The 502230-nt window shown below is 42.1% G+C and overlaps 14 protein-coding genes and 1 pseudogene across 27 annotated transcripts in view; 4 read left to right on the plus strand and 11 right to left on the minus strand.

Annotated features, from left to right (window-relative positions):
• Positions 1 to 3384, minus strand: part of SLC25A28 (solute carrier family 25 member 28) — a 10624-nt gene extending 7240 nt beyond the window's left edge. The window contains exon 1 of the mRNA XM_084903922.1: positions 2994 to 3384. Within this exon, the coding sequence (XP_084760048.1) occupies positions 2994 to 3284 (291 nt within the window). The 5' untranslated portion in view covers positions 3285 to 3384. The remainder of the gene's footprint in view (positions 1 to 2993) is intronic.
• A 10030-nt stretch (positions 3385 to 13414) lies between these two features.
• Positions 13415 to 46600, plus strand: ENTPD7 (ectonucleoside triphosphate diphosphohydrolase 7). Of its 2 annotated transcripts, none has more exons than XM_084904087.1 (13): positions 13415 to 13534; positions 13802 to 13904; positions 15016 to 15198; positions 21842 to 22047; positions 22291 to 22441; positions 26570 to 26673; positions 29355 to 29411; positions 29976 to 30109; positions 30381 to 30547; positions 34206 to 34530; positions 36844 to 36929; positions 37943 to 38104; positions 39961 to 46600. In XM_084904087.1, the coding sequence occupies exons 2-13, from the start codon at positions 13897 to 13899 to the stop codon at positions 40190 to 40192; spliced, it is 1815 nt and encodes a 604-aa protein (XP_084760213.1). In that variant the 5' UTR covers positions 13415 to 13534; positions 13802 to 13896; the 3' UTR covers positions 40193 to 46600. The 2 variants fall into 2 exon arrangements, with proteins under 2 accessions (XP_084760213.1, XP_084760214.1); XM_084904088.1 differs by having other exon boundaries at positions 13423 to 13528.
• Positions 41016 to 59042, minus strand: COX15 (cytochrome c oxidase assembly homolog COX15). Of its 2 annotated transcripts, XM_084904101.1 has the most exons (9): positions 58864 to 59042; positions 56374 to 56564; positions 54686 to 54808; positions 54217 to 54403; positions 52778 to 52945; positions 50734 to 50815; positions 49990 to 50144; positions 48342 to 48455; positions 41016 to 47411 (listed from the first exon to the last, which is right to left on the minus strand). In XM_084904101.1, the coding sequence occupies exons 1-9, from the start codon at positions 58951 to 58953 to the stop codon at positions 47280 to 47282; spliced, it is 1242 nt and encodes a 413-aa protein (XP_084760227.1). In that variant the 5' UTR covers positions 58954 to 59042; the 3' UTR covers positions 41016 to 47279. The 2 variants fall into 2 exon arrangements, with proteins under 2 accessions (XP_084760227.1, XP_084760228.1); XM_084904102.1 differs by lacking the exon at positions 56374 to 56564.
• Positions 59043 to 59089: 47 nt separating this feature from the next.
• CUTC (cutC copper transporter) lies at positions 59090 to 82009 on the plus strand. Its single transcript, XM_084904111.1, has 9 exons — positions 59090 to 59295; positions 62404 to 62475; positions 64924 to 64983; positions 68032 to 68241; positions 68858 to 68893; positions 70838 to 70971; positions 77003 to 77030; positions 80316 to 80421; positions 81506 to 82009. Exons 1-9 carry the CDS (start codon positions 59235 to 59237, stop codon positions 81618 to 81620), a joined length of 822 nt encoding a protein of 273 aa, XP_084760237.1. The 5' UTR covers positions 59090 to 59234; the 3' UTR covers positions 81621 to 82009.
• Positions 82010 to 93558: 11549 nt separating this feature from the next.
• Positions 93559 to 148233, plus strand: ABCC2 (ATP binding cassette subfamily C member 2). Of its 5 annotated transcripts, XM_084904053.1 has the most exons (32): positions 93561 to 94065; positions 96135 to 96308; positions 104403 to 104528; positions 105944 to 106078; positions 106293 to 106397; positions 106837 to 106892; positions 108096 to 108327; positions 109536 to 109699; positions 110788 to 110965; positions 114006 to 114260; positions 115339 to 115404; positions 117439 to 117576; positions 118362 to 118508; positions 120068 to 120152; positions 121156 to 121222; positions 122952 to 123078; positions 124087 to 124263; positions 124938 to 125105; positions 126152 to 126332; positions 127961 to 128084; positions 128355 to 128490; positions 129161 to 129380; positions 129531 to 129685; positions 131160 to 131315; positions 133383 to 133582; positions 135111 to 135237; positions 137201 to 137302; positions 137739 to 137882; positions 138578 to 138736; positions 139945 to 140111; positions 143693 to 143887; positions 145134 to 148233. In XM_084904053.1, exons 1-32 carry the CDS (start codon positions 94033 to 94035, stop codon positions 145261 to 145263), a joined length of 4629 nt encoding a protein of 1542 aa, XP_084760179.1. In that variant the 5' UTR covers positions 93561 to 94032; the 3' UTR covers positions 145264 to 148233. The 5 variants fall into 5 exon arrangements, with proteins under 5 accessions (XP_084760180.1, XP_084760179.1, XP_084760182.1 ...); XM_084904054.1 differs by lacking the exons at positions 143693 to 143887; positions 145134 to 148233 and adding an exon at positions 140183 to 140304 and having other exon boundaries at positions 93559 to 94065; positions 139945 to 140151; XM_084904056.1 differs by lacking the exons at positions 93561 to 94065; positions 96135 to 96308; positions 104403 to 104528; positions 105944 to 106078; positions 106837 to 106892 and having other exon boundaries at positions 106300 to 106397.
• Positions 141470 to 143122, minus strand: LOC311632657 (small ribosomal subunit protein uS10-like; annotated as a pseudogene). Its single transcript has 2 exons — positions 143013 to 143122; positions 141470 to 141832 (listed from the first exon to the last, which is right to left on the minus strand). The product of its transcript is annotated as a small ribosomal subunit protein uS10-like (transcript).
• A 4117-nt stretch (positions 148234 to 152350) lies between the features above and the next one.
• DNMBP (dynamin binding protein) lies at positions 152351 to 244442 on the minus strand. Of its 2 annotated transcripts, XM_084904051.1 has the most exons (17): positions 244304 to 244442; positions 216536 to 216690; positions 215250 to 215372; positions 208379 to 210349; positions 173190 to 173383; positions 171998 to 172097; positions 169728 to 169875; positions 168878 to 168895; positions 168304 to 168503; positions 166398 to 166528; positions 165374 to 165478; positions 163823 to 163951; positions 161921 to 162253; positions 160530 to 160709; positions 158143 to 158341; positions 155262 to 155809; positions 152351 to 154164 (listed from the first exon to the last, which is right to left on the minus strand). In XM_084904051.1, exons 2-17 carry the CDS (start codon positions 216678 to 216680, stop codon positions 153979 to 153981), a joined length of 4710 nt encoding a protein of 1569 aa, XP_084760177.1. In that variant the 5' UTR covers positions 216681 to 216690; positions 244304 to 244442; the 3' UTR covers positions 152351 to 153978. The 2 variants fall into 2 exon arrangements, with proteins under 2 accessions (XP_084760177.1, XP_084760178.1); XM_084904052.1 differs by lacking the exons at positions 208379 to 210349; positions 215250 to 215372; positions 216536 to 216690; positions 244304 to 244442 and adding an exon at positions 194211 to 195444.
• Positions 244443 to 253102: 8660 nt separating this feature from the next.
• CPN1 (carboxypeptidase N subunit 1) lies at positions 253103 to 280091 on the minus strand. Its single transcript, XM_084904097.1, has 9 exons — positions 279476 to 280091; positions 274516 to 274712; positions 269806 to 269961; positions 266987 to 267169; positions 265148 to 265259; positions 261902 to 262041; positions 259657 to 259756; positions 256787 to 256905; positions 253103 to 253715 (listed from the first exon to the last, which is right to left on the minus strand). The coding sequence occupies exons 1-9, from the start codon at positions 279696 to 279698 to the stop codon at positions 253617 to 253619; spliced, it is 1329 nt and encodes a 442-aa protein (XP_084760223.1). The 5' UTR covers positions 279699 to 280091; the 3' UTR covers positions 253103 to 253616.
• A 4456-nt stretch (positions 280092 to 284547) lies between these two features.
• LOC311632499 (cytochrome P450 2C23-like) lies at positions 284548 to 298434 on the minus strand. The gene is made up of 9 exons (XM_084904094.1): positions 298002 to 298434; positions 295801 to 295963; positions 293424 to 293573; positions 292346 to 292506; positions 291678 to 291854; positions 289583 to 289724; positions 288446 to 288633; positions 286448 to 286589; positions 284548 to 285189 (listed from the first exon to the last, which is right to left on the minus strand). The coding sequence occupies exons 1-9, from the start codon at positions 298374 to 298376 to the stop codon at positions 285008 to 285010; spliced, it is 1680 nt and encodes a 559-aa protein (XP_084760220.1). The 5' UTR covers positions 298377 to 298434; the 3' UTR covers positions 284548 to 285007.
• A 2680-nt stretch (positions 298435 to 301114) lies between these two features.
• On the minus strand, positions 301115 to 339061 carry ERLIN1 (ER lipid raft associated 1). Of its 3 annotated transcripts, none has more exons than XM_084904106.1 (12): positions 338968 to 339061; positions 338544 to 338666; positions 336565 to 336646; positions 332684 to 332730; positions 329585 to 329646; positions 327095 to 327220; positions 324164 to 324237; positions 317779 to 317837; positions 314944 to 315035; positions 307182 to 307271; positions 306098 to 306177; positions 301115 to 303349 (listed from the first exon to the last, which is right to left on the minus strand). In XM_084904106.1, exons 2-12 carry the CDS (start codon positions 338654 to 338656, stop codon positions 303125 to 303127), a joined length of 1050 nt encoding a protein of 349 aa, XP_084760232.1. In that variant the 5' UTR covers positions 338657 to 338666; positions 338968 to 339061; the 3' UTR covers positions 301115 to 303124. The 3 variants fall into 3 exon arrangements, with proteins under 3 accessions (XP_084760232.1, XP_084760233.1, XP_084760234.1); XM_084904107.1 differs by lacking the exon at positions 338968 to 339061 and adding an exon at positions 338815 to 338942; XM_084904108.1 differs by lacking the exon at positions 332684 to 332730 and having other exon boundaries at positions 338968 to 339036.
• A 1518-nt stretch (positions 339062 to 340579) lies between these two features.
• CHUK (component of inhibitor of nuclear factor kappa B kinase complex) lies at positions 340580 to 373136 on the minus strand. Its single transcript, XM_084904078.1, has 21 exons — positions 372953 to 373136; positions 365482 to 365576; positions 363651 to 363765; positions 362420 to 362489; positions 361553 to 361641; positions 360276 to 360365; positions 360011 to 360135; positions 359721 to 359828; positions 358364 to 358499; positions 356242 to 356436; positions 355173 to 355275; positions 353392 to 353515; positions 352852 to 353003; positions 350374 to 350435; positions 349323 to 349432; positions 348613 to 348662; positions 346721 to 346817; positions 346281 to 346428; positions 345340 to 345476; positions 343229 to 343328; positions 340580 to 342496 (listed from the first exon to the last, which is right to left on the minus strand). The coding sequence occupies exons 1-21, from the start codon at positions 373055 to 373057 to the stop codon at positions 342467 to 342469; spliced, it is 2241 nt and encodes a 746-aa protein (XP_084760204.1). The 5' UTR covers positions 373058 to 373136; the 3' UTR covers positions 340580 to 342466.
• A 2305-nt stretch (positions 373137 to 375441) lies between these two features.
• On the minus strand, positions 375442 to 399878 carry CWF19L1 (CWF19 like cell cycle control factor 1). 4 transcript variants are annotated; one of them, XM_084903625.1, is made up of 14 exons: positions 399778 to 399878; positions 397121 to 397205; positions 396234 to 396312; positions 395644 to 395745; positions 393253 to 393467; positions 390841 to 390959; positions 387762 to 387846; positions 386536 to 386676; positions 385683 to 385794; positions 384446 to 384525; positions 380003 to 380212; positions 379065 to 379184; positions 378528 to 378625; positions 375442 to 375875 (listed from the first exon to the last, which is right to left on the minus strand). In XM_084903625.1, the coding sequence occupies exons 1-14, from the start codon at positions 399798 to 399800 to the stop codon at positions 375731 to 375733; spliced, it is 1614 nt and encodes a 537-aa protein (XP_084759751.1). In that variant the 5' UTR covers positions 399801 to 399878; the 3' UTR covers positions 375442 to 375730. The 4 variants fall into 4 exon arrangements, with proteins under 4 accessions (XP_084759751.1, XP_084759753.1, XP_084759754.1 ...); XM_084903627.1 differs by having other exon boundaries at positions 393281 to 393467; positions 399778 to 399876; XM_084903628.1 differs by having other exon boundaries at positions 393281 to 393467; positions 396234 to 396296; positions 399778 to 399860.
• A 2301-nt stretch (positions 399879 to 402179) lies between these two features.
• On the minus strand, positions 402180 to 408833 carry BLOC1S2 (biogenesis of lysosomal organelles complex 1 subunit 2). The gene is made up of 5 exons (XM_084903765.1): positions 408694 to 408833; positions 408225 to 408341; positions 405465 to 405584; positions 404668 to 404772; positions 402180 to 402627 (listed from the first exon to the last, which is right to left on the minus strand). The coding sequence occupies exons 1-5, from the start codon at positions 408806 to 408808 to the stop codon at positions 402596 to 402598; spliced, it is 489 nt and encodes a 162-aa protein (XP_084759891.1). The 5' UTR covers positions 408809 to 408833; the 3' UTR covers positions 402180 to 402595.
• Positions 408834 to 410999: 2166 nt separating this feature from the next.
• Positions 411000 to 428011, minus strand: PKD2L1 (polycystin 2 like 1, transient receptor potential cation channel). The gene is made up of 15 exons (XM_084904832.1): positions 427768 to 428011; positions 426920 to 427033; positions 419855 to 419982; positions 419157 to 419410; positions 417855 to 418079; positions 417463 to 417691; positions 416675 to 416845; positions 416310 to 416491; positions 415874 to 415994; positions 415089 to 415187; positions 414804 to 414925; positions 413730 to 413856; positions 412515 to 412633; positions 412144 to 412267; positions 411000 to 411835 (listed from the first exon to the last, which is right to left on the minus strand). The coding sequence occupies exons 1-15, from the start codon at positions 428000 to 428002 to the stop codon at positions 411791 to 411793; spliced, it is 2295 nt and encodes a 764-aa protein (XP_084760958.1). The 5' UTR covers positions 428003 to 428011; the 3' UTR covers positions 411000 to 411790.
• Positions 428012 to 462292: 34281 nt separating this feature from the next.
• SCD (stearoyl-CoA desaturase) lies at positions 462293 to 478496 on the plus strand. The gene is made up of 6 exons (XM_084903923.1): positions 462293 to 462740; positions 463360 to 463657; positions 467574 to 467704; positions 469144 to 469349; positions 470819 to 471051; positions 474110 to 478496. The coding sequence occupies exons 1-6, from the start codon at positions 462714 to 462716 to the stop codon at positions 474307 to 474309; spliced, it is 1095 nt and encodes a 364-aa protein (XP_084760049.1). The 5' UTR covers positions 462293 to 462713; the 3' UTR covers positions 474310 to 478496.
• Positions 478497 to 502230: the final 23734 nt, after the last annotated feature.

A 502230-nucleotide genomic window follows, 5' to 3' on the forward strand; every position in this document is an offset into this window, starting at 1 on the left:
AATCTCTCATCAAGGTTTCCATTTCTTAATCTCTACCAAATGAGTATTGATATCCATTTACATCCGGAGTTTAGAAAAAATGCCCCTCTAACTTATGGGGGTAGATTATTTGCTTCACTGCTTATAGAATCAAAAAGCGGCACCTTGGTGACTGGTGGGTAACTTTGCCAGATGGTTTTGAGAAGTTCTGTCTGCTTTGAGTTGCAGAGCCTGTCCCTATAAAGTCTGGTACTTGCCTCCCAGAAAAGGAAAACGGGGATTTATTTGGGTTCTCAAACTACCCTATGACTATGGAAATAGTTGGCTGAATAATTACAAGGCCTAGCAAGGCTTAGCTGACTTCCATGGTTCCTCCCAAGGATATTTTAAGTTGACTTGACCCAGATAAATGGCTGGGGGTACACAGGTTTGCAAGGCATGGAGCAATGTCGGCTTTCATTTGCTAATACCGTGGTTGCACCAGAGGCTCCAGCACAGATGGCTGCCTCTCGCCTTAGGGTACTGTTGGGTTGGTTGGGTCGGTTGGGTAGCTCTTCTTCACTGCCTCTCATTTATGGTAAAGAGGAAGAAGAGCTGCCAGGGACAAGTGAACTGTGAAGCCTTTTCTGAAGAGGTTTGCATTTTACTTTCATGTCTGCACAAGTACTTAACATACTGACACCAACTCCTACTGATCTCACCTAGTTCTTCCCTCTAGTCATTTAAGTCCCAGCATTAATGGCAAATGAAAAGGATTCCTCTAAAGTAGTTTTTTTGTTTGTTTGTTTTTGAAGACTCTTGTGTATTATTCTTCCTGATTAAAAAAATATTTATTTTAATGTAGGGCACTGAGGCGTGACTATAATGTTGTATGACTAAGTTTAAGAAAAATTCTAAGACTTATGCAAATGAGTAAGAACTGTTCTTCAAAAATAACTGTAGTTACCTTGGAAGGCTAGAAGTGACGCCTGGCAATGCCATGGTTATGCAAAACATTTCTGGAACCCTTCTTCAGAAGCGGTTCCCTCAATGGATTTCTCAGGCTAGGAGTTCATAGGTCTCCTTGCTTTTGGGTTCCACCTTATCTTTGACCCTAATTAGTATTACATATTTTGATCTCCCACCTTATCTGACATACTTGATTCTGAATGGTCTCGGTTACTAAAAATTCCATTCCATTTTGTCACAGGACAAAGATTTGCCCCATTAGATTTGCCTGCCCCAAATATTCCAGAGGCATTTCTACCAGAGGAATTGGTAAAATGTTTACAGCAACAATAGCATTACGTATGTAAATACATGGAGTAAGTTGTAATATTTCTAAGTCAGTTACAATGCATTGTATTTTTCAAGTCATTAAATAATTTTCATTGCGTTCCTTGATCTAGTTTTCATTCGATACCTATCCTGAAACTGGGCACCCTAGGCCCTGCTCTTCACTCCCAGTCTAAGTATAGTGACGTTATTTTGCAGTTAGATCATATTAGCTTTTGGATATACAGCACTGACCATTCAGTCATTCAACCTAGCCTCTATTACATAAATGTCTGAATCTCTTTCATTTGTAGTTATCCAATTTACATGTCAATATTGATAGAGCGATAACCATCTTCTTACTCCTCTCTGATGGATTTTACTGTTCATTTCTATTCCTCCCCGTTGACAAGGGCATTTAAAATTCTAATGTCCACTTTAGCCAAGGGCATTCACCCTTTCCACGGGCATGGCCCCTGTTAGGAGTTACCTTTGCAATGTACTAGCATCCTACTACCAACGCATTGTCATCCACAAAGCTGACTAGCCCTTTCCCCATTTCCTCATCCACATTACTAAGGAAAACATGAACCGGTACTGGGTCCAGGGAAAAGCAGAAGAGACAGGTTGCGTTTCTCAAATTGAGACTCTCCTTTTGAATATATAACATTTCCCTTATTTGAGGCAAAAGCATGCATCAAAGAGCCGTCAGGACCTTGTTTGACCATACCCTTAACCATGGAAAGGAGGCACCAGTCTCTGTCATATTTATTTCTAGAGACACCCCCCTCCCTCAAGTTTACCAGTACTTCTCAGTTTAGCTCTGTGTTTTTAGTGGATGGTAGCCTAGCTCGTGCATAATAAGAACTGTAAAGAATAACCCGTTTCCCCTCTTCACCCAGCCTCCTGCAGAAGGACCTGACTTCTGTGTTCGCTAAGCAGCCTGCGTATTTTCACCCAAATCCTGCCCTCGAATTGAGCCCCTATAATCTTCTTCACACTTACATCCTCTTTCTGATACCGTAATGCTTGCCTCCTAGGCCACTTTCCCCTTTTTTGTCTACTCCAGAGGGCTCAAGAAATACACAGTCAGTGCCCTCTCTCGGTCGGGAGCTGATGTGCTCCCGGCATACAGCACACAATCCTGACCCCAGCTCAGTTTGCATGTTCAGGAAATAGGTGGGGTGGCACGCTTGCTGCACAGAGAAACCGAAACCTCTTTCCCCACGTTATTTCCAGTGTGGTACTCTGCATTACGACTGCACGATAATTTCCAATCCCTCGTGGATCTAGCTGAGAGGTCCCAGGTTCTGATTCCTGCCCCGTCACTTTTGAGGGGAGACACAGCAAGGAGCGTGTAAAAGCGCTTGCCAGAGCCTCTCCAGCCACTAAGGGTCTGATGCATGCCAGCTGGCTTCACCTTAATCAAGTTAGTAGCACTTACCTGTCCTCATCCCATCCCACCCTATTTTCCTGTGCAATGCCAGCTGAGATCCAGGGCTTGGGCTGACACAATTTCCTTCCAGAGTCCCGATTCAGATCTCACTGACGGTTACAAATGGGTCCTGGCTCCTGGCTGGGGTCAACTCCCAGCCGGGACCTTGCTTGCATGGAGAGTATCGGTCGAATTGTGTGCTGGTGGCAGAGCTAGGAAAGAACTCCTGTCGGCTCCGGCTCTGAGCCTGGATCCTGGCTCCGGACTGGACCCCAGGGGTCGGGTCAGCCCTAGGTTTGGGTTCGGAGCCGGTCCGAGTTCTCACCTTGACGCAGTCGACCGGGTACATCACGCAGTGCTCCAGAATGCCTGCCACGGCGCCCGCCACCATGTGCGTCGTGACAGTGGCTCCCGCCGGCAGCGCCTCGTAGTCCGGGCCGGAGTCCGGATCCTGCCGCACCGGGGGCCTGCAGGCCCCGGCCTCCCCGCCGCCGGCCCCCCGGCCCACGCCCCGCTGCAACCACCCGTCCAGCAGCGCCGACTCCCCGGGGCTCCGCCCCGGCGCAGCCGCCGGCCCCCCCGCCACACCGCCAGCACCCCTCCCCTCTAACTCCATCCACCCGGGGCAGCCACGGCGCACACCCTCGCCGCCGCCGCTGCCGCCGCCGCCGCCGCCCCCCGGCCCCGTTGCGTCGGCCTCAGGCGCGGCCCAGCCAGCCCCTGTGCTCCCGCTCCCGCGTAGCCCCGTGGCCACGCCCCCAGCCCGTCATTGGCGCGGCGGCCAGACTAGCTCCGCCCCTTTGGTGACGTAGCATACTCTCTCTGCGCTATTCGTGCAGGGACCCGTCACTCTTCCGTCCGCAGGCGTGGTTCCCACCCCTTTCCCTTTGATCTTGGAAGCTTCTTGTTTATTGGCCGCTGATTGGCTGACATGTGAAACTTGAGGCAGAACTTTGAGAAGCTCAACCACCCTTGATACCCGGCCGCACCACGCCGGGATCCGATTGGCTACTTAAAAGCGAGCGGAGCGCCGGGGGACGCTAGAGGCCGGGTTTCGGCCTCGGACCGGCGCCGCGGAGGCTTCCGCGCTGCGGGTCGGATCGCCTTGGGGAGCGGTGCCAGGCCCCAAGGTCAAAACCGCTGCCGGCTGCCGTTACGACCCGCGCTCGAGCGCCCGCCCCAAATCCGGAGTCGCGCGGAGTCCAGGGCGAGAGCTCTGTTCCCGCGGGATCTCCGACTCGGGAGGCGGAGCCGGGCATCCGCTTGGCAGGGCTCGCGGATCTGTTCGGGGAACCTGTTGCGACATGCGGGCGGCGGCCCTTCAGATTCCCGGTCGGGTCTAGAGTGCCGGCCCCGCTGGCCGCGCGGGAGCTCTCTGCGGAGGGCCCCACCCAGCACCCCGCGCAGAGTTTGCATCCGAAGTAACCCAGGAAATCCCACCGTTGTTGAATGAATGAGTTGAATGAAGGAATGAGCCTAGAGAAGAGCTGGAGGCGGGGAAGAGAGATGTCGAAACAGGGCGGGATGACTCTGAAGTGCCAGCAGGTGGAGAGGCTATACTGGAGGCAGCAGGGAAAGCACAACCACCGTGGGAAGCTCGGACGGTGGCACCGCTGGGTCCCGCGCTGCCGCCCTGAGGTGACCTCCACCCACCGCCTGGGGATACTGGTCTTTGGTGAAAAGGCCGCTCCCTCCCTGGCGGGTCGGCTGGGGTCTGAGGGGCGATCGCTGGCTAAAGGACAGTGCCAGCCGTCCCAGCCGGGAGCACCACCTCCTGGGCCTTGACTTTGCACCAAACCTACACAGGCTCTGTTGAGAAGCACGGGCATTTCCCACACTCCACTCTAACATTGGGAGTCTCCATTCACAGGCCTCCACGCTGCTTCCCGCTGCCTTTACTCCCTATTTTACTGGGCTGATGATGCAGTTTTGTAGTTCTTCTTCGATAAGGAAGGGGTTTTCCTTTTTCTCTCTAACACGTAACCCTTCTCTGGGCCTTTCGGTTTTGGTTTTTGTTTTGTTTTGTTTTTTAACTTTTTTTAACTGATATATTTTCTTCCTCTTAAGCAGTGGTTATTAACTTTTGAGTCTCGACCTTTTGGGCAATAATGAAGCTACAAATCCTTGTCTCCCGCCCCCCTCCCTCCTTCCCAAACATCTCCCACCTGTCATGCGCACACAAAATTTTGCTTGCAACTTCTGAGTTTGCAGATTCTCTGAAAGTGACTTGTGGACCCCTCCTTAATCTCTCATTCCCTTCTCCCTCTCCTCCCCCCAGAGGCATATACCCCCAACCTTCTAAGAGACCCTATGAGATTTGCGATCAGGGGAACAATGGGCATACTACCCCCTTGAACCTGTCTCCAAGGCCCCCTTTTTTCTGACTTTTCAGTGAGCCAAAGCAGCCAGCCTAGTCTTTCCTGTTGCTTTTTCCACACCCTTCTTTGTTTCACGGTCCTAAGTATATTTTTGCTGCCATCATGGACCCAATAGCCTTTGGCTCAGTGCTTGCTGTGTAGCCCTTCCCTTTGGATATCCCCATCCTCCAACCCCCTTTCCTTAAATTCAATTTCCTTTACCATCTGAGAAGGCTATTTAATTTGTCCTCACATCACCGACTTTAACCTTTCAGTGTCAACAGGCTTTACTCTTGGGCTGGACGTGGGGCTGGAAGCAAGAGAGGGATTAAGAATAACTCCCAACATTTTGGACCTGAGGATCTGGAAGAATAGAGTGGGGGTTTTTTGTTAGTTTGTTTGACCCCTTTACTAACATAATGCATATCAAACAGTTTAATCTTTTCCAGCCTGGTAGTCGATAGTATTAAATGTAGTTCTCCACTCCCTCCATGTTTAATTGTGAAAATTGTCAAACATACAAAATGTTGAAAGACTAGTTCTCATTTCATATTGACCTTATAAAAGATATTAGCTCAAATAGTTGGATGTCCAGACATAAAATGAAATGCAGATTTGGTTGGACTCAGTGACTTAACCATGCATGTCATTAAGAATCTAGGGAGTGGAAGGTGGGGAGAGAGGGGAAATTGCTCCCTCATGCATTCTCTAAGAAAAGCAAATAAACTTTGTATTTGCCCTAGTAAATGTCTCTTTGCCCTGGCCAGTTTGGCTCAGTGGGTAGAGCGTCAGCCTGCAGACTGAAGGGTCCCGTGTTCAATTCTGATCAGGGGCATGTTCTGGGTTGCAGGCTCCAGGGGTAGTGCAGGAAGCAACCAATCGATGTTTCTCTCACATTGATGTTTCTATCTGTCTTTCCCTCTCCCTTCACTCTCTCTGGGAATCAATGGAAAAATACCTTGAATGAGGATTTTTTTTTAATGTTGAAAAAACAAATAATAAAACAAAAAATTTTTAATGTCTCTTTATCTGGAATTGAGCTACATGCCCACTCCTAAAAAAAAAAAAATTAGTCCAAGGGATGGAATTTTGCCTCATATGTTAAGCCTGGCTTACATGTTCCATGCCTAGAAGCAGGGGTGGAGTCAGAATCCTCAAATGCTCAAGGCACCTTCCTCACACCCAAATAAAATTAGAATGGATTCCCAGAGGAGGGGGTCAGTAGCTTTCTCCTCCTGCCTGGCTCCCAAGTACCAGGGACATTTTAGAGTTTGCAATACTGCACTCTGCCTTCCTTCTGGTACCTCTGAAGTAGGCCTTTCACTTCTCTGAATGACTATTGATCTCCTGTGATTGTCAAGTTTTCTTTCTGGCTTTCCCCCCTATATATCAAGTATTTTTTATTGTACTAAATATGAAAGCTAGTTTAAGTTTAAACTTTTTTTTTTTCAAATTTTCACTTATCCTACTTGTTAATTTATCTCCCACAATTGTCATCTTTTTGCACTGCTATGCCTTCATTCCTCAAAGTTCTCTAACTTTGGCTGTAGTGTTATCAGCTTTTATTAAACTTTTTTTTAAAATATATTTTTATTGATTTTTTATAGAGAGGAAAAGAGAGGGATAGAGAGTTAGAAACATCGATGAGAGAGAATCATCGATCAGCTGCCTCTTGCACACCCTCTATTGGGGATGTGCCTGCTACCAAGGTACATGCCCTTGACCGGAATCGAACCCGGGACCTTTCAGTCCACAGGCAGACGCTCTGTCCACCGAGCCATACCGGTTTCGCCTTTTATTAAACTTTTGAGGTCCTGAAAGGATTATATCATAACATAGAACTCAACATTGAACCCTAGATGTCTACACTATTATTTGAGATTTCTTTGACCACATTGTCTTGGATACTGTGGTGATTTTAAAATATCTACATATTGTTTGATACTTCTCCATTCAAAAGATAGAGCCTATCTCTCTCTCAAAAGGTAGAGCCTAATTGCCTTCCCCTGAAATGTTGGCTGAGAGTTAGTGACTTGCTTTTAATAAATAATATGTGTCAGAAGTAAAAATACGTGACTTTTTTATTTCCATTGAGGCATTTTATTTGCACATATGGATTACATCCTTAGAGGAATCCCAGGATTTTCCCTCCTGTGCTTTGTCTTCTTCATGGTCCATGATACCCACTTAAACTTTAGGTTGTCATTACAATGAAACCAAACTGATGGAATGGGAAAGGGTTATTTTGTGATTTTTCTAGATCTTTGAGTTGTACATGTAATCTGGGCCTGCTCACTCCATGGTCATTTAACTGGCCTATGACGTTCACAATTTTCCCAGCTCTGTGATCATCTATGACTTCACGTTCACCATTGTAGCCATGCTTCTCATCACAGTTAGAAAACGGACAATGACTTCGGAGCATGGCCTAGTAAGAACCTGGTATTTGCCTCTCTTTCTGTACTGTTGATGCCCTTGAGAGCATCAGCCAGGACTTTCACATGCACCATTACGGTGGCACAGAAAGATGGCAAAAGATTGATATGTGACTTCTCAGGCTAATACAGAAAAGCATAGCGCTTTCACCTAGTGTTCCCTCATTCTCTCTCTCTCTCTCCCTCCCTCCCCTCCCCCCTTTCTCAGATTGCTCTGGGAGAAGCCAGATGTCTTTTCATAAAGACCTCAAGCATTGCTGGGAGAATCCATATGAAAAGGAACTGAGGCCTTCCACCTGCGCCCAGCATCTACTTGCCAGCCATACAATATGCCATCTTAGAAGTATATCTATGAGTCCCAGTTAAGACTTCATATGACTATAACCGCAGCTGACATCGATTGCAGTATTATGAGAGACTTTGAGCCAGCTGTTCCCAAATTCCTGACCCATGATAACTGAGAGACAATAATGCTTGTTGTTTTAGGCCAACTCATTACTTGGCAAACTTATTAGTCCACAGAGCCAAATATCAACAGTACAACGATTGAAATTTCTTTTGAGAGCCAAATTTTTTAAACTTAAACTTCTTCTAATGCCACTTCTTCAAAATAGACTGCCCAGGCCATGGTATTTTGTGGAAGAGCCACACTCAAGGGGCCAAAGAGCCTCATGTGACTCGAGAGCCGAAGTTTGCCGACCACGGTTTTAGGCCACCACATTTTGGGGTAATTTGTTATGATAATTATTATAGACAAATAATACAGGGACTCTCTCATAGGCCCTTCTCTTTAGTTCTGTCTGCCACTACCTTGCATGGGTTCCTTCTCTTTTCTTTCATCTCTTTTTTCCTTACCAGAGCTGCCCAAACCCAGTCTCTAGAGGAAATGCTAAAAATTCCTGTATTTTATTATGCAGAGTAATTTAAGTTATCTTGGTCTAAACCTCTCCCATTTAGGCTAAGCCCAGGGGATACCACTTTCTCTGACCAAATATATTCATTGAGTTCTAAAACCTAGATATTCTGTCTTCCTACGGCCAACTGGTAGCAGGTCCACCCAAACAGCTGCCAGCTTTTAAAATAATTAGTCTTGCCCTAAAGAAGTATACATAGCCCTAGCAGCTAGCCAGTTTGGCTCAGTGGATAGAACCTCTGCCTGCAAGCTGAAGGATCCCAGGTTCTATTCCAGTCAAGGGCATATGCCCAGATTGTGGGCTCGATCCCCAGTAGGTATGCAGGAGGCAGCTGATCAATGATTCTCTCTCATCATTGATGTTTCTATCTCCCTTCCTCACTGAAATCAATAAAAAAATATTTTTTTAAAAAGAAGTAAGAGAAGTATACATGAGCAAAGGAGAAGTACCTGAGCTGACTGGGGGAGCTCACAGAATAGTTGATATTTGAGCTGAGTTTTGAAGGATCAGTTCGATCACTATGAGTTCGTTTGGCAGAGAAATGAAAGTCATTTTTATGCAGAAGTAATAGCAATTATAAAAGCTCAGAGATGAAATGGGCATAATTCTGAGAACTGTAAATATGGCAGGGTTGTGGGTATGAATATTTATTGGGGTGCTTGGAAGATGTTGGGAGCTAGATCATACTAGGCATTGTAAGCCACACATATTAGTTAGGAGTCTACAGATAAGAATCCCCAGATTCATGTGACTTAAAAATAAGAACAATAATGAATTTAGCATCTCAAATAATATGTCCATATATAGGACTGCTCCCACACTGGTTAACTTAGCAGCTTTATGATGTTATCAAGGACCCAAGTTTTTCTTGTTACTCTCAGGCCTGTCTCCCACCATAGTTGTAAACTTTTTATTGACTTACACTCTTTTTAGGAGAAAACCTTTCCAAGAAATGTCTTCTCTTCTCTCATTCCTTCCAACAGCTGACTCTCATTCATGTCATTTGTTAGAAATGCATCAGATGTTCGGATTCAATATTTGGGGATAGAATGGGCCATTGTGATTGACTTAGACCAACCATACTTTATTCCCTGGGGGTGGGGTTGGAGCTTAGCACTCTTTAATCGCACAACTAAGTATAGTATTGTAGTTACTCAAATGAAATTGGGATTCTGTTAACACGGTGAAAGAGGCATTGTTGGCTTTTTGAGTAGGCGTCAGCAGAATCTGCCATAACATGCCAAAGGAATTTGGCCTATATCCCATTGGGATGGGGAAAACATGGGAAGATTTTAAAATAGGAAGTAATGTGATTATATTTCACTAGTGTATCAGAATGGAGGGACACTCGGGAGGAGCACAGATCTGTAGGCAGGGCCACAAGTTAGCAGGTTTCATTGAAAGATATTGGAGAGGATTTTAGACATTTTAATTAAGAACTCCTAGAGTCTAATTGAATAGAATGGTGAAAGGGAGTAGAGATTCTAGAATGACTTGCAAATTTGTGCTTGGGTGAATCATAGGGTATTTAATCAAAGTTGGTTAAATATGAACAGAGGAGGTCTGGGTAGATAAGGTGAGAGTAAAGAGACTATGAGCTTGGTCTTGGATAATGAGGTGACTTCAAGACATTTGAAGATGGATGAGTAAACATGGGAGGAAGAGTGGAGACCACATTACTTAAGAGATTATGGAAGGATGGAGTGTGGAATGAAAGAAAATTGATTTGAGAAATAAAGCAACGCAGACAACTGGCACCGAGTGTGGGACTGGTTTGGCTGATTTTGCTCAGGACTGGATAGAGTCAAGAACTTCCTGAGAAAATTGCCAACGTAATTGTAGACAAGCCTTTAAAAAGCAGTTAAAACGTGTTTTGAAATATGGATTTCTATAATTTGTTTCAACATGTTGACTTGACTTACAGCAAATGAGATGGAGAAATTATCTCAACGCTTTTTTTCCTTCTTCTCGTTTTGGCTAACTGGAAACCTCAGAACTCAGCTCAGTGAGCTGTTAATCAGATAAACATTGCAGGTTTGTGTAAAGAGTCATGCTTTACAAATGCTTGAGGGCATATGGACTTATTGATGGAAGTACTGTCCAAACCAACCAGACTAAGAAAGTAAGAGGAAAACCAGTTGGGATTGAAATTCAGGTTTGGCCCTGGCCGATTTGGCTCAGTGGATAGAGCGTTGGCCTGGGGACCAAAGGCTCCTCCCCGCCCAGACCCTTGCTCTGGCACGCGCAGAAGGCAACCACTCCATGTGTTTCTGCCACATAGATGTTCCTCTCAGTCTTTTCCTCTCTTCCACTCTTTCTAAAAGATCAATAGGAAAATATCTTTAGGTGAAGATTAACAAAAAATTAATTAAAAAATAAATAAATACTTAAAATGCAGGTTTGTTTTCTGTTTTAAAATAGTAGATGTGAAGTGTAAATTAGAAGCTTTCAATGCAACTTCAAGTTCTAAGTTAATATAGTTCATAAACCATATGAATTAAGTACTGTTTCAAGCATAAATAGAAATTCTGTTTCCATTCAAAAACACTAGACTTGGTGGAACACTAGAGTTTGAAATATATGTAAGTTAGCCTTAGAACTGCACAGCTGGAACACAACTTCAATAATAATAAAAAAAATCCAAAACATTGGTTGAGTTTTTCCCCATGTCTATCTTGTTCCAGGCACTGAGTTGGCTATAAATAAAAAAAACCCTGATATTTGTATAATTTTGTGGTTAATCTTAACTTTGCAACTATTTTACTCAATGTGGTTTCTGGGGGCCCAGATAAGCTATAATACTTGAAAAAGAGTAGGGATTGAGGAACAGAGAAGAACCTGAAACTGAGAATTGAGGGAGAAAGGTAAGTTAGGAAGCCAATTTGGTTGGGAGGGTAACAGAGGGGAAAAACAATACAGTTGATCCTTGAACAACATGGGCTTAAGGGTGCCAACACTGCGCGGTTGAAAATTCGCATATAACTTTTGACTCCCTCAAAACTTATCTACTAATAGCTTACTGTTGACCAGAAGCCTGACAGATAACATAAATAGTCCATTAACAGATTTTAAAAAAAATATATTTTATTGATTTTTTACAGAGAGGAAGGGAGAGGGATAAAGAGCTAGAAACACTGATGAGAAAGAATCATTGATCAGCTGCCTCTTGCACACCCTCTACTGGGGATGTGCCCGCAACCCAGGTATATGCCCCTGACCGGAATCGAACCCGGAACCTTTCAGTCCGCAGGCTGAGGCTCTATCCACTGAGCCAAACCAGTTTCAGCCATTAACAGATTTTTATATGTGTATTATATACTGTATTCTTATAGTAAAGTAGCTAGAGGAAAGAAAATGTAACTTAACAAACCATAAGGAAAATACATTTATAGCACTGTATGTATTTATTGAAAAAAATCCATGAATAAGTGGACCTGTGTAGGTCAAACCCATGTTGTTCAAGGGTCAACTATAATCATGATTCTGAATATACAAACTGGACAACCGCCAGACTATATATCACAATTAGAACTCTGACCCACAACCTCTGCTGCAGTCAGCCCAGAACTGTTGACTGATGAATGACTGTCTGCTTCCCTATTTTTTGCCACTCCCCCTCCAACTCAGGAGCAATTAGAGAAAGCCAAATATGCTTTCTCAGACAACTGGCACCGAGTTGTCTCCCCTTTCCCTTTCCCCCCAACTCCATTACATAAGGTGCCCTGCTTCTGGTTAGTCTGCCTCCAGCTTCCTCATTCTAATACTCTCATGTCAGAGCATCCATGAAACCTAAACCCTCACCCTCATTTTTCTTTTACTTTTAGCTTCCTACTCCCCTGACACCCTTTGAGTCTCTGCCAGATACAAATGATGGTGGCTGAATGCCTTGTTATAGGCAGACATGGAGTAAATAGCCTCTTTTTGTTCTCACTTGGGTTGTCTCCATTTGATTCCAGTTATTCGTTCACTTATATATTGTAATATTAAGTGTATCTCAACATTGAAATGGAAGCACACAGTCCCTGCCCTCAAGGATATTCATTCTGTCCATTTGGACAGACAGACAGACAGACACATAAAAACAATTGCAATTCAATGTAGCCAGTAAAACAACAGGCATACTATATAAACCGGGGTGTAGGTCAAGTACGGCTTTTAGAAGAGGCGAGGCTAGCTAGCCTGCTAAAAGTCTTGGAAGGGTATTCAAGGCAGTTGCAGGGGTGGGGAGAGGCAGTAGGAGCAATGCCAGAGAGGGCAGAAACCAGAGGCGCGTCGCTGGAGCCTTTTAGGGGAGAGAAGGGGCAGCGAACGACGCTGCACGGGCGGGTCGTGCGTGGATGGCCATGCCTGTGCCACATTTGTAAGGACTTGGACTTTATCCTTTCCAAGCGGCTCCCTCCCGGCAATGAACCGGCTGTGTAAACAAGGAAGAAAAACCGCACTAAAGGAACATGACGTTTTGCTCCTGTCTGGCACACAGCGCCTCGGCGTAGACGTCACTGTCCCCAGTGTATAGGTTTTTCTCTCGGGACAAAATAAGGAAGCCAAGAGACATCAGTTCGGGGGGCGGCGATAGGAAAGGTTTGAGGTGGAAGAAATAAATGCCATTCTGCCGGGCAGGGTTGGTGGACACAGAACCTCCAATAGGTGTGGACAAGGAATGCACTACCGTCGCAGACACCCCGAGAGCCACCCACCCTCCCACCCACCGAGGCCGCTCTGCGCAGGGAGCGCCGCGGAGAAAGCAGCCGAGACACCAGGCGGACTGAGCCGCGTATCCCGGTGCCTTTCCGCACCGCTCACCTGTGCGCCCTCTGCCCGCCCCTCGGGGAGGAGCCGCGGCACGGTCCCTTCCGGATTGGACGCTCTTGAGATCCTGGGGCGGGCATTAGAGGCCGAAAGCTCTTAGGTATTGGCTATTCAGACGGACGGACGTGCAGCCAATGGAGCTGATTGGCCGGTGGCTCTGTCTGGGTGGAGGGCGGGTCCCTTTCCGCGCGTTCCCTGCCGGTCATTGGCTCCCTGCGGTTTCCTTGGGGACGTGGCGCCGCCGCCGCCGCCGGCGCAGGCCCTCCTTCCGGCCCGGCTGGAGGCCGTGGCATTCGCACGGGACGGAGCGGAGAGGTGCTGAGGAGCCGGCGGACCTCCGGTCCCGTGAGTGTAAGCGCTGGAGGGCGGCGAGGCCGAGAGGGACGGGAACCCCCACCCCGCCACCTGGGGACTGCCGGTTCCTCGGGGACATCGCTGGCCCTCGAGGATGCCCCACTCCCAGGGAGCCGGGCTCGGGTGCGCTGGGCCCCAGAACCCGAGCGGACGGGTCTGGAATGGGGGCTCGATGAGCGGGTGGGCGCCGTGGCCGCCTCCTGGAGGTCTGGTCTTTGTGGGCGCTGCTGGAGGTAAGCCTGCACCCCAACCAACTCTTTCCAGGCTGCAGGCTCAGGAGATGCCTGGGACAAGGAGACCGCCTTCTCAGGGCAAAAGGAAAAGGAGGTGACAGGCGTCGGGACCACTGAAGGGAGCCCATGGCTAGGTAAGGCGGCTGCTCACTTTCCTCTCAGCTAGGGACTCGGTGCGGGGTGGCAGGCAGGTTGAGGGATCCTGGGAGGTTGTTACAAGTGAAGATTGTCCTAGGTCTGCATCTGGACTTTGCATCTGGACACATGGTTGCAAAGATCAAAGTTTCATTCTTTTGAAGGCAGATACAACAATAGTTTGCAGCCCCTCACTCTCAGAGGCTCAGGTTAGTGCTTGCTCAGCTCAGACTGTAATATGCTTTCAGGTTTCCATTTGAATGAGACTAGGTTAAAAAAAAAAAAGATTTTTATTTTGTAATGAACCTTGAAAACAGACTGAGGTCCTTTTGAATCAGTATAGAAAGTGAACTTCACAGTTGGATACTCTTGTCCAACCATTGTAATAATACTCTGAAGCTTTCAGAAAAGATTAATGCGGATCTATGGATATGGGATGGTTGTCAAACAGAGTAAGTAGGGGAAAGATGCAGGACAGTATATAAGGTATAAAAACAAAATGGAGATGCATACACATACCTGGATATGTTACCATATACAATATATATCTGTGCTTGTGTATACGTAGAATATCTCTGGAAAAATACACAGAAGCTGGGTAGTAATGGTTGCCTCTGAGAGGGAAATGGTTGGATTAGGGCAAATGACTCACTGTGTGTGTGTGTGTATACTTTTAAATTGTTTGATTTTTTTTCTATTGTGTACATATATTACCTATTAAAATATTTTTTAAATCAGTTGAATAAATTTCCTGACCATCCAGTTTTTTTGACAGCATTCTTGGTGGGAATGTCGTCGTGCTCTGATTCTTCAGTGTTATGAAGTTGCTCAGGGAGACTAGTGATCTTTTCATTAAAATAAGACGAATTCTTTCAATTTCTCCCCAAAGTGCAGACTCGGGAAAAGATCAGATAGAGCTTTTCTGACTTATATGGTAGAAGCACCATGAACCATATAGGTCCTTTTCTAAAATGTGAGACTCCGAGAGCATTTAAGTTTCTGGTGGCATGAGTTTTTGCATTTATTAGGAAGGGCTTTAATCCAGTATAAAAACTATATTTTAGCACTCAGTTGTAGAGACTTTTCTTACTAATGTTTGTCTCGTTTCAGGATCAGTTTTTCCTACCTCTGCCCAGCCTCCTGGTACTTTACTGTGCCCACAGTGAGCCCATTTCCCCGCCAGCGGGTGGCCTTCCTCGGGCTCTTCTTCATATCCTGTCTCCTTCTCCTTATGTTAATCATGGACTTTCGACACTGGGGTGCTTCACTGCCACGAGATAGGCAATATGAGAGGTGAGTCAGCTTTAGATCACTTTCATCAGCTTTGCATTGAAGTCATACATGTTTTGATAAGCTGTTTAACACATTACCACCTTTGACCCTTTTGGGGAAAACTGTACTTTTGTTAGTAAAATTTCATGACACGTATTGCGTAACAATCTTGACAATTTTCAGTTTTGATTCAGGAACGATGCTGCTGTGTTTTTGTGTTTCCTATTTTCGTGTTTTTGTGGGCTAACTTATTAGTGCATATATGTTTACAATTGTTATGTACTCTTGATGAGTTGTCCCTTTTTATCTTTATTGAATGACTCTCTTTATCCTTGATTATATTCTTTGCTATGAAATCTACTGGTCTCATATTAATATACTTAAACTTTCTATTAATTAGTTAGCATGACAGGTGGTTTTCCATCCTTTTAGTTTTAGCATAGTTCAGTCTTTATATTTAAACTGGGTTTCTTGCCCTGACCGGTTTGGCTCAGTGGACAGAGTGTCGGCCTGTGGACTGAGGGGTCCCAGGTTCGATTCCGGTCAAGGGCATGTACCTTGGTTGCAGGCACATCCCCCGTAGGGGGTGTGCAGGAGGCAGCTGATTGATGTTTCTTTCTTATTGATGTTTCTAACTCTATCCCTCTCCCTTCCTCTCTGTAAAAAATCAATTTTATATATATTAAAAAGAATCTGCCCTTTTGCCCTTGCCCTTTGTGCTATTGTTGCCATACATTTTACTTCATATAAGTGCCACTATGTATTGTTTTTATTTTAAATATTCAAGGTGACTCTAATGTGTAGCTGGAGTTGAGAACCATTGTTCTGAAGTAGTGATTTTCAACTGGTGTGCTGCAATAATTTTCTTTTTTAAATACTCATCTGTGGATATGTTTTCATTGATTTTTAGAGAGAGAGGTAGGGAGAGGGGGAGAGAGAGAGAGAGAAACATTGGTCAGTTACCTCCTTTACTCACTCCAACTGGGATCAAACCTGCAACCTGGGTATGTGCCGTGACTGGGAATCAAACTCTTCAGTGCCTGGGACAGTGCCCCAACTGAGCCACACCTACTTGGGCACTATCATAATTTTTAAGGGCACTGATCTCTTTTCCCTTAGATTGTTAAAATGAAAAAAACGACAATAGCCAACACAACAATAGCTGTCTAGCGTGAATGAATCAAAATTATACCTATTTTTGTCACATTAGCAAAAAATATATGAACCAGGTGGTTATGGTTTGATTCCCAGGCAGGGCACATGCCTGTGTTGTAGCTCAATCCCCAATAGGGGGCATTCTCATCATTGACGTTTCTATCTCTCCCTCTCCCCATCTCTGAAATTAATTTAAAAAAAAAAATTAAAAACATCTTTAAAATTTTCCTTCCAGAATTTCTTTTTTTTATGGCAGCAGCTACTGCTGAAGCACCAGAGACCTCTAGCTGATGATAAAATCATTAAGCAAATAACTAAGAACAGATGGCAACACATATCGCTTTAGTTCAATAGCTTATAAAAAAATTTTAAGCTAATGTTTGTGGTTGTGATTTTTTTATTTTATTACATATATATAGTCTTATTTTTTCCTACTTAAAATGTTCCTAATTTACACAGTAAACTATATTTGTGTGTGTGTGTGTGTGTGTATGTGTATGACTAATATACACTTTGCCCTTGCAAATTTTGTGTCCCCTTGGGAGTTTGACCAGGAGACCAGAAGTTCGATTGCTTGCTATGATGTGTGCTGACCACCAGGGGGTGACATGGAATGAAGGAAGGCCCCTGCCAGTAGCTGGAAGGAAGGCCCTGACCAGCAGCCTGAAGGTCCCGATTGGCCAGACCTTGGGATCAGTGCATGAATTTTGTGCACTGGATCTATAGTGTGTGTGTGTGTGTGTGTGTGTGTGTGTGTGTGTGTATTGATTGATTTCAGAGAGGAAGGGAGGGGAGAGAGAGATGGAAACATCAATGATGAGAGAGAATCATTGATTGGTTGCCTCCTTCATGCCTGCAAGCCGGACATGTGCCCTTGATTGGAATTGAACCTGGGACCCTTCAGTCCACAGGCCAACACTGTATCCACTGAGCCAAACCAGCTAGGGCTATATCAATATTTTGTGATATTCCACAAAGAGTGAATAGCAGGTCCTCAAGTAACATTGTTTCATTCAATGTCGATAAAAAGAAAAGAATTGATTCCCGTCTGGGGCCACTGTGTGTAGTTTGCTTGTCCTCCCCATTTCTGTGCGGGTTTTCTCTGGGTACTTTGGTTTCCTCCCACATCCTGAAGATGTGCACATGAGGTGACTTGGATGTCTAAGGAAACTTTAGGAGCAGCGGTCTCCAACTGGTGGTCCACAGACCGAAAGATTGGTGACCGCTGGTCTAAATGGTCCCAGTCTGAGTGAGGGTGGTGTGTGTGACTGTACCCTCGATGGAGGGGCATCCTGTCCGAGTGGGCTCCCATCTTGTGCCCTAAGCTGCTGGCTGGACTCAAGCCACTGGGGACCCTGAACTGCAATCAGCAGGTTGGAGCATAATTATCTTACTTGTTTTTATTAATCTTCTTAAAATATATATATAGCTTCCATTTATTTCAGTGTTTAATATTAGAAGTGTTTTGGGTCTTTATTTAGAAGTTGGTGATGTTTTGGTGGCCAGAAACATGCAAATAGGAGCTTAACTCTTGTTTATATCAATTAGCCTATGGTAAAACTGGTTTTGCTACATACCCTTTTACTCAAAGTCACCCAAGTTTCCAAGAACCTATCGATGATGTTAAGTGAGGACTTATCTACTTACCGGTGGTCTTCATGGGAGCAAGTTTGGAAAACCTTGATCAAGAAAATAATCCCATAAGAACACTGAATTTATTCTCTGGTCTTGATAAATGAGGCCTTGCTTTAGTTAGAAATTATAATCTCTGTCATACAGTGCATCTTTGTATTTTAACATGTCTGAAAGAAGCTAATGTTTACAATTCTTTATTTTTGTATTGAAAAAAATGTTTTAATTCAAAAAATTTTCAGCTATTCATGGAACTTAACATATCACTTCTGAGAGATAAAATCCCAGAACTTTATAAGCCTGTGTGTGGGTTTCCCCCTCAGTAGTTTCAAAACTGAGGAGTTGCATTTTTTCCCTTTATTCTGTACCCACCCACAGTGCCTTTGAGAGGAGAAAGGAGGAGGTTTGCATTAGAACTGGAAGTTAGGGAAAGGTAAATTTAGAGACTAATGGGTTATCAGTAGGGATAGAATCCAGAGCTATTTTGTTTGGTTAGTAGGTGTTATTTTTTTTAGAGCAGTTTTAGGTTCACAGCTAAATTGAGCCTTCTTCAGGAGTTTCTAATTCTGCTTAAAGCAAGTCGAAAGAGGCATTATTTTTGGTTAGAAAAATATTTATTAACTTTAGGATATTCAGATAAGTTGTGTTCTTATGTACAGTAGAGAAATTCAGTCATTAAAGGCACTTATTCACATTTATTTATTTGTTCTCTTGCTTGTCCTTTGTGGTATTTATAAGCAGAGCTTTAATGTATAAGTGTTCCTGGCTGCCCTGATTAAATCTTGTTAGGAGATAAAAGTAACCTTAAAAGATGCTTTTCTGGACATGTATTACCAACATCAGTGATGCACAGCTACTTTGGCTGTAATGTCATTATATTTGGTTCTGAGCCTTGAACAGAATTGAAGAGTATGACACATTCAGCAAAGAGCTGGTTGCCCATGCCCACTTTGATTGCTCTTTGACGCATTACTGGGTTCTATTTGAACTCCAGGAGTGCTATAATTAGTTTTGATTTTGTAAGCTCGGTATTGGTTTGGTCAGTTAGTGCTGTAATGCTGTTAATGTTTTCAGGCTAATGGAAGTGAAAAGCCACTGTCCTCCAATTCTACCTTGGGTGATGTATATGTGGGTAGCTTTCTTTTTCCTGAGTCACCAATGACCAGAGGAAAATCTTGTTTCTCAAACGGAGAGAAAATATGTGTGTGAGGGAGAGAGGGGTAAGTGTGGGATGGTCAAGCCCATCTCTGGGAAGGTGGATGTGAGGGATTCCGAGGCTTTTAGAACTTTTCTCTTGGGCTTTGGTTCCCCTTCAGGGATTAACTTAGTGCAGCATCAGCAAAGCAGGAGCGTCCGCCATTGCAAGTAATTGACCATGATGGCCAGGTCCAGGGCTGCAAATCACAAAAAGGACCAGCCAGCCAGCCACCCATGTTCGGAGCCTAGCCGGAGGAAGACTTCCATAAGTGTAAGAAGCCTTGTAGATCATAAGATGCCAGAGTTCTATAAAGAGGTGATACTACTTCCCAGAAAGGAAAATTAATTGTTCTTCAGTTACTTATTTGCATGCAAGATGAGAAAAATAGAGGTTTTCTGTTGCCTGAAGCATTGATCAAAGACTCAAATGGGAAGGGTAACCTAAATGCCTCTGGTCCTATCTTTCTTCCTTGTGTTCTAATGTCAGTGGACGTTTTTCTGCATACAGGTAGACTCCTAAGGGAAGAGAAAGAAAAGCTGAATTGCACCCAAATTAGAGCTTCAAGTTGTTTATCTTGACAGAAACCAAAGAGGATGACAGGATGCTTTGGGAAGCCCTTGAGACTTTCTAAAAAGGAGACCAATTGATTTTGAGTATAGTGATACAGAGACATCAGGAGGTAGTAACAAAGCAATAGCTCTAAATCATGAGCTCTAGGACAAGACTAATCAGCATTGATTGATACTTATCAGAGAAATTCAAGAGATACTATGATAATACCAAGGTGCTGCGTATAAGATAACTACTCTTGAGAACGGATAGCCGAAATGGAGAGGTAGAGCAAACGTGTGTGGAAGAAGTCTTAGGGGTTCATACTGCAGTATAAGTCCTCAAGGGGAATGCTGACACTCCACGTTTTACAGCAGAAGATGCAGGCCTTTTCAGATCATGTGGCTACTACAAGCATCAGCCACTGTGGAATGGAAGCTTCTTAGGAACTGGGAAGCTTCTGTCAAGAGAAAGAGGAATGAATGAGTAGAGAAGCAGATGGATGTTAAGAAAAAAAGAGGTCACATTAGAGCATTGGTGTTCAAAGTGTTTACTAACCCTTTGAAGTCTCTGAGACAAAATTATGCATGGGTAAAAGTCACTCAAAGAGCTAGACAACCAATGGATTTTAATGTTATGGAGTAAGGAACTTTTTGAATCCTCGTTGCAGTTAACATAATGGTCGGTTACAAAATAGCAGCCAGAAGTAACAAGGGCTGCTATGGTGGGAAATGAATTATTTTTCCTATTTTCTATCTGTGGTATCTTTCAAGGTCAGTATTTGCAAGAGTTCTGTAATAAACCCAGACCTCTGCCAGCTTTCATGTGATAGATGTGAGCTGTTCCGAGTTTATTGGTAGATTGTGAGCCCAGTTCAGCCCAGTAATTTGATTAGCATGGGAAAGAATGTGGTGAAATGGAATCTTTAGGACTATGGACTTTTAGTGTGTAACAGATTTTTACCACCTGTTCATTTCCCACAACTTGCTTTCATATCAAATCCAGAAATAAGTTCTACCTGACCCTATACTATGCAATGATTTACAGCATTATATTGAAGCTTAACTGTATCTTCTTCTCTCTCTTTTTTTGTTAATCCTCACCCGAGGATATTTTTCCATTGATTTTTAGGGAGAGTGGTAGAAAGAGAGGGAAAGACAGAGAGAAACATTGATGTGAGAGACATCGATTGGTTGCCTCCTGCCCAAGCCCGACCAGGGCCCTATGCTACATATTTTATGAACATTCTTTTTGTAGCTACAAAACTCATAAGAGATTGTAGAAAAGAACAATTATTATTTTTATGAAATACATTTTTTTATTCATGTAATTGTAGCAATTTAAAATGCAAAGCAAAAAGTCCCATAAAAAATACCACCACCCTGCCCTGGTTAGTGTAGCTCAGTTAATTGGGCATTGTCCCAGGCATCAAAATTTTTCTGGTTCAATTCCCGATCAGGGCACATTCCTGGGTTGTAAGCTGAATCCCCGGAACTGGGTGTGCAGGAGGCAGCCAGTTGATGTTTTGCTCTCACATTGATGTTTCTCTCTCTCCCTCTCCTCTCTCTCTCTCTCTCTCTCTCTCTCTCTCTCTCTCTCTCTCTCTCTCTCTCTCTCTCTTCCCTTCCTCTCTCTCTAAAAGTAAATAAAAATAAAAATCAGAAAACACATGTCATGTCAAGTGATACATCATTCCATAGTGTTTTTGTGTTTATATACAGAAAGGATAGATAGAAAAGAAATTATTAAAATTATTTTAGTTATTTTGTGTGTATAACAAGCCAGTGCAGAATTTAGTAGCTTATAACAGCAAAAACCAGATATTTACCTGGGCCTGGAAGCTCTTTAATGCTTTGTAGAGCTTGCCGCAGCCAGTTCAGAACTGTCCCCAATATGGAGGAGTCTTTTAGTTATCTAACTTCATTGGTCTCTAGGCAAACAGACCAGCAGTTGCCGAGTATACAGCAGGACATATGGTCAATATTGCTTTACTCCTTTGTTAGGACTCATAGTCCCAAGCACCTGGCACATGTAGACATTTGATGAAGATCTATGAACAATGAATTAAATGGCGGTGCCTTTTGTGGGCCTGGCTTCTTCACACTGAGCTTTCTTTTTTGCCCGGCTAAGGTATTTGGCTCGAGTAGGGGATCTTGAAGCTACTGACACTGAAGACTCAAATCTAAACTATGGACTTGTTGTGGACTGTGGCAGCAGTGGCTCCCGGATTTTTGTTTATTTTTGGCCAAGACATAATGGGAACCCCCATGATTTGCTGGACATCAAACAGATGAGAGACCGCAACAGCCAACCAGTGGTTAAAAAAATCAAGCCAGGTACTAACCGGAATATATTGGTTGTCAGTCTCTTCTATTTGTCACAGGCTTGGGAGAGGAGAGAAGAGATATCCTTTTCTCTCGGGATTCTAGATAGTGGGAGGTATATCTCATTCATTGCCTCCCTCCTTCAAATAAATAAAAGTCTAGGACCTTAAGCAGAACCTTGCGGGGAGTCAGTTTCTGTGTGCTTCTGAGTGCATGTGATCTGCTTTTTAAAGAAAGTATTTTGTATTTCTGAAGGAATCTCTACAATGGCAGACACTCCTGAACATGCCAGTGATTACCTTCGTCCTCTGCTGAGCTTTGCTGCTGCTCACGTGCCTGTGAAGAAGCACAAGGAGACCCCCCTCTACATTCTGTGCACCGCAGGCATGAGGCTTCTTCCTGAGAGGTGAGGTGCAGGGGCTGAGAAACACGGGAAATGGGTGGCAGAAGAGAGAAAAGGCTGATTCCATGCGTGTCCCCTGTGGTTTCCTAGTCTGAAGGTGGGATGTGGATTCACCATAGAGTTGACAGGTGTCATTAAAAGACTCCTTGCTCAAAAATAGGGCAGATCTACCCCTGCATGCAATGGTTTCACAGTAAGTTGTTCACATCTTCATATCATTTGCTTCTTTGGGATCCATATCTATCTGAGATGGCTGTAATGATTGTTAGTTTTGATTGAGGGTTTGAAGCAGTGGTGATGGTGTTAAATTTGGATCCTAAGGCACCCAGAAGGGGAGCATAATAACAGAACGGTAGGTAGTAGGAAAGTCTCCTGAGGGACCGGGTACCTGGGGGCTGGTAGGACGGCTCAGGTAGGAATGCTGCTTTATCTGTAACTTAGCCTGGCTCCTTGGTGCTTCATGCAAAGCTCAGGCTTCATTGCTACACCAGTCTTTTCAAGCCCAGCCAGACAAGTCTTTTCCACTTGACCTTGGCAGTTGGGCCTGGCATCTTGCTATCTGGTCCCTCTTCCCTCACTGGAAGAGGAGGAGGGAGAGGAAGAGGCAGTGGCTATACTTACGCCAGATCCCTCTTTGTGATGTCTCCCCTTTGACCACCTCCCTGGCCACTAAACAGATACATGATCATGAGATGGGAGTGAGCTCCCTTAACTTAGAATTTATCCTTCTGAATGTTCATCATCTCACAGGCCTCAGGCATTTTTTTCTTGGTAAATAGCAGTTCCCTTTTTCACAGTTTCATTTTGTATACTTGGCCAACAATAAAGCATTAGCTATACATTTAAGGCTGCATGCTGCTTATGCCAGACATGCCAGACCATATAACATAGGTCACAGCTTCTTTCAGTGGACTATTTCCTTCTGTTGAGACATGCAGCTACTGGTTTACTATCTGGTTTGCTGTTGAGAAGCAGATAATTTTATACAGCCATTCATTAACTTGAGAAGCCTTCTAACTCCTTATTTCCTATATATCATGGTCTTTAAAAAAATTTTTTTTGAACTTATTTTTAAAACCAAACTTTAAGTATTATGCCTGCAATCATACATCATTAAAGGAAATCCTAAAAGTAAAAAACAAACAAACAAAACACACACTTACAATCCTACTACTCTATCAAACTGTTTCATTTTGTCACATTTCCTTTCTGTATGTAATTTCTACAAAGTTGCAATCATACTGTGCATGTAATTTAGGATTTTTGTTTTTGATGTAAGTAATATTTACATTGTTCAAACGTTTAGAAACCTAGGGAAAAGTATAGATCAGCGGTTGCCAACCTTTCGGACCTCACAGACCACCAGTTGCCCACGGACCACTGGTTGGTGACCACTGGTATAGATAACACCGTGGTGCCACATCACAAATCTGTGAATAGCCTTATTTATTTCTCACGTGAAGGAGGTGGTAGGAGGGCCAGAGGAAAAACTGACTTGGAAGTAAAACATTAGTTAACCAGCAGGGTATGGTTTGGCCACATTTTGTGTGTCTGGAGCAAAGGAGAGGGATGCCTCATCTCCTGGCACTTTGTCAAAAAAAAATCCTGTCCAAACAAAACCCACTGTGTTGTTCTGCCTCATTTGTCTAAATGTTAACTGTCAGCGTGGAAGCTCTGAACATTAATATTGTATCTATTGTATCTTATGAATTTTTAAAGAACTTGCCTTTTCTTTTAACTTTTTTCCTGATCATCTCTTTTTTTATTTTTAAAATATATTTTATTGATTTTTTACAGAGAGGAAGGGAGAGAGATAGAGAGTTAGAAACATCCATGAGAGAGAAACATCGATCAGCTGCCTCCTGCACTGGGGATGTGCCTGCAACCAATGTACATGCCCTTCAATGGAATCGAACCTTTGGGACCTTTCAGTCTGCAGATTGACGCTCTATCCACTGAGCCAAACCGGTTTCGGCAGATCACCTCATTTAATAATGCCTAACTGTATTCTGGGCTTATGAAACCACTAGAGGCTCGATGCATGAAGATTCGTGCAATAGGCCTTCCTTCCCCTGGCTGCCGATCCGGGCCTTCACTCTGGGTGCCACCTTCCACCTTTGCGCATTGCCCAGAGGCCTGGAGTGGCTGGGGCAGAGTGGAAAGCCTAGGTCCTGGCCCAGCTGCCCCCATCTTTGTTGTGTCAATTTGCATATTCCTCCTTATTGGTTGTGGGTGCTACCATTTTGTCTTGAAGTGACAGTCAATTTGCATATTCCATCTTTATTAGATAGGATTGCTACCTCTAAGGCAACTGTAGCAATTGACATAAGTGTAACTATCGCTGCAAAAACTTGTTTTGTATAAACAACATAGTACTAATTTGTTAGCATTTGTAAGCTGTATTCAAATGGATTTAAATCAGCTAGACTGTATTTTTAATTTATTGGCACTAGGTTTTATTTCTTTGACAAAGGCCTGGATTAGTAGACTATTTCACCACCCTTTTATTTTGTAATGAAAAACCTTTTAAAATTACAAAGATAATACAAGGTGATATTTGGGGGCGGGGGGAGGAGAAACTTTTTTATTATGGGAAATTTCAAGCATATAAATGTAGAGAGAACAGTGTAATGAATCCCCATTTATCCAGCTTCAACAGTTAACATTTAGCCATTAAACTTTTTTAAAAAAATGAAAGTTAGTGTTTTGTTTTTTAATATAAATTGGAATCATAGAATATGGTGTTTTGTAACCTAGTACAATTCAAAATATATTGGACAAATTTTCATGTCAAAACATGTAAATATAAATTGACCTCATTTCTTTTAAAATCTGTATAGTTTACATTGTGTGGATGTACTGTAAATTATTTAACCAATTCCTATTGATGTAATTTAGACTACTTCCGATTTTTCATTATTATAAATAATACTGCAGTATTCTTCCTCCTTTTATTTTTATTTGATGATGTCCTTGCAGTAAATTTCCAAAAGTGCAATAGGTGGGTCAGAGATTAAGGGCATTAAAATTTTTAATAACTAGTTCAGGATTTCCCAATGGAAAGGTTGTACCAGTAATTTACATCCCAAACAGCAGGGTATGTTGGTGCCCCTTCTTCCGTATCGTGGCTAAGACAAGCAAGCCCTCTTCTTCGGGTGGTTCAGAAGCATATGCAACAAGGAGAGTGAAACGGCTCCTCCTGTTCCTTATGTGAAATCCATGTCGCATGAGTTTTGTGTGTTTAACAATGAGGGTTTTTTTTAGAAACTATACTTGACATTATATTAAAAGATTACTAAATTAAATTCTTTGCTTTGAAGTGCTAACAATGTACTTCGCTAAGTCATGCTGACAACTATCTGAGCCAATAGAATCTTTTTGTAATGGGTAATTTTAAAAATACAAAATAATTGGTCTTATTTTTAACCAACATTTTTCTCTAGATTCTTATTATTACTTCCAGCTTTGTTTCTTTGCTCTTTGTCTGATAACATGATAATATAACACTGTAGAGGAAAACAAAATCCTATGGATACTAGGCTTCACATGTTAATCCCAAATTGTTGTAATCTTTGGATTTTGATCCTGATTTTGAATTCTTAAGTGATAAGATTTTATAAAGAAAAATAACTCAACCATGAAATACAAAAAAGGAGATTAAAAAATTTATTGTAAGCTTATGTAAAGGATTGTGTAAAAACCTGTGGACTGACAGTGCTTCTTATGTGGAGAAGTGAGGCATTGTTTCTGAGATTGTGCTCCTCAGTGTAGCAGTTTTCTTTCATAGTAGTTAGGAGTAATGTAATTATAGCTATTTTATAGATTGCAAAACTGTACTTCAACTATGCAGCCTGTGAGAGGCATATCTAGAACTATAGTCTCATCTTAAATCTGACTTGTAGCATTATATAAAGAAAATGTATTATTAATGCCTTTTAAGTTGGAGGCTATATTTTGGAGGCAGTTTAAACCATTGGAATCAAAGGAGTTACCAAAGAAAAGCAGGCCTGACAAGGGATGGGGTAGGTGAATACTGAGGTCATAACAAGGCTGAGAGGAAGGTCAAGTTGAGGCTGTTTATGAGAAGAGAATTTAACAATTACTTTTTGGACTTTTTGTTCTCTCTTACAGGAAGCAGTTGGCTATCTTGGCTGACCTAGTGAAAGATTTGCCACTGGAGTTTGACTTCCTCTTTTCACGGTCTCAGGCAGAAGTGATCTCTGGGAAGCAAGAAGGTATTGGGCTTTGAGGGGCACGATGGTTCACCTCCCAGCCAACCATGACCTAATCTCTCTAAAGGGTGTTTAGGATTATTTTATATATCTGATTTTTATTTTTCTGACAAAAATTTTCTTGATTGTGCTATCTAGTTTATTTGTATACTATGTGCTTTAGAATGCTGCCCTCTAGAAGTCATAAATTTGTATTTGTTTTTAACTTGGCTCTAAGGACTATGTTTATAAGAATGTATTAGTATTTAATGGTGATTCCAAATGGATCTTTGGTTACCTATTAGTAGTTTTGAAAACCTACATACATCTGGAGATATGTAGGTTTTCAAAATCTCTATATAAAAGCCTAAGTAACCGTTACAACTGGTTGCTATGACATGCACTGACCACCAGGGGGAAGACACTCAACACAGGAGCTGTCCCCTGGTGGTCAGTGTGCTCCCATAGCCAACCTTCCAAGGTCCCTCCCCTCAACTGACTGGTCCCAATCAGCCCCCATTGGGACTGGGTGAGATGGCCTCAGTTGGCTCCAGTTACTGGCCAGGCCAGGGGGCCCGCCTGTGCACGAATTTGTGCACTGGGCCTTTAGTTCAAATATAAAGCAAATTATGAGTTTAAAAGTAAGGGGAAACTTTAATCTCAGGCACTGATCAAGATGAGTTACTTTTTTTGTTATAGGCTCTCTCTTTTTTACACTTACAATGCAGTATACATGCTTTCCTAAAAACCCCCACTATTGGCTTTGTAGTTTTGAGTGGAGTTGCATGTGTGTTCTCATTATGTCTTATATGATGAATTACATGTCATTTCTTGGAAAAGACTTCTAGTTGCACTCTATATAAGGAAAAAGATTTACCATTTTCAATTTCAACATTGCATTTTTCAGCCCTAAAATTTTCATTTGGCTCTTTTTATATTCTATTTCTTTGTTGGGACTTTCTGCCTTTCCATTAACCATAAGACTGATTTTATTTCTTCGTTATGTAGCTGTTTTAAGATCTTCGATCATTCTAATGCCTCTGTCATATCAGGATTGGCATCTTTTGACCATCTTTTCCCTTTTTGAGTTAAGTTTTCCTAGTTCTTTGTATGCCAAGTAATTTCACATTGTATCCAGGACATTTTGAATATTACATTATGAGACTCTGGGTTTTGTTTCACTCATAAGAAGAATATTGATGCTTGTTTGTTTGAGCAGTTTAGCTAACTTGGTTCTGGCCTCAAGCTCTCTGACCTGCCTTCTGCGGGCTGTGATTCTGTTGATTCATTTTCAAAGCCATGGCACTGTTATTGAATTTGTCCCAATTCAGTGCCAGGCCGTTGGCCACTCTGGAACCTGGGCATAGCCCATACACATTGGTTGTCTAGCTCCTACCTCAATTCTCAATTCCTTTGATATATTGTTTAGAGTCAAATCCATGGAGGTGAGCCCAGGAGTTCACACACCACTTTATTTCTTCTCTCCACGATCTCCCAACATTTTCTGGTTCCCCAGGGCTCACTATCATGGTCCTCACTATCAGGATAAAGGCTGGAGCTTTAATTTGTCCATTCTGCCATGCATTCCTATGATGTGTCTGCATGCAGGGCCAAGTGATGGAGGACAGAGGGGAAGAAATAAGCTATAGGGATTTGCTGCAACTCTTAAGGCTATAGTTCCTTTGATCAAAGAGAAGGACTCACATCCTTCAGAGTTTTAGGAACCTGCCCCACATTCACTTCTGTTGCCGAAGGATTGCCTGGTGGGAGAGAACAAAATTAAGGAAAAAAAGCAAAGGATTTCCCCACTCTCCCTAAACCTTTGGAGTCCTTCTCCTGCTCCTCAGAACAGAAAGCAAGGACTTAATGTTCTTTCTGTCCACTCTGGTGTGTAGTTGGTGTTTCAGTCAAGCTGCCTTTGAGTCCAGGCCAGGCAATGTAAGAGAAAAAAATGGGACACTCATGACTGGCTTGCTGCTGCTTTAAATTATGATCTCTGTTCCAGTGTGTCTACTGGCATTTCTTTCAGACTTCTCAGAAAGCTGCCCCGACATTCTCTCCAGAGTTTATATTTGTATTCAGTGGGGAGGCTGGTGGAATGTGCTTACTCTATCTTGTTCAGAACCAGAACTCCAAGATTTACTTTGTTTAATGTGTGTTTCTGCACAATAATTCCTATTCATTGTAGGAGATTGAGAAAATGCAAATAGTTTTAAAAAGGAAAGACATCACAAGATAAAAGATTTTATTTAATTAATTAATTTATTTTTTCTTTAGGGTGAGGATTTGTTTCTTCTCTTTTTTTTCTTTCTTTTTTTCTTTATTTTTTTTTAAACATATTTTATTGATTTTTTACAGAGAGGAAGAGAGAGGGATAGAGAGTTAGAAACATCGATGAGAGAGAATCATCGATCAGCTGCCTCTTGTACATCCCCTACTGGGGATGTGCCCGCAACAAAAGTACATGCCCTTGACCGGAATCGAACCTGGGACCTTTCAGTCCGCAGGCTGACGCTCTATCCACTGAGCCAAACCGGTTTCGGCACAAGATAAAAGATTTTAAATTAATACACTGAGAGTGTAGAGTAAAATACTACTAGCACTTTTTCCCCAAAAAAAGGAGAATAGAACAGCTCTGAGAGAGAGAGGTGCATGCATGCTGTAGCAGCAGAGAACTAAGCAAGTCTTTTCTGTTTCTCTCATAGGGGTTTATGCATGGATTGGAATCAACTTTGTTTTGGGAAGATTCGACCATGTGGATGGTGAGTAATGTTTTCTTATGAAGTTCTTTAAGTAGGGCTGAAGGTTTAATTCATACCCTGTCAGTAGCATATAAGCACTAATGTTGAGTTGTTTTTCTTTTTTTAAAACTTAAGTTGCAAAAAAAATATGCAAACCTCCCCCCAAAACTTAAATTGCTTCATTTTCCAGCCTAATTTGCTTTCTTTTATTTCTTTTAACCTTTTAATGTGGAAAGTTTCAAACTATCACAAAAGTAGAACCTTGCCATGGCCAGTTTATCTCAGTGGATAGAGCATCGACCTGTGGACTGAAAGGTCCCAGGTTCGATTCCGGTCAAGGGCATGTACCTTGGTTGCGGGCACATCGCCAGTAGGGAGTGTGCAGGAGGCAGCTGATCAATGTTTCTCTCTCATGGATGTTTCTAATTCTCTATCCCTCTCCCTTCCTTTCTGTAAATAATCAATAAAATATATATTTTTTAAATTTTATATATATATGTGTGTGTGTGTGTGCTTTTCCCCCCCTTTTTGACTTAATTTTGGTTTTAAATTACTAAACCCTTTCTATTCCCTTGTTTATTTTAGAATCCGATGCTGAAGCTCCCCAGGAATTGACAGCAGGACGCAGAAGGACAGTAGGAATACTGGATATGGGAGGAGCCTCTCTCCAAATTGCTTATGAAGTTCCTACCTCAACCTCAGTCCTTTCTCCAAAAGAGGTATTTTACCTTTTAGGGAAAGTCACTGGGATGTATTTAAAAAAGAAGAAGACTGTCTTTGGGTTTAAACCAACTTCCCTGGGTACAAATAGCTGTTCAGAGACTTGCGAGCTTGTGTTCTTTCTCTGAGCCTTAGTTTCCTAATATGTAGGAAGTATCTACTTCATAAAGTTGTGAGGATGAAATACATCCACGAGTGTAAAGCACTAAGCAGACTGCCAGCCATATAATAAATGTTTAATTCCTTTTTTCTCTTTTCGTTGTGTTACAGGAAGAGGCTGCGAAGATCCTGCTGGCGGAATTCAACCTGGGCTGTGATGTGCATCACACTGAGCATGTGTATAGGGTTTACGTCACCACCTTTTTGGGTTTCGGGGGCAACTTTGCCCGACAGCGCTATGAAGACCTGGTGCTGAATGAAACTCTTAGCAAAAACAGGTACGTTTGGCATGGGAACTGTACTTCTGAAATAGAATGTTGTCAGATTGCAGATATTAGGAATATTCATATCCTATTTAGGTGTGTCCTTGCTTTCTTCTTCCTGACCAACCCTGCCAGTGGGGTAGCATCTCTTAGAGACCTTCCAGTAGTTGATGTGGGTGAGGGTGCATTCTTTTAATTTTTATTTTTTAACATATTTTATTGATTTTGTACAGAGAGGAAGGGAGAGAGATAGAGAATTAGAAACATCGATGAGAGAGAGTCATCGATCAGCTGCCTCATGCACACCCCCTACTAGGGATATGCCTGCAACCAAGGTACATGCCCTTGACCGGAATTGAACCCGAGACCCTTCAGTCCCCAAGCCGACTCTCTATCCATTGAGCCAAACCGGTTTCGGCTGAGGGTGCATTCTAATCTTTGTTAATAGGATTCATAAAAAGTACAACAGCTTACTGTGGTGACATCTTGCTGTGTCTCACTTTAGACATTGTGGGATTGAGATTAAGATGTTAATTTTAAATGTGCAGTATACTATAGATTCTAGCAGTTTCTTCTACATGGAAATGCTCAAGACATGTTTGTTGAATTAGTGTAGTTGCATGTTCTGCAGGAGTTAGGTTCTACAGTGCGCTTAAAAGATAAAAAGCACGTGTGTCAAATAAGTTAACCTTTAAGTTATTCTCTTATTATTTCCAAAATGGCAGTTTTTCCTTCAGCATGGACCAGATCACTGAATTTTTTTTTTTAATTTGAGTACCAGATAAAGTAATTAGTCCATAATGTACAAACAATTGTGGGTTTCTTTAGCATTTAAAATTATTTTATAGTCCTAGCCATTTTGGCTCAGTGGATAGAGCATCAGCCTGCGGACCAGCCTAGGTTTGATTCCGGTCATGGGCACATATCTTGGTTGCAGGCTCCTTCCTGGCACAGGCCTGGTCAGGGCTCATTCAGTAGGCAACCAACCAATGTGTTTCTCTCATATCAATGTTTCTGTCTTTCCTTCTCTCTTCCACTCTCCCTAAAAATCAATGGCAAAATATCCTCAGGTGAGGATTAATAACAACAACAAAAATAATAAATAAATAAAACATTTAAAATTATTTTACCATTCTGCACATTGAAGGAAAGCATAATAGATGACAATTCACCATACAATTATTTACCCCCATTGGTTTAGCTAGAAACACTAGTTTGAAAAGGTATTGATATATGGTATATGTTAGTTTATACAGTTCTAAATTATGTTGGGAGCATGTTAAAAAAATATTGTCTCGTAAATTTTTAAAGTTTTTATAAGTAAGAGTTCAAGAAGTTTTGGGAGAATCCTGTTATCCTGGATAATTGATAAATGTATTGAAATAAAGCAGTGTGTTTGTATTCTGAAAATACTCTTAAATCCATATAAATGTTACTTGGGTTATGGAGCTCAGGTCATTCCTGCTGACATCTGAACAATTATTATGAAAGTTTCACACCAATTTTGCTTTGTTCCTTCTTCCTTAGTCACTGTTCTTCCTTTTCCATTTTCTTCCTTTGTTGTTCTGCTGCTCTTTTTTTTTTTTTTTAAATATATTTTATTGATATTTTACAGAGAGGAAGGGAGAGAAATAGAGAGATAGAAACATCGATGAGAGAGAGACATCGACCAGCTGCCTCCTGCACACCCCCCACTGGGGATGTGCCCGCAACCAGTGTACATGCCCCCGACCGGAATCGAACCTGGGACCCTTCAGTCCGCAGACCGATGCTCTACCACTGAGCCAAACTGGTTTCAGCTCTGCTGCTCTTTTTTTTTTTTTTTTTTTTTTTTCTGCGTCTGCTGTTTTCTACCTCAGACTTAGCCAGGCTGCATCGTCTTCCCACACATTGGCATTTTCTTGCCATGTATTTAAGTCATCTAATTCAGAAAATTATTATCTTGTGTAGCTGCTAATCTACCAGAGAAACCTGTGCTTCATGAGATGTCAAAACTTCCTAGTTCTATCTTCTTAAAACTATTTTCTAAGTTTTCCTTATAATTAGTGTCACATCCTTTTTTAATTCTTAAATATATTTTATTGATTTTGTACAGAGAGGAAGGGAGAGAGATAGAGAGCCAGAAACATCGATGAGAGAGAGTCATCGATCAGCTGCCTCCTGCACACCCCCCACCGGGGATATGCCCGCAACCAAGGTACATGCCCTTGACCGGAATCGAACCCGGAACCCTCCAGTCCCCAAGCCGACGCTCTATCCATTGAGCCAAACCAGTCCCGGCTAGTGTCACATCCTTAAACTAGGTTCCAGTTGCCCAAGCATTTTGTTATATTGCCACATTCCCATTCTCTTTTTTAGTCTTTATACTTGTGTGTGCTTCCTCACATCAAGAAGTCCACTCTTCAGTGTCTGGCTGTTTAGGAACTGATGCATAGTTAACTACAGTTGGCAGTTACTTGGTCTCCACTTAATTTTCATCCTTGTCAAGATCTACATTTAAAAATATATATTTTTATTGATTTCAAAGGAGGAAGGAGAGGGAGAGAGAGAGAAACATCAATGATGAGAGAGAATCATTGATCAGCTGCCTCCTGTATGCCCTCTACTGGGGAAGGAGCCCACAACCTAGGCATGTGCCCTGATGGGAATAGAACCATGACTTCCTGGTTCATGCTCAACCACTGATCCATATTAAGCTATTAATCTCTTCAGAAATGAGAATACTGTCGCTCTTGGCAAATATAGACTTTAACCAGAACTGTGTGATGGCCCTTCCCTATCCAGTCACAGCCAGGCACGTGTACCTCACTATTGCCAGCCATTTAAAAAAAAAATTCTCACCTGAAAATATGTTTTTCACCGATTTTAGAGAGAGGAAGGGAGAGAGAAACATTGATGCAAGAGCAACATCAATTGGCTGCCTCCTGTACACGTCCCTTCAGAGTATTGGACGATGCTCCAACCAACAGAGCCACTCCGGCCAGAGCACTATTGCTAGCCTTTGACACATGGTCCTCTCCTGAGAAAACTCCCCGGTCCCTCCCACTTCCAGTAGTTATTTTAAACATTAGAACCACTCTGGGCAAGGTGAGATCTTTGCATATTTAAGAGGCAAGTGTGAATGAAGACCAGATGGAGAATAGCAGATTCACACCTTCAGTTTTGCTTTACACTGGGAAATATACGTTTACTAAAAGGTTGAACAAAATTGATCACTGCCATATTTCTCTTTTTCCTTTTTTTCTAAAATGAATTTGCTTAAATTAAATATTCATGTGACTCAACTACTTGGTAATACTCCATTTTCATTTCTGGGGAGGTCATACAAAAGAACAACAAGGTATCCATGAAGCACATTCTTTTTATTTTATTTATTTATTTTTTTTACAGAAAGGAAGAGAGAGGGATAGAGAGTTAGAAAGATCGATGAGAGAGAATCATCGATCAGCTGCCTCTTGCACACCCCCTACTGGGGATGTGCCCGCAACCAAGGTACATGCCCTTGACCAGAATTGAACCTGGGACCTTTCAGTCCTCAGGCTGACATTCTATCCACTGAGCCAAACCGGTTTCGGCCATGAAGCACATTCTTAAGCCAGGTTCCTTCAACTAGACATTTCTTAGAGTAGATTGAGTACAGTAGTGATGTGTTTTGTTCTTGTCACTGCAATAGGTTGTTGGGCCAGAAGACAGGTCTGAGTCCTGACAGTCCATTTCTGGATCCTTGCCTGCCCGTGGGACTCACCGATGTGGTGGAGAGGAACAGCCAGGTGCTGCATGTCCGAGGAAAAGGAGACTGGTCCACTTGTGGGGCAATGCTGAGCCCCCTGCTGGCTCGCTCTAACACCAGCCAGGCCTCCCTGAATGGCATCTACCAATCACCAATTGACTTCAACAACAGCGAATTCTACGGTTTCTCTGAGTTCTTTTACTGCACGGAGGATGTGTTGCGCATCGGTGGCCGCTACCATGGGCCAACATTTGCCAAGGCTGCTCAGGTAATTTATTAAGAAGAGAGATGACTCATGCCACCAGTGGCTATTTATTGGAAGCCTAATTTTGCTCCAGGTGCTGTGCAAAGAGCTTTGCATGCCTGGTTTCACTTGACTCTTACAGGAACTCTCATTTTCAGATGAGGAAGTATAGTATTTAGAGGAATTAAGGAATTTGCCATGCTATACTACCTTCAATTAATTAAGCTTAGCTTCCCAGAGTGTCCTCTCAGCCAGAGTATCACCCAGCTCCAAAATTGTTGCGGAGGCTAATAGTTTTCCTTTAACTCACCAATGGTCTTGTTTAATGTTTGTGGCCAAGTAGTGTCATCTTTAGATGTTTTTCCCTATTGGGTGTTTCCAGGTGTAATGTGCTTTTGGAGATGATGTCACTCAAGGGGACAAGTCCATTTTCACTTTCTTGGTTTGAGCTATTTAAAAGTTGAAGTGGTTTACGGTCACTGAGAATATTATTATAGAAAGATGTGAAAATGTGCAATGATGGGGGAAGTATTCTTTAAATTTAAATTCACTTGGAGCATATATAAGATTCAAGCATGCTGTAGGCTTAAATCATTAGCTACCTGGACAGGTGAAAGTTCAACTAACTTTCTGTAGTTCCTGCTTTAATTTAGACTCATCACTTTGAATTTTTGTGTGCAGTTCTCTGATCTCTCTTTTATCAGAGAAATTTATGGGAAGAATCTGTTCTCTCTTATATTTTTTATCCTTTCCTTCCTGTTTTCTTACAATTCTCTAGGGTTCTCTTGGTGGGAGACTTCCAATGGAAGAATATTTGTAGTATGTGTACTGTTCTGTTCCCTAAAGGCAGTCCTTACGAAATATTGAGGAAAACCTGGTTTGAGTTTGCTTTGTCCCCTCCAGTCGCCAGGATTACCCTATATTCCTTTTCCTTTCTCAGCATTCAAGGGCTCCCTAACTGTCCATAGCCTGAATCTTTCTCTCATTTTAAAATTTTTTTCTCTCGATCACTACTTGCCCAAGTTGGTAGTGGCTTAGTATGTTCTCTTTCCCAGGTAAAAGAGATGATTTTATTTTTATTCCCTTATTCTTTTTCACTTTGACTCTTATTTTATCTTCCCAATGATACCTTCCCTGGCACCACAGCCAAAATTGCAGCCCTCCCCAATATTACCTATTTCCTTTTCCTGCTTTATTTTTCCTGTGAGCATTTATGTCATTTAACACATTCTGTACATGTACATATGTATGTATATTTAGTTACTAGAGGCCTGGTGCGTGAAATTCTTGCCTGCACTCTCTCCCAATCTGGGATTGCTGGCTCCTAACTGCTCACCTGCCTGCCTGATTGCCTCTACCCACTGCCTGCCTGCCTTATTACTCCTAACCATTCACCTGCCTGATCACCCCTAACTGCTTGCCTGATTGCCCCTAACCCCTCTGCCTGCCTACCTTATCGCCCCTAACCACTCTGCCTGCCTGCTTCATTGCACCCAACCACTCTGCCTGCCTGTTTCATTGCACCCAACCACTCTGCCTGCCTGTCTGATCTCCTCTAACCACTTGCCTGCCTGCCTGCTTGCCTGCCTGGTCACCCCTAACCACTCGCCTGCCTGCCTGATCTTCCTTAACTGCTCTCCTGCTTGATTGCCCCTACCCACTTCTGCTTCAGCCCTGCCACTGGGGCTTCATCCAGAAGAAAGTCCGGAATGACATCTGTCTGGCCTAATTAGCATATTATGCTTTTATTATTTTAGATTGTCTGTCTACCACCACTAGAATGTAAGCTTCTGAGAAATGAAGACATTCAACAGAAATTTTGTCTGTTGTATTTACTGCAAATCCCCTGACACCTAGAATAGCGCTTGGCACACAGAGGACATTCAGGAAATGTTAGTTTACTGAACAAAGCAAAAGGAATGATTCCTTTGGTGAGAATTATCGCATGTAGGCAGTGCTAGGTGTTTGATGATTCTGTTTCATCTGCTTTACCTGCTTGTGTCAGTCCTTTGTAGAGTAGAATGACACTCTCTTCAAGTTCTGCTGTTGATATTTCTGGTCCTAACCTTACCCCTCTCTGAGGCCTACGAGGCTTCGGAGTCATGTCAAGATGGCTTTGTACTGGACTTGGAGGTGCTAGGGATAAAAAGGAGTATTTCTAGCCCAAGTTGCATAGGAACTAGCACAGTGTTCAGTGAATGAAAATACCATTTATGATTTCCTTTGTCAACTAGTAGCCCACAAGCCACTTTAGAAATGGAACAGCTTGACTGTGGGGAAAGTTTATAGAGTTTGACTCCAAGTTCATGTTGCACAATTTCTCTGTGGTCATTCCAGGACTACTGTGGCATGGCTTGGTCAGTACTAACTCAGAGGTTCAAGAATGGCCTTTATTCATCCCATGCAGATGAGCATCGACTCAAGTAAGTAATTTCCTTTTCTCCATTAGATGTGGCTTTAAAACGTAGATAAAGTGTAATGAAGGAGAGCAAGTGAGCAATACTAGATTGGATTTTATGTTGAAGGAGAATTTGAATATATCAGATTTTTAAAAATATATATTTTTATTGATTTCAGAGAGGAAGGAAGAGGAAGAGAGAGAGAGAAACATCAATGATGAGAGAGAATCATTGATCTGTTGCCTCCTGAAGGCCCCCCACTGGGGATGGAGTCCACAACCTGGGCATGTGCCCCTGACTAGAATTGAACCTGGGACCCCCAAGTTCGTAGGCCAACACTCCATCCCATTGAGCCAAACCAGCCAGGGCGAATATATCAGATTTTTATTTTCTGAGTGAGAAGGGCCAATTAATGAGCCTATTTTAGCAAGGCCAAGGGAAACCAATGGTTACTAGAGTTCACCAAGTGGTTTGAAATAAAAAGTGATGGCCTTTAAAAAAAAACTTTATTAAATACCAAATATGCAGAAAAGTAGACATACCTAACATAAACCCTCATGTAACATCACCCAGTTTCAACAAATGTCAGTTTGTAAATATTTTAGTTTAAAATTTTAAACACATAACAAAAATAATACAGTAAATTCTGTGTACCTCTCTATCACCCAGGTTCTCTACTGGTCAATCTTGTCTCATCTATTTCCCCACCCACACTCCCTTCTTGTCATAATTGGGTTATTTTGAAGCAAACACCAGATTTCATAATTACATATGTAGATATTTGAGCATGTTCTTAAGAACTCTTAAAAAAAAAAAAAGGAGGAAAAACATAGGCAAAATATTAATGCAGTAAAGGTGTTCTTCACATTTGTGGTAAATGTTAAGTTAAAGTAGACTCAAATTTGGCTCCACCTAGCGGTGAGGAAGGTGAAGCTGGGAGAGAGATTTTTGACATCCAGTGGGAGTGTGCAAAGGGAAGCATTAGAATTGTTTTAGTTGTTTAACATTTTTTTTGATTAGTTATTTTTGTCACACAGATATCAGTGTTTTAAATCGGCTTGGCTGTACCAAGTCCTTCATGAAGGATTCCACTTTCCCTATGACTACCCAAACCTACGGACCGCCCAGCTAGTATATGACCGGGAGGTTCAGTGGACGCTGGGAGCCATTCTGTATAAAACACGGTTCCTACCACTCAGGTAAGGTGGACTAACCAAGCTGGCATCTTGAGCTCAGAATATGTTAGTGCCCCAGAATAGGTTTCTTAAGTGACATATCCCACAAATAAACTCCCTTTAATATTACCAGTTGGACTGCTCTCACTATGTTGAAATAAAAAGAAGGTTGAGCGTTATGGGTCTGAAGTCTACTCCTCAGCTTTGCACTTTCAGAAATTCAGTTTTATTTGTTGGTCCACAACAAATCAATCCTTAGGATTGAGCTCTCACTAGCCACTTCCAAGATACTGATTAAAAAACTAAAATGGCATTCTTAAATTACCCTGGAAAACATACCTGCCCAGAGAAGGGGGGAAGGCTGTCTGTCCAGAGCCATCTCTCCTAATGACCAACACCTGGGTAGAGATGTTGCCACTGCCTTGAAGGCTTTCCGTGGGCCTGAAATTCGGGCAGAAGGTGAGGGAGGACATTTTCATCACATGATCATGGCCTGATGTCTTGCTGTTGTGAATCAGAAGGTATTTGGGATAATCTTTAGGTACTCTCACTGGATTATTTCAAAACTAAAATGAATTTTTAAAATTAATTTCAGAGAGAAAAGGAGGAGAGAGATTGAAACATCAATGATGAGAGAGAATCATTGATTGGCTGCCTCTTGCACGTCCCCAATGGGGATCAAGCCCGAAACCCAGGCATGTGCCCTTGACTGGAATCGAACTCAGGACCCTTCAGTTTGCAGGCCAATGCTCTTTCCACTGGGACAAACCAGCTAGGGCTGAATTCTTATTTTTGATGCCTGTTTTACTAAACTCAATACTGTCAAAAGCCTTGCAGGTGATAGAAGTCAGAGAAGTGGAGACTGGGAGAGTGTGCGCTCTCCCTGAAGGGCTGGCCCCTGTCATGCAGAAGTGATGGCCCAGCAGCTGGGCCACTTCTCATTTGGCAAGAGAAGCCAGATGTCTAGATTTTATATGCAGTCTTTCAGTTTTGAGAGTCATATTTAAAAAACAATTACATTGCAGTTCAAACAAAACAAAAACCGATCTTATCTGGACCACCAGAGAAGGGCTTCAGTTCCAGACAGACAGGCAGACCCCTGCACTTAGCTTTCCGTGTCTCTTAATGTCTGTCCAGATTACAATAGAATTGATCAGATTACAGCTTTCTTTAGCCATAACCTAAATTTTCAGAAAGCATAGTAACTTTAAAAAAAGATTTAGACATACTCTGATTTCATATATATGTGTGTGTGTACATGTGTGTTTTGTGTATATATATAATTTTTTTTTTTTTCCCCAGAGAGGAAGGGAGAAGGAGAGAGAAGCATAAATGATGAGAGAGAATCATTGGTTGGTTGCTTCCTCCATGCCCCACACTGGGGATCGAGCCACAACCCGGGCATGTGCCATTGACCGGAATTGAACCCGGGACCCTTCAGTCCACAGGCCGATGCTCTATTCACTGAGCCAAACCGACTAGGGCCAATTTCTTTATTGGATTCAGGGACCAACCTCTCGTTGTTAGTATTACATTTACAAACTGTTAGGTCAGAGTGTTAAGGGCCAGTTAGAACTAATGTTACAGATGACCAGTCTTGTCTTATTGTTCACTTTTTTGCCTTCTGATTTTGTTCCCAGAGTCTGGAAGAGTTAGGCCTGTGAGGCATCCTCTTTAGGCTTGGAAAGGAAGATATAGGAAGAATCACATAGCAGCCCTGGGTTCGGGCCATGCTTCAGCTTTGCTTGCTCAGTGGAACTGGTATCATAGGATGTTTATGTGGATAGAATAAATGGGCTAACATCACTGGCCCTTTTAGGTCAGCATCAAGGTTTCTCTCTGAAACTAACATTTCTTTTCACCTTCAAACTGTTCCCTAGGGATCTACGGCAGGAAGGTGTCCGACAGGTCCACAGTAGCTGGTTCCGTCTCTCCTTTGTCTACAACCACTATCTCTTCTTTGCCTGTATCCTGGTGGTGCTATTGGCCATCATCCTGTACCTTCTGCGGTTACGCCGAATTCACCACCGACAAACTCGAGCCTCAGCTCCATTGAACTTGCTGTGGATTGAAGAGATGGTGCCCATGATTGGGGTACAGGTGGGGCCATGAGGCTGGGCAAGGACTGTGGAAGCTCAAGTACTCCAGAGCTGCTGCTCATTGAATTCCACCGCTTTCTTGTAATGGCTTTGGATGCTCTTTGCCTGATCATATGGATATTTGGCATTGGAATTTCCACTTTATTATCTTCTTAAATTCCTCTTAATCTCCAGGTCCTCTTATCTGAGAGAAGCTGTAACGTAGTCTGCGAAGAACTAAGTAATGAGAGATTGGTGCTAACAAAGGTGACCAGCCTTAGTCCAATTGAAGCACGCTTCTCCTTTAACTGAGAGATCTGGTGTGTTCCAGGGATCTAGACTTTTCTCCCCTTGCTAAAGCACAGAGTTTGGCATTGGGCATACTGGAAGCTGAGGTGAAACCAAATTTGGAGCTTCTGATACAAAGCCGAAGACATTCTAGCAAGTGCAGCAGTCCCTTCTTTCTCTGTAACAGAGATATCATTTATGTGGAGATCCACAACCCTTAATAGGGGTCCAAGATAATTTGCAGTTCAGTGGAACAGATACGAATTTCCAGGCAACCAAAATAACACAACTTCCTTGCTTCTTTGAGAAAGAAGCCATTGAGTGTGGACCAAGGTCCCTGACAGTGTTGCTGATGTTAGTATGTGTTTTAAAAGGTTAGAAACTAAATGACTGGATCATCAAAGATTTTTTCTAATTCTTATCTGATGTCTTGTATGACCAGGACAGAAAAATTTTCCATGTCTATGGGCCTCAGAGGCTGTTTGGGCATTAATTTTTCTTTTTGATTCTTAAATATGCTTGTAGGATGGAGAAACTGTGATGGTTTGGAGACCTGGGTTTGGTTTCAGGTCACTGTCCTATAGGCCTATTTAAATTTTTTTTTTTTTTTTTTTTTTTTTTACTGATTTTATTGGACTGACATTGGTTAATAAATTAGTTAGGTTTCAAGTGCACAATTATGTAATACATCAGCTATATATTATATTGTGTGTTCACCACCCCAAGTCTCCAGGCCTATTTTTATGAGTCCGTATACAGGAAGATTCAAAAGAGTTCCTTTATTTCACTGCTAAGATCAATAAAATTAATAGTTTGGGAAGGGATATATTTGGGTTGTTTTTAAAGAAGGAAAGAACCATATTAGGATAGTAGGCAAAGGCAATAAAATCCAAGCTCTTATTTTTTTCTGAGAAATCAAAATTTTCTCAATTTGACTCTGGAAATGTCTGAAAAGAAGCAAATTCTAAACTTTGGAATAAATAGATAAATATGTTATTAGACCACATGGAAACTTTCAGAACCTTTGTTAAAAAATTGCTCAGTCACAAACAGCATTTCTTTTAATGAGGAGAGAGGAAAAGCCATAATTATTGCATTTTCATCCGTGACTCCAGGAGCTTTGCCCTTTCTGTTCTGTCCTTTACATTGCAGGAGGATTCATTCATGAGCTTCCACCTTCCCCCATGGTATGTTCTTTATGCTTTATCCTTTCTTATATGGACCCTTGAATGTCCTGCCCAAGAATGTGCTCCCAGAGTTGAAGTAGCTTTCTTTTCTTTTCTTTCTTTCTTTTTTTTTTTTTTTGGTCACCTTCATTTCTAAAAGTAGATAAATAGGGAAAATGGACCTTGACTTTCAAGTTAAAAAATGAAAAAGATTTTTTTTATTTTTTATTTTTTCTCCCTTTAATCCTCACCCAAGGATATACTTTATAGATTCCTAGAGAGAGAACAGGAGAGACAGAGAGAAACATCAGTGTGAGAGACATTGATCAGCTGCCTTCTGCATGAGCAATTCTAGCTATTTAGGCATGTGCTCTGACTGGGAATCGAACTTGCACCGACAATACCCCCAGTGCACAGACAATACTCTAAGCAACTGAGCCACCTGGCCAGGGCAGAAGTGAAATTCTTAAAATGTAAATTTCATACTGTGAGCAGAAGGGAATTAAATGTTCATAAAACAGAAAGATCAAGGTAAATAGATGACAAGTCTTGAACTGTTTTCACATTGGATAATAATGGATTTAGTAAAATATCTTATAGTTTCCTTTGGGGATATATTTTTATGACTTATAATAATTTCCATTACTTTCTAAGACTTCTAAATTTCCTTGATTTTCTTTGACTTATCTTTCTGTCACTGTGAGTGAGCCCTCTCGCCTTATGAATGCTGCTTATAAATAATGTCAAAATGTTTTTCTTAATCTTTGCCTACTCAGGTAACTCTTTTCCTCTCACCTTTATTTCCAAATACTATTGTATTTGTATTTTTCTTGTAGATCCAGTCAGTGATCTAGTCAAAAGCTACCTAATAGGTTAACTGATCCCTTTCATGTCTCAAAATGAAGTTGAAGCAGGAGGAGGTGGTGATTAGTCCAGATAGAAAGCTCTTAGGAAGTTTTTCTTCCTGGTTATAATAATAATAATAGCTATCATTTGTTAAGCCCTTATTGTGTAGCAGTCATTCTGTTAAGATTTTTATACATACTATTCAATCATCATGGCATTCTTTCAGATTGATATTACCATGTTGTTGTTTTTTTACAGTTGAAAAACTCAGGATACTTACGTTTATAATTTTTTCACTGTAAATGTATTTCATATTCTTAATTTATTTTAATTAGTCTTTAATTAGTGTGCTATATCCTGTATATTATTTTAATATTATAATCTCGGCTTGTTTTTATTGCCGTGAGTAAAATGTGTCAGAGTTCCATAATATAAAATGAAGGACCCATTTTTTATCACTCCCTGCAGAAAAACTGAATAGATGCTCTTAGTATTGGTTCCTGTACTTCTCCTATTGCTCCCAATTAATGATCTTAAATTACATTTCATTAGCTAGAAACAGTAGCCATTTATTTCTTGGAGAGGGGCAACTATATATATTGCTTTCTTTCCATGAAATATTTTTACCTTTAGAGTCAGACAGTCTGTCTTGCTTTTTAGCTCTGTTTCAAAATATTTTTAAAAGGTTTCTTTTCTTTTTGCCTTCTGAGTAGTATATAAACTACTCAAAAGGCAAATTATGGTTTCATAAAATTCACATTCCAGTAGTTCCTTTGAATCCTACAAAGTAGTTTTTCCGATAATAGCAACAATGAACCTGAACTGTTTAGTACTTTTATCATCACTGAGACAGGTCACAAATGTCAGAACCAGTGTTGGTGGCTTAAAGGGGTGATGTTCTCTTAGCCTTACAATGGCACAACCCATTGCTCTTCTCTGAATTCTTATCACTACAGCATAAGGAAAGTATGAGTAACATCCAACTATATGGCATTATATTCACTTAAGTTGCAGTTAATTCTGAGGGAAATTGTACTGTCTTTCTCTTTGTTACCTTAGCTCCTTTGATTTTCCTTGGTCAAGGAAATTAGTCACTTTCCACTAGCCGTTTTATTTATTCTTTTGATGTCATCCAAAATATTTTGTCTGTTCTTTCCTCAGCCTAAGAGCTTCCTAAATAGAAGCTCCTCCCCTCCTCCCAGCCCTATTTCTTATAGTTTTGTGTTTTGCTTTTTGTCAGGAGTGAAAAACATGTGGGTGGAAAAGAACATCGGACTTCATGAACAGCAGTCTTGGATTCTAGTCCTGGCTTTGTCATTAACTAGCTCTGTTACTCCGGGCAAGTCACTTGCCCTCTGTGGTTCATTTCTCATCTGTAAACAGGGTGGCTAAACAAGATGACCTGAGGTTAGTTCCAAAGGGAGAACCATTGGCCTAAGACATCAAATGCAGGTGAGAAGGTAGGAAAGTAATACGGTTTCAGGAAGAGGATTTTGGTCTTCGGTTTTGAAGACTAGAGGAGCCAATGGTCGTCTACTTCATTCATTACCTCTGGCATTCCCTGGTGCGAATGGATATCTAACAGCTATCATTATACTTCCATTCAGGGCATGAGATTTTAAAAGGGATTTTAGAGGTCTTCTGTTCAACCCCCTTGATTTTATAGATGATGAAATGGAACCCCAGAGCAATAGTAATATGTGCTGTTACTACTACTAGTGACAGCTGCCATGAGATACTCAGAATCTTCCTGCAAGATTGTGTATTTCAATAGAGTCTATTCTTTATAATAATAGCTGACTGCAACTATTATTATAAACATGTCCCATCTTTGTAACTGCTTCTGATACTCACTTGTGATTGTTTTGCTCGTATTTAGGAATAAAATATGAAAGAAATGCTTTGCTAGGGACAGTACCAAGTTTTCATTACATCTATTCTAGCTTCTGTATTTAATACTTTAAAATTTTAGATAGATACCTTTTAAACAATTTGCTTAATTTTGTACAATTTTTTTTCTTTTGTTAATCCTCATCTGAGGAGATTTTCCATTGATTTTTAGAGAGAGTGGAAGGAAGGGGGAGAGACAGTGAGAAACATCAATGTGAGACATCAATTGGTTGCCTGCTACACAAGTCCCAACCAGTACTAGGGATCAAGACTGCAACTGAGGTACAAACTCTTGACTAGAATGGAACCCAGGACCCTTCAGTCTACGGGCAGACACCCTATCCACTGAGCCAAACCAGCTAGGGCTTGTGCAGTTTTCTTAAGCATAGCATCCAAGTAATTCATGTGATAGTTACAATCTAAATTATTTAAGGTATAAATGCCTATTAGATCTACCTCACTAAGGAACATGGTTGTATTTCTTGGGCATTTTCCAGATCCCTTACAGAAATTGTGCTGTTTCTCTTTGCTATCTTTAAACTTCTTTTCAATAAGGTGGATGTTTCATATTCTCCCAAAGTAGTTCTTCAGTTATGCTAGTTTCAGAGTCCTGCCAGTAGGGCCATATGTTCTCCAAACTTGTGAGGATTTTGTTGGTGTTATAAAAAGTATTTGTTAAAAAATAAGGCCTTTTAAAAATATCCTAATAGACTTCCCTTGTATTATTACTTAAGTTTTCCTTTGTTCTAATGTTTACTATTTCTCAGTACTTTTATTGGAAGGACAGAGGAGAAAGGTATCTTGACCATTTTGTTTCTCTGGAAGACTGAGCAATAGAAATCCTTTTATTTGTAAAGTGAATTATTACTCATACTATAAGGACTTTCTACTTTTAAAATGTATTCAATCATTGCTTGCCATTTTTTTTTTTATTAAGGTATTACATGTGTGTCCTTATCTCCCCTTTGCCCCCCTTCCCACCCCCCTGGTGTCTGTGTCCATTGGTTATGCTTATATACATGCATACAAGTCTTTTGGTTGATCTCTTCCCCCTTACTCCTCCCATCCCCTCCCTTCTGTGTTTTCAGCAAAGTTGAAAAAATTTCTGAACCACAGAATGTTTGTAGCCAAGTGTGATCGAGGCCAGCCTGAAGTCATGTCTGCACCCGAGCCTCTTCTGTTTTAGTGCAGCTGCTCAGACACCCCTGGTCGCCTGCCACTCCTCCACCATTCCACTCCACCCTCCTAAACAGCCTCTTTTGCAGAGCACCTGCCAGGGTTTGGCCTGTGAAGACTACTGGTGCTGAAGGCTCTGCCTTTTACTAGCTTCATAAGAGTCTTGCTCTGCAAACAGGATCCCAAATACTTTGATTTCTGTCACTATGTTGTATATGAAATAATTAGTTCCTCATTAGTTAACACGGTAAAGTTTCTGCCTCGAGCGATGGACTGCAGTGTTGAAAGACTTTTTTTTTTTTTTTTTAAATGATCCACAACAGATGCTCCCATCTCCCTTTAAAAGACCAAAGGCTGCCTGTATTGCATCAATTTTGGGGCTTACTAAGATTGTATGTTTTTCTAATGTTTCACATTAAATAATTTTGCTGAACAGTTCTTAAAATACTCGCTGGTAAATACTGTTAAATCATTGTTGAGCAAACTGTGCAATGCATATCAGAGGGGAGGGCATTCTCCTTTGTGCTGGGACATGGGTATATGTGTTACCTATTATATGCCAGAATAAATCCACCATTCATTCCAGGACCAGAAGGAAGGATTACTGCAGATAAACTGGTTATCCTAAGATTCTGATCATCGGTGTTGGTCTTTGCAACCAGCATCACTTTAAGGCAGTAGCTACTCGTTATCCCTGTCATATGGATAGCATTTGTCACTGTTAAGTTAAAGACAGAAATATTCTGGGTTAAGAAAAGCAGGTGTTTTAATTCCTTTGATGTTTTAAAAACAACTGACAGAACTGTTGAGGGACCTTTGAAAACATTATAAATTTATTTAATCTTGTATGTGATGACTTATTTTGGAAGAGGTGCCTGGGACATCAATCTCTAATCATTTTCCATTCATTCATGCAATATTTGGTATGTTGGGAATAATGCAAACCTAAAAATAATTCAGATAATCTCCGTTCACCAGGATTGTCGATAGGCATATTGTAGTTATATAGCTTAATGCAACCAGATCTGTTTTTTCAAACTTACTCGTCTTTAATAAAATGAAAATGAAGTAAAGTATCTGAACCTTGAACTTAATTCATTTGTTGCTCCTTTGTTGGAGGGAACTGTACAAGCGTTAGCATATGATTCTTTGTATTGGATCAGAATGCCCTCTGGTGACTATTAACTAAGGACAACTTTAGTTTGGGGATCAGGAGAAATGGTATGGGAACCTACCCCAGTGACTCTAGTTCCCTTTTTGAAACAATTCTGTCTAGAAGAGATGATATCCCATTAATAGGATCAACGTAAAAAATAACAGATTTAAAAAGGAACCGTTATTGTAATCAGACCTAATGACATTCTTTTTAAAAATATTTTATTGATTTTCCACAGAGAGGGAGAGGGATAGAGAGCCAGAAATGTCGATGAGAGAGAAACATTGACCAGCCGCCTCCGGCACACCCCCCCACCCCCCCACATTGGGGATGTGCCCGCAACCAATGTACATGCCCTTGACCGGAATCGAAGCCGTGACCCCGCAGTCCACAGTCTATCCACTGAGCCAAACCAGTTTCGGCCCTAATGACATTCTTGATCCAGTGGCTTCCAGAAACGGGCAAAGAATTTTTAAAAACTTGACCAATTTGGAAGCCATTTGATATGCCAAGGTCATTCTCTTAGCAAAACCCAAGTTCTTTGGCTCTAATGAGCTCTCAAAAGCAGTTTCAGTCCTTCACAGCTGATCCTTTTAGAATTATTTTGGGACTCTTCGGAGTTCGCTCATGAGCCAAAGGGCAACACTGAGCAGAGCCAAGGAGCCTGACTGGTGAGTAGCAGCCAAAGGAGTTGGAACGTACATTAGCAGAGTGCTAATGCCCAAGCCCACCTGTGAGAGGAAACCAGGCAGTAAGGAAAGCAGCATCCACAAATTCAGAGCCGAAACGACAGCATCGACAGCCACATACACAAACTTCTCCCATCAGAGCATTAAAAAAATATTTTTAATTTCATAAGTAAGGATATTTACAATGAAGTAAACTCAAACAAAACCAAAAACCCTAAGTTTTCCTTAAGTATCCTTCACCCTATCCCAGTTCCCCTCACCAAAGGTAGTCACTGTTACCAGTTTCTATACACTTGTACTTTTATATAAATGTTTTGAAAAAGTTTTGTACTTTAAAAAAGTACATTGTTCTGTCCCTTGCTTTTTTTCACTTAATATATGGCTGAAGAGCTTACTATTTTAAACTGTTACATAATATTCCACAGTATACATTTACCATAGTTACCAACCTAACTACTTAGGTTGGTTTCCAATTTTTCACCATTTCAGCAATTCTATAATGAATTTCCTTACAGATACAGCTCTTTGTGCATTAGAATATCTGTAGGGCAGGCACTAATAAGTCAATTTGCTGGCCTAAGGGATTATATAGTTGACATCATAAAGATAATGCCAAACTGCCCTCTGAAAAATACCATATAAACTTATGCTCTCACTAAGAATATTTTCTTATACCTGTGCATTACCTGATTATCTTTTTTCTTTCTTTTTCCCTCAATCTGACAATGGCAGGCATTGTTTTAATTTGCTCCTCTGTGATCATGAGTGAGACTAAACAGCTTTTTGTATGGTATTTATTGGCTATTCATCATTCTTCTTATGAGAATTGTATACTGATATCCTTATTTTATCTTCTGGTTATTAACCTTCTAGTCTCTTTTAAGAATTGAAAACATTTTCTCTTAGCCAGTTACCTTTCCTTCTTAACCTTGTTTCGGGGATGCCATCAGGCCAAAAAGGAGTGGTTTATACCTGTGTATATGCCAAAGCCAGCAGAGTCGCTGCTGCCATCTTGGTCCTGCGAGGAAGGGGAACTCTCCGGGAGAGGAAGTAGAGCGCTGTAATGGCAGTAACTGAGGTGATTCCCTGCGAGGGGAAAAGAGTCTCATCGAGTGCCAGCAGGAAGCGCGCCACCCTCCTGATTTCCGCTCACCTTCCATGTATCTCCTCCAGAACCAGTGAGTAACCACGAGGCACCTCCCAGCCCCAGGCAGGGGGTCCCTGCAGCTCCACCTCTGGTCTCTGCTCCTCAGTCTCCTTCCCCCTCTTCTGCTGGCCACTTAAATGCATGTGTGCCCCAGGTGCCACCTAAAGTTTCTGCGCCTATCACTTTATACACTCTCTCTCGGTGATCTGACCCACCTTCCACTGTGGGTGCCCCCAGCATGGCCCTCACATTTTAAGCCATTCTTTGCACTCTTATCCCTAATTTTATACCTACAGTAATCTTGTATTTTTAAAGCAGGGCTGACCCCAGCCCATGAGGGGTATTATTATCCTGTGCGGTGAGTAGAGGAGGTGGTGGTGTTGCCAGCTATTGGTAGGAAGATCTAAAGTCTCATTTTCATTACTGCCTCTTCAGAACGAGGGGCTGGGACTGGCAATAGGGTCTGTATTCCCCTTTCATGATGGCAAAGATAATATTTTTATATCAAACCTGTACATCTATTTCACTTCTTTTCCTTTTCAGAGCTGTCCATGGTGACAATTTCAGACTTTGCTTATTCTAGAATGTGTGGCAGGGGGACTTGCGCAGCCCTTGCATTCCCTGTGGACATCTGAGCCCTCTGGACTTATCCGTGTGAATGTATCCTCTCACATTCAACATACCTCCATCTGTTGACATAGCCGATGTCTAGCGTGGCACTCATTCCGATAGCCTCATTTTTGCTGGTCATGTTTAAGCATGCCCCCAAAAGAAAGTTTGGAATCTTCATCTTTCCTCACTGCATTTCTACAGCAATATTCTATTCCTTACAACCTCTATGTTTCATCATTCTTCTTAAACCCACTCCCACCATGAAGCCTTTTACCCCATCACTCTCACTCTCACCTGCATTCCTGCAATAGCACTGCTGCTTCTCACCAGTCTCTTTGTTGCTCATCTTCAATTTATCATGCCAGAGTACCAGACCGATCTTAATATGACCCATAGCAGGCCCTTAGTAAATATTATTAAGTAAAACAAAATGTGCATATGATGATCTTGGCTCCTTGGGGGGGGGGGGGTTCTGGTTCAGCTCTGACAGCTATGTGCTCAGCATCCACTGTCTGCGCACCCTGTTCTCTACTCAGCCTTTTATCTGCTAAAACGACTCTCCTATGTGTATGCAAGATTCAGGGATGATATTATTTGCTAGATGGTAAAAGGCAGATTCAAACTTTAAGAAGCTGGCATCCTGAAAGCCAGAAATTGGCTGGGATGGTGTGTGGGTAATTAGGAGAAAAACATCACATTAGAAAGCTGCTACTCAACTTCCTCTTTAAAAAAAAAAGGGGGGTAGGGGGGGAATGTAGTGCCCACGCTATTCTCTCACTGTTGTAATCAGTGCTTCGAATGCCCAAAAGCCTGTGAGAGGCTCCCTGTTCTTAGTAGCCAGTAACCACCAGCCAGACTTACCAGAATCCGGTGATCAAATTGCACCATAGTAGGATTCTCAAAAACATTCCTCAGGATGGGAGAGAAGGTGAAAAGGTCTTCTGGGATCCAAGATTCTCCCATCTTGGGGAAGGAGTTGTAAACAAGCCCAGCATCCAGTCCTGCCACAAAAGCCCCTGCATGCCAAGGGAAATGGTATTTATTAAAATGAGAGAAAGAGGAGGCCAGCCAAAACTGGTTTGGCTCAGTGGTAGAGCGTCGGCCTGCGGACTGAAAGGTCCCAGGTTCGATTCCGGTCAAGGGCGTGTACCTTGGTTGCGGGCACATCCCCAGTAGGGGGTGTGTAAGAGGCAGCTGATCGATGTTCCTTTCTCATCGATGTTTCTAACTCTCTATCTCTCTCCCCTCCTATCTGTGAAAAACCAATAAAATATATATTTAAAAAAAAAAAAAAAAAAAAAGAGGAGACCAAAGTACTATTCTGACACAGAAAAAGTTTATCTGGATGGGGTTAATGAGGGGAAAAAAGGGACATATGTAATACTCTCAATAATAAAGATTTTTAAAAAAAATAGTTTATTATCTCAGAGTTAGATAAAATGAAGTGCTATTAGTAGGAGGAAAGAATAGAAACAGAGGGCAAAGACGGTGGGTATGAGAAAGGCAGATGTGGAAAGGAAATATGAAGTTACAGGAAGAAAGGGAAAAGCATTAGGCAAGAGACCTGAGAGTGGAATGAAAATGGGCCATCTTGAAGAGTCCTACCTGAGAGAGCTGTAAGGAACACCAGGCCTGTTGTTCCGTGAGCAAATCGTCTCAACCACAGGAGCTGACGGGTTTCAAGCAACTAAATAAAAAAAAAATTACTCAAGTTAACAGAACTGCAGGAACTCCAGGAGGCAGCAAAGATCTCCATGGCTAAACCCAAGTGACAACTTGATATTCTGATGTCTAAACGAGGCTGGGTACTCCCAACCGATACTCTGTTCTAACACACATCGTATTTTATTAAATTTATACATTTACCACCTATCTTCTCTGCTATCCTGCAAGTTCTGTGAAGGCAGGAACTGCCATTTGTTTTATCACAGTAGCCCTAGCCCAAGACTTGGCTAGGTACTCAATACAAATCTATTTCATAACTGCATGATTTGCATTGCAGGGGAGTAGGGGTGGGGGTATGGGACGTGGGGAATATGCTTCGCCATGGTTAAAATGATGTGGCTTAAAATATAGGACTGGATTTTCATCTTGTGTGTGATATTTAATGCTTACTAAATATAATCAGAATCAAAATTGCATAAAACGCCTAGGTGGAGATTCTGGCATTTAATGCCTATAGTGGAGATTCTTGTATTTTTGGTAAAATCAAAATTTATTTTTGCTATAGCCAACTTTTGATACTAATCAGTGAGTCAGAACTTTATAAACAGGTAACCATAAAGATACAGAAGGTGAAGTCAGAGTGCTGCCCTTAAATGCTTTGCAATCTAGTCCGTGAAGAATGAGGTATCATTACTGAGATTTTTGTAGCACAACATCAGGGCTGTCAAATAGAACTTCTGCAGTGACGGACATGTTCTAGTATCTGTGCTGCCTCCAATAAGTGAAAAATGAGAACTTAAACGGAGGCTAGAGCAATTTAAAATTAAATAAAAAGTTAATTTTATTTAAAGTTGAAGTGAATAACAGGTTTGCTTAAAGTTAATTTTATTTAATATTAATTAAATTTAAATAGCCATATGTAGCTAGTGAGCTACTGTGTTGGATAGCATCTCCAACTATATGTTTGACTATGTCAAGTCTTTTCTGTAATTAGTGGAATATAAATAAATTTTAAAATTTGTTGATAATTAAAAAGTCAGAAGAGACTGTTTGGGAATGAGGGTTATATGTGAGTGTGTGGTGTATATGTATAGAGGTGGGTTGGGAAGCCAGATAACAAGAAATAAAAGGAAAGAATGGGTTGTCAGAATCCAGCCATCATTATGGGTAATCATTTTAGAAATTTGGCTTATAAGGCCAGGAGAACAGCAATTTTTCAGATGTGGACTTGTCTACTATTCCAATGTTTCAGCTCCATCTGGCTTCCCCGTAGGATGACTGACAAGTCAACATCTCCCATCCTTGTTGGGATCCAGGTCACTGGCTCCAAGTACCTATTGGATGATTCTACTTAAAAGTTCTACTGACATCTCAAAGTCTACTCCATGAACAGATTATCAAGGTCAACCATGTCTTCAGTACCTAAAATATTGTTCATTAAAAAACACACACCTAGAAAAAACTTTAATCAGCCTATAAGAAAATACTTGTGGCAAGATCACTAAGCTTTACTATAGTGTTCGACTTGATAAATGGCAGGTCTCTATCCAAAGAACCAACAACCCAATATGGCTCTTGTGCACCACCACAGGGCCAGAAATCGCTCTTGTTCTGGCTTCCTTGCTTCGCCATTCCCATCCCTCCATAGAGTGGTTGGGATATCTCTTATTGTTGGTACTCAGTCCCACTTTTTCTAAAATTCATGTTTTCACCTTTTCCAATAAGCAATGCTGACAAAATACTCATCTCTTATACCATTTCTCCGTTGAGTGAGTTTCTCCAGCTCAAAATAACTACATGTTTTACTCTGCAATCTCAAAGCTATACAGTCCCAAAGTTTAATGTTCCTCTAAACTTTGGTTTTATCTGGTTGCTGGTAAATTGGTAGATTTGGGAATATGTACATTTTGACTTAACTTCTTAGTAGAGCCGGAATTACCTGTCAGCCCTTTGTAGAAGTGTAACAATACAGACCGCCTTTTACCTTGTGCGGAGGAAGCAGCAGTGAGAGTGAAGTCCACAAGCTGGCGCAATAAAGAACCAGGGCTGATCCCAGGTGGGCAGCCAGGCGGTACTGACTGACCCGAGGGATGTCATGAGAATCTGGTTTTTCTTCTAATCCACTTTTCACCATATACCATCCCAACAGGCCCTAGAACCAAAAAGAGAAGAGGCAAAGAAAACAAAGTTGAAAATGTCTATTCAACTTTGCTCTCGGAGAAAGTGAGTTATCGATTATCAGGCATCCTCCCTGCCTTACCCTTCCTTTCCGTGCCCCTCCCATATCCTCCGTATCTCAGGAATCATGACTTACCCACCTTTCCACATACAGCACCATAAATATTTAACTGCTGATTAGATTATCATTTTATTGGAGTATAAGTTAAATATAGAAAAGCATACAAAAGCTTATCTGTGAGCAAAACCTTACATATACTTGACATGATTTAACATTATGTGAACCAGTGAAATATGAGAATAAAAAGAGAGCTCTTTTTATAAAAACCAGATTGATTGTTTTGAAAAGCCTGAAAAGCCTTAAAAACAACTACTGTTAAGTTAGGTGGGAATAAATTAAAAAAGCTTTGTGAGGGTAAAAATCTGTAAGGTTTTGCAGTCAGATTGCTTTGCAAATATCTACATTTTCACTTCTCTTAAGGGAAATAAAATAAAATGATAGTTTATGGGAGTGTAAGAGATCTGAGCTTGAACTCATTTCCTTCTACTTGGTTCATAATTTCATAATTTCCACGTTAAATTAACCAATTCACTTTCTCCTGATCAAACTTTGATATTTCTTTGATGTCTTGATACTCTCCCTTTGGGCCTGGATACTTTGACCCAAATATTCATGTCTTTTCTAATACCCCTTTTCTTGGCTCTCAGCCCGAGTCACTCAATGATCCTTTCCTACCATTTATAGTATATAGTACTTAATACCTCTGAGCTACATCTATATTCTAAAATTCCTCAACCCATAAGCTGTTTTCTCTTTTGGAATTTTCTTATTTGCTTCTATTATTAGCCATTCTACCATAGGGATCCCAGTTTCGCACAGAACTGGCAACATAGAAAAAGGGAAGAGATGAGAATCCAGGAGAGCCGTGGTGGGAAAGAAACTCTAATTCTTGTGACACAAAAATATATTTGAATGCTTACTGATTCCAGGCACTAACCTAAGTTCTTTATATGCATGATCTCATTTAATATTCATGCAACCCAAACAGTAGGTACCATTATTATCCCTATTTACAGGCAAGGGAAGCATAGCCTACAGAAGTTAGGACTTGCCTACTACGTGGTCAAGCTGGGCTTTAAAGCCAGGCATGCTACGCTAAAATCCACGCGTTCACCTATTCTGTTAATGCCAACTAGGAAGCTCTTGGGAACATCTCTTGTTTCCCAAACTTGAATAAGTCTCACCTGGAAGCATACTAAACCACAGAGGGCAAGAACACGTCCTTTCATGTTGTGGCTGAGCCAGCCCTTTCTCCAAAAGTAGGCAGCAGGCAGGATGTATGCGAGGCCTACCAGGCGACCCCACATTCGGTGAGAGTACTCCATGTACCAGATGAACTTGAATTCTGCCAGCGTCATATCATGATTTAAGCTGGGGGAAAAGGGAAATAAATAAGCAAGAGGAAACATCCATCTCAATTTTATTTCCCAATGGAATGCAGGAACTTTCTCAGTCTTGATGCTTGATAGGTCTATCCTCTTCTTCATCAGGGACCTCAGGATCTCTTTGGAATTGGAGGTTTAGCGTAGGAAGCTCACTAAACGTAACGGAGCCAAATATCAAATAACGGGATCTAATCTTCTGACATGTTTAAATGAGCAAAAGATTGAGTGGGTCTCATCGGACACTTACCTGATTTTTTATAATACTTACATTTTAAATTCTGGAAATTGCTGATATTTTTGGAATTCTGCTTCCCATTCCTCTTGGCTTGTAGGTGGCTTCATCTCCTTTATTAAATGCCAGTCTACCATTGAGAGGCCAGACTCTGTCAATCTTAGGAAAGAAATGAGAAAAAGAGAGAGAGAGAGAGAGAGAGAGAGAGAGAGAGAGAGAGAGAGAGAGAGAGAGAGAGAGAGGAAGAGAGAATATGTGTAATCCTGGATGACTCATAAATAGTTTATGACAACAAGTGGATCTAATGGTAAACATTTCATTGTTTCCTCTCTGACATTTTTCTCTTCTCTTACTGCTTAGAATTTTGACAGAAACAGCAAAATCAACCCTTAGGTCAAGGAAATTTGCCCTAAATGCATAACCAAGGAAAATATATTTGATATAGGGATAACACACTTTAGGTTCTTGAGTAAATTTAAAGACAGTAAAATTCAAATTTGTCACTGCCTGTAACAGCCTATATAACACATACAGTATTTGAAATAAGGGCACAGGGAATGTGGAGAGAATTTGAGAACACATACTTAATTAAAACCAAAGGTATTTTCACCAAAAGGAGTTAGTGTTCCCTAAGTTAAAGGCTGATTTTAAGCTTGAGGCAGGAAATATACAAGAGCCTGGAATATTTTATCATCCAGAAAGCAAGGACTCAAAGGTTACCAGGGTCCTGTGAAAACGACTCTGAAGCCAATTTGAGAGGTTCTCACTGACTAAGGATGGGAGAATTTGAGCATAACATCACTGCAATGGATTGAAATATATCAAGTATGTTTAAACCTATGAGCTCATAATGATACTTAAAAACACACACTTCATTGTTTACCTTTGGAGGGTACGTGGGAACCAATTTATTATTTTGAAAATTGGTAAATAAAGAGAAAGAATCAAGTATGTACTCTACTTTTCCTATATGCAATGTACCTTAGGATAATCCAGTTGTTGATGAGGTAAAGTTTCTCTTTAGAGCTACTAGACTATTACAATTTAAACTATAATGAAATAATGGGTCTGGGCAATGATCACCAATGGTGGTTGGTATCTCTAATAAACACTATTTATAAACGTTAATAATCACCAATGAAGTATTTTGCCCTCTGTCCCAACCTAAAGCTGATCAAGCAATAACCAGTTTACAGGAAATACAGGGGACAATGGGAGTTGTTAATCACCACCACCATTGTATGCAAATCAGAAAAATCCAGACTGGGAAACTCTATTGGACAAACGATTTGGGTTTATTCAATAAAAACTGCAAATGGGAGGGTGGGGAGGGTGATGAGGAGGAAAAGGGAGGTATAAAGAGATCTAAGAGGCATATGAACTAATTATGATGTATGGAATTTATTATATTTGCGATTCATTCAAACTGTACACAAAATTTTGAGACAAATTTGAACTCTATTATAGGGAGAAATATACACAAACAATGTACAGCTAACAATTAAGATCTAAACCAGTCTTTATGAAGTACTCCTATTAAATAACCCTAAACGGTTCTATGTCAGGGCAAGCTATCAGACATATTCCCTCTGTAGGCCTCAGTTTCTGCATTTGTCAAATGAAGGAACTAGACTACATGATTCCAAGGGTCCTTTCCCCCTTGGTCATCCTGTACCTCTACTGATGACCCAAACAGCTGACAATGCTATGAGCAAATTACTCACCTAGTTACTCCACCAAGAATAACTGCTCCAGCCACTGTTCCACTGCAGACCAGGAGCCATCGGCCCACCACCCGCTCAGCAGCCTTTGAAGGAACGGACACCGTACCCCTTCCAGACTGTAAAGCTACTTCAGAGATGGTGCTGTACTGCCCTGGCCTCAAGGGGATCCCGATCCCACAGCGGCAGCCACACTAAGGATCAAGACAGACAAATGACAACTGGAGAAAGAGGGAAAGATCTCACTTCACTGCTACCCACCCTCAGTCCCACTGCGCTGTGCAACATCTCCACTGCTGCTGGCCCGGTAAACCATCTCTTCACTGGATTACTGTCTCCACCTTCCTACTAGTTTTCCCGCCTGTAGTATTGACCTCATTCGAATCCACTGCCACCCTACATGAACCTTCTGATCTCTGCATTCTTCCCCCAGACTTAACTCTACACCTAGACATGGGTTATTTTATTTCTTCTGTGGATCTTTAAATAAGATTTCTGGGATACCACTTGTTCCCTGATAGAAAATATAGGCAGCCGGTGTGGCTCAGTCGTTGAGCATCAACCTATAAAACAGGGATTCTCGGTCAGGGAACATGCCCGGAATGTGGGCTTGATCCCCAGCAGGGAGTGTGCAAGAGGCGGCAGATCAATGATTCTCATATTGATGTTTCTACCTCCCTTCCTCTCTGCAATCAATTAATACAGGCATACCTCATTTTATTGTGCTTCAATTTTTGCACTTTACAGATATTGCATTTATTTTACAAATTAAAGGTTTGTGGCAACCCTGCATTGAACAAATTGAAGGCTTCCAGGAAAGGAGTCACCATTCTTAATGCCATTTAGAACATTTGTGATTCACAGAATGAGGTGAAAATATCAGTATTAACAGGAGTTTGGAAGCTGACTCCGACCCTCATGGATGACATTGAGGGGCTCAGGTCTTCAGGGGAAGAAATAACTACAGATGTAGAAATAGCAAGAGAACGAGGATTATAACTGGAGCCTGCTGTAACCTCATGATAAAACTTGAACAAATGAGAAACTGCTTCTTTTGGAGGAGAAAAAGTGGTTTCTTGTGATGGAATCTACTCTTGGTGAAGATACTGTGAAGGTTGCTGAAATGGCAACAACTGATTTAGAATATTACATTAACCTAGTGCTAAAGCAGTGGCAGGGTTTGAGTGGATTGACTCAAATTTTGAAAGAAGTTCCACTGTGGATAAAATGCTATCACCCAGCATCTCATGCTATAGAGAAATCATTCTCATGAAAGGAAGTCAATCAATGTAGTAAACTTCATTGTTATCTTATGTTAAGTAATTGCTTAGCCACTCCAACCTTCACCCTGATCGATCAGCAGCCATCAATAAATATCAAGGCAAGACCCTCCACAAACAAAAAGATGAGAACTCACTGAAGGCTCAGATGATGGTCAACAGTTTTTAGCAGTAAGGTATTTTTAAATGTGTGTTAAATTTTAGACATAATGTTAGTGCACACTTTATAGTATAATGAAAATGTAACTTCTACATGCACTGGAAAACCCAAAAATTCATGTAACTCGCTTATGTGACATTGGCTTTATGGTAAGGGTCTGGAACCGAACCTGCGTTATCTCCGAGGTATGCCTGCAATACCTACTGCAGACCTCAGTTTAGAAGTCACCTCCTCTGGTTGATGTTTTCACCTCTTTCCTCCGGGAAGTGTTCCCAGACTATCCTAGGTCTGCAACAGGTCCCTCTCAGCACACTTCATCTCAGCACACTTTAGGTTCCTCCTTGTCTCCCACTAAACTATGAGCTGTGGGACAACAGTGTCTGGTCCTTTCTCTCCTGCTCCTTTTGTTTCAAACACAGGTCCCTTAACCTAAAAAAACCTTAATAGATTTAATAAATGAATTATAAATAACTGTGCCCTCCTCCAGGGCAGTGACCTTTTGATAATTATATTCGCTTCCCAGTTCCTAACACTTAACAGTCACTCAATACAGTAATTGTTAGTTGAGTGGATACATGTCCTCTTCTGACCATCCCTGAGGGCCAAAAGGCCCTATTTGGTTTCCTGCTTCTAATTAAGTAAGTTTAGAAAACTTACATTAGGCCTCAATGTCCTTCTTTGCAGAAGGGAGTTATAGGTTCCTTAACCTGGTTACCGGGTATTTTTAGCAAAAAAAAAATCAAATATCTGGATAACATTTACTGAGCTTTTACTTTGTGCTAAGTGCTTAAGAATATTAAATTTAATCCTCCCAGAAATCTTATGAATGAAGCATTGTTGTTATCCCCATTTTTGCAGACGAGGGCACTGAGGCACAGGAAGGTTACCTCACTTGGCCAATAACACACAGCTAGTAAGTGGGGGGGTCCAGGTCAGAACTCAGGGGCTCTGGAAACAAGGACCCGCGTCTGGAACTCTAAGGCGCCACGGAAACGTGCTGCGGGGCCATCTACGGTCTTTCTCCCCGTGTCCGCTTCTGCGGCGGCGCGGTACCTGCGATCGAGGCGCCGCCCTGGGAGCCAGCAGTCGGAGACACGGGCTCCCCATCAAGGCCTTCAAGGGCGGAAAGAGTAATCGCTGCATACTGAGGACCGTGCCCGGCCGCCACCTGCACACCGCGGCACCCGGAGGACTCGCCCCTCTGCTGCGGAAAGAAGCACTTCCGGGTCACACTGAGCGAGCTCCTCCTCCCGAGACGGCGGGGGCGAGCAGCGCCTGCGCCTGCGCCGGCGTCTCGGCCGTCGCGGGGGCTGCTGGGGTGTGGACGCCTGGGGCGCGCGGGGGCGTGCGCAGCGGCGGGAACGCGCACCCAAACCCGGGTCTGAGCGGAAACCGTAGTTTCGCGAGGGAGGAACGCGTGGAGGATGAAGAGGCAGGGGTCCTCCTCGGAGCGGACGCGGGCGCGGATGCCGTCCGGGAAGGCCGGTGCGGAAAGGCGCGAGGAGGGGGCCGGGGGTTTCTGGTCGACCAGTGGATTGACGGCGATTTCCCTCTGCGCGACTGTCATTTCGGCTTTAAACACGTGGGAAGGGGCGCCTGGGAAGGGGCGTGTAGTGAGAGCGGGGAGCCAGACGTGTGGGTTCGAATCCCGGTGCCCCCTTGTATCGTCGAGCGATTGTATTGGAGCTGCTTAGCTTCTCTGAGCCTCACGTTTCCCGTAGTCCCGGAGCGTCTCTGTGATGCTTAGATGGCGAGCACCTGTGGTGACCGCCCCATCGCCTGGAGCTGCTACAGCGGCCCTGGCGCGCCAGGGTGGGATGGCATCCAGGTGTCAGGGATTTGGCAGATCCCTCCGTGAATTCTGGGTTCCTCCCGACCAGCGGCCCTCAAAGCTTTTGATCTCAGGATCCCCTTTCCCTCCTAAAAATTATTGAAGACCTCAAAGCCTTTTTTTTTCTTTTTTTAATATAGGTTAAATCTATTGATACTGACTATTTAAAATTAAAACAAAGTTTTAAAATAGTTATTAACTAGAAAATAACCATAATAAACCCATTACATGTTAACGAATATAACTTTTTTCTTTTTCTGAACAAGCAAAATGGAGTAGTGCCCAGGTTTTGTATGTTTGCAGACCTCTTTCCCATCGGGCTTACTGGGATTCTCATGCCTGTGTTATACCTGCTTCTGCATTCAGTCTGACATGTGAGGTAGCCTGCCCAAAATTCCATTTGTGAAATAATCAAAGTGTAAAAGGCAAATAAAATTTTAATGTCATGAAATTTTTCACTGCACAGACCCTAAAAGGATCATCTAAGATTCTAAGATCCCTAAGGCTCTCAGAGCTAACTGACCTACGACACTTTGAGAACTGCTCCAAACAAATAACCTTTTTCTTTGATCCCCATAACTGATTTGCCTTCCTCCGCCTTCTGTCATAGCCTTTGTGTGCATCTCCACCCTCTCCTAGTCAAGGCCCTTTCTTGCATGAGGCACATAGTACCCTTGCAGCATTGTCCAGTTAGAGTGACCTGACAGCTGGTATGGGTGGCTATCAGAAAACTCAGAATTAATGCAGCACTGCCGGTTAAGAGCAAAGGGTGGTGCTTAACTCTTTCACTGTTTGAGACAGATAGTCTTTTAAATAAATGAAACAGTTGCAACTTGATCTTAGCAGATGATATATTTATGTTCTTTTTAAAAAATGTTTGTTTATTGATTTCAGAGAGGGAGAGAGAGAGAGAGAAGCATCAATGATGAAGGAGAATCATGATGGGCTGCCTCCCACATGTCCCCCACTGGGGACTGTAACCCAGGCATGTGCCCTGACCAGGAATTGAACCACGACCTCCTGGTTCATAGGTCGATGATCAAATACTGAGCCACTCCAGCCAGGCTAGATTTTTGTTTTTTAAATTAAAAATTGCTTTTAAAAAAATGATAAAAGCAATATTGGGTAGAAGAAAAATCAATCAATGTAGGAAAGTAAAAAGATAGTAAAGGCATTCCAAATCCCAGCACCTAGTTGTAATCATTATCAACATCAATCTGTTTCAGATATTGCATGTGGTAACCTTCTTTCAGATATTGCATGAAGTATGCATTCAGAATTCTTAATTTTTAAAAATTATGTGTTTAGCTTACAGAAAAAATTCAAAACTATTTTCATCATACTTTTTAGTGCAGATATGTGACTTTCTATGAATTTTTAATTATTCTGCCTTTAGTAAATGTTTGCTTGACTATTGTTGACCATGGTAGACACTGTGCTTACTGTGGGTGATAAAGATTTCTCACATAAAGACCTTATTAGGCCTTGGCCAGGTGGCTTAGCTCATCCTCACAATCAATATGCCAGGGTTGCCAAACCGGATAGAGCATCAGCCTGCGGACTGATAGGTCCCAGGTTTGATTCTGGTCAAGGGCATGTACCTTGGATGCGGGCACATCCCCAATAGTGAGTGTCCAGGAGGCAGCTGATGGATGATTCTCTCTCATCGATGTTCCTAGCTCCCCATCTCTCTCTCTTCCTCTCTGAAAAAAATCAATAAAATATATTTTAAAAAAACATATGCCAAGGCTGTAGGTTCAATCCCTGGCCAGGGCACATACAAGAATCAACCAATGAATGCATGAATAAAAGAACAACAGATTGATGTTTCTCTTTCTATCCCTCTTTCCTCTCCCCCCTCCTCCCTGTCTAAAATCAGTAAGTTAAAAAATAAACTTTGTGGGGAAAAAGACCTTATTTACAAACTGTAGATCAAGCAAGAATGATCAGACATTTATCTACATAAATAATAACAGAAAATCATATTTTGAAGAGATACAGTTAGTGTTTTAAAGAAGAACATATAACTTATAAAGAGTTATATGAGTTCAAGAAAGGGAGATACAATTTCCTACTTTGGGAGAGAGGAAAGGTCATGGAAATATGGTTTGACATGAATCTTGGAAGAGTTTAGCAGTCAGAGATGGAGCTGGAAGGAGGAGATGGCATAAGCAAAAGCAGGAATGAGGATTAGGAACATCTGAAGGCATGTAGAGAAAATACCTTGTAGTTAATGAAAGTTGTATTTTTTGCACATTTAGTTGATATATCACTTTACATGATTTATCTTCACTATTCTGGGGTAGGTACTACCATTACTAAGTTGTATAGACAACTTAGGCCAAGTAATTTGTCTAAAATCACAAGTATGGAGAGGGGCAGGGTTTGAAGTCCATCCTAGCACTTAAACATATTCCTTGTAAAGAAGTTCAAACGTATTCTGCAGGCACTCATTGAGAAGCATTGAAAGAATCTTGACCTGGAATGTGATGATGAGGTCTGTGTTTTAGGAAGTTTAATTTTGCATTCAGTAAATATTATTTCCAATATAAATTTTTTGTATGTTAGTGTTCATATTTCATAATCCAAAGACATCAGTTTTATAATTAACATATCTTATTGCATTCATGGGCCCTTATATACTTATACACTTTCCTATATTGGATATTTGAATTTTGGCAGCAAAATATAAAATGATAGTGGTGGATTGGTCTGGATAAATAGTCCCATCATGGTATTGCATTGTTTTTCATGTATTTTAGGGACAGCAAATGGATTTCTCATGGAAGTGTGTGTTGATTCAGTGGAGTCGGCTGTAAATGCAGAAAGAGGAGGTAAGAAAAATTGAAGAATGAATGATAGTTTCCAGTCCTTTTAAAAAAATATGTTTTTTAATTGATTTTTAGAGAGAGAGGAAGGGAGAGGAATAGAGACATAGAAATATCAATGTGGGAAAAACATTAATTGGTTGCCTCCTGCATGTGCCCAACTGGGGATTGAACCTGCAACCTGGTCATGTGCCCTGACCGGGAATTGAACCAGTGACCTCTTGAATCATGTGTCGACACTCAACCACTGAACCACACTGGCCGGGCTACAGTGCTTTTAAGAGACTGAAAATGAATCCTGTGAACTGACCTTGGCAGCCTTTGTGATTAGGAAGGATTCTATTAATTCTTTTGAAAACAACTAAAAAACCTACTGGAAAATTAGGATTTTTTTTTAGTCTTACTCCCTAGTAGTTTACGTTTTGAGTTAGTGTCCACAATATTGCTTACTCATCAACTTCATTTTTTTTAACTTAACAAAGATTTAATTTTTCCAAATTAATTTATTTAAGATTTCTACCTTATCTACCCGCCCTCCCCCCCCCCCCCCCCCCACACACACACATTATTTTTACCTTAAGGTTTCTTTTGCACTGTGAACGGTTTTAATAGGAAGCATTTCAGGATCAGGAAATTTGTTTAGTTTTTATTATGGAAAATGTCAAGCATATATAAAAATAGAGAAAATAATATAATGAATCCCCGTGTACCCATTACTTAGCTTCATCCATTTTTAGTACATGACCAATCTTTCATCTTTTTTGAGTGTTGAAGGGGGGTGGTGACTACAATTTTTTTGTAAAGAGCAACTTAGTATATATTTTCAACCTTGCTTGCCACATTTGGTCTTTGTTGTATCTTCTTTGTGTTTTTTTTTTTTTTTTTAAATATTTATTTGTGTGTGTGTTTTTAGAGAGAGCTCAATTTGTTGTTCCACTTATTTATGCATTCATGAGTTGATTTTTGTATGTACCCTGAGTAGGGATCCAACCTGCAACCTTGGCATACCCAGATGATGCTCTAACCAACTGACTCAATGGGCCAGGGTTTCATCATCTTTGTTTTTAAAAATAATCCTTTGAGTTCAACCTCACAGGTCAATGCTCAACCACTGAGCCCCCAGGTTGAACATCATGTCATTTCATCCTCAAATAATTTAGTATGTATCTCTAAAAGGACAACTTAAAAAAATAACCTTAATATTACTAACATGTCTTAAAACTTTGTTTTTAATATCATCAAAAATACCCACTTAGTTCCTGAGACCTTTAGACATAAGACACCATAGTCTGATAGTTCTTTAACTTTCATATTTTCTTATTCTTGAAATTACCTTGAATTAAACTGTTTAAAGTTTAGAATAATAAAGAGTCTCTTGGAAAACATTGTTATTTTCTTATTAGCGAAGAGTCCAGAGTTCCACTATGGTCAATCTAGAAACTTCTTCTTTTTTAAAAAAAAAATATTTTTTTTTAATTGATTTCAGAGAGGAAGATAGAAGGAGAGATAGATAGAAACATCAATAATGAGAGTAATTGATTGGCTGCCTCCTGCAGACCCCCTACTGGGGATTTAGCCCACAACCTAGGCATGTACCCGTGACCAGAATTGAGCCCAGGACCCTTCAGTCCCCAGGCTGATGCTATGTCCACTGAGCCAAGCCAGCTAAGGCTCGAAACTTCTTTATTCTAAGTCCCTTCCTTATACATGGAGAGACAGCACTGTAATACAAAATTTTAAGAGACCTAATTTAACTTGAGTTAACACTTAAATTTGACTACCAATAATATAATGTGAGTTGGAGAGTATAGGTGGAATTAAAAATAGACTTTTACATTTTATAATTTGATTTCTCTATTTCTCTTTTTGTTCTGTATTTAGAAAAAATATTAAGTTTGCTATTTAATAGGAGTCTGTTTTGGGCAGTAATTTTTTAGCAATGCTTTTTAAAAAGATTATTTTTTAAAGTATTACATATGGCCGGGACCGGTTTGGCTCAATGGATAGAGCATCGGTTTGGGGACTGAAGGGTCCCGGGTTCGATTCTGGTCAAGGGCATGTACCTTGGTTGCGGGCATATCCCCACTAGGGGGTGTGCAAGAGGCGGTTGATCGATGACTCTCTCTCATCGATGTTTCTACTCTCTATCTCTCTCCCTTCCTCTCTGTACAAAATCAATAAAAATATATTTAAAAAATAAATAAATAAATAAAATGTACTTACTAATTTCCTTTAAAAAATAATAAAAAATAAAGTATTACATATGTCTCCCTTTTCCCCCATTGACCTCTCCTGTTCCACACGCTCCGCCCCCCCATGCCCTTACCCCTCTATTATCTGTTTCCATTGGTTATGCTTATATGTGTGCATATGAGTCCTTTGGTGCCTTTAAAAATATGTTTCAATTTTCAAATTTTTTTTGTGTTAAGCAATGCTTTTTAAAAAAAATCACAGGTGCTGGTCGGATTGAATTATGTTCCGGCTTAGTGGAAGGAGGAATCACACCAAGCATGGGTAAGTCCATTTTTTGGATTCCTGGAGACAATTGATAATTTGTTTCATTGGAATCCTTTACAATGTTATTAACATGTTAACTATGCTATGGATATTGTATCAGTTAGGTATGCTTATGGTTGTAAATAAACTTGTCTATCAAAGATGTGATCAAGTAGATTTTTTTAGACATTAAAAAGTTGAGATATAGGTAGTTGCTCTTAATATTGGTTCAGTTGCTGTGCAGTAATATCAACAACCAGAGCTTTCTTTTATTTTTCAGTTTTGGCATCCTTGGTCTATTGAGTTTTGTTTTCATTTCTCCCCTTCTGGTCTTTGTGTTGTTGACATACGCTTTACTTCTACATATGTTAAAAATTGCACACTACTTGTTATTATTCTCACTGAGGCATTTTATTTTCACACATGTAGTACATCCCTAGAAAAAGAATCCCAGGATTTTCCCTCCCATGGATTTTGGTCTTGCTTCTTCATCATCCATGCTGCCCACTGATGTTGACAGTACAATGAAACCAAACTGATATGCTAGAAGCAGGTTAGTCTGCCATTTTCTAGATCTTGAGTTTCATATCAAATCTGGGGTTGATCACTCCACTCTTGTTTAACCTGCCCGGAAGGCTCACAACTCTGATATTTTTTAAAGAGTCAGTTATCTTTTAGGATGTGAGGGCAATCTGGCTGCGACATCTGTTACCCCATTGATTACCTCGGTTGACATGGCTGATCTGGCTGGCTAGGTCCCCTTCCTCCCTCACTGATCCATGAGTGTCCTTCTCGAGGCTGCGTGCGTGCGTGCTTGAACGAAAAGAAGAGGACCGGTCTTCGGTCAAGGGTATAGGAGTAGCTGTGTTCCCCTGTTAAAACCTCCAAACAAGCTCTGGTTGCTTTGAAGATATTTTTCTTCATTTTTGGTTTGGAGCAATTTGATTATGATTTACCTGAGTGTAATTTTCTTCATGTTTCTTAGATCTGTACATTTATATTTTTTATCACATTTGGAAAATTTTCAGTTTTCAATGTCATTCACTCACTCTTTTAGAGACTTCAGTTATACTTATAATTATTTTCAATTGATTATAATTGATTATATTTGTTCTACAATTCACTGTTGAACTGCACTTGTCTTCTTTTTGTTTCATTTTGTATAGATCCTGTTGCGTTGTTTTCAAGTTTACTAATCTTTTCTCTGTAATATCTTATCACTGTTAATTCCACCTACTGTACTTTTCATCTTACACATTTTAATTTTCATCTCTAGAAATTTGAGTCTGTAATATCTCCCATGCAGCTTCTTAACATTTTAAATGTATAGATTAAAGTTATAATAGCTATTTTAATGACCTAGTTGCTAATTCTAACATCTGTATATTTCTAGGTTGGTTTTGTTTGATTGATTTATTGCCTCACGGTGCATCTTTTTTCTTGCCTGATAATTCAGAGAGGGAGAGAGAGAGATAGAAACATCAATGATGAGAGAATCATTGATTGGCCACTTCCTTCATGCCCCCTACTGGAGATTGAGCTTGCAACCCGGGTAATGTGCCTTTAATTGGAATCAGACCCGGGACCCTTTAGTCCACAGGCTGATGCTCTATCCACTGAGCCAAACTGGCTAGAGCCTGTCTGATAATTTTTTTTATTGAATGTAAGGTGTATATTCTTTTGAGATTGATGATGGCATTGTTTAGTATAAAAGGTATATACATGCAATAGTCTTTTGAAATATTCTCACTAAAGAAGGGCATTCCCTAGACATCCTATGACATCTCTAGAACATATCTGTAAATTTGACTGCAATCTGATTTTTTTGCTACAGCAATCATGGTTTATTGCTTGGTGTTAGGCATATTGCTAGCCCATGCAAAATTGGGGTTCTTTCAGCAAGGAAAAAGGAAGTAAATTCATATTGGATAAACACTAATGGTGCTTGCCACAGATCATAAACTATTGAGTTCTGAGCTAGTCATGAATTGTGTAATTTTTAGGTACTTTTTATTAATGGATCTCTGAATGAAATCACAAATAAGTAGAACTTTGCTTCCTTTTACATATCTGTTTCAAAAAAAAGATCTTTACTAAATGACTTTGACATTAAAGGATCATAAACTTTAGCACTGTGCAACCATCTCTATAGTAGGTTTTCAGTAGAGCTGTAATCAATTAGAAAGGAGAAACCTGATCTTTGGAATACAGTGGCAGAACAATGAGCCTGGTAGTTATTATACTTTCAAATGTTACATATCAGTAAGAGAATTTTTGTTCAACTGACAAGTGTATTTATTTATTTATTTATTTATTTATTTATAATTTAAAATATATATATATATATATATATATATATATATTTTTTTTTATTGATTTCAGAGAGAGGAAAGAGAGGGAGAGAGAGATAGAAAAATCAATGATGAAAATCACATGCCTCCTGCATGCCCCCTACTGGGGATGGAGTCTGCAACAGGGACATGTGCTCTGACTGGGAATTGAACTTCGACTCCCTGGTTCTGGGAACTGACAAGAGCTTTTAAAATGCATCAATTTCCTTCTGTTTTCTAAGTTGTTCTCGTTTATCTTTATTTTTCTTATTACTTAACTAATGGGGCTATTTTTTTCTTCTCAGTGTCCTTTTTTCATTTTAGATCCACTTTTCTCTGGTTTCCTCAGTCAACTCTTCCATTTCTTATAGAAGTGATACTATCATAAGAGTGTATGTAAAAGACCGTATGTATAGGGGGGGCAATGTTAAAATATGTACACAGATAATAATTTAATAAAAAAAATTTTAAATCAGGTAAATTTTATCTGTTATAAAATTGTTGGGAATAAATTTTTAAGTTTTCAGTTCTAAGAAAACAATTCTGTGTGCAAGAAAATCAAGTGATATTTCTGTTGAAGCTAATTTTAACTTTTGTAATTTATCATATTATGAAATAAAACTGTAAAATCAAAAAAAAAAAAGAGTGTATGTAAAAGACCAATAATATTTAATTGACTTCCTTGAGCTTCTAGCTCACATTTGTATTTTAATTAGTCTGATTTCTATTCTTATAGGTGTCCTTCAAGTAGTGAAGCAATGTGTCCAGATCCCAGTTTTTGTGATGATTCGGCCACGCGGAGGTGATTTTTTATATTCAGATCGTGAAGTTGAGGTGATGAAGGCTGACATTCGTCTTGCCAAGCTTTATGGTGCTGATGGTTTGGTATTTGGGGCATTGACTGAAGATGGACAAATTGACAAAGAACTGTGCACGTCGCTTATGGGTAAGAATTTGTATCTGAGACCAAAAAGCCTCTAATGATGCATTTAATATTTCCAATATTGAAAAGCACAATTACAAAACTGACTTTTTAGGCACTTATACTAACTATAATAAGCAGTCGATTTTTTTAGATGTTTGGGCAGGGGGTATGTGTGTCATAGTCTTCTTGACTCTATTCTATAGATCAGGTTTTACCACGTTCCTGAAAAATTAAAGGAAAGTTTGCCTTGATTCTTTCAACCATTGCACCAAAAACTACAAAAGCTTTTGCATTTGGTGAGGATGGGGAAATGTGAAGAGGACAGAGTAAACTATATTACTAGGCCAAGTATTCTTGAAGATTCTCAGAGGAGTGAGTAATAGATAAAATGCTGTCCTTGTAGTAGCTAGATTATATAATTTTTATTTGGTGCCTCTAAGAAGTGGATGATTTTTTAAATATAAAAATCAGAGATTAATGGAAATATAGGACTTATGAATTTGAAAGGCTGCCATTTTATTATTATTTCAGTTCACTTAGGAGAGGAAGATAAAGTCCCATCTAACATGGAGAATTCTATATATAGTAATCAATGATGTTCTCATCATTCATGTTGTTGTGTGACTTTCTTTTATAGCTCTGTGCCGTCCTCTGCCAGTCACTTTCCACCGAGGTGAGTCATTTCCATTTTAGAAATTCTGTTGAATAGTGTCAGCTTTCTAATTTCACCAAATGCCACAACCTTTGTTTGGGACACAATTCTAGAGTGTTACATTGTTATCAATTGGTTTCTTTTTTGTTTTTTTCTTTTTTTAAAATTTTTATTTTAGAGGGAGTGGAAGTGAGAGGAAAGAAGAGAGAGAGAGAGGAGAGAGAAATAAATATCAACGTGAGAGAGAAAAACAACAATCAGCTGCCTCCTGCACCCACTTCTACTAGGGATTGAACCAGTAACCTGGACATGTGCCCTAACCAGGAATTGAACCTGCAACCTTTCGATACTCATGGGATGACTCTCAACCAACTGAGCCATACCAGCCAGGGCCCAATGGGTTTCTTTATACTGATCTTGGGAATAACAGTTGTAAATTTAGAAATGCACAATTTCTAGAATATATGAAGCCTTAGTTATGAAAAGTTGTTAAAAATAGATGGTGGTAGCCGAATCCAGTTTGGCTCAGTGGTAGAGTGTCGGTCTGCTGACTGAAGGGTCCCAGGTTCGATTCCGGTCAAGGACATGTACATTGGTTGCGGGCACATCCTCGGTAGGGGGAGTGCAAGAGGCAGCTGGTCGATGTTTCTCTCTCATCGACACTTCTAGTTCTCTATCTCTCTCCCTTCCTCTCTGTAAAAAATCAATAAAATATATATATATTTTAAAAATAGATGGTGGTAAAAAAAAAATAATATATATATATATATATATATATATATATATATATATATATATATATATATATATATATATGGTGGGGCCCTAGCTGGTTTGGCTCAGTGGATAGAGCATCAGCCTGCAGACTGAAGAGTCCCAGGTTCATTGTTGGTCAAGGGCACATGTCCCGATTATAAGCTTGATCCTCAGTAGGGAGTGTGCAGGAAGCAGCCAATCAATGATTCTCTCTCATCATTGATGTTTCTATCTCTCTCCCTCTCTCCTTCTCTGAAATCAATATAGATAGATAGATAGATATAGATAGATAGATAGATAGATAGATAGGATAGATATAGATGATGGGGGGGGCTATAACAGAGGGAGAGAGTAAGCATTGCCTATGAGTATATATACTTGTCACAGAATTCCAAGCCAGAATCCTGAGATTCATTTTTATTATAATAGATTGGCTTAGGTCTTATGCAGCCCCCAAAAGAATGAATTACAGTGACCAGTGAAATGAAATTTGTCGCTTGTTAAGGTTGACAAAACTATTTCTGTATCTAGGAATGAGGTGAGCTTCTCTAAAAGAACATTTGATTCATGGGCAGAAAGGGGGATGGATATCTGAAAAAGAACTGGACTCTATTACGAAGGAGGAAAGAAGAAATAGGTGCTAGGTTGTCAATGATCTGCATTTAAGTAAACGCATCTATTCAGATGTGTACCACCTAAATGATCATGCATACCATCAGTTGTATGCAGACTGTGGTTGCTGGTAAACTGGCTCTTAGGGGAAAAACCCTGATATATAATATTTGTTGATTTCTGTGGTTTAAATACTCTGTTCTTACTCTGGTCAGTGTGGCTCAGTTTGTTGAAGGATCATTCTGTATACCAAAAGGTCTAGGGTTCAATTCCCAGTCAGAGCATAGACCCAGATTGCGGGTCATACTGGAAGGAACCAGTTTATGTTCCCTCTCTCCACCTCCTCCTTTTTCTCTCTCTAAAATTGATAATAACATAAACTCGGGTGAGGATTTAAAAAAAATACTCCCACCTTAAGTGATTTCAAACTGCCAATGGATTAACAATCATGCTTATAAAATTTCTGAATATTTAACAATGGATTCATATAAGCCAATACCAGCCAGGTCCAGCACACCACTGTATATATACTACATTTTAATCATCACTGTGTTACTGATATCTGTTCAAAATTTAAATAAATTTTATTTATTTCAGCCTTTGACATGGTTCAGGATCCAATGGCAGCACTAGAGACTCTGTTAGCCTTGGGATTTGAACGCGTATTGACCAGTGGCTGTGACAGTTCAGCGCTAGAAGGGCTACCTCTGATAAAGCGACTCATAGATCAGGTACACGCCATTTCTTTTCCTCCTAAGACTGTTGTGGTTCTCCCGATAATCTGCTGTCCGATGGGTTGTGAAACTAAATATTACTGACTTCAAGTTTACCCTATAGGAAAAAAACAAGTATGCAATAATGTATTTATATAATTCTTCTTTCACATGAGCTCTTCTAGTAATCAAGGCTCTTAAAATCAGATTATAGACAGATCTTACCTAATTTGGGTAACCAGAGCAAATTTTACTTTTTCTCAGCCATCTTTATTGCGTAGTTTTAAGCCATATCTTTTCACTGACTATCTATGTATACTCAGGAGATCCCATATGAAATTTGAGGTAATTATCATTTTAGGAGAATTCTAACACTAAAACTATATTCTTCTCTCATTTATTTCTTTATATCAAGACTAGAGGCCCAGTTCATGAGATGCATGACTCAGGGGTCCCTCAGCCTGGTGTGCGCCCTCTTGCAGTCCAGGAGAGGGGATGTCCGACTGCCGGCTTAGGCCCCGTCCCGTTTAGCTGGTAGTCGGACATCCTTAGCACTGCCTTGGAGGTGGGAGAGGCTCCTGCCACTGCCGCTGCACTTGCCAGCCATGAGCCCGGCTTCTGGCTGAGCAACACTCCCCTGTGGGAGCTCACTGACCCCCAGGGGACAGCTCCTACATTGAGCATCTGCCCCCTGGTGGTCAGTGGACATCATAGTGACCAGTCATTTCACAGTTTGGTCAATTTGCATATTAGCCTTTAATTATATAGGATGGGAGGAAATACAGTATTTTTCTCTTGTATGCCCTGTGTGTTACTAAGCAACATTTTTAGAGCCGTCAGAAGATGGCTTTATAATTGGGGGAATACCTGTATTTTTTTGACATCACTATATAGGCATTGAATTAATGAGTATGGACTTTGAGAAGAAAGTGTTCTGGATTTGAGACTTAGGTTTGAAATTTATTTACTGTGTAACGTGGAGTAGATCATTAACCTTTAAACTTCTGCTTCCTCAATTGTGAAGTTGAGATAAGTTTAATATTCTTTTATAGGATTGCTCTGAGCGTTGGTAGAGATAAGATATCTAAGAGCCTTAGCACAGGATGTGGCATATAATACATCTTAATACATGTTATTTTCTATTATTATTACTTCTGCTATTTTTAATAATAATATTTAGTGTTCCTAGGTAAATATCTTTTGTATAGTCATGAAAATAATTTTTAGAAATTTCACATAAGGATCTGATGTGACTTTGCTAGTCTGGAACTTACTGATTTTACAAATATTTATTAAGTATATAGTAAGTACAGGGCATTTGTATTATGGTCATGACCAAGGGGCGTGCTTGTGTGTGTGTGTGTGTGAGTGTGTGTGTGGGGAGAGCACCTGAAATCTACTTTTTTTTTATTTTATTTTTTTTTATTGATTTTTTACAGAGAGGAAGAGAGAGGGATAGAGAGTTAGAAACATCGATGAGAGAAAATCATCAACCAGCTGCCTCTTGCACACCCCCTACTGGGGATGCGCCCGCAACCAAGGTACATGCCCTTGACCGGAATTGAACCCGGGACCTTTCAGTCCACAGGCTGACGCTCTATCCACTGAGCCAAACCGGTTTTGGCCTGAAATCTACTTTTAGCAAATTTCAAATACAGCATTATTCACTATCGTTATAATGTTGTGGGGAAGAAACAAACTCTCCTCTACCCTCAAGGTTCTTCTGGCTGGTCTAATAATCATTTAAATATGAGACAGGTTAACAAGAGAAAATAACCCCCAAAAATTCAGAGGAAGAAAGGAAGCATGAGTACATGAGACATCCTAAGTTAGGGATGCATGTTGGGGGCTTCCAAGTATCATTACAGGATCATAAGAACAGAGGTTTAGTAAATTGAAGTTTGCCCTACCCTATGGATAGGTCACAAGTAGTTATCTCTTGATAATATAATAGCTTGTTATGGGCAAGACCTCTATGTTCTTCTAATTAGTTAGAGGGGAGGGAGGGACAGAAGTTTCTCTTAAGCCTGCTGCTAAAATTCAAAGTCAAGCTCAAATGAATCAGCATACTACTGAGTCACATCTTAGAACGGCTTGTTCTGAACCCCCACAATGCTATACATCTTTGGACATACTCATCCTAATAATTGCAACTCTGTGCCCTTTGACCAACATCTCCCTGTTTCCTCCAGCTCCCTGCCCTAGTATCTACCATTCTACTCTCCGCTTCTATGTATTCAACTTTTTCAGATTTCATGTGTAAATGGGATCATGCTAACTTTACTTCTTGAAACAATTATTTTTAAGATATATTATACATGTATTGGTTAAAGCCTATCTAAGCCCTGGGCTTAGTATTTAAATCCTGGCTTTGCCTCTTATAGTGATCTTGCCCTAACCTAAACTTCAGTTTCCTCCCCTACAAAGTTAGCATAATATAAAAAATAAATAAATAAAATAAATAAAACACAAAGTTAGCATAATAATGGTACCTACCTCCTAGAATAGTTGTGGATTACTTCAGATAATAACAAAATGTGTGCTTTATATTGTTAAATCACTTTATAACCTTAGGCAAGCATATAGCTATAAATAATCCCAAAAAAGTGATAAAATTCATCTCTTAAAAGTATCATTTTTCTGTCTTAGAAAGTTTTTACTTAGGAGAAACAGTTAAATCACACGTTTTCCTTTACTTCTTAAAATCATTTCAGCTTTCTAGATAATGAATGTTTTATAGATGCTTCCTTCAGTACATTTGAAAATACTAAACAGTCTTGTTCCACTTATTTCTCTAACAGTTATTAAATTTTATGAAATATCCCCTCTCCTTTTACTCTCTATTACCTTGCTTAATTTTTCCCCATTGTACTTATTGCTACCTGAAATTTTATTATATAAATATACCAGTCTTCCTTGAACATGTAAACTCCATGAGAGTAGGAACTTGCTCTTGTTCACCATGTCAGGAAAGAAACGTTTAAAATTGATTTTTAGAGCAAGAGGGAGAGGGAGAGAGAGAAACATTCATGTGAGAGTGAAACATGAATAGGCTGCCTCCTGCACTCCCTTATTTCTCCTCATTGGGTTCAAGCCCACAACCCAAGCATGTGCCCTGACCCAGAATTGAATCAGCAATTTTTCAGTACATGAGAGACACCCAACCAACTGAGCCACATTGCCCAGGGCAAAACACTTTTTCTTTTTAAAAAAATACCTATTTTTATTGATTTCAGAGAGGAAGAGAGAAGGAGAGAGAGAGAGAAACATCAATGATGAGAATCATTGATCGGCTGCCCTCCTGCACGCCTCCCCCTCCTCACCTCCCCCACAATTGGGGATGGAGCCTGCAGCCCAGGCATGTGTCCTGTTCGGGAATCGAACCGTGACCTCCTCATGGGTCGATGCTCAATCACAGAACCAAACACTGGGCAAAATACTTTTTCTTTGTCCTCTCAGGTTCAGTATTAGAGGGCCCACAAATTCAACTGACCATCGATAAATAGCAAGAAAAAAACAAACAGATTTTGATCACACATGTATGTATGTTTGAAAGTTTACAAAGAAATGTAACTCAAAGAAGTGCTTAAAATTTGGGGCTGATACACCATCTAAGAGGAAGGGGAAAAGAGCACTTGGGAACTTAGAAGTAGAAAGGGTATTTATGAGAAAACAAATGGCTTTTTGGAACGGTAAATGGACCCTTAGGAGAATAGGTGGGAGATATGATAGCTTTATGACTGATACCTATTTAGATGTGGTACAGGGAGGAGGTTTATGGCAATTTAATATTTTTTAGTCCTTTTGGGAGGCTCTACTTTTATGCAGATAAGGAATTTCAATAACAAATGTCTTAGCTCAATATATATATATATATATATATATATATATATATATATATATATATATATAATTTTTTTTTTTGCCACAGTGGCATATTCTTGATCCCTTCAACCACAGTATTTCTCATACTTAAAACAGTATCTGATATATATTAGGCACTTAGTAAATATTTGTTGGATGGATAGGCAGGTGAGTAATGTGATTGATCAATTTAATCATGGTTAAAGAAAATTGTTCAGAAGGGGATCCTCTGAAAAAAACTATAAAATCTACAGATTTTCACAGGATTAATATATATATATAGTAATTTTGGAGCTATTTTTCTATAATGACATATAACCCAGCTATTATGAAAAATTGTGCCAGAAGTTAGGGTTTAAGGTTACTTGATTATTTTACTGAGTCTCTATTACTTAAATACTAGTCTGGGGGTTCTAATTTTGCACAGTGTAGAATACAATTTGTTGTTGACTTACACTAAAACAATTTTATAGCAATCCATCATTTTTTCTATGACCATTCTTTCCAAGTCATTTGTCGGTTTCTGTTTCCCTTTTTGCACCTGTATATCATATCTTACCCTCACTTTCTTAAAACTAAAAAAATTTGGAACCCTTTTCATATATGACTTCTCCAATATATCTAGCTCTTTGGGAATGCATTAAAATTTGTGGCTGTGCTCCATAAAATGTCTCAAAAGACTATCATATTGAATATTCACCTTAATTTTACACTGATAGTTACTTAGAGCTCATTACAATATCTATAATTTGTCTTAATCGTAAGGAGAATGGTTGTTTCTCCCTCTGTTCATGACTATATTCTCTTCCCTACTTATTACCTTTCTTTTTCACTGCTTACATGCTATTACTGCTTTTGAGACTTTCTGCTTCTCTTCCTTTTTTTTGCATTTATTTCTGGTGTTAGTTTTTACTTTATTCCCTTTTGGTTTCTGTTCTCTCCTTTTGTATCCTTTTTTTTTCTTGATCCTTCTGCCCCTCTTCTCACATTGGACATGATACCTCTTTTGCTTTTCTCCCCATTTCTGCTCCACACATTAAGCCCATATTTCAGTTTTCTCATTTGTCTTAACTGGACATGATATAGAATTAAATATTTTTAAAATATTAGTTGTATTTATTGAATACATTAGTTGAATATTTCATTGTTTTATGGAAAAAGAAACTAAGTTACGGGTGGTTCTTGATTGAATTTTTTTCATTGTTCAGCAACACTCATTAGAAGAAAGATTGTCTATCTACCCCTGAGTTGGGTAAAGTGTAGACTGAGTGAATACATAAGCTGAACAGTTGAGGCAAATCACATAGAATTGTGTTGGGTTGACAGGATTGACTGGTCCAGTATTAAAAACCCCTCTCAGGGAATCCACATGTGAAGAAATCCAAATTATATATAATGTAAAGGTTTTATTCTGCAGGTTAGTTGAGCTTGACATATATGTAATTTTTATTCTGTCCTTGTTACCTAGCTGCTACTAGCAGTTCCACTAAGTATACATTTTTAATGGGGTGATTTTCTTTTGACTTTCAGTGATTTATCACCAAAATTTATTTAAGAAATGTGATAGAAATTAGAATAAAAGTAAGGAAATTTCAATACCTAGCTTCTAGAATTATCATAAATTAAAGCAATTCATATAGTTTAGTTTTATTACTTAAAACCCAATTAAATGGACATATGGTTTTATTTAATTGGTATGATAAGCTAGGGAATTTAGTTGAGGATGCAAAATTTGAGTGTATTTCTTGCCCTCTTCCTCTTCCCCTCCCCAATAATTTACAATCACCCTATGCTCTTTCTTTCCTGCTGAAATCTTAAATTCAACTACTTCTATCCCATAACATACCAAGAGCTCAGGTTAGTATTATCTTTCAGTAATGACTTTTCTTAAAGTGATGTGATTATTCTGTATTTATATTGTATCCTTCTAGTCTTTGTGTGCATTAACAGTACAAGTTTTTAAAGTAATATAATAAATAACTGGATAGAAAGTGTTACTTTGCTGAACATCTTACTTACCTAAGATCCCAGAGGAACAAAAGATCTACTGAAAAGTAAACATTAATAGTAATTTTTAAAATTTAATATGCTTATGTTTCTGTTCTCACTGCCTTACTATCTCATTTAGAGAAAGATATTAAAATTTACTTTAATATAAAAATTATTATTTTTTTCTTTTTTTCAGGCAAAAGGCAGGATTGTGGTAATGCCAGGTATTTATTTATCTATCCATTCACTAGTATAACACTGAACTGTGATGAAGGAAGAGCAAAGGAGGCAGGGCAGTATGGGAGAAAGTTTTAGTATGCGGTTTTCAGAAAGAATATTTAATTTGATTAAATTGTTTTAAGATGGCAGATCTCTGCTAGAATTTTAAACATTAGATAAGGAAGAGAACATTTTATCAGGGATAAGCTCAGAGAAGAGAAAAAAAAGTAGAGTAGAGTTGGGCTTTCCCCATGTTTGCTCTCCTACAGTGTAGAATTTTATGAATGAAGATGGTCATCTATAGTGAGGCACACCAAGTTTGCTGCTACTCTGTGTTAGGGCCAAATGTATCAGTTGTTAACAAAGTGTAAGCAAACATAATATCCCTGGATAAGATATAATGCTCAGTTTCTGAAAATCTGATCACCAAATTCTTTGTAGTCAGCACAAATGGATCATGTATTCCTGATGATAACTATAAGATCAATTAATTATAGCTCATTAGAAATGAATGATTTTTAAAGAATTGTATAAGGTTACCTAGTATCAGAGGGAGACAAATATAAAGATTATCTTAATTTTTTTCTTATTAAATTTCTCAAACCTATAAAAGAGTAGAAAAAGGCATTTACTCATTTTATAGATTTCACATTTTGTAGCATTTATCTCTTCTTATCTTGAGGTATTTTAAAGTTCATTTAAAGGCATCATGACATTTTATCTTTATGTATCTTTGAATAATAAGGGCATTTTACTGTAATCACAGTACCATTATTATATTTATCAAAATAAACACTAATTCTTTCATGCCATTTAATAATCAATCCCCTCTTTTCTCTAGTTGCCCTCAGAATGTTTTTTATAGCTGATATGTTCAAATCAGGATCCCATCAAAGAATAAATATTACACTTGGTTGTTATCTTAATATTTTTTAACATAGAAGTTTTTCTTTTAAAAAAATTAAATTTAAAAAGTTTGGGCCATTTACCTGTAAAATGTCCTACTTTCTGGATTTATCATCAAATTGCTTCCTTTTGATATTGTTTGGCATGTATTTCCTAGCCACTGCACTGCCTATAAACTGGTAGCTAGATCATAAGGCTTGATTAGCTTCTGTTTAATTATTTTTGGTAAGAATACTTAATGGATGATTCTGTATATATCATATTGTACCACATTAGAAGGCATAGAATGTCTGGTTGTCTCACTACCAGTGATGACAAGACTAACTAGGGGGTCAAAATGGTGATAGCCAAATAAAGGCCAACTTTTAAAAAGAGACCATACAAAGGTATAGCATCAGAAATTTAGGAAAGTTTTGACCTATAGCAAGTCCCTGAAATGTGAACAGATAGAAAGCATATGTTATCTGTCAAATTGAGACCCTTTATTAAAGAGACTTAACTGCTGTTTTTAATGTATTTCCATTTAAAATGAAATGTATTTAGTCTTGACAGTTAATAGCCAGGCTTAGATAATTGTTAATATTAAGGTTGCCTTTGCTTATTATGTAATTTTTAACTTCGTGCAAGGCATACAGAGTTACACAAGGAACTACTTCCTCAAAAGGCTTACTCTTGAGGTGAGAAGATGTATACAAAAATATTTGTGATTATTTAACAAACCTTACCAAGCAAGTGATAATTATATGCTAAGTTTTATGGTGGATATGAAAGATGGAAATGAATATAAAGTAATCATTTTACTTCAGGAGCTCACAGAATAGATCTATAAAGAAATTATTAAAATTTCATGAAAATAAGTACCAACAAGGAAAAATTCCTAGATAAGTCAAACTGAATGTCTAATGAATATTCATCATGGAAAAATATAAAGATAAATAGAACTTAGTGGTTTCTCTTTAGAGATTTTCATAATGAACCGTACAAGATAGGTTCATTTCCTCACTGTAAAGAGAGGAAATTGAACTAATTGTCCTCTTTGGTTCCAACTGTAAAGATGTGTTATTCTGTGTTTTGAAATGTATTATCTGTGTCCTAAAGTTGCTGATAACTGGAACAAAATGGTTTCATCTTGTTATGTGTCAGAAAGAAATAACATATTTGCCTTTTAATCCTTATAACAAGCTCTGAGGGAATACCTCTTTTGGTTAAAAAAGTTGATGCTCAATGGTTTAAAGTAATTTATCTGAGATCACATAACTGAGGAGTTACAGTGGTGAAGCCAGAATTCCGATCCAAATTTACCTTCTCCATCTGTATTCTTTTTACTTCTTAGGGCTCAGTGATGTTACTCTGCCTCTAAGTAAAAAATTAATGAGTCCAAAAGAATGTGTAAAGTCAAGTAACTTCAGCACCTTGAGATACAAAGTACATATTTTAACATAATTAAAAATATTTATTTAATACTCCTATATATTAGAAGTCAAAGATATAAAGATCAATAATTTTATATTTATAATCTGGTATCAGTTGAGAATATTCTTTATATAAAAACTTTAAGATATTGCTCATCAAAACAAATGAGTCATCATAAAGTACTTGACTGTGAAGTTTTTATAAAGTAGATTCAGATCCTTCTGTGAAATGAAATAAGAATTTGGTATTATAATGAATAAACTATATAATACCTGGCATTATTCCCATTTCCAGTGACATCATGGTCTTCGAATGCTGATCCAGAGAGAAAATCTTGGAGATTCCCTTTCAGACACATTTCTAAGGCTGTGCTTTTGTATCTTTGTCCTCTAGCCTGGCCTCCTTTTGTTTTAATTTGATTTTTCTTTAATTGAGGGGGAACAGGGATAGAGCGCTCAATGATTTTCCTTGTCCTAGAACAGTGGTCGGCAAACTCATTAGTCAACAGAGCCAAATATCAACAGTACAACAATTGAAATTTCTTTTGAGAGCCACATTTTTTAAACTTAAACTATATAGGTAGGTATATTGTTATTAATTTAATTAGGGTACTCCTAAGCTGGCCTTTGCTAAAAACTCAAGAGGCCAAAGAGCTGCATGTGGCTCTTGAGCCATGGGTTGCTGACCACTGTCCTAGAATAATCTTTTTAGATTTAAAGTCTGTAACATATAACATTGTTATATAAACCAGTGGACATAGAAGATTCCATCATAGGTTCTATGTCCTTATCAGTTGTTCTTTAGAATCTATAGTTTGTATTTCATCATTCTTTTCTAACTTTATTCTAGTTTAGGAGAGAGAGAGAATAATTCTTGAGTTAATGAGAAACTTCAGTATGGAAATTTTTTATTTATTAAATTTTATGCAAAGTCCTATTCTACTTTAATGTATTACTTATTTTTTCCAACAGGGGGTGGCATAACAGACAAAAATCTGCAAAGAATCCTTGAGGGTTCTGGTGCTACAGAATTCCACTGTTCTGCTCGGTCTGCTAGAGATTCAGGAATGAAATTTCGGTAAAAGTGTATTATTTGACTCACCCAAGAAGAGACGAGATTGATTTTTATTTTCCCCTCATAGGAAAACCTTAGTTAATGGCTTGATAAATGAATGAAATGCTGTGATTAGTATATACATATTGATGTGAAGGTGATCTGGCAGCAACATCTGTGACCCCATTAATTGCTGGGGTTGATTCCGCTGATCTAGCTGACTAGGCAGGTGTACCCTTCCTACTTCACTGTTCCATGTGCATTCCTGCCAAAGCTACTCTAGGAGGTCAAAGAGGATGACCTTCCCTGATAGAGGAGAGGACCGTTCTTCGGTCATGGGTATCCGCATAGCTACGCTCCTCTGTTAGACCCTCCAAATAAGCTGTCAAGGTCCATTTATAGGAGAACACATGGTAGTCAAGTTTCCAAAACTCCAGACACATCCAAATGAGGTGCTACATGTGGCAGTCTCTTTAAAAACATACACAAAACAGTGCAAAACATTCTTATCTTGCTTTAAAAAAGCAGGCTCTTCTAAACAGGTGAACCATTAAATTATTAAGTCATTGCTAAAAGTTAATAATGAACTAATTTAGTATCTCAGCTTCAAGTCAGTCAGATATTCACCTGTGCTTTCCTTTAGCAAACAATAACTATGGTGTAAGGTTGGAAGAGTCATAATTATTTTTATCTCTCCTACCTTTAATACTTAGGCTTCCTTTACCTTTGCTCTCTATTTTCAGTTATTTTGAAAATTTATCACGTTAAGGAATTGAAACTATTATTTTTTTATTATTATACTTGAGAGTACTCCTATAATTTAATAGTTGGCAGTTGATAATTTATAAGTTGGGAAAAGTGAGAAGTAAAAGAAGCAAGAGCCTTACAACTTACATTTTAGATGCAAAGCCAGTTATATTGTCTAGTAGATTTGGCTACTAGATATTTCAAGTAATAAATTAATAAAAATTATGTAATATAGTAGTCTGAGGTCCTTGACTTGCCCTTGTTCTAGGCCATGAAATAGCCTATAAAATGAAGTGCCAGTATAGGAGGGCTCATTTAACAACTCATATAATCATCTGTTTCTTTATTGTTTCTATTGCAGAAATCCCTGCGTTGCCATGGGTACCTCTCTTTGTACCTCAGAATATTCTCTAAAGGTAACAGATGTGACCCAAGTAAGGACTTTGAATGCTATTGCAATGAATAGTCTGGTTTAGCCAGACCTCTCTGAGAGGCATGGATATCACAAGATGAAGGCAGAAGAACAGTTTACAGTTCTCTATAACACTGCTTTAACCTTCTTCTCTGGCCAGGACAGTCACGGTGTTTTCTATAAGCCTCACATGGTCATGGAGAATGTTTCTAAGAAGAAAACTTGAAAAAGAGCTAAAATCACTCCCTTTGCCTAATCTTGCCAGCCATCTTCATTGTCATGTTTAAATCTGGTCTATGTTTCTTCCGTGTACAGAAGTTTAGTCTGTTTTCATTGGAGTTAATCGAAGAACTGAGAAAATTCAAATGCAAGATGTGAACTTAGAGAGTGACTTTAGGTACAGTTTCATAGCAGTATTTTGCATTTTCTTTTATAAAATAAAAATGTTGATACTATTACAGCAGTCTCTTAATTTTTATCTTGACTAGAGTCTGGCAAAATCTGAAAGAGAAGAGTTTTGTTTTGTTTTACCTTCATTTTCTCTTTTTATTATGTATTAGGTATGTTGCCCTGGGCAAGATGCTAATGATACTGAATACAGTGGTACGCATAAAAGTTCCTGGATCTGGGAAGCAGGGATAAAAATTTCCAGACCTACCCAGCCTGCGGGGCTCAGTGGTTGAGCGTCAGCTTATGAAATAGTAGGTCACAGTTCAATTCCCAGGCAGGGCACATACCTGGGTTGCAAGCTCCATCCCCAGTGTGGGGGTGGGCAGAAGGCAGCCAATCAGTGATTCTCTCTCATCATCGATATTTCCATCTCTCGTGCTCCCTTCTTTTCTGAAATTAAAAAAAAAAATTTTTTTCTTTTAAAGAAACAAAAAACATCCCCCTATAGATTATTTGCTAGTCATAAAAGTTGAAACTTACCCTTGTAATAGAGCTATCTGGTTGTTACCCCCTTAACCCAGTAATAAATATTTCTAGCAGCAAAGACTGTACTGCTGAAAGACAGGATTTGAAAGGGGAAGAGGTCATCTTGAGTGTTTGACCTATTTGGAGGTCTCCAATGTTAGAAGAGCTAAGAGTTGGACCTTGTGGGAAGGGGCTGTACCAGTGCGATGATTAAGCCACTGATTAAGCGATAGTGAACTATAAACAGCATCAGCTCATAGGGTGTCCAACCATCCCAGTTTGTTTGGAACTTTTCTGATTGTAGCATTGAAAGTTCCATATCCTAGGAAACTCCTCAGTGCCAGATGAACTGGAAAATCTTGGTTACCCTACCAGCTCAGTGAAGATATTTTGCCTTTTTTCTTGGTCCTCTTCACCCTGCCCTAATCTTGAAATTAGGGATTGGGAGGGAGGAGGATAGAATAACAAGAAAAATAATTAAAGGAATGGCACTGCTCTCTCAGGCAGTCGCTGGTTCCTGAGATAAGAAATGGGAGGAGATTTAAATTAGATGTGAGTGTTTTATGGGTGATAAAAATGTCCTAAAATTGCACAATTCTATGAATATGCTAAAGCATTTAATTATATACTTTAAGTGGGTGAATTGTATGGAATTCATATCTCAATAAGGCTGTTTTTTGTTTTTTTAAATAGGAATGTAAGTATTTTAGATTAGATTAGATGAGTTTGGACATTTTAATATCTGAAAGAGACGAAAAAGTTATAGGATCTGCCTCACATATGGTCAATGGCAGGGAAGGAGGTTAGATATGGCATGGTTGAAGACAATGGTGGAAGCAAAATATTTCTTGTTTGTTTTCTATTTAGTTTACATCTTTTAATAAATTGGCTACAGTAGTTTGAGTGGATTTCTGTTCCCTGCAACCAAGAGTTGTGATGAGGACACTTGAAGACTATTCATTCCTTCTATTCCCGTACAAGGTGGGGCAAAAGTAGTTTTTACTGTGGGGAGTACAGTTTAAACTTGTATTATTATTTATTAATTATATTATTTTCCATATGAACAACTGTAAACCTACTTTGGCCCCACCCTGTATAGATGCCAACTAAGTGTTATTCTTAGATAAAATCACAAATACAATAGCTTTATGTTTGTATTGCAGTGCTTTTTAAAAAATCAAACCACATTGGCATTATGCCATTAGTCTATATTGGAGATGTAACAGAAAACAGTGGTATAAAACATTTATATAAGTGTGCTATTGAGGACCTAGAGGAGCTGAATGGGAAGCTCACTGGATGGCCTTCTGTATCCCCACCCCCAATGTGTTGGTTGTGAATCTGACCTACCACCTGGAGAAGCTGCCAAATACAATGCCACCAAGCAGGCTGTGAAGCAAGTGTCAGAGGGCCCTGCCACGGGCACTCTGGGCTATACCGAGGACTAGGCTGTCTCCTGCAACTTGAGCGGGGACACCCCTCCTCCACCTTCGACCCTCGTGCTGGCATTGCCCTCAATGACCACTCTGTCAAACTCATTTCCTGGTATGACAATTAATTTGGCTGTAGCAACAAGGTGGTGGACCTTAGGGTCCACATGCTTCCAAGGAGTGCCATGAGCATGCCCTTCTGGATTTCACACTCGATGTGAAACAACTAATTGTTGGTGTTAACAAAATGTTAACACTGAACCACCCCACAGAGAGAGGAGGAAACTGTTAAGGATGTTAGAATCTACATCAAGAAAATTGACTACAACTTTCACACAGTATCATTTAGACCAATTTCTGGTTGGAATGGCAACAACATGCTGGAGTTTTGGCTCAAAGGATGAAAAGTCACCTATAGAGACAGCAATACCAGCGGCCCCACGCTACTTGAATCTCAGGATTGTTTCCTGCCACCAGCTCGTCCAACTGATACGCCCTTGCATTTGTTCATCTAGGGCAGTGGTTCTCAACCTTTCTAATGCCGCGACCCTTTAATACAATTCCTCATGTTGTGGTGACCCCTAACTATAAAATTATTTTTGTTGCTACTTCATAACTGTAATTTTGCTACTGTTAATGAATCGTAATGTAAATATCTGTGTTTTCCTATGGTCTTAGGTGATCCTGCTAGCGGGTCTCAACTCACAGGTTGAGAGCTGCTGATGTAGAGCCTAAGACCATCGGATATTTACTTCAGTGTTACAACTGAAGTACAGTCTGCTGAAATGCACTATGAAGCTTTGAGGGAAGCTCTTCCTGAGGACAATGTGGACTTCAGTGTCAGTCAAAGGTATTCATCATGACAATGTGTTCGGTGACAGCAAACATGACCCATCAATGGAAGCAGCTGGCTTCACAGCTCGTGTAATTATCCTGAACCATCCAGGTTAAATCAATGCCAGATGTGCACGTGTGCTAGCTTGTCTCACAGCTCATATTGCTTAAAGTTTGCTGAGCTGAAGAAGATTCATCATTATTCTATCAAGAACGTGGAAGATGGTCTGAAGTTTTTGAAATCTAGTGATATGGTTTCTGGAAAGCCATGTGTGTTGAGAGCTTCTCTGACTACCCTCCTCAGGGCCATTTTGCTATTTGTGACATGAGACAGACAGCTGCTGTGGGTGTCATCAAAGCAGTAGACAAGAAGGCAGTTGGATCTGACAAAGTCATCAAGTGCTCCCAGAAAGCTTAGAAAGCTCAGTGAATGTTATCCCCAATACCTGCTACCCGAGTCTTAATCAGTGATGGAAGAACAGTGTCCAAACCATTTGTCTCAGTTGGCCATTTAATTTTTTCCCCATTTTTTAAATTGATTATGGTATCACATAATTGTCCTCATCCCCCCAATCCCATCCCAAACCCCTCCCTATGTATGCCCTCACCCCCCCGCCCCCATTGTCCATGGCCACTGGCCAGGCCCATATGCATGCACACAGTCCTTTGGTTGATCTCTTCCCCTTTACCCCCACCCTCCCCTACTTTCCCTCTGAGGTTTGAAAGTCTGTCCGGTGCTTCTCTTTCTCTGAGTCTGTTTTTGTTCATCAGTCTATGTTGTTCATCATTTCCTCTAGATGTGTGAGATCTTGTGATCTAAGAAATACCCTTGTAAGAACCTAAACTGAGAAAAGCCATAATATCGATAGTTATGCTGAGAGGCAGATGAATCAGTCTGTAGTGAGTTCCTTTCTGGACCAACAGTTCTTTTGAGTCCCAATTTCAATGTCAAATAGTTCCTTATGTATACATGTCAGCCATGCTATTTCAGATCTGGTTGGTGGCCAAACGGTGGTGATGCAGGTCCGACCATCTCTGGTTTGGTCCTGGGCATCCTTCAGCAACACACAGCTGCTGTCTGCTGGTATGGCGAGGTGTCGTCAGCATCTTCCATCTCTGAATTGTTTCCATTTAATTTTAATAGTAAATGACTAGTTAATGATAACAATGCATTGTAAAACCTTCAGAAGGAAAGAAGAATGTTTGTGAACCATTTTTTTTTGCAGAGAGGAAGGGAGAGAGATAGAGAGCTAGAAACGTTGATGAGAGAGATACATCGACCAGCTGCCTCTTGCACACCCCCTACCGGGGATGTGCCCGCAACCAATGTACATGCCCTTGACCGGAATTGAACCCGGGACCTTTCAGTCCGCAGACCGACGCTCTACCATTGAGCCAAACCGGTTTCAGCGTTAACTATTTTTTTTTAATGTAAATTGTCCACCACATGGCAAACAGTAATGGATAGTTTTTATTTTTTTTCTTAATTAAAAAAAAATTTTTGCATTTAAAATCAATACAGTTTAATAGATTTTTGAGACCTATTAAAACAAAGTTAAATGAGAAAAAATGTAAAGGAAAAAATGTTGTTACCACTAAAATCTAAGATCTTGCACAAGAAAATAAACTCTTTTTAAGTCTATTTGTAATCATTAACTAAAAGTATACAACTCTGTGGTTATCTTGAACATTGAACTTTTGTAGATTTTTCAAAGTTATTGAAATTCACTTATTAACATTTGCTTACTAACTAGAAATGATACAGCGTATTTTCCCCTGAGTCATTGTGATTAAACATTTCTTCCTATGCCATCAATTACTTATAGCACACACACATTGAACCATTAGGAAGAGATTTAGGAGAAATCATTTTACATAAAGACCAGAATCCAGGCTTTCTGACTCCTGTAGATCTTGTGGTCTTTCTTAGTGCAGTCTTTAAGTATCCATAATATGGAAGGGGGGAATTCACAGAGCACCTGATCCTATAGAAAACTTGCTTATTTTTGACATATTCAGATTGCATTTTCAGGACCCTAGGAGAGCTTGTGATTTAAAGAAGTCCTATGGTGTATCCTTAGGTAACAGGAATCATTACAGTAGTTTGTCTTTTGTACTTAAAAGTACTCATTCTGGTTCTTAATGATTATCTTCCTTTCAAACCTCCAAATTTTTTCTTCATTTACAATAGTAAACCTTTCCAGTAGTTAATGTCAGATTTTGTCTGATTTTTAGCACCTTTATATTTAAAAAATTCAAGGCATTTGCTCATTCAATCATATAATACTTTTCCTATTCTCAGTGATTTAAAATATTTCAGATAATGGTTCTGTATTTACCTCTATTAGTTTTTTCAGAACCTGTTTTGGTTACAGAAACTGGTCTGACATTTATGCCACCCTTGCCAATATAAATATATAATGTAAACAGTAAAGTGTCCAAAGATCCTGCTCTCCCTTGCTCATGGAATAATCAATATTGACAGTTTGCTTGAATTAATACATATTATTTGAATATATATATCTAAGTATAAAAATTTATATCAAAATGGAGTCACACATACTGTTCTGCCAGTTGCTTTTTAATTTTTTTGCTTTGTTTTTGTAAAAAAAAAAAAAAAAAGACTATATTTTAGAACAGTTTTAGGTTCACAGGAAAATTGAACATAGAGATTTCTTACATGCACCTGTGCCCACACATCATTATAATTCCTATTATTTACTTTTGTTCCTCTTATTTGCAGTAGACCTCACAGGAGACTTACATATTATTTTTAGAAAATGATCCCACTTATACCATACTATTCACGAAGTCTTCTCTTCAGTCCCAATGAACATTTCCAAGCATAGCCAATTTGTTCTTCCAACTACTTGCTAGATGAAGCCAGGCAATAGATCCTCTTCCATCTGTTAAGTAGAGAGGTAGAAGACTGACATCATTGTCAAAGAACAGTTCAGATATTTAGATGCCTGTATGCAAGTGCTTTTATACATGAGGGAAATTGTTATTACACTGTTGTCAATACACAAAGGCAAAATCAGATTTATAAAAGAGATGGAAAGGAAGGAAAGTATACAGATTAGGAAAAGTAAGAGTTTTTCTTTTTTTGTGTATTTTTAAAAATAAATCTTGATGAACAATATTAACTAGTGAATATAATAGAATCAGAGGTATGGAAGGGGAGTGGACTGACGATTCACGGGGAAAAGGGGAGTGGGGGATGTGGGAAGAGTCAACAAAAACTGCACCTATGGATGAGGACAATGAGGGTTGGGGAAAGGGCAGAGGGTGGGGTGGGAGCCTGGTGGAGGGGAGCAATGGAGGGGAAAGAAATGAGGAATATTTATAATAATATGAACAATAAAGATTTATTTTAAAAAAAAAATAAAAATAAATCTTTATTCAGATTATTACAGTTGTTCCTCTTTTTTCCTCACATAGCTCCCTCAACCTGGTCCCATCACATCCCTTGCCCTTACCCCTCCCACTATCCTCATCCATAGGTGTAAGATTTTTGTCCAATCTCTTCCCGCATCCTCCACACCTCCTTCCCCCTGAGAATTGTCAGTCCACTCCCTTTCTGTGCCTCTGAAATATTCTACAGATTATTCTGTTCTTCAGATTTTTTATTCACTTGATTTTTAGATTCACTTGTTGATAGATGTGTATTTGTTGTCACTTTGTTCATAATTTTTATCTTTACCTTTTTCTTCCTCTTCTTAGAGTAGGGGTGTCGAACTCAATCAGAGAAGGGGCCAAAATCTAAAATCCAGCCTAAATCGCGGGCCGAATGGTTTACTGAACAGTCATAAACTGACAATGTCATAAACTGACAGCCGAGTGCAGTGATGACAGCGCGGTGTGGGCCACATTGCAAGGCCTGGCGGGCTGGATTTGGCCCGCGGGCCTTGTGTTTGACACATGTGTTAAGAGTACCCTTCAGCATTTCATATAATAATGGTTTGATGGTGATGAACTCCTATAGTTTTTTCTTGTCTGTGAAGCTTTTTATCTGACCTTCAATTCTGAATGTTAGCTTTGCTGGGTAGAGTAATCTTGGTTGTAGGTTCTTGCTATTCATCACTTTGTATATTTCTTGCTACTCCCTTCTGGCCTGCATAGTTTCTGTTGAGAGATCAGCTGACATTCATATGGTTATTCCCTTGTAGGTAACTGTTTTTCTCTTGCTGCTTTTAAGACTATCTGTCTTTTGCCCTTGGCATTTTAATTATGATGTGTCTTGGTGTGGTCCTCTTTGGATTTCTCTTGTTTGGGATTCTCTGGGTTTACTGGGCTAGTAAGTCTATTTCTTTCACCAGGTAGGGGAAGTTTTCTGTCATTATTTCTTCAAATAGGTTTTCAATATATTGCTCTCTCTCTCTTCTTCTGTACCCCCATAATTTGGATGTTGGTACGCTTGAAGTTGTCCCAGAGGCTCCTTACACTATCTTCAACTTTTTGGATCTTTTTGCTTTTTGCTTTTTTGGTTGGGTGTTTTTTGGTTCTTCGTATTTAAAATCTTTGACTTGATTCTTGAGATCCTCTAGTCTGCTGTTGGATATCTGTATATTATTCTTTATTTCAGTCAGTGTATGCTTAATTTCTAGTTGGTCCTTTTTCATATCCTTGAGGGTCACACTAAATTTCTCGGAGGATTCTAGAAGATTCTTGAGTAACCTTATAACTATGGTTTTGAACTCTATATCCAGTAGTTTGCTTTTCTCCATTTCTTTCATTTGTGACCAGTTTCTTTGTCTCCACATTTTGGCTGCTTCCCTGTGTTGATAGAGTGGCTTTGTGTGCTAAGTGTCCTATAGGGCCCAGTGGCTCAGCCTCCCCAGTTACCTGAGGTGGACACTCTTGGTGAACCCCTTTGTGGGCTGTGTGCATAGTACTGTTGTAGTTCAGCCTTGATTGCTGTTGGTATCACTGGAAGGAATTGACCTCCAGGCCAATGGGCTGTGAGGATCAGTTGTGTCTACAATGAGAGAACTTCTGTGCTGGAGACACCCTTATGGGGTGAGACTTGCTTAAGTGGGGCTTTAGTGCTCACTGAGTCTGCCCCCTGAGTGTATCTCTTATGGATGTGAAGAGTTGTAATCTGTTATGGTCTCACTCTGATCACTGGGTACATTGGCTCTTGGATCTCCAAGTAGGTGCAAAGTCAGCCACTGCCTGAGCTACAGAGAGATCTACAGATTTCTACTCGTTGTTTGGGGGTTGGAGGTGCCCAGATGATGCCCAGCTGTGAAGCACTGCCAGCTGCTGTCCAGCCTGTGGCCTTCTTTGGAGGCTCTGAGGCTCTCTGACCCAGCTGCAGTTTGTTAGGTTTTAGATTGCAAAAGGCCAGGCCATTCATATGCAAAAGCTTCTGTGCACAACTTGGGTGGGGTTGTAAATTGGGTGAGGCACGGTCTCAGGGAATCACCAGGGCAGAGCAAACAGCAATGGTTGACCGTCAGCTCTGCCCCAAAGAGGTCCCTGGGTCTCTGTGTCCCTCGGACCATGCAGGAACAATGATCGCTGCAAGCACCTCTGAGAGAAAGCCACCCTCATATTCCAGCCCAATGCCAGGTAGTTCAGCTTCTCCCTGTATGAGCCTGGGTCCCCAGAGTCTGACCTGGAACTGGAGTTCAGAGCAGTTGGAAGCTTGTAACTCCCTCCCAATTGTAAAAGACAACAGTGTACCCAGTTGCCAGCCCTTTTTCGTGTGTGCCTCTGTACCTCTGCACTTCAATTCTGCACCTCTGCAGCTCATCCCAGTCTCAGTATGCTTTTCTCTTTCCTTCTAGTTGTATAAATTCCACTCAGCCAGCCTTCCCATGGTTCTGGAAGATATTCGTTTTGTCTTTTAGTTGTAGTTTTGAAGTGGTTGTGCGAGGCAGCAAGTTCAGGTGTCTACCTATGCCGCCATCTTGCTTCCTCTCCTATAAGGGTTTTTCTTGATTAAGCTGATTAGCTGGGGGCAAAGTATGGGAAGGCCAATATTGAGTAAGCTGACTGGGTCATTGGAGTTTGGCTTTGAATCAAGCATATTAAAGTCAAAAGTGCCTACAGAGACCTACTGTATATTTTCATCATTCCCTGGCATAAGAATTCCATTTTTTTCCCCCCAGATATTTACAACAAATGGGTAAACATGAAAAAAAATCTAGAGGTTTAGAGGGAGGAAGCAGGCTCTGATACTTAGAATTACAGGAACCCATATGGGTGCACATACAAAGCAAATGTACACAGTTCATTCTATCTCTGATCAGAAGAACATGATATTAACTTCTCAAACTTGCAATTATAAATATCAGGAAATATGCCGGGACCGGTTTGGCTCAAGTGGATAGAGCATCGGCCTGGGGACTGAAAGGTCCCGGGTTCGATTCCAGTCAAGGGCATGTACCTTGGTTGCAGGTGCATCCCCAGTAGGGGGTGTGCAAGAGGCAGCTGATCGATGTTTCTCTCTCATTGATGTTTCTAACTCTCTATCCCTCTCCCTTCCTCTCTGTGAAAAATCAATAAAATATATTTAATAAATAAATAAATAAATAAATAAATACCAGGAAATATTAGAATCTTCAAGACAAACAGACAAAAGCAAACAATCAAGGTTAACAGACTAGTTTTTCCTGGTATCTGCCACCTGCCAAAGAATGGATTCCTATTTAATGCCACCTGTCAGAAATCACCACCATTGGTCAGATAACCGAAATCCTAAATCACTGACACCAAAGGGGAAGACTATTGAATAAATGCAAATCTGAAAAATGACTTGGCTTATAAGAGCTAAAAAAACTTAATCACTATCTGTACCACTTATCAGATGAGCCGGGAAGGTGACCTGCAGGACCTAAGCTGGGACAAGGTGTATCTTCATACTGCACACTTTGATGGTAAGTCTTAGGTGGGAAAATTCTTGATAAAATTCTCTGGGTTGTCGAGATAACAACCCCTTCTGCCCGCTGCTTCTCATAGCCATTCCAAGAATGATTGGGGCTGCCTTACTCTCTGTGAAAGTGGAATTGCATTGGCGGGGTTTCTGTTAACTCTTTTTAAGTCTTCCAGAGGTAAAAGCTTAGAGTGCATAGGGAGTTCTCTCTCAGTTCTCCTAACTGTTCCCTTCCATTTTGTAATATGAATCTCAGCAGTTAATAAAGACCAGTGTGACAAAGAGTTGGGCTCTTGTAGATGCCAGTCCCACACATGGCCTGAAAGATTCGTTAGAAGTTAGGCTGATTTCTCCTGAACCATTTGTGGTAGGCTTCTCCCCCTGCTCTGTTTCAGGCAGCTCTGCTAACACCTGTCAGTAGTTCTTTTAGAAGGTCTTGTCATTTCTTTTAGAAGGTCTTATCGTTTATGGAGTTTAGTTTAGGGGTTAGCAAACTTTTCCTTTAAAGATCAAATAGTAAATATTTGGGGCTTTGTTGGCCAAGAGGCAAATTGAAGAGTCCTTATGGAAAGACTGTTCATGTTGAGTTTTATAGTTAAAAAATGTAAAAACAAGGGTCAGATGAAAACAGGAGTCCACTGGACTTGACCTATGAGCCAAATTAACCCCTGCTTTGCTTCATTTAGGATGCTTTCTGTCTTCACTGATGGATTTTTAAACATTTATAATTGTCATCTTTCCAGTTTGCTTTTGTTGGTATGATCAGAGGTCTGTATCAAAGCCAGTGAACTCTGATCATGCCTTTATCCTAAATCACTTTAACCCTGTTATAGGCACACAGAAAAGTGTGGAAGTCCATCTATGAGACAATAACTGAATAAATGTCCTAATAACATTTACATACCTTTCAATATTAATAACACTGAACATATCCACTGGTACTAGTGGTAAATATTTTTATTATTTGTGAATTTAAGATAACCAGAGATATTAAGTATACATTACTTAATACTTAGGCCAGGTATTAAGTATACATTAGAATGTATATGTATGTATGTGTACATTAAATTGTATACTATTTTCTTGTTAATCTCTGTAGATACAGTCTGTATATACCCACAGAACACAGAAGTGGCTTTTTTTGTGTGTTGACAACCAAAATGTTTCCACATGATCTTCCAAATGATGGTGTTTGCCCTTTAATATGTTGGCAAGCATGCTGCTAATTTAGGATGTCCTGATTTTAAATACTTGCTTTACTAGGGGAAGAGGGCAAAAAGGAGCTGTTGTCTAATGGGTATTGAATTTCAGTTTTGCAAGATGAAAAAGTTCTGGAGGTTGGTTGCACAGCAATGTGATTATACAATATTTAGTACTACTGAACTGTACACTTACAAATGGTTAGGATGGTAAATTTTATGTCATGTACTGTTGTGCTGTGTTTGTTTTTTGTTTTTTTTACCACAATACAAAAATTTGCTTTAAAAATATTATACAAATAATACCTGATAATTATGAAAAAAATCAGAAAATACAGACAAGCAAAAATAAAAATAAAAATCATCCATGATTCTACAGCTAAGGTTAACATTTTGTTGTATAAATGCATAAATTCCATATGTGTAGATTCACATTGAATATGCTATTTTGTAACCTTTTCCAACATTTAACCATCTGTTAAGTTCTTTGTTCTTAATTTAAAATCCAAAGGAGTAGGATATTTCACACTTCTATGAACTCTAAGGCCTTAAACAGAAGTGAAACTGCACGTTTAGGGTTACGTACTCCCCCCCCCCCCCCCACACTTCTTTGATGCTTCTCTCTTTATATCATCATGTGTCCTCCAGAGAAGTAAAGGCTCCTCCACTCCTGATCTGTCAGTCAGTTCTACTAACATTTTTCAGTAGTTCCTTTTATTTTTTAATGTATTTTTATTGATTTTAGAGAGGAAGAAATGGGGGGAGAGAAATAGAAGCATCAATGATGAGAGAGAATCATTGATCAGCTGCATCCTGCACACCCCACACGGAGGCGGGGGTTGAGCTAGCAACCCGAGCATGTGCCCTGATTAGGAATGGGACTGTGACCCCAACGCTCAACCACTGAGTCATGCCGACTGAGCAGTAGTTCCTTTTAGATATGCTCACACCTACAGAGACTTCTGGTGCTTGTGTGAACTGATGAATCTGTCCCTGGGTTTCCTTGGTCACATGGCTGTCCACTGGGATCATGTAAACATGCCTTCAAGCAAGATTAACGATTAAATTGTTGGGATGAAAGGTCAGGAGAATTGCCTTGAGCTGTAAAATCAGAATGGGAGATGACACACCATTACGCACCTTCCTTCTCTGAGGAAAAGAGTGAATAAAAAACAACAGCAATACGGGAGTCTTCATTTCAGAAGAGCTCCAGGAATCATGCTGGAGAAGTTCTGCAACTCTACTTTTTGGGTAAGAAATTATACTTATTCTCTTCTCAAACCAGAACAAGTAATAGATTATTAGCCTAGATGGCCGCAAAGCAGAACCAGAAAAGTTAGATATGCAATTGATCTAAAGCTCAGGGTATTTTTTTTAAATCAAAGAATGTCAGAATATCTCCAGAGGATATTCTGTGTGGGAGAAGTAATATATTTACTTATTTAGTTGTAAATTAAAAAAAATACTTAAAAAAAAAATTGATTTCAGAGAGCAAGGGAAAGGGAGAAAGAGAGAGAAACATCAATGATGAGAGAGAATCATTGATCGACTGCCTCCTGCATGCCCCAGGGTGGGGACAGAGCCCACAACCCAGGGATATGCCCTGATGGGGAATCAAACTGTGACCTCCTGGTTCATAGGTCGATGCTCAACTACTGAGCCACACCATTTGGGCAGTAATATGTTTATTTTATAACATATGTTTATTATATTCTAGATTCTTTTTCTTGGACAAACTACAAAATTGCCTCTCTAAAGAGAAACAGGAAAATGGCTTCTAATTTCATATATGTTAAGAGTAGGAATTGTGTAATTTGTGGGGTAGGAGCAAGAAGAGAAGGTCCCTGACTTGAGTCTTTAAAAAAATATATATATTTTATTGATTTTTTACAAAGAGGAAGAGAGAGAGATAGAGAGCTAGAAACGGTCGATGAGAGAGAAACATCAACCGGGGATGTGCCTGCAACCAATGTACATGCCCCTGACCGGGATCGAACCTGGGACCTTTCAGTCCGCAGACCGATGCTCTACCACTGAGCCAAACCAGTTTTGGCGCTGACTTGAGTCTTGTTGAATAATGTCGATGATGAAAAAATAATGCTCTAAACTAGAGTAACTGGCGATTAGTGATGTGGACTGGAAGTTGAGGATAAGGATGCAAATCTGGACACCATGAGCACTGAGACAATTTTTTGAAACATTAGAGCAGAGAATTTTGAGATAAACAGCGCGAGCAACAAAAACAAATGTTTAATGGAAGAGAGAATGAGAAAGGACCTTGGATTTAGTGATATTAAGAAATTGTGATCTACAAACTCCTAGCATCATCATCAGAATTACCTAGAATGTTAAAGTAGTTTAAATATCAGATAAGTCTTCTTGATTCTAAAGTTAGATAACCTTATAGGGAGATAAGAAGAGCAGAAGTGAGATAGCAGAGCACCTTGGCAGCACTTCCCAATCTTAGAAAGAATCTGGGTCCCAAGACCAGAAAACATACCTCAAGAAGGTGGGGCTTAATAGGCCAACCCTTGAGAATTCTCTCTAAGAGTTATCTGGCAGATCATCTTGATCAGGGCACCTTAACCTTTTCTTTTGAGAATCTGTTCAAACAGCCGTACAACACAATTCAAAAATATTTATTGGGAGAGAAAAATCTATTCTCACATGACTCAAATATAAGAATTAGTGCCCCACACCCTCAATTCACAAGGTATTTCTCATTATCGCAGAATGCAAAGACCAGTACAGAACTTGCTGGGAATAAGCCTTCTGTTTAACAGTTTCATTGTGCTTTTATGCTGAGGCCCCCTGGGTTTCTGACATAAGCCCTTGGGCTCTGACATAAGCTCTCTGGAATCTAAATGTCATAGCATGACTAAGCATTCTACCTGCCTGCATATTTGAGTGTCTGCCAGTGAGTTAATTTGGTGCTAAAGACTAGAATAAGAAAAAGTTTTTATATCCCAAGGAACTATTCTCTCCATTTGGATTGGAGAAAAGTCCATCTTCTTCCTACAACTTGGCAAGTGCATTGGCCGAGTTTAGTCAGTGACTGGTGGGGAAATTCACTTAGAATCACAGGAAGAAAGGTCTTTAAAGGTTGCATTGGCCCAAAAAAGTCACTGAATTGTCATTAAATTGTGAATTTGTATCAATGGAGATGAATAGAAAAATACAGCAGAAGGGTCGGGCTGGATGTAGATATATAACATAGTTAAAATTGTTTGGAAACGAGTTGGGGTGGAGGGTGTGGGCTAGGGCTGGTCTTCTGTCTTCCAAATCATGTAACTCACAATCCTTACATTTTGGTCCCCCAGAATTCCTCATTGCTGGATAGCCCGGAGGCGGATCTGCCACTTTGCTTTGAACAAACTGTTCTGGTATGGATTCCTTTGGGCTTCCTTTGGCTCCTGGCCCCTTGGCAACTTCTCCATGTGTATAGATCCAGGACCAAGAGATCTTCTCTAACCAAACTCTACCTTGCTAAGCAGGTATGGAACCCAAGTATTTTCTAACTAATTCCTTCGTGCGCCATAGAAACATTTTCTTGGTGGTTTTTGCTAAGTCTTCTTCCCTGTCTTTAACCTGCCTTCCCAGATGCTGTTGACTGAGGTAGAGACATGTTCTGTGAGTGTCCCTCTCTCCACCTGCCTTATGCCTCCCTGGTCCCTTGCTATATTACTTAGTTAAGATGACTTTGAATTTTGCAAAAGGATAGTGACTTAGAAATCTTCTGGAGAGTGGACACCCTGGACACCAATAATGGGTATCAAATCAATAAAATACATAGTTGTTGTCTTTTTAGTATTTGAGAAGGGAATGTGAGATTTCCTATCCTTAAACTGTTCTATATCAGGAGACTGTAATTCAGTTGGTACCTTCAATGAGATGAAAATTAAGTATATGATGTATCCTTTATTCTCTCGATTCAGGCAATCCAGCCATCATCACTTGTCTCCCAAAACTTGGATCTGAAATAGGGCTTTCATTCTCCCACTCTCAACCCTAGGTCTCATGGTTTTGTTATGTGAGGACTCATGTGAAATTTTCACATATTTTTCTTTCCATTTCCCCCTCCAGTTTTGAAATCTTATTTCTTTAGGACTTCTTTTAGATGGCTGTTGAACTATGAATTGATCATCCTTCTCAACTTCTCTTTTTTTAAATTTTCTTTTTCGCTTTTTATGTTCTGAAAGATTTCTCCAAATTTTCTTGCTGTCATCCTAAAGAGCTTTTGTTTTAGTAATCACAGATTTGACTTCTAAGAATTCTTTTTACTTTTTGAGTATACCTCTTAAAAACAACAACAGCATAAACCAACAAACTATTAATGGATGCAGTGTCTTCTCAAATCTCTTGTAGGACATTAATTTTAAAATAAACATTATTTTCTATTCAGTTAATTATTTCTGTTTGTTTCATGCAAGAATCAGTTTTTCTGACTAATTATATTGGTTATCTGCTTTAATAGTACTAGTTTTTCTCAACGTTTTAGTGGTTATTAGTGTTCTGTTTTTTTTTTTTTAAATATGTTTATATGTTAATGAACATATGTGGCTGGAGTAGGTTCCTCTGCCATTATATTTGTCTGCTTCCCCATCTGGCCTATTCCTCATGGGAGGACGGCCTGTGAGCTCTGAGACTTGCATGACTATTTGGACTGTGGGCTTCCCCTAAGAGCAGTATCTTGGGTGGTACCTTTCTACCCCTACTGCGTGTCCAGTGAATTTACTCTGGATGAAGTTACTATGGGGCAGCAATATCCCCTCTACCCACTGGGAAAGGATTCAGTTTCCTTAGAGAGCACTTTTGCTTCAGATTGTTTGGGGTTCGGGTGGTAAATATAATTGTTGTCAATGGATTTGCATTTATGGGGTGGGATCGGGAAGAGAAGAAAGTGACTGGAACTATACTAGTTCTGTACACAGAATTTTAATTAAGACTGACTTCTGTCCTGTTTCCCATTCTTACTCACTGTCTGGGCTGACTATAGAAAATAGATTTATATTGGTTAAGACTCTCTCACCTGGAAGTCATACATGCTGGTTTAAACAGTAAAGAATTTTTCTTATAAAACAAACAGTCCAGAGGTAGTGTAACTGCAGGATTTGTTAACATACCAGCTCAACAACATCAACAGATAGCTGATTGTTTTTATCTTCTGCTTACTTCAGCATATCAAGCCAATTACCAAGCTAGCACATGATTGCAGGATGGTTGCAGCAGCTCCAGGTATACACCCTTGTCAGTGTCCGGAGGCAGGTGCCCCTATGTCACTTCAACAAGTAGTTTTATTGAGATATAATCCACATAACATAGAAGGCACCTCTTTAAAGTGTATAATTCATAGGTTGTTGTTTTTTTAGCATAGTCACCATCATCACTGTCTAAAATTCCAGAATATTTTCATCGCTCCAAAATGAAACCCTGTACCCATTAAGCAGTAACATCCTGATCTCCCCCTCTCCTCTAGTCCCTGGCAACTTTAAATCTACTTTCTGTCTCTATGAATTTGTCTATCCAGGACATTTCTTATACTTGGAATTATACAATACTTTTGAAAGTTTTCTTTTATTGTAGTAGAATATACATAAGATAAAATTAACCATTTTAATCATTTTGACGTATACAATTCAGTAGCATTAAATACATTCATAATGTTGTATAGTCATCACCACTATCTAGCTCCAGGGCTTTTTCATCACCTGAAATGGGAATCTTTTACCCATTAAACAGTTATTTCTCACCCTCTATTCCCCCTGCCCCCAGCAACCACAATTTGGCTTTTGGCCTCTCTAAATGCCCAGTTTGGATATTTCATATATAAATGCAGTTATACAGTACATGGTCTTTGTGTCTGTCTTCTTTCATTTAACATTATGTTTTCAAAGTTCATCCAGGGTGTAGCTTGTATCAGCATTCCATTCCTTTTTATGGCTGAATAATATACCATTGTACGGGTATACCATATCCTATTTATCTAATCATTGGTTGATAGATATTTGCATTGTTTCTTTTTTTTTTTTTCTTGTGCCTATTTTGAATAATGATGTTAGGAACATTTGTGTACAAGTTTGTGGGTGGGCATAGGTTTTCATTTTTCTTGGGTGTATATTTAGAGATAGAATTGCTGACTCATTTGGTAAGTTTATAGAAACTCTGTATTTTGAGGAATCGACAAACTTATTTTCCAAAGTGCCTGCACCGTGTTATATTCCTGCCAGGATTGTGTAAGTTTCTAACACAATAATCCTTCCTTATCCTTTGTGTTCTGTGGTCTCAGTTACTTAAGGTCAACCAGTTTGAAAACACTAAATAGAAAGTTTCAGAAATAAACGATTCATAAGTTTTAAATTGTATGCTGCTCTGAGTAGTGTGACCCTTGTTTTACTTAACAAAAGCATCAAGTACAAGAAAAGTGATGCTGGCAGTTCAGATCTGCCAAAGAAAAGCCATCAAGTTTATGTATCCATATGAGAAAACATAGTGTATATAGTGTTCAATACTATCTGCAGTTTTAGGCATCCACGGTGGGTCTTGGAACATATGCCCCTGAGGATAAGGGGGGAATACTATACTCATCCTCACCAATTCTTGTTATTGTCACCTTTTTTATTGTCACTATCCTAGATGTGAAGTGGTATCGCATTGTAGTTTTGATTTACATTTCCCTAATGATTAATAATGTTGAGCATCTTTTCATATTCTTTTGGCCATTTGAATACCTTCTTTGGAAAAATGTTTTATTTGAATAAACCCTTTGCCTATTTTTAATTAGGTTATTTGTGTCTTTCTATTGTTGAGTTGTAAAGAGTTCTTATTTCCTGGATCTATATATCACTTTGAATGGTGAAGAAAACTTTTCCCAGAAGCCCTCTCAAGCTAGGTCCCACAAGCTGTCCCTACTTCTCTTTGGCCAGAATTGTGTCATATGTCCATGGCTAAAGCAGTCACAGGCCAGTGGAATGGAACCATTATCACTGGTTTTGATTCACCACATGGGGTTGGAAATGGGTCCAACTCCTACCCAAACATATGGCTAAGCTGAGTAGCACAGGTATTTTACAATAGAAGAGTTCTGTTAGGAAGAGGAAAATGGCTGTGAGGAGGCAACTCTACCTGTCAGGGTCCCAAGAGGAAACAGATGGCTAAAGCAAAGCAGGATAATATGAGGAAGTTGTATTTACAAAGGGATCTGGAGCTTAAGCAGCAAACTTACCCTCTAGGCTTGAAGGAACAAGAGTGGAGAGTGAATCTGGTGGGGCAGATAGAAGACACAAGCACAGCACCTAGTAATGTCAACTCAACCTCCCTTCACGGTTATCTTTTTGTGTGTGTTTTGGACGATGTTTTTCTCTGCTTTTACCTGTCACCATTGACACGTATGCTTTTTGTCTTCTAAAACTTATCTGATCTACTGAGCTTACCCTTTTTCATTCATATTCTCAGTGCTATTATGAATTTATTTCTTGGTACTTTACCACCATTTCAGTGAGTTGGGGGGAAGGATGGGCGATAAAGTACTAAACCTGCATCTTGGACAGGAAACTCTTGCCTTTTTCTATGTATGTTTTTAAAATATAATTGAACTCATTGTATATGCAGTTTTGTAGTCTACTTTTTTTTCACTTCAGATGATTTCCCTGAGTTAATATTCTTCTTCTAAAAATTTTATTGATTGATTTTGAGAGAGATTGATAGATTTATTGTTCCACTTATATATGCATTCATTGGTTGATTCCTGTATATGCCCTGATGGAAGATCAAACCCACAACCTTAGTATATCAAGACAATGCTCTAACCAACTCAGGCAGGGCTAAAATTATTCTTAAACATAATTCTGATCACTAATATTGTTCATCACATGAGTATACTGTAAGTTATTTTAACAACTCTTGCAGCATTAGCTCCTTCCAACAAATCTCTCCACAACTGTTTTTGGGTAATTTTTGTTTTATAAGTGCTTCACTATTAAAAATGAGGCTCCAGGCCCCGCTGGATGTGGCTCAATAGTTGAGCATTGACCTATGAACCAGGAGGTCACAATTCAATTCCCAGTCAGGGCACATGCCCGGGTTGTGGGCTTGGTCCAGTAGGAGGCATGCAGGAGGCAGCCAATATCTCTCAGCATTGATATCTCTCTCTCTCTCTCTCTCTCTCTCTCTCTCTCTCTCTCTCTCTCTCTCCTTCTCTGAATTTAATAAAAAAAATGTTTTTTAAATGAGGCTCCAGTTAAATTCTTGTGCATAAATATTTGCTTACAATTCAGAATGTTTCCTCAGAATAGATTCTTAGAAGTAAAATTACTATATCAAAATATATTATCAGTTTAAAACATAATGGAAACTTTTTATAATCGAGAGGATTTTTGTCAATTTATAATCTTAAAAGTGCATTAAAATTCATTTCTCAGCACCCTTGGCAGCATTACATAATCTATTTTTAACTTTACATGCAAAATGGCATCATATTGTTTTACTAATACAATTGATTTTTTGAAATTTGTTAAAATTGCCTAGCTTAGTGGTTGAGCATCGACCTATGAAGGAGGTCACAGTTCAATTCCTGGTCAGGGCATATGCCTGGGTTGCAGGCTCGATTCCCAGTATGGGATGTGCAGGAGGCAGCACATCTCATCATAGATGTTTCTCATCATAGACGTTTCTATCTCTCTCTCTCCCTCTTTCTTCCTTTCTGAAATCAATAAAAATATGTTTTAAAAATTTTTGTTAAGATTATTTTTCATTTGTGAATTGTCTATTCACATCATTTGTTCATTTTTTTCAAAATGGGGGCTAGTGTACTTAACTTTTTATCTTTTTAATAGATAATTTACAGAGGGTTACAAAATTTAAAAGGTACAAAAAAGTACATGGTACTCTAGTTACTCATTCCTGTTTGAGCTGGCAACCATCAATACCGGTTCCAGAGATAATTCATACTTGTACAAATAACTACTACCTACATATACTTTTTTTTCACACAAATGTTAATGTCACGTATATACTCATCTGTGTCTTGAAGGTTTTTCCATTTGGCACATATAGGTCTGCTTCTTTTATATTGGCAACTTGAGATGCTGTTGTTTGAGTGTACCATAATTCATGTGCCCTAATGATAGAAATCTAGGTGGTTTCTAATCTTCTACTATCATAAGCAATGCTATAATAAATAGCTTCATAGATATGAGAATGTCTGTAGGATGAACTCCTGGAAATGAAATTACTAGGCTAAAGCTATATGGACTCAAAGTTTTTATAGACCGTATAAAGTTCCCTGCATCGAGGTTTTTTTTTCTCTAACCAACTTTTTATTATCAAATTTTTTTGTATTTGCTAATCAGATAAGTAAAAAGTGGTATGTCATAATTTGAAATTGCACTTTAAAAAAAAATGACATTAAACAATTTATGTTTCAAAGGCTGTTGTGTTTCTTTTTCTTTAAATTAACCATTTATATTCTACTAGAGGCCCAATGCATGGATTCATGCACCAGTGGGATCCATTGAGAGAGGGCCTGGCCTGTGCCCTCTCTCAATCCGGGACCCCTTGGGATGTCAGAGAGCCGGTTTCGGCCTGATCCCCGCAGGTCCAATCCAGACAGGGGGTTGCCTGATTCACACAGGCCCGATCCTGTGCTTGAGCATCTGCTCCCTGGTGGTCAGTGTATGTCATAGTGACCAGTCGACTGGTTGTTCAGTCACTTAGGCTTTTAAAGATATTTTTTATATAGATATTTTGCATTGGTTGTTGGTTTGTTGGTTTTTAAAAATTTCTTTGTAAGAGTTCTTTATAGTATAAATTGGTTCTTTTTTATATGGATTGCTTCACGTATTTTTAATAAATTTGTATGAGTTTAATATGTGTAAGCCCATGACAAGGCTTCCTCCTTTTCCTTGGCCTGGGGAGTGGTGTGCTGGTTGTTATTCTCTTTACCTCAAGGGTGGGTGCTTTAGCTCCACATTGCTCTATTTTACCTTCTAATTTACCTAAAGGCAAACATAAATTAGCACTGCAAAAGCAATTATTTTTCCCCCCAAAAAATTCACAATCTCATGTGAGGAAAACACAATACTGTACAGCACATTATATACTCCAGAAACATGAATTCCTCTTATTAATGTGTTTTCACTCTAGCCTTGTTAGATAATAGCACTGTTTCTATGGTTAAAAGTGGCTGGTTTTTATTATAAAGGGCCCAGTATCTTTGCCTGAGTCATTCTGGATGAATGAGGCATGGGAATGAGTAGGGATAGATAGATGGGAGTAGTAAGGGTAGGCAAGACAGTACTAAAGATATTTGTTTTGATAGTTAAGATGCTGGTGGACTGCCAAAACCAGTTTGGCTCAGTGGATAGGTGTCAGCCTGCGGACTGGGTCCCAGGTTCAATTCCGGTCAAGGGCATGTACTTTGGTTGTGGGCACATCCCCAGTAGGGGGTGTGCAAGAGGCAGCTGATCAATGTTTCTCTCTCATTGATGTTTCTAACTTTCTATCCCTCTCTCTCCCTTTCTGTATAAAATCATTAAAAATAAAAAGATGCTGGTGGACCTCCTCAGCAGAGGTAGTAATTTTCCATCCTGTGAGGGTGGATGGTCTTTTAGAACAATAAATGTGTATCATGTCCCATTAGCTCATAGGACAAATATTGATTGGCTTGTAGTCATTTTAGAATGACAGAGTTACAATTGTTTGCAATGTTAACTTCAAAGGTTATATGGGGAAACGGCTGGGACAAAGACCATATAAGCCTAACCAGTGGACATAGACAACGGGAGGTGAAGGCATGAGTGTTGGGGTTGGGGAGGTGATGGAGGTATGAGGACAAATATGTAATACCTTAACCAAAAAGAAATTAAAATGAAAAAACAAAAACAAAAACAAAACAAAAACAAAGAAAGGTAATAGTGCCATTCCAACTAGAGTGGCGGATCCTTCTTTTGAATCTATTGCCTTAGGTATCTGTTGCTATGTAACTGATTACATCAAAACTTAGCAGCTTAAAAGTAAACAGTTTTTATCTCACAGTTTCTCTGCATCAGGGATTTGATAGCAGCTTATCTGGGTTCTGTTTCAGGGTCTGGGACTAAGGTCATCTGAAGTTTTGATTGTGGCTAGAGCATCTGATTCTAAAGTAACTCACATGTTGGCAGGTCTCAGTTCCTTACCAAGCGAACCTCCCCATAGAGCTAGGATGTCCTCATGAGGGGGCAGTGAGTGATCTAAGAGAAAAAACAAGGAGGAAGCCAGCTAGTCTTAGAAGTCATACACTGTCCCTTCCACCATAATCTACGCAGTAGAAAGAAATCACTAAGTTAGCTCACACTCAAGGAAAGAGGAGCTTAATGGAAGAGAGGCATATCAAAGAATTTGTGAACTTATTTTAAAACCATCACACTCAACATTCTTCAAAAACACTTAGCATACTTGGAACTTTATTCCATTGCTTGAACACATGTATCCATTCACGCCAGAAATATTTATTGGTGTGTTATCTAAATCACTGCATACCATCCAGCAAGTACTGGAACCATTTTATTTTAAAGAATGATATCCTCCTAACAGTGCTCTTTTTTCCTCCCCAGGTGCTTGTTGGGCTTCTTCTTATTCTAGCAGCCATAGAGCTGGCCTTTGTACTCATAGAAGACTCTGGACAAGGCACGGTCCCTGCCGTTCGATACACCAATCCAAGCCTCTACCTGGGCACATGGGTAAGTCCCGTCACCACTTCTGCCCTGTTTATCTTATCTCTAATTCAAAGACATGTCACTGAAATTTGCTCTTTTGGAATGAAATAAAGTCCAATGTCATCTACCTTTTTCAAGGGACCTATGAGAGGCAAAGCTTGATTATAACGGGGCAAAACAAAGTTTAGCTTTTCATCTACTTTTGAACACTCCTTAGGGCAAGAACTATCTTTAATGACTAAGATATGTATCTTATGGACTTCAATTTTGCCACCTAGGGATCATATGTGAAATTCAGGTTTATTGATATGAAATAATTTTCTTAAATGCTGTAAATATTACTATTAAATTGATTGACTGTAGAGTGTAGACTATAACCAACAGATCACTGTGTATAGCGTTGTTTGTATAAACTTGATGACAGAAATTGATGTTTCCTCTTCAGGCATGATTTTTGGGGGCTGCCTATCCAGTGTTTTAAAAGCAATTGAACTAGATGCTATCATTTTTATTATGCCTCATAATTATTTGGATTTCCAGTCTCTCTTGAAAAATCAGAATGGCTGGCAATGATGAGCCTCCATTCCCTCAGGGCAATGGTCAGCTAGGATTGAGTAGCAGTTGCCCCTGTTAGACCAGTCGTGTGTCCAATACTTCACTCAGTAACATGGTCTGCCTGACCCTCGCAGGCATATGGTTTGTTGACCCTGCTTAGGACAAACAAAGAAGGGTTTAAGAGGTGGTGTGTTGCAGCCAGCTCACAGAGCTGATTGTGTGCATCTCTTCCCGATCCTGCACCTGGTGACATCATGCTGGAACTTGAAACCCACAACAGTGGGAGTATTTATACCATGGAAATAGGCAACTGCTATAAATCATGGCTTCACGCCTCCCCCCAGAATATTGGTTTACTGAGTTTAGAAAACCAACATTTAATTAATTACATCTACTGATAAGTGAGATGTTACAAGGGAAGTGTTTTTATTGACTGCTTAATCTATGATACTATTAGAAAATCATGATACAGACACCTTGCACCTATCCAGCAGAATATGCCTCCATCACCCGACTGCTACAGTGCTTGATGTTAATTTCCTTGGATCTTGAAAAGATTTTTCTGGCTCCCAGAGTAACTACATTAAAATGCAGATGGTGACCTTCTGCCTTCTTTGCTAACTCCCCACCCAAGTGTGGTGAATAGAGATGGGGTGGGGACGGGGGTCCCAGGGAGAGCATGGAGGCCCTGAAAAGAGAAAGTTGGATGGTGTCAGGGAAGAAATCTACAATTTGGCATTTGTGTGCTTTCTGCCTGGCCAGATGAAGTACAACAGTCTCCTCCCGTAGTCCTCCTTTCTTCCTTTGTTTTCTGACATCCCCTTTGCCTCTTTTCCTTGGCTAGTGACAATATATTTCAAAACTTGATGTGACTGCCTCTCTAGCTCCTGGTTTTGCTGATCCAACACAGCAGGCGCTGGTGTGTGCAGAAGGACTCTTGGTTCCTGTCCCTCTTCTGGATTCTCTCAATTCTCTGTGGCACTTTCCAGTTTCAGACTTTGATCCGGATGCTTTTAAAGGTAAGGAGGGAAGAGAGGGTGACACGAGGAGAAACTGCTAGGCAACTTCTCAGTTGGAGCCAATGGCTTACAGTAAGTTGAGCTCCAGGATAGAATCGTACTTAGGGGATTTGACGGAGGCTTTAATCACAAATATTCACATAAAGGGGCTGTGTAGACTTCATTTGGATCACAGGTTCATTTTCTCTTTGTTTTGTTTTTCCTTTTCCCATAGGGTGACAATTCCAGTCTAGCCTACTCCTGCCTGTTCTTCATCTGCTATGCCTTCCAGATCCTGATCCTGGTCCTTTCAGCATTTTCAGAAAAAGGCTCATCAAATGTGAGACTTGAAATAGACCCACCTCATAGATTATTTAATTGGATGGCCCCTTGATAAATATATAAGGCATCAAGGTGTAGGTGTGTAGGTGTTACACAGGTCCCCTGATATAGCTATGACTCTTGAAGGCCCCGTAGCCCAGAATACAGTAGTGTAAGATCATTTTATGACATAAGGCAATAGAAGGTGACTAGAATAAGGAAATATTGACTTTGATATTCACCTACCAGTCTTTAGCATAGACAGTTAATCCATACATCTATGCCAGAAGGTCTAATTGTTGGTCAATTGGTGACCTTGGGTTCTCCAAATAAATATATGTTGACCAGCCTATTTCGGTATCATATCTAGTTTCTATAATGTCAGTTTCTGATTTTAGAGTCCCATGGAGTTCCTGTTCCCAATTGATTTATTTTCTGATTTTTTGTGTGTTTTTCAGAATCCATCACTCACGGCTTCATTTCTGAGTAAAATTACCTTTAGTTGGTATGACAGGTAGGAAATGCGTGGAGAATGGGTTGTCTCTATCCCCCACCTCCTCAATTGTTGGAAAGTGATGGAAATCTTAATTTTTCAAAATGCCTCCTGTGGCCTCCATATCTCCTCTTCTTAGAGTCTGAGAATGTTCTGACAGATCAATTTAGTTAATTGCCTTCATTGGGCAGATTGAGATGCTGAGGAAAAGTTGGAAGGATATTTGCTCTTGGTAGCCTGGGGGTTCCCTGGAGAAAAGGAAAGGCTATAAGAAAAGGAGGCAGTAGAATAGGAACAGGGGGTTGTGGGGACAGGCAGTGAGGCACAGATTTGGAGGGCAAGGGATGAATTAGTTGTCCCGGGCTCCCAGAGGATCTGGAGCAGGCATCCTTGTCCTTTGTAGTTCCACAGACCCTTTTGTCTGGTAACACCCAGGTAATGTTTTCAATGCATAAAACAAAAGACAGAGGTTATTAAGGAAAACAAATACATTGAAATGTGGTTACCTAAATATTTTTTTAAAGACCAAATATGTGATGTGGAAATCAAGTGCTTCTTGATTAATGCATTAAATAACGATCTAGTGATGGGACTAACAATGAGCATAGTTTCACAACAGTAATGAGTGTAAATGAGCCATGAAAACATCTGGGATTTCTCCCAGGGGCAAAGGCTCAGGTACTCCTTTTTACAACTCTGGTTGTCTGCCTTTACTCATATTAGAAGGAAAGGCTAAATATCAGTTATAAGCTATTAAAAATAAAGACATGATTTCTTTTCTATTCCCTTTCTCAAATCCTAGGTTGAGGAGCTCTGACTTAGGGAGACAATATGGAGGTGGCTTCCAGATCTGCTCAGTTCCTTAAGAGCATGTGGAGGCCTCTCCAGGAGATGCCAGAGCAGCAAAGAGGTAGCCAGTGTTGAGGAGGAAGGAGCAGGAGCAGGGGGAGGTGATGCCCTTTTAGCTCTTAATTCAGTAATGCCCCTGCCCTTCTCTTCTCTTGTCTTCTACCATCTTCTGTTACCCACACGGGTCCCCTCCCTGTTCTCTTCACTCTTCTGTCAAGATGAAAGGGTCAGGAGATGGAGTAGTGGAGCAAGGGAGAAGTCTCCTTCTTCTGTCCCTCCATCCCAGAAGTGGGATGTGGGTTTTGATAGAGGCATCCAGGAGACAGCCTCTGATCCAGCCTGTAAGGTCTCAGCCTCTGGCTCATCTCATTCTAGCATTGTTCTGAAAGGCTACAAGAAGCCTCTGACGCTCGAAGATGTCTGGGATGTGGATGAACAGAGTAAAACCAAGATGCTGGTCAGCAAATTTGAAACACACATGGCCGGGGAGCTGCTGAAGGCCAGGCGGGCACTGCAGAGACGGCAGCAGAAAGCCCAGAGGAACTCTGGAACCAGGCTGCACGAGCTGAATAAGAACCAGAGCCAAAGCCAAGATGTCCTTGTTCTGGTAACTTTTCCACGAGGGTCTGTGTGAATGTGTTGTATGTCTCAGGCAAGAGGACATCAGTGTCATGGTGATTCTATCCTCACATACTTTTCAGTGTATTTTATATTATTACTAGAGGCCTGGTGCATGGAAATTCATGCACTGGAGGGGGGAATCCCTCAGCCCCGCCTGACTCCTCTCACAGTCTGGGAGCCCTCAGGGGTGGGAGATGACCCAGCCATCGGAGGAAGGTGATGCCCCCATCACACCTCAGCTGCTGCCACTGCCGGCAGCACAAGTCTCAGCCGGCCCTGGTTACCCGAGCCTTGGGCAGCCCTGGGCAGCTGGGAGGCTAAGGGTACTGGGGGGCTTTGGAGGCAGGTGTACAGAGCAGCTGGGCTTGCCTAGGGACAGGCCTGGACTTGCTGTGTGCCTGCCATCCTGGCGGGGTTGAGGGGACTGAACACTGCCATCTTGTGACTGTGTGCACTGCCATCTTTAAGGGTAGGGTGGTCAATTAGCATATTCCCTCCTTATTGGCTGTGGGTGCTGCCATCTTTGAGGGTGGGGCAGTCAGTTAGCATATTCCCTCTTTATTAAATAGAATTTGTATTCACAATACTAAGAATACTTTAGTGATGGAAACATAGGGGTATAATGTACTATTTGCTTTCCTTTGAGGTATATTTGAAATTTTCTATAATAAAATGTTTGTTTCTTTTTTTAATCCTCACCTGAGGATATTTTTCATTGACTTCAGAGCGAGTAGAAGAGAGAGAGAAAGATAGCAAGAAACATCGAAGTGAGAGAAGCACATTGATTGGTTGCTTCCTGCAGGCCCCTGACTAGGGCCCAGGCAAGGGAGGAGCCTGCAACCAAAGTACATGCCCTTGACCAGAATCAAACCTGGGACCCTTTGGTCCACAGGCCAACATTCTATCCACTGAGCCAATCTGGCTAGGGCTCATAAAAAGTTTTTTTTTTTTAATAGAAAGATAAAATAAAATAATACCTTAAGAGTTCTAGAATTTGTATCTTGGTGAAACAGCATTGGCAGTTAATTCATTGACTTTTTTTACTTGAAAATACTTATTGAGAGTCACTGTGCATCACCAAACCTGTACAAGAAGGCGACAGGGCTCAGGGGCTCTGCCCTGGAGCTGTCAGTGCAGGACAGAACCTACACCAGCACCTTTAGGGACACTGTTGCTGTTTGGTGTTGTACCTAGGAAGAAGCTAAAAAGAAAAAAAAGAAGGCTGGGACCGCAGAAGACTTTCCTAAGTCCTGGTTGGTCAAGACCCTCTTCAAAACTTTCTACATCATTCTCCTGAAGTCGTTCCTGCTGAAGCTGCTGCATGACGCACTCATGTTTCTGAACCCTCAGCTGCTGAAGTGAGTCTCAGCCCGGTGCTATCTTGGGGCCTCCTCTGCCACTCTCCTTTTTGCCCTCTGTGTCTGCAGGCAGGAACTTATCATTAAATTATTGTTTATAAGTATATATATATATATATATATATATATATATATATATTTTTTTTTTTTTTTTAATAAGTATATATTTTTTATTAATTTCAGAGAGGAAGAGAGAGGGGGAGAGAGAGATAGAGAAACATCAATGATGAGAGAGAATCATTGATCGGCTGCCTCCTACACTCCCCCAACTGGAAGTCGCTTGCAACCGAGGCATGTTCCCTGACTGGGAATCAAACTGTGGACTCCTGGTTTATAAGTTGATGCTCAAACTGAGCCACGCTGGCCAGACCATTAAATTTTCATTTTAAAAAAAAGTGCTCACAATTTTTTTCCAGTGTACAATGTTGTGTTCAGGAAAGGTGCAGGGTAGCTTTCCAAATGTAAAATATGTCCTTTAGCCTCCCTCTTTTCCACGTTTCCTTCCACCCCAACTCTCCCTTCCCTCTCCTTGTCCCCTTGGAAGTCAGATACTTGTTAGGTGATCTTTCTTGTTAAGCAAAACTGCTATGGGTTGAGCCACATCCAAGAGGTGGGCAGCATACCCCAGGAGAGCCTTGTAACCTCATTGCTCAAAGTCTGAGCCTTCAAGGGGAGGTTAAGGTTAATCATGACAAGACTTAACAATCTGCCTGGATCTATGAATGAGCTATTCTCCAGGGGAAGCCCTTCTAACTCATTCTGGATACATGTCCTAATTCCTTTCAGGTTTGCATTGTCTAGGAAAGAATCGATTTATCCCACAAATCAATTTATACTAAGGGCTGGAGGGAGACAGGGACAAAGCTCTGTAGATCATCCATAATCCCGTCTCATCCCACCTAAGTTCTTTCTGCTCATCTTCAAACCAAAGCAAGAGCACTAGCATGATTGTGGCACTCAGTCTTCCAAGAGCTTTGGGCGATTCTGGTCATTTTGTCATGGGTAGGGGAGGGTATCTGGCTGTGCGTAAGGAGGGTGGAGCCCCTGGAGGATTGGTGGCCATCACTTACTCGGTTTTGCTCTGGCAGATTGCTGATCTCCTTCGCAAATGATCGTGACTCCTATGTGTGGACTGGGTATCTCTATTCAATCCTCTTCTTCGTTGTGGCCCTCCTCCAGTCTTTCTGCCTTCAGTATTACTTTCAATTGTGCTTCACGCTAGGCGTGAATGTACGGACAACCATCATGGCTTCCGTATATAAAAAGGTAAGTGGACTGTGTTGGGCAGCACCAAATAAAACCAACCCCCTTAGTAAACGTGAGCACTTATTCCAAGATTGAGGAAAATTAGGTGAAAATGATAACTGACCTTAACTCTTGATTTTGACTAGTCATACAAACTTATTTAACGTTTTTTTTTAAAATTAAAATATGAAAAGTGTGAATATAGATATTGGTATATGTGAAAGAGGAGGAAATACAATCTAGGGGAAAAAATTGGCAAGCTGTTCTCTGCCCAGGATCTGCCTTTTCAGCCTTGCATACCTGTCCTTCTTCCTACCTCTCTCAACAAGGTGAGAACGTCTTGGGAAAGAATTTAAAGTCAGAAAGAAACTGGCCAAAGGTAGACTCTTAAAACCACTAACATATAAATGCAATACTACATGAAACAGCTTTCAAAAGGCCTGGGCATCCATCTCAGATTGCAATTTTGCCATAGGCTAGAATTCACTATGGACCAGGGTTCCATCCCTCTAGACCACTTTTGCTTAGATACTTCTTTTTCTAAATCTTTAGTGGCTGACTAAGCCCTCTCTGCCTGACATGTATTGATTCTGGCCTTGCAGACATTGCCTCTTCTGTTTTTAAAATATGCTCACTCTGCCTTCTGAGTTCTGCAGACCCAGGAGCTTTTCCATCTCCTTATGATAGTTTTCCTCATCTTCCCTCTGATGTGTTGCTTTTAACATTTAAATGTTCTCAGGACAACTGTTTTTTTCTTACATCCTCGATACTAAGATGAAGTCTCATTTTGTCTCTTAAGAAATGAAAATAAAGTCCATTGTATCTCAATAAAGAAGAAATAAATAAAAAGAAGACATAGAACTATAATAGTTATGATCAGTGACTATAAGTCTAAGGAGAAAATTCATACATGGGGAGATAGGAATTTTTGTAGGTCAGAACATCAAACAGTTGCCTTTTCTTCCTGATATTCGTTTACCACTAGAGCATTCCATCATTGATTTCTCCATGGTACTCCCTGGGTTTCTCCTTTGCTTTCCTCTCCTACAACACCAATGTGTCTTTTTTCCCCCTCAGTAGATGTTGACTCATCAAGACACCCAGACAAGTAATCCGAATGTCTTTGGGTCAAAAGTCTGATCAAGTCCTTGGAAACTCTCAGAAACTTTCACACTGGCACTTGCCTCCTCACAAATCAGTGTTTTAATCACCTTATTCCCTCTGAAGATACTACATTTCTGCTGGTTTGCAGGATATAAGGTCACTAACTAGGCTGTCTCAGCCATTTCTACAAATATACACTTTTACAATTGTGATCATTCATTCCCATTATTAACCTTAATATATTCCAGGTTTGTAACTGTTACAATCTAAAAGGAATTTATAAAATAGAGCTCTTAGTGAGACAAATATTGCTAATAAAATAGAATTTGAAATAAACTAATTTCCTATGTTTAGCCAAAGCTTTTGAAATGTTGAGACATTTTTCACATCCATTATCAATCCATAGCCCTGTGAAATAATTGCATTATCCTTATTTTACAGATAAGTAAGGCTTAGTGCTATGCAATGCCTATAGTCACATAGCCAAGACCTGCCCCCAGACAAGGGCTATTGGTGCTAAAATCAATGACTTTCCTACTTCATTGAGATTTACTGAGAAAAGAAAAGTATAGGGATTATCTTAAAGGGTAACTAAATGTTACTTTTCCATACCAAAGGAGAAGAATAGAAGTGGACTGATTTCTCTAGAACCTTGGTACCCTAACATTTTAGAAAATTTCCTTTTTTTACTATACAACCAAGAGTCCTGGTATGTTCCAAAGAAGAATGTATTGTTGGATTAAGATGAGAGTAGAGCTTCTAGGAGAAATTTTGAGGTGAAAACTGAGGGCCACATGTAGCCCATGCATTATCTTTGTGGATATTAGAAGAAAGCTTTTTAAAAATATATATTTTATTGATTTTTTACAGAGAGGAAGGGAGAGGGATAGAGAATTAGAAACATCAATGAGAGAGAAACATCGATCAGCTGCCTCTTGCACACTCCCCACTGGGGATGTGCTCGCAACCAAGATACATGCCCTTGACCGGAATCGAACCCGGGATCCTTCAGTCCACAGGCTGACGCTCTATCCACTGAGCCAAACCGGTTTCGGCTAGAAGAAAGCTTCCTTCTTCCAGGAGGATGTTGACTGGTGAGGATAGTGCAAGCTGGTTTCAGAACCCACCTCTAACCCTAATGTGCCAGGCATCCTTGTAAGTGATAGAACTGTGGGGATCAGCCTTCTGATCTCTTTAACATGAGAACAAACAGGAGGCCCATACTATCACATTCAGGTATCTGGACATTATCTGCAAATTTCGGACAAGAAACTAATCGTTTTGCTTCAAATGTGTGAACTCCACAACTTTCCTCTCCATTCTAAGAGCTCTGTCCTTCTTTGGAATGTTTACAACCTCCTCATTAGAGTATGGCTCCAAATGACATTGCCACATCAAATGTCTGCAAGGCCAGAATCAATACATGCTGCCTCTCTTCACCTCTCCATTCAATCCATCTTTCAATATTTGATTCCCTACCGTGTGCCATGCGATATAGTAGTGAAATGGACAGATGTGGTCCTTGTCCTCACAGAGATTATATCTGGTGGGGAAATAGAAAAACAAAACAATTACAGCTCAGGGTGATGGATAGAATGGCAGGGATAAGCACAAGATGTTATAGGAGTACATGGAAGGGTATCAAACCCAAGCTTGAAAGTCAGTGAAGTCTTCTCAGAGTGTTCTATCTAAGCTGACCCTAAAGAATAAATAGGAATATTCTGAGGAAAAGAGTGTGCTGAGGTGTGGGTTTGGAGAAGGTGAGAATAGCAGGAAAGAATAGTCAAGAATGAGAGAACACTATGAAATTTGGAGGCAAGAAGGCACAGCCCCTTGAAAATGTTGTGTCTCTATGGAGCCCATCCTTTTGCTGTATTATCACTTCCTGGGTTCCCCCTTTTATTTCCCAGTATCCTTGGCCTTGTCCACGGGTCCCAATCTCAATCTTTATCTTTAGGCACTGAACCTTTCCAACCGGGCGAGAAAGCTCTACACCGTTGGAGAAACAGTGAACCTGATGTCTGTGGATGCCCAGAAGCTCATGGACGTGACCAGCTTCATCCACCTGCTGTGGTCAAATCTTCTACAGATTGTCTTATCCATCTGCTTCCTGTGGATAGAGTTGGGACCCTCAGTATTCGCGGGTGTTGGGGTGATGTTGCTCCTAATCCCAGTTAACGGGATAATCGCCACCAAGAATAAGGCTATTCAGGTAAGCAAGCAGAGCACCCTATGGATATCGACACATACTTCAAAGTCTAAAAAGTCTTTTGCTTATTTTATTCTAACTCTTGGTGGGAGTATGGGCAGAGCAAAGCTGATGGAAGACTTTCCACAATCCCAAATGAACTTGGCTTTCTCTGCCTCCCCTTTTTATGTTCTAACCACTCTTAGGGTTTGTATATTCTATCTTCATTCATTATTAGAGGGACAAGCCAGATTGGATAGAGAGGAGCTGCCCAGGGACCCTGAACATAACTCTTCCCCCCTGCTCCACTGGGCTTTTCTTAGAACAGTGATTATTGGCCCTGTCTCTTCATCATAGCAATACACACCAACCACACAGAGCACTCACACGAGTGACTGAAACTTTAAGCCTAAATCCTAGCAACCAGCCTTACTATCACTAGGTGGACGGTCCTTAGTGTTGCCAGAAATCATAGGTTGGGTGTGTGACCTCCATGGTGTACATGATTTAATCATTCATTTTGCATTCATTTAGTTACACATTATTTGGAGAACATTTATTGTACATAATACTTTTCTGGGAACACAACCGCAAATAGACAGGCTCTTGTTCTAGTAGAGTTTACATTCTACGTGGGGTGGAGAGTCAAGTCATAAACATACAAAAGCAAAGAAAAAACATATCAGGTCAAGTACTGTGCAGAGAATTAAACAGGGTGATGTGATAGCAAGTGACTGGGGAGTTGTTTTAGATTATGGGGTCAGGAAAGGCCTCTGTGAGGAGGGGATGTTTGAGCTGAGCTCTGAACAACACAAGCCTGACCATGAAGGAGCAAATCTTGAGACAAATAACCTGGGAAGAGAGAATATTCAGGCCAATGCTGTGGGGGCAGACATGAGCTTGGCATGCATGTTCAAGGATCAGAAAGAAGGTGGGTGTGGCAGGGGCAGAGCGGGCCAAGAGGAGAGTGGGAGAGACACATATTCCATCACTTGGCACCTCACATTCTTGCCAGCCACAAGTGCCACCAAGACCTACCATCTGCATCTACAGCAAATCTGGACCCTTTCACATGGAAGTGCGTTTTATTTTTTCCTGGCAGGCAAAAAATATGAATCAGAAAGACAAATGTTTGAAGACCATGAATGAAATTCTCAATGGAATAAAGGTGAGAAGCCGAGAGCATAGCTGGCCCTTCTCTGTGTGCAATGACGGCAGCTCTGGGGTCTGGTCTTAACAAACCTAGCAGAGGCTGTGGACTCCTGCTTCTAGGCCTGTAGGGTGTCACGTGATTCCTGATTCATCCACTCACAAGTCTCCTGTTTCTTCTACGGCTACCCCTCTTAGGGCCTCATTTATACCTTGATTTCTATTTATTTACCATAAATGGTTTGCTTTGTTTTACATTACCTTGCAAATTGTTGAATGTGCACAAAAGTACACAGAATGATATAATCAATCCCCATGGGCATCAGCCAGCTCCATCAATAATTAACATGACCTAACTAACTTCATCTATACCCCCATTCTCCTCTTCATGCCTGCTGAATTATTTTAAGGCAAATCTCAGATTATCTTGTCATTTCATTAGTAAATACTTTCTGTATATTTTTAAAAGAAAGACTTGTTTGTTTGTTTGTTTTTTAAATGTATTTTTATTGATTTCAGAGAGGAAGGGAGAGGGAGAGAGATATAGAAACATCAATGATGAAAAAAAATCACTGATTTGGCTGCCTCCTGTATGCCCCCACTGGGGATAGAGCCTGCAACCGGGGATATGCCCTGGACCAGAATTGAACCCAGGACCCTTCAGCCCACAGTCTGACACTCTATCCACTGAACCAAACTGGCTAGGGCAACTGTTGGTTAGTTTGAATAAGGATCCAAAGAATATCCATTTAGTTGGTAGTGCTTTTAATCTACAACAGTTACTCCTGTCTGTCTATATTCATCTCTCACTAAATGTCCTGCCATCCTTGTACCTGGAGCACTGATTTGTGGCCCAGACCCAGACAGCATGTTTTGATTCCTCAGTTTTTATTTTTTTTAAATATATTTTATTGATTTTTCACAGAGAGGAAGGGAGAGGGATAGACAGCTAGAAACATCGATGAGAGAGAATCACCCACCAGCTGCCTCCTGCACACCCCCTACTGGAGATGTGCCCGCAACCAATGTACATGCCCTTGACCAGAATCGAACCTGGGACCTTTAAGTCCGCAGACTGAAGCTCTATCCACTGAGCCAAACTGGTTTTGGCCCTCAGTAAGTTTTTAAAACTCACTAAGGTTGGGCCCTACTTGCATTTAAATTGGACTCTCTAGGGGTAAGCCCCAGGCATATATTATATTTCAATAGCTCCCTAAGTGATTCTAATATGCAGCTAAGGTTGAAAACCCATTGTCATTGCTTTGATCTATTATTTCATTAAGAGTTACAAAGGGGTGATATTTTAATTCATTATTCCTTTGGCATTGGTTAGTTGAAATTCTATAAAGAGAAATTATTTTAAAATTTGTGTAGGATAGGAAGGATAAATGATTTTTTTTTTCTTTCCTCTGTTTACCAGCTTTCAAAATAATGCATTTCATCTTCCAAAGGTGACCAGTGAGGGTTTTTTAAATATATATGTTGTTTTGAATTCATTGATTTTACACCCAAAGTTCTTGAAAGTGCAATGGAGGCCCCTTTTAATGCCCTGATATGTCTCCACAAAGGGCTCTGATATGCCTTCCTGCTAATGTGGCAAAATGAACAGAGCTGCTTTTTGAGTTTTACCTCTATTACCAGCTAATTGGTGAGGGTGAGCAAGTAACTTAGCCTCTCTCAGCTTGTTTCCTTAATGTAGAAAAATGAATAAAATAATTCTACAAAAGTAGGAGACTAGCTCTTCCTAGTTTGCCCAGGATTTTCCAGGATTAGCACCAAAAGCCTTGTGTACTGGGCAGCCCTCAGTCCCGGGCAAACTGGGACAGTTGCTCACCCTTAGATTGTTACAAAGATTAAGTAAAATAACGTCTGTAAAATGTTTGTACATATAGGTTGTCAACAAATACAAGCTATGTTTCTGTAATCAATCTTTATAATCTGGATTTCTGCCCCCTCCCCAAATTTTGGGGACCATGTCCCAAAACCTGGGTAGATGAGATACCGGTATCCTTTGGGGCAACAGTGTAAGCTGTGTTCTTTTCTATCCTATTAGATCCTGAAATATTTTGCCTGGGAACCTTCATTCAAAAACCAAGTCAGTGACATTCGAAAGAAAGAGCTCAAGAATCTGCTCACCTTTGGGCAGCTGCAGTCTCTGATAGTGTTCCTCTTATACTTAACTCCAGTCATGGTGAGTGACAGTCTGTGAGTGGGTCAGCTTCCTGAAGAAGAAAGTCTGTCCTAGGTAGACTTCCCAGAACCGTAGGTCTGATCAGGAAATTCAGGGAATTCTGCCCCCCTTTCTCACCCCCCCCCCCCCCCCCCCGCTCAACTCCTTATACTACCGTGTTTCCCCGAAAATAAGACATCCTCCGAAAATAAGACCTAGCGCATGGAAAGATAAGTCATCCCCTGAAAATAAGACCTAGCGCAACTTTGGGAGAAAAAATTAATATAAGACACTGTCTTATTTTCGGGGAAACAGGGTCCCTCATGCCCCCAACTCTAGTTTCAGCCCTGTGTATAGTTTGGCAGTCTGGGGGCTCAGAGCAAGTTGTCAGGGTGTCCAGAATGGTTTGCAAAGGAGGGCTTCTTGTCTTGTTGGGGAGGCCATGTGGGTCAATAGTGGAAGAAACAGTGATATAGGAGCCAGGAGACCCGAGCTCTAGTCCCAGCAATGCCATTGATTGACTTTATGATTCAGGCAAGATATTTCCTCCTCGTGCTCGCTTCGGCAGCACACAAACTAAAACTGGAACGATACAGAGAAGATTAGCATGGCCCCTGCGCAAGAATGATACGCAAATTCATGAAGCTTTATATATATTTTTTAAAAGATGTTTCCTTCTCTTCTGGGCTCAGCTTTTTCATGTGTAACATGGGATGGTTGAGACGATCCTTAAATTCCTTCAACTCTGTTCTGCTGTGTTCCTGAGCCCGTTTAGGAATAAATTGCTCATGACCTTGCTTTTCCAGGTATCCGTCATCACATTTTCAGTTTACGTCCTGGTGGATAGCAACAATGTTTTGGATGCAAAAAAGGCCTTCACCTCCATCACCCTCTTCAATATCCTGCGCTTCCCCCTGAGTATGTTTCCCATGATGATCTCCTCCCTGCTCCAGGTAGGAATGTTCACTGCTAACTGGTGGCGCCTGAGGAAAAGCCTTAGATTCTAGAATGACTAGTCTATCATATCTCATTTCTAGCTTCTGCTGGTAAACTTTCAGCTAGGCAGATTGTTTGATCTCTGAAGAAGGATGGTTTGATCTTAGTAAAATCACAAGCTCTCTGAGCCCATTTATCTGACTATAAAGTGAGGATTCTCATCTGCCTCGCAGGGAGGCAGTGCTTGTGATTAACCCTGTGTACTTGGAACATTTCTGAGCCCTTTTCCCAAATTAGTTTCCCACACATTTTCCCAAGGCTCCTGAGGTATTTATATAGCATTAGGGAACTATGGGATGAAGGAAGGAAAATGACCCCCTCTTTGTATGAGCCATCTCATGGTAAGACCAAAGGCAATTGGGGAGCCTTACACTGTCAGAAAATGGGTTTGGAGTTCAGGACGGAGCATGTGGGTCCTGAAAACGGAGCCTGGTCACTGGGATGGACCAGACCTCAGAGGGAAGACCACAGGGCAGGCAGGTGGAAGACTGGTGGGGCCACCAGGCTGACAGAGTGTGGTGATGTGTGTTCCCCTCCGAGGAGGCTGACTTCAGACAGCTCAGGCCATAAAAGCCTGGGGATTAGGAGAAGGCCACCCCGTCCTAGATGGTGTTAAGAAAAGCTGACAGGTATGGCCGATAAAGAAACAACATGCTCTTTTTGGATTGAGTTTATCACGTAGACAGCGAGAACAAAGGTGCCAGCTCCCTCCATTCCCTGCCCCACAAGATGGCACTGAGACAAAAGGGCCAGATGACAGTGCACCTGGGTGGGGAGGGGGAGGCTCTTTTTCTGAAGAGTGGTCCCTGCAGCAGTTAAGCAGTTTTATAGTCTGTGGTTGTGGAGAGGGCAAAGCAGAAAGCCTCACTCCATCAGAACCCAGGTGGTGACGATAAACCACCTCCTGACAGCCTCCCTGGAAGACGGGAGGCAGCTGAGAAACATCCTTGCAAAGCTCCGGGAAATCTTCCCCAGCTCTCACATTCCAGGGGGGCCACAGGGTGTCCAGCCAGCACACACATCAGTTGCAATTTCAGCTCGACCTGTGTGGCCTGTGTCGCAGTGCGCCCTGGCCAGTTGCTCAGAGTCCCAGTCAGCGGTGGCTCCATTAGGTCACCGAATGGGTCAGTTAAAGGAGAGCACGCCAGGGGCCTAGTTCAGGACCATAAAGAAGTTAGTGTTTTATCTTAGAGAAAGGCAAGACAGTTCCTCGAACTAGGTACAAATTGGAGAGAGAGCAGTTGAGTTGTCTCCCCACCCCCCTACCGAAGGATTGAAATAGAGCATCTTAATTTATCTCTGTCCAGAAGGACGGCTGGCTCCCAGGGTTGAGGTGAGGCCGAGTCTGTAGTGCGGCTCAGGAGGGTTCCCAGGGGAAGTGGCAAATTATGGGCCAGAAGCCTGGCAGATTGCCTGTCTCCTCCCACAAGCGGGGCCGATGACGGTCAAAATCCTCTCCCCGCTTGTGTTTGTCTTTGGATGTTTCGTTCTTGAGATGCGCTGTGTTCTTCTCCAGGCCACTGTTTCCAAGGAACGGCTGGAGAAGTACTTGGGAGGGGACGACTTGGACACATCTGCCATTCGACAGGACTCTAATTTTGGTAAATGAACTTGGAAGTTGTTTCCCAAACTTATTCACAGTGCTTGGGCCAGAACTCTGAAATACAAGGGTTCAGCAGTAGCAAATGGATTGAAAGGGAGAGTGAGGGGACTTATCTTGAACCTACATTTGCATATAAGTGTACTGTTTTTTACTTAATTGTGTTTTCACTTAGAACAGCTGGCTTGGCCAGACTGCTAAACAAAGCTAAGCCAGCTGTTCTGAGGATAAGCAGGGAATCCTGTGAAGCATCTAGAGCAGTGTTTCCCAACCTTCTCTCATGATGAGAATCACCTGGTGGAGTTGTTAAAACACAGATTCCTGAATCCCAACTAAGAAGTGCTAAACTAGAATTTTTGAGAACATATAGGTAAAATTACATACCTAACTTAGTGCTCTGTATATAACATCTGTCTTAGAGCACTAGTTAAGTATACAATTTTACCTATATGTTCCCAAAAATTCTAGTTTAGCACTTCTTAGTTGGGATTCAGGAATCTGGGTTTTAACAACTCTACCAGGTGATTCTCATCATGAGAGAAGTTTGGGAAACACTGATCTAGAGAGCAGAAGTCAGCATGGAGCGGAGGCTGTGGAGGGGGAAGGTAGGCGGGAGCGAAGGAAAACGCAGGTTTAACGGGTCGGAGGCATTACTGGCAGAGGGAGCAGTCGGAGTGGAATCCAGAGTAGGGAGTAGCTGGGTATGTTTATATGTAGGTGGAATTTGTATTAGGAGACTAAGCGACAGGGCCTGGGAATGTTCCCAGAGAGTCTGTAGGTTCGAAATCTAGGCTCAAAACAGGCCTGGGACTCCTGAATCAGGAAGGACTTTGTAAAAAGGCAACTTCTGGTCTACCCCAGGAGCTCTCGCTAGTGTAGGAGCCCGCACAGGACAGAGATCTGGGGACCTGCTGGAGGAAGTCGAGAGGGACCCGTGAGGGCTGAAAGGCAGGCAAGCAGGTGGCACCTACATCTGACTAAAAGCGGGGCCTTCTTCTCAACAGACAAAGCCGTGCAGTTTTCTGAGGCCTCCTTTTCCTGGGACCAGGAGACGGAACCCACAATTCGAGAGTGAGTTTCCTCCTTCCAGTTTGCTGTTCTTTAGGATTCTCCTGACCTGTCCTGTGACTGAAAAATGCCATATAACAGAACACATGGGAAGTCGAGCTATGTGCACATGTTCAGTTAGATAGCAGTGCAGGCTAAGCTGCTGCAAAAATGAGCTGACAGCAAAGATCCTGGGCCTCTTTGCTCTTGAATGCACCTGCCACCCTGCTCTCCTGCTGTGGGACCACACACGTCCAGCTGAGAACCCTGAAGGCACTTGTTCTGCGGATTGTGGCTGGAGGTTGTGCACGGCGGGCAGGTGGCCTAGGTCTCCGGGTGTGGTAGAGGATATACACAAGCACATGAACTCGGTTTAAGTTCATTCATTCCTTTAAGGATGCAATTGAGAACATTGAAGTTCCTTCCCCAGAAGGAACAATGGGAACTTTTTCCATAAGATTCCATGTCAGGTCTGGAGTTTTACATCTAAATAACCCATCCCTACATTCCACACTGCAGCCGCCTTCTCTGCCCTGAGCCAACCCCTTCTTGCCACAGTGTTGCATGTAATGTGTTTCTTAAGCACTACATGTAACAGAACACCCAGCCGTCCACCAGCACAGCACACACAGAATACACCAGGAGCCTGAGCCGGCCGTTCTTTTTTTCCTTCATTTTTTTTCTTCACAACCGGGCACACCTTTTCATCTTTCTGATACAGTTGGGCCTTCCCACCCTTCTTTGCTATTTCCACAGCCTTGAACATGGACGTTGGAGCTTGCCCCAGGATGTGCCATACCAGAAACTCCTCCCCTAAACCCTTCCAGCCTGAAAGCCTCTCTCTGCAGAGAGAAGACTGGATACAGCTCCCCCTTTGCTAATAGAAGTCTAGAACAAGTTCAGCTTGATGGGCAGCTTCGGAAAGACTCTGAACACATTTCTGAGGTCCTAATATTCCAGGAACTCAAACCGCAGGGCCAGCACCCAGAGTTTCTAGGCGTCTAGCCCAGTGTGGATGCCTCCCAGCCAGACACAGCCATGTCTCCAGGGGAGCGGGCAGTAGGCTGTGCTTTCAGCAAGTGTTCCATTGACTGGCTAGTCTCACTGAAGAGCGAAGTTTGGGCAACAATAATCTAGTCCAAGACCACTAGTTTAGAAATGAGAGTTCAGAGGATATGACATTCCAAGATCACACAGCCGGGCGGAGACAAAGTTGGGACTTGAACTCAGGTCTCCAGGCGCCCACTGGGGTCTTGCTCAATGGTACCATGTTGGTTCTAAGAGAATTTTTCCAATGGAAACCCAAGTTTGGCACAAACAGCTCATAGACAAGTTGAATATATTAAGATTCACTCTCTAGGCCACATGTGTCAAACACAAAGCCCGCGGGCCAAATCCAGCTCGCCAGGCCTTGCAATGTGGCCCGCACCGCACTGTCATCACTGCACTCCGCTGTCAGTTTATTACATTGTCAGTTTATGACTGTTCAGTAAACCATTCGGCCTGCGATTTAGGCTGGATTTTAGATTTTGGCCCCTTCTCTGATTGAGTTTGACACCCCTACTCTAGGCTCTTAGAGCTTAAAAATAAATAATTAAGGAAGCACTATGGAGTCTTGAACACCTAAGACAAATTTTCCAGTCTTGAGAGAAAATCTCCAAATACCAGATTTCCTGTAGAGAGTCTGAGAAGTGGCCTGAACTCCTCTTGAATAAGTCCCCTCATCTCCTTCCAATCTACTTCTCTCTTTCAGTGTGAACCTGGACATCATGCCGGGCCAATTGGTGGCTGTGGTGGGCACTGTGGGCTCTGGGAAATCCTCCTTGATGTCAGCCATGCTGGGAGAAATGGAAAATGTCCATGGACACATCACCATCAAGGTGAGAGGGAATGCTGACAGTGTTGAGTGATTGGGGCTGGCGCTGGGCACTAGCAGTGGATGCGAGTGCCCAGTGGGACCGTGGCATGCAGAAGCAAAGAATTTTCAGTGATCACCAGAGGCTCGCCCTGATGACAGTGACCAGCGTCCCTTGTTAGTCTGGCAACCCCAGTCACCTACTCCACCATCCACCACGGCTGATGCCCGCCATGTTCTGCACTCTGCCACCTGCTGCCAATGCCTGCCATGTTTCGTGCACCCCCCCTGGTGGTCAGCGCACGTCATAGTAACTGGTTGTTTGCTCAGTTGTTCTGCCGTTTGGTCTATTTGCATATTAGGAATATATATATATATATATATATATATATATATATATATATATTCCTTATACTGTACTTTACATCCCTGTGACTATTTTGTGTCTACCAATTTGTAGTTCTTAATCTCTTCACCTTTTCTCCCAGCCCCCCCTCCCTTCTGGCAAACATCAGTCTGATCTCTGTATCTGTGCAGCATCTACAGATTTTATTGTTTCTTAACTCCTTTTAGGAAGTGTCTTCATGCGACCTCATAACTGAGTTCTGTCCTCAAGCACAGGCTTTTGTCAGACTCCTCTTTCCTTGGACACGGTCTGCTTCATGCATCAGCCTGCACCCTAATTCCAATCTCTTAGTTCTTGCTTCCTCAGCTGTCAGCTATTCCAGGCCCCTGGCAGTGTCAGCCCTCGGTTGCTCCTAGCACATGCATTCATCCTCCCATTTTCAGGATCATGGCTAGAAAGTGAGAGTTTAAAAAAGGGGACTTTACATGATGAGTAGAACTTCGAATTCTTTCTCCATGGTTTGTAAAAAAATTCAAACACATTTATAAATATCAGATGTTCAGTCAATTTGACATACGTTTCTTCAAGTATAAGTTCCATTTGTTCCTTCTGGCTCCTGCCACCCCGTCCTCCAACCCTGCATTTCTGGCGGTACAGCTGTCATGTGGTCTCATATTTCCCATCTAGGGCATGATAGCCTACGTCCCACAGCAGTCCTGGATCCAGAATGGCACCATAAAGGACAACATCCTTTTTGGATCAGAATTAGATGAGAAGAGATACCAGCAAGTTCTAGAGGCCTGTGCCCTCCTCCAAGACTTGGAAGTGCTGCCCGGGGGAGACTTGGCTGAGATTGGAGAGAAGGTACTTAAGAACCTTAAAGGGTGAAGAAATATCAAAGAAAAAAGTGTGAGGATGGCAAAGAAGTACATAGGAGCAAAATAGTTGACCAATTTCAGTGGTCATGTTGGGAATAAACACCAGAAAACATGAGTTTGTACAATATTTTATACAAATATAGTAATCCAGATGAAAGATCAGACAGAGGCCGAAAACCAAGACTACAGGCTTTATTAGAGGAGAAGGACCTGCCTGGCTGTCTCGCAAGGGGAGAACAGCACCATGTGCAGAGGGGAACACGCCTTTTGAGGGGAGGAATAGGAAGGAATGGGGGCTTAGTGTACTTAGCACGCACTGGTTGATGGGTTAATGTTTGGTCCATATAAGATCCATAGTTAGTCACTCAGGTACCTAGGGACAAGGGCGTAGGGCAGTGGTTCTCAACCTTTCTAATGCCACGACCCTTTAATACAGTTCCTCATGTTGTGGTGACCCCCAACCATAAAATTATTTTCGTTGCTACTTCATAACTGTAATTTTGCTACTGTTAGTAAATCTTAATGTAAATATCTGTGTTTTCCGATGGTCTTAGGCGACCCTGCTAGCGGTTCTCAACCCCTGCTGTAGAGCCTCCTCATTAGCCTCCGTGAAGGTAGGACTAGGGCACAGTGCTTAATAGAAATGCTTTTCTTCTTCAGGGCATAAATCTCAGTGGAGGTCAGAAGCAGCGCATCAGCCTGGCCAGAGCTACCTATCAAAATGCAGATATCTATATTCTGGATGACCCCCTGTCCGCCGTGGATGCTCACGTGGGAAAACACATTTTCGATAAGGTCTTGGGTCCTAATGGCCTATTGAAAAGCAAGGTGAGAAATCATTTAAAGTGACAAAGCTATAAGGTATGTGTTTCGGGGGTACACATTTAGGTCAGCTGCAGTCCTGAAGCAGATTTCCTTATTTACCTGTCCCTCTGGGCTGCTGAGTAGACAGCGTCAGACTGGTCTTCCAGGAGCTAAGCCCATAAGGGCTCCTCTCTTGAAGTTATGGCAAATTCTAGCTTATTCTGTGGCTTGGGCATTGAGCCCATTGGGATGATTGATTATGATAGAAAGCACTTTGAGACCTGCGGTATAGTAAGAAATAGCTGGGAAGTTTGTTTGTTTGTTTGTTTGTTTGTTTGTTTTTTAAAGGTATCTTTATTGATTTCAGAGAGGAAGGGAGAGGGGAGAGAGATATAGAAACATCTATGATGAGAGAGAATCATTGATCGGTTGCCTCCTGCACGCATTCCACAGGGGATCCAGCCCACAACCTGGGCATGTACCCTGACTATGAATCAAACTATGACCGTCTGGTTCATAAGTTGATGCTAAATCACTGAGCCACACTGGCCAAGTTGGGCAGTTCTTATTAGCTCAGTTCCTTAGCTGGTTAGCAAAAGGGGCAATTGGCTAGCTAGTTATTTAGTTATGTCTCATGACATTCCTAACCCAAATTCCTGGCTACCCAAGAAGCTGGAAGAGAATGTGTGTAATGCATACCTCATTGTCACTATAAAAAAAATCTCTAATTATATCTACAATGATGACAGAAATCAATCTCCTCTCTCCTCTCCTCTCCTCTCCTCTCCCCTCCCCTCCCCTCCCCTCCCCTCCCCTCCCCTCCCCTCCCCTCCCTCTCTTCTTTTCTTTTCTCTTCTCTCTCTTTTCCAGGAGTCTTATCTTACACAAAGGTCAGGTTTTAGGATGAGGTGCTAGGAAAAAAAGAGAAAGTAACAGAGGCGAGATGGTCAGGGCCACATTTTGAGGCAAAGCCCATAGTGAATTGAGTCATCTGTTTTTCCTTCTTTAGAATAGGGCAAGGAAGGTGGTGGACACAGGATTATCAGCACAACTTACTGTTATTTTTACAGACTCGAATCTTGGTTACACATAGCATTCACTTTCTTCCCCAAGTGGATGAGATTGTGGTTCTGGAGAATGGCACCGTCTCCGAGAAGGGATCCTACCGTGCTCTGCTAGCCAAGAAAGGACTGTTTGCTAAGAACCTGAAGACATTTGTAAAGCAGGCGGGTCCTGAAGGAGAAGCCACAGGTATGCAAGGACAACTGGGATGGGGATAGAATTGGGTATGGCAAGGAATGGAAGTAGTAATCCAATATCTACCTCTTGAACTGCTCAGTATCCAGTGAACTAGGTTTGAATGAGAATTGCCCAGAGATCCAAAATCTGTTCTTTCTGTGTTTTGTGTCTCTGTAAAGAAGCATGGACATAGAAACTCTATGCCTGAGCAGAACTGGAGATTCATCCTGCTTATCTGGTCTTTGACATGTAATCAAAGGGCACACTTTGGAAGGGTGTGACTGGAGGTTTGGGGTGATCAGCCCTTGTGGAAGAAACCCCAGTGGCACAAGGGGCCTACTTTTAGTGATGCCTTGCTTTAACTGCTCTAAGTCACACATCCTGCCCCATCCTCCACCAAATCCATTAAAACAACTTCCTGGACAGCTTCATAGGCTAATACTAAATCCTTGATAGGTGTACTGCTAAATTCTTGATAAGCCCTAACAAAGGAATCTTGACTAATACATAAAAAACCATTGGGTGTTTGAACCAGGAAAAAATTATGGTAGTTGCTTAGTATAACTCACAGTATTACCACAGAAATAGTCCCTAATACCACCATCATTGGGGTCACCAGTTAGCTTCCATCAGTAATGGAGCCTGGTTCCCAAGAACCTTGGGTAGTCTTATGCATAGTTCTGGGTATTTCCTTCAGGTAGCAGTTATCAGCAGGAGGTCAAAATTGAGAAAGCAAGATCTGGAGGGCGCTGGGCCACTGGAAGTTAGTCAGTAGTCAAGTCAAGTCCAAAAAGACCAGCCCTGTAAATGGGGTTTTCCAGGGAATTGTCAGACAGGTCAAATAATAATTTTCCAGTGTTGAGGTGTTTGGGGGAATTCCAAACCAGTCTATTCTCTAGCAGCTGCTAGGCTTCTGGATTTCATGGTTACCGTGATTATGAGGTTCTTGGTTTTCTAGGCTACAACAGATCTGAAGAGAGAGGGATGGGAATGTAGTAAATAATCACAAAACTTACTAGTCTTACTAAGATTTAGTTATTTTTATGAAATAAATGTTCCTTGGATTGTTGCAAGCTCTTGGCTAATTTTAGAGTTACAAAAAAGTTGATTTGGACAATTTTTTGCCAGTATTCTCATTGAAGTTATGGAGGTAACAATTTCTGCAGATCTTTACTGTACCATTATGATGTCCAGGTTGTTTACATTTTATTTATTTTCAGGGATTTTTTAATGCTTTAGATTTCTAAAAGTTTGTCAAATTACTTGAATTTCAAGAGCATTTTTAAATTTATGCTTACCTCTTTAGTTAGTTCTGGAGATTATAATTCCTGTGTTTGTCTACTATAACCCTTGAAACTTCCTTCCTGCTCTAAGGGAACTTAGAAGTTTCTGGGAATATTCTTCTCCTTTTGAATATTTTACTTTTTAGTGGAATATTAACTCATTTCTTTTTCATCCTGGTATTTCTCAATGAGTAAATATGTGAAAAATAGTATTTCTGGAGTAAAAAATTCCAGCCTTTGTGTACATCTGGGATTTCTTGCTGAGCCCAGCAATATCAGAAAAGACCTCTCTCTCCTTGTTCATGTGTCTGTGAGAGCTCTATGCACACTCTCTCTAACCTTTGGTGTGTCTCCTAGTCAATGAGGACAGTGGAGAAGAAGATGACTATGGTCTGATGACCAGTGTGGAGGAAGTCCCTCAGGATGTAGCCCCCTTGACCATGAACAGAGAAAACAGCCTGCATCGAACACTTAGCCACAGGTTGGTCTTCTATTCAGCTGGCACCCATCATCCCTTCTATATTTTCACTTGATCATTCTCTTTTTCTATGTGGGTAGTGGACACCATGAACACTTTCAGCCCTTCCTTTGTTTCCTTGTCTGGGAAGAGGATTGGGGTTGTGTGATTCTCCAAGGCCACCTTCTCTGAAATGAGTTTTGATGCAACCAGAGTGACTGACATCTGCTTTTACGAAGACCCTCGGGATGCAGCTAAATGCTCAGGAAAGCTTCCCCCTTTTCAATTTCTCAGATCTAGGTCTAGTAGCAGGCGTCTGAAGACCCTGAAAAACTCCTTGAGAACTCAGACTGTGAATACCCCGAAGGAGGAGAAAGAACTAGTGAAAGGACAAAAATTAATTGAGAAGGAATTTGTACAAACTGGAAAGGTGAATACAACAGTAAAAATACCATTAGAGGTGATATAAGGCTTGGGATCCCAATATTTTAAAGTTTGATGACTTGAATACATATCTACAAAAGGGCTATGTCTTATGCTTGCTTTGCAAATCTTTAAATTCATCATTGAAATGTTGGCAGATGCTCAGAGCTTTCTATCAAATCACATTTCCATGAAGAATGACATGGTTCCTGTGAATATCTTCATAACACATTTCATGAGTGTTTGGTTCCATTCTGATATGTGGAGCAAACAACAAAACTGCTTTGAGATGCAATTCTGGGAGCCAGAGAACACTAATTCATCAACCTCAGTATACAATTCAAATAAATAAAAGTTAAAATTAAGGTCTTAAATTTAAGGTCTTAACCTAAATCCAAATTCCCAAAACAAATTCCAGGCTCTGCAGTATAACTCCATTTGTCTCACTGTATTTTTCTATCTTCCCCTCTTAATTGCATGATTATTTATTTTGCATTGTATTTGAGCATTGATTATTATCCTGGCCCAATGCAGAAATGATAAGCACAGACACCAAATTCTGCTACCCGTGATCCATTTTTCCAGGGACTTCACCACCCCCTGTGATTGGTATTCCAGGTAATTCTGCATCAAAAGCCATTAAGAATTCTACTAACATTGAAATGGGGGCTTTGCAGGTCAAGTTCTCCATCTACCTGAAATACCTACAAGCAGTAGGATGGTGTTCAATTTTCTTCATCATCTTTGCCTATGTAACCAGTTTTGTGGCTTTGATTGGATCCAATGTCTGGCTCAGTGTTTGGACCAGTGACTCTAAAACCTTCAATGCCTCCAACTACCCAGCCTCCCAGAGGGACATGAGAATTGGCGTCTATGGAGCTCTGGGCTTAGTACAAGGTATGTCTGATGGCTATGATAGCCATTTCTTACATGATTTCTCTGATAAATGTACTTTTCCTGGACTCAGGAAAAATTGCCATTGTGTCCTAGGCACAAGACTTTAGGGATCCATGTGCACAGCGCTGACTAAACTGGTTCCATTTCTAGGTTTAGCTGTGCTCATAGCAAATGTCTTGAGTATTTATGGTTTCAACCATGCATCAAACATCCTGCACAAGCAACTGCTGAACAATATTCTTCGAGCACCCATGAGTTTTTTTGATACAACACCCATAGGCCGGATTGTGAACAGGTTTGCCGGAGTAAGTATGTCAAGGCTGTAAGATTATGCATTTGTATGCTGAGAATCTTTCTATTCTGACAGGGAAAGACTGCTCATGTCCCCTGGGCAACACCGTGTAGTTCCAGTTCTTTTGTCCATCAGCATGCAAATTATTTCTTGAGTAACTTGTGTTAGGTCTCAAAGATCCTATGAATAAAGGACCAAGTAAGCAGCTCACCATCTAGTAAGTAAGACAACCAAGGAAATAAAGGATTGTAATAAAACGTGATAAAACCCAAATAACAACAATGTGAACAATGATGCTCTGGGAGTATAAAAGAGCGACAGAGAAAAGAGGTACTAGCTCAGTTTGGGTGATTGGGGTGGCAAATGTGAGAAAAGGTGAGACTTGAGTTTAGTTCTAGAAGTTAGCTAGGGTGATTGTGGGGACTGGGGATAGCTGGGTGGCAATAGAAGCAGGATGAGAAGCAGTAGGCCTTTAATACTGGACATATTATTACTTGCATTCTGCTGTGACTTTGGGAAGGGTAAATTAGACTCAAGAGTTATCCATTCTTCAGGATTATCTTACAATAGAAAACTGTTTTCCCTTATCCAGTTTGGCACACTTCAGAGATAATATAGACTCGATAATTTGATACTCACATATTACTAATCCTAGAATCAACATAATCTAAGAAACACAGGCAAGGGAAACCCAAAAATATAATCCATTCCTGTGCATATTAAATCATCCATCCATCCATCCATCCACCCACCCCTCCACCCCACCCACTCATTTGCTCATTTATATCCAACATGACATAAAGGCAATGTGGTAGTAAGACCCATTCATTATCTCTAGTTAGAACACTAACCGGGCAGGGATCATATTCAATCTTCAGCTCAGCTCCTTATCACTTTGAAGTTCTATGCTTGACAGAGGAAACAACTTTCCATTCCTCATTGGGGTGGGAGCGGGAGGCGGGGGGGGGGGGGGGAGGGGGGAGGAAGGAGAGGCGGAGTGGGGCGGGGAGGTGATGACAGGGCTTCTTGACTGGAGCTTCCAAACAAATGTTTATTGAAAGGTTGTTATATGCCAGGCTCTGTTCTAGTTACTCAACAGAATTAGGCCCTGTGTAAAGTTAGAACAACTGAATTGATTTGGTTATAGGAGGGCTTACTTTGTAAGGCTCTATTAACTTAGGGTGGTTATGAATGGTTTTATAAATTTGACAAATGGGAATTTCACTGAAAAGAGTAAATCTATTTTGGCAAATCTATTAAAAGATGACTTCCATATCTGGAAGGATTTAGGACGATGAAGAAGTTATAAAAATAAGATTGGCTATTAGCATGAGCAGGACAGTCTATTGCAAATCAATATCATGAAATGATTAAATGAAGGAGTCACTGAGATGTCAGAATTGAGCAAGTTTCCCGCTGGAATCAGGAAATCTAAAATGCCATAGGAACTCACTAATATGCCATCTCACCTAATTATGTGTTCCCAGGATATTTCCACCGTGGATGACACACTCCCCACGTCCTTGCGCAGCTGGATTCTGTGCTTCCTGGGGATCGTGAGCACCCTGTTCATGATCTGCTTGGCCACTCCAGCCTTCATCATCATCATCATTCCTCTCGGCATAATTTATGTGTCTGTTCAGGTAGGTTTGGAAATGGCTGGCTCCCCTTTCCTCTTTATGTATAAAAGCCCAGGCTCCTTCCTGAGAACCTTCTCTTCTGTTGATTGCTAGTCACTCACTGCTCTCCAGCATCTTTGTCATTTACTCCTATATGATGTCCCCAGGAGCCCACTGGCCACTGTCTGATGCTGAAGTATCAGCACCAATTAGGTGGCTCACAGCAGAGCTCACCTTAACTGCAGTCCCACTGGGGCATATTTATGTTTAGGTCCAAGACCACTGTGAGGTTGGCTCTGTTCCTCACCAACCTCAGATCTTTCCGCCATCCTCTTCCTCTGGGCCTCTCTCATCATCCCTCTAGCCAGAGGGGAGACTGGAACCTTCTGTCCTATTCAGATGTAGGCTGTGGCCATCAAGGTGAAGAGCATTGCTAAGAATCCTGAAATACCAATCATAAAAATATATGCACCCCTATGTTCATAGCAACACAAGAGCCAAGTGCCTATCCGTAGGTGAGGTATAAATAGAAGTGGTACATTTTTACCATGGAATACTATGCAGCTGTGAAAAGAGGGTCCCTTACCCTTTAAGACAACATGTAGGGCCCTAGCTGGTTTGGCTCCGTGGACAGAGGATCAACCTGTGGACTGAAGGGTCCTGGGTTTGATTCCAGTCAAGGGCACATGTGCAGGTTGTGGGCTTGATCATCCTCTGTAGGGGGTGTGCAGGAGGCAGCCAATCAATGATTCTCTATCATCGTTGATGTTTCTATCTCTTCCTCTCCCTTTCTCTCTGAAATCAATAAAAATATATTAAAAAAGATAAAAAAGACAGCATGTAGGGGCCTGGAGAGCATTATGCTAAGCAAAATAAGACAGTCAGAAAAAGACAAACATCATATGATCTCATATGTGGAATCTATTGAACAAAATATACTGATGAATAAAATAGATCCAGAGACATTAAAACATGCAACAGATGACAAATTTCAGAAGGAAGTAGATGAGTGAGAAGATAGTAACCAAAGAACTTATATGTAGAGGCTGGTGCATGAAATCTGTACATGCGGAGGGGTGGGTTCCCTCAGCCCAGCCTGCACCCTCTCCAGTCTGGGACTCCTTGGGGGATGTCTGACTGCCTCTCACAATACAGGACCACTGACTCCTAACCACTCGCTGCCTGCCTGATCACCCCTAACCACCTCTGCCTACCTGCCTGATAACCCCTAACTGCTCCCCTACTGGCCTGATCATCCCTAATTGCTCCCTTGCTGGCCCATCTCCTGTAACCACCTCTGCCTTGCCCTGCACCCAGAATTCCCTCCTCTGGCCGGTCGCAGGCACCTGGAACCCATGCTTCCCTCCCTCTGGCCAGCCACAGGCATCCAGGACCAGGGCCAGCTTCACCTGGGCCAGCGGCAGCCTCAGGGAACCATGGGTGGGCAGCTTTGCCCAGGCCACAGCTGCAGGCACCTGGGGCTGTGGGGTGGGTGGTTTGTCATTCTCCCGGGCCAGGTCACAGGTACAGGTGCTGGCACCTAGGTACCGTGGGGCATGCGGCTTGTCCCTCTCCTCGTCCAGGCTACAGGTGCAGGCACAAGCACTGGTGCCCAGGACTGCAGGGTCTGAGGCTTGTCCCTTTTCCAGGCCACAGGCGCAGCTGCTGGCGCCTGGGATGTTTGGGTGGGCGGCTTGTCCCTCTTCCGAGCCACAGCCTGGCTGGTCCCCATTCCTCTCTTGCAAGCTCATTTGTGTCTGGCTGGTCCCCATTCCTCTCTCCCCAGTGTTGAGTGTCTGAGCCATTATGGCATGATGGTGTGAGGGCATGATAACCATTTGCATATTAGCTCTTTATTATATAGGATGTATAACTCATGGACAGACTATAGTGTAGTGAAGGCCTGGGGAAGGGGTGAGTGCAGGGTGGAGGGAGTCAGTGGGGGTGGGGGGGAGACCTCTGTAATGCTTTCAACAATAAAGATAAATTTTTTAAAGGGGTGAAGAATATTGGGCCATGGTTACAAGGGAAGAGATGCGGCATATGTGACATGATTGTGTGTCTAACTCACTCCTTACTTTTGGGGTTCAGATATTTTATGTGGCCACTTCCCGCCAGCTAAGACGTTTGGACTCCGTCACCAGGTCCCCACTCTACTCTTTCTTCAGTGAGACTGTGTCCGGTTTGCCTGTCATCCGTGCGTTTCAGCACCAGGAGCGATTTCTAAAACACAGTGAGGTGTTGATTGACACTAACCAGAAATGTGTCTATTCCTGGATTATCTCCAACAGGTGAGTCAGAGCCTGGGTCCCGGTGCCTGCTCTGCCATTTACCAAGCTAGGTGAATTGCTTCCACCTCGCTAAGACAAGCCTCATTTTCTTTGTTTTCACAACGGCTGGAACAGGCTTTGGTGCAAGTCAAATGACCTCTGAGAGCATTGTGTGACCCAAGTGTTGGGTGACCTGGGTGTTCTCTGTTTGCTCCCCTGGGAGTAAATGTGAGATTCTCCACAGGCAGGGCAACTCTTGGTAGGGTGGTGGAAAAAAGCTGGAGAGAGGAGAACTGGGGATTTTCAGGGAAAGCCAATGAAAAGTTCACACCCTGTGAGGTGAATTCCCGAGAAAGGTGAGCATTCTTCACTTCTCCGGCATCACTAGACCCTGGCAACAAGTGGTAGGTCCTTGAAGGAAGAGGTTTTGTAGAGGAAGTGAAAATTCTTGAGTGCCTTCCATATTGTCTTGAGGTATGAAGGGCAGGCTCATGATCTCAGTATTATTTGGAACATGGAGAGGTCAAGAATTTGATTTTCAAAATATTTGTTTTTTTTAGGTACGTTTCAAGAAGGAAATAAGCATATAGATCAATCCTATTGGATGCTCACTGTAAATACGCATCATATTTATTTGTACATTGCTAGATTTACTGGTTCAAATTTCTTTAAATACGTTTTATTTGGCAAAGTCAATATTTTAGAAAATATATTTTTATTGATTTCAGAGAGGAAGGGAGAGAAAGAGAGAGAGATATAGAAACATTAATGATAAGAGAGAATTGTTGATCAGCTGCCTTCTGCATGCTCCCACTGGGGATTGGGCCCGCAACCCAGGCATGCACCCTGACCAGGAATCAAAATGTGACCTCCCGGTTCACAGGTCAATGCTCAACTATTGAGCCATGCCGGCTGGACAAGAAAGTCAATTTTTATAAATTATATCTATCTCTGTCCTTTTCAGTTCTCTGCAGTTGATCACCCTACGATCAAGTTGCACCTAAACCTCTCCCCACCCCACCCCCATCTTCTCTACCTTTTTCATCATGAAATCAGACAGGATACATTAAACGTTGCTTTGATGCTACATGTGGATTATCTATGGCATTATTTCCCTTGCCTAATCAGAAGAAATCACTTTAACCATTTGTTAAAAATGCAGGTTTCTGACCCCCATTCTATGCTCTTTGAGTCATTATCTCCTGGGGAAGAGTCCAAACATTTTTTGTGTGTGTGCATTGTTTTGTATATTTTTAACAGTTGCCCCCAGATGGTTCTTAGGATTTGGCAAATTTGGGAGACATTGAGCCATAGGATTTTCTTAGTTTAGGAAACTCTTCTAGTATCTTTAAAATGCAATTTATTTTCTAAAATCCAACTTGAAAGACATTAGGAACACCTGGTATAGTCAAGTTGAATTACCTGCTAAGAATACCATTCTACCAACTTGAGCCCCCTGAGAATGTTCTAGAAACACCTATGCTGCTGGGTAAGGTAAGAAAGTGGATACCTCTCAGTAACACCTCTCTCTGGTTCTGTTGTCCCACAGGTGGCTTGCAGTTCGTCTGGAGCTGGTTGGAAACCTGATTGTCTTCTTTGCATCCTTGATGATAGTTATTTACAAAACGAACCTAAGTGGGGACATTGTGGGCTTTGTTCTGTCCAATGCACTCAATGTGAGTCTGAAGGTTGGGGGTTTGGTTAAATTAGTGCACTTATTCTTAAGTTGCGTCTAGAGTAGGGGTGTCGAACTCAATCAGAGAAGGGGCCAAAATCTAAAATCCAGCCTAAATCGCGGGCCGAATGGTTTACTGAACAGTCATAAACTGACAATGTCATAAACTGACAGCGGAGTGCAGTGATGACAGCGCGGTGCGGGCCACATTGCAAGGCCTGGCGGGCTGGATTTGGCCCGCGGGCCTTGTGTTTGACACATGTGGTCTAGAGTATGCCATGAGGTCCATGCTCTGATTCTTTTCTAGATCCAGAGGCACTAGGGGAGACTGAGGTTCAAACCCTGGCTCCACCTCTTCCTGTGTCACCCATGGACATGCTTTTCACGCTTTCTAAATAGGTTTCAGTGTCATCTGGACATAAATGTTGTTGCCCTTGGGAGTTAAGAAAGCAATTTCATTTGATTCAATCAAATAGTTCCTTGTCTCTTTGCCTCTTTACTTGAGTCTAGTCAAAAGAGAAACTTAGTTTCTTTTCTATTATATAGCAGTAACCAGAAAGTCTTTTGAACAAATGAGTTCTATGTTTGTTTTTCTTAGATCACAGAATAATTGGAGGTAATTCTAATAAAGAATAGAGAGTCCAATAAAACTATATATTGCATGCCCAGTGTGGCTAGGGGATAAATGTTAAGATATTATTTCCTAGCACCTAAGACAGTGGTTGGCACCATAGTAAATGTCCAATAGTGATGCCCATTTAGTGAGTCGTTTGGCCATCTTTCATGGTATCTTTTTTAACTAATATACCGGAAGTTTGCATAGCTACCAGCACACTCTACATGGTTCTGTCTTCAGTGGAAGTTAATGAGGCCCAAGGCGGTCACGGCACCTGAAAGAACCCTGTTGTTCACCAGAATGCCACTCGGTGTGTGCCACTGCTTCTTCCGCCACCCATGTCTAAGCTTAATAACCCAGGAGAGATGGGGCAAAGAATTAGAGAATTTTTTACTAAACCAAAGTATAGGCATTCAATACCAATCAAAGTGGTTACTCTCAGTCCCCACGCCCCCGTTCTCTCCCTCTCTCTAACCACCATTCACTCAACAGAAACTCCCTGGTTTGAGTCTTTGCCTGAAAGAAGCCTGCATATGAGTAAACTACTGATTCCCCAGCCTCTAGACTGGCCTGGACCATGACAACCCTTTTATTGGTTAGATGCACCTTTGTAATGGCAGGAAGGCACCTGGAGTTTGGTAAAGGAGAATGAGGATCCATGCGATGTCCCACCTTGAAGGATGGGTTCTCAGTGGAGCTGTTGTTAACTGAGAGCAGAGAGAAGCACCAGCTCTTTTGAAGGCCTTTTCCTACCTTGTGTCTTTAAAAAAAATACACGCACATATTTTTATTGATTTCAGAGAGTAAGGGAGAGATAGAAATATCAATGATGAGAGGGAATTTTCAATTGGCTGCTTCCTGAACACCCCACACTGGGGTTCAAGCCTGCAACCTGAACATGTGCCCTGACTGGGAATCGAACCATGACCTCGTGATTCATAAGTCGGCTCTCAACCACTGAGCGACGCTGATCGGGCCCTTGTTTCTTTTCTTATGCTTCCCCACTTGTAGAAGGCCCACCACCCTTTCCACAAAGAACAGCAGGCTTACAGACAAGAGAGCCAAGTGTTGTCCCACTCCTATCTGCCCGCTCCTCTAGCCCCAGTGGTAGCCCAAAGTCAGCCCGAGCTCAGACACCCTTTCACATGAGCACCACACAGTTGTCCTCCGGTCATTTGATACACTAGTCTCCATTCCTCCCCAAAGAGGTGAACATTGGTACTTACACGACACTTGCTCTCTCGTAGAGCTCGGCATAATGCTGGGAGCAAAGTAGGTACCGGATTGACCTTGTGGTTTGACGAGTTCTGTTGGTTTCTGAGCCTGAAGTGATGTGGTTTCTCTGTAGATCACACAAACCTTAAACTGGCTGGTGAGGATGACGTCAGAAATTGAGACCAACATTGTGGCCGTGGAGCGGATAAACGAGTACATAAATGTGGAAAATGAGGTAAGACGGCATGAGAAGAGCCCAAGGACAAAGCAAAGGAAAAGGTGTGGGTCCCTCAAGAGAGTATCTTCTCCTGGCCTAGAGATTACATGTGTGTCTATAAAGATCCTCCTCAAAGTTTCCCTTGCTCTAACTCAAATGGCCCAATTTCCTGAAACTTAGAACAAGAAATGGTTTGGGGAAGTCAGGTCTTGGAACGCACCAAGTTACGTGGTGGCTTCCCTCTGGGGGTCCACAGAGCACACCTGTGGGAGAGGGTGTCTTAGATTAAGGTAGGAATCTCAGCAAGTCCCAGTCTAGTTCAGTCTATTGAGCGCAGATGTCCCCGGTGGCTGGGACACTGCTGCCTTTCTACTGCTCTGCGAATGGAGTCCTGTGTGCACTGCTCAGCGAGCTGACTCCACCTAAAGCGCTTCTCCTCCTGTCTCCCTGCCAGGCACCCTGGGTGACTGAGAAGAGGCCTCCGGCCGGCTGGCCCAGCAAAGGGGAGATTCAGTTTAACAACTACCAAGTGCGGTACCGGCCCGAGCTGGATCTGGTTCTGAAAGGGATCACGTGTGACATCAGGAGCCAGGAGAAGGTAGGTGGCGCTGAAGAAAGGCCTGTGTGTGAGTCCTCGTGATGAGAGGACTGCTGGACGCAGAGGTGGTGAGCAGCCGGACTCTGGGCTGCCATCCTTTGGTGGAGTGACAGGATGGGGGCCCTTTCTCCTGGGGAAATGTAAGGACACAGTGCCACCACCAGAGGGCGGGAGATCCAAACAGGATCAAATAGGCTTTCTGCTCAGCCCTTCCCTGCCCCCTTGCCAGCGTTGCTTCTCTAGTAGCTGAGGAGAGCCCATTTCCCGGAAGGGCTGGGGCGTGCAGAGGTCAGGAAGCACGTGGCTCGAGGGAAGAACTGATAAAAACAACCGTGTGGAGGTTCTCCCAGAGAACAGCCAAGTTCTCCTGGTTTGCAAAGTCCTGCACCCTCGTTTGGTGTCCTTGTTCTATGTGGACTTGGGACTGATGTAGAGCCAAAAAATATCTGGGGACGAATGCTGAGGTCTAGGTCAGGGTCTGGTTCTCAGCTGATGTCTGACCCAGTCCTTCCGATAATAATTGTAGTAATAGCTGATAAGGTGTCCATTTCCAACCATCACTGTAGCTCTCAGCAAACACGCTTGGGAGGTGGGCTGGAACAGCCATCTTTTCCTCCTCTCTCCACCTGCCCCGGGCTAAATGTTTATCCACCATGAATGGCGTGGTGAACTAACCTCCCAGGAACTCTTTACAGATTGGTGTGGTGGGCAGGACAGGAGCTGGGAAGTCGTCCCTGACAAACAGCCTCTTCAGAATCCTAGAGGCTTCCGGTGGCCAGATCCTCATCGACGGGGTAGATATTGCTTCCATTGGGCTCCACGACCTTCGAGAGAAACTGACCATCATCCCCCAGGTGAGCTCTAGAACTTACTCTTCCCCACTTGGGGGAGGGGGGCAGAAAACGTGCTTCAGAAAGGGAGGGAGAGGGAGAGGGAAAAGGAGAGGGAGAGACAGAAAAACATCAATGATGAGAGATAGTAATTGATTGGCTACCTCCTGCACACCCGCTACTGGAGATCCAGCCCACAACCCGGGCATGTGCCCTGATCTGGAATTGAACCGTGACCTTCTGATTCATAGGTCGATGGTCAACCACTGAGCCACACCGGCCAGGCTGTGCATCTTCTTCTTGATGTAGATTCAATTAGCAGTGCCATTTCTGCAGTCTGCCCAGGGCACCTGAGCTAGCTCCCTCACACACAGTTTCCAGAACTTACAAAAATAAGTTCTGCGTGTTTTTGCTCGTATGCTTGTGTGACTGCCAGTATCCAGTCAGTAGGTGGCAGCAATACAACAGGAGTCAAAGAAAGCAGATGATTACTTAGCTTTTCTGTAGCCCATCACAGTTCGCAAGACCCTTTGCAATCAGCATTAGCCGTTTTGCCACTGAAGCTTGAAACCATTAAGCTTTATATTCCCCACTTGATACGGTTACTAGATAGGGTAGGGAGTTAGCTGCAGGTTTCTGTCAGTGAGCCAACACTCCATCAGCAAGAAAGGCTGCCCCGGGCTTCCTCTCTGGACCCCGCCACAAAGGACTGCCCCGGGGCTTCCTCTCTGGACCCCGCCACAAAGGACTGCCCCGAAGGCCGCTCGGGGGTGAGTTCTCCGCCCACTGCAGCCAGGCTGCTGCGGGTGGGTTCCGTGTGTCAGGTGTTTGCTCAGTTTCAGGCACTCTCTCCTCCAGCCTCTCCAACGGCATCATTAGTTCTTCCCCCGGGGCTGCACCGCCCTCCATCCCTCCACCTCCACAACCATGAGTTTTTAGTTGGGCGTGTGAGATGTTCTTTTTACTTTTTAAAGAGGTGCTGAGGCCATTTTGGAAATACATAAGTGAATCTCAGAATGAAAAGCAAAACAAAAAACAAAGGACTCCTCTTACTCCTGCACTTAGCTCCCGCTGGCAGCTGCTCTAAACCTTCGGGGGAAACTTTACAAAAGTCTGGCCATGAACCAGCTCTCCCTCCCAGGCCTGTCCTATCTGCTTTCTCCTGGCCACAGAGGACGGCTAGTCCTTCCCTGTCATCGGCCCCAACAGCCCCTTCGTCCCTTGACTTGCAGGACCCCATCCTGTTCTCTGGAAGCCTGAGGGTGAACCTGGACCCTTTCAACAACTACTCAGATGAGGAGGTTTGGAAGGCCCTGGAGCTGGTTCACCTCAAATCCTTTGTGGCCAACCTGCAACACGGCTTGTCCCACGAGCTGACAGAGGCTGGTGACAACCTCAGGTAACGTTCCTACCCACTTCCACAGACGCTTTGAGGAGCCGTGGGGATGACCCCGTTGTTCCTTGAGCCAGAGGGTGCCTGGCGTCCTGGATGGGCGCTCTCCAGGCCTAATCCCTAATGTGTAAAGCGAACAGTGGTGAAAATGACGTGGGAGAATAGGTGTGAATGTGCACTGAAGCTCTTGAAAACCTTGGTTGGAATGTGTGCCTCCAGGAGACATTTCACAGAGTGAGCCTGTGGGGAGGGTTTCCTCTCAGCTGCTCACTGCAATCAGGATGAAAACAGTCCTGACATCTGGTCCAACCCAGGAAGTCTGCTTTCATTGGTACGGGGTGTAGACCGGACGTGGGAGTTCCAAAGGATCCCCGGGGGCTGCTGTGAGCAGCACTGGCCGAAAGGGCAAGGGGATGACGGGGACTGGTGTCCGCAGAGTTTGGGGAGGAGGCACCTGAAACACCTTAAACCAGCAGAGAGACTGTCAGCTTCCCAGTTCTCGTCACCTCTCTAAAGATGGTCTGTATTTGTTGACACTTCTTACTTCTGGCCTTCACCATGTCTTTAAGAAGCTGTCCTGGCATTTTCCCTAAGAAAGTTGGGTTTTTCCCCACACACTGAAGTTCAGCCCCCAGCCACAGCCTGCTGCTCAGGGGCACGCCTTGCTGCAGTCCCGGGTGCCTTCAGAATGCTGGTTGGGCATGGACCGTTAGCAGGTGTAGCTCTTAGGAGAAGGGAGGCTCAGTAACTCAATTGGTGGATCAGCAGCTCTGGCTTCACCTGTGAACTTGTTGGAAAAGCAGGCTGTTGACCTGGGTCTCCATTTTAGTAAGATCCCCAGGTGATTTGCGTGTGTATTACAGTTTGAGAAACAAACAAGCCTCGGTTTGCCGCCCGTTGACTAACCAGTTTGCCGACCACTGGGATAGGGGCTTGATCACAAGGAACAACAGCCTCTAATTATTGGAATCGAGAGTCTAGGGCAGTGGTCAGCAAAGTCATTAGTCAACAGAGCCGCAGTTTGCTGACCACTGGCTAGAGCATCGATTCTTAAAACATTTTATTGAATATTAGAGAAACATTGATGTGAGAAGCATCAATCAGCTGCCTCCTGCACACCCCCTACAAGGATAGAGCCTGCAACCTGGGCATGTGCCCTGACTGGAAATTCAACCAGTAAGCTTTTGGTGCACGGGATGATGCCCAAGCAAGGACATTAATTCTTTTTGTTGTTGTTAATCCTCACCTGAGGATATTTTTCCATTGATTTTCTTCCTTTCTTCCTTCCTTTCTTTCTTCCTTCCTTCCTTTTTTTTTCTTTCTTTTCTGTAACAACTGATAGCCAATTTATTAAAAAGCCCGATTTAAGCATCTGCAATGATGACTTCAACCTCCACTTCCGGCTCAGTGCTGCTGGAAGTGATCTGCTTGACAATCTCGGAAGGGCTGTGGTGTGGATCGTCATCTGAAACCCATCCCAGGTCTTAGAGCCCTCCCCACAGGGAGTCTTCCTTGTAGTGGTTCTCAGAGTCTTGGTGGCCATCCGGACTGGCCCTTTCACTTTGAGATTCTTTTCCTTTGCGCCTCTGATCAAGTCAGCACACCTCCAGGGACTTGACATTGCGGCTGGTTAGCGTAATTCTAACTCGGTGAGTCGCCACCTCTGGTTCCACGGTGTCTTCCGGGTATCTTTAAAAGCCAGGGCAGCGGCGCGGCTTCCTGACCAACTGGTTCCTCAGCGAGAGCGAACAGGGTGAGTCAGGAGCGGGCGGGCCAGACTGACGGACGGAGCTGTACTACAGCAACCACGTCTTCCTCAGAGAGTGATTTTCTTTCCTTTTTTTTTCCTTTTCTTTTTTTATTTTTTAAAATAAAATGGGGAGGGGGGAGGAGGAGAGACAAAGGAAACACTGATGTGAGAGAGAGACATCGATGGTTGCCTCCCTCCTGTGTCCGGCCTGGGGCTGAGGATTGAGCCTACAACCAAGGCACCCGTCCTTGGCCAGAATCAAACCCAGGACCCTTCAGTCCACAGGAGCCAAACCAGGGCAACAGCATTGATTCTTAACCATGCTGTATACTAGAATCACTTAGTAATTTTTTTAAAAGCCCTAACCGGTTTCGTTCAATGGATAGAGCGTCAGCCCTTGGACTGAAGAGTCTGGGTTTGATTCTGGTCTAGGGCATGTACCTTGGTTGCGGCTTGATCCCCAGTAGGGAGCGTGCTGATAGCAGCTGATCGATGTTTCTCTCTCATCGATGGTTTTAACTCTATCGTCTCCCTTCCTCTCTGTAAAGATAAATATATATATATATATATATATATATATATATATATATATATATATATATATTTTTTTTAATCTCAATGCCTAGATTTCAGCCCAGACTAGCTGAGTCAAAGGGGCCCAGGTGACGTTTGTAAGATTTCATGTAGAAGACATCATGTTAGCGTGTCCTGTCCGCACTATGCTGCAGACACCTCAGACACGTGGGACCATGTGGGACCCTCTGGCAGGAAGGGGAGGGGGGAGCTTGATACTTTTGGTACCAGTGCCTTGATTTCAGACCTGCTGTGGAGGTGTTGAAACTTAAGTTCCTTTGATGGCTAATCAGAGATCGGAGATCCATCAGCTGAGGAGCCAGAGTGGTGCCTGGGCCTGTGATATGAGGCCCAGCTGTACCAGGCGGGGGTTTGATACAAGTTAAGGAAATTGCAGTTGCTTCTATTTTTACAGAAAAAACAAAAAACCCTGAAAGTTCACCTTGGGTGACTTCTCATCTCCTGCAGGAAATTTTCTCACAGAGAATTACAGAGCTTTTCGTCTAGCCACCCTCTGCTTAATATGCTCCCTAATGGCCACAGCAGGAAAGAGCAATTAGCGAACTTCTGAATGTTTCCTTCACATCATTTCCCAAAGCTTCTTTATGCGACTAAGAGGTCCAGTCTTCATTACCGGCTCCTCGCAAATTAAAGCGATTTGCATTTTACAAGCATATTCCAGTTCCACATGCATTGCATCGCACACCAAGACATCATGTTCATTAGATAGCTACGTCTCTAATCAGGGCAGAAGGTCTTGAACAAATAATTAGCTTTGAGACTAGAGTTACACATTAAAATAACAAATGGGTTTGCTCAGGCCGCTGAGAAATGCCACCCGGGCATTCTGGCGAGATGTCACTTTATCTAAACGGCGTCAGGTCACAAACTGCTGAAATGAACTCCATCACTTTTTTGGAATTGTATTTGGTGGACTGGGCCATCCCTTTAGCCAAATGCAAGGCACTATTCCTGGGCTGGTATTTCCCAAACTGGACAAACATGGACATCATATACCTGAGGTGCTTATTACAAATACACGTTTCATGGCTCCTCCCATTCTGATTGAGAGGTGTGGGGCCCACAAACGTGACATTTTAATTAAGTATGTGTGGTGGGCCTTCTAATTAATTGGGGAAGTTTGGCTGAGGCGTGCTGGGGGCATTTAGGAGTGTGGGTATGTAAAGCCTGATCGGCCCCCACATCCCCTCCCAGGCTATTCCTTGGTCCTTGGGCTAATGCTTATTTCTACCATTGGCTGCAGCATTGGGCAGAAGCAGCTACTGTGCCTGGCTCGGGCTCTGCTTCGGAAATCCAAGATTCTGATCATGGACGAGGCCACCGCTGCAGTAGATCTAGAGACAGATCAGCTCATCCAGATAACCATCCGAAAGGAGTTCTCCCACTGCACGGCGATCACCATCGCCCACAGGCTGCACACCATCATGGACAGCGACAAGTGAGTGTGTGTGGAGGAGGGGCGGGAGGCAGAGTTTGATAGAGCCTTCTTAACTCTGTCAACAGTACTAGCATCAGCCCAGCTGGGGCGACTCAGTAGTTGAGCATTGGCCTAGGAACCAGGAGGTCACGCTTTGATTCCCAGTCAGGGCACGTACTCAGGTTGCTGGCTCAATCCCGTGTGGGTCTTGTGGGAGGTAGCTGATCAATGATACTCTCTCATCATTGATGTTTCTCTCTTCCCTTCCTCTCTAAAATCAATAAAAACACATCTATACTAATACAAGAGTAATATGCTAATTAGAATGGATAGATGGGACAAAACCACGGTGGCAGGGGCCAAGGCAGAGGTGGTTAGGAACAATCAGGCAGGCAGGGGAGAGTGGTTAGGGGTGATCAGGCCAGCAGGGGAGCATAGTTAAGGGTGATCCGGCAGGCAGGCAGGCTGGTTAGGGGTGTTCAGGCAGTTAGGCAGGTGAGCTGTTAGGAGACAGCAATCCCGGATTGCAAGAGGGATCCTGGATTGGAGAGGGTGCAGGTAGGGCTAAGGGACCCCCGTCTCCCCCATGCACGAATATTATGAACCAGGCCTCTAGTGTGTGTGTGTGTGTGTGTGTGTATATATATATATTTTAAAAAGTAATAACATCAGCTGTGAGATTTCTTATAGCAGAATGATTAACTACCATCGTTTTACTGATGAAGAAACGGAAGTTGAGAGATTTCAAGTAATTTGCCCAAAATTATACATCAAGCTAATGAAAAAGCCAACATGGTTAAGGAAAGTGCCTGGAGGAAAAATGGAAAACTGTGCCAACCATAACCGAGTTTAGGGAGGTGGAGGCTCAAGCCATGAGTGGCAGACACTGACCACAGACCCTCCAACTGAAGGTCTCAGGGGCCACCCCTGTGAACGGCTTTTGTTCTTCTGGCGGATTACACTCAAAACGGGGATAATGTCAGTCCTTTCAGACAGTGGAGGACAGGCTCCCTTAAACAATGTGTCTTTTTTTGTTTGTTTGTTTTTTAAGCGGATATAAATGGACTCAGACTAAGCATATTTTTCTAATTCAGCACTACGTATGGAATTCAACCATGCTGCTGCAGATGCTGGGGTCACGTCAGCCACTCTGCTTTGTAGCCTGGTCTGAATGATTTCACCGTGACTTAGTGCTGGTTATTCTTACCAACGCCATGATTTGAGATGCTGCTTCCTAAGGCTTGCATGTCCTTCTTCTTTGTTTCAGGGTAATGGTCCTCGACAACGGGAAGATTGTCGAGTTTGGCAGCCCCGAAGAGCTGCTGGCACAACCTGGCCCCTTTTACTTCATGGCCAAAGAAGCTGGCATTGAGAGTGTGAACAGCACTGCCCTCTGACAGTAGGTCCTGTAGCTTAGAGAAGGACTAGAAGGGACATTCCTTATTTAATTTTATTTTGGGGAACTGGAGCGCACATTGAGGAGTGTGTGTAAAATGTACGTTTTAAAGAAGGACCAGAGGTGCACACCATGGACCCAATTCCCAGGTAAAGGAATGAGTATCATCAGCTACATCAGAAACCGCCTTGCTAGCCTGCTCCTCACCCCCCAGCGATACCACTATCCCGAATCTCATAATTATGCCCTCGTTTTCCCATTTTAGTTTTAGCACTTTGTATGTATTTTTAAACAATGTGTATGTACCTTTTAAGAACTTATGCAGATTGCCTTATTCATATCGCATGCATTCTTCTATGACTTCCCTTTAATATGACTTTTAAAAAATATATTTTTATTGATTTTTTTTACAGAGCAGAAGGGAGAGGGATAGAGAGTTAGAAACATCGATGAGAAACATCCATCAGCTGCCTCCTACATCCCCCCCACTGGGGATGTGCCTGAAACCAAGGCACATACCCTTGGCTAGAATCGAACCTGGGACCCTTCAGTTCGCAGGCTGATGCTCTATACTAGGGGTGTCGAACTCAATCAGAGAAGGGGCCAAAACCTAAAATCCAGCCTAAATCGAGGGCCAGATGGTTTACTGAACAGTCATAAACTGACAATGTCATAAACTGACAGCAGAGTGCAGTGATGACAGCACGGTGCGGGCCACATTGCAAGGCCTGGCGGGCTGGATTTGGCCCGCGGGCCTTGTGTTTGACACATGTGCTATACACTGAGCCAAATCAGTCAGGGCTCAGTATGACTTTTGAGAGTTAGCCACGTTGTTGCCCACGTGGGGTTAGTTCATTCTCACTACCACAGTTTACGCATTTTAATGTTCTTAAGCAGTAGGGTTATTTCTAGGGTGGTTATGGTTATGTGTGGTTTTTTTCCTGTGATGAATGCAACTATTATGAACATTCTGATATATAATTCCTTGACATAGAGGTGCAAGACTTTTTAGGGTATAATGTAGGAATGGGGGTATACACATGTTTACGTGCATATATTAGGTAATGCCAAACTGGCAATGCCGATTTAAAACTTTTTGTCAACCTGATGAGAATGAATTGGTACCTCGGTGAGGTTTTAATTTATATTTCTCTGGTTAATACTGAGGTTTCAATGTGAGGTCTCAGCTGGTTTTCATCCATGGTGCTTTATTTCCTTGTCTGCCTTGTTAATTTTTACAACGAGCTGCTCACTCCCTAGCATTTTATCTGTGGACATCATTTGAGGTCTGAGCTGTCACCTGGGGGCATTTCCCAGAACTTCTTTGAATTAAATTCTCCCCCAAGGAGCCTCAAACTCTACCATTAGTACAAGAGCCAGTTGTGGTTTACAAATTTCCAAAGGCAACTCCTCTCCCTGACCTTCATGGTGGGGTTTATTCCCATCACTCTTAATTTTTCCTTTTCCAATCACATCAGCCACCAGGCCTTCCCAGTTTCATTTCTCTATCCCCATCATTTTCCCCATATTCAGGTTCATCACATCTAACCTGGACGGATGGCAACCCTACTTCCTGTGTTGTTTTTCTCACAGGTATTCACCCCTGGCTACCAGCGATCAAACATGCAAAACTGGTCCCTACATTCAATGGCGATCCAGAGTAAAATTAAAATTCCTTATTATGCTATAATGAAGCTCCCTAACATCTGATCCAATCTCATTTCTTCTAACTCTCATACCTCACATTAAGCTCCAACAACATTAAAATGGTTTTAGATAAACACACACACCCCTTTAACAAAACTTATTTTGGAGAGGAAAGGAGAGGGAGAGATAGAAACATCAATGATGAGAATCATTGACTGGCTGCCACCTGCCTGCCCCACACTGGTGTCTTTATTAGAAATTAGCAAACAATATTGTGCAAACATTGGCATTTAAATCTCTAAACTTCCGCAATTTAGATTTATAGTTAGCAAAGACCACATTCAACTATAAGCATGAATTTAGTCTTCTACAAAGATTAGGCACTAAACTGCTTTTTTAAAGGCTTCCTACTGTTTGAAGGTACATGGAAACGATTGTAAAAATGCATACAAGCACTGGAAGCACTCCATTTTCATAGGATTCCTTTTTAACTTTATATGTACGTGATTGGTTATGTTGTAGAATTTAACTGTTACACTGTGAAAAGCAACTAATTAGAAAAATAGAAAAAAAATTAAATGAGTACATGTAAGGCAGTGTTTCTTATAGGTAAAATAAAAATAAGCATAAACATAAAGAGTTGCAGGAAGAAAAGAAAAATGACGTAAGACTAGTTTACTGAATTTTAAAAATGGACTAATACAGAGCCCCTTTCTCAACTCTAACAATCAAGGCCTTTGGCCGCCATATTGAATGGACAGTCACCTTGGTCCTCGCCACTAGCTATCCTGCTCCTGAGCGCCCACAGGGAAGGACGGGCTCTGTGGCGGCAGCAGCCTTCCAGACATTTACCTGCTGCTCACATCCACAGCCACCGGTTCTCTCTGGGCAGCAGCTCTGCTGGTACCCTCTGTGAGACTGTCAAGTGCACTGGTTGTACCTCTGGACACAGACGTCTCTCCCTGTACGTGGTGCTAACACCCTCGCCAGCTGGCTCCTTTGTTAGTTAGCTTCCATGTGCTGCTAACTTGCGATATGGTTTGCATCGTCAAGATACCTCCTAGTCCTATAAATATTTGCCTGATACATTTATTAGTTAACCAATTACGCATTTATTTTTATTTACATTTATCTTAAACCAATTATACTTTGGGAGGCTTTTCATTTTCCTTTGTCAAAAGGTTTAATTTTTCTGCATATTTGACCTTAGTGTTAATGGTTGACCAGAAACCTTATGTTTTAGCTGGACCTGGAGTAAAGATACGGCTCAGGAGCCAAATCTACTGTGTGGTTTTTTTTTGTCAATAAAGTTTTTTGGAACACAGTCATGCTCACTTGTTTCTGTGTTATCTATGCCTGCTTTATTGTTCCAATGGCAGAGCTGAGTGGTGACAGACTGAATGGCCTGCAAAGCCTAAATAAAATATGTACTGTATCATGTGGCCTCTTACAGAACACGGGTATAGTACGGAGTGGGTTGTTTCCATTCTCAAAAAGACAAGGGGCCTAAAAAAATGTCATGACTTCCTGCCTGTGGTAAAGAAAATGGCCCCCAGAGATGTCCCCGTCCTAATCCTCAAAAGTCGTGGAAGAGGGGCTTAGCGGATGTGATGGAGGGTGTTGTGGTGGGGAGGTGATCCCGCGGGGCCCCACGAGGGTTCTTACCAGTTAGAATGCAGACTGTGATGCGGAAGAGACTTGAAGATGCTCTGCTGCTGGCTCTGAAGATGGAGGGAGAGGCCATCAGCCGAGGCGTATGGGCAGCTTCTAGAAGCGGGAAAAGGAGACCTTCTCCCCTGGAGGCGGCAGAAGGAACCAGTCCTGCGGATACCTTGACCTTTGCCCAGTGAAACAGACTTTGAACTTCTGACCTCCAGAACTGTAAGATAATGAACTTGTGTTGTTTTAGGCCACACATTTATGGTAATTTGTTATAGGAGCAATAGGAAACTGATACAATACCATAAGCCCAAATAGCTCTGATAAAATGGCTAATATTCTCCTACTGAAGTCAGGGTGACAATGGACTGATCTTCACGGATTCCCACTGTTGTGTCTCTGGAGAGGGTTACACCATCTTTTAAGCCCAGCTAAAGTGGGTTTCAATGCTCACTTCTGTTACCTCCGTCACATGCGTGGTCTTAGCGTGGTCCTATTCGCAGGTGACCTTTTTTCAGTCTCATCTGAGAGGCTGTAGGAAGGCCCCTGGTTTCGGAGTCATGGTGATGCCTATGACTGGAGGGGGCTGTGACAGGCCCCGAGTCCCTCAGTCAGCTTCCTTGGTGTCCTAGGATGCCTGGTGGCGCACACGCTGTGCTTCCTGGGTGGTCCTGCTGAGGCAGCCCTAGGGTCCCAGGGTGCCTGCTGCTTCCGATGAATTTTCCCTGAATGAACACCTGCTGCTGCCCTCATCAGAGTGCTCCCTCCCTCCCACCACCACACCAGCAGAACTTACCTCTGGGGAAGCACTAAGTCCTCCCCTATCTCCCGAGGCTCACCTCTGAGTGGTGGTAAGAAATGGACAGCTTGATATATCTTTTAAAGTCTGCAGTTCATTCTGGAAACTCCCTTCTTGATGCATGCAGATCACTAATATTGATCTTCATTAACAACTGCAAGACACTTCCAGGGGTTCAGTAAAATAAACCAAGGCGCAGACCAGAAATTATCCTATGAGCCAGGAGGTCATGGTTCGATGCCTGGTCAGGGCACATGCTGGGTTACAGGCTCAATCCCCAGTGTGGGAGGTGCAGGAGGCAGCAGATCAATGATTCTCTCTCATCATTGACATTTCGCTCTCTCTCTCTCTCTCTCTCTCTGAAATCAATAATACACACACACACACACACACACACACACACACACACATTTTAAATCATCAATACTACATACAAATAGATGAGAGAATTAAAAGCCTGAGTAGTGTTTGGTGACTAGAGGAGTTAGAATGTTATATGCAGATCTCAAAGTTTCTTGATCCTCAAGCCTAAGGTTCTGCAAATGAAACAGAATTCGGAGCACAGTGCTGCTCTTCCGGGGGCTGTGTATATTCCCAATCCTGAAACAAAATCCATATAAACAGTCTCAGCTTCGCAATTAATTGAAACAGGGTGACACAAAACTCAATCCTTATTGAAACCATGTATTCTAGAGCTCACAGTGCACAAAAATGTGCAGACATCATCTTGTTTCAGTCTTGCAATAATCTCGAGAGGCCAGAAATCTACACTTCACAGATGACCATAGGTTTCCCCTACCCCACCCTGTTCTCCTAGGACTCTTGAATGAAAACACATCTGAAGAGCTGCTCCCAGACAGGAAAGGGTGAAAATTCATGAAAGGAAGTAAGCAGGCAAACCGGATTTGGAAATTTGCTTCAATAACATTTCCGTCTGTTGTATCTGAAACATCTGACACCCCTTTCCTTCCTTGGTTTTCGCTAACTCCTACTTTTCTGATAGAAAGTTCCATTAAAGAAAAAAAAAAAAAAAAAGCCTGAATAGATGCTTCTCAAACTTTAATACACACACAAACCACCTGGGACCTCGCTCAGTAGGTGGGGCCTGCATTCCTGCAAGCCCCAGCTCACTGTGATGCTGCTTTAAAACAAAACTCATTTCCTTAAGCAAAACCAATGGACGAAAAACTCGGGAGGGGGGAGGGGGGAGGCAATGGAAATATATGTACACATATAATACCTTAATAAAAAAAATTTTAAATAAATAAATTTAAATAAGTTCCAGACACACACACACAAAAAAAAAAAAAAAAAAACACCCCTCATTTCCTCCTACACTTGCTTCCATCCCAATGACTCCCTTTTTCAGTGAGTCCATCATTTCTTCAACTTCATATTCTTTAAAGATTGCTTTTTTTCCATTCTCAAGTCATTTTATGCTCAAATCAGTTATCTACAAATTATTAGATTTTCTTGCCTTTGATCTTCACCCTCCAAATCATCCTGCTGCCATTTAGCTTTCCTAAAGCAGTCAAGCCACTGAAGAAGCAACAGGAGTGTACTACCACTCATCAAATCTAAATTCATTGACTCGGACCTCAAGGCTCTCCAGTTTGTTTACTACCTGTTAGGGGATGCTCTAACATTTTCCATGCACTAATTCATTCCATCTTTCCAACAACTTTGTGAGATGGATAGTATTATTATCATTACTTTAGTTTTTATATTAAAACATTTTTATAGATTACAGTATTTTTTTAGAGAGAGAGAGAAAGGGAGAGGGAGAGAACATTGATGATAGAGAAACATCGATCGGTTGCCTCCTGCACGCATCCTACTGGGGATCAAGCCTGAAACCCTGGCATGTGGCCTGACAACCTCTGGGTCCATGGAACAACACTCATTCCACTACTACCGTCACTTTAGATGAGGAAACTGAAACAGGGGTTAGAAAGTTGCCAAGGTCACAAAGCTCTAAGTGTCTGAAGTCAGACAGTTTGGCTCCAGAATAAGGTAAGAACTGAGGCCCAACTTTAAATTCAGGCTCCATCGGAAACTTGTGAGCACATCACAATGTCGACGGACCCCATTTTCCTAATCCGTAAAAATGAAAGCGTTGACCTACACGTTTCTCTCCCACGGAGACTCCCTACTCAACCATGATTTCTGTCCCTTAACAATATCGTGCGATTGGTCAGTCACCCACATGTCCTCAATCCCGTTCTCAATCCTGCCTCTGCCAGTGCTCCTGCTGCATCTGCCCCTCCACCCCCAATCTTGCCCAACCTACTGCCTTATGGCCTGGTTAAGCTCGAAGGCATTAGTTCCCACACTCATAGTATCAGAAAAATACTAACCTCTTAGGAATTCCAGCTTAGAGAATTCGGCTCCTCTGTTCTGCCAGGATCCTATATAATAAAAACCCAACATGCCAAGTGTCCGACAGTTCAACCAGTCACTATGACATGCACTGACCACCGGGGGGAAGACACTCCAACCTGTAAGTTAGCTTGCTGCTGGGTTCCGGCTGATTGGGACAGCACAAGATTGGCTGGACACACCCTGGAGCCCTCCTGTGGTCCCACTCCGGCCCCAATTGTGCACTGGTGGGGTCCCTCGGCCTGGCCTGTGTCCTCTTGCAATCTGGGACCCCTTGGGGGATGATGGAGAGCTGGTTTCAGCCTGATCCCTGCAGGCCAGGCCAAGGGACCCCACCGGTGCATAAATCCATGTACTGGGCCTCTAATTTTATAATAAAATGCCTTAAAATAAAGAAACAATCACCTGCAGCATGGACATCTCTTGAGTATACAATAATTCTGTTGATATTGCATTTGACAAATACATTTTGATTTGAATTTCTTGTTAGTTCTTCCCATCTCCTGGAATTTGGGCATCACTTAATTGTCAGAACAATACCCTCAGAAATTCAAGAGGAAAGTTCAGGCTAAATGTGGAGGGAAATCAAGAAAACGTACTCATGGTCCTTAGAAACACTTTTATTTATAAAATAACTACTCCAATAGAAACATCTCTAAATGTAAACTATTCACAAGAGGCTCACGCTGCTGCCTTCTGACCGACCCGCATGCACCCGGGCTTGGGAGCCCAGTGTCTCCCAATTCGTCAGGGTGGTTCGGCCAAAGTGCACTTGGTGGAGCAGGGGCTGTAAGACTGTCCTTAATTCCCTTCTTAAGGCAAATTCATAGTTTTCTGTTCCAAGGTAGGCTTCACGGGGGGAGGGAGCAGACCTTAATAAGAGCCCTGCTCAAGTAGAACGCTCAGGGGAGAGTCGTCAGGTTAGCAAACATCTTCCTGAGGCCGGAGAAAGGGACAACCAGGCACTTCAGAGTCTTTTTGGCTTAGACTGTGATCTCTGGAACATGGAGGTTAGAGTAAAACAGAAAATGCTAATTCCAAGTCTCTGATGAGCTACTTTCAGGACTGAGCATCCTAATTCAAATCAGGCACGAGCTAGGCCAGGAGGTGTTGCTCAGTGGTTGAGCGTCCACCTATGAATCAGGAGGTCACGGTTCTATTCCCGCTGGGATGCATGTCCAGGTTGTGAGTTTGATCCCGAGTAGGAGGCAGCCAATCAATGATTCTTTCTCATCACCGATGTTTCTCTCACTTTTTCCCTCCTCCTTCCTCTCTGAAATAAAAAAAAACATATTTTAAAAAAGAAGACATGTGTTAGTTTTCTGCATCCGTGGATAGCACTGCGTTGGATGAAGAAGAAAGGTATCCTGTCTTCACCAGGCCGGGCTGGTTTTGACTCACTGCAGAATGAATCCTACTAACGAAATGACTGGGACTCTGATCCTATTCTCCTCGGAAAATCTGTCAGTTATGGGTTGCAGAAGAGAGAGCCTGGGGAGATTATCACACACTGATTGTATAAAGTAGACATAACTCTCAGAACGGTGCAGATGACTGCACCTAAAGAAATGAGAACCTTCAGATAGAGGTCGAAGGGAAATAAAGACGCTAAACACCCTTCAAAAGGAGAAAGAAAGCCATCAAATGTTCCATAACCAGTCAGGGTCCTAAGAAACAGATTACACATGCTAGTGTTTTAAAAGGACTTAGAAATTGGGGTGGGCACAGAGGTGTGAGTGTGTGTGGACACTGAAGCTTTGAAATACCAGAATTGATACAATCTCAGCAAACTCCTTGCCACAGGCAGAGGCACAGCCTAGCGGGCTTCCCGAGAATTCTTTTCACCCAAGCTCATTTCTGTCAGGTGATGGTGGAGCATAGTACAACCAATGCCAACATCTTCTAATGCTATCGCATAGCTCCCAGCAGACACAAGATACTGTCTTCTGCTTGGAAATTTCTCATTTCCATTGGTGGACCCAGGACTTGCCGCTCTTCTTGTGGTCATGGAATTGTCTTCAAGCTCCAGGGTTCATTGCAAATTCTAGAAATCCTAGTGAGCATCAAGGCTGCGGACCCAATGGCGGAGAACAAGTCGTGTCTTGTGCCCCGGTGGCACGGCGGGCGCTGGGGACAGGGCCTGTGCCTCCCGAGCGGTGCCCTCTCGGGACCACCAGCACCTCCGGCAGAAGGAAGCGAGGGTTAGCGAGGCGAGTGGGAAGCAGAGCAGGCTCAGGTGTACTCAGCTTTGCGGATATAATTGGATGGAACATAGCCCTTCTTCCCATTAACTTCGGCCAACCACCATTCTGTATTTCCCGTAACGTCTTTAAAGTCCAGGATCTTGAGTCTCTGATTGACTGACACACTCAGCTCATTTGGGTTCCGTGCCTTGAAGGTATAGACAGCAAAATAGACCTGTGTGAGGGGGAAAAAACTGGGTTAGGCCATGGGAAGCCACCTGGAGGAGTGCTGGCTGTCCATCAGAACTCCCTGCCGTGATGTGGATGGTCTGTACCTGCACCGTCAGTAAGGCAGCCAGCAGCCACAAGTGGCTCTTGAGCACTTGACATACGGCCAGAAAGACACAGGAACTTCATTTTTAAAATTTCATTTCATTTTAACTAACTATATAATTTTAAGCTACATAGAGCTGGTGGCTACCACAATGGACAAGACAAAGTCAAAGAAAACCAAAATTCATATCAGAGTCGATATATTTAGAAAAACATGTCTCCCTCAACACGTCTAGAGGAACTGCCCACTGGTGGGTCCAGAACTGGGATGTCCATTCTGGGCCAGAGAGAAGCAGGCCTGTACTGTGCTCATCGGAGGACAGACTGAGCTGAGAAACGAGTGGGAAACCTGGTGTTTCGGAATCCAGAGCCCAGGGCACGACCGAGACTCTCGGCAAAGGCAACCCCACGGGAGATGAGCTCATAGACACGGCCACTCACTGCTGCGAGACGGAGCAAAGGCGACAAGCAGAGGGCTGTGGATCTAGACGCGGCTTTACAACGTGCAGGTTTAAATGTTCAAGATACAAAGGCTACATTCAGATCCCCCAAGACAACAGGCCATTACAGGAAAAGGAACAGGAAAAAAACAAAACAGGGCCAGAATTTCTAAATTCTAGAACTAAAATTATAGTATTTGAATAAAAAGCTCAATAATGGGTTAAACAACAGACTTTCTACAACTAAGGAATTAGTAAACCAGAGGAGTGGGGAACCTGTCCATCGTTAATACTGTGTAAATGCCCAGCGACACAGAAAAGGGCTCAGAATAGCCACGAAGAGCCGGCCACGGAAAGGGCCTGGGTGGTGGTGAGTTGCTCACTCAGCAGCATGAGTGTTTGTCTATGAGCTCATCTCCAGATCACACCCCGGGCCCTGGCAAGCCTCTGACTCGCCCCACCCTAAAAAAGCAGTCCTTCCAGCTGCGCCCACATCGCACCTGCCACCTGTTCTGCAAGGAGCTGTACACAAACATATTGATGAGCAGGGAGCACTCACCTGGTTGCCTAATGCCTCGCTGCTCTCCGGCTCTTCTTTTTTATCTTCCACATTCTGGGCTGTTCCCACACATCCTTTCAGGAGGTCATTATCCTGCCCGTTTCGCCCTGGCACGGAGCAGCCAGCCACCTCCGGATGCCGGGCGCTTCGGTGGCTCCTCGGGGTAGGTGCCGGCTGGGCCAAGTCTTGGGCCACGTCGGCGGAGTCCCAGGGCCTGGGCTGGGAGGCGGGGTGCGGGTCTGACGGGCAGCTGGAAGGACTGCTCTCTGAACGGCCCACGTTTAAGGGAGCGCTGAGAGTGGCCTGGTCCAGTTCCTTCAACGAAGATGCATCTGGGGGCTGCTTCTGGCAGGGCCCCGCCGTGAAGGTCACGGCCGAGCCGCCGGGGCTGAAGGCCAGGGTGCTGCTGCTGTTCTGCCGGGGGAACCGGGGGGAGGAGCTGCTGTGCTCGGACTCGGTGGAGGAGTGGCTGCCCACGGAGACGTCGGAGTGGCTGCGGCGGGCGTTGTAGGGCTTCAGGAAGGAGCTGTACACGAAGCCTTTGGTGACTACGGGGAGGAAAAACAGACATGAAAAGCTTTTAGCAGGAGGAGGATTGGGGATGAGGGACGGAGGGGTAATCAGCAGAGAAGAAACTATGGTTCACAAGTTTCCATAGTGAGAGACACAAAGTAAGATGCCCAGTGAGAAAACAGATTAGACATTCAATCCCAGGGTGCAATGCAGGTGGGTGCCTATCTGCCAGTTCACTCTTGTTATGACCTCAGAACGGACGAGTGGTAAGGAGGCCTCGGGGAGGTTCGAGGGGGGCAGTGAAGGAAAGGACAAGCTGGAGAGCGAGCACATGGAGACACTTTCACAGGATTTCCAGATCATGGAGGAAGGGACTAAGGGATGACTTGAGGAATGGGTTCAAATACAACAGTGTGGCAAGAGGGATCTGAATGGCCATCCTCATGGGCAGAGCCCGTCAGAGATGCCTCCTTGCCCTCTTTCCATCCCCGTCTCTGGTTCAGGAATGTGGTGGGAACAGTGAGCACAGTCCAAGTGGGAAGCTGTTTCTATTGGTTAGACACACACACAACACATGCACAGCACATGTTCATTTAACAAGTTGCCTAAGATGATGACAAAGAGGGCCTTCAGCTAACACTTTGAAGTATAAATTGGGAATTGAAATCCTGAATCAATGGAAAATGCTTTATGATATTAAGAGACAACTATCTGTCCAGGCAGGGACCCCCTTGTGAGCACCCTCTGTCCCTCTCTTCCACGCGTTTCCTGTAGCTAAAACAATGCCAGCACACGTTTGTTTTATCTGCTGAGTGATGGGGAGGGGCCCCCTGGGCAGATGGCGAGGGGTAGAGGGTAACAGCTGATCCGGATACTGTGGGCTTCTTGTTACCACTTATCAGGATTGAGCCCATACAACCCCAAGGATGAGGGAGCCCTCTGAACAGCTTGCATCTTTACAAGGAGTTCATCTGTCCATGAATCTAGCAGGGGCATCACCTGCTCACCCCCTTTCCCATTTCAATTTCTATTCTTTGGTTAAGAAGCAGAGGGGAAGGGGAAAAAATATTGTAAAGAAACAGAAATGTTAACATTTTCATTTCTGGCAGTGTGAACATAGATATTTATTATATATGCCCACAATCCATATCTGAAGTGCTCAGAACCAGATGTGCTTTAGAATTTAGATTTTTCAATTTGGGGAAGATAATAAAGCACATATATCAAGCAATCTATATATAAAGCAATCTATATATATAAAAGCCTAAGTGACAGGTCGACTGGTTGCTATGACACGCACTGACCACCAGGGGGCAGATGCTCAATGCAGGAGCTGCCCCCTGGTGGTCAGTGCACTCCCACAGCGGAGTACCACTCAGCTGATTGATGAGTGCCAGCCTCAGGGCTCACAGCTGGCCTCAGCCTGGAGACCGCAGCGGACGGCGGCAGGGCAGTGGGGCCAGGATAAGCAGGAATGGCAGGGCAGGCAGTGTTGGACTACTGCTTTCAGCCCAATCCCCACGGGCCACGCAGAGGGACCCTACTGGTGCACAAATCCGTGCACCGGGCCTCTAGTGTATTTCATAGCAGGGTCTGGGTTAATATCCCATATTCAAATCCACTAACGTTTCTGTAGCAAAACATATGGCTCTTCACACCAAAAGGGACAGGTAATGATTATAAACAGCCTCACATCACTTTGGTCAGGTTTTGCCACCAAATGAGTCCAGGTTAGGCAGGTTTTGGCAAATTAATTCTGGGCGGGGGAAAAAAACAAACCTTTGCTTCTTCAAAGCTTTTCATATTTTGATATTGGGGAAAGAGTCATGGGTCAGTATTATTCTTTGTGCTTTTCTTTAAATTCTGTACCCCTTCCCCATGCCCCCACCAAAGGAAAAAAAAAAAAAAAAAGCTATGAGCTGTTTTAAAGTCATCCATGAATAGCCATGAGGTAAGACTCTTATGGCAGGAAAACCTCTGTCTCACAGGTTTTAGCTTCGCACACTCCTCAGGCACGGTCACAGAGCGCGGGAGAAGGCCGCTCACGCTGTGGTTTGCTGGGAACTGGCTGCGAGGACACAGGCCCCCTCAGGCAGCGCCCACGGCCCTCAGGGCTGGAAGCAGGGCCAGACCTCGCAAGGGAAGGAATGTAATCTCCTCTGGAATTTGTGAAAACCAAAACCAAAACTGAAGACGGGGGTTGTTTCAGTAATCACTTGGGCATTATACCCTCCAGAGGTGGACAGAATTCCAAGGTTATTTTCCCCTTTAATCAGACTCGTGTTTTCCCGGCCCAGACAGGATTCAGCCACGGCCTGGAGCCGCTCCTCACTGGGAGTGCCAGTGATCCGGCGTCCGGCGTTCTCACCTCCATTGTCAATCAGCCAGCGGTTGTGGCTGCCCATGGGGTCCTTCTTCTTGATCACGCCCACCAGGTCGCCTTCCAGAAGGGAGACATCCAGGTCCTGGGCGGCATTGAAGTTCCGGTCTGCTTGGAAGAGCTTTTCTGGGGGGTACCTCGCCAGAAGAGAGGCCCGGAGTTCTTCCGTCTGCAGCATGTAGGTTGGCTGAAAGGCAGCGTGAGAAATACCGTCAGCAGAAGCCCTGCCGGCCGTTACCCCAGCGGCTGGGTGCAATCCCGACACGTCAGTCTCAGAGCCAGCTGCGCCTGCGCAAGAGTCCGTGCACAGGGCCGGGTGAAAGTCTTGATCCCTTAGGCCTTGCTTTGGTGCCTTTGCAGATATTAAGAAAGTTTAATTCACAGTTTTACTATCATCTTGTGACAAAAAAAGAAATGACTAAAGTGCCACCCAAAGACTCAAAATACCTAATATTACTTAATGTGACTGTATCTTCGTATGAAGCTAAACAACTGAGACTTTCCTCCTGTGGACTTCGCCATCGATATAAACAAACAATATTCACAAGAACCTCTATGCATACGTGCATACCTCGGGGGCCAACCAGGGGGAAAATGCGGACATAAGTAATACTTTCAACAATAAAGATAGATCTTTAAAAATAAAATAAAGTAATAATAAATGTGATTCTCCCTTTTAAGCTAATCTAAGTTAATGTCTATGAAACTGTATGAGTGAAAATACTATAAACAAAGATAAGTCTTCAGTCTTTTAGAGCATGCCCTGATGTAATCTGGCTTAGCGTCCAAAGTTCTCAAACTATGGAAGAATGGAGTTTTTTTAAAAAATATAACTGCCAATGTACCCAAATAAATATAGTTTTATATATATTGCCCAGCTGGGCATCGCTCAGTAGTTGAATAGTTCAATTCCTGGTCAGGGCACATGCCTGGGTTGTGGGCTCGATCCTCAGGGTGGGATGTGCAGGAAGCAACTAATCAATGATTCTCTCTCATCATTGATCTTTCTCTCTCTCTCTCTCCCTCTCTGAAATAATAAAACACACACACACACACACACACACACACACACACACACACGGCCTGGTGCACAACATTCGTGCACTGGGGGAGATGGTGGGTGTCCCCTCAGCTCGGCCTGTGCCCTCTAGCAGTCCAGATCACCTTGAGGGATATCTGACTGCCAGCTCCCAGGGGGATTGGAGGGGAGTGTGGGCCTAAGCTGGCAGTCAGATATTCCCAGAGAGGTTCTTAGCACTGTTCATGCCAGCAGTGAGCTCAGCTTCTGGCTGAGTGGCGCCCCCATGGGAGTGCACTGACCACCAGGGGCAGCTCCTGCATTGAGCATCTGCCCCCTGGTGGTCAGTGCGCATCACAGTGACTGGTCATTTCGCTGTTTGGTCAACTTGTATATTAGGGCTTTAAAGTATAGGATTATCTCCAGGGAATAAAGCAGTTAGCCATGAACTGTTTGGCAGTAAATCAAATAACTACCTCTTCTAATATATGATAAAAAATAGGGAGGTCTAGCAGAATGACCATACCCTTAAATCAGTCCCCTTTATTAATTGAACAAAGTACTAAGACTACTAACTCCTTTCATTGTATAGACAAAAATCCAAGTATGCTTTTCAGAGGGCACTTGGAAGTACATACCAAGTGTGAGAAAACTACAGGTGCTCACTGTCAAGTACCAGTAGGCACCTGGTGATGCTCGATAAAAGAGTACATGGCCAAAACTGGTTTGGCTCAGTGGATAGAGCGTCGGCCTGTGGACTGAAAGGTCCCAGGTTCGATTCTGGTCAAGGGCATGTACCTTGGTTTCAGGCACATCCCCAGTAGGGGGTGTGCAAGAGGCAGCTGATCGATGATTCTCTCTCATTGATGTTTCTGACTCTCTGTCCCTCTCTCTTCCTCTCTGTAAAAAAATCAATAAAAATATATTTAAAAAAATAAAAAAGTGAGTACATGAATGAATGAGCCCATCATAGGTAAGAACTCGATAAGCTTTTTTTTATTTATTATAAAGTATTTAAGCTATTAAATTGCTCATCTGTACAGACAGAGCTGAGTCCATCGATGCTAAACATAACAAAGATAACAGATTACTTATATAGTGCTTACTAACTGCCAGAAAATTTCTGAGTACTTTACATATATTAACTCATGTAAACCTCATAATAACTCTATGATGCAGTATAATTATTATCTGTGTTTTAGGGAAGAAGAAACCAAGGCACAGAGGTGAAGGTGCTTGCTCAAGGATGTACAGTGAGTTACGTGTGGGTACCGGGGTCTGAACCCAGGAGGTGGAGCTCCAGAGTCCACCTTCTTAACCGCGAGGCTGGGCATCCGCACGCTCACCCCCTACTCACCAGGCCCAGGAGTGGCTTCCGAGCAGACTGGCGGTCCACGGTCTTCCTCTCAAACGGCCTCTTGGCAGCTGGGAGAGCCTCTGGGAAGAAGGTGAAAACCTGCAGCTGCTGCAGAACCCTGCTGTGCTCCTCGTGGAAGACGGCGATGAGGTTTCCCTCCCTGCCGGCAGCTCTGAGTAACTGGAGAGCGTGGGGAGAGCGAGAGAGCGAGAGCGAGAGCGAGAGAGAGAGCGAGAGAGAGAGAGAGAGAGAGAGAGAGAGAGAGAGAAAAGAGAAGAGAAAAGAGAAGAGAACATGATGAAAGATGCCGGGCTGACAGTCTTGTTAAAACCACCGGAAGCTGCAGTTCACTCTGTGTAAGCTACTGACACTGCAGCCGACGCCAGGGACCAAGCTGCCAGCGGGCATGTTGGCTGGCTCTGCTGGAGACGGCTCAGGGTGGAGAGAGAACCATTTAAAAGCCAAGGGGTTAGCCCAGCTGGTGTTGCTCGATAGTTAGTGTTGGCACATGCACCTAAAGGTCTTGGGTTCAATTCCCAATTAAGGGCAAGTATCCGGGTTGCAGGTTTAATCCCCAGCCCTGGTCTGGGCACATGTGGGAGGCAACCAATTTATGTGTCTCTCACATCAATGTCTCTCTCTCTTTTCCCCCTCCCCATCCCCTTCCTGCTTTCCACTCTCTCTTTCTTTAAAATTAATGAGGAAAACAAAACAAAACAAAATCAGCTGAGAATAAAAAATAAACAATTTAAAAAATTAAAAGCCCTGGCCCTGGCCAGTGTGCCCCAGTGTTGAGTGTTGACCCATGAACTAAGAGGTCATGAGTTTGATTCCCGGTCAGGGCACATGCCCCAGTTGCAGGTTTGATCCCCAGTAGGGGGCGTGCAGAGGAAGCCAATTGCAGTTTCTCTCTCATCAATGCTTCTATCTCTCTCCCTCACCCTTCCTCTCTCTAAAATCAATAAAAATATAATTTTTTAAAAAGCCATGGGCTTCACAGGCACCAGAAGGGTTAAAGAATTCCAATTCCTAATGGGCTTGACCTAATAACATTTTTACTCTATTTTGCAGAATATCCCAGACAACCCTACTGTGCACTTCCAGAAAATCACCAGGAGAGCTTCAGAGGTGAACTCTCCATGGTGGGGGTGAGGTGGGGGTGGAGGTGGAGGACTGGGGGGTGGAGGTGGAGGTGGAGGACTGCAGGGAATGGGTAGAGGTGAGGATGGAGGTGGGGGTGGGGGTGGGGGTAGGGTTAGGGATGGAGGTGGGGGGGGTGGAGGTGAAGGTGGAGGACTGGGGAGTGGAGGTGAAGGTGGAGGTGGAGGTGGGGGTGGAAGACGGGGGGTAGGGGTGAGCTGGGGGTGGGAGTGGAGGAATGAGGGACTCACCGAGAGCAGGGGCTTCAGCTGCTCCAGAGCCTGGCGCACGAAGTCGCAGTGGGCCTCGGCGTAGCCGTGGACGCAGTTGGTGAAGAGGCCCTGGGCGAGCTGCTGGAACTTGGGCAGCTCATCCAGCAGCTGCGCGTTCAGGGCCTCGTAGTTGTTGCGGGCCGACTGCAGCTCCTCCAGCGTCTTCTTGTCCTTGAGCTTCTCCGCCCGCTCGGTGCAGTTGTAGAAGTCCAGCAGCTTGTCGAAGCGCTTCTGCACCAGCTTGTGGGGCCCTGTGAACATGCTGAGCAGCTGGTTGAGGGGGGAGATGACCAGCCGCTCTGTCCTCTCCTTCTGTAGGGACAAGAAAGGCAGTTGCTCAGAATTTGTGATGTCCTAGACCACCTGCTGTATTCCTAGAGCACAAGCGTCACCCATGCAGATCCAAGTGTCCTGCTCACCCAATCCCCGGTGAATATACACACTCCACAAAACCTCTCAGCTTATGCCCAGCAGGCGTGGGCAAGTGACGACCTATAAACCAGGAGGTCAAGGGTTCGATTTCCAGTCAGGGCTCTTGCCTGGATTGCGGTAGAGGGTGTACAGGAGGCAGCTGATTGATGATTCTCTTATCACTGATGTTTCTCTTTCTCTCCCTCTACCTTCCTCTCTAAAATCAATTAAAAAAATAAAAATAAAAAAATTAAAATAAATAAATATATATATATATATATATATATTTTTTTTTAAACTTCTCAATTTATAACTCTGCACCTAAAGAGGGCAAAATATAATATGCTGATCCCTCCTTAGCTCCTCAGTTGATAACAAATGCTAAACTACACACATTGATATGATGGGTGCATTACAACCCAGATGTGACAGTCTGTCTGGTATCAATTCTTATGTGCAGATGCCTATGTAGCTTGATTTTAACTTAAGATTTAGTTGTTACATAAATCTGGAATAGAAAAACTTCCTCACACCCATAATACCTTTTCCATCATAACTAGTTGGTAATATATGTCTTTATTTTTCAAAGGACTTTTCTCTAATTCTTTCCAGCAGGACAGACACAAAACGCAAAGCATTGACACATAAAAAACAAAAATAGGTACTTATGTCAAAACTGGTTTGGCTCAGTGGATAGAGCGTCAGCCTGCGGATTGAAAGGTCCCAGGTTCTATTCTGGTCAAGGGCATGTATGTATCTTGGTTGCGGGCACATCCCCAATAGGGGGTGTGCAGGAGGCAGCTGATCGATGATTCTCTCTCATCGATGTTTCTAACTCTCTATCCCTCTCTCTTCCTCTCTGTAAAAAAATCAATAAAGTATATATATATATATATATATATATATATATATATATATATTTTTTTTTTTTTTAAATAAATAAAAAGTATTTTAAAAAAGGAAAAAAATAAGTTTACAATATACATTGAAAAAAGTCTGTGTATAAGTGAATCCATGCAGTTAAAACCAGTTTTGTTCTAGGGTTAACTGGATAGCTATTTAGAATTCAGAAGCAATGTGGCCTTTAGTACTTTCCTTGTAGTTTGTACAATCTCAAAGATCTATTTGTTAACCTCTTAACAATCCCTAACTATTCCTTTTTAAGTTACCATTCCAATCACTGTTTCCTTTTGATCAGAGTTATCAATTGTGACCCATGATCACATTTCCTAGTTTTCCTTTGTCTGCTGAAACCAGGCTGATCACAAGCTCCGAAAAAATCTGTGTGAATACATGTAGGTCCTGCCTGGCCTTGAACTTATTGAAAGTCATCCTTTGGATATGAAATCCTGCAGAGGACGGCCAGGACTCCGAATGCACAGAGCAGTCTCCGCGGTTCACTTTTCCTCAGCTGGAGGCAGAGCCCCAGGAAGGGGCCAGCCGGGAACAGAGTGTGAAGACGTCACTTACGAAGCTGGCGAAGAGCTGGTCGCTTATGTAGCGATGCACCTGCTCGAACTGTTCCAGGTCCTTGTGTCCCTTCTCCATGCACACGTCCCACATGCTCGCCGCAGCCACCACCTTCACACAGGCCGACTCCTGCAGCCAGTGAGGAGAAAGGCAAGTGAGATCAAACAGAACTGTCTGGCCTTCAGCATTCATTGCTTGGTACCAGTGGGGGGAAAGGAGTTCTGAAATTAATTTTTTTTCTCTGTGGTGTAGCATTTTAGCTTCAAAACAAGAATATTTTCATAAGCTATGACTTTTGGGCATAGGGAAAAGCCTAAGATGTTTAATTATGGGAAAATTGGTGAGGGCTTTTATCATCTCTTTTGCATTTCCTCATGTCCCTAATTTGAGGGCTTCTTTTAAAAAAAATATATATTTTATTGAATTTTTACAGAGAGGAAGGGAGAGGGATAGAGAGATAGAAACACAGATGAGAGAAAAACATCAATCAGCTGCCTCTTGCACACTCCCTACTGGGTATGTGACCTCAACCTAGGTATATATGCCCTTGACCGGAATCGAACCCGGGACCCTTGAGTCCGCAGGCTGATACTCTATCCACTGAGCCAAACCGGTTAGGGCTGAGGGTTTCTTAATGCATCAAAAAGTCAATTACACTGAAGTCAAGATGATTCCTGCAAGACTGTGATAACGAACAATCATCTCTCCTCTTACGTCTTGGCTCACGCTGTCACCTTCTCAAAAACTGCCCAGGGCCCTCTGGGTAAGGCAACCTTGCTTCCTTCACCCAAACTCTGGCACCCCGATGGCTCTTGCTGCTTTTTCCTTACAAAAATACCTCCTTACACACAATGTAACTTATTAACGTGAAGGCAGCACTCATCTGTAATAATGCCGAAAATACGAAAAAATAAGTGAATGCGGAGTAAACGCCTCCTGACTGATCCCAACCGTTTTTAAATGCCAAGTTGGTTTTCTTTCATAGGGACAGCGTGTGTCACGTATATAAACACATTCTATAAAATCAGTAGACAGATTAGAAATATGAATAGAAAGGATTCTAGTCCTGGTGTGACTTCGTGAAGGAGACGCTGTCCTGGGACGAGGTGAGCACGCCCTGGGCCTGACCTCCTAGCCGCTCCAGGCTTGGCTCGAACAGCCTTAGAGCCTTCTGAAGGGCAGCTAAGTATGTTGGAAACGAATATTATTATTAGAGAGACTTCTACAGGAACTCTTCTATCTTCAAAATTGTTTTGACAGAATGAACTGTGCTAAGTGCTTCTTGCATACCTGGGACAGGAGACAGTAACAGGTGGTGGGGAAGACTGAGAGGGAGGAAGGGCTGGACACTTTAAAATGAATACAACTGTGCTGACCTTCTAAAGGTTACTTAACTTTTAAATAATCCTTAGGAATCCCGAGAAAAAGCATGTCATGGCATTACGGTCATTTGAATCCAGACTGTTCAACATTCAACAACATGCTGGATGAAGGGGAAAATGGACAGAATGGTGTCTATGGGATCCTAACCAGAGCCATGTCCTCACTCACCCGGATGTGCTGGAGGTAGAGAGACAGGTCTCGTATAAAAGATTTGATCAGTCGTTCCTGCATTCGGAAGTTCTTTTCTGTTTCTTCAAATGCTTCATCTCTTATCTGTTCAAAATAGACAAGTGCTGTTAGCTGATGTGAACTCTCCCTCCATCTACCTTATTGGCAGAAGTATCTTTCTTAAAAACACATTCTGTTTACATTTTAAACCTTTGATGTTTCCCTGAATCATACTAAACTGAATTTAAACTCCTGCATGGCTTTGAGAGAGGGATCCCCTTACTCCTCCGCCCTGATAGAGACCCTTTGGTCTGGTGAGCTGCTCTGTCCACCATTTTCCCTGGCACCTGCCTCATCAGTGGACTCTATGCCTTTAACCCTGGTGCGCCCTCTCATCTCTACCTATACCCACCGGCCCCCCTTCCCCTTTAAGGCTCAGATGAAATCTCTGGCTAACACGAAGCTCACGCTCATGGAGCTCCTGAGTACTATAGTGGGTAGAGAACAAACTGCAAAGCTTAGCGACTGACCTTTTTTTTTTTTTCACTTGCATTTTCCCTTACTGGTACCCTGAACACATGGTATAATGAGTGAAGACGGGAGACTTCGGATCAACCCTCAGCACGGTCCATCACTCAATCCCTCAGACCTTACATTCCTTCTGTGCAGAATCTGGTGTTGAATTTAGGTGAGCTTTTAAATCCCTTCTAGCTTAATGGGTCTGCAATTTTAATTTTATCTCCCTAAATAAATTATAAGGTTTTTATGAGTGTCTAAAGCCACAATGATTGGCCTTCTGATTTGCCTTTGTACACCCAGGCAGCTCACCGAGGCATGGATAGAGGGCTGGGTGGGTGGATGGACTGACATCACCAGTAGCTGCTGGGTCCGGTATCCACCAGCCAGCAAACACCAGGGGAGGTACCAAGAGGGGAGTCCTGCCAGCGGGCACCACACAGGCTGCCCCACAGAGCCTTGAAAAGCTGCCAAAGACATGCTGAACCTTGACGTGCAGGACCCTCACCTGGGGAGCGAAGCCAGTGAGGTGCTTCAGGTGGCTGCTCACGCGGTTGGATTTCTTGATGATGGAGTGGATGTTCAGTTTAGAAATCTTCTCCATGAGGCTATCTTCGTCGCCCTTCCGGTACTTGAGGACTAGGGAGTGAGTCAAATTGGTGAGTTAGAGAGCTCTTTCCTGAGCACAGACTATAAGATAAGCTACAAAACAAGACTAACAACCCAAAGTAGAGCTAGTGCTCGAATTCAATGAGCTTAGAATGAGTATAGACAAATTATTAATCGAAATCACCATTTATGGACAGAGAGAATACTCAAGAGCAGAGAGACACTCACTGCACAGACTGGAGAAGGTTAGCGACAAGGGGGAGAGGTAGCAGGTATAAGGAAAAGAGCCTAAAGATCTGAACTCATGGAAGCATCAGAGTTCAGTGGCAGGGTCTATCATTTCATCAAAGTCTGGCCTTAAGCAAGTCACTTAACTTCTCTGAGACTCATTCCTCTCCAATAAGATGTAGAAAGTAACAGTATTTGCCTTATAAGACCATCTTACATGGTCTCATACATATGCAAATGAGATATTTATATCCAATTATCTCATAGTAAAATGCTGTACAGGAGTTATTTTTAATCACTGTGTCAAACATTAGGCACAATCTGCAGAAAACACTGGGGTTCACAGTAGCAGGGTCACAGGGGGAAGGATGGGGGGCACCAAAAAGACACACTTATCACTATGGGAGACGAAGAGGACATTACATCAGGAGATATGAACCATGATGGCTAGGTGGCCAGAAAGCTTTTCAGCCATGAGCAACATGACATATGAATGTGGGTGAATGACTGCAGTTGGAGGCAGAGGAAATGGTTTTTGTAAAGTGAGAAGAGTGGAGAACAGGAAAAGAGGTTGCACTACATTATAGATTCTTTGAGACTATCAATAATGTTGTTCAGCATGGTCACCATACTACTTGAATGTTCAAATTAGAGCCTTAACAAGACATTTGATCAAAAAGAAGAAAAAGAAGGAGGAGGGCCGAAACTAGTTTGGCTCAGTGGATAGAGCCTGGGCCTGCGGACTGGAAGGTCCCAGGTTCAATTCCAGTCAGGGGCATGTACCTTGGTTGCGGGCACATCCCCAGTAGGGGGTGTGCAAGAGGCAACTGATCGATGATTCTCTCTCATAGATGTTTCTAACTCTCTATCCCTCTCTTCTCTTCCTCTCTGTAAAATATCAATAAAATATAAAATATATCTTTTTTTTTTTTTTTTTTTTTTTTTTTTTTTAAGGAGGACAAAGAGGTGGAGGAGGAGAAGGGAAAAGAAATGGTTTAATTCATTCCACTCTATAAAGGAAGAGTGAGTGGGTGGTTTGGTGACTGACTGCAGTGTTGCGGGGAGGTGTGGGGGAGGAAGGTACTCAGACGAGAGAGGCAGGTTTCTGAGCATCGGCAGACTGATGGGACCCAGAGATGGGGGCACAGGGGGCTTTTCTGGAAGAAGACTGCGAGTTCTAACTTAAATGGAGACAGTGAAACACCTAACCAGACGCGCAGGGCAAACAAATGCAAGCACACATAGAAAAGGGCTGCTGTCAATGAGTTGAGAAGGCAACCACGCATGCCTGGAGGAACTCTGGAGCCGCCATTTTCTAATCAGTCTTCATACCTCTTGGGAAAGACTCTTGCTGCTATAAGCTTTATCAGAGATGTCTACTTCCAATAGGCCACGGTTGCGCTTTCATCATTACTGCTGTCTCTCTTCAGATCACATTTCCCCCAAATTCTACTACTGTTCCTTCGTCACAACCCTATAACCTGCCATCTGCCTTGTCCGCCTCTGGTGAAACAATTCTTTTGAGAAGAACATTCTCAAAGGCCTAGCTCCTTTGTAGCAACTATGCTGGTTCTTACCCAGATCCTTCCGACGTTTATATTCATTAATGTTAACGTTGATTTCCTTGACCGCAAGGACTGCTTTGGTTAAAGGCGCTTTATCCGGGTGGGATTCTGGGGTGGAATTCAGCAACTCCATTAGCAGCAGTGGGTAGCGCATTACTCTCTGCACTGGTTTGATGAGGAAGGAGCCCAGGTTAATATAATTTGTGCAGCCCCTAGAAGAGAAGGAAAAACAGAGCTGTCAGTCCGCTGTCAATAAAAAATACAGGACTCACAGGTAGTATCCTTTATTCCTAAAGAGAGCTCTGTTCTTTCTTCCTACTTTCTATTTCCATCCATTCATGTTTACTGGGCGCCTAATAAATACCAGGTAGGTACTGTTCCGGGTGCTGGGGATGTAGCAATGACCATAAAAAGTCCCCGCTCTGATGGAATGAGACTGGCCATAAACAAACAGATATCATAAAAAGTGTCATTGGGTGGTAAGTGTTATGGAGAAAAATATAACAAGGTAAACCTACTTCTAGTTTTCTGTGTATGAAGGGAGAAAATTTAAAAATGAGTTTGTGCAAGTGGCGAGGGAACTTACCATTCGCTGTACAGGCTCCTATAGGGCAGTGAGCATGAAAAGAAAAGAGACGGCTGATCAGAGATAATGCTGATTTTTTCTCAGAACGTATCAATTCAATGTTAACATTTATTAGTTGAGTGAACAAAAATCACATGGGATAAGAGGAATTATGAATGTCTGTGGTAGCATACCTAGTCTATTTAAAAAAGTTAGTAAGCCCCTAATTTCACTTTGATCTACTTAGATATATACATTAACATGCCCCGAGGACCAGGAGAATCTCACCAGATGATCAAGATGAACTGAATTTGCCCTGGCCAGTTTTGTCCAGTGGTTAGAGTGTCAGCCCGAGGACCAAAGGGTCCGGGTTCGATTCCCATTCAAGGGCAGGTACCTGATCTGGGTTGTAGGCCCAATCCAGCCTGGGTTGGGGCATGTGCAGGAGGCAACTGATCGATGTGTCTCTATGTCTCTCTCATACCGATATTTCTCTCCCCCCATCCCTCTACTCTCTCTAAAGATCAGTTGGGGGGCGGAGATAATTGATTTGTTCTTCTTATCTACACTCTTGTCTAGTTGGACTAAACTACCTTCCTGGCTACTTCTTAACTCAAAATGCCAGCTTACTACTTCGTACATATAGATAAAAGTGCCTGAAATGGATAAAAGTACAAGCAGGATGCCACTTATGATTTCCATGATAAATGATGGAAAAAGGCCAGTTACCTAATAGGACCTGTAATATCATTTATGTTTAAAACAAGATGGACGATGGATATCATAAGCAGTACAGACATATACATGGGCGTGATGTTCAAAAGGCAGAACCAAAGAGCTAGGATGGAAGTGAAGTGGTCAAAATTCCTACTTAAGCTCTGCCACGGCGTCCTGGAGATGCTTCTGGATCCTCTCATCCTTCTCATAGATTTCCAGCAGTGAGGTGGCCTCGTCGTGATTCTGGCAGTAAACCTTGTAAGTCCCCTCAAGCTCATCCCGGTGCTCAAGAAACACAGGTCCTTTAAGATAAATACACACAGTGTTTTTACTAAATTTCTTCTCAGTGTCCTAAATGTAAGGTGTATAGGAAAACTTTAATGTAGGTTAAACCCTATCACAAGAAATGGTGGTAAGACTACCATCAAATTAATAAGAAAGTTCCATGTAATAGCTTAAAATACTCTTATTTAAAGTAAAATTTTCAGTACACGTATACACACACACACACACACACACACACACACACACACACACACAGCTGGTCCCTGAGACAGTCTCCAGCCCCTTTTCAATCAGGCAGAGTAAGGGGTTTGCAAGTACTTCCCTAGTCGTTCAAACTGTGGGTCACAACCCATAAGAGGGTCATGAAATTGACTTCACAGGTAATGATCAGCACTCATTTGGGAAAATAGAATAGAAAAAAAATATCAGAGCCGAAACCGGTTTGGCTCAGTGGAAAGAGTGTTCACCTGCGGACTCAAGGGTCTCAGGTTCGATTCCAGTCAAGGGCATGTACTTTGGTTGCAGGCACATCCCCAGTGGGTGTGTGTGTGTGTATGTGTGCAGGAGGCAGCTGATCGATGATTCTCTCTCATCGATGTTTCTAACTCTCTATCCCTCTCTCTTCCTCTCTGTAAAAAAATCAATAAAAATTAAAAAAATAAATAAATAAATAAAATCATTATTAAAAAATATCAGATAACATTGGGCATAGTAAAAGTAAGCACAGGAATACACGCACATACTAGCACACATATCCTGGGGCCTTATGTAAAATATTTCTTTCTGTGGGACATGTTTAAAATACTTTAAAAGCCAGTCCCTTTACATATTAATACATACATAGTCTCCTGGTACTTTCTTCTTTTCTCAACCTCCTCATCTTCTAACTCATCCAAGCCCTGAACACCTGTCATCCTTTCCTTTCCCGCTAGATGCTGTCCTGGTGGTACTGGAACCCTTCTCCAATCAGGATTAGCAAATTAATTCAGTGCTGTTTTTCCCTGAACCCTAGATCACCTTGATTTTTGCTGAGTTACCCCTCTTTCCTAGTCATTTTAGACTGTTTGGAAGTACAGTGTTGAGAGGGAAAAAGACTTAGTGTAAGGCAGTTTGCACTGTATGCCGACACTGGTATAATTTTAAAAAACAGGCATGGTGAACCAAAGTAGAAAAATATATATGTAATTGCTGATATATAATAAGCTATCTCTGGAAGAAGATATAAGACAACTAGTAACACTGGTTGCGTTAGGTAGGATACATTTCATTAGTTCTTTGTGCCTTTTTGACTGTGTGCCATGTAAATGTAACTAAAGTAAGTTAAATTTAAAATGTTAAATCAAATTTAAGCAAAATAAAAATTTGCTCATGCAACTCATGTCAATCTGCCATTTGCTAGTGGCTCAACAAAGACTTAATTTCCCTTTCTCTGATTTCTCAGAAGAATCCCTCGTCAGATGTTCCAAATCTAATCCTTTATTAACTCCCAGTGAAGGTACTGCCTGGCCTTCTGGCTGACCAGACTGAAGCCCCCCGCATGGTGCTCTCATACAGTCTCGCTGCACCTTGTGCACATGGCCCCTGCAGGGTGACCTCACTTGTGAAGCTAAAACTCCTGCCAAGGTCTTGAACCATTCCGTTCCGAGGCCCTCTCCTCCGCTATCCTCTGTACCTTCAGCACATCACACTCTGCTACCCAGTTCCTGCTTGTCTTGGGAAAAGAATTGGAAGGGAAGAAGGAAAAATAAACACAGTTGATATCTTATAGGGGTGAGATTATGGATATTTTGTTTTAATTTCCTGTGTCATTGTTGTCATAATATACAGGTAGTAAAATAAATTAGGAGAAAAATACATTCTGATATTTTCTATTTTATTAGTGCAACCCACTAAATTGACCTCATGATCCACTATCAGGTTGCAACCATTGGTCTAAAACACATCCTATTCAGTATTGGCTAAAATGTATTCTATTGCTAAGATTCTATAACACCTCAAAGTAGGCTGCAAATAAAAGGAGAAGCTGAGGGCCAAACAACCTCTGAACTAAGTAACTAAAACTTCGTTTCTTAGCAAGGCCCTTCTCCTCCTGCCTCTACCCATAAAGCTTTTTTAAAAAGTTGCTTCTGGAGCTCATACCTACAGCATCGCTGATTTCCAGATCGGCCAATAATTGTTTTGAGACCTTTATCACCATCTGCATATTTCCAAAAAGTCCCTCAAAATCAATGTTTGGTATCTGAGAAAGGGAAACAAACATAAAGGTTCACAAAAATGAAATTAATAGCATATCATTCACATTAGAAACACCTCTTCAAGTATGATACAAAAACTGTTCAGGGTCAGCTTGGCCAGTGTTGCTCAGTGGTTGAGTGTCAACCTATGAACCAAAAGGTCACTGGTTTGATTCCCAGTCAGGGCACATATCAGGGTTTTGAGCTCTATTTCAGTGGTGGTGGTTGGGGGGGGGGGGGGGGCGTGCAGGAGGCAGCTGGTCAATGTTTCTTTCTTATTAATGTTTCTATTAATGTTTCTCTCTCTCTCTCCCTTCCTCTCTCTCTCTCTCTCTCTCAAAAAAACATATTTTTAAAAAACTGTTGAAGGTCATTTTCACTCACTCTCACAAAGTTTCCAGAACAGAAACATCCAGCATTAGTTTTAGTGTTACCCTTAGTCCTTGATTCAACTATTCTCCCCATCCACCTCCCCTACTACCGGAGTAAAATGACTGTGGAAACAATTTGGTCTATAATTACATTCACATTCCCACCCGGTACCCAAAGCCTGATGGCACTGCCTACTTCCTATAGAAGTTCTTGGAAGTGACAAACCCAAACCCAGTTGAAGTGGTCAAGTAACAAGCAATAAGGACTATAAATCCCCAGAAACTGTGTACCTCTTTTCTATCTTCAGCATCCAGAAAAGTACCTAACATAATCTGCACATGACAGTTAACGAGTTTCCTGAGTAAACCTTGTGCAATCACATCAGTTGCTAGAGCCAGGAACGCAATCATTTCCAGACTTCATTGTTCTTATACAGCCTTTCCAGGAAAGTGACAATCCAGACTCCCTGGTACTGTTTCCAGGAGTCAAATAAACAGAAATGTCCTAGTTTTACTGCAGCAAGTCCGATTAGTTAACAGTGGACTTGATAAGTGACGGGATACTGATGGCTTAAGTAGACACGTGTATGTTGGGACCCTTGAATTAAGCAGCCATAGACTTAACTTCCAACACAATAAACCTCTGTGGTGAAAGTTCCCTTATCCTGATGCTTTAGGCTTGGAGAATCATATTCAAGGCAAAGCTAACTTGCTCCCAGTTCCCACCTGTGCCTGCTGCAGGGGTACCATGATCCTCTCAATACACATTTCCAGATCCCGAACGTAGTCTCGTTCCGTCTGATGAAGTTCTTCTACCACCTTGGCTCTCTTCTCCAGCATCCTCTGCTCTGGGTTTTCCGTGGACACAGACCCAGAAGCGGTCCCCGGAGATGAAGACTGGGAGGAGAGGAGCGTCATTTCTAGAAGGGGAAAGAGAACTGGTCAGCATCTTTCTGTGTGCTAAAGCAGGACTCTTCCAACAACTCAATGAGAAACGAACACAGTCCTTGACAATCAAAGGCCTCACAATTGTCAACAATCAGGACCGCTGATCCCACACGCCAGTTCTAATCATGAACAGATGAAGACTCAGGAGGCCATTCCTGCAGAGAGAACGTCTCCATCTGTGTGACACCATTTTTAGAATTTTCCCTAAAAAAAGAGTAGCTGGCACATGTTATAAGGACAAATCAGTGTCCACAGCTTCCTTGGCAAAGAGGCCGAAAGAGCTGCTGTTCATATGAAGAACTGCTTTCATTTAATTAGGTAAAATCCATCCCACGATCTCAGCAGACGTACCCAGCTGGAGATTAAAAACCTTGATATGCACATTAAAAACAATATCATGAGGAACATAATAATGCCAAATAAGGGCAAGACAAGAATTAGGCCAAAATGATTCATTGGAGATGAGGGTGACTGCAGGACCCACTATATTTCAGTTGTGTGATGATGGATTAATATTAATATATGATTAATTATGCAAAAATTATTTAGATTCTCCTTATCAAAATATTAATAAAGTCTCACAAGCAGGTTTTGTTACTTCAAGTGTCCCAGAAGATACAAATGTACTGTAAACATGAAGTTCTTTAATGGTATTTTCAATTAAATGAATCTTTATAGACCCACACTGCATGATCTAAAAATGAAAACAAATACGATCTTGTAGCTTTTTCATTTACCTGTTACTTGGATACACATGATGAGAATTATTTATGTGAGAGGACATTTGTTCATTAAAATGAACATTAAGTACTAAAATAAACAATTAAAAAATTTCAACAGTGAAGCAGTCTCTGCTTTGTAGTCCAAATTCCTTTAGATCAACTTACAACAACTACAGATGTGGTAAGTAAGTATATTAGTAAGTTTCAGTGTAATTACAAAATTTTTTCCCAGCCTTAAGATACAAAATACAAGTATTCAAACTACTTATGAAATCTAGGCTTTCACAGCAGATTTTAGTCTACAAAATTCTTCCTCACTGCCTCTTCTTTAAGAATTTAGGAATTCCTATGTTGAAAAAGTACAAGCCAGATTCAGATTTCTAAAAACCATTCCCCATTCAAAGGAACCAGAGTTCTATGGAGAAATGGCTACGTCCAGGGTTGGGGCAGGGAAAGTATAAATGAGCCTGAAACATCTTATGGTAGAAAGTAAGGAACTGCTCAGGAAATTAAGGGGTTCATGTCCAAAGGGGCTCCTGCAGTACAATTTGAGTATCAGAATAAATAAACACACACATATGTAACACCTTAATAAAGAAATTTTTAAAAAGGGAAATAAATAAATAACACAGCACTGGATTATAATCCATTGAATAAAATAAGAATCTATGAGTTCATATTGACAATATGTAAGTACATAAATGAGAGAGAAGCTCAATGAGAAAGCTCTATGGTAGGAAATAATGGTGGGGTTTGAAGATGATCAGGGTATTTGTATAGTTTTGAATAAGTTATTAAAATTACTTAGTAATTACAAAAATGAAAAATAGTGACTATATGATGGAGAAATGAATAATATAATCAAAATTCAAATCACTAATAAGGGAAAAATAAACATCATATATTTGCATATGTCCTATCTGGAAACAACACTACTACTATATCTCTAATGAAGCATCCCAGTTAAAAATGCATAATCTGAAAGGAACTTTGAGGAAACATCAGACAAACCCAAATTGATGATTTGTATTCTTCTAAATGTCACATCAGGAAAGACAAAGAAGGCCTGAGGGACTGTTCACAATCAAGAAAACTAAAGACAGCCGAAACAGGTTTGGCTCAATGGATAGAGCGTGGGCTTGGGGACTGAAGGGTCCCGGGTTCGATTCCGGTCAAGGGCATGTACCTTGGTTGAGGGCATATCCCCAATAGGGGGTGTGAAAGAGGCAGCTGATCGATGGCTCTCTCTCATCGATGTTTCTAACTCTCTATCTCTCTCCCTTCCTCTCTGTAAAAGATCAATAAAACGTATTAAAAAAAAAAAAAAAAGACAACTAAAGACAAACAGATGTAATGTGATTCTGAACTGGATCCTGCCCCCCGCCGCCCCCCCCCCCGGGGAGGAGGGGGTGGTAGTTGCTACAGAGGACATTATAGGTCAACTGAAATTGTAATACAAACTATAGATTATAGATTATAGTAATTATTAAATCAATTCAAAATGTCCTGAAATGGCAAATCTATGTGGTCATATATGAGACTATCCATGGTCACACAAAATAAATAATGAAGCTATTAGTAAGGAACATGATATATGCAACCTACTCTCAAATAATTCAGTGAAAAAAACCTGTGTGTGTGTGTGTGTGTGTGTGTCCCCACACTTAGAGAGAAAATAAAAACAAAAACATGGCAAAATATTAGATACTGGTGGATTTGAATAAAGAATATATATTTGAATAAAGAATATACAGGTCCTTGTACTGTTGCAATTTTCTGTAAATTTGATATTATTCAAAATAAAGTTTAGAAAGCTATAAAGATAAAATATTTTTCTTGAACTTATATTTGGTAGAATGAATGACAAAATTTAAAACATGTTTTATTTCATCAGAGTGCTATAGTTCTAAATTAATTGTAGTGTATATAAAATTTATTTTCACCCCAGCCAGTGTTGCTCAGTGGCTGGACACTGATCTATGAACCAGAAGATCACAGATTCTAGCCAGGGCACATGCCAGGGCTGTGGGCTCAATCCCCAGTGGAGGGGGCATGCAGGAGGCATGTGATCAATGATTCTCTCTCATCATTGATGTTTTTATCTTCCTCTCTCCCATCCTCTCTGAAATCAATAAAAAATATATTTCTAAAAGTTTATTTTCAATAGGCTTGTTTTAATTTTTTTTTGTGTGTGTGTGCAATTTCAAAGCAATAGAATCCCAAATATCTATATATATAAAAGGCTTTTATGCAAAGTGTCCCCTAGGGAGTTCAACAGAGACCAACTAGTTCCATCACTTGCTATGACCACCAGGGGACGACGGGAAAGAAGGTCCAGGCTGGCCAACAGCTGGAAGTCCCTGATCAGCCTGATCGCTGGGCAGGCCTAGAAACTCTACCTGTGTAAGAATTTCATGCACCGGGCCTCGAGTAGTTTCATAAGTGGCAAATTGAGAAGAGAAAATAATTTTTGTTTTATATAATGTCATATATATATATATATATATATATATATATATATATAGTTTTATATAAAATCATATAGAATTCATATAAAACAAATAATTTATATAATTTTTCTGAGGTATAATGACATAAAACACTGTGCTCATTTCAGGTGTACAACATAATGATTCGATAGTTGTAAAAGAAACTCGTATTTATACAGGATTGGGAAAGAAGAACATTTATTGAATTCCTATCAAGTGCCATGCGCTCTACATATTATGTTCCTGAACTCATTTAATATTCATACCAATACTCTGAAGTAGTATTACTACTCCCATTTAATAGATAAGAAAAGCTTGGCTTTGAGAAGCTGACCAACTTGTCCCAGGTTATGTAGTGAGTAAGCAAGTCTGGAATTCGAATCTAAATATATTTAAATCAAAATGCTTCGTACTTAATTCCGCACCATTTTGCCTCCCTAGCCTGGTATCTCAACTAGAAAAGGCCAGGAACTTATTTATTTCAAATCTTAAAAATTTCCTGAGAACTATTATCTCCCAGAAACCAAAGTTCTATAAATTAGAGTAGTTGAAAGCATGAAACATTCATCAATCAGAAGCCTACAACTTACACAGAGACTCAACCAGATTTTTATTTGTATTAAAAGAAAGAAAAAAAAGTTAATACTTCTTTTAAACTACCCGCTTTGTCTTTAGTTGCAGGTGAATTTATAAACTCTTGTACAGCTTTTAATAAACAAAACCAGACACACTTTAGTGTGATTAAAACCCCCGTGGGATGTTTTTTGTTAAATGGCAGTTTCCTGGGCACTGCTCCTGAGATTCTGATTCAGCAAATCTGGGTGGGACCTGGGTACCTGCAATTTTAACAAAATCCTAGATGTTTCTGAAGACGCAGATGATCCTTCACGCTCCACACAGGTTAATCAATACTTAAAGATTACGTCAAACTAGAAATATCTGGCTTGAAAAGACTCCAAATTTATGACTGTTTTCCCATTATTCCAACTATCGATATATCCTAAGAAAAAAGCTTATGGTACAATTTCAGTTTCCAGGACAGCCAAGTGCGAGAGGGCAGCCCACCCTCAGCCACCGCGGTGCAGACAGGAGGCTTTGCATCTTGCACTTCCTCACTCTGCAGCTGGGGAGGCCCTGGGAAAGCCCTCTTTACCCCGGGGCCACAGTTCCCTCCTCTGCAGAGGGAGGGTGTTAGTATCTGCTTTGCAGAATTGTTGAGGGAACGGAGCAAGGTAATAACTCAGCACCAAATTGGCCCTTTCCCCACGATGGGCCGGAGAACACCGACCGCACCAGGTTAAGGTGCAATGCACCAGTGGAAATGCCCTGTTCGGAACCACAGATTCTGCTTTTCTGTGAGAACAATGAAATCTGGGGGTGAGGAAGCACAGGGTGAGGGATCTGTGGCCCAGGACCAGCCGATCAGTAAAACGTGCAGACCAGAGCCACATCCCTCCTGGGGTGGCCCGCCCGGGGTCAAGGGCTGGGGCGGACGGCACAAATTTACTCAGGGCGATAGAACAGTTTGTGATGGTTTCTGTCTTTTGTTCCCCTTTCCAGCCCCCAGTGCTCTCCCTCCCAACCCCGACTCCACTCCTCAAGATCCCCCCCTTCGCAGGTTAGTCCTGTGTGTTAGGAAGGGATCTGGTCATCCCACAGCTTCCACGGCTCTCCCAACCACACTGGAGTTAGAGAAAAGCTACTCACTTCTTCCCCTGCTCTGAGAGGTGGCTCTGTCTTTGATAAAGAAACTCTTGGAATTCCAGCCTGTTAGCAACCTGCACGTGAGCGAGGAGGCCGACTATCCTACCTTCTTTTGTGTGGACTCCAGCAGCCCCGGGGGGTACCTGCAGCGCCCCGAGCCTGCCGGGGTGGCGCGGTGGGGGTACGGGTGCATCACCGCGTCAGGGGCAGGCGGGGCAGAATCTTCCCAGAGCTGTGGAATGCCCCCAGAGCCCCTCAATCCCCCGAGGCTTTCCCACATTTACATATGAATTGCCCCGTCCCCCAGGCTATCGGCGCGGGCCAGTTCTAAAGGATGGAGCCGGAATGATCCGCTAACTGGACTGAGAAGCAAAGAGGGGCCTTGGCTTTGTCAGGCTCAGCAAACACCTTTCCCTCTGGCTCTCCCCGCCACGTGCTAAACAGCCTCTAACTCCCCCTCAGGAGCTGTTAGTCCAAGAGTGTTCTCTTCCTTTTCCCTCCCCGGCTGTGCGTGGCTGTGTGAGGTGCTCTCTCTCGGAAAGACTTCTGAGGGCCCTTCTATCCCTCAGGGTACATAGGAGGCACAGCGGGAAGCGGGCAGCAGTTGTGTCCTCCTCTGCACTAGGCCCTCCCTGCAGCCCCTCTCCCAGGCCAGGCTTAGCCTCACTCGGCCAAGGGAACCTCACTCTGAAGGTTCCCCTACGTTAGGAACCTTATCCTAAAGCCACCAGCAGGCAGATCTCTCATCTGGCCGGTCCCAGAGCAGCAGGAAGAGCACAGAGTGATTCACAGGGACTGGAAGCCCTGCTCACAGCTCACACTTCGATTTTAAAGGAAACCGAGGGAAAATGTTGCAGAACAATATGCTATTTTTGGAGACAGAAACAGAAAGATAGAGGAAGAACAGAAAAGAAAGAAAAAAAAGAAAACCTGCAAAAACCCCCTACATATTTCTGTGTATATATAGGGGTGGGCAAAGGTAGGTTTACAGTTGTAATACAAATAGATAATACAATAACTAATAAAAGTAATAACGCAAGAATAAAGCCTGATCCACATATTCACAACTGTAAACCTCCGTTTGCCTACCTGCACATGTGCTATGATGTGTAAGTGGACAGAAAGAGGTGGAGGGAGAACACGCCAAACTCATCAGTTTGCCTCAGGGAGGGAACTGGAATTTGGGGTTGAAGGATCAATGGGGACTTGAGCTGAATCAGTACTTTGTAATCTCACAAGAATTTATTACTGCATTGCCAGCGATTTAAAACAATGGCCCTAATTAAAATCCATTTGTTTCTTTAAAAAAATATATATATATATATATATTTCTTTATTGATTTCAGAGAGGAAGGGAGAAGGAAAGAGAAATAGAAACATCAATCAGAATTGACGGGCTGCCTTCTGCACCCCCCCCACTAGGGATCAAGCCCGAAATCCAGGCATGTGCCCTTGGCCGGAATCAAATCCGGGACCCCTCTCTATCCACTGAGCCAAGCCAGCCAGGGCAAAGATCCATTTCTGTTGGTGAAATTCTAAGCAACCCGAGAGAGGATAACTCTTGGGGAAGAGCCTTCCCACCGCTTCTAACATTGCACCATCAACCTGTGAGGCTTCCCTGGGAGGTGAGCCCCTGTGCTGTTGCCTCCCTCCATCCTTCCAGCTTCAAATTTTAGTTTAAAAAATGAGTATTCACATGTACCACGCACTGATATAAGCACTTTACAAATATTAATTTATTTAATTCTCACAACGACCCTACTAACAAACCCATTTGATTGATGAGGGATGAGGAGAAATTCAGTAACTGGACCAGTAAGTGGAAGACTGGGATTGGAGCTCATGCTGGGCTCCTGACCAATAGCTATTCTGCCTCCAGGCAAATCATGGGAGTTGTGACCTGGACTTCTCCTTGTTTGTGGGTGGCCAGCTGGTAGCCAACGATAAAATAGGACAATTCCAAAGCACAACGTGACCTCCCACCATTAAGACTGTGAACAACTATGTATCAATATTTAAACATCTATGCATATGTTGTATGACTGTAGCTCTGAAACCCCACTCAGTGTAATGTAAATAAGCCCTTAGCACAGTTGAATCTGTGTAAGTGCCATCATTGCAAATACTGAATAGTATCCCAGGTAATTTATGGCAGAAATTATGTGAAATGAAGGGGAAGGCCTTGTTTGTATCATGTCCTTTGATAGGTCTTTCTTACTTCCACACTGCGCAGGTCACTCAGGGTCAGAGAGCCCCCCTCAGGAAACCTCAGCTCCCCGTGAGGAACCGTGAGGAACCAAAAGGATAGAACAGGAAATAAAAACCTTTAGTACCGTCTCGACTTCTTTTTTTTTTTTTTTTAATATATTTTATTGATTTTTTACAGAGAGGAAGGGAAAGAGATAGAGAGCTAGAAACGTCGATGAGAGAGAAACATCGACCAGCTGCCTCTTGCACACCCCCTACCAGGGATGTGCCCACAACCAATGTACATGCCCCTGACTGGAATCAAACCTGGGACCTTTCAGTCCGCAGACCGACGCTCTACCACTGAGCCAAACCGGCTTCGTCCCATCTCGACTTCTTTAAAAAGAACTGAGGAGTCTACTTTTAGGAATTGATGCTATGTAAATAATTGGGTATGAGTACAAAGATGTACATATAGGAATGTTCTTTATTATATTAAAAAAGTGTAGGAACAACCTAAACAGAAACAGTCAAAATTTCTCCCCAAAAGGTCCTCATTAAATAAATTTTGGCATATCTGTGTAATGGAATATGGTAACAACCACTGACATACAGGTTTTTATTTATTAATGTAGAACACTGTGTTATTAATTAAAAAGCAGATTACCCACAGATAATAGGGAAAGCTTTGGGGAAGGGGATGGGGGAGGGTAATGGAGGGAGAGGAAGGGGTGTATGTAATACTGTCAACAATGAAGACTTAAAAGGCAGATTACAACATAGTTTATGAAAGAAATGCAATTTTGTTAAAAAGGGGAAAATGCAAATATTTGAAAATGAAAAAGTCTTAAAAGTGATAGAAGTTCTGATATTTTTCTTTCTTTTCACTTACTGCATTTTCTAGTTTTTCTATAGTGAATATGTAATAGCGACATAACAAAGAATAATAAAGTAAAAACAGAACATTTGCTGTAAACGAGAATGTTGTAATACTAACAGCTCACAATTACCCTGTTAATTCATTTCAAGTTCTGTCTTCACTTTTTAATAATCTGAGGTTTCTTTCCTGAGCTAATCCCTTTACAATGCTGAAGAGAATGAGTAATAAAATGCTGTTGAGATGACAATTTGCTAGTCTTATGAGAAAAGCCAAACACAACTAACTGCCTGCTTAACAACCTGCCCAGCAAACCCTGAGAGGAAGGAATCTGTAAACTGGCTCCTCTTCTCCCCAGCCCACGTGCAGGAATCGTAAATCCTGGTTTTCCATATCACCACATCACTCCAGCCAGCCCACCCAGCCCCCACCCCCTCTTCTCCGTTAGCACCCACACAGCTTCCATCGGAGAAAGTTTGCTCCAGGTAAACCTTCCTGCACTGTGGCCACTGCTGCTCCTGCCTGGCTCACAGACCACTTTTCCAGGATCACCAAACTTCAGGTCCTGAATCTCAGCAACAACTCACAAAACTTTCCCTGTCATTTCTGCTCAGTGTCCGCCCTGCCTCTTTGGACAAGAGGCCCGGAGTATAATCCCTGCTGGGAGGGTGTCCACCCTCAAAGCCTCGCTTCCCTCTTCCTCTTCCAGGCGCTAGCCAGAGAGCAAACAAGAGTGCGATTTCTAATGCTGCCAGGAGAGCGAGTTTAAAACTAGGATCCACTGAAACACCATTTGGAATACTCGCCAAATACACATAAATCCCAGAGAGATGTGCTGTTGGTGTGCTTAAGACTGAGTTTATTGTTATTTCATCTTTTTTTTTTTTAAAGTGTACTACAGTATAGGTATTTTTTTTTTTAATGTTTTCTTTTTCAGAAAGTGAAAGGGAGAGAGAGAGGGAGAGGAGAGAAACATCAATGATGAGGGAGAATCTGATCTTGATCGGTTGCCTTCTACAAATCCCCTCCTGGGCATGTGCCCTGACTGGGAATTGAACAGTGAACGTCTGGTTCATTAGGCCCACACTCAACCACTGAGCCTCACCGGCTCGGTTTATTTCATCTTTAGACAGCAGAAGTGAAGTTATCAAGAAGGCAAATATACTTTTTATAAAATAATTAATTAAAAATAAATCATCACTGCTTAAAAAGGCAAAATTTGATTATAATTAAGCAATAAAATGCTTTGTTTTCTATACACACACACACACCTGAAACTATATTGAACAAGTCTCTTGAGGAAAGCTATTATTATTATTATTATTATTCTCATTTTACAAATGAGGAAATGGGCACAAAACAATAAAATGACTTGCCCGAGACTACACAGCTAATAACGCTGCATATTAAAAACCAGCCAGTGCTTTCCATTAAATGCCAAGTCCTATTCTAGGTTATATGTCTTCTCCATGTTTGCATGACCATTCCCAGTATTATACATTCATATTTAAAATAATACTACAGTGATTCTCGAAATGTGCTTGTCTATATGGCCCTCTGGCTATTTTTCTAGCCTACTCTATAAAACTGGACTTCCTTCAGCTTCTATTAGGTGGTTTACTTTTATTACTTCATTTGCCCTCATAATATTTAATGTATCTTCTATAACTGTGCACCAAAACGATCAGTTTGATCTGAATTATAATCCTGGTCCAAGTTTGAATTGCAAAAATGTGTAAAGCATGAAGAGAGAGCTACCAAGAAATGGGGCAGAGATCCACAGTGTGGAAATGCCCTCCAAGCTTTCTTCAGTCTCAGGCAAGTCATGCTACCTGTTCAGAGTTCAAGAACAGCAAATTGAGTGGCATTAAACTAGATGGCTTTAAAATTACTTCCATTTAGCTTAATGAATCTATATGAACAAGCAAGACATAAATTCATAAAACAAAAGAATAATACACAACAGTATGGTGATTACCAGAGAGAAAAAGGTAAGAGGAGATAGAAAAGAGTATAGGGTGATAAATGGTCATGGAAGGAGACTTTACTTTTTTACTAACCAAGGTAACCCCAATAACTTCAATAAAAAAGAAAAAAATATAAAATGAAATGATTTTTAAGCATTAAGTGTTTTGCATATATTTACTTAAAAGGGGAAACCCGGTCTCTCACTATAAGGATAATTTCCAAGTGTAATCCAATATTTTGATGGTAAAATCTTATGAAACCTACAATATAGGTCAGTACTATCTTATTTTCTAGCTGAAATATGGGGGGAAAAACCTCATTACAAGAAAACGTAAGTTGGGTTTTCCCCAAGAAGTCAGTCAGACATGCTGTATAGGTTTAAATGTGCTATAGCATCCTAACAGTCACTCTACTCCCCTCCATCTCCCTGGCTCCCATTTCTCAGGGTACCCGGTATGTGGAGCTGCTTCTTGAAAGGGCATCAGGGACCTAGAACTGGGATCTAGCCCAGGGTCCCCTCCTATCTGTGTGGTTTACAACCTTTCTGGGCCCTTGTTTCCATGTGTGTGTACCTCTCTGTTCACGTCCAGGCTCTGAAATCTCACGTGACTTCCCACTCTGTTACGTCACATACTCCTCTCAGCTTGGAATCACCACACCAGCCTCTAACTATTATAGTTCCACAGGAGTGTCACTAGCATGTGAGGCCTCTTCGGACTCAGCTAGGCAGTTAGTCACTTCCTTTCAGGGAGCCCAGAGGACCGGACACTTGCTGCTATTCTGGAAGCTAGCATAATGCACTTTAATACTGTTTCCTAATTACTTCTTGGACGTGACGAGCCCACTGGATGAAGTCCCTGCGTGACTCTGTTCTCTAACCTTTGGTTCTCAAGGAACAATGCAAACTGATATTATTATTTATCTATCTATCTATCTATCTATATATATATATATATATATATATATATATATATATATATATATAATTGATTTTTTTACAGAGAGGAAAGGAGAGGAGAGAGAGAGCTAGAAACATCGATGAGAGAGAGACATCGACTAGCTGCCTCTTGCACACCCCCTACTGGGTATGTGCCCACAACCAATGTACATGCCCTTGACCAGAATCGAACCTGGGGCCTTTCAGTCTGCAGATTGACGCTCTATCCACTGAGCCAAACCGGTTTTGGACTATTTATCTTTTGATGTACATGGTCTCTGCCCAAAACAAAATATTTCATTTGACAACAAATATTCATTAAGCGACTACTACATGCCAAGTACCAAGTAAGGGTCTGGAGCTTAGACTATGGACTTTTCTGCATACCTGATGTGCATCTAATCTACAGTACTTAGCGCAGCAACTGCCACTTAAGTGACAGCTGTTATTAAAGCTTAGAGTGCCCCGAGTGTGGTTGTGATGAAAAACACTACCCAAAGATTTGTTTAAGTCATCAAATACCCTAACTTTTGTTTGCCTTAGCTACCCAGCTGCCACAACCGGTTAGGATTTAGAACCTACAGCACTGGAGTAAGTCAGTGTTCAGTCTTCCCCTCAGGGGAACAGGGAATGGGGGAGGGGAGAGCTGGAGAGCGGAGAAATGGAATTCCCTACCTTCAAATCACTGGGGAGGGAACTAGAGGAATTCTACACCTTTTTTCCCTTCTAAGGATTGTTGTGAGATCAGCAGAAAGTGGAAGCACCTCCATATTTCAATAGATGCTCAGCTGCACCTTTTTTTTCTTCACATTCTAACATCTCTGAGAGCAAGATGTGTTTTCCAAATAGCAATTTAATAAAAGTATTCTAGTTTAATTGGAAGTCCTCTTTCTTTCTTTCTTTTTCTTTCTTTCTTTCTTTCTTTCTTTCTTTCTTTCTTTCTTTCTTTCTTTCTTTCTTTTTAAATATAATTTTATTGATTTTTTACAGAGAGGAGGAGAGAGGGATAGAGAGCTAGAAACGTCGATGAGAGAGAAACATCGATCAGCTGCCTCTTGCACACCCCCTACTGGGTATGTGCCCACAACCAATGTACATGCCCTTGACCAGAATCAAACCTGGGACCTTTCAGTCCGCAGACCGATGCTCTACCACGGAGCCAAACCGGTTTCGGCTCCTCTTTCTTTTTAATGATACATAAAATCATTCAATGTCTTGCAATAGGTAGTGCTTTAGATTTAAAGAAATGCAGTAGATTTTGTCTGTCCGTCCCCTCCCCGTTTATGACTAGAAGAAAGGGGTTTCTTGATACCGTGGAATAAGGCCAGCTGCGCAGCCACGGACACAAACGAGCACCTTGCCATTAAAATGACTGTATCGGCACTGTCACACCCTTGTGACTTGACTGCCTGATGTTTATGCCCAGTGCGGGCACTTCTGGTTTCTCAGGAAATGTCAAAATGATACACGTCGTGGCTTCAGGGAGGGTGTGTCAAGTTCCTGAGCTGCCACCCTGATTTCCCGCTGAAGACTGAGCCTGCCTTGGCGCTGCAAGTTTGCTGCTCTGACTCCCCTGCTCCCTCTACACCTGATGACATCCTCAGGCCCACATGAGAGAAGATGCCCTAGAAGATCGCCTCTTCCTATCCTACCTCCATTTCTTCCCTGTCTTGACTATCTCTTGCTTTTAGTGAGACCTGGATTCCTCCCGGGCCAGTATTCCTTTATTATTGATGCGACATAACATAAAAATAATTTAGGTAATTAGGTAATTAGGTAGAGAAAACAGGCAACCTAGCTTCTTGAGACTACAACTCGTGACCCCAATAGGCAAGAGTTGGATGGAGCCTGCCAGATTGGTTCATTCTAACCTCGGAAAAGGAGTGCCTTATTTTCTCTAAAGCTTCATTTCCCAACTCTTGAAGAAATATGGCCCTACACACATTTCCTTTTGCTTCCACATATTTACTCTTTCCCTCTCCTTTGCCTCATACCCACCCATCTAACTTCAAATAAGGACTGACACCCTGATTTTAAAAAGTAAGCACATGAGGCTGCTGGCCAAGATGGTGAAGTAGATAAACATTGTGCTCACCTCCATATGGCTACATCAAAATTACAAACAGATTATGGAACAACCACCCTTAGAAACCATATATGGGGGGAGGGGAGGAAGGGGGGGGGAGGGAGATAGGGGAAGATGGGGGGAGGTCAAGAGGGGAAAAAAGGAGACATATGTACTACTATTTGTAATGCTTCAAACAATAAAAAAAAAAATAAATAAAACCGTATAAAGACCAGCCAAACAGAACTCCTGTAACTAAGGATATAAAGAAGCTACATCGAGTCTGGTACGAGGGTTAGAGACACAAATGAACTGGCCCTACACCTAAAGGTGGCTGTTGAGAATTGGGAGGGATATCTTGGCTGTGCAGGTCCCCACTAAAGAAATGGGTCCCAGCCCCAGGCTTGGCTACTGAACCCAGAGCATCAGTGCCGAGGAGTCCCCACAAGACTCGCTGTGACAATCAGCAGGGACTTAGCCCTGGTGGGAGGAAGGGCTGCTGTAGATCCGCCCTCCTACAGGTCCTGAGCACAGACTCACTCCCTCACACACACTTGCCCTACGCTCCAGTGAAGGGACAGCACAGATTGCAGGCACAGGCAGGCACGCAGTCTGAGTCCCTATTAACCTGATAACACCACTCTCACCCCACCCTGGTGACTCCCTGCCCCACCCAATTCATGTGGAACCTCTTTCAGAGGCTAATCTACACCAGAAGCCAGTCCGGGCCAGTGCTTTGAACTTTCCTAAAATCTCTCAACAGTTCACAAAGCCAAAATAAGCAGCAACTGGCTGTAAGTGGCCCCTAGTCCAGCACGAGTGGAAGTCAGCCTCAGTTCACCGCATAACCACTCCTAGATGCCTCCAAGCCCAGCACAGGCAGCTACCAACCAAAGATCACTCTGTAGCTCCTACCATAATTAATGCCCCACCAGACACAGGCAGTGGCTGACCTTGGCCTGCACCAGCAAACCCCCCCCCCCAAGAGGTCCCAGAAGGAACACACCCAGTGGCCAGCTTCAGACCACACCAGAACACCACCTGATGAGTGCCAGAAATGACACACCCAAAGGGTGAACTCAGCAAGCACCTGAGGCCTGCTAAAACAAACAGTGTCCTGTGCGGTTACCCTCACAGGACAGTTTGTCTGCTCAAGTCACAGCCAGTCCTCACAATCAGGCAGCCCGAAGGTCAAGCCCACCACTGACATGCCAACAGCATAGAAAGGCTCAACAAGTGCAGGACACACATTGCCCATACAAGGGACCTTAATACAGAAAAACAAATAGAGAGGCAGCCAAAATGAGGAAACAAAGAGACACCCTAAGTGAAAGAACAAAACACAACTCCAAAAAAAAGCATGTAAAATGGAGGAAAGCAGTCTATCAGATGCAGAGTTCAAAAAGTTGGTTATAAGGATGTTCAACTAAGTTAGGGGAAAAATAGACTATCCACATGAGAACTTCACCAAAGAGAAGAAATGTTAAAAAGAAGATAGAGCCCAGCGGGTGTCAACCTATGAACCAGGGGAGCACAGTTAGGTTCCCGGTCAGGCCACATGCCTGGGTTGCAGGCTCAATCCCCAGTGTGGGGCATGTTGGAGGCAGCTAATCAATGATTCTCTCTCATTGATGTTTCTATCTCTCTCTCCCTCTCCCTTCCTCTCTGAAATCAATAAAAAATATATTTTAAAAAAGGAGATAGAAAACATGAAAAAAAAATCAGAAATGGAGAATACAATAACAGAAATGAACAATACATTAGATGGAATCAATAGTAGACTATAGGAAGCAGAGACTCACATCAATGATTTGGAAGACAAAAGAAAAAATAATTTTAAAAACTGAGGATAGTTTAAGGGACCTCAGGGACAATGTTAAGCATAACAACATTTGCATCATACAGGTACCTCAAGCAGAAGAGCAAGGAAAAAAAGGAGGAGGAAGAGGAAGAAAAGGAAGAGGAGGAGAAAGAGAAGAAGAAAGGAGAGATAAAAATATGAATATTAAAATATCCAAGAAAAAACTCTTGACAAAGACAAATACATAATAAAAGCAGTGGATAAATCAACATAATAAATTTAGTACAAAGGGTAAAAGACAAAAGTAAGATCATGTGTAAAAACAACAGCAAATTAAGGGATACACACAAACACACAAAAGAAGTAAAGAAACAATGACAAAAACAAAAATGGAGAGGGAGAGTTAAGCGACCATCAACTTAAAACAGATTGTTATAAACATAGCTTGGTATATATGAAGTCCATGGTAACCACAAACCAAAAATATATAAGACATATATAAGAAATAAAATGAAGGAATCCAAACACAACACAGCACAACAGAGAGTCAACAACATACAAGAGAGCAAGAAAATAAGAAACAGAGATCTATAAAAATAATTTTAAAAATTAAAATGGCAATAACTACATACCTATTAATAATTACTTTAAATTTAAATGGATCAAATGTTCCAGTCAAGATAAATGGAGATATATATTATGAAATGTTATTCAGCCATAAAAAAAGAATGAAGTCTTACCATTTGTAACAACATGTATGGACCTGGAGGGTTCTATGCTAAGTGAAATAAGTTAGTCAGAGAAAGACAAATACCATATGATTTCACTTACATATGGAATCTAAAGAACAAGATAAGTGAGCAAACAAGCCAGAAACCGATCCATAGATACAGAGAACATTTTGACAGTTGCCAGATGGTAGGAGTTTGGGGGGCTGGGTGAAAAAGATAAAGGGATTAAGAAGTACAAACTGGCAGTTACAAAACAGTTATGATGCTATAAAGTAGAGCCTAGGAAATACAGTCGATAATATCGTAATAGCTATACATGGTGTTGGGTGGGTACAAGACTTACTGGGGGAATCACTTTGTAAGTTATATAAATGTCTAACCACTATGCCATACAGCTGAAACAATATTGAATGACAATTGTAATTGAAAAACAACAAATAATTTTAAATAAAAACGAGTAAACACATGAAAACTTTGTTCAACTCGGTCTCCCCCTTCAGCTATAGTTAAATCTCTTTGATTCTCTTTGTGAAAAGGTCTTCAAAGATTGGTTTTCATGCCCTCCCTCTATGACCTCATCCCCCATCCTTTGCGATTAATTCTGAATCATCACTATTTCAGTAATATTGTCTTTTTAGTCAATTAATAACCTCCTCAACAAATCCAATGGTGTTATCTTTGATTTTCCCATGGCATTTGAAAGTGTTGGCCATTGTCTCTTACTTTCAGTTGTTTTTCTCCTGACACCCTCAAATAATCTTGCTCTCTTTCTGGCCTCCTTCCTCCACCTGCCCCAAGCAGTAGGTAACTCCTAGGCTCAGTTCTTAGACCCATGCTCTCTCCCTAGTAGTTCCCCTCCTCGGAGAAGTCATCTGTTCACAGTTTCAGTGAGTACAGCTAAGAGGATGACTCACCGTGTGCAGGCCCAGCTCTGACTTATTCTGCAGGCTCCCTCCTGGTTTCTAACACTTCAATACTTTCGTTCTTCACCCAACTGTGTTCTTTGTCATCACAACTCTGTATGTTTGCTTAAATAGTTTCCCTAACTAGGAATGGTCTTGTTTCTCTCGCCTATTTCAACCCCCATTACTCATTTAAGCTTTAGCTCAAGTTCACACATCTTCCTAAAGTCCTTTCCAATAACTCAGGTAATACTGAGCTCCCCCTCCCACCTTCCCCCCACCCCCCAAGATTATGATTGCCCATGGCAGTTACTATCTATGTTACATACTTGTGTACTTTATTTAATTATTAATATTTTTACCTTTTGTCTCTTTAATGATCTGTAAATACCTATGTGTATGTGTATGTGTATGTGTATGTGTATGTGTATGTGTATGTGTATGTCTGGAGTGGGGAGAGGGTTAGGTATCCTTTTTAGGATACCCCCAGTGCTTGGTACAGTGCTAAGTATAATAATAAGTTAATGAATGCCTATTGAACTGAATTCAGAGGGAATGTGGGATCTATGTGCAGGTCTGATGATGATGATGATGATAATGATGACAGCAGTTCATATTTATTTAGCATTTACTATGTGCAAGACCCTAGTGTACTATTCCAATTACTTGTTTTTCTATAAACTCACTTAAGCTTCATAATACTATCATGGAGGTAAATTATCTGGTTTTATTGATGAGGAAACTGCAGCACAGAAAGATGAAATAATTTAAACAGGAGTAGGATGGTCCTAACCACTTAAGACATTTAGTGTCCCAGGTCTTATCCTTCTAAACATGAGTAGTCCCTTGCACCCTGCCACTGTGAAAACCAAAAGATACCTTCACCCACTTCAAAATGCCAGGGCTGGTCTGGGTTAGACAAATGTCATAATGTCTGGTTCCGCCGCCCCCCCCCCTCCACACACACACACACACACACACACACATGTAGGAGCCTACTACATACCAACTGGCACCTATCAGTAGTCCCTGTAGCTATGTTTTAAACTAGATGACCCCATCCTGGACTTCATGACTGCCGTTGGATCAGGGATATATACCTAATCAATAAATGGTTAATTATTATGGTGAGGCCTAACTAAGAAATTCAAACTGAGTCCATTACACTTGTTCTCCTGGGAATTTGAGTTAGGAACTATCAGGCAGATCAGACAGGAAGAGAAACAGAAAATGCAAGAATGCCCCAACAGAGTATTGGGACAACCATGGTTATGTGTAATGCCAGTGAAATGGGGGTGGAAAATATGAGACTGCGGGGAAGGGGAACTCAGCAGAAAGCAGTCACAGCTGGATGGCAGAGAAGCCTGGCAGGTGTTCACAACTCTCTGGGCTGGGAAGAGAGTTTGAAATTCGAGATCCCCCAAGTTAGGAGGTTCAATAAATACTTCCAATTTTCCACCAAGACCACAGAAGAGCTGTGAGTAAGTATCACTGCCCAGGGTCAGGGGCCACACCTTAGGACTAAGGACAAAATCCTAACAGACATGCGCTAACTGTCAAAATGGAGGCTTGTAGGAAAGAATGAACTCAACTGATAAAACAGGTGAAGGAAAAGACAAATCCTAGTACAACAGACCTGGTTTCTAGCCTGGAGGCAGGCTGGGGTCAGCCACACAACAGCTCTTTGTTTCTCAGGTGGAGTAGGGGGAAGAGTGAGAGAGGAGGAAGGGACAGGGAATTCCACTAGAATAATTAAACCTGCAAGCAGGTGCCCATTGGGGGCTCAATGAGGAGCTTGGGAGGGGACCATGCAAGGACAGTCCAATGGGGCAACTTGTAAGTGGAAAAGAAGGAGGGTCATGAAAAACAGCGAAGTCATAATTTATGAGTACCTGCTCTGTTCCAGACATATGATTAAGAGTTTTATTCAGATGATCTCATCATGAGACTGTATTATTTTTTTATTTTACAAATAAAGAATCCAAAGCTCAGAGAGGTTCAGTAGTTCCCATCTAACCTTACACTATTAGCAAATGGTAGAGCTAGGATTTGAACACCAGATTGACAACCAACTCCAACACTGGCTTCCTCTCCGTAATTACGTGTTGTGACTGTATAAGGGCAGTGGCGCACATGCTGTAAGACAACTAGCAGAGAATGATAGAGAGCACACAGATTCTGGCAAAAAAAACAAGAATCTGTTGTAGGTTAAAGAAGATAGAGATGGCTTGATGGGTTTGGCTCAGTGGATAGAGCCTCAGCCTGTGGACTGAAGGGTCCCGGGTTCCATTTCAGTCAAGGGCATGTACCTTGGTTGAGGGTACATCCCCAAGAGGGGGTGGGCAGGAGGGAGCTGATTGGTGTTTCTCTCTCATCGATGCTACTAACTCTCTCTCCCTGTCCCTTTCTCTCTGTAAAAAATCAATAAAATATATATTAAGAAGAAGAAGAAGGAGAAGGAGAAGGAGGAGGAGGAGGAGGAGGAGGAGAAGAAGGAGATGATAGAGGTATAAAAAGGGGTGTTGCCCTAACTGGTTTGACTCAGTGGATAGAGTGTCTGCCTGCGGAATGAAGGGTCCCAGGTTTGATTCCAGTCGAGGACAAATGCCTGGGTTGCAGGCTCAATCCCCAGTAGGGAGTGTGCAGGAGGCAATCAATCAATGATTCTCTCTCTCATCATTGATGTTTCTATTTCTCCCTCTCTGAAATCAATAAATACATCATACATATATGGGTGTCAATTTAGTTAAATATGAACATACTATCAAAAGTTAAGTCCTCAAATTAAAGAGAGAAAATTTCAAAAACAGAAATAATAGAGGTGGAACTGAACTGGTTTCGGAGAGATCATAGGCCACTTTGCAACACTCGAGAGGAGGGCTTGTTAAACAATAAATACACTTTGATTACAGTTAGGAGGCTTAATACAATAAGGAACTAAAGATGGGAAACAAAGTTCATCTGAGAAACAGCTGTGGGGGAAGGGAATAGGAAAGCCACAGAAACCAACACCAGGAATCACAGAATCAGACTTTCTTTTGAGCTGGAAGTAATTTGGAAGTCTTCCAATCCCTATCATTTCAGAGCAAAAATGCACCTAGAAAAAATGGCTAAGGCCAGGTTTGGTTTCACTTTTATCTGTATAAACAAAGACAGAGAGCCTGCTTTGTCCACAATGGTGCCCTGGAAATTCAAGTGAAGTCAAACCTATGTTAGAAGACCCTGGGATAAAGCACTGGCAGGTCCCGGATCACACCAGGACCTAGATTTCCAGTCTTCGATGGCCCCCGCCACCAGTCTAACCAGGGAGCCTATTCTGCAGGAAACTTAGAAGAGAAACTTTCCACTGAGGAGAAAGGTATGAGACAGATTTTTCAGATGGTTCACATTTTCTAACTCTAACCCTTATCCCCTGGTCATTACCAGGACTACTCCAAATTAACCAAAAGTCTGTTTAGCATGAGGGTAACATACATCATCAAAGTAAAGGTTTATCAGGGATTCCAGTAATTATAAAACCAACAACAGCAAAAATAAATAAATAAAAATTAACATAGTTCATTTCAGAGAACTGGAAGAAAGAAGACCAACTGGCAAAAAAGGAATAACTTCTACATAAGACGACTCTCAATCTCCCCATTTTACAGATACCTTAAGTATCTCTAAGTTAAAGGCTCCGTGAGATGAAATAATTTGAATACACAACTTGTACAAAGCAAAGAAGAATATAAATAATCATCTGAATTCCACAGGAGTTTTAGTGCTCAGCACTCACTTAAGATTCCCGAATGTCAAGGAACGAATAATCTATAAAACAAAGTGAAGTCTTCTTTTCCATCAATGCCTAAAGAAATTCAGAGAAAGAACATGCCAGAAAAGTAAATTTTTGCTTGGTGCCTGTTAATGCATTTGCCAACCCCATGAGACAAAAATCGTAAAATAAGAATGGAAAGATATTTGGGGTTAGAGATGAATTAACAACACCAAGGACAATTCCTATGAGAGCACTGTCTGATTTAAAGCCAATGTTACATGTCTATAGCACTACTTAAATTCTTGCTCCAAAGGGGAGGGTCGGGGTAAGGGGAAAAGATCAACCAAGGACTTGTATGCATGCATATAAGCCTAACCAATGGACACAGACACCAGGGAGATGACAGCACGAGTGGGGGATGGGGGGCAATTGGGGAGGGGGGATAAGGACACATATGTAATAAGTTAATCAATAAAGAGAGAGAAAAATAAATAAAAGTGCCTCCCAAAGGAATTAAATCTCTAAGGTTGCTCCCACTCAAGATACACTTAATGAGAACTCACAGAGCCCAGGTTCCTAAAGCACACAAGTGTCCTTGCTGTAACCAACCCTTTTTATCTATTTCCATGCTGTATATACTTCTAAGAAGACTGCATTCTTACCTTGGGTCCTCTTCCTGTTTTGCACAAATTCTGAGTGTCTCAGAGTGCTCGGTGCTGTGCGACGTAAGCAACTATTTCTTTTCCAGGTTTCTGGACCATTTGATTTCCGCTCTTCCTCTAAGTGCTGGGTGTTATTCTCTGATGGGGAGCCCCAAGGAATGCCACAGTGATGCTCTCCTTGGCTTCCCCTAGTCCGTTGATTCCACAGGATATCCGGGGTGATCCTTCTGTTCCCAAATGCCATCATTCCTGGTCTGTCAATGCCATTACACTCCAAATTCTTCATCTGATGGAGAGGATCTGTGCCCCGGTAATTCTGAAGTTCATATTCACAGTTTTCAAATAAAGAATCATAGACTTTATTTTCTGTCTCAAAATTACTCTGATCCAGGACGTGAGTTTTTGCTTTGGGATAGATTTTATCATTTTGATAAACATTCCTGTCCCCTTCAGAGTATTTGACAAACCCCTTACCTTCATTGACACCATTCAAATCCACAGCCTGAGCATTAGGATAATTCCCAGGAACATGATATAAATCGTTGAGGTCACTGTAATAAATATTTGTTTCTTTACAATCCTCAAGATTGTCATTAAAATTCCTGTGGTCCTTATGCCAGTCTTGAGATTGATCAAAGTTCGCCAAAGAGTCATCCAAACCCCCGTAGCCAGTCGGTTGGTCAGTTTCTGCAGAGTCCTTGGGATTGTAATCCAGATTCTCACAATGTACGTAGCCGTTTGTCTCCCCGTACCCCCCAGCTCTCCAGGTTACCTCTGGGCTTCCAGTTCCAGCGCTCGGGTTTCCGTAATCTACATTTTCTGATTTCCAATAGCCATCACAACCTCGAGGTCCACTTGTGTGGTGCATATAGTCCTTCCCACTTTCTTTTGCTTCCTCATAGTCCATATAGCTTGCTTCAATCTGCTCAAAATCCCAGTATCCACAATGCCTCTTTCTGTAGGGCCGGTTCCGCCTGGTGGTCTGGTCCCTGGAATCCAAGTCGTCTTCTCTGTGACGCCCATCCAGCACTGTAAGGTCCCTTTTCTGTAGATTCCTGCAATCTTCGTACTCCCAGCTAGAGCCCCAGGGCCCTTTCTTCTGGGTTTCTCTTTCTCTCCGAATCTCATGGTTTTCACACATGTTCAGTGTGCTTCAAGACACAAGTTTCACTTCTCTCTTCCATGGGCTTGGGTTGGGCTGACCCGTGGACAGGTGTGTAGCCTAAGGCTGTATCTGTCTTCTTAAAATGTCTCCCAAAGCTTTAGTCACTCTTCTTGCTGCTCCAGTTGGAGCGCAGAGACATGTGGAGTTATTTCAACCTCGGGATCCAATCAGTGAGCGGCTGTATCTTTCCCCGCGGAGACCAGGGGATAATTAGTAACTAGTGTTCATGTGATTGGAGTTGGCAGCCTGGTTTGGTGTTTCCCTCAAGCTGGTCAAACTGGCTTGGCTGCTTTATGAACTAGAAGCATTCTCTTGCTCCAAAGGTTTTGCAGAAAAAGCAGTGGGAAAGAGAAACAAGCCCCCTTTAAGAGCCCCAGGTAAGGTCTTATATCAGTCTCATCTGCCTCTTTAATCCTTTAGTAATCAAGCAGGGGTATGAATACATGCTTTCATGTGCAACTCAAACTGGACCTCAACCTCTGTCCTCCCAGTTCAGCTTTCTTATCTCGGGACATCTGAAACTCTGGGACTCCCTTCCCTCTGACTAGAGGCAGACCCCTTCCTCCTTTGAGAGCTCTGTTTTATGGGATTCAAGTTACCAACCAGTTAATTTACACTCAAATCACAAGCTGTTTAAGCTCCTGCCTGCCAACACACTGGACATGCCACTGAAGGAAGAACAAGCACTCCCTTTTACTCGGATCTGTGGTTTGGGTAATTTTATAGTGTGAAACTCTTTGCCAGAAGAATACAGTTATGTATGGTCACACTTTCCTTGATACTTGTCATGCTAGAGAAGCATCAAAAGCACACATTTCCCAAATCTCTTTTCTAACTAATTCCTACAACGTATTTACGACCCGGATGAAGAATGAGATGAGAAGTCAGAAAGTGGGGTTCAAAAATGCCTATTCGACTTTAATCAACATTAGAGAGATACCTAATATGTGTGAGGCAGTGCGGAAGAGAAAAAGATGACCTCGTTAGTCCTTGCCTCTTACAATGCAGGAGCAACACACTATAAAGTAAGACTGAATGTGGTAAGTGTTAAAAGAAACACCAACAGCAAAGGCAACAAAGCAAAGTCCCTGATGGGCCAACGGAGGGTTCATGGAAGTGGTGGCCTTTGAACAGTGCCTTCTATCATAAGCAGGATTTCCATAGACTTTCTACAAATGGAGAACTAGGAAATGGGAAATGGTTTGAAGGCTGTATATGGAAAAAGAAATAGGAGATAAGGACGGAGGTGTCGGATACGATAGATCCCAAGGGACCTGAATGCCATTTGTTTCATTCCATGGATAATGAAGAGTCATGGAAGGTTTCTGAGTAGGAGAGTAACATGCTAAGAGACAGTTGTTAATAAGATTATTCTTTTAGATATTTGGTCATGTCTAGGAATGATTTCTTGAACTTTTATCTAATCCTTATTGTAAAATTATATAAAGAATGCTGAGGAGACCAGGTTTATATGCTTTGTCAATAATTAGATGTTTACCCTTTCATTCTCTCTGGGACTCAGTCACTTATCTATAAAATGAGCAGTGGCATTAAAGATGCTCCAAAAATTTTAAAAATTTGTGGTTCACGTTCCTGAGAACTTCCTTGCACTTTCCTCAAATACATACTGTGCTATTAGTCACACCTTTTGGATTTTCTACTAACAGTTACTGAAAGAACCTGTAGACTGTCAAATCTTCTGATTTTCTTTCCAAGTCTTTTTGTTCATTTGTTCTGCTCCCTTACACCTTACACCTTTCAAACCAACAGCAGTAGCAGCAACAGCTGCCATGCTAAGTGCATATTCTGTGCTAAGGCTAGAGCTTGGAAGTTGACATGAATTTTCTTTGATCTTCACTACCCTGCACAAAGGGTCTCATCTTATCCTTATTTTACTGCAGATAAAGAATCTTTGGGAATTCGAGGGCCACAATTTGAGCCCAGATCTGTTTTGACTTCATGGCCCTATGCCAAGCATTCAAACTCAAAGGCTAACCTCTCAAAGGCATGTGGCCTCTGGGCTGGAAGTTTGACATTCTTTTCCTAGACTATCTCAAAATATAGTAGAACTTTAATTTCCCTCAAGTCAAGTAAACAAACCCTATCATGGAACATTATTTCTGAGGCAAGTTTGTCACACCCCTGCCTCTCTTGATTCCTCATCACCCAACCACAAGGAGCACCTAGACCTACACAGTAACAGGAAGACTCATCATCTAAAACCTATTGCCTAAACTCAATAAAGACTTTTATTCGGTTCACATCACTTGAGAGCACAGCTTCTGCCATGAGTTATGCAGAGTAACAGTACAAGCTCAATTTCTGCCAATAATCAACTTGTGGCTATGATTCACTTCTCTGGCTATCAGTTTTCTTACACGTGAAATGAGAAAGCTAACACTTTCTCTGCCATTTTAAATCTGAAATTCTATGTCTTACTTATTTCTGGATAAAAAGTACAAGATTAATTTTTCCCTGTTATGGAAAACAAAGTTCCCTTTAGCAGTTTAGTATCCTTGATAAAAGCTAGCATGATAAGAAACACACCTAGTAAATCAACATGAGAAGAGATAAAAAGAGAGGACAAATTGCAGGTAAGGAAGGATGGTAGTTATAAAATGACCAAGTAGAAGAAATTACATGAAGCTAAAAGAAATTATCTTCGGTTAAGTGGAGAGTGAATAGCTGGTTACAATACGGAATACCTTCCGCCCCCTTTCCTTTTCTAAATCCTGCTGCCAGAGTTGCAAAAAGATGTAAAGTGCCTCAGCTTTCCCACCACATCAATGAAACCCAGAACTCATCAAAAGCTGTGAATGGATTGATATTTTCATGTGACAAATCTGTGTGCAAAGCAATGTGGCCTGATAGAAAGAAGAGAATAACATTCTACTTTTCTCAATCCCAGCACTACTGATGACATTCAACCTTGTAGACCTTCAGCTCTCCCTGGACACACGCCCCCTCCCCCACCTCCTTCTCAAAAGCCCTTAAATTCTTGTTAATGTCTCTGTAACTGCCTGTGGGGGTTTAAAGTTAGTCACCCCAAGATGTGCTTCTGTGGTATGCAGATTGCTTAGAACTAAAGGCAACTGTAGCTGATGGCTCAGCAAAAACTTCCGCATCAGAGATAACCTCTTTTGACTCCAGAGGACAAACTCCTATTCACTTAACAATTGCTCTTATCATTCTTCAATGACCCTTTGAAGCCCTCAAGGCACCTTACCCCACCCCTAGCTCACAAGGTACCCATGTTCCCTTTCTGTCTCTGAACTTCTCGTGCAAATGGGGTCTCTGACTCTCTCATGGATGTGGCGTTCCCACACATACTGGGTGGGATGAAAGTAGGTTTAAAGTTGTGAACATTAAATTTGGTTATTTTCTCTTGCTAATCTGTCACCTAACTATTTGATCATTAGGCCAGAGGAAAGAACCTTGAGGACAGTTTCTCCTCCCTCACATGTCCATGACCTTCCTCCAATCTGATGATCCATCCTCCTCACCTAAGACTCTAAGACTGTGATTCCTAGGTCTTGCTATTTTCCAGAGAACTGTAAATATCTCTCACTTTACAGTCACAGGGCACCTAAGTACTGGATGTGTTCTGAGAAAAACATCATGGGGTGATTTTGTCCTTGTGTGAACATGGTAGAATGCACTTACACAAACCTAGATATTACAGCTCCTGGTGTAATTGTACGTGCCATAGTTTTATATATGACTGGCAGCCCAGTAGGTTTGTTTATTCCAGCAAAGCCCTGACAGTGGGCTATTCTTTTTGTAATGCAAGTGCCTGACTTAAGCTTTGATTGCTGAGGCATCCACTTCAAAGAAGCATCCACTCCAAAGATAGCCGTCTGGAATAAACACAGGGCCAGCCACTGAGGAGATCAAGACCCAGACCACCTCTCCCACTGAGACCCCTTTGTTTTACAGATCTTGGTTGATTTGATAACTGACACTTTGGTCCACTTGTTTTTCTCTTCCTGCACTTTAAATTCTCACCAATAGAGAGTGAGCCTGCAGAGCCCTAAGACACCCCCCTCCCCAACCCAATAAAAGCAGACCCCTAGGCTAACTTTCTCTCTCACTTTCACCTCTCTGTATACTCACTGATATGCACCCAGGACATGTACCCTGATCAGAAATTGAACCAAAGACCTCTTGGTAAATAGGTTGATGCTCAACCACTGAGCCACACCGGCCAGCCTCTATACTTTTTTTTAGTAATCTTACTAAAAGTTAAGATTTTAAATAATGTCTATGTGCTGTCAAAATTTATTTGTCCCAAATTTATGTCTCCAGCCCTAACCTCTCCCTGAATTATGGCTTATATATCAAACTGACGTCAATACTTCTACCTGGATGTCCAGGGAAAAGAAGGCCTTTTTTTGTACAAATCTTTATGCATTTGGCCTCTGGTATATAATAAAAGTCTAAGCCAGCGTTTTTCAACCGCTGTTCCGCGGCACACTAGTGTGCCGCGAGATGTTGCCTGGTGTGCCGTAGGTGCAGACAAGACAAGAATTTTATAATTTTTCACTATTTTGTTTACTTAATATTTCATAATAAAGTAATTATAAAATACTTTCTTTGTGTTTATTTGATTCCTATTCAAGAGAATTACTTTATATATAGTCAATATAGGCACAGAGTTAAATTTTTTAACATTTTCTAATGGTGGTGTGCCTCGTGATTTTTTTCATGAAACAAGTGTGCCTTTGCCCAAAAAAGGTTGAAAAACACTGGTCTAAGCAACTGTTAAGGCAGAACGACCAGAATGACCAGTCACTATGATGCACACTGACCACCTGGGGCAGACGCTCAATGCAGGAGCTGCCCCCTGGTGGTCAGTGAGCTCCCAAAGGGGGAGTGCAGTTCAACCAGAAGCCAGGCTTATGGCTGGCGAGCGCAGCGGCATTGGTGGGAGCCTCTCTCACCGCTAAGGAGCAGTGGGCAGTAAGGAGCGAGGGACCCCGTCCTCAGTACACAAATTTCATGCACTGGGCCTCTAGTATATATATAAATTGATTTCAGAGAGGAAGGGAGAAGGAGAGAGATACAGAAATATCAATGAGAGAGAATCATTGATCGGCTGCCTTCCACAAGCTCTGCCCTGGGATCGAGCCTGCAACCTGGGCATATGCCCAGGAATCGAAGCTCAACCTCCTGTTTCATAGGTCAACGCTCAACCACTAAGCCATGCCAACTCTTCTTTTCCCTCTAATATCTCATGTCTAATCCACCAGCAAGTCCTACTGGCTCTAACTTAAAAAAGACTTAGAGCTGAGCACTTCTCACGGTCTCTCCTCTGCCATCATCTCTTGCCTGGATCACTGCAATAGCCTCCTAACTGGTCTCTGTCTGTTAGCAACACCGCAGCCCGAGTAACTCTGTAAAGTTGTAAGTCAGAGCGTATCACTCCACTGCTCCAAGCCTTCCCAAGGATTCGAGTTTACCTAAATGGTGTGCTAAGGTGACCCTTGCTCTAGCTCAGTGGTCAGCAAAGTGCGGCTTGTGAGACACATGTGGCCCGCAAGCCGCAGTTTGCCACTCTGTTGACTAATGAGTTTGCTGACCACTACTCTAGCCCAATTGGCCTCCTTGCTATTCCTCCAACTCCAGACACGGTCTTGTACTTATCCTGTCCCATCTGCCTGGAACAATCCCCACCCCTCACCCCCACCGCCCAAAAATATGGCTTGGCTGGCTCCCTACAGTCATTCAGATCCTCCCTAAAATGTCACTTTTCAGTGAGGTCTCCCCTGGTTACATAGATTATCTTGCCTTCTAATACTATACATACACATTTTTACTTCTAGTTTCTCTCTCCCCATGAGGGCAAAGATCACTGCTACAACCTCAGAACACTGTCTGGAATATAACAGGAGCGTAACAATATTTGTTAAATAAATGTCTGCCCCAGAGTTTTTACTCTTTGGGTCTCGCTACATCTGGTAGAAGGAGGCAGCACGCTCAGATGTGGGCCTGGTGGCATGAATGCCTGTGGCTGAGGGGTCCCATGCTAGCAAGAGATGGGTCCTTTCACTAGGCACTGCGAAACCTCAGGGAAATCTGAAGCCGATACTGCAGTCCCTGGATCTTTTCCAGGGTCTCCACCTCTGGGCCTGGAGCTGAGGGTAAGAAAATGTTCTGAAGCCACACTACAAAGAATAGTGATTCACAGGTTAATCATAACTAAGCGAACTCTTCTAAGCTACATTTCACACATACATTAAAACATCTATCCTAAAACAAAAACAAGACAAAACAAAACAAAAAACTAGTTTCTGTCTGAATTAACAGTCTACTAACAGTCGGGCTTCTGACTATGACTGCTGTTTTATACCAAGATAAAGTTCACTGGAAGTAACTGAGCTAATTTTTACTGAGGCAACACCCCAAACCAGATGTTATACAGTTGAGGATACTTGCTTGCTTTTTTCTTATGTATTGACAAACTAGAAAGAAAGGTTGTTATTCCTTTTACATAAGCTTTTATTTGGAAAGGTCAGAAAATTATTTGGCTACTTAAATCTATTATCTTTTACTAATTCAAGAAAAGATTTTTATACCCAAAGCATCCCAAGGAGTCTTCAGAATAACAACTTGCTTCTGTACGCAGGAAAGCCTATACTTTCGAAGTTTAAAGGTATGGTTGGAATATTATGGATCACTTTAATATAAACATGCCATTGTTCCATATCAGTAATTCTCCAACTTGTTAATCTAATGGCTCTCTTTAATGGGCCTTAGGTTCCACCCGATATCTTGCTGAAAATGCTCATTTCCTGAAAAACATACTCTGATTTGCTTTGCAACATTTAATTTTAATTAAAATTAAAAATTACCCCAAGAGTCTCTGGCCATCCTTCCTCTTGGCATTACCTTAAAGGGAAGAGAAAAGTTTAGGGGCAAGGTTCCTGATGCAGAAGAGGCAGGCTCACTCTACAGTTTACCATCCATCGTTTGGAACTATAGGGTCTGGCCCACATCAAAAGTAACTACCACGATTCCAAGGCAGCAAGACAGCTAGTGAGTAATGTAGAGGAGAATATCAGTAAAATCACTAGCGTTTCAAAGATATACAAATATGAATGATACTATGACTGTGCCTTTTTTTTTTTTTTTTATAAATAAATGCACAACTAGTGGCTGGCTCATAGGATGTACTCAAGAAATGTTTGCCGAGTAAAGAAATGAATGCATAGTTCTATTTATCAGATTCAGGCAGATGAACCTCTCCTACAGACAGAAAAGAACGGTGATATGCTACAATGAGATCCTCTTAGTGCAGTGTGTAGTCCTAGTCAGAGCTTCCAAAAGTAACTTGTGCTGGGAAATCGGAGTCTGTGCACTAACCCTGAATGTTTCTGAATGTTTCAGAAAGCAACCCGTTTATCAGATTTGAGGGTATTATGTTTTAGGTCTGTACCTTAATTAATTAATTAGCAATCCATTTGATCTGAAACTCCTTGAGAGCAGAGAGCACATCCATGTTTCTTACTGTGGTATATATACCCTGCACAGTGCCTGGCACATGGTAAAAACTCAATGAACAGTTGCTGGAGGAATGCGTGGTTGAATTCAGTACCATCCAACAATGTGACATTTCATTCCCCAACACACAATCAAAAATGCCTCCTAATAGTCTACGCTGATTCTACATAATGATTCCAAATTTAAAACTCCTAATTCTCAGAGCAAAACACTGGTTCATCTGGAACTACTAATACTGGGCTTTCTATTTCCAATAAAGGAAGTTTAGATTACTTGAACCTATCCTCTTACAGAAAAACAGCTTAAAAAATTAGAGGAAATATAAAAACAAACAAACTTAAAACTATCAACACACTGACAAGATGGTATTGTACAGGCCAAAACCACAGAGACTGCATTGCCCCACGGTGCTTGCCAGTCCCAGAAAATGGAACTTTTGGTTCAATGGCTCTCTGGGGAGAAGGGGCCCAAAACTCAATGCCAGAGCTGCAAGGGGAGGAGTCTAGGAGACCTTGAATGTAATAAGCTAAGATTCCAACAGATTCCTGAGAGTAAATCAGAATTGACCGGCCCGCTTGCAAAATTACAGCTGGGCCCCTGGTCATCCAAGGTGCTTTAAGCCTTGAAGTCAGTTTAAGGAGGAACTGGACTGAGAGTGACTAGTGTTTCCATGTGGGAATTCCTTCTCAGGAAATTGATTCTTCTTAGGATTCAAAAAGACTAACTGAGAATTCTGGAAATCCAGAGAAAATATGCTATTACTCCTGTGAGAATAAAGCTTAACAATTAGTGTAGAGATGTTTCTAGTTTGAAGGAATCCACAGATGTTTAGTTGAAAGAGCAGAAAATAGCAATACAGAGTAAAAGATTAAGGCTCACCGGGACAAGAGTACCTAGGAGAGAAAATAATCAAAATCTAACCAGATTGTTTTGCTTGTAGCTGTTGCTATGTTACGTGTGTGTGCTAACAGTGAGTCATTCTTGCGAATAAGGTAAATATTAACAAGGTTATGTGCAGAGTATATTTTGCACAAATTTTATAAGCGATGGTCAAAGAATATCAAGTTTTAGAAGCAAAATAAGGCCTTACATTGGCAGGTCTGACACATCACTACATCCCCAAAGCCATGGCAAGCCCTAAGATTCTCCACTGTCTTCCATAACTGCAAGTTTTGAGATATACTTCTAAACTAGTCCTGCATTAAACATACAGGTGGCAGAACAAAAGTCTCCCACATTCCAGCCAGCAAGAATTTCTCAATAACGATATTTTTGAGAATTAATAGTGTTTCACAGAAATGTTATGTCTGCCGAAACCGGTTTGGCTCAGTGGATAGAGCGTCAGCCTGCGGACTGAAAGGTCCCAGGTTCGATTCCAGTCCAGGTTCGATTCCAGTCAAGGGCATGTACCTTGGTTGCGAGCACATCCCCAGTGGGGGGGGGCGTGCAAGAGGCAGCTGATCGATGACTCTCTCTCATTGATGTTTCTAACTATCTCTCTCCCTTCCTCTCTGTAAAAAATCAATAAAATATAATTTAAAAAAATAAATAAAGAAAGAAAGAAAGAAAGAAAGAAAGAAAGAAAGAAAGAAAGAAAGAAAGAAAGAAATGTTATGTCTTCTATCCCTAAAAATACCATGCAGTGTTTTTCAATGGATTTGTGGATTAATGGACTGGTACTAAGTGATGAAATTGGTATTCTTCTTTATTCAACTGATCTTCTTTTCAGGACTAATTGAATATTCAGTCAGTGTACTTACTATGTGTTTTTTCATTCTAAAAGATTAATACTGTAAAAGATCTACAGTAGGTGGGTAGAGTCTTAATCAGAAAGACTTTTCTTTATTTGAATCCACTAAATACTGCATTCAGTGTATTAATGTTGACTTGATTTTCTTTTTTTATATCAATTGCTAATATAATGAAATTACTTATTTCTTGCAATCATGACAGAGCCTCTTAAGGTCATCTTTTTTTATTTTCATAAAAACCGGATCCAACAATAAAATTAGTCCCTTGAAAGAGGAGGAAATTAATCAGTTTAAACATCAGGCTTTATACCCTGAATCCAGTCTCCTACTATCTCTAATCATGGCATTTAAGGCCTAAGATTTAAAGAATTTTTGGTACAATATTTACATAATTCTGGTTGGTATTTTTTTTAATGCTTTTGTGCCTTTCAGTGAAAATGTTAATTCTACTGAGAAGACAGATACTGTGTATTAGTCAGTGTGTCATTTCTCACACTCGGCATAGTATTCTGCAGGCAATAGACTCATTAAATACTTGATGAATTGAATTTAGTTTAACTGGATGAAATTGAATTGAAGTTGCTTGTTCTACCTCCAGAGCTTTAAAAGATTTCCTACCTTTATTGTTAACATTGAACTTGGACTGCCCAGGGGCTGGGCACTGTCAGAGCAGAAATGTCACTGAGACAAAGATACTGGGTAGCAAAATAGTCCAGTATTGTGCCAGACTCAAAATGAAGGTCTTTATTATAGCTGTTTCTGCTTCTCTGTCTCCTCCACCTCCTTCAAATAAGAAAATGTATAGGCAAATCCCTTACTATGCTTATCACGTGGTAAGCATTAAATAGAAGTTTGAGAATTAGAAGAAAATATTAGTAAGAAGCACTTCTAATTTAAAGACTTAAGTATGAATCTAGTTTAGACCAAGAGGGAATAAATACATTGAATGAATGAATTTAAGTATGGCGTGATATACAAATTTTCGTAATAGTTTACACCTAAATCTATATAGCACTTACACTTTTGTTCATATTGCTCCTTCTAAAGACTATGGAATAATTATGAAGTCATGAGGATTCATTTCCTAGAAGTTTTCTTTTTAGATTTTCAAATCTGATATGTTACCTTTTATAGTTTCCTGTTTGCTGCAGATACCTTTCAGCTTGTTTCTTTTCTTTTCTTTTTAATATATATTTTTATTTATTTCAGAGAGGAAGGGAGAGGAAGAGAGAGATGGAAACATCAATAATGAGAGAGAATCATTGACTGGCTGTCTCCTGCATGCCCCCTACTGGGGATCAAGCCCGCAACCAAGGCATGTGCCCTTGACCAGAATCGAACTGGGGATCTTTCAGTCCACAGTCTGATGCTCTATCCATTGAGTCAAACCAGCTAGGGCAGTTTTTTTCTTTTTTTTACATAGGGAATATATAGTCTGTGTGGTATTAAGTCTTAGTGGGACTGTTTGTGATGCCACCTGGTTCTCATTAGTGTGGTCTACACTCCCTGTGTGTCTGACTGTCTTTTACTGTGTGCTAGTCTAAATGTAAGTGTTTGGAAAACTTTAAGACCTGAGAGGAAGGCACCTCATTCCAGAGAGAGAATTGGCACTTGTTTCTTTCAGTTGTTGGTCAGCAGTTTCTAAACTCTGCAAGCATAGCCCTAGCCGGTTTGGCTTAGTGGACAGAGCATCAGCCTGCAGACAGAAGGGTCACCAGTTGTTTTTTGTTTTGTTTTTTGTTTTTTTATATTTTATTGATTTTACACAGAGAGGAATTGAGAGGGACAGACAGTTAGAAACGTCGATGAGAGAGAACATCGACCAGCTGCCTCCTGCACACCCCCTACTGGGGATGTGCCCGCAACCAAGCTACATGCCCTCAACCGGAATCGAACCTGGGACCTTTCAGTCCGCAGGCCGACGCTCTATCCACTAAGCCAAACCAGTCTTGGCCACCAGTTTTATTCCAGTCAAGGGCACATGCCTGGGTTGCAGGCTCAATCCCCAGTAGGCGACGTGCAGGAGGCAGCTAATCAATGATTCTCTGTCATCACTGATGTCTCCATCTCTCTCTCTCCCTCTCCCTTGCTCTCTAAAATCAATAAAAATATTTTTTAACAAAACAAAATAAATTCTGCAAGAATAGTAATCTTTGGGGTTCAGGAACAAAAATTGGAATTCCTGGTAATTATTAAAATGATAAGTTATCCTATATTTTTAAAACTCTTTATTTACATGTTCTTAAATGATAATAGTAGTGACCTTAATAATCAACAGTGAATAATTTTCCTGTGTTAGTTTAGGATTGTACTAAAGTTTTGGAGATTTTTATATCTGTACATAGATGAGAAATATATATAAAATAAATGCAGTTTATTATTATTATGAACCAAAATAATGTGGCAAGATTATATATTTTAATGACATGTAGAAGTGTTCTCTTTCTTTTTTCTTTTTTCAAAATTCTTATCCACCAAAACCGGGTTTGGCTCAGTGGATAGAGCATCGGTCTGTGAACTGAAAGGTCCCAGGTTAGATTCGGGTCAACGGCATGTACATTGGTTGCGGGCACATCCCCAGTAGGGGGTGTGCAAGAGGTAGCTGGTGGATGTTTCTCTCTCATCGATGTTTCTAGCTCTCTATCCCTCTCCCTTTCCCTCTGTAAAAAAAACAACAATAAAATATATTTTAAAAATAAAAAATAAATAATAAATAAAAATTCTTATCCAAGAATCCTTTCAGAAAATCACTTGATTTCCAGCCTTCTGATAATACTCTTCTTGGGATTTTTTAAATTATGTTTTTTCATTCACTTTCAGAAATCTAAAGAACAAGGGAGTAGGCATGTGCACTTGGTCTGCCATCTTGGCCCAGTCTCTCTGGGTCACCATTCTCCTGCAATTTCTAGACCCACAGGATACTTTTATTATTCACTTTGCTGTTGACAAGCAGGTGCAGAGCCCTCGGGCACATGCCAAAGTGCCCTGAGGTCAGGCTCTCCTTGGGTCTTAGAACAAATGCCGGTGTCTCACCCTCTTACTCTTCCTACTTTGCAAATTATTTCCCCTGGTGGCCTGGCGAACATGAATGAAATCTCCAAGGGTTGGTCACCCCCAAATGAAGGAACAGCATTTAAACTTCTGAATGTGCAAGGTGGGAAGCAGTAACCTGGAGTAGTTAAAACCATGGGCTCAAATCCTTGCTCCCCGAGCTAGTGACTTAATCTCTACAACTTTTAGTTTCACCATCTATAAAGTAGCCATAAGGATTATCCCCGGTGCCTTCAGGGTGGCTGAAATTCTTTGTGTAAGTAAATGGTAACAAATGCTTATTAACAACCTAATAAATGTTATTATTATTATTGTTGAAATCTAGTCCACAAATATACAAGATGCAGTTTTCTCAGTCTAGATAGAGTCTTAGCCTAGATATCTTCAATCCTTTAGGTAGGGCCAGGTTAAAGAAAGCTACATTTAGGGACTTCCCATCTACATGACTGCTATGGATGTCACAGCAGTATAGGAGGTATAAATGTCACTGAGCTGCAAATAAAGTTAGGAGGCCACAATGGTCATAGGATACATCAAGACAGAGCAGTCTGATTGTGGTGCGAGAAGAAATTAGGTAATGAAAAAGCAAGTCATTCTTTGTCAATCCAAGATGGTAACATATCCCTAAAAAATATGGGTAGGCTACTACTTGGACTTATGGGTCTCAAGAAATAAGTATATATTATTTCTTCATCACTTACCTCTAAGTTGCTGGATTTCCATATTCAGATTTTCAATGTTGCTCTCGTAGAATGCAAGGTTCTCCAGGGTCTCTGCCCTTAAGGATTCCTCTTGCTTCTCCAGCATTAAGTTTAGCTCTTCGTGAGCCCTGCTATACATATCCAAGTCCTGTTCCATTTCCTGAATTCTCACCAATACTAACGGACACTGGGAAGGCTGGTCCAAAGTCTTTTCCATATTCTCAGAGGCCTCCTTTCCTAGGTCCTCACAGGCAGGACGGTTACAGGTTAGGAGTTTGGGGGGTACCGCATTCATTCTCTGCTGTGCTGAGGGAGGCAGGGGAGCTGGGCGAGAGGGCCGCACTGCCAAGGGTGGCTCGGGTTTCAGGTTCCGGTCCACCGGCAAATGGGGAGGACTGGATGCTGGCCGGGGTGGCGGTGGCCTCAGGGCCTTTCTCCTCACAGGCAGCTCCAGCTGGGTGGTGAGCTTTGAGGAACCTCGGACAATATCCTTCTCGGAGCTGAAGTCCATGATTGAAAAGTGGCGCAAAATTTTATCGGGCTCAGAGCCAGACCCCGACAAGCTCTTCTCGAACTCTATCAGCTGTTGCGTCAACTTCGAATCCAGGTCAACGTGGCCGTCTCCCTGGGGGAGGGCCAATGCTTCCACGGCGGGCGCCGTGTCTCGCAGACCAGGCTTCGTCTCTGCACAAAAGCGGGAAGCGTTTTTCTCTTGGGGTGTGTGGTACTTTTGGGGACACCTTGCCTTGCCCTGGAGTTGAGGGCTCCACTGGCTGGGCCTGACCACCCTAGAGGCTGGGAGAGAGGAGCCTTCGTGAAAAGGAGACGCTGGAGTCTTTGGCTGAGAGTGTGTTTTCCTGGAAGGGAGGCTGGAATAGTCTCTCGTTCTTGCTTCTAGAGGAAAAGGGTCAGAGAACTGCCCTGAGCTTGGATGTCTCCCTCCTGCCCTAGAATAATACTGGTTTTTCTGCGGCTGGGGGTGAAAAGGCACATGAGGTTGGGAGGAGACACCGTTGACTACCTCTGAAGAGTCCTTTGTGGCAGAGCCTCTAGCCAGAGGCTGTTCATGCCCTGGGCCTGGGCTTCTCGGCAGCCCCCTCGAGGTGCCCTCATCCCAGTGAGAGATTTTGTTTAGTTCATATTCAGAGGCCAGATGATCCGGGGGAAAAGCAGATGTTTCAGAAATAATACAGCTGGACGTCTCTTCTTCATACTCATGAGATGCGTGTCCTTTTCCCCCCAGGACTAAGGAGTTCTCTGAGCAATCCAAAGACGGTTCAGGGACCCTGGTAAGGCTGCTTTCCTGTGGCGGGGCCACAGTTTCCTCCACCTTTGTTTCAGGACATATACTTACAAAGCGGTAAGGAAAGATGCCTGTCCTGCCCTTCAGTGATCCTTCCAGCCAGCCATCTTCCAGGGTCCCCAGAATCCGGATCTTATCGCCTACCTCGAAATCCAACTCATTCGGCTCCAGGGCTTGGAACCTGTAGAGGGCGATGCCGTAGGTCCCTGGCTGCTCATCCTCCTCTTCCAGCCCTCTCTCCTCTTCAGTAGGGGTATCCACTTCACCGTTTTCCATGCAGTCATCGTGATTTCCAGACCTCTCCGGCTCATCCACAGTCCTCAGGGGCCCCAAAAGTTCTACAAAACCTTCGGGGAAAATGCCTCTTCGACCCTCTAGTTCCCCTTCAAACCAGCCTGGTTCAGGAACTCCGATAATGGTAATCACATCCCCTTCTCTGAAGTCCAGCTCCTCGTCCAGCTGGGCAGAGAGCCCCATCAGCGCCCGGGCCTGTCCCATGGAGTAGGCGGGAATCTGCAGCAGGGCACTCTGCTTGTGCCACTGCCGGCTCTGCGAGGACAGGCAGAGCTCCCGAACGCACGAGGACGGGAAGAAGCCCCGGGCACCCCAGCAGCTTCGGCCTTGCAGCCAGCCGGCAGTGGGAGCACCATCGAGAATCACGAGGTCGCCTAAAAAAGGGAAGCAAAGATAATGGTCCCAGTCATCACCCCAGAAGAATCCTATATAATAAAACCCTAATATGCAAATTGACTGAATGGCAGAACGAGCAGTCGCTGTGATGCACACTGACCACCAGGGGGCAGATGCTCACCTAAGGAGCTGCTCCCTGGTGGTCAGGGTGCTCCCACAGGGGGAGCGCCCATCAGCCAGAAGCGGGGCTGATGGCTGGCGAGCGCAGAGTTGGTGGTGGGAGCCTCTCCCACCTCCGCTGCAGGCAGACAGTAAGGAGCGAGGCGTCCTGGACTCCGAGAGCCCCAGACTGGGAGAGGGATGTCTGACTGCCATCCCTCAGGGGGGGGATCGGACCTAAGCCAAAGAAACATTTTTAAAATTTCTCAGTTTTTTATAGCTAATATGGTTAAATATCAATAGACCCACATAAGCAAAGCTCTTGTTGTCCATTAGTTAGTGATTCTTCAATTCCAACTATCAAATAAATGAATTATGCCTTCCCTCCAAAACGAGCTCCATGCTGCCAACTTTTTCCCCTCTAGTTTCTTCTTTCCGAATATTTATTCCATTCATTGCTTGCACTTCGCTTCCATCTTAGTCCAACTCACATTATCTCACTCTTATATACCTTGACCTTAGACATTGTCTCTTCCTGTCTACTAAGTGATTCATGCCCAAGATTATAACTATATCAATTTTATCATATCCTTCCCCTGCTCAAACATTTACCCCGAAGCATGAAGGCTTCTTCCTTCTCTCAAAGGCTTCTTCTCTAATAATCCTTACTACCTGAAATATATAAAAAATAAGTTGGTTCTGGATACTCTCCAAAAAGATTTAGTTACTAAGCTACATGTTTTCAACTCCATGTAACCTGGCATTCAGATCCAGTCATAATATCACCTGCTCCCACCCCAGCTATCCAATATGTGTCATCTATGAGGCCCTATTTCACACGAAGGGACTCTCATTGTCTCCTATATATAAGCCTCTTCGTTTGAAACCTTAGCAAGCCACTTTAAAGAACCTAGAAGCCCACATTCATCTTACATAAATGATCATAAGTCAACGATCCATATTACCAATTTTAACATTTGTATTTTTATATAATATACAGCCCCTAATGTAAAAATTTGCACTTAGTGGTAGGCACCAAATACATTTTCACTGATTTGATATTGTATTCCTGAGAAATAAGGTCTTGGTCCTATATTTCTATATTCCTTTAATTTATGATTCAATACCCATGGGTCAGAGCTTGTGGTCCAGATAACTACAAGTGATTTCCCCTGACCAGCTCTAAGGCCATTCCATCAGTACCACAAGGGAGCTCACTGGAGCCGGCTACTATTCACACACAATAGGCCTTTTGGTGAATAGGCCTGCTGGTGAATAAGAATAAAAGCATGCCATCCCTCCTACTCTACTGGCTTTGAAATGAACTGGACTTCTTAAAGCTGTAGAATCATATTATCCATGAAACTCTTATAATAAGCCTTGTTTTCCTATTTTCAGCTGGGTGATGATCTTACTAAGCTTTATTATCTGACTAGAGGCCCAGTACATGAATTATGCACAGGTAGGATCCTTCAGCCTGGCCAGCGATTGGGCTGATCAGGGCCAGCTGGCTGAGGGGAAGTGACCTCAGGAGGCTGGCCAGCTGGCCGCAGGATGTTGGCTATGGGAGCGCACTGACCACCAGGGGCAGCTCCTGCATACAGTGTCTGTCCTCTGGTGGTCAGTGTGCATCATAGTGACCAACTAGTCATTCAGTCAACCAGTCCTAACAGTCGCTTAGGCTTTATAGATATAGATAGACTGTCATTCTGTTGGTTATCTCTATATAATAAAGGTTATTTTTAAAAATATATTACCATTTAGCTTCCTGAAAAGCACTTTAGAGATCATTGTTCAACACCCTCATTTTATAATCCTGTTTGCTGAATTTTTTGCACGAGTCTCTCATTTTCATCGGAAAGAGCCATGCAGCTATTCCCTGGCATCCTAGGCGATCCCTGAGGAAAGAAGGCTACCGAGCGGTCATTTCTAGACTTCTGAGACACCAATATGAGGAACTCCTGGAGGACAGTGGCCAGATTTTGAGAACTGAAAAATAAGAAGTGTGGTGACTCTGAGCCTTTCACTCACGCACACTTAATCCCAGAGGCCACACTGCTTGTTTCTTCTGGTTAGATTGTTTTATTTAAACAAGAACTGCATTAGGAATAAATTAGAATGAATGCAAGTCCTCTTAGAATCTGAATACAAGTAATCTGACTCTGAGAATTAGATATCTCATTGAATCCTAATGCCCAGGGCACTGTGTGCTTTATGCAAATTAAACATTTATTTACTTAGGTTTACATATGAGCTATATCAGAACTTTAATCCTGATATCTCACATCACAGATTTGACTTGTAAATATTTGTAAATAAGTTGTTCAGTTTATTTTTTATTGGTCCGTTTTGGGAGATGAGGAAGTGGTCTAGAAACATAAAGTTATAGGCAAAGGATAAGCACTGTGTTATGTAGGGCAATGATTAGTGATATTCATCTCCCACTAATTTTTTTCCTCTTTTCTTTGGTATAATCAGTGGCCCTGGCTGCATTGATCCTTCTAAGAGATAGACTTGTTGCTGAGTTTAAATAGAACTCCAAATACAGGGAACAGTCCAAAACAATACGATAGCTTTGGGAAAGGAGAAAGGGTGACATCTACTGGAAGAATCTCTGGGGTTCTAGTCAGAATCTCCCCGGAGAAATGTACATACACACAACACTTCGCCTAATCATTGGGAAACAGGGTCCCCCAAAGCACCTCTGTGAGCTCTAGGAATCCCAGGTTAAGAATAATGAACACAACCCGGCCACTGTGGCTCAGTGGTTGAGCATCAACCTATGAACCTGGGAGTCACGGTTAGATTCCCTGTCATGGCACCTGCCCTCGGGGTTCAGGCTCGATCCCCAGCAGGAGGTGTGAAGAAGGCACCTGACCAATGATTCTCTCTCATCATTGTTTCTAATTCTGTTCCTCTATGAAACTGACAAAAATGTTTTTTTTAAAAGAATAATAAAAATAGCTCATCTTTGCCCTGGTGTTTCTCAGTGGTTAGAGCATTGGACTCTGCACCAGAGTCTTGGTTTTGATTCTCGGTCAAGGGTTTGCTCCCCATCCCCAGTCAGGGAGCACGGAGGAAGCCCTTTCTCCACACCCCCTGACTGGCCTGACTTGGGTCACAGCCCTCCAGGGGGGTGAGTAGAGACAGATAAGGTTTCCTGCCATAACATCCTGATCTATTTCTGCCTGCCTTCCCAACACTCATTAGCAAGGAAGTACACAGAACACAGAGTCTCAGTGTAAAGTGAAGTGTAAAGAAACTTTCAAATTTGGTTTTGAGATTAAGATCAAAATGCAATATTCTCTTCTTATTATTGATCAAGAGTTAAGGAGTTTGTGAGGTTTCTCCCTCTCCCCACCTTCGCTCTTGCTCTCGTTCTTGCTCTCACTCATAACAGCAAGTAACAATATTAATAACATATCCAGTAAACTCTACCATTTTGAGACCATTTTCTGAATCATCACAAAATTGCATTGATATAAGTGTCTATGCTTATGCAGAAATGCACGGGCTACATCAGGTATACTTATTGAAATGGTTAACAGTCCATCTTTAGAAGGTCACATGTCTATTAGAGCAGTGATCACCAACCAGCGGTCCATAGACCACTGGTTGGTCTGTGAGGTCCGAAAGGTTGGCAATTGCTGTATTAGAGTACAAAAGTGGGAAATACTTGAAATATCATTTGAGACCTGGCTATCACTATCCATTTTAAACTGCTTCCTTTCAAACTGGTTCTGATGAGAACTTTAATAACATTACAGAATGTAGAGTAGTAAAATAGGCCTATTTTAGATCTGCCTCTTAATTTCCATACCACAACCACTGCCCTACTATTATGCATTAATAAATAGTAATGTGGTTAGTAAAACCATACCGGTTTTTATGAGAAAAAAGATATATGTAGTCAAGTGTGGCCATAGCATGGGGCAGTGGAAAAACAATGCTGGACTTATAATCCACTGAAAGGACTTCACATTCTGAGGCTAAAACTTCTCATCTGCAGGCAACATAGTTTGAATCTCATTTTCATCATTTATTAAATGCAGGTAATAATGCCCACTTTGCTACCTCCAGGTCTGTGTGGAGGATCAAATGAGAATGAAGTTGTGAGAAAATACTGTGGAAATTATAAAAGGCTGCTAAAACAGAAGGCACTGGCATTGTCAGCACTGTCTTAGTATTGCTGGAGACCTTCCAGAAGTTAGCCATTTATAAAAAGTCCAAAAAGATCTATTTGTCAAAATGGACCAACTTCACTGATCTAATTATTATTATTTTTTAAATATATTTTATTGATTTTTTACAGAGAGGAAGGGAGGGGAATAGACGGAAACATTGATGAGAGAGAATCATCGATCAGCTGCCTCTTGCACACTCCCTCCCTACTGGGGATGTGCCCGCAACCAAGGTACATGCCCTTGACTGGAATCAAACCTGGGATCTTTCAGTCCTCAGGCCAAAGCTCTATCCACTGAGCCAAACCAGTTTCAGCTGATCTAATTATTTTTTAAAAATATATTTCTTAACTGATTTCAGAGAGGAAGAGAGAGGGAGAAAGAGACAGAAACATCAATGATGAGAGAGAACCATTGATTGGCTGCCTCCTGCACATCCATTCCCCACTGGGGATGGAGCCCACAACCCGGGCATGTACCCTTGGCCGGAATTGAACCTAGGACCCCTCAGTCTGCAGGCCAATGCTCTATCCACTGAGCCGAACCAGCCAGGGCTCCCCTAATCTAATTTTAAACAGTCTACTCTTGATCAACTTACCTCGATAAAGGGGAAGACTATTCAATTCTTGGGATGTAAATTCACAGATACAGACAAACAGTCTCTCTCCTTCTTTTAGGCTGGGAATGGTCACAATTTCCACAAAACTACTGGGGAACTGACCTGAAAATAAAAGCAAACATTTTGAAAAAAATATATTTATGCCTATGTACCAGGACACAAATTGTTTTTCTGAGCTCATTAATAGGCCCAATTAAAAACTCACTGAGAAAATGCAATTCCAGCCAATGAATATTTATTGGGTGTCACTTATGCAAGGTGCATTGCAGAGGGGAAAAGGAATAAGACAGTCTTGGCCATCAAAGATCTAATTCAGACAAAATCTAGTTCAGACACAAACAAAAATTCAATTCTAAAATCCAGTGTCACAATACAGATACACAAATTACTATGGGATTTCAGAGAAGGGAGAGGACGGGTCAGGAAAGAATATGAAAAATTATATGAAAAAGATAGCATTCGAGTCTAAAGATGGGTAGGTTTTAATAGGTAGAGGTAGACGAGAGACAGAGCCTGTTGATTGGAAAGCATCAGAAGGTTTAATTGATTCCACCTCCTAAATGTCTCTGGTACCTGTCCATTTACCTCCAGACCCCCCATGCTGGTCCAGGCCTTTAGCATCTCTCACCCAGATTACTGCACCAACCTCCCATCCTGCGTCCCTGCTTTTGGTTTTGCCCCTTCCTACCATCTTTCAATTGGCAGATGAGAGCTTTCTAAAATTCTGATAAATATCTTAAAGCACATAATGGTTTCTCATTTCTGTGACTCCTTACCAAGGCATAGAAGTTAGATCATAGTCCTTCATGATCTAACTTCTGCTCATCTCCCAACCACTATTCCCCCTCCTCCACCATTCATACTTCATGCCATACCTAACTTTTCTCAGTCCCTCCGTGTTCTCTCTCATTCCAGGGCCTTTGAACAAGCATTCTCTCTGCCTCCTATCCTCTTTGTCTTGCTAATCTCTACTCATCATTTTGTCTTAGTTGAGATATCATTTCTGCTGGGAGATAACAGATTATCTAACAAATGTGGGCCAAGTGTCAACAGGGTCTGTTCTAAGGACTGTGTAACATCCTCCAACCCAGATTTGCATAAATGTATGGAAGTTAGGATGGGATTTAACATAGGGGCATGTGTGGGGGGCAAACTGCCACCCTTCCCTAAGCTAATTAATGAAAGAAATTAGTGGTAACTTATATTGTAAAAAACAAAAGAAAGGAAACCAGATGCATGGAAAAGGGGAGGTAGGCGCCTCTTACCTGTAACATCCTCTTTCTTTCCTAGAAGCCAAAACTCATCCACCACTGCCAGCACCTCAATCACATCCCCCACAAAGAGGGGCAGCTCTTCTGAGACACTAGGGCAGAAGTCAAAGATGGCTCGAACCACTGACCCAGCCTCCATGTTTTATAACCTGGACAGAAAGGTCAAAAGAAATAAGGAAGCATTAATATTTAAGACACTGTAATATAGATAGATATCTTGAGAATGACATAGCTTAAGATATGATACTTATAATAAAGTCAAAGCTAAGCAAATAAAAAGTTTATACTTAAATTTAGTAAAGTAGTCTAATTTATTTCAAACATATGAAAAAGTAAAAATTCATTAAAAAGAACAAAGACAGGCTATGTAGATGGCACCTCCAGACAAAACTTTGTACACTACACCAGCTCAAGAATGTGTTTTCGGTTGAAAGACACCTGTGTCCCAACCTTGCGTAGTATCCTTGCATGGATGTGGTGTCATATATTATTGGTTCCCAATTGCTCATGTGAGGACACAGGCTCAAAGAGGTGATGTCATTGGTCCAAAGTCACATAATAAGTCAGAGGTGGAACTGGGAACCCAGATCTGCCTGTCTCCAAAGCCCAGGACAGGGCTGGTACAGTAGGTGTTGTGTAAATGTTAGCAATTGTTACTACACATCATTTCCATAATCAGCTACAAGCTCAAATCTGTGTCACTGATATGGCATCTCTAGACAGTGTGCTGTTTCAAGTTTATAAACACTACAGAATTTACCATTTCAGCATGTCAAAACTTGGACCATGTTTAAAAGGACACACTATGTATCTCTCTGCCTTCTTCAAAAGACACTGCACTTGACTCAATTCTTTGGCTGATGGATAAAGTGCATTATGAAGACCATACATTGCTATACTGTGTTGTAACACATCATAGCAGTACTGTAGAGCTTCTAAGTCTTTCTCTTTTGATGGCAGCCTTCCCTCTGCTATCGGTTTATCTCCTCTGTCAACTTTCCCAACCTCTTCCTAGACAGTTGTTTATAATCTTCTGGGGTAGGGGGACCACATATACACCGCCAACATTGTTCAAAGTTCCCAGATAAATAAAAAGTAAACAAGCTACAAATGAGAGGCTAACATATTCTCCTGTGGTGGTAAAATACATGTGTTACTGCTAGAGTTTTTCAACAGATATTTTTTATGTGCTCGGAGGCCCTGTTCTTAGTTTCTGGCCGCCTCCCAAGGAGCTAAAGCTGCCAGATGTCAGATTTCCACAGAAGGGTGTGTCATAAATATGTGTTTTTTTTCCTAAAACGAACATAGTATTTTGCAAGCCTTTTAGCCATCTATACATTATTAAAACAACTTCCCAAGATTGGGACAAGGTGGATATTGTTTTCCTTCTACTGCATTTTCTCACTACAAATTCCACCACACTATCTGACTAAGTGCATACCTCATTATCTAAGAAAAGAATAAGTATAAGCCCCGAGGATGACTTAGAGAGCCACCCATCACACTGAGGGACCTTTGTCATCTGAAAGAGTTAAAGCTTCTCCCTGAGAACATCTCTGCTCTAACCGAAAATGACTCAGAGCAGAGGAGGAGGGTCTGGCTCAGTAAATACTTTTACTGACTGACCTCCTACCCTATTGGAATGAGTGCGCAATCGCCGAGGGATACACACCCTGGAAGGCCGCTGAGGTCAGAGCCTGGCTATGTTACAGGATTCGTGCATGAGACAGGAAAGGAGACCTCGGGGTCCTCTGTTTTATGTGGAGTTCCATGAGTTTCCTCTCAGTCTTCTCTGCTCATAGAAGACGCTATGAAAAGCAACCGTGATTGTTCCTATGTGGCCCATTTTAGAAGCCTGAACATATAGTTTTAAAACAATCACAAACAGCTTATATAAGTTGTTCCACCCATTCCAGATGGAAGGAAAAAGAACTGCAGAGGAAATCAGGACACAGATGGGCTTGCGAGAAAGCAGAGGAAATGACTGCCTTCGTGGTGTGGTGTCAGGGGCATCTGAAGTCTGCTGGGAAAACAACACCTTCCCCTGCTGGTGAACGCCTGCAGTTCCACTTCTGCACTCATTCCCCATTGGAGATATAAAATTCCTTAGTTCTTCAGACCCTGTTGCATGTAAGACTCTATAAGGAAAGAGATTTTTGTCGGTTTTGTTCACTGGCCTAGAGCAGTACTCGGCACAAACAACACTATGATGAGCAAATGATTTACTGAACTTTAAGAAAATACATGAGACTGTTCATATAAAAATCTCTACTCCCACTTATCTAACACTAAACTATTTCTTCACAAATAGTTTTACTTTCCAATTTGCATATAAATCTTCCAGATCAAACATTAAAATCTTAAACTTCACTTCATCCTCTGCAGCCCACAGACAGTACACTAATGAATGGCAACAGCTATCATCTGAGACTCTATCACGTGCTAGACACTGACAAGGAGCTTACAGCACTGCAAATAGAGAGAGACCAAAGCACTAGAGCCAGGGTGCATGGGTTCAAATACCAGTGCTGCCACTAAGCAATATATTTAACTCTCGAGAATAGCTAAGCCAGAACCAGACCTCAGGACCGCTTAACTCCAATGCCCATGTTCTTTTTACTATAAACATTGCTTCTCTTAAATCCCAATGATTCTTCCTTCAAAATCTTTTAGACTTCCATTTTTCTCTTCGGTTCTCTGACATTTTATTATGAAATGAGGGGCCCGGTGCACGACATTTGTGCACTGGGGGCAGGGGGGGGTGTCTCCCTCAGCCAGCTTGCACCCTCTCCAATCAGGGACCCCTTGGAGGGATGTCCGACAGCTGGTTTAGGCCCAATCCCTCTTCCTTCCTCATCGCCCCCAACTGCCCTCCCCTGCCAGCCTGATCACCCCTAATTGCCCTGCCTCAGCCTCCACCACCATGGCTTTGTCTGAAAGGAAGTCAGACATCTGGAAGATGGCTGGTTGACCCCGTCTAATTAGCATATTATCCCTTTATTAGTATAGATAGATTTTATAGGATAGGATTGCTTAAATGGGGGGAAAAGCCTTTTTCAACAGGAGGAGATGCTCTTGGCAGACAAAAACACATAATCTCTATATCTGAACTGATAGCCAGTCATTTGCACTATACTATCAAACTGGTCATGGAAAAAATGGAACTGCTTTCTTACATCTTACACAAAATAGCTGTTGCGGAGAGAAACCAAGATGGTGACATAGGTAAACAACTAAACTGCCGCCTCGCACAACAATTTCAAAACTATAACTAAAAGACAAAACGTCTATCACCCAGAACCACGGGAAAGCTGGCTGAATGGAAGTCTTACAACTAGAAGAGAAAGGAGCACAAACACTAAAAAGAGGCACGCAAATCAGGCTGGTGGCGGGCAACTGGGCGTGTGGCTTTTTTTCAACCTTAAGGGAAACAAGCTCCTGATCACTCTGAAATCCAGTTTAGGGGACCCAGATGCCTGCAGGGAAAAGCTGGTCTGTCAGCCATTGGGTCAGAAAGTGAGGGTGACTTTTTTGCAGAGGTGTGTGCAGCAATCATTGTTTACTGTGCTGGAGCGCAGGGATTCGGAGACTTGGAAGCACGGAAAGGCAGAGATGGCTGACGGCAGCCATTGCTGTTTGCCACGCCCCAGCCTAGTGATGCCCTGAGACCCCGCCCCACCCTGAGACCCCGCCCTGCACACCCACCCAGGCTCCACACAGCAGCTTTTGCATATAAATGTCCTGCTCTGTGGTAACTTAACTGTAGTTCCAGTCAAACTGCTCCAAAACCGCCAAATCCCAAGCAAAGAGGAGAAAACTGTAGTTCTTAATATAGCTCCTTCTGGGTGGTCTCAGACAATAGTTGATCTGCACCCCATTGGAGATCCAGAAACTAGTGTATCTAGTGGTCGGTGTGAGATGACACCAGATTTCAACTACTCTCATAAGGGACACATTCAAGAGGCAGACACAGAGAGCACCAAAGCCCTAATGGAGCAAGTCCTATCCCATAAATGTGTCTCCAGTACAGCAATTCTTCCATTATAGACACTGGAGGTCAATTCCTCCCAGTGACACCAACAACAATCAAGACTTAACTGCAACAAGGCTGTACACACATTCCACAAAGGGGTGCACCAAGAGTGTCCACATCAAGTAACTGGGAGGCTGAACCATTGAACCATACAGGACAACCAGCACACAAAGCTATCCTACCAACTTAGGGAAGCAGCAAAAATGAGGAGACAAGGAAACAGATCACAAACGAAAGAAATGGAGGAGAACAAACAACTGGACATAGAGTTCAAAACCACAGTTATAAGGTTTTTCAAGAATTTTTTAGAAAAGGCCAATAAATTTAGTGAGACCCTCAAGGATATGAAAAAGGACCAACTAGAAATTAAACATACACTGAATGAAATAAAAAATATTATAGAGACCCAACAGCAGACTAGAGGAATGCAAGTATCAAGTCAAAGATTTGGAATACAAAGAGGCAAAGAACACTCCTCCAGATAAGCAAGAAGATAAGAGAATACAGAAAGTTGAAGATAGTGTAAGAAGCTTCTGGGACAACTTCAAGTGTACCAACATCAGAATTATGGGGGTGCCAGAAGAAGAGAGAGAGCAAGACACGGAAAACATATTTGAAGAAATAATGACTGAAAATTTCCCCCACCTGGTGAAAGAAATAGACTTACAAGTTCAGGAAGCGCAAAGAACCCCAAACAAAAGGAATCCAAAGAGGACCACACCAAGACACATCATAATTAAAATGCCAAGAGCAAAAGACAAAGAAAGAATCTTACAAGCAGCAAGGGAAAAACAGTTAGTTACCTACAAGGGAGCACCCATTCGATTATCAGTTGATTTCTCAACAGAAACTATGCAGGCCAGATGGGAGTGGCAAGAAATATTCAAAGTGCCAAGGCTAGTTTGGCTCTGTGGACAGAGCATCAGCCTGCAAACTGAAGGGTCCTGGGTTCAATTCCAGTCAAGGGCATGTACCTTGGTGGCAGGTACATCCCCAGTGGAGGGTATGCAGGAGGCAGCTGATCGATGTTTCTCTCTCATCAATGTTTCTAACTCTCTATTCCTCTCCCTTCCTCTCTGTAAAAAAAATCAATAAAATATCTTTAAAAAAAAAATTCAAAGTAATGAATAGCAAGAACCTACAACCAAGATTACTCTACCCAGCAAAGTTATTATTCACAATTGAAGGGCAGATAAAGAGCTTCACAGATAAGAAAAAGCTAAAGGGTTCATTACCACCAAACCAGTATTATATGAAATGCTGAAAGGTGTTCTTTAAAAAGAGAAAAAAGAAAAAAAAAGTAAAGATAAAAACTATGAACAACAAATACATATTTATCAACAAGTGAATCTAAAAGTCAAGTGAATTAAAAATCTAAGGAACAGAATAAACTGATGAATATAATAAAATCGGGGGCATAGAATGGGAGGGGATTGACAATTCTCAGGGGAAAAGGGTTATCTGCGTGTGGGGTACAGGATGGACAAAAATCATACACCTATGAATGAGGACAGCAGGGGAGAGGTAAGGGCAGAAGGTGGGGTGGGGACCGGGTGGAGGGGAGCTATGTGGGGGGAAAAAGGAAGAAACAATTGTAATTATCAGAACAATAAACATTTATTAAAAATTTTTTTTAAAATAGTGTTGCCCTTAAAACCCCTCCTTAGCCCCCATCTTAGGTTCTGCCTTCGCAGTTCACCCAAATTGGGTACTGATTGGTTGGTTTCTCTGCCAGTCAGTGTAAAAGCTCTGCCTCCTAGGCAGCCATTGGCTCCTTACACTTCACCCAGATTTGGTTCTGATTGGTCGGTTTCTATGCCAGTCAGTGTCAAAAGCTCCGCCTCCACCTAACTGGTTTGGCTCAGAGGATAGAGCATCAGCCTGTGGACTGAAAGGTCCCAGGTTCGATTCCAGTCAAGGGCATGTACCTTGGTTGTGGGCACATCCCCAGTAGGAGGTGTGCAGGAGGCAGCCGATCTGTTTCTCTCTCATCGATGTTTCTAACTCTCTATTTCTCTTCCTTCCTCTCTGCAAAATATCAATAAAATATGTTTATATATATATAAAAAAAAAAAAAAAAAAAAAAAAGCTCTGCCTCCTAGGCAGCTACTGGCAACTCGCATTTCACCCAGATTTGGTTCTGATTGGTCGGTTTCTATGCCAGTCAGCATCTCCAGACCTATCTCTGCGCCTGATCAAAGAGGCGGAGCTGATCAGCAGTCCCCAAGGAGGCCCAGAGAGAAACAGAGGTGTTGCTGCTGGCGAAGCTGGGAGAGAGAGGCAATGGCTGATCAACAGCTGCTACAGAGGTTGGTGATCAGATCCTGCCTCTCTCTGCAGGCCTCTCTCTGGGCATGATCCACAGACCCCTCGCAGTCAGTGCTGGGTCACTGCACCAGTACCGGCTACAGTCAGTGCTGGGTCACCACAGCAACCCAGCACTGACTTCCGGTGTTTGGTCAAGCCTTGGTCGTTACAGACCCTGGCTCTTTATATACTGTATATGAAGTTTCAAATAGTGAAGTTAAAAAAAATTTTACTATATCCACCTCTTAGATTCTACCAATATCAAGTGACTGTAGTCACTTGATCACTTATCATCTATCACTTTATTCATTTATCAATCCATTTTATTTTTGATGCATTTAAAGTGTTTTTTTTAATTAATTAATTTATTTATTTATTTATTTTTGATGCATTTAAAAATAAACCACAGATATTTCCCCCAGTATGTCAGCATATTTATCTTAACTGGAGCTTATTATCTGTTTATAGAGGTTTTTTTTGGAAGTACCATTTTCCTCTCTTTTTGGCCAAAGACATAATTCTTTTCTCCCCATTAATCTGTCAGTGAACCAGTTAATCTTTTAAACTGTCAATTTTTACTCAGTTGCTTTGGAATTTACAAGGTCTTTCTATTTTCACACAGTCAACAAATATTTATCAAACCAATGGAGTCAAGTTCCCATGCAGGCTAAAAATTTGGTTCTTCTGTATAGAAGAACCAAATCATCTGATGACATTTAACCCGGAATTCTTTAAATGTTTATTCTCTAATCCTGTTGGTGGCTGACAAGAGCATTTAGACCCTTCCCTTTGTCCTAAGCAACTGGACTCCTATCCCAAAGTATCAACCCCAAATTTACAAGAAAAAATAAAACCCTGCAGATAACCTGACCATTGATCTCTAATCTTAAAAAGAGATTCTCAGGCTTAATTTAGAGAGACAGAGAGAGAGACTGACTTGAGGAAGGCTTTCAAGCATAGTCTGTCTTGGAGGGACATAAAATATGCCAGTATATGAAAGACTGAGATAATCATGCCAAGAACCCTTTTTAACCCAGCTTTTCTAAACTTGCCTAGCACAGTGTACTTTTTTTTAGGTAAAACTTCAAAAATGTGTAACTACCTCACCCCACTTATTCATAAGTAGCCCTCTCAGTTCAGGCCTATCCAAGCAAAATACTCTCTACTCCCATAAAGCGCTTTCTGAACAGATCTTGTTTCTTTGTTTTCATACTGTTTCTTTTATCCATGGTGGGTTGTCCTGTCTTTCCACACATTTAAATACTCCCCCCTCTCTACTTCCTGCAAATGATGCCCGCCTCACCTGCTCTAGCCCACCTCACCTTTCATGTGTCAGCTCCTACAGCCGTGCTCTTTCTTACATCATCCTGAGATTTGTGAAACATCAGGCTGTTTACAGACATGTAAGAGGTAATACCATGAGAGTGAATGCATTCATATGCATAAATAAAATAACATTTAAAAACGTGTATCGGCCGGAACTGGTTTGGCTCAGTGGACAGAGGGTCGGCCTGTGGACTGAAGGGTCCCAGGTTCGATTCCCGTCAAGGGAATGTACCTTGGTTGTGGGCACATCCCCGGTGAGGGGTGCGCAGGAGGCAGCTGATAGATGTTTCTCTCTCATCGATGTTTCTAACTCTCTATGCTTCTCCCTGCCTCTCTGCAAAAAAATCAATAAAAATATTTTTAAAAAACACAGGTATCGATGGAAGACGCTGACAACGCCTCACTATACTAGCAGACAGCAGCTGTGTGATGTTGAAGGATGACCAGGACCAAACCAGAGACGGTCGGACCTGCATCACCACCATTTGTCCACAAACCAGATCTGAAATATCATGGCTGACATGTACATATAAGAGACTGTTTAACATTGAAATTGGGACTCAAAAGAACTGTTGGCCCAGAAAGGAACTCATTACAGACTGATTCATTTGCCTCTCAGTATAACTATTATGGCTTGTCTCAGTTTTGGTTCTTACAAGGGTATTTCTTGGATCACATGATATCACACATCTAGAGAAAATAATGAACAACATAAACTGATGAACAAAAACAGACCCAGAGAAAGAGAAGCAGCGATCAGACTCTCAAACCTCAGAGGAAAGGTAAGGGAGAGTGGGGATAAGGGGAAGAGATCAACCAAAGGACTTGTGTGCATGCATATAAGCCTAACCAGTGGCCATGGACAACAGGGGGGTGGGTGCATATGTGGGGAGGGATTTAGCATGGGAATGGGGGGATGAGGACAATTATGTGATACCATAATCAATCAATCAATCAATCAATCAATCAATAAAAAAATAAAAACGTGTATCATGCAACCTTTGACAGATGAATGCATAAATGAGATGTGGTACATACATACAATGGAATATTATACACAAGATGTGGTGTGTGCATACAATGGAATATTATTCAGCCTTTAAAAGGAAGGACAATCTGATTCATGCTATGATATAAATGAACTCTGAGAACATTATGCTAAGTCACAAAAAGACAAATACTGTATATCTTCACTAACATGAGATATCAAGAGTAGTCAAGCTCATAGAAACAAAAAGTAGAATGGTGGTCACCAGGGGATGTGGGAGGGGAAAATGGGTTTCAGTTTGAGAAGATAAAAAAGTACTTAAGATGGATGGTGGTGCCTAGTTGGTTTGACTCAGTGGATAGAGCGTCAACCTATAGGCGGAAGGGTCCTGGGTTCGATTCTGGTCAGGGGCACATGCCCGGGTTGCGGGCTTGATCGCAATTAGGGGACATGCAGGAGGCAGCCAATCAATGATTCTCTCTCATTATTGATGTTTCTATCTCTCTCTCCCTTCTCCCTTCCTCTCTAAAATCAATAAAAGATATATTTTTTAAAATGGATGGTGGTGATAGCTGCACAACAATGTGAGTGTACTTAATGCCACAGAAATGTACCCTTAAAATGGGAAAATGGGAAATTCTACGCTATATACATTTACCACAATTAAAAGATCTTTAGAAATGCATGTCATAAAATGTGAGTGTGAAAGGCCTGGAAAACTTCAGTAATTTTAATAAGCAGCATATCTACAAGTCTGGACATGCTTTACTAAAAAAAATCTTCTGAGATCACAAACTATCAACATTTACTTTGATTGATACTGATATCAAACAACATAAGAAAAGATCTGAACCTGGGAAAGACTGAGGACTGGATGATAAGCATGTGCTGTCTTGCACATCTCCTCCCAGGTCTGTCCTCCACCCTTCACCTGCTCTGTGCTCCCTGAGGCTAACCTATAAGAACTGCATCCAGGCGCCCTTGCCTCTGGCTTCCAGTTGGGTTCAGCCAATGGGTAACACCAGCAGGAGATCTGAAAGTAGAAGACAGTGAGTTTGGGCTAAGTATTCCCCTGGCTCCCTCCCTGCGAGGCTGTTAATTGGCTACACTGTTCTACTAAAGGCCACAGCTACCTCAGAAGGACCCCACAAAATAGCTCCTTCTGTTGAGTTACCTCCCTGCCCCTCAGGCCTGGTGTGGCTCTTTTGCTAACCATGGGGACAGTATGTTTCTTTGTTATTTTTCCTTAACCTGCCCATTCCATTGTAAGTAAGAGCTCCTCAAATTACCCAATTTTGGTGTACCCTCTACATTCTGGTGGGCCCCTGAGGGATACATTCCTAAAAGGATTTTTAGGATTTATGAAACCTATGCATGAAAAACATGGGGAGAACATAGAAAACTACAAAATTAGTTCCCTAAATCTATCATTTTAAATCCAGGTGAGAGGTAAGAGCTAGAGATATAAATTTTGAAGGCTTTAAAAATATTTAGAAAGATATTGATGTCTCAACCCCTACCAACCTCCAAATTAGCCCCACTTTTGATTAATTGGGTACATAGGACCCAGAGTTAAATTCTTATTTTGAAATCCTGAGCAATCTATTTTTCTAGTAGAAAAGTAGAGCACAAAACTGAGAGTTTTGAAAATTTACTATATTCTTTCAAACATTCTAATGCTGCCCAATTCATAGCATAAGTCTAAATTCTAGACTTCCAGAGGAAAATATCTGAAGGGGTTTCCCTAATTGAAAGACAATAGACTGTGGTTTCTCCTTGTTTGCTCCTACAGAGGGCGCCGGAGCAGCACAGCGCATCTCTGCCTACCTGAGAAGGGCAGGGGGAGAAGGTGTTCCTGTGGGGACCCCAGTACTAGTTCCTTCAGAGGAATATGCGATCATGGACAACTGGAAATTTCCATGTCTTGTAATTAAAATCTCCAGAAAACATTACCTTTTGGGAATGGGAATCCATTAAAAAAATTCTTTCAAATTGATTTCTGGGAAGAAGGGCAAGGGAGAGAGAGAAACATCAATGATGAGAGATAATCATTGAGTGGCTGCCTCTTACATGTCTCCCACTGGAAATGGAGCCCGCAACCCAAGCATTTGCCCTGACCAGGAATCAACCATGACTTCCTGGTTCATAGGTCGATGCTCAACCACTGAGCACACCAGCTGGGTGGAAGGAATACAGTTTTTAAATCACAAGTCTTAGCAATAAGACTATTTAAACTCAAAAGCAACAGCATAGTTTTCTTATTGTTGGCAAAACAAGGAGGCTAAAAAGAACAGTCTCTTTCCTTTGTGTGAAAGGATAAGAGATGTCAGAAAATGAAGTCTAAATCTGTTTTAGGAAGGAAATGGGAAAGGCTAGAAAAACAGCATTTCCTTCTCTGGTTTATGTTGCCGGAGTTCATTTTGGACAGAAGGTCAGCAGTCACTGACAGGTGATCACTCAGAGAACTAGCAACGGTGAAGAGGAAACGGGGAAGCCATCTCCATCGTGGCCTTCCTCCCCCCACGAGGCCGAGGAGTGTGACCCGGGCCCACATGTCCTCCTTCAGGCTCTTCTGCCTCCTCATTCACTCTCCCGCTGACAGCAGCGCTGACTCACATGTGCTTTGACTAAACAGGCTATGGAATGTGGGACTGGAAGAAAAATGGAAAGCCTGTTCTGACTTAGGTGATGATTAGCGAAACATGGGAAGAAAAAGAAAAAAAATCTGCTCTCAGAAACTCTTACAATTGATATTAGATTTTGCTTCTTTCAAGCAGCAGATAGAATAAGATACACACCAGGGTTTCTGTCAATTGTGAAGGGTGCTTCAGTCCTTTTCAGGATTAAAGCTGAACAACTTCTATCTAACGCATATACATTTAAATTAAGGAAGTTTCAGGGTCAGCTCTTATGGGATAACTATTTTAACCAACTTTAGGATCCCACCCTCACCTCCCACCCCCACATTAAGCTGATGTTTTTAAGCTACTTTTTAAAATTGTGCTTATAAATCTCTACATCAATTTTGTTGGTTTCTTGGCAAAACTGCATTAGTGGAGGAAGGTCCCAAGACCTACCAAATTTGAGGAAATTTACATTAAAAAAATTTTTCAAATGGATCAACCTAAGAATTACTTAAGTATCCTCTCAGACTCACATTTCCTAAATTTGAATATTTCTTGAATCTCAAATATAGGAGGAAATTTAAGAATCACTGAGTCATGGACATGTCTGAGCTAAGTAGCTTACTGGCACATTAAAATTAACATCTCCCCGATGCTGTGTATGTAATAAATGCCCAGATAATACATACGATAGCAGTTGCAGAAGTGCAGATTAAGATGAAACTTTAGGGTGAGGCTGCATATAGCAAGGAGCACAGCAAACATGTGAAAACAGGCAGTGTTTAGGACAGCTTCCAGAAAAGGCCAAGCACACTTACGAACCCAGTGTTCCACGCTATGAGGATAAATGTTACAGAGATCTGCATCTTGTTTCTCTTCCTTATCTGTTTGGAGTACAAACTAGTTTTTCTGCTAGCTAAAGAAAAAGGTTTAAAAAGACACGAGTTTCCCTAAACTTTGGCCTATCTTACAGTATTAAAGTATTCTGGGTGTTTTAGAAGAATCAAGAAAGCATTTCAGAAAACTAGGGAATACCAACAACAACAAAACTGAGAAAAAGGGTACGTGATTTAGATAATTTTAAGAAGCACCAACATCCAAGCACCATGTAAAACAGGGACCAGTAACTTTATGGCAAAAACTAAAACTTGTCATTTATAGAAACTAGAAAAGGAACGTGGAAGGAAAATGTATATACAGAATCTTCCAGTTACTATTTAAATGAACCAGTTCAGTTATATGAAGATACAGCAAACCCACTGAAGGGCAGATTCCTTGGATAGTGTCATGAGAAGGATTTAAGTCCTAAATCAGGATGTCCAAACCTAAATTCAACAACAGAGTGGTTCGCCTGATATAAAAACAATCTCTGACAGAAGAGAAAGGGCAACAGAATGATGTAAAGATAATAAATCCATGTGGATATCAGGTAATGAGGCTATTCAAATTTTCCATTTCTTCTTGCCTCAGTTTTGATAAGTTGTATTTTTCAAGAAACTTGTCCATTTAACCCCAGCTTAAACTTGCTGGCATAAAGTTGTTCACAATAATCCTTTATTAACCGTTTAGTATCTGTATGATCTAGAATAATTATATATGGAAATTTGTATTTTCTCTCCTTTTTTCTTAGTATTGCTAGGGGGGACTTCAATTTTGAATTAAAATAAGCCAAGAATCAGTAAATCAGTAAAAATCACAATAATGCACAAGTTTTTCCCAGGCATCTAACATCTTTGACATCCCCTGAGAATTTTTAGTCATTCCTATACCCATGTCCATTCACATCCATGTTCATGTGAGGTTCAGCTACTTCTTGTGCTTATAATAGATCAAATTGCTATTCAAAATCTTCATCTTCTTATAGTGTAATTATGTATCTATACCCTTTGCTGTATAACTGTGTAGTGCCTTCCATTGTGGGCAGAGTGAAGTTCCCTGAAACACTTTTGTTGGACTTGGCCATGTGACTTGAGACATGAAGTGCCAGTGGAGATGACATGAGCAGAGCTTTAAACCACATTTTATGGTTTAGCCTGTCCCCTTGTGTTCCTATAACCTACCATACTAGAGAAGCCCCTGCCCCTTTAGTCTGCGTCCCCAGTCTGAAGGCAAGGGGGAAAGACTATGAAGTTCTGCCTGGCCCAGACTAGAGCAACCAAACTGCAGCTGTTCTTCAGACCTATAAAAATGAAAGAAAATGACTGCTGTGAGAAGCTATTGAGATTTTGTAGTTATTTGTTTACAAGAGACAGAGACAGAGAGAGAGAGAGAGAGAGAGAGAGAGAGAGAATATAGATGTTGGATATTTTGACTAGAATAGCTGAACACCTCACTTTTCCATCAAATACACATACTAGAAGTCTCCCTGGCCAGTGTGGCTTAGTTGGTTGGGCACGGTTGCTGGTTTGATTCCAGTCAGGGCACATGCCCAGGTTGCAGACTCCGTCTCCTACAGGAGGCAGCCGATCCATGTTCCCCTCTCACATCAAGGTTTCTCTCTTTCTCTTTCTCCCTTCCTCTCTCTCTAAAAATCAATTTAAAAACAACAACTCTTTAAAATAAACACATAAGTCATCATCTGGACAAACTTCTATTATCTGCTAAGATCCAATTCAAATAATACAATACTTCCTCTATGAAGCCTGTAAGATTAGTCCTTATACCCTGTATGCCTACAGGGCAGGGATTTTTTTTTTTCTCCTAGTTTATTCACTGATGTATATCAAGGACCTAATGCACTGCCTGGTACATAGAAGGTTCTCCATAAGCACTTGCAGAATTAGTGATTTAACACACTGACCTACTTAAAGTTATATATAAAAATAGGTATTCACATTCCCAGCGATCATGCTCCTCTTTCCCACAGAGCTCCTTAGGGTCTCATAGGCCTAACTTCCAGGTTAGGAATGTTGGGCTTTGATTTTTAGGCACTTGGAAGCACCCAAAATGTTTGAGTAGAAAAGTATAATGGTTAGAATTAGAACTGCTTGCAAATGACTGAGCACCCTAAATAAATAAATAAAAAGGGGGAGGGGGGAGTGTGTTTAGATGGATTTTTTTTTTTCTAATTTTTTTTTCAGGTGAAGATAAAGGTAGTTTGAAAAATATCATTCTAATGTTTCTCTTCATATCATATTTTAAAAACAGGTGTCTTGAGTTATTCACATATTATAAAAATTCATTTAAAGTATACAACTCATAAGGTTTTAGTATATTAACAACCTTCAGCTCTATCAATTTTATTCTATTTTTTAAAATATATTTTTATTGATTTCAGAGAGGAAGGAAGAGGGAGAGATAGAAACATCAATGATGAGAATCATTGATAGGCTGCCTCCTGCACATCCCCAACTGGGGATCAAGCCCACAACCTGGGTATATGCCCTTGACCAGAATTGAACCTGGGACCCTTCAGTCCACAGGCCGGTGTTCTATCCACTGAGCCAGACCAGCTAGGGCCAGCACTGTCCATTTCAGAACATGTTCATCATCTTGCAAATAGACTCCATTTCCATTAGCAGGCGGCTTCTATTTCCTCCAGTAGTCCCCCACCCACCTCCAGGCCTAGGCAACCACTAATCTACTTTCTGTCTCTATATTTTTATATGAAATGTCCATTTCAGGACATTTCATATAAATGAAATCGTACATTAAGTGGGTCTTTTGTGAATGGTTACTTTCATTTGGCATAATGTCTTCAAGGCCCTCATACCATTTTGAAATATGAATATGATCAGCTTAAAACATCTTATATAATAAAAGCCTAATATGGAAATCGTCCCCTCAACCAGGAGTTTGACCAAGAGTTCAACTGCTCACTATGACATGCACTGACCACCACCAGGGACGACACGAAACATGGCGGGCATTAGAGACGCGGTGCTGGAGGTGCTGCTGGCCCCAGTGGGCCTGATGAGAGCAGGGCCCCAGAGGGTTGGTAGAGCAGGTAAGCAGGCAGCACCAGGCCAAGGCAGGTGCAAGCGGGGTCTGATCGCCCCCACAGACAGTGACCAGCAGCAGTAGCAGGGCGCAGGGCAGCCACCTGGCTTCCAGGTGCTGAGGGAGCCGGATGGGGACCCGATGATGCAGGTGGAGAGGGGTATGTGGGGGCCCAAGGGCCCAGGTGCTGCCCAGGGCCCAGAGGTCAGCTGGGACCTGCCCTTCCACACAGATGCCAGGCCTAGGAACTACACTTGTGCAGGAATTTCATGCACTGGGCCTCTAGTATGTAATAATAAATTCAGAGCACACATTACAGAGCCAGACTGCTCTAGTTTATATGCTAGCTCCATCTCTTATTAGAGTTAAATGATTTAAGGCAACTTATTTAACTTCTCTGCACCTTCATTTCCTCATCTGTGAAATAGGTTTAAAAACAGAACCTGCCTCCTAGGGTCATAGTAAAATTTAAATGAGTAAATATATGTAAAGCACTTAGAATAGTACTTTACACCCCTGACTAGTGTGCAAAGTGGTTAGAGCCTTGGCCTACTCACCAAGTGGTCTTGGGTTGGAATCTGGATTGCAAGGCCGGGGCTCATGTGTGAGGCAACCAATCTCTCTCTCTGCCTTCCTCCCTCCTTTCCACTCTCTCTGAAAGAAATCAATGGAAAAAAAATATTCTTGGGTAGGAATAAAAAATAAAAAGAACAGTACCTTACTCATACTAAACCACCCCCAGGTGTTGTATTAAAGAGAGGGGGGGATTGTAGATAGATAGTCTCAAAATATTTTTCATAGAGTTGGGATGGTGTTTTTTTTTTGTTTTGTTTTGTTTTTTTGTTTTTGGTATATAATAGGTTTGAAGCAACAAGCAGACTGTCAAAGTACAGCGGGGAGGGTAGGAAGATCTGGGGGAGATAAGAGATCAACCGAAGGACTTGTATCCATGCATATAAGTACAACCAATGGACACAAAACTCTGGGGAGGGAGGGTATGTATGGGAAGGGGGGGCAATGTTAAAATATGTATACAGATAATAATTTAATTTAAAAAATTAAAATTAAAAAATAAATAAAATATTATAATTTTAAAAAATAGGTTTGAAAATGAACATCCCAGGATGGGGAAAAGGGAAATGACTGCTAATAAGTATGGGTTTCCTTTCAGGGGAATGCAAATGTTCTAGAATCAGTGGTGATGGTTGCACAACTTTGTGAATATACTAAAAAACCCCTCAATCATATACTTTAAAATGAGTATCTGTTTCAGAAATTACTATACTTCAAGCAAAACAGTGAAGGTATACATAAATACATTGCCTTGGAAAAAAAACTAGAAATATAAATAGCTTATCTATTCTATCCCCACTCACCCTGAGAAGTTTTCCTGTACTTCATGTTTTTAAAAATGTTCTACACTTGTGTTTCATACTGGCGATAAGCTGGGCACAGGGGGAAGATAAGACAGTGTTTGATTACATGAACTTTCCCTGGGCAGGGGTACATAAATGGCAACCTTAAAGAGAGAAATCATGTTTTCTATTAAGTTATACTAAGTAATAACTGTATTCATCACGGTTAAGAGCTCAGACTCCAAAGCCAGAGAGAATTAGGTACAGTTGCTGTCTGCCTTTTCTCAAGCTAAGTGACCTTGGGCAAGTTACATAAACCCTCTGAACCTTCTCTTCTTCATCTGTAAACCGAAGAAAATGACAGTAATTTACTTCATGGCCAGTTATGAGGATTAAATTAGATAATGTCAGTGAAACATTTAAAACAGTTCCTGGCAAACAGTAAGCACTCGAGAAAGGTCTGATGACAATGTAAGAGGAGGAGGACGAGGAGGAGGACGAGGAGGAGGAGGAGGCAGAGGAGGACTGTCATCATCACCCAGACCGATTATAACATAAGAGTACAGATGAGGGAGCAACTTCGGGGTGGGGCGAACTGCTCAAAAGTGCCATTGTCTTCCCAGACGCGGGGGGAGTACAGTGATTCTGTGGTCACTGCACACAAGGACAAAGCATTGACATTCCCCTCTCCTCAAAGCCCGGAACGAGCTGCGTGTTCACAGCAGACCCACAACGACTTGGCAGCAGTTTACAAATGGGATCCCGGCATTCGGCTCCAAGAAAACCTCTGCCAGATGCCTTCCAGGGATAGAAGAGGGATCCGAAATTAACTGATGTACTCTTCTAAAAAAAATAATCCCGTACTTCTGGGAAAACTAGTGACAGTGCTGTTACATTCCTTCAGCGCATTGGTCTTTTACAAATTGTTCTTGGGGGCTTTGAAATTACAAATTTGAGATTGGCAGTGTTCTACTTGAGTCGCTAGCCGTCTTTTCTTTGGGACTACTGTGACAGCTTCTTAAATGGCAAGTCTCATCAAGGCTTACCAGTCTCATCTCCCTCTGCTCCACACTGCAACGAGGATCCCTTTTTACATACAAAGTCTCATAACTTTTGCAAACTTGGTCCCTGTCTCATTCCTGAACACTCTCCACCTCCCTCACACCCTAAGCTCTAGCCTCCTGCAAATCCTAGCAGTTCTCTGCAGGCACAGCTTTATAACACAACACAATTATATCTACAGATAGCTTTTCAAACATATTATCGCATGTGTATGTTGTTGCTACCTGTGACTGGGTATGGATGAGAAGAGCCTATCTTTAGTATTAACGGATCACTGCAAGGAAGAATAATATACCAGCAAATCACCTCTGGTTAATGCTTTCATTGAGAATAGTAATAATATTTTAATTTGTAAATCACTAAATAAGTAAATCCAAGCATAGGTTCACACTTCAACAATTTTTTTCTTTTTATTTTAATATTAAGTCACTACCCTGCAGAACTATCATATTTGACTAACAGGTCAAGGCAACAAGACTGAAAGAAAGAAAGAAAGAAAGAAAGAAAGAAAGAAAGAAAGAAAGAAAGAAAGGAAGGAAGGAAGGAAGGAAGGAAGGAAGGAAGGAAGGAAGGAAGGAAGGAAGGAAGGAAGGAAGGAAGAAAAGAAGGAAGGAAGAAAAGAAGGAAGGAAGAAAAGAAAGAAAGAAAAGGAAACTGATTCTCTTCATGTCTACAGTGGTCCAAACATTATATTGACTGAACCACATATACATAAAGGCAGCAAAAAGAACAGTTAATACAAATTATGGGTTTAAAAAACATCTGTATTAGTATTATGCTCCAGAGTCCAGCTAGCTGCTGAATTATACAGGACCCCAACAAGCACTAACAAAAGTCTGGTTTTAATGTAAACTCATCCTCCTCTTACCTGACCCTCCAGGGATTCTGTTTCCTGATAAGCAGATCTAACTGTAAGACAATAATATCCCAAGGAGGCTCTGGCACCGAGCCCTGCAATCCTTAAAGCAACAAACGCTGTCTAACAGAAGAAAACCAGACTACCCACTCGCTCCTCAACTCTCTGCCCTAACGCAGGGAATAAAGAATGCCTTGCCAAATAAAAGCTATAAAATTTCTTCAGAGGCAAAATGTTTTTAAATACAGATGGTCTGGTGTTGATCTCATTCCTAACACCTAGGGCATTCTGGAAGACTCCTCGGAAATGACCTCTGAGCCAGACCAAGCTATGTGGGTCAGCACATCCTTTCTATTTATGGAAGCTGAATAACTTGGAACCTCCTACAATGATCGACAGTTAACTCACCATAGGTCAATAAAGCTTTGTCAAAAGCCAATGCAAAAATTCCAGAATGTGGGAACAAAAGTCCAGTTTCTTCAACAAATGTTTTGTAATCAAAACATTCAAATTAAAAAGGAAGGAAAGGGAACTCATCAATTAAAGAAACACATAAACTAGCACATTTCTTAGATCCCAATTCAAGCAAGTAAATTGTTTTTTAAAAATTGAGATGAATGGGGATATTTTGAACATTAACTAGATTATTGATTACATTAATGACTGCTCCTTTTTTTTGTGACAATCATGGTATTGTTGTCATATGTCAATAAAAGGGAATCTTTTTTTTTTTTTTTTTTTAGTCATTAGAGCAGAGTCTACAAAAGGGGAATGGGAGGTAGAATACAGAAATCAACTCAGTTTTCCAGATCTTAAGTTGAGTGTTGGTACAATGATATTTGTCTTATTATTTTTTTTATCAATTTTTGAATGAAACCCAGTAAAATGGAAAAAAGAAATACTCATAATTATAATTCATAATATACTTATTGCTATCGTTATTGTTGGAGGAAAGAAAAAGAGATCCGTCTCATTAGAGTAAAAAGTGGAGACAGAGAAGTAAAGTTGAATATATGGTAGATTCGGATCAGAGTTCAGGGCCAGGCAGCAGAGTTTAAGATTTGTTGGGGGAACTGTCGGGTAACAAGTGTGCAGCCATAGAGTAAGAAATGAAAGCAATCCAATAATAGTCTACACGGGAGACCATTATGGAGTATTTGTGGCAGCCTTGTGTTTTTTTTTAGCGCCCTATACAGAGCAGTTGGTGACTTGAGGCCTTGCTTTGTAATCAAGTGACCGGGTACACATGGCATGACTGTTCATCATGACAATCCTGACCCAGATCCAGAAATGACAGAAAAGCCAAAAGCACTGCCGGGAATGGGAGGGAAGAATAAACTAGAAAGGGGGTGGACATGGGACATGGGGCGTGAGGCGAGGGAGTTCAGCACACCTCGGCACATCCACTGCGACTTTTTCTGCTGATGGGGCGCATCATTTATCCTGAGAGAATCACCTCATCAGAACAATGCAGCGTGTGCTGGGCCTAGAACCCACGGCCAAAACGTCAGCCCCGATTGTTCTCCTGGGCCCTTCTCCCACCACGTGCTTGTCAGCAACGTACACTGGCACCCCACTTTCAGAAACCGTAGACGGAGCGGCTAAAACAGATGGAGAGAAGTGAGGCCTGTGGCTGGGCTGACAGTTACGCTTACAAGGTCAAGGTGGAAATGAGGATTCTGCTAGCTTATTGAACCCATGTATTTCAAGGAGGCTATGAGAACTTTCTCTCCGACTTCCCTTCTCTGTATCACAGTGCTGCCCCTTTAATGGTTGGTTTGTTTTATGGATCCATTTGTGGAGGGCACACTGTGTGCCAGGCACAGCTCATGGTGTTTAAGAGCCATCAGGAAATAAAATAAAGATTCCGGCCCCTGAGGAACTTCTCTCTTGAGGGGAGGGGCAGGCAGACAAGTGCGTTTTGGAAATGGACAGGTGTTCCTGCAAAAGGAACGAAACATAGCGAGGTGGAGTGTGCAGGGGGGAGGGCAGTTTGATATTGAATCTACCAGCGGATGGAATTCTTAACTTTGGAATTCTGCCACTGTCCTCTATCACCACTCTCCCTCACCACTCATCACACGAGCAAAGGTGATCAGGGAAACAAGACAACTGTTGGGTTTATTTCAGAGTAAAAAAAAAAGTAAATAAATAAATTCAACTCTTTTCTCCATACTCCTTTTCTGAAAAATGAAAGCAAATGTGGTCTAAAGGAGGAAGGCACTAACTGAACCGAAGCAAAGTGATACCAAATAGATTCCTCCTCCCCATCTCCTCCCTTACCATAGTCTGTATGTCATGACCGGTCCCTGCTGCCCCAATGAGCCTGGAGCCTTTGTGCACAGTGGCTCCCTCAGGCAGAGCCTGTTGGGAACTGCCAACTCCTATAAACTAACGCTATCTTCCTTATTGTTTTGTGTGTGTTTTTCCAGGGGATCAACCCAAAGCAAGACAGACAAGAGTTGATGGCCTAACCCTGAAAAAGGAGGGGTGATACAAATTATGTAGCCCAATTTTAAATGCATTCTCCCCTTCCTCAAACATGTCCTCCCAGCACACACACACACACACACACACACACACACACAGGGACCAGAGAGATAGGGGAAAAAAACCAACGTTTAAATGGGGATTGGTGCTAAAAGGCAAGAGTAAAGATTTGCTTCTCTATATTTTGCAAATGTCTATAATGAAAATGTATAATTTCCACAATTAGGAAAAAACAACCCAACCATAGAGAGATACTTGAGAGATGACCAAAAGTTGGCCATGAAAATCGATTGCTCAACACCCTAACAGTTATGACTGCTGAAGGACTACCCGTTGAACTATTCAATATGTTGTGAACTGTACTTAGGTTAGCATTATACCAGAGTAGAGACTGATCCACAGAGGAAGAAAACTATAACCTTGCATATCTTATATTTAAATCATGCTGACGACTATAGTTATGATGCTGAATATGGCTCGCTCTCTCCCATTCTTCACACCAGCTATTTAAATTTTGACTCTTAACAGCAGGAAGAAAAGCTGATTTAATGGTGAAATAAACTTATACTGGAATCATGAGGTGTTGACCATAAACTTATACATAGATTTCAGAAGTACTGGGACTTATTAATCATCTTTTGCTTGAAACTTAACCTTGGCATAGGCTTAGGATTTTGGCATACACCCTCTGTGACATGATTCAAAATCGCAATAAAATTATTAATTGTTTAGAAATTAACTTAACCAAGAATATCCTTCTAGTCCTTTATAGTGAAAACCTTAAAGTTCTAATAAAGAACTTAAAAATGGGCTGATGAAGTATTTAGGGATAGCCGAAACCGATTTGGCTCAGTGGATAGAGCGTCAGTCTGCGGACTGAAAGGTCCCGGGTTCGATTCTGGTCAAGGGCATGTACATTGGTTGTGGGTACACTCCCGGTAGGGGGTGTGCAAGAGGCAGCTGGTCTATGTTTCTCTCTCATCAATGTTTCTAACTCTCTATCCCCTCTCTCTTCCTTTCTGTAAAAAAATCAATAAAATATATATATTTTTAAAAAAAGGATTTAGGGATAAAAGGATCATGTCTGCAACTAACTCAAATGGGTCAAGGGAAAAAAAGCATAGAAATGTGGAAAAGGAGTAATAAAGCAAATATGGCAAAATGCTAGCACTGGCGAGTCCAGATGAGGAATATACAGAAGCTCTTTGTACTAATCTTAGACCTCTTCTGTTAGTTTTAAGTCTTTTCCAAATAAAACAGAAATTATTTTTAAAAGTTGACCTGAAAAAAAGAGAGACACACATTACATGCTCTTGGAGGAAATATGTTAATATCAGAAAGATGTCGAGCCTCTCTTAAATAATTTATAAATTCAATGTAATCCCAATAAAAAATATCCCCAAAAATACAACTTTGGAAGAGCCTGAGAAACTTATTCCAAATATTATACGGGAAAATAATTATATGAAACAAATCATTTATTCCAGGAGAGCTAAGTAAACTTAAATATGAAACAGGGCACTTGCTGTGCTAGTCATGAGGACATATTACTAAATCACTGTAATAAAAACAGAACAATAAAAATATGGAGCAAAACCTGACAGATTCATGGAACAGAACAGAGCCCCAGAGACAGACCAGTACATCCATGGACACCATATGAGAAAGAGGGTACCACAATTCAATGCAGGGAAGCGTGGACTTTTTGGAGGTATTATTGGAGGGGGTGGGAAGTTCATTAAATAGAGGCTGGCTCACTATCGAATACCACATGCAAGGTGGGCTCTCGAGGAATTAAAGATATAGCTGTGACCTAGGGGTTGGGCGGGGCTTCTTAAAAGTCGACAAGCATAAAACAGTCAAAGAATTTACTTATATGATGTTATCAAAATTAAGAAATTTTTCTTGATCAAAGGATAACAAAGGCAAAATTAATAGGTGACCAATGAGAAGGTATCTGCAAAGTCTATAGGTGACAGAGTGATTATCTATATTATAAAATCACTTCTACAAGTCTAAGGCAACAACACAGACAGCAACTCCAATAGAAAAGGAGCGAAGATATAAGCAGCCGCTATGTCTAAATGCATACGAGATCCTTAACATCATTAGTAATGAAAAAAGTACAACTCAGAAGGACAAGCTAGCACTTTGCACCTATGAGATCAGACAAGGTAAAGAGCCGGATGGAGCTGACGTGACAAGGAGGAGGAGGAGGAGGCCTCGAACTCCTCTGGCGGGAGAAAGACTGGCGAAACGCCTGTGGAGAGGAACCTGGCACTATTTACCCAATTCTGTACATGCCAACCTATAATCCAGCGCCTCCCTTCTAAGTATACATCCCACAGACAAATTACACAGCCTTATGAGGATGTTGGAGAGCAGGGACAATCTGAGTGTCTATCACCGAGAGAGCAGATAAGTAAAGTTATTGTGTGCACACAGCAGGGAGCATTCAGAAACAAAGAATTAGATGAACCCATACAAACATGGGTGGATCTTATAAACAGTCTTAAAGAAAAAGAAAAAAAAAAAAAGGCAACATAAAACAGAGCCTTAGAAAGTAAGATATGCGTTTAGAAAATATCCCCACTTTGCAGGATCCTATCCAGACAAAAAAAAATTCCCACGTTAAATTCATTAGAATAAGCACCCACGAAGCACAAGGGGAATGGGAAGAGGTTAAGATGAATTAAAACCAAAAGAAACCTTCTGGGCTCCTTGCATGTTAAACGACGATTCGAATGACCTATGATAAACAGAAAATTAGAATTGTTTCCTTCCCCCAAAAAGTTTCCAACTTTCCCAACAACAAAAGCTACTCCGGTTGCCAGCTCTGTTGATGAGTAACAGCTTCTCATCCTTTTTCAAGCAGGAAGGGAAAATTCAGGGATCAGCAGGGCACTAAAGGGATCAGCAGAGAATATTCAGGAAAGAGCGCGCTGTTTGTTCTCTGACCTGACAGCCTGACTGGAAAGACCTGATTACCTCTCCATTTGCAGTGATTCAGCTACAGGTGTGTCAGCAGCGTCACGTTTTCAGGTCACCTGAAGCTCTTTAATTCTAGAGCCTCTTCGCATATAACCCTCTGGCTCCCCGTGGCAATGCCCCACACTGCTAAGAATCATGAGAACGGAGCCTGGTTTAGGGTCACACCGCTAGTATAAAAGGGTACTCCCTTGACCTCCTTCTGTCTGTTCTTGCCCAGCAGCTGGAGTGATCCTGTGAAAACTGAAGTCATCCTGAGTGCCTGTGTTCAAAACCCTCTCATGGCTTGCTTCCCCCTCACTCAGAGAAAAGCCAAAGTCCTTCAATGGCCTCCAATGGCGCGCCCCTTCCCACTCCCACCGCCTCTCCTCTGCTGGCACTTAACTCCTCACCCACACTGACCCTGCCTGGCCCCCATAACCTCACAGCGGCTCCCACATGCCAAACAGGCGCCTGCATCCGGAGCTTGGAACGTGCTCATCCCTCTGCCCCCTGCTCTCTCCCTGGTTTACCTTCAAGTCATAGATCAAAAATGATCTTGTAGCCGAAACCGGTTTGGCTCAGTGGTAGAGCGTAGGTCTGGGGATTGAAAGGTCCCAGGTTCGGTTTCGGTCAAGGGCATGTACCTTGGTTGCGGGCACATCCCCAGTAGGGGGTGTGCAAGAGGCAACTGGTCGATGTTTCTCTCTCATCGACATTTCTAGCTCTCTATCTCTCTCCCTTCCTCTCTGTAAAAAATCAATAAAATATATATTTTTAAAAAATGATCTTGTAGAGGCCCTCTCTAACCTCTTTGTATAAAAAGTAACCCTGCCCCCTGTGGCCACACACACACACACATACACACACACACCCTTTCGCACTTAGACCTTTCAGAGTCCTCAATTACACTTGTAATTATGTGACCTATCTGTTCACATAGCTGTTTACTGTCTGCCTCCTCTCCACTGGAATGTATTGCATGAGGGCAGGGCTTTGTCTGTCTCATTCACAGCTGCATCACTAGCACCTAGAACGCGGCCTGGCACATACACGCAGGTGCTCGGTGACTATGTGGTGAATGAATGAACCAATCAGGAGCAAGCCCATGCCTTCGAACTTCCTGGCACAATGCCCTGTATGCTCCCCTGAGCTACCTGGGTTCTTGGTCATATCCTTCTGTTAGAAAACCCTACAGATCTAAAAGTGAAATAATACACTTTCATTACCCTGTGTCTATTTTACCTCCTCCTGTACCTGACTTTTATAGCAGCGAGGATGAAGCATACAACCAAAAGTTAAGACCTTGGTTTATTCACTGGCTCTTTCATGATAGAGCTGTTGTATAATCTGATTTTATGGCTGCAATTTTAGACCTTTTTACCTTTCCAGGGGAGAGAGTTAATTACCTCATAATTAACTGCTCAACAGGAAGACTAAGTTATCCAATCTTGAAAATTAGTCTCTTCAAATGTCTTCCTGAGCTAAGAATAATAAAAAATTAATACTAATTGATGAGAAACTTTTTTAAAGTATTCTGAATGAATTTTAAGGATGCTTTAGCTGAAGACCAAGCACACTTGAAATTCTCAGAGCAGATAATCTTGTAACAATGCCACGTTGTCAGTAAATGACTTCAGGAAATGACAGAATAATAAACCTAAAAAATAATTCAAGTCTTGTACTTGACAATAGGTATGTAAGCCTCCGTTTGCATTCTGTTTTAATTGTGTTTATCATTTTTTTTAAAAAAGTTTCCTTAAAAAATTTAACACGGAAGCATCTGTAATTTTTAAAAAATCACTTTTCGATTATTTTAGCCCCAAAACGGATAAAGTGCCTGGCAAGGTTGAGAGCAATAAGGAGTTTGAAGATTCACTGCTCATTCTGCAGAAAGGATTTCCCTGAGGCAGAAATAAGTAGCTGTGACTGGCAGCGGGAAGATAAAAATCTAAACACTGCCTACCTGAACCCAGCCTCCTGTGCCTTGCGCTCTGTTCTAAAAAGGAATAACCAACGTTTGCTTTTTGGGCATCTTAAGCGGCGACTCCAGAATGACTCCCATCCTCTGAGAGGAGAAAACGTAATGTAACGCAATCAGTGCTGGAAGGGGCTGTGAACACTGCCGTGTGGGTGCCAGGCGTGGGACAGGGGTCTCTGCAGGTGAGAGGGGATGTCCCCTCAGAAGAAAGGAGCCAGAAGAGAAGCCACAGGAGGCAGGGAAGGCTGCGCTTTGGAGCTGCGAGGCAGAATCAGTAACGTGTACATATCCGGACAGACTGTCTACAAAGATCATTGCTGCATCTCAGCTGAAAACACACATAATCTGGACATTGTGGGAAAGGCGTCTTATCACATGTTCTGAGGCAGAACGTTCTCATCCTATTGCAGGAGCTATCTGCGCACGCCCGGCCCCCGTGCGGGTCCGACCTCAGCTGTTCCCTACCGTACGCAGAGCACTCCGGCCTCGCCAATTTAACACCGCGGGGTCTGTGATGGGAAAAATCACTTTTCGCTTAGGTCAGCCAACTGATAAAGTCACTGGCAAAGTCAGACAGAGCCCTGGCCGCGAGGGTGCCCGGAGGGCTGAGAAAAAATAATGAACTTGAAGATTCGCTGTGCATCTTGAAACTTTTTGTTGTCACAATGAAAGACAGGTTTCAAATTAACACATAAAATCAGGGAACTTTGGAGATGGAGGGGGGGTGGGTCTTAGAGATCCTTTCATTCAATAATTTAGAGAAAAGTGGGTACTAGGAGATTAACTTGCCTACCACATGGAGTCTATGGATGTTGAGAGTAATGAATACGGCGCTAACTCAGAGAAATCACGCCTGTATGCTGACAGGTACTTCAGTCTTGCAAAATACAGTTATGGATTAATCAGTCCTACTCTCCCCCTGTAACTCCGCGACACTAACAGTTAAAGCTGAAGCTCTATATATCAGCGCTACCCAGTGGCTTGCCATTTACCATCATGAAAAGAAAGGTTTCAGTACACAAGGCCCTTCTTACTGTAAAACACACCCCGAGAGACAGGTGGCCAGCATTACAGACTAATGTAGCCTACATCATTGCGTATCAACAATCACGAGATGGATTTTAAACCGGAGTGGGTCTTTCTTGGTGTTTAACATTTAACCCTGTACCCCAAGTGCTCTCCACCGCGCCCCGTGTGCAGCAGACCTAGCCTGTTGGCAACCCCAACATCTGTGCCTTCAACTGCCAGCGTCCTCACCCTTCTCAGGGTTACGTGCTTGGAGAAAATTGAAGCCAGGTGGACCTCAGAACCTGTGGCAGGAACGCAGGTGTGCGACAGTAACTGCAAACCCTCCTTCATGATCCAACCAGCATCTCTAGCCCAACAGGTCTCACTCTTGCGTTAGAAATCAGCCCTCCCGGCCTCCCTGACCCAGATGCATTCACTCCTGGACGGACTGGCTGTGACTGCGGGCATGCCAGGAGGATGCCTCCTCCATCTGTGAAATAAGGAGGCTGGGCGAGGGCTGGATTCTTCCCCAGCTTTCAAATTCCGCCTCGTCGCCGCCGGAGTGGCAGGGCGGTGTGGGGAGAGGAGCCCCGGGCTCGCCGGACACCGTTTGGAAAGCCCACGTCCGCATCCCCCTGACTACAGGCCCCCCCCCGGCCCCGCCGGCTCCGCCGGCTCCCCGGGACCTCCCAGGAGGGCCCGGAGCCCCGCCGCCCACGGGCGCCGCGGGGAAGGGGCGGCGCAGGCCGGGCCGCGCGGGTGCCCGCTGCCCGCGGTCCCCAGACAAGGACCAGGGCTTCCCGCCCCGCCCCGCCCGGCCTCTGACCTGCTCCCCGCCGCTCCGCGATCCCTCGGTGCCGCCGGCTATTGCGGCCGCCCGTCCGGGGCCGCTGTCACCTCCGCCCCTGGAAGCGGCGGGCGGGTCACCCAATGTGACTCAGGGCGGCCGCCCCGCCCCCGGCCCCGCCCCCCGCGCGGGCTTCCGCCTCGTGGGGCCCGAGGCGACACACTTCGCCCGGGCGCGCCTCCAGGCCCCGCCCCCGCCCAGGCCCCGCCCAGGCCCCGCCCAGTGACGTCAGGGGCGGCCTCCAGGGACCTCCACCCGGGGCGGCGGACCCGCTAGCTAGTGCGGCCCGGGCGCCCTCTGCTCGCGAGCCGGCGGTCCTGCGCGCAGCTCCGGCCAACAGCGAGTTCCTCTCTCCCCCTGGCAGTTCCCGCACCCCACACCCACCTCCGACCTAAGAAAGTCACAGTTCTGTTTGGAGAAGGCCCATCCAATCGCGTCGGTGGTGCGGTCCGCGGTGATATTCCCCCCCCGCCGCCCACCCGGGGCAGATCCTTTATCGCTTCGCTTCTGTCCGTCCCATCTTTCCCCTGAGGGAAGTCTCTCCCAGGACGTGGTTGAGAATCTAAAAGCGAGGAAGAACAGAAATGGGAGAACTGGTGAATTCCTCTGTGTATTCAATAGCCACGGAGTCACACCTTATTGAAAGTCTGTGCCTTAAGTTTCTGATATCTACCTAGGAGATTCTTGGGCATGCAAGAAGTCCATTACTGTGTGTGCATAACAGAGATAAACCTCTGTTTCCAAAATCTCACCGTTTTATCGTCTCTCCTTTCCTTCGTTAGGCAGTAGGGACGCAAAGATAAATTCTCTTGACCCTGAGAGAGAGACTACTTTTTAACAACTGAGATCAATCCTGTCACAGGCCAAAGAATCATAATCCACATTATCATTCAGGGCCCTACTTTACTTGACTAATTGTGATTAAATATATATGCCATAAATGTTTTCATTTTAAGCGTATGGTTCTGTGGCATTATGTGCGTTCACATTGTTGTCCAGCCATGACCATCATCCATCTCCAGAACTTTTTCATCCCCCCAAACTGACTCCTCATTCAACACTAACTCCTCATTCCTCTCTCTCCCAGTTTCTAACACCATCATGCTACTTACCGTCAGATCCCCTCATATAAGTGAAATCATACAGTATTTGTCCTTTTGTGACTGGCTTATTTCCCTTGGTATAATGTCCTCCAGTTCCATCCATGTTGTAACATGTGTCAGAATATCCTTTCTTTTTTAAGTTGGAATGATATTCCACATTTTGTTTATCCCACATCTGCTTTCACCTTTTAGCTAATATGAATAATGCTGCTATGAGCATGGGTGTTCTGATATGTTTGGATCTCTGCTTTCAGTTGTTTTGTGTGGTTATCGTAAAAAAAAAAAAAAAACCATTGAAACCTGTAAAGAATTTTGTTGAGTTTATTTGAGCCAAACTGTCGACATTCTCAGAGAAGCAGAACCTCAAGGAATTGAGATAATGCTCCGGAGAATTGCGGGTTGCATCTGTATTTATACATTGCAATCAAAGGAAAGGGATGTAGGTGAGTTACATGAAATCCATTGGTGACAGGCCAGAGAGGAGGGAGAAAGCAAAGCAGGGAAACCCCTGGAGCTGGACAAAAAGTAAAAGATAGACACCACAGGAACAATTAACATGATAATGAAGGAATTTGTGGTATCTGTCCAGGCGCCAGCACTTTAGGTTATGCCCCAAGGGGTCCAGAAAAAGGGAAGTTACCTGTTACCCAGACGTTTCAAAGGATATGTTATTTTAGATGTGTGAACGAAAAGAGCCACGTGCTAACCTGACAAGCTCAAGGGAGATCTAAAATAACCACCAAAAGATGGTTTGAAAATTAAATATCTAACTGCAAACAGGTTATAGTGGGTAGTCATGTCCTAGACCAGTGTTTCCCAAACTTCTCTCATGATGAGAATCACCTTGTGGAGTTGTTAAAACACAGATTCCTGAATCCCAACTAAGAAGTGCTAAACTAGAATTTTTGAAAACATATAGGTAAAATTGCATACCTAACTTAGTGCTCTGTATATAAAATCTGTCTTAGAGCACTAGTTAAGTATACAATTTTACCTATATGTTCCCAAAAATTCTAGTTTAGCACTTCTTAGTTGGGATTCAGGAATCTGTGTTTTAACAACTCCACCAGGTGATTCTCATCATGAGAGAAGTTTGGGAAACACTGTCCTAGACAGATATTTCATCTGACAAAGATCAACTTAGATCTTCTTTACTGAGCCCATGTGCCTGTTAGCCTCTAAGATAACATATCTGTGAGGTGTCTGGTTAACTTGTAACTTCCTTTTTATCCCGGACCCCTCGGGGCCTGGAGACATTCCCTCATCGTTACTGTTATCAAGTTAATTGTCAACTGTTGATTACGTTAAAGTATCCTGCATCCACCTCTGTAAAATAAGCACCTGTCCTTCCTTTTACCCTATCCCAGAGGTTTCCCCACTTTGCTCTGTCCCACCTCCCTAATCTACCACCAATGGATTTCATGTAACTCACCTACGTCCCTTTCCTTTGATTGCAATGTATAAATGTAGATGTAACCCTGCATGCTCTGGAGCATTATCTCAGTCAGTTGAGGTTCTGCTTCCTGGCATATGTTGACAGTTTGGCTCAAATAAACTCACCAAAACTCTTTACAGTTTTCAATGTGTTTGTTTTTTTTAAATATATTTTATTGATTTTTTACAGAGAGGAAGAGAGAGGAATAGAGAGCTAGAAACATCGATGAGAGAGAAACATCGACCAGCTGCCTCCTGCACATCCCCTACCAAGGTACCAGCAACCAAGGTACATGCCCTTGACCAGAATCGAACCTGGGACCTTTCAGTCCACAGGCCGACGCTCTATCCACTGAGCCAAATTGGTTTTCTCTTTTTTGTTTTGTTTTGTTTTGTTTCTTTAACAGATGTAAAAAGACAGATAGGCTCAGTTAAGGGTAAATGTTGACCTTGTCAGTGAAGATACCAGTTTAGGATGTAACTACCCACCATAACTGCTTTCAGTTAAAGTTTCATTTCAGAGCATCCTTTATGGTAACTTTAGGTCTTTGAGTTTGCAAGACTGCCATGCAGGCCTTCCCTGAGCTTGTCAGGTCAGCACGTGGCTATGGGAACCCCTTTCACGTCCAACGTGATTCAGGGTTCCAGTTCAGGGTTTGTGTTCTGGGGAAGGCCGCACACAAATGAAAAGAGACTAGAAATTTGGGAAATGGGGGCCGGGGACAGTCCAACTCTAGTGGGAGGACTACAACTCGCTCTGGCTTTTCCATCCCTTTTATAAAGATTAAAATTATAGGATACACCCATATCCCCTAGGCAGGAAACTCCAATAAAAGCCAATCAGTGAATTTAGGACTAATAAGTGGGGGCTGCTTCAACTAACAATATCTAGTAATAACCTCATACCCCTTTAGAGTAATTAAGGTTGACGAGCTCTCCGAATTCCCTGTCCACAGCACTCAATTATTAAAACAATGATTGGCTTCCAGTACGTGGCCCCTTTCGTCCACAGTGTATGTACCCAGAAATGGAATGGCCAGATCACATGGTAATTCTATATTTGATTTTCTTGGGAATTGCTGTTTTCCTCCTTTGCTCCCGCCATCCTCATCTGACTCCACCTCTACCCTCACAGAAGCCCACACCATACTCACTTGTGTGCGCCTCTGGCCAATGTTGGGCCCTGCCCCCTGATGACGTACACACCTCCGGACATATATATGGCCTCACCCCTTATCAGAAACTCACCTCCACCTGTCCTCATGCCCCGCCTCCTGATGATGCCCACACCTCCAGCCAATCACGCGGCCCTGCCTCCTGATCACGTGGGCATCTCCGGCCAATTGCGTGGCCCTGCCCGACCATGGGCTCCCCTCAGTTCTCCGGGTGGCCCCGCCCCCCCGCTGTGCACCTGCCCACAGGTGAAGCTACAGACAGCACAGAGAGGGCGAGGGGCTTCTTCCTCTGAGGGTACACAGCAGGAAAAGGACAGAGAGGAAAATGGAAGGCTGGGCTGCCCAGAGCCTCTGTCCCCTTGACCTGTGACCTGTGCCCCCTGCCCCCATGGCAGCATGTCGCGTCCCCTGGGCCCCCAGTCAGCACACGGCACCCTCAGTGCTCCCCTGTAGCTCCAGGGACCTGCTGGGCACCGGGCCCCAGACTGTTACCTGTTCCCCAGGTCCTGCCTTCAGCCCCAGGGTCCTCAGACAGGGACTAGGGGTGGGGCTGGCAGTGCAGGTGGGATGGGGAGGGAGGTTGCTCCAGCTCCTGGAGGGCTCAGCCTGAGCTCTGTGGCCACTGGAGAGGACCGGTCTGCGGGGTGGTTAGGCAGGACAGGCCTTCCAGGGCAACTACGGGATGCCCAGCTGGCTCCAGAGCCATCCGACAGCTTCCCCCTTAGTCAGCCCAGCCCAGCCCAGCTGCCTGCCTTGGGAGGAGGCAGGGGCTGTCGCCCTCTGCTGGCCAGGTCCTGTTACTGCGGAGGGTAGGAGGCACCCCGCCACCCAGCCCCTGCCCACTGGGAGCCAGCTCCACACGCCCTCCCCATGTCCCAGGTCAGAACCAGACGGGGCTCCCCTCGGCCGAGATGGAGCAGAGCTGGACTGGGAATCGGGACGGTCTCTGCCGCGGATGTGTGTGGTCCCCCACGTTCACAGGAGGCTCCGGGACCCTCTGTGCATCTGTGACTGCCGCCGCTCTATCACCACAGGTCCCTTCGAGGCACAGGCTGGGACCTGGTGGGCAGGACCTGTAAGCAGCCTCTAGGACTGGAGTCCTCTGCTCTGTCCTCCACACGCTGTGGGGACACCCTGTCTGGCAAGGTGCGCCATCAGACAGATGAGGATACCTCGCCCACAAATGGGCAGCTGAGTCAGGCCTGCGGGGATGGAGACGGCCTCGGAGCCGGCTCACGATGGCAACAGGCAGCTGGAGCCGGAGCCCAGGCTCAAGGGGAAGCAAGCGGCGACCCAACCGACCCAGAGCTACAGGGGAAAGGGCACTCCGGTGCCCTCTCCCAGGCGCCCTCCCCCAGGCGCCCTCCACAGACACCCTCCGCACCACTTTGCCCCAAGCAGCTTAGTTTCCCTCTGCTTTACTTCATGGCCATCAGGCAAGGAAGGCATTGTTTGCAGAAAGGACTGGGTGTGGAGACCCTCTGAAGTGCCCCCTCCCTCTCAAGGTCAGCCCTCAGGCCCTTGCAAACTTGCATAGTCCTGGATTTCAGAGGAGGGAAGCCTTTCTCCCAGGAAGGGAGCGGGCTTTGCTCCGTGCCGGGCCTGGGCCAGGTGCTCAGGGTCCAGATCGTCTCCAATCTTAGGAGAGGTATTTCTTTGCTTCCTTCCTGAGAGGGCAGGGCGGGGCGAGGATGAGCTCCCAACCTAGCCCTCACCCAACCAATCAGGGTTAGCCGAGGCAGTGACATCACCACCGACCTGAGTAAAACCCCTGGGCTGGGCGAAATTCGCTCTCTCTTCCGCCATGCTGCCGGCGTGAGTGGGACAGAGCCCATGCTAGCATGGAAAAGGCTCTTTTGTTTATTGCATCGGACTCGGCTCCCTGGTGGTCCTTGGGGATCACGAAGTCTGGGCGTAACACTTCCCTCCCTCCCACCTGCTCTTCCTTCTGACCTTACTGAGCACCTACCTGTGCCAGGCACTGGGGTACAGAGGCAAGCCCAGCACCCCCAAGACCTCACCACCCCGTGAGAGCATCTTCGAGAAAATGGATGTGACCGACTGACCAAGGTGGCCGCAGATTGTGGGGTGAGCCCCAAGGGACTCGAGGAAGATTCTCCAGTGGAGGTCAAGCCGGGCTGGGACCTGAAGGCTGAGGAAGCGCATTCCAGATGGAGGGAGCTGCACAAGCGAAGGCACGGAGGCCGGGAAGAGCCCCCCTTGTCTGGGAACTGTGGCGGGGGGGAGGGGGGGAGGAGGGTGATGGAGCCCAGGTCCAAGAAATCTGCTGGGTGAATTTGGGGCCCCAGAACCCACAGCCTGGACACTCTGCTTTCTTGGCCTCCTTTGCTCTGGGCTTCGTGGACAGGAATGTCTGGAACTTTTATTCCTATTCTTTGCTAGTCTTCCTTTTTCTTATCCTTTGCATCTCAGCCAGAATATCACCTCTTCAGATAAATCTTTCTTAACTATATACCCTGTTTCCCCGAAAATAAGACAGTGTCTTATATTAACTTTTTTCTCCCAAAGTTGCAGGGGATGTCTTATCTTTCCATGCGCTAGGTCTTATTTTCGGAGGATGTCTTATTTTCGGGGAAACACGGTATATGAAAGCCAAGCGACGGGAACATGGGAACAACTGAAATGACCAGAAAGACCAATTGCTTTGATGTGCACTGCGGCTCTGATTGGCCCCAGACACCCTGGGGGGGGGGGGGCAGCAAACCACCTGGCCCCTCCCCTGAGCTGGCCCAGTCCTCTATTGGCCCCCCACCCTGATTGGGTGCAGGACCGGCCAACTTACTGCCTGTGGCCCTTCCACTCAACCCCAATGGGATTGGCCGCCCAGACCCCACCTGCGCACTAATCCATGCCCATGGTGCATGTCCACAAGGAAGAAAAAAAAAATGTAGAGAAAGGGTGAATGGCCTGAGGAATACCGTTTCCCAATGAGGAAAGATACATCTTCGTCTGCTTCTCTTTGGACCAGAGATAGAGAGATTACTTGAGAAACAGAAGAATAAAGTCCTGTGTTAATCCTCCTCTTGAATGGCCTCCGACAGGGGGCGGGCGGTGTCAGCCAGAGCACCTATTTTCTGATGGGCTCCTGGATGAGAGGAGCTAACTTGCTCCATGTTAAGCAAGGGCTGGGTTAGTTAGAGGCTAGGACTGGGCAGTGGAGTGGCTGAGAGGTGGGGTGGTGAAGCAGGTGGGGGAAACTGGAACTAGCTTTTATAATTGAGGCTGAGCCCTGAAATGGGGTGCGTGGCAAAAAATAAATAAATAAATAGATAAATAAATAAATAAATTAAAAAAAAAAATCCTACCAAGCTCTGGGGCCAGGGGTTGGCACCCCAGCACGCCCAGCGCGGGTTATGAACTTGTGTGCTGTATGGTGTGTGATGAAAGAGTACACGTCCCTTCGCAATCGTCAGTAACATCTGCTGTGCTCAGCAGCACTTTTAGAACAAATGAGTTCATTCCGGGAAATGAGCAAGAGTGCTCTGTATTGCCAAAACCGGTTCGGCTCAGTGGATAGAGCGTCAGTCTGCGGACTGAAAGGTCCCAGGTTCAATTCTGGTCAAGGGCATGTACCTTGGTTGCGGGCACATCCCCAGTAGGGGGTGTGCAAGAGGCAGCTGATAAATGTTTCTCTCTCCTTGATGTTTCTAGTTCTCTATCCCTCTCTCTTCCTCTCTGTAAAAAACCAATAAAATATATGTTTTTGTTGTTGTTGTTGTTGTTTTTTAAAAGAGAGTGCTCTGAGCGGCTGCCAGGCTGGGAGCTGCCAGGCCTGGAGCAGCTGGGTCTGGTGCAGCCAGGCCCGGAGCAGTGGCTGCCAGGCTGGGAGTGGCCAGGCCTGGAGAAGCGGCTGCCAGGCTGGGAGCGGCCAGGCCCAGAGCAGCAGCTGCCAGGTTGGGAGAGGCCAGGCCAGGAGCAGCAGCTGCCAGGCTGGGAGCGGCCAGGCCCGGAGCGGCCGGGACCGGAGCAACCGGTCCCAGAGCAGCCGGGTCGGGTGCGGCCAGGCCTGTAGCAGCAACAGCCAAGTCCAGAGCAACTAGGTCGGGAGCGGCAGTGACCAGACCCAGAGCAGCTGGTTGTGGAACGAACCAGAGCAACAGAGGCCAGGCCCGGAGCAGCCAGGCCCAAAACAGCTTGCTCCTCGCCTGTCCCTGCCCACGGCTGCCTCTCAGACATGGCTGGAAACTTTGGCGGGAACTTGAGGGTCTGCTGAATCAAGTGATGAAGGCTTAGATCTGGATGTGTTGAGTTAGTATAGCGCTGGGGTGTTGATCTGTGAGTGCCTTGGGTGGGGCCTGGATGAGGCTGGTTGACCTATTTGGAAATGTCTTTTGTGTGAAGTGTATCATTGGGCATGTGGAGGTATTATTGATATGAGAAAATGCTAAGTAACAGATTTACTATCTGGGAAAGGGAGGGAGGAAGAGACTGAACATAAACTGTGCACCTATGGATGAGGACAATGGGGGATGGGGAGGGGGCAGAGGGAGGGGTGGGAACCTGGTGGAGGGGGGAAGAAATGAGGAACCTTTGTAATAATATGAGCAATAAAGATTGATTAAAAAAAAATAAAAATAAATAAATAAATAAAATAAAAAAATAAAAGAGAGTGCTCTGTATTGCTGACATGGGGCAGGGCAGAGCCATTCCACAGGAACATCTGCATTCCCAGTTGCGTACCCAGAAAATGTGTGAAAGGTGCACAGTTCCCCTCAGTGGTTAGAGTGTGGGCCTGTGGATCAAAGAGTGGAGGGTTCGATTCCCAGTCAAGGGCACTACGTTGGTTGCAGGTTCCCCAGACTCAGTAGGGATGTATGTGGGAGGCAGCCAATCATTGTGTCTCTATGTTTTCTCCCCGCCCCACCCCTCCTTCCCTTCTACCCTCTCTAGAAATCAATGGAAAAAAATATCCTCTGGTGAGGATTAAAATATATATATATATATATATATATATATATATATATATATATATATATATATATATGCGCTCATTGTTTAACATGTCCATGTACAAAAATGGGTAGTGTGGGTTTTTTGTTTTTTTTGTGAAATCCTTTTCTTATCAAGAAACTACTGGCTATTGCTGAAAGGGTCCTCTGGGATTTCAGATTTGCTCCCCGGATCTTGCTATGGGAACAATATCAATGGTGATCCATGCATCTCAGCATTTCAGCTGTGCATTCAGAAATATCCCTTGAGGACCTATGACCTTGAGAGACGATGCTGACAGAGTGGCCAGCCAGCCAGAACCAGTCTCTGGGTGCAGCAATGGGTTGGCACAGAGCCTTCGGGACCCACTCCGTTCACACACGATCAGGAAACCTTGCTGAACACCGCTGAGTCTATGTACTACTGCGTCAGGGGGGGCTTACCCCTGGAACAGATGGAGATCGTTCTAAACTGTTCTGAATATATTTATAGTTAAATACGTCTCAGATAATAAAATAGAAAGAATGCTTCATGCGATCCGATAGCAGGACCAGAGCCTTTCTGAAGTGCTCCCGGGCCAGCTCCCCGGCAGGGACTGGGCCTCAGCCGCCTCTGTCTCTCTCCCCGTGGCTACCCGGGGCTGGACTTGCTTTGGTGAGAGTCTGCCTCCGGGTGCTGCGCTGGGGACTCGGTTCCCTTAGGGATGCTTCTCATGAGTTGGAAGTCAACCTGGAAGAAAAGAAGAGACCGCTCAGAGAGGTGAGGAGGCCGTTTGGGGACTCCCTAATATTGGAATTGGGGGAGACCTGTCTGGACCCGGTTTCACCACAGGTGCAGGGGGTCACTAAGGAGAATCATCACAGCAACGACCCACAGCAGCCCTGGTGGTGTCGGATAGGCTTGGCTGCTATTCCCCCAAAGTGCTGCCTAAGGCAGCACATAAGGTGTATCTGGATGAACTTCATATTCATCCACTTTATCTGTATTTGAAAAAAAAACTATACCTGCAACTCAAACCAATACTGTGGCCTAGGACTTAGTTCTTACTAAGACCGAAGGTGTCATAATAACCCCGTTCCTTGGACTGTGCGAGTCACAGGCGGCGGGCTCAGGCATGCACTCGCTTCAGATCCTTAGAACTCAACTTTCTACCATCATCGTTGAGAAACACAGAGAGGAGAAAAGAGATAGGTTGTTAGTATGGATTCATATATATATATATATATATATATATATATATATATATATATATATATATATATATAATTGATTTTTTACAGAGAGGAAGAGAGAGGGACAGAGAGACAGAAACATTGATGAGAGAGAATCACCAATCAGCTGCCTCCTGTACACCCCCAACTGGGGATGTGCCTGCAATTAAGGTACATGTCCTTGACAGGAATCAAACCCAGGATCCTTCAGTCCGCAAGCCAATGCTCTATCCACTGAGCCAAACCGGTTTCGGCGTAGTATGGATTCTTAAATTAATTAATGCATAATTTCCAGTAATACCTGGAAACTTGCCTGCTGGCTGTGTACACGGATATCGCGATGGTATTGACCATCTATCTGGGGTATCCTGGCTGTGCGGGAGCTGGAGAACCATCCCAGGGAGCACAGGGAGAGGGAGTGGCTCAGGGTTCTAACCACCCTTCCCTGAGGCATCCTCAGCCTCCCTGAGACAGCTGGAGCTGCTGAGGCCAGCTGGCAGTTGAAACACTTGTGACTAAGAGGGCTCTCCAGGAGATTATGTCTTGCCCCTTTCACAAAAATCCACAGTCAGCTTTTCTGCTACTTCCCCAAAGTCAGGGAAGTCAGCACCAATGGCACTACGGTAATACAGGAATTTAGAAGAGAAACAAGAAACAACAAAACGAGGAAAGGAAGAGGGAAATGAAAGAAACATGACATCCAGAAGGCTGTGGGAAAGCAGAGGGGAGAACCCCGGACGCTGGGAGGTATCTGAGAGGGTCTCCATGGTAACATGAAAACCATCCAGTTAATGATCTTCCCCTCCCCCCCAGCCAAGGTTCTCCGCTTTAGAATGGGAAGACTCTACTGAGACCAATAAATGGGTTCTTAGTTGTTATGGTATCTGGGAACTGTATTCAAAACACAATATATTAATGGATTATGTTAATTTATTTAAAGGCCGTATGACACCGGAGTTGAAATATTTTGAAGCAGAGCATGTCACTCAAGATTTTTAGTTGGTTGTATTTGGCCCTGAATAGACTTGCTTTATTTTTTTGAAATTTTTATTTTATTTTATTTTAAAAAATATATATTTTATTGATTTTTTTTACAGAGAGGAAAGGAGAGGGATAGAGAGTCAGAAACATCGATGAGAGAGAAACACCAATTCAGCTGCCTCCTGCACACTGGGTATGTGCCCACAACCAAGGTACATGCCCCTGACCGGAATCGAACCCGGGACCCTTGAGTCTGCAGGCCAACACTCTATCCACTGAGCCCAACTGGTTAGGGCGAAAATTTTATTACAAATAGTAGTGCATATGTCTCCTTTTTTCCCCCATTTACCTCCCTGCGGCCTCACCTCCCCCCTTCCCCCAACCCCCAACTCCCGTCCCCACACATGCCCCTCCTCTCTCCCCCAGTGTCTTGTGTCCACTGGTTAGGTCACAGGGGTCCTCAAACTTTTTAAAGTGGGGGCCAGATCACGGTCCCTCAGAGAGCTGGAGGGCCGGACTATATGAACTACTAATTCCTACTGTAACACCTCGGCTGCGCTCACTGCCCAAAAAACCTGTCGGGCCGGATCAGACTCCTCTGCGGGCCGCATGTGGCCCGCTGGCCGTAGTTTGAAGACCCCTGGGAGATGGTTGGGGGAGGGGTAAGAGATCAACGGAAGGACTTGAATGCATGCATATAAACATAACTAATAGACTTGCTTTATTGCAAGACACATGCATACTGCTGCCTAACTGTCATTTGATTTTAGGGTAGATGAGGAGCAGAGGTTATCGTAAGAAAAAAGGGAGATTGGGACTGGGGAACAGGCTACAGTGGAAGAGTTACTCTGCTTCCTGCCTCTGCATGGAAGTCATTTACAACATGCAGGAGATGGGAGTGATCGCGGAGCCTCCTTATCGTTAAGACCCTGATCTAATAGGACTAGAGCTCAAAAGATTTGGGCTTATAGATGAAAATTCTTTGCTTCTCATGTAAAACATGCCACGGAAAGCCGAATGTCAGCTGTTTCTTTTCTTGCTGAGGCGCGTGGGAAGGAAGGGGGTCTGGGCACACGGGGCACCAGAAGGGGGCAGAGTGCCATCTGGTGGTAGTCCTTGCTGATGGCACAGAAGAATGCAACCCCTGGGAACCCGTGTATCTGGGCCAGGCCTCCCGGACTCTGTGAACTAACATTTGCCGGGTACTTTCTATGTGTCGGCCACTGCACTGCATGCTTTATAGGCAGGCTCTCATTTCAGTCTCTTGTGAAGGCAGTGCCATTGTCACCAGTTTGCGGGCGAAGATGCTGAGGATGAGAGTGATTGGCTGATCTGTCTATAGTCAGTGGACAAATGAGCTGGATTTAGAAGAAGAAAGCGTTTTTAACCAGTGTGCTATGTTAAACAGAGGAAAAGGAAAAGTCCAAAGGAAGCGGGGAGGGATATAATAGCAAAGGGATAGGAGAAAAATTAGCATAGGAGAGCAATGAGATTTTTTTTTTTTTTTTAATGGGGAAAGAGGAAAGATTAGCAAAGAGTAGAGCTGTGCAATTGGCTGTTTGTGACTCTGGATAAGTGACGCGTCCTGCAAAAGCCAGCCTCACTCACCCGCATTGGTTCCCCGGGACCCACGGTCACAGACACAGTCTTTGGGTCGCACCCCGGTGCCGTGGCAGTGACAGTGTAGGTGCCTGGAAGCAGCAGCCGGAAGTAATCACCATGAGCACCTAAAGTTACAAGGATATGACTCAGTCTGCTGATTAGAAACTGCCCCAGGTATACAGTCTTTAAATGAAAACAAACAAACAAACAAAAACAAAAACAAAAACAAAAAAACGATCTTAATGGTGTAACCAAACTGGTTAAGATCTACAACAATCATAGGCTGGTTTACCTCATAGGAGCATGGCCCTCAGCTCCTGAGAAACGGGAGTTTCCCAGTGCTCTGCCCTGTGAATACGGTGTTTAACTCTGGACTGCGTGTTTTTAAAAACGCATGCCCAGGAATGGGTCCCTGGGAGAAAGCTTGAATATCTGTAAATGGTTTTGCTTGGTAAAGAGAAGTCACGAGACCTCTGTTTCAATACCGGAAAAGCCACCGTGAAGAAGTGTGTGCCTGAAGAAACAAGCATGGGAAGTTTGGGGCTAAGTCGCTGGGAGGAAGATGTAGCGATGCAGAAGCAAAGACGGCTGGGACCCACGGAGCTCCCACAAAGGACACGAGCTGCGTTAGGAAGCTGTGAGGCCTGAGGCGGACACAGAGGAGGGTGCTGGAGAAGCACCATGGCTGTGCGGTGCACGGCCGGCCTCACGGGGTGGGGGCCTGGGACGGACAGCCAGCGTCTCCGTGGTGTTGTACGCCTACAATCATCTTACATCGAGTGGGAGGGCTGGACAAAATGACCACTGAAGGTCTGACTTTGAGAATCCTATTTTCAATACATCTGCCATCATCTCTAAAAGAGAAAAATAAAATTCAAAAGGAAGGCCTGGCCAAAACTGGTTTGGCTCAGTGGATGGAGTGTCGACCTGTGGACTGAGGGGTCCCAGGTTCGATTCCGGTCAGGGGCATGGGCCTTGGTTGCAGGCACATCCCCAGTGGGGGGTGTGCAGGAGGCAGCTGATCGATGTTTCTTACTCTCTATCCCTCTCTCATCCTCTCTGTAGAAAATCAATAAAATATATTAAAAAAAATTTTTTTTGAAAGAAGGCCTGTCTATGGCAGGGGTGTAGCAATTTGGCTAATGACCTCACGTTGCTTTTGAACCAATTGTGACCATGCCTTTAAATTTCTTTTTAAGTGTATAGCAATGAATAATTGAAATAAGTGCAATTAAGAATGAGACAGTCCCTAAATAGAGAGAAAGTCTCTTTTCTGCCCCCTGTTCAATGTCTGTAATTTACTTTACAATATTTTAGTAAAAGCAGTATCTTATTGTACTTATGTTAGACAGTTTAAGTCATACCCCAGGGCTATCATTTTCTTAACCAAGGGCTCACATCCAGGTGTGGCGGCGAGGACTGTATCAGAAAGGCCCAATTCCAATAAAAATTAAACCATGTTTGCATATAAACAGTCATACACTCAGAACCAACATGATTAAAAAAAAAATACTGAATTAAAAACCCACAGATCAAGACATCCTTCACCACAGATAATTTGACAAACTTCCTCCAAAAGGAAGTCCACGGGCCCTCCTGCTGGGAGCACCAAAATCAGCCTCGTTTTCTTCCTTGCCAGTTGGTCCAGCTATCCTGTTCTTTCCCTGCTACGCACTACCATAACATCGGTCAAGAAATCCTCATTTTACTTAAAAAGAAAAAAGGGGGGAAAAAGAAAGGCCCAATTCCAGATGCAGCTATGATGAGGGCTTCAACTCTCTTTATCTCTAATCAACACTAGATGCTTTGCTAAGTAGGATAATGAATGCTAGCAATGAGTTAGTTGCTAGTCACCACCATCCCCTGAGGTAAAAAGTAGCAAGTTATTAGTTCAGCATAATGGATACTGGAAATGGGCCCTTACTGGTGACATCAGAGTTATTCAATATCTGTAGATTGGCTAGAATGTTTCAGAGGCATTCCCCACCCTTGGCGTGAATAAGGTATGAGTCTAGCAAGCTCTGAAGCTCTTAGGGATGCTGGAGGTTTGATCTCTAAACAGTCCTGGTCCCAGCCTGATGCTTCCCTAAAGAATCCTGCCTTCAGGGTATCACACTGTCTTTGTCTTGAATGAGCCTTTCATGGAAGGTGTGTTGGGATGTCTTAGAGAACATGAGTAATCTCCTTAAAGCTGAGATTTCATCCAGTTTCAACAGACTGTCTGAGCTGTAAGGTGTCTGCTTGGTGTGGTAGATGTGGCTGAGCTTTGCCGGTGTTGAGGCTGTGAGAGGCAGGCAGGTGTCACTTGTCCCTAACCATTGGTAGCCACTGTGTTGCTTTAAAAACAAAACAAAACAACAACAAAATCCTACAAGCTGTGCATGATCCAATGGGGCTGGTGCAGTTTGCAACACCATTGTGCATGAGACGTTCTGTACCATGTAGGAGGTTCTGTCAATCTCGCCCTGCGCCAGGTCTATAGGATGCATCTTGCTAGCTCTGTCCTGAATGGAGGTGTAGTGACCCGCTCGGGTCAGGGACAAGACTAAGCATCCGGTTTACAGTCCTTTCCTTTTCTAGCCCTTTCACACCAGTACGAGAGCTATTAATAGCTGCAAACCCAGAAAACACGCCTAACACAGTGATAGGAGGAAGTGGCTCCTGATGCTAAGAGAGATGTGACATTGGCATTTTCCTGGTCCTTGCCTCTTAATTCACTGTTCCCATTTCTATTGCCTTTCCCTCCTCCAGTCCCTGGCCCCCAGTGGCCTTGATGTCCCTGTGAGTCTCGCTGGCTTCCAGTTTGGCCTCCTGATTATGAGGAAGAAGAGGGAGTGAAAGTTTCCTTCTCACCCCACTAGGGAGTGGCTACCTACCTGAGGTGACATCATGGTTAATCCCACTGACAGATATGACAGCATTAGGGAGATAATTATTATTCTCATCAAGCACCATTCCCTTGATGCCTTGGTGTACCTGTCAAAAAAAAAAAAAAAAAAACCCACAAAAACTTATGGTATAACTATGATCATAAAACGTTGTACAGTGTTTTAGAGTCCCCACAGCCATGTCTCATACACTTTTGCATTTAACTCACAAAGATTAACCTAGTAACCTGGGCTCTCTGTCCCCTCTCCTTACACCAGATAATGTCTTTTAAATAGAGCAATCAGAACAAGCCCATTAAATTGTAAGTCAAATCGTGTCATACTCAAACCCAACTCGGAGCAGCAGCTGATGTTCTTACGATGGTCCCTAAAGCCACAGCCCCAGGTAGCTGGCCGGCCTCATCTCCTGCTACCTTCCCCCCTGCTCTTGTGATTATTCCAGCCACAATAGTGTTTCTGGCTTTGTATTTTTTTTTAATTAATAAATATTTAAATTGTGATAAAATACAGGCAACATACAATTTCTTATTTTAACCATTTTAAATGTAGAGTTCAGTAGTGTTAAATGCATTCACATCGTTGTGCAAGCAATCTCCAGATCTTTTTCATCCTGTAAAACTGAAACTCTGTACCCACTAAACCAGACCCATCTCCTTCTCTCTTTAGACCCTGGCAACTACCATTCTACTTTCTGTCTATGAAATTGACTACTCTTTTTTTTTTTTTTTTAAACACACACATATATATATATTTATTAATTTCAGAGTGGAAGGGAGAGAGATGAGAGTGAATCATTGATCGGCAGCCTCCTGCATACCCTCTACTGGGGTTGGGCTGCAACCCAGGCATGTGCCTTTGAGCAGAATCGAACCCAGGACCCTTCAGCCCTAAGGCCGATGCTCTATCCACTGAACCAAACCAGCTAGGGCTTGACTACTCTTGATATGTCATATTCGTGAAATTATAAGGTATTTGTCTTTTTGTGATTGGCTTATTTAACTTGGTGTAATATCCACAGGGTTTATTTATGTTGAAGCATGTGGCAGAATTCCCTTCTCCTTCTTTTTTTCTTTTGGTTAATCCTCATCTGACAACATTTTTCCATTTTTAGAGAGAGTGGAAGGGAGAGGGAGAGACAGAGAGAGAGAGAAACATCAATGTGAGAGAGACACATTGATTGGTTGCCTCCTTGTAGCCCGACCAAGGCCAGGAAGGGGCCTGCAACTAAGGTACATGCCCTTGACAGGAATCCAACCCAGGACGCTTCACCGAGCCAAACTTGGCTTCAGCCAGAATTTTCTTCTTTTTAAGGCAGGATAATATTCCGTTTTATGTATATATCATATTTTGTTCATCCATTTTTCTCTCATTGAACACTTGGATTGCTCCACCTCTTGGCTCTCAGGGATACTGCTGCTATGAACAAATCTCTCTTTAAGATCCTGCTTCCAGTTTTTTGTTTTGTTTTGTTTTGTGTTTGTTTGTTTGTTGTTGTTTTTTGATATCTACCCGGAAGCAGATTGCTGGCTCCTATGGTAGTTCTATTTTTAATTGTTTTGAGGAACAGTAGTATTGTTTTTCATAGCGGCTGCACCATTTTACATCTCTACCAACAATATACAAGGGTTCCAACTTCTTCACATCCTTGCCATTTGCTATTTTCTGTCATTGTTTGTTTGTTTGTTTGTTTGTTTGTTTTCTAAAGCAGCCGTCCTATTGGGTGTGAGGTGGTATCTTCCTGTGGGTTTGATGTGCATTTCCCTAGTGACTGGTGATGTCGCACATCGTTTAGTGCTGGTGTTGGCCTTGCAGTTACTTTTGTGTCCGCACCGAGGAACCCCCTTTTCTCCAGACATGTGCACGGTTCTCTCCCTTACCTCCTTTAAGTCTGTCTAAATGTCACCTCCTCAGGAAGGCCTCTTCCTAGCATTTGGCAATGTTATAAGATTTATCTGATTACTTTGCTTATTGTCTGTCTATCTCTTCTCGCTAGAATATAAACTCCATAGGGACAGGGGTGTTTGTGGCTTTATATGCACGATCCCCAGCATAGAGTCTAGTTCCTGATGGATAGTTCTGCTCAGTCATGTTGAATGGATACGTTTCATTGGTAGAAGAAGCCCAGATATATGGTTGAGTCAGAGCAAAAGTGAGCCTTGAGCCACACAGAGAACCTTGCTGCCGCTGGAAAAACCTTTTTCCATAACCATAAAATTGAAGAGTTCAGTGTTACCTGCTCCAGGAACTGGATGAGGGCTTCCCGGTTACCCAGCCACTCGCGCGGCAGTTCCTCTTGGCGGGGAAATTTGTCGCAGCTCAGTTCCAGCGTGATCTCGAAGCAGTTGGTGTGGAGATAATTGAAGTCTTGCATTCCTAGGGGAAAGAGCAAAGGGCAGACTGGAACCACCAGTTTCCCACCCGGTGGGCAATTCCAGCTCTAATCCCAATCTCTCCACACACCTCGTTATTTTCTACTCTTCCTCTTGATATTCACTTCCTCCTCTGTAAAGCCTTCCCCCCTTTCCCATCCACATGCCTTTCTATTGTTCCATTTTCTCTCTTCGTAAGTGCCCATTTGTCATCTCTACCCTCAACTCCTTTTGCATTTAATGACTTAAATTCATTTCTTGCCTCTCCTAGCATGTCCAAAGTCTGCTTATTGGCTGTGCCTTAGCGTTACAGTAGGCACATATATTGCTTTCTGGGGACAGGTTTCCTCTTTGGACTCCGATGCCCTCCATCGTAGGGAGGTTAGAAGTGAGACATATTCCTTGCTTTCACATTCCTCCTCCTACCTAAGAACACAGCCCGAACCTGGACAACAGTTACCAAGAAAAACAACCCTGAAAAAGCAGAACGCAGTTGTATTTTCCCTCCATCAAAGCTGGCTGGTTTCTACCTTCGGTATTATTCAGTTGAATTATTTTAAAATATGTTTCTGATGATTAGAATGGTGTTTATACCACAAATTTCTTTGAGTTAAAAATTACCTATTTATACTCTGCTGGAAAACAGACCCCCTACTGTGTGGGGACATGAGAAAACTCCTACATCTCATTTGCCAATTTAAGATGGAAATCCTAAAATTTAGTTTTAAAATTCTGGCAACAGATAGAAGCGTATACAGAAAACTCATTGATTATTTAGTGATTCACCACATATTCACAGCATTTGACATTATCTTGTACTTTATTTGTTTGTTCTGTAACTGTTTTCAGTGTATATTTATATACCCTAACAAAATGATAGCAACTTTCACCTCCTCCCTGAGCTACTGTGTACAAGCAGCTGTTATAGGAAGCTGGAGAACAACTATAGCCAGCTCCATCACTTCTCTCTCAGAATTAGAATAAGAAGGCTGCATCTTCCAGCTGAATACAGATTGCTGGGCCTTAGCCCAGAGTTTCTGGTTCAGTAGGTATGCAAATTCAATTTGCATTTCTAACAAGTACCAAGGGATGCTGATGAGGCTGGTCCAGAGGCCACACTGTTGGAACACTTGTTTTAATGAAATTGATAATCTTGAAATGGTGCCAGCTTAATTTGGGGCCACGATTCTCAATGCTTTCCCAAAGGATAGGAAGGGAAGAACAAGTATAATTGGAAAAGATATACTTGATATTTTATTTTTTGAGGGAAAATAATCTATTGCTTTCCTAATGCAAACTAAAGAATGTAAAGTTCAACAAAATCTTCTTGCTCTGTATTCAAGTGAGTTTTCAGCCACTCTGCCAGTACATGGCGCCTCCCTAACCTTCCTCCTCCCCACTCTCCGCAGGACCAACTATCAGCTTAGTCTTCTCCAGTGAGCATTCTGCTACTTAGGCTCCAACCAGGCCAGACTTGAGAGGACAGGGAAAGACAACCGCTGACATGTGATTGCTCAAAGGTCCCAGCTTCTTGCTTCAGCCTCTTCCCTACCCTTAGGTTCCTTACCTACCGAAGGCTCATCTACAGAGGTTCTGTCTCAACTCCCTGCGATGGAGAAGGCCCCGGGTGTAGAGACAGAGCTGCTTGCCGGAAGTGTCTGCTGCATTATCAGTGGCCAATGTCCAGGCAGACTCCTGATCCTGGGAGATGGGCAGGGAGGGTACCGAGCATATACCAGAGGCAATGTGTGTGCCCAGGCCAGCGCCTCTCCTCGCCTGTTGCTATGTGAGGCATATCTCTATGCGACTTAGAAAAAGCCCAACATTTGTAAGCCAGGTATTTCCAAATGCTTTATGAGCATTACTCTATCTAATACTCATATCAAAATGATGGGGCAAATATTGTTATTCTTTTTTTAAAAAAATTATATATATTTTATTGATTTTTTTTACAGAGAGGAAGAGAGAGGGATAGAGAGTTAGAAACATCGATGAGAAAGAATCATCGATCAGCTGCCTCTTGCACGCCCCCTACTGGGGATGTGCCTGCAACCAAGGTACATGCTCCTGACCGAAATCGAACCTGGGACCTTTTCAGTCCGCAGGCCGAAGCTCTATCCACTGAGCCAAACCGGTCTCGGCAATATTGTTATTCTTAAAGTACAGATAAGGAAACCAAAGCTCAGAGAGGTTAAGAGGTTAGCCTGAAGCCACATAACTGGTAAATGGGCAAGCTGAGTTTCAACCCAATGTGCTGTTGAAGCCCACACTTTAACCACTTGACTATATTATTTCCCTCCTATGCCCCAGTATTCTGTGTAAACCACCAGTTTTAAAAAGGCCACAAGGCCGAGAACAGTTTGGCTCAGTGGATAGAGCGTCGGTCTGTGGACTGAAAGGTCCCAGGTTCAATTCCGGTCAAGGGCATGTACATTGGTTGCTGGCACATCCCCAGTAGGGGGTGTGCAGGAAGCAGCTGGTCGATGTTTCTCTCTCATCGATGTTTCTAGCTTTCTATCCCTCTCCCTTCCTCTCTGTAAAAATTCAATAAAATATATTTAAAATAAATAAATAAATAAAATAAAAAGGCCACAAAATGCCATTAATGCTAACTTAAGACGTTGCCATTTTTAGATCTGTATCCCCAATGCAAGATTCTATAGTATTCCTGTCACTTCTCTAAGAAGAAGAAGAAGAAAAAAAAATGATAGCCCTGGCCAGTTTTCTCAGTGGTTAGAACGTTGGCCTAAGGATCAAAGGGTCTCAGATTCGATTCCCAGTCAAGGGCAATTACCTCCACTGCAGGTTTGATCCCAGGCCCCAATTGGGGTGCGTGCAGAAGGCGACCAATTGATGTGTCTCTCACACATCTATATTTCTCCTGTCTCCCTCTCCCTCTCCCTCTCCCTCTCCCTCTCCTTTTCCCTTTCCTTCCCCCTGTCCCTCTCCCTCTCTCCCTCTCCCTCTCTCCCTCTCCCCTCCACTTTCTCTAAAGATCAATGGAAAAAATATCCTCAGGTGAGGATTTTATAAAAAAGGTAAATCAGAAGGAGAAATGAGTCTCACCCTACTTCAGCTTGAAGCACTGCTGTAACCAGGCCTCCCCTTACCCTTGCTGAGAGAATACCAGGAAGCCCCATTGGTGATGCCATCCGGGAAGTAATCCCCACAGTTCCAACCATGGTGCATCCATCCATGTGCATAGGAGTAGACCTTGGCCAGCTGTAGGGACAGTGGGCAGAAATGAACTTGAGTGTTTCCCACTCACATTGCGATGTTCATACTTAGAAGATGTGTAAAGCCAAGAAACCCTAGGTATAAACTACTGATTATTTGCTTTAGTGAAAGAAAATACCAGCCAAGATAGAGATTGTATGTGTGTGCAGTGGATTATAGTTAAGCAACCTGAGATCTGATTTTTCCACTATCTTGGGACTAAATTTCTCCAAGTGTAAAGTGAGGGGTGGCACTAGATTATATATAAGTCCCCTTCTAAGTGTACCATTTCTTTTTTTTAATTATTTATTTTTCTATTTTAAAATTTATTTTTCAATTACAGTTGACATATAATATATTTTAGATGTACAACATAATGATTAGACATTTCTATACCTTATGAAGTGATCACCCTAGATAGGGGTGTCGAACTCAATCAGAGAAGGGGCCAAAATCTAAAATCCAGCCTAAATCGCGGGCCGAATGGTTTACTGAACAGTCATAAACTGACAATGTCATAAACTGACAGCGGAGTGCAGTGATGACAGCGCGGTGCGGGCCACATTGCAAGGCCTGGCGGGCTGGATTTGGCCCGCGGGCCTTGTGTTTGACACATGTGCCCTAGGAAGTCTAGTACCCATCTGACATATACATAGTTATTGCAATACTAGAGGCCTGGTGCATGGAATTCGTATATGGGTTGGGTTCCCTAGGCCTGGCTGGTGATCAGGGATGATTTTGGGGTGACTGGTGGGGTGATCAGGGAGCCCCCACTGGCACCCACCTTGGCTGGCCATTGCCACCACAGGCTGGGGCAACTCCTGTGTTGAATGTCTGCCCCCCTGGTGGTCAGTGCACATCATAGCGACCAGTCATTCCACCATTTGATCAATTTGCATATTAGGCTTTTATTATATAGGATTACTGACTATATTCCCTATGCTGTACTTTACATCCCTGAGACTATTTTTATAACTGACATTTTGTACTCCTTAATCCATTTCTAGATATTCCATTTTCTAGCTGAGTTTTGTAAAAGAAAGAAGATAGGACTTCATCAGGAAAAAACTGTTTTGAGGGTGAATTGTGTATTAAGAAAGGAATTTATTTAGAATCTCTATTCATTCCCTTCCATTACTATTTTCTACCAGTGAAAAAAATGAGATATACTTGCTTTGCAAAGGAAAAACTGGTATTATTCTCTATGTAATTCATTAATTGATGAATTAATAATTAATGTTATAATTGTAATAATAAATATCATTAAGTTATATACATTATGTTATTAATAATATGTTAACTATAAAATAATCTTAATTTTATTCTACTGCTATTTTTTTAAACTATGTGCATAGTCTATTTTTCATTAATATAGCCCTACTATCATGAAATTGCAAATCAGAGCCCCCCAAATTCACACTTAATGCCACTCACTCACCACCATCATGATTAGTCTTTGGGCATATCTCTTGCTTGTCATTAGCTTAAGTACTTTTCTTACATTGTGGTAATTGTACTATAAAAATTGCCTATATACTTAATTTTTTCATGACACTTTGGCTCATCACTCAGAACAAAATGCAGTTTTCTAGGCTGTAAGCTCCTAATGAGCAAGCAGTGCTGCCAGCTATTTTCTGTGGTCTGTACCTCACAGGGTCCTGTGTTACTGACTTGGCCTGGGTTACTCTCCTGAGCCCCAAGTTCCCAGCTGGACAAGCCGCCGTTCTGCATACCTTCTGGAACAGCTTGTCGTCGGGCGTGGGGGTGTTGGCAGTGCGGCGGTAACCCCGGAACCGATGCTCCAGGGACTTGTCATACGGGTAATTGGCCACCACTGCCCCTCCATGGAGATTGGCTGAAAGGACAAAGTTGAAGGATTGTATCCACCGGATTATGGCCCGAGTCTCAGGTTCCACCTGAGGAGAGATGAGAGACATCTGAATAAGTTTGTCAGTGAGTGCCGGGACCGGTTTGGCTCAGTGGATAGAGCGTCGGCCTATGGACTGAAAGGTCCCGGGTTCGATTCCGGGCAAGGGCATGTACCTTGGCTGCGGGCACATCCCCAGTGGGGGGTGTGCAGGAGGCGGCTGATCGATGATTCTCTCTCATTGATGTTTCTGACTCTCTATCCCTCTCTCTTCCTCTCTGTGAAAAATCAATAAAATATATTTAAAAAAAAAAAAAGTTTGTCAGTGAGTGGCCTGAGGAGATAGCATGTCCAAATAAGACAGGTCCTACTAGGTATGAGAAGTATAGGTGGGGAAACTTTTACCTTTTTTATGATGGTTTTAAAAAATTAAATGGAGCCGAAACCAGTTTGGCTCAGTGGTAAAGCGTCGGTCTGCGATTGAAAGGTCCCAGGTTCGATTCCGGTCAAGGGCATGTACCTGGGTTGTGGGCACATCCCCAGTAGGGGGTGTGCAAGAGGCAGCTGGTCGATGTTTCTCTCTCATCGATGTTTCTAGCTCTCTAACTCTCTCCCTTCCTCTCTGTAAAAAAGCAATAAAATATACTTTTAAAAAAATTAAGTGGAGCTGAAACCGGTTTTGCTCAGTGGATAGAGCATCAGCCTGCGGACTGAAGGGTCCCAGGTTCGATTCCGGTCAAGGGCATGTACCTTGGTTGCGGGCACGTCCCTGGTAGGGGGTGTGCAAGAGGCAGCTGATCAATGGTTCTCTCTTATCGATGTTCTAACTCTCTATCCCTCTCTCTTCCTCTCTGTAAAAAAATCAATAAAAATATATTAAAAAATAAATAAGTAAAAAATTAAGTGGATGGCCCTAGTCAGGTAGCTCAGTTGGTTAGAGCATTGTCTCATACACCAAGGTTGCAGGTTCAACCTCTGATCAGGGCACACATAAGAAGCAACCAATAAATGCATAAGTAAGTGGACAACAAATCCATGTTTCTCTCTCTCTCCCCCATCCCTCTAAATAACAATAATTAAAAGAATATTATCTTAAAAATTAATTGATGGAACCCTTTTTCAAAATGAAATCTTATATGGAATCCTAATATAGAAAACAGATAAAAAAAAAGAGAGCATTTAGGGCAGTGACATCATTGTGTGTGACACATGTCAGGACGCGTGTGGCCAAACCCATAGAATGTAGCACATGAAGAGTGAGCACTAATGTAAATTATGGACTTTGTGCGGCAACGATGAGTCAAAGAAGGCTCGTCACTTGTAATAAATGCATCAAACTTGACCTCTCTCTGCCCCCCCACCTCCCATTTCCCCACTGCTTCCGTGGCTTCTGAGGCACCTTGGCAGAAATGCAGGGCTCTGGTAAATAAATGTGGAAAACGCTGGTTTACAGTAATGGTTTCCAACCTCCTCCTTCGCCTAACACATCTACTGTGATGTTGACATGGTCATACCCCCATTTCATGGATTAGAATAGTGTAATATGGGCCAGGCTTGGCTAAGAAGTAAAATCCCACCCTACTGATCGCATATTATAGTGCTCATGAGGGATGGTATTCCAAGGAAAGTCACTGGACTTATAATACAAGTAAATAATTTCCATCTTCACTGTCTTTCCTCCTCTCAGAGTGGATGTGCTTAGGGTTATGTGGTGCTAATGTGTCTCAGGAGCAGGCCCACAAGGAGGATGAAACCGTTTACATCACCAGGGGTGACGTGACAGGCCTCTTGGGGAAAAGGTTGGGACCACCACCACCTCTGACTGGAGAGCAGGAAAATGAGAGCACGGTAAAGTAGTCAATGCTCATATAGAAAGGAAAGAGGAAAACTATGCATAAGGTCAAGACGCTGAATTTCTTTCTATAGCTCATTGTGTATTTTTTTTCAAATATATTTTATTGATTTTTTCACAGAGAGGAATAGAGAGTTAGAAACATCGATGACAGAGAAACATCGACAGCTGCCTCCTGCACACCCTCCACTGGGGATGTGCCTGCAACCAAGGTACATGGCCTTGACTGGAATTGAACCTGGGACCCCTCAGTCTGCAGGCCGATGCTCTATCCACTGAGCCAAACCAGTCAGGGCTGTATAGCTCATTGTTGATGAGCACACAGTCCACATGTAAGAGAGATTTCTCTATAGAAAGCCAGAGTTCTGTGTCAACAGTACAGTGCAGTGGAAAGAATGTTGGATGAGGAGTGGGGAAGCCTGGGTTTTAAATCTGATTCCATCAATTATAGCTGCGTGAATTTAAATTATTTTTTTTTCTATAAGCGTAGCATCTATAAAACAGAGATGGATAACACTGATAGAGGCACTCGCCACACAGTGCTACAATGATCAACTGAAATAATTTTATAAAATTCTGTGCAACTGTATGATACTGCTTTCACTTCCCTCACTGCCATGGCCACTCACATCAAACATTTTGTGAGCAGGTGCCCCTCGGAGGTCCCTATGCTGGGGGAGGGAATAAATACAAAGAGGCAGTTATTACTACTCTGGGGACATGAACATGGAGTTGAGTTGATGCCTAGTTTTTGCCTCTTTAGTTGATGTGAAGATTTCTAGAACTTCCAGATGCTGATTTACCTGCTTCCGTATGTAAATTTCTTCCCATACCTGGCTCTCCCAGTTGTCTGGAAGGGGCAAGTGGTGGTTGGGGCCTCCGTACTTGTCATTGTAATAGATGTACATATTGAGGTCGGGGAAGTTGCGGTTCAGGTCCACTCCATTTGCATTGTTTCTGCCAAGCAGATATCCAGAAGCTTCTGGGCCCTAGTGGGAAAATGAAGAGAGGGAAAATGAAGGTTTCAGACTGAATCCTATATTTGAAGAACCCCCTACTTAAAAACAAAACAAACAAAAAATCAGTTTTACTGAGATAAAATTTATGTACCATAAAAGTCACCCATTTGAGGTCTACAATTCAATTAATTTTAGGATGTTGAGAGAGTATACAACCATCACTGCAATCTAATTTGAGAACATTCTTATTACCCTAAGAAAAACACCTCATGGCCGAAACCGGTTTGGCTCAGTGGATAGAGCATCAGCCTGCGGACTGAAAGGTCCCAGCTTCAATTCTGGACAAGGGCATGTACCTTGGTTGCGGGTACATCCCCAGTAGGGGGTGTGCAAGAGGCAGCTGATTGATGCTTCTCTCTCATCGATGTTTCAAACTCTCTATCCTTCTCTCTTCCTCTCTGTAAAAAATCAATAAACTATAAAAAATAAAAATAAATAAAAACAGAAAAACACCTCATGCCTTTTATAGTCACTCTGCATTTTCACTCCAACTCTTGTAGATTTGCCTTTTCTGGACATTTCACATATGTGTTTGGCTTTTTTCATTAGACAATGTTTCTCAGGTTCCTTCATGTTGTAGCATGTATTAGTACTTCATTCCCTTTTATTGGTGAACTAGAGGTCCAGTGCATGAAATTCTGCACTGGTAGGGTCCCTATGGCTGCTGGCTGCCACCGGGGCCTCCCTTCCTTCCCCTAGACAGCCCCACCCCCTGGGTGAACTCCCGGACAAACTCCTGGCCGATTGAGGGGACAATTTGCATACCATGCTTTTATTATATAGGATAGCTGCATTATATTTAACACATTTTGTTTACCCATTCACCAGCTAATAGACTGTATTAGTTGTCCGGGGCAGCCTTAACAAATTACCACAAATTAGGTGACTTATAACAACAGAAATTTGTTCTCCCACAATACTGGAGGCTAGGAATTTGAAATCTAGTCATGCTTGCTAAAGGTTCAGTGGATGATCCTTCTTTGTCTCTTCTAGCTTCTGGTGGCTGCTAGCAATCCCTGCTGTTCCCATGAATCACTCCAATTCCTGCTTCCATCTTCATATAACTTTCTCCCCATCTGTTTGTGTCTCTGTATAAATTTCTTCTTTTTTTTTTAATGTTTTTGTTGATCTTTTTTTTAGAGAGAGAAAGAGAGAGGAGGGGAGAAAAAGAAGGGAGAGAGAAAAAGTAACATTGATGAGAGAGAAAAACATGGATTGGCCACCTCCTGTACCTCCCCTACTGGGGAATGAGCCCCAGCCAGGGCATGTGCTCTGACCTGGAATCCAGGTGACCTCTTGGAGCATGGGGTACATGTGTCGATGCTCAACCACTGAGCAACACCAGCCAGGCAAATTTCTTTCTTCTTATAAGAACAACGGGCATATTTGATTTAGGGTCCACCCTAATCCAGTATGACTTTATCTTAACGTGATTACATATGCAAGATCCTTATCTATTTATATATTGATAAAAACCTAAGCAACTGTTACAACTAAATGACCGGTTGGCCAGTCACTATGATGTGCACTGATCACCAAGGAGCAATCGCTTAATGCAGGAGCTGCCCCCTGGTGGTTAGTGTGCTCCCACAGCCAATCTCCCACTGTCAGCCAACTTCCCCCGGTTCCTCCCCTGGCCAGCAAACCTCCCATGGTCCCTCTTCCCATCTGGCAGGCCTCATCCGGCAGCCAGTCTGGCCCCAATCGGGACTGGGCGAGATGGCCCCCATAGGCCTTGATTGCTGGCCAGGCCTAGGGACCCTACCTATGTATGAATTTTGTGTGCTGGGCTTCTAGTTTTCAAATAAGATCACATTTACAGGTTCCAGGTAGACATGAATTTGGGGGGATACTTTTTCAGCCAGTACATGGACATTTGGGTTGTTTCCATTTTGGGGCTATCACGGATAATGCTGCTATGAACACTCATGTACATTTCTTTGTGTGGATCTATGTTTTCATTTCTCTTGGGCAGATACCTAGTGGAACTGCTGGGTCTTAAGGTAAGTCTATATTTAACTTTTGCAGAAAGAGCTAAACTTGAAAACCCCACCATCACTTTTATTTATTTTTAAAAAATATATTTTATTGATTTTGTACAGAGAGGAAGGGAGAGAGATAGTTAGAAACATCGATGAGAGAGAGTCATTAATCAGCTGCCTCTTGCACACTCCCTACCGGGGATATGCCTGCAACCAAGGTACATGCCCTTGACCGGAATCGAACCCGGGACCTTCCAGTCCCCAAGCCGACGCTCTATCCATTGAGCCAAACTGGTTTCGGCCACCATCACTTTTAAAAGTTAGTATACTTGCTTATCTTTCTTCTGAGTAATATCAACCTCATGCTTACACTACAGATTTTATCACTTATTTGGTTATGTATTCATTCATTTATTCATCCATCTATCCATCCATCCATCTACCGTGTTTCCCTGAAAATAAGACATCCTCCGAAAATAAGACCTAGCGCAACTTTGGGAGAAAAAATTAATATAAGACACGTCTTATTTTCGGGAAAACAGGGTAGTAACCAACACTTATTTAAATCCATCTCTGATAGACACTGGGGAAAGATAGTAAGACATTATTTTACCATTCCAAGAATTCACAGTATATGTGGGGAGGCAGATGTTTATATAAATAACTAAAATAAATTCCAGGTAATGTTTTGGGTGGCCTTGGAGAAGGGGAATAGTGTCCACTGAGCCCTGCTGACTGAGAGAGTAGAGCCCCATGCGGTGGCTATTCCTAGAAGTAAGGTGAATGGTTCAGCGCTGGGCAGCTAAAAACGCACAAAGGTACTACCAGTCTCCTATCTTTCCAAGAAATCTACTTTTCACAAATTTCTTCATTTTCATGGCATCCTGCTTATAGTTTATCCTTAGATCTCATTGAGAACATAATGTTTTTTGAAGATCTCTTACACTTCATACATCAATTTTATCCAGTGAAAAACACTTATCTGCTTTTTCAGTTTGGAGTTTGGCTTTTCACTTCATGAGATCATGATTTTTTTCTTATGCCTCTCAGGGTTTTTCACGATTTTTCTATTAGTATCAACGAGCTCTTACCTGTTCCTATTAACAGCTATGTTAATTGACCTCCCAGTATTACTGCTCACATGGGGCCATTGGCTAAGCAGGCCAGTAAGGAATCCTCTTAACAGAAGGTTCCCATAAACAGGGCTGGTGGTAGATCAGTTTCCTGTTATTGCTGTAACAACTTGTCACCGACTTAGTGGCTTCAAATAGCACAAGATCATTACATGTGGAGTCTTGGAGAGAAGACTGCAATGGGTCTTACAGGACTAAAAGCAGGGCTGTGTCCTCCGCAGGCGCTCGGGGAAGCTGTCCCAGCATCCCGAGGCCACCGCATTCCTGGGCTCCTGGTCCCTCCTTTGGCCTTCACATCTTCCAATCTCTGACTCTGGCCTTCTGCCTCCTCCTCCCACACCCAAAGGACTGGTGGTTGATGACACTGGGCCCACCCAAATGACCCAGGATAGTAAGGTCAATTGTTGAGCAACCTTTATTCCATCTGCAACTTTATCCCCCCTTGCCATGTAACATACCATGTTCACAGGTTCCTGGGATGAGGACTTGGGCATCTTTGAGGGAGTTGGGGGGCATTATTCTGCCTTACCTAAAGCTGGCTTTTTAAAAAATATTTTTAATTTATTTCAGAAAGGAAGAGAGAGGAAGAGAGAGATAGAAACATCAATGATGAGATGGAATCATTGATTGGTTGCCTCCTGCACTCCCCCTACTGGGGATCGAGCCAGTAGTAAAATATATTAAAAAAAAAAAAAAAAAAAAGAATTAAAAAGCTGAATACTACACTAGTAGAGGAAAAAATACCTACAGAAATAAAGTATGATGAATCTAAAATTAACTCCTTACTTCACAGCTCTGGGAAAAGCTTGATCTCTGCCATCGCCTTCCCCTTCAGTCCCCCCCGCATGCAAATGTGTCTTGAAGGAGGAAGCAGAGCATTTAGGGTTCGAAGCTAGAAGTCCAGGGAAGGAGGTCTGTTTTGCAATATCCCTCATTCCTGCACACTATTTTCCCGTTTACAAAGTGTCCTCACAAATATTGCCTCATTGACCTTCCCAATAAAGCCAGGAGGTCAGCTTGGCCTGCGTGGCCCAGTGGTTGAGCATCGATCTCTGAACCAAGAGGTCACGGTCAGGGGCACATGCCCGGATTGCAGGCTCCATCCCCAACGTGGGGCTTGCAGGAGGCAGCCAATCATGATTCTCTCTCATCATTGATGTTTACCTCTCTCTCCCTCTTAAAAAATATATATATATAACAAAAACAGGAGGTCAACTGGAAAGGTGTGGCGAGAACTGAAATTCAGAGAGCCCACATCATTGCATAGGGTGTTATAGCTGTGAACCCAAATCTTCATACTTCCTTATATTTCTTTTCTCTCTATGACGTAGTGGCCCTGAGAGGACAGATTGTCTACTGGCTTTTACTCTGTCCCTGACGATGGCTTTGTTCCCTGCACAGCGTGGTACCTGGGCTGCCGCCACCTCGTAGCCGTCCGGGTTCATGGACGGCATGATGTGGATGCGCGTGTCCTGGACCAGCCGCAGGATGCGCGGGTTGGCGTTCCGGAACTCCTCGCACAGGAACTCCGCCAGCTGCAGCAGCAGCTCCCGGCCCAGCACCTCGTTGCCGTGCATGTTCCCCACGTACTTGACTTCGGGCTCCACTGCAAGCGAGAGAGAGACACGCGGGGCAATCAAAGATGGGGAACGTTTGCAAATGCCCTGGATGCCTAACTTTGCCAAGGGACCTCTTCCCTCTGTTTTATCAGCGAGTCAGAGAAAAGCTCATGCTTCCGGTGGGTCTTTCCCAGCAATCCCCAAGCCCCTTCCCAACAAATGGCAGTCCCGAACGCTACAAGAACCCATGCCAGGGACAATAAGGACTGCCATGCATTGACTCCCTACTGTGTACCAGACCTCTGTGCTCACACTGCTAATCTTCACAGGAACCTTGGAGAGGGGTCGTTGTTAGCCTCAGGATGAGGGCCCTGGGGAGGCATGAGGCTAAGTCACTTGTCTGAAGTCACCCAGCTAGTGAGTCTGAGAGAAAGCCCAGAGAGCACTGACAGTAGCTCGCTGCTTCTCAGAGTCAAGTCTTTTAGGGTCAGGGCGGTGTTTTCCCAAGACCTGCTCACATGAAATGCTCTCTAGGCCAGTGGTCGGCAAACTCATTAGTCAACAGAGCCAAATATCAACAGTACAACGATTGACATTTCTTTTGAGAGCCAAATGTTTTCAACTTAAATTATACAGGTAGGTACACTGTTATTAACTTAATTAAGGTACTCCTAAGCTGGCCTTTGCTAAAAACTCAAGAGGCCAAAGAGCCGCAGTTTGCCAGCCACTGCTCTAGGTTATACTATTACCGTCTAATCATCTTGGTTGAACACTTAATTTTCCTCGTACTTAGGAAACGAAAACCTCTCCTTAATATCCGAGAATGTTGTGTTTTGAGGCACAGAGTGGGAAGGAATTTACCTAAGTCTCACTCCCTAATCTTCTCATTGGCTACATTAACTGCTCAAAGAAAGCCAGAACTGAGGTCAGGAAGAGAGCCTCTAGAACCGGTTAAAGAAAGCAACTCCTGCCCCTTTTTAGAGGAAGGAGAAAAGTTCTGGCCAAGTGATTTATCTTCCTCCCTCCATGCTTTCGCTTCCACCCATCTTCCTGTCTCTGTGATTTTCTGATTCTGGACCTCTTCATCTCTATATTTCCAGTCCCCCCTCCACATCCTTGTAGGTTCTAGGAAGTGAACTCACTGCTGAATTTCCCTTTTAAAAAATATATATATATTATTGATTTCAGAGAGGAAGGGAGAGGGAGAGAGAGATAGAAACATCAATGATGAGATGGAATCATTGACTGGCTGCCTCCTGCATGCCCCCTACTGGGGACTGAGCCCACAACCCGGGCATGTGTCCTTGGCTGGAATTGAACCCTGGATCCTTGAGTCCACAGGCCGACACTATACACAGCCAAACCAGCTAGGGTTGAACTTCCCTTTTATGGTGCTTACCACTTTCTACTCTAAGTTTTTACCTAATTTTGCATAGGTCTTATTTTCTTTACTGGATCTGGCCTTTCTGAATATATATACATTTAAACAAATTTTTTAGGGCATTTATCTTAGTGTACCTACAGCAGTCTTTCCCCTCCAAATGTCTATAACTCACAAGGATCATGTAGTAAAATTTCCATAATGTGTAGTCTTTAATCTTAGTGCATTTTTTAAATCTTAGATTATGTCTTTCTTACTTTTCTTAGTATTAAAATATCCCTTCTTTTAAGAAGGATGGTGATAGCAGATAGTAGGTAGTATCTTCAACATCCTTGTTCAGTAAACCCACAACCAATGTACATGCCCTTGACTGGAATCGAACCTGGGACCTTTCAGTCCGCAGACCAACACTCTACCACTGAGCCAAACCAGTTTCGGCAATAAAATACATTTAAAAAAATTTTTTTTTAACTTCTTTGAAATCTAAAAGTGGGCAACGACTGACCTATAGAAACTAACAGAGTGCTTTGCACTTAGTAGGTGCTCACTGTCAAATTCTACTTTCAATAGAGCATGTGGAATACGACCACTTACAACCACCACTGCTGACATTTTGGTTTCATCACATCTGGATTATTACACTAAATCTCCTACTTGAACTCCTTGCCTCTGCCCAGCCCCATTAAAGAGCATTCCCCTGAGTCAAAGGTCTGCAAACTTTTATTATAAAGAGCCAGATAGAAAATACTTCGGATCTGTGAGCTATATAGTCTGTGTCACAGCTACTCAACTCCTGCAGTCCTAGAACATACGAAAACTAGGCAAGGCTGTGTTTCAAAGAAACTTTATTTGCCCCAACAGGTAACTGCTCTGAGTGATCTTTACTAAGTTTTTTTAAGTCAGACCATGCCACTCTTCTGCTTCAAACCCTCCAGTGGCTTCTGGCTTCGCTCAAAGGAAAAGGAAAAGCCAAAATCTTTACAAAAGCCTGTAAGGCCCTCCCCAGTCTCCTCCTGTTCCGCTGCCCTGACCTTCCTGCTCCAACCTGCCTCTTGCTCTCCCAATGTCCACTCCGCTGCAGCTGCAGGGCCTCCTTGCTGTTCTTCACACGTGCCCAGCTCCTGTTCTCTCCCTGCCTGTGGTGTTTTCCTCCCCAGTATCAGTTTGAGGACATACTGAAATATCACCTTGACAGAGAAGCTTTTTCTACATAGCACTGACCTCTCCCCTACTCTGTCCATAGTACTGAATAACATTCTCTATCTCTTTCCTGTGTGTTTTTTTTTTTTCTAGAGCACTTATTTTTATCCAATACAATATAGTATATATTTACATAGTTACCCATCTATCGCCAGTCTTACCAGCTAGAATTAAGGCCCTGAGGGCAGTGTCTTCATTTTATTCTGCTGTATATTCAGAATTTACAAACGTGCTTACATATAGTAGTAACGTAATATTTGCAGAATGAATAATGAATAAATGAAAGGAACAAGTGGATGAAAAGCTAAGTTGCAGGTCTCAGAGGAAAGAAGGACCGAAATGAAAAAGCCTGAAGGAAGGCTTGAATGCTAGAAAGTGGAGGCGGCATGCAGAGGAGGGCATGGAGCAAGGAGGGGCTAACTCTGCCGCGTCCATTAGCACCCACAGGCTCCACAGTGAACACACGGCACGAGTCACAGCAGGTGCTTGCTGTGTACGTGAGGCTTCCAAGCAAGGCCCTTATCTGCACTTAATCATTCACTCTGGCCTTCCGTTAGCCACATCCCACCACCCCCCCCCCTACCCATTGGCCATGTGATATTCTGACGCGTCACGGACAGAATCCGCCTGGTGTGCAGCTGTCACTGAAGGCCTGTAAGCAGGGGGTGAGATGATTGGATCAGCATTTAGGGAAATTATTCTGGCATCTCGGTGTTAAACGGAAGGCTCAAAGAGTGGTGGCGTTAGGAGTCAGGAGGTCTGTTGGGAGCATAGGATAAATGCTGAGGCCAGTGGGCAGCAAACTCATTGGTTAACAGAGCCAAATATCAACAGTACGATTGAAATTTCTTTTTTTTTTTTTTTTTTTTAATATATTTTATTGATTTTTTACAGAGAGAAAGGGAGAGAGCTAGAAACGTCGATGAGAGAGAAACATCGACCAGCCGCCTCCTGCACATCCCCCCACCGGGGATGTGCCCGCAACCAATGTACATGCCCCCGACCAGAATCGAACCCGGGACCTTTCAGTCCGCAGACCGACGCTCTACCACTGAGCCAAACTGGTTTCGGCTGAAATTTCTTTTGAAAGCTAAATTTTTAAAACTTAAACTATATAGGTACGTATATTGTTATTAACTTAATTAGGGTACTCCTAAACTGGTCTTTGTTAAAAACTCAAGGGGCCAAAGAGCCCCATGTGGCTCTCGAGCTGCATTTTGCCAACCACTGGCTTAGGCAGGTTGGGATGAAGTTTGGGCTAGGAGAGAGAGTGTGGAAGTGAGCAGAAGAGAGGGTTGAGGTGGACAGTTTGGAGGAACTGACATAAGTTGAATGTCACCATTGTTAGAAGTAAAGCAGTGAGAAATTAGAAAAGACTCGAATGCCACCCATAAATGAACAGTTAGATACAACCATGAGATGGAATGTTATACAGCCAAACATGATGATGTGGATCTACATTTACAGACATGGATGCCATTCACAAACGGCTAAGCAATAAGAAATGTAGTTGCAGTATGATTCCACTTTTATAAAGTAAACAGTGCCAAGGGGTTTTAACTCTGCATAGAAAAAGTCTGGAAGGATATACATCAGTAGGTTAGCAAGGTCACCTGTGAGTGGTGGGGTTATGACTGAGTTTCTTTCCCCTCTCTAATTTCTCATTTTAATCCGAACATCACTTGCTTTTATGATAGAAACAAACTGACAACAACAACAACAACAACAACAACTAATGCAATGAATAAAACTAATACCCCAGCCCCCAAACCCTCTCCAGGACGCCACACTCTAGCTCACCATCCTTCCCCAAAGAAATATCCCGAAACCCTCCTCAGTTTCCTGGCAGAACTGGAAGGGCTAATTGTCTCTGCTTCTGTCTCCTGAGCCATTGGATAGAGGATGACAGAGTAATAAGGGGTGAGGGAGGGGCAATGGGAGGAAAGGAAATGGATAGGATGGGGGATGGGAGCAGGGAAGAAGGTCCTGAGCAACTGGAACCTAACAAAGAGGAACCACCTGGAGCCTGAATGGAGATTGCAGCTCCCTAGAGGCGGAGGCCACTGAGGGCTAAAGCAGGGACAAGTTCTCAGCACAGGCTGGAGGAGAGAGAGATGCTAGTTGACAGATGCAGGGGTCCAGGACCTCCCTCCCCTCCACCCCCCCCCCATGACTAGATTTGTAAGGAAGGGTCCTGCCCTCGACGCTCCAAGGACTGCTGGGGCTTACAGGGCTCGTGGATTCCAGGGTAGTCGCTGAATTCCAGCACATAGAGGTGCCTCCCCTTCACGCTGCGCCCCACGCTGTAGACACGCGTGATGTAGGGGCATTCGTTGTGCACCTTGTACAGCGTCCGCACCAGCTCATCGTAGCGGTGGTGGCGGAAGGTCACCGGGGCGGCCCACGGGAGGAGCAGGGAGAGGCGGAGGAGCACCGAGAGCAGGCCTGACATCCCGCCGGCCTTCTTCCGAGGGGTTCCGGCAGGGAGCCACCGTCTCCCCCAAACCTGCCTTCTTCCGTCAGAACCCCAGGGCCGGACCAGCTCTCCCAGCGGCCGCAGGGAACGCAGCGTGCCGCACCTGGAGGAAGCCCACAGCTGGAGGTTATTCCTGTGGCTCTGGGATCATCCCCTCTCCTCCCCCATTTCTCTGCCTCTCGGAACGCAGGAGAACCCTTTGAAGGGTTTTTTGCACGTCCCCCAGATTCGGTAGTTCCACGGATTCTGGCTTACTGATTAACTGCACTGGAAACTGGCTTTCAATAAATAGCTGCTTATAACCCTTTGACTCCCAGAGAGCTTTGGGAAACTTGGGCGATGCTTGTTCCCTATGTGATAATGTAATGTGTTTTTAAAGTTGATTTCAGAGAGGAAGGGAGAGGGAGAGGGAGAGAGAGAAACATCAATGATGAGAGACAAATCACTGATGAGCTGTCTCCTGTACGCCCCTCAGGGGAGACTGGGCCTGCAATCTGGGCATGTGCCCTGACTGGGAATCCAACGGTGATCTTCTGGTTCATAGGTTGCCGCTCAGCTGCTGCCTGTTGAAGTTTAAAGAAGAGCAATAAAAGGGAGCTCTCTGTCCCTTTCCATCTGTCGCACACACTCTGCGGCCAGGCCATCTTTCTGAAACACAACTCGGTCTTGTCCCTTTCCTCCCCCAAAATATTTAAACAGATACCCCTGGAAAAATGAAAAGATAAGCCACAGGGTGGAAATAAACAATTTTAAACCAGATATCTGGCAATATATTCAGAATACATCAAGAATTCTTACAACACAATACTAGAACAAATAACCCACGTTAAAAACGAGTATAAGACTTGAATAGACATTTCATTAAAATAGAGATATGAATGGCTAATAAGCACATTTAAAGATGTCCAACATCACTGGTCATTGGAAAGATCATAAACATAGGTCATGAGGGCCTGGGTGAGGGAGAGAAGTTTGGACTTAACTAAGGAGAATGGAGAACCAATAAGGAATCTGAACAGTGGAATCAGGGGGCAAGTTGACACGATGTGATTGGCTGTGTGCTGGCTACAGTGTGACCTGTGCAGAGGAAGGGGGTTGAACCCAGGCAGGAAGTCAGATCCGGTTAAGGATGAATGAGAGCAGGACTGAGGCTCTGGCGGTGGAGGTGAAAACAGTGGGGCAGTTGGTTATGAGGATCCACAAGAGTGGAAACTGAGTGGGCTTAGAGGCTTAGAGGTCGAGTGCCTTTGGGGAATGAGTGACAAGGAAGAATTTAGAATGGCGCCCATGTTCTTGACTTGGGCAACAGGTGGTGCCATTTCCCAAGAAGAGCTGCTGGGGAAGAGATGCTGCATTTAGATTCAAACAGATTGCATTTGAGGTCCCGAGGAATAGACAGAAGGGGAAAGCCTCCTAGTCAAGGCAGTAAGAAAATAATAAATATGACTACTACATACACAGCACTGTACAGTGTATACAAAACTGTTCCTGAAAAGTGAGGCACGCTTAGTAAAGACAATGAGGGGACCTAACTGGTTTGGCTCAGTGAATAGAGCATCAGCTTGTGGACTGAAGGGTCCCAGGTTTGATTCCGGTCAAGGGCATGTACCTTGGTTGCGGGCACATCCCCAGTGAGAGGTGTGCAGAAGGCAGCTGATTGACGATTCTCTCTCATCGATGTTTCTCTCTATCCCTCTCCCTTCCTCTCTGTAAAAAAATCTGTATATAGATGAGGGGGATGGGGCCCTAGGGGCGTTTATCTGGACTGGAGGAGCAGCCTGTTCATGGAGAGCATTGGAAACCCAACAGGAGAGGGTGAGCTGGATTCAAAAAGTAGAGGAAACCCCAGAAGGAATTACCTTCTTGGAAACCCAAATAATGGTCCTAATAACACAGCACAAAATTCAGTAAGGGGTGGTGATTGGTGTGCTCCTATGTTTTTCAACCACAGATTTCATTTTTAAATGGTAATTTTTCAATCCATGCTCAGTAATCTGACACCTACTTTTAGTTAAATTGAACTCTTTCCCAGAGTCTGTGCAGGGATGTGTTGGCTCCGTGTTCTCACATAGTAAGGTCAAAATTCTCTTCACTTGTCAGCTATTTTTCGTAGTTTTGTATTTATAACTTCTTCCTTATTTATTGAAGGTGGAAGTTCCATTTTTCTTTTTTGACTTTTTATTTTGCTTTCAGTTGGTTTCAAAAGTTGGAAGTCAATTCACAATATTCCATTTCCACTGTCTTCAACCAGAATAAATATTCTTGAATATGCTTTCTCTAAATGCAGCCTTCCAGGGGTTTCCAAGAAGGGAAATCCTTCTGGGGTTTCCTCTACTTTCTGGTGTGAGTGTGTGTGTGTGTGTGTGTGTGTGTGTGTGTGTGTTATCTTCCTTGATTAAAATATAAGGCCCTTAAGACCAGAGACAATATTGTATTTCTTTCCGGACTCCCAGTTCCTCCTATACTTGATATATAACATGTATTAAATACATGTTGAAAAGTTGTAACAAATAATGAACTATCTCCTCTGCATTGACATTTTGTTGACTTTAGGACAGGATAGGAAATGATTAAATGGGATGTCAGTAACCCCAGCTCCTCCACATGCCCCCACTAGTTTCAACAGGGCCATCACTGGTTCAGTGACATATTGGTTCAGACTGCCCTCTAGCCAATGGGAAGCATGAGTGACATGGACTCTGAATCCATTCTGTGTACCAGTGTTGCCTAATTTGTAAATAGCCTGTACCTGTATAATCGTCATTCCTGAAAGTAAAGAGGTTCTTTCTGAGTTTGAAAAGCGAATGCAATGTGTGCCCTGATATGACATCATATTGGGTATCAGGGTATCTGGCAGAGATTAACTGGAAGAGTCTGGCTCAAAGTACTCCGGTCATTGAAAAGAAAGGACTGACATGATTTAGACTTTGAACAGCCGTTAAGCAGACCAGTGATGGATTATAAGTCCAAACATACTAGGTGGCAACTACATTTCATTAATTCTAAGGTGCTGTTTATTTCCCATGGTACAGTCTCTGAAACTTGAATGCATTTTAAAACAGATGGCATCTTAGATTTAGAGAAATTCAGTATTATAATAAGTAGTATAAAAGAATCCAACATGTCAATATTATATTAGAGAGATATGACAAATATTAATTGATTGAATAGTGACTAAGCCTGGAATTTTCTTTTCTTTCTTTTTAAAATAAATATATTTATTGATATTTTACAGAGAGGAAGAGAGAGAGATAGAGAGCTAGAAACGTCGATGAGAGAGAAACATCGACCAGCTGCCTCTTGCCTACCGAGGATGTGCCCACAACCAATGTACATGCCCTTGACCGGAATCGAACCTGGGACCTTTCAGTCCGCAAACTGACACTCTACCACTGAGCCAAAATGGTTTCGGCTAAGCCTTGATTTTTCACCCTAAACCCTGAAACAGACCGGAAAAAAAGCATGACTGCCTTAAAAGTTAAAATTTGAATTTGCACTGACTATGGTAGAATTTTCAATGACTTGATAAAAAAAAAAAAAAAAAAAAAATTTTTTTTTGGGGGGGGCGGGTTAGGGGAAGCTGGGGGAAGGTCAAGGGGGAAAAAAAAAAGGAGACGTAAGTACTACTATTTGTAATCCTTCAAACAATAAAAAAAATTTCAGAACAAAACAAAACAAAGCCATAATTTATGAACGCCTAATTGCCAGAATCAAACCTGGGGCCCCTTAGTCTGCAGGCTCTGCAGCCTAATTTTAGAATACTTTCATCACCCCCCAAGAAAATCCTGTGCTCATTTGTAGTCACTTCCTAGCCCTAAGCAACCACTAATCCACTTTCTGTCTCTGTGGATTTCTGATATTTCATATAAAGGAATCATATGATATGAGGTCTTTTATATCTGGCTTTTTTCACTTTTATAGTGTTTTCAAGGTTCATTCATGTTGTAGCATGTATCGGAATATATATCCTTCCTTGTTGAGGCTAATATTCCATTGTACATATATGTATAGTCACAGTTTGCTTATCCACTCACCTGTCAATGGACATTTGGGTTACTTCTATTGTACCTTTTGGCTCTTGTGAATTATGCTCGTAGGAACATGTGTGTACAAATGTCAGGTCAAGTCCCTGCTTTCAGTTCTTTGGGGTATTTACCCAGAAGCTCAGCTCTACTTTTAAAGCTCCTTTCCCTCCCAGGGTCCCTGGAGATGGGGCTGCCTGCTGGATTTTGAACCAACCTTTTGTGGCAGCTGCTGCTCACAGTTGGGTCACTGCTGGGGTAGTTGCAGCTATTTTCTGAGTCACTGCTCTTTTGGGAATGCTCAGTCTTTCCTTGAAGCTCCTCTTGCTCTTCAACCCCCAAATCCACCTCTCACCTCTTTCTGAATAGAATGGCTATGCATAGTTGGACTTCTTATGCAAGAAGGTTCTTTGAGCCTGGCCAGTGTGGCTCAATGGGTAAGCGTCAACCTATGAACCAAGAGATCACAGTTTGATTGCTAGTCAGGGCACATGTCTGGGTTGCAGGCTCAATCCCCAGTAGAGGGCATGCAGGAGGCAGCCAATCAATGATTCTCTCTCATCATTGATGTTTCTATCTCTCCCTCTCCCTTCCTCTCTGAAATCAATAAAAGTATTTCTAAAAAAATAAAAGAAGGCTCTTTGAGTCCCATGCACATCAATAGTTGCGAATAGAAGAGGGAGAGATTTGTGATAGGTTATCATTTAATTTCATCTATTTACCTTATCCTAACTATGGAGAGCCATAACTCACAAAAAGAAATGTTTGAGACTTGGAATAAAGTCAAACATACAGAGAAAATATATTGTGGAAGTAAGGATTTATTTTGTGAATGTGGTACAAATCCTATACATGCTTTCAATTGGAAATAGAGATCACACACATAGTCTATTATAGTAATGTCCTTGTTTTGAAAATCAACAGAAAATCAGCATATGTCCGCAGCCACAAGAAGAGCAAAGGCTCTAGTACTCTATTGCTAACTATCCCCGACAAAAGCCTTGTGCGGGCCTGCTCTTGGTTCCGCTGAAGCGTGGCTCACCAAGAACTGTACAGGGTGTGGGTACAGTGTTTGTGCCCTTGGAGTTTTCAGGACCCAGCTCCTTTTTGTCAAGGGATTTGTAGATTTAAACAAATGTCCATCAAGTTTTTAGTGAGTAGTGTTTCTGTCCTACACAGAATTTAAAATGAAGAGAAAGACTGCTGGGGAGTAAGAGGAGAAGCAATTACTTTGAATCAAATCGTTGAAAGAGAAAAGTGGGTTCATCTAGGAAGAAGGCACAGCTTGAAAGGTCGGGGAACGTTGAGAAACCCAGTTACAAGGGGTTTGGTCTCCAGTTCGCTGGGCTCCACCAGGGGCTTCAGGGAAAAGTTTTGCAGAATGGTGGTGAGGAAGAGGAACAGCTCCACACGGGCCAGGCCCTCGCCAACACAGGCCCGTTTTCCTGGAAGGAGGAAACATCCCCATTAGTTCGCTCCAGATTCAAATACAACAGCTCACATTCAAATACAACATGCCAATCAAGACAACAAATACAAGATGCCTCTAAGAGCCATGGAAAACACTGACCAGAAAAGGGAATTTTATCAACTGCTGGAAGCCAATTCTTTGTCAGTATATAACAAAACTCTCTCAGGAAATGTTCCCTCTTTAATTGGGTTGTTCTCCTTCTGGGTATTTAGCCATAGGATGCATCTATTAGGATGTCACTTGCACTGTTATTTATGATATTGATGAGTCAGATGAAAACTGTATATCCACCTATACAAGCTAATGAAATAAATCCTGCATTTCACACAATGAAACCTAATATGTGGACGTGGAAGATTATTTAACACCACAGTCTGTCTTTTATCACAACAAACTAAGTGAAAATAAATTATCAAAGATTGTACAGAATGAACCAAATTTTATTTTTAAATATACATCTATTATGAATACTTAGACAATAGTGGTTATCTCTGTAGAGTGAAATGGCAAATAACTTTTATTTCCTTCTCTTTTTTTGCTTTTCTGCATTTTCCATCTTTTATGTTGAACACTTATTATCACTGTAATTAGAAACAAAACATCTTAACTGTTATTTTTTAAATACTTAGCAAATGATTGGAGAAGATAAGGAAAAAGAATGTGTGCTGAATTGTCTTTATAACCTCATGGGAAATAGTAACTGAGAGCCAACCAGCTCTTGAAAAGAGGCCAGGGTATGTGGGGCTCAGGTTTCAGAGGGGAAGAAAAAATATGAAGTCGCCAAATCTCCTTGATGGCGTCTGGCCCTAAGAATCAGAAAGTTAATAATCATTAATAATTTTAAAAGAAGAAAAAATACTTGTACGTTTGTTTTGGAAAAGTCAATATTACAAAGGGGAAATCAACAGATAAAAGTCTGCAAAAGCAGATCCCTTTGCCATCTGGTAACATGTGACATTGGAATTGGCTCGACTAACTTTGGTTTCTGTAAAAACTGGCATTACACTCAGTTACCCAACAACAAAGCAGTCCCTGGGTGACTTCGCTAATCCTCCCGGTGTATGGACTAAAGTGGCTCCATACAGTTACATCAGAAACTGTAACAGTTTCACATGCTCAACTTTGCTATCATCCAGGGATTACTTAGTTATGCCAAACTCTCAGTGAGGCTAAAAAGTTGTCCAAATTGTGCATGTGTATGGTTTGGGTGGGTTTATTTGTATTGTATTTACCAAGGGAAAAGGGTACGAAGTAATCTGTCTTCCTGAGCTTGCCATTTTTATCCAGAAAGTGGCCTGGGTCAAACTTCTCTGGGTTGGGGAACTCCTTGCAGTCATACAAGACGGAAGACAACAATGGAAAAACCGTGGTGCCCTGGAACCAAGAAAATAGAGAGGAGTTGTACTTTATCGCGCCCATCCTTGATTCATTAAAGACACTAACACTCTTCATTAGTGGATTGAATAGGACCGAGCATGCTTACGCTTGCCTGGTGAGTGGCTGACTTGAGTTATGGCTATTTTATACATGCTATTATCATACAATACTTATTGGGTAATAAGATAATTCTCTTTGGGAAGAGTGATGTTGTGATCAATGTGAGGTAACCAGTTATTGTTGGTAAATGGGGGTTTGCCACCCACATTGTCTAGACATGACATGTACTGGAATTGCTGCCTCAAATCCGAAGAGTCATTTACAAAGTTGATTCTTTCTTTTAAATGTTTTATCTCATTATTTTTTCTAATTCTACTTGCATAATATTAATAATGGTAAATAGCCTTGCTTTATTTCTACTTAGGAATGCTTTTCATCTTTCATCAATAAGCATGATTGGGAAATAGGGCTTTTTTTTGGCTAACGAGATGTTCATCTATTTCTACTTTATTAAGGGTTAAAAAACAAAAATGAAGTAAAATATGCAGTTATAAAATAGTCACAGAGATGTAAAGTATAGCATAAGGAATATAGTCAATAAAATTGTAATAACTATGTATAGTCCCAGTGGGTACTAGCCTTATCAGAGGGATCACTCTCTAAGTTATATAAATGTCTAACCACTATACTAATGACTGAAACTAATATAACATTAAATGTCAATTATAATTTGAAAATAATTTTTAATTAAAATGGCTATTGAATATTAGCAAAAGCATTTTCTGTACAAATGAGATTATTATATGATTTTTCTCCTAAGTTTTATTTATATGGTGAATTTTATTAAACTAGATTTCCTGGTGTTAGACCATTCCTGTGTTCTTAAGGATCTCAATTTGTTGGTGATGTGGGGTTTGTAATATGATGCTAAACTTAATGTACTAATATACTTTTGCATTGATACTTTTAAGTAAGATTGGTGGCCGAAACTGGTTGGCTCAGTGGATAGAGCTTTGGCCTGCAGACTGAAAGGTCCCAGGTTCGATTCCGGTCAAGAGCATGTACCTTGGTTGCAGGCACATCCCCAGTAGGAGGTGTGCAGAAGGCCGCTGATAGATGTTTCTCTCTCATTAATATTTCTAACTCTATATCCCCTTCCCTTCCTCTCTGTAAAAAAATCAATAAAATATATATTTTTAAAAAAAGTAAGATTGGTGGCTGTTTTGTAGTATTTTTATTCTGTTTTTGCAATATTTTGATCAGGTTGGCACCTTTCCCCCCTCTTATATGCTCTGGGACTATTTAAATGTAAAACCTAAGGCCCTAATCACTACAGGAGACTGACTACATCCCTCGTGAGCATGTAAGTTTTGGTAAGTGCTAGGTGTTCTACAAATGTTAACCATCAAGAGCAGCAATATCTCAAATGTCCTATACATAAAGTTCTGGGAGGAGAACATTTGGGTGAAAGAAGATTGACCCTGGCTACAGACACATTTTCCACTTCCCCCTTTTTATTATCTATCCTGAAAAATCAGGTTCCAGTTCCCAGAAGATTCTCATTAATGGAAATCACTGCTCCCATAATACATTCTATATGAGAGCAGGAGGGGACCTTGGAATCCCCAGGCCAGCCTCCCCTATCATAGGAAGGCAGAAACAGGGCTACAGAGCTGCAGAATGACCTGAGGGTGCACTGTGTGGCAGTGACAGGTTTCAAACCAAGACCTTGTGTGCTTTCCATTACACACGACTGCCTCTCTTCCTGCAATAGAACTGAGAGCTCTCACAGGTCCTATTGAGGGACCATACCACCCCTTCTATCCCAGTCCGTTTTCCCAGATACATCTAACCTTGGGGATGACATATTGTCTGAATTTCGTGTCCTTAGTCACAGCATGTGGTAAATTAGAAGGAAGGAGGGAGACGTATCTTTGTATCTCATTCAACACAGCCTCTGTGTAAGGCATCTTCATCTTGTCCTTCAAGGAGGGCCTCTGGTTGTGTCCAATCACACTGTCAATTTCTTCATGAACTTTGGCTGCAGAGACATGAATCACGGATGCCACTCAAGAGATGTGTTCCCTGGGCACCTGGAAATTACCTGAAATGCTTGCCATGTGCAGCAGAACATGGCCTAGAAAAGGTTCCCAAGGTCAAAGACTTGTTGTTAAACAGCCCCTTGCTCTGCTCCTGGCTGAATTTCTCTTTTCTGTTTTGCTGTAAATGACAGAGACTTGCTGAAGGAAGCACAAAGGCTGGATTCACCATGTCCCCAGCCTCCTGGCTTCATTGGTTTGTTCTCATGTACTGGTGAGGCAAGGACCTTTGTAGCAGGGATTGTGGCTTAGCCCAGGATTCCTGGCAAAGCAGCTGTTGGGGGAAATGTTTGATCCTTACTCTAGTGGGAGCTTCTCCTTTGTCACCTTCACCCAGTCTCCTTCAAGTTTTTTTTGGGGGGTGGTAAATACCATTTTGTTGAGCAGTGTAAACACTAGCTTATAAGGCCTGTGCTCTGAAATGCGCTTAAGAAAAGGAATCTACCAAAATTTCATTTTTTAATGTTGTTATATCACAGCTAAAAAACCCCCTTTGGGAAATAGGGTCCATTTTCAAGTTGGGAAAATAGGGGCCTGAAAGATTAAATGACTCATTTGAGGTCACACAGCCGGGTATCGGCAGGCCTAGGATGAGCATCCAGCCTTGGTCCCTCATCTAAACAGGGCTCACTCTTTGGCATTGCACCTCAGATACAAGACTCAGGATTCAGAAGTTCCTCTGCTTCCAATTTGAACAACAGCCTTTCAGTTCCTAAAGGTGCTTCTTCCTTATCAGCATTATTAGATAGAGTTCTAATCTACAAAGCAAAACCACATACATGGCCATTTGCAGGGTGCTCTAAAAGGCAGCCCAGAGAAAGCGAAGCAGTCGCTGTCAGCAATATCCTCCCACCCCCGCTACTGCCCTGATCCCCAACATGCTGGCTGTACCTTCCACCTCTGGATGTTTCATGAGGAGCAGGAGCCCGAATCTCAGGGTGGAACTGGTGGTCTCTGTTCCTGCCACAAACAAGTTGGATCCACAGACGGCCAAGTTCTCCAAGTCAAATTCAGACATGGGGTTGTGTTTCTCCTGTAGAAGGTAGAGTTAATGGCTACAGGAGTTAAAAAGAAGGCAATGGTTTATCAGAGCTCCACAATCACACCCCTTTACTAGCAGTAGGCTTTGTTTTGTGCACTGTCATGTAGTGGATAGAAGAAAACAAAAAAGTCAGTTGTGGATCAAAACTCCAAGGTTCAATCCCAGCTTAGTCAACGAATAGATGTGCGCCTTAGGCAAGTTACTTTACTCTCTACTCAGTTTCATCATTTGTGAAATGAAGATTAAAAAAAAAAATAGGACATGCTCCATAGGCTTATTAGAAAGATGAAAAGAGTTAATTAATGGGTGGAAGCTCTTGGAACTATGCCTCATATATACAAATACTCAGTGAACGATATCTTCTTTTATTATATTTAATGAAAAAGACCAGATGATACAATCTATGCAAACACAATGTAGAGAAAGCACTGATTTATGACTGGTCTGTTTCCTTCACTTACACTAAGATGCTCTCAGCCCCACCTTCTCCCATATGACTTTCATCATTATAAAGGCATTTCTAATAGGAAGACTGTACTTGTAGGACATTTTTACTCGTAATTTTTTTTTTTTTAATATTTTATTGATTTTTTACAGAGAGGAAGGGAGAGAGATAGAGAGTTAGAAACATCGATGAGAGAGTCATCAATCGGCTGCCTCTTGCACACCCCCTACTGGGGATATGCCCGCAACCAAGGTACATGCCCTTGACCGGAATCGAACCCGGGACCCTTCAGTCCCCAAGCCGACGCTCTATCCATTGAGCCAAACCGGTCTCGGCTTTACTCGTAATTTTTTACGTGGGGTCTACAAAGTGTTTAGACAATAAATTGATCCAGAACTTAAAAATAGTGAGTGAGCTTCCTATTTTAAAATGATTATAGTAAAAATAATAGGGATTAAGTCTTTGTGGATGTATCCCGCACACCTGGCATAAAAACGGGCACTGAACATTTGAATATTTAATGCTATTACACTAGTTAATAAAATTTCGGTATTCCTTTATATTTAAATTATTTTCATCGCTGATTATTTTTGGTGGGCTTTTACTACCATTGGCTTTTAAATTTGAGGAAAGTACTGGAGTACTTGTTTTTAAATTCGCTTTATTTTTAAAACTCTGAATCAAGTTTTTCTTCACTCAGTTTCTTTATACTATGTCCCTTCTATTCATTTCAAAATGGGGTTATATCTGCATGTAGAATTCTAAAATTTTAGGCACATTGTTGTTTCCTACCTATAGTCCTGCTGTGTTTATCTGGAATCAAGAATATTGAGTACATGAAGGTCCCTCACAAGAGAAAGTTCAGTTCATTTTTGTTGTTATTGTTGTTTTAAACATTTTAAAATGATTTTTAGAGAGAGAGGAGGGGGAGAGAGAGTGAAACATTGATGTGAGAGCAAAACATTGAGCCTGACCAGGGATGGAGCCTGAAACCTGGGCATGCACCCTGGTCAGGAATCCAACCAACCCTTCAGTGCATGCGACACTGTTCAATCAACTGAGCAATACCAGCCAGGACAGTTCCATTAGTTTTTTAAAGTCTTTGCTGATAAAGAGAGTTAGGGAGAAAATGGAAATGTTAACATATATTTTATTTATGTTCTAACCATAATTTCATTAACTAGGATGAACTCCACTATTTTATTTAATTCTTAGCATAAGCCAAATCTATTATGCAATAAGATTATAGAGATTTAATATTAATTTAATTTAAAACAGAATGAAACAAAACTTATAGGAAAGCAGAAACACTTCAAAAAAACTTCTATCGATAGCTATCTTACAGGAAAATAGACATGGAGAGGAAGTTCTGTTATTACTGATAATACTGTGCCCCACTGCCATAAAAATCAAGAATGACCTCCATGGTGTGACTATGCTCCCATGCACTCCCATGGGAGGGTAAGATACTGTGTTGAGAGAGACGCTGCATACAGTACCTGCTCCATCTTGCTGAGGAAACAATCGATGTAGTCTCGAGGGTTATTCTGATCCAGGGATTTCTGATGCTCCTTCACTTTTCCCAGAATGAAATTTTTAACATTTGTCATCCTTTTGGAAAATGATCTGTGGTTTCCAGGGAGATGCTTTATAAGATTTGGCCACAGATTGTACATCTGAAAATGGGAGGAGAGGGAAGTACATTGGAAATTCAATTTGTTTAGAGGAACCAGAGCTCCTGAATGGACTGCCTAACACTGATCTATCTGTGGTCTGGCCAGACAGAATCCCTTCCTCCAACTTCCAAGCGGAAGAGAAGGGAGGACAATCACTACATACAGGAGAGCGGGCCCTGCCCATCTCCTTGCTCATCCCAGCTTCGGCCAACCCCTGAGTCATACAGGAGAAAATGGGCACAAGGCCCTGAAAAGAAACACTGGTAACTGAGGATGGTTTATCTGTCCCCTTGTGTGAGGAAAGCCATAGAGGCAGGCAGAGGGCAACTTTCCAATGGTGCAGGGATAACTGCCATTGCACTCATTCACTGGACGTATGTGGAGGGAAGGTGACAATGAATGCTGGCATCAACACTTGTTCCTGGAATAGGTGAGCTCATAGCCTGGACCAATGAGAGCAACCACAAGTACCGATGCAGCCTCAGCCTTACCTGGATCCATAGAGAGCTTAATTTCTTAGAATTTTCATTTAACAAACTCATCAGGTAAAGTAATTCCTCATCGTCATACTGGAAACGCTCATTGAAGAGGGTGGAGCAGATTACATTGCAGACAGCAAGTGAAAGGATGGAAGTAGGGTCAAAGGGCTGAGCTGACATGAGAAATGAACAACTCTTAACATTAGGATTTTCATCAGGAACAGCACCTCTTCCTGCTCAGATTTATACACAGGATGTATTTCCTCTAAACCTCTCCAAATTAGTATATAAACACCTTCAAATAATGCTGATACTAGATAGTATTACACCATGCTACTAATACTACCAATTATATTATTATACTAGAGGTCCAATGCATGAAGATTTGTGCAAAAATGGGCCTTCCTTTCCCTGGCTGCTGGCACTGCCTTCACTCGTGGCTGGAGCTGCCTTTCCGCCTTCCCATGCTGCCCAGAGGCCCAGAGTGGCTGGGGTGGTGCAGAAGGCCTGTGTTGTCGCCATGGCAACAATGCAAGAATCCCGCCCCCAGCTGCTCAGTGCCAGTGTATGCAAATTAACCTGACATCTTTGCTGTGTTAATTTGCATACTCACATCTGATTGGCTGGTGGGTGTCACAAAGGTATGGTCAATTAGTGTGTTACTCTTTTATTAGGTAGATGAATACAGTACTTTAATAGTCCTAACAGCAACAAGTGATATTATAGAGCATTTATATGCTCGATACTGTGTAATTGTCTTACAAACTACATTAAACTCTCATTTGGAGATTTTACCTTTTTTAGCTCCATTTTTCAGGTGTGGAAGTATATCTTAGTAAAGTTAAGAAACTTGTCCAAATTTACATATCCAGTAAGTGCTGAAGTTGGGAAATGAGACCAAACTAAAGGTCGTGAGAGTCCTAACTAAAAGCTCTGTTTCACCTTCTTCCCACCCCTTCTCCCTAGCCAGCTCCCTATTAAATAGAGCAGGTTGTGGACCACAAAGTGATTCCCAAAGGAGAAACTATGCCTGGGGGCGGTGTGTACGGGAAGTCCTTTTGCCCCCAAAGGGTTGATCAGTGGAATTCACCCCCTGTTTTTCTGAGCTCCTCCACCAGGCACTGAGCTTCCTCCTGGACCCTCTCCTCGGTGTCCCTCTTCCCCATCCCGAAGTTCCTCAGGGTCATGAGGGAAAAGCGTCGCATCTGCTTCCACGTCTCTCCATTGCTGAAAAGGATTCCTAGGAAAAGCAAGGAGGAGGAACGTTGGTGTCACAGAGTGGGATTTTCCTTAAAGCTGAACTCTTTCCAGTGCCCCTTAGCAGGGTTTCAGCAAATGGCAATTGCAAAGCACAACCTATTCAGGGTTTGGGTGAATTATTTGTCACACAGAAAAGAAAACCCATGCTCTGGTCAACAGGGGGCAGAGATGATGGAAAGGGGCAGGGGAATCATTGGCCAGTGGAAAACATTTCCAAATGTGGAGAGCCCTCTGTCTGGTTTCCTTAAAAATGGTCAAAAGTGGCATGTGTTCTCACAAACTCCTTTCCTGAGTGTCTGTTTTTATACTTCATATTCCTCCAACTTATGGTTTAGTTCTAGCTGTGATTTTCTCTATGAGAGGATAAGCGAAGCAAAGCAATATGGGATTTAAGATCATATTCTTCTGTGAATTTACTACAGTGAAAGTTAGCCTCATCCAAATAAGAAGAAAGAATTAAAGGAACCCAGTATGTCCCAATACCAATGCCTTTTAATTTCTTCCTCTGCTCAAAACCTGTTACTTAGTCTAAATTTCATATCTCTCCTAACATGCCATCAATTTCATTGGCATGTTGTATCCTTTCAAAAGTCAATGCATGTTTGCAGCTGCTAACTGACCTAAACAAATGATCTAAGACTAGAACATCAAAACACACACCAACACCTACTTAAGGATTATGAATCCGAAGATGTGACCTATGAGTATCACACGGGTCAAACAAAAACATCATGACCTGTGAATATCACACAGAGGATCAATAAAAGCTCCCATAGCCACGGAGCAGGAGTGGAGAGTGGCACTTAATGACTGACAATTTGACTGTATCTCTCAGACTAAAGTTTGATCAAAGCGGGGAATTGTTAATAAAAGAAATACAGCTGAAGCCAGTTTGGCTGCGTTGGTCTGTGGACTGAAAGGTCCCAGGTTCGATTCTGGTCAGGGGCATGTACCTTGCTTTTGGGCACATCCCCAGTAGGGGGTGTGCAGGAGGCAGCTGGTCTATGTTTCTCTCTCATCGATGTTTCTAGCTCTCTATCCTTCTCCCTTCCTCTCTGTAAAAATCAATAAAATATATGTTTAAAAAAAAATAAAAGAAATACAGGCCGAAATGGAGTCACTTTTGCTAAGCCAGTCACTAAACCAAAACTTAATAACATGATTGCAGTTTCAGTCTCTCTCAGGAGAGGAATTTTAAACCAATCAGCCCAGAATTTTCTGATCTGTTCCAGCAAGGTGATCTGCATAAAACTCCTGCCATTCCCTTTCTACAAAAAAATAGGCAAGCTGGCCTAAAACGAGTTATTTCTTTCCTTTGCTATTAACTCCCACGCCCATCTATTAGCACCGTCCATTTTGTACAGCCTCTCAGAGGTCCTCCTCGATGATATACGGGATGTTGTCCAAAACATGAATAGCTTCCTAAAGCCAATTAGAGCTTCAACTTTACTCAGTTGAATTTTGTTCCTTAATGGAATTAAGTCTACATTTCTCTGGGAATTGCAATTTTATAATTTTAAGTGGTTTTGAGGTATATATATTACATATGTCAAGTATTGATTAATGAAAATAAAAACAAAGATGGAGCTGGCTATGCCAGAAAGACCAACTATGAATTTAGAAGGTTGGGGTATTATTCAACTAAAGGATATCAACTGATCTCTCAACTTTCAGGGAGTAGAACTAGAGATTGAGTTCCCTCATGTAATCAGTGACTCAATTCGTCATGGCCACGTAATAACTCTGGACACCAAAGCTCAGAGTGAGCTTCCTGGTTGGTGAACGTGTCAATGGGTAACATTCTGACTTCTAGGGAGAGGACACAGAAACAGAAGCTCTGCCTTTGGGACCCTCTCAAACCTTGCCCTCTGTGTCTATGATAAAACTGTAATTACAAGTTAGCACCTTCCCGAGTTCTGTGAATTATTTTACCAATTTTCAAACCGAAGGAGGTCATGGGTGTCCCTGAGTTTTTCACCAGTTGGTCAGAAGTATGGATGACCTGGGAACCCCTGAACTTATGTCTAGCATCTAAATGAGCTTAGTGTTTGGGGGGATAACGCCCTTAACCTATAGAGTTTGTACGAACTCAAAATTACATTGCAGTACTGTAGTGTCTAATCAGTTGCATGGTGTAGTTCAGACACTTATTGTTAGTCATTTTTTTTGCTAAAGAAAATGAACCCACAGTTTGATTTGAAACTTACCATGTCCTTTTTGGAAATCTGAGATAATTGGAATAGGTCCTCTGCCAAGGAATTCATCACCCTGATCAATCAGAGCTTCCTTCACCGCCTCATATCCATGTAAGACCACAGTGGGTGAGGGTCCAAGGTACAACGTGTAAACAGGGCCGTACTCTTTGGCTAACTGGAGAAAGATTCAAGCAGTTGTGTAAACACGATTGCAAAATCTCTCCACTGGAGACTTGGGTAGAAATTAAGTAATAATTTATATGTAGCTTAGACTTTGCCCCATCCATTGCATTTTAGAAATCTAACCCAGGGTATAGTCATGGATTCACCCTTCCCTTCATTTGTAATATGCAACCATTAAGCAAATATTTACTAAGCACCTGTCCTGTGTCTGACCCTGTGTACAGCCCAGGAGCCCCCATTGAATTTTGAGTCTAGCGAAAGTGACAGGCAGCAAACTATCAAACGATATTTGCAATACAAATTGAGCATAATTCTATGAAAGTGATAGAGTGTACTATGTTGGATGATAATGGGAAAACTTAATAAAACAGAGAGGTTAGGAATCTATGAGGAGGTAAGATTTAAGGTTCAACTAAAGATGAGAAGGAAGCAGCCAGGACATGAACTTGTGGAGAGCTCACTAAGCAGGTAAGAAAAAGGAAGAAACCTGTGTAGTTACGATAGCATTGTTCCAAGAAGAAAAAGAGAGTAACAAACTTCAGTGGGAAGGCCGGGGAGGGTTGGCGGGTGGGGGTGGGGGAGTAAGAGGTCAACCGAAGGACTTTTATGCATGCATATAAGCATAACCAAAAGACACAGACACCAGGGGGGTAGGGGAATGTGCCAGGGGTTGGGGAGGCCGGGAGGAGACATGTGTAATACTATTTGTAATAAACAATAAAATAAAATAAAAAACCCAGCCAACAATTGGAGTATGGTTTTCAAACACCATTCTGCTCTCTACTTCCCTAAGTTTGACTGTTTAATTTTTAAAAAATACATTTTATTGATTTTTTACAGAGAGGAAGGGAGAGGGATAAAGAGCTAGAAACATTGATGAGAGAAAAACATTGACCAGCTGCCTCCTGCACACCCCCTACCAGGGATGTGCCAGCAATCAAGGTACATGCTCTTGATTAGAACTGAACCTGGGACCTTTCAGTCCACAGGCCGATGCTCTATCCACTGAGCCAAACCGGTTTTGGCCCTAAGTTTGACTATTTTAGATCCCATGCATGAGATCATGCTGTATTTGTTTTTCTGGGTCTTATATATTACTTAGGATAATGTCTTCTAGACTCATTCATGTTGTTGTAAATAGCAGGATTTCCTTCTTTTAAGGCTACGTAATATTCCATGTGTGTGAGACAGAATAGGTGATAGATGATAGATGACAGATATTCCACATTTTCTTTATTCATTGATAGACATTTAGGCTGTTCTGGAGAATATATTTTTGCACGATGAACTGCTGTTGATAAAATCTTTTCTCATCCGATACCGGTTTGGCTCAGTGGATAGAGTGTTGGCCTGCGGACTGAAAGGTCCCAGGTTCGATTCCAGTCAAGGGCATGTACCTTGGTTGTGGGCACATCCCCAACAGGGGGTGTGCAAGAGGCAGCTGATAGATGATTCTCTCTCATCGATATTTCTAACTTTCTATCCCTCTTCCCCTCTGTAAAAAAAAAAATCAATAAAATATATTTAAAAAAATATTTTCTCATATTTGCCAAGGAATGAATGTCAGTTAGGGTAGCAGAGCTGGGCTGTATCAGAGCGAGATGTTAGGGAGGGAAGTGAGGATCACACCTCCGATAGGTCTTTTAGTATAAAATAGATGCAACAATAATAATCATATAGGACATTTGACATATTTTTACATTTGCTGAGCTTTTGGTGTTATATGTTGAAGGGATTGGAAGCCTTTCAATTAAAGTAAGTTCTGATTGCAGAATTTTCTCACACACTAAAATCCAACCTATATTTCTGGTCAGCATACCTCACTCCCTGGTTGGAAGTGTCCAGTCCAGAAAGGAAGAGGATGCATGTCTGTAATACGAAGTGGACACCGCGAAGTGCCTCGGTGGGGAGGCAAACTAAGAAAGACTGAGGTAGGAGAGCCAGCCTGCCGTGGCCTCAGGGGCAGAGCCGGAAGATGAAGGTGACCCCCTGTCCTGACAATGGCCAGCCCCGGAAAGAACCCCCCTTACCTCGCAGAGAGACGCAGGGACGTCCTTCAGGTTTAGCTGCATCAGATTCCCAATGATGGGAAGGGGAGTTGGGCCCGGTGGTAGCCGTCCCCATTTGCGACCTTCTTTCCACACCCAAAGGAAAACCAGGCAAATAACAAAAATAATAAAAACAGGAGTAGTGATTCCCAGCAGCCCCATCTCAGCTACTCGAATGAAGAACTGTTCGAGTGCGAAGTCTAGTGACTTGGGGTGTGACTTGGCAGTTCTTGGATTTGGGAAAAAAACCAACCACCAATCAAAAAAACAAACAGAAAAACCCTGGAAATTGATTTGGGCTTTACTTACTTTGCTGAAGCTTAAGATCAAGAAAGACTCATGGCCTCTCCCTCTCATTAACAAAATCTGCGACTTTGGATTTTCTAAGCATCTTCATTGCATGTACTTTTCTTCTTACAGCACGAGTGATTTATTAACTATAAAGTTGCATTTATTTTTTATAACGTTCTTAAACTGTTCAAATAATTAAATTGACAAATTTGGGTGGGAAATAGATCATATATCCTGAAATCTGATTTGGAAAAACAGAGCTGTCAGAGTCATCTTCCTCAAACATCGTTTTTTATAATGTTTCTCACCAGTTAAGAGTCTACTATGTCCATCAACAGATGAATGGATAAAAAGAAGGTAGTATATATACATACAATAAAATATTAGTCACTTTTATAAAGGGATGAAGACCCATAGCCTGTTTGGCTCAGTGGATAGAGCATCAGCCTGTGGACTGAAGGGTCCCAAATTCAATTCCAGTCAGGGGTACATACCTGGGATGTGGGCTCAATCCCCAGTAGCGGGTGTATAGGAGACAGCCGATCAATGATTCTCTCTCATCACTGATGTTTCTCTCTCTCTCTCGCCTTCTCCCTTCCTCCCAAATCAATAAAAAATATATTTTAAAAAAATGGGATGAAATTCTAATATTTCCTACAGCATGAAGACATGATACTAAGTGAAATAAATCAGACACAAAGTACAAATATTTTATGATTACACTTATATGAGGTACTTAGAGAAATTAAATTCATGGACATGGAAAGTAGACTAGAAGTTGCTAGGGCCTAAGAGAGGAAGAAATGGCGTGTCAGTGTTTAATGGGTACAGAGTTTGTTTGGAATGATTCAAAAAGTTCTGGAGCCTGGCCAGTGTGTCTCAATGGTTGAGCGTTAACCTATGAACCAGTTCACATACCTGGGTAGTGGCCTCAATCCCCAGTAGGAGGCACCCAGGAGGTAGCTGATCAATGATGCTCTCATCAAAAACTGGGAATGGCCCCAGCTGGTTTGGATCAATGGATAGAGCATCAGCCTACGGATTGAGGGGTCCTAGTTTCGATTCTGGCTAAAAGAGCACATGCCTAGATTGCAGGCTCGATTCCCAGTAGGTGGCATGCAGGAGGCAGCCAATCAATTATTCTCTCTCATCATTGATGTTTCTATCTCTCTCCATCTTCCTTCCTCTCTGAAATCAATAAAAATAACATTCTGCAGTGTTATTTACCACAAGTGCCTTTTATTTGCTTGCCAAACCCCCAACCCCCACCCACACAAGGTTATAAGCCTTATTGTTGCCTTGGCAACAAGCACATTCTAGATGCCCAATAATTACTTATAGGAAGAAAGGAGGGAAAGAAATTGAAGATAAATAATAGAAGTAAATGGTGTTTTAGTCTGCTCAGGCTGCTATAACAAAATGCCATAAACTGGATGTCCTAAACAACATATTTTTCTTAGTTTTGGAGGTTGGGAAGCCAAGATCAAAGGTGCCAGAGACTTGGAGTCTGGCAAGAGCCCTCTTCCTGCTGTGTCCTCAACATAACCAAGAGACAGACATCTCTCTTGTGTGTCTTCTTATAAGGGAACCAATCCCACCCTCTCCTGTTCACCTCCCAAAAGCCGCCTCTCCAAATACCATCACAATGAGGGTTAGGGCTTCAACATATAAGCTTCAGGAGGACAGTTAATAGGCGGTGGGAAGTAGAGAAATGAATCAATAGGAAAAAAGAAAGGTACGAATTCCAAAGAGACATGATAAGGGAAACAAGCAAAATGTCATTCTGTGTGAGCAATGAATTACAGTATCTACAGCAGACCCCTGAACATGGGCTTGAGTTGCATGGGTCCACTTGCACATGGATTTTTCCCCCCAATAATTATTCTAACTGTATTTTCCTTTAAAAATATTTTTTATTGATTTCGGAGAGGAAAGGATAGGGAGAGAGATAGAAACATGAATGAGAGAGTCATTGATCGGCTGCCTCCTGCACTTCCCCTACTGAGGATCGAGCCTGTAACCTTGGCATATGCCCTTGACCAGAATCGAATCAGGAACCTTCAGTCCACAGGCCAATGCTTTATCCACTGAGCCAAACCAGCTAGGGCCCTTACAATTTTCTTAATGACATTTTCTTTTCTCTACCTTACCTTATTGTAGTAATAAGTAATACATATTAACAAACAAATATGTTAATCAACTGTTACCTGTAAGGCTTTTGGGAAGAGTAAATTATATGCAGAATTTTGACTTGCAGGGTTGCTCAAGGGCCAACTGTAGTTCTAAAGGCTTATTCAAAGACCAGAGACCAGGAGAAAGCAGAGAGGCTGGGCCAACTCATTGAGATTTTGCCATCGATCGGAACAAGTGGTAATCTTAAGGAGCAATTCAACAATATAACATACATATCAAATTGCATATATATCAACATATGTGTAACTCCATCTATTGAAAAAAATCCACATTATTAACTGGTACACCTAGTAAATTCCACGAGACAAGAAAAATGGAAACTGTTCTTTCAAAATTCTTATGCCAGGTACTAGCGATCACTTCATAAGTTATAGAAATGTCTACTCACTATTATATAGCTGAAATTAATATGTCACCTGTAATTAAAAATATTTTAAAATTATTTAACATTTCTCATACTAGGGAGGCAGTGTTCTGAGAGAGGTATAAGAAAAGCCTCTATGGTTAAGTAAAACTACTAAATAAAGGGCTACCTAGTGAAATGAGCAAGAAAGTTCTGGGAGCATATTAAGACAACAGAAAAGAATGGAGACATACGGAAAACACAAATCACTGATAGTAAAATAATTTTATTTAGTTTCTTTCTTTTTTTTTTTTTAAAAAGGTAGCATTTCACATATAAATTTAGACTCAAGATTACAGTATATATTTGCCAAAAGGAACATCCCTGAAGGAGGACTAGACTAGTGCTCGAGTGAGCACAGAGAAGCACGCTTCAAGTGGAAGTACTTTCTTTAAAACTTCACCATGTGATTTCCCTGCCCTCAACTCTGCCACCGCGGCTTGTGGCTTGTAAGATAACCCACATCCATCACTTTGGGGCAGCAACTTTTAGCTCCTGGGAATAGAAAACCTCTCTAGTAATGAAAGCACAAAAACCAATGATCCAAGTTTCCCACAACAATCATTATCTGCAGCAACAATATATGACAGGTGAAGAGTTTATTTTTAGTTCAAAAGTTCTTTGGAGGGCTAGAGAACACAAAATTCACTCAAAAAGAGAATGCATACAATGAGCAAAAATGAAAAAATGATTCTCTCCATATTACAAATGCTTTTATAGGGTAAGGCCCAAGGAAAAGACACACTCAAATCTGTGATTCCATTCCCACATAGAGTGTTTGGCACAACTCACAACTGTCATGAGACTGAGAGTCAGCTGAGAGGTTGCCGGAAGGATCCCAGGACGTTCTGTCTGGCTTGAACAAAGTCTACACAAAAGGTCTTAACAAGCTGCACATACTCAGGCCTAACTATGGGGCCCACTGTTTTCAGAAAGTTAATCTTTAAGGAAAAAAACGTCCAGGTGAAATGGGTCTCTTAGCCACAGATTAATCTGTCATCCTCTCACGGAAGATTAAACCACTGGCTGCCCAGGAAGTCAGTGGAATCCTAACCTCCTAGGGAAGGCGAAGCTGGAGAACAACTCTGATTTCAGCATCTCAGGGCCAATAGGGAAGGAGACAAAAATGACCAAGTTACTCTTTGTTCCACACTAAGTAGGCTCCTGATGAACAATATTGAGGAGAATAGTGTGCTAGTAACCATGGCAGCCTAGAATATAGCCTTTAGGCAGAGGTACTAGGGCAAATGAATGTACCCCAAATCCAGTTTAAAAACTTCCTGCAGTTATAATACAATACTGTGCAGTGAATAGCTAGGAATTGTATATGCTGCTCCTATTTCTGGTAAAGCCCTGTCTTGCTCTTGGCCAGCCAGAGCTGAGAGGTGACTTATAAGGAGTTGGCTGTGACAAGAAACCAAGTACCTTAGTCACACACAGCCTGAGGCAGTGACACAGACGGTCATTACTTAATGGAGGAGAATTCAGGTCCCCAGAACTTCGATTCAAAGCCAACGTTTCATCTCATCCAAAACTTTAAACCAAGCTCTATCTCTGAGCCTACTAATGCAATGAACTAGTGATTAGGAATCTCTACAAGGAATCTGGTTGAGTGGCAAGGTGCATGTCCCAGCAAGCCACCAACTTGACTGCAGGAAAACAAAAAGGTGCAAATTGAATCAAGTAAATGGTTGCTCAACTGGAAGATCATTTCCTGGGGAACTGCAGCAGCCTAGACGCTAATCACATGGATGTACACTGCAGACCCTAAAGCAAGCCTGGATCCCAGGTGTAGTGAGTCTTCTTTACACTTACCACATCCTGGCCGTCTTCTCTCTGGCCTTCTAGCTCTTGAGTGGCTGAGCACACATTTCCCCCGGGACCATGTAAACATTATTCAATAGATCTCAGCTTAGGAAAACACAGCTTGTTATGTATTTAGTGTTTAACATTCCAGTGCAGGCAGTATCTTAGCATTAGACTTTCCTTCTTTCATGAGTACCAGTTTAGCAAGGATCACACACAGCATACTTGATAAAACTGTGGCTGAAAAGACCATTTGGGTGCCAGATAGCTGGCTCTATCCTGGAATCAGCTGATAAGCCAGGACTACCACAGGAGAGGCAGAACACACGAGCACAGGGAGTCGCGTAACCATTATTCCCACAGAACCCCTTGGGCCACATCTTGTTATGGGAGAACGTTTCCACTTCTTGCATCAACCTATGCTCTCCTTCTTTTGGACAGAGCTCTCTCCAGAGGGTTCAGCAGCATCCTTAGAGAGGAGAGGAGAGCTTTTCCTTCCAGTCCTAACATCTGAATATTTCACAGCACAAGAGGCATCCACGAACATGCTTGGAATGTTGCTGCCAAAGTAGATCTTACTGTTAGAAGCGATGGCTTGGTACCTTCTGAGCTCCAGATACTCCGGGGTCAATTTGTGCTGTGTGGGGACAAACAGGAGCAGAGGCATGAGGACACTTGGGTGCAATATTCATTCCGCTATTTCCTTACACACATTTCCCTATTGCTCTACTCAAATCTGAATTGTTGCAATGACTCTCTCTCACTTTGAAGTGTGGCTATCACATTAATAGCTATATTCCAGACTTGAAGTTCCTTCAACAAGTTGTTATAATGTAGGAAAATCTGTTTATTTTTTAATTAAAAAAAAAAAAGGTTGGGATGATTTTGAGGAACAATGAATGATAACTAAGTAATGATGATAACATTTCCATAGTGACTTGTGACTGCTGAAGTACTTCCATATGTACTTTCTCATTTCATCCAGCTGAATCAACCTGGGATAGGTCTGGAATTTGTGCTGGCTCTCCTGATACATGAACAGGTCCATGGATGGGAGTGGCAGAGCTTCAAAGGAAGAGCCTGGGCTCAGAAACTTACATCAATCACCTGTGATTCTGGTTTTCTTGATCACATTTCAGAACTAGAAAATCTCTCAAGAAATCACCTGGTCTGGGCTCTTGCCTCTACCCAGAAACTGGATGTTTAATTGTCTGTGATGGACAGATGTTTGTCAATCATCAGGTTTCTCTCCCTGTCACAGTGTCTTGTTTAAATCGTGATGCTAAGACATATCCAATCACAATGTCTCTGGGTTTGATTAAAACTTATTCATTTCCAATGATCTTTAAAATATACTCCACAGCCTCTCAGAGCCTTCCCTAGTGATTCTCTCCTCATCTCAAGTCCCAGCCTGTCCTCCAGGCAAAAGCCCATCTTGTTTTTCACAGCCTCTGACGTCTTCCACTCCTGGACCTACACCTTTTCCAGCTGACTCATAGCCCCTGCTGAAACACTGCCATTAAATCTGCTCACCATGTATAAAAAAATTACTTCCTAAAGCCTTATTATTATAGGTCAATATCTGGATAGCATTTTTCAAAGTGACATAAAACTGCTTGCTGCCCTTTTGGCATAAGCTGATTTTACAACAAGATGTGGATATTTGTGCCTGGTCAGACTCTCCCATGATAGATTTGAAATGTTAATTTTGCAAACTCAAGTTTCTCATCTCGCCTTCATCTTGACCTAACTACATTCCGTTTCTATAGAGCTGTGTCCTCCAATATGTTAAGTGTATTTCTAAATTCATACTGAATTTCAAGTCTTATCATTTCTTCTGAATACAGATTATTTTGCTCTTTTCTAAATCAAAAGAGTTTAAGCTCTGTCTCTACCTTCAATCTTTACTGTAATCCTGGAAACTATATCCTACACTTTAGCAAACTCTGTCTCCATTCTTTCTGTCCAATCTACTCTACAACCAATAACCTTATAAACCTTGTTCATCTTCCCTTCTCAGAAAGCCATAGGGGTTCTTGCTGCCTCTTAATTAAATAATTCTTGTTAACGAGGCCTATAGTCTCTAGACCTAAACTTACCCTAGTCCATTCACAAAAATTGGTCACCCTACAGCACCCAACCTTCTTTCTCAAGTTATTACACATAAAATGCCTCATGACTAGAATATTTAAAAAGCCCAATAAATAAGCAATACTCAATTGGTAGCACTTGAAACACGTGTGTGGGGAAGGGGCATTGACTATTAAAATAATTGGCAAACACTAGTGACATTTAGTAGGCAAGGGCCTGGGGTGCAAAATAATGCATAAGATGATCTTCAACAATTAAGTAGTATCTCACTCCAAAATGCCAAGAATGTCTCTGATGAGAAACACTGCTTTAACAAGCTTACTCAAAAACCTACCTCGTCTGGGAAGCAATTCTAAGTAAACTTTACTCTTCTGTTCTTTTTGTCATTTCAGAAGCCCCTCAATTTTCTTGATTACTGAATTCTTATACAGCAGTACAAATGAATGGCCATATGGCAAGCATGTCAAACTCAAAAGACTAACGCGGGCCAAATAAACAAGGTTTAAGTTTGTGTGGGCCGCAAAAAACAAAAGCTTCAATTTTTATAGAAACATAAATTTCGATAGAGACATACTGAATACAAAGGACTAAAATAAATGAGTAACCGTTAACATAAAATAATAGAACATTTTAATAAAAAATTAATATTTTTCTTGAACATTAACTTACCAGACACTGAATAACTACATAAATTAAAAAGCATATCACAAACTTCTATTTTTCTTGTTTTCTGAAAGCGAACTATTTCCTGTTGCACACACCAAACAAGTCAGTTCAAGACTAATGACATGGGCTGCTAAAATATTTGCTGCTAGTATTAGTGGAGAGAAATGGTGCGCCTGTGTGTAAGGCATGTAAGGGAAATGAATTACTATGAACACGATTATAGTAATCAGTCAAGAGCGAACATAGTAGCTCATTGATAATTATATATAACAGGAAATTGTAAAAATTAAGTTATGAAATTTTTATTAAAACATTTCTTGCATATCATTATATTAGCTGGGCTGCAAAAATATTCGTTGTGGGTCACATGTGGCCCATGGGCTGCGAGTTTGACGTGCTTGCTATATGGCATGTATTTTTATATATCTGCTTGCCTTTGTCATAGCTCCCCATTTTTTATACGCAAATATACAAAATTCCCTGTCTATTGGCTGATTCTAGAGGGTGTGACAGTAACTACCCTTTCTTGACACTGGATAAAATCTTCTTTATCATATTAGAGCCCCCCACAAGAGAAACCAAAACCCCAAACTGTATTACTAGGAGAGTGGCACAGAGAGCCAATCACCTTGTTTGATGTGGCATATTTATGTGCAGCATAATATTCAGCATCTGCTTTTGCCTTTTCTCGGGCCAGGAAAGCAGCATCTAGCAAAACAACACAGGGTATTTAAAACAAAGGAAACTTGTGATCTATCTCCTCAGATGGGTAACAAGTTCAGACTCTACTTTAGGTAACAGTCCCTTTCTCCACTGCCTGATATTTTGATCACTTACTTTAAAAGCATATACCAGTAACAACTCTAGCAGTTTTCAAATCCCAGTCCTCAGCTTCTGAGGACTTATATGGGAATACTCTTGTCAATGATGAACAACTCCCAGCTCAGCTGAGCCCACTTCATTTTCCACCTAAAATTGCTTTCTTTCCTCCACCCCCATCACCCAAAGCATCACACCTCCCCCCCCTTTTTTTTTTCTTTTTCTCCACCAGGAGCGTAGAACCTTCTAATTCACTTTGAGGGGCACAGTCACAGCCCCCAAAGGCGACAAAATTCACTTGCTGTTAGCACCTGTTTCAACTCCCACCCCACTCTTAGCTTCAAGTGAAATAACTAAATCCAGACAGAAGAGCTCTGCTCTATTTACTGTATTTGATCCAAACAATAGAAAGCAGCAGTATATAAGCAGAAGAGGTTGAATGTTTGGTATTCAAGACTATGAGCTAAGAACAGCAACATCCCACTGTGAAATCAAGGAGTTTGAGAGCTCTGTGAAAACTGTGGCTTCCTTTTCCCCAGCTAATTTTATGTGTTTTTTTCATTGACAGGTAGGAAAGAAACTGGTTGTGCTGGGGTTTCTCATCATATACATTCTTTACAACCGATTATGGGTATTTATCATACTGCCTGAGAACAAAGTGGGAGCTAATAAGCCGTATTTTAAGTCGGAAAAGGAAAGGTTGAGTTAGCCAAAGTCACAGACCAAACCAAGAGCTAAGATATGTAATGGCAATTAAAAAAAAAATCTAGAATATCAAGTCAGTCACTTTCTACAGACTATTCCGTCTATGGCCTTCCCACCCACCACAGAGCCCCACCCCTGGGGCAGAGAGGCAGACTAGAATAGTCAGAGCCTCTTTTTTCTTGATGTACCTTCAATTTCAGAAATGCGTTTTTCAGTTTCTTTCTCCATCACCTTCTGCTGAAACCAAATTTTTGCCACTTGTGCAACCTTCTCTGCTTCTATAATCATACAAAAGAAGACAGATTCAAAAACATTTCCCTAGCTGCACAAGTACATAGAATCAACAGCACACAAATCTAACGTTTACTTACATAAGGTGTTATGGACTGTTTCATTAAGTTTATCTAACCACATAGCAAACAACTCGATGGAAAAAAGGGGAGTCTATTTCCTACTTTGCGGTTCTATTTTGACAGTGCTCATTTTGTGGGCAGGGGAATACAAAAGGTAATAGTTCCAGCCCTTCAAGGGATTAAATAGCAATGGTCCACACGCTAATGGGGGGAAAAGATACTTCATCATAGCCCTCAGAACAAAAACAGAGCAACAGAAATGCATGGCAGGGTAGGACAATTAATATAATGTGGCAGGAGAAAGAAAGTTAAGTTACACGAAGGAAGGCCTTCTAGAAGAAATCTTAAATAAAATAATGGACATGACCTAGGTGGACAAGGCAGAAGGTGTAAACAAAGAAGGTACGAATGAGCAAGTGAGAGGTATACAGAGTCAGCTGACAAGAGATACAACAAAAAATAAGAATAGAAAGAGGGCTAGAAGATACCTGTCTTGAGTGACAGCCTAAGGAATTTAGACTTTAATATGCTCAGGACCAACTGTTAAATTGCCATAAAGGAAATGACACGATGAAAATAATATCAGAGAAGGAATATTCTGACTGGCATGGAAGGTAAAAGGGAAGAAGGATAATTCATCTGAGAACGTAAAAGCAGTGCGGGAGTGAACACGTTAGCTGCAGCAGGCTGTCACAGGCGGGGAAAATAAGAAACCTTCTTAGTAAACCTCTGGGCCAATCAAAGGATCCAGGACCAAGGGAGAAAGACGCTAATTAAATTTTTATTTCAATCACTGCATCTCTTAAAGAACGTTCTCAATTCTCCTTCTCAAAGAAGGTGAATATTTTAACACATTTTTATGCACTTACCACAGGAAATGCATGTTTTTTTTCTTTCTAGAAGATAGTAGTCTTTTTCAACTACTCCAGGGCACATTTCCCTATCAGCCATAAAGCCAATTTATATCATACCATCCCAAAGATAGACTATATTCAACTGGGCTAGAAATTTAGTGATACGCAGAAACTCAAGATAAAGATTGAATAAAAGGTGGGGGGATCTGGCATCTGCAGCAAGAACCCCAAGACTGGTGTTTCAACAAAGGGCACTGCTGCCAGAACCCCAGTTAACACCGCTCTTTGATGTGTGTGGATGAAGCTATGAAGAGTATGTCTGAACTTCTAGTCTAGAAAAATGGTGAGTAAGTTAATGAGAAAAATCCTTCAGCTAACAACACCTTAAGGAGCAACTTTCAACCTTTTCATCTCATGGCACTCATAAACTCATTACTAAAATTCTGCAGCATACCAAAAACGATATTTTTTGTCAATCTGACAAAAATAGGGTATACTATTGATTCATTCACATTAGACAACTATTGTGTTCACTGTTGTGATTTTTTTATTTGACAATCTAAGGGACAGAGGTCAGTGCCCTGACTAAATAGTCAGGTATTAAAAATTCTTACAGCTCACCAGGGTTCCTGCCTCGGCACACTGGTTGAAAATAACTGCTTTAAAGTGCTAGGTAAAATTCAACAAATTTGTTTTTTAATGGATGACTGAGATTCTAAGAAAAAATTTGTTTTTTAAACCAGGGCTGAGATTCTAAGAAAAAAATGGGAGCTCTTCAAGAGACATAAACAAAGGGAGAGATGAGTCTGTACAGTGACAGCCCCAGGGTGGTTATCAGACAAGTAAGGGAGAAGAACTTGGGTTATTGCTCAGGCAAGGCCAGAAGATGAGGCCTTGAGATGTTGGAACTGAGACTCCTGTATACAACAGAGAGACAGCTACAGAACTGCAACTCCAATGAGACTAAAAAACTCTATCTTGCCCGACCAGTATGGCTCAGTGATTGATCATCAACCTATGAATCAGGAAGTCATGGTTCAATTCACAGTCAGGGCACATACCCGGGTTGCATGCTCAGTCCCCAAGTAGGGGGAGTGCAGGAGGCCGCCAATCATTGATTCTCTCTCATCACTCATGTTTCTATGTTTCTCTTCCTTCCTCTCTGAAATCAATAAAACTATAATAAATAAAGAAATTAATTAGTAAAAACTCTTTCTACTAGTCTAGTGAGAAGTAAGCTTTTCTCTACCTGGACACATCATAGTGAAACTGGAGAATTCCCAAAGACAAAGAGAAAAATCTTAGAAGTAAAAAGAAAAGAGGCAAAACAAAAATAAAATAATTCCACCAAAGTAACAAAGAATAATAACTGAGTTTAGAATTATAGGCTAAATTATCATTCAAGAATGAAACAAAGGCATTTCAGACCAAGGAAGATTGAGTAAGTTTCCACTCTAAGCCTTCATTGAAAAAAACTAGCAGGGGGAAAGAAAAAAAAAAAAATGAATTGCCCAAAACAATGGAGAAGAAAAAAAATACATAATACATGTAAATTGAAATATTTACGTAAGAATCAATGATGATGATAGTTAATGGGGGAATAAAAACAACATGACACTAAAATACTAGACAACAGTAATATAAAAAATTGGAGGACAGTGATAAGAATTAAAGTATTCTAAGGTCTTATTCAAGAAGAGAATAGAATAACTTTAGACTTTGTCAAGTCAGGTATACTTGTTAACATTTTACAGGTCATGACTAGTTATAATTCTAAAAACTAAATGTAAAACTTCCAATCAAGTAAAAGAATAAAGAAAATCCAATCAATTCAATATCCATCAGAAAAGAGGGGGAAAATAAGTAGAGAAAAAGATGCATGATAAATAGCACAAAATTAAATAATATAAACAAACCCAAACATAGCAGTAACCACAATAAATATAAAAAGACTAAACTCACCAGTTAAAAGACAGATTCTCACATTGGATAAGATAACAAAATCCAGCTATATGCTGTTTACAAGAGACACACCTAAAACATAATGACATAGAAAAGTTGAAAGTAAAAGGATGCGAAAAGATACAACAAGAAAATAACTAATCAAGAGAAATCTGCTATAGCTATGTTATCAGAAAATAGGCCTTAAGCCAAAAACATGTTTGGGATAAAGAGGGTTACTACATAATGGGTGCAATTTTCCTAGGAGATATAGCAATCTAAACCTGAATGCTCTTAATGATATAGCCCCAAAACACATAAAGAAAAAAATTGTAAGTTAACAAATCCATAGTCATAGTGGGATTTAACACACCTTTCTCAGTAACTGATAGCTCAAGGAGGGAAAAATTGGAAGAATACAGCCTCACCTAATGGTTATACAGAGAAATCTGCATCCACCATATAGAGAATGTACATTTAATCTTGTAAGCAGGCAGAACATTTACCAAAAAAGGACCATGTATTGATAGGCCACAAAGCAAATTTCAACAAATACTTAAGAATTCTTATAACAGATGATATTTTCTGACTACTGGAAATCAACAAATTGAAAAGGTAGCCCCCTGAAAACCCTCTTAATAATTCACCAAGCAAAGAAATCCTAATGAAAATGTTTTGTTTTTTTTAAAATTAAAACTGAAAATCAGTAATAAACTACATTTCAAAATTTGAGGTATACCTAAAGCAGAATTTAGAAAACATGTAATCTTACATATTTTCATTAGAAAATACTGAAAACTAAATAATTAAGTAACTTAGTAAGTTAGAAAAGAACCAATAAGCTCAAAAAAGTATTAGGAAAGAAATAATAAAACTAAGTGTGATATTATTTTTTAAAAAGTGACAATAGAATCAACCAAAGTAAAATCCAGTTCTTTGAAAAGATGAGTAAAATAATGCAGACCTCTGGCAAAATTGATTCAGGAAAAAAAAAAAAAAAAAAAAAGGGCAAAGCATATCAATTTGGTAGAGGGTTTTAAAAATCAAAAAAGAATTCTACAAATTTATGTCCCCAAATTTGAAATAGCAGATGAACTAGACAATTTTCTAGAAAAATATAACTACCAGAACTCAAAAAAAACCCCCAAATATCTAAGTAGAACTATATGCATTAAAGAAATTAAAACAGTAAGTTAACTATTACCACAAAAAACCAAGCATATAAAACAAACAAACAAACAACCACAAATCCCACTGGACCAAGATGGCTTTTACAAGTGAGTTCCACCAAATCTACAAAGAAGAGATAATATGTAGTTTACACAAAATGTTTTAGCAAAGAAAAAATGCTCTGCATCTCATTTTGAGGCTAATGTATCCATGATACAAAAACAAAACAAAACCTGACATTAAGAATAGAAGGAAAAAATACATAAGCTGATCTCATTTATTAAAATAAAAACATTTTACAGAAATAACCAGCAAACCACATAGAGAAATGTATTGGAGTGAACCTCCTACATTATGACCAAGTGGGTTTATTCTAGGAAGACAAAATAATCCAGTAATAGAAAATCTATTACTATTGATATAATTCACCATGTTAACAGCTTTAAAAAGAAAAAATACATGGTCATTTCAACAGATACATAAAAATTTTAAAAGTTTTAACAGCCATTCATGAAAAAATCTCTTGGCAAGTAAGAGGCAGAAGGAAACTTCACTAACCCAATAAAAGTTAAGTACAGCCAACATCATTGGGACTATGTAAAGTTAGGAACAAGACAAGAATGCTCATTACCATATTTCTTTTCAACAAGGCATAGCCTAAAGCAGGAAGATTGAACTAAAAAATGTGGGACTACAAAGGAAAAAACAGAACTGATTTGTAGACAGTATGATTGCTTACATGGGAATTCCAAGACTATTAGAAATATCATTTTGAACAAGATTGCTAAGTGAAAAAACAACAGCATACCTATACAAAAGCAAAAAACTTAGAAAAAGTACCTTCAAAAAAACATTTATAAATAGCAAAAAAGTTAACACATAGAAATAAATCTCTAACAAAGAATATGAAAGAACTTTAAGAAGAAAATGACAGTTCTTGGAAGACATATCTCATAAATGGAGAAATACAACAGATTTATAAGACTCAATATCATAAATATTATAATTCCCTATAAAATGACATATACAAGTAATACAATTCCAATCAAAACCCCAGTACTGTATTTTACAGAACTTGAGGCACTGGTTCTAAAATGTATATGGAGGAATAAAGGGCCTGCGATAGTTTTCAAGCCAATTTTAGGAATAGTTAGGGACAGTTAAGAGAAATGGTTAAGGAGAAACTTGCTCTCCCAGATAGAAAGACTTAACATAAAATTTACAATATTTAAAACAGGGTAATATTGGAGAAAGCTAGACCAAGAAATTAAAACAAAATATAGACTCAAGCAACAGAACAAACCATATATAGAATCTTGTATGACCAATGTGGCATTAGAAACAAGTAGAGGAAATAATGAACTGTTTAAGTCCGAAGCCAATTGGTTTGCCATTTGAAAAAAATAAACTTGAGTTCCTATGTCACACTAAAAACTAAAATAAATTCCAAAGAGATTCAAGATGAATATGAATATGAAATATGAAAAGCAAAACTACAGACTTTTAGAATAAAATCATTATTTGGGGGCCAAGAAAGAATTCCTAAGCAAGATGGGAAAAGCACAAACCAGAAAGGGAAAAAATTGATGAATCCAACTAGTTGAAAATTAAATATATATGTATGTCAAAAACATAAAGTTCAAAGACAAACCACAAATTGAGAGAAGATAACTTCAGTGTATAAACATGGGAAAGGATTAAAATCAAGAAGATATAAAGAACTTCTACAAGTCAGTTCAAAAAACGTAATCAAATAATGGACTAATGATATTAACATGCAATTCACATACTACAAAAAAAGGGAAACCTAAATGATCAATAACAAACAACATTTAACTTTATAGTATTGAGGGAAATTCAACTGAAATGATGTGATACAATGTCTGCCATCAAACTGGCATAAATTTTTTAAAGTTTGGTAACTCCAAGAGTTGAGGAGGATGTGCAGAAATGAGATTCAATATGGCAACACATATACTGGAACTCAAATACTGCTGAACAGAAGGTGGAATGGAAAAACCACTTTGGAGAGCGACTTGGCAATAGATTATAAATTAGAAGATTTATATACCCTGTGACCCAGCAATTCTGCTTCGAGATATGTATTTAAGAAGAATCTGTGGTAAAGCACACTTCTTTTGGGGTATTTCAACCTGTCAGGAATCAATATTTTATTAAATTATAAAAAACTGAAGTACTAAGAAAAATATTCAAAACAAAAGCACAAGCTCAAGTTTTTATTTAGATTTAACAGACATAAAGAAAGCTGAAGGAATTTTTAAACACCCATTCTCCATTTCTGTACCCCTCCCACTGTGGATCAGAAACAAAAAGCCGGTCACAGGGCACTAATCCACACTACATGTTGAATAACACTACTCTAGGAAAATGCTTGCATGTGTTCACAGAAACCTGGATAAGGGCATTACTGCAGCACTTTTTGCAATAAGAAAAAACTAGAAACTACCTAACTATTCATTAGTGATCTATCAGAATAAATCAAGGGTTACTCATGAAAATACTCAGTAATTAAAAACGAAGTAGATCATGTATCAATATGAATAAAACTCAAATAATGTTGGTTTAAAAAGGCAAGTTGAGGCCCTGGACAGTTTTGTTCAATGGTTAGAGTGCGGGCCCCAGGACTGAAGGGTCATGGGTTCAATTCCAGTCAAGGGTGCATACCTTGGTTGCAGGCTCGATCCTGGCCCCGGATGGGTATGTGTGGGAGGCAGCCGGTCTCTTATATCCATGTTTCTCTCTCTCCCCTCATCCCTTCCACTCTCTAAAAGTCAAGGTAAGAATTAACAACAACAACAAAAACCAAGTTATGAAATAAGAGGTAGAATCTGATAGCATTTTTGTAGTTTAAAAAAATCTGTGAATTATCACATTCTTTCAGTGAAAGTATAAAAATATGGGTAGAAAGATATACATCAACTTCAGAATACAAGCTACTCTGTGAAGACGGGTCAAAAAGTAAGACCAGGGAAGGGTATACAGGAGGCTTCAAACAGATATATAATTTTCTTATATAGCCTTCACTATATTGTTCTCTGTATATTCTGCATATTTGAAATATTCACTGAAAAGCTCCTTAAGCTTTCAGCATTCAAGGAACAAACAACTGGGGGCCAAAATGGCAATTTAATATACAGTACCCTGCAGTATTAGGGAAGTCACTGGTTCCTGTAAGCAATCTTGCTGGTTTCAGAGGTGGTATTATTCATCTATCCAGATAAAACTAGTTGGATAGTTTTGCAAACAGCAAGGATACATACTATAATCTTGCGCTTTTGCCCAAAACTTCTCTCTCCTAAATCTGTACAAACAAAAATCGTATTCCACAGAGGCTAGAGCTGCCCCAAATCCTGTCTACTTTCCCTGTCCTTGAAGAAGTCAACAGTCATGGCACCAATGACGTGGTGGAGAGCCAAAGAACTTTATTACGTACTGGCCTCACCTTCTTTTAAAGGCTTCAGAAAACCTGACGGTATAAAGAAGTTTCCAGAATTCTAAACTATGTGTGATTCAATCTTATTTGAGTCCCATCAATATCTAATATGAAGCTGACAAAGAACAGGACAAACTCACAACACAGAGACAGCCATTTCAGAAAGAAATCCAAATACCTATAATAGCCTTTTTCCGCTCTGTCTCAGCTTCTTTCTCCACCACCTTTTGTTTCTGGGTAGCTATAAGAAGTTTTGTCTTCTCAGCCTCCCTGTGGACAAAATATTATAAACATTAGAAATGACATGCAGTCACAGGAAGTAATTCTGATTCTATAGTGGATCAGAGAACCATCTTCAACAAGAAGTTTTTGAATCATTAAGATAGGCAAAGAGAGGTGTTACCCTATTTTATATACAATGAACCTAAGGTTGAAATGTTAAATGATTTGCCCAAAGTTACCTAGAGATAGGAATCAAATTTAGCACCTTTGAATTTTAATTAGACTTTTCCCTCTAACTATATGATGGAAAGGCCTGTGGATTGGAAGTATATGGAGAATATAAATGCTCCTTTGCTGTTAGGCTCCTTCTAGCCCACACAGCATCTTTGGGACAATTAGCAAAAGGCACCAACTTCTGGGTAGATGCAGTCCTTAGGTGCATGGTTTTGCAAGCAGAACAGGGCTGGATTTCAGTCCCTCTTCAGACAGACACCCTTGTGTAGTGGCCTTATTTGCTGTATAAAAGATAAAACTAGATGGCAGTTTACTAGGTGGTGAACCGGGGCTCAAGGTAAGAAAACTTTTTCTAAGAATCTGAGTTTTCTAATAATAGAAATGGCTGATCTATCAGTAAAAGGATGTACAAGCGGAAATTGGGTGACCACATAGCAAGAAGATATTTTAAAAATTACTATTAAGTGAGTGGTTAGCTTGGATGATCTCAAGATGGCTTTAATTCTAAAAATACAATAGTCTATAAAATTAGGAGAGATCCAGAATTATCTGAAAAGTAACTCCAACGATTTCCCCAAAACATTTACCCAAAGCTCTTGCCTTTCCTCCTGCCAACACTAATAAAAACATCAAATGGCATACTGAATACTATGAGGAATCTGAGAGCAGAGAACACATAGTATTCATCTTTCCATCACCAGAAGCCACCATATTGAAAGCCTAACACCATACTCAGCCTTCAATAAATATCTTTTCTATTAATGGATCAGACCCATGATCTATTCAGCCCCGCACAAGTTTGTTTGTGTGTGTTTTTCTAAAAGTTATTTTTGTTAATTTCAGAGAGGAAGGGCGAGGGAGAAAAAGACAGAAACATCAACGATGAGAGAGAATCATTGATCAGCTGCCTCCTGAGCCAGCAGCACGGGCATGGGCCCCGACTGGGAATTGAACCATGACCTCCTTGTTCGCAGGTTGGTGCTCAACCACTGAGCACACCGGCCCGGCAATGCTTTACAGTTTTTAAAAAGGGTTCCTTTTCTACAATGAAAAAAGGGAAAATAAAACTCTGCATAATAAAAGATAGACTGGGAACAACAAGACTGTATGTCACTCAATAAAGTATTAGTATTATTACATGTTGGATCCCTTGTATTTACACATCTGTTGTATTCCTTTTACAAAGTTACTTTTCCAGCATTGCATATTTTTCCTCTTAACATGTCAGCCAAATTTTCTAGACTTTGTTTCTTCTACTCAGTACTGTCATATGAGAATAATATTGCCATTTTGACTATGGTAGGTATTCCCCTAAAAAGAATCTTCTAAAAACACTTAGAAAATAATTTCATGTCAAGCAAGTAACTTCTCATATCCAGTCAGCACTGGACACATAAAAAAGAAAATAGTACTCAGGAGTCAACTCAGGAAAAGCTTCCCCAGGGGCAAATTGTAAAGACTCAAGTCTGACTTTAGATACACAACCACATACAAACCAAACCTTATACCAAGAAGTCTGTTCTTACCATTATAACACAGTAACAAAACGTAGGCTCTCTCTTCAACCTTAATAGCTAGAACTCTTTTTCTCTCCTATTAATATTTAATTCAAGGTATTATTCACAACACAAGTATAGCTCCTTAGGCTACCAACCATAGTTCTACAGCCATCTGCACCCTTAGTCACTGAAGCTGCTCCTGAAATGGCCATAGGGAGCAAACTAGTAAAAGTCTAGTGGGAATTAGGTCACTAGAATAGGCAATACAGTAGAACCTTGGTTCTGGAACTTAATTCCTCCCAGAAGGCTGTTCGAGAAGAGATTTATTAGAGAACCAAAATATTTTTTACCATTAGAAATAATGTAAATTGATTAATCCATTCCAGACCCTCAATGATTCTGTTTTAATCTTTGTTACAACATATAGTACATGTCTAAGTTACTGTTTAAGCTATCAAGAAATACTATAAAAACAAAAAGAATATGAAATGTAAATGAAAATTTAGCAGAAATGAAATAAAATATACAGATCAGACATGCAAACATTTCTATCATGCTTTACAATTATGTCTTTTTAAAACTCTATCGTGTTCTTACAACTTTCCTTCCACTTTGCTGCTATCACTAAATTTCTTAGGGGCCATGGTGACTTACTGTATGTGTTTAATAATAATAAACGGCCAAAAAGCAAAGCACATGAAAATATTCACAGCACAATTTCCTGAGATGTTAGCAGGAGGTTCAGCGGTAAAATGACTCAAACTTACACATTCTCTCCTTTATTGCCTGAGAGATAAGTAACTGATCATGAAAGGGTTGTTGGGTCGAGAACCCAAGTTTTGTTTGACAGCTGAGACATTTTTTGTGAACAAAAATTGTTCGAGATGGGAGATGTTCAAGAACCGAGGTTTGACTGTATTACTAGAATTAAAGTATGGAATACAAACACAAAACACACTCCAGAGTGTAATATCTCACACAGACATTTCCTTTAGACTGGCATATTAATATGTAGACAGCCCTAAATAAAATATCGGGATCCCATGCACATTACTCACATTAACTCAAAATTTCTTCTTATGGCTTCTGGGATTTTGGGTTTTGTAACACGCACAGCCTAAAAAATAAAAGTGAAAAAGCCAAAATATATTTGAAAAATAAATCTTCAAACTAAATCTTCTATAGAAGAGCTCCTCAAGTGAAACTAACAAAACAACTATGACATGGCTAGCTGCCTACTAACACCCGTGGGGATACCATGAGAAAAAAATCTACTTTTCGGCCATCACACCAATAATCAAGGATAAGCAAAAAAAAGCCTGACTACAAGAAAAACCATTCTACCAGTTGAGGAAACAAGTTCTCTCTTAAAAGACTTTTCACAAAGCTCTTTAGTTAGATATTTTGATTCCTTTACCAATTTGCAAACCAAAGAAATAAAAGACAGGTAAAATTCCCAGATTTAAATTGTTAAGTAGAAAACAAATATGAAAACAAAAAACCCAGGTGGGTACATGCAACTTAACAAAGTGAGTAAATGAATTTACCACTTTATAAACCAGCAATCACTCAGTACTGGCTATAAACCAACAGTCAAAGAGAGAAGGAAAAGAAATACCAATTAATAGCTTATATTCTTTCTAGAATCTCACTTAGAACAAAGTCTATTTGCCTTTGTAGACAATGTTTGTTAGAAAATTTGTTTTCCTAATCAGTGTACTTAGACATACTTGGAAAGAATAGTTTTTGAAGGCTGACTTTTCTACATGTATGACTTGATCTCTCACAACATTTTGGTTTTACTAGTTAAATAGCTCTCACTCCCTCCTAGCAAGCATACACAAAACACTTTGCTGATCTGAAAGTTAATTTTCCTCTGAAAACTGGTTAAACTTTTATTTAAAAAAAAAAACACAAACAAACTGATTTTTAGAAAGAGAGGGAGAAGGGGAGAGAAACATTAATGTGAGAGCCAAACATCAGTCTGCTCCATCCTGCACGTTCCCTACTGGGGATCAAGTTGGAAACCCAGGCATGTGCAAGAATCAAACCTGCAATCTTTCAGTGCATGGGACAATGCCCAACCAGCTGAGCCACATTGGCTAGGGCTCCTTTTCCCCTCCCCTTCCCTTTTCTTCTCTTCCTCCCCTTCTCTTCCCTTCCTTTTCTTCCTTCCTCATTCATTCATTCATTCATTCATTTGACTAAACTTTTAAGCAACAAAGACTTTAAACACATGCCCTTCTTTTAAGGCATTTGAAAAAAAATTTTTTTTACAATGTTTAAGCAACATAGCCTTCCTTACGTGAAAGTGAACAGTCAAATCTGCACATAATTTTGAGGACTATCATAACTTATTATAAAAATTAGAGTGAAATGGCTTAAGAAACTGGGGACTGTGGTGAAAACACTCATTATCAGCTGAAGGTGAGGCATGTAAGACCATAAGAACAATTCCTGAAGATAACCAGAATACAAAAATTCAGAATTGGTGAGAGATGCCATGTGACTATCAGAAACACTGATGATTTCCAATACATTTTAATATGTTTCAAAGAAAAGCATTGTCATATTGTATTTAAGAGATTAGCCATTTATCTTTTTAGTCTTATAAAAAGAAGCATAAAATAGAACTGTTTTCTATAGATTTTTATCTTGCTATACGAGGCTGAAGAACATACATGTTTGCCAATCTTGGGAAACCTTATCATTTTCAAATATGTGAAATTATAAAGACTTGTAATAGATACCATGAATAAGTTGCATTATGACATTTAAGAGAGAGAAAAAAAAAAAATCCCTAACTGGTTTGAGAGAGCGTCCGCCTGCGGACTGAAGGGTCCCAATTCAATCTGGTCAAGGGCTTGATTGCCAGTAGGAGGCGTGCACAAGATAGCAGATCAATGATTCTCATCATTGATGTTTCTACCTCTCTTTCCCTCTCCCTCTCTGAAATAAAACGCGCGCGCGCGCGCGCACACACACACACACACACACACACACACACACACACATATATATCCAAAAACACTGACCAAAATAAACATACACATGAAGTAAGGAAAAGCAACCCCACAAACTGATGAAATAAATTTATCTGTTGAAACTGACCCCTGCATTATAAGCATGTATTTTAAACCAAAAGTCAGCATATAATATAGTCACATCACTAAATGAATATCAAGAATGTTATTTTCACTACCCTAATTTGCCATAGTACTTGTTCAAGAAAAATGAGAAGGGAAAAATTAAAATAGTGATTGTTACAGGGAATAATTCATTTAATAAACAAGGCAAGACTGCTCTCATGAAATTTAAAATTTGAGGAGAAAACACATCAGACAACAACAAAAAGCAAATAAATGAACAAGAGAATTTCAGATAGTTAGAATATTATGTAAAGAATTAAAATAGGATGATTTGGGGACTGAGAAATATTAGATTGTGAAAGGCAAAATCAAGATTTTTTTTTGCATAATTATGTAACTAAAAACATCTAAGGAAATTGTCATATTACAGCGGGGAGGGTAGGGAGATATGGGAGAGATAAGAGATCAACGAAGGACTTGTATGCATGCTTATAAACATAACCAATGGACGCAAAACTCTAAGGAGGGAGGGCATGTATGGAAGTAGGAGGGGGGCAATGGTAAGATATGTATACATATAATACCTTAATAAGAGAAAAAAGAAAAAAAAAGATCTAAGGAAACTCATAAAGTTTCAGTCAAGCAAGATTAATAGTTCTTGAGATCTTCTGTACAACATTTTACTTATAGTCAATAATAATGTATTAAAAATTTGTTAAGAGGGTAGATCTCATGTTAAATATTTTTAACACACACATACACACAAACCCCACCCTAAGGAAACTAACAAAAAAATGAGTAAAGACACTGAATTCACCAAGAATCATTTGCATACCTTAATGCTTAAAAAAAAGACTACGTTTAACAGCAGTAAGACTCATTAAATTCGTGAGTATTAATTTAATTTGGCATATGAGTTTCTAACCTAGGTCAGAAATTCTAAAAGAAACAAAAATATTATAATTATATAAAAGCCATGAACTATGCTCCCTATTTTTATTTATTTATTATTTATTTATAATATATTTTTATTGATTTCAAAGACAGGAATGGAGAGGGAGAGAGAGAGAAACATCAATGATGAGAGAATCAGCTGCCTCCTGCATTCCCTCTACTGGGGATAAAGCCTATGGGTCGATGCTCAACCACTGAGTCACACTGACTGGGCATTATGCTCCCAATTTTAAAACTTATACACCAATTGAGGTACTTGATATGCCTTCAAAAACAATAATCAAACTCCTCTGGCAGAAATTTCAGCTAACACTGCTGATGAGAGAGTATAAGCTGCTAGTTTTTCTGAAAGGCAATTTGGCATTATGTATCAAAAAGCACCAAACAGGGCATACACTTTGACCTGTCAATCCTACACATTAAATCCTACATTTAAGAACTTATCCTAAGGAAAGGATTTTAAAAGATGTATTTATAAGCTTGGTCATTGCAACATGCATATAATAGTAAAAATTGGAAGCACAGAAATTAAATAAAACCATTAAAAGTGATAATGCAGCAAATCTTTTTTTTTTATTTGAAAAGATGCTTATATACACTGCTAGTGAAAAAAACAGCTATGGCATAATTATACTTTAGTTTAACATTTATACTTATAAACAATATACTTAAGAAGAATCTGGAAAGATACAACAAACTCCTATCTTTGCATAGTAAGATTAGTGGTTAATTTCACTTTGTTATTCATCTTTTTCTTAATATCTAATATTTTACAACATACTGCATAACATATCTAGAATATACAAAGTATCCAGAATATACAAATTATTACTAACAAATTAATAAGAAAAAAATCTAACAGATAAATGGGCAATTCAGGGAGAAGAGTAGATAGGGATGGCTACAAAAATAAAAACTAGAAAGATGCTTGACTTCATTTAAAAACTAAGGAAATGCAAATCAAAGAGAGAGATAAATTCAAATCTATCAGCCATTTAGCAAAAATTAACATCTGATTGCTTCAAATCTGGTGAGTTGTAGACAAACAAGTATTCACAGATACTACTGGTAAGATGTAGAATTGTAGAGCTGACTGAAAGATAATTTTTACAAATAAGATGTGTCAAGAATGTTTGCTACATTATTGCTTACTAACAGCAAAAAAAAAAAGTGGGGGAGAACAATAGGGAAATTCTATATAATAAAACCCTAATATGCAATTGACGGGATGGTGGAACAACTGGTCACTATGACATGCACTGACCACCAGGGAGCAGACACTCAATGCAGGAGCTGCCCCTGGTGGTCAGTGTGCTCCCACAGGGGGAGCGCCACTCAGCCAGAAGCTGGACTCATAGCTGGTGAGCAACAGTGGTGGCTGGAGCCTCTCCTGCCTCCACAGCAGCACTAAGGACCCCTCAGGGGATGTCCGCCTGCTGAGGGCACAAGCTGGGCTGAGGGACCATTGTCCTCCCTCTCCTCCCAGCAGTGCATGAATGTCGTGCACAGGCTCTAGTGGTTATATAATAATGAAAAGGAATTCTAGGCAGCTGATAAAAAGAATGAGCTACACTCCAAGTCACAAACTGGGCAGAATCTAAGACTCTGTGACATTCACATTTATTATCTTTAAACCTGAAAAGCTACTCCAGCCACAACCAAGAGAATTTTGCAGTTAACTCTGGACATTTCAAATGACCCCTGAACTTCGGTGGCTCCCCCAGGCACCCATCAGAGATAATGGCACAATCTAAATGAGGATAGGAAAAACCGTAGCCATCTTTCCAGTCTTGTTTATACGATAAGACACTGTCACTCAACAGTGAATGCACCTCTCAGTAGCAATGAGACAGTCACTTGAGACATGTGACACCAAACAAAGCTTTATCTTTAACTACAGTAACGTTCACCACAATGATCAATTGGTCTCCTAGTAACTCTGAGAAATGATACTAGAGAAGCCATATTACCACTTCTCAGGTAATCTAGATCCAGAACCATGGCTTTCAAATGTTATTGACCATGATATGACCACAGTAAGAGATATTTTAGGATGTGAAGGCGATCTGGCTACGACATCTGTCACCCCATTGATCGCCAGGGTTGATTCAGCTGATCTAGATGGCTAGGCGGGTGTCCCCCTCCTCTCACACCGATCCATGTGTGTTCCTCCTGAATCTATGCGCTCGGACCACTTTCTCCCAGAGGAGAGGACCGGTCTTCGGTCAAGGGTATACGAGTAGCTGCGCTCCCCTGCTAGAACCTCCAAAGAAGCTCTCAAAGACACATTTTACAGTGATACCCAATATAAAAATCTACCCTCATACTTACATAATACAAAAATTTTACAGAATGACTTAAACTTACTACATGGCATTTACTGATTTCTTTTCCTATTTAATTCCAATTTACTTAAAATGCTGGTCATGACCCACTAAAACTGATTTTAGAATCCACTAATGGATTTCAATTCAATCTAAAAAATTATTAACTCCAAAAAGCAAGCATATAGCCTCTCATCATTCCGTCTCCCAATGCTAGTGCTGCTGCCACTGCCACCACTGCCAGCGCCGTCACCACTCCTGCCACCACCACTATTAATTTCAGCTGCTACCTTGCCTTTCTTTTCTCAGGGCATTCCACCCACCTGAAATACCTTCTTTACCCCTTTCCCTTATAAGTCCTTTTAATTCCAGACATACCTAAAATCCCAACTCAATCACAGTCATTTCTAGGCAGACTTCTTGAAATGTTCTCTTAAACTCTTATAGCAATAACCCAATCAATTTGCCTGTCAATTAATGCGTTAGGACATCTACTTTGTGTAGAATTATTGTCTAAATCTTATACTGGAAATTCCTTTCATAAGGAATACTCTTACACTGATTTATAACCATTACTGTAACTTAGTAATGCCTCACACTAGTAGTATGTGTATTTTATTTCTTTGTAAGGGCCTCAGCTTATCTGTTCCCTCTAGGAATTCATGATTAGCTATAAGAATATTTTATTCTGACAGAGACCTAAAGTCAAACTGAGAAAGGTATTCTATAACTCACTACAGAACTTCAATTAAATAATTTCAAAATAGCTGAAACCGGTTTGGCTCAGTGGATAGAGAGAGTGTCAGCCGGCAGACTGAAAGGTCCCGGGTTTGATTCTGGTCAAGGGCATGTACCTTGGTTGTGGGCACATCCCCAGTAGGGGGTGTGCAAGAGGCAGCTAATCAATGATTCTCTCTCATCTATGTTTCTAACTCTATCCCTCTCTCTTCCTCTCTATAAAAAATCAATAAAATATATTTTAAAAAATAATTGGAGAATAAACAGTATAATAAAAGGACCTTTAAATTTTAAAGCTCTCAAAATTCCCCGAGAATTTCTCTAGGAAAAAGGCTTACCTGTATGGTGAGTCCTGGTGCCATGACGTTTAAGTCTTCCTGCAAAGCTTGCTTCAGGTTTTCATCTATTTGATCTGTTTTTGAAGCCAAAAACAACAACTCTTATGACACTCAAAATTTTTTTTACATTGTCTTAATACTGAAACAAAACCTATTATTAGACCTAAAGTTCCCATGGTACTATTTTTTCACAGAGCTTAAAGTACTTCACATATATAAACAAATATATGTATATTATATATATTTAGTTTTCTTTTTGTGTGGGAGAAAGTGTGAAGAATTATCAAAGAAATCAAGTTGATCCAATAAATAGAGAATCTAGGTCTCTAATATCAATTCATTGTTTTTAATTAACACATGTCCTGATTCTCATTTTTTTAAAAATTTCTTTCTTCAATCTTTACCCCAAACCTCCAAATAACTATTATTTTGGACTTAAAAACAGAGAGGACAAGGTGAGTGGAATGGCTCACAGGAAGGTCTTTGAAGCCCACAAAAACGGACGACAGACATGTCACTTCACTTGGCCTTATAACTCATGAATTTTTGATTCACCTCAACAGTACATTCACCATTATTATAAAGACTACAGGCCCGGAGCACAAAATTCATGCACAGGGCATGGGTCCCTCAGCCTGACCTGCACCCTCTCCAACCTTGGAGCCCTCAGGGGAGCCCTCTCCAATCCAGGAACCGTGATGGCTTAGGCCCACTCCCTGTGGTTCTCTGCTCTCTGCAAGCCTGGCCACTCTGTGCCCGTGGTCCACAGGCTCTCCATGGCCCTGAGGCCCTACCCACCCCGGCTGCTCTGCAGGTCCACGCGTTACCCAGAGGCCCTCCGGGGCCAGGGCGGAATGCTTGCCTTGTTGCCACGATGACAAAGCAAGCATTCTACCAAGGCGCTCACGCTGCCTGCTCTCAGTGGCCATCCCCCTAGGACTGGGGAACTCTGGGGACTCAGGCGGGGCTGAGGGGACTGGGCGCTGCCATCTTGTAGCTATGGGTGCCACCATCGTTGTAACGGAGTGATGGTTAATTTGCATATTACCCTTTTATTAAATAGGATGGGTGATGTGACAAATCAGGACAGAACAGTTTTCTCAGACATGATCCCAATAGTTGTCTATCATTGATGAATCAACTGGTAGATTTACAAACTGATTAACCATTCCTATGCCTGCCTCTAAGAAATTCACTAAGAATTCCAGGAAGAAGTAAGAAACCAATAGCAACAATGCAATCACTGGTCAGAACTTTCTCAGTTATAAATGAAAAGTTACTTGGCCTGAAGCCGGTTTGGCTCAGTGGTAGAGCTTCGGTCTGCGGACTGAAGGGTCCCAGGTTCGATTCCGGTCAAGGGCATGTACATTGGTTGCAGGCACATCCCCAGTAGGGGGTGTGCAAGAGGCAGCTGGTTGATGTTTCTCTCTCATCGACATTTCTATCTCTCTATCTCTCTCCCTTCCTCTCTGTAAAAAAATCAATTAAAAAAAAAAAGTTATTTGTGCAGCCCTGGCCAGTGTGGTTAAATAATTAGGGTGTTGGCCCACACACCGAAGGGCCTTGGGTTTGATTCCCAGTCAAGGGTATGTACCCTGATTGCAGGTGCAGGAAGGCACATTCCATCCCTCCGTTCCCCCCCTCTTCTGTCACTCCCTTTCTCGCCCTCTATCTTCTTCTTCCACTCTCTCTCAAAATCAATGGGGGGGGAAATATTGTAAGGCAAGAATGAAAAAAAAAAGGTAATTTATGCAGAAATACAGTGCTGCCATCCTTAGAAAAGCCTGTTTGCAAGCTAGCCCTTGGCTTGTCACCTGGCAACTGGGACATAGAGAGGATTTCCATCAACCCTATAACTGATAAGAATAACTCACTGTTCATACAAATAATGTGGTTTATGCCAAATATCTGCCTTCTTTCTGGGAGTCTGGAATTTTGATATATACCATGCAGAGGGTGTCTATATAAAAATAAAAATCCTGGGCAGTGAGTCTCTAATGAGCTTCCCTAAGTAGACAACATTTTCACACATGTTGCAATTCAGTGCTGGAATAATTAAGTGTATACTGCTTGACTCCACTGGGAGAACACTCCTGAAAGCTTGTGCCTGGTTTCCTTCAGACTTCACCCATGTGCTTTATTCTTTTGCTATTAATGCATATTAGCTGAGAGTACAACTATATAATGAGTCCTGTCAGACCTCCTAGCAAATCATCAAACATGGAGGTGGGTCTTAGGAAACTCCAGGACACAGATTTCTAAATTTCCCTATATTATCTATTAAAATAGCAACAAAGCTATATTTTTAGTAAGTTATCACAGTAAAAACAGGATATAGTAATGTATTATGCATTTCAGAAAATGGGTATCCTATAATAATAAAACCCTAATATGCAAATCAACCGAATGGTGGAACGACAGCTTGCTATGATGTGTACTGACCATCAGGGGGCAGATGCTCAATGCAGGAGCTGCTCCCTGGTGAGCAGTGCACTCCCACAGGGGGAGTGCTGCTCAGCCTGGGCGGACGAGCACAGAGGTGGTGGTGGGAGCCTCTCTGGCTTCCATGGCAGCGCTAAGGAGCAGAAAGCCAGGAGGTAAGGAGCAAGGGATCCCAGACTGTGAGAGGGATGTCCACCTGCCAGCTTAGGCCCACTCCCCACAAGGGGTCCTGGACTGTGAGAGGGCGCAGGCTGGGCTGAGGGACTACCCATCTCAGTGCACTAATTTCGTCATTCTTAAAATAGCTTGTCTGAGCAACTAATTAATCTAATCATAAGAAAAAGAATATTTTAAAGACAATCGCTCTATTTTAAAATCAGAAGGAATGCTCAAAGAGCAAGTTTACTAATATTGTTATAGCATCCATAAACGAGTTGAACAAGATTTCCAATTAGTTATTTACATATTCAAAACAAGTAAGACACTTACCAAACAATTCAATGTAAACTTCTTGAAGTGTGTGGGCACTACAAAACTGGTTCAGTTCGTGGTGGATTTTATTGAAGATTAAGGTCTTGTCATAGTCTGCAGTGTAGTTCCTCACAATATCAAACACTGAAGGAGAGGTACAATCCATGTTTACTCATGTATCTTCTAATTCAGCCAAGGTAAAAGTTACACTGATATTATAATTCTAGAGGCAAACTTCAAATTCTATACTAAGAAGAGTATATATATCTTGGAGGTATAGGGAACTGAAAGTTTTCAAGCAAGGGTATGACACAATCAGATTTGTACTTTGGCAGCAGTATGAAGATGAACTGGGAGGCACGAAGATCAGAGGCAGGAAAGTGTAAAGCAATTACTACAAAGCAAAAGTTTAGCTAAGAGGTGTTAAGGGCCTTAACTAATTGAGGAACAGTGGGAATAAAAGAAAGCAGCTACAAAAAACCATTTTCAAAAAGGCAGTTTTTAAAGGCTGTTACAGAAGAGACCAGGCTAGAAGGGAAAGACGCAAACATTTATTGGGCCAGCTTTATGCCAGGCAATTTACATACATAGCATTTAAATATCACAAAAAATCTAATTGAGAAAACTGAGAAACAGAGCATTTCAGAATGTGCTTAAGGGTACCTACTAGACCATACCTGAACCTGTGCTTTAACTATTCAAACATGGGAGTTGAGGGATGGGTGAGAAAGGTGAAGGAATTAAGAACTACAAATTGGCAATTACAGAATAATCATCAGATGTAAAATACAGTATAGGGAATATAGTCACTAATATTTTATTGACTATGTATGATGTCAGATGTGAACTAGATTTATCGGGATGATCACTTTGTATTATATATAATACAAAGGTTTAGTTGTAAACCTGAAACTAACATTGTATGTTAATTATAACTGAAAAGTAAAAAATTAAAAAACAACAACACATGCTGCTTTCTCTTGTTCAGACCCAAGGACTTGCTCCACTGGCCTTTCCTTGATAAATAGGCCATAATAAATATTTGTTGATTAATTCATTTGCTTGGTCATTTCTAAATGAACTGGCGAACCAAGTTTCCTCTTTATCTTTGGCTAGTGAAAAGCAATCTCCCTTTCTTCTATTTTTCCAATCACAATTCATCCCACTGATTTGTTGCCAGGGAAAGTAAATGAAAAAGGACAATGAAAATACTTAATCACTGAACAATAGAATACCAATCCACTGGGCAATAATACAACCTGTTCTCTGGTATGAAATCCTTTTGCTATTTGACCTGATCCAGTGATATGAAATTTAGCATGACCTTACATTCCAATATATATTTGGTATTGTCTTCTTAAGTAAAACAAAAACTCCTTATGGCAAAGGTTCTAACATCACCTTTTTAAATTGTTTTCATCAAATACAGTATCCTGTACATACTGGGCATGCCAATTTTAATAATAAGGATAAAGGTAGAATGGCAGATCTTTCCACTAAAAGAGATCAATGTACATCCATGTTCACAGATTATTCACAACAGCAAAAACATAAAGGCAATCCAAGTGTCCATTGATGGATAAATGGATATACAAAATGTGGTATATGCATACAGTGGAATATTATTCCGCCTTAAAAAGGACATTCTGATACATGTTACAACATGGATGAACCTTGAGAACATTATGCTAAGCGAAATAAGCCAGTCACAAAAAGACAAATACCGTATGATTCCACTTATATAAGGTACATAGAGCATTCAGAATCAGAGAGACAGAAAGTAAAATGGTAATTACCAGAGGCTGAAGAGAAGGGGAAATGGGAGTTATTATTCAATGTTTATAGAGTTTCATTTTATAAGATGAAAAGAGTTATCAAGATCGAGTTGATGATGGTTGCACAACAATCTGAATGTATTTAATACCACTGAACTGTACACTTAAAAAATGGTAAGATGATTTATGCTATGTGTATTTTGCTACAAAATATTGGGGGGAGCAATCAAACCAAACAAAGACAGATTTTCTTAAGTTTTTTAAAAGTGCCCACTCCATCTCTATGTTTTCATCTTTTACCAAGAAAATGTTGCTCCCACAATGCTTTCAGATTGCTCTGTAAGTTATAGCATATCTCATAACCAAAAAAGATTTTTCTATGGTCACAAATCAATGTGGCTTAAGACTTAAGCAATTACAGATTTTTAGCATGCATGGAAATGATCTCTCATCCTGAATGGATAAAATGCTATTTTCTAGAAATTCTGTCTTGCTCTTTAAAAACAAAGAGTAACCCACACATTTGCAGAAAAGTCAACTTTGTGTAGAACTTGTGACCTATTTCTGCCACCATTCTCTCAAAATGGAAACTATTCCAGTGATTATTTTTTATACATATAGAAATAAATGAAGTCATAAAACTTTAAAAGTACCTTTCTATTCTTTAGGGAATCTCTCAGTTATAAATACTCTGATTATAACCATAAAACAACAGAACAGACCAGTACCATACCTGCATAAGGAGCCAACATATTAACCACTTCTATCCGATCAATATAGATCATGACCCCACCACTAAAAAAAAAGAAGAAAAAAAAGAAAGAAAAAGAAAAAAGCATGAGCCAAATACAAATCTATTATAATCCCAGATCATCAAACATATGCCACAAGATAGAAATTTAGAAAGAAAATCTAAAGACATATATTACTGATTAAAATGACTTCACTAATCACTACTCAAATAACCCTACACACTCACCTAGTTCCTTACATAACTAAGGTTCACCTCTGTAACTGTTGTGACCAATTCAGCTCACATGAAGACCAAACCTATAACCTAACGCTACTTAGCACTTTGCTTATTAACTGGCCAACAGATAAAGCAATGCTCTTCTCAAAGTCTTCCATCAAGAAACCAAGTAAAGCCCTAACCAGTTTGGCTCAATGGATAGAGCATTGGCCTGCTGACTTAATGGTCTCAAGTTCGATTCCGGTCAAGGGCATGTACATTGGCTGTGGGCACATCCCCAGTAGTGGGTGTGTAGATTGATATTTCTCTCTATCCCTCTCCTTTCCTCTCTGCAAAAAAATCAATAAAATATATTAAAAAAAGAAAAAAAGAAACCAAGTAAAATGGTTCCTCAGGAGATATGAAGGCCAGCCACACTTTAAAATCCTTTTGGTTTCCTCCTTTATCTTAATAATTAATCAAAGAGTTTTTATGTTTTATCCATATTTATTTTTGTATAAGAAAATTTGCCCCTCAAGTAAACCTGGCACACTAGAAAGACAGGTCTTGTTAATTAGTGGTTCAAATGCTTCCTGGGCTACCATGAGGGACATGTGAATTTCAACTTGAGGTACATGAGATTTTTTAAATGAAAACAACTAAGCCTTCCTACCAACTTACAATAACATTTCCCCGACCCCTCCCTGATAAGAAAAGAGTAGTACATGCTCACTAAAAAAAAAAAAAAAAAAAAAAAAAAAATCTGAAAAAATAGGAAAACAAAAAGATTAACATGAAATTTACCAAAAATCTCACTAGCTGCCAATTTTGAGTCATCTCTAAAGGGAATCCATAAAAAAAAAAGTGACAGACAGACCTAGAGAGAATTTATCAAATTTGCTCCCTTTTAAAAAGCATGTGTCCTTCCACTGATGTCAAAGCCTCTTTTATATCGGCTTGTAATAAATATTTTAATCATTTAAAAAATACCTTCAATTTTACATTACTTTTGATACAATTCAATGTACTGATTATATTCTAGAAATAATATATGCCTTGCTTGCCTTTCTTTCCTTAAAACTAGCTTTTTTCATAATAAGGTCCTAAAACCACAAATAGCATTACCATCACCTGAGAACTTCTGCTAGAAATGCAAATTCTCAGGCTTCAATCCAGACCTATTGAATCAGAAACTCGCTTTTAATACTACATATGACAGGTGAGATGATTTCATTTTAAACTGTTATTGAGTACTTACTCTGGATCAAGTGCTGGGTTGGGCACTTCATATACACTAATTCTATCCCTTAGTATAACTGCAAGATAGGTCTTATTACCTGACTAGAGGCCCGGGGCAAAAATTCCTCAGCCCAGCCGGCACCCCCTCCAATCTGGGACCCCACAGGGATGTCTGATATCCCTCTCACAATCCAGGACTGCTGGCTCCCAACTGCTCACCTGCCTGCCAGCCTGATCACCCCCTAACCACTCCCTGCCAGCCTGATTAATGCCTAACTGCTCTCCTGCCAGCCTGTTTGCCCCTAACTGCCCTCCCCTGCAGGCCTGGTCACCCCTAACTGCCCTCTCCTGCAGGCCTGGTCCTCCCCAACTGCTCTCTCTTACAGGCCTGGGTCCCCCCCAACTATCCTTCCCTGCAGGCCTGGTCACCCCACCTTCCTTCCTCTACCAACCTGGTCACCCCTAACTGCTCTCCCTGTAGGCCTGATTGCCCCCTACTGCCCTCTCTTGCAGGTCTGGTCCCTCCCAATTGCCCTCCCCTCCTGTCCTGATTGCCCACAACTGCCCTCTCTTGAAGGCCTGCTCCCTCCCAACTGCCCTCCCCTGCTGGCCATCTTGTGCCCACATGAGGACAGCCATCTTGTGTGTTGGAGTGATGGTCAACTTGCATATTATCTTTTATTAGATAGGCTAGAGGCCTGCTGCATGGGTGGGGGCCAGCTGGTTTGCCTGAAGGATGTCCTGGATCAGGGTGGGGATTCCCATGGGGTGTGGGGAGGCCTGGGCGAGGGGCCTGTGGTGGTTTGCAGGCTGGCCACGCCCCCTAGTGACCAAGCAGAGGCCCTGGTATCTGGGATTTATTTATCTTCTATAATTGAAACTTTGTAGCAGAGGCCAAGGCAGGCCAGGGCTGCGGAAACTTGGATTCCTCCATCACCAGGGGAAACCCAAGCCTCCTGCTCTCTCCAGCTCTGTGGCTGCTGCCATTTTTGTTGGGATTTATCTATCTTCTATAATTGAAACTTTGTAGCCTTGAGTAGAGACCTGGGTCCGCCAGGGTGTGCGGAAAGCTTGGCTTCCTCCATTGCTGGAGAAACCCAAGCCTTCTGCTCACTCCAAGGCCACAGTCATCTTGGTTGGGTTAATTTGCTTACTCGCTCCTGATTGGCTGATGGGCATTGCTTGTGGGTGTAGCAGAGTGGTGGTTAATTTGCATATTACTCTAATTTTTATTAGATAGTATTTTTACAAATGAGGGAACTGGGCTTAGCAAAGTCAATAAAGGCATGTATGGCAGCAATGATTATATGGAAACTTTGTTCTTTCTGCTCAATTTAGCTATGAACCTAAAAGTGCACTAAAGAATAAAGTCTAGTTAAAAAAAAAAACCCACAAAACTCAAAAAAGCAGATGTGGCAGTCCTGATATACGTATGAAGTTAGGTCTGCTGGTTCTTTTCAATAACACCCTAATGGCTCTTAAGATAAAAAGCTCCTGTTTGGAGACAGGGCTTTCCTCATATAATGCCCAGAAGAGAAAACTCCTGGGGTTACTTTCATGCCATTTGAAAGATGTTTAACTGATTAGAGCTTATGAACAGAAACTCTATCTGAACTAAAGGGAGGTTGGTGAGGGAAAGCTTACCTTGTTCCACAAGGCACATTTTTAACTTCATCAGTTTGCAGTGTTGTCTGGGGAGGAAAAAACATCTCAATACTCAGGACACATATTGTCAAAGAACTACCGGTCCCAGAGGGTAAAACTCTGGAGAAGTACTGAGAGGTAAATATAGGAGAGCTCCATTACAATTTTAGTCACCAAAGATTAACTATCAAAGCAATTTCTTTTTGTATCCCAGCAGATATGAAAGTTTTGAGACAAAATATTTTATAGTTAATGTCTGAATCAGGATGCACTTGGAAAGTTTCAATGTTCAACCTCTCAGAGTCCCTTATTTGCCTAGAGCTGGCCAAGGATTACAAACTACCTGGCTTACTCACAAGGATACTACTACGAGGACTTGTGCTCTGAACTTTGATTCCACTGTTAATATTACTGCTTATGACGAAGGTAAAAAGATAACTATTATATGCATACAACTCAAAGGTACCCTTGAACTGAAAAACAATCTTTTTCTCTGAAGCTATGGTCAATATTTAGTTTAGGCCCTAGTAATTTCTCAAATGGTCTGTTCAATTTCCTTTTTAGCAGAAGTGCCACCACCAGCGCTACTTCTTTCCAAGAATCTGGTACTTCATTACTTTGCCCCTTTGTTTGGACCCATAGTGATTCTCTCTTGTATTCTAAGGCCTCCACTAGGTGAATACCTAATGAGTATATTCTAGACACACTGCTCCTTATTAAGCACTCAGCAACATATTACTTTATGGGATACAAAGGAGAAAGTATAGTCCCTGTTTTCAAAGAGCTCATTATCCAACATAGGAGATAAAATCCTTACAAAGCAATCTATAACAGGTATAAAATAACAGCGTATAAACTGGAATGTTAGGTATTAAATGGCAGAGAGTAAAATGATAGGTTGAAAAGCTCTCTGAAGTGAAGTATTTATAAGCCAGGTCTACAGAGGGAGAAATAAGAACAGATGAGACAGAGGAACATTTTAGGTTCAATAAATATCTATTCAAATATATAAAGTTGAGAACAAACAGTACATACTACTAGTATAAGTGACAGGAAGAGGACTGGTTTGCCTGCCGCAGAAGGGGGGATATAGATGAAAGTTGATTTTCTGAGAAGAGAACATGGTGGTACTAGGTAGAGGGCCCTGCATGTTCAAAGGAGGGAGGGAGGGGCTTGGGTTCTCCTAATCTATCTTATATACAACCACAAAAAAAACTTTCAAAAATATGGTTTTCTTTAATTCCTTGGCTCATATGTGGTGCATTCTCAGTATGCATCTTATTTAGAGGCAAGAAAACCAGCTGGGAAGCTAAAGTATTAATTTATTTAGGCTGATTTAGTAAAGGGCATGGAAATTAAAAGCTGTCAGTCCAAGAGTCATAATAGAGAAAGGATTAAATAACTGGTTGCATATAAAATTCCAGGAAAAAAGAGAATTGAGTTTAATTCAGGGGTTGAGAAATAGGGTGATGGTAAACATAGTGATAGGTTCTAGATAGACAGAGAAAAGTTGAAGAAATGAGCTCAATTTATTGTATTTCCTTCAAAACATTAGTCATATTCTACACCAACAAAGAAGCTTATATCTTCTAATATGTTCCAAAATTTCATGAAAGTAAATCTTTCATGTATCATTTGAATAAGAACAATTTTTAAAAAAATACGTATTTTATTGATTTTTTACAGATAGGAAGAGAGAGATAGTTAGAAACACCGATGAGAGAGAATCATCGATCAGCTGCCTCTTGCACATCCCCTACTGGGGATGTGCCCGCAACCAAGGTACATGCCCTTGACTGGAATCAAACCCGGGACCTTTCAGTCTGCAGGCCGACGCTCTATCCACTGAGCCAAACCGGTTTCAGCTAAAAAGGGTTTTTATTAATATAATTTTTTCCTAGAATGTTACTGCTTCACATATTAAAAAAGAACATTCCTATTAAGTCACACTGGCTCCCCCATTTAATTTTTTTGTAAATTTAAAGTATATTGTTGACATGGAAATCTCTTTACTAATTTCATTTCCATTAAGTATGATGGTTTATTGCAATATGTAAATATACATGTATACACACTATATATAATATTTGTTATATGTGCAACTAAACTCTAAAACCTATTTAATGTTTATTATCTGTATCTCTTCTATATATCTCTGCATCAGTACAACTCAACATACTAAGCTCCAAGAAGGCAGAGATAGATTTGCCTGGCTTTGAACAGATCTAACAAAATCCCCTAATCTCTAAGAGTGTGAGGCTGCCATTGATAACATTATTACAAACCATTTGGGCTATTAGTGAGGTCATGTAATTAAAACTCCTTCTTTCACAGAGGAATAACTGAACTCTACAGCAGTGAAGTGATTTTTGCAAAGTCATATAATTAATTGGTTTTAGAGCCAGAACTGAAGTCTCCAGGTTTCTGACCCCATGTGTTCACTACACCTACCTGCTCAATTTAACAATTTTCACAAGCAGAAAGGTCAGAAATATAAATGGGTTACAATCCCTGCCTTCAAGAAGCTTGGAGATTTTCTGGAAGGAAAATACACACAAAAACTTAGAGAACAAACAAGACAGTAGTATTAAAAGAAATAAGATCAAGGACCAAAATTTATAGTACAGACATTCAGAGCTATAGATTAAAAGAGGGATTTGCGATAAGCCTTAAGTCTGGCAAGATTTAGACAGGAGAGAAGAAATGAAGGGAAAGATGAGGAGAGAATAGGTGATGGCATGAACCAAGGCAAGTGTGAATAAAATAGAGAAAATATGGAAATCAGTCCAGGTAAAGGAAGAACACATTTCACTTCAACAGATACAAATTCTTGCCTTATGCCATTGAAAAACAACTTGGAAGGAAACCTGGAGGATTTAAGTATTTATAATGAAACTCTAACTTATCAAGACTAGATTTAAATTCCATGATTAACTATATTACATTTTCCTCAGTCTTAAAAAAATTAGCAGATAGTATACAATCCATAGATTTATGATCATACTGATAAAACAGTCACAATCTAATCCTATTTTATGATCTTATTAACGGCCGGGTGCACAGTTTCGTGCACCAGTGGGGTCCCTCAGCCTGGCCTGCGCCCTCTTGCAATCCAGGACCCCTAGAGGGATGTCGGATAGCCGGTTTCGGCCCAATCCTTGTAGGCCTGATCCAGACAGGAGGGAGACCAATTCTGTGCATTGAGCATCTGTCCCCTGGTCAGTGTGCATCATAGTGAACGGTTGACCAATGGTTTGGTCGTTTGGTCCATTCGGTCCTTTAGGCTTTTATATATATAGATTTCAAAAGATATTTTACTACTTCCCACGATCAAGACACTGTTCTCAATGATAAGATGCTACTTCAAATATTCTGAAATACTATTAAAATAAAACATTCCCTAAGGTTCCACATAAAATTGTCCTTAATGTCCCCAGGCAAAAAATGTGAGGCAGAAAAGCTGTGTATAAAAATTCAGATCCTCAGTGTTAACAGTAGTCTAGGAGCTTGCCTCTATGGAAACCAAACACTGTTCTAAACCAGTAATCACTCGTTTGTTTTTCTAGTTGTGCGTGGAAGACCTGCTTTTATTTTGACAGCAGCAACAGAAAACCTGCTGCATACCCCTATATAGATGTGAGAAATCAGTTCTTCCAAGTTGCATAGCTCTTACTTCTAACATACTTCAACAGAATGAGGTGGTTCAAAAGCACAAACTGTACTGTGACACCTGTACTGTGACAACTGTACTCTGTACTTTAACTCCTGCACTTAAGTAAATAGCACCATCTGATTAAGCAATAAGGAAATCTATCTCCATCCACATCTGTTCCTGTCACACCTGTTCATCCAGTGTAGGGGCTTCCTTAGAAACCACTTACCTGTACAGATCTGAACGTAGTAATGAAAGGCATCATAATGTGGTAGCCCGGTCCACTGGGGGTAGTTAGTAAAGCTCCTCCCCTGCAAAGATGTTTCAAATTGACAAAATTATAAAGAGAGAAATTCTCTTTCCAAATCTAAAATGCTGTAATAGGTATTCACTCTTACTCATGCTATTGACCTATTAAAGCCTCACTAATATGAATTATACATAATGAACAACTGCTAGTCCCTAAAATATCTGCCACAGCTAAGGTGAAAAAAAATCACATTAAACTGCTGATGTTACACCTTGTTTCATAAGATGAACCAACTATATCTCTGGGTTTCCAGCACTGCTCATAGGTACAAAGGATTTTCGATGGTTTTTAACTGTCTGAAAAATACTTGTAAAAAGAATTCTAATGGCTCTCAGTTGCTATATTTTGATTGTGCATAACACATTCACTAACCAGTTCAAAACATAATACATTTAATCACCAGGTTAAAAAAGAATACAAACTTTCAAGGAGAAAATTTCAGAGGTTCAAGATTCTTTTAATCTACCTATATAATAAGGCAATGAAAATACTGGGTGCATAAAGTTTATTTTTAAAAACACAGAGAAAAGTAGCATGGCAAGATAAAGAGTAAGGGAATAAGATTAAAAGTAGAGAGAATATAACTCTGGACTTGTTCACCAAATTTTGGAATGTGTGAACTATGACAGCATATCTTGGAAATTATTTTAAAAAAAAAAGGCACTTGAGGGATAAATATTAAAAAGAAGACCTTTTGTAACACAGTGAAGAATAACTTCATAGAACTTAGCTTCCTATTTGAAAATATAGATATACAAAGGATTAATAACAAACAACTAAGAAAATATGAACTGTTTGAGGTATATCCCTAATTCTTTGAGACCCACACCTTGAAAAGCTCTTTCCTAGATTTCACTACCAGGAAGACAATGCTGAACTAGATGGAATTATAAACTAACCTGTTATTCATCTGCTAAGATTTATCACTGAAATTGCATTTGAAACTCGTGTTTCACAGGTAAGACTGTTTCTAAGATTCAGGATGGATTTAAAAGTAGAAATATCACTTTGGGGGGGATGATGGAAACAAGTAAAAAAAGGTTGAAGTTGAAGCCCTTTCAAATCATTATTGCAATTTCTCCAGATTATCCTCTGTGTCTAGGTTAAAAAAACACACACAAAAACTGGTGGTTCCACGTTGAAGGAAAAGCTACTGGAGCCCAACTAGAGAGCAACACATCCCACACCATTCCTTTCCTCAACCTGAAAGAAAGGGTGATAAGGTGGGAGGAGGGTGGTCCATCAATGCTGAGCTGCTGTGTCTCGAGGTCCAGGGATATAACAACTGTCATTTATAAGCCAAAACCAGACACTAGGTGATTTTAAGGGGGGGAGAAGAGAGGATGTAAAGGACCATCACTAATAGGGCCAGCCTTTCTAAACAGCATGTAAAGTTCAAGCCCAAAGTCTGTACAGGTGTATGGCAGTGTTTCCCAAAGTGTGGTACGGTACCCCCCAGGGGTAACGGGAAGAGTTTGGTGGGGATTTGCACTGCACCATGCTTAGCTGCGCCTAATTCTACGTTCTCATGAGTACGAGGGGTACTCGGCTTTACGAAAATTATAGAAGGGGTGCACATATGTCAAAAGTTTGGGAAACACTGGTGTATGGAATTCAACAACTCACCCATCTCTTCAGTTACAGATGGCGTGGCCACTGCCTTTCTTCATTCACTTTTTTTCCTACAAAAATTGAGCTACAAGAAATACATAGGGACTCGACCTCTGCACTAACATTGCCCAACACCTGCAGGGTGCTCTGCAAAAGCCTGAGCCTCGGCCCCCAAGAGCCAGGACGAAAGTCACTGCGGAGGGCTGGAGAGGGCTCCCCTGACGCCGCAGAGGGAGCCGCTCCGGCGGAGCCCGCTTCCCCCGGAGCGGACCGCGCACGCCGCTCACCTGTAGTACACCGCCAGGTGTCCTTCCTCGATCTTGTGGATGGAGGCATAGAGCACGGCGACCACCACACCCACCACTGCAGCCACCAGAGCCCGGACTTGAGTCATATTCATCCTGTTGCTCCTGGATAAGGAAGGAGCACCCCCAGCCCCGTGAGAGATAGGCCTATCCCGTCCGCACAACCGGCTGGCTCCCTGCCGCACGCCGCGCCGGGAAGTCTGGTGCCCCCTTTCCCCTCATTCATTCCTCCTGGCAGAACCCGCTCACCCACTCCACCCCGCGCGAAACGGCCCGCGGGCCGCCCCTGCTCAGGGAGCGTCGTGACACCCCGTCTCCCAATGGCCGCGCCCGCGGCACAAGGTGCTCAGGAGGGGGTCCCCCCCGCAGAGTCCGAGGGCAGGCCCACCCCTCCGCCGCGCCTCACCGGTCAGTGACGCATCGCCCCCGCCCCGCACGTGCCGCGGCTTCCTCGCGCCAACCGCCGCCAACCGCCGGCCCCGCCCACCCCTGGGCTCTGCGGCTGCGCGGGCTGCGCGGGCACGCAAGCCGACGCAGCGCTCGCCCCGAGACTGAAGAGACGGGGAGCGCAGGGGACAAAATTCTCCGGCCGCCTGCAGCGCAATTTCCTATAAAAGCGCTCGGACTCTTTTTTGTGGGCGCTGCTGGTTTCCAGCTCAGGAAAACAAGTCGGTAGGGTAGGCAGGGGTGCCCAATTAGAAGAGGGCCTCTGGGACAAGGAACTGGTCAGTTCTTGTGCAAAAACTCACTCAAGTGTTCCTTTTATTTGTGTTTTTGTGGGTGTTTTTTTTTTTTTTTACCGAAGCCTAAGTGGCAAGCACACGCTTTATGTACGGGTCCTGCAATGAATTCAGGGGCAACCAGACTTGTTGGAAGCGTAAGTTCTGAAGAGGAAGATAATCAATTTCATTGCATAGTCGTTCATCAAGTCATTTTTCTGAGCACCTATCGATGTGCCTGAAGCTGATCTGGGGAGGACTTGATGGCCATCCAAGCAATAGGAACGGGTCCTCTAGAAAAATGAAAAGGAACAGGGAGCATTTGAGCTCCTGTGAAGCCATTATGATGGAAGGGAGTGGGATGGAGGGCTAGTCCCGGATTTTGAAAGACTCAAAGCACTTTTTCTGTAGGGAGAGGGAACTGGAAGGCTAGAAAATAGAGACAGTCTTTTTACTGCATATTCTTCTGTTCTTTTAAAATATGCATTAAAAGCATATATTACCAGACAAAAAGGACAAAGTAAAAGAGCAGAGAAAGGAATAAGATGAGCAAACACAGGGAAATAAGGGCAGCATATTAGAGTAGGTTGGCCAGTAATGGTTACTGTAAGCCTTCAAAGGCTAGCAGTGGGACCATAACTGTACAAGTGGACTAGGGTAGGAGGACTCTGTAACCTCTTGGGCAGTGCTTTAGGGCCAGTGAGTCTGCAAAATGGTTTACAGTGGAGAGAGAGTAGAGGCAAGGAAGCAAAATGGTTAGAAACTGCAGGTCCAGTTATAATGGTGATAACTGGAAATGGGAAGGGGCAAGTCATTAAAGCCAGCCCTCCCAGATTACTCTATCCTCTTCTTTACCTGTATCATTCATTTCCCTGGGACCTTGTTTGTTCCAGATCAAACAAGGTCCTGGGGACTGTCTGGCCGGCAGGCCATATAAGGCCACAAAATAATTTGTTCTGGCCCTGCCAAGGCATTAGGGGTGAGTTAAGTGACCAAATATAGCAGGCTAATTTTTAAGTTGACAATTTTGTGTGGCCTGTGAATGATGTTATAAATTTCCAAATGGCCCTTGACATGGGGCTGGGAATTCTCACTCCTCAGGGGGACCTCTGCAGGTGAGATATCCTTCCCAATTTTTATCCATCACAAGTGTGTGTGTGTGACCAGCCCATTCTGCATCTCTGCTCCTCCTACTGGTCTCGATGTGGCTTCTTTCATTCCCTAGTTACAGGACTTCATTCAACCAGGTTTCAGGTGGTTCTGAACGATGGTGGTTCTACAATTTAGTTGAAAAAAAAATTTTTTTTTTAAAATATATTTTATTGATTTTGTACAGAGAGGAAGGGAGAGAGAGATAGAGTTAGAAACATCGATGAGAGAGAGTCATCAATCAGCTGCCTCTTGCACACCCCCTACTGGGGATATGCCCGCAACCAAGGTACATGCCCTTGACCGGAATCGAACCCGGGACCTTTCAGTCCCCAAGCCGATGCTCTATCCATTGAGCCAAACCGGTTTTGGCATGAAAAAAAATTTTTTAAAAAAATATATTATATTGATTTTTTGCAGAGAGGAAGGGAGAGAGAGAGAAAGAGCTAGAAACGTCGATGAGAGAGAAACATCGACCAGTTGCCTCTTGCACACCCCCTACTGGGGATGTGCCCGCAACCAAGGTACATGCCCTTGACCGGAATCGAACCCGGGACCTTTCAGTCCGCAGACTGATGCTCTATCCACTAAGCCAAACGGGTTTCGGCTAATTTAGTTGAAATTTTGATGAGGTTGTGGGAGGAGGCAAGTATTTTTACCTATGCCACCACCTTGCCCAAAAGTCCTGTACACAGTTATGTCTGCAGATTCGAAACAGTATTTTTGCATTCCCAACATGTTGGTGAATTCACAGATGTGAAGGGCCAACTATAGAAGCTAAAATGATACTCAAATTTTTTACAGTGTGGGTATTGATTCCCCTAACCCCCACTTCGTTCAAGGGTCAACTATATTCATCTGATTTTAATGAAAAGAGAATCAAAAAGTAATTTAAAAATCATTTAATACACAAAGTGAAAAACTATAATACAAAAGCATTTCACATTTTTTAAAAAACAAGTATCTTCTAAATTATCTAACAGATAATAGATCCACAATCCTTTATCTGAAATCGTTACAGCCAGATGTTTCAGAATTATGAAATTTTCAGATTTTAGAAAGGTAATTCAGTGCATATACCATACTACATAAACACCCAGCAGGGTCTATGGCAGCAGCCTCCCCACCAAATAATCAAACATGTTAATAATTTTACAGCAAAATAAGTGAAGATTCACACTAGATGGGATAAGTTGATTCAATTGTCAGTTCAAGTTAGATTTGAAAGCAAATGAGTTTTGTCACCAAGCTTATGAAAAACCTTGTTTTCAGAGCTTTTTGGATTTTAGATTTACAGATAAGGGAGTGCAGACCTTTATATTGGTATGACAAGACATGTAAGATTCCTAAAACAAATAACTCATTTTTACAAATGAAAAAAACACGTTTTCAAACACATTATAAATTAACATTTCTTCTTTGATATTACTAAATGTACATCTTAAATACATATACACATAGCACACTTAGGACAGTCCATTGATATTAAAGGCACAGATGCACTGTCCAATGTGTAATAAAATTGAAAAATGGGATTGACCCAACTCCTTACGATGCCAGAAAGAGCACTGTTGAGTGCAACACAAGGAGGTAGGGTTTTTTCTTCAAGAAGTACAATTTTACTTGTAAGCAATCTTTGCTACAGAAATATATGCAGACAGTGTGTACTTGGAACATAATAATTGAGGTTTTTCTTCTCTGTACATACTATTTTTAGCCTTATGTCCAAAAGTTAAAGGGTATTTTTAGTCAGTTAAATAAGTAATGTTTTACAAAGTTTAAAAACAAATAGACTGCAATGATGCACCTAACTAGTTGTAGTTTTTAAACAAGTTCACCAACATAAAACTATATCTGTTCAGGGGTTAAAATTACCCAAAACCAAAATATAGCCTTTGTAAAACCATATGTAGTTTTTGATCACAGCCATTTCTTCCATTGAATGGTGTTTGAAGAATGGTTTCATGGGAGAAAACAAATTTCGACCATGTGCAGCAACAACTTCCATTGGTTTGGGCACAGCAAATAAGTGGTAAGTCATTCTGTTAACCAACTCCAATCAAGATTCTAAAACCAGGCATGAAAAATGACAATTAGATGTTGACTATAAGTGGTAGGTTTTGGGTGTTCATTTTTGCAAGTTTTCTAAGTATGTTCGTACATTTTATAATCAAAAGTTTAAAAATTAAAAGCATAAATAAGTTGCAATTAGAATTTAGTTTACCTTATTTTCTGCTAATTTAAAAGGTAGTTCAGTGTTTTCATAAATATTTGAAGCAAATAATTAATGAAAGAGGAAATATAAAGAGTTGACCTTGAGACTAAATGTAAACATTATTGTAGTATTTCCAAGTTTTAAATCAGTAATTGACAATAACTAAATCTTATTAATATAAATAATTATAATAATTTCAACTATAATTACAATATTCATTCGTATGCAACAGTTACTACAATATATTTGAATCATAAATCCTGCCCCATCTTATTGGAGAAAATTGATTGTTGAAGCAGAAAGGTACAAACCATTTAATTTCAGTGATCATATTGCAAAGAAAGCTCACCAATCATTTAATTTGACCAAAAATGCTACGGTTGAAGATTATTAATGACAATCTAGTATATGCACGAATAAGAGAAGATGGGGATTTGAGGTCAAGGATATTTCTCAAATGCTCTTTCTCTTCCCTCTCAATTCTGTTCCTCATATGCATCCCAAATGCCAGTTAAGGCTAGCATGGAAAGTTAAACCCTTTGCAAAATACCTAAAACACACATCCATGTCCATATAAAACTTACCATCATTCTACTGCTCTGCTCCTCATTCACTTCATGAATAATAGTGCTTAAATGGCCAAGACAGTTCACATTTTCTTCTATGATTTGTGCCAAAGTCTCCCTGTGAAATGAAAAAAAAGCCTTTTCAAATTCAGCAAAAGAACATATGAATTTCCTCTGCTTTTTGGTCTTCAGGGTCAGGATGAGCAATGCCCCTCCTGCACCCCTGCACCCCTGCACCCCAATGCAGCGGATTCCTGTACGCTTCAGTTTCCTCATCCTTCCTGCCCAGAGGCACAGTCCTGCCTATTACTCCAACTGTTGCCTCTGCCCAGCTTTAACAATAATTCCACAATAATTCCAATCTGATTTTCCTCTGCAATAAAAGTGATTCTTATATACCCCCCCCACACACACACACACCCCACCCCAGTAATGCTAACTGGATGGGGGTGTGGGGTAGGTCTTTGTGGCACAGACAGGTGAAAATCTCTTTTTGTTTCTGGAATATTTCCCTTTCATTACAATTAGGAAGAACAGCACCATGATGCTGACTTTTCAGAGACACAAATGCAGGGGAGAAGATACAAAAGTATAATCTGTTCTGCAAAGATCAGGGAAGGTGAAAAGCTGGTTGGAAACTACAGATGACAGCAATGAAAAAAATGAAACAAGCAAGCTGATTCCTGAGGAGAGCGGAAGAAAACAGTGTGATGGGAGCTGACCAGAACCGAGAAGATTCCTGGAAGTTTACATTTGAAGGAAATCCTGATTCTGGTTTCCACCTTCCACCTGCCATGCTTTCCTCTCCCATATGGCCCCTATTCTTGCCTTTTACCACCCCTCAGAGTTCCTACCCTATTAGAATCAGTTTGAGGCTATGGATGATAGCCACTGTTAGCTTAGAACTAAATTCTAATTCAGCTCCTTTTCAACAGATGGAAAAATTGAGGCCAATAGTTCCCAATCCAATATGGTTAAATACCACATAATAACTGAAATCAGTTTTTCTTTATAATGTATTCCTACTGAAAAGTATATTTAAAATTTCTGTCGGATACAGGAATTTTGTTTAGCAAATAACTACAACCTCAAATCTGAAATTCACTGTATAAAGGTGACATCTGCAACCATTAGCATCCTCTAACAAAATTACATGCCTCTAATGAAAGAAAAAGGGTTTGTAATGTATTAAAATTTACTTGATTTATCTCTGATTACTGGGATTATTTCCAAAAGTCTATATAATTGATTATAGCCTGTGTTATAGCTGTGGATGTATTATATACCGGGTCAAATCTACAATGACCTCAAGATATAACCTGGAACTTGCTTTCTTTAAAAAAATAAAATACCTGTTATCAGCTTGCCTTCCTCTATGTGCTTTTCTCTCATATAAGTAGAGTACAGAATATGCAAACTGCATGACCTCCTGAGTAGTGATGTAACATGGCTGCACTTCTGCAAAACTAATTATGGGCAGAGCTTCCAGGAAATGCTGGTGCTGTAGAGGTCTCCATGAGTTGCGAGAAAAGCGACAATACACAAGCTAGCAAAGAGCCACTGGCTCTGGATACGGCACATCTTATGCTGAGAAAAATAACAGAAATGGATAGTCATTCAGCTTTTAGCAGAAGAGTAGAAATTAATAAAAGAAAATATAGGGCTTCAAACTTCAGTTCTTGTTTGCAAAACTTATTTAAGGCATCAAAAAAAGTTCGTTAGAAACACTAAGTTATAAAATAGAGTAGATTAAACTCAAAATTTATCAGAAGGGTGATCAAGACCCCAAAATGACAAATGCAAAGGACAGCAAAATTTCTCAGAGATAAATAATTGTGGGAAGAATAAAGTTTGGGTAAAAGAACTGATAAGCCAAAACAGAGAGAGAACCTAGAACATGAATTGAACTAATAAGTAACATTTGCTGAATACATATTTACTTCCCAGTACTTTACATTTGTTGTCTAATTGACTTTTCACAGCAATTCCCATTTTGCAGGTGAGGAAATGTGAACATTAAAAGAGTCAAATTAATTGCACAAGGTTATTGCCTTAACCACTATGCTCTACTGCCTCAATCCTATCACTGCTTATAAAAACAACTATCAATTGTTACAAAGTGAACCCACCCATTTTGAGGAGTTACCACGCATGACAGAGGATGTTCACGTTCTGCTGAAGTCAGGGGCAGCCATGCTGATGCCTGAGGGGTAGTTACTGTACCATCTAGACTGGACCCTACAAGGGACCGAGCTGAACTCTGTGTCTGAAGGAAAGAAAAAAAAAGATTATAGGCCAGCATCTCCGCTAACTTAAACAATTTCCTACCATATTCCTAAGACTTACATTTCTATCACAACTTATATGTACACCCAGAATATTTCTGCACAAAACTGTTTCCAGTAGTGGGTATTACATGCCACTATCCTGTCCCCAGGCCCATTCTTCATTGACTAAAACCAAATGTATCTACTCTTTTAATTCCACTTTAGTTGGAAGAATAATAAACCCATTTGAACAAAAATTTTTGTTTTTTAATTAACTAGTCAGGCATGTCTATCCCCAAATCAGGTTGGGATACCACAGTGGTCTGGGGCTTGAAGGAGTATAAAAACAGGAGACTGGCCCTGACTAGTTTGGCTCAGTGGGTAGAGCGTCGGCCTGCGGACTCAAGGGTCCCAGGTTCGATTCCAGTCAAGGGCATGTACCTTGGTTGCGGGCACATCCTCAGTGGGGAGTGTGCAGGAGACAGCTGATGGATGTTTCTCTCTCATCAATGTTGCTAACTCTCTATCCCTCTCCCTTCCTCTCTGTATTAAAAAAAAAAAATCAATAAAATATATATTAAAAAAAAAAACAAAACAAAAAAAACAGGAGACTAGAAAGATAATGAAGGGTGATCATGAAGTCCTTCATCTGAACTGCTGTCAGACATCAAGCAAAGAACATAAGCATCAACCCAACACAATATACCCATTCAAGAGGACCCAGGTCATGCTGACAAAAATTTCTTTTGCAGGGAATAAGAGCATATCAATACCCATTAAATAACTCACTAAAAATTACTTACACAGGCAATTTTAAGGAGATGCCATATTTCTTTCTGCCTCTTTCCCTGCATAAACATGACAGTATTGTCAGCTTCTTTGATGTTACTGAGGGCCATTTCCACCTCGGGGAGTAGGTCAATAATCTTCTGCTTACAGCCCAACAACTTGCTAGAGAGATGAAATCAGAATCAGACCCTTACGTATCCCCCAAGACTGTACACCATACTCCCAAACCCAGGTGAGTAAATAAACCACAATCAGAGGCATATTTAATGTCTGATCTCCAAAGCAATGCACAAAGACAGGACACCTAAATGTACACAGCGGTGGTCAAGATACCCAAGATACTGCTAGAACTCTTCCTGAATCTAATGTATTTACCAAAAAGAGTATTATACTTTGAAAGAAATCTGATAAAAATACCCTGGCTTCTGAATAGGAAATAAAATTATTTATCTACCTCAGATGACCAAACAGCTCCTTCAGAACCCGGTCCTGACTCTGCACAGTATGCACAATGATCTTCACCATCTCCGTGCTGTCACTGTAGGAGTGATCTATAAAATACTTCAGTCAGTGGGTATAACCTCTCTTCTGTAGAACATGTCAGCCTCCAAACAAAAATTCCTAAAAATCTGAAACTAGTTTTAATTAATAACATCTCCACTTAAATGCAAAACTGAATTGAGATGATTTTAAGATTATACTAATAAAAGGGTAATATGCTAATTAGACCAGGAGACCTTCAAGGAGACCTTCCGGACAAAGCCATGGTGGTGGGGCTGAGGCAGAGGTGGTTAGGGGCAATCAGGCCAGGAGAGGAGGGTAGTTGGGAGTGATCAGGCTGGCAGGGGGGACCAATTGGAGGGGGGGGGGCAGGGGAACATTGGGGACAATCAGGCCAGCAGGGATGTGCAGTTGGGGGGCGAGCAGGCCAGCAATGGGAGGCAGTTGGGTGCAATAAGGCTGGCAGGGGGGGCAGTTGGGGGTGAGCAGGCTGGTGGGAGGGCAGTTGGGGGCGAGAAGGCCAGCAAGGGGGGCAGTTGGGGGCAAGAAGGCCGACAGGAGGGCAGTTGGGAGTGAGCAGGCTGGTAGGCAAAGTGGTTAGGGGCAACCAGGCAGGCAGGCAGGTAAGTGGTTAGGAGCCAGCGGTCCCGGATTGTGAGAGGGATGTCCGACTGCCGGTTTAGACCTGATTTGTTGACATGCCCTGGTCGGGGTCCCATATTGGAGAGGGTGCAGCCTGGGCTGTGGACACCAGGCCACTAGAATATCTATAATTATATACCTAAAAGTATGTGTTTGTGCATACATAGGTATATACATTTATCATTGTATCCTCAGCTATCTTTAACCCATACTAACCCAAGCCTCAGAAACATGCAGCCTTCTAGCCAAAAGATCAATCTTTCTTGGGTAATAAACATCATTGATTTAGAAACAGTAGGATAATTCATTTAACTTTCACTGCCTCAAGGAGGCTCTTGCTCCAACTAGATTGCTTGGATTTTCGTATTTATTCATCTGTTCACAGCCCATAAAAACTTAGAAAAAGCTACCTGACTTAAGCCAAATCTCATACACTAATGAAAGAACCCATAGATACCCTTCAAGACAAAGCAATTTTTAACTGAAGGTTAATACTTTGCAGGTATATAATACTTTATAGTTTCTAACACATTATACAATACAACACACACTCACTGAGTTAGTAAAGCTAGGTTTCAAACCCATACTGCAGAAAAGGGAAAGGAAATGGAGAGAGATTAGGTAATTTGCCCAAAGTTACTTGGCTAGGAAAATGCCTAATTTAGAATCAAGCTTTCCAATTCCCAATCCTATATTCTTTCCAATAGCCCATGCTCTGTATTCAATAGATGTTCAAAAAGAATTGTTTTGCCAATGAAGCAAACCAGTGACCAGGTTAGATGAAAGCCTCATTTTCAAGGTAAACTGCTTTGGCCCAGCACATGACCTTCCCTCTGACCATTCCATACCTGAACCAGTATCAACAACTCCCTACCAACCTCTCTAATCTTAAGCTGCACTTATTTTTTCCCCAGTTTTCCCACATTTTCTTGCTTCCTCCTCCTCTATGAATTCCCCTTTCCCTCTTTTATTCCTTTCTTTCAGTTTTTTTTTTTAAATTTTTCTACCTCAATTTTCTTGGAACTTTGCCTTCCTAATCTCTTAAATTCTCACAAACTAAAAGCTGTTACATATAAATATCTCAATTGAAATATCAAAACTGGAACTTATTCTGCAGCTTGTTTAAAATCCAATCCCTAGGATTTGTTAGGCTGGGAATGGTTTCTTAAAACACCTTTGTGTATTGTGATGAAAGTGTCTTACCTGAAGGTCTGTGCTTTAACTGCTTATACAGATCAATGGCACGCTGTTCCCTACAAAAAAAAAATAAAAAAAAAAAATGTTTCTATGCAAAAGATAATTTAATGATTTATAATCCACAACTTTTAATGAACAAATATTATTTGAAGAGAATAATGATCCAATTATAAAGTAAGTATATATTGTTAATGAATATTTTACAAAGAATTTCACTGAGTGCTAAGCAAGATCTTAAAACGCAAAGTGTAATACACTTCTTATCTGCTGTGGTCTGCCAGCACATATCTGATCCTTGCACCAGAAACACTTAAATGTACAAAAATTATGGCTTGTGATTAGAGACAAATATGTGAAGTTTCTAATCCAAACGTTTAGGAAGTTAACCTCATCTAGGGCATTTGATAGACAATACCTATGGTAAGTAGGGAAATCGTTTGTAACTTAGATACTTGAAAAATACTTAACAGTCACATGAAAAGATTCTTTGATTAAAATAGCAGAAGTCAACCGTAAGAGTTATTTCCAAAATTTCCAGTGATGAAGAAAAAACTTCCTTTTTAAAAATGATGCCAAGATATTTGGGGAAAGGAAAACTATAGAAAATAACCACATGCAGGCTTAATATGCCAGGAGTACATAGAAAGAGTAATCTGCTACAAAAAAAAAAAAAAAAATTATTAATACCAATACCAACGACATGAGTATGTCCTTACAGAGATTCCATTAAATCTCCCTGACGTCTTCCATAAGGGCTTTTCTGGAGTTCCATGATTTCAGTGTGCAGACACATGATCTGATCCTCCAGGTATCCGATGACACCTACCTACAATATGATGAAACGTAAAAGAAATGACAGGCTCACCACCACACAATACCGAGAACTTAGACAAAGAATGACTTACTCCTGCAGAGGGGAACTAAATGATTTAATATGAAATAATGATTTTATGTAAGTCTTTTATCTTTCAGATTCTGACCACCTTTCACATGAGAACATACTATTCCTAGCTTCTCACTGTTCTCTCCTATTAATAGTAAACTACTAGCATCTGCTTTCTCCTCCTGAGAAGTAAAATATGTGTCACTAACAACACAGAGAAAATGACCATCAAAACCACTTCTATTCAGTTCTATGATTTTCATTGCTGCTTCTTCCCAACTGTAATAATAATAAAGACATTAGATTTCCCACTCCAGGATTCTAACTGTCCCATCCATGTCCTTAGGGTAAGTTTTCACTCCCAGGACAGTAACAATTTAGTAGGACCATAGATAAATGTAAGGAAAGAACCTATCAACTAGAGAATAACCTATATCTAATGTGACCATATAATTTATTGTCCAAACCTGCATTAACTTTGACAATGAAAGTACCATTGATAATTATGGCAAGACAGGTGCAAAAGGACCAACTAGGTAAACCAGGATATGCAGCCATCCTATCTAAATCAGTTGTGTATCACTGTTGTTTTACAGTGATAACTGACACTTATCATTTATTACCATTCAATATGCATAACCTTACTAGAAAAGGTATAGATAGTTCCCATAATATAATATGGAAACTGAAGCTCATGGAGGCTTCAGTTTACTAGTAGTCTCATTTGTCCAACACCTTTATTTTTATCCGCCATATACACAAAACATCTACTAGATAGTTAATATTCAGAAATGACATGAAAGATACTCTACATATCAAAACCAAAGAAAGTTTCTAAGGGAGACCTCAGAAATAAACACACAGAACAAGCTCAGTGAATTCACCTCAGCATAGTGGATAGCCTTTTCTTCCATTTCTTTCCATGCTTTTAACATTTTTTCTGAGGCTAAAAAAAAAAGTTTTAATTGGTTATCTCAGAAACAGCCATAGTTTTAATTACTGACCTACCCACGTCCATGACTATCAACGTAAAAAATGGTGTTATGGGTTGAGTCATCTCCCCAAAAGTTATGCTGAAAACCTAACTCAGTACATGAGAATGTGTCCTTATTTAGAAACAGGGTCAGTGCAGATAGTTGGCTAAATTAACATGAGGTCAATCTGGAGTAGGTGGACCGTTAATCCAGTATAACTAGGGTCCTTAACAGAAGAGGAGAGACACAAAGATGCAGATGTATGAAGGGCAAGTTCCATTTGATGACAGAGGCAGAGACTAAAGTACTACAGCTGCAAGCCGAGGAATGCCAAGGATTGCTGATAAACATCCCAGAAGCCAGGAAGAAGGAAGGATGGATTCCTCTCCACAGGTTTCAGAGGGATCATGATTATGCCAACACCTTGAGAGTAGACTTTTAGCCTCTGGAATTGTCAGATGATAAATTTCTGTTTTTAAAAAAAATATATTTTTTATTGATTTCAGAGAGGAAGGGAGAGGGAGAGATAGAAATATCAGTGATGAGAGAGAATCACTGATTGGCTACCTCTTGCACAATTCCCAGGCATATGTCCTGACTGAATCGAACGGGTGACCTTCTGGTTCCTGGGTCAATACTCAACAGCTAAGCCATACCCAGCTGGGCAATTTCTGTTGTTTTATGCCACCCAATTTATAGTAATTTGTTATGGACACTAATTTGTATTAGGATACTAATACAGATGGTTTTCTCTTTCCAAAAAAAGAAAAAATTATTTAAATGACACATGAAAATGATTTTTAAAAAATCAAACATTAGCCGAAACCGGTCTGGCTCAGTGGATAGAGCGTCGGTCTGTGGACTGAAAGGTCCCGGGTTGGATTCCGGTCAAGGGCATGTACATTGGTTGCGGGCACATCCCCAGTAGGGAGTGTGCAGGAGGCAGCTGGTTGATGTTTCTCTCTCATTGATGTTTCTAGCTCTCTATCCCTCTTCCCTTCCTCTCTGTGGAAAATCAATAAAATATATATTTTTTTAAAAATCAAACATTATAAAAGGATATAAAAAAGAAAACCCTTCCTCCTCTCCACACTCCATCCTATAGGATCTTACTTTAATCATGTTATACAGACCCATACCCTTTCCTTCACAGATGAGACCATCTATACATGCCTGCCTGCCTTTGCTTTTATTCCTCAAATTACAACATCACTGCCATTAAAGATCCAAGTGATCTTTTAATATCAGGTCTACCTCACTCTTTTTCTTTTTTGAGCAATACCTATATATTTAATCTTATATAGAGCTGATATGGATTCTTTCTACTTCATTCTTTTTTAACCACTGTATCACATATACAACTGACAAGGTAAGTCAAGCTAACTTGATGAAATGTTTTGCCATTAACCAGAATACCTGTAATACATAACACCAATCAGAACCAGCTCTAGGGGGTAAATTTATTCACCCACATGACAATGCTGATCACTTATTCTAAGATACCCACACCTTATTCAAGACAAGTATACAAACCAGATTTTTTTAAAAAAAGGATTTATTTCAATGGAAAAAAAAACCAAACAGAAATGCTGGTGATGACCTCTTCAGTTTATTCTTTGATTTTAACTCTGCTCTTTAGATTTACTTAGTATATCTGAAGGGAGATAAGCTTGAAGTCAAAAACTGAAAAATAAAAAAGTGGGACCTGTACAGTAGGTGGTTTGGGAAAAAACACAGAATTATCTGTGTTGTTATTTACAGAAAGGTAAGTAGTTTAGGATTTCCCTGGCTAAGAAGTCACTCCAATATGGATTTTGTATCTACCTATCTAATAAAAGCCTAAGTGACTGACTGGTAGCTATGATGCACACTGACCACCAGGAAGCAGATGCTCAACGTAGGAGCTGCAGAGCTGCAGTGACTTGGCAGCTATGGTTCTTGGGTGATACACCCGGAACCAGAGAGGAGGAGCCCGATTCTGGGGTGTGTCACCAGAGAATAGCCCTCTCACAACCCGGGACCCCTCAGGGGATGTTAGAGAGACTGTTTGGCCTGATCCTCACAGGCCAGGCTGAGGGATCCCAAGTGCATGCATCTGTGCACTGGGACTCTAGTTTTTTATATTGAGCTTGAAAATCATAAATTCTTAAATCACTTTTGTATTTTTCTGGAGCTAAACAACTTAACTTTAGTCCAATTGGGGGAGGGGAAGATTCCTGTTAAATTGTTCAACTAAATGTTAAAATAAAAGCTAATATTCAAAACAAACGTGCCTTTTGTTCTAATGTTGAATGCAAGAGAAACAATTGGTACAAGGCAAGAAGGCAAAATAGCATATGGCTTCAAAAGACTAGACCCTTCCTTCAAATACATTACCCCAAAACTTACATATCCCATAAGTCATCTGCTCACTGTATCTTTCCAAGTCAAGCTGAATGCTTTTGTGAAAAAACTCCAGTTTAGCTTTCAGTTGCTGAGATGCTGAGATCAAAGCGTTCTTCATTTTTGTCAAGTTAGTATTATATCTAAGAAGACTTAACCTAAACCATAGCCAAAAAAAAAAAAAAATTAAAATTAATATTTCATAAATATTGAACAAAAATTTAAAAAATTATATTGCCATAAGCCCATTGCCTAAGTTTCTATTATCAATCTATGAGAAATAGCTGATCTTTAAAGACTTTCTGTTGGTGGCAACACAATTTCTTTTATATTAGGATGTTCTGCTCAAAAACTATTCTCAAGCCATTGCAACTGAAGGGTTTCATACCATTAATAAGAAGTCTACTAGTCTGATGAGAAAATTACATTTCAAATTGGTCTAATATTTTAATATTGCATGGAAAATTATTTGTGAAAACTGGCAAGATTAATTATTGACCATTAATGTGCATGACACTGTCACTGTAAACAACAGAATCCACTCACATTGCCGCTCTCTGTCCCTGAAAGAGCCTGCTGTAGTCCTCTTTTAGCCCAGACACGTAGTGCACTGCTTCAGCCCATACTTTACGCAGCTGTATAATTGGAAGCTGTATTTTGCTGTCTTGTACTATATGTAAGAAGATGAGAAAAAGAAGACAGGAGTTACTTTTTAAGATTTTAGAGTTCATTAATCATTCTTTGATTTTCAGTCTTTACAAATGTCATTCCCATGGATGCTAGGAAGAACTACTTGTCACTGTTTCATTCAGTTCAATATACATTTACTGAGCACCTGTGATATACAAACCCTGCTCCTGATACAAGGGAAAATAAAGATAAGAAATAATCACAATGACGCTGGGGCGTTCCCTGCCCACCTCTAGCTGCTTGGCGCCTGCACTCATGGGCTCTGAGTGGCCAGGGGGCGTTCTGGGACCCCTGCCACTCAGGGCCTATGGGCCTACAGGCTAGGAGCAGCCTGGGTCTGGAGGATGTTCCCGGGACCCAGGCCAATCAGTGCCTGCTTATGCAAATTACCGCCATCTTTGTTGAGTTAATTTGCATGCTCACTCTGATTGGCTGTGGGTGTAGCAAAGGTACGGTCAATTAGCATTTTTTTCCTTTATTAGTGTAGATAAGAATGGTACTTCTATGATTTTTCTCTCAAAAACCCATAATCTTAGTCTAATCATGAGGGGGGTGGAAATTAGACAGATTGCAATAGAGGAGCATCCTACAAAATACTTGACCAGCCGAGGCCGGTTTGGTTCAGTGGATAGAGCGTCGATCTGCAGACTGAAGGGTCCAGGGTTCGATTCCGGTTGGGGGCATGTACATTGGTTGCGGGCACATCCCCGGTGGGGGATGTGCGGGAGGCAGCTGGTCGGTGTTTCTCTCATCATCGATGTTTCTAGCTCTCTATCCCTCTCCCTTCCTCTCTGTAAAAAATCAATAAAATATATTTTAAAAAAAAAATACTTGACCAGTCCTCCTCAAAACAGTCTAAGTCATAAAAAACAAGGAAAGTCTGAGAAACTGTCATAGCCAAGAAAAGCCTAAGGAGAATGACAACTAAATGCAATGTGGTATCCTGGATGAGATCCTAGAACAGATAAAGGACACCAGATAAATACTAAGGAAATCTGAATAAAGTATGGATTTAATAATAAATATTGGCTCATTTATTGTAACACTAATGTAAGATGTTACAAATGAGGAGAGGGATAACATGAGAACTCTGTACTATTATCTGATCATTTTTTCCCTGTAAATTTGTCTTTTAAAAACTAATTAAAAGGTAACAGGAGAAAGATTAAAGAATTTTAACCCTTATGCACAATTTTGTTCTTACTTTTACAATTTTGTGCTTGATTTTAGTTTGGGGTAGACAGAAACTGACAGCTATCTTCTTCAAAAGAAAAGAATAATTCTCATAATATAAGTGAAAAAAAAACTGAACATTAAGCAGTATTCACAGAATAAAATGAAATATTTGAACATACTTAAATAATGAAAAACAAACTAAAAAGTAGGCTTAATGAAAAATGGAGATTAATTCATCTGTGAGAGGGTTATCCTGAGGAAAGTAAGTCTTTTCCCAAATGAGGGATCTGGCAGTGATTTAAAACCTACCTTTTCACATTCCAAACTATAAAAAATTTTCACCATAAGCTAAAGTATGAGATACAAAACAAAAACACCAAAAACCATTTCTACTAATCATGTTCAATCAAAATGATATCATTTCAGGTTTAAATCTCAGTCAGTAAATGGACTAGACTTACCAATATAATTTACAGAGTCAGATAAACTTCTGGAAGCAAATGGCCCTTCATATACAGTTTTACTTTTATCAAACAAATAAACCATATAGCTATCACAGCCTCTCTGAAAAACAAAGAAACAATTTTTTAAAAGACATTTATAATCATAGGTTCTCCAAATACCAGTGAAATGCAAATGAACAAAGTCAATGTTCATTAGCATACATCTTACAGATTTAAGGTCTAAACTTTTGTTTAGAAAAATAATAACTTTAGTATGGGTTAAAGTGAAAACAATCACCAGACCCAAAAGGACAAAGGCAAAAAAAGTGATAACAACATATACCTATATAATAGGAACATTATCAGTAATAGAAAGGAATGAATTCATACTATGACAAGAATGAACCTCAAGAAGTCTGACACAAGAGACTACAGGTTTTATGGTCCATTTATATGAAATGTTCAGAAAAAGCAAATCTATAGATATATAAAGTAAATTAGTGATTGCCTTGGGTAGGCAGAATGGAGATTAACAGCTAATGGACATGAAGAATCTTACTGAGATGGAAATGTTTTAAGGCTGATTCATAGTAATGGCTACACAATTAAGTAAATTTGCTAAAACAAAAAAACAAAAAACAAAAAAACCCCCCACTAAATTATACACTTGAAATGGGTAAGTTATATAATATTTAAATATGCTTCAATAAAGTCAAATAAAATGATAAAAGAGTCCTGACCACAATCATATTTTACCATCTATCTATCCTCTGGCAGGACCTACAAGACTGCTGGTATAATTTTAAGATTCTAGGTTTCAATTACAAAAAGGGGGAAAAAAGAAGAAGGAGAGAGCTAGCACCAAAGAAAAAGTCAGAGCACATTCAAAATACCAAATGTTTCACTTCTATCTTGTTCACCTTGCAAAGCAGTAAGAGAAATGAATGGGATAAAAGTAAAAGAATTATGAAACGTGCATAATCCCCCAAAGGATTTCAAATAAACATCTAAAAATGCAGGGCATGCAATCCCTCTGTGCAAACGGATTTCTTATATTAGAATTTTAGATATATTAGAATTTTCTTACTACTCCATCTAGAACACATTGAGAGGCTGGTTTCCTCGGATCAAGAGAAATTCCCGTCTCTGAAAGAAGCTCTTGAGAAGCAGTATTTATCCCAGTTTCACGCTCAATACGAGACTGCAGTGAATGAAGACTTTCATCAGGTGGTAACAGAAAAGAAATTATCTTTGCAGAAGTCATATTTAAGATGTGTACTATCTGTATATATAAGAAGAAAGAAAAATGATTAACCAACTGCTTACATAAAAAATTCAGTGCAAGATAATAAAGGGAATATGATATGAATTGCATATCATCTTTGTTCTATGCAAGGTTCAATCATTTTCCAAAGTGTAATCTCCTTATATAATTATAAAATGACATGTGAAATCTCAAGAATTTACTTTTCTACTACAACTAATGTTAGTTCCAAGGAATAAAATTTCAAAGTTCTAGGGATGTACAAAATCCTAGGAATGCACAAAAAAAACAATTTAAAAAGGCAACACTTATTCTGAGAAACTTATCACAGACCTGGAAGAAAACATTCCCATTTATAAAGAACCTAATAGATGCCAACCACAGAGTTAAGTGCTTTATGCTTAACATAACATCCCCTTAATTAGTTGTTATATTTAACATAACACCATGAATTAGATCTTCTAATCTCCATTTTGGCAGGAAAAAAAACACAGAACTCTGAGGGATCACACAGCTGGTAACTGACTACCTTACATTGTCTCAAGAAATAATTATGATAGAAGAGATAGGCCTCTCTTTAAACAGGAAGAAGTATTATTAGTCTTATTTTTCAGATTAGAGGCCCGGTGCATGGATTTGTCCAGGGCATGACCCCAGCAGCAAGCTAACTTACTGGTAGTAAAAAGTAGTAAAAACTATCCCAGCATTGAGGAAGAGGACAATCTACAAGGAGAGGAATAAGTGGAAGATGAAAAATAAGTAGACAGCCGAGACCAGTTTGGCTCAATGGATAGAGCGTCGGCCTGCGGACTGAAAGGTTCCGGGTTCGATTCTGGTCAAGGGCACATCCCCAGTAGGGGGTGTATAAGAGGCAGCTGATCGATGATTCTCTCTCATCAATGTTTCTAACTTTCTATCCTTCTGTCTCTCCCTCTCTGTAAAAAATCAATAAAATATATATTTTTTTTAAAAAAGAAAAAGAAAAACAAGTAGACAATATAGTAAATATGACTAAATGATAAACTGTAGCCAAGACCATTAGGAAAAAAAGGAGAATTGAATGTGTACCAGTGTAAGTAAGGAGAAACAAAGAGATAGAGATCATTCTGGGCAGAGGATAGTATCTATTCAGACACAAACATGAAAGAGGAGCTTGATGGCATGAGAAGCAGTCACAAGCTGGTCCTGAGTAAAATAAAGGGTAAGAGAAGCAGGTATGAGGCAAGAACTTGGTTGGGATGGACCTGCAATAGGAAAGCCCCCCAGACCAAGGCAGATCAGCTTAGACTTGACTTAGTAGGCAAGGAAGAACTATGTTGGTTTCTTGGAGAGGGAAATAAAAACATATTTTTAGAAGATGAAATGGGCAGTTCATGCTGCATGGATTATAAAATGGATAAAACTATAGAGGCATGTAAGGCAGGTAGAAACATTTCTCAGAAAATCAAATCCAGACCTAAATGAATGAGGCACCAATCTGAGGAAGGGGAAAATCCAAAAGATGCTTCAAAGCAAAGACCACTTAAAAGTAAAACTGAGAAGGCTTATTAAAAAAATAAAAACACATCCACTCTAAAAAAATTAATTTCTTTTTCAAATAAGCATCAGGAAAAGACTATTAAAATATATTTAAGCTGAAACTGGTTTGGCTCAGAGGATAGAGCGTGGGCCTGTGGACTGAAAGGTCCCAGGTTCAATTCTGATCAAGGGCATGTACCTTGGTTGCGGGCACATCCCCAGTAGGGGGCATGCAGAAGGCAGCTGACTGATGCTTCTCTTTCATTGATGTTTCTAACTCTAGCTCTCTCCCTTCCTCTCTGTAAAAAATCAATAAAATATATTTTAAAAAATAAATAAATAAAACATATTTAATACTAATTTCCCAAATAAAGTTGTTAACTTCAATCAAGTCTTCTGAAATAGATCCCATTTATCAGAAACTAACCTTCAAATTCAGAATGTGATCCATTAATACAAAACATCTTGGCTGCTTCAAAGGTAGCTCAATAGGTCCTCCTCTCTGTTGAGGATCCCAATTCAGCATCAACTGTAGCCAATTCTCCATCGGTTCTACGATTAAACTAGAAAACATATAAAAATGGGTGAAAATCCTTGTTCCAATATTATTTTAATTCTGTAAAAAAGATAATCTTATAGGTTGTCCATTTCCTTTCTCATTACTTGTCTGTACCATTTTGTATCTTACTTACAAATAATTCAAGAAATGGCCCAGCCAGAGGGGTCAGTTGGTTGAACATCATCCTGGGCACCAAAAGGTTACCAACTCAATTTCTGGTCAGGGCACATGCCTGGGTTGTAGGTTCAATCCCTGGTTGGGATACGTGCAGAAGGCAACTGATTAATGTTTCTCTCTCTTGGGTGAGACTAAAAAATAAACAAATAAAAATAGCCCTGGCTGGCATGGCTCAATGATGAGAGTGCTGGCCCATGCACCAAAGGGTCTCAGGTTCAATTCCCAGTCAAGGGCACATACCTGGGTTTCAGGTTCTTTCTGGCTCCATTTGAGACCTTTGCAAAGGCAACTAATCAATGTTTCTCTCTTTCTCCTTTCTCTCTCCCTTCCTTCTCTCACTCCTTCCATCTTCCCTTCCACTCTGAAAATCAATGGAAAAAATATCCTTGGGTAAAAATAATAAGATAAATAATTCATGAAATGATAGGGGACAAACTTTTTCCATAAAAAAACACCCAGCCTGTACATTGTGGCTCAGTTGGTTGGAATGTTGTCCCATCCAGGTTTGATTCCTGGTCAGGGCACATATTCAAATTGCAGGTTCAATCCCCAGTCAGGGTGCATATGGGAGGCAAACGAATGTTTCTCTCTCACATCAATGTTTTTCTCTCTCCCTTTCTCTCTCTATAAGAAAAACTACAACCCAAAACCCACATATGTAAGTTAGTTTCTGGCAACTCCAGAGGCAAGTCCAGTTCCATTCTCCAAGGAACAGTTACTTCAGTATCCCAAGAGCCTTCTTAGCACTTAAGCCAATCAATTGAATGGCAGCAGTTATTGTTCCCACTAGACTTGTGCTGCCCAATATGAGAGCCAATAGTCACAAGTGGCTATTTTCATTTACACTGAAGTTAATTAAAATTAAACAAAATTTAAAATTCAGTTCTTCAATCACATCACTCACCTTTCAGTGCTCAAGAATCTAATGTGGTCATAATATAAAACATTATATAAAACATTTCCATCATAGTAGAAAGTTCTACTGGATGATAATACTTGAAACAGACAACTCTATTGAAGAAACTGAGGTGAACTGACATATACTTACCTACAAAGGCTATTTGGTTGAGGTAAATGACTACTAAACCGAACTTCTCCTGTCATCTCTTCACATGCAAATATACACTTTGGATCCTTCTTCTTAATCTTCTCATGCCTATAAAAAACAAAAGCTACCTTAGTAGACAACCTCACTCACAAAAAAACTCTTAAGATTTTTGCCATTTAATTTTATTCAATTATGTGTTTAAAAGGAAATTATGCCACTTAAAGAAAAAGGCATGTTACTGAACATTTTCATTCACATGAAGCACACTGAAGTACTCTTCCATTTCTTACCAAGTAAATGGCTGCAGATGATGTAAAAAAGGCCTATATCCAGCAATACACTCAAATACCATTGTCCCAAAGCTCCAATAATCAACAGTAGCTGTATAAGGTTTATTCTCAAAGAGCTCTGGGGCCTTAAAAAGAAAAGAAATGCTTTAAATGTAATACTGTAAGAGAAAAGGTACTTTATTTTTTAGCTACTATGTATATTTATAACCTTCATAAATAAGAGAATTTGGAACACTTAAATTCAAAGAAACAATACATATCTTACCAAATACTGCAATGTTCCCACAAAAGATGTACACAGACTTCCTTGATCAACATCTTTGGCATATCCCAGATCAATTATTTTATGTATAATCTACAAAATGATAAGCATTAAATGGTTGAAAAATTTGAAATGGAAAGGCAACAATGCCCTGATAAGATTCTGGAGAGGTGATGGTGAAGAGTTTGAGCTCTGGAATAACATAAATGTGATTCAAGCCTGAACTCCACCACTTAACTGGCCTTATGATCTTAATCAAGTTACTTAGACTTCTCTTGACTTCCTATATAATATTATTAACAATCCCTACTTCACAGAACTGTTATTAAGATTCAAAGAAACAGCCCCCCCCCAAAAAAATAATTTAACACAGTGCCTGTACATGGTAAAAACTAAATATAGATTGGCTATCAATTTTTATTTTGGTATATTCAAAATAAACTTGATCCATTATACTGAAAGACAGAGGTAAAGATGACTTCCAAAGGAAGAAGCAGCAAACCATCTTAGAGTGGATCAGTGTGAGTACATACCCATCTAACCTCAAAAATATGCTGAAGTCTTTGGATTCAAAAGAAGGGAGAGATAGTTGGTGCCAAGCACACATGAAAGCCTCCTAAGAGAAGAAGCATCATCGAGATTTCATCACTTCCAGCTGACTACCATCTTAACTAACTACAAGACCACACAATCCAATTCAAAGTTTAATCTTGGCTTTATATCTTTTTTTGGGATGGGACTTCAGTGCTAACAGCAAATAAACTGCTCAAATTATTCTGATAAAAACAAATATTTCAGGAATCAATTCACAATTTTTGGTTCCTCTCAAGATGACTCATTTAAGAATCTGAGAAATCAAGTTTTGATTTTTAGTTAAATATAGAACTTAGGAGGAGAATGAGTTTTTAAAAAATATATAAAACACATACTTAAGTAAATGTGCTTTTCTTTTTTCTTTAAGTAATGCAGACCCAGGATGCAGGTGTGTGTGTTTTAGTGTGCCTTGTAAAGATTAATAAATTATTTACTTACTGCCTACCATTTCTGCTAGATACTGTGCTGGAAAAACAGAAGTGAACAAGACAGGTGCAGTTCCTTCTCTAATGGAGCTACTATGGCAGCAGAGGAGACAAACAACTAAACACAAAACCACAGTTCAGTATAGTGAGGGCAGATAGAAAAAGTAAGAATGCTATGGAAGGGCACCAAACTTCAAAGATTAACTATCACGAGGATACTGTATTCAATTGTCATGGAAAATTTCTTCAGTTTTCACCTACCTTTCCACCAACATCCTGAAGAACTATGTTTTCAGGTTTTAAATCACGATGTATAATTTTGTTTTCATGCAAATATCGGATCCCAGACCCTAAGTAAAATTTAAAATGTATTTTGAGGTACGAGAAAATATTGAATTAAAAAAAAAAATCATCTCACATTTTGTACTTCTCTAATGCTCAAATTTATAAGGACCATCATAATGATTCAATTAATATTACAGCAGTTAAGATTTTCTCCACAGAAAATCCAGTAACACTTAAAAAATACTACAGAAATATATGTTCATTTAATTTATGAAAATTAACATTAAAAAGAAATGGAAAAAGCAATTTAGAAAAATCCTATACTTATCCTTGTAGCCTTTTCCTCTCTTTTCAACTAAGCTTTGGCCTCCATGACCCAGAAAAAGAAACAAAATGGAAATACATGGGGAAACATATTCTTGGCTTTTGAGCTTGCTAAAATAATCCTTGATTATTTTAGGGATTTTTCAGGAATTATTCTGATTAAAAAGAGATTTCACCCTAAGAGCTGACTTGAGAAACTATTTAACAGATATAATGCCACTGTTAAATGAAATTACTATGTTAATTAAGGAGGGAGGAAGAGTAAAATTAAATTAGGTCATTTAACACCATTTTTGGTCAGCAACTGCAGCATCTATTAGCCAAAAATTGACTCCTAGACAAAAACAAAACAAAAAATAACAAAATACACTAGTTTTAATTTAGCATCAACAATAACAATTAAAATTTTCTGGTAATTTCTTATAGATGCTAAAATCTATACTTTATAGTAGCATATAGAATCTTTTGTGAACCAAGGCGGCATTAAATCATGATAGTATTTTCAAATTGATTACATACCTATATCGCTCAGTAAAGAAAGTATCTGGCTTTCTTTAAGTCCACAGCAATTTTCTGGTTTGTTGAGCAGCTAAAGAAAATAAAAAAAGGCTAAAAATGTATACTGCCAATGCTGCTGGGCAATAATAGTAACACATTAATTACTATACTGTAGGAGAATATTCAAATAAGAAAATAAGTCATGATTAAGAAAATATACGAGGGGAAAAATTACCAAATCCACAGAGAACATGTAAATTTCATGACAAGGCTTACAAGATAAAGTATTTGAAATTGAAAAGCTTGAAAAATCTCACATATATATACATACAAAATCCATATGGCAGATTTAAAGAAGATGGGAAAGAAAAATTTGCAATACAAAAGAAACATTTTTTTTGAGGCAGTGGGAAAAAGAAGTGAAGGGATGAAGAAGTACAGATATAGTCACAGGGATGTAACGTAAAGCCTAGGGAATAGAGTTAATAATACGTATTGTGATAACTATGCATGATGGCAGTTGGGTACTGGAAATATCGAAAGAATTATAAAGTATATAATTGTCTAACCACTAGACTGTACATCTGAAACCAATATAAAATAATATTGAAAGTAAACTGAATTGAAAATAAAACTTTATTTTTATTTAAATTTTCTATTGTTGACACTTCTGCAGATGTCCCCCACTTTCTCCCCTTTGCCCACCACCACCCACCCGCTGCCCCCTACTCCCTTAGCCCTCATCACACTACTGTCTGTGTCCAAGGGCTATGCATATGTATTCTTGAGCTAATCCCTTCACCTCCCTTTATCCAGTCCTCTCCACCACCACCCCCTCTGACATTTGTCAGTCTGTTCCATGCATTCATGCCTCTGGTTCTAGAGCAACATTATTTATAATAGGCAAGAAGGGGGAAGGGGACTTTTTGATAAACACCTTAAACACTGATATTTTAATCTAACACCACGAATATAGTCCCACCCTGGAAATACCACCACTAACAAAAGAATGCATGTTCTAAATCAGGGGTTAGCAAACATTTCCTGTAAAGAGACAGACAATAAATAGTTTAGGCTTTGAAGGCCAGTGGTATCTGTCACAACTACTCAACACTGCCACTGTAATAAGAAAGCAGGTAACATGCCATAGTTTACTGAACCTTATTCTAATCTAGATTATCATACTGAATGTGATTCAAACACTGTTAAAGTTAATTATTCACTATCTCATCGTCTCAAACATCCACACTACCTTCCGGAGGTCTCCTCCAGAACAGTATTCCATTGCTAGAAGAGGTACGTCGTTAATCAGAAAATTTAGTTCCTCGGGAACATCACAGGCCTTTACAACATTGGAATGGTTCAACCTAACAAAAGGGGGAAAATTATAATCAACATTTTTTTCCCAACAAAAAGGGACTGGGTTTGAAATGGTGGTTAACTGAGGGGCAGTGAGGGAAGAAAGGTTGGCATCATTTGTATAATTAAAAATTAGTAAATAAAAATTGTCACTATTACTATAATTATACTTCTATATGCCAAGTAGTAAGCACCTTAATATACATTAAATCACTTACTCGTCATATAATTCTACTATGTATAGAGTTATTAATAGTCTCATCACACAGGAGAAAACTGAAGCACAAATTGGCTAAGTAACTTAAGATGTCACAGCAAGTAGTTGGTCAAATAACGATTAAAATCTGGCAGTCTGAGTCCAAAGCCTATATATATATATATATATATATATACAATACTGCCTCTACCATAATCACAGAATTACCTAGAGGTGAACACTATAAAAATTTTGACAAACTGCCTTCCAGATTTCAATCTGTTGTGCACAAATATATTTTTCAATAAATACTGCATCACACTATACATTGTTTTCTAACATCTTTTTTTAACTTAAATATATAATCCCAGCCGCCATCATCATCATCATCATCATGCAGTGGATCTCAAAACTGCAATAGATTCCCAGGTCTTAGGGATCTAAAGAAACAGAATCTCTCTATTTAAAACCTGAAAGTTTATCTTTTTACCAACCTTTCCGGCCATTCTGAGTCTGAGAAGCATTAAAATGAATTGAGAACAGATACCGAAGTCAGAAAGTACTTAAATCAAAGCCAGAATCTCTTACCTACCAATTTTATGACTCTTTGAGCTTCAACTTCCTCATCTATAGAATAATAATAATACCTAAATACAGGGGTTGCTGTGGTAACCAGAAGAATTACTTATGAAGTAGCTGGCATACTACCCATGAAGGTTTTAAAATATGTCCACTTCTCCCTTTGAGAGCTTAATTCTCCTCCTCTTGAGTGTGGGCAATATTTAGTGACTCATGTCTAACAAACAGAAAGTGGCACAAAGGATGGAGTACAACTTCTGAGGAAAGATCTTAAGAGATATGTCAGCTTTCATCTTGCTCTCTCTCAGATCATTCACTTTGGAGAAAGCCAGCTGCCATGTCATGAAGACATTTAAGCTTCCCTATAAAGAAGCCCATATAGTGAAAAACTGATGCCTCTGACCAATAGCCATATACAGTAAAAGAGCCTGGACGAGGATACTCCAGCCCCACTGAAGCCTTTGGATGACTAAAGCTCCACTCAAATGCTGGGATGTTTCAGGAAAGATATGCATTAAAACTACCAGTTAAGTCATCCCCAAATTCCTAACCCACAGAAATGGTGAAATTCTAAATGTTTGTTGTTTTAAGCTTCTAAATTTTGGGATAATTTTTACAAAGAAATAGATACACTATTTATCAAAACTAGGTGAGAGTAAGAAATGAGAATAGTTACTGTTATTTACTAGAAAGTTAAAACAGATGAGCACTGCCCAGGATCCAGAAGAAACATATTCTGTACTCACAGAGCTGAATCTGATAATACCTAGCTGACTTTTTAAACTAAATTAGTCATAACGTGATGTTATTATGTGAACTAGAACACATCTATTTAATGAAAAATATACTCCTAAAAAGATCGTATGAAGAATGGATTTCTGGCCTTCTTCTCTATGATGTTATCTGGCTGGGCTGGAGAACTCGGGAAATATAAGTCAAGTGCACTTACTTTTTCATGATCTGGATTTCATGGCACCACCGTTCTCTGTTTTTGGTACTCAGCTCTAGGCGACAAGACTTAATTGCTAGTTTGAGATCAAGTTCCTACCAAAATAGAAAATGAACAGAAAATAATACAAATAAGGCTCTTATACAGACTTACTTGCTATCAAAGAAATACCAACCTGGGGAAACAAAATTGTTTAGCTTAGTACTCTTGAATCAATGCTTTTACTAGATAAAAAATGAGAACCAATGCTTTAAAACTGAGCAAACACACCAAAGCATACAAGCAAAGTAACTGAGGTTGTTGATCCTCTACCAGGTCTCTTCAGAACACTGTCTCATAATATATTGCTAGAAAATACAAAGACCCTGTCTCCCCATCAAACCCCTCTTTTAGCTCAGTCAAGACGGCTAACAAGGGCACCAGCCTCCAGCAGAACTAGAATGAAGAGGATAATTTAGGGCTTCCAGGCCTCCACACCAGGTTTTAATATGACCCAACCTAATACAAAAACTCCAAACTAGTTCCTGCTTTCTTTGCATTTCAATTGACATTAAAAAAAAATCCTAACAATAACTGTACTTCTATTTCATATTTATAAAATGAACCTAACAGATCTTGCTTATGGTTAGTAATTTACCCAAGTCAGACTGAAATTAAACCCAACCTAATGTGCATTACAGGAAATAGCCAGACTTCATCACATTCTGGCAACAGAAATAATGCAGCCAGGAACAGCAGTCAGGACCAACCAGGAGGAAAGAAAATATATAGGAAGCAAGACATAACTTGTATGGGATAGTCTAAATGGGGGAGAAGAGTGGAAGGTGGGAGGAAAAAGCTAGAGATAAGATAGAAGTATGGAGAAAGAAGAAAGGAACTAAATCTAGTGGATGTATGGATGTATGGTCCCCTGTCAAGCCCTTCTGGGTGGGGGGCACGGCCTGAGGTCCCCTGGCCTGGCGCTGGGGCAAGGGGGTCAGCCTGAGGTCCCCTAACCCAGTAGATGCATGGAGAGAGAAGAAAGGAACTAAAACTAGCACATGCCCCAAAGTGGGGGCAATTTGATTTTTAAGGGGGCAATTCGAGAATGAGTTATTAACAATGATTTTTTTTTTTTTGCATTTCTTATGGTTCTAGGGACCTCACATACAGTATATAAATATATAGTGACATATTTATGTATTTCAGTTCTCTATTGTTTTAAAACTTTGCTATTTTTCATCTCTCTTCATATTATTTTTTAAATAATTTCTTAGTGAATTCTTCCTCGGCACTTCAACTGTCCTTTTGTACTTGTATTTTTCTCTTTGAAGGACACCATGTTCTTTGTTTAGATCAAGTTAATGGCCTTGTAGGTTTCTTCCACATGAACAGGAGTTCTCTTTTTGAATAATAAGAATTATATGTCATGGGGAGGGGGACATCAGGATTTTAGAGATGCTTAGGTAGGGCATGGCCCAAAAAAGGTTGGGAACCACTGGTCTAGCCTAACCACAGTCCTCATGCCTTTCAATCTTCCTTTAGTTTTAATCAGGTACATTACTGCAGCTACATCCCAAGTAAGCTTTTGCCACCATGGAAATAATTTGGTACAAACATAAATATTAAACCCAGATTCTCATATGACTGAGGCAGAAAGTTTTTTCAAAAAAATCTCATTCTGTAAGACCCTTCAACTCCTCAGTTTCTATTTCACCTACTCTCTTTTTGTTTGTTTGTTTTTTGTTTCTGAAAACAATTTTTATTTAAATTAGGGTTTAAATACATAACATTAAAACTGAATGAGGGAAGGAAAAAAAAAAAAAAAACACCCCCAAAATCTTTTTTTTTCTTTCTTTCTTTCTTTCTTTTTTTTACTTCATATGGCATTGGGCAGCTGTTGCTACGTAGAAAGTTGCAAGCTCTATAGCTAGCTACATGACTGACATTTCAGTTTGAAATTTGTTCCCTTGTCAAAAGTTTAACTCTGATAGAAGATTGGCCTCAAATTATGGTGTTTGGACAACAATTAGCTAGGATATGTCAGGTCAAAAAGATCTTGGTGGCAAGCCCAAAGTCCTTACACCTCACTGGAGGGAAGGTGGCAGGCTGCTCTAAACCCCATCCACCTGGTCAGGGGGAAATCTTCGACTATGGAGGGCTCCCTCTAGTGGTGCACATGGCGCTGCGGCCTAACCCCTCTCCTCTCAGCTTCACGGAAGACTGTTCAGGCATTGACATTCTCTGAGGGCAGGGAACTCCGGCCAGGCATGGGCTTGGCTGAAACATCACCGTATTGCTGTTTCAGGCTGGACACAGCCAGGCGCCTACTGCCTGACCTCTGTTTAAATGAGGAACTTCAAGACTAGACAGCATGGCTCTTTTCAGTTTATTGCATGAAGGAGTTACAATAGTCCAACTTAAAAGCAGACCCCAAATGGCTACATTATACAAGCTGTAAGGTTTTTAAACTTGTGACAAGGGACAGAAGGGAAATTCTACTCATTGCAAAGAAATCCTCACTTAAGCTTCAGTGAGCCAAAAGCACTTAACACCCATGAACCTTCAGCTGGTCGTCCTTAGCCAGTCCAACCTCGACAAGGAACTGGCATATGCTCTTGCACTGGTCACCCTGCAGCTGAATTACTTCTCCATATTCTGGATGCTCAATTATAGTACCATTGTAGGCAAATTTCTTCTTAGAAGCCTTCACTAGTTTCTTTTTGTCGTAAACATCAGCAATCCCTGGGACAGTAGTAAGGGTCTTTCTGCCAATTCTCTGTTGAATTCTTATATGGATATTAGAGGCCTGGTGCACAAAATTCATGCACGGAGGGGGCGGGGGTCCCCTCAGCCCAGCCTGCAGCCTCTCCAATCTGGGACCCTTTGGGGGATGTCCAACTGCCAATTTAGGCCAGATCCCGGGGATCGGGCCTAAACCGGCAGTCAGACATCCCTCTTACAATCCTGCACTACTGGCTCCTAACCGTTCACCTGCCTGCCTGCCTGCCTGATCACCCCTATTGCCTCTGCCTGCCGTCCTGATTGCCCCCAACTGTCCCCCTGCCGGCCTGGTTGCCCCCAACTGTCCCCCCCTGCCAGCCTGGTTGCCCCATGCAGCCTGTTCAGTTGTCCGTTCAGTTGTGACGGTCACTTAGCCTTTTATATAGATAGATAATCCTCTGTGCCAGAGGGAAGCAGATCATCACCCTTACTTGCATCAGCAAAGGGGTCGAAAGAGTGGAGGCTCTGGATAGGGGACATACGATACGATTCCTTTTCCTCAGTGGAAACGACTTGCAGAAGTCTGCGGTGGGAGAAGGCGGGCAGGGGGGACAAAGCATTGGGAAGAGAGAGTTCAAGGGGGAGGCTGCTGAGTCCTCGGTAGCAGCTTAGTCACTGGGCTATTTCACCTATTCTTAAAGGCCTTCCTCACTCTACTTTTCACAAAGAATGTTCTGTGGAAAGTTTGTAGATGTCCAGAAAAAAAAAAAGTTCTTTTTTAAAAAATGGGAATTTTCTAGAGATAGATAGTGATGGTTATACAATAATGTACAATTTTGTACAGTGTATTTAATGCCACAGAACTGTACACTTAAAAAGAGTTAAAATTGTGTTATATTTATTTTACCACAATAAAAAATGGAAAATATTGCTGAAGCCAGTTTGGCTCAGTGGTAGAGCGTTGGTCTGTGGACTGAAAGGTCCCAGGTTCCATTCCGGTCAGGGGCAGGTACATTGGTTGCAGGCACATCCCCGGTAGGGGGTGTGCAAGGGGCAGCTGTTCGATGTTTCTCTCTCATCGACGTTTCTAGCTCTCTATCTCTCTCCCTTCCTCTCTGTAAAAAAATCAATAAAATATATATTTTTTTAAATGGAAAATATTAAATTAAATTAGTTTCTTTACTATCGGAGTTCTCAGAACTTGTAATATGCTAATGTGGATTATGATGCTCCAAATGAAGGAATCATCAGGCGATGTCTTCACATGATGGCAGCCACAAAATGGCCACCCTCACATCATCACAAGATGGTCAGCAGGGGTGGGCAGCTGTGGGAGATCAGGTTGGCAGGGGAGGGCAATTGGCAGTAAGATCAGGCCAACAGGGGAGGGGAGTTGGAGGCGACCAGGCTGGTAGGAGAAGGCAATTGGGGGTGACCAGGCTGGCAGGGGAAGTCATTTGGGGGCAACCAGGCCGGCAGGGGAGGGCAGTTGGGGGCGACCAGGCCGGCACAGGAGGGCAGTTGGTGGCAATCAGGCCGGCAGGGGAAGGCAGTTAGGGCAATCGGGCTGGCAGGGGAGGGCAGTTGGGGGCGATCAGGCCGTCAGGGAAGCAGTTAGGTGTCAATCAGGCTGGTAGGAGAGTGGCTAGGGAGTGATCAGGCTGGCAGGCAAAGCAGTTAGGGGCAATCAGGCAGGCAGGTGAGCAGTTAAGAGCCAGCAGTCCCAGATTGTGAAAGGGATGCCTGACTGCCAGCAGTCAGACATCCCCCAAGGGGTCCCAGATTGGAGAGGGTGCAGGAAGGGCTGAGAGACACCTCCGCTTTACCCCCCTGCAAGAATTTCGTACACTGGGCCTCTAGTTTTATATATGCAGCATTTATCCAACTATTTGACCATAGTACCCTTTTTTCAAAGTGTTTCATGGGATTAGTTTTTCCAAATACACTTGAGAAGTGTTACTCTATTCCCTAGCAAGTGTTCTTTGATTACTTTGCCTTTCTCCCATTATTACATCGTTAATTGTACTTAAAGGTGTTTCCGTGTCTACCATTCCCACTAGACTGGAAATCTCCTTGAGGAAAGAAAATACTGTTTTTGTTGACTTGGGCACCAGCAGCCTCCTGCACAGTAATCAGCTAAATAAACTATCTCACATCCTTTACTCTTCCTTATAGTGATTTAAGAGGTGTAGATGAAATACTGAGATGCGGCTTCTACTAAAACACAAGGATCTTGAAAGTTGCAAATGCAAATTCTAAGTCAGGCTTGGAAAAGCTGCTTCCATGTCTTATGACACGGTATTTATTCTTCTTTTTAAAAATAAATATTTTTATTGGTTTTTTTTTTTAGAGAGAGAGAGGAAGGGAGAGGGATAGAGAGATGAGAAACATCGAAGAGAGAGAAACATCATTGATTGGCTGCCTCCTGCACACCCCCACACAGGGGATGGAGCCGGCAACCCAGGCATGTGCCTTGACCATGACCAAGGAATTAAACCAGCAGCCTCTTGGTTCCTGGGTTGATGCTCAACTGCTGAGCTAAACCAGCCAGGCTCCTCTCTATTTAATACATGTTCAGCTGTCAAATGTCCCAGTTTGGGGGAAGTCCACTCTGGACACCTAGACAGTTCCTGAAACATTTCTAAGATTTCAGAAGACTCAAATCTCTTCCATTTAAAAAGTGATAAATTCCATAGAGACAGAAAGCAGAATGTTGGTTAACAGGGCTTCCAGGAAGGAGGAAATGGGTAGTTACTGTTTAATGGGTACAGTTTCAGTTTCAGAAGATGAAAAAGTTCTGAAAAGGAATAATGGTGATGATTGCACAACAATGTCCTGATGCCACTGAAATGTACACTTAAAAATGGTTAAAATGGCAAACTTTATGTTATAGTTACTTTTTAAAATTTTTAAGTGATATATTCATCCACCCTCAGCCAAGGACCAAGAAAAGCAGCAACGAAACATGCCAGCATGCATACAATTTTTTTCTGATGGTCAGGCTTTGATAAAAAGGCCACAGGCAACATCCCCTGGAAGTACTTGGCTTCCCCCTCTTTTCTCTTTGAGTGCCTTTCTGTCCTCTCTGATGGTGAGAATTGCTAAATTTACTAGTTAGTTGTCTGATGACAAAGTACTTAATGTCTTAGTCCTCACCTTCCATTCTCACTCTCTCCACGATTTCCTCATATGCTTTATCTGGAAACCAACCTCACAAAGTTTTCTCAGTTCTATCAGTGACATTTGTCATTGTAACTGTCACACAGACGTACACAGATACATGCCCATCTCCCCTACTTCCCACCTTATATTTTGGGCTCTCCTCCCATACCATGTTTTTTAAGACAACAAATCATTAGATTCCAAGAAGGAAAAAAAAAAAAAGGCAATCAATCATGATTTGTTCTCTTGAATTCACTTCTCCATTCATAGGCCAATTGCAAGCATTTTAGTAATATCTTAACTGCTCATTTTGTGCCATATATTTTTCCACTCAGATTATCTTTCACACAAAAAAATCTGAGAACATCACTTTTATCTTGACATTTCCTTTTTTAATGTCAATTGATGATGATGATGATATCAACAACAAAGCAGCAGCAGGAGCTAATATCTAAGGGCTTATCATGGGCCAGATACTGTACTTAGCTTTACACACATTATCTTATTTAACTCTCAAACAGACTCGTATACACTGTTGCAACCGTTTTACAGATGCCCAAACAAAGGGTATATGGCAGGGTCTATATAGGGTCTATACATCAAAAAGGTCTGTGAATGTCTTTCAGTAAAGCATGAACTTCTCAAATAGCAATGCTTAAGGTTGCATGGATGTGCCTCTACATTTTTTCCTGAGAAAATGGTTCTGTTTTTATAGGTGCATCAAAAACACAAACATGATTATTAACTGCTGCTACACTGATTAAACATTTTTTTACTAAATTAATGCAAAATTCCCAAGTGGGATGTTAGCTGTCTTCCATCCACTAAACTAGAGCATCTCACCCTCAATCTATCTCCTTTACCTGGTGAAACCAGGATCACATTCAGCAGTGGCTCCTCATACTGTTCCCCACCTGGAACCCATTCCCAATTTCAAAGCCTACCTATGTTTCCAAAAGCTTAACTGTGGCCCCACCATGAAACCTTCTTTGTCCCCTCCAGGCCCACTGGCATCACATGGTCTCCAAGCACACACACAGTGCAACGGGAAGCCCCCTCTTCGGCCCCCTTTTCTCACCCCCTCGTGCACACTCTTGGTGTGCATGCACTTCACCCACCCTTACACTCTGCATTCACAGGGACACATACACACTGTCACACTGGTAAACACCTGGTCTCTCTCATCTTGACACTTATACTATGAATTCTTCCTCATAGTTCTCACACACGCAAACCTAGGACCTCAATCACCTGGCTCACAATCAATCAATCAATCTCTCTCTCTCTCTCTCTCTCTCTCTCTCTCTCTCTCTCTCTCTCACACACACACACACACACACACACACACACACGGTCACAATCTCTCTCTCTCTCTCTCTCACACACACACACACACAATCTCTCTTACATACACACACACACACACACACACACACACACACACACACACACACACACGTACCCACCCACACAGACACGCGCGATCCCTGGCCCACAACACTGCCCTCGGTCTCACAGACAACCTTTCACAAACTGACAGCCGCGGGTCCCACAGACGCTCACACTTGCCCCCGCCGCCGCCGCCGCTCCCCGCGCGCCGCCTCACCCGATGCTGGTACAGGCAGACGTTCCCGAAGCCGCCGGCGCCCAGCCGCTCCCGCATCTCCCAGGGCCCGCCCGCGCCCGGCCGCAGCCCCGGGGGCCGCTCCATGGGGCGGGAGGGCGAGCGGCCTCGGAGTCCACCGCTGTTCCAGGGCCGGTTCCGGGCCGCGGAGGCTCGCGCGCCTTTCTTCTCGCGATAGCGACGCGTCACTTCCGGTAACTGCCGTAGGGCAAGCCCCGCCCACGTTTCCCCCAGGATCCGCAGCTACCCAGCGGGAGTGAAGGTGGGCAGGAAAAGTGGGCACTTTGCACCTGGTGAGTGTCCCGGACATTTTCCTAGCTGAGAGGAACCCTCCCCGCCCCCCGCCGTCTCCAAAAGTGTAAGATCTCTCCAGGCCATACGTTCCCTTCCAATCACTTTCCAAACCAGTCTGTCCGTATTGGTCTCCACCCGTCTACCTGTCACCTTCACACCTCTACCGTCTGTCTATTCGTCAACCCGTCACCCGCTGAGCTGGCAAAGGCCAAGGCCGTCAGTGATTTAAATATTGAGGAATCTGAAGAATTAGAAAGAATCCTGCGCTAACAGGCCCACTGATGCATTAGCCTTCATAGTTCGCCTTTTTTTTAATTAAATGATTAATCATCTTCCATACGCTAGCCAGGCTCAGCTCTAAAGCTTGACTTGTATACACTGTCCCAGGATAGCCCCTGTAAACCCAAACGACTCAAAAGATGTGATGCTGTTCCAGAGTAAAGAATGTTGCTTCTGATTTCGGGAGCTTTTCCCCAAATGCCTCACAGAGCTTGCGGCCAAGTTATGGGTTTGCCAGTGGCCCTAGTTTCTCATTGTGGAGATGGTGTCATGCGTGATCCAGGGTGCAGAAGAAAGGTTCGGGAATACTGTTGGTGCAATAGGTAGTCCATCCAGTGGCGGATTCCGTTAGCTTAGGGGAACCAGCTCCCCGTTTTTGCTTTGAGTGGGTCATACACTCCCATAATTGGGGCATCTCCTTAATCACTTCAAGTATGACAATCAGCATGGAATCAAATTCTCTGAAGAAATTTATCAGTTGCGTTAAGCTGGTCATTTGGGTGTCCTTTGAGATCATGTACACTTGGAACATCCTTTGCACATCTTAGCCTATGAACTCAGTACTTGGAATTCCTACCAACACTTCGTGACACACCTGATGTAACATGTAAGATGTTTAAAGGTGGGTACATTGTTTACACCACACTACTTTGAAAGCACGGAATCTGCATCTGGTAGAGCAAATGTGTCTCTTGTCATCAAAATCCTTGAATAGTGCAATCAGATTGTTGAGCAGTGCATGATACAAAGCAAGTCATGTTATAGTTGAACAGTCATGTGTGTGGTATTGGAAATTCTGATTTCTCATATGTGCTTGGTAACCATGGAGCTGGAGTATCAGACTTGGAGGTGATTGCAAATGGCACCTCTAAGAATACATACCTTAGAGCTGGGCAGCCTGCACTGATGACTGTGATGTAGATTGTATTATCATTTGCTAGGTGACACTGGAGTGTCCGATCTCCACAGGTGTGGCTGAAATCTATCACTTGGAAGACCCAGGGAGACATGCTGAGGACTGAGGATTCTGAGGATTGGACTGACCCTGATCTTTGCAGGAACCTGGTTTCCTATAGCTCCCTCTTTGAACATCCCATTCACATGGATATTGCATAGGTTTTTGTTTTTTTTTAATCCTGGGCTGATAGATGGGCTCCATAAATTCAAGTTGGCCAATCTGTTTTTTCATGCATAAAATGGAGGTAATAGTACCTACTTCACAGATATTTTGTGAGGATTAAATGAAAGAGTGTCTAGGCCATAAGTGTCCAATATATAGGAGCAATTCCTTTTCTTTTGGCTTTCAAGATACCCATTCTCCTGTAAAGTCTGTCTCTGCTCCTTCTCCATACACTTGTTGGGTCACTCTACTTCCAAGGTAGTCATCTTCAGCTTTGGACTGTATTCACTCTATCTTATTTTCATCCATTCTCATCATTTCACTTGTGGCCAATACCCTGATGAGCCCCAAAGCCCTATCACCAATCTAGATCTCCATGAGTTTATAACTATCCAACAGCTCACCAAAACTCAACATATCTAAAGGAAAACTCTTCTTAAATCTGTTCCTTATCTTCCTAATTAGACTATAAATTCTGGGACAACAGAGACCATGTTAGGACATGGCTATCCTCCTAGAGCTTAGAAAAATGCCTGGCACATAGGCGTTCAGTATATGCTGAAAGACTGAAGAAGCTTTTTTATATCAATAAAATGAATGCTATAAGAAAAATAGCAAAGGCCCGGTGTCCCTTCTCCATCCTAAGCTGCTTAGGGAGAAGCCATCTGTGAGATCCTGGGACAACAACTGGGCCTAACGCCCTGGTTCCTCCTATTAGACACACACCCTATTTCATTTCAATGGTTATAGATAACATAAAGATAAGGCACCTCCCAAGCATAGAAAAGCATCTGGATTTTATTTGATAATTTCAGTGTTTTTGAAAATATTGATAAACAAAAGCTGTACTTGGAGCTGGATGACAAATATGTTTTTTAACATAAAATTTTCATCCTCAAATGTGATGTTTTCTGAAAAATATTCCATCTTAGGCCTCTTGTTGCAGACAGGTTCCATGGGAATGCACCAAAAAGAGGCAGGGAAACAGTCCCCATGGGAGATTAGTTTCTTTAAAACACAGGCTGCTACTACTTCCTGTGAAGTTCATCAAGTGCCCGTCCCTTTGCTTAGTCATCCAGAGTGAAGTCAAAAGGCTCAAAGTCTTTACGGAAGCGGCGAGCCAGGGTCTCCTCCTCTTCCTTGCTGATCTGACACTGCCTCCAGTCAGACTTGTCAGGAATATTAAGGATGGCTTCACTTGCCAGGACCTCCCTGCAAAAAGAGCACAAAGAAGTCATAATAGAATCAGTTTAAACCACCCCGAACCCTCCTGTCTGCGGAGAGCTTTCCTCAGCATCGCCCAAAGAAGGCATGCAAACTCCTGAGTGCCATCTCTGCCATTCTATCAAAATTATACCCATTTTAAGTGACCAGCTCAGGTCCTACCTCATTCTTAACCCCTCAAATCCCATTCACTTTTCTGAACAACTTGGTACTACATTCATTGGTACTTAGAGAAGCAACATGGCACAGGAGGATGAGGGCAGACCCTGGTGCCAGAATATCAGAGACAACTCCATTCCTAGTTCTGCCACTTGCTAGTCTATGACTTGAACAAATTATTTCATCCCTGAGTCTTGATTTTCTCACCTATGAAATGCAAAATAAGGATTTTGTGAGGAATAGACATAACACAATCAAAGCACCAAACTAGCTGAGATTATTACACCCTTCCTTAAACTCTAGTTTTGTCATCTGAATTAGACCATGAGTTTGCTAAGAGCATGGTGCAGAGTCAACCACCTATACTATAACCCACTCTGACTTTATGCCTCCTTTTAGAGAACACAAGCCTACATAGGCACAATAGCACAGGCTCAACAAAACAAATAAAAAAAACTCACAATTTGTCTTGGTTCTTAGAATTAAAAAACAACTACTTTCAGAAACATATACAATATAGCTTTTAATTGCCACTGCTTTATATTTGTTTTTATTTATTTTGCTATATTATAAATACTATTTGTGCATTTACATGGTTTATTTTTCACTTTGAAGCTACAATAAATAGAAGAGCTGAAAACAAATCACATGAATCTCCTAATTATGTTCAAAGGACGTGAGCATAATTTCTACCTGCGTATGCAAACCTTGAACCAACTTCTTCATCTGTAAAATGAATATAGAACCAGCTTTATTGTACAAACTAGTGGCCCGGTGCATGAATTCATGCACACTGAAAGGAAATTAATTAGAAAAAATATTTTAATATCGCTATTCACCCTTTCTCTATAATAGAAGCGTCAACCAAATTCATGATCAACAATGACAGATGGAAACACACTGTGTGATTGACACCAGCAAGAGCTTTATATGTATCACGCATGTGCAGGTCAACTTAGCCCTTTATATCCTATCTAATAAGAGTAATATGCAAATTAGCCATCACTCCACTACAATATGCCATGCCCACCAGCCAATCAAGAGTAGATATGCAAATAAGCCCAACCAAGATGGCTACAGCTACAGAGAACAGGAGAGAGGCTTAGGTTTCCCAGGCAATGGAGGAAGCCAAGCTTTCCACCTGCCCTTGCCAGCCTAGGCCTCCACTCAATGCTACAAAGTTTCAATTAGAGAAGGTAAGCAAATCCAAACAGAAATGGCGGCAGCCACAGAGCTGGAAAGAGCAGGCTAGGGTTGCCCCTGGCAATGGAGGAAGCCAAGCTTTCTGCACATCCTGGCCTGCCCAGGCCTCCACTTAAGGCTACAAAGTTTCAATTATAGAAGATACATAAACCCCAACAGAAATGGCTGCTGCCACAGAGCAGGCAGAAGGCTTGGCTCCACTCCAAGCTATAAAGTTTCAATTGTAGTAGATAAACCCCAGATATTAGGGCCTCCACTTGGGTCGCCAGAGGGCGTGGCCGGCCTGCAAACCACCATTGGCCCCTCACCCAGGCCTCCCCACGTCCCATGGGAATCCCCACCCTGATCCGGGACACCTTTCAGGGCAAACCAGCCGGCCCCCACCTGTGCACCAAGCCTCTATCCTATCTAATAAAAGACTGATATGCAGACTGACCATCATTCTATCACACAAGATTGCTGCCCCATATGGACACAAGATGGCCACCACAAAAAGTCCCATCCCAACCTTCAGAACAGTACAGAATAATGAGGTTAAAACCTCATATTTTGTGGTTCATCAGACCTGGATTTGAACCTTCCACTGACCATGGACAAGTTACTAACCACTCTAGAGCCATGTTGTCCATTATAGGAGCCAGTACTCAAATACAGACATTTAAATTTTAATCCCAATTAATTTAAATTAAAAATGCAGTTCCTCAGTCACATTAGCTGCATTTCAAGTGCTCAGTGGCCACTTGTGGCTAGTGATTACTACACAGGGCAGTGCAGATTTACAGAGTATTTCCATCATGTAAAAAGTCTATTGGGTACTGCTCTAAAGCCTCATTTTCCATAGTGGTAAACTGAGATGCCACTACCTACCTTACAGAATTGGGAAGATTAAATGAGACAATGCATGTAAAGTTCTTGGCACAATACCTGACCCAGAGCATGTGTTCAATTAATGGAGGCATTTATTCACTCGGGCTAGAATTTTGACAGTCCAAAGTTTACCTTCTAAATCTCTCAGTCTCAGCCTCAACTCTTTCATGAAGCCTTTCACATATTAAACATGAGCTCACTGTCTCTGAATTTCTGAAATACTGTTCCTAAACTTAAGGTACTTTTCACATTACTGTCATATATGTAAATGTCTGATTTGCTCTAAGACTATTACTTCCTTGGGGCAAGAATTTTTTTATTTGGCTTTTTATTTAACTGTCCATGCAGCCCACTACTTTGTTCAGAGTAGGTCAAGTGAAAATACATTTAAAATAAGAAAACTATACAAACCTTCCAAACTGCAAAGGAAAATTCTTTTTAATTCTGTGGAAAAGCTTCTCTCCTGTGTCAAGTTCAACATAAAAATATGCTGCTCCTGGCTGTGCAATCTAAAGTAAACAGAGTTGCATGAGGACATACAATAGTGCTTTAAAAATCAAAAACCTGGCTCATCTCTTCGAAGTTTTAATTTGGCAAAGAATTCAGTCTAGAAGCACAAGGGATGTAAGCAGCTATAGATCCCAACACATTCAGTGGAACTTGAGTTTAAAAAGCCAAACTGGCAGATATTGCAAGGCCCTCCCAGTGGCACTCATCTTTCTAAGTTCCTGCCTTAGGAAGGTTCTCATTTCTTGTTTTTCCCAGAAAGCACTGAGGCATTGCTGTAATGCCATATTTGTCTCCAGTCTAATCAAAACTCCAAGCTCTTGTTCCAAACTGTCATCTGTCTTTAACATTTTTGGAATGCCTTGATGGTACCTCAGGCTCCATGTGTCAGAAACCAGGTTTTTACTTCTCCCTCAACATCACCTTGCCCTTCTGTTTTACCTGCTTGATGTCAGAGTGCTCTGGGATTTCCAACAGCTCTATCTGCTGCTCTTGTGCCTGGGTAATGAAGGCGTCTTTAATGTCATCAGTAGCACAGCGGCTGAGTGGCACAGGAACAACCTGGGGTGGGGTGGGGTCGGGGGTGGGAGTGGGGGCGGATAGGAAAAAGTTTTCATATAGGTCCCAGAGAGGTCATGCCTCCTGCAGTTCCTGAGAGATAGCAAATCCATCACAGGGGTGGAGAAACACCCCTCAGAAGAGATTCTCCTCAGGCCAGACAGGTCCATGTCAGCCTGTCTGTAAGGACTTAAACTTATGAGATAGCTTGCACATGTGGGAGCCAATCTCTGATGCAGGAAAGGTTAGAGAGAGATCTTGTCATCAAGCCTTTCCCAGCTCCTATATAATATATGTGGCAGAATCAGGCCCATTTGAAAACTTAACAAATGTGCCAGAAAGAAAACCACCACAACTACAAACATTATCCATAACACTCTCCAAATTACTGAGCTGCTAGCCCCACAGGCTCTGAGACTGTTTCCTACCTCTGAGCGAGCAGTCACGTTGGGCTTCACATAAAATACCTAACCTCTTCCAAACTACCTATCAAGGCCCAAATTTTTCTTGGAACCTTCCTCAAATACCATTCCTTTTCTGAACAAGGTACTTACTGTCTGTGCAGTTCACTTATACTGACCATGCACTTCCCTGTGAATTCTCTGGAGTTATCACCAGAGACTCTTTAACCTTTTAAATGAACATTACCTGAATATTAATATGAAAATTCATGTTAAAAATTTAAATATATTTAGTTTTACATTAGAATCTAATACTTAAACATTAATCAAAGTAATTATTAAAATTAGCACTATTTAAATGTTTATCTATATCTAGGCCCCCACATGGTCCTTCCAAGTTCTTGGGCAGAGACCACTTACCTGTAGCTGGAGGTGATGGCTCTTATAATTTCTCTCAAATAGAATACATCGTTTCCCTCGACTCTTAAAAAACTTTCTCAATGTAGCCTTATACTTCTCCACCTCTTCCACCACCTCTGCGGAAAGCTCCACCACTGACTGGTAGTGTCCAATGGGCAGGATAAGGACATGATCATCAGATAAGCCTCCTTTGGCCAGAGCAAGGTAGCACTGAAGATGAAGCACACAGAAGTGAGAAATCAATACTGCATGTATGGTTCTTCAGGGAGAAAGCCGATACAAAGAGTGAGGCTGGGGGGTGTGGAAAAACAGCTCAAGAGGCTATTAATAGAAATTCTCGCCGAAACCAGTTTGGCTCAGTGGTAGAGCGTCGGTCTGTGCACTGAAGGGTCCCAGGTTCGATTCCGGTCAAGGGCATGTTCATTGGTTGTGGGCACATTCCCGGTAGGGGGTGTGCAGGAGGCAGCTGGTCGATGTTTCTCTCTCATCGATGTTTCTAGCTCTCTATCTCTCTCCCTTTCTCCTAGCTGTAAAATATCAATAAAATATATTTAAAAAAAAAAAAAAAAGAAATTCTCCAACTTTTAAAAATCTGATTTAGAGATTACAACAATCATGCCCCCAAGTACCTGCTGAAGAATGAGATTGGATGCAACAAATTTCTATGCAAATATCAAATGAATTGGGAGCAAATGAGAGCACACAAACAGACTTTTGCCTTCAGACACACCAGAGCCAAAAGAGGACCAGAACAAACAGTTGGTTTTCCTTTTTAGGCTCCAAACTTAAAAAAAACAAAAACAAAAAAACACCATTTTTTGGTTACTATTACCTTTAGCCACAGAAAGAGCCCACCCACTCTGCTTTCAAATGACCACTCTCCCCACAGTAACATCTATCCCATCCTACCGCAAATACATGCCCAGGCTCACAAAAAGAGCTCAGATGACATGATTAGCATCCAATGTCCTACGCCTTAAGATGCTGACTAACCTCTACAAAATGAAAGCTAACATGACCTAACGGATTGAAGGAAGAATGAGAAACTTCAAAGTCAACTGTATCCAAAAGGTAGAAAACTATTGTTCCAACAATGGATACTGGCAGCTAAAAAGCAACTAAAAATCTGTCAAAACCAAAACATAAGACCTCTCTACACTCATTCTTTGAAAGGAAAACAACACAGTGAGTAGAGAAAAGCCAATGCATACCAATGCAGGCAAATGGAGGTACTATATCCAAAGTATACTTCCAGTGTGGCAGGTTCAAAGTTAAGGCTGAAAGTAGGAGTCATTTATTTTTCATTTGCTGAGAAAGTCCAATAAAATGACAAAATAGGTAGTGGAAACAAACTAAAGTATGATCATCCTTGATTTACTTGGCATAGAAAATTGAGTACATCTACAGTTAACTTTCCAGATGACTAAAATTCATCAAAATCTCATAAGCACTAATGCATTTTCTTAATTTTTACAATAACCACTTTTGGTTCTTTTTAAAGCTTACTCCAAAAGCTTGCATCTTCTAGACTTTTCTTTATATCAAAGGGTCACTGTCATAAATAGCAGTTTTTATATTATGATGTGCATTGAGGCTACTGAAGCTTTCTAGTTTACACTAACTACCAACCCCCAATGCAGTACCTTCCAGTTTTTGTGAATAGTTTCACATTTGCCTAATCTCCTTCCTTCTTTTCAAACTCTCACCTTCTAATCTGTTCTATACTGAATTATGTATCTGAATGTATCTCAAATGTATAAATAGGATCTAAATGAATGCTTCCCCCATATGAAAATGTATTGACTTCAAAGGAGTTATTTTGGACTTTTATTTTTATTTATCTATTTATTTATTTATTTAAATTTAAAAATATATATATATTTTATTGATTTTGTACAGAGAGGAAGGGAGAGATATAGAGATGAGAGAGAGTCATCGATCAGCTGCCTCTTGCACACCCCCTACTGGGGATATGACCACAACCAAGGTACATGCCCTTGACCGGAATCGAACCCAGGACCCTTCAGTCCCCAAGCTGACGCTCTATCCATTGAGCCAAACCGGTCTCTATTTTTAAAATTTTTTCAAGTCAACAACTTTATTTATTTATTTATTTATTTTTATTGATATTTTACAGAGAGGAAAGGAGAGGGATAGAGAGTTAGAAACGTCGATGAGAGAGAATCATCAACCAGCTGCCTCCTGCACACCCCCCACTGGGATGTGCCTGCAACCACTGTACATGCCCTTGACTGGAATCGAACCTGGGACCTTCCAGTCCGCAGACCGACGCTCTATCCACTGAGCCAAACTGGTTTCGGCTATTTTGGACTTTTAGCAGCTTCCCCTCCTTTTACCAGTTGTGGCTATGGGCCATTAGCATAGGTGTATGTATGTTTCTAGAGGAAGGCATGGCAAAGATAGAAAGCCAGAGGGGAAAAGTAATGAAAGGAGATTATTGCAAACCCTTTGCCAGACACCAAAGGTCACCAGAGGTTCCCAAGAGGTTCCCACCAAAGGACAGTACAGGTAAGCATAGACTTGATTACTAGGTAGGTGCTAGAATCCTCATGTGGCCTCCGCCTTGGGGTGCAGGGCCACAGTCAAGGCGCAGGATGCTTTCTTGCCCCTTCTACCTTCAAGCCCAGATGAGAAACAAACCGGTTTCCCCGATTATCCCTTAAGTTAACATTACAAACCTCTTTTTCCCTGCATGCATTCTGAGCCTATTGAAGCCTCCAAAATAGAGAGGCAGAGTCAAGCCTGCCTTATCATTCAATGTGTGAGGGAGAGAAGAAGGTCATAAGCTAATCCAAAAAGGAAGGGCATTCTTGTAAAAAGCAAGAGCTTTTCAAGTTTGCTCTTCTCACTAATGGGTTCATCCACAAGCTCCATGGTCCAATGGTGTCACAGGCTTTGACCCCATCACTGCTCCCCCTAGAGAGAGGAGCGTGCTAATAATACATACCGGTACATAAACATTAAATGTAAAAGACTGAGACTATTCAGTCTGAAACAACAAAGGCAGGAAAGGGATATAACTTAATTTGAGATTCTAGTCTGTCAGTCTATAGGAGGCCACAATAAAAGGCCCTCAGATTGTCAGGATTAAGTTGAGGAAAATATCACATTCAGAAACCAAAATTAGAATAAATTAATGAAAAACAGATGAAAGTATCCTTCTGCAGAAGCACCACACGTTAAAAAATGGTTTGTAAATATTTCTTTCAGGAGCCTCAGGAAACAGCCAATTCTAGTCATACAAGGATGTCACTATAACCCTGAAAATAAGCTTTTTTCATTCAAAGCAGATGAAAGGGATAATGATCTATATGGTTCCCAGTGAAATGAGGGTCAAAGACTAGTAATATTTAATACCTAACTGAGCCCTCCCCAAGGAAAAGTAACTGGGGAAATGTGAAATAGGATGAGACACATACTTCATTAGCGTTTTCCACAGCCTAAGTAACATTATCTTTAAGATCTTTAAGATCACAGTACTCACCAAGCAACTTTATAAGTATTACTAGGGTTCCCAGATACCCACGTCAGGAATGTGGATATGGAGATTCCTGTCATTAGGAAGCTATAGCCTCTACTACTAGACAACACTGAGAATTTGTCATTTTTTAGTAGTATGGAATAAAAATAGAGTTTGAACAGTATATAGAAGATCCATACCTATTTATCAGAGAGGGAGGAAGGTGGGGAGCAACCTTGTGCAACTGGCACTACAAAACTGCAAGAGAACTGCTATAATAAAAAAAGACAATAGCAAATGTTGGCAAGGATGTGAGAAAACATTTTGCTGGTGAGAATCTAAGATGGTATAGTCATTTTGGAATAGTTTGGCAGTTTCTTAAAAAATTAAGTATAAATTCCATTCCTGGGTGTCTCTCCAAAAGAAATGAATACAAATGTCCACACATGCCTGCACATGTTCCCAGCAGCATTATTCCTAATAGCCATAAAGTGCAAGCAACCCAAATATCAACCTATTAACAAATATATAGACCGAATGTAGTATACAATGGGATACTGTTTGAAAAGGAATACTGATCAATGCTACAACATAGATGAGCCTCAAGGATATTATGCTAAGAAGCCAGATACAAAGATCACATATTCTATGATTCCATTTGTATGAACTATCCAGAAAAGGTTCACCCATGGAAACAGAAACTAGACTAGTGCTTGCCTGGGATGAGGGTGGAAATGGGAATTAACTGTACTGTAAATGGACATGTGGGATCTTACTGGAGTGACGGACAGGTTCTAAAACTGTATTACGTGATGGTTGCACAACTTGGTAAGCTTACTAAAAAATGTTGAATTGTACACTTTAAAGTGGGTAAATTTTACAGTATGTTTATGGACTCAATAAAGTTATACAAAACAAACAGATGTCGCCATCTCTGTAAAAGATCCAAGAAAGTAACTTACATGTGTGCCAATGTTGACTACCAAATGCTTCTCCACTTCAGGACTGGCGAGACAAAACCAGCAGGGTCCTGAAGGCTGAGCTTTATGTGGAAGAAAGCTGAATGTTAGTGGTCCAAACACTCCAGCATATAACCACCCTGTCTGATCTTTATATTCTGCAAAGACTGGTATTCAGCATTGCCACAATGGGCTGGGCCTGTTGTACCCCCACTATGACCACTACTCCATCACCATTATCGATGAAACTAAACCTCTATTAGAAAAAATTCTGAATTTGTAACCTTTCCACATGTAGGTAATCCATAACTGATAACCACATATTGACTAAAGAAGCATGTGACTGGCAACAGGCTGCAATAAAAGAACACTGAACTGGGTGTCAGGATCCCTTAGCCCCACTTTTGCCACTAGCTAGCCACATGACCCTGGGCATTAAGCTTTCCCAAGGTCAACTTCTTCATCTTTGAAATGAGGGGGGTGGATAAAAAGGATCTCACCTGGCCTGTATGGCTCAGTGGTTGAGCACTGACCCATGAACCAAGAGTTTACAGCACATGTGTCAAACACAAGGCCCGCGGGCCAAATCCAGCCCGCCAGGCCTTGCAATGTGGCCCGCACCGCGCTGTCATCACTGCACTCCGCTGTCAGTTTATGACATTGTCAGTTTATGACTGTTCAGTAAACCATTCGGCCCGCGATTTAGGCTGGATTTTAGATTTTGGCCCCTTCTCTGATTGAGTTCGACACCCCTAGTTTACAGGTTCAATTCCCAGTCAGAGCACATGCCTGCTGGAAGCATGCAGGAAGGGGCCAATCGATGTTTCTCTCAATATTTCTACCTTTCTATCCCTCTCCCTTCCTCCCTCTAAAGTCAATAAAAACATACTTTAAAAATTTTTTTAAAGCAATAAAAAGAGTATCTCAATGAAATAGCCTTAAAATCTCTTTTATCATTTTGATTATCCTATTATTTTATGAACCAACATTAGTTTTTTATAGGCTCTTTAGCTCATGTTTTACAGACATGAAGGAAAGGAGCAGTTTCCATAGTCCTCATAAGAACAGTCTCAGCCTCAAAGTCAGGCCATTTTTGCATTATTTCATTGTTTATTATTGGTCCTAATGACTCATTATACAATTTCTTTTGCCAGAAGAGGCTCTTAGCAATGCTGCTTCCCAAACAAGACCACAATAACAATGATCGCTCAGAGGAGACCTCTGGAACTGAGGTACTTACGAGGTTTGCGAGGCTGCTTTGGGTGAGGAGACTTGCCATCTCTGCCTGTAGATGAACGCTTCCTTCCCTGCTTTTCATTTAAATCAAAGAAAAACTGACAGGCTGACTCTTCCTGGAATGGCCAAAGGTGGAAAAGTATATATTATTTAACCTCTAGACAAGTGCCAACTATGCACATACAAAGGAATATTCCTGCCATGTAATGTCTATCTCTTCTCCCAGCCCTTTCTGCCTATTCTAGAGAAGCATTTATCCCAGCTGCCACCAAATCCATCGCTTTGGAGAGGCAAGTTAAAAATCCAAGTTACAGAGCAATTCTTGCCTAAAATATGAACTCATCCAAATTCCTTTCCCTTTCTCAATGCAGTCCTACAATCCCCAGGTCAAAAGAACTCTAATTGAGATTTAATTAAAAAGATAAGGTTTTCATAAAGAAAAAATGAGAAAACATACTAATTTTCCTCTCATTTGACATTCCTTGCTGTAGTGAGAAATTAATTTCAGGAGAGTTTGCTACTTAGAAATTTCTTCAGATTGAATCTTATTTACCTACTAGCACTCATAAAATCACAAATTACATTGCTACCTAGCAGTTGCTGGATTTCTGCCTAAAAAGTTAAGAATAATCAACTAGATTTTTTTAAAAAGTTGAAAAGTTAAGCTCAAACTACAATTAAAACAACAACAACACTGAGTTTACTTAAAAGCTAAAGTTTTCTAAATACCACCATTGATTTCCCAACAGAAAATGAAAATTTCAATTCTAAGGAATAATCCTATCTTATAAATTAAACTATAGCACAAGCAAGGGGAAATCCTGCCCAGAAAATGCCACCTCTCCATCAGAACATACCTCAGGGGCAGGAATTTGCTTTCCTATGGGTGCTTCCTTCCCACATTTCCTGTAAGGGTTTTCAGTGACATCTGGAGGCTGCTTTACCAGTTCTGCCGCATCCATTAGTTTCATGGGAACGATGCTGAATGCATAAAGATACTTTGGAGAAAAACAACAAAATAACATTAAGGGAAATACTGTTCATCCAAATGTAGTTAATATTTCGTTGTGAAGATTTCACAGAGGCTTCTGAAACTAAGATTTGAAAAGCAGCAATTGATCCACCTGTGGCTAGGAGAATACTTAGTAAATCAAATGCCAATTCAGTGATCTCTGCAGGGCTAACGGGAGGGCTGACAAGTAATGAGCAACAAGTCAAAGTACCCGCCTTTACGCAAAACAACCATCATTACAAAGCCCAGAAGAATTTGCTCCATAAACTTTGAAGACATACTGCTTCTGTCTCTAAATCCTGTATCTTTGTGTACTTCGTCAACAGAACCATAGCACTGCCATTCTTTTTTCTAATGAAAACTAAATTGAACAAATTAGTGTTCGCTCTGACATCACACACTTTTCTGCTGTATATGCTGATACATTTTCTTAGTAGCAAAGAGGTAAATATTCATATGGATACCTAGAATTTCAGACTAATTGCAGTTATTGAGAACTTTAGATGAGATAGGAATAGATGCTTAACCTCACTACTGATCATGGAAATCTAACTAATTAACATCTTCATCTACCAGAATGGCAAAAACTAATAAAAATTGGGCATTACCCAGTAAGAATGTGGATAGGAAACAAACTCATACACTGCTGCTGGGGTGTAAATGGGAACAAAATTTTGAGATGAATTTAATAATGCCTCCCAAATTTAAAAATGTGCACATTCTCTGACTGAAGTATGAGTTGCTTAGAGCTGAGGCTAACACATCCCCGAGAGTAAAGCAATAGACTGAAAATACTATGAATGATACTCTGTCTTTATATAAGGCAGCAAAAAATTTTAGCTATCTAAACTTGGTAAGAATGCACTGGGATTAAAAGCTTAAGATATTATGGAAAAGACAAAATATATATTCAATTATCTTTTGCATGTACACTGCATATGGCATGTTATAGTTACTGAGGTGCTGGGACACTGCGATTGGGGAGGAAAGAAGACATGAATGCTAAACAGGGAAAGAGAAACATTTATCAGGCAGACAATGATTATTATCAACAAATACTAAAATCTTTACCTTTTTCTTTTCTGGATTTCCAACATTTGCCAGTGCTATGAACCTGGTGGCATGCTGTGCATTTTCCTGCAGAACGATGTGGTTTCTATAATATATTAGAGAGACGAAAGGTTACCAAAAAACTTAAAATATGTAGACTCCACAGGGCCATGAAGAGTCCTAAGTCCATCACCAACAATTGGCTATTGTTGGGTAAGAATAACATCACAAATCTAAAAAGCATAAAACTCCAACTTTTGGTTTTAAAAGAGTTGTCAAATTAGAAAAAAGTTGATAATTGATAAAACTATGTGATAAGTATAGGAGGGTTCATTATACTATTCTCTCTGGTGTAATAAAAAGCTATAACAATGAAAATCAAAAGGAAATGGGTTTTAAGTGGGGGGGAAAAAACATGTTTCAAATAGTAATATATAGGATCATTTTATTTTCCTAGAAAAAATATAAAAACACATAAATGTCTATTTATCATAGAAAAAATATGGGAATCACATATACCAAAATATTTTTTTTAGCTTTTCTATGTGTATAAGCATTCTATATTAAGCAATTTATTATTTTTAATTTTTTTAAAGTTATGGCAGTATACATATTTTTTATTTTTAGTGAGTTAGTTGATCATTAATATAGATGCCAATACTTAGAGTTATTTACTTTCCTCATGCCTCAGAAATTTCCTGAATCTGTCAAAAAATGTAATTTTATTTAAAAAATATAGTATTGCAGTCCTAGCTGGTTTGGTTCAGTGAATAGATAGAGCATCAGCCTACGAACTGAAAGGTCCCGAGTTCAATTCCAATCAAGGGCACATGCCCAGGTTGCAGGCTTGGGCGGCGCAGGAGGCAGCCAATCAATGATTCTATCTCATCATTGATGTTTCTATCTCTCTCTCTCTCTCTCTCTGGTTCCCTTCCTCTCTGAAATCAATAAAAATATATATTTTTTAAAAATCTAGTACACCATCTATCTATATAAAATCCTAATATGCAAATCGACCAAACAGCAGAATGACTGGTTGCTATAATGTACACTGACCACCAGGGTGCAGATGTTCAACACAGAAGCTACCCCCAGCCCACAGGCCCCGACTGTCATTGGTGGCGAGGGTTTAGGGCCAGTGAGCAGGCAGTGCCAGGCCAGCCAGGGTGGGTATGAGCAGGGCCCCCCAATCACCCTGCAGGTCAGCTCTGATCGCCTGCCAGGCCTAGGGATCCTACCCCTGCACAAATTTTGCACACCGGGACTCAAATAAATCCATAAATACATGTTTCATATTCACATTATTGAAAGAAATAAACCAAAATATAGTCTGTCTGCTACAACTTGTTTCTTTTTAATAAGTACATTCATAATTGATAAATGGGAATGGTGTCAGTTTAAGGTGAAAGTCATGCTATTTCATATACAACTTTCTCCAACTATTTTAAATGATTAGAACAAGTTTACTCATAATTAAATTGAAGCTTTAAAAATACATGGAGACATTAAGAAATATCCTAAGAAATGTATTTTTTAGTGGACGTAGTGCAGTGAGCTCAAGAACTGCTAATATTTTCCACTGTTAAGCTATCCAGGTGTAGTATGCAAAATAATGGCCCCCAAAGATGTCAATGTCCTAATCCCATGACTTGTGAATATTAGCTTACATAGCAAAGGGAAATTAAGATGACAGATAGATTTAATAACTTGCTAATTAACTGGCCTTAACATAGGAAGATGATCCTGGATAAGCTGGGTTGACCCAACATAATCACAAAGGTCCTTAGCAGCAGAAAAGGGAAGCAGAAGAGAGTCAGAGGGAAGTGGCTACTGAACCAGGTAAGAGTAGTAAGAAGGATTCAACCAGAGTTGCTGGCTTTATAAGATGGAGCAAAGGAGCCATCAGGCAAGGAGTGTAGGTAGGTGGCCTCCAGAAGCTGAAAAAGGCAAGGAAACAGACTCCCACTAGGGCCTCTAGAAAAGAATACAACTTAGTCAACACCTGATTTTAGCCCAAAGAGACCTGTGTCAAACTTCTGACCTATAGAACTGTATGATAATAATTGTATTGTTTTAAATATAAAATTTGTGGTAATTTGTTATAGTAGCAATAGAAAACTAATACCACAGGCAAACTGCAAGTACATATAAAAAAAAGTTGGGAAGATGTTTCCCTCATTACTTTAAAATAAAAATGATTGATGCAGCCCGGTCAGCATGGCTCAGTGGTTGATGTCAACATAGAAACCAGGAGGTCACAGGTTCAATTCTTGGTCAGGGCACATACTTGAGATGCAGGTTCAGTCCACAATAGGGGGAGTGCAAGAGGCAGCCAATCAGTGATTCTCTTTCATCATTGCTGTTTCTATCTCTCTCCCTGAAATCAATAAAAATACATTATTTTCTCTGCAATATATCCTTTAAAAATTGCACCTTTAAAAATTAAACTAAAAGCATAAATAAATTGAAGCAAGTTCTTTTTTTTTAATCTGTTTTTTAAAAAAATATATTTTATTGATTTTTTTACAGAGAGGAAGGGAGAGGGATAGAGAGCTAGAAACGTTGATGAGAGAGAAACATCGACCAGCTGCCTCCTGCACACCCCCTACCGGGGATGTGCCCGCAACCAATGTACATGCCCTTGACCAGAATCGAACCCGGGACCTTTCAGTCAGCAGACCGACGCTCTACCACTGAGTCAAACTGGCTTCGGCTAAAGCAAGTTCTTGATTCTCAAATCAAAATACTTCTAAAGTGATTATACTGAGATTAAGATTATAAAAATAGTACAGTTTGACCTGATCAAAATAGGAATTACTGAAGAAGAAAAAAAAAAGGGAATTACTGTTACATCAAACTATGATGATTACACATTGTTATTCAGACCCTCAGACCTTTAAAGGCTCAATAAGTACAACCCCTTATGTTTAAAATTAGGAAACAAACTCAGAAAAGTTGAATACTTTGAGAATCACTCATCCAGTGCCCGAGTAACTAAAAAACCTTAAGATGTTATAAGGCTGAAATGAACATGAGAAGTTAACACAAAAGATCCAAGGTAAATTCTTCAAAAAGTCAAAAGGAACGAAATGCTACTCACCGATATGGAAGCCTCTCGTAATAGGTCTTTTCCAAAGCAGCAAAATGATACCTTGGTTTCAAGCCTGTGGCAAGATTGGAGACCAAAGCCGAGCCACATTTTTTGGTGTCCACTTCTCCCTAGTAAACAGAAATTCAGTCATCTCAGCAGACCTAAGAGTAACCGAGAAATGCAAAGAAATAACAAGACACTTTGAAATTTGAATGTGGATACAAATGTGGGCAGTAGAATTTGCATAGTAAATTCCATACAATGGAAGTCAATGAAATCTCAAACATAAATGGAACTGAGTTACTATGAATGCAGAAACAGAAACAACTGATGGAAGCTAGAGGTTAAAAAGCCAGTTCTCCAGACTAATACCCAAAACCGGGTTTATTAAACCTCTTAAAATATTTTGGGGGCCCTGGCCAATGTGGCTCAGTGGGTAAAGCATCAGCCCATGGACCAAACGGTCAGGGTTCAATTCCTGTCAAGGGCACATATCTTGGTGGCAGGCTCAATCCCTGGCCTGGGTCAGGAAGTGTGGGTAGCAACCAATCAATATTTCTTTTTTCCTCTCCCCCTCATCCCTCCCCTCCACTCTCTCTCTAAAAATCAATGGAAAAATATCCTCGAGTGAGGATTAAAAACAAAAAATCTTTTTTGGAAAGTAAGTTCTCTGTCAGAAGTGCACAGACTACTATGATTTGCTTTGTTGTGCACCTATAGTTATGACAATGCAGATAGTCAATTCACAAAATAGAAATAAAGCTAGCTTTCAGAGCCCCTAGAATGTAGAGAATACTTGGGATGAAATATTAAAGAACTTCATCATATAAGCATGCAATCCTTTATTTTGCCTCAGTTAAAAAATGTGTAGTTTGTGGAAGAGCACACCATGCCATTGTTACAGTCTGCCAAAAGTTAGGCTCGTTCCCAGAAAATCCCTAGCTTCAAATAACAAACTATGTGATTTCTCATCCATAATGTGAAGATATTAGCTGGAAATCAACTACCAAGTTAATTTTCCACTAAGTAAAGCAAGAACTCCTGTTGTTTTATGCTTGCCTCCTTCAGGATTCTACTGAGGGGCAGGGAATTGGCCTTGAGGTTAGCTATGGTACCTTAAGGACTGGTGAGCTACATTTTCTTCCCTGTAAGTATCTTGTATGGTTATTTATAAACTTGAATTAAGATCTTCATTAGCACCCCAAAAACGAAGGAGTCTCTTCTCCTTCCTTACAGAGCATCGCATGTGTCTTTCTCCCTCCTATCATCAGGTTAATAGACCTCTGGATCCTCCCTAGCCTTGCTGTATCTTCTCTATGCTGCAATCAGCACTGCCCCTTGAATTCCAGAATAACTTTGAATTTGTGGAAGGGGAAGAGAGCATTGTCCTTTTGCCTTTCAGCATCCTTCCTGACAATACCTGCTATCTCGTTGGCGTTTTTGGTCAGACACATTGTGCTAAAGTGGCAGAGTGCTCTACAAGACCCTTTTCTGGATCATTTCCCTTCACTAAAGCTCAACTGATGATTTCTGTCCTCACAACCTTCCAGGTCTTCCTTAGGCTGATTTCCACCAATACAGTATTCCCGGTAGCTGTTATTCACCAACCTGATGTACACCCTCTTTTAGATTGCTTACAAAAATGCTATGGTGAGCAGAAACCGGTTTGGCTCAGTGGATAGAGCCTCGGTTTGCGGATTGAAAGGTTCCAGGTTCGATTCCGGACAAGGGCATATACATTGGTTCCGGACACATCCCTGGTTGGGGGTGTGCAGGAGGCAGCTGATGGATGTATCTTTCTCATTGATGTTTCTAGCTCTCTATCCCTTTCTCTTCCTCTCTGTGAAAAATAAATAAAATATATTTTTAAAAATGCTATGGTGAGATCCAGTGCATCCCAACATTAAAGCTTTCACATAAAATAAAATGAATTTTTTTTTTAAGTTTTCACTTTAGAGAAGTACTAAGTTTTTAACACATTTTTTCCTATCTTTAGGTCTTTAGATCACTACCTTTGATCCATAATGATTCCATCTAAAAAAATATTTTGATAGCAAAAAAGCTATAACCTGAGCTGCCACTTGTTAAAAAAATTTTCATTGAAAATTAGTGAACCCTCAAAACAAAATAAGAGGAAGCCTGAAAGAGGGCACCTGAAGCAGAAAACATAATTTAAAGAACCATTCATTTATAATTAAGATTTCAGCAATTTCAACCGTGAATCAAACTTTCATAAGATCGACTTTTGCTTTGGTCAGTTAACATAGCTTTAAGTATCATGAAAAAATTCACAAAAAAATTAAGAGTCATATTAAGAGTTTACATTAAGAGTTAAAACACTTAATATAAAGAGCAGAAAAAGCCCAAATTAAGCCAGTGCCATTTGCTTTTAGAAATTCCAACTGAACAAGCGCTACTCACAGAAGAATTCCCAAAGTTCCCCACATACTTGGGCCACGGGGATGTGAGCAAGATATCAACACCCTTAAACTGGGGTGTCGAGCACAGCATTGTCCTCAGGGAAGACACATCCTTGGGACTAAAACTGTAGCCTGGGACGGGCTCATTTAAGGACTCTGTCCCACTGAGGTACGCGATCTGCAGCCCCGAGGTTCCAGTGAAGACACCTTTCCGCCCTGGGTTCAAAGAAAAACGGACAAGTTTTAGTCAAAACTGCAAAATGAAATGTCATTATGGGGGTAAATCTCTCCCCACGCCACGATCCTGCTTCCTCCCTGTCTTTGTGTGTCTACTGTAAAGCCCTGGCGGCCCTGCTGGCGGCTAGGTCTCTGTGTCAGATGGCTACAACGTACTCCTGTTCAGTGAGACCAGCTAATGACAAAAGGTGGGAAGCAAAAGGCTTTCTGCCTTCTAGTGGAGATTCTGCACAGATTAAAAGAAAGCCAGACACCTGGACATAATGAGAGGTGATGAAAAGAAAAAGATATCTGCAGTTCTGAGGAAGGTATAACCTAGAATAGGTGTACGCTTCATGCAGGCAGCAGCTGCCAATTGAAGGAAAACGTTTCAAAAGAGCAGCTATTTGGGAAAAATTAGCGACTTTTCTAAATTTCTTCCTTGGTTGTGCCTTTAAGACTGCTCCATCAGTTTTCACCTTCCTTTCATCTACTAAGTCTCTTCTTCTCAACTGTCTCTTTCCATTCATGAAACAGAATATTAAATATACTAATATACATACTAGTAAGGCACATACTAATTAATAAATACACATACGAACTGATAAAGAAACCTTTTCCTCTTCAGTTTCACATTTTTCAAAAGCGTAGTCCATCCTAAGTGCTTTACCTCTTAATTAGCTGCTTAACCAACTGCAATCTAGTTTCCCTCTCCCACCATTCTCTTCAAGGTCATAATCACCAATTGCCTCTACTCCTGAATTATTCTCTCTTCACTTACTCTATGAAAGATAATATCTTTACCTCTCCCAACACACCTGTAATTACTTTCACCTCTGCCTGCCTTCTAGGTGAAGATATATGCCCCAAACCACAAGAAACTACCATCTGCCTGCTTCCTTTCTCATATTTCTTAACAATTTGATCCTCTTCTCAGCTTTATTTCTCATCTTTGTGGGACCAGAAGCCCAAAACCTATACTCTCCAACACTGACCTCATTTATAAACTCAAGAAAAATCACGTCCCACTATAAGTTGGATGTTCTGCCAGCACTTCAAGTTCAGTATCACATGTTCACTATTAAGTTCATTGTTTGCTCCGCCTACTGTATCTCAAAAATTCTCTTTCACAGAAATAACCTAAATACCTCAGCTGCTCTTTCCACTCTTGGCACTAACTTCATATGGTAAAACGGCTGTCATAAATATCTACAGCAGTGGTCTTAATCCAAATCTAATACTACAGTGAGAACTGCCATAAGTCAGGCCCACAGTAAGAGCTACAACAAAAGGATCTCAAAATGTATTTCTCACAATGATGATTAAAACAACAAATAAAAATCTGTCCCTCAATTTTTTGCCTAAAATAATCTCATATGGTTGAAACGAGATGAGATTCAGGAGGGCCCTCGTCAGATGTAGGGAATCAAATAAAGGCCAAGATGGATTATGGTGGGGAGGGAGAAGAATGGTATTTACAACAAAGAAAATGCAGAAGACAAATGAGAGACCAAGAAAGAAAATGTGAAGAGCAGTGGAGCTATTTTAGGGAGGAATTGAGCTGGGTGATCCAAGAGGTTGTGGACTGACAACAAGTGAAGAGAAAAAAAAATGGCCAGCACTGAGAAAGCCACTGAGATGCAGGGGGTGGGAGGAAACAACTCTAAGCTGGAACTAAAGGAGTGGACCTGGAAGGACAAACCAGAAAAAGGACAAAGGAAGTGAAAAACCCAAAGATCGGCACTAAAAACTTCAGTTTCAAAAAGCTCAGAGAGACCTAGAGCTATAGCTAGTAAGGGATCTAAGTAAGCTGTATATTATATGGTGAGACCACATCCACAGATTTTTTTAAAAACATAATTTATACTTTAAACACTCTATATATACATAGTCAAGTAATTTATTCCTCTGTTTGGCTGCAAGAGTATGTATTTGGTTGTGGGAACACAAGATTTGAGGGAGGTGGAACAGATCACAAAGGTCTGAACTAGTGAATACCCTTACCTCTCCCAACATTTCTATAATTACTATAGTCCTGTAATTACTCAACACAGACTTTGGGAAAGAACCCCTCTGATCCCCATTCAGTCAGGCAGTAATAGCAGAAGAATCTAGCCACAAATTTTCTAGAAGACTTTATTATGTTCATTACAAACACAAAAAAATATCAACTTACCCAGGTAAGTAATATTCTCAGCTAATTCACACCCATCAGCATCTTGGAAATATTTTACTGTTTCCTGGTTATTGGCACCTAGCACGTATGTCTGAATAGGAGCTAGTGAGAGAAACATATGACACCATAGTTACCAGATCTGCTTTGGAACTTTAGCAATGCTTCCACATAGGAAAAATAATCATAGCAAAAATACAGAGTCTGCAATCCTACATGTGGAATATGATCACCAGTTAGCATATCCTACACCCAACCTTATGGCCTGATTATTAAATGGTATCACTAAGATGATGAAGTGAAATCTTAAAGAGGATGGTCAATGTGTAATTAGAAAAAATAGTCCCTAAAAAGCTTAAAAAAAACACTGATACTGGGAAAAGGAAAGAACACATACGATTTCATTTATTCAATTCTTGCCTACTTAAAAAAGAATGATTTTTCTGGAACTAATTCCAAATATGAATCAGCTCAATGCAGAGCTCAAAGAGAATTTCTTAAATAACTAACATTTGTGAAAACAACCCAAAAAAGACTGTGTAGTCTTGAAACTTTGTTAGAAATCATTTGCTAAATAAAAGGAATTTCTATACCTTTTTTGATGCCAGTTTTATACTCTTCCCATTCAGCATCTGGAGTGGAGCCAAAGAAATTTCCTATACACAACAGCAGCTAAAATGAGTTTTTTAAACAGATATGAGTTTTTTTTTAAATCAAATGGTACATCATTGATAGTAACATTACTCAGCTAATTATCCAAAGTAATGGTCTCAAACCAGGTTTTTTTTGCCTTAATCAACTTGCAGAATTTCAATACATAATTCTTTACTAACAGTTGTATAAATTACTACATTTTGTCTTACTGACTGTCAAATTCAAGTTGGGAATGGGGAAGATGGAGAAATCAACCTCGAAGAATTCTCTGTGAAAAATAAAACTTTAAATATTAGATACCTTGAGAAATATAGGGCATAAAAAACACGTGTGCTGCCTGTTGCCTTTACTCAACTTTTAACCCAATGAGCAAATGAGCATATAATCCCCATACCTGGGGAGTGGGAGGGGGGGGGCGGGGCGGATAAATAGTGATGGATGGAGACCTCACTTGGGGTGGTGAACACACAATACAATGTACAGATGATGTGTTGTGAAATTGTATACCTGAAACCTATATAATTCTGTTAATAAATTCAATAAAAAAGAAAAAAGAATCATTTAGGGATGTTCTGCTGGTCTGTTTTCACATTTGTGTACATTAATAAAATAACAAGATTGAAATTTTAAAAGCATAAAAAGGTAAACAGGTCTCCTTCTCCCACTGTTCTGCCGCTACTAAGTTTCTATGCTCACAAAAGGTACCCAATCTAACAACAACAACAAAAAAGGAGTATGTGTTAAATCAAGAAACGAATAAAGGAGCCCAAACTTTATTTTTGTATGTTGACAGTAAAATTAAATTCAGAAAAAGGAAACATCTTACGTCAAAGTTTCCACTTTTCTTCTGAATTGCTCGAACTCGATTGAATAAAACATCAAACTTTCCTTCAACATCTCCACAAGCCAAGCTGCAAACAAGAGATTAACATTAAGGCAATTCAGGCAACTTGCACAGGGCTGCCAGGTCTTCCTGGGTCACGCAGACATGTGATCAAGTCTTCCTGAGGCCACCTGACAGGCTCAGTGCATGTGAACTGTTACTGACCTAAAAGTCTCACCAACACCTTCCACTCACCCTACCTAAAGTTTACCTTATTTTTTCCTCCAAAATTGAACCAGCTTCTCCTCACTGCCCAAATATTGTGGCTCGGTCATTCACCAACCTGGCCACTAAGAATCAAAAAATCTCCCCTCCAATCATCAAGTCTTATCAATCCCCTTTCAAAACATCATTTCCCCCCCACCCCCAAAAACAGCTTACACATCCATCCTGGCCTTTTTATTTCCATTGTCATTATCTTGGTCCAGAGTTTCTATCATTCATTCAATAAATACATACTGAACCTATAATATGCTAAATGCAATATACCAAGTCCTATGCTAAGAACGTATTAGGAGTACAAAGTGGAGTAAGACAGTTCAAACCTCAGAGTTTACAATCAGGGAAGGGATACTGTCATAATCATAAATTTATACAGGGTGGATCAAAAGTAGGTTTACAGCTGTCTGTATGGAAACTATAATAATTAATAAATAATAACACAAAAATAAACTGTTTCACATACTCACAACTATAAACCTACATTTGTCTCACCCTGTATAAAAAGGGCTGCTGGCTGGTGTGACTCAGTTAGTTGGAGCATCATCAAATACACCAAAAGGTAGAAGGTTCGATTCCCAGTCAGGGCACATACACAGGTTGTGGGTTCAATCCTGGGTCGGGATGTGTGTAGAAGGCAACCGATTGATGTTTATCTCTCACATAGATGTTTCTATCTTTCTCTAAATTTCTATGGAAATGTCTCCTCGGGTGAGAAATAAAAAAAGGGGGGGAGACTACAAGTTTCTCTAACAGAAACCTTCCCTACGGTCAATCTGATCATTCTCTCCCTCTGCCATTCCCTGGGATGGTTAGTTCTATGAGTCCCAGCCTACCCAGCCTGAGTCTAAATTTTTCTCATGCTTCACATCCTGGCACATCTCTAAAGTCTTCCTGACCAGGTCAGAAAGTTCCTCTCCAAACTTCAGAAACCCAAAGCAAGCCCTGTAATCACCTACTAAGCATTTTTACCTTCTGGGCAACACCTCTTCTAGGGAGCCCTCTGGTCCCTATCAGGTACCAGTTCTTGGTGCTCCCACTTCCTCTATCACAGTGGCAGTCACATGGGATTATAATTATTTCTGGGAGAGCCATGGTTCAGTTTGTACATCATAGGACACCTCAAAATTTATCATCTCCTCGTGTGAGCCCATTTCCAGCGTCTCCTAGCTCACTGAAGAAAGAAAAAAATCTAGGGCCCCAACAGTGCTGGCTCCTTCTTACAACCAAAGCATCTCAAACCCGGTTATTGCATCTCCTCAATGGGCCATGCATCCCTGCTCTTTTCTGCTGACGTCGCTCCTTCTAATCCTAGCTGCTGTCCTCTCTTTCGGCTCTAATTTGTTCTCCACATAGCAACTAGAATAAGGCGACCAGACGTCCCGATTTTTAACAATTTGTCCCGCGTCCCGCGGCGTTTTTTTTAAAAAAAAAAAGTCCAAAAGATTTAAAAGATTCTTTCCAAAAATTGGGACTTTTTTAAAACGCCGCGGGACGCGGGACAAATTGTTAAAAATCGGGATTGTCCCGCCAAAACCGGGACGTCTGGTCACCTTAAACTAGAATCACTTTCCAAAATGAAAATTTTGATCATGCTCAGTTGTTCTTAAACATTTCAATGACTTTCTTCCTTAGGATAAAGACAAAAATGTTAAGGCTCAATCCTCACTTCTCCTATCCCTCATATTAAACCAAATACTCCTATTATACACCCTACCGGGACTGTGAGAATCTTTTCTTCCTGACATTTTCCACTACCGTAACTTTGCATGGATCTGGACTCACTGATTATTACTGTCTGTCTGTTTCTCTTCACTATAAGTTCTACTAAGGCAGTCAGTCACTCCATCTGTCCTAGTGCAGTGCCTGGCACACTGCAATTGTTCAGTAAATACGGGTTGAACGAGCGGATGAATGGAAGTCCTCTCTTCACGGTCCCAGCCTCTCGCCCCCTCCACCTGCCTCAGAGAGTGAGCCAGGGAGGACCTACGCGTCCACCCACCTCCCCAGGGCCCCTCAGCCGGCCGCACACCTAGAAACTCTGGCGTAGTAAACGGCGTGCGGGAGAACAGGGGTGTGAATGAGGTGCCAGAGGCCAGAGTGGCCTAACCAGGAAGAGGCCCCAGGGAGCTTCCCTCGGCGACTATTGCCAACGGTGCCCGCCTGGAAGCGAAACCGCCGGGGAAAGAGGCCACCGCGCCGGACCAAGATGGGATCGGAGCTCCCAACCCGCCAAGATGTGACAGGAGCTCCCATCCCCGCCTCTAGGTCTTCCCTTCCCGGCCGGAGAGCCCACCCCACCGCCGCAGGCAGCCACGTGCGCCCGCCCACACACACACACACACACACAACACAGGGGCTCCCGATCCAGGGTCACTCACAGGCGCAGCGGTTTCTGGGCCATCGGTCCCAAAAGCCCGGGTTGGGGCCACCACCGCCGCTCAGGACCCGCACCGCACTCCTCCGGAAAACGCGCTGGCAGCACAATAAGACGTCAGCGCGTCCCCGCCAATGAGGGTTCTCCTGTCTACGGAGAGCGCCGAGGGACAGAAGCCTCTGGCAGGTACATTCGCCTCAAGAAGAGATTAAGGAGAAAGGGGAAATAGCATTTAAAAATCCCATTATGATTTTGTATTTCCGGGCAACTGGAGCAAGTGTCTGAGCTGCTAGAAAGTTCCCAGCACAATGTTGGACCCTAACCTTTGCTAACCTAACCACATCACGCTGGAGAGCAAGACGCTCCCTTCAGACCCATTTTTCATAGGTTTTGAACCTTTTGAAAAATTAAAAGAATGGCCATCGCCTTCAAGGTGCACAATCACTTTTATTCTCATTGAATCATCTGAAAATAACTCCAGACATCAAGAATGCCTCTGCGTGCATTTCCCAAGGACCATCCTCCTACATAACCATAACATCATTAACACCTAAGAAAATTAACATTAAATCAATATCACCTAGCACATCCATATTTAAAGTTCTTCATTTGTCTTCCCCCCCCCCCATTTATTTCATACCTTTATTTGTTTTCAGTCAGGATCCAATCAAGTTTCACATTCACATTCAATTCCATCTCTTGTCTCCTTTAATCTCCCGTAGCCCACCTAACTTTTTGGTTTTGTTTTTTATGACATTGGCTTTTTGGAGAGTTCAAGCCAGTTGGCAGGAGATGGCAATGTTTAAAGAAGTGGAAACAAAGGTCAGAGTTCCTAACAATTGAAGGACATGGAAAACTCATCAAGGACAGCCAAACAATTCAAAATTAACTAAAATGTAAAATAAGTTTAAGGAAGAACCACAAAGTTCTGGTTTTCCTCACAACTTCTGCAGTGCTTTTGGGGGCAATATCAAGTACCCTGCCTCATAAATATTGATGCCCCAGCTTCGCTGGCAAACTAAGCATGTGATTTTCCTCTTTGGGGTAATGCAGCACAGCCCAGCACTGGAGATGGAGACTGAAATTTGAAGAAGAGTAGAAGTTTGCCAAACATGGACGGATAATAATTTCAAAAAGAGGAAACAACAGTAAGAAATGAAAACTCATCCACGGAATTCTGCATTATCTTCAAAACATTTTTACAAATCTAAAACTAAAGTATAAAGTTTATGAAAAGAAAACTCATCCATGGGAATTAAGGTAGATCAAGACAGTTAAACACAATGCAAGTGTAACAAAAAATGAAATTTAAAAAAAGGAAAATAAAAACAGGAGCCTTGTACACATGTCACGTTTGGCTTTAGAATACACATTTTTCCCAAGTGCACTTGAACATTCTCCAGAATAGGTTAGACCACAAAATAAGTCTCAACAAATTCAAGACGACAGAATTTATATCAAGTATCTTTTCCAACCACAAAGGTGTGAACCTAGAATTCAATAACAGGAGGAAAACTAGAAAATGGATGAATGGGTGGAAATTAAACAACACACTCAACAACCAATGGACCAAAAAAGAAATCAAAATATAAAGGAATGTCTTGAGACAAATGAAAAGGAAACAACCACATACTGAAATTTATGGATGTAGCAAAAGCAGTTCTAAGAGGAAAGTTTATAGCTATAAATGTCTTTATTAAGAGACACTATCTCAAATAAACAACCTAACATTACACCTCAAGGAACTAGAAAAAGAATAAACTAAGCCTGAAGTTAGAAGGCAGGGAATAATTAAGATTAGAGCAGAATAAAAGAAATAGTCCAGAGGAACAAAGGATAAACAGAGGTGGTCTGGAACACAGGTAGTGGAAAATGATGGAAACAGAGTTAAGAACTGTTTTTAGAGATGGAATTGGGGACCTCAGCCACCTTCTTAGCGGCTAACATACAACTATGGATAAGATTGCCTGTCTTCTAAACGACCCTAGTCAGTCAGTATTCTCCACCTACTGATGTCCTTAGTCTGGGAGCAAGATGATCGGGTCCTCAGGAACCCCCCTCATCCTGCAAACACGAGTAGGAAGATACTTTATAAAATGCTTTATTTTATGAGCGGCAGCTCCACCTGCCCCACCCCTACCTCATACATACATACACATACACATTCTGCCTGTCTTTATCACATTTCCAACGGGGAATACATGTCAAGATGTCATCCATCCTGAGACATTTGATTCACACAAAGAAGAGACTGGAGAGGCCCATCACATACACCACCAAACTATCACAAGACTCCTTTCACTGTTTCGGCCCAGTCTAAAAGACAGCCTGAAATTATTTTAAGACTTTTTATTATTTATTATTATTTACTTTAACAGAAAAGTAAAATACTGACACAAGATGAGAAACTGTGAAGAAGTTTTATTTTCATTTTTTAATTTAGATTCTTATTAGCAATACATTAGCTCAATAAAAAACAAACAACCATTTACACAGTAACTCAAAATCCAGTCACTTAAGCCCTCTCATTTGATTCAACTGAAAAGCCCAGGTTTATCCTGAACTTTGAGAGACTTGGTGTCCTAAATGTATAATTAAGCATTCAAGTAAACGGTAGGGGGTAGTAAGTGTGCGTTCCTGAGGGATACTGCCCCAAGAGAAATTCAGGAGTAGCCACAGTTCTCCAGTTTACTCCAATGGTCGGATGTTTCTGAGACGGCCAGCATGGTTTCCTTTTGAGGAGTTGTGACAATTCATCAGCCTCAGGATTCAGGTCTCATTCTTCCACATTAAAAAAGATTTGTTCCACAGGAATAAGTTTGTCATCGCTTCTCCAGCTTCTTGTACTTGGCTTCTGCGAGGGTGAGAGTTATATTTAAAACTGGCTCTTACAAAGATACTTCATTAGTATTTCCTAGCAAGTTCAAAAATGTTTATTATATTTTTATTTTTATTTTTATTAAATATATTTTATTGATTTTACCCAGAGAGGAATTGAGAGGGAGAGAGAGTTAGAAACGTCAATGAGAGAGAAACATCGACCAGCTGCCTCTTGCACACCCTCCACTGGGGATGTGCCCGCAACCAAGGTACATGCCCTTGACCGGAATCGAACCTGGGACCTTTCAGTCCGCAGGCTGACGCTCTACCACTGAGCCAAACCGGTCCCGGCAATATATATATATTTTTTTTTAAATTGTATTAGCCCCAAATCTCATCAGCTGTCCAAACTGTATCCAAATTGTAGGCACACCATAAATGTTAACTATCATATTAGCTAAGGACAGATATTTGAATGTCTATCTAAATTTTATTAACAGGCACAGCTTAAGGTAAAAAGTCAAACACACACATAGATTGAAGAACCCAACACAAGTTCACTATATTCTTTTTTTATATATATATATATTTCATTGATTTTTCACAGAGAGGAAGGTAGAGGGATAGAGAGCTAGAAACATCGATGAGAGAGAAACATCGACCAGCTGCTTCCTGCACACCCCCTACCGGGGATGTGCCCGCAGCCAATGTACATGCCCTTGACCGGAATCGAACCTGGGACCTTTCAGTCCACAGACCGACACTCTATCCACTGAGCCAAACCGGTTTTGGCAAGTTCACTATATTCTAACCCTGTCAACAGCACCTGCTCAGATGGCTCCACAGGGAGTAGGCCGATCTACGGGCATCTGAGCCACTAGGAGCATAAGAAGCTGCCTCTCTAGGCTCTGTGCCAGGCACCCTCTGGGAGCCAGACTGGAACTCTTAGGAAGTATAAATGTATGCTTACCTTTTATTATTTTATCCTCAGAAAGCAATTTTGAAAGATACAAGTTTTAAAAGACCATCAAATAGGCTTTTTAATGGAATGGATTCCCTTGGTCTTTAAAGCTTTAAAAGCACCTTAGTACAATGCCGCCTATATAGGGAGGTTCAAGGTCACCATTCAGTAAGTTTCATTGTAGACAATGACACTGTTAATCACCACCCACATCAAATCTCAGTCTGCTACAAACCACTCTCTTGAAGTAGTCAACAACTGTTTATGATAAAAATTAAAAAATCTGTAAATTATACCTAGGATAAAAACAACTTTGTTATTTTTAGTCATGGTTATAAGAGCAAGAAACAATTAGTAAGCCAAAAACACTAAAAGTACAGTTTCCTCCTTAAAAAAAAAAAAGTAATTCTTGAAGAAAACCCTTAAATAACTATCCTGTTTATTAAGACATATGTATCTATTTACATTATTAAAGATGCTCTAGCTCTAGCCTGCTGAACCACAATTAAGAGCTTGAGCTTTGTATCAATCAGACCTGGTTTGGAATACAGCTCTTCCACATACTAGCTTTGTATCTTTATATAAATTGTTTAATCTCTTCAACTAGTTTCCTCCTCTAAAAAATAAGGATAAAAATCAGTACTTATCTCATAGGTATTGAGAGGGTAAAAAAACCCCTAATATATGTAAAGCACTAAGAGCAGTGCCTGACATATCAAATACCCAGAAAATGTTATTTTATTACTAGTACTACTAAGAAATTATTCTCACTAGGCTTTTGTGAAGATTAAAATAAATCATTATAGCCCTGGACAGAAGGCTCAGTGGGTTGGAGAGTTGTCCTGTGCACCAAAAGGTGACAGGTTTGATTCCCAGTCAGAGCACATGTGTTGGTGCAGGTTCAGTCCTCAGTGGGGGCACCTTTGGGAGGTAACTGATCAATGTTCTCTCTCATATTGAAGTTTCTTTCTCTCTCTCTCAACATATCCTCAGATGAGCATTAAAAAGAAAAAAAGATCATTATAAGCACATCATAAATATTAACTATCATATTAGCTAAGGTCATAACGGCAGGTACTCTTATTAAGCAAAATAGAAATACAAAATGGTTACCCAGTTTTTTGGAATATGCATCCAATTTGTAGGCTGCCTGTTCAAGAGCTGCTACTTGCTCCTCGATTACATTGATTTGATCCAGATAAGGCTGTAGTTCAGCATCTTTGAAAACAAAGACAGGCCACATGCTTATATGGCTTCAACAAGTTGAATAGAAAAGAGTGAAAAATGTAAGAGTGCTAGTGTCTCTCCAGCTCTGCCTAAGACACACCAGGTGGGATGACATGATTCTGATCGTTAGCAGGACAAACGCTTTAGAAGAAAGACATGATGTGACCTAGACAAAACAAGTCTTTCATCCGTTAACTTTGTCTCTTAAATTCCTTATTCTACAAGCAATCTTCCCATTACAGATTCCACATCTTGGGTACTCCCTGACCAGGAAAGAGAAAGGGAACACAAATATAAGCTAATGGAAAAAATATAGTCTACCGGTCTAAATTAGCATTTTCCACTTATAGATGTTCTGGTTTTCTGTTCATAGAGTCATCCTTTATGGATTTCATTGTTAAACCAATTCACTGATTTCATTGTTAAATCAGAATCCGGCCACCCTTTCTTTTCCTCATCCCTTTGCAGAGATAAACTGATCAAATCAAGATTCAGAAGCAGAAATAACCATACCACCAAAACATGCTGCTCCTCAGAATAGAAGAAATGAACCTTAACTTTGTGATTCACTTAGGAAATGAGCTCCCTGAGTACAGGGGCCATGGTCCCTCTCCTTCTCCATGGCCCCAAGCTTAACAGAACATTTATTACAAACACGTGTAATTATAAAAATTATTACTTACACTTCTGGTTTAAATCCTTTAAGTTTCTACTAATGTTTATAGCAATATCTTTCATTTCAAGATACTTCAGGCTGGTTAATTTATTCATATTTTCCAGGAGTTTATAGTCTTCACTGGTGGCTTTAAAACAAACAGAAGATATAATGACTTTAATATTTATCTTGGATCACTGGAATGTGAAATTAGAGGCCAAATGGTAATTCAAAGCAGGATCTAGGAATGTTGAAGGAGCAATCCACTTTTGACCTATGACATTTATACTCAGCCTGTGTACTCTGAATGTCTAAGTAGAAACGCAGGCAACAATCGGCAAATTATTTAAACCAAATAAGATCCATAAACTTCAGGATCTGGGTTAGAAAGGGATATGATAAACGTTTGTCCTAAGAAAAGGGAAGTGAAAGTCTTGGTGTTTCTACAGTGTGAAAACATGTAAACTGGGGAACTGCACCATACTTATTACTTATATATATAGTCACCTAGGACCTTACCACTTCTTAGAAACTCACTTATTACTATGTGATTCTACACTGCATTTTATGCACTCACTTTTCCAAACCATTTGCGGCTTGTCATATCCCCAATTCTTTTCCCCAAGCCATACACATGGCTACTCCAATTTTCTCAAGCTGCCTCAGCCTTGTTGCCTCACTTAGAAATTTCTCTGTACCTTAAGATCTTCCCAAGAGGCGGAAGTGCTTTATTCCTGCCAACACAACTCCACCTGCTGTGCTCCTGACCCCCAACTCTTCCACCGCTTCAGGGCCTCTCTTCAATCACCTCCTCTTTCTTGCATTTCCAAACTCCTTCCACCCTGGATCTTCCTCTCTTTTGGAAATATGTCCAGGTTTCCTCCAGTCTAAAAGCACTCATTTGCTCATGAAAGCAAAGGAGCTTCACTGCTAACTCTTCTGAAAGAGTAGTTTACACTCTTCCTTGTCCTCACCATTCACTCATGTGAACCCCTGCAGTCTGGCCTCTGCCCCTACTATCCTGAGAAATTACATGCCTCCAAGTCTCCTAACCATGAAATCCATAGTTCTTATTCTCCCGGACCTCTCTATAATATCTGACACTTGGATCTCCCTCTCTTCAGGAAATTCTCCCTGGGCTGCTATAAAATTGTATACTGTATTACACTGATTTTTAAATCTCCTTCTAACTGTTCTTTTTAGGTTTCTAATGCCAGATCCTTTTTAAACCAACCTCCTTAACTGTCAGTTCTCAACTTTTCTCAACGGTGACACGTAACTGATGTTTACACGGGTGGCACATTCCCAAGGTATTTCCTTTCAAACTCAAAAAAGTACTTATGCAGGTAAATATGACAATCGGGGGGAAATTACAATCTGCTTAAAATTAATCAATCAGCCCTAGCTGGTTTTGCTCAATGGATATAGCATCAGCTACTGACTGAAGGGTCCCAGGGCCAAGGGTACATGCTGTCTCGATCCTCAATAGGGGGTTGTGCAGGGAGCGGCAGATCAATGATTCTCTCTCATCATGCTTCTATCTCTTTCTCTCCTTCCCCTTTCTCTCTGAAATCAATAAAGATATATTTTAAATAAAAAAAAATAATCAATCATCTGAAAACTAGGCACTTAAAGTACTGTTATTAAAAGCAAATTAACTGCCTTATAAAGGCATCCCCTGAGACTTTAGTCAAGGTGCTCTGATCTATCTCTAAGCTCTTCCTTGCCAATCTCATCCCACACAGCCCCAGCTCACAGCACTATGTGGATGTCCCCCACAGTAAAATCTGTTTCTCCTGTTCTGACCACTCTCTGAGATCTGGACTCATGTGTTCAAGTCACCGGAGTGTCTTAACAGTAGTCAACTGAGGGTCCTCGTAATATCTAAAGTCAGCCAAGCCAAAACTGAAAATATTCTTTTCACATCAAGCACAGTTCCTCTTTCCAATTTCCCTATTTTGGTTGATGGAACCACCCAGGCTATTTTAATAGCTCAAATGCTAGTACATCCATCTTGGACTGCTCCCAACCCCTCAATACCCACCTTAACAAGTTCTATAAATCCCACTTCTATAATGTCCTTGCACCATGCCTTCCTTTCCATTCTTTTTACAATCAATCACTCCTTCACCATGGACCACACTTCACCTTTTGGACCCTCCTCAGCACACAGATCACGTGTTCATCTGGAAATACACCAGGAACCAACACTTAAATCACCCAAGGGGTGTCACCAAATCCTCTGACCGACCTCACAGGCCCCTAAACCTGCAGGTCACTCCCCATTCCCTTTTCTCTTTGCCCCAATAACTACAACTGTTTTGGCCAAACACACTTCTCACTTACACCACTACACTCACACACACTCACACACACACACACACACTAGTTGTTTCCCTCCTTTTGGGCCAGTCATTCATTCCCTTCAGAACCTGCTCAAAATGCACTTCCCCCAAGGAGGCACTTCTTGATTCATTCTTTTCTGTTTTCTCGGCGTTAGTCTGCAATATTGAGGCCTGTGTAGAGTTGTATTAAGTATTCTTGTGTGTGTTTGAAGGTAGTTCGTGCATTTCTCCAGGGAAGGAATGCACCTCTTTCCTTCCCATTCAGGATGGCGCCAAACTTCCAACAGGCATGTTTCTGGGCAGGTGGGGCTGCGGAGAGGGGGGTGCAGGTGGGGCTGGGGAGAGGGGGGCGCAGACCTATGCTGCGGAAGCACCTCCGGGGTCTCCCCAAGACGAACCGCAGCTCCAGCGAGGGGGGCACCGCACTACCCACATCATCCTACCCGTCAGTTCCCCTGTCAGGTAAGTTGCCATTTTGGAGAACATGTCCCGGCAGAGCTCGGTGATGTCGGCCTCCGCGGGCTCCTTGGCCTCCTCGGCCGTCTCCACCGCAGCATCGTCTGGATCGAAGGAGAAGGACTCAGTGCCCCGCAGCCGGTCCTCCTCCTCCAGCCCCGGCGTCGGCTCCCACCCCCCTCCGCCTGTCCTCCGCCGACCGAGTCGGCTAAACCCTCCGCGTGCCATGATTCCGAGCCCCTCCCTCCGGCCCGGCCCCACCGGACACGTCCCCTCCGCTCCCCGCGCCGGCTGCAGCCCGCACCCGCCGCCGCCGCCGGACCACCGCCCCCGCTGACAGGGCACGGACCGGTCCGCCCCTCCGATGCCCGCTCCTGCCAGGTGACCCCGGCATCCCGGCCAACCCCGATTCCCAGGCCTCCCCCTGGACACCTCATCCCCACCCAGCCGACGCACCTCTAACCGGCTCCTCTCGGGGGCTCGCAGGAACACCTTCGGGCGCCTCCGCCACTGCCGCCGCCGCCGCCATGCCAGGCCCCGCGCTGCTTCCGGTTTGGGGATGCCTGCGCATGCGCACCGGGAGCCCTGGGTTCCCAATGCACGCTCTCCGCTAAGTCTTGCCGCCCAAGTTTTGTTTTTGTGTTTTGTTTTTTTAAAAATATATATTTTATTGATTTTTTTTTTTTTTACAGAAAGGAAGAGATAGGGATAGGGAGTTAGAAACATCGATGACAGAGAATCATCGATCAGCTGCCTCTTGCACACCCGCCACTGGGGATGTGCCCGCAACCAAGGTACATGCCCTTGACCGGAATCGAACCTGGGACCTTTCAGTCCGCAGGCGGACGCTCTGAGCTATACCGGTTTCGGCTTGCAGCCCAAGTTTGAGTAAGAAAATGTAAAGCATGAAGCCAAAACGGAAGCTAAGAAAGGTTATCCTCAGTCGATCCACTCCCAAGAGTCGCGACGTCTGGAACTGAGGATGCGCTCGTCCTTAAAGGGGTCACTCGTCCAGGGAAACGCACGACCGGTCTGGGTCTGGTCTGATGGTCAAATGCACCGGAGGAGACAGGTTATCGCCTCCCAGTTAATACCGCCCAGGCTGGTATGAGTCGCCAAAAACAACAACAACAAAAAAAAACTGTTCAGAAAAATCCATGCTTCTGAAAGTAGTCTCATTCAGGCTTGGGGAAACCTTCAGGCGTTGATCGCTGTGCTGAAATGCTCTCCCTTCCAATGTCCTGGATTAACCCCTTTCTTTGGTCCCCTTTTCTTAAACTGTAGGATGGCATCTACTTCTATTGTTGATGCAGCCTCTCTATAAGAAAGCTTAGATCGTTTTTTTTTTTTTTTTTTTTTTTTTTTTTTTTTTTTTAGGGCTGAGGATAGACTGTGGTTCTTTACTTTGAAAAGCGTGTTGCTATTTCTCAAAGTCTCCTAGATGTACAGAGTGTACTTGGTGGGATGGCAGAACAGGGGTGGGTGAAGGAAATAGATAAGAAAAAGCGACTGGGGAGCAATGGAAGGCACAAAATGAGGAAAGGATGAAGATCACAGGGGAAGGGAAAGGAGATATATAGGAAGTCTTGATGAAACAGGAATTTTAGGGGAATATAAGGCAGGCTTAGGGAATTTTTAGAATTGGGGTCCATGGAAAAACAAAGAGCTACAGATTGGGAGAAAGTATTGTACATTTCCATAACACAAGGAAGCCAGGTGACCAATAAGGGAATAGTGATCAATCAGAAGGGATATCAAGGATCTGTAGCCTTTATAAGCCATGGGGGGTGGGGGGGGACTCAGTGGGACCCTTACCCCTCCCCATGTGGGAGTCCATTCTGTGGGACTCTTTCCCTCTTCCCACATGGGAGTCTGTACTTGTTCTTCAATAAATTTCCACCTTTGCTATATTACTCTCTGTCTGTGGATTCATTCTTCAACTCTGGCGTACAAAGAATCCGGGTTACAGTTCAAAAATTCCATTTCATTGAGATGCAGACCTGTACACTCAAAATCTTGGTGTAGAAGTTTTTGGTCTTACCCATGGTTATCTTCCATCTGCACCCTGTCACCCTCCCCCACATACCAGCTACCCCTTCTGCCCCCCCACCCCTCACACATCAAAGTTAGGGGGCTACCTTATTCCCTTCATTCTGAGGACCAGGTCTCCCTAGGTCACTGTCTCCAGTCTCTAATGGTACAGTCATAGTGCCCACCAGTTCAAACCATTCGTCTGAGCCAGAAGATCTTATTTCAGGACTCCTGAAGCAGCTAGCTCCTTCATACTGCCACTGCCTCCACTCCAGACTTCCCAGCAGGGATGGGCTGTCCCCAACCCAAGTACAAAGATGACTCTCAGTTCCAACTCTTTTCTTCCCCTTACAGTCCTAGAAGCAAGTGCAAAGCCTTGATTTTCCTAAGGATTTTTATTGATAGTCACCAGGCAAACCCACACTGTCCAATGGAAGAATAGAGTCAGAGCCTAGCACATCTTAATCCAAAGATCTCTGAATCCTGGGGCCATTTCTTTGCCTGGAATTCTGCAGGCTCCAACTTCATCCTGGTTTACAGCCCCTTCAGCTCCGTGTTCTGTAGGAGGTTGGGAGTAGGATCCTCCATTGAGCGTTCATGGACGGTCTCCTCAGGTTGGGGAGGTAGGTAATCACTCCCAACTGCTCTGCAACATTGTGATCTCCCCACATGAGAGTCTCCTCACCTATATGACTTCCCCTTCTCTTCTACAGGGAAATTCTATGGGGAAGACAAGAACCCAATAGGTTCTAGAAGTAGGTCTCTAGATGTCCAATGGGTCAGTCTCACTGGTAAATAGGAAGATATCTAGATATTGCTACTCTTGAATGCTATATTTTTTTTTTCAGGAATCATGACCATCCAGATGCTTGGGGAAATCATTACCTTCCCTTCCTTTTTTTTTCTTTTCTTTCTTTTTTTTTTTTTAATATATTTTATTGATTTTTTAAAGAGAGGAAGAGAGAGGGATAGAGAGTTAGAAACATTGATGAGAGAGAATCATCGATCAGCTGCCTCTTGCACACCCCCTACTGGGGATGTGCCCGCAACCAAGGTACATGCCCTTGACTGGAATCGAATCCGGGACCCTTGAGTCCACAGGCCGACGCTCTATCCACTGAGCCAAACCGGTTTCGGCCCTTCCCTTCCTTTATTCTGTTTGCTTTTGACCTTTTTGGTTGTTTGTTTAATCACTACAGCAGAGATAAGAAGCACAGGGTTTGAGAGGCCCAGTGGGAGATATTATTTCACAGAGCTATGCAGAGCTACATGGCTACACACAGAAACAGAGGCACAAGCCTAAACATGACGCTTAGTTAACACACAAAAAAACATAGGCTTAAAAGGCCAAACACAGGATAGGACTTGGCAGCAGGAGCAGTGGGAACTGTTGCCCTAGAAATAGAGGGAATGTGCAGAGGGGGCTCTGGGAAGGCAGTGAGAGAGGAGCCTACTGTCTGATGCTTTAGGACCCCTCTCCCACCATTGTCCTGCCCACCCTCAACTCCCCAGGGGGCTGGAATCACAGCTGTGGCTGGCTATAGGTGTTCCCAAGTGCCTGCTCCCCCTGTTAGAAGAAAAAGAGACAGACAGGTCATTAGAGGATTTTGTGTCCCATTTTCCTTTTATCTAGATCTGATTCTCCAATTCTAGACCATCTCCTAGAGGCCAAGGCATCCCTCAGGCCAGAGCAACCACCTTTAGGCCTTGCCCCACTCCCTAACCTCCCCTGTATACTGACTACTGTGAAGAACATTTCACCCCAATAGCCTGAAGACAGATTTCTCAGAAATGTTTTGCCTCCACCCACTGAGTGGAGAAGATGGTAGAGTTCAACTGTGGGAGCCAAGAGGACTCAGGTGAAGGGCCACTCACCGGGCCTGGGGAGGGAGCCAGCTGCCCCTTCCTCTCCAGCATTCTTAGCTTTGAGCCCACAACATCAATCTGGGCCAGGACTCCTTCCAGCACAGACTCCAGCTGCAGAACTCTTCTTGTGAGCCTGTTCAGGATTTGAGAGAGATCAAGGGAGCAGAAATAAGTGCTTGGGGGATTGAGTGTCTGCAGGGGAAGGAGAACAGAATAGTGTATGTCTAGGTGGGAGAAAAGAAGGTAAGACCCAACCTTTAGGGGGAATTAAATGGGGGCAGAAGTTCTTCCTAGGCTAGGACAGAGGATTAGAAGGCCATGAAAGAAGTTCAAGGTAGGATATTTAAACACAGTCAGCCCTGGTCCCTGGATGTACATACCTGTAGAATTCTTCTCCTGAAACCCAGTCACCTGTTCCAGTAGCCTCTAGATCCGATTTATCTGGTGAATTCCTCACAAAGGACCAGCCCAGGTTCTCAGTTTCAGCACTGAGGGCCACCTGATCAAGAAGTCAGATGTCAGAGAGGAGAAGATGACTCTGGGAAGCCATCATCTCTGGTTCCAATTCGCTTTCAGGAACAGGCCTTGGGTTATATAGTTCTTGCTATGCCCCTTCCCTCTCAAACTCTGGAGACAATGGTCAGAGTAGTGGCACTGTACACAAAGCTGGCCCAACCTCTGGAAAGGAATCACAACCCAAAGAAATAAGATACAAGCTCCTTGAGGCCTTGATTAAAGAGGTCTTCACTAGAGGCCAACTCAGTTTGGGAGAGGAGGGACAGTACCAGAATGCCTCGTACTGTCCCTCCTACCGTTGACTTTTTGGTCTACACTAGATAAGGATGGAGCAGGAATGTTACGGACAGCTAAGGATAAGAGTTTGAAAAAAAATCTCAAAAGGAAGGAATCATCAGGGATTTTTGAGCAATTGAACCTTTCCCCTTACAGACTATTTTAGAGCAATGGTTCTCAACCTTGGCTATGCATTGGAATCACCTAGGATGTTTTAAAAAATACTGGTTTCCGCCGAAACCGGTTTGGCTCAGTGGATAGAGCGTTGGTCTGCGGACTGAAGGGTCCCGGGTTCGATTCTGGTCAAGGGCATATATCTTGGTTGCGGGCACATCCCTCTCCCTTCCTCTCTGTAAAAAAATTAATAAAATATATTTTTTTAAAAATACTGATTTCTGGGATCCCCAACTTTCACACACACAGTGATTCTGGTCTAAGGTGTGGCCTAAATAATAAAGATTTTTTAAAACCCTCACCCAAAGGTATGTTTTTTATTGATTTTAGAGAGAGAAGAAGGGGGGGATAAATATCAATGAGAGATAAATATCAATGGACTGCCTCCTATACACACCCCGACCAGATATCAAACCCACAAACTATCTGGCCAGGGCTGAGTGTGAGGACTTTTAAAGGCTCTCATGCATTCTAATATGCAGCAATTTGAGAAGCACTGTTCTAGAGAGCTCTTTCCTGCTCATCTATTGGAAGGTTTTCAGTTTGGGTTTGTGCTCTGGGTGAGTAGACAGGGAAGGGAGGGAGAGCAATTTCCTGATACTACCTCTACACCACCCAGCTGAGCTCACCCTTTCCTCCTCCAGGTCCTGTTGCATTTGTTTTTGCTCCTTCTCATCCAGGACACGATTCCCATCTTGGTCAAACCTGGTGAAGGTAGCCGTGAGCTCAGTGATCTCGTGCTCTTTGTGCCCCAGTCTGAGGAGAACAGGATGATAAAATAACTTCTGACAAGCTGTGGCTGTGATCTCTTGATTGTGGACTCACCACTCTTTTAGCCAGACTCTGGCAGGAGTCTCATTCTCTAGGGAAGAAAGGGACCACCACATAGGAAAGCTGGGATCCCCAAAGTCTAGCAATTTTACCCCCAAGAAATCACTGGAGTCTATTTCTTTCATTCCTGTCTCCTGGTTCAGGCCCTTGTGTAGTCTTACAGTGCAGAATCTCTTTGCCTTAAATAACCTGCCCTCCATTTCTTCAGCTTCCCCTTTACTCTCTACTTGAAATCCGTTCTCTGTAATGGAACTAGAGTAATTAATCTTTCTAAAGTATGGGTCTAAATACAGCCCTTCCCTGCTTAAAATGCCTCTTGAGCATCCTATCTTTTGGATAGAGAAGTAGTGTTTGAGGCTTTTTCCAATGTGGTCCATTTCTCTGGCCGCATCTCCTGCTATGACCCACCTTTCACTGGATACCTTAGCCATGATCAACTACTTATTATTCAGTGTCTGGCCTACAGCTAGTGCTTACAATATATTTCTTCAGTGTTTATTAATATGTTTAACTGGGAAGCTGGGAGAGAATAGCTAAGGAAATAGACCAGTGTTTGTGGGGAAGCATGGAACCAAGATCAGAGTTTTGTGGGAGTGAGGGATGTATACAATGATCATGGAACTACATTACATTACTCCCAAGAGTTGGTTCAACAAAGTCCAGAACATTATAGAACACGGTCACAGACCTTTAAACCAAGGGCACAATTCTGAAGGACAGGATCAGTGCCATATAGGCCAAAGTCAAAAGCCTATTAGTCAAGGGCAGAGACCCATAAGCCAAGATCAGAGGCTTATAGGCAAAGGATGTATGGTTGAAGGTCAAGGATTTATAGACCAATATCAGAGAAAGTTGGATCGCTGGTTGCTCACTTCCTCAAAGTGTTAGTGAAATCCTCAAACTGGATCTCCTGCTCCCCACCCTGCAGGACCTTCTGCACATCCAAAACCTGTTTCTTCCTGAGACGCAGCCTCAGCAGGGTCTTCTTGTAGCCCTGGAAAGGGAAACAGGAACCAGTTCCCACAGCCTCCTCCTTATCCACAAGATTCCAGGCTTCCAGGGACAAATTGAAAGGACACAAGAGCACAGGCCCCTACATTAGTCAGGAACAGATCAGGACATAGATATGCAGCTCAAGAGATTGAGTAGTTAGTTACCTGTTTCAGGAGGTCAGAAATCTGTAGCTCATCCTTCTGTCCAGCCAACTCCTCCTTGACCTCTGAATATGTGTCATTGATGATGGCAAGAAACATGTTCTGGAGGGTAAGGCAGGGATGTGGTTCCTCATGCCCAGACCCACTAACAGCATGGAGCCCACTGGCTCTATTAATGTTCTAGACATGTTCTAAAGGGGCCATGCTTTTAACCCCAGATCTGCGGCTCACTAACCCCTGAATCTCAAGGTCCCCAGAGCCCAGCCTCCCAGCACAGTCCTGTTAGTGATGTATCATGGAGGGGTGACCTCACTCCATTGCTACAGTAACTGACCAGAAAGGCACTCCAACATATGCAACAGTCCCTTCATGTAAGGGCCCACCAAGCACTGAAGCCAGAAACAGTGGAGTAAAAACAGCTAGTGATCCCCACAGGAAGGGGAGTTTTGGAGAATAGGCCTGGAAGCTTTTAGGTGAAGCCCCTTCTAATGAGGCATTTTTCTCTCTCTTTCCATCCTTGGAGAATACAGGTTTGATGTTAGTGAGGTAGCCTACAGATTTCCTTATACTGTGCAAACTACTTGACAATGCTTACCACACTGACCAATCATATTATACAACTCTCAGAAGATCCAGCCCACCTCACAACACACTCCCCATCTTCAATTTAAAAACAAACAAACTATTGTAATCTTGGATGCAGAACAGGGTGCAGGTATCAAAACCCACCATCTACATCTTTCCCCTCAGGTCCCAAATCCCCACTCTTTTCTCAGAAGGACCCTCACCAGAAGCACGAAGAAGACGAAAAATACATAGGTGACAAAGTAGACAGGTCCCAGGATGCGGTTGGCATTGTCGATAGCATGGTAGTCAAAGTCCCCAAGGATGATCCGGAACTGAGTGAAACTGAGAGACCAGGTTCTGGGTTTTACCCAGAGCCTAACCATAACCCTGGTCCCAACCCATACCCCATCCACTTTCCCAACTGCTCATTAGTGGACTCAGACAGACCACTCACTGCTCCTCCAACCCAATCTGATAGACACAGGACAGGATGCTCAGATACTTGAGCGCAGGCATCTGGGCCTCCAGAGACTCTCACTCAGATACTTTAAACACAGACATGCCCATATGAATATACCCAGCTTCCCCAAGGACACATACACTCATGGAGTTGGAGGGTGAGGGGCCAGGGAAGAGTGAAGGGGACAGGACACACACATGCACTTGATGAAAGTACTAAAGTTTTCCACTTGGGTCCCAAAAAGCAGGTAGCCGAGCTGGGCATAGGCGAAAAATACGATGAAGAACATGACAGCGAAGCCCAGGATGTCCTTGGCACAGCGGGCCAGCGTGGAGGAGAGCTGGGTCATGGTTTTGTTGAAGCTGATGTACTTGAATATCTGGAAGGACCGTGTTGTACCAAGAAATTAAGAAAGAAAAGAGGAAAACCTTTAAACAATCCACTTGAGGGGGCTATGGAGGTCACAGGAGTTGCCAAAACAGGCAAGGGAAATGAGACCAGTATTGAGGAAGGGAGAATGAGTGCTCCGAGGTGAAACTGGGAGTACGGAGTCCCAGGGTACCTTGATCCAGGCAAAGAAGAGGTTGACGGCATTCATGTTGTTGTACTGTGTCTGCCAGAAGGCGAGGAACTCGAAGTCGGCGTATGTATCTGGCTGCTGCAGGAGCTTTCCCATCAGCCTATTCACCTCAAGAGTTCGGAATATGTGAAAGCCCACAGCTACAATGGAGAGCTGTCATCACAGGGGTTGAGGGGTCAGAAAAGTCAAAGGGATCTCAAGGGAAGTTCAGCGATGAAGTTATAGGGGTAACACGGGTGGGAAACAAAACATCCTTCATTGCTGACTTGTTGACTATCCCAGGTTCAAGTGGAACTGGATAAGATTATTGGGGAGCGTCTTAAAGCCCAAGAGAAGGTTCCGGGGCCAATGGTAAATACCTAGGTTGTGAAGGACCATAGAGAACTGGAACCAAGTAACTTTATTTCCCCCACCACTTCCCAACCTTGGTCAGGAAATGAATATGTCCTATTAATAGGAATGAGACACAGATGAAGAGGCAGGATATTTTAATACTAGAGAAAAGGCAGGAGTTTCAAGGGGATCATCAAGGCGAGAGACAGATGAGGAAGAGAGTATCAAGTACATAAAGAAAAGAGCAGGGTCTGGATCAAGAACTAGAGGGAGAAGGGATGTGGGAGACAAGGCTTTTCCAGAGCTTGGTCAGAGAGCTGTTACACAAGGATTTGACCAGAAGGAGGACTTGGGATTCTAAAAGGAATAACTCAGGGTCCCTATCAGGGTAGATTCCCCCATCTCCTCCAACTATGTCCAAGATATCTGTTCCTCACCAAAATGACCACCAGGTCCAGAATGTTCCAGATGCTGCTGAGGTAGCGAAGTCGGTGGATGTGGAGCTCCAGGATCTCTTCCACCACATAATAGAAGATGAAGATGCAGAAGATGATCTCACAGCCAATGATAAAGAAGTCCCAGTTGCTGATATAGCGAATCAGCTTAACTGTGCGGATCTGCCAGGATGGGATGGCACCTCCGGTAGCTGGAAACTCCACCACCAGTCTGTGGGAGGAGAGATGTCTGGTGGGGCCTAGGCTGGGACAGTTATTCCTGTTCCATTTTCTCCCTATCCCCAGCACAGGTTGTATGTTTAGGGAAGGGTCTTGAGCAGAGAAAAGAACCAGGAATCATGGATGGAGGGATGCAGTAGGGGAAGGGGACCCACCTCAGAACGCAGAAAAGATTGATGTTGGCATTGTAGACTGAGAAGTCGATGAAGACCACCCGAGTGCCCCTGTCTAGCCACAGGCTCTCCTGAAGGTCCCGGAGTGCCTCTGCACTGCCCTGTCGGGATCCCGGAAGGTCCAGGTAGTAGCCACCTCCACTGTAGCTTGTGAGCTGGCCCCAGTGAGAAGAGCCCCCCAGCTCATGCTCTGAGTGGTATGTCCACCTGCCGAGGAAGAAACCATCTAAGCAGATGTCTGAGTCAACCTAAGGCTGATCTCCCAAGGCAATGGCAATACTTTATGATTATCTGGGCTTTACAGTTTCATACATATATTATATATACATATCACATATATAAGGTCTCCCAAAAAATGTATACACACTTTGAACAAGTAATTCCAATGTTTCTTTTCTGATTTAACCCATTGAAATGAATAATTATACATTTTTGGGACACCCTGAATGTATATTTCACATATATTATCTTGTTTTGTGTTTAACATCAGTTTTAGAACTGAGGATAAACATTATCCACATTTTGCAAATGAGGAAACCAAGACTCAGAGGTGTCTGAGATTATCCAGCTAGTTAGTGGCCAAACCGAAACTCAAATGTAAATCTCCTAATTTTTCATGACGTCATCCAAGAGTATGGATGACATACCCAAGCATGGCTTTTGACTCCACCCTGAGTAGTCCCCTTACAGGAAGTACCTGGCCCTTATAATACAAAAAAATCCCTTTCTGTTATTGTGGACACGTACCTAGCTGGGTAACTTCATAACTGTTCTGATCACAAACTTTCTACCCGGGACCCCCTTTCTTTCCTGACCTAGCCATTCTTTCCCCCTTTCTCCCCTAATTTGTCATCCATATTTGATTCTTTGCTGCTCTCCCTATCAGTTCCAAGGGTTAGACTTCCAACCATGACTCATATGACAGTATCGATGCTTCATCAATTCTCCATATTCTCAAGTGACTTCTGGGCAAGAAAAAAAAAATGCCATCTCTGGCAGGAATGCCTCCAGAGTAAGGCAAATGTGACTGTAACCTGTGTGTGGAAACAAGTCCCGAGGCTGTGGCTCAGACTGCTCATGTACCTTCTCTGTTCCTGAATGACTCAGACCAAAGTCTCTAAACAGCCAAAGTTGGGACTCAGAGAGATACCCCTCCCCATTTCTCTGAGTACCCCAAAGCTCTACCTCTGCTTTTCCCTATGGCTCTGTGGAAGTGGTTTCCAAACCTTGGGGTGGTGTCAGGCCCAGAGGGGCAAGCCCTATAATCTTGGTGTGGGAACTCACGCGGTGCCATTGAGGGGCCCAAAGGGGAGCTGCTCTTCGTTGTCCGGAGAGTAGACGTCATAGCAGCTCACAATGTCCTCTCGGAAGTCCTCGTGTACCACGCAGGAGTCGTTGCGGACCCTCAGCTGCCGCAGCCTGGGAACCCCCAGCAGCAAGTTCTCATAATAGATGAAGGAGTGGGAGCCACGGCCCAGGCTCTGGTTGTTGTACCATTTGGTCCAATACAAACTGTCCAGTAGTGGGCCCTGGGCAAACTAAACCACAAGCAGTGTTGAGCCTGACCCAGCCTCATCCTGACCTCTACTCTTAGAATGACCTTTGCCCTCACCCCCTGTCACCCCACCTTGTCTCTAGTCTGCTTCTGTTGGACTCCTCAGCTGACCCATGAACCTTAATCAGATTTTGACCTGTGGCCTTACTCTTTAATATGTATTTAGAAGTTCAGTCTTACCTCTGACTTCTCATACTAGTTCAATTACTGGCTTGATGCCCTGATCATCATTCTGATCTCTCACCTACCTTCACCTTAACTCTAATCTGACCCATTAATCCTTTCATGACCCTTTGATTCAGCCTGATGCTGGAATGATCTGGTCTCTGGATATTGTCTCATCCATTGTCTGATGTACCTGAACTCTGGCCTGTACGTGGCCTCATCCCTCAGGCCATTGAGAAAGGAGAGGTTATGTCATACTCACATTCCAGAAGTCTGCCATGCTGCTGATGGCCTGGAAGGAGACTCTGGTGTCTGATGGGGTGTGTAAGAAGAGCTCAGACATGACTTTGGTGTAGTAATAGGCACTGGAGCTTGTCATCCCATAGGTCACTAGAAACAAAACCAAAAGGCATTCTTCTTACTGTTCCCATCTCCATTTTCAGAAACAACAACAAAAAACACAGGAAAACCCATTGCCCTTGGGCCAACAATGCAACCTAGAGAGAAGTATATCGGACTCACCCCCTAGAGTTGACTGGGGAGGCTGATGGCGGCACTGGGGAAACCAGGGACTGCATTAAGGAAGAGTTGTGGCTACAAGATCTCCTCCTTCCCTCCTAGCTCACCTCAGAGAGACTGAACTCCACTCAGTAATTGTCTCTTGACATTGCCATTATGAAAATTCACTTTTCTCTTCCTAAACCAGCTTAACTTCCTAGTTCTCACTCCCTGGAGCCAAGAAATTTTCATCTTCTGCATCAAATAGTGCTTCATTTTATTTGTCTTATATTTATGTCCTTGAGAAAGTGCCTGAAAATTTTAGAGTACTCCAAGGCCTTGGCCAAACACCTTACAATGGAGATGTGGTCTCCTGAACCCTGGAGTCAGTTTGCAGCCATGGGGGTCAGAGGTAAGCATGGTACCTCTGGCCCCATTGCATCCGATGGGCACAATTGTCACTTGACAGAGGAACTCAGAGCATCCCAGATATATATATAAAAGACCTGACCTTTGCTCTGTAGAACTGGATCTCTACCAACCACCCTAAGACAGACACCCAGACTAAAGTAGGGTTGTCAAGGGAAAGTATAAGTTTTCTGATTAAAAGGCAGAATTTGAAGACTATAGCCATTTATTTTACAGATTGGTCCTTAATGTATTCCTTAATTTGCTAATATTATGATTTATTTTGTTGCTAAATATTTTAGCTAGGTTATGAAAGAGAAAGAAAGATTAAAGAATTGTGGTAGATTAAAAGAAAGTAAAGAAGCATGACAACTACATGCAATGTGTGCACTCAGTTAGGATTATATACTGGACCATAATTTCTTTATTTTGCTATAAAAGCTATTAGTGGAATAATTGGTGAAAGTATAATAACGTCTATTTATTAGATGATAGTATTGAATCATTGATAATTTTCTGACTTTGATAAAAGAATGTCCTTGTTTTCAGGAAATATACATTGAAGTATAGGAGTAATGAGACATTTTTGTCTGCAATTTACTCTCAAACAGTTGTATGTATATGTAGATAGATATCTAGAGGGAATGATACAGGAAAAGCAAGCACGGTAACATGTTCTTATTTGAGAAATCTGGGTGGATGGAGCTAAGAATACTTTGTATTATTCTTGCAACTTTTCTATAAGTCTGTAATTGCATTAAAAAATGTTTAAATATGGTTTGCTGGCCCCTAATGGGCAATTCCCTTTTAAGAATTTTCCTTTTCAAATCCTGGTTTATGTTTTCTCCTACCACCTCATCTGGAAAAGGTATGACTTGGGATGGACTGGAACTTGTCCATAATCTTGGATGATAAAGGGGCCAATATGGCCTCAGATTAGACACAAGTAACATCATATTTTTCCAAGGCGCATATCCGTAAAGAAGGAATATGTTACTTCACATTTCCCCATTTCATTCCATGAAGTCCAATAAATGACTTTACCTCTCTTTAACCCAAATCTGTGATTACCTATCCTAAGTATCTGGAAGACTCAGACTCAATTTTCTGGCTCTGGAAAACAAATTTCTGCCTGCTGGAGAGCCCATTCCATTACACAGTTAGAGCTAACGGTCAGTGAGCTGATCTTTTCCCAATGATAATTGGCTGATTACCGGTAAATTGTTGCGCCTTCAGAATGGCCACTAGGTGGTACTCACTGCCATAGCTTTTTCTCTAATTCTCCAAATCTGTTACTGCTCAGAATTAACATTGCTTTGAACTGGTTGTCAACTCTTTTATTTTATTTTTTTTTTAAATATATTTGTATTGATTTCAGAGAGAAAGGGAGAGGGAGAGAGAGATAGAAGCCTCAATGATGAGAGAGAGCTATTGATTAGCTGTTTCCTGCAACCCTTGCATGTGCCCTGACCGGGAATCAAACTATGACCTTCTGGTTCATAGGTCAATGCACCACTGAACCACTCTGGTTGGGCTAAATCCTTATTATTAAGGCTCAGATCACTTCACCCTCGTATGAAAAGAACTTTGTAACTCTCTGTGTCTGGATAGGACATAGTAACTGAGTATGCTAGGAAAGGCATGAAATCATCACCCTTGGTCATTCCTAATCTTTGACAACCACTTCCAGGGGGCTAGCCTTCCTGATCCTTCATAAGCATCATTCTGATGCTTTCAAACAGATCTCAGTTTTCTAGTGGTTAAATTTTACTTTTCAATATTTTTTAAATTTATGCCTTGATGTGAAATGACAAACGATATTTATTGAAAGCTCATTTACGCTAGGCACTAGACAAAGCACCTTATTTGTGTTTCACCAATCTCACATTATTCTCATTTGATATATAAGGAAATCAAGACTTCCAGAGATTTAAGTATCTTGACCTATCTTGCCAAGGCACATGGCTAATATCAGGTTAACAGGTTGTACTATCATATGAACCAAGGCATCTTATTCCAGATTCCATACTCTTTCCATTACCATTGGGCCTTCACTTATGTCATAGTTCTATGTAACCAATTATTTTCTGCCATCATTATGTAGCTGTACCACATAAGAAATAGAAGCTCAGCTATAATTTCCTGAACCTTCAATATACTTCTGTTCCTTCCCTTGTCAATTCTAAGAATGCTCAGTGATGAAAGATAACTTTTAAAAAAGAAAGAATGGTAACTTTTATGGAGGTTCCTCAAAAAATTAAAAATAAAACCACTATATCATATTATCTAGCAATTCCACTTCTGGGTAGTTATCCAAAGAAAGTGAAATCACTATCTTGCAAAGATATCAGCACCCCTGTGTTCACTGCAGCATTATTTACAATAGCCAAAGCATGGAAACAACTTGTATATTCATCAACAGATAAGTGGATAAAGAAAATGTGCTGTATAGAAATACAATGGAATATTATTCAGCCATCAGAAAAGGAAATCCTGCTATTTAAAAAAAAGAAAGTAGAGTGATATAGGCAGGCATTTGCTTATAACCAGTGATGGATAAAGAGCATCCAATTGATGATTGGCATGTAGTCACAAGTCACAAAAGCCAACGGTCTCTGCCCTCCTCCCCAACTCCATGGTGATCAGACCCAGCCTTGTCCAGGCTCAGAGCCACTCCTCTGCAGGGCCAGTTCCAGGTGCACCTTTGAGATAACAATATTGTCTCCTAAAACAAACAGCTATTGTTTCCACACAAAGCCCTCCAATGTTTTCTCCATCAACAAAAGGCTACAGCCATCCTGCCAAGAAGACAAAGGACTGGAAGCTGTTTCATAAGTGTGATGGTGAGAGGGGAGGGGTGGAGGCAGAAAGATCATTCTCCAGCACTTTCTCTGCCTAGGAATAGAACCAACTCCACCTGTCAGGGACCATTCTGAATGACTGATCATTCCTCAACTATTGATAATGACAATAATAACAGCTTCCTGATCTGTGGAACAGAAATAATCGTATCTGTTTCTTACAGCACTGTTGTCAGGATCGAATGAGATAAGAGTTGTGGAAGTTCTCTGTAAGATTTAAAGGGGTACATACTGATACGGTTATTATGAGAAGATCGATGGTTCACCCACATTGCCTGCATTAAAAAGATAGCTCCACTTTAGCCAGATGAGATACCAAATAGCCCTGGTGTCTAGTTCCACCCATTTCCTAGAATAAAGCATAAGGGAGAAGGAATGTGGTCAGTATGGCTGACCATTATAATTTCCGAGGGCCCATCCCAGGCCAGATAGCTGTGCAAGTGATGTCTAACTTCCTTGGCTGCTTTCAGCCCCGGGAACCCAGATCCTGGAAATGAGCCCCCTGGTGGCTGTCCCACACCTAAGGTCCAATGCTCCAAACTTCATCCCCCAATAGCTCCGTGGTCCCTCTTAACACTTATCTTCCTTATACAATTAACACAAAAATAAATGCACACAATACATTAAAACATGAGAAAAGTGTCCATCCTCACTAGTGATCAGGACAAATAAATTTAGGCAAATTGCACCATTTGATGCTTATTTAACAATGAAAACTATAAATGAAAGTATCCAATGTCGGTGAGCTTGTCACATAATTGGTGCTAGCAGCATAATAAATGTGTATGATTCCTTACAGAGGCAGAATGAAAACACGTAGAAAGCACTGAGAAGATACTCCTATCTTTTGGCCTAGTAATATCTCTCCCTAGAAATTCCCAAGGAAATAGTAATTCAACAAAAGTGAAAAAAAAAAAAAAAAAAAAAAAAAAACCCCGCAAGGATAGATATATTTACCTACAATAGGCAAATATTGAAATAACAAGAGAAATGCTTTAGTTAATTGTGGAATGACTATAACCATTAAAATGAAAATATAAAAACTACTTACAAACGTGAGGAAATGTTTATGATACAAATGTAAGTGAAAATGTAAAATATACAACTAGGTAAAATGTGTAAATATATAAATAAGGACTGGTAATGTGAAAATATCTTTAGTATTGTGGTGGTGAATTATAGGTGAATTGTATTTTAAGATTTTTCTAAATGTTTGTCAGCTTTTAATATATTTTTATTGATTTCAGAGAGGAAGAAAGAGGGAGAGAGAAACAGAAACATCAATAATGAGAAAGAATAATTGATCAGCTGCCTCCTGCATGCCACACACTGGGAATTGAACCCAAAACCCAGGTAGGTGCCCTGACAGGAAATCAAACTGTGACCTCCAGCCACTGAGCTACATTGGCCAGGCTATAACAGTTTTTAACTACAGCAACACACAAAAAAAGAAAGCAGTCAGAATTCTATCAAGAGTCTGCTTATTGCCGAAACCGGTTTGGCTCAGTGGATAGAGCATCAGTTCGATTCTAGTCAAGGGCATGTCCATTGGTTGCGGGCGCATCCCCAGTGGGGGGTGTGCAAGAGGCAGCTGGTCCATGTTTCTCTCTCATCGATGTTTCTAGCTCTCTACCTCTCTCCCTTCCTCTCTGTAAAAAATCAATAATATATATATATTTTTAAAAAGATTCTGCTAGTGTTATGGTAGGGCAGGGAACTGTTCTTGCTAAGATGTCGATGGGTTGTTGAGACTGTGTGACACATCTTTAGAGAGACTATAGTAGACTCTAGCAGATAACAACCCCAGAATTGGAGTCAGGCCAACAGACACTGAATTGGATTCCTGCTTCTGCCTCTTACTGACTGTGTGGCCTTCTTTGACCACATGGGGGCAGCCATCTTGTGTGTTGGGGTGATGGTCAATTTGCATATTACTCTTTTATTAGCTAGGAAAAAGCAGACGTCCAAATCATTTACTATAGAGAAAGGCTCTGCCTGTGGGTTTCAGCTGCTGTCATGGGATCTGAAAAAGAAGAGGAACACACTCCTTCCTAGCAGATGGTGAAAACAAAGATCAGTATGTCAACAAACGAGTTTCTGGCAGTTGTTTGCTGAAAGCAAGCAAATGAGCCCCACAAAATGCACACTGTGGGGTTGACCGTTGTTCCCCTCATGCACTGTCTCTTTTCAGTCCGTGTTGAGGGTCCATGGTAAACACTCATAATTGCCCCATCTGTCCCCTTGGAGTGAATCCCAAATTACAGGTAGATGCAAGTGCTTAGCTTTCTGGAGGGCTCACACAAATGTGGGTGGCTCACAAAGATAACAACGTTTCTAGCAACACTGATATCAGACCTTCAGATTCCACTTTCAAAAGAGTCATGCGTCCCAAAAACAACAACAAAAACCAGAATCTCCTGTGGGGCATAAGGTACCTATTGATGGAGATACTTGGTTGTACAATCCAAGGAGCAGCTTTACACACACACACACACACACACACACACACACACTTCTGTGAAATTAGCCAAACCTCCCTTGTTGTGCAAGTTTTTAAAGAAGTAATTACCTGAGTACAAAGCACCCTTATCTACAGGCTTTACAGAATCTGTTGGGTCCAACTTCATCATTATTTACATTTCTTTGCTTCTATCCTTTGGTGATTCACCACTTTATCTTTTCACTTGGTTCTCTCCCAACCAAATCTCCCCAGTCTGAGCCTATAGCTAGAACTTCGCATCTCCCTGTGGCCTGGTGGTCTCTTGTATGGAAGAACCTAAACTGCATCAACCATCACCACACTATTTGCATCTCTAACCTCTCTCTCCCTTTTTTTTTTTTCAAGGGTCTGAGCTCTAAGACCTGCTGAATCTTTTTCTTCCTTCCTCTAAAGCAGTGGTTCTCAACCTTCCTAATGCCAGGACCCTTTAATTCAGTTCCTCAGGTTGTGGTGACCAACAACCATAAAATTATTTTCGTTGCTACTTCAATACTGTAATTTTGCTACTGTTATGAATCGTAATGTGAATATCTGTGTTTTCCGATGGTCTTAGGCAACCCACAGGTTGAGCACCGCTACTGTAGAGTCTAAGACCATCGGAAAACACTGCTATTCATATTACGATTCATAACAGTAGCAAAATTACAGTTATGAAGTAGCAATGAAAATAATTTTATGGTTGGGGGTCACCACAACATGAGGAAGTGTATTAAAGGGCAGTGGCATTAGAAAGGTTGAGAACCACTGCCCTAAAGAAACATGGAACAGACATAGTATAATATTATAACTATGTGAAAACCACCAAAGTATGTTTCCCAAACAGAAAGGAGTGGTCTTTTCCCAAACTCAGCAAACTGGTTCTTTTTAAACATAATATCTTCAGCTGAAAAGGTCATAAATAGAATTTTGTTATTAATATCAAGATCCCAGGACCCAGCCTGCTCACACGGATAGAAGCTGTCCCCAGGATGTTGCCTGCAGATGTACGTACACAGACGCTGTACACAGAGTTGCTTCTCAAAGTCAGATGTTATTGTACACAGAGGCAGGTGTTACTCACAGAGACAGATGTCCACCAGGAACACGATGTACACCAAAAGCTCCCGCAGGGTGGTCTTGACATAAAGTTCCCGGTTCTCAGCTGTGTTCTCAGTCAGGGTTGTCCCCCAGAGTCCTAAGAGGCATTGGAGAGATGCCCAGGGTCCCCAACAGCAGGGTCCCTCCCAGTTATCCCCACTCACCAATTCCTGTATTTCACTCCCATTTCCATCCCAGCCCCTTTCCTCCCTCATCATCTTAGCCCTTGGCGGAATCTACCGACTCTAACCATGTCTGTTCTCCTCCATCCAAGTCCCTAAATGAAGGCATGGAAAGAAGGCACTTGGTCCAGGTGGGACAGTCTAGAGCAGTGGTTCTCAACCTTCCTAATGCCGCGACCCTTTAATACAGTTCCTCATGGTGTGGCGACCCCCAACCATAAAATTATTTTCGTTGCTACTTCATAACTGTAATTTTGCTACTGTTATGAGTCATAATGTAAATATCTGTGTTTTCCGATGGTCTTAGGCGACCCTGCTAGCGGTTCTTAACCTGTGGGTCGCGATTTTAGGAAGGTTGAGAAGCACTGGTCTAGAGCATCATCAAATCCATGTCTTTCCTTAAACTAGCTCCCACGTGCCCTCCTGGACCCCCAGGTGGTGACTGTGCCAGGCTTCACTCTGGGGAGCCTGGGCTGGCTCCTGTGTTCCAGGGCATGCAGCTCTAACACAGACAATTCACAAACCTCCAAGAGAAATGAGAGTCCACCTCTTCTTCAGACCACTTCCCCCCCTAAAAAAAAGTTTTGGGTGACCCCTTCCTTCCCCTGACTCCAGTATCCTAGGAACTCCCCCCCCCCCCACCAGCTACCTCTGATGCCCCGACAAATCTGGAGGCAGCAGGTGGACACCAGGGTCCCGGGTGCCTTCTCCTGGGGTCTGTCTTCAGGTTTCCCGACCTGGGGCTGGGGGGTTACCGCACTGGAGATGGTACAGATCCTCAGCGTCCCGTGTGGGGAGGGGGGACCACTATAGGCCGGGTTGTCCCAGGCTTCGCTCCCCAGATTTTGCAGCTCCTGGCCCTCAGGACTTCCCACAGCATTCATGGGGAATGAGGTGGGGATCTGTCACCTGAGAAAGAGGGAGCAAAGGCCCAGCCCAGCCAGGCCAGCAGAGAGCAATGGGAGTCTGAGAGCAGCTGGCCTCACCCAACATCTGCCTCCTTCCTTTTGTAGGGGGAAAATCTGTGGCCGCTGGGGGAGGGAACAGAGGAGCGGAGGAGGGCCATCAATCCTGTCAGGGGCTCTCTTTCTCTCCCTTCTGCTGCCGGTCTCAGGGGAGAAGGAGAAAGGGGTGGGAGGGACCTGTGAGGTGGGGGTTTGACGAACTGTTTTGTTTTTTTTTGAGAAAAGGGAAAATGAAGATGTGAAGACTCGGGTGGAAGGAAGGAGGGGTGAAAGAGATGAGCGCTGAGAGGAGAGCTGCTTGCAGATGGGGCTGGATGGAGGGATGGTCCTGAGCCCAGTGAGACAGACAAGGTGATGAGAGAGCAATGGGAAGAGCTGGGAGAGCAGGAGGCTAGCAGACTCTATTGTGGGTCTGAGCTCATTTCCACTAAAAGCTCCTAAAAGGGCTGACACAGAGAGCTGGAGAGAAGGGGTAGAGGGGGGAGGACCACGGCCAGGGAAAAGAGACTGAAAAGTGCTGCCTCCCTAACAGGCTCAGCCAATAGTGTCTGGGGATGTTCTATGTCTGACCTTGAGCTGTCCCTGGTGGGATGCAGAGGGGAAGCTCCTATCCCTCACTTCACCCATAGCTGGAGGGAAAGGATAGTGGCAGTTTGGGAAACATACTATATAACAGCTTGAGAAATTTCCTCCTCAGTGTGCAGATACCTAAGTGACAGGGTCTCTGGCTGCTCATGGAGACGAGGAAGGGAGAAGGTCTGCAGAGTTTCAGGTTGTATCCTTTTCTCTGAGGTCTGGTTAGAAAGTTCTCATTTCTCAGCTGTGCTCGTGGCTTGGAGAGTGCTATACCAATAGAAAGGGGCTCCTTGACGAAACCGGTTTGGCTCAATGGTTAGAGCTTCGGCCTGCGGACTGAAAGGTCCCAGGTTTGATTCCGGTCAAGGGCATGTACCTTGGTTGCGGGCACATCCCCAGTGTTTCTAACTCTCTATCCCTCTCTCTTCCTCTCTGTAAAAAAATCAATAAAATATATTTTAAAAAGAGAGAGAAAAAGAAAAAAAAGAAAGGGGCTCCTTAAGGAGGTGGGGCTCAGCCTGGGAAAAGGCTAAACCCTGATTGGGAGGATGGATAGGCGAGGACAGGGTGATTTCTGGGCCCAGCTCAGCTGACAACCTTATCTACAGCTCTGCTTCTACTGGGCCTGGAACTCTGTGTGAGCACAGAACAGAAATATGAGAGAGATCAGGGCTGATCTGCTTTCCTTCCAATCTCAGGTGTCTGAAGTTAAACCCTGGCATGGGCCCTCAAGCACACCTCTGCCCAGGCCCACATGTGGCCTCTGATCCTCTGCCCTGGCTCACATACAGGAATGTGCTGTGGCCCAGAATGGGGCTGGCCCCACGGGTGCAAATAGATCCCTCCTCCTTGATAGCTGGAGTCAGGGCTACCCTTTCTCCAATTCCAGGCTCTCCGTCTGGGATGAGAGAGCAACATTGCTTTTTGCTTCTCAGTCTATAGCTGCACTGGCCCAAAGCCCCCAGTTTCACACTCAGGGGAACATCAGCCTGGTGGAAGTCACCAGTCTTGAGTGTCCCCATAAAGAGATCCTGACTCTAGACAACTCAGCTCCTTGACCAATAAGTGCACCCCAACATCTGAGGCAGGGTTGAATAAGCAGCAGCTGTCCTGCCACGGGGTCTGCTATATGGATCTTTTGCTTCCGCCCAGACACTGTTAAAGGAACTGACTAGCTGTCTGGGCTGAAGCTAAGGCCTCTCTGTGAGCCCTCCAAGATGGAGTTCCCATCTCTCCGTTTTATTGGCTGGTGGGACACATCCCAAGGTGCTCATTTTCTATGGGAAGACAAAAAATAAGGAATGGTGCCAGGATTGACTACTTTGGGTAAAATCAGCTGATTTTGTGCTTCTTACCCACAAGCTTTCAAACAATTGCAAAAGGATTCCTGGCTCGCAAAACTGAACATTGGGACAGGGGTGATGAACAGGGTGAGGAAGCTAGCAGTCTAGTTCACAGTGGTGGGGAGAGGAACAGGAGATGGTTTCTGATTTCTTTGCAGTTATTCTACATTCTGAGGGCGGTCTTTGATCAGCAGGGCTTTGGATGGGCTCATCATAGGACAGGCCCCATCCTCCTGAGAGCTTGTGGCCGGAGCTGGCCTGCTTTTATTTATGGTCATCTACCTGAACAACAGTGCTTTTGCTTCTCAGTCTTGAGCACTCCCCATGTGTGTGGATCAATCTCTAATGCCCCTGAGAGCACAGGCTATGCAACAGCTTGAGAAATTTCCTCCCAAAATGCTCTTTATTTCTAACATAGTTAGTCTTACTCAAGAAGTTGCTGATCTTGTAGTCAAGTGGGATCTCCTAATGATTTCGTGTCTAGCATAAGGTGACCAGATTTTAACATTGGTAAAGCGGACACCATTGACTGGGGTGTGTGTGTGTGTGTGTGTGTTCTTTTTTAAAAAAAAATTTTTTTATTGATCTTTTACAGGAAAGGAGAGGGATAGAGAAACATCGATGAGAGAGAATCATTGATCAGCTGCCTCCTGCACACCTCCTACTGGGGATGTGCCCGCAACCCAGGTACATGCCCCTGACCGGAATCGAACCTGGGACCTTTCAGTCTGCAGGCTGATGCTCTGTCCACTGAGCCAAACCGGTTTCGGCTGTGTGTGCGTTCTTCATTAAAAATTTGGTCTATATGGAGCAACAGAAATTGTCATAGAACGCAAAAACAATATTGTAATATATTTTTTTAAAATTTCAACATAAGTACAATTTACAAATATAATAAATAAATAAAAATTATGTATAGTCGTAAGTGTCACTTTAAAGGCCAGCGCTAGACTTTTTGCCGCCACTATAAAATATAAATGACAGAGAATCCAAGATGGCTGCTCGGGTAGGCAACTAGCCGCAGCCGCACACAACAATTTTAATAAAATACAACTAAAATATAGAATGGACATTGCCCAGAACTACAGGAAAGTCGACTGACTGGAAATCCTACAACAAGAAGCAAGGAGAAAACCAGAAGGAAGCACGGAGGAGCTGTAAAAGCCTAAGGTACGGAGACACGCGGCGCACGCGAAGAGGACGGAGCCGGAGAGGAGGGAGGCCGAGTGCCTGGCGGGCGTTCCCTAGCGGAAAGGAGATAAAACTCCGACTGTGCTGGGCCCCTGACTGCTCTGAACCCCAGTTCTGGGCCAGACCCCGGGGACTCAGGCTCAGCCATAGGGAGCTGGGCTGTAAGTCGGAACCCCGGGGTAGCGGAGAAAGGAGGTCCCGGAGGCGCGCACACTGTCCCCAGAGAAGGGACGGTCGGCTGTGCCGCGGGATTGCCCTGACGGGAAGGAGACTGGGGCTCCAGACTGCTGTGAACGCCACCTCCAACTCCACTTCCAACTGAACTGAACCCCAATACCGGGCTCATTGTGGGAGAGCATAGACTGTTTGGCAGCAGGCGAAAATCGAGGGCACCTTTCTCTCAGAGGCGCCGGCAGCGAGCACTGAAGGACCCGCATAGGGCGGGGCTGATGGAAGCCAAAGCTGCAGGCTCCACCCTGAAACCCCGTCCCATCTGTAACTGCGAAATGCGACAACAAAATAGATCACAAACGAAAGAAATGGAGGGCAAAAAGCGTCTGGATATAGAGTTCAAATCTACGCTTATAAGGTTTTTCAAGAATTTCCTAGAAAAGATGGATAAGGCCTATGAGGATATGAAAAGAGATCAACTAGAATTAATAAGGAGTCAACAAGAAATGATAAGGGATCAACAAGAAATAAAGAATACATTGTCTGAAATAAAAAATATTTTACAGAGTCCTAAAAACAGAAGGGAAGATCGCAAGAATCAAGTCAAAGATTTGGAACATAAAGAGCCAGAAGACACTCCTCCACAGAAGCTAGAAGGCAAGAGAATCCAGAAAATTGAAGATAATGTAAGAAACCTCTGGGACAACTTCAAGCGAACCAACATCAGAATTATGGGGGTTCCAGAAGATGAGAGAGAGCAAGATATCGAAAACATCCTGAAAGAAATAGTGACAGAAAACTTCCCCCACCTGGTGAAAGAATTTGACTTACAAGTCCAGGAAGCGCACAGAACTCCAAACAAAAGGAATCCAAAGAGGACCACACCGAGACACATCATTATTAAAATTCCAAGAGCAAAAGATAAAGAGAGAATACTAAAAGAAGCAAGAGCAAAGAAGGTAGTAACTTATAAAGGAGCACCTATACGATTGTCAGCTGACTTCTCAACAGAAACCATGCAGGCCAGAAGGGAATGGCAAGAAATATTCAAGGTGATGAATAGCAAGAACCTACAGCCAAAAATAAGCTACCCAGCAAAGCTATCACTCAGAATCGAAGGCCAGATAAAGAGCTTCACTAATAAAAAAAAAGCTAAAGGAGTTCATCACCACCAAACCAGAATTATATGAATTGCTGAAGGGGGTTCTTTCAGAAGAGAAAGTAAACAAAGATAAAAATTATGAACAACAAATACGTAATTATCAACAAGTGAATCTAAAAACCAAGGAAATTAAAAAAATCTGATGAACAATATTAACTGTTGAATATAATAGAATCAGAGGTATGGAAGGGGAGTGAACTGTAGATTCTTGGGGAAAAGGGGAGAGGGGGGCGTGGGAAGAGACTGAACATAAACTGTGCACCTATGGATGAGGACAATGGGGAGAGGGGAAAGGGCAGAGGGTGGGGTGGGAACCTGGTGGAGGAGATCAATGGTGGTGGGGGGGGAAGGAACATTTGTAATAATATGAAAAATAAAAAGTTATTAAAAAAAATAAAAATAAATAAATAAATAAATAAATAAAATATAAATGAGTACTGTCTGCTAAATTCAAAAAAATTTATGTATTTATGATATAAATCAATAAATTACTTACCTAAATTATCTGAATAGCTGATTTGTAATGACATCACTTGTTTAACTAGCTTACTAGCACGCAGTACGATGTGTATCGTCTGAGAAACAGTTACAAAATGTTTTCGTCATTGCCAATCCCAAAAAATGCCATTGTTCATTAAGTCCAAACAATGGTGGTCGAATTCTAACAACTGATCAATTCGAACTTTGATAAGCAGCTCTCAATAATCAGTTCTCAACAATTATTTGTTACTATTAAAGTTTAACATTATAAAAATAACAAAAATAATATAAAACTCATATCCTGGCTAAAATATTCCCTTCCCATTCTCCCGCTGTTCCCTAGCTTGTCGTGCATTCTTTCCAAACATTGGGACTTTTTTAAAACGCCGTGGGACGCAGAACAAATTGTTAAAAAGCGGGACTGTCCTGCCAAAAGCGGGACGTCTGGCCACCTTAGTCTAGCAGTTCTCCATGTCTTCAAGTTCCTACTGGCACTAGACTTTTCTTGTGTGACCCTATTAAAGCGGGCAACCAATTTCAGAGGAGTCCCATGGCTCAGGCTGCAAAACCCAAGAGGCTTGAACTTGAAACCAAAACTCCCGGGTGTAATTCTTGGCTTAGCTCTTTACTAACCATCTGGTTCTGGCTAAGTCCCTTTTGAGACTTAGTTTACCACTCTGCAAAGTGTTGACAATAAAGCCTGCCTTGCTTACCCTAAGGACTGTTATAGGAGCAAAACAGTAGAATAGGAAGTCTTTTAGTGTACTTTGAAGCACAAAACAAATTTATCTTACCATGGCATCTGTCCTTGCCCATTCTGCTCATGCACAGCAGTTCGGGTTTAAGGTACAGACCTTCATCCAGGACTTTTGTTGTTTTCCCAGGGGCACAAGAGTCCCAGAACTTTCTGCATCTACTCCCATTCCATTTCAGCCGACATCAATGAAATAGAATAAGGTCATTTTAGTGAGACAGTATTATAAAATCCTGGAATGAAAGCACCTTCTTGTTGTCCATCAAATACCAAAGACATCCTAATGATGATGCCTCTTAGTCCACTTGATGCATTAGTCCCATTGCTTCACTGCGATAAATTTTTTGTTCACAGGCTGTTCCAGTTCAGGCATCGAGAAGAGAATTTGGATCTACTGGGCTCTGACAAAGAGCCTCGGGCAGTGGTTGGCAAACTCATTCATCAACAAAGCCAAATATCAACAGTACAACGATTGAAATTTGTTTTGAGAGCCAAATTTTTTAAATTTAAACTTCTTCTAACACCACTTCTTCAAAATAGATTTGTCCAGGCTGTGGTATTTTGTGGAAGAGCCACACTCAAGGGGCCAAGGAGCTGCATGTGGCTCTTGAGCCGCAGTTTGCCGACCATGGGCTTAGGGACATCAAAGTCTGTAGGATAAACTCTTATAGTTCACCTCCATGGAAGTTCTCCATATAAGTTCCCCTGGAAGAAGTCACCTCCCATATTCTAGAGCAAGCATGTCAAACATGCGGCCCCCAGAGTTTGACATGCTTGTTTTAGAGGAAGGAATTTTGGGATCAGTTACAGTCCAGATTCTACAGGGAGAAGGAAGCTGCAAACCACCTTCTGTACTCCACATAGTGACTCTCAACCTTTTTCACCCCAATAAACATAAACTATAGGACATACTCTGTAAGTAGTGCAATCTTGCTATGGCATTTATTCTCAATGGAAGACATTGAAAATCACTTATCTATAAGAGCTTAGCCTTCACCAATATACCATTGGGTCATCTGCATAGCAAAAATTCTGAAATTTGAGTAGCCCAAGTTTTCAGCAACAACGAACGTGTGAGTTTGGATCAAACAAGCAGACTGGAGTAGGCTAAGGCCAAGAGAGTCCTCCCCTGCCACCTTCATATATGTAACAAATGCCTCAGCACTGCACCAGGGCCTTCTACAAGCCCTAGCTTCTCAAAACATCAGAATGGACAAGCCAGACCCATTGGAAGGTTTGGGTGTAAAGAAGTTCTGCTGTACTTGACCCAGCTCAGGAAGCCAGGAATATGGCATTTTGTTATACTTCATCAGGGCCTCACAGAGAGGCTGTAGGTAACCCCCTCCACATAAAAAATGACCCACGTTAGCCTTTTTCACAAGTCCTGCAGGAATACTATTTGCATCTGCCACCTTTTGATTATAAAAAACTTTTTGAATGAGACCCTCAGTTTTCCTCCCACTCTAGAAGACCCTCCTGGACATCCAAGTCCATTTGTCTATGCCTTCTACAGAAGATGGACAGTTAGAGGGAACCAGTTGAATCCAGGCAATGGGAGGCAGAGGATACCATCAACAAAAAGGAGGAAGTTAACCTTTAGTTGCCTGGAAATTTCGGTCTGAGACCATGACCACGTCCCCTTGCTGAGTGTAGTCCGGACACGGAGTGCTCACGTGGTCCTGATGCAATCCATCAGCAAAACTTCAGCTGTGGCAACCTGAGGTCTGTAGCCGGAGGTGGTGGCATGGGGAAGGAAAGAGCTCCATGTGAGTTTGAGACACCAGGCTAAAAATAAAGGGGAAGGGGGGAGAAAGAAAGGCAAGAGAGGAAAGGGGATGCATGACAGAGAGACTTGGGAAAGAGGACCTGAGCAAATGGGATCCTTCTTTCCCTCAGAGCCACTCACCAAATTTCACAGGGGGTGTGGGTGACTGAATGTCCCCATGAAGAATCGGGACTGGAGCACCAGGGAAGATCCCTCTGGTGCTCACTCTTGCAGCATCATGTCAGGGACTCAAGGCAATCACCCAATCACCCCCTTGTCCCAGTCTCTGAGAGCCCCATTATCGGAGACACATATTTTTCCATCCTGAGTTCTCATTCCTCAGATACTTATTTTTTTAAAAAAATGCAATTTATTGATTTTTTACAGAGAGGAAGGGAGAGGGAAAAAGAGTTAGAAACATCGATGAGAGAGAAACATCAATCAGCTGCCTCCTGCACAGCCCCCACTGGGAATGTGCCTGCAACCAAGATACATGCCCTTGACCGGAATTGAACCTGGGACCCTTCAGTCTGCAGGCCGACGCTCTATCCACTGAGCCAAACCAGTCAGGGTCACAGATACTTACTGAGAGTGAACTATACAGTAGGGATTATGCTTAACCCTAGAGATAAAGCAGTAGATAACACCACCAGATACCTACATTCTTTGAAGAAGATAGGCACTGAACAACTACACAAATCATTTTTAACCATAAAAAGTTCTGCAAGGGAGAAATACAGGGTGCTATGGGGATACATAGCAGGAAACCTGCATTTCTGAGGCTAATGAGATATGAAACAATGATGTCTACCTCTCTTTCTCCTTCTCGTCCCTGCATCAAACATGGTTTTCTGAGATTAAGAAATGTTTCACTGTTAATATGCACAAGAAACAGACCCAGTTAAAAGAATAAACAAGGAGAAAATTGCAACACAGCAAAAAAAATGTTAGGATTTAAGTAATCGTTATCCCTCATGGTCACTGGAATGTGAGCTGAGCTAAACTTGAACTCTAGCATTAGATTCTTTATTAAGACATGAAATCCACCCACATTTTCATTCCTGAAATTGGTTATCTCCTCAACACCTGGAACACAGATAGAAATGAATAAGAGAACTAGAGTAGCTGGTGAAACTCCCTTTGGATTAAAAATGTTCTGAGGTGGTGGGATTTTATATATCTATATATATAGATTTTTTTACAGAGAGGAAGGGAGAGAGATAGAGAGCTAGAAATGTCGATCGACCAGCTGCCTCTTGCACACCCCCTACCAGGGATGTGCCCGCACCCAATGTACAAGCCCTTAGACCAGAATCAAACCTGGGACCTTTCAGTCCGGAGACTGACACTCTACCACTGAGCCAAACCAGTTTCAGCAGGTGGTGGGATTTAAATCATGGAGTTTTCAAAGTCAGGAAGCTCCTCTGGACTCATTTACTAGTTCTCAAGTTCTTGAGTTGTCCTCTGGAGGAAGCTTTCACTAGTCTGCAATGAAATGAAATGAGTAAGATCATGTGCAATGGATTTTTCCATATCTTTTTTAAGGACTCTCCTTAGTATTCTAAGACTATGTCTCCTCCTTTTTCAGTACTTAGACGCATGTGCTTTATTTTCTGTGAGTTTTCTGTTTGTTTGTTTTGGTTAATCCTCACCTGAGTATATTTTCCTCATTGATTTATTTTTTATTTTTATAGAGAGTGGAAGGGAGGAAGAAAAAAAATATTTCCTGAGGTGATGGTTTTCATCTGTGTATTTATCTCCAAACTCAAGTTGTACACATTAAATATAGGGGTGGGCAAAAGTAGGTTTACATCTATGAGTACACAAAACACAGGGTTTATTCTTGTGTTATTATTTAGTTAGTTGTGTTATTTATTTGTATTACAACTGCAAACCTATACAACTGTAAGCCTACTTTTGCCCACCCCTGTATATACAACCTTTTGTATGTCAATCATAACTCAATAAAGGTCAACTGTACTTCAAAAAAAAAAATTTTTTTTTAATTTCATGAACAGGAATTCAGAACGAAGGGCCTTATTTTTTTTTTATTCCGTTGGTTCCTTAATCCCATATCTAGAAATCTACCTTGATATTTCTATCAGCATAATGAATACATTTTTTGAAAGCTGAAAAAGAGAAAGCCCAAGTATCAATCAATGGAAAAAAAGATGAAATAAATTAGGATACATTCACATGATGGGTATTGTGTAGAAATTAACATTTTAAAGTAATATTTAATGTCACAAGAAAATGCTCAGTACATGTTATGTGAAAAATCCTAGCATACACATCTACAGAATCCATCCAAATTTTATGTGTGCATTATACTTAAATGCATAGAATATAAAATTTAGTAGTGGTATCTCTGGATTTGAATAGAAATGCTTTTTATTTTGTAAGTTGTTTTCTATGATTATGAGTACTTTTATATTCAGATAAATAATTATTTTTTAAAAGCCAGTAGCCAGTAGCTATATTCATAAAGACTTGAGGTTCATTTTCATCTCAGACTGAGAGAACCTCTTAGCTGGTTATTTTCACCACTCTAGCTCCCATGTTAGTAAAAAATTATTAATTGTTCACTTCTTAACATAGGAATCATTTACATAATACTTTTACTTATCATCTGCTTGCTCAAAGACTTTGTATTAATTTCTGTTTCCTTGAAGATTACATTTGGGGAAGAATTATGGGTGAAAAGTGTAAGCAGTATGAAAACAGCTACACTGAGAAGTGATGTAATGAGAAGTGCAACATTTAACAGAGGTTCAGAGGAAGGAAGGTGATTGGGCTTGGAAGTGGGACAGTCAAGAAAGGAATTTTGAAGTAAATGGCATTGAGATGGACTTTGAAGGATGGGTAATATCTTAAGAGACAGAAGTAAAGTATAGCTACCATTTATTAGCAGTGCATTCTCTTAGTTAATTCTCACACCATCCTATGGGGCAGAATTTTACAATATTATTTCCATTTACAGGTGGAAAAAATTGAGGATCGGAGAGATAACTCATGGTGCAATCAGGCTTCGGAATCAGGTCTGTCTAACTACAGTGATAATGACTTCTTGTGTGTCATCCATGCAGGGACAGCAGCATGTGCAGAGACAGGCAGGTGGGGACGCTGCATGCCATTTTGGAAGAACAATTCTGCTCTGGCTAGAGAGTATGAATCCTGGAGAGAAGGTAGGAGCAAATATGGAAGGCCTTCAATGTCAGACAGTTCATTCATTAGGCAACATTAGGGAAGACAAAGAAAGCTTCTGAAGAGAATAATAAATCAAAGCAATATTATATGAAAAGTAGTCTGACATTAGAATGGGTTGGTTTGGGGGGGGGAATTGAAAGCAAGGAAATCACTTGACAGGTTGTTGTGCTAGATTAGGGACAATTAATGAACGCCTGAATTGTGGTGATGAAGTAAAAATAGAAATGAATGGAAAGATATATGAGATATCTCATAGGCAAAACCTACTGAGATAAGAACCTGATTGGATGTTTGGTACAAGGGAGAGAGAAATCAAAAGCAGGTCTAAGGTCTCAAACCTGGATGACTGGAAGGATAGTGATTCTATTAAAAGGAGGTGGGGGAGAAGGATAAAAAGGGGCAGGTCTCAGCAGGAAGGTGATAAATTAGCTTTATATATTTTTGAGTCTAAAGTGAGGATAGGACATTCAGATGAGTTAGAACTTGAGAGAGGAATGAAGACTGGGGAGAGCGGGGTGGGGGTCATGTGTTTATTAGAGCCACAGAAACAGTAATTGTCAGAGGGTTAAATAAAGACAGAAATGAGCTTGAGGAGTTTGGGGAAGGAAGAGGAGCCAGAAAGGGAGAGAATGAGTCATAATCAGAGGAGAACAAAGGATTTTCAAGATACAAAATCAGAGGATTATTTTCAGAAGGGGGTGGCAATTGACAGTATCAAACGATGCTAAAAGGTCGAGGGTTCTCATAAAAGCCTTTGGATGTTTAGACTAGAATCCTTCAGGTGACCTTGGAAAGTGAGAAGAGTTTAGATGCTTGGTTTGGGCAAGTGGGGGTATAGAGGTTAAAGGGGTGTAGTGAGGAAATGAAAGAAGTGGCTTCATTTAACTGCACAAGTAATTTATTACTTATTGAACACCTAATTTGGGGATGTCCCATGAAACTAAAACTAACTATTCTCATCTTTATGTTCTAAAAGTGTCATTTCATTCCAATTTCTCTTTTGGTGCTGATTTTTAAAAACAGCTTTATTGAGATACTAAAGGCCCAATACACAGATTTGTGCACCAGTGGGGTCCCTCAGCCTGGCCTGCACCCTCTTGCAATCCAGGACCCCTCAGGGGATGTTGGATAGCCAGTTTCAGCCCATCCCTTTAGGCCCGATCCCAACAGGAAGGATCCCAATCCTGTGCATTGAGCATCTGCCCCTGGTGGTCAGTGTGTGTCATAGCTACTAGTCGACTGATCAAATGGTTGTTTAGGCTTTTATATGTATAGATAGTTCACACACCATACAATTTAACCAATCAATGGTTTTTAGTATATCACAGATATGTGCAATGATGGTGCAGATTTTAAGGAAAAACACTTTGAATGTAAAGTTTGGAATCAATTTCTATAATATATGCTGTAAACAAGTGAGAGAGAGAGAGAGAGAGAGAGAGAGAGAGAGAGAGAGAGAGGAAGAAGAAGGAGGAGGAGGAGGAGGAGGAGGAAGGGAGAGGAGGAGGAAGGAAAGGAGGGGAGGAGGAAGGAAGAGAGGGGAGAAGGAAGGGAGGGAGGGAGGGAGAGAGAACCCCAAACATCAGAACAAATTTTCCACTCGCACCCTCTTGAGCAGAATCACAGAACTGAATGGAAGCCTCGGTTGCTTTGCCCATAATAGCCACCAGGTGGCAGCAGGACCCATGTCCTGTCTGTCCGTAAAAAAGCAGATGAACCAGTTTGAAGGCCTGGGTGCTCAGAGGATCTCCAAACTAGGGACCAATTTTTTTTATTCCCAGTTCCTGTTATGTATTATTTTCTTCTGGGTAACTCTAAAGATTCATGTCGCCCTGCTGGTGTAACTCAGTGGTTAAGCATCGACCCATGAACCAGGAGGTCATGGTTGCAGGCTTGATCCCCAGTAAGGGGAAATGCAGGAGACAGCCGATCAATGATTCTCTCTTATTGGTGTTTTTATCTCTCTCTCCCTCTCCTTTCCTCTATCTGAAATAAATAAAACATATATTTTTTAAAAAATTTAAAGGTTCATGTCTGGCCCTGCTAAGAGGTCTTAAACTGTGGGTAGTTATCATTCTGGAGGTATACCTGGCTGCTTCTATGTTAGCATGCGTCCTCTGAGAAGCAGACCCCAAGACTGAATGATGGCTTTAGTGGGAAAAACACCTGTGAGAGAGGAAGGCTGGGAGAACTGTCAGACCATGAGGCAAGTCTGATCGAAGGAGTGGGGGTAGGAAGGTTGGATGGATTACAGTGTAGTTAGCCTAAGAAAGCTTTGCAAAACCTTCAGGGAACCAAAATAAACCATCAGGGAATTCTGTGTCTCCCAGGAAGAAGCCTACCTTAGTATCCATGCTAAGTTCAATTGTTGGTTGGGCTGCTTCTGGCACAGGGACGTTCTCAGGCCGCCCGCCTGGAAGGGTAGCCCAGGTGAATGCCGTTGGTCAATTATTCCTGGTAGTTGGAGGTCTACCAGGCCCGTCCCTGAGGTCTCCATACCTTCTGGTGATGAAGGGATAGCATCGGCCTTCAGGAGTCTCTACCGAGTGCCTTCTGTGTACGCCACCACGGAGGGGACCACTGAATCCCCACCTCTTACTTCATGTGCTGATTTCACTCTCTTCTCCCCCCTCTCCCAGCGAACAAAGAACAGGCTCCTCCACCCTCTGCGTCTGACTCTGTTTCAGCTTTTTTTTGGATGAACCCAGGTACGTGCACCTTCCCAAGCAAGTCCTACCTTTTCCATAACTCTGCCTTTGGCTCCTTTCTTGCTTATGAGTCCTGAAAGGTGAATGAGAGAATGGGATTAGGTCAGTGGTGGTTTCAGCCCTGACCCACAGGCCCACCTACCCTGACAGGAAGCTGCCCAGCAGATGCCCCAAACCTTTACTAAAATCCCACTCTCTCAGACGACCCTCCCTTGGCACCAAGTCCTGGCCTCAGCCGAAGCCTAGTACACGATAGGGCAGCCACACATTTGCCAGATGGTAGCTCTTGGGGTCAGGAAGAAGAAGTTGGCATTTGTCTGGGGAAAGCAGAAGTTTGGTAAGGAGGCTGGGAGGGAGAAGACTGCGGGGTGCCTGGCATGCCAGGGACCGACTGGGTCAATGGCCTCTGTGGGCTTCCCTCATGTTTTGAAGGCATTGCTGTCTCTCTTCCCATCTGGCCAGTTCTCAGCCGAAAAGCCAGGCTCGGGGAGGGATGGGGTGACTATCGTTGGCTCTCTTGGCTGCTGCCAGAGAGGATATGGGGAAACCAAGGATTCTGCAAGAAGCATGTCTGGGCCAGAAAGCATTGCAAACCCAGCCTCCTGGGGAAAGAGGAGGAAATAACTCGGAGCTGTAAAAGGGATCCAGCCAACCCCTGGTGTGGAAACAGCGGGGCAATAGCCTGGAATCGATCCCTCATGGTGACATTACTTTACACCTTAGACATATTTATTTTGCATTTTAGGCAAAGTTACGGGCAAGTACGGGGCTTTCCCTTTCCTCTCCTGGGCAGGGAGAGGTGGAGAAGAAAGGTGGAGGTGGGGGATGGAGTGGAAGGAAGATAATTCCCAGAGGACTTTCAGACTGGAACTTGCTCAGGGGCCAGGACCCTAGGTCCCAGGGTTTACGGAGGATGGATGGGGCCATGGGGGCAGTGGTGGGTGGTGGGAGGACAGAGGAGGATTAGGATCCAGCAAATCTCCTTCCTACTGTCTGTTCAATGTGTTTATTTCTGTGCTCTTCAAGGAAAATCTGTGAAGTAGCCACAACACACCTAACAGATGCACCTGATACATCCCCACCACATGGTTCCCCCACCCCAGTAACCCTAGGCTGGGACCACTCTCCTGAGCCTGTGGGGAAATGTCCATAGGTTGTCAAGTCATGTAAGTGCACGTACGTAGACATTTTAAAAAATTCCAAATGAGTCTGCTTCAAACCTGTTTTCTTCCCCTAACTCACTCTAGGGGTCCCTCTATAACAGTGTTTCCCAAAGTGTGGTGCGCATACCCCCAGGGGTACGGGAAGAGTTGGGTGGGAGTACGCCTTGCACCGGAGTTTGGCGGGGATATGCACTGCACCGTGCTTAGCTGCGCCTAATGCTACGTACTCATGAGTACGAGGGGTACTCAGCATTACAAAAGTTATAGAAGGGGTACACATATGTCAAAAGTTTGGGAAACACTGATCTATAAGAAAGGGCCCCTCTCCCTTCCCAGAACCTGTACCCTACTTAGTATGGTATGTTTACCCTCTGCCGACATCAGATACTGCCCTGCTCAGTTGGCCATTGTGCTTTGTCCTGTTTCTCTTGGAGATCTGCGAGCTCCCCAGGGGCGGCCCCAGAACTCTGGCTCCATTCTCCCTCCCACAGAGCTGGGCGGGGAATTAATTGACTCTCCCCTGGGCACCGGAGGGCCCAGTCAACACTCAATCCCCAGGTGGATACATTGGCTCCGAGAGAGATGGGAGAGACCGAGTGGAAGAGCAGCAGACACTTGGCTTGTAAAAGCTAGAGGAGTTGGGGAGCGGGAGGGGGGGAGGGGTTGGGACACAGAAGGAAGCTTGGATCTGAGCACAGCCAGCTGCCCTCTGGACCTTGCAACCCTGCTGTGCCCCACTCAGCTGCTGTGGGGTGACATCAGCGGGGAAGAGGTTACTGTCAGGCAAAAGGGAAGGCAAGGGGCAAGTGGACTGGCTGACTGCATCTCCCTGAGCAGGAGGCTGCTACAGGAAGGGAAAAGGTTGCTTGGAAAGGGGGTGGGGGTGGGGTGGGGGAGGGAATTCTGGCAGGGGCCTGCTTGTAGGGAGGGAAAGAGGGGAGGAAAGAAACAGAGTGAGGGGTGAAGGGCTAGAATTGGCTAAGGCCTGATACCTTTCACAGATGGGAGAGAACAGGCCCTGGTTTGAACTTCCGGAAGCCAGTTGTGACCTCCCTCAGGATACTCTTAGCAACTACAGAAAGCAAATGGGTACATCTCTCTCTGACCACAAAGGCAAGCCCCGCCCCTCTCCCCACTTTGGCTCCAAAGCAGACAGGGCAAGAAAGAGGTTCCTTTCGGCTCATTTCTTTCTTTTCTTTTCTTTTTTTAAAATATATTTTTTAATGATTTTTCCACAGAGAGGAAGGGAGAGGGACAGAAAGCTAGAAACATCAACCAGCTGCCTCCTGCACACCTCCCACTGGGGATGTGCCCGCAACCAAGGTACATGCCCTTGACCGGAATCGAACCTGGGACCTTTCGGTCCACAGGCTGATGCTCTACCCACTGAGCTAAACTGGTTTTGGCTGCTCACTTATTTTTCGAAGGCCCTGGGCCTGTGTCTGCTTGTCCTCTCTGTATGTCCATCCCAGATGGAAGGAACGCTGTGGTGTGGGGCTGGCTTCCCAGGCTGGAGGAAGATTCCCTGTGGGCGGTCAAGCCACCACAGAAATCTCCAGCCTGGTCCTTGGAGATTTTGTCTCCAAGTCTCACCTGCCCAGACTGTCAACCATATATTCTGCCCCAAGATATGAACTGTTCCCAGTCACATGCACTATCTGACCTGCAGACATACACCCAGGTCTGAGATATAGGTAGTAATAACCTGGTAGAAGCCCCTTCCCTGCGACATACACCAACATGTGTGCACACGCGCGCACGTGCACACACACACACTCACACACACACACACACACACACACACTCTCTCTCTGCTTGACAGGGGAGCACCTTGGGGAGAAGGGCTGGAGACAGAGGTAGGTCATAGCTCTCTGGACAGCGTGGAACTCAGGGAGCTGGTGGGATAGGTGCACTGGCCTCTTCTTGACCAGGTCACTGGGCAGAAGACCTGCCACACCATCCGTCTGGCCTGGAGTCCAGGAGGAGCCATAGTTGAGGGTCCTCGTCAGTGGCGTATCAATTTAGAGTCTCTTTCCTCCTTCTGGGCCCCTAAACTGTCAACTGCCCTGCTCCACATCCACATCTCAATGGCCCCTAGGGATTTAGCACCACCACCACCTCCTCCAGGAATTCTTCCCTGACTCTATGAGGCTGGTTTTATATATATATATATATATATATATATACATATATATACATATATGTATATATATATATTCTTGATTTTATATATATAATATATATTTATATATATTCTTTATATATATATTCTTGATTTTATATATATTATATATATTTATATATATATTCTTGATTTTTTTACAGAGAGTAAGGGAGAGGGAAAGAGAGTTAGAAACATTGATGAGAGAGAAACATCCATCAGCTGCCTCCTGCATACCCCCCCACTGGAGATGTGCCCACAACCAAGGTACATGCCCTTGACCGGAATTGAACCTGGGACCCTTGAGTCCGCAGGCCGACACTCTGTCCACTGAGCCAAACCAGTTAGGGCTGAAACTGGTCTTGTATGTCTCATGCCTGGAGTCTATAGCATTCTGTGCTAAGTAAGCTTCCCAATCCAGCATCCGCTACGCTGAAGTGCCAAAGGTCAGGACCTCCTTAGCGCTTACAGGTGTGCCTGGCCCAGGTGGTATGCCATATACATTTGCTGAATGAATGAACGAACCGATTTTTTCATGGAGATGTGGGGGTCCCATCCTTGGTTTCACTCTCTCTTCTCCAGAGGCCAGTGGGATCCAGAAGAACAGACCAGCCTAAGCCCCGCTCTGGGCAGGAGGAGGGGAGTTCAATCACACTGGCTTTCCTGCCTGTGACTCAGCTTGGACCGCAAGACAGAGAAGAGCCCAGAGCCAGGGAGGGGCCTGCCCCTTTAACTTGGCACAGGACAAGCGCTGGCCCAGACTTGGGAGCTGGCTTCCATCCCTTGTTCACACTGCCCTCTGTTCCATGGGAAAGCCTGAGGTGGGGCTGTGAGGACAGTTTGTACAGCTCTGGCCTTTTACCCTGACACTGCCATGCTGGGACAGCGTGGATGGACAGATATGTGGGCTGAGCAGATCTCAACTTATCTCATAATGCTTATTTATTTGAGCAACGTGGCACTTTAATCTCAGGATCGGAAGGGACTGAACTGACAGTGGCCTGGAGACCGCTTCCTCCAATACCTGCAGTCGTAGGGGAGGAGATTGCCCCGTTTCTGTCACCCCTAGGGTAGGGCCTTATAGATCAAGGGCATGGATTATCTTTGCTGAAGGACACTGACGTTTGGCTTAGATATGCGTTTTAAAGTAAAAGAATGAGGAAAGAGTAGGTAAGGAAGGACAGAGTTTGGAGAGTGGCTGGGGCAGGAGACAGTCCTGGGTCCCTGAGCACCTCTGAGGCTCCCAGCAGGTCCTTCTGTGAGCCTTACCCCTCCCCAGCCTCAGAGCCTTATGGTTGCTGCTAACCTTTCCTTGCAGGAAGCCCAGAGGGCAAGAGAAAGGGCATGTTCAGTGGGCTGTCAGTGAACATCCTACCCTCCTTTTAACGTCTGCTAGGAACAGTCACAGACCTTTGAAGGTAGATGTTATGCAAAGACCGTTCCCCGCCACTGGGCTGTAACGACTCCATCTCCCTCTTTCATGCCACAATCCCAGGCAGGTGTCCCCAGGCTCCCTCTTCCCACACATGTCAGGAGGAGAGAAAATCGGGGCCAAAACTGTACCCAGTGCTGGCCCTGTATGTATGTCATCAGTAGGCATTCATGAGAACCCCATGATTTCCTGGGATAAAGGTCGCTTATGTGCAGAAAGCCTAGCACAGAGGTCCTCCTCCTTTCTCCCAGCCCTCATCCCTTACCCGCTCCCCCCCCCCACTCTCCCCCACCCCAAAACTGGAGCCAGATAGGTTGACTTCCCACCTGGGAGAGCAATGCATGATCATTGAAGTCAGCTTTGCCCCCATTTCACAGAAGAGAAACCGAGGATGAAAGCATTGAAAAAGCAAGTCAGAGACCAGTTGGAAGAGAAAGACACAGGCTCCGGAATCTTGTTATTTTCCATCCTGCCAATTTTCTGAGCACGGCCGGCTACTGTGTCACCCCTCGCCTACGGTGACATAGGGGAACAACTCAAACCGACAAAGGGTGTTGATTGTTTTGTCAGCCACAAAACAACGCAGCATCTGTATTACCATACCCAGGGATCTGGGGCCTTCCACTTGAATCTAGAGAGCAGAGAGACCTAATAAACCGAGTCTGCCCATACATTTCAAAACCCTTGCCCAGGCCAGGGCAGGGTCAATAAGAGGGAACATCTTGCTAAATACACGTGGCACATGATTTGACAGGCAACAGAGTGACTCACAGCCACAGGAAGTGACGAGGAGAGATGCAACAATGCCCCACACGTCTGCTTCCATCTGAAAGCTCTGGCCGCGGGCCACCCGCCCCGCCCCCCAGGCCTGGACAACTCCCCATTCCAAGAGGTCAGGGCATCCTAGGAAGTCCACCGCATCGTTCGATGGGGTGCTTAGCGTGGGAAGCCCAATCCACGCACGGTGCAGTGAGGTCATTAAAGAGAGGCCTCCACCCAGGGGGAGGAGAGTGCTGAGGCCACTCTGAGAAGTGCCTCCACATTCAAGAGGCATAGCTCTCTCTCTCTCTCTCTCTCTCTCTCTCTCTCTCTCTCACCTGTCTTGACAGTGACCTGCTTGGGCCACATATTTTCTCTGTAGGTAGAAGGAAATTCTGACAAGACAATCAGCATGTTTGCCTCCTAAGCAGTGGGGAAAGGTGGGGAACTGCTCAATCGGTCCTCCATCCAGTCAGGTGTCTCTGTGAGACAAAGGTCAGATAGATGCGACTGCACAGGTGCAAAATTAAATAAGAGCGAGGCCACAGCCCAGCTGGGTGTGGCTCAGCGGCTCAGCAGTTCAGCGTTGACCCAGGAACCAGGAGGTCACCAGTTTGATTCTTAGTCAGGCCATATGCTTGGGCTGTGGACTTGGTCCCCAGTGTGGGGTGTGCAGGAGGCAGCCAATCAATGATTCTCTCTCATCATTAATGTTTCTATCTCTCTATCCTTCTCCCTTCCTCTCTGAAATCAATACAAATATATATTTTTTAAAAGAGCGAGGCCACAGAAAGACCCCCCACCCCTTGAAGAGGTCAGGATGGGATGTGTAACCAGGCAGGCCTCTCTAGTGATCACTGCTCTACGGAACACTCTAGAAATCACGAGGGACACTCAGCCCAGCCCTGGAAACATGCTGGAGTGCATGTCCTGATCACCATATTTGTGGCCAAAGGGGAGCTGGCCAAGTGGGAACTATTAGGAGAATTATTAGGCACAAACATTGAAGCCCCAAGCTTGTAGGGCAAGTGGGCAGCAATTGAAGGAGCAAAACACAAATGGATTTTGGGTTTCTCCTGAGCAAAGATGAAGCCTAGAATCTCCAGTTTCTACATTCAGTAGAACTCTTAACTCTAAATCCCTTTATCTTTTATATCTACTGTGTTTCCCCGAAAATAAGACATCCTCTGAAAATAAGACCTACTTACAGGTTTCCTTCTGAATGAAATATAAGGCATCCCCCCAAAAATAAGCCCCCCCCCCCTAGGTTAAACATGAGAGATTTGGTCCACTGATTCTGAAAGAAATGGAGTCACAAGGAATTCACCAGGAAATTCAGGAATTGGATTGTTATGATGATGTTCCAGAAGATGATGACATGATTGTCCTTGAATAAATGAGTAAATTCTTGATACTGTAGGATTCACAGTTTGTCTGGTTTGTGTTGACAACTACCGTACTACCGTACCGTATACAGGTAATAAATTTCCTTTATTTTCATTTAACAATAAATGTGTACCATGTTCTTCTTCATGGAAAAAATAAGACATCCCCTGAAAATAAGACCTAGCGCATCTTTGGGAGCAAAAATTAAAATAAGACACTGTCTTATTTTCGGGGAAACAGGGTATTTACTTTCATTGTCCGTCCCACCAGAATATAAGCTCCAGGAACCTGGGGCTTATTCACCAGTGTCCCCAGCTCCTGGTGCCTGCTCTATAGCAGGGGCTCAGCAAATATTTATGGCAATGAATGAAGCAAATTTGAGGACTCCTTTTCCTGGGCTCATCCTCTGGTTCCCAACCCCTTCTGGTTAAGTTGAGGTCTAATTACCATACAATAAAACGTGCAGATAAAAAAAAAAAAGGGCAGACCATAGTGTTCAGTTTTATGAATCTTGACAACTCTATATAGTCAGGTAACCAGGAGCCAAAACAAAATATAGAACATTTCATCACAATCTTCCCTCGGGTCCCTTTCCGAATCAAATCATCCTATCCTAGGGAACCATGTTCTGACCTATCTCATTACAGGCTGGCTTTTTTTTTGCTACTGGATTTCATACAAATGGAATCAGTCAGTACGTACCTGTGGTGACTGACATCCTTGGTGAGCACGTTTTTGAGAATCACTCATGTTGTTGCATGTATTTATAATTCACTCTCTTTGATTCTGAGTATCTATTGTATGACATGCCATCAATTGTTTATTTTATTTTTTTTATTGGTGAAGTTTTGGGATGTGTCCCATTTGAGGCTACGATACATCTTAACTGCAATGAATGTTCTAGGGCAATTCATTTTGTGGACATACATTTTGATTTCACTTAAGGAAATTTCTGGGAAGAGAACCACTGGGTCTTAGCGTAGATGAATGTTTAATGTTACAAGAAACTGCCAAACTACTGGTATTTCTAAAGTAGTTGTACCATCTTATGTTCCACCAACGTTCAGAAGAGTTTCAACTGTTCCACATGTCTACCTACACTTAGTGGTTCTGTCTCTTTAAAATTAGTCATTATAGCGTGTAGTGGTATCTCATAGCTTTTGTGTTGATAGCTTTATGGTGATGTAATTGTCCTACCATACAAATTTATCAATTTAAAGTTTACAATTCAGTGGCTTTTAGTATATTGTCCATCAATCATTGTTAGAACAATCAATGCCGCAATCAACGTTGAACATTTTCATTACCCCATAAAGAAAACCTGTATTCTTCCTACAACTTCCACACTACTCCCTCCAAGCCTTAGTCAATCATTCATCTACCTTACATTTCTTTTTTTTAAAATACATTTTATTTACTTTCTTACAGAGATGAAGGGAGAGGTATAGAGAGTTTGAAACATTGATGAGAGAGAAACATCCATCAGCTGCCTCCTGCACACCCCCTCCTGGTGATGTGCCCTCAACCAAGGTACATGCCATTGACCAGAATCGAACCTGGGACCCTTGAGTCTGCAGACTGACACTCTATCCACTGAGCCAAACCAGTAAGGGCAATCTACCTTACATTTTTATAGATTTCCCTATTCTGGACATCTATAATAATAAAAGCATAACATGCTAATTAGACCAGACAGCCAAATGACCTTCTGAATGTCATTCTGGATGTCCTTCCAGATGAAGCCATGGCAACAGGGACCAAGGCAGAGGTGGTTAAGGATGATCAGGCAGGCAGGCAAGCAGTTAGGGGCAATCAAGCAGGCAGGCAGAATGGTTAGGGGCAATGAGGCAGGCAGAATGGTTAGAGACGATCAGGCAGGCAGGCAAGTGGTTAGGAGCCAGTGGTCCTGGATTGTGAGAGGGATGTCCGACTGCAGGTTTCAGGCCTAAACTTGCAGACAGATATCCTCTGAAAGGCCCCAGATTGTGAGAGGGTACTGGCCGGGCTGAGGCCTCACCCCCATGCACAAATTTTGTGCACCAGGCCTCTAATTTTATATAAATGGAATCATACAATATGTGGTCCTCTGTGACCTGTTTCCTTCACTTAGTATTCATTTATGTTACATTTTTTTTTCATTGTTGAATTATACTCCTTTGTAAAATTATACCACATCTTATTTATCCTTCAGTCAGTTGATGGACATTTGGTCGTTTCTGCTTTTTGGCTATTATAAATAATGCTGCTCTAAATGTGTGTACAAGTTTTTGTGTGGACCTATGTTTTCATTTCTCTTAAGTATATACCTGGGAGTAGAATTGCTGGGTCAGATGGTAGTTCCATGTCTAACCTTTGGAAGTGCTGCCAAATTGTTCTCAAAAGTGGCTGTACCATTTCACATTCCCACTAGCAGTGATGAATGTTTCAATTTCCCTACATCGTCACCAACACTTGTTATCTATCTTTTTTAAAAAAAATATATTTTATTGATTTTTTACAGAGAGGAAGAGAGGGATAGAGAGTTGGAAACATTGATGAGAGAGAATCACCAATCAGCTGCCTCTTGCACACCCCCTACTGGGGATGTGCCCGCAGCCAAGGTACATGCCCTTGACCGGAATCGAACCCAGGACCTTTCAGTCCCCAGGCCGACCAGTTTTGGCATGTTATTATCTATCTTTTTAGTAGCCATCCCAGTGAGTATGAAGTATCTCATTTTGGTTTTGACTTGCATTTCCCTGATGACTAACAATGTTGAGCATCTTTTCATGTGCTTACTAGGGACTCAGCGCACAGATTTGTGCACCTTAAAATGAACGGTGGGCTGCGAGGCTGCTGTGGGCACAGGGGTGGGTCTCGGCCCATCCTCCACACTCCTGCCTGGCCCCTCCCACCACGGCCCCCAGTCCCCTGTCTGCCTCCAGCCCTGCTCCCACTGCCGCTGCTCCCACATGCTGATGGTGCCGGCCCGCTCACACCTGCGTATGACGTGGAGTGATTGGGATTGGCACCAGCAACAGTGTGAGTGGGGCCAGCGCTGTCAGCAGATGTGAGTGGCGGCTGGCTGCCCCAATCACCCCTCAGGATGTGAGTGGTGGCTGGCTGCCCCAATCAGGGGGAGGTGGAGAAGCCCACAGGCCCATTCAGGGCTGGCAGCAGCCACTCACAACTGCTGACAGTGCCAAGTGATGGGACTAGCACTGAGCACCAGCAGCAGGTGCGAGCAGTGACTCCGGCACCAGCTGCAGGTACAAGAGGGGCCGGTGCCAGCAGTCGGTGCAAGTAGTGGCTGCCAGCCCCAATCGCTCCTCAGAAGCAAGGGGAGGTGGAGAAGCTGAGGAGTGATTGGGGCTGGCAGCTGCCACTCACACCTGCTGAAAGCGAGCACTCGGGGTGAGCACCTGGCTGGACTGTGGTGTGAGAACATAGAATTTTCAGTAACCACTACAGGCTTGCTCTGATGACAGCGACCAGCACCCTGCCTTGGTCTAGCGCCCCACTCACCTGCTCCACCATTCCACTGTGGTTGATGCCCAACATGTTCCGTGCGCACCCCCTGGTGGTCAGTGTACATAATAGCGACTGGTTGTTCAGTTGTTTGGTTGTTCTGCTGTTCAGCCTATTTGCATATTAGGGTTTTATATATATAGATAAAGATAGGCCATTTGTGAATTTTCTTTAGAGAAATGTGTATTCAATTTTTAATTGGATCATTCACTTTTTACAATTGAGTTGTAAGAGTTCTTCAGATGATCTAGGTCTCTTATCAGGTATGATATGTAGACATTTTCTTACATTTTGTGGGTTATCTTTTCACTTTCTCGATAATGTCCTCTGAAGCACAAATTTTTAAATTGTGATAAAGTCCAACATGTCTATTTTTTCTTGTTGCTTATGCTTTTGGTGTCACATGTAAGACTAACAATGAACAATTTTTCATGTGCTTATTGGCCATTTTTATGAAATGTTGTTCAAGTCATTTGCCATCTTTAACTCGATCATTTATATTTTCATGTGCTGTGATATATGTCCTCATTATCTGGCTTGTGTATTTATTTTCTGAATAGTTCCTTTTGATAGCAGAAAGTTTGAACTTTCATAAAGTTTAATTTATCCATTTAAAAATTATGGTCATTGCTAATATATATATATATATATATATATATATATATATATATATATATATATATATATATATTATTGATTTTTTACAGAAAGGAAGGGAGAGGGAAAGAGAGTTAGACACATCAATGAGAGAGAAACATCTATTAGCTGCCTTCTGCACACCTCCTGCTGGGGTTGTGCCCGCAACCAAGAAACAAGCCCTTCACCAGAATCAAACCCGGGATCCTTCAGTCCACAGGCCAATGCTCTATCCACTGAGCCAAACTGGTTAGGGCATGGTCATTGCTTTTGTGTCCTGACAAAAAATCTTTGCCTACCCCAAGGTCACAAAGATATTTTCCTGTGGTTTAATATAGACACTTTATGGTTGTGGATTGTACATTTACCTCTATTGCCCCTCTCCAATTAATCTTTGTCTATAGAGTAAGCAAGAGGTTGAGGTTTATTTATTGTATATGAAAATCAGTTTTTCCAGAAATATTTGTTAAATAGAATTTCCCCTCCACATTGTATTGACAAAGGAACTTTATAAAAACATCATATATATGTTGGTATATTTCTAAAATTTCTAATCTGTTTCATTAATCTATTTGTGTTCACTTTTGCTAACACCAAGGTATCTTGACTATTTAAAATTTATAGTACATCCTGTAATAAAATAGTTTAATTCCCCCAACTTTGTTTTTCTTTTTCAAGATTTTTTTGGCTATTCCAGACCCTTTGCATTTCCACTTAAATTTTAGAATCAGCTTGTCTGTCTTCTCAAAGAAACTTGTTGGATTTTATTTAAATATATTTTCATTGATTTCAGAGAGGGAGAGAGAGAGAGAAACATCAATGATGAGAGAAATCATTGATGGGCTGCCTCCTACATGCCTCACATGGGGATCGAGCCTGCAATCCAGGCATGTGCCCTTGGCCAGAATCGAACCGGGGACCCTTCAGAGCAAAGGCTGAAACTCTACCCACTGAGCCAAACCAGCTAGGGCCCTGCTGGATTTTTATAAGGATTAAATTAATCTATATATTAGTACTGAGTCCTCCTATTCATGAACAAGTTGTGTCTCCATTTGTTTAAAAATTTCTCTCAGCAATGTTTTGTAGGTTTCAGAGTAGGTATCCTGCATATTTTGTTAGATTTATTCTTTTGTATTGATATTTCTGATGTATTGCAAACAGTATGTTTTAAATTTCATTCTCCAATTGCTCTGTAATAGTACATAGAATAAAAAAATTTTTATATTGACTTTGTATTCATGAGCTTTCTAAATTCACTTCACAATTTTGGCAGCAGGGCCCTGTCTCTAGGAGCTTGAAATTCGATAGAAGAAATGATACATGCAGGTAACTATTTTTAAATCTGTGTAAGAAGTACCATAAACAATGGAGTGAGCTCTCTGGAAACCCCAGGAGAGAGAGAGAGAAAAAGAGTGAGAGAGAGAGAGAGAGAGAGAGAGAGAGAGAGAGAGAGAGAGAGAGAGAGAGAGAGAGAGAGAAAATATCAGAAAATATTGACCCAGCCTCTCCCACAGCCCCAATCAGGGGACTGAACCCGAAACCCAGACATGTGACCCCAGAGAGAACTGAACTCAAGACCCTTTGATCCTCGGAATGATGCTCCAACCAACTAAGTCACACCAGCCAGGGCAAGAGTAAGTAATATTTTGACAGGCAGAATTGAGGGGGAGAAAAAGTTGGAGAAATGGAGCATGTTTAGTAATCAATGAAAGAGCAGTTGGATGAAGGTGTAAGTTAAACCAAGCAGGTAGTGAGAATTAAAGCTGAAACAGGAGCACTTTTAATACTATAACTGCAACTTACTAAGTGTCTAATAGTGTATTAAGCACCTTAATACATTAATATTCACAACAATTTTGGGTTCTTTTTAGAGGTTATCTTTTAAAATAAGTTTTTACTTTGTATTTATATTATAGTTCACATGCAATATTATATTAGTTTCAGGTGTACAACATAATGATTAGACATTTCTATAACTTACAAAGTGACCACCTATTTGACACCATATGTAATCACAATATCATTGACTATATTCCTTATGCTGTATTTTACATTCCTGTGATTCTCACAACAATTTTACAAAACAAATAGTATTATCATCCTCACATTATGAAATGAGGAAATTGAAGCTCACAGAACAAAGTAAATTGGCCAAGGGTAGCGAGTGTCTCAGTAAATTTTCAGGACCAGTATCTCAGCCTAACAGCTCTTTATTTTCGCCCTTTTACAATGTTGTTTTAAACAGTTGTGATCACATAAATATATGTTTTTGTCCTACCTTGTTAACATTAGAGCATGAACATTTTCCCATGTCATTAGAAATATTTCTTACACAATGTTTGTATTGGTGTTGGCTGCATAAAACTGTACCATAGGCCCTGGCCGGTGTGACTCCGTTGATTGAGTGTCATCCCATGCACCAAAAGTTTACCAGTTCAATTCCAGGTCAGGGCACATGCCCAGGTTTCAGGTTCAGTCCCCTGATCGGGGCACATATGAAAGGCAACAGATCAATGTTTCTCTCTCCCCCTCTCTTTCTCTCTCTCCAAAGTCAATAAAAAAAAATTATATATATATATATATATATATATATATATATATATATATATATATATATAATTTTTTAAACTACTACATTTAATAAACAAATTTGGCAAAGTAGTAGGATGCAAAATTTACACGTGGACATCGATGACATTTTTACACACCAATAATGAACTCTCAGAAAGAGATACTTAAAAAACAATTCCATTTACCATTGCAAGAACAACAAAAATAAGAAACCTGGGAATAAACTTAACCAAGGAGATAAAAGACCTGTACTCAGAAAATTACAGGACATTGAAAAAAGAGATAGAGGAAGATATAACACGTGGAAGAATATACTATATTCATGGATTGGTAGAATGAACATCATCAAAATGTCCATACAATCCAAAGCAATCTACAGATTAAATGCAATCCCTATTGAAACACCAATGGCATATTTCAAGAATCTAGAACAAATATTCCAAAAACTTATACGGAATCCAAAAAGATCCTGAATAGCCACAGCAATCTTGAGAAAGAAGAACAAAGTTGGAGGGATCATGATACCAGATATCAAACTATACTACAAAGCCAGTGTAATCAAAACAGCCTGGTACTGGCATAAGAACAGGCATATAGATCAATGGAACAAAACAGAAACATCAGAAATCAACCCAAGCCATTATGCTCAATTAATATTTGACAAAGGAGGCAAGAGCATACAATGGTATGTTTACTCAATGGAGTAAAGACAGTCTCTTCAATAGTGTTGGGGCCCTAGCTGGTTTGGGACTGAAGGGTTCCTGGTTCAATTCCAGTCAAGGGCACATGCTTGGGTTGTGGGCTCAATCCCCAGTAGAGAGTGTACAGGAGGCAGCCAATCAATGACTCTCTCTCATCATTGATGTTTCTGTCTCTCTCTCCCTCTCACTTCCTCTCTGAAGTCAATAAAAATGTATTTTTTTTAAATGGTGTTGGGAAAACTGGACAAGTACATGAAAAAAAGTAGAACCAGACTACCAACTTACACCATACACAAGAATAAATTAAAAATAGATTATAGACTTAAATGTAAGACATGAAACCATAAAAATCCTAGAAGAAACCATAGGCATCTCTCTTAGCAAAAGGTTTACGGATACATCTCCTAGGACAGTGGTTGGCAAACCACAGCTTGCGAGCCACATGTGGCTCTTTGGCCCCTTGAGTGTAGCTCTTCCACAAAATACCACGTGCAGGCACGCATGTATAGTGGAATTGAAACTTCATGGCCCATGCACAGAAGCCAGTTTTCAGCCTGGTCAAGTCTATTTTGAAGAAGTGGCGTTAGAACACTCAAGAGGCCAAAGAGCCGCATGTGGCTCGCGATCACTGTCCGAGGGCAAAGGAAATAAGGGGGAAATAAACAAATTGGGCTACCTCAAAATAAAAAAGCTTCTGCATAGCAAAAGAAACCATCAACAAAATGAAAAGGGAGCCCACTGTATGGGAGAACATATCTGCCAATAATACATCTGATAAGGGGTTAATTTTCAAAATATACAAGGAATCATACAAAACACCAGGAAGACAAACAATCCAATTAATAAATGAGCAAAAGACCAGAATAGACACTTGTCCAAAGAGGACACACAGATGGCCAATAGACACAGGGAAAAAATGTTCCACATCACTAATCATCCAAGAGATGCAAATTAAAACTAGAAGGTGGTATCACCTCATACCTGCCAGAATGGTTACCATCAAACTACAAGTGCTGGTGAGGATGTGAGAAAAAGAAACCCTAGTACACTGCTGGTGGGAATGCAGACTGGTGCAGCCACTTTGGAAAACAGCATGGAGTATCTTCAAAAAATTAAAAATGGAACTCCCAGTAATCACACTTCTGGGACTATATCCCAAGAAATCAGAAACACTGATCAGAAAGGATATATGCACCACTATATGTACTGTTCATTGCAGTACAATTTACAATAGTTAGGATTTGGAAACAGCCCAACTGCCCATCAGCAGATTGAGTGGATAAAAAAGCTGTGGTACAGCCCTAACCGGTTTGGCTCAGTGGATAGAGCGTTGGCCTGCAGACTAAAAGGTCCCAGGTTTGATTCTGGTCAAGGGCATGTGCCTTGGTTGCAGGCACATCCCCAGTAGGAGGTGTGCAAGAGGCAGCTGATGGATGTTTCTCTCTCATTGATGTTTCTAACTCTCTTTACCTTTCCCTTCCTCTCTGAAAAAAAAAAAAAAATCAATAAAATATATTTAAAGAAAAAAGTTGTGGTACATTTACACAATGGAATACTATGGGACTGTAAAAAAGGAGCTCTTATTCTTTGAGATAGCCTGGATGGACCTAGACACTATTATGCTAAGCGAAATAAGCCAGTTAGAGAAAAACAAATGTTATATGATATCATTTTTATGTGGAATCAAAGAAACAAAATAAACTGATGAGCAAAATAGATCCAGACATATGGATGCATCAAACAAAATAACAGATCTTAGTGGGAGTGTGGGGTGGGAAGGGATAAGAAGAGATTAACCAAAGAACATATATGCATATGAGCATAACCATGGACGCAGACAATAGTATGGGAAAGGCTGGGTTGGGGCACGGTTTGGGTGGGGGGGACAAAAAGGGAGAAAATGGGAAATATCTATAATACTACCAATAATAAAAACAAACAAACAGTCCTAGCCAGTTTGGCTCAGTAGACAGAGCATCGGTCTGCAGACCTAAGTGTCCCGGGTTCGATTCTGTCAAGGGCACATGCCCGGGTTGTGGGCTCGATTCCCAGTAGGGGGCATGCAGGAGGCAGCCAGTTAATGATTCTCTCTCAACATTGATGTTTCTCTCTCTCCTTCTCTCTTCTCTCTGAAATCAATAAAAATATATTTAAAACAAGCAAAAACTGCCATAACCAGTTTTGCTCCGTGAATAGAGTCAAACAGACTGAAAGGTCCCAGGTTCGATTCCTATCAAGGGCATGTACCTTGGTTGCAGACACATCCCCAGTAGGAGGTGTGCAGGAGGCAGCTGATTGATGTTTCTCTCTCATAGATGTTTCTAACTCTCTATCCCTCTCCCTTCCTCTCGGTAAAAAAAAAAAAAAAAAAAAAAAAAATCAATAAAATATATATATATTTAAAAATGAATAAATAAATAAAACAAGCAAAAATCTGTATCATCGTTTATAGGTTTTATTTTATTATTTTAATACTGTGAATTGTTTTTAAAATATTGTAATCACTTTAATATTGTAAATAATGTTGTGGTGAATATGTTTGTGAATCAATTTACCCTCCTACCAAAGATGAGTTACATATTGTTATTATTTTGTACTGAATAATTAGTAAAGTTTAAGTGTTTGTCTGCTGTCTGTATGCCTTCTCTTATGAAGTACGCATCCAGTTCCTTTGCTCCCTTATCATTCTGAGCTTCAGCTAAGTTTATCAGTCTGGATGAGCCTGTTCTACATAATGGCTGTTTGTTGTGATAACTGTTGGGACAATTTGTTTCATTTTCTTCCCCTAGACTAGGGGTCAGCAAACTCATTAGTCAACAGAGCCAAATACCAACAGTACAACGATTGAAATTTCTTTTAACAGCCAAAAATTTTAAACTTAAACTTCTTCTAAAGCCACTTCTTCAAAATAGACTCACCCAGGCCATGGTATTTTGTGGAAGAGCCACACTCAAGGGGCCAAAGAGGCGAGTGTGGCTTGCGAGCCACAGTTTGCTGACCACGGCCCTAGACCAAGGAACAAATGTAGAATACAAGTTAGTGTGCTGGTTTGACCATTGTCACTTGAGAGCCATAGTATGACCAAGGCCACAGGAGTGGAGGTGATCTCTGCTCCAAGGAAAAATGACTTCCCAGGTACAGAAACAGTAAAAATATTCTCATATGATTAGTCTGAGGTAGCTTTCCCCCTCAGCATAAGCACTTCTAATTTCTTTATACTCATAAAGAAAAAGGGTGTGGTAGCTGAAACAAATGCAAACACTGTATCGCTCCAGTCTAAATGATGTTTTCATCAGGTTCGTGTGAAAAAGCCATTTCCCAAGGCTCTGGCTGAGAAAATGTTAGAATTCTGGCAACTGATGCAGTGAAATACCGGTCTGGGCCCCTTACGTTTCCCGGCTATGCTGGCTAAGAGGGCCTCGGGATTCTCAGGCCCCGGGCCCCGGACACCCAGAGACACGGGGGTGAACCAGAGAACTTTCCCAAGCACAGAATTGCATTCCCGGCCCTGTCCTGCATGTGAGCAATCCCTTGTCTATAGTAGCCAAAACCAGCAACACTTGAGCCAGACTGAATGAACAGGAGATGGCTCTCTGTGACTTCTTGCTGTTGGCACCTTATTCATGTAAGATTCCGAAAGGGGCTCTGTTTCTTCTTGCTCTTTGGAGTTTAAGAATCAAAATGGAGTTTAAAAACTGCCATGGTGCCTTGTACCTCTTTTCACAGAGGAAGGTTCATAGTTCCAATCTCCATCTCCCAAGCATATTTTGTACTTATATACTAAATGATCTATCCTCTTATATGGAAACTTTATGGCATACAAATATCGATCACACACTTGTTTACAACTTACACTTTGCCATTAGCCTAATACTTCTTTATTTATTTATTTATTTTACTTAAAAAAAAAATATGTTGTTATTGATTTCAGAGAAGGGAGAGAGAGAGAGATAGAAACATCAAAGATGAGAGAGAACCATTGCGTGCTGCCTCCTACAGGCCCCACACTGGGGTTCCAGCCTGCAACCCGAGCATGTGCCTCTACTGTAAATCAAACCCTGACCTCCTGATTCATAGGTTGATGCTCGGCCTACTGAGCCACGCTGGCTGGGCTATATATACAATACATTTTTATTGACATCAGTCCAAAGGCTGATAATTTACCCACTGAGCCAAACCGCCAAACTAGCTGGGGCAGGTCTAATACTTCTTGATATCAAGGCTCATCCTTCCCATGTGACTTGTGCCATGCAGCATATTCGTGGGCAATAACAAGTGACCGAGAGTTTTAAAGTGATGGGCGGCACACTCATAGCCATGTGATGTGCCCTGTATGAACTTTGGGGAGGAACGCAAGCTAGGAAACCAGTGACCTCCTTTCCGTCGTAGTTATCAACAGCGAGATGGCTCTGAACATGTCTCCCCGAAGCTCTCTCCCCAACGCAGACCTTCTCTAGGTTCCCAGAGTCCGTCCCACAGGGTAGCATCTTATCTTTAGAGAGAAATACAATTCTCCACTTCTACATTTTTGTCTTGGCAGGCCTCCCCTTTCTCTGGCAGAAACGGAATTATTACTAAGTACTAACGGCAGCACTAAGCAATAGCAGCAATAGTGTCTATCAGAGTTTAAGGACGAGGAGAGCAGTTTCCAGGAAACCTTGAGTTTTTCAGATTGTTCCCTGATGAAGTCCAGGGTCTGGAGGAAGCAAGGTCAAATATGCTTAGGCATTAAAGGGAAAGAAAGCTCGTCTCAATGGTAAGGCCACCATCAGCCACAATGAAAAGTACACCCCTAAAAGAAACAGGGAATCTTCTCCCTAGAAGAGTAACCCTGTAGTTGGTAGAGGAATTAGCCAAAATCAAACATGCAGAGAGAGTCTGAAGAGTAGATTTCTCTTCCACATGCTAAGCCTTTCTGAGCCATGGCAAGACAAACTGCCCATATCTAGTCCCATTCAAAACCTCTGCACTGGCCCTGGCAGGGTAGCCGAGGTGGTTAGAGCATTGTCCTGATATGCCAAGGTTTTGGGTTCGATCCCTGGTCAGGGCATGTACAAGAACCAACCAATGAATGCACAAGTAAGTGGAACAACAAATCAGTATTTCTCTCTCCTTCCCTCTCTCTCAGATCAATCAATAAATACATAAAATAAAGCTTCTGTACTGGACGGGGAAGCCAGGACTGGAATGGATGTATCTGGTGACTGACCAGAGTGTTGGCCTAACCCTGAGACCAGTGGCCAACAAGAAGCTTCTTAGTCCTCCTCCCAGGCAATCCCAGGAGCCTATCTTCCCTTCTTCCCAGAATAATCCTGGGCTAGAGTTTGGGGAGACACAGCTCACCAAGGAGGCTGGAGAACGCATAGCCTGCCTGGTTCTCAGCTTTCTCTCATGACGAGGCTCCCACAGCCTAGAAAAGACAAGGGGACCAAAGGGGCAGGGAGGTCAGAGCAGCTCAAGAACCTGGGCTTCCGAATACACTTCGCAAGCTAGTGTCAAGCCTCTGGGCTCAGCTCCTCACTCATTTCAATCTCTCCCCTTCCTCACCTGGAAAAGGGAATGTGGACACGCCACCTCATAGGGTCCCAGGAAGGATGAAACAAAAACGATTCGTGTGAACTGGTTTGCAGTAATAATTCCATACCTGTTAGCCAATCTTGCTTCTTATGACCCTTTTCCCTGCTTTGGGGACAAGCACATGTCTGTGCTTTCTGCATTTTTCCCAGTAAGGAAATTACAACCTGACTATCTGAAGCATCTCCAAAACATTCCCCCTCCCACCCTCCCGCCCCCCCCCCCCCCAAACCCCACCCGCTCGCGGGCTGCAGGCGTGGACACAGGGATGGGATGGCTCCCTGGTGCCTGGCGGTGACCGACCCCGCTGGGCGTGCCTGCGGCTGAACCCGTGCGCGCGTGCAAGGCCACACATAGAGGATGGGCGATGGGCGTGCGCCTGCCCCACCGCCCGCGCAGGCCGGGGAGTCCCGGGTCCCGAGCCGGTGGGCGGGGCGGGGCCGTTGTTCTGCGGGGACCCAGGCCCCCGCGCTCCCTAAGGAGAACGGCGGGCTGCACCCCCCATGCGATCCCACCCCCAGGTTTAAACTAAAGCCACGTCCCCTCTCCCCACGCGTCTCCGGGAAGGGGAGGGGAAAGCAGAACGGAGTTGTGTGTAGGGGTCACCCCCGTGGCTTCTCTGCTGTTTTCTGTGAAACTTCCCCAGGGCCTATGCATTCGCGAAGTGCTGGGAGGGGGGCCAGGCCCGGGCTGGTACCCACCCCCCTTCCCGGACGGGGCCCTCTGGGTCTTGCAGAAAGCTCCCCTGCGCCCCCGGGGCCGCGGGGGGCCGGGCAGAGGGGCCGGGCGGCCGGGGGCAGAGGAGCGGAGAAGAAAGGGATGGGAGGGGGAGCGGGGAGCTGGCGGCAGAGGGAACAGCAGATTGCGCCGAGCCAATGGCAGCGGCGGGACGAGGTGGCACCAAATTCCCTTCGGCCAATGGCGCGCCAGCGTCTACCGGAGCCCATTAGCATTTCCCCGGGGGCCGGGCTGCGGCTGCGGAGCCAGCCGGGCCCGGTATGCCTGCAGCATCCAGGTTGTGCGTGGCCGGCCCCTAGCACGCCTCGCCTCCGTCTCCTCCCCTCCCCGCCCATGCGGGGGTCCCGCCGCGAGCCAACTCCGCGCACTTTGCCCCTGTTGGCAGCGAATAAAAGGAGTCTGAGGAAATACGGGGCACGGCCATCCCCGGTCAGCTCATCTAGCCTTTAAATCCCCAGCCTTGGGAGAGCCACGCACCGGGTCCACGGACACCGATCCAGCGCGCACCGCCCGCCACGCACCGCCACCGCCACCCCTCCGAGCGCCGACGCGGGCTCAGCCACCGACATCTCTCCGCTGCCCCGGCCCAACTCCGCTGCGCAGCCTCAGCCCTGGGAGAGTGACCCCAGGCATCCGGGAGCACAGATGCCGGCCCACTTGCTGCAAGAGGAGGTGAGTTTCCTTCCAGCCTGGCTCCCTGGCTCCCTGGCTCCCGGGCTCCCGGGCTCCCGGGCTCCCGGGCTCCGGGGCTCCCGGGCTCCGGGGCTCCCGGGCTCCCTGGCCGCTTGGCGCCCCAGCTGGCCCGGCTTCTAGGTGACTCGTGGGCGGAGGAGCGGAGATCCCCGCGGAGGACAGAGCCATCTTTTGCGAGTTGTGCTGCCTTCATTTGCTGGGGATCTGCGTTGTAATTTGAGGGACCTGGTTCCCCAACTTTTGTTTCTTACGCTTCAAAGGAAAACCGGGTCGTGGCTGGCGGCACCCTTGCGTCTGTAATGCCTGCGGGGGTTCCTTTGTGTGTCCGCATGGGTGAAAGTGTTCTTCTCCTTCCTGTGGCCCCTTCACCTTGCGGGTTCACCCCCCCTCCCCAATCTCTCTGCATAGTTTCCTGGGGACTTCCTCTTCTTTCATCTGGGGTGGACCCCGCCTTCCGTTACCCCCGCCTGGGTAGGTTGCGGCAGGGTCTGTGCCAACCCTTCGCTCTTCCTCCAGCTGGAAGAGAGAGTGACGTGGCCCCTGCTACCTCCACGTGCAGCCTCCTCTCCCCTGACCCTCCGCTTCCTCTCCCTGCCAGATGGCTAGCTCCTATGCGTCCTCCTCCACCACCACCACCACCACCATCACCGAGCCTCCCGCCCGGGTCCTGCAGAATGGAGAGAGCAACCCGGAGAAGAATCTCCTGCACCCGGAGGAAGACATCCGCCCCGAAATGAAAGACGACATCTATGACCCAAGTTACAAGGATAAGGAGGGCCCGAGGCCCAAGCTTGAGTATGTCTGGAGGAACATCATCCTCATGTCGCTGCTGCACCTGGGAGCCCTGTACGGCATCATCCTGATCCCCACCTGCAAGGTCTACACCTGGCTCTGGGGTAAGAGTGCTGCTCGTCAGGTTCCCTCGGCCCTTTCACGGGACAGGAGCTCACCTGGAACAGAAGTACTGGCCCCTACAATTCCTGAGAGGCTGCGTGGCCTAGGGGCAGAGGCTAGGGGTTGCGGGGAGGCAGGGGTGGCAATGCTGGGGGTCTATACACGTGGGTGCTGGGGAGGGAGCGGGTAGACCTGTGCCAGAGGGTAGGCTTTCCCTGAAAGAGCTTTTCTGTTTCAAGCCATTTGCTTGGCTGCTTGTCCCAGCCCCACCATCCACCAAAGACTCAAGGCCCCTAGCTAGGAGCATGGGAACATGGGGTGAGACCAGTGGTGTGGGGGTGGTATATGTGGAGCAACGTCGTGAGAAAGCAAGAAAAAAATGGCTCAGGAAGAGAGGAGGAGAGGGAGGAACCGAGAGGTGGTTACCCACAAAGGTGTGTGCCCTGACCCTGGCCCACCAGCCTCCTTTGTTAGGAAGATGAAGCTCCTGTAGGAAACACGTTAAACAGATGGGGTGACTCCCCGCAGGTCCCAGGGCACGGTGCACACCACTCAGGGAAAAGTCCTTGGATTGCAACGAGGTGGAAGCACTGCTTCATGTCCCATTTCCTACCTAGCCTGCTCAAGCTTCAGCTCCTGATGCCATGAAGTCTCTCCTTGCCTGGACAGCCAGACCAGGCCAGGAGAGAGCCCTCAGCAGCCCCAGCCTCGAGTCTGCTGCGAGGCTGCTGCAGTGAGATAGGCAGTTCCCAGCTCTGTCCCTGACCTGCCCTTAGCTCAGCTTTTCAGGATCCATGGGTATGAGCGGAGAGCAGTGCCCTGCCCCCTGGAAACACACATGCGCTCTGCAGGCATTTTCACTTCTGCCATCATAAGCCTGAGTTGGGGACGGGAGGTGAGGGAACTCTTAAGGACCCAGGGGCCCCACGTTGCCACTCTCCGAGGGTGGTGAACTGAATTCTCCCTGGGAAACTACATTAGGGTTTCCAGAGTAGTCTCGGGTTGGGGTGTTTGCTGAGAGCTGCACTCTTGGAGGGTAGTTAGGTAGAAGGGCTAGTAGGCAAAGTTTTAGCTGATTCTCCCAGGACCTCTTACGCCTAAAGGTGGTGGGATCTGGTCCTTAGAGCTTTGTGTTGGGAAATCCTCTCAGTATCTCAGACAGTGAAATGCAACTGGGTAGAGATCCCTTCTCCCAGGATCTCCATCTTTCCAGGTACAAACTGGGACAGCAGTACTTTTTTAGGATCAGGAAGGTAGTGGGGTTACAGGTGTCCCACTGCTGAGGCTGTGCAGGTGCAGGATATGAGCTCTTCTGCAGACCAGGAAGGGCTCTTCTCTCTGTTCCCTAGCCCCTCTGAGGTCCCAGCCAAACTTCAGCTCTCTACCCTCCTACCTAAAAGAGGAGTCTTCACAAGTAGGTTTGTAGCCCGCAAGCCCCTTCCAGCCTCAGCACTCCCTGTAGGCCTGGCTAAGTCCACAGTTTGGCCAGGCTGCTTCTGCTTGCCCCCCACCCTTGGCTGCTGGACCAGGGGGCAGAGTGCGATCCCCAATCCAAGGCTGTGCCCACTACCTTTATGTGCCCTGCCCAGGTGCCTTTGGGCCGGGAAATGTGGCACCCAGAGACTGGATGGGGACCTTTTGTACTCCTCCCCTGGGCCTTGTGGTGGATGGTTGGGCTGACTGATCACCATCCTGGCATAGGGATAACAGAACTCCTCTGTCTTAAGAAACAAGAAGGAGAGAGGGACCGTCAGGGGTCCCACTTTCAGAGTTTAGGAGCTTGGCCTCAGCCTTTCCTTTTATCCCCAAGGACAGTATTAAATCAACAACTGGTTGTGATTACAGCATTTCTGGTGACTGAGCAATTTAGAGAGTCTCCCAGAAGGGCCGTCGGGGCAGCCTGAAGGCATCTCTCTGGCATCACTGAGGACCGAGGGGCAAAATTTCCCTTCCCTTCGGGCCAGAGCTATGAGATTTTGCTTAACCCTCAATTTGGACATTAGTAGAGAATGAGCCTCCTTCTAGTTGCTAGGCTTAGATGTGTTGATAAAAAAGGCACTAGAATGCTTGGATTCTTTTCCCACTTCCCCTGTTAACACTAGGATCTTAAGTGCTTTCTGAGTTAGCTCACAGGGTCATCTGTGGCATGAAACAACCCCAGTAGCTTCCTTCATTTTGAGCTAAGTGCTGTGTTCTTGCCCAAAGCTGTTTTTCTTCCTCATTGATGATTCGTGTGGTTGTGGCTCAACTGTCATTCTTCCAGCTGCGGGTGCAGGTAGATTTTGCATCTGGGAGCAAACAGTCACATGGTTTAAGGCCAGCAAGTCACGTAGCAAAGGGATTAGAGACAGAATTGTCATTGGGATAGACTCTGGCTCCAAGGCTCTCCCTCTCCCGTGGGATCCTGTAGGAGGAATAAGATAGAGTGGAGGGTGGGGGGTAGGGGATATTTGTTTAGGAAACTGTTATCTGTGGCTGGAGAAAGAACACAGGACAATTTGTTACACCATGTGGTGTCTCCAACTGCAACTAAATTCTGTGGCCACTGAGGACCCATTGTTTTGAGCTGTAGTCCTAGGAATGAAACATTGTCAACAGTCAACTGCTCTACCAAGGCCCTACTCAGCCTCTGCCTCTTAGAGCTACTGAACAGAGGAATATGGGTACAGCCAGCAACCCTCTGCCCAGTTAGAGATTATAGCTGGCACCTCCTGAGCTGGCAGGCCTCCAGGAAGGTGAGGGAAGACAGTGTTGGGGTGTTCCACCAACAGTTCTGAGCATATCCCACCGCCATCTAAAATGAGCCTTGCCAGAGAGAGGGGGGGCTAAGGAGGGGTGTCAAAGGAGAGACGCAGGAACTCTGTAATATCCTGGGGCGCTGGATGGTATAGTGGGAACATGAATGCTTGTTAACAGAACTCTTAGTTTCAAACTATGGCTCCATTTCTTACTGGCCTTGTGACCATAGATAAACACAACCTCTGTGAGCGTCTTTTTTTTTTTTTTTTTTTTTTTTTTCTTTCAACTGCAAAGTGAGGCTATTAAAGGCCATTCAAAGGAACCAGAAAATCAGAGAATATAAAATTTTTAGCTAAGCTGTGCAGAGATAAGACTTATGTGAAGGGCAGATTGTCCCCCTGATATGGTCACACTGCCTGCTAAAATACTGAAATGCTTTTGGATCGGTTGGTAAATAGCCATAGTTCTGAGCCTCTGGGTGAACTCTAGAACCCATAGCCCCTTGGATTGATGAGTGCCCAGACTCTACTGACTATATTAAATTGTTTGGGACCACCCTTGGTTATGAGTCTTAAGCTCTGTAGGAGTGGTCTGTGGTCCTTAAAAACTGGGGGAAGCTTAGCTGAAGTTCAAAGGAGATGGGGCTTGAGATAATAGTCCTCATGACTAAGAGTGGCCAGGCGCTGGGTAGCAAGCTCTCCCTTCTCTGTCCTGCCTTTCTAAAGCTCCTGCAACAGCCCGGCTGGCATGGCTCAGTGGTTGAGTGCCAATCTATGAACCAGGAAGTCACGGTTCAATTCCTGGTTGGGGCACATGCCCAGGTTGTGGGCTTGATCCCCAGTGTGTGGCACATAGGAGACAACCAATCAGTGATTCTCTCTCATCGTAGATGTTTCCATCTATCTCTCTCTCCCTTTCCATTCCTCTCTGAAATAAAAAAAAGTTCCTGAAACTTCTTAGCTTATTCCAATTCCTAGGTGGAGAGGGTGAGAGGTGATGGTTTTTTTTTTTTTTTCTTTCAAGTAATAAAATCGGAGAGACCTAAGAGGCCAAAGTGTCCCTGGACCTCAGGGAAAAGCAGATCCTCCCCAAAAGCCTCTGAAGACACAGCCAACAGACAGAGAACCACGTGTGCATGTTTCTCCAGATGATTGACCTCTCACTGTTTCCGCCTGGCAGGGTTCGCCTACTACATCATCAGCGCTCTGGGTATAACAGCGGGAGCCCATCGCCTGTGGAGCCACCGGAGCTACAAGGCTCGGTTGCCTCTGCGCGTCTTCCTGATCATCGCCAACACAATGGCATTCCAGGTAGGAAGCCGGCTCTACCCAGCCCTTCCCTCCACTCTGTCAGTGACCAGGGGTGGATGGAGGAGATCAGCACCTGCAGAGGAGCAACACCTGGGCAGTCATTTCCCTCTCCTCTCTCCTGGTGGTTCACCTCAGGTGCAGGCTCAGGCCTTCAGTCCATAAAGCATGGGCACATTTCTGAGTCTAGAAAAGAGAACTAGGAGATAACTAGGAAATATATATTCCTATCTATTCCTACGGTTCCTCTGTTGTCACACAGTCTGGCTGTTGGGGTCCTTCATTCTCAGGGTCTGCAAGGCATTGGACAATAGACTCACCATTTTAGGTGAATAGTTTAGGGCTCCACCATGCTGGGACTGAAGTGGATGTTTCACAGACTGAGGAATTCTGTTGTTTTCCAGCGATGACAGCAAATACTTATAGCACTGAGTGTGTGCCTGGTACTATTCTAAGCCCTTGACATAGTTTATCTTATTAAATTCTCTTAGGTGGTGGGTACTATCCTTATTCCCATTTTCTAGATAAGAAAATTATGTCATGGAGAGGTTAGGGAGACCAACCATATGGTCCTGTCTTGGGCTGCCAGGCTGTATGGAAGTTCATTGAGTCAGAAAGCTTATAGCAGAGATAGAATGAAGGAAACTGGGGAAAGGAGACGCATAGCTATTAAGCGGTGGCAATGGGCAAAGGATAGCTTGGGATGTGGGGCTCAGCTTGGAGCAAGGGGGAAAAGAGGCCACCGAACTTGTTCCCTTCTTCATGGCAATACTCTAGCTAGTATTTACCATAGTTATGTAATCATCGGTGCCATATTACTTTATACCTGGAGGGCTCCTGATATTGGGACAAAGGTAAGAAAGAGATATTGACACATTCTTTAAGGGATGGAAAGAGTCCCAGAGGAGCCCAGAGGTCATTTGGGAATGTGGCCACGCTCAGGATTTAGGATTTATGTGTCTGGTCTTGCTGAGTTGTGAGCTGTCTCTTGCCAAGGCATCAGAATGAAGCTCCCTGCAGCTTTATCCACTGACCAGGACCCTAGGATGCAAGGCTGTCTGCCTTGCTCGCCCTGCCCAGGGATTAGGCACCCCACGAAGACCTTTTCCAACATGTCTTGCTAGAGGGACTGCCATGTCCTCTCCTAATGAAATTGAGCTCTGTGATCTACCTCCATTCTGCCCACTGTATAGTCTTTCTGAAGCAACCAGTCCTATTTATGTGGTCCTGGGACTTCAAGTTGCTTTTCCAATTAAGCTTCAGTGGCAAGTTGGGGGGAAAGAGGCGGCTACTCTGTGACCCTCCTTTGGAGCCCCGGCTCCTGCGTATTTTGTGAGGTTGTGCTGAGAGTCATGGGCCCTTGAAGATGTCTATCCACTGCGATTCCCCTAAGAGGGTGTCTCTCCTGAGGCCTACAGTAGTCTTCTTCTCTGTCCCTCCAGAATGATGCTTACGAATGGGCCCGAGACCACCGTGTTCACCACAAGTTTTCAGAAACAGATGCTGATCCCCACAATGCCCGGCGTGGCTTTTTCTTCTCCCACGTGGGTTGGCTGCTGGTGCGCAAACACCCAGCTGTCAAAGAGAAGGGTGGTTTGCTAGACTTGTCTGACCTGAAGGCTGAGAAGCTGCTGATGTTCCAGAGGAGGTGAGTGGAAGGGGGATGGAGCTGGGAACTTGGTGTTTGGGGAGCCCCCTCACCCCTTTTCTCCCAGGACTTATAAACATAAACTGAGAAATGTACTGGGTTTGCATATTCAAAAATCATAACTTAAAACCCTAATTTTTAAAGAGTCCCCAAGTCTACAGCTATAGAATATTATTCTTTCTGAACTTCTTAATTAGGCCAATAAAATTCAACTAATGCTTACTGGCCTAGGAAGTCATGGGTACAAAGATGATTGTGCCATAGTCCTTACCTTCAAGGAGTTTGTAGCCTACTAGTGAGTGAAAGAATAAGCCAAGTGTCTGAATAAGTATGATACATGGCAAAATATTTCCTGTACCAGTCAGAGACACAAAGGGGAGGGAGACTGCATAGTGGGGAGTGTCAGGGAACCATTTGTGAAGCAAGTAGCTTTGGAATCCACTAATGGATAGAGATTTTCACAGGTGTCAGGGGAGAGGGACAAACAGTACAAACAGAACAGAATGATCTAAGCCTGAAATATGTTCTAGCAACAGAGTCCTTTTGCTTGAAGTATAGGGTGTGGTAGGGTTAAGACTTACTGGGGCCATTAAAAGCAGACTTAGGATTTAATTTCATAGGCAATGGGAGACCATTATAAGTTTTTTGATTGGGAATCTGTGATGGGTGGAGGCGTGCTTCAGAAAGATCACTCTCATGACAGGTGAAGAAACCAATGAGCCAAAGAGGTGAGAAGCAGGGCCGCAAATTAGGAGGCAGTGAGGACCTATGCTAGGGAAGCAGCGGCAAGAATGGAAAGGAGTTGGGTGCAGGAATGCCAATGGTATAAGAGCATAAGGCTTGACTGCTGAAGAGCTGCAGGAAATCAAGTCACTGGTCTGGTCTTACCTTCAAGGAGAGATTGAATAATGGGACAGGACCTTCAGAAGATTGGGGAACTGGAGGCATTAGAGATCCTGCGGGAAAAGAAGAGGAGTGGTTAGAGGCTGGCTGGCAGGAAGTGGAGGCAAGACACTACACATGGACTCTGCAAAGAACATTGATTAGAAAGAGAAAGGAGCCCAAAGACAGAATGGAAAAACAGCCTGGGCGGGAGAATTCAGTGTATTCGTTTATAATATGGACCCTGCCTATTTTACTCATATGAAATTGTGCTATAGTAAAAGAAAAAAAGGAAGGAAAAAAAAAAAAGGCAATGACTTTCGAATCAGATCGGCATTCCAATCCTTGTTCCACTGGTTCTTTGTGGTGCAATCTTAGAAAAGTCATTTAACCCCTCATTATCTCATCTAAAAAGTGAGATAATGACACTACATTCTCACAGGATTTCCCATCCCATCCCTCTTGCTCTGTTTCCTGCCACACTGTCCTCACAATGTGGAAGGAAAGAGACAGCCCAACCCAGTGATGGCGGAAATCAGTAGGTCTGTGTCCTGTCTGCTGACTTGGTGTATGATCTCTCAATGTAGGCATTACAAGCCCGCTGTCCTGCTGATGTGCTTCATCCTGCCCACACTTGTGCCCTGGTATTTCTGGGGTGAAACTTTCAAACACAGCTTGTATGTTGCCACTTTCCTGCGGTATGCCATTGTGCTCAATGCCACCTGGCTGGTGAATAGCGCTGCCCACCTCTACGGATATCGCCCTTACGACAAGAACATTAACCCACGGGAGAATATCCTGGTTTCACTGGGAGCTGTGGGTAAGTCAGTAGTCCACAGCTAGACCACATCTAGTGGTCTGCTGTCTGGGTATTGGGCTGGGAACCAGAAAAACCAGGTTAACTTGCTTTATGACCTCTTTCTATCTGTTATTTCCACTCTGGAACTAAGGGGCAATATATGAGAACACTCTTGAGAGCCAGGCCACAAGTCTTAAATAAAAAGGAAAGGTTAAATATAGCATTGCCTTTGATTCCAGATTCTTAAACAATTCCCAAATGTTACATGTAATGAGCCCCTCTGGGTTTTCCTTTTTCCAGTCGCGTCTGGGCAGGATTGTAGGGAAGTATAAATCGATATAAATAGAATAGGGCCCTCAGGATGGCCAATATTCCCTAGTGGTGTATATGTCATGTCAGATGTAGAATACTTGTAATTTAATTCAGTAAACTTTTCTTTTATATATATATTTTTTTTTTTTTTGCTATATTCAGATAGGCCATACGTTAAGTGTACGCCATGCCTTATTGCCTGGTGATGCCAATCTGAAGGAGAATAAAGCAACTGTTGGTGGCCATACCATGCTTGTCTCCTGTCCTTGATTTTTGTCTCTTCTGCTTTATTCTATGCTAAGAATGGCTTAGGGAACCCCTGATAAAGCAGTTAGTTTAATCACAAGTGCCTGCTAATTGATCTAATGCTTGCTATTTATGAAATTATTTCTTTATACTTTGAGTTCTAATAGCCAGAGTTCTACAATCTGTCTCCAATTGTTTTTTTCTGTCACTGTTTTCAACTAAATAGAGACCATCACGAAGGCCTGGAACTAGCCCTCCTTGAGGAAACCCAGTGGCCTCCTGTTCCTGACCGTTGATCAGTGAGCAACCTCACTGTTCCATGTGTTTATGCATATAATGGCCTAAATTCACCCTTTTCTCTTTATAGTCTCAACCCTGACCATCTTCACTGGGTACTGACTACTCCAATAGTATTTTTCCCCTCTCTCTTTTTAACTTTCATGCCTCTCCCCTCTCCTTTCAGGCACCATCTACCATTGTGCATGTTTTTACTCTGAACCATGTTTGAAGTAAATCACCTAGGCCATATAAGTCTGAGGTTTTCATAGACATGGAAGTTTCTGGAATGAGAGTTGTCCTGTACTGCAAATGGGTCTACAGTGAGCTTCCCCAACGGCAGCCTCTTTCTGACCACTAGTTCCAATGGCTCCCTTGTGGAAAAAAACAGCCCAACAAACAACCCCCACAAAAAACAAAGTGGCTCCCAATATCTTATTTTGTCTCAGTTATTTATTTCTCTGTACCTGCTGCTCTCCTCCCTTATCACCTCCCCTTTTGTTCTCCTCTAGCTCGCTTCCTGCCTTTCTAATCTTTTCTTCTTGAATTACCTCCCCCACGGTCACATGCTCATCTTCTCTCTGACAAAGCTGACCTCCCTTGAGCCTTTCTTGGGCTGTATCTTGCTGCCCCAGTTGCAAAGTCTTGTCCTTCTCCCTATTGACTCTCCTTCCCCTCCCCCCATCCCTTTGGCTATGTGTGTGTCTGATTCAGTTTTCAATCTGATAAGTATAGGCCTGGTTAGTGCTTTATATAGAGCCTGGTGCAAAGCCATTGAGGGAAATGAGAAATCCTCTGTCAGTTACCTTTAGCCTTGGGATCTTTCCATCCTCCTACTCAGTTCACACTGTCTCAGAGTCCATGTTACAGAGAGAGGACACACCTTGAGATGCCTTGGATGGTGTCATTTACTTTGCGGGACTTCCTTTACTTGCGCGTTATTAATATCATTATGGCTCCTTTGAAGGCTCTTTTATCTTCAAAGGACTTGATATGTTCTTTTACTAGCTATTTTTTACCCGGCTTTACCACAGCCTCATAAGGAGCAGTATTGTTATTGTTGAATGTTGTTCAGAAAAAAAGAGTTCTGCCAACGATTGGAGAAACTCTCTGTGGAGTTTCCAAAGTTTGATCCATTACAGAAAATATCCCAAATCCAGAATTTTGTGGGGTTTTTTCTCCATCCAGCAAAAAGAACCACTCATCTCAGAAGTTAGAGGGAGTTTCTAAGCATTTTTGCTCTGACTCCCTCCGAGAGCTTCTGTTGTATCTGCATCACCATCACACCAGGGTCAAAGCTCAAAGAATTCCAAGTCAGAGAGTCTACTGAACCAGTAGTGGCCGAGGACACTCGAGCCCTGGGCTGGGCCTCCTTTCTTCTGACTTTCGGCTGTTGCTGCCCAATTCTGTGGTTCTCTCACACGCTTGTGGTAGTTCCAGTGCAGGTGTACTCCCTTGCTCACCTTTGTAAGAAACACAGCAAATGTTCTTCATTCTAGACTCTCTCCTCTTCCCACCCTATCTCTCTCTCCTCTCTCTCTCTCTCTCTCTCTCTCTCTCTCTCTCTCTCTCTCTCTCTCTCTCTATCACACACACACACACACACACACACACACACAGAGCCGTGAGGATCTCAGACCAATATTTAGTAAAGCTCTGGGATTTTCCGACCTAAAATCCATTTCCAGTGATAGTTTGTTTTTAGTCATCTTATCCTCTGAGAGAAACTGCCAGTCCTCACACAATGGCTCCCAGAAATCCATGGGTGACCATGGTCTCCCTATTCATTTCTTCCTTTTTTTTTTTTTTTTTTAAATCTTCACCAAAGATATTTTTCCATTGATTTTAGAGAGAGTGGAAGGGAAGTAAGGAGGAAGAGAGGTAGAGACAGAGAAAAATAGATGTGAGAGAGACACATTGATTGGTTGTCTCCTGCTGCAGCAAGGAGATCAAACCTGAAATCCAGGTACATGCCCTTGACGGGGAATGGACCTGAGACCCTTTGATGCGAGGATGGGTGCTCTAACCACTGAGAAACACTGGCCAGGGCTCCCCGTTTTTTTCTTAAGAAGCCTCTGAGTGGATCTATTTGGTTCAGAGTAGAAGAGAGTAGTTTCGTTCATTCAACAACAGCAAGTATCTACTAGGTTTGAGGTACTCTGCTAGGTAACTGATGTTCCAAGATCAGGAAGACAGCAATTCACTGTAGAGCACCTTAACTTTTTTCTTTGTTTTTTGGTTTCAGGTGAGGGCTTCCACAACTACCATCACTCCTTCCCCTATGACTACTCCACCAGTGAATACCGCTGGCACATCAACTTAACCACGTTCTTCATCGATTGCATGGCTGCCCTCGGCCTGGCTTACGACCGGAAGAAAGTATCCAAGGCAGCCGTCTTGGCCAAGATTAAGAGAACTGGAGATGGAAGCTACAAGAGTGGCTGAGTTTGGGGTCCTCCATTTTCCTTTTCAAAAGCCAGCCAGGCAGAGTTTTAATGTTCTTTTTATTAACTACTGAATAATGCTACCAGGATGCTAAAGATGATGAGGTTAACCCATTCCAGTATTCTTTTAAAATTCAAAAGTATTGAAAGCCAACAACTCTGCCTTTATGATGCTAAGCTGATACTCTTCTTTCTTCTCTTTTCTTCCCTGTCTTCTAGACCCATGGTCCTTTTCTTTGCCTTTTTCCTATCACCTTCCTCTCTCTTCTCCCTCATTGCCTCCCAGACAAGCAGCTGGTGAGGCAGTGGTGGGTATCTAGCTTCTGAAGTCTAGACAACCTTTCTATCATCCCAAACTAATGGTTTTGCCCCAGATAACTCTTTCCTTGAGATGTTCTAAGCTTCAAGGTAGGTGGCTCAAGCTAGAGATTTGACAAAATCTTCTGGGAAGACCCCTCTTAGTTATTTTCATTTCAGACTTTTGCTAGATGGAATGGAAAAACAACTTTATTTGTCACAAAGCTTCTAAAGCAGGTAAATTGTCAGGGGAGAGAGTTAGCATGCATGGTACGATTGATAAGTAAGGTGGGAAACAAAGCAAGAAGAAGCTCCTGAGGTGATCAAACACACCGCTGCCTGCCCACTGCGGCCATTGAGCCCCACCACCCAGCACGCTTCCTTTCTCTCCTGACTGTGAGTAGGGAATGGCCATGGAGCTTGGCAATGCTAGACCACAGGAGCAAATCTTAGGTCCCAATAGACTCTAGGATGGAGATAAAGAAAAAGCATTTAGCTTGTAATACAAATGATCTTCAATGGAGGTGTTTTTTTTTTTCCTTTAATAACAGGAAAATTTCTTACTTCATATATCAGAAAGTCTTGAGGTTGGTTGTTTCCAGAATTGATGAATCCAGCAGCTCCTGGAATCATCAAAATTCTTTCATCTTTCTAACTTTGCCATCTGACCCTTGAGATACTGGTCAGCTCTACTCAGTAATGCGGTAGCTGCAGCATTTCCAGACATCCAAAAAAGGAATGTATTGGTGGTATAATGGTGAGCATTCCAAAAAAGGAAGGATTTTAGGAAGTAGGTTAAACAAATACATATATTTATATATATACAGATATACTTTGCTTAGAATATTAATTCACTCGGAGTATTTCCCTCTGAGAGAGGGATGCTTGAAGAAGAGAATAGGGGATGGAGAGTTTGAAGAGCAGGGTCTGTGGGCAGTTCCTGAGAGATTATTTTACAGAAGAAGGACTTTGAGAATGCATTGTCTGGGGATTTGGATTCAGAAGCTTACTAAGTAAATTATTGGGTGTCGTAATAGGAAAGCTGGTTATCCAAACAAGTTAGTTGTTAGGTTCACTCATTGACTCCCATTTCTCCTCAGAATAAGTAGAAACTAGGAGGCTTTTTGTTTCACTCATTTCTTCTGTTAACAGGTAGCCCAGTGATTTTCAATCTCTTTCATCTCATGGCACACATACACTAATTACTAAAATTCTGCAGCACACCAAAAAAAAAAATATTTTTGCCAATCTAACAACAAAAGGCATACTTTTGAGCGATCCACACCAGACAGCTCTTGTCGTGTTGGCTGTTGTCATTTTTATATTTGACAATCTAAGGAAAAAGAGGTCAGGGCCCCTGACTAAACAGTCAGGTGCTGCATGTTTTGAAAAAAATGCTTGTGGCACAACAGTTGAAAATCACTGATCTAGCCTAAATATAGAACTGCCTGGGGGCGAGTAGAAGTCTTTTTACCCTGGTTCTTGATTCCTGGCTCTCCCCAATCTGTCCATTTCTCCTCTCGGTTCTACCTGTCCCCTGACGTTTTCTTGTTTTCTCTGGACAGGCAGCCTCCTTTGTGTATTCGGAGGCAGTGCTGACGAGTGCTGTCCAGGCAGACAGAATGCTCAGGGTCACTGCACCACTGTTTCTCTTTATCAAGTTGCCCTGGCTGCCACTTTCACCTGGCCTCCAGAGTCTCTCCACCTACAGTCCTATTATCCCCCGCCACAGTGATGACTCAAGACAAGGCTGGCAAACCCTACTAGGAACATCCCTGGCTCAGGCTCTCTCTCTCTCTCTCCTCTCTCTCTCTCTCTCATGAGGCACAGCCAAGCCGAATGCTTGCATCATGCTAGTGAGCCAGCCCTGGAGCAAAAGAGAGTTTGTTTTCCGTCTCCTCTGTCTGGGTCAGAACCAGAGAACATACTGGACGCCCCCTGCTTGCTTATTTACCCTGTCCAGCTTTAGTCTGTGCTCCCGGCTGACGGCAACGCCGGTAGAAGTAGGAGGGAGCCCAGCCTTCACTGGGAAGCACAAGAAACAAAGGCAAGTTCCAAAGTGCCTCGCTTGAAAGAAGGCCCTGTTCATTCCCTGGAGCCAGGGTACACTGCAAAGCTTTGGCTGGGACTTGGGATCTGAGATGCCATGAACTTTGCTGAGCGGCGTCTCTGTTCAGCAAACTAACCAGCATTCCCTACAGCACAGCCTAGAGTAGACAATAGTGTAGAAGAGGTCTAAGAAAAAGAAAAAGAAAAATCAGTGTTTTGAGAACCTTGGGCCACTCCTGTCCCTGTACCTCAGTCATCAGTGCAGAAGCCTGGCTTTTCTTTGTCAAGATTGGAAATGTATGATACCAAATGCTCTGTCCACTGTTGAAACCGAACGGTGGGAGGGAGGAGGGCCTTGCTTTTTGTATTTGCTGAGTAGATAGAGGCTACAGGGGTGAGCCTGGTCTAGAGGCATCTTTGTCTTTTGAGCTGTTCCTCTCAGTAGAAAAGAATCAAACGGAAGATCACTGTAGTTTCGATCTGTTGACCTGTGCACCTACCCCTGGGAAATGTCTATTGGATAGTTTTAACGCCACAGGTCACCAGATGCCTACTTTATAATTTATGATCAGAAACAACTTTATCTTTCTATTCTAATCATGTTCCATGGATCTGATCCACACCATGACCCTGCCTACCCAAGGCTGATTGGAGTCCTCAGGTCGAGGGCCCTAGTGTATATGTGGATGTGGGGGTAGGGTTAGGAGGGCCGGGGGCGGGGAGGTCTCTGCTGAATAAGGAACAGTTCTCAAGATTCTCAAGCTGAATTCAAATAATGCATTAATGATCCAGAAACCCGGATCTGATCAAGTGTGAATTTCTAACAGTCCTTGCTTTGTGGGTGTGCTGACAACTTATTTGGGTGCCTTACATGTTTTCTAATCAGTGTTGCATATGAGCCTGCTCTCACTCGCTCCTTGCTCCTCTGTGGAGTTCCTTTGCACCTGAGAGCTTGCAGAAGTGGCTGGTGGAAAGGGGGGCCTGGCTGGGGAATTAGCAGTACAGCTGTTCCCAGGATTCCCTCCTGGGCTTCATTTTGGAAACTTTTCTTAGGTCTGTGTTTATTAAGTGCCCACATTTGATGGCGGGTGGAAGTAATTTGAATGTATTTGGTTTTTATTTAGATTAAAAAGATGCTTGTAGCATTTAAAATGGAAACTTTTCCTCCTTGGTTTTCTAGTATCCTGAGTGTATTCTCTGTAAGGATAGCTTAAATGGGTCAGCGTGAAAGGTTAAAGAAAGCAAGATATCAACTTTACCCAGGTGGTTAAGGCCAAGGCCTCTCTTACCACTGTGCCACTGACTTGCTATGTGACCCTGGGCAAGTCTCTTAACAATAATGTGCCTCAGTTTTCCTTCTGTTAAAATGGGGGTAATAATACTGACCTACCTCAAAGGGCAGTTTTGAGGTGTGACTAATGCTTTATATAAAGCATTTTGGGACCCTTCAGCAGAGAAATTCTCTTAAGTCCTGAGTATTTTTATAGCTAGTAGTATCCACCATGAATTTGTGTCCGCCGTGAACCATGTGTCCCAGATGCTATCATTAATCTATATGGTTTTCTCTGAGAAATTGAATAAGTCCATTGGATAAGTGGTAGATAACTAGCCAGACAAAATTTGAGAATGCATAAACTCATTGTCGTGGAAACAGACACAGGACACCTGTTCCCTGATTGGGTGGGATTTTTCCTTTTTTTTTTTTTTTTTTTTTTTTTAATGTGGGATAGTTGTTATTTGTGACCTAAGAATAATTTTGGAATAATTTCTATTAATAACTCTGAAGTTAGTTGTACTTATCTAACATTGTGTTTGTTCATAATAAAAGTGAAGTGAATCTGACTGCACTGTGTCTGTGAGTTTTCCTGGGTGTGATTCAAAGTCTCCTGGGACTTATCTCTGGTCCACCATGATATCTAGGTCCTGTTCCTGTACCTTTAAGAGTAACACAGAAGAAAAAGCTACAATGATTGACTCATATAGCCTAGTAACCCGCCCTGTCTTTGCTAAGGGTAACTATAGGTTAAATTCAGTCTTGGCACAGGAAACCAGCAGTCTGCTGCCACAGTGATACCAGCTGACACTCTGGCCCTGGCACTTGGCCCTGGCCAGGTCTCTTGTGTGTCACATGGTGACATGGACCCAAGAGGAAGTTGGCAGCAGGAAAACCACTCTGGAAAAGCAGGTTTTTATAATGCAGCCTAGGCTAGGCTGGCCAGGTCATTCCTCCAAAATGGTCAACCCTGGAATAAAGTGGCTTCCTGGAAGTGCTGATTGACAACAGCAGAAAGGACAAACACGGGTGGAAAGGCTTTAACTTTTACTACTTTCTCTGCGAATCCTCAGGTGGAAAAGAGAAGGCTGGCTTTTTACAATTGGAAGAAGCTCTATCCTCCAACAGGAGCCAACACTTTGGCTTCCAAGAGTTTCCTAGAACCAACTCCTCCTCCTTTCTAATGTAAGGTTGTCCTCACCGTGAACAAGAAGCAAGATTCTCTCAGGTTAAGTCAATGCATCCAAAGTCAAGTCTATATTCATTGAGGTCTTGCCAGTCCTTAATTAAGTTAACGGTGGCATTTTCTTCATCAATATCTGGCTTTCCACCCTTTACCCCGTTTTGCTTAAAATATTCAGGCTGGACTTCATTTTTTTTTCTTTCAGTTCTATAATTGCGCTGTTCCTTCCAAGTGTTTTATTTCCCATTAACCTGCATCCAACTTACAATAATTTATCCTCACTAAGCTCTGCTACTTTTCATTTCCTCCTGTTTTATACCTGGCTGTCCTCCCTCTGGTTAAACAGATGGCTATGCTTTCTTCAGACATTCTGTATCTCATGTTTGTTATTTTACCCTGGAGCTGTCTTTTTATTCCTATATGCAACAGTTCCAAGAAAGAAGAAAGGGGAAGAATTCTTAAAACTTTTTTTTTTTTAATATGTATTTTATTGATCTTTTACAGAGAGGAAGAAAGAGGGACAGAAAGTCAGAAACACCGATGAGAGAGAGTCATCGATCAGCTGCCTCCTGCACACCCCCCACCGGAAATGTGCCCGCAACCAAGGCACATGCCCCTGACCAGAATCGAACCTGGGATCCCCCAGTCCACAGGCCGATGCTCCATCCACTGAGCCAAGCCGGTTCTGGCAGAATTCTTAAAACTTGATTAATATGTACAGTTGAGTTCAAGACTGAGAGGGAAAGAGAAATGAGTATGAGTTTACCTTTAAGGATGAATTGTAAAATAGCAGTTGGGGACAAACTAATAAATTCTTATTTTTGACATGTTCTGTATGGGTTTATGAAGAGGTTAAGGTTCTATTTAATAATCAAGATTAAATCCTGCAACAAAGAACAGAAATAATGTAAGGAAATAATGGGGAAGAGCACAGGAATCAAATTTCTGATACCCAATGGCCACCAGTTTTTCCTAGAGGAAAAACCAAGATAGTTCCTAAAAAAACAAAAACAAAGTTAAAAAAACAAAACAAAAAAACACCAAACACAAAACTGCCAGGGCATGAAAAGAAATAAAAGACATCCAGATTGAAAAAGAAGTAAAACGATTGCTGTATGCAGAGGACATGATTTTGTATATTAAAAAACCCTAGAGAATCCTCACAAAAAAACAGAACTATTAAACTATTAAAACCATTAGGTCAAGTTCAGTAAGGTTGCAGGGTATAAGATCCACATACAAAAATCAATTGTATTTATATAAACTAGAAACAAATACTATGCAAATAAAGTTAAAAGAATTCCATTTATAGCATTAAAAAGACTAGGTGAATAGAAATAAATCAAAAGTACATAAGAATGGTATATTGTAAATTATAAAATACTATTAAAAGAAATGAAAGAAGACCTAAATAATGGAAAGAAATTTCATGTTCATGGATTAGAATACTTCAAAGTTGCTAATACAACTCAAACTATCTACTGATTCAATGCAATTTTTATCAAAATGCCAACTGCCTTTTTTATTTTATTTTACAGAAACTGATAGCTGATCCTAGAATGTATACAGAAATTAAAGAATAGTCAAAACAGACTTGAATAGTCAAAACAAACTTGAAAAAGAAGCAAAAAATTAGAGGATTCACATTTCTTGATTTAAAAAAAGTTTTTATTAGTTTTTTTAGAGAGAAGAAGGGAGAGGGAGAAACAGCAATATGATAGCAAAATGTCAATTGACTGCCTCCTGCGCACACCCCTACTGTGGATCGAGCCTGCAACCTGGACATGTGCCCTGACTGGGAATCAAACGGCGACCTTTTGGTGGACAGGACGATATCCAACCAACAGAGCCACACTCGCCAGGGTTCACATTTCCTGAAATAAAATTACTTCAAAGGGTCAGTAATGGAGACAATGTACTACAGGTATAAGGGTGGGCATATGCCTCAATGAAATAGAATCGAGAGTGTAAAAATAAACCCATTCATTTACAGTCAACTGATATTGATGAAGGTTCCTAGACAGTTCAATGAGGAAAAGATAGTGGGTTTGTTTGTTTTATCCATAGCTGGTGTTAGGACAATTGGAAATCCACGAGCAAAAGAATGAAGTTGGGCCGAAACCAGTTTGGCTCAGTGGATAGAGCGTCAGCCTGCTGACTGAAGGGTCCCAGGTTCCATTCTGGTCAAGGGCATACACCTTGTTGTGGGCACATCCCCAGTAGGGGGTGTGCAAGAGGCAGCTGATTGATGTTACTCTCTCATCAATGTTTCTAGCTTTTTATCCCTCTCTCTTCCTCTCTGTAAAAACTCAAAAAAAGAATAAAGTTGGCCCACTACCTGACATCATATATAAAAAGTAATTCAAAATGGATCAGCTAAAATTATAAACTCTGAAGAGAAAATAAAGATATAAGTCTATAACCTTGGATTAGGCAGTGGTTTCTTAGATATGACACCAAAAATTTAGCAACCAAAGAAAAAAATAAAATGGACTTCATCAAATTTTAAAGATGTGTGCTTCAAAGGATACTATCAAAAAAGTAAAAAGACAACCATATATCTGATAAGAGACTAGTACCCAGAATATAAAAGGAACTTTTATAATAAAGACAACTCAATTTAAAAATAGGCAAAGTTGCCTAGCCAGTGTGGCTTAGTGGTTGAGCCTTGACCTATGAATCAGGAGGTCACCATTCAATTCCCAGTCAGGGCCCACGTCCAGGTTGCAGTCTTGATGCCCAGTAGGGTCATGCAAGAGGCAGCCGATCAATGATTCTCTCTCATCATTGATGTTTCTATCTCTCCCTCTTCCTTCCTCTATGAAATCAATAAAAATATATTTAAAAATAAAAAAGTAGGCAAAGTATTTGAATAGACATATCTCCAAAGAAGATATACAAATGACCAATAAGCACATCCAAAACTGCTCAACATTATCAGTTCTCAAGTAAATGCCAATTAGAACCACAATGAGATACTACTTCATACTCACTAGACTGGTTACAATAAAGATGACAGTTAAGTGTTGGTGAGGATGTAGAGAAATGGGAACCTTCATCCATTGTGGGGGAATCTAAAATTGTGCAGCTGCTTTGGGAAACAGTTTGGCAGTTCCTCAAAAGGTTAAAACATAGAGTTTGACCCAGGCATATACCAAAGAGAATTGAAAGCATATGTCCACACTTGTACATGACAGTTTGTAGCAGGATTATTTACTATCTAATAGCCAAAATGAACAAACAACCTAAATGTCTATAATAGATGAATAAACACAGTCAGTTATCGCCATATAATGGAATAGTACTAAGCCAGAAAAAAAGGAATGAAATACTGATGCCACTACAAAATAGATGAACTTTGAAAATATTATTCTAAGGGAACGAAGCCATACCCAAAGAACACATATGGTATAATCCCATTTACATGGACTGTCCAGAATAGAAAGCAGACTGGGGAAGGGAACAAATGAGTGGCCATTTTGGGAAGGACAATGAGAATGTTTGAAGTTACATATTGTGATGGTTGCACAACTCTGAACATGTGAAAACTGAATCATTTACTTTTTATTTATTTTTTTATTTTTTAAATTTTATTTATTTATTTATTTATTTATTTATTTATTTATTTACAAACCTTGTGTGGAAGGCTGACTTTCAATAGATTGCAGCGAGGGAGCTGCTCTGTGAATCATTTACTTTAGAGCAGGGGTGGGGAGAACCTTTTTTCTGCCAAGGGCCATTTGGATATTTATGACATCATTTTTGGGCCATACTAAATTATCAACTTAAAAATTAGCCTGCTGTATTTGGTCAAACATTTAATTAACTTACTCCTAATGTCTTGGCAGGGCCAGACCAAATCGCGGGCCAGAGGTTCCCCACCCCTGCTTGAAAGGGTAATTTTATGGGATTTGAAATATATCTCAATAAAAAGTATGAGGGGGAAAAATCCCATGTGTGTAATGTTTTTACCACGAATTGTAAATAGCTAAGATTCAAACCCAAAGTAATCAAGAAGCGCTCCATATTTTCTTATATAGTGATGTGGCTTCTACTCTCCAACTACAGGGAGACATACCAACCGCATGAGAAAAGGCAAGCTGCTATAAACTAGACTCGCAGGGGTCCTCAAACTTTTTAAAGTGGGGGCCAGATCACGGTCCCTCAGAGAGCTGGAGGGCCGGACTATATGAACTACTAATTCCTACTGTAACACCTTGGCTGCGCTCACTGCCCAAAAAACCTGGCGGGCAGGATCAGACTCCCTTGGGGGCTGCATGTGGCCCGCGGGCCGTAGTTTGAAGACCCCTGATACTAGAGAGTCTAGGATGCTATTCTTGCTTTACCGAATTCTACATTAGTTAAAGGGATTGAGGCCACCGCAAAAAACACACAGATCTAACAACCTTTCAGTGCAGAAAAAAACCCAGTTCTGAGCGCTTAGACCTGCGGACACAGCGATAACAACAACGCTCATCACAGCCAGGCACTGTGCGGCCCGCTCGGGAGTTCCTTATCGCCCTGCGTCAGAAGCAGGTGATAGTATTACCCTGATTTTATTGATGAGATAACAGAGTTTACTCGGAGAGAAAGTACGCTGTGAGAGAGAACTGTTTTTACAGATTCTATATTGGGTGTGGAATAGATGACAAACCAGATAAGCCCAGTATGCATGCTCCCTCATATATTCAAGTGGATGTCTGGTGATATTTAATTATACTCAGGCAAGGCCTGGTGGTAGTGGCAGGGAGCTTAATTTATACAAAGTTAAACTTCAGAAGTGGCCTCTCTCCTGGCAAAACCCGACTCACTCCACCTGATCACCCATTTTAACACTCAGCCACACCTGAGCTCCAGGCTTCTCCTCTATACTTTTCCAAACGATACTCCACCCTGCCGTCAGGTTTTGAGATCCTTCAGGGCATTTCCTTTAGAAACGTCTCCTGCATCTAAACAACCAATGCTTGATAAAACTATTGAAAGGTCTCTTGTTTTAAACCCTCGCTGCCAAACTGTGGGAAATGTCACAGGGCGCGGCGGTGACCTGTAGTTAACTTTCTGTGCTCAGGCAAAGGGCTGATTCTTGTGTACTGACTCTGGGGCAAATGCCACAGGCCTTAATTGCAGGCTCCAGGGAGCGGAGGTTCTGCAGTGGGATGTGAGGCAGAGCTGTCAGGACCCAGGCCTGTCCCTCCCCCATCCAGTCCGGCCCAGCCAGGGAGTTCACAAAGGCCAAGTGTCTGCTGTGCTGACTCACCAGGGCTCTGGGCCCGGCCAGGATGGTTTCGGAAGGACCACAGAGGTCCTCTCCCCCCTGGCCATTTCCCATAGGAGCAGCGAGCAGCCAGAGCCAGGCCAGGCTTTAGAGTCTGTGCTCAACCAGAGCAAATGAGCCCCGAGAAGAAAGTGAAAGTGAAAGGCAGGGGAGGGAGGGCTCAGCATTTCTCCTGACTGTCCTTCTATCCCTTCCTGAGAGAATTCTGGACACGAGTCAGGCTTCCCCTATGCAGCCCTTTCATGTTATATATATATAAACTGAAGTAAAATTTACCTAACATACAATTAACCACTGTAAAGTGATATTCGAGTTCCTTCACCATGTTCTGCAACCACTACCTCTATCTAGATCCAAACCTTTTCCTCGCCCCGAAGGAAGACTTTGCACTTGTTAAAAGGTCACTCTCCATTTTCTGCTTTTCTCCTAGACCCTGGCAACCACCCATCTGCTTTCTGTCTCCACGGATTTACCTGTTCAGGGGTAGTTTATATAAATGAATCCTACAACATGTGGCCTTCTGGGTCCGGCTTCCTCCTCTTAACATAATGCTTTTGGAGGTTCATCCACATGTTAGCATGTATCAGTACTTCCCTCCTTCTTATTGCCGAATAGTATCTTTTGTATGTCTATAACGCAGTTGGTTTCTCTCTTCATCTGTTGATGAATAGTTGAGTTGTTCCTGCCTTTTGGCTATTGTGAGTAGTGTTGCTGTGAACACTGGTGTGGCTTTGAGTACGTTTCCAGTTCTTTTGAATGTATAGCTAGGAGTGGGGTTGCTGGGTCATGCGGCAATCCTATGTTTCACTTTTTGTGGAGCCACCCAACTTTCCTACCGTGGCTGCTGCATTTAAATTCCCACCAACAATGCGTGAAGGTCATCCTTTATTTTCAACTTGAACCCATGTGTTCCTCTCCTCCTCCCTACTTCCAGAGCCCTTGGTGTAGGCAGTGTTTCCCAAAGTGTGGTACGCGTACCCCTAGGGCTACGGGAAGAGTTTGGTGGGGATATGCACTGCACCGTGCTTAGCCGCGCCTAATTCTACGTTCTCATGAGTACGAAGGGTACTCAGCATTATGAAAATTATAGAAGGGGTACACATATGTCAAAAGTTTGGGAAACACTGGTGTAGAGGATGGAAGTTGCGCCTCCAGTAGAAAGATGATCACCAGGCAAAGCTCAGCAGCAGGAACCCCCTCTGGCCTCACACTCTGCCTCCCTCCTGCCTTTTCCCCAAATCGGATTCCCTGGCCGGGAACAGGCAGGACAGGCACACCCACCACAGCCATTAATGCCAGCCCATAAAACTACCCTCCTCACACCCTCCAGCACCTCCGTCCTCACCCAGAACATGCCATTAAACCCTCTTAAACAGTCAAAGCTAAGTGCAGGAAGGAAGCAGCTGCGTGTGCGAGCTGCCAGCCCTGGCTCAGACCTGCGAGTGGGTGTTTCCCTCCGCTCCAGCCTCAGATCAGCAGAGACACCACCTCTGGCCTCGTGCAGCCCAGCCCAGCCCAGCCCCCTCCGCTGCAGGGTTTGCCTGTCTGGGCCTGGCTCGCACAGCAAACGTGAATGGGGAGGCCGAGCCCGCCCTCTCCACCCCTCGCACCCGGGGTTACTGCCGGTCACAGGGCTATTTACATCTGCGGCGGCCCCACAGCGCCTGACTCCGGCGCGGCCAATCGGCGGCCGCCGGGCTTGTCTGACTCCGCGCGCGCCAATCAGGAGGCGCTGCCCCGGCGGCCTCGCTCCTCTCCGATCCGATCCGAGGGCTGCGGCGCCGCTTAGGGGAGGGGAGCCTGACTCAGAGCCCTGCTCTCCGCAATCCATCCTCTCCTGATGCTCTTCCCTGGCAGCGGGAACAGGCTGACATAGCCATACCGTCCGGTGGAGGAGGAGACACATCTGCGCCATGGAACTCCGGGAACTGAGAGCACACGGTCCCGTCCAAGCACGTAGCCAACGCTTCTCCGCCGGGAAGACTTAAGTGCAATGAGAGATTCTAGCCTCCCTCACTGCCCAGCCCCTCCCTAGCCCGGGATTACCCGTGTGGGCCCTTAATCCACAACTGCCTTTGAGGCAGTTGCTCACCAGGCCAGGCCTGGAGGCAGGGCTGACTTTCTGTTTTTGTCTGCAACAGTGCACACATCTGTCAGGGAAGAGGCGAGCGAGCAGAGAGCCAGCCAGCTCGGGGAGGCACAGGTAGAGCAGAAGCCGGGACGTGTGCTCAGGAACGTTCGTGCTGATGTAACCCGAGCAGGAAGGCGGAGCGGGAGGGAGGCGTGAGGAGGGAGCCGGGAAAGCCTGCGAGGGAAGCTTGGACTGGGCGTCTGTAAGGGATAGGGAGCCATCACGTATTTTTCAAGCAAGAGAGGAAAACGTTTTTTGCTCTTCCATGTTTTGGGAAGTTAACTCGGGTCGCAATATAAAGAGCAGATGATCAAAGGAGGACCAGCAGAGGGCTGGAAGATGGGGAAGGAGGCCCTGGCACCTAGAATCCAGGTGGCACTGGTGGATTGCAAAGGCAGAGCACAAGCTGAGAGGCACTTGGGAAGAAAAGCATTAGCCCTTAGTTGATTGGATATGTGAGATGGGGGGAGAGGAGTCAAAGGTGACTGGGGTTTCTAGCCTGAGTGACTGGAAGGGTAGCACTCTGAAATAGGTAGTAAAAGTGTAAAAATAATGAGATGTAGATTTTGGAAAGGGAATAGTTTAATTTCTGGTAGGGTGGATAGTTCCATTTTTTTACATGTGGAGTTTGAGTTGCAAGAATATCCACGTGGAAATATTTCCCAGTAGACCGCTGGGAGTAAGGATGGTGGTGTTCAGAAAGGTAGAGATGAGATCCAAAGAGCTAAAAGTGAAACTACGCAGACAACCTATCACTTAGGAAGGGATTCTAGAAGCAAGAAGGTTGAAAGACAGAATCTTGGGAAGTACCAACACTTAACCAGTAGAAAGAGGACACAGAGTTAGCAAAACAGACTAAGAAAGTATCAGATATGAAAAATAAACCACTAGAATGGTATAATAAAAGTAGAAAATTCCAGGAACAGGGAGCAGGACATTATTAAAAAGGAAAGAAAAAAAATATGACAAAAGGATATTGGTTAAATTACGAAACATTCATTTAATGGATTACTATTGCAGACATTCACGTTATATTGTAAAAACATACTAATCGCCATTAAAATATATTCAACACTTGTTAAGCATTTGGGTTAAAAATAGTATGTACAAAATTGTTCCGTTTTTTAAAAATCACATGTGCCTGCAAAAAGGCATTAGGGAACTTTTAGGGTGAGGGAGCTATTCTAAATCTTGTTGGGGTAGTAGTTAACTGTACACAATTACCCCAAATCCTAAAACTGTAGCTCCTTAAAAGGTGGGAGGTGTTGGTGGCACCTACGTCAGAGGGTTCTTCTGGGAAGTACATGGGGAACGTGCTGAATGGACAGGGCCTGGTATACAAGAAGAATTCAATCAGCGGGGAAGGGTGACCCAAAACCACTGCTTGGAGCAGGTGAGACTGGAAGCAAGATGTGGAAAGATCAGATCTGGCCCACCAAAATAAAAACAAACAAAAATCAGTGGAGGGGGTCCACACAGAAAAGATTGAGTACTTTTAGACTGAAAAAAAAGAAAGTTTAGGAAGGCTGGATAGCTGATTTAAAATATGCCCTAGGAGAGGAAATAGATCTATTCCTATTGTTCCTGAGGGTTGAATAAAGAAGAACGAGGGAATGAGAGTGGCTGTGGAGAACGGAGAAGGGAGGATGCAATTCAAGTCAAAATAACTTGAGCTTTTATGATACCTTGGGAAGGGTAAGCATTTCTCACCAGAATTGTTCAACCTGTCCCAAACGCATGAGGAGGTTCCTGTGTGGTGAGGAATGGACTACCTCTTAGGTTCCACCTAGTTTTAAGACGACGATTTCAAGTACATGAAAGCCCTTTATAACAGAAGGTGATAGGAGCTAAGTTTTATTTCCAGTCTTTGGAATAAATGTTTTCAATCTAGCTATATCCCAATAGGTCTATTATTATTCCAAACAAATACTTAAAACGTTCATGTTCTAATTTCCAGTGTGGTGAATGTTTAATAGCTATAATCCACATAAACAAAACCTCTTTAGGGCCCTCAAATTTTTTCATAACAGCTTTACTGATATATAATTCACACATCATAAAACTTAACCAACCATTTAAAATGTATAGTTCAAAGGTTTGAAGGATATTCACAGAGTTTGTGCAACTACTAGCACAATCAATTTTAGGACATTTTATTTCCCCTAAAGAACCCCCTATCCATTAGTACTACTCCTTATATTGTTCCAATGACAGCCCTTCTAGTCCTACTCACTATTTCACTTTTTTCTCTGTAAATTTCCCTATTCATATAAATGGAATCATCCAATATGCAGTCCTCTGTGACTAGCTTTTCTCACTTAGCATATTTTCAAGGTTCATCCATGTTGTAGCATATATTAATTTTTCACTTTTTTAGTTGCTGAATAATATTCTATTGTATTCATATACCACATTTTGTTTATCCATTCACCAGGTGATAAATATTTGGGTCAATTCTACTTTTTTGGCTATTGTAAATCATACTGCTATCAACATTTATATATTACCTAGTTTTTGTGTTTATATATGTTTTCAATTCTCTTGAATATATAGCTAGAAGAATTGCTTGGTCATATGGTAACTCTATGTTTAACCTGTTTAACTAGCCAAGCAGTTTTCCAATGCGGAAGCAACATTTTACATTTTTACCGGCAGTGTATGAGGATTTCAATTTCTTTTCATCCTTACCAACATTAGTTAGTGTATTTTTCATTATAGCAATACTGAATTGTGAGTGTCAAGTGGTATCTCATTACAGTTTTGATTGCCACTTGACAGTTTTGATTGGTGAAGGAGTTCAGAACAAGCCTCTCCAAGTTGTGCTTTTTGGCTCATGGATTATTTTGAGCTGAAGGCAAGCAAGGCCCTGAAGGCTCAAGAGAAACTTTCACCTCTCCCTTAAGTAATTTAAATTGAGGGCTTTGCCCATATTAAGAGTTATCACCAGAAATACTTTAAATTATATATATATATATATATATATATATATATATATATATATATATATATATATTATTGATTTCAGAGAGGAAGGGAGAGGGACAGAAACATCAATGATGAGAGAGAATCATTGATCAGTTGTCTCCTGCACGCCCCCTACTGGGGAATCAAGCCCACAACCCAGGCATATGCCCTTGACTGAAATAAAACCTGGGACCCTTCAGTCTGCAGGCCAAAGCTCTATCTACCAACCCAAAGTGGCTAGGGCCAGAAATAATTTTTTATGATCTATATAAGGCATGGAAAACATCTAATTACTGAACATCTACTCTCCTTATTGTCCTGCAAATGACCTTCCTTCCCTCTGTAGCCCCAGGCTCCTGACCTCATTCTTTAGCTCAGGAAGTCACATATACTTCACTTACCTTTCTGTTTTGAACCTCTTGTGTATATGGGGCCTCTGACTCTCTCATGTATGTGGGGGTTCTCACGTGAGTATATAATCCAACTTGGTTGCTTTCTTTCTTTTTAATATATTTTATTGATTTTTAACAGAGAGAAAGGGAGAGAAATAGAGAGCTAGAAACGTCGATGAGAGAGAAACATCGACAAGCTGCCTCTTGCACACCTCCCACCGGGGATGTGCCAGCAACCAAGGTACATGCCCTTGACCGGAATCGAACCTGGTACCTTTCAGTCTGCAGACCGACGCTCTACCACTGAGCCAAACCGGCTTCGGCCAACTTGGTTGCTTTCTCTTGATACTCTCTGTCAGTTTAATTTAGACCAGCCTGAATAACCTAGAAGGGTAGAAGAAAATGTCTTTCTCCCACACATTGGCATTTCCCTAATGACAAATGATGTTAAGCATCTTTTCATGTGTTTACTGGCCATTTGCATATCTTCTTTGGAGAAATGTATATTCAAATTCTTTGTCCACTTAAAAATTAAATTATTCTTTTAAATTGTTGAATTATGAGAGTTCTTTGTATATTCTGGATAATACTTCCTTATCAGACATATAATTAGCAAATATTTTTCTCATTTTGTGGGTTGTCTTTTGACTTTTAAAAAAAAATCCTCACCCAAGGATATTTTTTTCATTGATTTCTAGAGAATGGAAGGATGGATGGAGAAAGGGAAAGAGAGATAGAAACATTGATTGGCTGTCTCTCTGACTCATCCCTACCTGGGGAACCTGCAACAGAGATACATGCCCTTGACCAGGAATTGAACCTGCAACCCTTCAGTCTGCAGGTGGACATTCTAACCTGCAGGCAGATGTTTCACCTCCTGAGGTGAAAGAGTAACAAAATAGTTTGTTACTCAAGTGTTAAAGATTTGGCAAATGTGAGTACCTGCCAAAAACAGATGAACCCTGAGACCAGTCCTGCTTCTAAAGGAGGAGACCTAGAGAAATAAGTAGTAGAAGTTGCATTAGGAATCAAGTTATTAAATGGAATCTAAGAAAGGGGAATTTCATTAGGAGAGACAATCCGGTTTTGATATTTGGATGGGGGGGAGTGGTGTCCTAATGGGGTCTGTTTACTTGAAAAGTCTCTGATAGTTCATTTGCATTTTGTGTTAATTTTATACCTAAGTTACACTTGTACATAGTTTAAAGAGTCAAATATTTTTATAAGGCTTATTTTGAAAACAGTATCCGATCCACCTCTTGTCACTATTTTCTGCCCCTTAGAGGTACCCATTTTATTTCTTTTTATAAAAATTTTATTGATTACAGAGAGGAAGGATATATATATCTCAATGATGAGAGAATCATTGATCGGCTGCCTCCTACACACCTCCCACTGGGGACTGAGCCTGCAACCCGGGTATATGCCTTGACTGGGAATCAAACCATGACTTCCTGGTTCATAGGTCGATGCTCAATCACTGAGCCATGCCAGTTGGACAGAGGTAACCATTTTTAACTTTTTTTAGCTGACTCTTTTGGCATTTACCTCTGTATCTCTAAATGACATGCTTATATGGCTCTAAATTTTTATGATCAATCTATAAGGCATGGAAAACATCTAATTACTGAACATCTGTTCTTATTGTCCTGCAAATGACCTTCTTCCCTCAAAATAATCCATGTGCCAAGTAGCACAACTTGGAGAAGCCTGTTCTGAATTCCTTCACCAATCAAAATTGTCAAGTGGCAATAAAAACCATAATGAGATACCACGTGACACTCACAATTCAGTAGGGCTAATAAATTTTTTCTGATTCTAAAAATGTTTATGCGTTACTGACTGCCCACCATGGAAGATGAGCATTTCACCTTTTTCTCATTCACATGGGCATGAGCGTGCTCTCCCTGACCGCTCAATAGAGCTGTGTTTAATTTTTAGTCATATCACTATTCAGTGTTTATATTACTATCACTATGCAAATATCGTTCACACATAGACATGTAATAGATAAGTGATTTCTCTCTTACACAACTTTTTGTTTTCTTTGGATCTCATACGTCTTTTTTTTCCTTTTTTTTAAAGTTTTCTATGTACTTATCAACCAGTTGTCTACATCTCTTTCCAATACATTTGATTACCTCGGGTATTCTATCAATTTCATGTTCTTAAAGAAATCTCTCCTGGAGCCTTCTCACCTGCTCCAACTTGGAATGGTTGCTAAGCCTGCTGCCCAGCTATTGTCCTGGGAATTCTCTTCAACATCATTCTAAAGATGCTCTTTCCAAAAACAAACAAACAAACAAACAAACAAAAACTAGCTCTTTTCTACCCTCATAGGTTGGATTCCCTGCTCCTGGATCCTTTCTATTCATCTTTCTTGGTTTCTCCTTATTTTAAAAAATTCTGTCCCCTCTATACCCCCCTAGCCAGTTTGGCTCAGTGGATAGAGTGTCAGCCTGAGGACTGAAGGGTTCTGGTTTTGAATCCAATCAAGGGCACATACATTAGTTATAGGCCCGATCCCCGTGTTGGAGTGCGTGTGGGAGGCAACCAATCGATGTGTCTCACATCGATGTTTCTCTCTCTGTCACTCCCTCTTTTTTCCACTATCTCTAAAAAAAATGGAAAATTATCCCTGGGTGAGGATTAATTAAAAAAAAAAAAAAAAGTCCATTCTCAACTAGTCTCATTTCTTAAAATGCTATTTTTAAGATATTCTCTTTGTCCTTGGTTTTCCAAAATTTCCTGGTGATGTGCCTTGGTATGGATCCATTTTCATCCAGGTTAAGGTCATTTGGATTCTTTCAATCTAGAAATGCTTGTCCTGAGAATTCTGGGTGGTGTGGTGATGGTGGGAACTAATTAATTACTTTCTTCACCTTCATTTTCTTTGTTCTTTCTCACTCTAATCTCCAGAATTGATCATTTATGCTTTTTAACCTTTTTATTTTATTTTTCCATGCTTTTTTCTTTTGCTTGGTTTTCTAAGTGGTTTCGTCAGCTTAACTTTACAAATCTGTTATTTGGTCATGATAGAGTTGAAGTGTCTTCAGCTAAATAGCACTTCCTGAAGAACAGAATTATAACTATTACTTATGTTTACTTAATTACATAGAATTGACTTATTTGCTCCACACTGATAAAACACCTGCAATAGGCTTGCCATTGTGCCAGGCATTGGAAATACAAAGATAAGTTACACATACATCTTGTCCTCAAAAACCAAAAGTCTCATTGGCAAGTCAGAGAAATCTGAGGGAGTGAAAGGGATGATCACTACTTTCCAACAGTTACTACCGTAGGATTGCCCTTTTTAATGAGACCAGAGCTTCTCGCCCACAGGAAGCCTACACTTACTAGTACCGCCCACTCTGGAGAAGCAGCTTGATGAGATGGGATCAAGGGTATGAGCTCTACAGCCAGACTGCCTGGGTTTGACTCCAAGCTCTAGCACCCGTGGTCAGCAAAGTGCGGCTAGCGGGCCACTTGCGGCTCCTTGGCCCCTTGAGTGTGGCTCTTCCACAAAATACCACGGCCTGGGCGAGTCTATTTTGAAGAAGTGGCATTAGAAGAAGTTAAAGTTTAAAAAATTCGGCTCTCAAAAGAAATGTCAATCGTTGTACTGTTGATATTTGGCTCTGCTGACTGATGAGTTTGCTCACCACAGCTCTAGCATTTCTCTGGCAGAGTATTTTTGAGCAAGTTATTGAACTTCTCTTTGCTTCAGTTTATTTGTTAAATAAGGATGATAATAGCACACAGCTCCTGGGTTTGTTATGAGGATTAAATGAGTATTTACATGTAAATATTTTACATCTAAAGTGTTTAGAACAGCCGAAACCGGTTTGGCTCAGTGGTAGAGGGTCGGTCTGCGGACTGAAAGGTCCCAGGTTCGATTCCGGTCAGGGGCAGGTACATTGGTTGCGGGCACATCCCCGGTAGGGGATGTGCAGGAGGCAGCTGGTCAGTGTTTCTCTCTCATCGACGTTTCTAGCTCTCTATCTCTCTCCATTCCTCTCTGTAAAAAATCAATAAAATATATTTAAAGTGTTTAGAACAATGTCTGGCACATACTAAGTGCTTAATAAGTATTGGCTACTCTTGTGGGATAAATATTGTTCTTTGTGTTCTACTGTGTTGCAACACATTTATCTTGGAAATTTTTAACTGAAGGTTTTGATTTAATAAAAAAAAACAAAGCTTTGTAGCAAAGGTGAATTTAGGAGAACTTTAAAGGATGGAAATGAGATATCCCAACATAGTAGTAACATAATAAATGGTCAGGAGGTAAGAAGAGAAAAACTGGACAGTGTGAATGTTCAGGGGATTTTATAAGGACAGATGAAACAGAAAAAAATATCAATAGTTGACAGAAGAACTTGGAACCAGCTAATTAAAAATACTTAGGCTTTTTAAAAAAGAGCCCTAGCTGGTTTGGCTCAGTGGATAGAGCATTGGCCTGTGGACTGAAGGGTCCAGGGTTTGATTCTGGTCAAGGGCACATACCTCGGTTGCAGGCTTCTACCTGGCCCAGGCCCTGGTCTGGACACTTGCAGGAGTCAACCAATTGATGTATCTCTCTCACATCAATATTTTCTCTGTCTTTCCCTCTCTCTTCTACCCTCTCTAAAAATCAATAGAAAAATATCCTCAGTGAGGATTAAAAAAAGAAAAGAAAGTGGGTTATTAAAGAGTTAAGGGAATAGTGTATGGTCAGAGAAGTGAGAAAAAAGGAATCCACCTTATGTCTAGTAACACAGAATTAACACCTTTGTGATTTTGCCCAATATCTTGTATAGCACTAGTCTAAGCTGACTTGAACCATATCTTTGATGATATCTCTTATCTGCTCAAGAGCCTGTAAGAGTTCTCTGTTAACCATCAAACAATATCTAAACTCTCTAGCATAATATTCCAGCCCTACTGCAATATGGGTCTAAATAACTTAAAAAACGTTTCCCGCAATATTTAAGATATACAGACTATATTAAAAATAATACAATAAAATACCCATTTACCCTGCATCAAATTTAGGAACTTGAACATGGTCAACTGAGTCAAGGCCCTTATATAAACTTCCCTGATCATAACTCTTTCCCTACTCTTCTGAATTTGGTATTCATTCTATCCAAGCTTTATATATATATATATATATATATATATATATATATATATATATATATATATATATATATATATATATATATATATATATTAGAGGCCTGGTGCACAACATTTGTGCACTGGGGGGGGGGGGGGGGGACCCTCAGCCCAGCCTGCATCCTTTTGCAGTCCGGGAGCCCTCAGGGGATGTCTGGGGGGAGCAGGCCTAAGCTGGCAGTCGGACATCCTTAGCACTGTCCTGGAGGCAGGAGAAGCTCCCGCCACGGCTGCTGCACTTGCCAGCCATCAGCCCAGCTTCTGGATGAGCTGTGCTCCCCCTGGTGGTCAGTCGGCATCATAGTGACTGGTTGTTCTACCATTCAGTTGATTTGCATATTACTCTTTTTATTATATAGTACTGCCTGGATACAGGCAGTTCTCGGGTTCCATTGGACTTGACTTACGTCGTTTTTGTGGTTATGTCACCATCTCCCATTTACAGTATTTATTTTTAAAAAGCTCCATCAGTTCTACATATGTACATATGTGCTTTATGTTTTTCATTATTTATTTACCACAAGTAAAGGTCAGGAATTGTTATTTTTCTTTAAAAAAAAATTTTTTTTTTTTTTACTGTTTCTCTTCATTACTGCTGTGTATGTGCTCCATGTGAGTGGCGTAGGTGCTTACGTAGGTGGGTTCCGACACTTGATAATGTCAGACCTATTCTCCAGCTTACTTTAGTAGCTTTAACTCCCACTGCTATCCTTCATGAATCTTTGATTCCAGTCAAATGGTTGTACTCACTGATCCCTGAGTTAATTTCCCTTCTCCCTCGTGTATTTATTGAGTAGGTATCCTATGTCAGAAACCCTATTAACTGTTAGGAAAACAAACATGAAAAGACATTGCTCTGTCTTTAGGACTTTATAGTTTCCTGGAGAGACAGACTTGCAAACAACAACTAGAATGTAATTGTCAAAATGAAAATCTACAAATTACAGTATTCAGTGAGGCACAAGGAGCACACAAATCTACCTCTGGGCAGGGAGAGAAAGGGAGTGGGGAGAGGACCAGAGAAAGCCTCACAGAGGAGGTGGTTTGATCATGTTTTCACTTAGGCAGTCATCTGTCCCATGAAGATCTCATTCTATTCACAGACAGCTCAGAGACCAACTCCCCACAAAATATCCCATTCAGCCCAGGAAAACACTGTACTTTGCACTTTTCTTATCGACTATATTACATTGTCCTATATTATAGATATTTGTGTGTGTGTGTGTGTGTATATTATATATATATATATTAGAGGATATATATATATATATATATATATATATATATATGTATATATATCCTCTAATAAATTATAACCTCATTATTGGAAGGTGTTGCCCTCTTAGACATCTTTAAATCTCCCACCTTGCCTAGAATGTTGCTGTCATGCACCGTGTATCCAGTAATTGCTTGCTGAATGAAAGATTAAAACAAAGGCTTAGGGGCTATATCATTTGACTCCCATTCTCCTAAATGCTTGACCCTTCCAACATTAGTAGTAATTGCTAAATCAGACTGCTTTTTCTATTGTCAAAGTAACAAGAAGACTTAAAAAAAAAAAACTTTAAAGTCGTCTGCCCTATTTTTGGGGTGTAAAAACATGTTATGTAACGTTACAAAACCTGGCCAATCGAGAGGACTGTCTCTGGTTTTCTGTTTCTTGCTTCTTTAATAAACTCTACACTGTCATTTCAAAAGATCTTGCCAACATTAATTCATTACCACTGTACCCCTCAGCACAATGAAAAAATATTGGCATATCTCTTTGGTATAGCAATGAAAAAACGAGGTCAGGAGCAATTCAGAGCTTGGATGCGGGTGGCTTTTATACTCTCTATATAATGAGTCTTCCTCTTTATTTTCCAAACTGAGCTCCCACTCCACACGGAAGTAGGGCATTTGATTCTGCTCCAGGATTTTGTGAGAAATGCATACTAACCATTAAATAACTGATGTAGGGAGCGGCCATAGGATCAAGCCGCAGACTGACCTGTGGCAGAGCCACATACAAGTCCCAGCTTGGAGGGCAGAGCTTTCCTAGCACAATTAAGCTTGACTTTATAGTCCTCCCTTGTTCCTAGGGAGCTAATGGGCTGTGGGAGGTGCAGCAAGTGCTGCCAAAACAAGGCTTGAGTAAGGAAATAGACTTGAAATTCACAAGAACATTGTAAGCATATTGGCCACTCCCCTTGTTTTGCTTTGTGTGATCTGACTATAAAATAAAGGTTTGACTTAACAGGTTGGGTCACTGTTTCCTCATCCAGGCAGTGATCCACCTCGTCCCCGCTGTATTCTCTTGTCTGTCTTCTTTAATTCTTCACCGCCTCTCCTCAGGTTCACCTCCTGGCCATGCAGGACATGGTTCAAACAGACCTGTATGAAATAATTTTTATTCATAGCTTTTTACCTATATCCACTTAATGATACTATCTAAGTTTATATAGCTTTCTGAAATCAGAAAGCTATATAAACTTAGGTAAAATATTTTCCTGTTGTCTTATAAACCCTCTTTGTTAAAAACTAACCTACAAACTTCCCAGATTTTAGGTTGGCAGAGAGATAGAGCAGATACCAAAGATATCCCTTAAGTTCTTTCCAGCCAAGCCACACTAGCCATGTGGTTATATCTGTGGAAGTTGGGTTTGGAATGAAAATTTACTAACACGTCCTAACTGGTTTGGCTCAGCAGATAGAGTGTCGGCCAGGGGACTGAAGGGTCCCAGGTTCGATTCAAGTCAAGGGCATGTACCTTGGTTGTGGGCACATCCCCAGTGGGGGGTGTGCAGGAGGCAACTGATTAATGTTTCTCTCTCATCGATGTTTTTAACTCTCCATCCCTCTCCCTTCCTCTCTGTAAGAAATAAATAAAATATATTTTTTTAAAAAAAGAAAGAAAATCTACTAACACAAGTACCCTAGGAGACTTTATGAAGAATCACAATGGAAATCTTTCATTAAGGAAGATAATCGGTGAGTACTTGCATATCATAGCAAAAAGTCATAGTTTTCATTCATGAGGAAAATCCATTTGTACCTATTCTTAGGACCAAGATGGGAGATTGGAGGGAAGAAAAGATTCTTTTCATGAAGACATTTGCAATAACAACTGCAATATATATATATATATATATATATATATATATATATATATATATATATTTAAACATTTCACAGAAAGAGCTATTTTTTTTTTTTTTTTTGCAATGATTTAGTTACAAGGATCATCAGGAAACACACAGGAATTTCCTCATTTCATTCTGGTGAGGGAGGACCAGTATACATTATCTATCTATATATTAAAAGCCTAAGTGACCATTATGACAGAACGACCAGTTGCTATGATGAGCATTGGCCACCAGGGGACATATGCTCAATGCAGGAGCTGCCCCTGGTGGTCCGTGTGCTCCCACAGGGAGAGTGCGGCTCAGGCAGAAGCCGGGCTCATGGCTGGTGAGTGCAGTGGCGGTGGTGGGACCTCTCCTGCCTCCACAGCAGCGCTAAGGAGCAGTGAGCAGGTGGGTGGTAAGGAGTGAGGGGTCCCAACTGTGAGAGACACAGGCCAGGCTGTGGGACACCCCCCTCCAGTGCACAAATTTTATGCACCAGGCCTCTGGTATATATATATATCCCTAATATGGAAATACACAGAACGTTGTAACAACTGAACAACCGGTCACTATGACGTGTGCTGACTACCAGGGGGCAGCTGTGGAACATGGTGGGCACTGGCAGCAGGTGGCAGAGTGCCAAACATGGCGGGCATCCGCCCCAGCGGGATGGTAGAGCGGGTGAGCAGGGGTGCTAGACCAAGGCGGGTGCTGGTTGCTGTCACTGGGGAGAGCCTCTGGTGGTTACTGAAAATTTTTTGCTCCTATGCACCACTGTCCCGCCTGGCACTCACACCCGCTGCTGGTGTCCAGTGCCAGCCCTGATAGCTCAGTGCCATCAGTGGGTGCAAGCAGTCAGTGCTGGCCCCAAATGCCCCTATGGGCTCCTCTACTTCCCTCTGCTCCTGAGAGGCAATCATGGCTGGTAGCCACCACTTGCACCCGCTGGCGGAGCTGGCCCCACTTGCACCCACTGCTGGCGCTGGCCCTAATTGCTCCATGTTGTCAGTAGGTGTGAGCAAGGCTGGCACAGAGCATGGGAGTGGCAGCAGCAGGAGCAGGGCTGCCAGCAGAGAGGGGACCAGGGGTTGTGACAGGACGGGCCTGGCAGGGGCACAAAGGATGAGCCAAGACTCACTCCTGTGCCCACTGCAGCCTCAAGGCCCACAGTTTGTTTCAAGGTGCACGAATTCGTGCACTGGGCCCCTAGTCTACAAATATTTTCCCAAACTTCAAGGTGAGTTTAACACTTCTGTCCCTTTCCGGGCTTGTGTGAAGCACGTGAACCTCTTCACAACCTTTTAGTCAATAAGGGACTTTATAAGGATGCAGTGTGGAATAAAGAGGATAAAGGTGAGGCTCTCCAGCCAGGTACAGGCTCTAAGATTGAATGGTGATAAGCTGGTGCCCACTAGAGGGCAGATGACCACTAGGGCAGGAATGAATGGCGCTGCCTCTGCTTCTGTGTTGTTCTTCCTCTCCCTTCTGTGAACATAAACTTCTGTCAGTGCTTAACCTATTTATCCCACTCCACCTTCTGACTGGGAAGAGATAGACACCAGCCGGGCCCCTCATAGCCCTGTTCTTGGTAGAACACCGAAAGACTTACCTTCAATTACCTTTAGCTTTGGAAATCTGTATTTCTTTCTCTAATCCTGGTAATTAAGTGAGTGATCCAATAAAAGGAAAAATTGTTTTTCACATTTTTTCAATTCCAGTAAAAGATATGTTCCTCTCTCTCTCTTTTTTTTTTGGGGGGGGGGGGGGTGGGTGGTGAGGTGGGGAAAGCGATATTGATATTTGCTTGGGGGGGGGATTAAGACTTAGGACACTTTAAAACACAGCACTACACAAGCACACATTTTTTTCCCCCCTTAGCTCCCTATCTCTTGTATTTATGCAACAAAGCTAATACATTTTTTAAAATTCTGCACTTGTAATTCTGTAAAGCCACAACTGACGTAAGCCCAGATTAAGATAAAGTTCAAATTCAACCTCCGACGGACTGGGCGAGGCCAGAATTTTGCCACTAACACAGAAAAGTTCTCCTGTTAGGCTGAGCATCCCTACTCCCAGAGAATTAAAATCCCTGCGTTTTAGGACAGGCAGGGACCTCTGTCTCTGTGACGCCCCTGGTCTCGCTCCCCCGTGCATCTTGCCTCCGAAAACGTCCCTTTTATGTGCAGCCAGAGCCTTTTGTCTTTTCCCTCTTTGTAATCAGAGAAAACACCACTGGCCGAGATTGTTGTCAGGACGTGGGTGTGGCCGGAGAAAAGTACTCTCTGTGACCAGCGGTTCTTTCTTCACTGTACTCTGCTTTCATACTGTTCCTCATGAATAAAACATGTTCACATGACGTTCTGTACTTTCCTCTCCTTATTCAGTGGGTGCAGAGAGCCACTTCCTCTGGGCAGCGGGAGAGAAGGGTCAGCTCTGTGTAGCTAGAGGGCAGGAAAGAGAGCCACAAGCTTGCGCAGTGGCAGTGTCATAGCCAATGAAGTTTATTGGAAGCACAATTATTGCTTTAAAAAAAAAAAATCTACAGAATTTTCTTAAGGGTGCATGATGAGACCCTCTGAGGATCCAGATGAAAAGTCCAAGTTCTGAGCCTGCGTTCTTGCCTATAGAAAGCTCGCTTTCTTTCCAGGACAAAATAAACTGACAATAACTTATTTTCTGGGAACGAATGTCTATGTACTCCGGCTTAGGGGAAATAGGAGAGAAGGAAAGAAAAGAGAGAGAATCAGAGTCGTTACAAATGCAAACTCTTTTACAAAAATACCGCCTTAGGCCGGTTTGAAAACACAAGCCTTCAGTAGAGTGAGCATAGCTCTGCTTTTGGAGAACAAGGTAAATCGTCTGGAAGTTACATACAAGAGCAGTTGGGTTCGTTCTGAGGAGAGTGAGGGCAGCGACATGCTCAGCCTGAAATGTTAGAGGGAGCTGCGGCTCATCTAACGGGGTCAGCCATCTCCTCCCTGACCTTTGGGTTCTCTGAAGCGGCTGCCTGGCAGGGTTTTTCCACAGCTGAATTACCCCTGAGCTGCCGTGGCTTATGGGATGCTGGCAGCAGCCTAAGACTCTGGGATGGAAGTACGGACAGGTTCAGAGGGCTTTAAAACTAAACCTTCCTGTGGTGGTGCTTTTTCAAAAGGCAATAAGGTAGAAAGAAAGGTTACCAGGAGGATGTCAACAGGTTTGCCCTTATCCTTTGCAGAGCTATGACAAGAGCACAAACGAAGGCCCACGTACTCATTAACTATTTAAAACGAACAAACTGTCAAGTAACGTAGGGTAAAGACGTGGCCTTTCCTTTTGCATTGACACATATGCCTTCATCATCTCAAAGGCTAGAAATGAATTTAGAGTTCTCAGGGGGCTCGGACTTCCACACTGGAGAGCGTGGGAAAAGCTGGCTCCCACCCAGGCTCTAGGGCCCTCCTCTCCCCTCACGCTCAGCCAGGTGAACCTTCTAACGCATATGTTCCAGCTCACACACCCTTCACGCAGCCACGCCTGGGGTCTGGCGATGTGTGCAGAGGGGGCACCTTCCACCCTTGGAGGACAGGCCCCGGGAAGAGGCCCACACTGCCTCTGGAGGCGGGCTCGGGGGTCACTTGGGCAAGAAATGCTGGGGTTCTAGGTCTTTGCTTACCTATTGGCTTTGGACTGAAATTATTCATCAAGAGGAGGAGATGGGAGGGGAGGGGAAAAGGTACAGGAAGGAAAGGAGAAACAGCAATTCTGATATGCTTTCATTATGGAGATGATGGAAATAATCTGAATTAATGTTATTTCAACATGGAAAAATTTTTTTTTGCATCTGAAAACAATAAAGGTTTATTTCTTATACAATTTTTTAATGTTATTTTTTCTCATTGACCAGATAAACTTGTATGGTGATATTCATTTACTGTGGAAAAACAGAGTAAGATTTCTCTAGGCAATATGGCAAATGATTTGTTGAGCTAGAATTCAAAAATTGCAGGGTCAAATCTATCACCATTTTGCCTCTGTTACTTTTACCAAAGAGTATAGGTAGGTAGTGCCGCTACAGCGTGACTGGAGGGCTATCTCAAGGTCCCAGA

Source organism: Pipistrellus hanaki, assembly GCF_964339955.1.
Source record: "Pipistrellus hanaki genome assembly, chromosome: 14".
NCBI classification, from domain to species: Eukaryota; Metazoa; Chordata; class Mammalia; order Chiroptera; family Vespertilionidae; genus Pipistrellus; species Pipistrellus hanaki.

Coding starts and splice junctions, on each gene's coding strand:
- ENTPD7 (XM_084904087.1), top strand. Junction 29,412..29,975: donor AAGATTCGACCATGTGGATG/GTGAGTAATGTT, acceptor TGTTTATTTTAG/AATCCGATGCTGAAGCTCCC. Junction 34,531..36,843: donor CATTTGCCAAGGCTGCTCAG/GTAATTTATTAA, acceptor TGGTCATTCCAG/GACTACTGTGGCATGGCTTG.
- COX15 (XM_084904101.1), bottom strand. CDS start 58,953: ATGCAGCGATTACTCTTTCCGCCCTTGAAGGCCTTGATGGGGAGCCCG. Junction 54,404..54,685: donor CAATTTCCAGAATTTAAAAT/GTAAGTATTATA, acceptor CTTTTCCCCCAG/CTTAAATCATGATATGACGC. Junction 47,412..48,341: donor TGGCTTTGGCATATACACAG/GTATAAACCACT, acceptor TTCCTCTCACAG/GTGGGCTTGGGCATTAGCAC.
- CUTC (XM_084904111.1), top strand. CDS start 59,235: ATGAAGAGGCAGGGGTCCTCCTCGGAGCGGACGCGGGCGCGGATGCCG. Junction 62,476..64,923: donor TGTAAATGCAGAAAGAGGAG/GTAAGAAAAATT, acceptor AAAAAATCACAG/GTGCTGGTCGGATTGAATTA. Junction 68,894..70,837: donor GCCAGTCACTTTCCACCGAG/GTGAGTCATTTC, acceptor TATTTATTTCAG/CCTTTGACATGGTTCAGGAT.
- ABCC2 (XM_084904053.1), top strand. CDS start 94,033: ATGCTGGAGAAGTTCTGCAACTCTACTTTTTGG. Junction 104,529..105,943: donor GCCTCTACCTGGGCACATGG/GTAAGTCCCGTC, acceptor CTGCCTCTCTAG/CTCCTGGTTTTGCTGATCCA. Junction 106,079..106,292: donor TGATCCGGATGCTTTTAAAG/GTAAGGAGGGAA, acceptor CTTTTCCCATAG/GGTGACAATTCCAGTCTAGC.
- DNMBP (XM_084904051.1), bottom strand. CDS start 216,680: ATGGAGGCTGGGTCAGTGGTTCGAGCCATCTTTGACTTCTGCCCTAGT. Junction 163,952..165,373: donor TCTACCTCCAGCACATCCGG/GTGAGTGAGGAC, acceptor CACTGGCTGCAG/GAGTCGGCCTGTGTGAAGGT. Junction 154,165..155,261: donor GCGAGGCATTAGGCAACCAG/GTGAGTGCTCCC, acceptor CCCCTCACACAG/GTCTATTTTGCTGTCTATAC.
- CPN1 (XM_084904097.1), bottom strand. CDS start 279,698: ATGTCAGGCCTGCTCTCGGTGCTCCTCCGCCTCTCCCTGCTCCTCCCG. Junction 267,170..269,805: donor CAGACAACTGGGAGAGCCAG/GTATGGGAAGAA, acceptor ATCTCTCCTCAG/GTGGAACCTGAGACTCGGGC. Junction 265,260..266,986: donor ACGACAAGCTGTTCCAGAAG/GTATGCAGAACG, acceptor CTGTCCCTACAG/CTGGCCAAGGTCTACTCCTA.
- LOC311632499 (XM_084904094.1), bottom strand. CDS start 298,376: ATGAGAGGGAGAGGCCATGAGTCTTTCTTGATCTTAAGCTTCAGCAAA. Junction 288,634..289,582: donor GAAACATCCAGAGGTGGAAG/GTACAGCCAGCA, acceptor ATGTCTCTGCAG/CCAAAGTTCATGAAGAAATT. Junction 286,590..288,445: donor GACAATATGTCATCCCCAAG/GTTAGATGTATC, acceptor TCTTGGTTCCAG/GGCACCACGGTTTTTCCATT.
- ERLIN1 (XM_084904106.1), bottom strand. CDS start 338,656: ATGAATATGACTCAAGTCCGGGCTCTGGTGGCTGCAGTGGTGGGTGTG. Junction 329,647..332,683: donor AATGTGCCTTGTGGAACAAG/GTAAGCTTTCCC, acceptor CTTTTTTTTTAG/TGGTGGGGTCATGATCTATA. Junction 324,238..327,094: donor AGTTTACATTGAATTGTTTG/GTAAGTGTCTTA, acceptor CTTCAAAAACAG/ATCAAATAGATGAAAACCTG.
- CHUK (XM_084904078.1), bottom strand. CDS start 373,057: ATGGAGCGGCCCCCGGGGCTGCGGCCGGGCGCGGGCGGGCCCTGGGAG. Junction 346,818..348,612: donor GTTAAAGCACAGACCTTCAG/GTAAGACACTTT, acceptor AGTATTTTATAG/ATCACTCCTACAGTGACAGC. Junction 345,477..346,280: donor ATCTCCTTAAAATTGCCTGT/GTAAGTAATTTT, acceptor TCTTTCCTTCAG/ACACAGAGTTCAGCTCGGTC.
- CWF19L1 (XM_084903625.1), bottom strand. CDS start 399,800: ATGGCCCAGAAACCGCTGCGCCT. Junction 396,313..397,120: donor AGAAAAGTGGAAACTTTGAC/GTAAGATGTTTC, acceptor AACTCATTTTAG/CTGCTGTTGTGTATAGGAAA. Junction 380,213..384,445: donor TAGTCAACATTGGCACACAT/GTAAGTTACTTT, acceptor CTTCATCTTCAG/TGCTACCTTGCTCTGGCCAA.
- BLOC1S2 (XM_084903765.1), bottom strand. CDS start 408,808: ATGCGCAGGCATCCCCAAACCGGAAGCAGCGCGGGGCCTGGCATGGCG. Junction 408,342..408,693: donor CCGAGAGGAGCCGGTTAGAG/GTGCGTCGGCTG, acceptor CCTTCGATCCAG/ACGATGCTGCGGTGGAGACG. Junction 402,628..404,667: donor TGCATATTCCAAAAAACTGG/GTAACCATTTTG, acceptor TCACCCTCGCAG/AAGCCAAGTACAAGAAGCTG.
- PKD2L1 (XM_084904832.1), bottom strand. CDS start 428,002: ATGAATGCTGTGGGAAGTCCTGAGGGCCAGGAGCTGCAAAATCTGGGG. Junction 416,492..416,674: donor TCTTCTTTGCCTGGATCAAG/GTACCCTGGGAC, acceptor CGGTCCTTCCAG/ATATTCAAGTACATCAGCTT. Junction 411,836..412,143: donor TGGCTCCCTCCCCAGGCCCG/GTGAGTGGCCCT, acceptor TTCTTCTAACAG/GGGGAGCAGGCACTTGGGAA.
- SCD (XM_084903923.1), top strand. CDS start 462,714: ATGCCGGCCCACTTGCTGCAAGAGGAG. Junction 463,658..467,573: donor GGTCTACACCTGGCTCTGGG/GTAAGAGTGCTG, acceptor TCCGCCTGGCAG/GGTTCGCCTACTACATCATC. Junction 469,350..470,818: donor CTGCTGATGTTCCAGAGGAG/GTGAGTGGAAGG, acceptor CTCTCAATGTAG/GCATTACAAGCCCGCTGTCC.